Below are 576716 nucleotides of genomic sequence, written 5' to 3'. Positions count from 1 at the left end.
CAGTCCCTGAGCAGTCCCATGGCAGTGGCGGTGCCTCCCAGGTGGCACCCGCCCACTGGCACCCAGCCTGGGCAGTCCTGGGGGGTGCCAGAGCTGTGGACAAAAGCACCGGGCCCCTGCGCACCTCAGGCAAGCAGGCTCTGAGAGAGAGAGAAAAAAAGATCAGGCTCCTCATCTTTTTTTTTTTTCTTCAGTCGAGCCTGACTGCCTGCACTGGCTACTGCTGGGTTGCATAGTGGTGGGAGAAGGCAGTGGGGATGGTGCACGGGGCACTGCTAAGCCCTGAGCACATTGGCTTCCAGTGCCCCATGCACTGTTGCACTTTGTTAGGTAGCAAACAAATAAAACACCTCAGAGGTGTTTTATCTTACTATGATCCAAAGTCATTTAAAGCAGAATACACCACCGAGTGCACAAACAGCAACACCATTAAAGTGGAATATACCGCCAAGCATGCAAATAACAACACCATTAAAGCAGTGCAAAAGGGCATGTAAGCCACTTTAATGGCCAATTTTGTGGTGTGTACAAAGGCTCTTAATGCACATTAATGCAGTGTGTGTCAATGTATGTCTGCGTGTGGGCTAATGCGACTTAACTATTCATGCCTAAATTAAATGTGACTTAATGCGCATTGGTATGTTCACATGTAGACATGCACCTAAATTGCCTTAATGCACCTTAGGCAAAGACGCATTAAGTTTGGGCATGCCTAAATACATGTGTAGACGTGCCCAGTATGTAACTCCCCCAAAGATTCTGATCTAAAGTTGGGATGGAAATTTCTTCTATAATTAGGTATTTAATACAAGTTTCCCTTGCCAACCATGGTTTTGCCAACCACAGTCTTAAGTATCCATGCTTAATACTCTATATGCCATTTTGGCTACCACAGTATACAGTTTTGAGTAATCACGGTTTTCTGTGGCCGCACATCAGCCTGCCACCTGCCATTTTTCCCATAAGCCTTCTGTCTTGCTAACCACGGTTTTGTCAACCACAGGAACTTTCAGGAACCTAACTCCAGTGGTTGGCAAGGGAAACCTGTATAGTGAATAGGCCATTTTATAGTTCTCCTCTGGTTTGGTTGATTGACATGAATGCATTTTAATACCTCAGAAAAAATCCACAAAATAAATGTTTAAATATCAGTTCCATTCACGTGTTCAGAGTTTGGAACATATCTTCCATAACCAATGCAGGTTGTTTTCCTTGAGTGCAGTGGGTGCATTCTGCAGTCTGGTAATCCTTCGTCAGCATCTGGCAGTTGGTTTGTCTGATTGATGTGAAGTTTTATAAGGGACATTTGTGTGTTTGCAAGGGAGGAGACAGAGGAGGAGCGGAAGGCAAGAAAGAAAGCAGTCTGACTTATGATCTTATTAGTTTAGTCATTAAAATGTATTCAGTCATTCATTAAAGCTTACTCATAAAATTCATTATTCATTAAAAGCAGTTTGTTGCTGTTCAGCCTCTTTTCCAGTCATTATTTACACTAGCAATTTCATCACGGAATTAGGCCACCTGGGCCTGATTTTCCTAATGTTTTCAGTGGTCTTAAACTCCATTGACATCATGGAATTACTTTGGATATAGTCCAGGGTAAGTGCAATCAGAATCTAGTCCCTACTGTTTTGTTGTTTTTTAAGATGACCCTAAGGTAATCTCTTCACAATTATATTGCTTGTCAGCTTTTGATGCTTTATATTAGAATAAAAAATGAGAAACAAGATATGATAAATGAATCCTTCCAGAGGATGTTGTTGCACTGAATCATTGTTGTGGTGAGTCCCTCAGAGTCCAGAATGACAGTGTCACAGTGGGGGTGGTTGACTCAGGTGTGGTAGTTGTGCAGATGACTGTGCAGCCTTGTGCATAATAATAAGCATCTTTTGTCATATAATTCTCAGTATCACTCAGCATACGAGTTGGGTGGTGGCTGATGATGATGCATTCTTCGCTTTACACACTTTTCCTGCCCAGGGGCATAACTGTTCAAAAGGCCTCTCTCTCATGTTGGTGCTTCATTGCTGCCTGCTTATGACTAAGAGCTCAAAAGAGTTAGCCAATATGTTGCACTCCAACAAACGTGTAGTAATCATTGGGTTCAATAAGCACATGCATACATGAATGAGAAGAACTAAATAGCACAAGAGGCAAGGATTTCTCATGGTGATATCTTTTATGGGACCACCTTCATCATTGGGATAGGGTTAGATAAGCTTTTGAATGCAAGACATTCTTCTTCAGGTTGTGCGTAATTTCTGGACCATCATGGCTACATCATCATTCTAACAATACCAAAAACTAAAAACCAAGTTTTATTTATGGAGCAGTAAGTAAGCTTCTGCAGTCCAGTCTCTGTAACTAAATGACCTGAGAAACCATCTCCCAACAACCAACCTGAGTCATCTTCCAAGTAAGGAAGCATCTCCAAATTACAATTTCCATCACTACAAAGTGTACTTTCAGGACATCCTTGAAGTACACTCTTGGACAAACACACTTCCTCTTACTATGTTCCAATTCACTTTGGAGGCACTGTTTTGACATTTGGGTATATGAGAGTTTTCCATTGAAGGAGTCTGTAGGTTGACAGAAACAGTGCCCCCATCAACAATCAGTAATTCTGATTACTGAAAATAAGTAATTCTATTATAAAGCTATCCAGACAAATTTAAGAAAACATATTTTAAATTTGGGTCCTGACAAACAGGTTTGAAAAAATACACCAAAGGAGTTTGTTGTTGTTTTTGTTTTTTTAGTATCATGTCCAACATCTAGGATCATAGCAGACAGTAATGGAGAAGAACTTTTACAAGTCTGCAAAAATAGTTGCATTAAGCAGTGATTTTGTAAAGACTGATCATAAAAATTCTCCTTCCTAACTATGTTTTCAGATGAAACTCCCTCTAACACCAAGCTGTAAGATTGATTTAAACCTTATATTTTGGACTTAATTGGTACATAGAACCATCTGCAGAGTCTCCATGCAAGGGTGAATCTCCTCCTCGGAGTATTTTAGACAGAAATTTTAAGCTCACTTTCATCAGATCTTCTCATCCTGAAAATTCTCTCAGTAGTGTAGCTTTGTTCCTCATCTTGAGGCTGAGGCAGATGCTGTTCCTTTCTATATCATAATGGCAGATCGGGAGAACTAGGATAGATGAAGGAAAAGAAAATCCCATGTGGTAACCTGGAACTCTGCCTGTTCTGCAGAGCAATGACACAACCCGCAAAGAAATTCCATGGTAGACTTTCCACAAAGTCTGATTCTTTGATGGCATAAATCAAAGTAGTTCCACTGACTTAAATGGATTTATACCAGCTGACCATTTGGCCCATGGAATTTCCAGTTCCTAATATGGAAATAATGACAAGTAAATCAAACAGAATATTGGTATTAAAGTGGAGTGGGACTTCTTCACAAAGTTCAGCTCAAATAAGGAAAATCTCCAGTCTCTCCCAATATACCTTTCAATACCTTTTCCAGTTCACACTGCTTGACATTTGCTTTGAACTCAGTATGAGATTAACATTTTGAATACACCAGTTTTTCCCTGCTTTGAGTCCACAAACAGATTTCTCTGTTTTCTATTATCACTAACTTTTAAAAATATTTTGGTGACTTGCACTCAGGCTTTTCTTTACTTGAAAAAAAATGCTTAAGAAACACAATGTTGCCTTATTTACACGTCTGCTGGATGATTGTAACTGTGTGCACAAGGACATGTTGTTGTGTGTTGAGACGATCAAAATGTTCCAGAGGAGATAAGGATATACCTCCTTCACTAGTAGCAGAGGAATCTCCAAATAGAGATATATGTACAGAAGTTGCTTCCGTGGAAGAAGGCTATTATGGAATTCTCAGAGCCCTCGGGATATTTGAAAACGATAAAATCATATTTGTACACAGTCTCCAAAGTTCAAGGCTGCATGCAAGTTATTGTTGTGTGCATAGCGGCTGCTTTGTTTTCCTTAACAGTCACACTGCTACCAGTATTTAATTCATTATTTTGCCAAGTGCTCTGGAGATACGTTAAGACACTGCATAACTAGTGGAAATGACTCTTCGGTGGCCTTTAAAAAAGGTTGTTGGATCCAGTCCTGTATTCCCGCTCCACTTAAAATTCCCTTTGATGTTTATGGAAGTTTTGGGCTCAGGAGGTAAATAGGCCACTCAGATAACCAGGGCCCTAAGTATCAGTTTCGTATATAATGATTTTACAAAATGTAATTACTTTTAATAGGAGTTGGGTGCCCTCATCCTCTCAGAGCACTCCTTGGGGGAGATTTTCAGAACTCTATTCTGCAACAGTGGCTTAGCAGCTCCTCTTGTGGCCATCTGCTGCATCATGGAGGCATGGGGGGTGGGGGAGAGATAAGGGAAGGGGTGGGAGAGATATGGATGCATTTGTGTTAGTCTGATTTGTAAAGCTCAGACTTGTGCCAGATGCAAAGATAAGGCAGCAACACACAGACAGCTTGAATGCCAAATAGACAGTGGGACATCACTGAATGTGTTATGCTGCAAAGACTTCCTCAGCATTAAAATTAAATTAGAGACAAGCAAAGACATAGTAAAACTACACATTGGGAGCCTCTACGTGAGATGCTGTGTTGCTGTAGTGATGAGTTACAGTGATGTAGCTTTTCACTACGGTGATGTAGTGTTGGTGGGCACAAACCATGATGCTGACACTACTGCACAGTAGCAACAAGCTATTGTGCGGTAGTTTATTGCGCAGTAGGGGTGGCAACAACCCATGAGCAGGCATTTAGCACTTGCCAAAGCAAGTTCTACATGACTACACAGTAACAACTGTGGAGTCAGGTGCATGTGTGGAAGTGCCCACTATGATCATAATACCAGTGGACAACATAAATTACAAGCAAAACACCAAGAGAACACTATCTATATAGGTAGATCAAATAACACAGGAGCCCCTGCTTTTAGATAAAATAAATACATTTATTAGGGGTGCACCGATTAAGATTTTTGGGGGCTGATACCGGTTATTAATGAACCATATCGGCTGATACCAATCTGATTGCCAATATGCACCCTGACAGCTTGGAGAGCAGTGTCCGGCTGGTAAGTCTAGGGGAAGGTATGGGGGGGGGGAGGGCAGATCGAGGCCCCTATGGTGAGGAAGGGTTTGAGGCTGGGGCTAGGGCACAGGTAGGTGCTGTCCAGCCAGGGTGGGGCAGGGTGCAGGACAGAGCCATGAGCGGCTAGTCCAAGGAGTGTGGGGGAAGGGGGAAGCTCCTGCTACTGGCGCACCCTGGGGGAGGCATGGAGGGGCACATGCACCCCAGATCTGTGCGTGGGGTGAGGGCGGGCTGCTACTGCAAACTGGGACTGGGAGTGGTGCCAGGCTCTTCCCAGCAGGGGGCTGGGCCAGGGCTGTGCATGGGGCAGGAGGAGAAGACACTGGAAGGGGGGTTATGGGGTGGGATACAGTCACCTCAGAATTCACCATAGCTCTCCCTAAACCCAGATGAGCTGCTCATGGCTCTGTCCCACTCTGCCTTGGCTGGGCAGAGCCTGCCCCATCCCCAGCCCCACTCCCTCAATTACCACAGGGTCCTCTATCTGTCCCCCCATGCCCCTTCCCTCCCCCTGCCCCTTTTACCCCATAGACACACCAGCTAGATGCTGCTCTCCAAGCTACCAGGCTGTGTCCATGCATGCAGCATTTATCAGTGACATTACTGGCCACGACTGCCAAAAAAAGCCAACTGCTGATAATTCAATTTTGCTTTTATCAGTGCCAATATGATATAAGCTGATGTACTGGTGCGCCTCTAACATTTATGAACACAGTAACACTAAACCTAAACTGCAAATGTTTCATACTGTAGATGCAAGCAAAACAAACAAATAAGAAAATATACCTAGTGCAGACAATGCACTGTAGCTGTTAAAAGATTACCAAGATGTGTCTGGTGGAGTGGGATGTCTTCTAGGCATGTAAATTACTTAATCCATGGGTAACCGGTGCCTCCTGAGTCTGGAGGGGCACCAGCGGCCAATCACCAGCTGGGGAGAGGGTCCCCCAGAGGCTGATTGCTGACTGGAGTGGGGAAGTCTCCCAGCAGCAAAACCAGGAATGCTGCCAGAGCTTCTCTCAGCGCCCCCACTCCCCAGCCAGCGCCAATCTCAGGGGGGCACTGGCCAGCACTTCTCTTGGCACTTTCACTCCCTAGCCAGCAAAGGCCAATCTTGGGGCAGGGGGGCACATGCCCCCCTGTGCTCTCCTTACATTTTGCCTATGACTTAATCTATTCCCATCTGGAAACATAAAATAATTCAATCAGTGCAACATCTGACTGGGAGGATATTCATGGTATTAAAAGGAAGCAAATGGAAAAAATCAGATATCTTTGTTAAAGTCATGGAGTCCACAAGTTTGATAAGTAGCACAATAGGTATTGAAAACCTAGGCATGCTGCACACTTTCATAGACCCAAGCCATTTAATAAAGTACTGAAATGTTACCAAATGCCCACAATTGGGGAACTATTACCTTACTTGGCAAAAGCAAAAATATTCACAGTTCATAATGCCAAGGATAGATATTGGCAAGTGTTATTGGATAAGGAAAGCAGCTACCTCACCACATTCTGGACAACAGCAGATAGATGCAGATGGTTGAGGGTGCCATTTGGGATCAAACCTGCAGTGGAAGAATATCAATGCTGTCAGCAAGCCATGTTCTCAGGAATGAGCAATAGCTGACGACATTCTGGTATGTGGATTCTTTGGTAGGTCATGCCTACAACCTCATCTGTCTGCTAGAAAGAGCCAAGGATTCAAATCTAAAATTGAAATGGCAAGTGACTGCACCACCCTGCAGGAGACAAATGCTGACTTCCCCAGGGCTGAAACCTGGCTCCAGCAAGGTAAAAACAATAGCAGATGCCCATTCCTAAAGACACTCAGTAGCATAACTTGGGGTGAGCGAGCTGTGCACCAGTCCCAGATGCTGATATAAAGAGGAGCACTAGAATGAAGGCCTAAGGGGAGTCTGTGCTGTGGGGGCAGCAGCAGCAGCCAGTTGTAGGGACTCTCTTGTCCCCACATACTAAAGTTGCCACTTCCGTTGCTGCTGAATTTGCCATTGCTCATTGCTGCTGCAGATAGGAAATGGTAGCAGCAGGGGAAACCAGGGCAAGCAGAGGCACTCAGTAGTGGGGGCAAACAGTGGTGAATAGTGGCACTCAGTGGCAGAGGTGAAAGGTGGCACTCTCCAGATTCAAATTAACTCACAGTCCCCCAGCATCCCAGGATGCTTTGTGCCTCTCCCAGAAACCAACCCCCCACATCACAGGCCCAAGTTGTCTGCTCCAGCTGAAGAGGGAAGCATGCTCTAGCACCCCCCAGGTTCTGGCCTGGGCCACTGCAGGCACATGGCTGCATTTCTGGAATCAAAAGTGAATGTCTGTTCACTTGCTTATAGGTTCAATTTATGTAACTTAGATTAACCTGCAAATACTGAATCTATTCAGCCTCAGGTTGGTTGAGTATACTTAGCCTAGGAGGTGAAGGAAACACTGGCAGCAGCTGTAGTAGGAAAATGCTGGTCCAGGGTGCAAACCTTACTGGATATAGTGCTGAAGAAGATACCAAATTAGTTCAGAAACTCTTGGATTTATAAATCATCTGACAATTTCTTCCAAGCCTTGATGTGTACAAATGTGTGATACAACTGTTGCACAAAGATGTAGTGTAGACAGTTACCTGGGCATGATACAGCCATCATATATTATCAGGGACTTGGTAACCAATTATCCCATCTCGAAATATTACAATATGAATATAAAGGCAAACACAGAATGATTTTTTCCACTAAGGTGGGCACTAGGGTATCACTTCCATAAAAAAGAGAGGTGGTAACTTCCATATCCAGGTCAGTATCTCCAATGGAACAGAGATACACCCAAAGGAAAAAAAGGCATGTCTTGCAGTGGTTGCATGTGAAAAGTTCAGACAGAATGCTCAAGGGTAGGAATCAGAACTCGTGGCAAAGGTGATATCTTTTATTAGATCAAATAGATATTTGCAAAACAATTTATTTATTTGCAAGAAGCTTTCAGGCACACTCACCCTTCTTCAGGCATAGGAGAATGCAAAGATTATAAAATTTCTCCTAGGTGGAAATGAAAATTCATATTTCACAGGACAGCTGACGGTGTTGTAAGATCTCCTGGTTGGAATAGTTCATTTTGTGCAAATTAGGCTCAGATAAAAGTTAGAACAGTCTTTTTACCTCAAAGTTGTCTGCTGGTAAGCAGGATGTAGAATTATGTTTTCTCCTGGTTATGATGTTTCATATTTCTCAGGAGAGTAGGAAGATGGAATGCTCTCCTGAGTAAGGAATTTCTATTGTGTTGAGGTGCCTCTGAGCTCTGTGAAAATGCAAATGTAGCTTAAAGAAAAGGCAGAAATAAGGTGTCAGCTTTCAGGTTTCCAGGTGGTAGATTTTGCCTCTTTCTTGTAAAATTATGAAGTCTTCATTTAAAAAATGGCTAAATTTGATATCTTCCATGTTTCAGGGGTACAGGTTGTAGACATATTTGTCTACTGGAAAAAGGAATCAGAACTCATGGCAGAGGTGATATCTTTTATTAAACCAACTAGGTATTTGCAAAAAAAAAAAAAGTTTTTATTTGCAAGTTCTAATTAAAGCACCCTCCTCTTCCCCACTCTCAGACTATGTGTATAAACTTCCTTCACTCCTAAGGGACAGTAAAAGTTAGTGTTGTTAGCTATAAGATGAGCATTTAAGGGGGAGTAATAGGGTTTTAAATATATAAGCATATCATGGTGTTTGTATTTAATTTTGCTATTTGAAAAGGGATATAGCGATAGGTAACTTCTCAACAGGGATGCTATAGTATGATAATATGCTTATGGAGATGTTAATGGCAAGGACCACCGAGAACCCTGCTTCCAAAAAGTGCTTGAGAAATAAGGAGGGTCTACATGAAAAAAGGAATAAAAGGTGAGTAGTGCACTGATTTGAACTATGAACATCAGGCAGCCTTCAAACTGGGACTGGAAGGGTGACAGGTAGGTAGAGAAGACATCTGTTGCCAGTGAGGGCCAGATGTGGCAACAGAAAGAGGATACAGAAGGCAGCCTACAGGTAGGTTTTGTGAGAGCAAACTTCATGTTGCAGCAGGTGGATGGGGTGGACAGAGGCCAATGAGATAATGGATAAAAGGGCTGAAATCAGCCACCAGCATTTTTAGGCAAGTGCTTCATTGCCTCTGGAAGAGGGTGCACTGCATGAAGAATTCATGGCACTAGGCCTTTGGAGCAGTGAGGAACTGCTGGATTGCTTTCTGGAACTATGGAAGTAACTGGGCATGTCTACGTAAAACACTAATGCGCAGTGGTTACTGTGCATTTATTTAGTACTTGTATAATCAAGTACTAAATAAATGTGAAGTAACCAGAGTTACTGCGCAGTAGCACCAGCAAATCCCTTTATAGGGATACTGCTGTGCAGTAGCTTAATAATACTGTGCAGTAGTGTATCAGCACTGTTTATGCTGTGATGTGCTACTGTGCAGTTAGTGTCTTGTGTAAATGCGCCCATTGTGCCTTGGTTATTGCCAGTTTTATTTACTGTCAGCTCTAGTAAAATCTTTTGCTACTTATTTTATGTCAATGAATGTTTAGAGCAAAACCACAAAGCTCACAGCAACACACTACAGTGGGGCTGGTTGTTATAATATACTGTCCCACGTATTGGACAGGCTAGACACTTCTGATATGAATGTCCTCTCACTGGTTTAATTTTTAGTTATATGTGTTACATGCAAGGCTTTAAAAGTAGAGACTGTATTTAAGGGTAAACCTGATGAAACAAATTTTTAGCCTCCCTGAATAAATATCTTTTCAAATAAGAGTTGATGTATCCCTCAATTCTGGGCCTTCACTTAACTCCTGAAAACATATTTCATAAATCTCTGAAGCCAACAATTGGTATGGCAGAGAAGTGGAGCATTCCTTCTCTCATCTCTGTCACGTTTAGACAATTTAGCAAGGCAACAGGTTGGTTCATGCTTGGAGATGTCTGCTGATCTCATATTCTTATTCTTGACACAACTCCAAATATTTGCATAAGAAATCGCTATCTTTATATGTTCAAATTATCTATACTAGAAATAGCATGTTTGACTTCAGTAGATATAAACCCCATGCATTTTTATGTTAAGAATAGATGGTAAAGTTGATATTCTACTCAAGAGCTTTTGCACTACTTTGCCTAAGTTTTTGAGAGTCTTAAGAAAAGCTAAGAAATTTTGATTCCATTTATACTCATAAAATAGATAATGTACTAGTTATGTACCAGTAATAAGATACAGTAGCATATTTCTTAAGGGCTGTTATGAAAAATTGTAACAAACTTTGAACTTTATTTCTTCCCTTATCATGGTTTCTTTGTACCATCTGCTGGATTTTAGTTGTAATTGCAGTAGCTGTCTAAATTCTGAGACTTTTTCAATTACAGTACTTGTTTTGTTTTACTCTCATTTTCTCTTTTCTCAAGTATCTGTTGCTGCTCTGTGGTTGGAGCCAAAAGTGAAAGAAGTAGCAAATAAGTACAGTAGTCTTACAGTTAGTGCACAATACTGTGGCTAAGCAAAATTATATACTTCAGTTTCAATATCCTGATACTGCGGTCGTCCTTTTATGGGGAGGGAATTATTTAAACCATGATTATAGAATGTAATCAAGTGAATTGCTCCTTTTGTTTTTCATTATTGTCTGATTAGTTTATTGGCAATATTTAATTTTTTAAAAATAATGTTTACTTTTGTTAGCTCTCTGGATCCTCCGTAGCTGTAGGACAGTGAGCTAGATTCTATATTGCATATCATCAACAGAACTATTAACTAAGTTCCAAGTGAAGGAACTTTATTACCTGTAATGGTCCAAAAATGATAAAACACATCCTGGATTTTAGAAGCAAAGGTGGGTTGCAGCAGCAGAGTTAGGTTTAAACTAGGGGCAGGCAATTATTTCAGGTGGAGGGCTGCTTACCAGGTTTTGGCAAGCTGTTGAGGGTCATATTTCCCTCTCCAGTGCAGGGAAATAGGGACAGCCTCATGGCCCTAGGCCAGAAGCCTCTGCTAGGCAGGGGTTTCTGGTTGTGGGGGCAGGGCTGGGCAGACCTTGCTGCTGGGTCCTGCTACCAGCTTCCTCTGGGTCCTACTGCTCTTGACTCCTGTCATCTTTGACAGGCAGTTAGGAGCAAACAAATATTAATTTTCTAAATTTTTAAGGGGCCCCCCAGGTCGGATAGAATAGCCTGGCGGGCCGGATCCGGCCCCTGGGCTGTATTTTGCCCACCCCTGGTTTAAATAAACAAACAAAGCCCTTTTGTCTCAGATAAACCAAGTGAACTGAGTCAAAATTATTGCATTATTGAGAGGCAAGAAGTGTGGAATCTCACAAGCACCATTATAATTTTACAGACTTGTCCTTCAGAGTAAATCCACTCTTTAAAAACTGCCTGATCATGCAACTTGAATGAGACTCCATTTAAAATACTAACGTATTTTATTTATTTGTCAGTTAATATATAGCATATGTTGTGATTATTATTTAGGATTTTAGATTGGAAGAAGTAGTTTTCAACATGAAAAGGTCTAAATTGAAGGGGACTTTTGTACACACATTTTAGCTTTGTAATAATTACCACTCTGGAACAGATGCATATGGTAGCTCCTCTAAGAATTTCCTAACAGGGCTCACTGAAAGCTGGGATTTGGATTTGTCTGTGTTGCTTTTTGTTTTATAGTGTGCGTGCGTGTGTGTGTGTGTGGTGGGGGGTGGTGTTAGTGGTGGCTGAAGAGAGGATGGTGATACAAAGAGAAACTGGCACTGGGAACTGTTAATTCTATTTTTAAAACAACACAGATGGTGGAGAATTGTAAGATAGATGTAGAAAAACCCTAATTTGTAGACCTACAGTAATAATGCTATTGTGGTGTGTGCTGCAAAGCTGGTTTCAGATGCAAAAACAAATTCATTAGCTCACCAAAGAGGAATTGTTATTGTCTAGCAAAAGCCTAGAAATAGAGGTAGGTCAATGCTGAATGCTTTTACAAATCTCTTTAATAAAGAAAAAAAATCTGTATCGCAGGCCTATAAAAGTATGATTCTCCACATGCCCTTGTCCTAGATTTCTGTGAATTCACAGCACCACTATAATGTGTTATAACAGTTATGTCATGGCTTGTTATATATTAAGAGCTCACAGCACTTGGTGCTGTACAAGACAGATGACTTTGATCCCTGCCTTGTGTATCATATGACGTAAGGGTACTGTCATATTGAATGAAATAGTTTGAATGTTTGTAAAGGTTGCCCATTAGCCAGTTTCAGGAAGAAGATAAGATTTATCTCCTTATCTAGTTCATTGTTTTGGGACTACGTGCAAAAGATCCTGACTTCGCTTAAAGTCTTAATTTAAATTTCATCTTTTAGAAATCTTTTACAAAGAGAGCAAATATCCTGAATTCCAAGAGATCAAACCCTGAGGCCTTTTGACCAGGTTGGTAAGAAAAGGGCATTTGCAGTGATATGGAAGTTTCCCAAAGGTAATTTAAAATGCTCAAAAAAGGTAAAAGAATCTGTTGAGTAAGATCCGAGCCCAAATTTGGGAACAGTGACATATATTGAGTAGGAGGAGCCCTCTGACGGCAACTCGCTCAATAAAAATGGTAACTTGCTGTCCCAATTTGGAGGTGACTATACTTGTAGAACAACGAAGGAAAAATCGCAAGTATATCCCGGTTCAGACTGATCACCTGAAACCAACCTCTCCGTGAACACGAATCTCTTAGTTCACGCTGAAGCCGCGGAGCACCTGAAAAGGACTGAAGGAAGGGGACTTAGTCCTATCACTGCTGAGGCCAGCCTATTGAATTGTATTGCTGAGCCCATTTCATTGAACCGTACTACTGAGGCCAACCCATTGAATCGTACTACTGAGGAATGAAACCATATTTTGGTATTTGGCTTCTTGGAATTCTAGGATTGTAAGTATATAATGAAAAATAATAGTATTGATTCAAATTTAACTTTTAGTTGTAATTGTAGTTTTTGTAACACTAATTCTTATAGTATTGTTTGGGAAGGAAGTGCATTCGGAGCATTGTTTCTGATATATGTAATTATTGTGTTTTTAATGTTTGTGGTGTTTCTTAAAGCTAAGCAGTGTTATATACGTAGCAAAGAGTTTTAAAATAAAATTGTGTTGTATAAATTAAGTGTGTAATCATTGTGAAATCGTGCAATCAGTTAACTACTCCCCCAGCCAGTGCATCAAAATGAATCAGTAAATTGTGTGGGATTTTCTCTATTCCATAACCCACTAGAGACAGGTACTGGATCACATAGTATAAGGGTTGCAGGAAAGTCCTTGGCTTCTTTTCAACTGCATACACCCTGCTGGGCTCCAGCTAGGAGCATCCAGGCACTTAGCTAACTCCACATACCAAACCAAACCAAACCAAACAAAAAAAAGCATCACAACCTGCATCTTTGGATCTTGAGTGGCCCCTTTGCTGACAGAAAGAGGTTCTCAAAACTGGGTCTGGTACTAAGAGGTTAGCTCATATGCATATTATAGGCAGGTAAATAACAGTAGATTTTTGGGGGTTTCCTTGATTTTAATTGATATATAAGGGAACTTTCTTTTTAAACATTTGGAATGTCCAGGCAGTATCATATGGAAAACACACAGGCAAAAGTGAAAGAAAGATATAAAGAGAGAGCTCAGGCAGGAGGTGCTGATGAAGTAAAAGGAGTGAAGTACTGAATACTGATATAGAGCAAGTACGTGTGTGTGTGTGTGTGTGTGTGTGTGTGTGTGTGTGCGTGCATGTGCATGAGCGCACATGCGCGTGTGTCTGCGTGTGTATAGAATCATAGAAAATTAGGGTTAGAAGGGACCTCGGGAGGTCATCTAGTCCAACCTCCTGTTCAAAGTAGGACCACCTCCAATTAAATCATCCCAGCCAAAGCTTTGTCCAGCCAGGTCTTAAATACCACTAACGATGGAGCTTCCACAACCTCTCTGGTTAACCTGTTCCAGTGTTTTACTACCCTCCTAGTAAGAAAATTCTTCCTAATATCTAACCTACAATACCCTTGCTGCAACTTGGGACTGTTGCTGCTTGTTCTGTCATCTGCCACCACTGAAAACAGTCTAGTTCCATCTTCTTCGGAACCACTCTGCAGGATATTGAAGGCTGCTATTAAATCCCTCTTCAGTCTCCTCTTCTGTAGACTAAATAAGCCCAGTTCCCTCACCCTGTCCTCAGAAGTCATGTCCCCCAGCCCCCTCACCATTTTTGTTACCTTCCACTGGACTCTCTTTAATTTCTCCACATCCTTTCTGTAGTGAAGGGCCCAAAACTGAACATACTGCTCCAGATGTGGCCTTACCAGTGCTGAATAGAGGGGAATAATCACTTCTCTTGACCTACTGGCAACACACCTAGTGTAAAAATACATGTTGCATGTGATCAAACCATCAGGAGTTAACTACGTTGGGAGGCTCCTACTGGTCTGGAAAACAAGTAACTGAGGCTCCAACAAGGGAGGAGAGGTCTGAGTGGTTTGGTGTTGTTTTGGGGGCAGAGTATCCCACCTAAGTGATGACCCATAACATCTGCAAAGCCTGGGCATGGCTGTAGGGGAAGTCAGAGGCCACAAATAGCCCTTTAGGTAATAGGTGCCCTGGAGGCACAGACAAGACAGGAGGGCCCACTTCACCAGAGGGCAGGATGGTGATCAGCAGGTTTTGGGAAGAACCTACAGGCAGCAAATAGATTTGGGCTCACTCTGGGACCCTGGACATTCTCTCTTTCTCCCAATAAGAAAACACCAGCAAGGCATTGCAGGTGAGAAGGCAGAAGAGGGGGGAGGTACCCAGAGAGCTGGAGCAGGGCAAGAATCATGAGGCCACCAAGGGATGTCATGGCCACCCCTGGGACCCAGTCCTGCTACGGGAAGCGTAGTGTTGGTATTGTAAATCCTCACTGAAATTAGTCCTGTCAATAGGACAGGAAAAGGTCTTAAGATGCATTTTGGAAACCAAGGTTAAAAATAATGAAGCAAATGTCTTTGTTTTAATTAGATAGTATAAGTGAGATGAATTCTTCTAAAGAGAGTTGATCTGGAGACTCCGCTTTGATCATGAGACCATTAAAGTAAATTACACAGAAACAAAGAAATTCTAACTTCCAAGAAAGCCTCTTACAGCATCAAACAAAGGATCTCCTCTGATGCTGAAGATATTCTGCGCTCAATTAAAGGTCTAAAGTGATATTGGAATGAGTCAGGAGTTTTCAAAGTAATTGGCAAGCCTCAGCTCAGAAAGAACAGCTGAGAATATAAGCAGGCTGAGAGGATTAGCCATAGTCATTAGAGAAGAAGTATGGCATTAGGGTCTATTTTCTAAACACTAGTGCTTTTCTTGGCAAATGTTGTCAAGGATACTGTTCTCAACCAAACTGATGAGATGCTTTTTGTTTTTATTTTTAATAGGAGAATTTTCCAAGTAAAGTAAGAGAGGCTCTCTGAAGCTGACAGTTTGATGTCCAAGTCAAAAACTAAAAAGGAAATATTGTTATAGAGCATCTAGTTTTGCATTCACTTTGTATCTTGTGTCATTGCTTACTCCAGTGCAAGGTCTGTATAAAATATTACCAAATAATATATACCAATTTTAAGTCCTAATTGCATTTGCTTTGCACTTGTATTTGCTTTAAAGTATGGAGCAATACTGAATAGAGCCCACAGTAACCTAAAACTCAGACGACAGAAATAACCATACTGACAAACTTAGTGTCAATTAGTTGTCTCCATCATACTCACAAGTCAAAGGTAACCTCCCATCTATGGTCAATTATCTTTAACCCTCATCCATTCTCATGAAGCTGTAACCATTGTTGGTCTCATGGGGTAACTTGTTACCCCGCCCTCATGGACAAAATGCAACCAGTGACAACAGTATAAATATACCAAAAACTATTTATTAAACATACAGATTGTTGTGACAGAGGCAAACACCAGCCCAACTCCTGTCTATGGGCCAGCTGCCCACCTCGCTTGACTGCCGTGCCTTGATGTAATAATATGAGGATGTTAATCAGGTGGGAGTCTGCCCATTTTGAACCCTGATGTTTAGGGAGATATCTGCAACTCCATTCCACCCCTACACTGTAGCCCAAGCCTCGCAGATGGCATCCCAGGCAGCTAAACTCAGCCATTCCCTTTGCCTATTAGCTGTGGTCCCCCCCGCTGGGACCTTTGGCTCCCCCTTAGGCCCCGTCCCCATCTTAGGCCAGTCAGGACCCTGAGCTTCTTTGCTCTGTGGGCATCCCTTACGGTGGGCCCCTGGCCCTTTTGACTCCCCTCTGGGTCCTGGCCCCAGCATTGACTAGTCGAGTACCTTGGGTCGGATCTAAGCTGCTTGACTGCCCACAGAGTTCAGGGGTCCCCCATTCCTGGCTCGGGTGCTTTGCAAAGCATTCCTGGCCCCAAGGAATCACTCACTCCAGCAGGCTCAGGCACTTCCAGAAGCTTACCTGGCCTTCACTGTATTATATGACCCACCCAAAAGTTGGGGCTGAGGTTAAGGTGTTCCAATCTGCCTTACACCAGGGAGGTAATCACTCTTGCCATTTACACGGAGACTGCCGCACCACCAGCAGCCCCACCAGGCCTTCCTGCCATGGCAGGGTGCAGTTTTAGGTCATGCGCAAGACCAATGAGGCCTCCAAGCCATCCCCATAGCCTCACCCTTACCTTCAAGGTGTTTCTGGCAAAGCTCAGCAGAGAGGTGTTTCTTTTCTGCTGGCTGATCATGATCATGGACTGCCCTCAGCTCAGAGATCTGGGCCTTAAAATGGCCACTACCATCAGGCACCTGCCACTCCTTGGCCCAGTTGTTAAAGTGGCAGGCACTACCAGTGCCCTGCCACAATTTGAAAGAGTATTTATGATGATTTGAATCCAAAATATTATTTAACTAGAACTATGAACAAAATTTAAACTTTTTTTAGAGTTTGAAAACATGAATGAACAATTTGCTAAGTCTGTAGCTCACACTGTTTCAAACTAACAATTACTTCCAAAAACATTTCCTAACTGTTTTAACTAAATATTGCATTCCTCACAAAGCAGCAGTGATGTACTGTGGTGCACACAAGCAAATCACGTACAACCTTCGCATCATTTCTGGGTTTTGCAGTCATCTGTCCTTGGACAAAAAGTACAATGTCTACTCATGCTTGCAGAAGGTTCTCCTGAGGTGTGTTGTGGCAATTTGTAATTTAGGGCAGTCATACCACACTTGACAGACTTAGACAGTTTATGTGTATCCATCATTCTTTGTTTTATTTGTCTGTCAATCAACTGACCTCCAAGCTCCTGCAAAAAAAAGTGCCCTTTTCTTAAGTGTGATCTTTGCTTCCAGTTTGCATTGTGGCCTAGCCAAATGAGCCTGGCAATGGCAGCCACATCCAGCATATTGAAAAATAGCGTCATTAACCACCTGTTGATTTTTTGACTGCAGGTGTTCATACGGACTAAGTGGTCAAGGTTATCCACCCCACCCTTGTTTTTATTGTAGTCATGGATGATGTCCAGCTTTCTTTGCTCTCCACCCACTGACAGGTCATGGTGCATGCTTGACAGCAACAGCATAAATTTGGACTTCTTTGGAACATAGGAAACTAGGGTGAGTTCCCCATCAAAAGCAAAAGCAGAGTGGAGGATGGCCATCCATTAGTTAGCATGGATACCTGAAGTGGACATGAATGAGATGTGAATGAAGGCTGACCTTTCAGATGCATCCACCCAAAGTGGCCAAACAGGTCTAGGACTCTCATTTATATAGAAATTGCATTGGGGTAACAAGTTACCCAATGTGTTAACATGGGCTTGGGGAAAGTTGCTGCCCCATATGGAAAAACACATTCATGCCTAGGATAACATGTTACTCTGGGCAGTTTTTCATCCACAGAGAGCAAACCATTCATGTAAGCTGGCTGTTCTTTGGAGATATTATGCACTGCGGTGCAAGTGACAATGTCCTAAAAATAATTTTTTTTAGAATGAATTAACTTTAAGATATTGCACAAAATATGCATCTGGGGTTGGAAATTACCCCATGGGAACATATGAAGGTCATGCCCTTCAGCTTGTAAAGGAAGCCCCATGAATAATTGATAACTGCAAATCTGCTCCTGCTTCCCTGCACATGTAAACATTTGGCGGAGAACATAAACTACTCCTGGATCTTTTGCACATGTAGACATACCCACAGAGTGGGTTCAGCATACCTCTGTGCAGCATTCCCTGGTGATATGCTTTGGGGGTGTTAGACATGCTTGAACCAATTCCTACTGAAGTCTGTGGGAGTTGACCTGGCCCTTCAGTGAATCACTGAAGTTCTGATTTGCTGATTGTTTGCTAAAAAGAATAGATTTACTCAGGCTATTGCATCACCGGGTGCTTAAACTGAGTAAGGACTCTTGTTTTGGGACATATAAGCAGATTTAATAGTTTTTCATAGATTTAATAGACATTAGGGCTGGAAGGGACCTCGAAGATCATCAAGTCCAGCCCCCTGCCCCAGGGGCAGGAAGTCAGATAGGGTCAAAGGATCCCAGCAAGATAAGCATCCAAGCATTTCTTGAATTAGTCCAGAGTAGGTGCCTGCACCACTTCTGGAGGGAGTCTATTCCAGGTCTTGGGGGCTTGGACAGTAAGAAATTTTTTCTTACTGGTCTTGGAGGAGTTTATGACCGTTGGTCCCTGTTGTTCCTTGGGGCGCTCTGGTGAACAGATGTGGTCAAGCTGATTGGCCTGTAATTCCCGGGATCTACTTTCTGCCCTTTCTTGAAGATAGGCACCAGATTGATATTTACTGTAACTTAATTTCAGTCAGTACATTTTAGTATAAACTGTTTCTGTTTAGTTCATTAGCACCAAATCCTGTAGCAATGACATCCCTGATACAGCAAAACACATAAGTATTTACTTATTTCTTCGAACATATTTAAATAATTTGCTATATTGCAACGTATTAAAGAAGGTGGATCTTTTTGCAGAAAGAGAGAAAAAAGATACAGAGTAACTTTCTTTATCGCATTTCTGCTTAACTCTAATAAAGCTGGTCAGTGATAAAGGTGGAGACTCATGGATGATGAATATGTCAACAACATCACTTTCTTAGGAACCAGTGGCAAAATCTAGATAACTTTACCACAATAACCTGGCTTTGAGTGTGAGAGTGGAATGGTTTAAATGTGAATGCTGCAGCCCATCTGGTTATAAATGGGAAGTACTACAAAAAAGTGTTTAAGAGTCATCAAATGGAAAAGCAGACTGTTATGGGTGAACATTTCATTTCCATTACATGCTGTATGGAAAATTCTCTCCAGCTACACAAAGCAGATACAAAATGATTAGCATTTTCTGTGGTATCTAGTCAAGTACTTGAGTAAAATAAAGATAGATGGTGAAGGATTAGGTCTAATCCTTCACCCTACTACAGCCTTTGCAGACCACTCTACTACATTTATTCTAACTAAAGCTTTACCAGTTTAACTTCCCCATCCACAGTTCACAGTGACATATCAGCTGGTAGAGATTTGTAACTTATCATTCATTTGGAATGATTTGGACATCAGAAACAATGCTATTTTTTCTATCACATTCAGATTCTCAACTGCACAGTGACAGATTTCAACATTAGAACAGTAGAACTGCATTATTTTAAACACAAAATGTGCTCTCCATTGCATTTTTGTGAATGAGAACAGAGTATGCACTAGACTTTGGAAACAGAGGCCTAACAGACCAGATAAGGTCCCCACTGTTTAATTTTGGGCACTCAACAGCCAGTGGTCAGTTTTGAAATATGGGCCTTATTTTATATTAACATTCTGCTTCCCATAATTTCTATTCCTCTCTGCATTTGCATATTAGGGACGTAGGTCCTGGGTATGACCGTAAACTGCATCCAACTGGAGGGCTTGGTGACAATGTGGTGGGGCTAGTCATGGCAGGATGGCTCCTATAAAATACCACAATGTTGCAACTCCAGAGTAAGGCAAGTATAGGGAGCCTCAAAACCCTAGCTCCCACTGCCTTGTAGGTACTCTTTGGTTGGAGAAAGGCCAAGAGAGCTTACCCTGACAGAAACACACCCTTGCTGAGGCATTAGGCAGTCAGCAACAGGTCTAGTCTGTTGCTCTCTGGCAGAAGCTACAACCATTGAGGAGCTGAATGTCTGGACTCAGTCTGGCCTTTGGGATAGTAGGTTTAGGGCAGCCTCCACTCCTTCATACTCTTGCCTAGATGTACCCACTGAAGTTCTTGGAGTGATGGTTGCACAGACTTCTTGCACGTACAACATGATCTAGGATTGACAATTGCCGACTCCCCTCCATACAAACACACCTTGACACCTCTCTCTTTTTGAAATTCATTTTTTTCCCATACATCAGTGCTTTGTTCCTGTGTTTCTCATTTAATAGGTTAAGAACTGGAGACTTTAAACATCATGTTCATTTATTTTTCTACAAAATTGCTTTTGGCTGTATTTTCAAAACAGCTGAGAAAACAAAAAGTCCAAATATTATTGACAACAGCACCATCTACTGTCCTAAGAAGCATAAAGCCTAAACCATCAAGTTTTCCTAGACAGTCATCCAGACATGGGTCCAAACTATCTTCTGATCTGAGGTTCCTTAAACTTTGGAAAAGATTGGGTTTGGATAGGAACTTAGTCCCATTGGGCACCTATACACATGCATCGAGGCTGCTCCAACTCGATTAACAGAGTCTAAGTGAGCATGGTAATTACTGCCCTCCAGCAGACTCCAGCATCACGTGTATCAGTGTCCCCATGCTGAAAAATGGTAGTGGGGAGCTTTAACTAAAGCTCCTTTGACAAGCCACCATTTTTCAGTGTGGGGACACTGATACATGTGATACACTGGGTGCTTTAATTAGAGTGGCTCTTGGAGCTGCTTTAATTAAAGCACCCTCCCTCCCCCTACCTCCTGGAGCATATGTATAAATGCCCACTATTCTTACTTTACAAGAGTGGACGTATACAGGAAAGAGAATATGGACATGTGGGAGGGCCACAAATACCATATTTTTGCTTGCAATACTGCATACCTCCAAATACTACACCTTGCTTGATGGGAAGACAGAATGAAGAAAAAAGTTTTAACCAGTCATGGCTGAAGTCTACAGTGGGTGCATCTACATGAGACCCTTAACTGCTCAGTAGCCTGGTTTACTGTGCAGTAAGCACATGCGTCTTCATGTGCACATGCTTACTGCACAGTAAAAATTGCTAATTGCAAGTAAATTTGCTACCTGCATTTGCAAGTAAATTTGTTACCTGTAATTAGTTACTGCACAGTATTGCATGTGTAGACACAACATCAGAGCGAATTTGCTCTCAGGTCAGCCCTGTCACTTGGGGGCCAGCCTGAGGCTTGCCCTACGGCTCTGGGCTGGGAGCCTGTCCTGACCCAGGGCTGGGCTGCCTCTGTGGCAGGCCAAGCCCCAGGCCCTTAAAAGCCTGCAGGCATTTTGAGCCCTGAGGCATGCAAGCAGGGAATCTGAGGGCACTCCAAGCCCCTGTGTCCCCCTGGGCAGGCCGCATCCTATCTGCAGGCCCCCTGGCCAGGCCACAGCTGGCAGCCTGCCCGCACCCCAGCGCTGCTGCCTGGAATGGCAGTTCCACACGGCTGCAGGTGAGAGCAGAACCAAGAGAGGATGAAGTCATGGAAGCCAAGAAAAGACAAGATTTCAAGAAGAGCAGGATGATGATGATGATGTCAAAAATTTTAACAAGTCAACAAATATTTTGTTAAGAAGAGAAACTTTAGAAAGAGAAAAAACATCATGAAGTGCAAGGGGCAAAATATGGCCTGCAGGCTGTATCGAGCTTGCCAATTGATCCTATCCAGCCCACCAGCCACTGTTGAGAGCCTGAGGAGAGCTGTGTCCTGTGCCACTCTGCTCTGCCGCAACCAGGGTCAGGCCAGGGAATGCAGTGCATAGACTCCTCTGTCCCCACCTCCTGCATCCATCCCATCACCCCCACCCCAGCTTCCCAGTGGTGCTTTGGCTGAGCAGTTCTGGCACTGTGGCTCCCAGCAGCCAGGCCCGCATGGGACAGGGAACAATGTAGTGCATTGAGTAGCCGTCCTGCCTGCCACAATGAGCTACTGCCACTGCAGCACTGCTAAGAAGTGAGTCCATGCTGATTGTGGGTGGGGCTTGGCCCAGGGCAGCTGCCTCTAACACTCCTGGTGTGGTGCATCAGCAGCAGCAGCTCATCGTGGCAGGCAGTTGGGTGGGCAGGATAGCTAGTCGGTACACTGCACTGCACCCCATCCTGTGTGGGCCTGGTTGTTGGCAGCTGCGGTGCCAGGACTGCAGTGCCAAGATAGTGCAACCAGCAAGCTGGGCAGGGCAGATGGATGCAGGGGGTGGAGGAGTCTCTGCCTGGCCCTGGATGCGGCTGAGCAGAGTGGTGTGGGGCACAATGCTCCCTCTTTTGACTCCCAGCGGTGGCCAGTGGGATGGATAGAATCAATTGTCATCTCCCTGAACCCACTCTTCCTCTCCCCTGCCACTGGCCCTCAACAGCTCACCAAAATTCATCAAGTAGCACTCCAGCCCGAATAATTGCCCACCCCTTGTCTGGATGGAGCTGGAAAAGAAGTTCACAAGGCGCTTGTGACCAGCACTTCCACTGAGCTTAGAAAGGCAAAAGGGTGATGAGGTGCTAACTGGGGCATGGGTAAGATGTGAAAGAATACAGTATGTGTATGTTGTGAGAAGAGAGACAGCTGAATGAGAAGTTAAGAAGAAAAGAGGGTGTGACAGGGGGCATGAGGGAGATTCAGAGATGGAACAAGATGGAGCCAACAAGCAAAAATTGTATAAATAGTCTGACTTTCTCTACCACATCATCATTATCGTCTCATTGCCATGTTCCTTTTCAATTAATGCTGCTTTCCTCACTTAATTGAATCCCACACTTGCAAACTAGCTGCCGCTTTGCCCTACCTGCCTCACTCTCTGAAATACTCCTTTCTTTCTTCCCAGTCTCCCAGCCCAGTGCTCTGAGGACATAGGATGGGCTATTGTCTCTCTCAGACTCCTAATAGGCTATGGACAGCCTTGGGGGATATGTCTGGGTTGGGAGTAGCATAATAGGAACAGGAAGGAGTTGAGTGAAATCATGGGCAGTCAGGGATAGGTTATAATTTAGGCAGCCCTCCAGGATTGAAATTATATTGAAGTCTACTCAGACCCCTGGAGCAGAGAGGCTAGGTATAGACATTCAAAAAGCCTGAGGCAGAATCGATCAAACCTACACAGGTTTCTCTAAGCTACGTAGATTGGATCGAGAGTGAATGCAACACATGTTCGACCTTTGGTGTGGGGGGCATGCAGATACCTGCACTGGCTGAGGTCAAAAGGTGGTGGGCACTCCCACACATCTCCCAGTGCAGCCTCTCTCCCTAGCCTGCCCTCTTCCCAACTGACTGTCAGTGGCAGCTGGGGGGACACTCTCCACAGCTGTGCTTGCTTGTGTCTGGGGGTGATGGGGCCAGGCCTGTGTAGCAGGGGCTTCCTGGGATATTACACTGAGCCTGTGGGACGGGCAGAGAGGGCCTGTGGAGAAAACTTACCTGAGTCAGAGGAGAGGCAGCAGGATGTCGCGCCAGCAGCCGATCATGGCAAAAGTGAAACCACGGCAGCTGGAGCTGCTGCAGGTGAAGATCAAAGGGAAAACACACAGTGGAGCTAGGAGGAGCTGGGAACAACTCCCGCGTCTGCCTGGGCACGTTTTATAAAAGCTTGCCAGAGGCAATTGGCTGGGCGGACACCCTGCACCAAGATAAAAGGCCCGGCAGGAAGGAAAATGGGGGGACTGGAAGCAGTGTCCCCAACCAGCTCAGAGGAGCCAGAACACCCGGGCGATCCTGGTGAGGGGACACGGTGGCTCCTGTGGAAGGGGAGCATGACGGGGACACTGGGCCAACGAGGGCCCAAGGAGTCGCTCACAGGGCTGGTGTGGATGGAGGTCGGTGGCAGCAGCGACTGAGACACCGGCAGAAACAACGGGGATGGAACCCTGATGTGGACGATAGATGGCAGGTACTGGACCTGGGGAGGAAACGACGTGGCAAGGGGGGTTGAAGCCCGGGTGGAGTCAGACGCTGCATAAGCCTAGAGCAAAGAGGGGCCATGGGGGATGCTTAGTACAAATACCACCAGTAGCCAATGACTGCAGCCCCTAAGGGACCGAGCGCCAGGAAGGGCCAGAAAATCGGCCCTGACGGACAACATCAGGGTTGGTGTTAGGTGGGGTATAGGGGAGGTGGAGCCCCAAGAAGAAATATCGTGAGGACGACCGAGGGAAAGTACCAGGGGAGGCAGGATCAGATATCGTCTTCCCAATAGGAAACTACTTATCATCTAAGTCATGGTAGGTGAGACCCCTGGGGAACTGACCTGAAGCCACTTCCAATAGCTTGGCCGTGCAGCCCAAGAAGCCACGGCAAGGTTCGAGAAGAACCGAAACGCGCGACACTCGGCGGATAGGCATGGAAGCTTACAGGGCCAATTTCATGTTTATGCCTTGTGTGCCAGGATACAAATTTGGTAGGACTATATATTCCTCTCAGTTCACCTATGACTGTTAAGGGAAGGATCAAGGGTAGAACTTGCCTTTTATGCAGAGACAAAACCTTTAGTTACTTATTTAGTACCTGTCTGTTACAGTTAGCATCAGTCAGTGGAAAAATGCGCTCTTTAGGTCCTTTACTATTTCTGTTCTTTGTTCCTTTTTATTCTATGCCTTTCTTTCTGTTTCTTGTCTTTTACTTTGTTTTTGTGTCCCTTGTCATTATCTCCCCTCCAAAAGCTCCCAATCCCCTGCTCCCCCTGCACCTCGATTCTATCTGACAAAAGGATCAGAAGTAAAATAATTAACATTCAAATGCTGACATTTAATGTGCCATAATTGGGCTTTATTGCTGATACCCCAGTGTGACAAAAACATAGGCTAGACATATTCGGGCAGTAATAGAGAAGATAAGAGAAGAGGAAAGCATTTGGCATTTTTCTATCAGATTTGATTTTGTATTCCTTATTGTGCAGACTTTGCAGGATTTTTTTAGTTCAGTCCAAAGTAATATAGGAAGGGAAGAACGGAAGTACATCATCAAAAGGGAATTTTTCACCTGAGCTTTTTCATGATTGAGACCTACAACCTGTAAAGAAAATATCCAGGTATACTGCACACTGTATTTAAGAAGTGAAAGAACTGAGAAACCAAGACTAGATAACTGAGGTCACACATTAAAAGAAGAACAAACTAGATTTACTGAGGCATAAAAGCACTTCTAATTTCAAACACCCAACCCAGCACTGCTCAACTGGTAAATATTCTTGTTGTGTAACACAGCAATTCATAACCCTTTCCACTTTATGTCTCACCAACCATTGGTCCCCAAAACCCTGGTCCCACCATGATAAATAATGAGCCAGTGGGGGTGTCCCCCAGTGACCAGTTGACAAGCACATGGTAGCAGAAGTGCAGGCGGCAAACCCAGAATTGCCGGCAGCGAGTCCAACTCTTCTCCGCATCCCATCTAGATGGCCTTCATGTCCCACCAGTTGAGAAACACTGATGTAACGGAAAGAAATTAGTTTGTTCATTCTATAGCCATTAAATAGATGTATCAGTTTGAATAGATCTTGTCTCTTCCTTTAGGCTTCCTGTAGGTTGCAATGTGGCCGCCACATACAAATGAACATTTAAGATTGCCTACAGGAAGTATTTCAGATCATGTTAATTAACTAGGTTTTAAAAAATGCCTTCTTTTTTATTATCCAGACAGGACCAATGAATACCAATGCAAGTAATGGACTCCAAATTTATCATCTACTGGTATACTATGTATCCAGGATCCTGTCCCTAGCCTTTCCTTTTACAGAGTCAAGTTTCTCATTCTCTACTGCCTTCTCTCGTTTTAAATCAGCTACCTCAGTGCAGAGGTACAGATCTGATAGTTTACCCTTTCCTCCAATTTTGCTGCTTGATATTTGGTTTAGATTTGGCTGGATATGGTGGGCTAATGCCTGATACTAGCTCCTGCTCCCTGTTTTTAGCTGCTCTTCCTTCTCTCATAAAAGAGTCAGACATAGCTTTAAGAAGAATCCAGGACAAGGTGTTATTAAGGCCTTGTTACATGTTACACTTTGCACTTAAAATGTGAGTGTCTATGCATTCAAGCAGGAAAACACATGCTCCTAGCATAACAAAGTTATGCCTTTTCAGGTGAGGGGGGATCTCTGGATTGTGTTATGTAACACATCTTGCACTAAGAACAGCCTGCTCCATGGTGCCAATATGAACACTTTGCAGTCCTTCAACAGCCTAGGATACAGCACTTTCAGTTTCCACACTCCATAAACAATCTATCCCTCCTCCCAAACTCTACTACTCAGAGGGTGGTATCATCTTTGAGCTGACAACCCACCCTTACCCAAGGGATGTGATCCCAGCCTACACGCCACCATCCCAAGTACTCACTTTTGCTCAATCACTCTGGTGCAAACAGTGATCATCCAGCTTCATGATCTAAGCTGAGCCACAGAATGTCTGCTTGGATGTTATCAGTCAGACCTCAAACTGAACTCGTGGATAGATGCTAAATCTCACTGCAATCTGGGATGAGAAGAGAACTATTGCCACCATTGCCAAGGGCACAAAGGGCAACCAATTGAACTAGGCAATCTATGAGCATATCTCAACCCAGGTGGTGGCTCAGGGAACCAGCAGATCTACTTGCAAATCTGCACTATAATCAAGTGCCTAAAGTCACAATATGTTCAGGGCAAGGATGCCAACAGTCTTGGGCATAGTGAACCTCTTACCACAAGAAGCTATCAGGGGTCATCAAGGAGAACCACACCATTGCTCTCCACCACACTGTGCTCCTTACATTTGCAGGTGCAGCATCATGATGATGATGCCAATTACAGCAACAATAAAAATGATGGTGGAGTCACCCCTCTGGTGCCTGCTACTAAAATGGCCATAGAGGAGCATGAGGATGCCTGCTTCATGTACTTGTTCCCTAGCCAAGTCCTGATCCTGACCCAAATCCTAGCCCAAACCCAGACCCAGGAGGTCAGTCTACATGTGCAAATAATCTGGGAGCAGTTTACTTTTGAGGAAACTAGTGGAGAGTAAATTCTCCCAGGTATGAGTCTACATGTGCAGAGACATGGGAGCAGATTTGCTGCTCCTAGCAGCAGACAGCTTTTGCTCCCTGAGGCCCTGCATGATAAACGAGGGCCTAGAGAGATAAGGATCATGTCTTTGTGGTGGCCAGGAGAGTGCTGGGGCCCTTGCCGGGAATCCAGAACGTTAGGTGGGTACTTCGATGTGTGGAGTGGAAGTAGGCACGGATGCGTATTGGTTGCAACAAGGTTGTTTGCTTACGCTACTGATGTGTGCAGCGTAGGAAGAACTGGCTTAATTGCAGTTACAAACGAGTTACAAACGTAGCGAGAGAAACGTAGCAAGAGCCCTTGAAGCGAGACGAGACGTTCCATAAACGAATTACCGAGCATGCAGGGGAGGGGGTACGTCAGGGAGGTCGGTGACAGGGAGTCGTTGGTGGGTGATCAGTCCGCCAAGTTTACTCTGAGGTGTATCCGGAGTTCTCCAACGTGGGCGGAAACTGCACGGACTTTTATACGTTTAGAGTAGCCAATGACAGGCTGCTAAGTAGAGCGCGGAATGGCTTATGTCACAGCGCGCTTCCATGACCAAATTTGGGAGTGGAGGTCGGTCCATATGGTCTATTGTGACATGGGCACTTGCTCGACTTGGTTATGACAGTCTTCTGGGTCAAAATTCAAAAGGAATCATCTGGGTTAGGCAGGGACCACTTGGGTCTCGTCCCGGGACCTAGCACCATTCAAACTTTCTCTCCCCAGTTCCTGCAGTCCTGGATAGGGCCTCTTTCTCAAAAAGACCATGTTCCCTGGAGGAGCCCTTTTGGGTGTTAGACCAGATGGAGCCAGGAAAGTTTCTATGCCCCTCCCCCGAGCTACTGGGTTTGTTTGCTCCCTACCTTGAGAGGAGCCGGTAAGTAGGCCTTCACCTCTTGGGCCTTCTGCCTTCCCCTGGGTTATCTTCAGAAGCCAACATTGGGAACAGCTTGTTCACCATCTACTTCTGGTCATTGCCATTGCTTGTTCTGATGCCAGTGTGATGGCTTGGCTTTTGGCGGCTGTGGGAAAGGGTGTGAGCAGGGAATTCCCCTCCCAGCATCCCCTTATTCTTCTACAATGAGTTAAATTAAAGATCAGAGTGAAAACCCAATACACCTGCCCCATCCCCTGGCCAGGGCACCTAGGAACAGCTACTTGAAACCCCTCCTCTACCTGGGCTGCTCAGCTTGGCAGAGTTCCCCCCTGCATGGCAGAGGTCTAATGCTGGGACAGCTTTTCAGGGCATAAATGTACAAAACCACACAATCAAAGGCTTTTTTTTTTACATGTATCTGAGACCTCACATGCCCTCTAAGGCACTGTTGGTACAGCCAGTGGCAGTCCCATACACTCTTGTGTGCCAGGAAGCTCTCTCATCTTTTGGGGTATCATCTTTTGGGATGGCAGCCACCTCCCTCACAATGGGGGTGCAGGGCACAGCCAGGTCAGATGGTAGTCAAAGGTGTTGCCCTCACAGCTTGGGGTTGCTTGGGACATGGTATCATTCTTCAGGAGAGATTTTACAGGAAAGCAGGATGCCTGCTCCATTAGGAAGGACAGGGAAGGTGATCTTAGTGCAAGGTGTGATCAATCACTGTGTCAACTGCTAAGTAGTCTGCCAGAGCTATGAAGCTGTAATGCAGGCAAAAAAAAGATTTCTAGGGCCTTATGCATGTTCCACGGAAGTCCCAGCCTTAGTGGAGAGCCATCAGAAGAAGCAGTTCCCATCTGTGCCTCCAGGGTGCGCACTGGCACGAGAGTTCACAGAAGCAGGGAGGCATATCTTGTAGGGCTGTGCAAAGCTTCAGTCTGATTCGATTCAGCTTGATTCAGTGGCCAAATCTCCAAATCTGAATCAAATCAAAGGACCCTTTAATCTCTCCAAATTGAATTGGAACCCTCCAAATCAATTTGGAGAGATTCGGAAAGATTCGGCAATTCAGATATAGACACAGCTTTAAATGTTTTTTCTACCTACCTCTGGGTAGCAGGGGCTCATAAATGCTGTGATGGTGGGGCAGAGGAGTGCAGGAGGCTCCTCAGCCTGGTCCGCAGCAGACCCAGAAGTGGACCAGAAGCACTTCCAGTCCACTTCTGGGTTCGGTGGGGAGCATGCCAGGCCCCCCCCCCCCCCCCCGCAATCCCCCAGCTCAGCAACTGGTGCTTCCTGGGTTTGGGGGCACCTGGGGTCCCCCTGCAGCTGATCGCTGAGCCGGGGGAGGTGCAGGGGGGCTGCCCTGCGCGGTCCCTGGCGGACATGGAAGTGGACCAAAAGTACTTCTGGTCCACTTCTGGGTTCACTCCCAAACACATGGAGGGCTCCCCTGCACTCCTGTGGGACTCTCCATTTGCCCCAGCATTACAGCATTCACAAGCCGCACTGGTACCTCGAGATATGTAGAAAAAACATTTAAAGCTGTGTCTATGTCCGAATTGCTGATTCTCCAAATCAGCATTGAATCTTCAGATTCAGATTTGGCCAAATCAAATCAGGGACAGTGATCCAAATCAATGAATGGAATAGGGCCCACTTCACACACCCCTAATATCTTGTGGGGTCACCATCTGCATGGTCAAAGAAGTGGGCTCTGTACTGATGTGATCCACTTACCAGGGAGACACCAGGGAGAGAAGCAGTATCTTGAGACAGGGACAGAAGAGACAAGTTATTGGGTGGGGGAGTTTCCTAGCTCGTGATCCCCCCCTTGCCTGCAGGAAGGGAAGAGAAGGGAAGGCAGCTGAGAGTAGCTGAGAGGGCAGTTACCATGAAAATGAGCAGGCAGAGCAAGGCAGGTTTCTCCTCATACTATCTTAGAAGTTTGCAACTATTTCAAGGTCTGCTGCCAGTGCATGCCTGTCAGAGAAGGCATGCTTTCATGCCACAGCATTTCCAAAGACCCCATGCCCTCAGCACCAGGGAAACCAGTAGACAAGGACCTGGGTTTCACTCAAAACAACCCCACAGCACACTTTGTGCAAACTGTGCTAACTACAGTTGGGCTATCTCAGGTCTAGTTGAAGAAATAAAATTGGCACAGTTATGAAATGTGTTCCTTGTATGCTTCCTGTTGAGTCTTCTGTGCCCTAGTTTTCCCCCAAGCCAGCCCTCGCAGTCCCCCACTGTGGGACTCCTTGCCTCTGTTCCCCCCCCACACCCTCCACCAGCCCTCACAACCCTTCTGTGCCTCTGTTTCCCAGTCCTGGCCCCGCAACAAATCCCTTGCAACAGGGAATGTCAAACCCAGGGACAAATCCAGGGAGGAGGCAGTGGTGCACCTGCATCCACTTTTTGATCTCTGTTCCACTCAAACTTTAAAACCAACTGCTGGGGGGGGGGGACGGTGGGGTCAGCAGCACTTCTATTCAGGCAGTGGTGAGAGAGACAACAGACTTCAGGACTCGTTATCATCCCCCTGATTCCTACTATCATCCCCCTGATTCTCCACTCTACAGGTGTTAACAAATCTCTCTCCTTTTTAATGGTCTTAATATTCCACTGTTTAAACTAGCCTTTCTTTTCCAATTTAGCTGTCTGTTAGCCATTCCTGATAATTTCTCTCTTCTTTTTCACAGCCCTGCTAAAAACCTTAATTCAAGTACAGCAATATTAACTCAGGTGTAGAAATGACTGACACTGAAGTACTGAAGGCACTGTTAAGACACTCGAGAAGGCTAGATTTTGTTTTATGAATTTGAATGAGAGGCACACATTTAACTATAACGACTATGGGACTGGTAACAATATCTTTTGACTCTTTTGACTCTTTTTTGCCCAGTTTGTTGTGTTTTTTAAGCTCAGTATATAATCTATCACATCAGTGCACATTCCAATAAAGTTATATTTCTTTTTGCTTTGATCTTAAACTCAGTAATATACTGCTAGCCCCTTTGCATGTTAATAAACCTTTAAGTTTCTCCTTAACTGGAGAAAAATGTATTGTGTTCTATGTACGATGTGCCACACTGGGCATGTTTGTACATGCATTAATGCATTTTAGTTAATGTGCATTAAATCTAGTACCTCCATTGTGAGGTACTAGGAAAATGTGCATTAGTCTGTCTTAATGCACATTAACTAAAGAACGTGGTGTGCCTATGCACAAATGTGGAGCCTGCTCCGACACTTGAATTTCAGCATGTCAGAGCAGACCTGATTAATTAAGCAATGGGTGGTTGTGATTGGAGACTCCCCTCTGCGGGAGACGGAAGGAGCCATCTGCTGACCTGACCTGTTGTCTCGGGAAGTCTGCTGCTTGTCCAGAACCTGGATCCAAGATGTTACAGAGGGATTACTGAAACTCATCTGGCCCTCTGACTACTACCCTATGCTACTCATCTATGTGGGCACCGATGATACTGGCAGGAGACCCTGAGTAGATCAAAAGTAACTACAGGGCTCTGGGTTTAAGGGTGAAGCAGTCTGGGGCTCAGGAGTGTTCTTTTTGATCCTTCTGGTCAAGGGGAAGTGCCCAGGCAGGAATGGGTGAATCCTGCAGATCAACATACCTGTCTGCGCAGGTGGTGTTGCCAGCAGGGCTTTGACTTGTTCGACCATGGGATATTGTTCCAAGAAGAAGGATTGCTGGGAAGGGATGGGATCTACCTGACAGAGAGAAGGAAGAGGATCTTTGAAGACTGACTCACTAACCTAGTGAGGAGGTCTTTAAACTAGGTTTGCTGGGGAATGGAGACCAAAGCCTTGAGGTAAGTGAGGAAGTGGGAGACCTGGAGGAAGAACAAGTAGGAGGGGGCAACAGTGGAGGTGTTTGTTTTCATACTTCCTGAGAAATCAGGGCAATCAACTAGTTACCTCAAGTGCTGTACACGAATGCACAGAGCCTGGGAAACAAGCAGGAAGAATTGGAAGTCCTTGCACATTTACAGAACTATGACATGACTGCAATAACAGAGACTTGGTGGGATAACTCACATGACTGAAGCTTGGTCATGGATGGGTACAAACTGTTCAGGAAGGACAGGCAGGCGAGAAGAGGAGGAGGAGTTGCACTTCATGTAGAAGAGCCATATGATTGCTCAGAGCTCCAGTATGAAACTGGAGATAGGCCTGTTGAAAGTCTCTGGGGTTGGGAGTGTACTCAGAGGGAAGTGCACACAGAAGGGAGTGCATCCAGGGTGATGTTGTAGAGAAGGGGTAGGCAACCCCCTGCATGGGTGCCAGAGCATGGCATGTGAAGGCATTTTGCTTGGCATGTGCACTTTTGGGATGGATGATGGGGAAGAGGCTGGGGCTGAGCTGCCACAGGAAGTATCAGGCCCCTCACAGCTCCCCCGCTGTCCACCCCCAGCACGCCAATATCTTACGAGTCAAGGTTGTGGGTGGTTTTGGCATTCTGCCCAAAAATGTTGCTGAGCCCTCTTGTAGAGGGTGTCTGCTATAGACCACCAGACCAGGAGGAAGTGGTGGACGAGATTTTCTTCAAAGAGCAGAAGTTTTCTGATCACAAGCCCTGGTTCTTATGGGGGACTTCAAACACCCTGACCTCTGCTGGGAGGGCAATACAACAGTGCACAGGAAATCCAGGAAGTTTTTGGAAAGTGTTGGGTACAACTTCCTGGTGCAAGTGTTGAAGCAGCTAACTAGAGGCCATGCTTTTCTTGACCTGCTGCTCCCAAACAGGGATCGAATTCTATTCAGAAAGACCTGGATAGAAAAAATAAAAGAATCTGGAAGGGAATCCCAGGACTCCAAGATCTGGAGATTAAGGTATACAATCTCAGCTGCTGGCAATGGACTGGGGGTACAGTGTATGGGGGTTAGGGAAGCTCCAATGTCAATGGACTAGGACAGGGGTGGGCAAAATATGGCCCGCGGGGCGAATCCAGCCCACAAGGCTATTCTATCTGGCCCATGAAGCCCCTGAAAAATTTAGAAAATTAATATTTATCTGCCCTCAGTTCCCATCAAAAATGACAGGAGTCAAGGACAGTAGGACCCAGGGGAAGTCCCAGCAGGCTCCTGCAACAGCAAGACCTGCTTGGCCCTGCCCCCCAGCCAGAAGTCCCAACAGGGGCTTCTGGTCTGGGACCATGTGGCTGCTCTGGCGCCAGAAACAGAGGTAAGGAGGGGGGGAAGGGCAGGGGAGGACTCTGGGGAAAAGTGGCCCGGGGATAACCTGAGTACGGGGAAAAGCAGCCCTTTTCTCACCCCATGGCCAGCGCTCCCTGCTGCAGCCACTCGCAGCCCGCATGGGGCTGTCCTGAGCAGGCACAGGCAGCCCCATGCGGGCTGCGAGCAGCTGCAGAGTGGGGCGCCAGCCACAGGGCGGGCGAGGGGCCACTTTTCCCCGTGCTCAGCACCAGCTTGTAACCCGCCCCCGCAGCCAGCCTGGGCCCCGTGCTGGCTCTGGGCTCACCTATTGGCGCTGTGCATAGCAGCAGCAGCTGCAGCCCCCCCGCTTGCCGCGCCAGGCAGCGTTTGCCATCACTGTTTCTGGGCTGCCCAGCACGCAAGCTCCAGGTGGGCAGCAGCAGCAAACACTGCCTGGCACGGCAAGCAGGGGGGCCACTTTCCTCCATGTTAAGCAGCTGCTCCTGCCGTGGCGCAGCCCTGACGGGTGAGCCTGGAGCCAGTGTGGGGCCCAGGTTGGCTGTGGAGGTGGGTTACAAGCTGGTGCTGAGCACGGGGGGGGGGAAGCGGCCCCTCGCCCGCCCTGCGCTGCAGCTGTTTGCAGCCCGTGTGGGGCTGCCTGTGCCCGCTCAGAATAGTCCCGCGCAGGTTGCGAGCAACTGCAGCAGGGAGCACGGGCCATGGGGTGGGGGAGCCTCCCAGCCGCCAGCAGAGGGTTTGGGATTGAGAGTGTAGTCGGGGGTAGAAAGGTAAAAAAGGTTTATTGACTTAACAAACACACGACTACGCATAAATAACAAAACAAGGTCAGACAATAATAATTAGCGTTGGCAACTTATCGGCAGTCCCCTCTGATGCCTGATGTATGACAAGTTTCTATTCTGCAAAGCTCAGCAAAGTCAGGCATCCCCAATCAGCACTGTCCAAGGGGTACCGGGAAGGACCCTGGTATTCAGTCCTGGGTTCCTCGAGATCCATGGGCACACCGAATCCAGGCCAGCAGCTAATCTTAAATTAGTAGCTTCTTTTACAGAGCTGCATCTTCCTTCTAAATGATTTCTGGATGTGCTGGCCAATTTATAACTTCTGAGCTACGCTGATAACTTACAGCCATCCAGATTCTCCCTACTTTTAACTGCCCTTAGGACTGATCAATAGCAGTACAAGCCTTGCATTCTTTTGATAAGGTTAATTTTTACTACGCCCCAGGGCCTACTACTTCAAGGCTTTGCTAAATTTACTAGGCCTTACTTCATACAAGGCCTTACTATATCTTTGACTTTAATTAGGCTCTTAACAACAACATGCAGCTTAATATCTGAACAAATGACAGAAAAACACTTGGTCTAATCTTCATAGAGCCTTCGGCAAGCACCTTTATCACACAGACATAATTTTCAGCTGTCACAGGTGAGGGGCCGCTTTTCCCCGTGCTCAGCACCAGCTTGTTCCCGGCTGGTGAGCAGGGGCTGGGGCTGTACACTGCCTCCCACCTGCACCACGGGGCTGGGGGGCACGGAGTGAGTGGGCGGTGGCCAGTGAGAGCACAGGGCCCGCACTGGTGTCCCAGGGCCAGTGCTGGCACTGGCCCAGAGCAGGGTGGCAGGAGTACAGGGGACCTGGGCAGCAGGGGCTCTATGGACCCGGGCCAGCTCCACCCTCTCCCTGCTGGCATAGGCCAGCCTGGCTCCACAGACCGCTGCCAGCCTGTGCCCCACTTTGGGCCTCACAGGTGCTGGCCCTGGGACATTGGCCCCAAGATGACGACTAGGGGAGGGGCACCTGTCAAGGGGCGGGGCTACCCATGCAGCTCTCGACAGCTTGACAAAACTGGGTAAGTTGCCCTCAGCCCAAAATTATTGCCTGCCCCTGTACTAGGACTTGCCAGTGCCAGGCTCTGGGCAGCCCCTGAGCAGGGCTATCACCATGTCCCAGGAGGCCTTGGCTTCCCCTGCAGCTGGATTTACCGTGCCCCCCACACCCCCCGTGGGAAAGGACAGCAATAGGCAGCGTTGCCAAGTCTTAAATATGAAGTTATCGTATTGGAAGCTCAAAATGATCATATTTGCTGAAAAACTATTGTACACTGAAAAAAATGCAAATAAATTGCAAAAAAAATGCAAATTTTTCTTCTTATTTACTTTATATTGCTCACTATAAGCCACCAGTGAATGAGTGAGAACTGGGTCATCAAAGTAGAAGCATTTCTTTATTTTGAGGCAAGCCGTCATAAGAAACTGCTGACTTCAAACCCAAAAGTCAGTTAAGACTCCCTGGCAGGGGAAACACCATGATCACCACAGTGGTTTCCCTACTGTGCAGGGGATAATCACAGTTCTGGCATGGGTGGAGATAATGTATAGTTACCCTCCCACTTTCCCTTCCAGTAGGAAGATCTTGGCTTTATGCCCAACTTTATGGAACTGCAGCCATATGGCTGAGGGCAAGCAAAACCTGGGGTTATCTGAACTCCAAGCCTCTGGGCTTAGGCCTGGATGTAGGATGCCTGCCAAACGATTTGAAACATCTGAAGCCCCAGGTGGGGTGAAGGACGTTTGTCAGTAGTAGGGCCACTTGAATGACTAATGGTTCTTGAATGACTAATGGATTTGGATTTGATTTGGCTGACTTGGCTTGGAACATGAAAAATGTTCCTTAAATTAAAAAAAAATCAGTTAAGATTCCCTGGAAGTGACTTGGGTTTACATATGCTGTATCAGTGAACTGCCTCAAAAATTATGGTACGTTTTACACACAAGGTTCTTTGGGTAAATCTGATATCTTATAGATTCATAGAAGTTAGGGTTCAGAAGGGACATCAATAGATCATCGAGTCCGACCCCCTGCATAGGCAGGAAAGAGTGCTGGGTCTAGATGACCCCAGCTAGATGCTTATCTAACATCCTCTTGAAGACCCGCAGGGTAGGGGAGAACACCACCTCCCTTGGGAGCCCATTCCAGACCTTGGCCACTCGAACTGTGAAGAAGTTCTTCCTAATGTCCAGTCTAAATCTGCTCTCTGCTAGCTTGCGGCCATTATTTCTTGTAACCTCCGGGGGCGCCTTGGTGAATAAAAACTCACCAATTCCCTTCTGTGCCCCCGTGATGAACTTATAGGCAGCCACAAGGTCGCCTCTCAACCTTCTCTTGCGGAGGCTGAAAAGATCCAGTTTCTCTAGTCTCTCCTCGTAGGGCTTGGTCTGCAGGCCCTTAACCATATGAGTGGCCCTTCTCTGGACTCTCTCCAGGTTATCCTCATCCCTCTTGAATTGCAGCGCCCAGAATTGCACGCAGTACTCCAACTGCGGTCTGACCAGTGCCCGATAGAGGGTAAGTATCACCTCCTTAGACCTATTTGTCATGCATCTGCTGATGCACGATAAAGTGCCATTGGCTTTTTTGATGGCTTCGTCACACTGCCGACTTATGTTCATCTTGGAGTCCACTAGGACTCCAAGATCCCTTTCCACTTCTGTGCTACCCAGCAGGTCATTCCCTAGGCTGTAGGTGTGCTGGACATTCTTCCTCCCTAGGTGCAGCACTTTGCATTTCTCCTTGTTGAACTGCATTCTGTTGTTTTCTGCCCACTTGTCCAACTTGTCCAGGTCTGCTTGCAGCTGTTCCCTGCCCTCCGGCGTGTCCACATCTCCCCATAGCTTTGTGTCATCTGCAAACTTGGACAGAGTACATTTCACTCCCTCATCCAAGTCACTGATGAAGACATTAAAGAGTATCGGTCCAAGGACCAAGCCCTGCGGGACCCCACTGCCTACACCCTTCCAGGTCGAAACCGACCCATCCACCACGACTCTTTGGGTGCAACCCTCTAGCCAATTCGCCACCCACTGGACTGTGTAGTCATCCAAGTCACAGCCTCTTAACTTGTTTACCAGTATGGGGTGGGATACCGTATCGAAGGCCTTCCTGAAGTCTAAGTATACGACATCCACCCCTCCTCCTGTGTCCAGGTGTTTCGTAACCTGGTCATAAAAAGAAACTAGATTGGTCAGGCACGATCTGCCTGCCACAAACCCGTGCTGGTTTCCCCTCAGCATAATTTGTCCTGCCGGGCTCTCACAAATGTGAGCCTTGATAATTTTTTCAAAGACTTTGCCAAGGATGGAGGTGAGACTGACAGGTCTATAGTTGCCCGGGTCCTCCTTCCTCCCCTTTTTGAAAATGGGGACCACGTTGGCCCTTTTCCAGTCCTCCGGGACTTGGCCCGTGCGCCACGAGCTTTCAAATATTCCCGCCAGTGGCTCTGCAATGATGTTGGCCAGTGCCTTCAGCACCCTTGGATGGAGCTCATCCGGGCCTGCCGACTTAAAGGCATCCAGTTCTTCCAAATGACTCTGCACCATTTCAGGGTCTACGCATGGAAGTCTGGCGCCTTGCTGCTGCCTCTTTACAACCCCATCTTTTATTAGATCAACTCAAATAGTTGGAAACATTCTTCTTTGCAAGCTTTCAGGTACAAATACCCTTCATCAGGCTGAGGAAGCATCACTGACGAAGGGTGTTTGTACCCCCAAAGCTGGGTGGTGGGGTGCTGGTGGCACAGCTGGCCTGTGAAGTGCTGGCTGAGTCAGTGGCGGGGGCCCTGGTGGCGCTGCTGACTGAGGTTTTTCTGGAGAATTATCTAGGTAATTTCATTCAATTACATTACAACTGTATCTAATTACATTGTTATTATAATTATAATGTTATAATTAATATTACACTGTAATATAATTCATATTATATTGTAACATTATTATATTATAGAATATCATATTGTAATAGCATTAATATATTAGAGTATATTGTAATAATATATTGTAATAGAATGATTATATTATAGAATATTATACTGTAATATTAAAGTGTGATAGAATATTATATTGTAATATCATGAATATATTATGGAGTATATTGTAATATCATTAATATTACATTGGAACAAAATTATTATATTATAGAACATTATACTGTAATATCATTAACATATTAATCTTATTATATGTTCTACAATTACACGCCAATTTTACTTAATTATCTAGATACATTTCTAAATAATTACCGCGCACCCACACCAGTGGCCACAGGGACTTTTGGAGGCTTTGGGCGGGGAGGCGTCATTGAAAAGCTCGAGCTCCGCCCCCTCCCCAGGCTTCCACCGTGGCCCCGCCCCCTTGGCGGAACCCCGCGGGCCGCTGGCAGAGGCGCAGGCGGAGCGAAAGGAAGGGCGAGGCGTAGGACCGGCGCCGCGCCTGCGCATTCCTGCTCATCCTTCCTCTCCCCCGGAGTCCCGCCCCTGCCCGCGCATGCGCCTCCCCTTTCCTTCCCTCCCCCCCCGGACGTCGCGATGGAGCACGTGCTAGCGGACGCGCTGCTCGCGCGGTGCCGGGACCCGTGCGAGCTGCTGCGGGAGCTGGGGGCCGGCGCGGGCGGGAGCGCGGAGACTCTGGAGGCGCTGGGCTTCCTGCTGGGGCGCCTCCAACCGCCGTCGCGGGGGGAGGGGGACGGGGAGGCGCTGGCGCGGGCGGCGACCGAGGTGGCGCTGGGCCGCTGCCTGCCCCTGCTCCGCGCGTCGGGCGGGGACGCGGAGGAGGCGGCGCGGCGGCGGCGGGCGGCTGCCGGGGCGCTGCGGCAGTGCGTGCGGCTGGGCGGCGGGGCGCTGGCGGCGCGGCTGGCCCGCGAGGCGCTGGGCGAGCTGGCTGTGGGGGCCCCGGCGGCGGAGGCGTTGGCGGCGGCGGCGCCCGCGCTGGCGGCGGAGCCGGCGCTGCAGGAGCAGGCGGCGGCGGCGGCGCTGGCTCTGCTGCGGGGCAGCGAGGAGCAGGCGGCGGCGGCGGGCGGGCTGCTGCGGGCGCTGGGCGCGGGCGGCGCGGCGCTGCAGCGGCTGTGGGCCGGGCTGCTGCCGCCGGCGGGGGTGGGCCCGGCGGCCGGGCCGCGGACGCTGCTGGCGTTATGCGCGTTGGCCGACGCGCTCTTCCCCGCCGCAGGGCCCGGGCAGGCAGTGGAGCCGCGCCTCAGCGCGGGGTTCTGGCGGGCGCTGCAGGGTGGCCTGGCCGGCAGCGACGGGCTGGGTCGTAAGCGGGCCCGCTACCTCCTGCGCCGCGCCGTAGAAGCGTCCGAGCGGCGTCGCCAGCACTGCCCCGGGCCCCCCGCTGCGGCGGACGGTACGAGCCCTCCTGACCGGGCGGGGTGGGGGGACGCTGCTGCTGGGTGGGGGTGGCACAGGTGTGGCCACCACAGGACGGGTACATGCAGCCCTGTTGCATCTCCTTCAGGGCTAGTTGCCTCTCCCCACCTCCTTGCACTCTTCCTGTGAAATAAACTTCCCTCACAGTTGTGCCCATTTTGAGAACTTGGGTCTCCAAGTGCCCTGGAGGTGGGAGGTGGAGTGCAGCCCTGGGGGTCCTGCTTGGGGGGGCCCCCCAGCTGTCAGACCTGGTGCTTGTAGGTGTGGAGGGCAGGGGTTAGTGCTCAGCCTGGGCTGTGCACAGCAAACATCTCTTCAGGCCCGTGCGCATAGGTCTTCACTCCTCCTAGAGAGAGATGTTAGCCTGAAGTCAAGTAGGAGGCAGGGTAGATCTGCACCTTATAGAATAATCCAAGTAGATATGTAATATAGTGTGTGCGTGTGTCCTCATGCACGTGTGTGTGTGTGTGTGTGTGTGTATGCACACGTGCAGACATGCATGCACATATACACACACTATCTATTTTGGTTAGTATCTCTCTCTCCTCTCCTTTGGTTAGTCTATAAGGTGCAGAAGCTCACTCCATCAATTCACTCATTCACCCTGAAGCTCACTCCATCAACTATATATATGCACACATACTTTGCTTGGTGCTAACTCCATCAACTATTATTGCATAATAATCCACAAGGCTGATTTGGCATCAGAGTGTAAGCACAGGAAATAGTCTGCAAAATGAAGGCTCTTGAGAGGTCTGAAAATGGGTCTAATTTGACTACTTCCATGACTTCTTAAGTCACAGGGCCTCTGTCTTAAACCCTTCAACACTGCAGGTTTAAACACACGCACCCACCCACACTTGCTTAGTCTTTAAAGTGCAAAGCCACCCTACCAGTGTTACAGCCACTTTAGGAGCTGAACTGAAAGGCCTCTGTGCACTTACACAGTTCACATCCATCTCCCTCATGACTGCAGCCACCATATACCACTCTTGCTTCAGTGTGGTGAATAGCAATGGAAATTGTTAGAGCCTTATTAATGCAGTGTTGAGGGGTTTAAGACAGAGGCCCCATGGCTTAAGTTATGGAAGTAGTTGCTTAATGACACATTTCCAAATTAGACCCATCTTCAGACCTCTCAAGAGCCTTCATTTTGCAGAATATTTCCTGTGCTTACACTGATGCCAAATCAGCCTCTGAGGTTATTTCGTAATCCACGAGGGCTGTGGACCACTGGCAGAAGGGCTGTCTGAAATGCTCACTTTGGTCCTTGGCAACTGCTACCGGTATTTTGTTTTTCTCTTGCACACCCCCCCTTTAGATGCCTTATTATGTCTGGCTCTTGAAAGGCAATGAAGGTTAGGGAAACCTTCCCTGTATTTATTTCTCTTGCCTTGCCCTACACAAAGAGACATAATTTAGTCCTTGTGGCTTGAGAGAAATGACTGTCTAAAAAATTTCTGTTTCCCATTAAAATTTCATCAGCTTAGTTGAAACTTTAGAGGTTGTAGTGTTGGGTAAGCCATGCAACTTGCCCTTGCACATTTTGACAGGTGATTGATACGGCCACATTTTATTCCCTTTCCTTAGCGGATTTACCAGGAAACTATGTCCATGTGAATATGTTCTTTTGAAATGAGCCACAAGAGAATATAACAAAGTGTATGGCTTCATATTTGTTCTTAAAAGTTTGTTAGACTGTAGAGCTTAATTTTTTTCAGGGTTTGCTGAGGCAAAGCTACCGATGTCAGTAGGAGTTATGCATTCGGAAAGAGTATAGGCTGAAGAAATGTTAACTAGAGTTAATTCATCTGGAGAGTGCGTTTGTAAACTTGAAGAACAAATACAATCTCTAAATAATAATGTCATATTTTCAATTAGAACCAAGTCTTTTCTGGTGGTCTGCTGAAGAGAATGAAAAACTTGTGCAATTTTGGGAAAATTTTATTTTAATAATGGAAACCTTAGAAGGAAATCAGGTACGTGCACTTTAAAGGTCTATGCAAAACCAGAGCTTACTTACAATATTGCTGCAAATCTTAGGCATATTAAATACAGTGTTTTAGGTCCCCACTTACAAAATACTTGGCATACAATACATAAATAGTTCAAAGGCAAGGTGGTAATACTTGATCATTATTTTTGCGGCAGAAAGATGAGTCTTCCAACCCTCCTGGGTTCCTTAATTATTTTTTAATTGCTAGTGCCCACCTGTTTCATTCTTCTAACTCAGCATTATCCCTTGTGTTTTTGATTCCAAGTCTGTTTAGTGTCAACTCAGTTGCTCTGCATTTTTTTTACTGTTTAAAACTGAAGGTATTCATCTGGTCTTTGCTGAGAGAAATATTACATTGTTTTACTAAAGAAAACTTCACATTTGTCCTGTTTTGTAGGTTTTCAATGCAAATTTTAGTTTTTATTCACAAGCATTTATGTTACTAATGGGGAAGTACTGTAGTTGGTATTATACAGTAGGAATGCAAATGTAAATAGTTAACTGTAATTTAGATACACTTCTTATTTATGTACCAGATTCTAGTTACCCAGGTGCTGATCCAGAGTAAGCTAATTAATTTAAATAAAGTTAAGCCACCAGTGGTACTTGATGGACAGCAAGAACTAACCCTAAGTGTATCTGTTATACAAGATATTTTTTGAGAAGTGAAGTAAATTCATTACATAACTTCTGGTTTGAATTTCAGATCCATGTTATAAAGCCAGTCTTGCCAAAGTTAAACCGTTTATATGAATTGTCAGTATCGGGAAAAAAAGGTAAGCTATAGTTGTTTATTCCACTTATTTATGCATACTGGGTAAATGCATAATTTACTTGGTTGTATAACACCATGGCCCGTTGATTATATCATAACAGTTACAGGTTATTTGCATACCAGTGAAGTACATAATCTGCCCAAGTTCACACTGTTTTCAACCCTACTGTCTACTTCTTAATGCAGTTGCTCTGTTTAACTGTGTACTAATTGGCATCAAAATGGTGAAGTTGCCAAAGAGCTCCCTTTAGAACCCTTGAACATCAGTTTTGAGCTACATTAGAAACCTTGAAAATGAGAGGAGATAGGAGCTCTGAAACTAACTTCTATAATTTTTCAGACTTCTAACATCCATGAACCTGGTTAGTTTCTGTCATTTTCAGGGTGTCTAATAGCATTTGTAAAACTGACAAGTTATCATTTTCAAGACTTCTAACAGTAACTCCAAAATTAACTATAAAAAGTTTTGAAAATGACAAGAGTGAATTAGATTCAAATTCATGGCTGCTAATTCCAAAGCATTGACAGCAAGCACTGTGCTTAGATAAGTGCATATTTCATTTTGAGGCAGGATACTTAACGTAGACCACATCGTTGCTTATCACATTGCCATACTCTTTGTGTCCATCTCCCGTGCTTTAGATAAATACACCCATTTACACTGCTTTTCCTGAAGCTAGCAGTGAGCCAGAGGAGGCTGGAGAGAGTGGTTCTGATTCAAGACACGTGGTAACATTTCAGGAGGACAGACTGGACCTGAGGGGGAAAGATTGGTTATAGTCTATTTAGGAAGGAAAAAATGGAGTGAATTTAAGAATGGAAAGAAGGTTAAACTAAAATGAGAAACAAGTTATGCTTTTTAAAATGAAAGGTTTATTGACACTATATTACAAATAAGTCTGATAAATAATTTCATAGTTTCATAGTTGGTAGGGTTGGAAGGGACCTGAGGAGATCTTCAAGTCCGACCCCCTGCCGTGGGCAGGAAAGAATGCAGGGGTCAAACAGTCCCAGCTAGGTGATTATGTAGCCTTTTTTTGAAGACCCCCATGGTAGGAACAAGCACCACTTTGCTCCAGATCCTAGCCACCCTGACTGTAAAGTAGTGCCTCCTGATATCTAGCTCAGTCAACTTATGGCCGTTATTCCTTGTTACTCCTGGTAGTGCTCGGGGGAACAGGGACTCCCATAGCCTGCTGGTCCCCCTTGGCCAGTTTGTAGATGACCACCAGATCCCCTCTCAGCCTTCTCTTGTGAAGGCTGAACAGGTTCGGGGCCCGTTGCCTCTGCTCGTAGGGCCTGCCTTGCTGCCCCCTCTGGACCCTCTTGATGCTGTCCACATCACTCCTGAAGTGCGGTGCCCAGAACTGGACATAGTACTCCAACTGCAGCCTGACCAGTGTCGCATAGAGGGGGAGGATCACCTCCTTGGACCTGCTTGTGATGCATCTGTGGATGCAACACAAGGTGTGGTTAGCCTTCCTGCCCACATCCCCACATTGGCAGCCCATGTTCATTTTGGAATCAATAATGACACCAGGATCCTTTTCTGCCTCTACACTGACAAGAAGGGAGTTCCCCAGCTTTTAGGTCTGCTGCTGGTTCTTCCTCCCTAGGTGCAGCACCTTGCACTTGTCAGTATTGAATCCTATCGTATTCTCATCCGCCCACCCCTGTAAACTGTCTAGATCTAGTTGCAGCCTGTCCCTCTCCTCCAGCGTGCCCATTTCTCCTCACATCTTAGCGTCATCCGCAAATTTGAACAAGGTGCTTTTCACCCCGCCAAATGATTATGAATTTATGTTGGGGGAATGCAGTAGGGTTGGAGTTTTTGGATGTGATGGTTCAGAAAATATGCAAGAAGCAAGGGTGTTTTTGGTGCTATCTTTTATTGGACCAAACGTCTATTTGGGGGAAATGTTACACAAGTTTTCAGGCACAAAGTGCCCTTCCCTGCGTTTTTTATTTCATAGATTCATAGATGTTAGGGTTGGAAGGGACCTCAATAGATCATCGAGTCCGACCCCCTGCATAAGCAGGAAAGAGTGCTGGGTCTAGATGACCCCAGCTAGATGCTTATCTAACCTCCTCTTGAAGACCCCCAGGGTAGGGGAGAGCACCACCTCCCTTGGGAGCCCGTTCCAGACCTTGGCCACTCGAACTGTGAAGAAGTTCTTCCTAATGTCCAGTCTAAATCTGCTCTCTGCTAGCTTGTGGCCATTATTTCTTGTAACCTCCGGGGGCGCCTTGGTGAATAAAAACTCACCAATTCCCTTCTGTGCCCCCGTGATGAACTTAAAGGCAGCCACAAGGTCGCCTCTCAACCTTCTCTTGCAGAGGCTGAAAAGGTCCAGGTTCTCTAGTCTCCTCGTAGGGCTTGGTCTGCAGGCCCTTAACCATACGAGTGGCTGTTCTCTGGACCCTCTCCAGTCCACTAGGACTCCAAGATCCCTTTCTGCTTCCGTGCCACCCAGCAGGTCATTCCCTAGGCTGTAGGTGTGCTGGACATTTTTCCTCCCTAGGTGCAGCACTTTGCATTTCTCCTTGTTGAACTGCATTCTGTTGTTTTCTGCCCACTTGTCCAACCTATCCAGGTCTGCCTACAGCTGTTCCCTGCCCTCTGGCGTGTCCACTTCTCCCCATAGCTTTGTGTCATCTGCAAACTTGGACAGAGTACGTTTCACTCCCTCGTCCAAGTCGCTGATGAAGACATTAAAGAGTATCGGTCCAAGGACCGAGCCCTGCGGGACCCCACTGCCCACACCCTTCCAGGTCGAAACTGACCCATCCACCACGACTCTCTGGGTGCGACCCTCTAGCCAATTCGCCACCCACCGGACTGTGTAGTCATCCAAGTCACAGCCTCTTAACTTGTTCACATTTTTGCTAGTAGTTTTTGTCTCTGTGTTTTAGAGTTTTGGATAAGTTTTTTAAGCCATGTTAAACATTTATATTTTTGTAGTTGTGCTTAGAGAAGCATATTTTATAAACCAAATAAATAGCCATCTATCACCTTTCTAAAAAGCATTGTTAGTAGCATTTCATAATAAGTTTAGTAGTTTTGTATTAGTTTGGTATACTTCTAATGTGCTGAAATGTCATTATTATTTCATGTACCTGCTTAAAACAAATTTGTTTTTGTCACAGGCTGTTGGTTGTTTCACCCTTCATGGCATATGTGTATTTATAAAAGAATGTTTGAGAGTGAAAACAAAACAATAACAAAGGAAGGAGTCATTCACTTTTTGGATCTTCATGAGGCAAAGTGCATTCCAGATTCACCAGGGTTTTCAGAGGTAAGGTCATTTCTTTCCCTGCTGTTTACCAAAATAAATAATTGTAATCCAAAAAAAAATTCTAAGTGGATTACCTGAATACATGAGATGAATTTGACAGGTCCCATAAGAAAACAAATTTAGCCATACAATTATATTATTTAGAAGTGGCCTACAGTCTGAGATTATCTATGTAATGGCCAGATTTATTTAGTCCAAGAGAGGAGTCCTTGTTGTAGTATTCTGTTGTTCACTAACAGATTCATACTTTAAGGGCAGATCTGAGGGTGGGGAAGGAGAGGGTGTGCAGTGATGCAGTTGTACCTCCCTTTTTGCCATGGGAGCAACAGCTAGTAACTTTAAGTCCCCAAATCATGTAAGAATCCCTCCTTTCCTAGCAATCCCCCACACTGCTCAGTGGCACCTCCCTTCCCCTCCATACTCTTCCCCCCCCCCCCGCCACTGTACCTACTGTTCTCAGCTCTTCCAGGGGTGGGTGAGTGATCCCTGCCCCACTCCATTTGGGCTGCGCATTCGGATTTAACTGGGGACAGCAGTAATAGGTGGTTTCCTCTTTGCCCACTCCCCCTGTGTGTTCTCTGCCAGGCCCAGGAGCAGGGTAGGGAGGAGGAACCTGTATTCTGCTGCTGTCTCCAGCCAAGCCTGGCTACCTGTGCAGCCACTCCCTGCAGCCCTGGCTGGAGGGGGCAGGAGCAGACAGGACAGTGGCAGTGAGCATGTCTCCCTGTGCCCAGAAGCATAAGGAGAGAGGAAAAGGGCAGGGGTTGTGTTACTGGGTGTGATGGGGAAGGGAGGGGCTCGTGAGGGCAGGTTGGCGGCAGGGTTCTTATCTGACTTAGGGAGTTAAAAAAGGTCTCTGGCTGCTGTTCTGATGGGCATGATCTTTCCTCTCCACTTTGCGGGGTGGGGGGGGAGAGAGAAGAGGGGTATATGGAGGGGGCTGCAGACACCCCATGAGTGCTGGTTGTTGCTCCTGTACCCTTCTTTTAAAAATCCTGGATCTGCCTCTGGCCAGTATAGTCTTAATTAGTTGCACTTCAGTCAACTACAACTTTTACTTGACGGTTAAATCTAGTTGCAAACCTAGTTGTTTTCTCCCAAGGTATTGTTTGATGTTACAGTCCTATAGAGTTCCTAAGGTGCTTCTTAAATGGAACTGTTGAGCCCATTCAACAGAACAATCTGTCCATGTAGAAGCTTGCCCAGCAGGCTTTGAAGTGCATGTTCAGTGCGTCTCTACTCAGAAGATAGACTCTGAAGCCTTCTGGTTAGCTCCCTTAGGTACAGAAAGGTGCATATATCTCTGTAGGCCAGTGGTGCTCAGCCACTGACCCATGAGCCAAATTTGATCCATGGGGGGCTCCCTGTGGGTCCAGAAATTTGACAGTAGGAGAATGTTGGTAGCATTAATTGCTGGAGCTTCCAGAGCCGGATTATGCTGGCATGCAGCATGGCCATATCCAGGGGTCCAGCCATGGCTGGGTTCATAGTTGCACTCTGCCCCCTCTTTTAACTCTCAGGTGTTTCTAGTACTGATTTCTCTTTTGTCCCTTGAAAGAGTTTATAGCTCATCCTTTGTACCAGGTGTACACACCACACAGCTCAATAAGTGTGTTTTTTCCAACAGAAATGACTGTCCACAAAGCTCACCAGAGAACCCCCCGGCTGCTGCTGGGAGTTGCTATTATTTATTGAGTTAAGTGCTTCACGCCAGGTGAAATCCTTCCTGTACCTGATTCAGGACAAGTAAAATAAATCTAGTTAGTGCCTGTCATAATTTTATTTTTGGCTTTAATATAAATTTAATTTCTCTTTCTTTAGTTTATTATCGGGCCATTAATGGATGCACTTTCAGAAAGCTCTCTCTATAGCAGGTAAACTGTTGATTATTACATTAAGTAATTATTGAACTGTGCTCCTGCTATTGTTGAATGATACCAGTTGATATTACTTTGAATATATTAATAAAGCATTGGTTAAAGGAGAGCAGGCTGACATGATTTAGGCTTACAGATTACTTTTGTCAAGTTCTCCCACAAGATGGAACTCCCTGTTTCTCTAAGCCAGACGTACTTTATTTAAGCCTAACCTTTTTTAACTGTTTTTTATTTGCAGCTAGTTTTTGGCCCAAGTTTCTTCAAACTTGGACCAAAAACTATTTGCAAATAAAAAGCTGGCTAAAGGCAGGCAACCAAGTATAGAAATAAGTGGTCAATGTTCTTCTTAGCAGCAGGTTACTAATGGGGTTTCTCAAGGTAAGCGAAGTCTTAGGAAGAGAAGTATTAAGTCTGGTGCATAATATATTTATTAACCATGTGGAAAAAGGGAATAAGCAAATCAGGTGTCAAAACTTGCAAGAACATGTAAAGTATTTAGCTTATGCAGATTCAGAGAACATTTCGAGTAAATTCACAGTGAACAAATTATTTGTAGATGAATGGGCAACATGATGGCAAATGAAATTTAGGGTTTGTAAATGGAAAACAGTGCATATTGAACAGGAGTAGTGGATTTATGTGTATACCTTACAGGGTCCTAAATTAACTGTCTACTCTGCGGGGGGGGGGAAGCTGGCACTGTGAAAAACTCAATGAAGACATTTGACTAAGTGTGTAGCTTAATCCTAAAAAGTAAATGGCATTGGGATACATATGAGTGGTTTGAAAAATAATACAGTAAATATTACAGTGCCATTGTATAAGTCAGGCATGCCTCATCTTAAATTCTGTGCAGTACTGTTATTCCATCTCAAAAAGGATATTGCAGAATGAAGGGTTGAGGGAAGCATTATTAAAATGATTAAGTGTATTGAAAAGCTCTCATATGAGGAGGCAGTGAAAAGTGTGCATTTTAAAAATTTTAGACAGGAGACAAATCAGATGAGATGCTATAAAAGATAAAATAGTGAATTATATTGTGAGGTTAGCTCAGGAGATTTTGACTCCCTATCTCATTACACAGGAACAAGGGATACTCAAAAGGTGGAAAAGTAAAGTGATAAATTAAAACCTTTCTTTCACACAGCGTATGATTATTCTTTGGAAACCTTTACCACAAGATGTCATGTAGGCCAAGAACTTGCTGTTACCTTTCATCCTGTGTATTTGCCAGAATGGTTGGTAAGGAGACATGAGCTGTTGAGCATTGGGTATATAAATGCCATCCAGTTTGATATTTGTCTCACCTGGAACCCAGCCAGAATAGGGGAATGGACAACTCAATGCTCAGCTGAATTTGAGATTTGCATGAGGACTAGTTGACTATTAGGGCTGTGTGAAGCTTTGGTCCCTGATCTGATTTGGTGGAGATTCAGCCCAATTTGGTGGCCATATCTCTGAATCTGAATCGAATTGAAGGATCCCTTAATCTCTCCGAATTGAATTGGAACCCTCCGAATCAATTTGGAAAGATTCGGCAATTCGAACATAGACACAGCTTTATATGTTTTTTCTACATACCTCAAGGTAGCAGGCAGTTCATGAATGCTGCAGTGCTGGGGCGCATGGAGTGTCCCACAGGAGCGCAGGGCGGCTCACCAGCGTGCTCGGCAGCAGACCTCAAAGTGGACCAGAAACATTTCTGGTCCACTTCCGGGTCCACTGGGGGGCCCCCTGTGCACACAAACACCCCCCCCCCCCCCCCCCCCCCCCCCCCCCGCTCAGTGACTTTTACCTACTGGGCCCAGGGGGGCACCTGGGGTCCCCCCGTGGGCCAATCGTCCGGGGGGGGGGCAGTGTGCTGCACAGTGGACCCAGAAGTGGACCGGAAGTATTTCCAGTCCACTTCTGGGTTTGCTGCTGAGCACACAGGGGGGGCTCTCCGTACTCCTATGGGATGCTCCATTTGCCCCAGCATCGCAGCGTTCACAAGCTGTGCTTGGTACCTCGAGGTATGTAGAAAAAACAGTTAAAGCTGTGTTTATGTCCAAATCGCTGATTCTCCGAATTGGTATCGAATCAAATTGGGGACAGTGATCCAAATCAATTAATCAAATCATTGTCCCCGACTTGGGCTGAATCCGAATCGAATAGGGCCCATTTCGTACACCCCTACTGACTATTGGTCAATCCAGATAAAACTGAGAGAGCATTTATGGCTGGGGGGGAGTCTCTATGCTCCTCTATTTTAAATGTGTGTATTTTAAAATATGAAGAAATAGAAGTTAGACATTTATGTGGATACCAAGAATATCCAGAGTTACAATAGGTAGTGCTAATCACTTTTGGGAAGGATATAAAAGCTCATGTTTTGGATCTTAAACCCATAACTATTAGAAATTTATGTGAGAGCTTCATTAAGGTTAGATCATTCCACATCTGCATATTTCAAGATTTCTTTCATCTTTGTCTGATGCATTTGGTGCTGGATATTGTTAGAGACAAAATAATGGACTAACCTGGACACAGATCTGATCCATGAATGGAATTTTTATATTCCAGTTTTTATAGTACAGTTACAGTACCCTTCGAAAGTATTAAAAATACTTTTTAATAAAACTAAAAATTCTTCTGGTAGGTTGAAAAGCTTCTTTTAGTGGCTAGCTTTACTCTAATTAATGAATCACGTAATACTTATGGTTAGCTTTGTTTTTAAGAGGCTTTGAGATCCCTCCCTATAAAGCACTGTTAATATGTACACTGTGTATATTTTGTTTTTTACCATACAGATCACCAGGGCAATTGATAGGAGCCTGTCCTCCCATAGGAATAAAATTTCAGAAGTTTTTGGTTGTGTACCTCACACTCCTTCCAGAAGAAGAAAAAAGTATGTTTTATTTATTCATTCGTTCGTTCGTTAGTTTATTTTTAGAACATTGTAAAGGTCATGAATCTACTTTCTGTAGTTGATGTAAATATTAACAACTGGTTTCTCCACTCCTTAATAAAACTGAAAAGCAGTCATCCCCTTTGTACTGCACCTGTCAAGGTGTAGGAAGAGCTCTTACATGTCAGTGAAAAGCTTTGGCAGTACTGCTAAAACACTGTTTTGTAAAGAAGTTAGAGATAATTATAAAGAAAAAACACTGAAGATAAACAGTTTTTTAGTCTGTTTGTGCTTTTTAAAAACATTTTTCATAAAAATATTTCTTTTGATTATGAGAGCCCATCAGTGTGGCTCCTCTTATCAGTGTTCATGTGCTCCATCGTGTGTAACAGGAAAATTTGGAGTAACAGGGCCCATCTGGACCACGCATTTTAGTTTAGATAATTACATAGAACCCAATGTTGCAATTAAAATGGGATGCTTAGTGCATGGAAAGACTGAAATGACACTTACATTGATAATTAGCAGAAAGGCTTTATTAATTAAATAACAAGTTTTATAGGAAATAACAGAGAGGCTGTTGCAATCGACAAATAAAATAAGCTATAATCAAGTCCAGTATATTTTTAGCTGTAATAGTGGTTTTCTCACCAACACAGGCAAGGAAGCAGTCCTGATCTTTGCAGCTTCTCACCAGGCATGGATCTGTCGCTCAGGAATGTTAGCTGGGTGCAGGTTATGATGGGTCAACATGGTGCTTCTTTTCTGAGTGCACTTTTCTGGTAGCTTCACTCTCCTCATATTCATTCTTCAAAGCATATTTTCTTGATGGGCTGAAGATCAGGGTTCTTTGGTTGTCTTGTAAATGTTAGCCTTTTGGATCCATCTCTGGTTGTTGTCGGTGAAACTGACATGCACAAAAACCTTGACTGCTCCGGAGGTTTATCATTTGCTTAACTATAGTATGGCTTGATTGCTTGAGTCCAACACCCTAAACCAGAGGTTTACTACTTGATTCATTGCAGTAAGGCTTGATTACTTGAATTGAGCACCTTAGACCATGAATTGTAAGGCACTGTATAAGTCATTGTTATAACAGGGCAGATCCCAAAATATTTTCCAACTGGCACAGACACCTAGATTGCCAAGGAATGTGATAACAAGGTAGAGGCAATCACTTTGTAAGGGGAACTTATTTAAAATCATTTTAAAGTATTTGGGCATGGGGTGTACTTGATACGAAAGCTAGAGATGGGATTAACTGTATTGTTGTTTCAGGTGGTCCCAGTCATGAGTTTACATTTGTGCAAAAGGCACTGATATTATAATATAGTCATTTAAATTTTGCACATAGGTCTGGTCAAGCTGTGTCCAACACCCAAGAAGGATTATATGGACATGTCTGAGATCCTTGTGCCATGTGCTGGCACATATTACCTTTCCCAGAATTCTACCATGTTCTGTCACTGTCAAAATAGTTTGGGCCTTACCTTCTTACCTCTTTTTGGCCATTTCCAGCCCATCCGAAGGCAATCCTTTGTACTACAAAGTACTACACAATGGATTTCCACCCATCTCTGAAAATGCTGGAACACTCCACTAGAACAGAGGTCCAATTTATTGCTTCCCTCTGAAGTGCTTTAATCTGAAGTCTTCAAGTGGCAACACTGAGTTAACCCAGTGACTTTTATGGAAAGTTAAGCCCTTGAAATGGCAATCAGCATGGATAAAGGAGTTTAAAAAAAACAGTCTTTCAAGAGCTGTTTGACTGATTTAGCTGATACTTCTCGTTCATGCAGAGATCATTATTTGCAAGTCAACAAGAATAGGAACCACAATAATGCAGTTTTTTTAAAGAAAATAGCTTTCTCTTTGAGATGATGATACTTTGTATTCTGTGATTCATTTCTTCTGTTAGGAGGCCTCAGTTACTGCAGGGTTTGAGTTGTGCGGTTGCTGAGGGATTGTAGATGGCTGCTCAGCAGGAGCATGAGGCGGTGCAAGGCATGTGCCCCAGTTAATTATGCTGCCCTTCAGAAATGTTTGGACTTGCATGCCTGGGGCATATACACACCTATCCACACTGACTGCAGCATCTCAAAGAACCAGTTACTGTAAGACGAGTAATTAATTGTTCTATATAACTTACGTATTAGGCAAGGCAAACAAATCTCACTAAAATCAAAATTGTTTCCAAATCCTGAAGAGTCCTTCATATATCCCATAAGAGACAACTAAAAACTGTTTGCTAAGTAAGAGCTTGGCCTATATTTTTCTAAAGTTGGAAGACTTCTTGCAGTTAAGCCATTCAATCAGCAGTCCTGATTCTGCAATAAACTTTGTGCTCTTCTCCACCTGCTTTCCCCCTTCCTGAAGCTGCCTGGCATCTCCTTGATTGCCGTAGGTTCTCTCTGAACAGCATGTTCCTCCCAAGTGGACCTTGTAAGATCAAGGTGCAAGTCTGAAAATATCCAAGTTCAATAAGATTACCAAAGCCACAAGTACTACATTTAATAAGAACCTTTTATTTATTATTACAGAATTAGACAAATCAATATCTGAGTCATATTTCCATAGTGTACTTTTCATCAGGCCTTTTCCTGTTAAATCAAGATGTCACAAACAGTTTAAAACAGAGTAAGTAGGCATTTTTTTTTATCTTTGAAAAGATAATTTGCTAAACAGGTAACAGCAGCTGTGAAATCACAGAGAAATCAGTATGTCATTTTGAAGTGTTTTTCTTCTGTGACAGTGAACAGCTTTGGAAAAATCTAGTGCTTTTTTTATTGTTCTGTAATAAAATTGAATTGGTTTGGCAAACTCTAGTGTAAGGGATGCTTCATAGGGAAGTATAAATACAGCGGGCCTGATTTCAAAGGTATTCAGCACTCAGGAACTCCTGCTGAGTGTAACTGAGGAATATATCATCTTTTATCCCTGTTAATGATGGAATTCTGTGCATTCTGGTTCTGGGCGTCTGATCTGCACATATACCTATGATTATTTCTCAACTCTATAATCTATGACTGGTTTAAAGTAATTGAACAATCATAATGCAAGTATTTTTATAATTAATTGTGAAGTTATTTTTTTTCAGTAACAGTACTTCAGATAGAGAGAATTTTCTATGATAATTTCTCTACTTGGATTGTCTTATGGGCCCAGAACTTTCAAGCTGTTTTTTGGCCAGGCCGATAGTGCATCAGCATCTTGCTTCCTCTAATGGGGGTTACAAACTGCAGACATTTACAGAAAAAGGGAATTGAGAGAGGAGGAGGTCAGAAAAAGAGGGCCAACATTTATATTCTTAGAAAACAGGTGATCTCTTGGCAGTTAAAAGTCCAATTTTTTCCATAGAAAACTTCACTTAAATTCAACATTATAATTAATTCCCTATTGCAAACTATAAAAGATAAAAATGATGGTGGGTCCATGAGTTTTCCTGGGAAGGTTTATGTTATTAGTTGTAAATGGAGAAGCATTTATTTATTTAAAGTAAAATATTGTACACATGTATAATTCATTTTTTCCTTTATTCATTTATTTGCTGACCAGAAAAGCTTAACGCGTCCTTTTTGTGCAATTACTTTATGGCACTGTATGATCAAGAAAAATATGCTGCAAATTAAAACCATCCTTGAATAAAATAATTTAAAACTAAATAAAATATTAAATTCCTGTTTAAGTGCTTGATTTGAATGTGTTGCTTAAGTGATACAGAACAGGATCTTGAATGTGCATCATGAAAACCTGGACTTCTTTCAGACTACTTTCTTCCCTGCCATTTAGAAGATTTTAGAGAATAGGAAATGGAATCCGAGAATACAAATTAGAAATTTACATTGAAAAGAAGGTTTTTATCTGTTAGGGTATTATATTCAAAATACGACAGTGTTTTAGAATATTGTAGTATTTCAATTGCTCATCATTTTCTTTTGTTTGTCTTTAGGCAGTTTTCTGTTAAAATTTATTCAGAAGATGACAAGCAGACATTGGTGTGCTGTTCCCATTTTGTTCCTATCTATGGCACTGGCATGTATCCCAGCATGTAAAGCATTGGGAACGGAAGGACTTCATGCACTAAGGTAAAATACTTCATTGTATTATGTTTCTCTCTGGTGCATCCCTTCTAGGAGATTAAAAAAAACCCCCATCTTGGCAACAGAATTTGATTCTTGAAAAAAATGTTAGCTTAAAATGAAAAAAACGTTTCTTTATCCAGTCATCCAAAAAGTACGCGGCGTGCATTTTTCCCCATACAGTGATCCAATAGAGAGGCTTTCACTTTTGTCCAAATTTGAATGTTTGTCTGCTTTGGCTCAGTTCCAACAGACTTTCCTCAAACAGGCCTTTTTACACATGCCTACTCTCTAAAGGTAAGTATGGCAATGGGTTAAGCAGTGGGGCAAAAGTATTCTTAATAAAAAATACATTTAAGTGAACATTAGGAACAGTGAAACATGTAAAAAAGCAGTCTCCTGTGTTGACTGGTTTATTGGTTTCTTAGTTGGTCCTGGTAAAGCTAAGGGTTATAAGCCAGTAGTGGCAGAAACTGTGCTTAATACAGCAGATGATGGCAGCAGCATCACAAGTCTTCTATACTCCTTGTTACAACACTGTGTATGCAGCTGGCTGTAATCCTCATAGCATAGGAAGCTGACTTGTGAAGGGGTTATGATTGGGGCAAAAGAGAGATGCACTAATTCAGCACATTTATTCCTTGATTTCTTTGTCAACAAGGATCTTGTGGAGACCTGTCTGGAGTGATGCCCTCTAGTGAACAGTGAGGGGAGAGAAGCATTTCAAATATTAGCTGCTTCTGTTTAGGTGCGATTGCCTGCCCCCCTGCCCAAGCACCCCCCCCACTTACATGAAGTTGCCGTGTCTTTCTTAGAAGGGAGAAGTACTTAGCCATGTTAGTCTCAAGTGAGGCAGTAGGCGGGGTAGACATGCATCTCTGATTCAGCCAGAGATGCACCTCTACCTCAGGAGGAATCATTTTGCATTCCCAACCTCCATACAAAGTATTGCGAGTTCTGTAATCATCATTTTCTGCATTTTTCCCACTTGATTTTTCCATCTTTTGGATCCCTTTTTCAGGACACCTGAAATGCTGGTTTCTGTGCTTTGCTGTACATCCAAGATACTTTATAAATAGATAGGGCTATAAATGAAAGTTATCATTTGCTGCTTTTTATTCTTTCCATACATGGAAAGAAGCACACCAAAATGAACTCACTGGATTTAGTAGCGATCACATAACATGTCCACTGAGGTTAAGTATTTGGGGAGGGGAGTGCAAGTGCTATATATTTGAAAGAGGGCAAGCTAGAGAGAACAATTAGCTCAATTACCAAATACCCTGAAGCTTGAATACATGTTCTTTTTGCTGGGAAAGAGGATACGATTTATCTTTGAATATAAACCCTGGTTTATATTCCCATGCATCTCCATACTTCTGTTATTAACCAGGACCATGAACAAGCCCCATGTCCAGACTGTAGTACATCTTATAAATAAGATAAAGGATTTACACAAGATCACTACAGATAGAGGCCAAGATTCTGGCATGAAATCTAGTGTGGTAGACCTAGTTTTAGCTGTTCAGCCACACAGCCTTACATACAGGATGAACAAAGCACATCAGTCTCTGGCTAGTACCTACATGTTTTCCACAGTCAGGGATAGAACCCATGGTCTCCAGTGTGCTGCTTTTTCCTACAACCAACTGTGCAACCGCCTGAGAAAAGCTGTCAAATACTCCACTGTTGGTGGGTAGGAGAGGCTAGCATGCTTTTGCTTCCAAAAGCAGCACTTATCCCAATTTAATCAAATTCACACTTTTAACAGAAAAAAATCTTACCAATATCCTGAGCAGTGTTAAGACAGAGTAACTTCCAAAAATTATTCAATGTGTGGTAGATATGCTGATATAGTGATATAAGAGCATTTGAAGTTTTTTTGTGGAGTATTTGATGAACTTAAAGATCTGTGTCACATTTCAGTACCTGGTAGAAAAAGGAAATAAAAACTTTTGAGTCCTTGATTGTATTATTAATAGGGTTTTAAGTGATGCAAGCATTGGTGGAATTTTGAATGATCCAGTTAGCTGTTCAGCCAAAAAGCTTTTGTTAAATCTAAAGTTAGTTTAGATGGATGTTCCAAAATACTATATAACAAAATACTAACTGTACATTCAATTGTGGTGTTACAATACTTATTAATGACTTGCACCCACACAGTAATCATGGGTACAAGCATTTGATCAGAATACTTTCAGCTGGGCTAGTCAGAGAGATTCTAGCTGTCCCATGCTGGCTTGCTTCAGCAGATCAGCTCACACTAGCAAAGAATCCCTCTCTCACTCCATTTTATCCCCCTAGATTTCTCATTTCATCTGCCTTCTTCTGAACTGGTTAGAAATTACCTAAACTTCCAACAGATTTACCTTGTCATTCCCAGTACACAAAACCTTCCTCCTTTTCTTTGTCTGTTCTTGAGGGTCTTCCTAGACTTTGTAGAGCAAACCTCCTTGACACCTCCTTGGCCTAGTAGTCAGCTTCCTATTAGTTATCAACCATTTCTCCTACATTAGCACATCTATGGCTTATCATAATTTCATACTGCCAACATTAGCATTTTAAGTATCTGTGTTGTCTGTCTCTGCTTAAAATTCGGTTTCCTGAAAGATAGGCTTATACCTTGTGTAACAAAATATATCCAAACACCTATTGCATATTTACAATACATTTCTTAATTCTTACAAAATGGAGACATTTCTTCTAACTTTTCATTTCTATGCTTTTGGGTTTTGAAGTAGGTGGAAGTATGTCCATATGTTCTCTTAATTTTTGTATGTATATTAAGAAACATGGTTTTGGTTTTGATTTTTTTATTTAATTAAATAGCATTCTGTGTGATACAGGAAGAGCTTTATTTGTGTTTAGAGAGCATATAGCAGATTCTATAATCCATCATATTAATATCCATTATTAAAATATGTTTGATCAGTAAAGGTGTATTTGAAGAACTGTTTAATCCGCTCAAATGTATAAATCTATATTAAAGTGCAGATTTTTCCTATTTTTAGAGATGTCCTGCAGTGTACTATGATTACACATCAAATTCTCTTACGGGGAGCTGCTCAGTGCTATCTTCTTCAAACAGCTATGAATTTAGTAGATGTGGTAAGTGCCTCCTCCTCCTCCCATAGTAAGTTATTTCTTATAGATGATAACACAGCATAAAAAATGCTGCCAAATAGAACTTAGAGCAACTGATTTTGCTGAAATGGTAATTTTGGGAATGGTCAAATGCTATGGTCAAAAAGCATTAGTTTGAGTAATGGAAGCGTAACTTCACTTCATTGTAAGAAACAATTTGGTTCTTTTTGTCAAATACTCTACCATACTTTACTATCTACTTCTATTGCCATAAGACTTAGGACCTCATTGTACTAAGTACAAATGCTTCTTATAACAGTTTACATTATAAATATTTATTTCTTTATTATGTTCGTTTGCAGATCTCTATTTTTTTAATGTCAGGATGGTGATACAATAATTAAGGCTGAACTATCACTGTCTTTAGTCTTGAATATCTGTTGTCTAATTCACCATTTATTCTTTAGCTATCAGATTCTTAAGTTGAACCAGAAAGATTTTTTTTCTTCCATCACAATCTTTAAATAGCCTGATATCGCTTAAAAATTCAGAGATTATTTTGGTGTGTTAGATAGCTCAAAAAACTTTTTACCAAACCTTGAAACCTGCCATTACTGCTTAGTGATTTGTGCCTTTCTTTTTCTTGAGGTTATTCTGTAAAATTTCTAGGTAAAAATTATATTAAACTACAGTTTATGTATAATGCAAAAAACCATGGGGTTAGAAGGGACCTAAACAATAATCTGTTCCTAAACTATTCCAGAAAAATGATTATCCATCATATTTTTGAAAACCTGCAAAGAAAGGGTTTCCAGAGCATTCCTGGTTAACTTGTTCCATTGTTTTACACCTAGAATTTTTTTTCTGTGATTTAACCCAAATTTGTTTTGCTGTAGTTTATATTCCTTCATGTTAATCTCCTTTTTTCCAAGCTAAACATATTTAGTTCTCTCAACCTTTCCTCATATTCCAACTTTCTTTATTGTCTTTATTTTTTTCCTCTGGATCTTCTCCAGTTTTCCTTGTCCTTCTTAAAATGTGGGGCTCAGACCTACACATAATATTTTAGCTGAGGCCTAACCAGGGTGCTGAATAGCATGGTGTCATCACTTCCTGTGTCTTACATGCAATGCTTCTGTTAATGCAGCCCAAAACTCTTGCTTTTTTGTGACTACATCATATTGTTGACTTTGAGTCTAGAGCAGTGGTTTTCAACCTTTTCATAGTCAGGGCACGCCTCCAGTTGAGAACCAGTATTGGTTCTACCTGAGCTTACCTCGATGCTTCTGAACCAGGCGATACTGCCTCCTGATAAAACCGCCCACGCCTGCCGCACAGCCAGCTGTGGTATGTGTGCACACTCCTGCTGCATTAGGGCTTGGTTCAGAGAGGAACAGTTCCATGCACCCCTCTTTTCCATGGGGAACGTGGGATGTGTTGGCTTAGGAAGGGCCGCAGCGGAACCAGCTCCTGCCTGCTTTAGGTTGAACAGATCCCTAATGCAGCAGATGTACCTGGCTGCTGCTGTAGCAGGAGTGCCTTCATCACACTATCACTGTTAAGAACCACTAGTCTATAGTGTAATGAAATCCCCAGCTTCTCATCAGTGCTGCTGCCTAGGTAGTTATTTCCCATTCTGTTTTTGTGCAGCGTTTCATAGTTGGTAGGGTTGGAAGGGACCTGAGCAGATCATCAAGTCTGACTCCCTGCCATGGCAGGAAAAAGTACTGGGGTCAAACGACCCCCAACAAGGTGTTTGTTTAACCTCCTCTTAAAGACCCCCAGGGTAGGAGCCAGCACCACTTCGCTTGGAAGTTGGTTCCAGATCCTAGCCACCCTGACTGTGAAGTAGCGCCTCCTGATATCTAGTTTGAATCTACCCTCTGCCAGCTTGTGACCATTATATCTAGTCAGTCCTGGTAGCGCTCGGGGGAACAGGGACTCCTCCAATGCCTGCTGGTCCTCTCTGACTAGTCTGTAACAGGCCACTAGATCCCCCATCAGCCTTCTCTTGTGGAAGCTGAATAGGTTCAGGTCCCTTAGCCTCTCCTTATAGGGCCTGCCCTGCTGGCCCCTGATCATGCGAGTGGCCCTCCTATGGACCCGCTCCAAGTTGTCCACATCCCTCCTGAAGTGTGGCGCCCAGAACTGGACGCCGTACTCCAACTGCGGCCTGACCAGTGCCACATAGAGTGGGAGGATCACCTCCTTGGACCTGCTCGAGATGCATCTGTGGATGCATGACAAGGTATAGTTGGCCTTCCTGACCGTGTCCCCACACTGTTGGCCCATGTTCATTTTGGCATCAATAATGATTCTAAGATCCTTTTCTGCCTCTACACTGACAAGAAGGGAGTTCCCCAGCCTGTAGGTATGCTGTTGGTTCTTCCTCCCTAAGTGCAGTACCTTGCACTTGTCAGTATTGAATCCCATCCTGTTCTCATCCGCCCACCCCTGTAACCTATCTAGGTCCGATTGCAGCCTATTCCTCCCTTCTAGCTTGCCCACATCCCCCCACATCTTAATGTTGTCAGCAAGTTTGAATAGGGTGCTTTTTACCCCCTTGTCCAAGTCACTGATGAAGATGTTGAACAGTGCCGGTCCAAGGACCGAGCCTTGGGGGACCCCACTGCCCACATCCCTCCAGGTCAAAAATGACCCATCCACCACCACTTTCTGATGTTAAGCTATGGGTACTGTACAAGCTGCCTTTTGGCACCCTTTCTTCTTAAGTTAGTATAATGACACTTTTTTCTCTGTTCAGGGATCTCCAATCACTGCAGAACTCCCTGTGCATTTTGTAGGTCACTGTGGACCTACTTGAACAGAGATTCCTTGTCAATCAAAAGATTTAGTTGGAGCTTTGACAAAATCAATATAACAAAAGTTAATCTGATCCTCATTAAAAAAAATGAAATAAGTGACTACATCTTTTCTTGAACTGTCAGTGTACACCCACAACTAGGTATATTAATTATAGGAATTCTATATTCTATAGGAATTATACATTCTGATGAACTTATGCTGGCAGTTGAAAAAAGGCAGAAATGAATAACTTGAGAGTGCACCTTAGTGGGTGGTAAGGGAAAAAGTTAATATCTTCTTCTTGTCAGATGGAAACAAACTCTCCTGAATTACCACTGAAGTATCACAGAACATTTTTTTTTGAACTTTAAAAAAAAATTTCCTTATATGGGGGGATTCTGATTCTTGAATAATTCCTTTAGGAGAAAGTGTCACTTCCAGAAGTTTCAAGTTACCTTGCATCTCTTAGACCAGAGGAATCCTTAAGGAGGGGAACGATACTGTGGGTGGAGGTAAGAACTGAAACTGCTGCTGTTATTGTGGTAATCAGTATGTCCTTCAGTAAACCACATTAATTTTTTGGTATGAGTTATAGCTTATGTTTTTAATTCTCTATTTTGTGTGTGTGAACTACCTTAATGCTGATCTTGTTTTGTACCTAGGTGGTAAGATTTGTGCTTTTTACCTGGAAACTATGATTTCTAACGTTAAGAAGGTATTAATTTTGACTGTAAACAAGTCATTTGGCAGGTTCTGAATTAAAAAAAAATACATGCATCTTCACTGCCTATTGAAGGTTATTTAAAAAAAAAAAAGTTGTTCCTTTCCTCCTTCACTGACTGTGAATTCTTCAGAAAAAAGTCTCCTTCTTGAGGTAGCACTTCTGTTGTGTTTTTGCTGTGAATGAGGAGTGGCATTAAGGCTGCAGTTTTCAAACTTTTAGAGCTGAGCCTCCCTTTGAGTTAGTTTTGTTCGTGCCCCTGCCCAACCCAGATGGAGAGACGTGCAAAATATGCTTTCATAAACTTAACAGAGATTAAGTCAATTTAAATTACCCAGTTAAATTTAGAGATGACCCAAGCAGGGTGTGGGGCCTGGGGCAAATTGGCCTGTGCGGTGCCCTGCCCCTGGATGTGAGGAAGCTGGTGGTGGATTCAGCAGTGGCAGCGGGTGCTGAGCTGCTGGATGTGAAGCTGACCGTGGTGCAGTCGGCACAGCAGCTCCGCCCAGGTCCCTGGGGCTCCCCCAAAGTGTGGGACCTGGGGCGGTTGCCCCGATTCGCAACCCCCTAGGAACAGCCCTGCCTACACCTGTAAGTTTCAAATTCAGAGATTGAAACTGATATTCACAGATACTGTACTTACTGACTTCAGCTGTTTCAGCTTCTGCCTTTCGTTTTAAAACAGTATCTTTTGGCAATAAGTACTGATTCATTTTCACCTCGTAATAATGTGAAAAACATTGAACTCATCATCAGAATCAGCTGCACTGCACAAATGGTGGTTGTAATTTTTGTGTTGTAAGAGTAGATAGGATAGGCTTACTAAACCAGAAGGTGGGAAATGTAGTTGTTGCTATGGAAATGATCACTGGCTTAATTAAATACATTGTAACACCTGTGAAATCAGTTGCAAAAGGTTCACTCATACTATTTCATTGTGTGATGTTGTCAAGTTCTTGTTGTATATTGATAATTAAAAAAAAGTAATATATGCCTTGTGCATGGTGCCCCCTCAACATTCCTTCATGCATTTAATGGAGTTTAGATATTCGTATCAAATTAGCCGAAAAAGTACATGCGTCTGTTTGCAGAGGCATAACAGGTGAATTAATTAATAATGATGGATAGTATCTACTTGTGATGTATAAAAGCTTAAATAGGCATGGGCATTTTAAAGGAAATTACACATATACACAAAAAGATAAAGACACACAGAAATGAAAGCAAATGAACTTAATTTTCATACGCAGAAGTGGATCCAGGATTTTATGAAGGGAGATGAAGGAGCAGTGACTGGTGCTGCAGTGGTGGGTGCACCCCCTTCCCCAGCCTCCTCTCACTTCACCCAAGCCCCTCCTTGCACCACAATGTGCGGACCACACTATGGGACTAGCAGCTGGGGACTTCTAAGTCCTCAGAATAGATAAGAATTCCCCCCATCCCTTTCCCCTGCCTGCTGCTGTCGTCCGAACTGTCCTGGAGAGTTTGGGCACTCCAAAACTATTTCAGCTGACCTGTGAGCTGGGCTGGGCTCAGCCTGGGACATTAGTGGCAGGTGGGTTCCCCCTCCCTGTGTTTGTTTCAGGGCTGGATGGTGAGGAACTTCTCTTCCCTCCACCAGGGAAACCTAGCAGGAAGGAGGAAACAGTAGCTGCTGTCCCATGCTGAGGCCAGCCCCCATGCAGTCCACCTGGAGCAGCTCTGGAGCTCCCCTTGCTGCTGGGACAATTGCAGCAGCAGGCAGGAGGGAGGGCAAGGTACATGCTTCTGAGCACTGGGGTGAAAAGGAGGAGAATTCTTATCTTTGGGGACTTAAAATGGTCCCCAGTTGCTGCTCCTGCTACATGGTCAGAAAAGAGGGGTGCAGGTGCACCACTGCGCCCAGGGGCAGCACATAGGTGCAAGTGGCTGTGCACTCCCTGCAAAAAGGTGCCGCTGACAGTGTCGGCGGCGCCTGCAGGCAGTCGCTGCTCACCACCCCACCAATGGCAGTGCCATTGGTGTCTGCAGGCGATCCATGATCGCCCCTGGCTGCTGCCGATGGCGTCTGTGGGAACTCCCTGCTCACTGATGCCAGGCTCCTGCTGCCGCCCTCCCACCGGCGCAGCTGTGCCCCCCCAGCTGCTGGGGTCACGCACCGGTCATGACTGCACCCCTTCTGGATTTGCCCCTGTTTAGAATACTTTTTTTTTTTTTTAAGAAAACTAACATCCATTGTATAGTTGCAAGCAGTTTAATGTATTGTTATGTATGTAGTGGCAGGTCTACATTACACATTTTTGTATAACTATTAGTGAAAAGTGTCATCTGTGACTGATATAACTTTCAGCAGCCAGATTGTTTGCTCATGTGTAGATGCTTTTCTGTACTGATAAAAAGTTGCTGCTCTCCCAGGAGAACCCACAAGTATATAGATACTCAGGCTTTGTCTCCAAATTAAAAATGCCTGGTACAGGAGTAAAATGACCTGAGGATAACCAGAGTTAAATCACTCCCAGGAGAACTCGGGAGAACAAATGTCTGTATATGCAATGGCTTCTCTCAGAAGAGAAGAGTCCTCTAGCATCTGCCTTCTCTTCTTGAGAGAGAGTCTGTCACTTGCTGGACTCTTCCAGTAGAGAGAAGAACAGTCCCCACAGGTTGACCATGAGCAGTCTGGGGCAGTCAACCAGAACTTCCCCCTATGCCCTGCTGCCATCTGTTGCCAGGCAGACTAAGGAAGTTTGCAGAGCACACAGATATGTGGACACCGCCACCCCAGCAGCACACTGTCAGCATTACAGGCTTTCTACTCATCAGGGCCTCAGCATTCAAATGTGTGTACACGCCGTTCTGGGTAAGTTGCTCTACCAGGAGAACAAACCTCAGAGAATTCTCCTAGATAATTTGAATGTATGCATGCAGCCAAAGTGAAAACTTGTAGATATGTTTATAAATAGTAATGTATTTGTTTTATTTAGCTTTGCAGTTGGCTGTGCACTAATGACGGCCACTTCAGAAAGTCCATAAAATGTGATCTTGAGCATCAAGAGAGATCATCATTAAGTACATATGTACTTACTCTTGTTGAAGATTACCTCAAGACACCACCATCTGGAAGTAAGTTCAGATAATATTTATGAATTTATGTATCTTAAGTGCAGAGTCTAGTGTCAGAATATTAAGGTTATGAAATCACTTATTCAAAAATTGTGCAAGTAGGATGAAGGTTTTTGGTACTGAGTTAATCTGGTTAAACGCCGCATCCCAGCCAGGTTTTAGAATTCTTTTTTAATGCATATTAAATGCAATGTTTTTTAAGAACAAACTGGAATAAAAAATAACATTTGAAGAAAAAAATTGTAACTGCATTTATTCTTGTCCTTGCTTTGCATTTTAATGTTGCAGTATTGCTAGTTTTTTTGTGTATTTTTCCCCCCTCTCTTTCTCCAGCCCACTTTTCAGGGGAGATAGTTAAGTTGTTCATGTAAATAGTATTTGCAGTGGAATAGACTAGTAATAGACTGCCTAAGGAAGATGTAAAATCTTCTTTATTGGAAGTTTTTAAGAAGAGTTTGGATAAGCATTGGATATGGTTGCTATAGGAGTCACATTCCTGCATGCATACAAGGTGATCTCTGAGGTCCTTCCAACCCTGTGATTCTAGGGTGCACGGTTTAAAAAATCCACAGTCTTTACGAACAAAACTTGTATAATAAACACCCTGGAAGTTATTACCCACAGAACCTTGTCTACTCTGGCTACCCTTGAACTAACACACTTATGGAGATACAGATATGCTGTATTTTTAGTCGGAAGCTTTCTGCACATCTTTCTTGAAAGTTACTGTACTCTGTTCAAGAGCATAGCCTTTGGACTTAAAAAAGGCTGTGTGCTTACCTGACCTCAGTGTAAACAATGCTCATTAGCTAAAGGAATAGCCTGCTTTCCATTCTCGCTGCCTTATGTCTGTAACCACCTTGAAATTGATGGGACCTGGTTATTTCAAGGCTGTTTTAGAAGTCTTGAAATTGACAGCTCCTCGTCTATTAATTATGCAGTTAAGTTGAGTACAGTTATTTTACAAAGTAGATAGTGAGACCAAAGCATACCTGTGCACTCACCTGATATGCAGATAACTGGATATTATTATTTTATTAATGGGATCAGTGCTGTGTTGTGCAATTAAGCATATCACATACTAAACCTGCAAGTGTCAGAGGGAAGTTCACAATAATTTTTGGAGCCTAGTCTTCAGCTTATTAAACTTGAAATATTTGTAATCCAAAAGGCATGTAGAGTCTTCTCTCTTACATTGCCAAGTACTTCAGATATTCTGAATTTATTTTACAATCATTTTCTTTCAAATTTATCTCTTTGTGCATCTTTGACTATTGTGTGAGACCTATCATGTTGATAAAATGCATGCTCCTACATAAGGTTTATAAATGTGAAATGTCAGAAGCCAGACATGTTAAATTTATCCCTCTAGAGAATAAGTGTGTGTCAGTTTTTAGTACTGGTGAGTATATCAGAACAAGATCGTATCATTAGAAAATTAATTTTCTAAGATCTTTTATGATTGGAGATGCTCCAAAATATCTCATTTCACTCATGATAATTAGAGCAGACTGTTGAATTACTAAGTGTGTGGGGGATGCATGCTGCACAGGTCATACCAGTGCAGGATATTGCTGCCCCCTCTATCCCCCTTCCCCCGAACAGCAGTGTGCCTCCCCCACTATACTGCGATATGCAAGCCCCTCTGCTTCCCACTGCACTGCAACATGTGGGTGCCCTGGCCTCACCTCACCTTCCTGGCTGCACCATAGTGTGTGGGGACTCTGTGGGCTGCACTGTGTCACCCCATACTCTCAGGCAAGGGCAAGAAGTGGAAGCTGCAGGGAGGAGGAGCATGGAGACCTGCAACTGGAGTGAGGGGTAGGAGTGGTGGCTGGGTGGGAACCTGGAGCCCCAGATTAACTGCTTGTGAACTGCCAATTGGACAGCCCTGAATTAGAGAATCTAAAATTGTTACCAAATTCATTTGGAAATTTCCAAGGTATACTTTTTCCTAAGAACAAGTTTGGCAGAACCTCCCTATCTTCTGAAATGTGTATTTAACCATTGCTTTGGAGCTCTAGGTGAGATGAATAAGCAAACTTCTTATTATAAAAATTAAAAAGCTATCATTTTACTTCACCTATCCACATTTTATAAATAGCTTGTTGAGAAAATTATACTTGTAAGAATGACAGGGATGTAACTGCTTGTCTGCTGAAACTCCAGAGCAGGTCTTTATATCCCCAGAGTTGGACATCCAAAACTCATCTCAAATGATAGCTCTTAGACTCTTTTATAGCAAACAGTTTGTAAAAGATTTGCATTACTGTATTTCTGTTTAAGGGAGCCGAATTTTTCAACAGGATTTACATACCTCCCAAGCATGTGAAGCTGCTCCGAAAAATCTCAACATTTTTTTTTTTAAATGTACTTAAATAAAGCAAATTATTGAAAGATGAAGTATATAACCTGTTTTTTAAGATAAAGACCTGTAGATTCAGCACTTCTTTAACAGAAGAAGAAAATTCAGCTAGTTTAAATTTATATATAATAATTCAAAGCTTGTTACAAATCTTTAGCCTGACATTTAGTAATTGAATCCATTAATCATTTATATACCATTACCTTCTGCTAATAGGATTGTAAATAAACAACATTAAAAGTTAAAGAAAATTACCATACTGAGTATTTTTTTTAAATACCATGGAAACTCTAAATTATCTTTATTCAGGGGAAAGTTGCTTTATGCCTGACTGGTTTGAAGCTAAGCTTGTTGCTACAATGATTCTGCTGGCTGCAGATGTAGAGGAAATGAAGAATAAACACAGGTAAGTTTTATAAATTTAATTTTCCCATCAATTTTTTCTTTTGGGCTTGGTTCAGATCTCACTGAAATCAGTGGGATGGGTGTTCTTGACTTCAGTGGGCTTTGAAACAAAATGTTAGTCCTTGCCTTAGCACTTGTCACCTGGTAAAATTTTCAAAGGTGTCAAGATGACTTATCAGCTTGACTTGGGTGCTTTAAATATACATTCAGTAGATGATTCTCTTCTTAATTTTTGTTTTTGTGTAGTGAAAAAATCAACACAAAATGGATTGAATTGAAGGCTTTCTTGTACCCTCTTCTGGATGTTTTGCTGAAACTTGGCACTAATGTTTATATACCAACACTGAAAGCTGATAAAAGCCTACAATTGCTGTTGAAGTTATTACAGACCTGTTCGTTAAAATGTTCTAATCCACAAGATGGTTAGTAATATCTTAAGTATATTGTCCTATATTGTTTATTGTTAAACTAAAATTATGAGGTATTTGTTGTGTTCAAATTATATTGCCAAATATTATCAGTTTTTAATTAATGTAGCAGTTGCATTACAGGCTTCAGTGTTTACAGACTTTAGTGTTTCACAGTAAGCTTTCAGTAATTATTACCATTCTTGATAGCTAGTAGTACTAAGGGGGAGTTAGTTGCATTCGGTTTTGGCTTGTACATTATTAAAAGAATTCTTAAATAGTTTTTAAATTCAGAATCTTTATGACTAATGATTTGCGAACAGTGCTACACAGGAGTTATGGTGAACTGTAATAGAAATTAGTAAATTTAACAGTTAAATATGTAGTTTGATTTTCCAAACAAATTAGCGATATTAGACTTCTACAAATGCAGTCAAGTGAGCCAGTTTGAGTCATTTTAATAAACAGTGAACATTGCTGATAAACCCAGTATGATTTGGAACATCTTTGAATGTGTTCATTTTATTGCAAGATCCTGGCTGGTTTCTCGTTTAATTGAACCTTTTACCTGTTCAAAGTAAAGCAATGTTGACTGTTAAATCATCACAGAAAATATCAGGCTTTGATTGGCCTCCTGTGGCCTTTCCCACAGATGTAAAAGTCAATGTGGAAGACCTTGAAGAAATTCTCAGAGATATCTCTGAATAACTCTTCTAGAAGCTAAAGCTCTGCTTCATAGCTGCCAGTTCCATAGCCGATCCAAAAAGAAAGACTCCATTCTTGTGCTTTTATATCCTCTCCTTGTTCTATTGATTTCTCTATTTTAGAGCAGCAAGGGCATACAATGGCTTTTGGTTTCGTTTCAGTACTGATGCATTATCCCTGTTTCTTGTGCTGCCAGTTAGGGGTGCACTGATAAAGATTTTTTGGGCCAGTATCAATGGCTGATTATTAAGGAGCCATATTGGCCGGTACCAATCTGATTGCCAATATGCAGTCCAGCAGCTTGGAAAACAGCATCCGGCTGGTAAGTCTGTTGTGGGGGAAGGGGTGGAGAGGAGGGAAGGGGCGTGGGGATGGGGCAGATCGAGGCCCCTGCAGTGAGGGGGGTAGGTGCTGCCCAGCCGAGGCGGGGTGGGGCATGGAATGGAACTGGCAGCTTGTCTGGTGGGGTGTGGCGGGGGGAGAGCATGTCCTGCTGCTGTGCACACCCCAGGGGAGTCATGGGGGAAATGTGACCCCTGATCTGTGAATGAGGCAAGGGTGGGCCGCTGCTGTGGGCTGGGGCCAGGGACAGCGCCAGGCTCTTCCCCACAATTCATCGTAGACCACCCCATAGCCCCCCCGTGCCGCCTCCTGGCCCAAGCACAGCCACGGCCCAATCCCCCTACTGGAAGAGCCCGGTGCTGCCCCCACTCCAGCCTGCAGTGGCAGCCTGGCTTCACTCCACACAGATCTGGGGGTACATGCCCCCATGCCTCCCCTGGGGTGTGCGTAGTGGCGAGATCCATGTCCTCTGAATGAGCCTCTCACGTCTCTGTCCCACACCCCGCTCTGTCCCGGCTGGGCAGTGTCTGCCTTAGCCCCAGCCCCAACTCCAACTCCACTTCTTTCCTCACTGCATCGCCTCGATCTGCTCTCTCCCCACACCCCTTCCTTTCCTCCACAAGAGACTTACCAGCCAGACACTGCTGTCCAAGCTGCTGCGGCTGCATGCACACACACGGCATTTATCAGCCACATTATTGGCCACATCAGCCAAAAAAACCTGGTTGCTGATAATGTCAATTTTCCTTTTATCGGTGCCAATACAATATGGACCAATGTATCGGTGCACTTCTAGTGCCAGTAGGGCATGGCTCACCTGAAAAGTGCCTTGACTTATGTTAGTGACTGAATATAACGTTTTGCCACATTTATTCATTTCAGTCTCTACTCTTGTAACTTATGTATGTCTTCATCTGTAGACTGTCATGGGAATGTATTTTGTGTTCTTATGTTTCATAGTCAGACTCTATCCTAAACTTCCTTTAATGGTAAATATTGTTGTTTCAGTTATAATCCTTTGTTCTCATTAGCTCATAATTTCCTGAAAATAAGTTTTAGGGTGAAGTAGTTTTTGGTTGTGCTCTACTCAAAGATAAAATACTTGAGGAAGTATTAAGAAAGTAACATAACTATTTTCACTTCTGAATTCATATAAAAAAAACTATTCCCCATTAAAAAAAACCCCAACGCAACCTGCCACACAGTCCCCAAATTACTAAATGTAGGTGCCTCTTATGTTGTCCCCTGGAAGCATTGGGCAAGTGACATTTTTGCCTACAGTGATCTTTTCTAATGTGCGTGCTCATTCTTCAGTTTGTCTGAAGCCAAAGGATTATTTTTTCAAACACATATATGTATGATTGCAAATATGATCTTCTTGGTGAGGTATATAATCTTAGTTTTATATTAAACTAAGATTATATACCTCTATCTACGTTTTCACTGACTATCTGTCTTGTATGCAAATCAGACCAGCTTCTGGCTTCTTTATTTTTTCATTCCATCCAGGAAGAGCACACACCAACTGTTAAAACTTCCTTAGCCTGACGAAGGGTTTTTGAACCCGAAAGCTTGCTTAATAACTATTCTCCAACCATTTGGGTTGGTCTAATAAAAGATATCAGATTCACCCAAGGAACCTTGTCTGCCTTTTATATAAAAAGACAGACAAGGTTCCTTGGGTGAATTTGATATCTTTTATTAGACCAACCCAAATGGTTGGAGAATAGTTATTAAGCAAGCTTTCGAGTTCAAAAACCCTTTGTTAGGCTAAGGAAGTTTCAACAGTTGGTGAGTGCTCTTCCTGGATGGAATGAAAAGTAAAGAAGCCAGGGGCTGGGCTGGGGAGTTGGTTGCCAGGCAGATTATAATGTATCAAAAATCCAATGTCTATGTTTAGTCCATGACCTCTAGTATCCAGGAGGTTGATGAAATGGAGCTCATAGTCTTATCTCTGGGAAGTGTTGTGTTGTGTTTAATATAAAAAGGTACTTTTCCAGCTTCAAAGGCAGTTGAAGGAATTTTGCTCTAATTTTTTTCTTTTGAGAAACTAAATGTTTTTGTAGAGAGAGTAGAGAATAAAGAATGTTTCAGAGAAGTATGAAATTTGAGTGTGAATTGAACCTGTTCTACAGCCTTATCTTTACTGTACAAAGTCAAGACTGAGCAACTCTTGTAATAAAGATTAAATTAGTGCTCACACATAATTAGGGTTATTGGAATGCCATAATGCAATGTAATGAAGTTTGAGAACAGTTCTAACTACTATGGATTCCCAGTTAGTAAAACCCTAGAGTATATGCTTAGATAGAAAAACTATTCAAGTGCTTATAAATTAAGCATATGCTCAGGTGTTATACTGGATTCTTTCATTCCGTGGAGTCTCAGAACAGAAAAAATGCCATATGCCTGAAGAAGTGTGATAATACCTGAAAGCTTGCAAGAAATGTTTCCCCAACTACTCAGTTGCTCCATTAAAAGATATATCTACCCAAAGAACCTTGTCTACATATGTTCTTAGACCAGCTATAACCAAAAAAACCTAGAACGCTGCATTTGAGGTTTTTATGGACGTCTTTTTAGGTATTAACTTGCATTGGCATCTGATAAACGCAGAAAGTGACAAACTAGAGGTTTACTTGGCTATTAGTAGGACACCCTAATTTATCAGCTTTGATGTGGAACTCTGAATGCCCTTCAGATATACTAAATATTTTAAATACTAATTTAAGGGATTTTCAACATGTAGTTTAATGTATTTTTTAAGAAACAGAGCATTGTACATGTTCTTCAGCATAGGATGCCTAAAGCTAAGAAGAAGAAAAATGATAAATATTTCTTAAAAACTCTTATTTTTATGTCCTGTGCAGTGGTTTATAATCCTCTACCTAAACAGAGGCATATCCTCTCAAAAAGAGTCCATTGAAATACTGTACAGTAAAATAAGCAGCATCTGATTAAACTAAATACTTAAGGACTTGAATATTCCTGTAGAAGCTGGCTATTGTAATGGAATCCACTTTGTGTAATATGCATCTGTAACAAAGTATTTTTCCATCGTGTTAGTGATTTTTTTTTTGTTTGTTTTCTGTACAGATGGGGTATTAACTTTTCTCTGGAAGTGTGTTGAGACTTCTGTAGACAGTGTTTTGGATTTTGTTCTCCGAAGGCTTACTACAGGTGATTTAAACTCTGTAAGTATTTCCTGAAAGACTTGCTGTCTACTTGTTTTGGTGCATTTTTGCTTGTTAATCTGATTCAGCAGTACTTTTTTACAAGTTTCTAAACAAAATACTTCCAATCCTCAGAACATCATTTTACATAGAAATAGTCATGGTAAACTTGTTTTAACAGTAACCTGCTGAGGCATGTCGGGTTTTTTTTCAGTGAAGGGAATTCAGCAAAGATGACAATACAAATGAAAAATTAGTTGGTTTCTTTTAACCATTAAATTGACTTTGTAGTTGGCATTTGCAACAGAAAATGACAAGGAGCTTTTTATATTTGCCCATATGGTATGTCACTGCTCAGATCTAAAGTCCAGCAGAGGTACTGACTGAGTGGATTTAGGAGGTATGCATCTGTCAGTTTGAGGGTTTGGGGTGTTTTGGTACTTCCTGCAGTCACATTTCTATTGTCCTGCTCCCATTGTATTGTAGTGTATTATAGGCTTGTGAAAATTTTAAAATCTTCCCATTTTATTGTATTAGTGAAAGTCTTAAAATGATGCATTGATAGTCAGTAATGTTTAACTACCTAAAAAACTGCGAATCACCATTTGTATGCATCAGACTGACACAGAACTCTGCAAAGAGTTAAAAGTGTTAGGTCCCTTATTGAACGGAGAGGGTAAGTTAATAATATACTATGCAGGAAAGGCTGTTGTGTTTATTGCCTACTTTTTCAGTCTTATAGTTAATTATTAGATGAGAGGCACAGTCAGTCTTGGGGATGAGGTGTAGGTAATCAGCTAGTAAAAGGAAAGAACAAGTTAAAAATTACATAGATAAGACGGATGCTTTCAAATCAGCAGGACCTGGTGGGATTTATACTAGAGTAATCCAGGAATTGGCAAAGTAATTGCAGGTTCGTCTTCGAGAATTGTGGAGCTTGTGAGGTATTTCAGAAGATTGGAGATGGACAAACAGTGTCCAACTTTAAAAATGGAAAAAAGCAGGATCCAAGGAATTGCAGACCAATCAGTTTAATTCAGTACCTGTAAAAATAGTGGAGCATACCATCAGTCAATTTCTAACCACCTAGAATTAGAGGTGCACCAATACATGGGTCCCATATTGGATCGCAGCTGCAGCACAGTACATGGGTGTACAGGAGCGCAGCCTGGCATTTTGGAGAGCAGCCAGGTTTGGCTGGTAAGTCTGTCGTGAGGAAAGGGGTGGGGGGGGGCAGATTGAGGCCCCTGCAGTGAGAGAGGGGTGGGGCAGGGGCAGGGGCAGGCACTGCCCACCGAGATGGCACAAGGCATAGGAAGGATCTGCAGCTCATCTGGGGTGGAGGCGGGCTCCTGCTGCTGCATGCACCCTGGGGGGGCCTGGGGGCTGGGGGGCGTGTGTTCCCAGATGTGTGTGCAGGGCAAGGGTGGGCTGCTGGGCCGGGGCTGTGCTGGGCTCTTCCCGGTGGGGGCTGTGCCTGGCTGCACTTGGGTTGGGCGGTGGCGCTGGGAGGGGGCTGAGGGGCTAGTCACCCCAACATTTTCCGCAGCCCCCCCCTCCCAACACTGCTGCTGTCCGCCCCTAGCCCAGCCCAGCCACCTGCTGGGAAGAACCCAGCGCCAGCCCCAGCCAGCAGCAGCAGCCCGTCCTTGGTTCGCATGCAGATCTGGGGACACCCCATGCCCTCCTGGTTTGTGTGCAGCTGCGGGAGCTGCCCCCCAATAAACACAACCCTGGCTGGGCAGCCCCTGCCTCAGTCCCACTCCTTCCCTCACCGCAGGGGCCTCTATCTGCCTCCCCCATCCCTTCCCTCCAGCCATCTGTTGCCCCACAACGGACTTACCAGCTGGTTGCCGCTTTCCATGCTCTGGGGCTGCATATTGGAATCGGATTGGTATTGGTATCGGTGCACCCCTACCTAGAATGTATCAAGGTGATAACTAGGAGCTAATGTAGATTTGTAAAGAACAAATTATACTTAATCAACCCAGTTTTTTCTTCCATGATAAGGTGATGGCTCTTGTAAAAACAAAGCAAACAAACAAGACCCCCAAAAAACAAAAAATCAAAGTGAAAGCAGTGCGTGTAATGTATGTGTACTTTAGTAAGGCTCTTGACATTATTTCTCACAAAACAAGTGAGGTAAAGAAATATAGTCTAGAGAGGAAACTAAGAGGGTTTGTAAGTGGTTGGAATAGTGTGCTCACAGAGTGGTCATCCATGACTCCATGTTAGACTGGGAGGAAATATTTGAAGTTTCATAAGGGTTTGTCCTGCATCTGGTGCTGTTCAGTATTGTTATTAATGTTTTGAAGAATGCAATTGAGTGTACAGGTATGCTTAGCAAATTTGCCAATGGCATGTAGCTGCGTGGGGTAACAGACATTTTAGAGTAGCTATTTTCAAATTGAGGTACATGTACCCCTGGAGATATTCAATGCTAAATTTTAACAATGGTGATGGAGCTTCTGATTAGTCTGTATGCAGTGAGTAATAGCATTTCTGCATGTAGATATTGGTATTGACACTTCCCAAAGATGCACATGCAAGGTGTAGGGGTACAGTCAGCAGTATTTTGCAGATAAAGGGGTATACAGCCTAAACGTTTGAAAACTACGTCTCTAGAGAAAAATATCACCTTGATACATTGGAAAAGTGTGTTAAATAAATAGGATGAAATACACTGAAGGCAAGTGGAAAGTACTATATACCTGAAGTCCTCTGTTCAATTTGGGTATGCCATTTCAAGAAAGATGTGGACAAAATTTGTAAGCATCCAGGAGGGAGCAACAAAAATGATGAATGGTCTAGAAAACAATGAAATGAAGAAATGTTGGAGGAATTTGAATTATGTAGTTTAAAGAAGAAAAGACTGAGGGAGGGATTTGATCAATCTTCAAGAACCCATAGGATGGGTTAGAAAGAGAATGGCAGTCAGTTCTCTATTGATATGGGATATGACAAGAAATAATAACTTGAATTACAGCGTGGGAGAATTAGTTTAGATGTTAAAAAGAACATTCTAACGATGAGGGTGTTTTAAGTACTGGAACTTATTATCTCGAAGCTGTTTTTTCTCCATTGCTGGAAGCTTTTATGCAGTTTAAGCTTGTGTTTGACATGTTTTAGATCAGAGGTGCTTAACCGCTGGCCCATGTACCTGTCATTCATCCTGCGGAACTCATAGGTCTGGAAATTTGGTGGGGGAGCGTGAGTCCGCATGATTTGGTGGGGGATCATGCGGACTGGACAAACATGGCCCTGTGTGTTGGGTCATGATGGCACATGGGGCTGCTCTTCAGTCAGAAATGGGCCTGCAGCAGGATTAGCATGCAGGGTTGGGTCGGTGCACAGGGTTGGGTTTGCACATGGCAGAGCCAGTATGCAGGCCCAGGTCACTGCACTGGATCGCACCTGCAGACTGACCCCACACTTGAGAATGAGGAAAAAGATAAAATGGTGTGAGCATCAGGGACTGAAGGGACAGAAGCAACAGGCCAAAAGATGAATGTGGTAGTGAAGCAAAGTAAGAAGATAAATGAGAGTCTGTTTTTATCCTGGGACTCTTATCTGTGATGAGGAGACATCTTCAGGAGTAGGGAGGGCAGTGGTGAGTTTGGTAAAACTGATTGCCAAGGCCAATATGGGAAGAAGGGCAAAACTTCTAGGTGGAAAAGAAAATTGGAAACTTATTTCAATGTGTCGGGTTTTTTGCTGCTAATGGTTACTCAGAGATCCTTGAAATAGATGGGAACTGGGTAGAAAAGGAGAGGAACTGTCCCTAGTTACAGGAAAAGAAAACATTTTAGTGGTTGTGATTGCTCCTGACTTTTTTTTATAGAAGTTGTTAGTTGTGTCTGATTTTTAGTTGAAAATTTTCCCCTTTTAATGCTAATTTTTTTTCTTCTTTTGAGGTTTCAGATTTGGATCGTTGTAATTTATACTTGGCTTTAGTATCAGAGCTGGTAAATTTATCATCGAATATTGGTTGGAAAAAGGGACCATCCATCTGGAATTTCACCTCTTCTTTGACAAATGCCTCTATTCATAGTCTGCAGGAGGCAAGCAGTGAACAGGTAATTTTTAGATGCTTTCAAACAACAGGGTAAAGGAATGGCTGATTATATGATAACATTTGTTAATGAATATAATATTTTGCAGAATACTTAGGTAATTCATTGGTAGCTAAATATTTCAGGTAAATGGTCTGTAGCTTAGCTGCAAAAGGACATATTTAGTATTGCAGTACTATAATTCTCTGTTAACTTACAAAACTGCTGTGTAACAAAAGCAATTTATTGGTTGTAATAATGGATTGTGATGTCGAATGCTTTTTCTTCAGCTACAGTAAAAGGTTTGATATCTTTAAAATAGAATAAACTGTAAGCCTGTTCCTCAGGCCCTCATATGAATACACTGTTACATTTTCAAGTACACAATGATAAAGATTAATTTTATATCATAGTTTCTGTATTAAAATACTTTTTACATATAAAGCCCAAATATGTGTTTAGCAACAGAAAGAAGAAAATAAGTTATTAAATATGAGAAATATGTTTGAATTAATACTGCTAGAGAGCCTTACATTTTTGGAATTTACTGAAATGAGTTTTTGATCTGGGAGCATTTGCTTTATCAAAAATATTTTTATAGGGATTTAATTTCCTAAGTGTATTTTTGAAGGCAGCATGAAGGGAGAAAGAACAAGAAATCTTTTAAGTTCTTTTTTTAACACATAAGGCAAGCGAGTACCTTACAATTTGCTGCATCTTTCAGTGGAATTTTTAAGCTCCTATAACCAACAAGTGTTCACCTAAACTGTTCTTCATGAGACCGTCAGCTACTTCTTTTGAAATCATTGTTAGTTTTATGATTAACTACAGTTGGGTGTCTTTAAGTTGTGAATGTGTGTGCAATGCATCTTTTAATGCATGTGTTTTGCTTGAAGGATACTCTCTGCTCTAAGTGCGTACTATAAATTTTTTCAGTCATCTGTTGGGGAAAGGAATGAGGAACAATTTTGTGTTCCTGATACCTAAAGGCATTCAGCAAATATTCTATGATAATCCATTATAACTTGGTTTTGAAAATGGCCAAGCATATTGACAGTATGCATTGTCAATTATAAGTAATCTGCTTCTCTGCCCCATCGATCCTCACTTGAACTTGTATGATTTTTTACAGAAATCACTTTAATTAGTACTAAACTGAATCTTGTATGGTAGGAAGTCACATAGTTTCTCTTGCTTCCTACTCTTCTCGGATGGAATATATCTCCCTCTTAGGAATGACTATTTTTGTCTTCTAGACCACTTTAGTTGCTCTTGTTACAAGCTTGGATTGTGATTTCATGTGCCTGAATTCTACTTTTCGGTTCGGTTTTCCATAGCAGAATTTAAGTTTAGAATTTGCGAGAGAAGTTGATGTGTGGCTATTTGAATAAACTGTTTAAAATCAATTTGCTATAAATAGAAAATAGGAATTTAAGGCTGACTTTAGTTGCAGGTCAACCATAAATAACTGTAGGTGCATAAGCGCTAGAATATTCTGGAGTGAGTTTCTGTAATTTGCGGGATACAGTACTTACTTGTTTTTTCTCTATTTTTTTATTTTGTAGTCAGGTTTTCATATATATTGCTATATTTTACCTTACCAGAGGAAATTGCGCTACGTTTTACTCTTTATGCTTAATTTTAATTTACCAGGAACCAAAACTTGAAGAACAGATTCAGAAGGTAGTTAGTATGGCATCACTAACTGTGGTGTGTGAGATTATTGATCAGAAACCTGAACTGCAACTTGAATCTCTGCAACCTGTTGAGACCCTAAAAAGATTTATTTCTTCTGCTCAACTTAATCAAGTATTAAAGAAGCCATCTTCTATTGAAGAAAAAAGTAGGTATGTTTGTGCTATGAATCATGTATGAATCATTCTCCATGATAAATTTTTTAACACCAAGTAAAGCAAATCTAAAATGCCTGTCTTATTTAGTAATATTTGACAAGATACAATTTTTTTATGTTAATTTAAATAAAGAGTGCAACTTATCCAAATAGTCTTCCAGCTTCTTAGATACAGATCTTGGTGGAGATTAAATGGGTTGTCTCATCTCAGCCTATTCCATTGTAAATCTGGAATGTAGGGCTCAATCAAACTCACTGAAGTCAATAAAAAGGCTTTTAGTTGTCTAAATGGCAATTTCAAGTCCCATTAAATACTTTTGATTCTGTTCTTTTTTGTGTTAGGGTAGTACATGATCACATACAGTCTGTGCATAGGGAAACTGATGTATTGGTATGGACTTGAACATATGGTCTCTTTTTGCAGTTTATTTGAAGAATCAACTTCTTGTCAAGGATGGGGGAAAACAGTTGCCTGCTACATACATGATCAGTGGGTTTGCCTTCATTTTCTTTTAAAAAAGTATCAGAACCATATACCACAATCAGAAGATGAGACTTTGGAATTATCTTTGCCTGCAGTTCAGAGACCAAGAAGAACTTTCCAGTCTGCTTTGGAAGCTCTAACTGTTCTTCCTTCTGAGCAGGTTTTACCTGTGTTTCATTGCATGAAAGTACTTATTCCCAAGGTAAGAGACAGAAAGCAGTTTAAAGGCAGTAATAGCCAGAGATATTTTTTCTCCCCCCAAAATAAAACACTGCTTCCTGCTCTGTGTTTTCAGCTTCTGGTTTCATCTGAGACTCTCTGCATTGAGGCATTTGATCTGGGTTGGAAAATTATATCCTCTCTGAGCAACACACAGCTAATATTTTGGTCTAATTTAAAAGCCTTTGTTCAAGTTGTTTTTGATACTGAGGTTCTTGCTGTTGCAGCAAGTAGCAAAGGTCAAGCATATGCAAAAATAAGAGAGGTAAGTGCTTTTTTTTTTTTTTTGGTAAATGTTTGTAAAACTAGCTTATTGCATTAAGAAGGCAGGGCAGGGGTGGTAACTTGAAGGACGATTCTGTTCAGAATGACAAACTTTCATAGGTGACAACCTACTTTGTCAGATGCTATTACAGAGTAGGCTTTTTTTCTAATGAAAGTTAATGCCTTTCTGAATAAGTTAGCCTTTAAGGTGCTACCCTGCTCTACCTTCTGTCTGACTTCGGACTCAGACCGCTAACTATCTCTTTCTATTTTATTAGGCTGAGACAGCTTTCTTTTTTAAAACATGGTTGTAATTTTTTCCTCTTAAAATTAAGTGATTTTTTTCACTTGAAAAAGGTGCTGTTTTGAGAGTACTGGGGCCAAAGGATCTTCAAAATAGCTGTAAAGTGTAATTCCAACCCCATCTGGAAGAACTTTCTTCTAGGGATAAGAAAAGGTTGCTCCATTTTTACGTCTGTTCAATGCTTTGTCACCGGAACCTTGCAACTGGGGGATTAGTAAGTGATTGAAGGAAGACTGCTGTGGACTACATGGAAAAGATGACTTCACAGAGGATCACTAGAGAATCCTTAGGTGGCACTGATTTTAGTTATTACCAGTGTGAGCTGGGTTCAGTATAATAACCTAAAAGTAAGAGGATCTACATCTGATTATGGTTTGACACATCCAGTTTTCCTTTTCATGGTAGGAAGGGTTCTGTATTTTTCATCTTGCAGGTCTTTATTAGGGGTGTGTGAAACAGGCCGTATTCGATTTGGATTTGGCCCAAATCGAGGGACAGCAATTCGATTTGTTGATTTGGATCACTGTCCTGATTTGGTTCAGCCGAATCCAAATCTGAAGATTTGATGCAGATTCAGCCATAGTCACAGCCTTAAGTGTTTTTTCTACATACTTTGAGGTACCAAGCGTGACTTATGAATGCTGAGTTGGTAAGGTGGATCCCATAGGAGTCCAGAGGGGCCCCCCCCATGTGCTTGGCTGTGGACCCCCCCCCCCACCATGGTCCCCCTGACTTGGCGATTGGTCACAGGGGAACCCTGGGTGCCCCTCCCAGAGCCAGGAGGCACCAGTCGCTGAGGCGGGGGGATGGGGGAGAATCCCCTGTGTGCTCTGCAGCAGACCCAGAAGTGGACTGGAAGTGCTTTTGGTCCACTTCTGGGTCTGCCGCTGAGCACGCTGGGAACCACCCCCCTATGGTCCTGTGGGGATGTTCCATCTGTCCCACCATCTCAGCCCTCATGAGCCTCCTGGTACCTTGAGGTATGTAGAAAAAACATTTAAAGCTGTGTCTATGTCCAAATCATTGAATCTTTCCAAATTGATTTAGAGGTTTGGATTCGGAGATTTGGCTGCCGAATCAGGCCGAATCTCCACTGAATCGAATCAATGACCAAAGCTTTGCATAGCCCTAGTGGTTATCCTCTGTCTATCCAGTATCTTCTGGATTCATGAAAACAAATACAGTGTTCTTTTTGTTCTGATTAGTGCATTTTTTCAAGTATTCCATATCTTGCATACAGACCAGACAATCTTGCATATCAGTCCAGGATTTCCAAATTTTATAATGAACAGTTTGATTGTGGAAAAGTGTATCCATGCAGATCTCTCTTAAAAAGAACATGTACATATTATTGTACAAGAAATTATGGAACTTGATAAAAGCACATATAGCACCAGGTCCTGTTCCATCTATTAGTAATCTGTACGTTTTTAGGTATTTAAGTATGTTCCTAAGCCATCTGGCTCAAATCTCTGCACAACTGTTAATGCAAAAAGGTTCTGCTTTTTATTACTTGTCCTTATGGCTAAATAAGGTGTGCTACAAAAGATGTGTTAAAGGTTTTGCAGGGCTGGGAACCAGGGAGGGAAGAGGCTTGTTCTTAGACACGGAGAAGCCTAAGTGCCACTTAGATCACTAACAATTGGAGTTAGATCTGTCTGTTACTACTCACCATTAATAAAGCCATCATTTACTGCTGCTTTAGAGACTCCTATTTCTCTGGGGCTCTTGATTACAAATGTTCCCATAATCTTGTAGGCAAAGACTCTTTCATCTTAAAAATGAGTATAATGTTACAGCCAATTCTGCCATGTGCATTCCTGTTTTGGTTACTTTTCATTTTGAAAAGTAGGAAATTAATCTTTTCTGATTTTGATGAGGTAAGCATTTTCCTATCCTTCAGTTGTCTAGTAACCATTGATAATTTTCACTAGGCTAGCGGGACTTAAAGGTGATTTAGAATTAACTGAATGTTCCTATTTTCCTGTGTTTTAATATCAGATAATTTTTTATTGTTTGTATCGAATATGAAACTTAAGGGCATCACGCCCCTGATATCACTATGCAAGTTATTGGTGGTAAATTTACCATTTAATGACTATTAGTCCAATCTGGTGTAAATTATAGTGGTTCCTTTTACTTCCGTCCGTGCGTGTGTGTGTGTGTGTGTCAAAATTTGGGAAGATTTTCTTGACGTGTTAATTAAAAATTGAATTTAAAAGTCATTGTGTGCCAAAGATTGGCATGCAGTATGGAATCTGAGACTATTGGTGCTTTCTTATATTTAAGATTAGGAAGTTTTTGTCGTATTGCAGTACAACTGTGTGGTAGTTGGATAAATTTTGAGTTTTTCATTAAGCCTATGCTTACGTTTAGCTGACAGGGGACACGGTCAGTTTGTGATGCACAGAACAAATCTTTTACTTCACTGTCTTCCTACTGTTGGTAGAGAAGGAAAAGAGAGTCCTAGGTCTCATGTAGATTATCTTAGATGCTTTGGTAATAAGTGTAACAGAAGATGGTATGTTTTTGTGGCATACTGAAATATCCTTTTAAGAGGCAAGCAAATAGCAAAGAACAGAAGTTCATTGTAAAATGAGAAATTTAGATTCTTTAAAATTTTTTATCCTCTTATATAAATGCATAGATGTTGGACATAGTTTTCAAATACCTTATTTGCCCAAATCTAGGATGACCCTGAATTTAAGACTATCCCCCAATAATTAGATTCTGTACATGGAAATGAAGGATGCAGTACATAATTATTTTCCATGTATACAATCTAATTTTGGATGGTTGGCTGTAATTCATCTCCTACCCCTGCAGGTGGGCAGGTAGTGGGGGTGCAGGTGGTGTGGGGAGGTCAAGCAACTTGTTCCGTGGCTGTGCACCTCCCCCCCCCCCCCCGCGCAGTGTCAGGGCCTCTCTTTGCCATTCCTGCCCCTCCACCTGTCCTTATCTTTGCTGCATGCGGGCAGGCTTCATCCCTACTTTAGCCTGTGGCACGGAGCATGGCCCCAGTGCAGGCCCCATAGCAGCTGAGCTGGGGTTATGCTTAGTGCCGTAGGATGGAGCCTGTAAATGTGGGGTGAGGATAAGGGGTGCAGAGGCTGCATAAATGTGGGAAATGGTGGGGGGAAGAAGAGGCTGTAGCGGGGAGAGATGGTAGGGTTCAGATCGGGGGGGGGGGGGTGTATGGCTGTGGCTGCAGCTGCAGCCTTAACCCTAGTTAGGGGCTGGAGCCTGAGCCATAGCAGATGCCTGCCCTCATCCCCAATCGCTCTTATACCTGATTCTAAGGTGAAGGGTTTGCCCCCATGTTAAATGAGGAAAAATCCTAATATTAAAATTGAGTAAATAGAGTAGTGTATTCTTGATTTTTACGGCCATTTATTCTCCTTCCTGTCAGTTTATTCTCTTAAAAATGCACTTCAAATATATGTTAAAATTAAGTGTAGCAGCATATAAGCTTAGTAGTATTTAGATAAGGTTATCAGTTGCAAAATTTGTATAAGTCCTAGCTGAAAGAAGATGCATTATTGCCTCGGTCTATGAAAGTAAAATATCTCCACATACTAGCAACTGATATCTGATTTCTCTGCTTGGTCCCCTACTCTGCCGGCCTCCGCACTTGGCAGTCGCATACTCGGTGTTGTCTGAACCTATGAGCTGTAGTCATTCTGGGTGTCCCGTTTCCCCTCCCCCCCCCCCATTTGTTTAAATATTTGTAGTTATTGTCTTAGTGTTAAACACGTCCATGTCAAGGTATAAAATTGAGCTATTGTTGAGAGTCTTGAGTCTCTGTGACAACTATCCCATTGTCTCCAGCGGGACATACAATGACCACAGGCATCAAGGAGGTAATGAAGGTCACACAACTAAGGGCATATGGTCTGAGCTACTTTGTACTCCTTCATAAGAAAATGCAGATAAAAGACCTAAGTAGGTGTCAATTTACATACATATGTACCTAACTCCTGGGCAGTGCTCCTTGCCAGTGATCCCTGTATAGGTATACATATAGTTTTTAGCTTAGGAAATGCAGCTAAAATGTGCGTGTGCTACAGTGCATTCGTTTGTCATTTTAACACTAGCCAAAAGTGGGCATGGGTGTTTTGAGCTAAAAATGGGTTGTTTTTATAATAAAATATAGAAAGGCTTCCATAGAGGTGCTCAAAGTGCTGTGCTTATGTTTTGTTTCCTCTGTTTTTTCCTTTCTCCCCCTTGTGCCCATACTAATGTTATTTGTTCAAGATTTTAAACTTATATTTTTATGGGATGGGTTCCTACCCTATTATCTCAGGAAGGAATTAGAAATCCTTTTTAAAATACCGAGCCAAATGATTGCTTTTTGCAAATCGGAGGACAATAATTTAGTTCCCTCCAACAACCATCTTCTTTGCATTTCGTAAAAAAAGTTTAATCTGTGTTTGGATTTTTTGTAAGTATGTTAGGAAATATTTCTAGAATGGTTAAATTACATGAAAGATATTCCCCTTTAGAATATGATCCAAGAGTTAAATTAAAAAGCCTTCTTTTGAGATAGTTTAGTTCTTATTAGGAATTCACATTTTTTTTCTGTTTACAAAGACAAGTTCATATGTGAAAGAGGCTGTATAACAGGAACAAAGAACTATCTTTTTCTTAAAAAATGGCCTGATTTCATAAATTATCTGGCCATCTCTAAACTTTATTATGTTTTGCTAAGCCATTCTCAGAAGAAATCAGGGACTGCAAGCAGGAGATAGACTCCTACTGCCAGGCCCTTCTCCCCCGGGAGGCAGAGGGTAGATCACAGTCTCCCTCCAGGCCGGAGGAGGACTCTGGGACCTCCTGCTGTGTCCAGCCAGGGGCATGGACCAAGGTGGTCAAGGGCCCTAAGGCCCGCCGCACCAAGGCCCCTCCCCCGCCAGAACTGAGCAACAGGTATGCACCTCTTGCTGCCCCAGCAGAGCCTGCTGAGTTGCCGGCCCCCACAGGCAACATGGGCCTAACTGCAACTCCCGCCCCTGCTCTCCCCAAGACAAAACGTAAGGTGTTTGTTGTGGGAGACTCCCTCCTGAGGGGGACGGAGGGGCCAATCTGCCACCCTGACCCCTTAGCCCAGCAAGTCTGCTGCTTCCCAGGGGCCCACATCCGGGACATTGCGGAGAGGATCCCCAAGCTCCTCAAACCCACAGACCACTATCCCATGCTCCTTATTCATGTGGGCACCAATGACACGGCTCGGAGCACTCCCAGCCAGGTCATGAGGCGCTACAGGGATTTGGGAGCGGGGCTTAAGGGTCTAGGGGCACAGGTGGTGTTCTTGTCGATCCTCCCAGTCTCAGGCTATGGGCTGAGAAGGGACAGGAGGATCTATGTGGTCAACCAAAGACTGCGGCGCTGGTGTCGTCAGGAAGGCTTTGGCTTTCATGACCACAGCCCGCTCTTTGGCGAGAGAGGCAGCGAGCTGCTGGAAAGAGATGGTCTCCACCTCTCTCCCCTAGGGAGGAGGCTCTTCTCAGCCAGACTGGCTGACCTGCTCCACCGGGCTTTAAACTAAGCCCGCTGGGGGACGGGGGGACTACCGCCACTGCTGGCCCGCTGAACAATCCTTGCAAAGCCAGCGGATCACGGCACTCAAGGGAGCCCGCCCCAGCCCTGGTAAAATCTGTGGGCAAGGAAGGAGCCCCCCAGGGGGCACTTGCCTGCCTGTACACAAATGCCAGGAGCTTGGGGAATAAGCAGGAGGAGCTCATCCTCCTGCTCAGTGCAAACAATTACGATGTCATGGGGATCACGGAGACCTGGTGGGACTCCACCCATGACTGGACCACGGGGATAGATGGCTATACCCTGTACAGGAGGGATCGTGTAGAGAAAAGGGGCGGGGGTGTAGCTCTCTATGTTAAGGAAAGCTACGCGTCCCTGCAAGCCGATATTGGCGACCAGGGTGGACGGCTGGAGACCCTCTGGGTTAAAATCCGTGGGGAACACGGCACAGCGGACACAATGGTGGGAGTCTATTACAGACCTCCCACCCAAAGTCCTGAGCTAGACCAGGAGTTTGCCCAGGAACTGGCTGAGGCAGCTTGCTCCAGGACCATGGTTGTCATGGGTGACTTCAATTACCCAGACATCTCGTGGGAGGATCGCTCAGCAAAATCTGAGCGGTCGCAGAGCTTCCTCTCGTGCGTGGATGACCTCTACCTGACTCAAGAAGTCTACGGGCCAACAAGAGGCAAAGCGCTGCTCGACCTGGTGCTGGCTACTGGGGAGGACCTAGTCGGCGACCTAGTGATTGATGGGAAGCTGGGTGACAGCGACCACGAGCTGATCACCTTCACCATCCGCCAAAAAGCTGGCAAGTCAGTCAGCAACACGCAAGTCCTTGACTTCAGGAAAGCCGACTTTGACAAGCTCAGGAGGCTTGTCAGTGAGGCCCTAAGGGACTGTGACCGCAGGGAGAGGGGAGTTCAAGAAGAGTGGTTGCTCCTCAAGGGAGCGATCCTCAATGCACAAACTAAGTCTATTCCATCTCGGAGGAAAGGCAGCAAGAGGGCACAGCAGCCCCCCTGGCTCTCCAGGGACCTAGCAGACCTCCTGAGGCTAAAAAGAAAGGCCTACAAAGGATGGAGGATGGGAGTCACCTCCAAGGAGGATTATTCTGCACTGGTCCGGTCCTGTAGGGAGCAGACCAGGAAAGCCAAGGCTGCAACTGAACTCCAGCTAGCTTTGAGCATCAAGGACAATAAAAAGTCCTTTTTCAGATATGTGGGGAGCCGGAGGAAAAGCAGGGGCAATGTTGGACCCCTGCTGAACCAGATGGGGCAACTGACAACTGACGCCGAGGAAAAAGCCAACCTATTAAATAGGTACTTTGCGTCGGTCTTTCATCAGCCCCATGGGACGCCTGTGCCTGCTACAGGGCCGGGAAGTCCGGGTGAGGGTGATCCCCTGCCCTCCATTAATGCTGACTTTGTGAAGGAACATCTTGAGAAGCTGGATACCTTCAAGTCAGCCGGCCCTGACAATCTTCACCCCAGGGTACTCAAGGAGCTGGCGAGCATCATAGCCCAGCCTCTAGCACGGATCTTTGAAAATTCTTGGCGCTCTGGTGTAGTGCCCGAAGACTGGAAGAAGGCCAATGTGGTGCCTATCTTCAAGAAAGGGAGGAAAGTGGATCCGGCTAACTATAGGCCCATCAGCCTGACTTCTATCCTGGGGAAGATCTTAGAAAAGTTTATTAAGGAGGCCATCCTTAATGGACTGGCCGACGCCAACATCTTAAGGGATAGCCAGCACGGGTTTGTTGCGGGGTAGGTCTTGCTTGACCAATCTCATTTCCTTCTACGACCAGGTGACCTATCACCTGGACAAGGGAGATGAGATTGATGTCATATATCTTGACTTCAAAAAAGCCTTCGATTTGGTGTCCCATGATCGTCTCTTGGAGAAACTGGCCAATTGTCGCCTTGGGTCCCCCACGATCCGCTGGCTGGAAAATTGGCTCCGGGGTCGGACCCAGAGGGTAGTAATTGATGGAAGTCACTCATCGTGGTGTCCTGTGACCAGTGGGGTCCCCCAGGGCTCTGTCCTTGGACCCATACTGTTCAACATCTTCATTAATGATGTGGACACTGGAGTCAGAAGCGGACTGGCCAAGTTCGCCGATGACACCAAACTTTGGGGCAAAGCATCCACACCAGAAGACAGGCGGATGATCCAGGCTGACCTGGACAGGCTCAGCAAGTGGGCGGATGAGAATCTGATGGTGTTCAACGCCAATAAATGCAAGGTTCTCCACCTTGGGAAAAAAAACCCGCAGCATCCTTATAGGCTCGGCAGTGCTATGTTGGTTAGCACTATGGAAGAAAGAGACTTGGGGGTCATCATTGACCATAAGATGAACATGAGCCTGCAATGCGATGCTGCGGCTAGTAAAGCGACCAAAACGCTGGCTTGCATCCATAGATGCTTCTCAAGCAAATCCTGGGACGTCATTCTCCCCCTGTGCTCGGCCTTAGTGAGGCCGCAGCTGGAGTACTGCGTCCAGTTTTGGGCTCCACAACTCAAAAAGGATGTGGAGAAGCTTGAGAGAGTCCAGAGAAGAGCCATGCGCATGATCAGAGGTCAGGGAAGCAGACCCTACGATGACAGGCTGAGAGCCCTGGGGCTCTTTAGCCTGGAAAAGCGCAGGCTCAGGGGTGATCTGATGGCCACCTACAAGTTTATCAGGGGTGACCACCAGTATCTAGGGGAACGTTTGTTCACCAGAGCGCCCCAAGGGATGACGAGGACGAATGGTCACAAACTACTACAAGATCGTTTCAGGCTGGACATAAGGAAGAATTTCTTTACTGTCCGAGCCCCCAAGGTCTGGAACAGCCTGCCACCGGAGGTTGTTCAAGCGCCTTCATTGAACACCTTCAAGATGAAACTGGATGCTTATCTTGCTGGGATCCTATGACCCCAGCTGACGTCCTGCCCTTTGGGCGGGGGGCTGGACTCGATGATCTTCCGAGGTCCCTTCCAGCCCTAATGTCTATGAAATCTATGAAATCTATGAAATGAAATGATAATTATATCATTAGCCACAGCTGAGCTGCTTCCTTTTGAAATTCCTTTCATTTTTTTTTTAAAGACTTATGCTCCTTTGGGCCTGAAATTTCTTGCACTTAAACTGAATCCAGACAGTTACGAATGTTTGTATATTGTTTTTATGGAAAAGCTGAAAATGTATTCAGTTATTTAAAATGTCAAAGTGGAGGAAAAGTATTTTCACATGTTGTGGAAATGGTTTTTCACTTGGGTAATTCAAATGTTTTAACTTTAAGGTCTCCATGGATTTAATCCTTTACATAAATTGTGAAAGATGCCTTTAGACATGTACAAATAAATTTGTTTGGGAATAGAAGTAGGATCTCTCCATTAGTATAAGTGCCCAATGCCAAGCATATCCACCCATTGAAATAAACTCATTCATTTATTTCAATTATTTGAAGTTCAGATAAATGCATGAGTCTCCATGCATGTTAAAACTGGATTGTTATATTACATAAAAATGTATACATATGGATGGATTAGTCATTACTAGGGATCCTGGTTTTCTCTGATTAAAAAAATCCCCAATTTTCGGGTTAAAAAAATAGTAACCCAAAATCCGCACTTTTCCTCGATTTTAAAATTAAACACCACGCACCACTAATACGTAGATTATATATATATATGTATTAGTGGTGTTTCATTTTGATCATGGATAAATGTGTATTTTGGGTTACTTTTTTTAATCTGAAATTTGGGGATTTTTTTTTTTAATCGGAGAAAACCAGATTCCCTGATTATTACCCAGTTAAACTTGCAGAATCAGGGAAACGTAACTGGCCATATGACATCCCTGATACCCAACATGCTGAGCAGATCTTGGATGCAGGAGAGAATCAAACCCAGCATACTAGAGTAATACTGCAGTACACTCAAAGAAAGTACATATTTTATTAGGAATTTAAATTTTGATCTTTCTCTCTTTTGATCCCTTTCTCAGATGATAAGCAGACTAGTTGAAATGTCCACTACAAGGACGGGAGTCTTTAATACAGTACTTAGCTATTGCTGTCAGTCTTGGGTACTTTCTACTTCTGATGACACACACATTTCAGAGAATCCCTTCTTGAATGCTGGAGAATACAGTGAACTTCTTATGGAGGCTTGTATCTTTGGAACTGTATTCCGGCGAGATCAAAGGTATAAAAATACTAGCTTTGCATTACGGCTGTGATTTTGTGCTCTAGTATTTGTTACAAAATAGGTTGGGATGGACAGCCTTCAAGTACACAAAGCACAAGTGGCAGAGGCAACCTTTATGTGTGGCACTTGGTAGACTGGGGAGGGAACAGGCAGCATCGTAACAGACAAGGCAGGAAGCTGAAAGCAGTGCATCAGATCAGGCAGGGAGCAAAAAAGAGCAGTAGATTGAGCAGATAAAGGGGATTGCGGTGATACTTGAGAGTGCAAGGCTAATTAGTGACACCTGCCAAAAAGGTTGGTTCCATTGAAATAGATAAAGGATTTAGAATCTGTTTTTTTGTATCCTAATTTCATATTCTCATTCTCTTTTGCATACTTTTTCATATGAAAAGACTTATTCAGGATGTACATGCCTTTGTAGAAAATCTTGGAGATAAATGTGCAGCAAATGTTGTCACAGAAAGGTAAGCATTAAGAAAATAGGCTTTGTAATATGTAATATTATGTACTGCATCCTTCATTGATGTTGAGACTTGGCATTATATTGTTTTTCTTTGAAGCCAGATTCTTATGAACACATTAATAAACTTCACGTTTCATGCACATACGGCTGGCAGCACTTAATAGTTGGGGAAAACTCATTTAACTCACGCTGTAAGGATAATTCTTTTCTACAAATTACTAAAGTTTCAGAAATTTCGTAAGTCATAATTTTCATGCTAGTTATCTAGGAATTGTAGTTAACAAATGCAGTATGACTGCTTGCATTCACAGCCTTTCATTTGAAGACTTCATATTAAAAAATAATTGAAATTTTATAATATCCCTTTGAGGTTAATAATATACCCATTTTAAACAAGACACAGATGATGTGTTTTTTTTTCCATAAAGCTAAGCAGCAGAGGAAGTTGAAACGGACCTTTAATTCTGAATGTCAAGTTTCTAAGTCTTTTCTAGACCACGCTTTTGGCTTATCACAATTTAAGTATGAATAATTTTTAATGACTAACCCTCTTGAGCCTTTTTATTGTAAAAATTTACGTGCAAGCATATCTTTTATACACGTGAGCAGTTCCATTGATGTCAGTAAAACTACTCATGTTCATAAGCCTCTGCAGGTGTAGTCTTATATTGTGTGGTCAAAAAACTTATAGTAGAGATCAGAGAATGGTGATTTTTGACTTGGTTGAGGAATTCATGAATATGGAAAGCAGGGATAGAATAATGTCAGTCACAGAAGCCAAATTCAACAGGCAGCTATAATTTTTAAAACATAGTTCATGCTATAGAAAAATAGATGTTTTAAGTAAGTAAGCTGTCAGATGCACACAACTGAAAGAAATCGCATTGTATATGGTAACTCTTTTCAGTTTAATTGATTGACAAACCTTTGAACTCTGGGTCTGAGCATTTGTAGTTTACTGTATTTACTGGAATGTAAGACAAGGCGTCTGTGTCATGTGCCCCCCTGCTCCCTCACCCCACTTATTGCTCCAGGGTTGGGGATGGAGCAACCATGTGCCACAAACCAGAGTGGGGCTGGAGCTGCTGAGAGTAATTTGCAGAGGGGAACAGGCACAAGTGGGGTAGGCATTTAAGGGGTCAGGCACTGGGGGCAGGTAGAAAGGGGGGAAAGCAACAGGGAGGGGGACAGGTGGATAAGGTACACAGGCACATAGGGAAGATAGTTGACAGGGGGTAGGGGGTGAGGGGCAGGGATTGAGCCACCTGACTCCCCTGTTGCCTGTCCCCATTGCCTGTGTGCTCTGCTGCCACAGTTGGGGACAAATTTAAGACAACCCTTCAATATTTAAATTCTATACATGGAAACTTGACACCAAATTTATAAATTTTCCGTGTGTAGAATCTAAATACTGGGGGCTCATCTTAAATTTTAGTAAATATGGCAGTTTCACTACGTAAACCTTTAGGGCCATACAAGTACTTGATCTTCGGTGTCAGATGTATGTTCTTTTCTCTGTGGTACCCACCCACCATAGCTCGGGACCTACTTACACTTCCCTTGTTAATTCCAACTTGGGAGACTGTCAGGATGTGGTTTTTTCCAATTCTACAATTGTAGAAGTACTCCAGCCTTGTAATCCACTGTGTAGTTAATTTACAACCAGATAAAGAAATTTTTACAGCTTGGTTGCAGCACAAAGAGCTGATTTTCATGGGCATTTCCTGGTGGCGGCCCCTCCCCTTGCTGCTGATTGGCAGAGAGGCCCCAGGGGGTGGGGAAACGAGAAGGTGGCCACCATCTTGGCTTCATGCCACCCTGCCAGCCAGTGCCTTCTCCTCCCAGGTGGGCTACATTTGATTTTTATTAAATATTTTTTAAGTTAATTTTGCAAACAACTGCTGATTTTGCAGTTTCCCCAAAAGTGCATTTTACATAGGTCCCTAACAATAGTAGATGTTTCAGTTGTTGCATGGAAAACCTAGAAACCTGTGACTCTTCAAAATGTAAGTATTCACTTGCATATGTAAATAGCTATATCCTTTTAAAATAATACTGAGGTAGTACTTTAGGGAGGTATTGTGATGGCCCATGGGCCAGGTGGGACTGAGGGACCCACTGTGGGCCAGACAAAGCTCCTCTGCGGGCTGGATCTGGCCCACGGGCTATATCACTTAATCTTTACTTAACCTATACTTGGCTCAGGTGGTGTAGTCAGAGATGATCCAACAGGGGACTGGATTAGGTGACCTTAAAGTCCCTTTTAACCCTGCTTTTTCTACGATGCTAATATGTAAATAAATTTATTCTCCTTTTTTGTTATTAAACTGTTTTACAGTACAAACCGAGATGAGCATTATGTGCGAATTTGTGTCATCAAATTCCTGTGCTTGTTGGATGAATCAAATAACTTGCACAAGATGTTTGTAGAAGACATTGTCACCAAACTCCTTGATAAAGTAAACATTTTATTTTTATTTTAATGGCATTCTACTAATAATTAGTTGAAATATAAGGTACTGACAATTAAAGCAATACTGTGAAATGGTTAAAACCTCCTTTTATACCATACATAGCTTTTAATTCTTTGTGTCTCTCTTTTTGCCTCCAAAAAAACTTGTTCTTGTGGTTTGACTATTCTTTAGCTATATTTTTGCTGGAAGGTGAGATCAGCGTTTATTCAGCCAGAACTGAAGCAGTCCGAATAGCCAGGTTCTGGCTTGTTACTCTGGTTGTGGTGAGCTATTTTGAGTTTATTGCACTCCAATCAGAAGCATCACTGTCTTAAGAATCTGTATTTTGGTTGCTGGTACTCTGGGAAGAGCAAGGCAAAATCAGCACTTTTTAACATGTTATATAGTACATTTTATGTCTAGTAAGCTCTCTAGGTTATGGGTAGGCATTTCCTTGAAGATTGGCTTATCGATTATAATAAAACAATAATAATATTCTGTCAGGGTTGGGGTGGGTATAATCCTCATCTTCACCAGAACTGTTTTCTGCCTCAGCAAGGCATAAGGCTAGTCAGGAGCTGATGTATTTTCCACGAGAACATCGCCCATGTCTAGGAAGACCTCCTCTGGAAGTTCTTTTCTGGTAGCTACTCTGGGGCCTGAGCCTGTACCTTCCATGTACCACAGCACATGGAGAGAGATCCTGTTGGTATAATTTGGTGTTTAATCTTTAAGCCACTCCAATTTCTGTTCAGGAACTGGAGTAGTGGACAGCTGGATTAAAGGTGAAAGAATACAATGGTAGCTTAAAGCTACCTTGGGAACTTCACTCCTAAACTAGGCTGAGCCATCCTTGGGGATTGTTATTTTGAACTGTTATTTATTTTCTTTTACAGCTTTACAGACCTGTTGTGTAAACTTAAATTCCAGATAGATGCACTCACTCGTCTGTCCATTCCATCTCGGTAGGGTGAGGGGGAAAATCTAATTTTCATTTTTTTTTCTTCCAGCCCCAGCATTTTACAGCTAAAAAATTATCTGAATATTCATTAATATTTTGAATAGCTTTTTGTCCATGATCATCTCTGTTTTCTTCCCATTTTTCTGCATTTGCATTTTACTGGCATAAAGGTCAAAATTGGACATAAGTGTGTGTAGGAGTTGAGGGCTATGTCCCCAGCTTGTGGAATTGTATATAGAATGCCACAGCTGAAGATCTGAGTTCAGATTTTTAAATTGTTGCCGGAGCACTTGTTTGGCTATAAAATATGAATTTTGTTACTTTGTAGCAGAGGTCTGATGCTTCCACCATGACAAATTTAGCTGTAAAATCCAGCTCCCTTTAGCTCTTAAAAACTACAGATTGTAATAGCAGATTGTTTGTAGCAGAAAGCCCCCTTTTTCTCTTGCCTGCATTTGCTCTCCCCTCTTTGGATATGTTTCTCTTTTTCTACCTTTTCTTCCTTCTTCTCTCTTTCACTTTAAGATAAGGAATTGTGTTTTAAAATTTGTGTGTGCATTTTTTATCTCCCCTTGTAGTTTGGTATTTTTATCTATTTGTGTGCCATGGCATTTGTAGCTTATATTTTATGCTCCTCACCTTTCAACTTTCAACTGAATGTGTTTAGTTTCCTAAGTAAATTATACATTGTAACAATGTTAACAAGGGCAGGAATCAAACTGCCCTTCCTTGTATCAGGCTGGCCCCTGAAAGAGGGAGTGAATCAGTGATTGAATGTGTAACACGGTAGCAGCAGACAGCAGTTATCACCTGGAAGCTGCAGATCAACCAAGGGAAGAACTCAATAGAAGACAATGTAACAACTGGGAAATCTCTAAATGTCACTGATCAAGGGCTAGAAGCCCTGGCCTGAGTTAATCAACGCCAGAGACCAACTTTTGGCCTGAGTATCTCCAGATCGACCACTCCCAGAGCCCTATTCTAAATTCATCAATGGACTCCCAAACCTGCACGTACATGCGGACGACCCCTGGGGCTGACAGATGCCATCCAGTAGCCACTGGGGGGGGGGGGGGGGAGGGGAAGTCCCACGAGGGTCAGTGACCCCTGGATTGGGCAAACCTGAAAACTGGGGAGTCACCAAAGTCTGCCAAGGACAGATAAAAGGCAGTGAAAAGTGACCCTCAGTGGCGCCCTCTTGATCTCCATCTCGACCAGACCTGTCCAGCCAGAAGGACCAGCCGGCGACCCCCTTCTGGAAGATAACACCACGCTGAAAGAAGCCTCAACGACAGACTCCAGAGCTTGTAGGATAGGTATACCTGACTCTGTAGCCTGCTACTGTGTGTGTGTATGTGTGTGCATGTGTGGGGACCAGCCCCAAGGTTTATGATTACAGTATTTCAATCCGCCTAATAAACTAGAATTTTAAGGATCCCGAGTTGGACATTTGTAGCCAACATGTTCATTATTTCATTGCTGATAAGTTAAATGTCTCTTATTATTTTTATCTCAATTCCAAAGAGTACCCACAGGTATAGAAACCTCAGTTGTTCACTGATTTGCTAAAAACATCCATTTTGTCACTGGAAATCATCAGAAACACAAGTTGGATTCTCTTTGTTATAAAAAGGGCTTCATGCAGCACAGTCTTTGAAAGTCTCAGAACCCTGGAACTTGTTCCTTTTTCAGTGTGAAATGGCCCAGACTGGGTGATGATCTGGGCATGCTCCAAAATTGATTTATTTAAGAAGGCTTAGGGGAAGTAGCATTGAGAGGATGTGAGGGATGAGGTGGTTTATTTGATTTATTGACAGACTGGGTTAATGCTGCCGGGGATAGTGATCATAGTGTAATCAACAATTCTCCCTGTCTGTTTGAAAGAGATGGAGATTAACAAGGCTACTGCAACAATGAGAAGTAACAGAGCTGGGTCTTGAAGTTCAGGCAGTAGAAGCTCACGCTTTTAGGTCCAGACAGTTTCCAGGTTCAATCTAGTCTTGTCAGTGGCTTGCTCAAAGAAATGTGACACAGTTCTGTTTTAAGCATTCAGGTAGCCAGACCTTCCCTATTATTGTCTGAAGAAAATAAGATGAGCTAAATAAAAAGTTAAGTTTGTGTTTCATTATAGTAACTGAGCTACCAGAATACTATAAAAAATTAGTCAAGGAAATAGTCCTTGCAATAAAATATTTAATGATATAATGCAGAATATATATAGAAATACTTACCTGACCTAAAGCCACATAAACAAGTAGCATACAACTCTTTTTCTGTCATGTTTCTCCGATGTCATTTTTTGTTGATGAATCCCAATTAATATCTGTTTTAACTAGTTTGCAACTGATTCAAATTCAAGAGATGAGTAATTGCAAACATGTTAATGCTGAACTCAGTTTTCAAACTCCTAAACCTAAAGTAGAGCATGGATTCTTTTTCTTACCTGTTCATCCCTGTAGGTAGGGGTTTCTGTCTAGGATTCTCTGTTTACATTTTTTGTGTGCTATAGGTACTGCTCTTGGATAATCTTTGGAAACATCGTTTCAAAGTAAGAGATTACTTGTCATCTTGACGCACAAGATTTGTATGCTCTTACAAAGACAAAAATATGCTACGAGTTTGCTTAATATTTTTACCGGCTCCCTTTATGTTGTATGTTATTCAAACTACACTTCTGAAGAACTAAAAACTTAAGATAATACAATTTGCTTAATTCAAAATAATATTTTAGTAGACAATACTTATGTATATAACGTTCCATTTTTTAAATTTTACAGGTTTAAAACATTTCTTCTTATGTTGCATTTCTTCTCAGGATGAACTGGTATCCAAAACTAGGACACGTTATTATGCAAACTCTTTACAGCACAGAGTTAAAAACCGGTTGTGGCAGACACTGTTGGTTCTTTTACCAAAGCTAGATCAGGTATTACCCTTATTATTTCTGATTTTTTGGTGTTAGGATTTTTACTAGGTTTCTAACTATGTATTAAATGAAAGTAATGTTTAATAAATTAAATGCATTAAATGGAGTAATTATTCCATCTGTGTTTGATTATTTGCAAAAGTCTTATGTGATACAACCTTGACTCCTGCAACATGAAATTACATGTTAGCTGACTTTTATAGTAAGAAAATACTGTTAGACCACCTGTGCTTTGAATGGTTATCTCTTTAAATTAAGGCTGGCTGTTACAATTATCTGCATGCATGGTAGTAATGTTGGAACCTTGTACATGAGTTCCACTTCTGTGGAGGGCTGTGCTTAGGCACAAGGAGGTGACTAGGCTTGAAGCTAAACAGAAACTAAGGAGAGGGTGGGGGAAGAGGGTGGGAAGGACTGCTCTCATATAGACTGTGTAGCTGGCCAGTGACTGTGATACTTCCCCAAAGTCCTTTCCAGTCCGTGTTCTGAGGGAGGGACAGAAAAACAGCATTAAAAGCATTGTTTGAACTGAGCTTTCTCTGTGCCTTGGGTCAGCTTACTGAGCTGTGTCTTCCAGCAGCTCAACACCTATGTACCCATCTCCTTGAAACCCCTGCACCCATTTCCTTGAAACCTGGCAGACTTCAAGGGGCTACCATGCCTGCTGCTTTCACCCCGCTCTGCCTTAACACACATGTGACACAAGTTTTGCTCGTCAGCACCTTGAGGTGCAGTTTCCCAGAAACCCCTGTACCTATCTTCTTGAAACTTGGTAGGCTTCATGGCCTCAGTAGGGATTACCATCCCTGCTGTTTTCTTTCGAATTAGGAAATGACAAAAGTTGTAGGCATTTTTGTGATTTCCCATTATAGCCCATGGGTAAGACTTCAAAATGCGTCAAAACAGTGAAACAGCTTCGACAAAACAAAATGGAACATTGCTTTGAAACAGCAAAATGAAATACTGTCCCTTCGAAATGGCAAAACAGAAGTCGAAACGAAGCGGTGCTGTTTCGCACAGCCCTAGTGACTAGGTTGGATCTATTTGCAGCCCTTGAATTATGAATACTCAAGAATCTAAAAGTTGGAGTGACTGGTGTTCTTAAACCCTATATTTCCAATAACTGCTTTAACTGCTGGTTTTCATTTAATAAAAGTATTACATTTTTAAATGCTAAGATTGTTTAGGATTCACTTTTTAAAACTGCAGCACTTGTTTGAATTTGTTTCTTTTTAAGGGAATACCTGGCATAGCTTGAGTAAACTGTCATAATGATTAAAAATACTGTGGCCTGTTCTGTCTAAAATATAGCTCTAGAAGCCATCCAAAAGGTCAGTGAAAACTCTTAGCATTGTACAGGTGCTATGTTCAGTCCTTAGAAGAGGAAGAGTGATGACCCAAATGTACTGCAGTGCAATACAGTTTTAATAATAGAACACTCATGTATCACTACCCTATTACAGGTAATGCTCAATATTATATTAGCTATAAATAGTTATATAAAACAGTGATTTGTTTGCAAATAAGATGCATTTTGTTGATTCAGTTTTATCTTTTCTATATAAACAGTACTTCCTTTCCTTTCCTTAAAATCATATCATATGGTTTAAAAAAACAGACTTTCTACTGTGTTGAGGTTAACAGATTTGGCTGGTAAGACTGAAACAGCAGTTCTGCAACATACTTCTTTCTGCCCTCCCATTGCATAGTACATTTTCACATTTTGAACATACAATATATAGACATTGGATGAATCTAAGTCAGGGGTTGTCAGCCAGATGTACGTGTACCCCTGAGGGTACTTGGACCAGTCCTAGGGGCTATGCGCAGGGGGGTGGTGACAGAGCACCACTGCCTTCCAGGAGCAAGGTGAGGGCAGTGGCGCACCTCTGCGCAGTGGTGAAGCTCAGACACAGTGACCGCCACCACTACACACCAGCCCAGTGAGCTTCCCTGCCCTGCTTAGGTAGAAATATCAGTGTAAAATTTGGTCTTAAAGGTTAGCAACATTCTGAAACGTTCTGTCAGTTTAAAAAAGAATACATTACTTTATTGTCTAATTTTATTTTATTTAGAATTTTTTGACTGAGACTCTTGACAAGATTCTTCAAGCTGGATTTGAGAACAATCAAGCATCTGTAAAATACTTGATAGAATGGATTATCATCTTGATTCTACACAAATACCCTCAGTTCCTTTCAAAATTCTGGGATTGTTTTTGCTATGTAAGTAAGAACTTTGACATTCATTTATTAACTTAGTTTGAATGACTTAAATATAGGATGTTTTTCTACATATGGTATAATAGCTAATGCGTTTTTTCTCATGCATCCAAAATTTCCCTTTTAAGTCAGTGGATTTATTGAGCGCTTACAGAATACAAAATCAGTGAGTCTTAGGAACTGATTCTGCAACCCAATCCAGGACTTTTATGATATGAAAGGGGCTAAAACTAGGTGAATTTTTTTTCAGCTTGAGAGTCTCCATATGTAGCCTGGATCCCCATGCAGAGTAATTCTTGGTGTATTGATTTAGTGTTGCTCCTTCTTGGATTCAACAGCATAGGGACTTTCAGGATCTGAAAGGATGGCTCCATAGTATTACTGCAAGCCTTGGAGTTTCTCTGACTAATGCTTATGGGCTAAGCTGCAAAGGGGTTGCATATAGTGATCTTTGCTCCTACCCCCTTATCCAAACTTTCACCTTGGAATGCAAAATGGAATCTGGCTCCAGTGTACCTATATTGTGTAATGAATAGACCCACTGATAAATTGCATCTTTTAATGTGCCAGTCTTCTTCAGCTGTTTATGCAATTTGGAGACAAATATTGTATTCCTCTAAGAATTGCATAGGTCTGTCTTTGCAAATATTTTGCACTTTTTTCTTTGCTAAAAATACTTCTATAATTTACAATCTTTGCTGAAGGAAAATCCTCCATGAGGCTTTAATGCAGTGGTGCCCAACGTTTTTCCTCCCTGGGCCAGGTGGACAGTGCTCTGACCCTCCACTGGTCTGAACCTGGGGGGGGGGTCTGATTCAGTGCAGGGCAGGGGCTGTGGCCTGGTCTGGCCTAGCCCAGCCTGATCCACCTGTGTGTGGGAGGGGGTAGGGGGCAGGGAGCTTGGCTTGGCCCTGAGCCAGCCCTGTGGGAGTGGGGAGGAAGGGGGTGTGGTGCAACTGAGTATGCTGCGTGCGGGGAGGGGGCATGGCTTGGCCCCCATAAGGCTGCACTGGCCTGAGGAATTTGGTAGTAGGGGAGGCTGACTACTGATTACCACTGCTCCTCTGCCACCAATTTTCTTGACCTATGGGAAGCCCCATGGGCCAGATGCCATGGTTTCATGGGCCACAAGTTGAGTACCCCTGCTTTAATGCGATTAACAGACAAAATACATAAAAAAACCAAAAACATGGTGTAGACTGGTCGGGGCTTTTCTCCTATGGTGGGAACCCTTATGGGACTCCAGGAGGATTTCCTTTATGGGAGAATGGTCTCCCTGCCTGTCCTGCCAATCAGCTGATGGACAGTATGAGAAGACGGGCAGTATTCTCCCAGTGCTGGAAATATCCTAGGGCTCTAGGAAGTCTCCAGCCTGCATCTGCCTCCTGCTGCACACCTCTGGGTTAAACTAAAGGAGTGCATCACGCGGGAACTCTCTTTCCATGGCAGAAACTCTCCCAGGGGTCTAAGAGGGTTCCCCTCTAAGAAAAATGCCCCCTGTCCACCACTACCCATCAGGTGATGGGAAGGATAGGGGACAGGCTCCCTGACAACTCACACTTGGATGGGCTGTCAGGGAGCGAATGTTCTCCCTCCCTTCTTCCGTCCAAGATATTCAAGTTGGATCAGAAAGAGAGTAGCAAAGATCCTGGTTTTCTCTATTAAAAAATAATACAAAATTCTCTGATTAAAAGTCCAGAAATGTCTGATTAAACAACTCAAAGTCCATGTTTTTCCTAGATTAAAATGAAACACCACGTCAGTTGAGCACAATGTCTTATTGCTATATTTACAATTTTAAAGTAATTTGGAAGCCTACCAATGCATCAATTATTATAATAAAATCAATTCTGAATACGTATGTATTTTGGTGTTTGATTTTGGGTTTTTTTATCATGGTAAATCAGAGTTCCCCCTGCTCCCTTCGCTCACCAGGACGTAGGTCCAGCTGTGGCCTTCCCGGCTGTGTTGTGGCGCTAGGGAGCCCTGATATGCCAGTGCCCTGCCCCTGCCCATGTTGTTGCTCCTCATTCTCAACCCACAGCCCTGCTGATTCCCTTCACTCCCAACCTATATCCCCCTGGTCCTCCCAATGCCCCTCACCTGTCCATTCATTTCGGGCCCCTACCTCCCCCTTCCCCCTGCCCATTAGTGTGTAGGGAAGGATATGTGAGGCAGGGGGTGGGTGTGGGGGGAAGGCGGGGTGTGGGCATAGGTGATGCCCTCCCAACGCATCACCTATGGCATGGGGGGGGACACGTGCCCCCTCAGTATTCTGCGTCCATAGCAGAGCATGGGCCTACAGCCTGGCTGGACTAGCACCAGGTAGGAACCATCTTCACAGCCCAGCAGATGGGATCCGGTACAGGAAAGAGTGCCATGCCAACATGGCTGCCAAGGTGTAGCACTTCCTGCCTGTTTGGCAGCAGTGGGGAGGCACAACTGTGCACTGGCAGGAGCCTCATGGCCACCAAAGCAACACCAAGCTTCCCTGTTCCGCTCTGTCCTTCCACACTGGGTCCTGCCCACTGGGCTGTGGAGGCGGCTCCTGCCCAGGCCAGTACAGCCAGGCTGCAGCCCCTGATGCCCCCCTAGATTTCTACACCCACAGCAGGGCAGTGCCCTCCCATGCTTCCACATGTGTTGCCTATGTCCTCCTTCCTTCCCTGACTCCCCACGTATCATCTAATCCTTAGATTAAATCCTTAGATTAAATTTGCCTTAGCCTCCCCATACTCCAGCAACACCCTGGCCGCTGCCACCCCCACCCCCCATGCAGCTGAGCCTGCCCTGCTTCCACCCAGGTGGTTAGTGCTTTTCCATCTCTCCTTTTCTTCTATTTCTTCCCTCCTTTTTCCTCTCCTTTTCTTCTTTTTCTCCCTCCTTTTTTTCTTTTCCTCCCCCACTCTCCTTTATCTCTCCTCTTTTTCTCTTCTTTTCCTCCCTTTTCTCTCTCTCATCACAACATGATTAAAACACACAAAACAAAGGTAATATGTGAAATTTTATTTATCGCCAGGTTTAAAATTTTTAGAAAACCTGGTATTTACTGTGAAAAAAGCAGCAACATTTATGATTAACTATCTTAATATGTAGTGCATCCTGCCATGCACCCCCCGCCCCGGTTTTGTTTTTCTGGCATGCTGGCCCTCCAGCACCTTATAAGGTATACATCACAGTTTTTTTTAGCACAGTGACCAAAAATGTTGCCTACCCCTGTTCTAGTTCATGTTGGGGTTGACAACATACAGCCTGAAGAGTGACTGGATCCAGCTCACACCAGAAGAATCAGTAGTGGCAGCAACAGTCAGTTTAGCTCTCCTCAGAACTGAGCTAAGGTTAATATAGCCCAACACTTTAAAACCTTGCTGACTGCAGTTCTAGTTCTTTATCAGTTGAACTGAATATCAGGTTTTCCATTATTTTGTCTAGAACTGATGTCAGGATAACTCACCACGTCTTCCCACCTGCCACCTTTTCAATGTGGCATAGCATTAACCCTCTTCCAGTCTTCTGAAAAGTTTCCAGATGACTTAGTTTACAGTAACTTGAGTTTTTCAAGGTGCCTTTCCCCACGCAAATCCCACTACAGATACATGAGCACTTTTCATGCACAAGCCCAGTATCTTTAACCAGTTGGGGACACAAGTGGCCATTACACCTTTATGCATCTTACATGGACATAAAAGTGAACGTAAATGATCCACAGTTCCTTCACCAATATAGTTAAGGCCAGATGATTCAACGTGCTTGCTACCAATATGATGTGTCTGAGAGCAAGCAGGTTTCTTATCTCTGCAAGGGGAATCTACTAGCCAGGGTACTAGATGAAGCATCTTTGCAGCAGGAAGGGGCTGCTGCCAAGAGGTTTCTCCATGTCAAGGTAGATCCTTATAGATCTTTTCCTTAGGAACAATTTAGATGGGCTTCTTGAGCAATCTGTGTGAGCACAGAAACAAAACTATAGCTCACAAACTAAGAAGGGAGAAAAACCTGAGAAAACAGATTTCCCCTTGCAGGCTGGCAGAGTTTCAGCATACAAGGGGTAGCTTGTGACTGGGGAGAGTAGGAGGAGGGTGATCAGAGGCACGGACACACATGCACATGGCCAGCAATGCAGCCAGGCAGTGTGGTGGAGAGCAGTTCCCTGCAAGTAAGTGTACAGGGCGGAGGAGCCTGGTGCACAAGGTGGTGCTGGGGGGGGGGTGGCTATAGCCACCCCAGAATTTGTCTTAGCCGCTCCCCTTACCCCCCGTAACCACCTCCAGCACTGCCCGGGCTGCTGTCACATGCCCCACTCAGCTGAGCCTACCCTTCCCAGTGCCACTCGGGCTCCTGCTGCCTGCCCCACACAGCTGAGCCCACCCTACTCCCACTCACAGCACAGTACCCCGTCAGCCCTGCCATCCCACCATTCCAGCTGTGTGCTGGAAGCAGCCCGGGCTCTGTGGCTAGCAGCAGATGGCCAGAGCCCAGGCTGGTGGCGGTGTGCTGAGCAAAATGGCCTCTCATGATATAAAAAAAATGGTACTGTATAACATCCATGATGCACACAGTGGATTAAGAACTAGCAAACTGACAGACCTAAAAAATGCTCAATAGTGGGGAATAATCATTGAGTTATGGGTGTTTGTAGTAGATTTCTTTAGGCACTGCTACAGGACCCCAACACTTGAACATTTGCATCATAAACTTAGAAGTAAACATAAAATGATTACTGATACAATTTTTAGGTGAGACAAAGGTTGGCAGGCTGATTCATGATGATGATGACAGGGTAGTCATGCGGGGGGATATGGATTGCTTGTCAAAGGCCATTCACACCAGATGCATAATTTATACAGAATGGATGCTCTGGAAAGGAATTTCAGATGGACAAGCATCTGAACATGAACTGCAAGTGCAGTGCTGTGACTAAAATGACTAATACAGTCTTTGGATTCATAAACTGGGGAGTAAGAATAGGAAAATGACTTTTCTTCTCCATACAACACAGGTGAAAGTGATACCGGGATACCAAGTTTAATTTAGTTATTGCTTTAAATAAGGATATTGCAAGTTAGGAGAGGGCATAGAAAATAGCCACAAAAACATGAACGAGCAGCAGAAAAATTCTTAGCAAAAAGAAAATTGAGTGCTGATTTGAATACGGTATATAAATACTTTATTTACTCAGTTATATGATGAGGTTTTTCCCATCCCAATCAGCATGGGGGAGAAATGTCCTTCATTTTACATTCTTATTCAAGGAAACTACATTAAATACATTGCTTGTCTTTGAACTGCTGCTAAAAGCCGTAAGTGCTCAGTAATGGAAACCAAGTATGAAGTTGACTAAATGCAGCCAACACTGAGCATGACTAAAGTATATAGCACATATGGGGCAAACATGCTGATTTTTTAAATTTTGTTTCACAGGCCAAATCATTTCCAAATTCACTTGGGCAGATCTCAAAAGTCAAGTTCCAAAATTCAACAGAGCTGGGAGCTCAATTGTTTAAGTCTGGGGCTCTACCACTGGGCAAGTATCCTCCCTCCCAGTCCCATCCATTGGGGACTTCAGATACTCCCCAAAGCCATGACAAGCATCCTTCCTGCAAGCCACAGGCTTGGGGATCTTGGGGTTCAGATGCTCCCTAATCTTCCTTGCTTCTAGCTAAAGGCTGAGGAGCAAGCCAAGGAGAAAGCAAGGAAGCAGTCCCTATTACCAAAAATTGTGCAGTCAAGTTTCCCACATTTGGAGAAACTTGCAGGAGTTAGCTTGCCCCATGTGCAAGGGATAGGCCTCACCCTCGGAAAACCACCTAGATGGTGATCATGGTGTCTCCCCTGCCAGGCTGATCTCAGCCAAAAAGCTAACATGATGATGGGAACCTTTTCTTTGTGTGGCCTTTAAAAAAACAAAAACAAATGGGCACTTGTTCCTCCAGGAGGGAATGAGTACTGGCTTGAAGGTACTGCAATATCAGGCTGGCACTTGGAGAGGCCAGACCAAGCTCCAGCATTCCCCCCCCCCCCCCCCCCCCCGGTTGCCAAAAATGCTGGTGGGAATCTCCTACAAGGATAAGTTAGTGCAACCCATCTGAAGAAGGTATATGGTAGTACTCATTAAGTGCAGTCCCCCTCACTGCCAACTGTTTTTTTTGTTTTGTTTTTTTCATGGTAGACTACTACATTACATGCATTTTAATTTCTTTTTCATTCCCACAACTGAACTGCACCTTTCTTTACCATTTCCGGTTATTCCTTTTTCTTTACCAGCCTTAAATACCTGGCAAACATCATCAAATGGGGCCCCAGTTTACCCAGAATCCGTCTGTTGGTCCCTCTCTTAGACTGTTGCATATAATTAGAGTGGCCCCAGCCCACGTGAGGTGAAGCCAGACCAGGTTGCTGTGTGCCTCATCTGCATGTAAATTTTTGCAGGATCCCAGGACTCTTGACGAACACCCAGTTCCAGTCGTGCTTGGGAGGCTAATTAGCAGATGGATCCTTTGTGGGGGGTATTTGGAGTACACATGTATACTGAGCAGTGTTAAGCTGCGGGGTTGCCATGAATTAAAATGTGTTCATAGATTCATAGATGTTTGGGTCAGAAGGGCCCTCATCAAGATCATCGAGTCCAACCCCCTGCCTTGGGCAGGAAAGAGCACTGGGGTCAGACGACCCCACCCAGGTGCCTGTCTAGCCTCCTTTTAAAGACCCCCAATGTAGGGGAGAGCACCACCACCCTTGGAAGCCCGTTCCAGATTTTGACAACCCTTACTGTGAAGAAGTTCTTTCAACCTAAATCTGCTCTCCGTCAGTTGGTGGCTGTTGTTCCTAACGACTCCAAGGGGTGTCTTGGTCAACAGAGCATCCCCCATTCCTTGCTGCCCCCCCTTGATGAATTTGTAGGTGGCCACAGGATCCCCATAGTATTTACTACGTTGGAGCCCAGTCCAATGAGCTATGTGATAAAACATGAGCCTTCTGGCTTTGAACTGATATCATGCAGAGTTTTGTACTGGATTTTATACATCCATATAAATAGATGTCAAAGTGCAGCTTTTTCTTTGAGCCCAGTACATGAACCAGATCTGGAAACTGACAGCTGGGGCAGACTCCAAACAGTCTGCTTTGTGAAGCATTTCCTAGCAGGGTATCTGCTAGTATGCTGCGATGTACATGCTGCCAAACATGTGCCCATGGACCTTGAAACTGCCATGGTTCTACAGTGTGTTTGAACAGTTATGGAGCAGATATGAGTGACAGAAAGAAGACCTGACAAACCTGAAAAATCACCGTAAGATGCAGGGGGTGGCAAGGGACAGATTGTCTCCTGTGGACTTACTGGTGACATCTGCAAGGCTGTATGGGAGAAAGTCTTTAACAAGGACCTGTAGAAAGAACCCAGAGATTGGAATTGGCAGGTAACCTGTTGAGCACTCTGCATGTGGGTGTAGAGACACAGGGAGGGGAAGAGAGGCTCTCCGACCTGCTCTAGGCAAACCTGCTGGTGGAAGGAGGATTGACCACCTCCTTTTGAACTGCCTGTACACCAGAGAGGTGTGGAGGAGTGTAATCATACTCATGATGGTGGCAGGGATCAAGATCCTGAACAGGGAAGTGGTGCTGTTCAGACACCTAATGAAGTAGCCAGGGTCCTCAACAGCCTGCTTTGGCCAGTTCATCTCCTGCTTCAGGAACACCCTGTGGAAGACCAGAAACCTGCTCGTGAACAGGCACGCAAACCTCCCAGTTGAGGACTGCGTCAGAATGGGAGCGAGGGAGCTGTAGGTGTACTACGTGAAGATGAGAAAAGACAGCGGAGATGACAGTGGAGGAAGCATGGAATAGGAGAGACTGGCATGTCATGTTCAGGAACAAGACCCCCATAGAAGATGATGACAATGACAAGGACGACAATGATGGCAACAAAGCAGGGGTGAGTGAAGAGGAAAATGACAAAGATGAAGATGACAGATTAATGATTGGGCAAAGAAATGTGGTTATGAGGGGTGGGGAAGGAAGGGAGAGGAGGACAGAAAGTGGAGGTGGTTTTGTATGTTTGTGACGGTTAAAAAAGATAGCGGTGGGCATGCAGATGTGCAGATACACGCTTGCGGTTATTATAATGGGGATAAGTGATGGTTGACTGGATATGTGTTTTATGGACTGTCAAGTGAACCAGATCTATCACGAGACAGAACTGTAATGTTATAGGTGTGTGTGTATAGAAACATATATGTATTTTTTGCAAAAAAAAAAATAAAAATGTTTGTACTGTCTAAGTAGATGCTTTTAAGTGCTACTTAAAAGTGTGTTTAAAGGAGTACCTGTGCTAAAACTTGCAGCTTCAAAAAAAGTAAAATGCATCATTTCCGAGTGAACCAAGTCTATGGGTACTATACACAGATTCATGCAGCTAAGTTTATTTCAAGGTCAGCTTTTTCAAATGTGTTTCTCACTTCCACGTGCTCAGGGAGAACAGGGTCTGACGGTAAGAAGTGGGGAAGGGGCTGCAGGGGAACGAATTGGGTGGTGGTGGCAGGGAACGAATTGGGGTGGTGGTCTACTGGGCCCCACAAATTTATTTTTCCCTGCTGTAGCAGTGGGAGGTTGACAAATTCAAAACATACCTCCAATAATTAGATTGTATACTTGGAAAATGTTACTAAATGTTAGGAATTTTCCATATATAGAGTCTAATTATTGGGGGGTTGTCTTATAATCAGGGTAAGCAGTGAATTCTCCATCTTCTATCTTCAAATCAAGCCTAGATACCTTTTTTGTAAGATAGGCATTATCCAAGCATAATATATACTTTAGTCAAATTATTTGGCACAATACACAATTAGGTGGGAGAAATGTAATAGCATTATGTCTAGGGGATGAGACTTGATTATCCAGTGATCCTTTGTGACATGATACTCCACTCATTATCATTGATGCATTTCACTCAGATCTAGTGACAGCATGATCCAGCCTTTCTTCGAGAATCCTAATTTGAGAAATGAAATTATGGAAGCATTATTTTTTTCTGTCTTTTTTTCTGTGGGTTTATTTTTTTATAGTTGAATTTTGAGCGTAATATGAAAAGGTGCTGAATGGTCACATAACATGCAGATAGATTTCTCTTGTATATTTAGAGAACAGGTATAACAAAAACTCTCCCTGACATTCTGCTTCTTGGTTATGCATGGAAGCTGGAAACCTAAATAAGAAAAGAGTTTGGTCTCCTTGTTAGGTTATTTGCAAATAACTTTTCTTGCTGATCTTTTCAGAAAGAAAAAGTTGTGATTATTTTTTTATTTGGACCAAACTGAAAATATCAGATTATTTTATATAAACTATACTATAAATAAGACTGGTCAACAGCTATTTTGTTAGAAAAGAAAAATATCAATAAAAATGTAATCTTGTACAGTATAATTTGAATAAGTGTTCCTGTGGAAGTAACGTGTTTTTTCCCACCATCTTTAATAAATCTTTAATAATAGTCATTGTTGATAGAAAGGTATACTTGGAATCTGCAAGTATAATTGGAGCCTGCAGATTACTTATGAAATAATAATAATTTAAAAAAAAGGTTTGTATGCACATTTTTTTTTATTCACTGTGTTCTGTTCCCCCCCAGGATGAAGAAAAGCTTAAAACTAGCATCTGTACATTTTTATCAGTGTTGTCGCACTTCGATATTATTCTTCAAAATACCTTGGAGAAGGTAAATTCAAATGACTAAGAACTTAAATAAAAAAAATTAAAGGGACTTTTCAGTTGCATTTTATAGGAATCCTCTTTTTAAAAATGCACTTTCTGCAGCAGGATCTTGAAAATGTTTTTTCTTCCTCCTAGTAATTTATTCAGTTTCTGTATTGCTATGGCAAGCCATTCATTTTTTTTCCTTGTGGTTTTTGTCCCATAACTAACTTTCCTGAAATCATCTAAACCAGGGGTGGTCAAAATACAGCCTGTGGGCCAAATTTGGCTCACCAGCAGATTTTATCTGGCTTATGGTGGGTTCCTTGACCCTCCTGGCCCAGGTGCAGGAGCAGCCTGGGTTGTAGTGCGTGCAGCTGGTCCCGCCACTCCCTGGCATGCAGTAGGGCTGGGGTGGCAGGGTGGCTGGACGTGCTTCCTAGCAGCCCCCACAGCAGTGGCTCCTTCCAGTTGCCGTTGCCAGATTCCACTGCCTCTACCAGACCTGTCCCTGCTGCCTGGGCACCCTGGCCCATCCACCCTTCACCCACCACTGGGGGTGCTGGATGGAGTGGGTGGGTAGACTGTCCACAGAAGCCAGCTTGGGACCCATGCAGGCAGGGTGCCCACTTGGTTGCGCAGATGATATGAAGCCACAGGCAGGCAGGGAGCAGCATCTGGGAGCAGGATGAGCAGGGCAGGAGCTGGGATTGGGCTCATGGGGTGGTGATGGTGTGGGGCCAGGGTCTGGGGCAGACCCTGTTTCCCCCACCCTGCTGCTCTGGGTTTGCCTGGCCCATGTCTGCCTGCCTCCCTGCTCCCCTCCCTCCCTCCCTGCTGCCTCCCCTTCCCTGCCAGCTATTTTGGGAGACACCGCGACCCTGATTCCCCCCCACCCCTTTGCCCTCAGGCAGGGGGAAGCCCTGCTGCGCAGAGGGCCGGGGCATGTTCTCCATCGCCAAACTTCCCTGGCAGCGGCACAAACTCGGACCCGTGTAGCCCGGGTTGCCCAGCCAGTTGCCACCCGCTTTCTCGCTGGTGCATGCGCAGTAGGCCAGAAGTGTTATGGACAGATAGACATAGACAGACTAAGCCTTTTATTATATTAGAATTCTGGAGTAGCTGTTCTAGATTACTGTTCTGAATTAACTCCATATATGGATGCTTTTAGTTCAGAATAAGAGTGCTTTTTCTGTTGTTCAGTTTAATTGATTTTGAAAAGAGATTTAAGGTTAACCAGAAAAAAGTTACCATGATTCTGGCATAAGTGGTGTTCGTACATAGTATTAATTAGGAATAGTTATTCCACTTTAAATTTATAGCCAATTTTATTCTGGATTAACTTTCATGTGTAGATAAGCCCTAAAATGGAAGATAAAAGACCTAATACACATAGAGTGCAGTCCTCCAAGCTGCTACTCATATAAATTGTCTTCTGTTCAACGAATACTATTTGCATAAAGTAGCAGAACCAAGGTCATTCGGTGCAAGGTTAGCACAATAGTATATCTGAAGCAGTACTCTGAAAGAAATGCTGGAAAAAAAAATAGCTTTGGAATAGACAGCTGTATACTAATGTGTTTTTAATATCTGTTTTTGCTGCTTCCACCTCTATGTATTAATATTTTGGGCTCTTATGGTGGAATTCTTTTTCACTTAAATGATGGTTTTCTGGCCTGTGGCCTTCTGGCCTGTGGGAGAGCATATGTTTAGGAATTTGGAGACATGCAGGAGGCCTAGAGCCTAGGTCTCCCATTTCTTAGGCAAGTGCCCTAACTACTCAACTGTTTGGCTAAAACATGGATGGGCTGTCCTTCTCCTCCTCCTGTCTTTTTTCCCAGATTTATGCTCAGGCATGCACACACGTAGCCATGTACTTGTCTGATCAATGTGTGGCCTACAGAGCATTGTTAGAACATATATCTCCACATGACGCCCACACTGTAGATCAGGGGCGGGCAATTATTTTGGGCGGAGGGCTGCTTACTGTGTTTTGGGAAGCCATTGAGGGCCGCATGACAGGCAGCCAGGGGCAGATAAATATTATTTTTAAAGAATTTTTAGGGGCCCCACGGGCTGGATAGAATGGCCTGGTAGGCCACATTTTGCCCACCCCTGCTGTAGGGGGACTAGAATCACAAGTTGTGCATAAATGTCAGAAGCAACACTTAAGTAACTTGGTAAATTCCAGTTAGATACACAAAGTGAAATAGAAGTCTGTCCTATTAATGTTCATTTCCAGTTACGTTTGTGACTGGCTATTATTACTCTATGATTTTTGGGAGTCTAGCAGAGTGAAAATCCATAGCTTTGAATTCTGCCCTCATCTGCTGCTCTCTCTGTCTTTGAATTGTATGGTAAATATCCACAGGATTGTTCATCCCCCTGTGGGCGGCGGGGTGGGAATAAATAAATTCAATAAATTACCATTGTTAATTTTAAAAAAGTTTGAAAAATGCCTGAATTTTTTTTCTTTAAAGGCTGCTATAAGTTAAACCGATTAGAAGAAAAAGGATCTGTGCCCTGCTCCCACAATCCCAGCACCCATGAGAAGGGTTTATCAGGCCACCCTGCCCTAACCTCCCCATTCCTTTTTTCCACTCACCTATGTGTCCTCTCTTCCCCCTTCCTCCTATTCCAACATCTCTCCCCTCACCTGCCCTCATTCCTAGTAATTCTCCCCTGTTCCAGCCTCAATCTGATGAAGTATAGCAAGACAGTTTGAGTGTCATGCAAATTTTAGAGCACTTAAAAGAGTCATCTTTTAAACTAGGTCTGTCCAGCTGGCGTCTTACAGACTACATCCAGCCTGTGAGGGATTAAATGCAGCCTGTGGTCTCCCACCTGGACCTACTCCCACTTCATTGCTGCTGCAGAGGATGGGGTCTTGGACAGGGCAGTACAGTGGGAGGGAGCCTGGTGAATATTGGCTGCATGGTGGCAGGGAGATCATACTCCCTGCCCAGTGGTGACAGTCGGGGCTTGGGTTCATGTTACCTGTACAGTGATGACAGGGAGGGCTCTTGCTGCCTGTGTATTGGGGATCCTGGGAGCCCATGTGGCATGCGGTCCCCAAGGCATTTGGCTTATGTGGTGTGTAGCCCAGTGCCTAAAACTGATATGGCACGTGGCTTCTCGTTACTCAAAAGTAGGACAGTCCTACTTTAAAGCAATAGCAGTTCTTAATTTAAGATGAACTATCGCAGTTAGCGCATTTCTATCATTTTAAGCTTCTGGGAGGAGGGACCATCTTTTGTCATCTTTTTATGTACAGCATAGTATATTTGGGTCACAGCCTGTGAGTAGGCTTCCTAGGAACAAACACAATACAAATAATAGTAATGTATTTAGTGTGTTTAAATTTCACGTTGTCTTTATTTTAATAAATATTCTTAGGTAAGAGATTTGTGGGCTTTTAGGTTTATGTATTTTTTTAGATAAAGGCAATATGGCACTCTTACTGTGGATTAAGCATGTTCACTTAGAGTCGTTCAGGATTAGCAAAGATGTAAGAACTGTCCCATATGTTTGAATGGCTTCTCAAAGCTGAAAATAAATTATTGTAATTTAAATGCCACTGGTTAGTGCTGACCATTTTAGTAAAAGCATTCAGTAGCTCATCCTTCTGCTTTAGCTATGGTGAGTTAGTGTTCCTGGTGTTTCATGGCAATATGCCTGGTACTTGTGCGACAGGGGTGTTTGCATAGTTTTAAGGTTAGGTTAGACAAACACCATATAGGATAGTTTATATAGGAACTATCCTGCCTTGAGTAAACGATTGGACTAAATGACCTCCTAAGGTCCTTTCCAGTGCTACTTTTTTATGATACCACCCATGATTCTGTGATTCTTTCTTATTTCATCATTTCAAAATATTGTACATGCTTTCCAAGTGCCACATACTGTGACTAAGACTCGAAAGAAAATGTCATCTAAAGAATATTTTTTTCTCTTTAGAAACCAGTTCTGAAAAAGGCCCTTATTGTTGTTCTACAGTGGTGTTTCAACCACAATTTCAGTGTTCGGCTTTATGCATTAATAGCTCTTAAGAAGATCTGGGGCATGTGCAAAACACTGCATGTAGAAGAATTTGAGGTATTAACACCAGTAATTGAATCTAGTCTCCATCAAGTGGAAAACATGCATGGCACAGGGTTAGTAAAATTCTTTTGACTAACAATGTAACATATCCATTTGTATTTACTGGATTGCAGAGGTCTGTTAATTTGTGATGTATGTGGAGCTTCTTAAACTGTTTACAAGTAGCACTTGATAATTTTGTTTCATCTATTTAAGTAGACTATTTAGAACTGAAATGAAAAAACTTGTCATCTGACATGAAATGTAATGAAATTATAGAAGCCATCCTGTGTTCTCTCCAGTCCAGAAATCAAATGGTTTCATTTAATCTGAATGCCTAATGGAGAGTTCCATATTCATCCAATAACTGTCTGAGAATGTGAACAGACTGTTATTTAGAGTGTCAGCAGTGTAACAGAGATGAGTGTAATCACTTGGGAAAGAGGGGTTCATCACTCCTTGCAGACTTTGTTCTCCCAGACTGAAAAACAAGTATAGTATGTTAGCTAAGAAATCTACAGCAAATTTTAATTTATTCTTTTGTATTGCTAATTGGAGCTGGTTTGTCAGTATAATATGTTTACAAAGCACAGATGTCATAAATCTTTTATCTAACAGATTATTTTCCAGAAAATTTGCATTTCCTGGCTAAATAAAAAGAAATGTCAGTACTTGTCTGACTCCTGTTTGGAGTTCCTTTGATTAAAAGATCTTTCATGTAAGAGAGCCTTGCTCAAAATGTAATGAGCATAACAAGATCCTTGCTGCATATAATGTTGCACTATGAAAACAGTAAGTGTTGGCAAAATTGAATGCTGTTAGTAATCTGCTTACATCTTTACCCTGCATCCAGTCAAATCTATGCAGACCTGGTGTGACCTGAGAAATGGGGGTCCTCCTGCAAAATTGTATGGCAACAGTAAAATAGAAAGAGAAAAACATTGGCTGCAGCTGGTTATTTGTAATTGCATTTGCCAGTGAAGGTGAAAGAAAGGAGAAGTAATAGTGACATTGATTTGTCTGCTGTTTTTGAAGTGTACTTGTTTATAAATTGACTTGCATAAACATACCTCCAGTTAATGATTTTGGAGCTTAGCATTTTTTTAAATTAATTTAATTTTCAAATTACCTGCACTGCCACTATTCAGTAGTCTAGTTAAGAATTCTTTAAACAGCTTATCTTTCATTTCTCCAGGAGAAATATGATGTACATATGAAACCCTTCTCAGGGCAGGATCCTCCTGGCTAATGTAATTCAGAGAGCTAGTGTGCTTTACTAAAAACACAAAATGAATTCATTTCCTGTAGGGTATATTCAATATATTATAGATGGAATTTGGACTGACTTCTTGCCATCTGACAATAAAGAAGTTAATTGTTTAGGAGTTTTGTATGTCTCACGTATTTTTGCAATTTACAGGAATGCTAAAAGGAATTGGCAACGAATCCAAGAACATTTCTTTTTTGCAACATTTCATCCACTTAAGGATTATAGTCTAGAGGCAAGTACAAAATACTGTGCTTTGTTCGGCAATGACTTTTTACTGCTTTGCTGCTGTATTTGCAATATGGACATTTTATCTGTATGATCAATTGTAATTGGTATCAGATATTTAGATGCAGATGATTGTTTTACAGCAGTCCTGTCTAGGAAACTAAAGCATCAAAAAGAAAAGCTTTGGAGGTAGGAGTGTATTAGTTAACATGGAGGAAGCAGCTAGATTAACTCCTTATTGGTTATATTTTCTTTTGTTGCTTGATCAGGGATCCTGGTTTTCTTTGATAAAAAAAAAAAATCACAAATTCTCCGATAAAACCCCCAAATCTGTGATTAAAATGGAACACCACTATAAATATAGGTGTCAAATGAACACAATGTTTTATTGATATATTTACAATTTTAAAGCATATTGGAAGCCTACCAGTGCCTCAGTCACTATAATAAAATACATTCTAAATACCTATAAATTTTGGTATTTGATTTTGGGTTTTTTACTATGGAAAATCAGAGCCCCCCCTGCCCCCTTAGCTCACAGAACACAGGTCCAGGCCCCTCACTCCCCACCACAGCCCGCTGACACTGCTGGGTGTGGGGCACCTTGCCCCACACCCACAGCTTTTTGCCCTGCCGGAGGGGGCCCCCAGCTGCCAGGTCTACAGGGCCAAAGACACGAGTGCAGCCCCATGCCCCACACAGCAGTGCCTGAGCCCCAGGTGTCAACTGCAGGATGTGGCAGCCCCAGCAGGGAGCGGAGCATGGAGTCTGGCTCCCTCCTGCTCCCACACCCAATGTGGGCAGCATGGTCTGTTGCGGGGGCAGGTGCGGGCTCAGGCAGGGGGGTGGGACTGGCTCCCTATTGCTGTGTGCACTCCCAGGGGAAGGCAGGGGGACCCGTGCCCCCTAATGCGCAGGACAGGTGTGGGGGTGGACTGCCTGCTGCGGGCTCGGTCTCCCCACCCTGCTGCCCTCCCCTGGGGCCTCCATGGCCCAGCAGGCAGGACTGAGCATGGCAGGGCAGAACGGGGCCAGGCGGGGAAGCTTCTTGCCACTGCAAGCCCTGTGTTGCCCTGGCAAGGTGTCCCCTGCACACCTGGCAGCACTGGGGGCAGTGGCACGGGGTTGTACCCCTCACTACTGCCGGGCAGGCAGGGGAGCCCTGCCAGGGCAATACAGGGCTCACAGGGGGAAGGAGCTTCCCCTCCCGGCCCCACTCACTCTGCTGTGCTGAGTCCCATCCACTGAGCCACGGAGGTCCCAAGGGAGGGCAGCAGGGCGGGGAGCCCAAGCCTGCAGTGGGCAACCTGTCCTCCCCCTGTGCGCAGATCTGGGGGGGCACAGGTCTCCCCCTGCCCTCCAGGAGTGCATGCGGCAGCAGGGAGCCAGCCTTACCCTCCAGACGAGCTGCCGGCAGCCCTATCCCGCACCCCACTGGGGCCTGGCAGCCACACATTTCAACCCTGGGCCCCATGCACTCCCCAGCTGGGCAGTAGCCCCAGTCCCAGCCCTGCCCAACTCCCTCCCTCCCTCCCTATGGGGGCCTCAACCCCGCACCCCCCCCAACTTAGCTGCAGGAGCTGCTGTCCAGGCTGCCTGGGGCCATGTACATGGTGCCCCTGCCAGACTGATCTCCTCCCGTTTCCCTCAGCCCCTTGCAGGCTGGAACTTTGCCAGCCTGCAGAGAGCTCTTTGCAAAAGTGCAAAATCCGTGCATTTCTCCATTAAAATGAAAAATCCATTTTTCTTGGGTAAAAGGGGAAATCTGTGGTATTTTTCCATGCAAAATGGAAAACCCGGATCCCTGTTGATCAGTTATTTTTAGTCACTTAGCTCTAACCAGTTAGTCACCTATGGCTTGCTTGGATTTTTTGTGACCCATCTCCTGCTCTGTCCAAATGTGTTTTGAAGTGACTTGGCTAAACCCTGTCTTCCGTCAAAGTCAAAGGGGAACCTCTTCAGCCTAGGTATGATTCAATCCTCTATGCTCAAGTGGTCTGGATGTTTCACTGATCAAGCTATCCTTATGGCAGTTCTGCTGTCTGCTAGTTGCTCTCAGTCTTTCACCACATATTTCACAACCTTGGAGACTCTTTAGCTCTTTTCAGAATCATAGATCTACCCATGGGAGCCAGTATTTAGTAGCAGCTAGCATTTTAGCTTTAGTTAAGCAGGAAAGGGAAGGTGAGTCAGCTGAAGATTAGGCTCTGCCCCTGCTCTATGCAGCCCTAACTTTGGAAGCATCTTTTCTTCATTCTGCCTTTCAAAAAGAAAATTGAGGGGTGTTTTATGTGAGAAAATATAGTATTTTTTCAGGGGCTTGAACGGAGTGGAACAAGGTAATATTTAGGGACCCTAGTAGATAGAGAGCAGACACTAAAGCCAAAATTAATTTAGGCACGTTGCTTTCTTCTCTCCTTGAGGAGCTGCTTCTGTTTTTCACCATGTCTCAAAAGAACTGGAATCCAGGTGGTCAGCAAGGGGGGAGGAGAAAGAAAGGCAAATAAGGATGATGAAGAGAAATAGTAGTGGGAGAATGAAGGGAGAAGGAGGAATAATTGAGAAACAAGCATGCCTGGGAAAACCAGCAGCTCCTCTCAGAGGTATTGTTGCTTGTAGGAAACTTGCTGAAGGTATCTGGATATTTCAGAACAGGAAGAGTTTTCTGGAATCATTTGGCCAAGTTAGGAAAAATGTGACAATTCTGAACAACACAAAAAAGAATAGGAGGAGAATTAAATGCTTTCAGAATCAACATTTTCAGTAACCTACGAGGCACAGTCCCAAGGTCTGGAGCTGAAATTCTACAACAAATGTAGCTTTCTTGTTTGGTATCTTCCTTTCTCCATTTAATTATGGTTAGTTGTATTGGTAATGCCTTAATGGGAGTTTGCCACTGGCTTTCAACCCGTCCTATTTCCATAACTAAGTCAGTCAATACTTGCTGTAGTAGGGTTGGAGTGTTGCTGTAGCCAGAAAATGTGTGAGGGGCAATATTTGTTAGCAGCAGTTTACAACAGTTGTCTCTCAAAATGTTAGTGTCCAAGTTTGACAGGAGTTGTTGGGGTATATTGTCTAGCACTATACTGTATTCTCATTAAGAAGTTTCAGCACAGCCAATGGAAAATACCTCCCTTAAAAATCATTTTACTATATCAGTTCTACTGCAGTTTTATCAAATATGTTGAAGTTCAGATTCTGAGTTTTTATGGCTGCACAATTTAAAATGTACTTTCTTCTATTCTGCTCATTGAGCAAAAAACTTGTTTTCAGATCAGTCATTTAAGAATCCATAAATTTGGAGCCTATTCACAAATGTCTCATTTTATAAAAGCATATGTAATTCAAGCCATCCAGAGGATTGGTTATCTACCGTGCTTAATATTTTATGTTACAGCACAATAAATTGTTGAGTCACTTCCATTAGAATTGCAGCAGCTTCTAACTACGAGTTTACTTCTTTGCTTACTACAGTTTAATTTTCCTGCAGAGTAGATTTTCATGTTTTTCCCTAAAGGAGGCACCACATTTTGATTAAGACTGGCATAATTTTATTTGAGCTTTGCTGGCACCTTTTCTTAATTCCAAACCAACATGATATTCAGTGATTATACCAAAATATCAGGGGACATAATTCTGCTGAATAAGCAGAACTCCCTGTTGCTGTTGCAGAACAACCTGGTTTTCTTGCTGGGTTTTTTCCCCTCATTTTTCTTGTTTTACATCTTGGCTGGTTATGGCTTGTTTGTACGAGTTCAAATATTCCTATTAGTAGGGGAGAGGATTAAAATTGCCTTTGAAATATATAGATTAAAAAATTTATTCTACTCCAAAATTCCAAGCTCTAATATCCCTTGCATGGTGTTTTACCCTGCCCTTGCACAGCCCAGTGTCTCTGTGGCAGCCCTGATGCTCAGGTCTCTGCTGCGCACACGGTGTTGCCATGAAAGTGACAGCAGCAGCAGGAGCCAGTAATGAACGGTCCCTTTGATGCTGGGTGCAGCGCCTTGTGACCACTCCCCAGCACCCCCTCCCCTTCCTGCTGCTTGCCAGGACCAGTATTCTGCTGTGGGCTTAAGCTGGCAGGCAGGCACAGGGACCAGATTACACTTGCCAGGGTGCTCCGGGCACACGGCTGTAATTATTGGCTACAACAGCCAAAAAAAGCTGATAGCTGACCACGTAATTTCTCCTTTTATCAGTGCCGATCCAATAGCCAACCGATATATTGGTGTACCCCTAGTTAGTTTTTTAAAAATCTTTTTACAGCTATTTTTCCTGACGTTGCACTGAAACTGTTTTGTTGCATTGCAGACGATATTTTACACCCTTCCACGCCTTTCAGAACTTGTTGAAGATGAATGGATCTCACTTTGTAAATTTACCAGATTCACTAGCATTCCTTTGCCATCAACATATCAGTGGTATCATTCTCGAGCTGAACTTCTTGACCTAAAGCCAAGTGACTGGTCTCAGCAAGACAAGGGTAAACTATAAACATGTAATACTTTAAGTATAATGGATGTGTATTAGTGGTAGCAGTGTATTTGCTCTACAAAATTTAATTTTAAAATCTTGGGAGAGAAATTTATTTGTGTGATGCTATTAAGGGTATCTCATATCCAAATTAGTATAATGTGTACAGATTAATGAGGACATGTGACTCTGTGAGAGAGAGACACTGTTTGGGGCATGTTACTTTACTAAGACACTGAGCAGTTGCATTATAATACCAGTATTTTCTATGTCTATACAACTAATCCTAACACATCTTCTTAGGTTCAAATTCAGTTGAAATGGATAACCAAACAGAATGGACTGATGTTCAGAAAAAGATTATCCCTTGGAAAAATAGCATTCCTGATTTAGACCTGGAACTGGTATTTCAGGACCGTGCTGCTAAACTTGGTAAATCAAACAGTAGACTGATTGTAGTGGCTTCACTTATTGATAAACCCACAAATTTAGGAGGTAAGGTTGAATGCATGGTTTTTAATCCTTTGTTAGTGCATATTTCCAAATTGTGAAACTAATTTAAAATTACCAAGTCTACGTATTTTGTCTGTTCCATATGGAAAACGCTTTTTTGTGTTTTAGATAGAAATAGACATTTCCATTTTAATGAAGAGTTAGTTCACAAAATGAAATTATATCCATTCCTTCTCTCTTCCAAGAATATTTTATTGTCATGGCTTACAAAAACGACATGTCCTTTATGTTAAAAACTTAACTCTCTAATTATAAGCAGGGGAAATCCTGGAAATGCTTACTGCAGGGTTTAGAGCTTCTTGCTATGGACAGTTCCTGTGACTACAGCGAAACTATTCATGATAAATAAGCACTACTGATAACATTTGCAGGGTTGTGCTCTACTGGATACATACAGCAAGGTAGTATAGAAATTAGAGCAAATTAGACGCACATTTGTGTGCATTCATGTATGTATGTATGTATGTATGTAATCCTCTGTGCATACATACATGCTGACTCACTGTTTTGTAATAACACCGGAAAGAAATATTCCAAAATACCTTCTAGGACATAGTATTGCTTTTAAATTCCCTTAAATATAAAGTACTGTAATAGGATATAGAAAACATTTTTCTGGTGACATCAGAACTCTTGTTGAGAGGTATAATTTGGAAAAGATATAATAAGGTCCTGGAGAGATTTTTGTTGATTAGCAAAAGAATGATAGAGGTAGCAAAAAAAAAGAAGTATATTATCAATTATTTGTTCTCAGGTTCTTATCTTTTTCACAAGTTGCTATATCCTAGTTTTGTTTACACTAACCATTATACAGTAATCATATTTTAAATCTTATGCTTATTTATAGGCTTGTGTCGTACAAGTGAAATATTTGGGGCATCTGCTCTAGTTGTTGGCAGCCTTCGTTATATACATGATAAACAGTTTCAGCAGCTCAGTGTTTCTGCGGAACAGTGGCTTCCCCTTCTTGAGGTGAGATCTACCTAAATTTAATTTAACCGATGCATAAAAGTCAGGGTGCTTATTATTAACTCTTACTTACTTAGCAAAAGTACCTCCTACTGCATTTTCTGTCAGTATCAAGTATATTGTGTTGGTCTGCTGCTTTTGGAAGTCCTTGTAGCAGTTTTTTAAGTGGTTGCTTTGCTTTTATTTTCAAAGGTTATTGTTGTGTAAAAGAAACTGATTATACTGGTTGCCTTTTTTGTAGCATGCTCTGTGTGTAATTTTTTATAGCTGTTGAAATTTACCATTCATTTGGAAAACTTGAGATAAACAACATTTAAATGAATCACTTATCTTCTTTGGCCCATTGCCTTTGGTGACTTAATGAGAATCATTAATCACGCAGTTTGCCTAAAACTAATTTATAAGATAGCTTTTAGAGCGTGTTCTTTTACTTACCAAAATCAGGCCTCTTTCCTTCTGAATATAGATCTAGCACTCAGCAACATATGCAAGCTACTGGTAGATGGTTATTTTGATTTACCCATTTTCAAGGACAGCTTCATTTATTATTTGCAGTCTGCTTAAAACTAACCCCTGACAAATTAACCTTCTGATGTGGAGTGTTTTCTGCGTTTACACATTTTCGCCTGGCATTTAAAATACAGATGTGTTTTCAGCTTATATTGGTCATACGGCACTATAGCTGAATAAAATATGAATAGACTAACATTTAAACAACAGTTTCTATGTCCATGTATACACAGCACTGTGAGAGACATTTTATGTCTCTGTGATAGAATTAGAGCTTAATAGGTATGAGACACAAAAAACCCTGTAAAGGGAAGGAAAAGGAAAAATGAAGAAATAAATTAAGAGCTATTAAGGCATAACTCTATAAAAAAAGAAAGGCAGTTTAAGAGTGATTGATATTTTCTCAGTAAAATGATGGCATTTGTCTTCAAGTATTGTCCACAGATTTCATTGTTGATGCAGGTGCATCTCACACTATGAGACTGGTTTATTCAGAATTACAGATTGTTTTGTCTGTACCTGAGTTCCAGGGGCTCTTGTAAACCATACTGCAGCCTAAGGTTTGGGATTAACCTGTTTGTTATATATAAAGGGCGGAATGGGTTAACCTATTGGCTCCTGCTCTAGCCCCAGCTCCAGGGCCCAGTCCCAGTTGTTGCCGCCACTGCTACTGGGTCGGGCTGCAGCCAGAGAAACCACATTTTCTGTGCCCCAGGCTGGAGCAGGGCTGGAAACTGCTGGTGGAGCAAGGGTAAGCGGAGGTGAAAGGAGGAGAGTCAGGGGGCCTTGAGGCTGCAGGGCAAAGAAGTGGGGGCAGAGGCAGCGGGGGGGCAGGCTGCAGCTGCAGCTCCAACCCCAACCATGGGTCAGGGACAAAGCTAGAGCCATCCATAGCAACTGCCTGTCCTTTACCACCTGGTACTCAAATCCAAAACAAAGGTCCTTTCCCCTGTGTTAAGTGGGGGGGATAGTCTTGGATTTAAATAAATAAGGTAGTTAAGGCTCAGGTTGCCCTTTAACCCCTCTCAGATTAATTTTAGTAAGCCATCCTGTACTCCAGAGCTGAGCCACCTAAAAAAATCCCATTTAATGCCTTCAAGAAATAAGTTGTCTTTAAGGAGAGAACAGAACTGGGGTATCTAGAGATATGTTGCCCACATGGATTCCAAGCATAGTGCATGTGTCCCATGTTCACCAAATCAGATCCTTTGTTTCACAGTGTCCATTGGGACTGCATTAGGTAGTCCTATGTGCCATTGCTGCTCCAAATCTCACCCAAGGCAGAACATGCTTGACTGACAGAATCCTAGCTACATAGGACTTCACTACTTGTTTGCCTTCATTGCAAATGTGAAATTCATGTGGACAACGTATCTAACCACAGTTACTGGAGAGGACCTATATGGTGCCTTACACAGAGCTAAAGGGAAAAAGCCAGACTTCACAGCATCAGAAGACCTCAGAAAATTGGGCATCTAGCCTCAAGTTAAACATCCAGAATCAGCAGCTACTTCTGAAAATGAACCCATTTCCTCTTTCCTTTCCTTGCCTGTAAGTTATGTTCTCTCAGACATGTTGTGAGAGTAAATTCATTAATGTTTTAGCAGTGGTGATGGACAAGGGATTTTAAAGATGCAAAGGAAGAAGTGAGACTATAGTCAGGAAAAGTCTGGGAATCCAATAAAGGAATCAAATGATTCCAGAAAGGAATTGAAGATTGCTATCCTGAATGATAAGGATTTGTCAGAGATTGGGAACAGAAGATTAGGGATGTCAGAGATTGGGAACAGTGCGTTGGAAAAAAAGTAGGAGTCCAGATTATTGTGTGTTTAGCTCAAGTTTGTATTTTAAACTCCTACAGAAAGGCATTATTAGTCCATGGTGTTGTCCAGGATATCTGATAGATTGCAACTCTGAAAGTTACTGTGTTTGGTAGTGGCTTCTGCTAACAGCACTCATGGGTTGAAAGCTATGTCAACAGAGAGAAGGCTTTGTGAACCTATGGGCCATACATCAAAAGGCTGTAGTTATTTTCTGGATATCACAGTTCTATATGTAGGCAATACAAAATCTCTTAAGTATTTTTAAATGAAAATGTCTTCATACATCTAGAAACTAGGATATACTTTGGAGGTAAAATATACAATATATCAATAAAAAGTCTGAGTTTTTTGGGTGATAGTTTTGTAGGTTTACAAAGTATCTAAATGTTTTTACACTTTCCCCCTCTTTTTAATGTGCAGGTGAAACCATCTCAGCTTGTAGAGTATTTACAGCAGAAAAAGATGGAAGGCTACACTATCATAGGGGTGGAGCAGACAGCCAAAAGTTCTGACCTGACAGAATATTGCTTTCCAGAGAAATCCTTGTTATTGCTGGGGTAAGTTACAATCAGCCTATACATGAGAAAAGAAGCTATTAATTTATTTGGCATAATACCTAACCCTTCCTGGTGGGTAGAATAATTTGAAAATTAATCATGTTGGCAAATGTGAGGATTAGGAAAGATGCTCTGTTTTAGATTGTAGGCGCACCTTTTTGCTGGCACATGTTTACCTCAGTGTCATTTGACTTTATGGCAAAAGTAGAGTGGACACATGACTTGTACCTTGGGGTTAGTCACTTTGGTCCACCAAAAAATGCAGTAACTTTACACAGAATAAGTTATACTGGTGTAAGTGTCATGTTTACAGCAGTAGTCAGTTTTATCCCAGAGTAGCTATTTGCCTAATGCACACAGGCTACTACTTACTCCCCTTCTACTGAGTGGCAAGGTATTAAAAACTATGTAGTGCAATAGCTTTCTTGAGGAAACTGGTCATGTTTCTGTTTTGGACACTAGTTTAATTTTAATCTGGAATAAAACCAAGATAAATTACCCTGGTATATAAATATATTGTGTGCCTGGCCCAAGTGATTTTCTTACCTTGCCTAGTGGCTAGGGCACTAGGGGAAATGGACTTGATTTCTAGGTCTGTTGCTGGCCCTTTTGAACATCTTGTACAAGTCATTTTTCCCCATGCCTCAGTTTTCCCCGCTGTAAAATGGAGAAATGATAGTGAACTCCTTTGAGGTATACAGATGAAAAGTGCTGTAAGGGCTGCATATGCTTATTAGTATAAAGACTGGTAACATTAAACTATGGATCAGTGTTTGCCATTAAAAGAGTAAAAGGATTGCTGTTTCTTTTTACCCCAAAGCATTGTGGCATGACCATCTTCCTGGTCTGGAGATATGCTGAATGGGACTTTCAGAGTTGAATGATGTTAGTTCCCTTTGTACCACTACAGGGTTTGCTTCATATTGAAAAGAGTCCTACTCATCTCTCAGAAACTGAGTATACTGTTTACTTAGATCAGTGGTTTTCAACCTTTTTGTATTTGTGGACCCCTAAAAAATTTCAAGGGGAGATGCGGACCCCTTTGAATTGTAAATGTAGGTATTTACATACTTTTGGTTGATAGTAATCATCTTTTGCAGACCCTGTAGACATAGTCTGCGGACCCCCAGGGGGCCAAAGACCACAGATTGAAAATCACTAATTTAGAGCATCTCAGCTATTACTTGGCCAGGGAGCTAAAGATACATTCAGTGAGTCTTTTGGCATGCCAATGTAGTGTGATAAAATTCAGCAGTCCCTTGTTCCCTTTGTTACCCTTCCACCTTCACATCGTAGTTTTGTTACACACTTCAGATTACCTGTTTGTCTTCTGAGTACCTATATGTCATTTTCAATGAACTCATTCTGAAAGGTACAGCTTGCATAAGCACTGTTTAAGGATGTGCACTGGAAATGGCAGGACTTGGATGATTTGAATAAAATTGGTAATATAATTTAGGATATCCAGGGATAGTGGAGTGGTTGAACATCTTGTATCTGTCTTATTCCTAGTAATATAGGAAGTTTTGCTGTGAAGAATATTGACTTTTGTGGCAAAAATATATGTATTAAACCTTCTCCTTTGCTGCTCTTTTCATTTTTGTATTGAATTGAGATCATCAGTAATTACTATATGTGAAATGTGAAGTAAATATCAGTTGACCAGGTAAACTTCGCAAATATGGATGGAGCTGGCAGCCACTACAATGTTTTCTGAGTGGCATTTGCTACTGAAGTTATTTTTTTGTCTTTGATATTCTGGAGCATTCAGTTTCCTTAGAGTAGCAATCCCCTCAGGGTGTGCCAGGAAAACAGGCTGGATGGAACTCCAGCTGTGCTGGCCCTGTGCACGGTTGGATTGGGCCCTGGCTGGGCCAGAACTACACACAGGATTGGGCCTACAGACCAAATCTGACCCGTGGCCTGGAGAGTGAAATGTTCTACCAGTTTTAATCCAGAAAAAGTGTGCCCCGGGCATCAAAAATTTGGGAAACGTTGCCTTAGAGACCGTATCAAGTGATATTTCTTTTTCCGTTCCTCTTTCTCTGGATGTGTAATAGGTTTTTTTTTTATTATTATTTTCTCCTTGTTAGAAATGAACATGAAGGAATCCCAGTAAACCTGATTCAGCTTCTGGATGTGTGTGTGGAAATTCCTCAACGGGGTATCATTCGCTCACTCAATGTTCATGTAAGTGGAGCTCTGCTGATTTGGGAATATACAAGACAACAAATGATCAAGCAGAAACAACTGAAATAGCTGGAAGAGTCTTGTGCCTTACAGTGCAGCTGGATGGATGGCTCTTATGGTGCTATAAAATATTTTTAAATACATGGAATAATTAAGCTCAGGGTGAATGAGTGTGTTTTTAAATTACGCATGTCTTACTATTTTCCTGTATTGTGCGAACACTGTTTTTTAAATGCCTTAACATATGATCTGATTGTATACTCCTGTTTTATTGGTAATAAATATTCTTATTTGTATATGGGTGACTTTTTGCTATTTCAACGTCAGTATAGCCACATAAATAACAAGATTTACTGATCCCTTCTTCCTTTGAATTGCTTTCAGTTTGCTTCAAAATGTATGACGTTTGTGTTATAACCAGGGATCCTGGTTGTCTCTGTTTAAAAATCACAAATTCTCTGATTAAAACTCCCCCAAAATCAGAGCACCCCCTGCCCACTTCTGTCACCAGGATGTGGGTCCAGCTGTGGCTGCCCCCCCCACTGCTTTATGGTGCTGAGCAGCCCTGATATGCTGGTGCCCTGCCTAAGCCATTGCCCCTCACTCCTTACCCACAGCCCTGCCAGTGCCCCTCACTCCCTACCTACAGCCCCATGCCCCCTCCAGCCCTGCCAGAGACAGCCCCAAGCTGCCAGGGCTGCGGGACCAGGGACCTGGGTCTGCAGCTCCCTGCTGCCTGCAGCAGTGCCCAAGCCCACAGGAGGCAATAGCTGCTGTGGCATAGCAGAGCACAGAACCCGGTTCCCCCACCCTCATGGGCGGCACGGCCAGAGCAGAGCCTGTGGGGGGAGGGAGAGAGTGGATGTGGACTGCCTATTGATGGCTTGGGGCTCCCTGCCCTGCTACCCTCCCCTGGGGCCTCCGTGGCCCAGTGGGCAAGATGCAGCATAGCAGGGCAGAGTGGGACCAGGCAGGGAAGCTCATTGCTGCTGCTGGGAGCTCTGTGCTGCTGTGGTGAAGGGCCTGCTGCTTGCCCAGCAGCAGCAAGGAGCAAAACTCTGTGTCTCCACCCCTGCTGCTGCCAGACAGGCAGGGGGTGCCTTGCCATGGTGGTGTGGGCCATGCGGTGGTGGCATCAAGCTTCCCCACCTGGTCCCACTCTGCCTGTTGTGCTGGGTCCTGCCTGATGGGCTGCAGAGGGCCTGGGGGGACAGGGAGCCCTGAGCCAAGTGTGCAGCCCATCCCTGCCCCACACACAAGTCTGGGAGGCACGTACCTCTCATGCCCTCCCTCCCCAAAGTAGGCAGTGGTGGGGAGCCGGCCCCCCACCCTGCTTCCCCTTCCAGACAAGCCACCCACAGCTCTGATTCACTCCCTGCCCAAGCCCTGCAGCTGCATTCTGGTGGGCCCAAACTGGTCAGCATCCCCAGCCCCATAGGCAACTGGTAGGGTGGGTATGGGGGAGGCATGTGCCCTCCCAACAGGGCCATCCTCCACTGCTGACAGCTTCTGCAGGTGCCCCTCCGACTCAGGAAGCACCAGTCGCCCATGCCCAACTCCCTCCCACCCTCATGGGGAGACCTCACCCCCACTTCCCTCCAACTTACCTATGGGGAGCTGCTCTCCAGGCTGCCTTGACAGCCCTCCTCCCACTCTCCCCCAACCCCTCGCAGGCTGGAGCTCTGCCACCCTGCAAGTGGAAACCCACTATTTCCCATGTTTTTGTCCTTAAAATGAGAAAAGCTGGGTTTTACTGCATTTTTTTTTTGTGGCAAGCGGAAAACCTGGATCCCTGGCTGTAACAGTGACAGCTCTAATAGCAGGTGTATTTGAGGTCAGTGATTTCCATTTTAAATTCCCATCCACTTTTTTATTCTGAGGTAAAATACTTCTAGATTTCTATGGAATTTGGGTACAGCAGACTAGATATTTTAGGTCTATTAATTTTAATAACTAGTATCTTTGTTAAATTAAATGTAAAATATGCTATTCCTTGAGATGTTTTCATACTGAATTCAGAGAGTTTTTTTCTTTTTGTTACTATCTCAAGCTGTCCATGTAACAGAGAATTTAAATTAAAAACTGAAGTTAGAAGGGAAACTGGAAATTCTGGCAGCTTGACAAAGTAAACTGCAGGTAAGGTCCTGATGTGCAGAATTGGTTCTGAATTATAGGGTAAGTCATATCTGAAAACACATTCTAGCACATTTATAAATATTCCCTAACTCCAATGAACACCATATTTGAGGTCTGAAGCCTCTCAAAGCCTCTGACTCTTAATAGCTATTTTGACTAATATAGATGCAACAAATGCCAGCTGAAGGAGCGCTTTTTGTCAGCATACCTATATCCTTTCCCCAAATGATACAAGCTCAAAGTCATTCTTCTGTCAGCACAGCTGCATCCATGCTGGAGCTTTTGCTGGTAAAACTCATCTAGGGGTTGCAATATTTGTACCATAGTGGGAGCAGTTAAGTTCCCATTTTGCTAAATAAATATAAAACCCTTTCCTAAAACAGTCTTTGGCTGAAAATCTACAGTGCTACTATTTAAAAAGTTGTTTGGTCTAGTTGCATCTTTCAAAGAGTTGGCAAAGGGTGAGTATGCTTGCTGGAAGGAGATGCAAAGCTTCTGGAAGAATTTTTTCATACTTGAAACCTTTGAAGAGTCTTTATAGATTGTTAAACTCCATATGCTCATTTCTGTGAATACTACTTGTCATCATGTTTACACAGGAAGAACTTTTATTTTGTTTTACATTTGGAAACTACATACCAATTTTTTTTTACATGTACCCCCTCCCCTGTTTTGCATAAGTGAGATGCTGCATCTAGGAAAGCAACCTGAATTTTCAGGGACAGCTTAGATCACCACTCAAGCAGCTTCTGTCCCATTCCAGTGCTTCTCTCTTCCGTGAGGTTATTCTCTCATTGGTTATGTTTCTTAAGTGTGAGTAGCTATGTCTTTTCAGTTGTCTTTGGAGGCAGATATTGTCCTGCTTGAAGCTGTTCTTTGTATTTTAAAAAGTCTCTTCTCTTGTCAAAATGTTTAACCTGTTTTAAAACAAGAACACATTTATGGTCATCTAAGTAAACTACAAGAAAAAGATCCAATATGAAGAGTTTATTCAAACACAAGATAGGACTGGGTCAGACCACAGGTCCATCTAGCCCAGTAACCTGTCATGCAGTGACAGAGAGTGGATGCTGAAAGGGACAGTGAACTGGGTATGACCATGGCTTTTGCCACTGTTCCTCTTTCAGCCTCCAGCATTTAAGGTCTAGGAAGTTCTGATTCAGAGGCTGTCTCCCCAACTCCCCACTTTCCTCCAAGAATGTGTCCAGTCCCTTTCTGAATTTGGCTACACTGTCAGCTTCCACCACAGCTGGTAGCAAGGAGTTCCACCAATTAATTACACCCTATGTGAAAAAGAACTTTTGTTAGTTTTAAACTTACAAAATGTAATGTTACAACTGTTAGGTGCTGGTGTGAATGGAAGTTGTTGTTACAATAGCACAAGCAACTCAGTTTTCCTACTGCTCCATAGTGTACCAGGGCTTTTACCAGACCTCCAAAGAGCTACTGGTACCCATAAGGCACGGCTGTCAGAAATTAACACCGCCGATAAGGATATGTGGCAAATCTGCAGTAGCTCCGAACAAGCCAGCCTGGCTGGTGTGGACACACTACGCTGTTTCCTTGAACTTACTCCAATGTACAAGCTCAACTAGGGATCGTCCCCCAGCAGAGGCACTGCCTGGTGGACCATAATTCCCATGTTATCAGAGCCAGGCAATGCTCCTTACACCTGCTAACACAATGCGAGCAAGAACTGGAGGGGAGGCTCTCTTTAGGCTGATTATTTTTAATCTACAGCTGTCTTCAGTTATCCATTTAAAAAGGAGAGTTAAAATGAAAATTGAGAGTGACACTGGGCTGGGAAAAATCAAGTGGAAGGTAGGACACAGTAACGCTTATGCTGCGGTCCCCTTGTAGCAGGTCAGGGAGCGTTACGGCTTGTGGACAGTCGTTTCAGTGGGGGGCGAGATGGTGCTCTGGATGTGGCCCCAGGCAGGGGAGTGCACGAGATGCCTCTGGAGGTCCCTTCCAGCTGCTTCCGCTCCAGATGTGGGTGTCCAGCCCCTGCCCCGGTGCCTGCCCCTCACTGGGGACCATTCGGGCGCAAGTCGGGAAGGGCGCTCCCAGGCGGCCGGGCCCAGACACCACCTCCCCGCCGGCCGGGCCGCAGCCACTCACCCACTGCAGCGGGCAGCGGGCCTCGAAGTCCAGGCGGATCCGGCGACACTCGGCGGCGTCCTCCGCCTGCTCGTCCAGGCACTTCCAGTACTGGTCCCGGGCGCCCCAGCACGCCCGCCGCTCCTCCATGGACGGCGCCGACATGGCCCGGGGCGCTGGGCCCTCCTGACCTTGAGCCCCCGGCCCCGCCAGCCCGGCCAAGCGCCTCGGGCCGCCACCAGCACAAGCCTCCCCCGGAGCAGCACGTGGGTGGTCGCCGCGCTCCCCGATATTGTTCGTGCTGTGGCGCCTGCGCAGTCGGGAGTGAGGCGCTGGGGGACGGTCTTTTTTATTCCCCCACCAAGCGCAGGCGCAGTTGCCCCCTCCCCCTCTCCCGGCGAGAGTGCGCATGCGTGAGTGCGTATGGTGGGAGTACGACGCTGCCTGTGATTGGCCGTGACGTATTGAGGGTGAGAGGGGCGCGGCGGGGCTGTCGGCTCTCCGGGGAGCGGGGGGAGTTCGGTGGCGTTTGTGACGTAGCTGAGGCGGGGCGGCTGGGTTGGACCCTTGGCGAGCCGGCTGTCACGAGAGGCGCCGAGGTTGCAGCCCCTGGCTGGGCTGTCCCGGCTCCTCCCCTTGGAGTGGAACAGAAAGCCTGCGCCCCACAAAAGAACAACTTTTCCCAGCTGTTCAGCTGGTCTAATGAGAGGTACCACGTTTACCCTCCCCCCCAAAGGAAAAGCTAGCGGAAGTCGCCACTAGTCCGAGACGGTTGAGACCCTCTGCCCCGGGCTTCAGGTGTTGAACCTGCCCTGGTGCGGGTGCCACATTTCCCAAGCAGCTGCTTTACTTTATTGTTTTCTAGGTTTGTCAGATGAAGGCAGTTCTTTTTCACCCAGCGGGGCCACCTGGTGTGGAACTGGTTGGGGTCCATGGGAGCTGACCCCTTGGCCAGATTGAAAAAGGGATTGGACGCGTTGTGGGAGAAAAGGGGCATCAGTAGCTGTTGAGCAGGGGAGCTGGGGAGACAGCCCCTGAATCAGGACTTCCTAGACACTAAATGCTGGAGGCTACAGGTGAGGGAGGAACAATTGGAAAAAACTGTGGTCATACCCAGTGCATGCTCCCTTTCAACATCCATGCTCTGCCACTGTGACACAGGGCTTAAGGGACCATGTTTCTTGTTGCTTATGGGGCCATGGGCCAATACCCACTAAGAAATGCTATAGGCCTCCCATAGAGGGAGGCCACTGGGTGAGCAATGATTGATTCCTTGGGACAAATCAAAATATAACAGGGATGGGCATGAGGTCATAGGTTTAAAGTGAGGGAACACTGAGCAGAGCACACCAGACAGTGCCCACTGGCCCTCAAATGAGTCCAAGGAGCCAATCAATACTGTCCAGTGCAACTCTGCCTGGAAATGGGATTGGATTAGGGACAAGAAAGTGGCCGTGCAGCCTTCAGGGGTCCTCTGGGCCACAGCCTCATTTCTGGTGAGGTGGATAGCTAGATTGGCTAGCACCAGGAGGAGGTCCCAGGTCTTGGTAGGGTTGCGGATGGGGAGTGCATAAATAGGGGAGGGAAATAGTGCAGCTAGAACCTCAACAAGAGCATCTGGAGGAGGTGGTGAGGGGGCTGCAGCCTGGCACACTCCAGGTAGGCATGTGCCAGGGTCTCCCTTTGCTCATTGAAGGGACAGGTGTCAGGAGTGTCCATGAAGCACACCAGATACATGCCCATGGTGATGGCTTTGTGAAGAAGCTGCTAGCTCAGGTCCCCTAGTGGTTTATGGGGAAAACAATCTCCTGGGCAAGATTAATCTATTGTCTGTGTGTGGGACGGGAGCAATCCGGGGCCCTTTTTCCGCGCTGTGGGCTGTGGCCAGCAGCCCGGACACACTGGGTCGGAGAAAGCAGGCGACACGCTAGAATTAGGCACAGACGCTTAGTGGTTGATTCAAGATTGTTTACTTACACTGTAGATGGTCGCGGTGTAGGCTGGAAAGTTTCCCAGGTAAAGCTCCGCTTAAATTCCTGTTTGAGGACTCGGACAAAACTTTTACTCTCACGGAGTTGTTGAGGCTCCGTGGATCCTTGTTTGCGCGCAGGGAAGAGGGATACGTCGAGGATTGCGCTTGGCGACGGGGAGAGGCAAGAGGCTGATCAGACCCCTGTTGCCTTCTTGATATTCACGCTGGGTCCAATAGGCTCCACAGCGCTTAGAGATCTTCACGAGACATGAAGGCTCCTCCTCCTGATGTTCGTGGAGTCCTCCAACTTGGGCGGAAACCACTCAAGCCTCTTATACGGCCAGCAAGCCAATCGCTAGCTGCCACGTGGGAATAATTTAGAACTGACCAATAGTGGGGCATGAATTTAAATACAAATGGCGGGAACTCCTTGCAACGTGCATTTCTATGCTGCAAAGAAGAAATGCACCCTGCAAAGAAAGCTACAAACGGCGGGAAAATAATTCAGTGGTGCCAAAGCACACACAAAAACAAAAATCACACCTTTGGGTTGTGACATCCCCCCTTGCTGAAGGCACAGCTGAATTATGCTGCACACTCATTATTCGAGTGATTAAGGGTTTTATTACAAGTTGCCAAACAAAACAAACGAACGCAAAATTTACCAACGTAAGAAGTTCATTCTTCAGGGATCGAACCAAACAATAACCAACACAAATACACACACATAATCAGATTCATAACAAAAACTGCACGATCAGGGCTTTAGTGGGTGTTATGGCGAAGTTGCGCGTCAGGCCCTCACTTCTCGGTCATGTTATTCTTCTTGGGTCTTCTCTTCACCACGCACTCTGAATTCCGGATCTGTAAACAAAAAACTCTCAAAAAAAAATAAGTTAACGCATCTCAACATATTCATGGAACTTTACTGTTATTTCTATATGGTACAAGTGGTTGCTACTCTAAACTATTCTCTCTTATACACTCAACTAGATGAAATTGTCGAGGAGCCGTCGTCTAATTCTTCTAAGTAATGGAAACCTAACTCATAGGCCAGTTGCCATTGGCCTGCGTCCCCTAAAATTCGAAGTTGCCGTTTATTGAGTTCAGAACGCTGTAGAAGAAATCCAAACATGTATCGCTCTTCTGGTGTTCTCTGTGGCAATGATGGAAGATTGGATTCGCGGTGTCTTATGCCTTGAATCTTGGTTGGGTGTCGACGGTCCCGATCACTAGATAATCTTGGCTCCATCAGGATACGCGGTTGTGACAACTGATGAAGGAGATTGCTTACGGGTTGTTTCACCATTGGGTTGAGCAGAATCCGGAGGACGACGATGTTCTTTCGCCCATAAACCTCAAGACAACTATCCAGGCTGTGAACGGTTACTGGAACGGTTCCAGGATTTCGTAGATGACGATGAGGCCATGGTTTTTATTCGCTGGAGTCATGCTCTCGGGTTCCAGGCACAGTACGAGACTCCGATGATTGCTAGCATGAGATGTTCTGCGCCGGTATGTTCTGGCCATTCGTCATGCCATACGTGGGCTTTCTGACAGATCAGTTCTGGAACAAGCGCTGGCAGTGGAATAGGCCAGTGAACGTTGACCGCTATCATGTCGATGTCAGTGACATGTCCTCTACTCCACGAAGCTTGTCTGACCAAGAAGCTTGCTTCTTCCTGGTTCAGCGGGTCGGATCCAAGTTCCACGACCAGACATCCCAACCGTACAGCTAGAGTTTCTTCAGGTTGGATTCTTGATTCTCTGCACAAATCCTGTAGTTCAGTTCTGGTGCGAGCATAGTAGGCAGTAGCAACTCGGTTAGTCGTTGTAGACTGAACTGCTACTGCGGGAGTCACTGCTGCTGTTACTGCTTCAGGCAGGAGGGGCGGATGCGCTCCTCCGCTCGATTCTCCCTTTCGTCAGCAAGAAGGCGTGGTCGTCAAAGGTAGCGCTGCGTCGCTGGGCGGGGTTGCCGGAGACGACGCTGCGTTGATGGGTGGAGTCGCTGACTGAACTCTCGCGGGTTCCTCCAAAGCTCCACCCTTCTTTTCCGGTTCTTCCATGGGGTCTCCCTCTTGCTCGGTGCCATCTTGGGCTGGCGTTTCAGGATCCCTTCTCTCAGCTGCTGCTTTGACCGCTTGAATAGCCATATGCAGCTGGGCTTTTAAACTTAAATTCTTGTTCATTAAATCAGTTATCGTACGGAAAGTTGCACTTAACTCTCCCCCCTTGTCGTACTGTAGGGCCACCCTCTCATCTGCGGGGCGTCCCTCCGTCTCCAGATCTTCGCGGAGCTCGGATGGAAGCTCGTGACCCCTTAATCTAGATGCCACCATAAAAGGGGAGAATCGGCCGATTGGCACCGGCTCTTCACTCTCCCGAGCATATTGTAGGCAACGGGCACACTCCTGGGTGAGGGTCAGGTTCACTTTGCCCGCCAGGTTGACTCTGGCGAGGGACACAGTATCGAGGGGCCTGAACAGGACCCGCTTGTCTCTCATCATACACCCGAATGCTGCGGGGTGCAAATACACTTTCCTCTCTCTTGGGGCTCCGTCTTCGGAAGCTCCCTCTTCTCCCTTCAGCGAAAGGCGTCTGCTGATAAATCTCTCACCCGTTTCGCCCGCCTGGTGGTAAGCGATATGCGCCTCCAGTTCCATAAAACTTTTCACTTGGCGTTTTTCACCGCGCCAAGGGCAGTTCTTAACTAATTCTAGCTCTAGCGTGCTTTCTCCTGATCCCATCCTCGTTGCCATGTGCGGGCCAGGAGCAATCCGGGCCCTTTTTCCGCGCCGCGGGCTGTGGCCAGCAGCCCAGACACGCTGGGTCGGAGAAAGCAGGCGACATGCTAGAATTAGGCACAGACGCGTAATGGTTGATTCAAGATTGTTTACTTACACCGTAGATGGTCGCGGTGTAGGCTGGAAAGTTTCCCAGGTAAAGCTCCGCTTAAATTCCCGTTTGAGGACTCGGACAAAACTCTTACTCTCACGGAGTTGTTGAGGCTCTGTGGATCCTTGTTTGCGCGCAGGGAAGAGGGATACGTCGAGGACTGCGCTTGGTGACGGGGAGAGGCGAGAGGCTGATCAGACCCCTGTTACCTTCTTGATATTCACGCTGGGTCCAATAGGCTCCACAGCGCTTAGAGATCTTCACGAGACGTGAAGGCTCCTCCTCCTGATGTTCGTGGAGTCCTCCAACCTGGGCGGAAACCACTCAAGCCTCTTATACGGCCAGCAAGCCAATCGCTAGCTGCCACGTGGGAATAATTTAGAACTGACCAATAGTGGGGCACGAATTTAAATACAAATGGCGGGAACTCCTTGCAACGTGCATTTCTATGCTGCAAAGAAGAAATGCACCCTGCAAAGAAAGCTACAAACGGCAGGAAAATAATTCAGTGGTGCCAAAGCACACACAAAAACAAAAATCACACCTTTGGGTTGTGACAGTCTGACTCAGTAAATGGTACGTCTTATGTTCTTAAGGAAAATAACCAAGAAAGGGGAGAAACTGGAGCCTAGTGTATGCACCTCCCTCATTGCGTGGTTGGTTTAACTATACTCTCTTTCAGGAACAGCAGCCTCCTGTCAACACAAAGGTGCGCTGCCTGCTTAGCAACATCATGGCCATTATTGGTGTGAGGTACCATGCAGCCATGTGTCATGCAATACATGGAATTCCGACACGTGCTCTTTGCAGGTGACTGCACCCTTATGTGGTGCCAGAAAGCTGTACAGTGCCGCATGAAAAGTCTGCTTCTATTTCAGCTTAACAATTCAGTTAGTTCAATAGCCAAATTTTGGAGTTCTTGTCCTGCAATGCTCAGTTGTTTCTGGGTATCAATACAGCACTTAAATTTTGCCTATTTTTTCTCCATATGTGGAAAAAATAATTATGGAGTATAACTTACATACATCTTTTAATATTCTTCCTTCTAAGTGTAACCACCTGACAGGGGTTGACCACCAGGAGCACATAACTCCAGTTCCCCAGTGTCTGCATTAGCTTCTAGTAGCTTTCTGGGTGCAATTTAAGGTGCTAGTTTTTACTTAATTGGCCTGGCCCCTATATTTGTAAGGGACTGTCTTCTTCCTTATGGCCCATTGTGATCTCTAAGGTCAGCTGAGAGCAGCTTCCTGGAAGTACTATTGGTCCACCAAGTCTGGCAGAAACAAATGAGAGGTCATTCCCAGCAGTTACGCCTTAGCTCTGGAACACCCTTCTTTGTGAAGATCGCCAAAGTGTGTGCCTGGACATCTTTCAGAAGTGCTGCAAGATGTTTGGGCAAGCATTTATCAGCCAAAGCCAGGCTGAGGTGGTGTTTAGTGGGTCTCTGCTTTATTATGTTACTTTTTAAATTTATTCTAGTCCAGGATTAAGGACAACAAAAAGTCCTTTTTCAAGTACATTGGGAGCAAGAAGAGGGCACCAGGCAATGTAGGGCCCCTGCAAGACACAAACGGTAATCTGGTGGCCACACCAGACAAGAAAGCTGATATTTTTAACAGTTTCTTTGCCTCTGTTTTCCTGAACAGGGACCAAGATATACCACTTACCAGAGGTAGGGACAGTCTTGGGGATAGCTCAATCAAGCCTTCAGTCAGTGCAGATGTAGTTAGGGATCTTCTGGAAGGGCTAGACATTTTTAAATCTGCAGGTCCAGTTGCCCTCCACCCAAGGGTGTTGAGGGAGCTGGCAGGGTTCATCGCGGAGCCCTTGGCCCAGTTGTATGAGCATTCGTGGCCATCTGGCCAGGTGCCGGGGGATTGGAAACTGGCTAATGTGGTCCCTATTTTTAAGAAGGGGAGAAAGGAGGACCCAAGTAATTATAGGCCTGTAAGCCTCACCTCAGTACTCGGGAAGATCTTGGAGAGAATCATCAAGGAGCACATCTGTGGGGGGCCTGCAGGGGAGATCATGCTCAGGGACAATCAGCATGGTCCTGCCAGACCAACCTGATTGCCCTTTACGACCAAGTAACTAAATCCTTGGATGATGGTGTCGCCGTGGACATAGTCTTTCTAGACTTTACGAAGGCCTTTGACACTGTCTCTCACCCCATCCTCATCAATAAATTAAGTGACTGCGGCATTGGTGCCTGCACAGTTGGATGGGTAAAAAAGTGGCTGACGGGGTGCACCCAGAGAGTAGTGGTGGACGGGATGTACTCAACCTGGCGAGATGCGAGCAGTGGGGTCCCCCAGGGCTCAGTCCTTTGGCCCACACTGTTTAACATCTTCATCAGCGACTTGGACGAGGGTGTGTAAAGCACGCTGTCCTAGTTTGCTGATGACACTAAGATGTGGGGTGAGGTGGACACACTTGAAGGGAGAGAGAGGCTGCAACTAGATTTAGACAGACTACAAAAGTGGGCAGACAAGAATAGGATGGGGTTCAACATAGACAAATGCAGGGTGCTGCACCTTGGGAGAAGGAATCCACAGCATACATACAGGCTGGGGAGTTCCCTTCTTGAAAGCACAGAGGCGGAAAGGGATCTTGGAGTCATTATTGACTCCAGGATGAACATGAGCCGCCAATGCCAAACTGTAGCCAGCAAGGCCAGCCATACCTTGTCATGCATCCAAAGGTGCATCTCAAGCCGGTCCAGAGAGGTGATACTCCCCCTCTATGCAACTTTGGTCAGGCTGCATTTGGAGTATTGCGTCCAGTACTGGGCACCGCACTTGAAAAGGGATGTGGCCAGCCTGGAGAGGGTTCAGAGGAGGGCCACCCACTTGGTGAGAGGGCAGCAGGACAGGCCGTACGAGGAGGGACTGAAGGACCTGAACCTGTTCAGCCTCAGCAAGAGGAGGCTGAGGGGGGACCTGGTGGCTGCCTACAAGCTCATCGAGGGGCTCAACAGCAAATAGGCAGAGCCCTTTTCTCCCCAGCACCACCTGGGGTGACAAGGAACAATGGTAATAAGCTGATGGAGAATAGGTTTAGGTTAGAGATCAGGACGCAATATTTTACAGTTAGGGTGGCCAAAATCTGGAACCAACTTCCCAGGGAAGTGGTCCTCGCCCCTACCTTAGGCAAATTCAAGAGGGGTTGGATGATCACCTGTCTGGGGTCTTGTGGCCTCAGCATTCGTTCCTGCCTATGGCAGGGGGTCAGGCTAGATGATCTGTTCAGGTCCCTCCTGACCCTACCTACTATGAAACTATGAAACAACTATGAAACTATGCTCTTTAAATTGTTTACCTTACTTTAGCTGCCCTGAGCCTTGTTGGAAGGGTGGTATATACATTGCATAAATAAATAGATGCTATGTTTTCATTACAAGGTCTCTCTGTACTTTAAAATAGATATTTAGAATATGAAGAATATCAAAAGGGCATTGGGTTATCTTGCAAATAATTTGGGTCTTGCACCGGATATCATGTCACTTGTACACAGGATGTCATTTATATTTAAATATTTCCACTTTATGTTGGAGTTGGTTTTGTGCATTTGGCAGCACAAATGACCCTCTAGCCATCAGAGCTCAGATTAAAAGCAGGCCTAAAAATTTACCTTCTTCCTCTTCTGTGTTGCTTTTATTAATTCTGTAAAATGTATCATTAATAAGGAAGGGAAGGAGGTCTCTGTGTATGGGAGGTTTGAGTGAATGTAACACTTGCAAGAGATTTGCTTGACAGTCTGGGTGATTTCTGCCTATGTATATGATGGGTTTGGTATTCTCAGGAACAGGAAACTTTAAGTCCATACCACTGCAACTTAACCTTGAACCAGAAATGGCCATGACAAACTCAGTCCTTGCCCTCTTCCTCTAAATTGTCAACTAGGATGCCAATGTGTAACAACTGTGGTTGTGCTTGTGAGCTTGTGGTCCATGTGAATTTAACTTCATCGAGGCCACCTGCTCATTTCACATGGTCCATTCAGCAACCTGAAAAAAATTACTCGAAATATCTCTGTCACTATAGCATCCTGGGCCTGGTTTGAATCAGCAACTAGGGTGAAACAAGAACAAACAGGGGCTATTTTGTTTTATTATAATAAAGACTAACAATTAGCACCAGACTACGATGATATAGACAGCTTAAGGTTGGGTCATGTTGGTGGCCAATGAGCTCTGTTTGAAAATGGGATCACTGGAGAAATGCTGGTAGCAAATATGAAGTAGTAAATCCCATTTAATAATGGTTTTATTTCTGGCTTAGGAATCAGCAGAGTTCCATGATTATACTCAGAAGAATCATAGCTTTTATTTTCTACACCTGCACTCTCTACATCCATGTGCAGCTTGCTTGTGGCTGCCTATAAAGCTGAGGATCTAATTTCCATGGTAACCTACCGAGCTGCAATTTTGAACTGCCTGGAGTTTTGACAACCAGAGAGGTTTTTAATAAGGACCTCATCGTGAAAGGCACTGAGCATTTGCAGCTCCTAAATGATTTTTTGGGGGAGAGCTTACTGGCATTTAGCATGCCTCACTACCAGGCTTGCGAAAAGAGGCTGAGATAGACATGCATGACACTTCTCCAGTAGTGGCACTTAAGATCCAGAAGTGGCTTGGATGCATAAAGCAGAGCATAGGTGGCCTTCAGCTACCAAAGTCCAAAGTTGTGATCCAAAGAATTGTGTCCAGCTGCTGCTTAACCCTGGCAGCATCTAACCCTCTCCTCCTCTTTTTGATCTGAATTTTCCCTAATTGCAGCCCCCATGAGCCCTGCACTCCTTTCTGCACAGCAGCCCACCTTCAACAGGAAGGGTACTTGTCCCAGCCTCCCTTGCTGCCTAATAAGAAAGGCACTCTACTAGGAGTGGGGAAGATTTGAGTTAAATTCCCTCAGGCTGAGGAGGCCATTGGACCTGGGTCTCTTGCTCTGTTCGTGAGTGATTATATAAAGGTGAACACCCTCCGCAACCACTACCACTGCTTGTGTTTTAGAAGGAAAACAGTGAGCCCTACTCAGTTCTTTCAAAGGCTAGTTGTAGGTGCCTGCCTTCAGGAGAGGTTTCTAGGCTCTGGATCCTGGGGTGGAACAATGTGTTCTGGAGTGGAGGGATATGTCTGACTACAGTGCTGAGTCACATGTCTAAGTTATGGAGAGGAAGTACAGCTTCAGATGCATCCCTGTGCTCAGTGTTCCTCCCCCAGTACATGGGTTCTTTGGATCACCAGTCAGAGGCAACTAATAGGTCTGTGCGAAATTTTGCCAGTTGTTTCAATTCGACACTGTTTCGACTAATTTTGAGCTTGAAACAGATCGAATTGAAATGAAGGGCTTCAAAACAGCCTCGAAACAAAATGAGGCTAGTCAAAACGTTTCAAAACATTTTGAGTTTCGAAACCAGCAGCAAGAGATGGGAGAACCAGGGCTGCGTTCCCAGCACCAACCGGGAGTGTGGCCCTGGCTCTCCCCGTCTCCCGCTGCTGGAAGCCAATAACAGCGCAGGGGAAGGAAACTGAGCCTGGACTCAGTTCCTCTCCCCAGCGCTGTGATCTGGCAGGGGGCACTGCAATCCCGTGGGGGGGGCAGAGAATCAGCCCAGCTGGGCTCACTTCCCTACTGTGCTGTGATTGGGTGCGGGGGCAGAGAGTCAGCCCAGTTGGGCTGACGCCCCACACCCAGCGAAACATTGAAACAGCATCGAAGCAGCCTTTCACTTTCAACGGAACAAAATGGAACAGCTGTTTCGAATCAAAATGAGATTTGAAACGGAGCGCTGTTCCTTCGAACCCTCAAAACTGAAGGCGAAATGGAACAGTGCCATTTCACACAGCCCTAGCAACTAACGCTCCCCAGTATGCTGTTTACAGAGACTAAACATCTGCCTCTGGGGTTTATATTCCCTTCTTGGGGCCAAACACCTAAAAGTGAAGTGCTGTGGTGCCTAGTTTATGGGTACCACTATCTTTTATTGGAAGTAGACCTAAGTTGATATTATCACTCTACAAATTTTCACCAAATAAAAAGATTAAATTAACATTCAATAATATGGACAGAGTCCTTCACTGCCATCCTTGCAGAATGTAGAATTCTGTTTTACACCTGCCTCCTCTCCAGGTATTGGAAGAAATTAATATTTTTTCATTTACCGTAATATTGCCCAATATGTCTGATGAATCAAGATCATTTTCTATCCTAGCCTAATTGCCTAGTGGCCACTCCCTTCTCTTCCTTCAGGGTTTATTAAAGCAAACCAACCATGATTCTCTACTGCCTTTGGTATCTTGCCTAAACTGGCTGCAAATTGCTACCCAGTCGTAATTCTCCACTCACTCGCCCCACTGATTTTGTTTTGGAAATTACAGCTACCTCAGGATCAGCACCCAAGTCTCATAACAGGGCAAAGCGAGGCAGCATGTCCTAAAGCATTAGTATCTGGAATAGACATGTTGGAATGCTCAGTGCAGATCTGGAGAGGGCTTGAAGCTGAAGAGAGGATTTAATTATCATGGAGTCAGTGCTGGAGGATGAATGTTTATGAATATATGTATAAGTAGCACATTTCATTCCAAAGGATCCAAGGATTCCAAGGAATCCAAAAGATTCACTAACTGATGGCACAAGTTAAGAGCTATATCCTTCAGGCTTCAACTGGTTTTTATTTTGTTCTTATTGGTGCTTCTAGATGTTCCCATCACCGTAACAGAAGCAATAATAGTTGCTCAAATCTGGAGGCTAACCTTGCTCAAATCTGGAGGCTAACCTTGCTCAATTTTGCAAGTTGGAGTAACTTCCTTGTGCTTAATGGGGTTATTCCAAGATTACTAACATACCACTTAGATTGGACTCCAGACCTTGGTGCTGTTTATCCAGTTGGTGCTTGAAAGTCAATGAGAGTTTGTTTGAGAAAGGACTTGGGACAAAATTAGTAAGGACTTTCAAGTAGCTGGTAATGTGCACTAGCCTCTTGGGTTTAATTTTGTGAATATTTATGGTAGATATTACACAAAACAGCTGACAAAGCTTGTCTGCAGCAGTTGTAATGATAGATCAACTATAAAATGAATGTGGAATGCTCCTCGGAAATTAATCTCTCTCAGCTATGTACATGTTTGTACTGCTGAAAGGTTGGTCTGTATTACTCTGTCATCTTCAAGAACTGGTGCAAAGAAGAGAAGAAAACCAAAATAAATAAAAAAGCAACCAAGATATACTATTATTTGGAAGTATGTATCATATTTTACTAAAGCTATACATGGCACAAAGGACCAGCATTTAACAAGTTGTGTCAATATACTCCTGTGAGTTAATGATCTGGACTGTCCTCTGTAGTTTGATCAAAAGTGTATCTTCATGGTGTGGTTTTAATAATTAAAAAAATAATTATTTTGTGTTCATCAGAGAGTGTAAATAAACCACTAACAAGATCCCAGTGATCTGTAAACATCTCCTGAGATTGCCCATAACAAATCAGCAGTATTTGCCTGAAAACCACGCTAGGTTAATACATGATGATGATGGATAATGCTCATTATGTTTCCTTGACTTGCTGTTGCTGCTGGCTGCATCTAAGCCATCTTAAGAGAAAGGAAGTGGGAAGGTTTCTCTAGAGAAGACCAATCAAATTTGCTGAGCAGTCCTTGGAGAAGAACTCTGTCTCTGTGGAGAACCTGAATTGGATTTGGTTTGTTTCATTTTGAGTTTCCATTGCAACCAAAAATGAGATGCAGGGAGGGATAAGTTTTGATCCATTACTACTTGATGACTTTTGTTTAGAGCAAGGCAGAAGTAGCCTCTCTGTGCTTCCTAATACAGTTTGGCACAATCTATATTCTTGCAGTTTTATTTACCTATTTTATTTTTCTAAGCGGCAGCAATATGCTGTTATTAAATCCTTAATGTTTGAAAAGTGGTTTAAAAGAATGCTTTAAAAACAAAGATTTTATTATGACCATTATTGAAAATGATGATATAACTAAGCCATGAGATCAGGCTGAACAGCAGAAAATACCCTAAAATTATCATAAGCATTCTGAAAACAAATTTGCCTTAAATCTGATTTTTTCAGTGTGTTCCTTCTCAGAGCACTACTACTCCTGCTTGTAGATTAAATTCTGTTGATAAAAATGTAAGAAATAGAAGACAATACTTCTGAGCTTGTGAGAAAGCAAGTAGTTCTGACGTTACAAAATAATGCTGATGGACTCCCTAATAACTCCCCTCCCTTATTCTCTGAATGTGTGTAACCAACAAAGTGAGTGCAAGGTTTATTAGACAAGTGATCTGAGGTAATGTTGATGATAATGAGTGAGCCAGACTCAGACTTAGAACACTAAAGCAATGCTTGTTCAAATTAGTTCTCATTGCTGTACCGTTTCACTGTGTTGCCATATTCTTTGTACCAGAATATTGGCATTCACATAAAAGTGTTAATGAACTACTGGCTAATCAGCAGCTCTCTTTCAAAACCCTGATTTATGTGTGCGAGACAGAGCTTTGTCTCATTTTATAATGACCAGGAGTTTGCCTGGAAACTGGCTGATGCCGCATGCTCCAGGACCATGGTTGTCATGGGTGACTTCAATTACCCGGACATCTCGTGGGAGGATCGCTCAGCAAAATCTGAGTGGTCGCAGAGCTTCCTCTCGTGCGTGGATGACCTCTACCTGACTCAAGAAGTCTATGGGCCAACGAGAGGCAAAGCGCTGCTCGACCTGGTACTGGCTACTGGGGATGACCTAGTCGGCGACCTAGTGATCGATGGGAAGCTGGGTGACAGCGACCACGAGCTGATCACCTTCACCATCCGCCGAAAAGCTGGCAAGTCAGTCAGCAACACGGAAGTCCTTGACTTCAGGAAAGCCGACTTTGACAAGCTCAGGAGGCTTGTCAGTGAGGCCCTAAGGGACCGTGACCACAGGGAGAGGGGAGTTCAAGAAGAGTGGTTGCTCCTCAAGGGAGCGATCCTCAATGCACAAACTAAGTCTATTCCATCTCGGAGGAAAGGCAGCAAGAGGGCACAGCAGCCCCCCTGGCTCTCCAGGGACCTAGCAGACCTCCTGAGGCTAAAAAGAAAGGCCTACAAAGGATGGAGGATGGGAGTCACCTCCAAGGAGGATTATTCTGCACTGGTCCGGTCCTGTAGGGAGCAGACCAGGAAAGCCAAGGCTGCAACTGAACTCCAGCTAGCTTTGAGCATCAAGGACAATAAAAAGTCCTTTTTCAGATACGTGGGGAGCCGGAGGAAAAGCAGGGGCAACGTTGGACCCCTGCTGAACCAGATGGGGCAACTGACAACTGACGCCCAGGAAAAAGCCAACCTATTAAATAGGTACTTTGCATCAGTCTTTCATCAGCCCCATGGGACACCCATGCCCGCTACAGGGCCGGGAAGTCCGGGTGAGGGTGATCCCCTGCCCTCCATTAATGCTGACTTTGTGAAGGAACATCTTGAGAAGCTGGATACCTTCAAGTCAGCCGGCCCTGACAATCTTCACCCCAGGGTACTCAAGGAGCTGGCGAGCATCATAGCCCAGCCTCTAGCACGGATCTTTGAAAACTCTTGGCGCTCTGGTGTAGTGCCCGAAGACTGGAAGAAGGCCAATGTGGTGCCTATCTTCAAGAAAGGGAGGAAAGTGGATCCGGCTAACTATAGGCCCATCAGCCTGACTTCTATCCTGGGGAAGATCTTAGAAAAGTTTATTAAAGAGGCCATCCTTAATGGACTGGCCGACGTCAACATCTTAAAGGATAGCCAGCACAGGTTTGTTGCGGGTAGGTCTTGCTTGACCAATCTTATTTCCTTCTACGACCAGGTGACCTATCACCTCTTGGAGAAACTGGCTAGTTGTCGCCTTGGGTCCTCCACGAGCCACTGGCTGAAAAATTGGCTCCGGGGTCAGACCCAGAGGGTAGTAATTGATGGAAGTCACTCATCGTGGTGTCCTGTGACCAGTGGGGTCCCCCAAGGTTCTGTCCTTGGACCCATACTGTTCAACATCTTCATTAATGATGTGGACGCTGGAGTCAGAAGCGGACTGGTCAAGTTCGCCGATGACACCAAACTTTGGGGCAAAGCATCCACACCAGAAGACAGGCGGGTGATCCAGGCTGCCCTGGACAGGCTCAGCAAGTGGGCGGATGAGAATCTGATGGTGTTCAATGCTGATAAATGCAAGGTTCTCCACCTTGGGGGAAAAAAAACCCGCAGCATCCTGTCATATTGAATGAAATAGTTTGAATGTTTGTAAAGGTTGCCCATTAGCCAGTTTCAGGAAGAAGATAAGATTTATCTCCTTATCTAGTTCATTGTTTTGGGGACTATGTGCAAAAGGTCCTGACTTTGCTTAAAGTCTTAATTTAAATTTCATCTTTTAGAAATCTTTTACAAAGAGAGCAAATATCCTGAATTCCAAGAGATCAAACCCTGAGGCCTTTTGACCAGGTTGGTAAGAAAAGGGCATTTGCAGTGATATGGAAGTTTCCCAAAGGTAATTTAAAATGCTCAACAAAGGTAAAAGAATCTGTTGAGTAAGATCCGAGCCCAAATTTGGGAGCAGTGATATATTGAGTAGGAGGAGCCCACTGACGGCAGCTCGCTCAATAAAAACGGTAACTTACTGTCCCAATTTGGAGGTGACTATACTTGTAGAACAACGAAGGAAAAATCGCAAGTATAGCCCGGTTCAGACTGATCACCTGAAACTACCCTCTCCGTGAACACGAATCTCTTAGTTCACGCTGAAGCCGCGGAGCACCTGAAAAGGACTGAAGGAAGGGGACTTAGTCCTATCACTGCTGAGGCCAGCCTATTGAATTGTATTGCTGAGCCCATTTCATTGAACCATACTACTGAGGCCAACCCATTAAATCGTACTACTGAGGAATGAAACCATATTTTGGTATTTGTCTTCTTGGAATTCTAGGATTGTAAGTATAATATGAAAAATAATAGTATTGATTCAAATTTAACTTTTAGTTGTAGTTGTAGTTTTTGTAACACTAATTCTTATAGTATTGTTTGGGAAGGAAGTGCATTCGGAGCATTGTTTCTGATATATGTAATTATTGTGTTTTTAATGTTTGTGGTGTTTCTTAAAGCTAAGCAGTGTTATATACGTAGCAAAGAGTTTTAAAATAAAATTGTGTTGTATAAATTAAGTGTGTAATCATTGTGAAATCGTGCAATCAGTTAACTACTCCCCCAGCCAGTGCATCAAAACGAATCAGTAAATTGTGTGGGATTTTCTCTATTCCATAACCCACTAGAGACACATCCTTATAGGCTCGGCAGTGCTATGTTGGCTAGCACTATGGAAGAAAGAGACTTGGGGGTCATCATTGACCACAAGATGAACATGAGCCTGCAATGCGATGCGGCGGCTAGTAAAGCGACTAAAATGCTGGCTTGCATCCATAGATGCTTCTCAAGCAAATCCCAGGACGTCATTCTTCCCCTGTACTCGGCCTTAGTGAGGCCGCAGCTGGAGTACTGTGTCCAGTTTTGGGCTCCACAATTCAAAAAGGATGTGGAGAAGCTTGAGAGAGTCCAGAGAAGAGCCACGCGCATGAACAGAGGTCAGGGAAGCAGACCCTATGATGACAGGCTGAGAGCCCTGGGGCTCTTTAGCCTGGAAAAGCGCAGGCTCAGGGGTGATCTGATGGCCACCTACAAGTTTATCAGGGGTGACCACCAGTATCTGGTGGAACGTTTGTTCACCAGAGCGCCCCAAGGGATGACGAGGTCGAATGGTCACAGACTACTTCAAGATCGTTTCAGGCTGGACATAAGGAAGAATTTCTTTACTGTCCGAGCCCCCAAGGTCTGGAACAGCCTGCCACCGGAGGTGGTTCAAGCACCTTCATTGAACACCTTCAAGATGAAACTGGATGCTTATCTTGCTGGGATCCTATGACCCCAGCTGACTTCCTGCCCTTTGGGCAGGGGGCTGGACTCGATGATCTTCCGAGGTCCCTTCCAGCCCTAATGTCTATGAAACCTATGAACAATTTGGAAAAACATCTTTGGAGCTAAAATTGAACAAATAGTATTATAGCAATTATTGGAAACATAAACCTGCCACATCTTACCTGGCCAGTCACACTTGTGAAAGGGGCTTAAAACAGTGTTAGATAGGAAGTGGTTTACTTCTACTCTGCCCAAGTATAAATGACATCACAAGGTGAAAATTAGTAGGGAACTTAAGTATAAGTAGAGACCCACCCAAATCAAGGAGGCAGGCAGCCGGTTTTGCGGGCAGATCACAGGGCTGGCCACCATTTTCACGGGCTTATTGTAGTAGAGCCCCTCACACCTCTGATTGACTGAGGGGCCCCAGGAACTTTCTTTTAAGCTGTGCCACCTGTCCTAGCATGAAAAGCTAGGAGAGCACCAAGCTGGTGAAAGGCACCTTCTTGGGCACCAGGATTGTCCTGTATTCGCATGCAATGCTCCATGAACAGGGCCGGCCCATCCTGTGGCCGCAGTGGGCTCTGCAGCCAAGGGGCCGTGTCCCAGTCACCCCCCACCTCCTGCACCATGTTTAAAGGGCTCGATGCAGGCAGGGACCCCCTTCCCAGCTGAGCGGGGGAGGAGTTCCTGGCTTTGCCCCCATCCCTGGCCCCAGCTCTGGCCCCGGGGAGGGGGAGAACCCAGGCATACCCGGCACGTGCTGCCCCCACCCCGTGCCCCCTGCAGCGCAGCCCATGTGTGCACAGCCCAGCCCCAACTATTTTATTTCAGTGAGTTTATACCACAATTAACTGCAATATTGATTTTTCAATGGATCAGGGGGCCCCAAAACTATCTCTTGCAAGGGGCCCTAAAAAATTGTGGGCCAGCCCTGCCCTTAATAGTCTAATGCCAAAGTGATTCACTGGGAACAATAACTATAGTTAATCATTTCTAAATGCAAAGAAGGAGCCAAATCCTGCTGCCTCTGGGGGTAGGTCACAGCATACTCCAGTTTGAGGAGGGAGAGGAGAATTATAAGAATTGGCTTTGCCCACACCTTTGCCAACACTTCTTGCTTCGTCTAGAGCAGTGGTCTCCAACCTTTTTAAGGTGAAGATCACTTTTTGAAGTAAAGGGGCAACCCAGGATATACTGTGCCCGCCTGGTGCAGGGCTGCTTCTGGGTCCAATTGGCCTGTCCAGGGTCATCTATTAGTCATTTATTCTTAAATTCCCTTAGTGCTCAAAAGGGCTAATCACTCAAGGGGCCATAGTGCTGCAATCCTGTCTTCTCCTTGGCCCCTACGCATCATGGTAGCTGTCTTAATCACATGCCAAGCAATGCTGTGTGACTGAATAAGCCTTGCTTTGGCTTTGCCACGCTTGCCTGCTGTAAATGCAGCATGAGGCTTCAAAAACTGAACTGCAATGAGGCATGAACATCGGGATTTGTCAGGATTCATGGAACATGGGCTGCAGCTTTCATTGCCTTGCCTGGCTGACCGTCTGCTGGATATTATGGAGAGAGACCATATGAGTTTAGCTGCAAGGTCTCCTAGCAATATATCTAACAATCCTTCTGGCAAAAGAAATTTCTGAAACTGCCAATCCTTTGCCGGTTTCTGCCTATGAAATAAAAAAACTTTTTGATTTTTTTTTTTCTAGTGGATTTGGCCAATTACACATATAAGTACTTTTCTGACATCTAAACAAAGCCTCTTCTTTGCTTGATGTGATTCTGGATGTGGATATAAGCATAGTAGGATGCTTACCTGTCTGTTATAAAAATCCACGTTCATCTTTGGGCCAAATTTGTTTACTGTTTAAAAAAATGATAGCATTCTTGAAAGCATGCAAGTAATCCTCTCTGGTGGAAAATGTCTCAATACATTGGGATTTTTTGTGACCAGAAGGTAATGAGTGTGGCTTTTGAATTGTAAACCACAATAGCTGTATGCAAGGGTTCAGTTGATGTTCTAGTAAAAGATATCAAGGACTTCATTCAACTTCTAAAAAGACCTAGTAAGCTGACTAATTAGCTCTGCAGTAAACGCCTCGGTGTCTACACATGTGACCCTATTAAGCCACAGTAAACTAATAAACTCTGCTGCAGGTTAGTACTTGTAAATACAAGTACTGTCCTGCGGTGGAGTTTTTAGTGCATCACAACTCACGTGTAGACACTGATGTGGCTAGCAGGGGCATGAGGGTACTTCAGCGCAGAGTCTGTCTGCCAGCTAGCCCCACACTGGAGCAGCCTTGTGCCTCAACCAGCCTCTGCAGCATGTTGAGCTGGGTCAGAGTAGCCCTGGGCTGGCAGGCTGACCCCCCAGGTCCCCTGCCAGCTGGGGCTGCTTTGACTCCACTCAACATCCTGTGGTCCTGAGTGCACGTATATACATGATGCCTGGGAGCAATAACCTGGCAGAGTTTATTGCTTCACATTAATAGCATTTGTAGATGTGTCCAGTGAGAACCAGAAAGGGTCTGTAGAGTTGCATACTGCTCCATGACTAAAGTTTGTTGTTCTTCTTGGTCATTTATGTCTGTGTTGAATCAGTTGATCATCACTACAGGTAGAAGACATAAAACACTTTTTGAGGGGTTAAGCACTGTTTTTTCCTCCTGAATGAACCTGTACATCTTTTCCATATCATTTTTAGTCTAAGAAACTGACAGTAAACTGAAAATTAAAAATAAGAGACATGCCAGGAAGATCCTATTTTATGTTCTTGTTAGAAGTCTTGTAGGCACTCTGTGCTACAAGACTGTATTTAATCTGTACCTAGCACCAATCACTATATACTTCAGCTATCTGGGAGTAAGGATTATATAGCTCTTATTTTTTGAGGGGGAGGTGCTGGTTTGTTGCTGGTGGACACCCCTTCAGGCCTTTAGCACCAGACAGTAACTGATCATGTTTATCATGTTTCCCTTGTTACAGTTTCAGGCTAGGGGAAGACTGAGATGCATTAGGCTCATGTTGCTCTAAGAATATGCACAGGCCATTGTCTCCCATGTCTAGGGTGTGTTTGTCCCAGACGACCGTTTGTAGGCTGCAGACATGCATTTCTTTATGTGAGTTTTTGGCATTACACTTCTGGCTCATCCAGATTTTTGTTGTTGTTGTAATGGGCAGGTTGTTACAAAATTGCTGTGAGACTTTACCCTCCAAAGCATGAAATCTACTCTCTTTCCCTTTAGCTTGGTGGTTCTGAAGGAACTCATTCTCCCTTCAAAATTAATTGCTTGTGGCTGAGCAAGGAAGTTGAAGTCTGTAAGGTTGGCCTACCCAGGGCCTGGAAAATAACGTCAGCTGGTTAACCTTTGTCTTGTTTTGCCCCTTGGCTGAGCTGTAACAGAATTTGGGGGGTCTTGGAAGTCTGTTTTCTGCTTGGCCCAGGAGTTAGTGCCATGGTTTTCCTAGTGTAACTGGTTTATTGACAATGCATGCAAAAACCTGTTCCTTTTACCTGGGATGGTAACACGTGACACCTACATCTTGTCCCCTGAGTCAGCTGTCTCATGTCTCTCTTTAGTAGAGAGCACAGTGTGAAGTCCTTAAGTCTCCTCTTTCTTCTCTGCTTCTTGGGAAAACCCTTAGTCCCAGGTTTACATTCAGATCACAAGGTTTTGATAGGTGAACCTGAACATTAACCCTTGTTCTGTACAGGTATTCTGAGCAAGGTGACTTTGTCTTAAACCGTCACTAGTCAGGGTCCTTGGCCATGGAGAATCAAAACTATTGTTCAGCCAAGAATGGCTTTTGCTTCAGTAGTAATTGTGGGTTTTGAATGCTGTTGTCTTTCCCTGGGGTTCATACTGGCATTATTTCTAGTTGCAGTGCTGTTCAAGTAACTGCCCCACAATTCTTGGCACAACTTCCAGAAGAAGCGTGTTCTGAGATGACTCTAGGCTGCAGCAGATTTGCCTTTGTGACACCATAAAACCCCCATAGGTGTTCCTTTCCCCCTGCGCTTGCAGACCTGTGGCCCAGGAATCCCCTTGAAGGGGATTCTGGGTTACATGTCACGTTGCCATGTTCTGGGCCAGAGCACATATGTCTAGGAGATGCCTCGGGCGCACTTTCAAGGTGCTGCACCCTGGTTTTGGGGGCAGCATCTGGAGCTGTTGTCTCACGGGATAGGGCCCTTGAAGCCCCAGGAGTGGCAGGGGCTTTACTTTGTGGGGTAATGTTAATGTCTGTTGAAACAGTTGGGACTGAAACCTGCCTGATCCGCCTGATCAGCAAAAACAATGTTAGACTGCACTGGTGTTTGCACTGGTGAAAGCAAGTCTAACCCCAATGGTAGCAAGTACAAGTCATTTGAAGTCCTTTATAACCAGGAGGTGAAGGAGTCCTATGCTTTTTTTAACATGGGTCAGGTATCCAGGTTGTAGCCATATTGGTCTAGAGGTAAAAGGAATCAGAACTCATAGTAGAGGTGACATCTTTTATTAGATCAACTAGATTTTTGCCAAAAATATTCTTTAATTGCAAGCTTTTGTGCACAAACACCCTTCTTCAGGCATAGGAGAAAAAATTGTAAAAGTTCTCCTAGGTAGAAGTGAAATTCTTTTGTTGCAAGGAACTGGGAAGACCATACCAAGGCAGAATGTTTATAACACTATGAATTCCTATTTGAAATCTCTGGGTTTATCTTGTGAATCATGTTTGCACACCTAGGAGCCCATGGCACACTTGAAAGTATTTCAAAGTACCCTCGTTGAGAATCACTGCCCTAGGCACTCAGTTATTGGGACTAAAACAGGAGAGTCCTTCTTGTTTTTTCCCTAGTCTTACACTCAAGTGTACATGTGCCTAGCCATGCATATACCTGGCCAGTGCATCCCTTATTGCACATGCTCAGCACATGCATATTTGTGTGTCCATACTACAGGGCTAGTAGAATTGCAACTTTTGCTTGTGACTAAAACACCATATGTGTGGCTAAAAAGCTGCCATTTAGATGAATAAAGGGAACTTGATTTGCATCTCTAGTTCTCCTCTGCTTTCAGTGAATGCATCTACTAGGCCTGTGTGAAGCAGCTAGTATTTGCCTTGGATTTGGATTTGGCCGATTCGGGGCATTGGCGACACATACGGAGTGCATGCAGGTGCACGTGCACCCCCTGAGATTGGCTGTGCACTCTCTGGAAGCACCATCTGCAAAACCAGAAGTGCTACTGGAAGTGCACTTCCAGTTTCACCGGTTTGGCTGCTGGCTTGGCAATCGGGTGCTGGGGGACCACCCCGTACACTGTAGGTGATCTGGTGCCCTTCCAGACTCGGGAGGCACCAGGTGCCTGTGATTCAGGGGACAGTGATTCGATTTGGTGATTTGAATCACCATCCTGAATTGATTCGGCTGAATCTGATTCAGAGATTTGGCCACCACTGAATTGGCTGAATCTCTAAATCAAACAGGTCCTATCCCCTGCCCACTCTCCCAGCCCCATTGATAGCTGCCCCACCTGGCAGTGACCCAGCCCTTAAAAAAAAAAAAACAAAAACAAAAAAAGAGCCCTGTACTCACCATCTGCTGCCAGGCTGGGAGGGAGGGTGAGGGGGGTGGGGGCAGCGATCCCTGCTGCCCCCCATTGTCCTACGCTGTGCGGGAGGCTCTGCCATGAGCCCCCATCCCCCACCCACTCTCCCAGGCCCAGTGTCATAGCTCTTTAAAAAAAAAAAGGTCCCCTCCCCACTTCTCCAATCCTCCTCCCCCTCCCACTTACTGGCATGGAGTCCAGGTCCAGCTCCCTGCAGTGGCGAGTGGGAACTGCCCAAATCTCCGAAGCTTTCGAAATCTTTTCCAAATCTATTTAGAGATCTTTGGATTGATTCAGACCTTTTTATTGGTCTCCTGATTCGATTTGGATTTGGAGATTCAACTGCTGAATCAGGCCGAATCTCCTCTGAATCGAATCAGCATCCGAAGCTTCGCACAGCCCTAGAATCTACACAACACACAGACCCTGCCCCCAGCAGTGGTGAATCCTGGTTTGTCCTGCAGGCATCCACAGCTCTCTCCATTCATTTCCATGGGCAGCATTCAGACACCTCTGAAGATGGCCCCTCAGTTACACAGGAGGTGTGTAGGATCCCCATTTACTCCCCCAGTGAGGAATTTTAACTTGTGCTATGACAGCCAGCTGCTCACAATCCTACCTCCCTTGGACAAGCATGTCTTAGTAGGGTCTTTTTTTCCTGGCAGCTAGAGGTCTGCAAGCAGAATGAGGATCCTCCTGCACCATAAATTTCCCAGTGGTTAGAGCATGTACTTAGGAAATGGGAGATGTGGGGGTCTTGGACCCTGCTTTGGCATCAGGAGATTTGAATTCAACACCCCTTCCATCGCAGCTCTGTGCCTTAAATCCCAAATACAGGGCATATATGGTTCTGAGACGTCTCATGCAGCTGACCTGCTAGGTAGCCAAGAGGGAACAAGCTATGGGACCAGGAGGAGAGCAAGGGAGATGAAGCTTAGCACTGTAGTCTGAGTGGATGAGTGCTGTCCTGGCAGGGAGGGAAATGGACCCAAATATCCTCCTTTGCTGATAGTTTCCCAAGTCTGCTGTAGTGTCTCAGTATCTGGAACTCTTTGCAGAACAGGTACCTGTCTTCAAAGCAGGTGTTTATCCCAGGGATGTGTATTGCCTGCAAATGAAGCTGGGTTTTTTTTGTTTTCTGCAACCAATGCACCTATTTCTAACTTAGAATTACTCAAAGTTAGTAAGCCTAGTTTGCCCAGTCTCCAGACAGGGTGAATTTAATGTACTGTATATAGCCACAGGACTCTCTCTGTTTTTTTCAGCCAGTTCTTGGGAAGGTTCCCTCCCAACTCTTTTTCCCCAGTCTAGACCAGGGGTCAGCAACCAATGCCTGCAGGCTGAATCCAGCCTGCAAAGCAATTGGATTCAGCCTGCAGTGGTGAGGGGCTGGAGGGGTGGAAGAAGTGGGGATTGGTGGCACAAGAGCCACAGTCCCCAAGTTCTCCCTGCTGTGTGTCAGGCCCCTCTACTGCTGAATTTCTTGCTCGCCACAGGAATCAGCCAGTCAGTGGCGAGGGTGAACAGAGGCTGCAGGAGTGGGGTGAGGTGCTGCAGAGGGGACTGGAAGTCTGAGGTGGAGGATGAGTCACCAAATGGCAGTGCATCCTACGTGAAAGGTTGCCAACTTCTGGCCTAGAATGCTAATCATCATTAATATCATTATTCAAATTTCACAAAGCACGAAGTGTAACTGATGTTGACACACTGAGGTACCGTACAGCACATCCTCTTTTGCGTTTTTAAAAACCTGCTGACATTTAAGGAATGGGTATTTCTTATCTATCAGCAGAAACAATACGTTGATAGTTCAGCATTATTCAGATCCTCTGAGCTCTTTGATAGGGCTGTGCAAAGCTTTGGTCCCTGATTAAATTCAGCAGAGATTTGGCCTGATTCAGTGGCCGAATCTCCGAATCCAAACTGAATCAGAGGACCCTTTAATTTCTCCGAATCGATTTGGAAAGATTTGGCAATTTGGACATAGACACAGCTTTAAATGTTTTTTCTACATTCCTCTAAGTACCGGACAGCTTGTGAACGCTGCGATGGTGGGGCACACGGAGCATCCCACAGGAGTGTGGGGAGCTCCCCAGTGTGCTCAGCAGCAGACCCAGAAGTGGACCAGAAACAGTTCCAGTCCACATCCGGGTCCGCTGGGAAATGCACTGGGCCTCCCCGCTGGCTCAGCGACTGGTGCCCCCTGGGTATGGGGGAGCACCTGGAGTTCTCCCGCAGCCGATTGCTGGGCCGGGGGGACACAGTGGCCCCCCTGTGCACTCCCAGGCAGACCTGGAAGTACTTTGGTCCACTTCCGGGTTAGCCACTGAGCACACGGAGGGCCCCCCTGCACTACTGTACGACGCTCCATCCGCCCCAGCATCACAGTGTTCACAAGCTGTGCTGCTACCTCGAGGTATGTAGAAAGAACTTTTAAAGTTATGTCTATGTCTGAATCACTGATTCTCCAAATCAGCATCAAATCTTCAGCTGAATTGAATTCAGATTCAGCTGAATTGAATCAGGGACAGTGATCTGAATCAACTAATCGAATCCCTGTCCCTGATTCAGACAGAATCCAAATCGAATAGGGCCCGCTTTGCACACCCCTACTCCCCGACTCTATCAGACTTCTTCTTGGGACACTTAGAGATTGAAGAGGATGCCATTTAGTAGCGTCACGTAATAGGGACCTCCCCTGTGACACTGCCCCAGATAGGACTGTCAGGCTGTGGTGGAGTCTGAAGACAATGGAACATGATAATGACCTGTGTCGAGTCAAAAGATGAAAACGTGTCCCACTTAGAATCTTAAGAAGCAGGTTTGCAAGTGTCCCAGAGGAATAGTTATGGCCACAGGGCGTGCCTGTTGGAAAGCCGTGTGCTCCCTTCCTCCAGAAAACAGGTTAAGAAATAGTTTGTCTAATGCTGCACCCACAGCAGAATGCCTCCTTCCCAGAATATCCCTTTGGATTTGAGTGCCTTTTACAGGTCACAGGGACCTGCATGGATAATAGTGTAGTAATTCAGAAGGCAGAATCCACATGATAATCCTTGCAGACCCCCATGGTCTGTTGCAGAGGGTCAGGAGTTGGGCAGGAGGCATTTCGTCACAATTAGGTCCATGACTGTGCATTATGAGATGTGATCTAGTAGAAGGATCAGCAAGCAATGGTCCCCTACTCTCACCTGGCATCTCACTGCTTCCAGTGGGACTCCAAGTGGCAGCAGGAGACTGCATTTATGGATAGGGATCATATGTTTGCATCTGAAGTCACTGGGGCTCCAAATGCGGGGGTTAAAGCAGCCTTGTGTTGGTGGGTTTCTTTGTAGGATCCCTTGATCTTACATGTTTTTGTCTTTCATCTCTGTCTCCTCACTGTTTTGGCAAACTATTTCACCATTGTAAGACTATTTCCAACAGATGTATGGAATTCAGATCCGAGTGGGGTTAGGGCAGTAGAAGTCACCGACTTAAGTTGATTTTCAAATGTTTTATTAATTAGCTTTGCCAAACAGATAATGGACTCCGGCGCTGCTTTGCTGGAAAGTTCTGATGCGAGTGCCAGCCTTATCTGACAGAGAATGCCTCAGCCACAGCAGGCACCACCGGGTTATGGCAACAGTTCAAAATAACATTTTAATTTTGTATGCAACAATGTAAACTTCAAAAATAGTAAACTCTTAACGGTTTTTCTCATTTTGTACATAGAGCATGATCTATCACAGATAGAAATTTAATGGCGAACCAAAATCGCGTAAGTAAACATCCTGGTGCTTACAAGTGTCATAAAAAGCGTTACATTTGATGTAACAATCTGACATTTCTTTTTGTTTATACTCACAGTTATGGAGTAAAAGCAACTGGCAACTTGCCTTTTCAGCCTGCATTATTCTCATACTGTACATCACAAACCATGTTGCTCTAGCTTCATTTTTCATTTTAAGTAGGGTCTCTCCAGACCCAGTTTGGCTTTTTTCTTTCTCAAACTGGTGTAAATTAAGAATAACTCCACACTGGGGTAAAACCTGAGCCAATAAGAGAATCTGTTCTGCAGGGCACAGATTTGCAGTCCCTGAGCTCTCTAACTTCCCACTGAAATTGATGGCTCATAGGGACTCTCGTTGACTTCAGTGGGAGTTTTGGGAGTGCTAGGGCTCCAGGACTGGGCGCCATCATTGTAAGACTATACAGGTAACTTGTGGCATGACCTGGTACTACACAAATAAAGACTAGAGTTCTGTAAAAGGCACTATATTTCTCTTGTATGATCTTCAGTGTGGATTGTAGTCATGTGCAGTATAAGGAAATTTGGGCTCTAGGCTGTTTCTCCTCTAATCCTTTAGTGCAAGCCTTTTAGCACTCCTACCTTGTTTTTGTTCCAGCACAGCTCCACAGAATGACTTAAGAACATAAGTGCCATACTGGGTCAGACCAAGGGTCCATCTATCCCAGTATCCTGTCTCTGACAGCAGCAGGAGTGGATGCTTTACAGGGACAGCATATGAACAGGGTATATCTGAAGTGATGTATCCCCTGTCATACACTCCCTGATATGCACCATATAGCCCTCCCTCTGCACTCCCTTTCCCACCCCCCACCCCCCAGAAGATTTTCTTTTGGTTCTTTGAAAACTTTTAGAGTACAGCTCTGGTAATAAAAATAAATGTGGGATGTAGCATAGCATTTGTCATAAATCACAGTGTGCGATGCATCATTCAGTATCTAATGTTCAAAACATCTTCCCTGCTTCTCATGAAAATTGATCTTTAAAATAACATACGCAAAGATAATCTGCCTATACTTTACATTCATTTAAAAAGAGCTGAGAGGTTTTTGTTTTGCTTTGTTTTTTGTTTTTTTTTTTTAGTGGTACATTTAAGTGAAAGGTCTGATGTGAAAAAAGTGCAAGCAACTTGGACATGCCAAAACTTGATGTCTCTGTATCATATCAAAACTGTACAGGTATGTACACCATATTGGACATATGTGCTTCTTTGCAAGAAAATATCTTTGAAACATAGCATACAATGTTAATTACAGAGATTCAGTAAAAATAACATTAATGGGTGAAGGATGACATGGAGGGGCGGGTTCTCCTGCTTTTGTTCGGCAGTCCTGAAATGATGTCTCCATTCCCCTCGGGGATTTCTTCCTTCTTCCGCACTTTGAGGTGAGTGAGGATTTTCATTAGCCAGACATCCCATTCCTCTGGTAAAAGCAGCAGGAGGAAGCCCAAGCCGATGATGATGATGGCAATTACACGGACACTGTTGAAGACAATTTCACTCGTGTAGTGATCAACAACTGTATGGAACATTGAACTGATATTATTAAACAGGACAAAGTGTTAGGACAGTATCACACACATCCACACACACACGTGCTCACTGCACCACATAGTACATTGATCTTAGCAAAGGCTGGATGCTAAAGCAGAGGAGCCTTGCTCACTCCACAAGATTGGGTTATTCCACATGAAATGTTTGAGAACAACCCCTCTGGAGGCAGACTGGTGGGGTACAGTGCTCTCCTTGTTAGTATAACTTGGGCATTCAGGAACTGAGAGTACCCTAAGCCTGGAAAAGTCAAAATTCACTTTAGGCCCTGGAAAGGGATACCATCCATGCAATGTGAATGTGACATGGCTGCTGTTTGGCACATGTCCAGTGACGCTCTTAAATTCCCTGGCTCAGATATACATATTAGCATGAGCACAGGGCTGCTGTCATGCTAGTTAGGTTACATGTTTTGGACAGTGGTCCTCAGAGTGGACATGTCATAGACTAAGCATGTTCCAGAAGAAGTGTGGACAGACCACCAAAAAAAAAAAGCCCAAGGCAGACAAGCAATTCTGTGATATCTGAACAGGAGGGGATGGATTTTAATTTCTGGCTGTTCCTGCTCTTGTGGGTATTGAGGTTACGTTGTGATTTTGCATCAATTTTTGTGGGAAAAGGACAAGGACAAGTATATCTGAGAGAAGGCTGTGTTCATCCAATAAGCCCAGAGCCCATGTCACAAATATGTGAGCATGGGGGAGAGAATGGGTGCATACAGGTGTGGAGCTGGAGGACAGTCCTTGTTCCTACCCACCCTCTACACCAGGCCTGGTCAACCTGGGGTACAGATGCCACAAGTGTCATGGGCTGCCCTTGTGTGAGGCAGCATAGGGGCAGATAGGGCAGGGAACAGAAAACAGAGCAGCAAATCATGCAGGGAGAGTGGAGTGTGGAGCAGAAAGTAAAGCAGCAGATCAGGTAAAGGAAGAAAATGGGAGCAGCACTCAGGGAGGGTACAGGTCTCATTTGTGGTATGCCTGTCAAAAAGGTGGGTCCCCACTGCTCAACACTGTGAAGAGACAGGAGAGGTGAGGGCAATGGCAAGAGGCACATTGCATTTCCCTTTGATTCTGGAAAGCAGAAGGGATGGGAGGAAGAACCAGAAGAGTCCACCTCAGCCTATTTTCTTCTCTAACTTCTGGAGGAAGGGGAAGCCAGGAAGGAGGCAGTTGTAGAGAGAAGACACCCACAGCGGACAGTTCTCCCATTAGATGCTGGTATTGCTTTGGCTACTGCTAGGAAGGTTCAAAGGCTCATCAGCAGAGCTGGTCAGTTTTTCAATTGAAAAATGGTTTTTTTTTCAAAATAAAAAATTTCCATGGGGATTTTGTTTTATTCAAAATATTCCATGCTGTGAGGAAAGCACAACCATTTTTTAGTTTTGGAAACATGTTTTTTATTTTGGTATTTTACTGAAAATCCAGAAAAAAAAGTAATTTCTTGTGAAATTTTCCACAGAAGAACCATTTTCCAACTAGGTCTTCCAGTAAACTCCCCAGCTGGGTCCCAGCTCGTGCTGCTTTTCCTATTTGTCCCTCATAATATCATAGAATAGTAGGGTTGGAGGGACCCAAGGAAGTCCTCTAATACAACTGCCCTCAAGGTAGGATCAATCATGTTCATACCATCCCTGACAGCTGTTTATTCCTATCTGGAATAAAAATGGTCAGTCTCCATGAACAAGATCTACCTGGTGAATGCTCCCTACAAAGGTTGAGAACAACATTAATCATAAATGATATTTTACTTGTTGAGGCAAGTAAGGACTGGACTATTTATATTAAATATCTCCCAGGATGATTTCTTACAGTTTTATTGTAAGTAATTTAATTAATCCAAGCAGGTTTGACATTAGATGCACTCCTTTGATCTGGTGAAGAAAACATTCAAAATCATTAAGCAGCATATTTGAGTTAACCGTTTTCATCTGATGTCAAGGATGAGTGACTTCAAATCAAGTTGATTTTTCAGTAATCGAGCTTCTGTAGAGACCACTGCTGGAAATTCATATTTACTATATAATACTTGCTACAGAAAAATATACAAAGGATACATATTCAAATAAAAAAAGAAGTTCAATGCCTACCTGCATTTACAGGTACACTCAGTACGATTCCAAGAGATATCAATGTGGGATATGTAATAGCAATTCCAAAATTTAATATAATATTGAATGCTGGAATTAGAAAGAAAACCACCTTTAATTTTGAGATCCACAACTCTTGTGAAACAAACTTACTTTGCAGTAGAAGAAGATGTTTCCTTTGACATATTTAGTGGTATGTTTTCTCCCTCGTGCAGTTTCTGCAGACACTGCAGCTAACTCCCATTAGGATTGCTGCACATTACCTAGACACAAAGGTCCCATTCATGCAATATGGTCTGTCTGGGCAGATCCCTGTGCCCACTGTGGGGGCCCACTTATGTCAGTGGGCTTCTTAGTGATTTCAGTGGGACTATTTTCACAAGAATACTATTGTAGGATAAGGGCCAGAAAGATCAGGATGATATGAAGGGGCACAGCTAGATCCCCTTAGCAATCCCCCCCCCGCCCCCCCCAAGTCTATTCTGTGCTTCTATTTCAAAATTTAATTTCTCAGTAAAAGATATCCTGGGCAAAACAAACTTGTTTCCAGACATTTTTGCGTAACAACTACTTATGGATGATGGTTCCCCATACTGTAAATCTTAACTGTGATGGTGTTCAAACTGGCAGGCATTTGATAAACAACATTTCATTTTAATACTACACAGAATAAATACAATTTATGACAAATAAATGGGTCTTGCGGGACAAATTCATCCATGGTCTAACTTCTGTGATGTCAGTACATCTATGCCGGGGTTGAATCTGGCTAACTGTCTGTGTTCTAATTCTGTTCTGCTGATAATAACTATTTACATCGTCTCTTTCACCCCACAGCATGCCAAACACTTTGCAAACTGTGGGCCAAACTCTGCACTCTTTCCTCAGACACCACTCCTATTTACTACTTGTAACTAAAATGCAGCCACTTCTGGAGTGGAACATGACAGCTTATTAAAAAGCATGTAGTTCTACACTATTATCTAGGATGATAAAAGGGAAATATTTCTCCAGCTGAAACTGAAAGTGACATTCTAGGAGGCAAGGTGCAGTTAACCACATTAGCAGTTGGCCATGGCACCAAAATTAACTCTGATAATCTTGCAAAGAGTACATTTAATGATTGCAGATAGTCAAGGTCAGCTTTTTATATCCTGTTCTTTCAGTATGAAAGTACAGTATTTACTAAAGTGAAGAGTGCCACCTACTGAATCACCAGCAGTATTGCAATACATTGGTGTTTTTCTGGCATTTCCTGTTCAGTTAGGGAACAGACACCATTGATGTCAATGGAAAGAGTCAGCCTGACTTAACTGCTGCTCGGGTGATGCCCTGCCTGAACAGCCTAAGTCTGGTATGTTAGGCAGGCCTCGCAAGCCCGCTGTGCTATCCCCTTCCACCATAAGCATATTCCATTAGAGCACGGGCTTTTTTCACTTGAACTCATGCAGTGGAGTTTGTGAATGTGAATTACACTGAACTTTGTGGCTTCACTCCAGTAATACTTTCTCCTGATTGTGCTGCTTATTAATGTGATCTCTACGGCCACTACTGGGAATCTGTGTGACAGCACTAATCACAGGGGTAGGCTCTATGTTTGTGCACATGAAAGAGGCCCCTGGATGACTTCTTAAGCTAAGCTTTTGTATTGTACAGAAGTAACAGCATTTCAGAAAAATTGGACTTCCAGTGGCAGCCTAGCACTCTCCAATATCACTGAGGGGTATGAACTGATGACATTTACTTACTCAATAAGAGAATTGAAAATCCACAAAGGTTTCCCCAAGGAATGACATCAAAACTGCTCCAGTATTCCACTTTGGTAAAGTAAAGAATGACAGGAATACAAGTGACGAAAAGGACATTGAAGATACCCAATACAGACAAGAATAAGGCGGCTTCTCCAAATTTAGCGCTTCCCAGGAGAAGTTTGAACAGAACCTGCAAAAGAAAAATAAATGGATTTTGCTTTATCTCACTTCAAAACACACCTGGTGAGATGACCCTGTTTAGTTCCAGCTATGTACTAATGGAAGGAGAGTGCCTGTTGCTAATACAGTATAAACTATGTATTTGGCGGAGGCTTAACACTTTTTGGCTAGGGACAGAAGTGACACATAAACCGGTTTAAGTCATAAGAAACTGGTTTAAACCTGTAACAGAACAGGAGTTCAGTACACATAAACCAGTTTCAAAATGGCTGAAACTGGTTTAAGATAAACCTGATTCAATGTAGTATCAGATTTAACTGATTTGTGTCAAACCAGTTTATGGAACTTCTATCCAAGACCCCTTCTGGTTCAAGTTAAATCACAGTCCCCCAGCATCCCGGCATTTTGCATCCCTGGGCTGGGCTGTGCTGTCTGCTCCAGAGAGCAGGGCTGGCCTTACCCCTCCGTTCCCTAGCTGGAGCAGTGAGGACTAGCTCACTGGCCTCACTGGCTGGCTCACTGGCAAACCCCTGCTGGGGTCTGGGGCCAGGAAGGTGGGTTAAACTCACCTTCTCCCAAGTACAGAGCTGCCCTGCCCTGCTGGCTTACTTAGAGCTGGCTGTGACTGTGGACTACAAATCTCAGAGGCAGCTGGAAGCAGGAAGAGGAAGTGATGAGCAACCCTGCAGAGTCCTGCTGCTGTGAGTAGAGAGCCTGAGCAGGGTGCGGGGCCCGGGATGCAAGGAAGCCGGTGGCAGATTGGCGGCAGCGGGGGGGGTGTGCCAAGTGCCGGATGTGCTGGATTCGGCGGGGGGGGGGGAGTGGCTGGACATGAAGCTGGTGGCAGCGTGGAGTCACCATGACCACTCCACCCGGCTCTGCAGGGCCCCCCAAAGCATGGAGCCCGATTTGCCCCCCCGCCGACCCAGGGACAACACTGGCTGTGAGTCTGGACTGCAAATCCCAGAGACCTCAGGGGCAGCAGGAAGAGGAAGTGAACACACAGCCCATACTGGCTAGGTGCCAGACAGCTGTACTCTAGTGCCCCACGGCTTCTGGCTTGAGCCACTACAGACGTGGCTGCATTTCCTGAATCAAAAATGAATGCCTGTTCACTTGCTTAGTGGTTCATTCTTTGCAGCTTAGACTAACCTGCAAAAACTGAATCAATTCAGCCTCAGACATTTTGACTCTCTGTACTTAGCCTTTATCTTGTTAACAGGAAGAAAGAACTTTCTAGAAGGAATGGTGGCTTCTCCAATGCAGGCTCTTCATTCTATTTTTCTTAGTGCTCTTTATAAAATGTGGGTGTGAACACACACATTTGCATGCATATACATACTCATGTATACAAATTAAAATTAAAAGAATTGGGGTGGAAGGGAGGGGGAACAAATGTGTGTGACCTCCCCTGGGAAGTTCGTTCGTTGCTTCTCCAGGCTCTGAGCTTGCATCAGAGGTCTGGGTTTCTCATAAGGCTAACCAAAACTCTTCATTCCCTAGCTTTTCCCTAAAATGAACTCACAGTCTTAATTCTAATTTAGCAGCATTTGCTGTTTAGGAATTATGTATGTATAAAATGTCTTGTACCCCTTTGGGAGCTCTATAAATGTGATGAAACAAATAGAGCAGTAGTCTTGATCTGGAGAAAGAGGTGGTGATATTTTATACTTGGATTATTATTATATCCCAGGGGTGCTGTTATTTTTATACTTCCCTCTCCAACTAGCCTGCTAGTTCGCCTGCATAGTTGCATACTTCCACCCTGACTTAGCATCAGTATCATGAAGGATGGGAGGGAAGTTCAGCTGCAACACCCCTTCCACCCTAATCTTCTGTGCTTTCAGCTGCCTGCAGTGAAAATACTTATTACCCTGAATTATGAGGGTGGTTTTTGTGCTGTGAATTTTCTCCTCTGCTAGGAACTCAGTGGAGAAAGACCCCCACAGCATCGTAACCACCTTTCCTCATCTGAGTTGTATGCAAACTAGCATTAAATCCTATTGCCACTGAAAGGCTTGATATCCTAATGATCAGTCTCCTAAACTACCTAGTCCCCCTTTCCCTTAGAATTCCTACAGTATGTTTTAAAGGAGACCAAGAGAGTTAGGTATTTGTTTTTTGCTCTTCTGGCATGATTTTGGTTAGTGAGGAAAAAGATAGATGAGGCAAAAATTATTATTTTTTAAAACCCACTAATGCCGTTACAGCTGAACCAAAGCCTACTCTGTTTTACCTACATAAATCCAGAGTGACTGTGTCAACTTCAGTAGTCTCTCTGAATCTATATGTTGTATCAGAAACAACTTTGGTCCAGGATTCCCTGTCCTGAATGCTGGTAGCTAGAACTCAATAAAGGGATGCGTTTTTATAGCATGAGGCTCAGTGGGATGAGTGAAGCTTCAAAATCTTATTTTGAATTAACCTGGCACAAGCATGGGGTATTTGGAGCAGAAAGCAGCTTGTTATCTTTAAGATGATGAAAATGCTTTTCAGTGCATGCCAGTACTATTTTAGTGCACTTCCCTTAATGGAGAGCCAGGAAACTGTTCCTGTTGTCCCTAGAGAAATTAAGAGACTTGTCCTGAGGGATACTGGGGACCGTCATTCCTTTGTGCTTCACAGAAGGACTTTGCCCACCTTATTGCAGAAAGGAAGACACAGGAGAAACAGAAGAGGCCCAGAGGCAGGTGACAGCCTTGGACCAGCTGTGCACAAATGAGCAGGTGTCACTGGTGGAAACTACTCCACCCAAGGTAGCTGTTCTCTTGGCTTGGAACCAGGGGTGTTTCCCAGGGTAGAGCACATTCACCTCAGTCTGATAGATTGTGTTACTTAGTTACAACCTATTTTATCTCTTGGGCCTTTTCTGGGATATGCTGTTCATGTATTTATGGCTTGAATTCCAGGTGTTCTGCATATGATACCTTCAGGAAAACCTGCCTGGGGACATCACTGAGCACAGACAGAGAATGAGAACAATGGCAGACAGAAAAGGAAGGCGGTTTTGATCGTGTGTAGACAAAACAATCTGACTGCAGATCATTAAGGAAGGGGCTGCAGGAAAGGATGGGCCAGTGCCAGCTGCTTGTTTTCTCCTGCACGGCCATGTGAGTTGTATGACATTTACATCTTAATAGGCCCCTTTGGCCACCATCTAACAAAGGCCCAAGGCAGGAAAACAATTCTGTGATGTCTGAACTGACTAGGAGGGCACTGGTTTTAATTTCTGGCCGTTCCTGTTTTCAGTGACAGCAACTGCATTTAACTGCCTGTTCTGAACAAAAGCAGAACTGATTAACATCGTGGAAACAAAAGTAAATGCATCCCCAGCAATGTGGTATTATCTTAATTATGTGTCAGACATCATAAATACCCAGGTTCTAGTGCAGATTCACTAGCAGAAGAGAACTAAAAGGACTGAAGAGTGAAAGGTGCAAAAATGGGGAGGTGCCACTGGTCAGGTACCATGACATTTGGGGGCTGCTAAAGGAGGCTAATAGAAACAAACCAACCCAGTATGCTTGTGTCCTGTTACTCCTCCTTGCTGACAGATAAAGAGGGAATGATTCCAAGTTTGGGGGTTATGAAAATGTTTTTCCAGTCATTTACATTTGTGCTGTAGTAGCTGCGCTCCATTTCCCTGTTCCTACAGGAACATTTGTGAGAAGGGCTTTAAACTAGGTTTGCCGGGGGATTGAGACCAAAGCCCTGAGGTAAGTGGGAAGTTGGGGACCTGGAGGAAGAGCAAGCAGGAGGGGGCAACAGGGGAAGTGCTCTCATACTTCCTGAGAGATCAGGGCAATCAACTAGTTACCTCAGGTGCTGTACACAAATGCACGTAGCCTGGGAAACAAGTAGGAAGAATCAGAAGTCCTCGCAGTGACAGAACTATAACATGATTAGAATAACAGAGACTTGGTGGGAGCTTGCATGACTGGAGCATGGTCATGGATGAGTATAAACTGTTCAGGAAGGACAGGCAGGGGAGAAGAGGAGGAGGAGTTGCACTTCATGTAGACGAGCCATATGATTGTTCAGAGCTCCAGCATGAAACTGGAGTTAGGCCTGTTGAAAGTCTCTGGGTTAAGGTTAGAGGGGAGAGCAACAAAGGTGATGTTGTGGTGGGGGTCTGCTATAGACCACCAGACCAGGAGGAAGTGGTGGATAAGGCTTTCTTCAAACAGCGGACCTTTCCCAATCACAGGCCCTGGTTCCCATGGTGGAATTCAAACACCCTGACATCTGCTGGGAGGGCACTACAGCAGTGCACAGGCAATCCAGGAAGTTTTTGGAAAGTGTTGGTGACAAGTTCCTGGTGCAAGTGCTGGTGTGGCCAACTAGGTGCCATGCTCTTCTTGACCTGCTGCTTAGAAACAGGGATGAATTGGTGGGGAATACTAGGGGATGGCAACTTGGGTAGCAGTGATGACAAGATGATTGAGTTCAGGATCCTGAGGAAAGAAATGATGGAGAGCAGCAGAGTAAGGACCCTGGACTTCAGAAAAGGAGACTTCAATTCGCTCGGGGAACTCAAGAGAAGGATACTTGGGAAGCCAGTCTAAGGGGGAAAGGTGTTCAGGAGAGCTGGCTGTATTTTAAAGAAGCTTTACTGAGAGTGCAGGAACAAACCAGCCTGATGCGCAGGAAGACTAGCAAGTATGGCAGAAGACCAGCTTGGCTTAGCAGGGAGCTCTTCAGTAAACTAAATCACAAAAAGGAAGCATATAAGAAGTGGAAATTTGGACAAATGACTAGGGAAGAGTATACGAGCATTGCTTGGGCATGCAGGGATGAAGTCAGGAAGGTCAAAGCGCAATTGGAGTTGCGGCTAGCAAGGGGCATGAACGGTAACAAGAAGGGCTTCTATAAGTATGTCAGTAGCAAGAGGAGGATCAGGGAAAGTGTGGGTCACTTACTGAATGGGGAAGGCAGCCTTGTGACAGAGGATGCAGAAAAGGCAATGCTTTTTTTGCCTCTGTCTTCACAGGCAAGGTCAGCTCCCAGACTACTGCACCTGGCAGCACAGTTTAGGGAGGTGAGCAGCCAACAGTAGTGAAAGAACAGGTCACAATTTAGGGACAATTTAGAAAAGCTGGACATATACAAATACATGGGGCTAGAAGGGATGAACCTGAGGGTGCTGAGGGGGTTGGCTGATGTTATTGGAGAGCCATTGGCCATCACCTTTGAAAACTCATGGTGATCAGGAGAGGTCCCGGATGATTGGAAAAGAGAAAACATAGTGCCCATACTTAATAAAAGGATAAAGGAGGATCCAGGGAACTAAAGACCAGTCAGCCTCACCTCAGTCCCTGGAAAAAACATGGAGCAGATCCTCAAGGAATCCAATTGAAAGCACTTGGAGGAGAAGAAGGTGATTAGGAACAGTCAGCATGGATTCACCAGGGCCAAGTCATGCCTGACCAACCTGGTTACCTTCTATGATGAGGTGACTGGCTCTGTGGATGGGAGGAGACTGGTGGATGTGGCATACCTTGATTTTAGCAAGGCTTTTGATATGGTCTCCAGCAACATTCTTGCAGACAAGCTAAGGCAGTGTGGGCTGGATGAATGGACTGTAAGGTAGATAGAAAATTGGCTGGATCATCAGGCTGGGAAGGTAATAATCAATGGCTCAATGTCTAGTTGGCAGCCAGTATCAAGTGGAGTGCCTCAGGGGTTGGTCCTGGGGCCAGTTGTGTTCAATGTCTTCAACATTAACTAGAAGATGGTATAGAGTGCACCCTCAGCAAGTTTGCAGATGACACCAAGCTGGGGGGAGTAGTAGATACCTGTTCCTTATAAGCTGTGTGGCATGTGTGGCTGTGCAGGTGTGCCTTGTAGTAGTGCGGCATGAGCAGGCGTGTGTGGCCGTGCACGTCGCACAGTTTAGGGGGAACACTGGTATATACACTGAAGGGCAGGGCTAGGATTCAGAGTGACCTAGGCAAATTGGAGGACTGAGCCAAAAAAATCTTATGAGGTTCAACAAGGACAAGTGCAAAGTCCTGCACTTAGGACGGAACCATCCTATGCACCAGTACAGGCTGGGGGCTGACTGGCTGGGCAGCAGCTCTGCAGAAAAGGACCTGGGGGTTACAGTGGACAATAAGCTAAATATGAGCCAATAGTGTTCCCTTGTTGCAAAGAAGGCTAATGGCATACTGGACTGCATTGGTAGGTGTGTTGCCAGCAGGTCAAGGGAAGTGATTATTCCCCTCTATCCAGCACTGGTAAGGCCACAAATGAAGTACTGTGTTCAGTTTTGGGCCCTCCACTACAGAAAGGATGTGGACAAATTGAGTCCAGTGGAGGGCAACAAAAATGGTGAGGGGGGCACATGACTTATGAGGACAGGCTGAGGGAACTGGGCTTATTTAGTCTAGAGAAGAGAAGACTGTGAGGGTATTTAATAACAGCTTTCAACTACCTGAAGTGGGGCTTAAAAGAGGATGGAGCTAGACTGGTGGCAGATGACAGAACACCGAGTAACAGTCTCACGTTGCAGCAAGGGGAGTTTAGGTTAGACATTGGGAAGAATTTTCTCACTAGGACGGTAGTAAAGTACTGGAACAGGTTATCAAGAGAAGTTTTGGAATCTCTATTCTTGGAGGTTTTTAAGACCCAGCTAGACAAAGCTTTGGCTGGAATGATCTAATTCGGGATGGTCTTGCCTTGAGCAGGGGGTTGGTCTAGGTGACCTCCTGAGGTCCCTTCCAACCCTAATTTTCTATGATTCTAGGACTCTTTGGAAGTCTTGCTGGCAACCTCACAAAGAGTGAATCCTCAGGTTTTGATTCAGCCAGGTATATAAGCATGAGTCTTAATTTTAATTATGTAAGCTTTCTCCTCCTTCAGCACAATGTCTAAAGTTTGACAGGTGCTATGGACATTTCTGAATAGAAGTCCAAGAAGGAAGGGGACACAGGGCACATCTACACATTCATTAATGTGCCCATAGTTACCGCGCATTAAGTTTAGTACTTGTATAACAAAGTACTACATCAGTGCACAGTAACTGGTGCTACTGTCCAGTAGTGCCGGTGCATGGCTTTGTAGTGACACTAACTGCGCAGTAGCCTAATACTACTGAACATTAGCGTATTAGCATGGTTTTTGCCATGCACGCTAATGCACAGTGAAATTAGGCTGCTGCGCAGTTAGCATTTTGCATAGTTGCATCCACAGAGACTTAAAAAGAAGCTAAGATCCCAGGGGGAAAAAAAAGTCTTTGGACAACATTTACAGAGTTGAGTGTCTAAAATCTGGCACCTAAACAGAGGTGGCCTTATCTTAAGAGATGTGAGGCATCTGCAGCTCTGGCTGAAGTGCATCAAAGAAGGTGAGGTGAGCCTCCCCTATCCAGTAGGCATGTATTGCTTCTCAGTGGGGACTGATAATGTTTACATAAGTGAATGCTTAGCTCCAGTATTAAAGTGGTCTTTGTGCTTGTATCAGGTGTCCACAAAAAGGGTGTGCCATGTCTAATCTCCTTAAGACTTTAAAACAGCAAGAGCTACAGAACTTGATGCTAAGTTGGTAACAACTAAACTTAATAGTGTGGACGGGGCATCTCATAGCCCCAAAAGATGCGTGTCTATTTACCTTATAAAGAGCAGACATTGAGGCAGATCCCACAACAAGTGCTATTCCAATAACTGAATGACTGTGGAATCCATCCGCATAAGTCATCATGACGATCCCTGCGATAGCAAATATAGCAGCCACAATCTGGATGGAAACAAAAATAGTAAGCATTATTTAACAACCCTAGATAGTCAAAATATTAAAGAGCCATTTAAATGACATTTTAACATACTTCTATCATCTGCTTCATCCTTATCTACTATACCAGAGGTGGGCAGCCTGCAGCATGCATGCTGTAAATGGCATGAGCAGTCCCTGGCACTCAGTTAAGGAGGCACTGGAGTAGAGGCAGGGGGCTCAAGCCAAATTAAGCCAAATTAAATTCAGTGCACATAAACCAGGTTCAAAATGGTTGAAACTGGTTTAAGATAAACCTGGTTGAATGTAGTATCAGAGTTAACTGATTTGGGTCAAACTGGTTTATGCAATGTCTGTCCCAGACCCCTTCCTGGTTTAAGTTAAACCAGAGTCCCCCAGAATCCCAGGTGCAGCCCTGGACTGGGCTGGGCTCTCTGCTCCAGAGAACAGGGTTAGCCCCACCACTGTGCTCCCTAGCTGGAGCTCTGGAGGCACAGCAGTGTCTGCCTGGCTTCCCTTTGCCCCACCCCCATCACTGCTCGCTGCTCAAGCCCCTCCCTCCCTTCTTCCCTCCCATCTCCCACAGCACAGACCCCAGTCCCATGGACTCTAGACATGTGGTATGCTAGCTAATACTGAGAGGTGGCTATGTGTGTCTCCAGTTTCACTGGGACAGGCAGATAGAACAGTGTCTGCTTACAGCTTTTTGGAGCTAATCAACAGGTCAGCTGGTAATGTCCCTCCATTTCTTCCTTGGAAAAAACTGTTTAAGAAGAGCTTGAACTAATGCAAGAGGCTTTTGTTTTGTTGATGGGCTAATAAATGCTGTGTTATCAGCCCCCTGCTGTCTCCCTCACCTGTCAGGTTTGCAGACAGTTTGAAGAAGCAGGGAGAGGGAGATTGAAAAGCTCAGTATCATCAACAGATGCATGCACTGCACACCTCCCCTTTGCCTCAGAGTGCTAGCCAGGGGCTGGGGTCTAGCAATACTCTTGCCTCTTGAGCAGCAAGAGGGGAAAAACCCAGGACAGTGCAGGCAGGGTGGGGTTTTATACCACTCCCAAATCAGAGCGTCCTGCTGGGGCCTGGCCACACCCCTCCTTCAGCTCAGCACTTTAGAAGGGAAGGGAGGGCTGCTCTAGTGCCCCCCGGCTTCTAGCCTGAGCCACTGCAGGCATGTGCCTGCATTTCTTCAGTCCAGAGAGAATGTCTGTGCAGTTGCAAATGGATTTGATCTAGGCGGGTTAGACTAACCTGCAAAGATTGAATCAATTCAGGCTCAGGCTTTCTGAATGTCTGTCCCTAGCCTGAAGGGTTAACCTGGCTCTTAGAAGTGACACCTCCATTCTCCATCCACTCCTTTCTGTGTAGCCAGAGCCTTGAGCCCCCACCTCCATTCTGGCACCCTGGGGCACAAACTCTATCAGGTACACCTCTAGGGTGAGGATGAGAGCAGCACTTGGAATGGGGAGCTGCAAGCACAGTGACAAAGAGACTACATCTGATTTCAGTATAGCTGGCAAGGGGAAGAGCTGTTTTTCAGAGCATCAGCGTCTTAATAACCTGAAAAGGGAATTTCATCTCTGTCACAAAGTCTCTGAGTTAGACAGCCACTGCAGGATTCATTTGACAGTAATACTCAGGTAATACCTAGGAATTCCCTAATGCCTGCAGAAATGGATTTGAATTCAGAGGAGATAGCAGGGAAAATAAACTTGTTGGAAAAAATAGAAAAATAAGGTAGATTTAAGGATGTCGCAGGTCAGCCAGTCAAAGCCTTCAGCTGTAAATAGGGATCTAGAATTTATTACTCAAGCAAATGCTGGTATTTTGAGTAGGATTTTCAGATGGGCCCAAGGCCTTCAACTTCATTGAATCCAATGACTTCCCTCATTCATACCGTGAATTTCAGTGGGAGTCAGTTGCCTAAATGCAGCTGAAGAACTGAGCCTAAGTGACTTAGATGTGCAAATCCAGCCATCTCTCAGTACCACTTGTGCTCCTATGTCACTTAGAGAGGTTGAAAATTTCAACCTGTGAATGTCGGATATACTTCAGTCAGTTTGGGGGAGGGGCTGCTTAGCTGAAAAAACTGGCTGTGTGCACCATGGATGTGATGTTGTGGTGAGAGGTAGGCAGAGAAGAATGAGTTGGGCAGGATGGTTTCCTGCTTCTTAGAAGCCTCATAGTTATAATGCACCTTCCTCTTGGAAGGGATTGAGCATGGTGTTTTGGCCAGCCCAGAAGTTGGAAGTAAAAGGACAAAAAAAGAGTTAAAATCAACATTAGAGACTCCCGGAAACTCCTGGAGAGTTTGCTAGTTTCTCTTTACCAAGACTTTAGGCCTGTCTTCTAAACATATTGGTTCAACAAATAAGAGAGGACTGCGCATCATACATGCTTAATTCCATGCTTCAGGAAGAAAGGAAGTTTTAATAGACTGGACAGGTAAAGGGAATGCCTCATTATGAGACTGGAAGCTACTTGTGGTTATACAAGATGCTGGACCAGCTGCCTTGAGACTAAATTTCACTGTCTATACAACAGGCATAGCCTGGCCTATGGCAGTGCTGTTCTCCACATGCTGCTTTGCCAATATGCCTTGTGTTCAGGGAAATGTGCCTCATGGGGTAAGAGGGGTTAGGGTCCAGGCTCATTCCATCCTGTCTCTCTAATGATGCTCCCAGTAGTTAGTGCCACTAGTGGTTATGGGGAGACACACTTGTGTAAACCTTTATCCAAACTTTATATTCCTTGCTATCATACTCTACAAAGATAGCAATGAATGACCCATCCTATTTGGACCATAGCTAGATGATGTGTATCTTGTAATCAGGATACAAAACTTCCAAGTAGATGAATCATCAGGCTGTTCCAGAATCCAAAAAAGCAGTCCCCATAGAGAATAAAACAAAATTTAGACTAGAACAGGGACCTGAAAAGTGTAAATACTGAAGTCCAGATTTTATTTTACCTATTAGGCATCTAAGTAGACTTAGGTTCCATCACATTATTCTATTCCACTCTGTTTATAAATCCCAGAAAATCCATTAATGCATCAACTTTTTTAACACCCTACCATTTTAGCCTTAAGACTGGCTGTGTCTACACATGCATTTACACCGGCTTAAATTTACTGCACAGTAAGCAGGAATAGGCTGGTGTCTACACATGCAGGTGTTAAAGCTAGTCCCAAGTCAGTCCACACACACAGTGTTACTTAACAGTAAGGTGTCTACACATGCATTATCGCGCAGTGACTAATCAGGCCTAAATTTGATACCTACATGATGCAAGTATCAAATTTATGCTCAAGTCAGCGTAAGTTGCCATATTTACTATGCAGTATGGGCATGCACGTGTAGACATATGCCTGTACTGTGCAGTATATGTGTATGTGTAGATGCACCCACTGAGTCTCAGAAAAACAGTAAGGAGGAAGAGGTTTCACCTGTAGTTTGCATTAATTGTTTTTTAGGATTTGAGCAGGGTGGAATAGGATTGTAGTTCGGTGCCTAAGTCCATTTATGTGCCTAACAGGTGAATTAGAACCTGGCCCCCAATGATCTTATATATCACATGTGGTGTGCATCTTATAGGCTTGGGCCCAATTTTAAAATTCCAGTCCCAAGTTCAACCAGCAAAAATGTGCATTCAAAGTCAAGAGGCAGTCAAACAGGTTCTGCACATGGTTATCTCACTACATGTAGTTCTCTTAAGAGGAAAATGTACAATTTTTGCAAATGCAAAGCCGACTTCCAAAATGTATTTCTTTAGCATGCAGGTTTAGTAGGAACAACAAAAGACAGAATTAGGGGTGTTTTATCTACTCTCTAAAGCAGGGGTGTTAAAGATACAGCTCACAGGCTGGATCTGGCCCCCAGAGCCATTTCATATGGCCTTGAGGGCTCTTGTGGGGCTAGGAATTCAGGGGAGGGATAGAGTCTGTCACCAAATTCCAGGATACGGAGCCCCACTAGGGACTTGTTTCAGCAGCAGTGGGTGACTGATGGGTTCATAAACCTATGCAGTTCTCTGAACTGACAACAGTGCTGCCATTGCCACATGCTCTGCTGCTGGAGGTGGAACTGGAGCCAGCCTGGTGGGGAGGCAAACAAGTTTGAGCCCCATGGCTTAAAGAATGGAGCATGGAACTAAAGCTGTTTGCCTTCTGGCCGGACTAAAAAAAAAAAAAGGAAAACCTTATTTTGGTCAAATGCACCATTTATTGTAATTCCAGGATCATTGTGGCTAGTTCACTTCACTACCATTTGCTGTTTAAGCTTTTTTTCAAAAAACATTTTTTAGTAGCTAGGAATAAGAGTGAGGTAAATTTGAAAACAAAATATCAATTCAAATAAAAAACTTGAAAGCTTTCATTCAGATTACAGGGAAACAGTTTTATCTTCCTTAGCCTTTTTTTTCAGGGTTTTTTTTTTCTTTTCATCAAAATAATTTGTTAAATTGACAAAAATGTCCCAAATGATTTAATCAACCTGAAATGCCATTTACCAGAAGGAGAGAAAATACTCTGTGCAGCTCTGTTTCAGATGCTATTTTGATCGAAGTAAAAGCAAAATTCCCAAGCATTCAATATTAAAAAAACTCTGATGTTAAGGGATTTGATCCTACAAGCTGTTGACTACCTGTGCAAGCTTCCTCTAAGCACAAGAGGAATGAGGGAGCTCTGCACTCTGTGCTGCAGGATTGAGTCCAAGGTGCATACAGTTCTAAGGTCACAGGCATCTTTCAGCCTGAAGGCTACCAACAAGATTTACAAACTAGCTCAAGCTGCAAAGCTGGAGGCTGTATCCACACTTTGCCAGCCCTGGAGGATGCTCAGATATGGGATTTTTTTTTTTACTTGTTTTCCTCCTCTGCATAATACACTAGACTTATTTCACTCACAACTGAAAAGCACCTACATGTGAAAATACAGTAACAGTACAGAACAATGCCAGACAATTTTATGTTAGGCAGGGAGGAACACACATTCTGTTCAGCTGGCAATTTGGCAGTGATAGCAGATTAACTACTAATGCTTGCCAGGAAAAAAAATTAGCCGGTAGGTTTGTAATGAATCTGATGGTCAGCAACTGAGCTTTCAGAAAGAACATATGAAATAAGAAACTTGCAGCTGTACGGTGCCCTTTACTAGCATCAGGAAGAGGATCTCAGAAAGGAGAGTGACCTCCCAAGAACTGACATCTGTTGGTCTTCCACCCAAATGCTAACTCTGCCGGACCATCTGTGAGAGATCTAAAGGGATCAAGGCCTGAAGTCACTTAGTTATGTAATAGGTACTGGCATAAGAGGAATATTATCAAAAATCCCACAGTCAACATGATGCTAGCACAAGCAGCCATTCTGTTGGCCTGGGATTCTAAAAGTACAGTTCTGGATGAAGAGCAATGGAGGCTTGATGCAATAGGCCAGCTTTGCTCCTAACTCGGGGAAGGCTGAGCCTAGAATATACCCAGAAGGTGGAGGCACAGTCTGAAAATCAATATTAATATCAATATTTTTTAGCTTTCAGGGAATGTTGGCTTGGTGTGCTTATATACTGTGCCTGCAGAAAGTACCTGCAGCCACCACTACTCCTGCATGCTGAATGAGTTTGTTTACTGTGGTATGAAAGGAGACACTAGAGTAAAAGACTAAAGCAAATAAATTCAGACTCCAACTGATTTGCTTTTGCAGTGGCTCCATCCTCTATCAAGCATGTCACAAGTGCTAGATGTGGTCCTGGATAAAGCTTTCAGCCTGCCTGTCTGTCAACATGTCAAGAATATCATATGCATTTTCCCTGAAGGCCTCTCAGGCTGCTTATCAAGCATGTCATTAGCATCAGACACATTTTGCTTGAACTCCTGGTTTGTTGCTATTGGGCTGTGCTTATTTACACACCTCTTAACACACTAGTGCAGAGGTGTCAAACTCATGAGCCCCCACAGGCTGGATGAGTGGCGCCAGGCTGGACTGGGCCCACAGACACCCCCCACCCCCCCTATGCTGGCTCGAGGGCAGCAGCACCTGCTTCAGGACCTGCACTGCATGGCACTCCTCCCACCTGGTGTGGGACTGAGCCACATGTGACGTGCATCTGGCACAAGTCCCAGCCCAGCTGGAATGGGTGCCACATGCAGTATGGGTCCTGGAATGTGAGCTGCACATGGCACCCACTCCAGTCAGTCCAGGACCCATGCTACATCTGGAGCCTGTTACAGCCACTCCCAAGATCTGTGCTGCACGCGGTGCCCCCCACACCCCAGCTAGTCTGGGATGTGTGCCATGTGAGACCTGGTTTTTGGAGCAGGTGCTGTGTGTGGGATAAGTCCCAGGCCCTACACACAGAGCCAGTCCAGCAGTGTGTGGCTCGGTGCAGACCCAGGGGCAGCACCAGGGTCCAGATGATGGGGCTCCATGGGTCAAATCCATCCCATGAGCCATATCTTTGACACCCTACGGCAATTCCAGCAGGTGTGAAGGAAGTAAGATGTCTTGTCACTTACTTACGCAATCATGTGGCAAAATAAAGGTAAAGAGAGGGAAATTTAAAGATGAGGTATGCTTGTGTGTGTGTGTGAGAGAGACAGACTGACTGATAGAAAAGCAGACACAAAGTAAAAGAATGAATTATTCACATTGGTAACTAAAGAAATACCCAGAAATTAATAGGTTCAAAGCAAGATAAGTACAATAACCAAAGGTTAGTGTAGAATATGCATTACTTAATGAACTAAAAAAGCTTGCACGATTTACATCTCTTGCTGCTTGTGCTGTCTAGGAAAGCGCTTCTCTCTGATCCTAACCAGGACTTTGGCACAATCAAAAAAGACACAGCCCTCAAAGGATGAGTGTCTGCATCTTAAAAATAACACATTCTGGTTGATGAACATAAGATTGTCTTGTTTCTAGGGGAGGAGTGACCGAGCAATAGCTCTCTCTCAGGATCTGGTCCTGTGAAAGTGGCTGAGTGAATGGAGAAAGTCTGTGACTGTTTGACTTCCAGGGTCCCCGTGGGTGCAAAACACAGTGAACTGCTGTCATAGTCTGCAATCCTTGTCATGCTAACTTGAAGGTCACAACAAACAGCATCCATCCAACAAAAAGGACACTGATCTGATGGCAGCATCCAGGTTTGCCAACTCTCACTATTTTAATTACAATTGTTAGAAAGTTCAGGCTGGACATCAGGAGACATGACTTTACAGTTAGGGCTGCCAGGCTCTGGAAGGGACTCCCAAGGGAGGTGGTACTTTCTCCTACTTTGAGGGTCTTTAAGTGGAGGCTGGACAGATATTTGGCTGGGGTGTTATGACCCCGCACTCGTTCCTGCCCAGAATCTCATGATTTGGGGCTCCAGGAATGTCAGAATTGTGTGAACAGGGCAGGAGTCCTGGGCTGGGTGGGGAGGCAGTATACACATGGTCAAGGAAAGAAAGAGGAAAGAGACTCCATTTAAATCCCCATTCATAGTGAGGCAGTACCTGAGCACTCCTGCAACTCAACAAATGGTGGGAAGAAATAAACTACAAAACCCCACAGCAGCCTCCTTCCTGCATGAAGCAAACTCAGGCTTTCCTTTCAGGCAGCCCTTGCTAATCCTCACAAACGATGTGAAGGATCCAAGGAAGAGCCTGCTCACTCTGCCCCACTTGTATAAGGATCCAGAGAAAACAGTATAGATTTGTGTATTAGACCAATCAAATAAAGTTTGGTCAATTGACTGATCAAATATTGATAAAAAATTGTAAAAAAAAAAGCCAATCGGTCCAAATAATACACAGAAAAAGCACATTTTTTCCATTAAAAAATGTGTTAAAAAACAATAAAATATCATATTTCTGTGAAGAAGACTACCAAAAAATGTAGTTTTTTGTGAAATTGTTATAATCTTTGACCAGTCAAAAATATGCAGGCAATTGATGGGTCAATTGGCAACATTTGACTGGTCAATTGACTGGCTTGCCAACCCTAAAACAAAATGTATTCCATGTCTACAATGAATCCATCAGCACTCAGATGAAGGGGTTATACCCAAATGTCCCTTAACATTCTTCCTCCTCATCTTCCCTGAACATGAAAAAGTATGGCTCCTTATGACCAAAGCAGAAATAGGAGCAACAGGAGGAAGAGCATAACAATATCTCAAGACAATATCAACAACGAAATGATTTAGACTAAAACTCCTAGTTTTTATCTCTTTTAATTCACATTTTTTTCCCACTATTTTGAAATGGGGGAATGGTCAGGCCTGAATCCAAACTTCAGCCCCTGTCTCTGTAATGAGTCAAATTCAAAACCCCAGCTCTGCACATTTGGGCATGAATCCATCACTAATAGGAATAGATACTAAAAGTATCTTGTGTTTATAAAGCACCTTCCATACAAAAGGCTTATAAAACATGTTTCAAATGGTCCTTCTCGTGTGTGTGTATGTATATGCACGCACACACATAATGCACCTTAGAATTCAGCCACAATAAGATGGTAGACAAGTCAGCTGTATAGCAACAACACACGATAGTTGATGGGATAGGTATCTCCAATGGCACATGCAAGATGACTAAAAAACAGGCAGGAAATATATGTCCACTAGAATCTGACCAAAACAATGGGATAAAGGCAAAAAGTACCATACCTTAGTCAGAGACCACAGGTATTTTTAGCTCTTATCCAAAAGACAATACAGCCAGCCAGGGGATAGGACAAGGACTAACGATCTTATACTTCAGCAAAGGAAATTTTGGTTGGATATTAGGAAGAGGGTGACTAAACTTTGAAACAGATTACCTTGAGAGGTTATGGGATCTCCACTGTTGGAAGATTTTAAGAACAGGTTAGACAGACACTTGTTGGAAATGGGTCAGACTGGGATAATGATCCTACCTTGAGCCAAGAGGTGGACTACATGGTTTCCTGAGGGCCCTTCCAGCAATACTTTTCTGTGATTGAGTAATAGTGCCCCCTAAGATTACTTCAGATTTTGCCTTAGATTTTTTGGTTACTCAAAAAATCTATTAGTTACAGTGGGTTCATTGTTAAGATAATCAGAAAATGTGACGAACAAGTGCAGCCAAAAACTGAAAGGGTTAGGCACTTTACTGGTACATTTTGTAAAGATCTCTATTGGAGCCACCAGGCACTGCTGAAATAATAATAAGGGCGATAAAAGATTTTCAATCACTGAGAAATTAATTTTCTATTGAAGTTAACTCATAGACTGAGGTTAAAAGCTCCCCTGACAACTAAAAATATAGCTAAGTTTTAATAAGGAGATACCTCCTTAAGTGTCATGTAAGAGCTAGGAATATTATTATTTTTATTCTCTAAGTCTGCTGGTGTAACAGTGCAGGAGTGAATAACTGGTATCTTTCCACTGTAATTCCACTTGGCCCCAGTGAGGGAATCACACACCTGACACAATGTCACTTATGGGCTATGGATGCCAGATGCTCATTGGTGCTGGCTTCCCCATCAGAGGTTGCTAAGGGCTAAAGATTTGATCCAATAAAGAACTCAGACTCCTGAAGCAGGACTGAAGCAGAACCGAGGTGCTTAAGGCCAAAATTACAATCCAAAAAGCCTTCTGCTCAGTTGTCACCTAACCCTGGAGGTGCCTAAGCTTACTCAACCCCTCAGACTTGACTGGAAAGTTCCTTAGGAGCCTGCCATGCTCCCTTCTGGTCGTGCACAGAATTGCTCCAGCTTGAGTGGCTAGTACCAATTTTGCACCTAACCATAACTAGGATCCATAAAGTAAGCATTTCTTCACTTAAGTCCCTAAGAGGCCTGATCTGGTAGAACACACAATGCCAGGACTCGTCTCCTTACAAAACAGATTTGCAGATGTCGTTATCTTAAGATGTGGCTGCCGCTAACCTCAGTTTATATATAACCCAGTGGTTAAAGCACCCACTTAGGAAGTAAAAAAAACTAAGCTTATTTTTTCCCTGCCATGATGAGGTTCAAACTCACATCTCTGCACTCCAAGGAGCACTCTCTTAGCCATCAGGATACAACTTAGGCTGGGCAGAGGAACCCTCTACCCATCCAATTTGAACCGTGCATGATGGCAGCAAAGAATCCAGGACTCCTTCGCCAGGGAGGGAAACCTGATTGTGTAGCCCTGGGGTGAGGGTACTCATTTGGGAGTTCTAACACTTACTCCCAGAATGCTTTTCATCCAATGACTGTTTAATGCCAAATGTATAAACAGTCCTGGGAGCAAGGCCTGGAACCCAGGACCCCTCTGCTGTTGAGTATCCCAGCCACTCTGGCTCAGGCATCAAGCTCCCCCTTTCTGGCCTTCAGAATCCAGGAAAAATTCCTTGGCTGTGAATCCAAGTTTGACATGGGTGCTGCCCTGCAGCCAACAGTTAAGCACTTAAGTCCCAGAGAGGAATGGGATTTTAGAGACACCTCATCCTTCTGCATTTTGTACTCACTAGCTTATGTGATGCACCACTCAGTGCCTGTTGTGAATCCCATTTGCAGTTGCCCACCCTTTTCCCATGCACTGTCTAGGTTGCCTGAGCACCTAACTCAGGGTTCTGGATTCTACACCAAGGACAACGCACCTATGTCTTTTACTGGATCAAGCCTTAAATGCACAGGGGGACTTCGCACTTCTCTGTCACTTTAGGAGCCTACGCTGAACACTGAAGTCCCACCAAGAGCCTCGAAACCCCCTCAATTGCTGCTAGCCTCTGGGCCTGATTCAGCTGGCATTTTCAGAGCCTGGCTAACCTGAAGACAAGGCAACAGAATTGCTGGATCTTTCCTTAGACCCCCATAGCTTATGTCACTCACCTGGATGTTGAAGATCCAGCTTCCGATAATCCCCACTGATCCTGATTTGGAGCAGAGACTTGACCCAATATATTTCCTGACTCTCAAATGTGTGCTTTACCCACTGGGATTGCTAGGGTATTATGGTGAGGGGCCCTGTCAGTCTTACCTCTTGCAGTGGTTCCACTTGGTATAAAGAATGAAGTATCAACTAGGGCAGGGTTAGATAATTCACTGGCTGTGTCTATATGGGATTGGTCAGTGCTCAGGGTGAGGGAGTTGTGAAGCCCTGCTCTGCATCAGCTGGATCCTCTTAAGTCTTGTCTATTCCACAGTGACAGTAGGTGTTTATAGACATGCTCCAGGAGGCTAGAGGGGGGCACTTAAATTAGTGCAGATCTAAGCGCTGCACTAATTAAAAGCATCATGTGTATGAGTGTCTCCGCGCTGAAAAATGGCACCTTGAACTAAAGCTTGTTGAATAAGCTTTAGTTTAAAGTGCCCCACCACCATTTTTCAGCACGGGGATGCTGATACATGTGATGCTGGAGTCTGCTCTGACATGCTGGAATTACAGCATGTTGGAGAAGCCTCCCTGCACATGCCTAGGAGCCCAGTGTGTCCAAGTCAGGCCATGCCAGAGCATGCCCTCCCCAAAGACATGCTCCAAACCTGGATTTATGCAGGCAATGATATGCACTGTTGTCTCTTTGTAGCTGCTCTCAAGACCTTGGTGTCTGGCAGGCATGACAGCAGTTGCTAAGGAGGCCTCCTGGGGCAGCCTCACCAGTGTCCTCTTGTGGAGCATGTCTGTGCCAGCAGATGGGTGAATTCTGCTTGGGAAGGGTCTGGCTGGGACACAGTGTCCCATGGTGTGGATAAGCCTTCAGTCTTGGGCATGGTAAATGGATTGGCAGGGATGTGCCTGGAGCTGCTTCTACCACAGCTACAAGTGGTGCACAGGGAGTGGGAGTGAAGCTGGTGGTGCACAGGGAGTGGGAAATAGCTAGGGAGGCTTATTTCTTGGGGTGCCCATAAGCACAGCATTGCCTCTGACCCAATGAACATATAAAGTGAAACAGCTTCCACAGGAGAAATTGGCAGACACTCCCTCCAGCCAGGAGTGGGACAGGAAAACCACTTGACTAGCTAACTCAGGTGGCTTCCAGCTCATCTTGTTGGCTCATGTTCTTTGGGGTCTAATTCTTCCTACAAGTTATGGAGAATGGGGCTACTGCACTCAGACCCAAAGGGTCCTCTGCCTGGCAGGGTGCCTATTGAAAAGCCCAAATCCTTTTGTGCAGTCAGCTTCATAGGATAATGAAATCCTTCTCCAGGTTGTAGGACATAACATGTCCCTGAAAGGTATGGCAGGGCTGGAGAGTGAGCAGGCTGTGAGGAAGCCAGTGTTTTCCCATGGACATTGAGTAGTGAAGTTAACACAGTGCATTACAGCTGTGCTGACAACATCTGCTATGGAACACACAAGGGGCTCTCGGGCTCATGCACACTGTCTTATTCATGTGAGGATACAACCTAGGTCTCTGCCTCAGTGAATGGACACAGACTAGGACTTTGGAGCTCTCTCTAGGTTTCTACCTTTGAGAGTCACTTTCAGGTATTTCCATACAGATCTCTCTAACTCCTAGCCTCCCCTAAACAGTCATAGAATGGATTGCTGTATGCTCTGGGTTACTCTACAAGGCCATTATATTTGTTCCTTACCACTTGCATACTTAAACAAACTGCTCTGGAAACAGTCACTTGAGGAAAGAAACCTAAATTATCTGCCTCCATGTCTATCTCAGCTGAAGTGTACAACCAGTTATACAGAACTTAATAATACTCCAATGCAATAGGGGTTTTGTTATATTTAAATATTGGCTAATACAAATACATTCATATAATGTGAACAAATGGCACAAGGATAGGTAAAGAGCTTGCAGATAAGTGGAATTTAAAAAATGTTTTCTAAGTCTCACAGGCTAATTTCTTATCAAAAGAGAACAGGCACATGAAAACAAATGTTCACAACAACCTGGGGATACTCCTTCACACTCCAAACTAGCATAAGGTACCTTGCTTCTAAGGAACAATGAGCAAAGAAACTGAGTTCTAAGAGGAAGTGGCTGCAGGGGCCTAGAGATAGCCCCATGGTGATGATTCTCAGTGTGTGCTCTCTGGTAAAGACAGCAGGTGGCTTGTACAATTTGCAAGGATATGAGCTTAAATGTCCCACTGAGGATCTTGTTCCTTGGTGTCTTATTCCTCCCAGACATCATTCAGACCTGAGGGTTCCTCTAGTTGGCAGGGTGCCTAAAAATTTTGCTTTGCTTAAAATCCAGTTGACAGAGGATGGTTTAGTCAGGGATGCTACTGCCTTGAACAAAGGGTTGGACTAGATGATCTTCTGAGGTCCCTTTCAGCCCTACAATTCTACAACTCTATGCTGATTCAGGCTTCCCCTTTTAAGTGATACGGGAAACCTGTTACTTGATCCAAACAAGCCAATGGGGATATACCGGGAAAAGGATAACAAAGAGTTAGAGAGACAGAGAGGAGTCACTTACCCTCACTCCCATGAACCTGTCCCTGAGAACAATCCATGAAAGCAAGAACACAAAAGCTTTGTTGCAGCAGAACAGCACGGAGACATCCGTTGTGTTTATTTTCTTTATTGCATGTAAATATAGGTAGTTTGTGAGTGTCCAAAGAACACCAAAGGGTGCTGCCTTGGTAAAAAAAGCCTTCAGAGTCAAGCCGTTGTCTCCAAAAAATTGGCAGCACTCCCTAAAACAAGGAAAGAAAAGCAATGTTATAGCTAAGTGGCAAACAGGGCATTCATACTTTGTATTCATAAGAAAGCTCTTGTGGGGCGGGGCAGGTACCAGTAATTTCAGAGTCTACTGCCAAAGGCCATCATTTGTCCAAAATAATAATGAATCAAAAAAGGGATTATAAATATGAAAAGGCAGCTACATGAGAGTAAGGAGAAAAGTGGCTCAAAGTTCATAATAACAACAATGATAATAACGGGTTTGAACATAGTGCTTTTAATCTACATGCCAAAGCACTTTGTATCTTTGTTCTCAGTGAACACATATGAAAACTAGGACACAAATAGGTTCAGGAACTTATGCATAGCCATCCAGCACATTGGTGTCAGAACTGGGGCAGAATCCATGCCCCCTGACTACCAACCTTTTGGCCTTATCAATCATTGTACCATGCTGCCTTGCTGATCAGCAAAAAGAGAACAGGTGGATAGTTATGCAGGGTTGGCTGGAGGCTCACTAAAATTAAATTCAAGGCAAGGCCTTTCCATCAGACAGGTGTCACGTGGTGAAAGGTGCTCCTATTATTAAGGGCCCACCCTGGGAAGAGAGATTGGCCTGTGACTAGTTGAACGGCTGTTGTAGAGAAAAGGGGAAATGGTAAGGCCAGAAGGGATGAAACAAGTGGATCAGTGAAAAGTGACAATTGGCATGATGATATCTGAGGAAGACAGAGATTGGCAGTCTGTGGCACACTGAAGTTTGGTGAGGATGGCAAGCTAGAAGGAGTTGTAATAATGATTGCTGGAGGTAAGTAATCATTGCTGGAAGTAAGGAGTATATGGTTTGAGGGATGTGGATGCACTCAAACAACAATGCTAGAGATTAATATGAAGAATGCTGGAAATTCAGGAAGTCAGGGGTCTTTAGTACTGCTCAGATGATCGGAAAATAAATGCGGAGGGTTTGTTTATGGTGCGTTTGGCAAGGAATGATTGAGCAAAGGAGGGAGACTGAAGAGCACTTGGGCATTCACTTGAGAAAGATGGAAGAAATGCAGCAAGAGAGAGAGAGCACACAAATGTGGAGATACTGGCAAGGGATAAGTCACGGATGGTGGAAAGTGAGGCGTTATAAACATGTTAAATCAAATGCCATGCTGAGAATTGAGATAAGGGCTATAAGGGAAGGTAAAGATAGTGCACAGGACTGAAAACATAGGTTCAAGATATCTTCTGTGGTTCTATATTAAAAACTGGATTCAACCGTCTTCCTTGTTACAGCAGAACCAAAATGGCATGCTCCAGCCAAACTATTTGCATGGAAATTCAAGAATACAAAATAGAAATGCAAAGATATGTAATATTAAGAACACAGTTCGCAGTCTAATTCAAACTATTCACATGGAGTAAGTACAGACCTTCAAAAAGCCTGAGCCTGAATCAATTAAATCTTTGCAGGTTAGTCTAACCTGCATAGATTGAAGCAGGAAGCAAGCGGATTGACATTCACTTTTGATTCTGGAAATGCAGGCACATGCCTGCACTGGCTCAGGCTAGAAACCAGGGGGCACTAGAGCAAGCCCTCCCTTCCCATCAGATTTCCCAGATTTCCCAAAAGATGCCTATTTCTTCAGTTGTTTGCAGCCCTTCAGTTTATAGCCTGAACACAGAAAATTTGTGACCAATAAAATCACACTTTCAGACTATTATGCATGCAGGTCAGTTAGTTGTTATTCACTTCTCAACATCTAACCATGTGGCTGGATTCATAAGTACCTTTGCTCCACTTTGATCAATTTGTTCCTAGAGATAATTTAGTTCTAGCTGGCAGCTTGCTGGATCAAATTCATCTGCTCTTACGTCCTTGGAAGTCCTGTAACTGTAGGCCTGGCTAATGCTTATATGGAAGACCACAATGAAATCCCTGGTGTCATGGATGGAAGCCAAAGTATCATGACTGATTGCTAGGCCATATGAACTGAATGAGTGGCATGAGTTTATTTGGCTCCATTGTCACTGCTGAGCTGACAGATGGGAAAAGAAAGTAGGATTCAGTTATCATTTGACTCTATTCAAACAATTCAACATCTTAAGGCCAGGGGGCACATAGTGAGGAGGCTGCATGTTGTGGAGGTCACACCAGAGGGGGCCAAGGACCCCCCTCAACTGCCCAGCTGCAGACTGCCCCAGCAGCAGTGGGTGAGTGTCCTCCCCGCCCCGCCCCACCCCGCGCGCCCCCCCCGGCTCGCTTCGCAGCACCATGTGTGCAAGGAGGGCGGGAAGTGAAAGCTAGGGAAGGTGTGTTGTGGGGGTGGGGGCAGAGTCTGGAGATCTCCACTGCAGCAACCACTGGAGCCAGGAGAGGAGTGGTAGCCACAGATTAACCTCTTGTGGGCTGTATGCACCACAGCTTTGATATGACCAATACAATAACAGGTCAAATGTGCAAAATACAAAGTGAAAAGGAAAATTTCACCAGAAGTGAGCAATTCTGAATCCTGCTTTTGAGGAGAAAGTTTTCAGAAACTACATATTGGTGATCAGAAAGTTGTACACATGAAGCTCAAGCCTGGAAAGTGAAGATGGCTGTTTTCTACAAATGATTCACTTTTAATGAATACTCCTCTCATACCTTCTCATACTTCACTTAACCTCCCCTGTCTATTTGTTGATACCAGGGGCTTATCCCCAGTCACTTTCCCTTTCTGCTTGTGGCATCAATAAGCCAAACTATGTAGGATGATTCAGAACAGCTCAGAAAGTACTTCTCCTGCCTCCCCAACTATGTGACAACTGAGTCTGTATTGAATCTTCTGTAGGTATTTATCTCCTTGCAAAGTGATCATAAAAATGCATCCATGCTATTAGGCAGGGTTTCAGACAGTCATTTTTACAAGTTCAAAGCAGTAGGAATCAGGCCAATTATGGGATACTAATTAAAGAAAGAAACAAGCAGATTGAAGATTAATATTATTTAAAAATGTAAGGAGATATTGGTGGAAAGAAGGCTTAGGAGCAATTATTTTTCTCTGGAGCATGTTATTTAAAAGTTTTATGCAAGTGCAACACCTTCTTTTAATATGATTATCTTTTACTTAGCATGCAATTTAGGCAATAACCATTTTTGGTTTAGCTTATTTGGGGATGCACAGCTCCTCATGTTTGGAAATGTTTTTGATGAGCTGGTTTTGTTATTGACATGCATCATGGGGCTCAGTTAAACTGCCATTTGCTGTGGTAATGAATATATACATAAAAAAGATTATGAGGAAAACAAGTATGATTGCACTAAGGATTATTAAAGAAGTAAACAACTTAGGCAGGGTGCATGGCATAAGCAGTTATCTATCCACAGGTCTGTCTTAAGCTTTTCTGTAGCACTCCTCACCATAGCATGTAAGAGCAATTGCTGTGGGGGATGTAATGGTACCTACACTGCTAACCCCAAATGACACTATAATTTGCCCTGAAGAATTAGGACAGGAAGTAAGGAGGAACATTATTCCCTAGCCTTATTTTTTTAGAGCACTCACCTGGATTCTACTTGCTACTCAAAGGACCATTGATGTATTATCCAATGAATGTTTAATGTAAATAAATTACAAGTCTATGTTACAGAATGCTGTCAGCATAGCTAAATCCATTAGCGGGTATGAAAACGTCACACATCTCCACTGATAAGAGACTGAGAAAACTTCTGGTGCAGATGCACCTCTGCTGACAGTAGAGTACTGACTAAGAGGCTCTGCTGACCTGGTTTTAATGACAGAGGTGTTGTAGTGTATACAAGTTCAAAGGCTAGAGACAGACATTACACATAAACCGGTTTAAGTGATCAGAAACTGGTTTAAACCTGTAACAGAACAGACGTTCAGTGTACATAAATCAGTTTCAAAATGGCTGAAACCGGTTTGAGATAAACCTGGTTGAATGTAGACTTAACTGATTAAGTTAGACTTAACTGATTTAGGTCAAACCAGTTTATGCAATGTCTGTCCCAGACCCCTTCTTGGTTTAACTTAAACCAGAGTCCCCCAGCATCCCAGATGTTTTGCAGCCCTGGGCAGGGCTCTTTGCTCCACAGCAGACCTGGCCCTGCTCCTCTCCTCCCTGGCTGGAGCTTTGGCACAGATGGCAGGCGCAGTGGCATCTGCCTGGCTTCCTCCTGCCCCCTTCTTCCTCCCCCCACTCCCTGCTCAAGCAGGGATTCCCCCCTCCCCTCCCCTCCCACAGCACAGACTGTTGCCAGCATGTGGTGTGCTAGCTAATGCTGAGAGGTGTCTGTGAAGGCAGACAGGACAACGGTAGACAGGAGAGTGTCCGCTTATGGCTTTTTGGAGCTAAAAGAAGAGCTTGAACAAATGAGAGAGGTCTTTATTTTTTTGATGGGCTGATAAACACTGTGTACAATGTCGTGCTGCCCTGGCAGGAGGGAGCTCCCAGCTTCCACTCCATGATCACAGAGCAGGGTCAGGGAGCTCCCTGCACAAGGAGAGTTCCCCGCCCAGCCTGGAGCTGGCTGGGACCTGCCCCTGCTTGGGACAGTTCCTGGCCAGCCTGGGGCTGCACAGGGAATTCTGCACCTGCAGCCTGGAGGTGGCTGAGGACTGTCCCATTTTGGGCAGTCCCCAGCCAGCTTCAGGCTGTATGTGCAGACTTCCCTGCACAGTCTGGGACTGGCTGGAAACTGTCCTGGTCAGGGGCAGGTCCCAGCTCTGCAGATTTTTTCCAGTCCCGTGCTCCAATGGGGTCATTGAGGCACAGTGTTTGGAAAGAGCTGCAGAGGCGGGGCAGGTCCCAGCCCCCTGTCCCCTGCCCTGATCTGCCAGTGGGGCAGCTAAGAGCAAGCCCCCAGCTGAGCCCCCACTGAGTACCACGGGCTCACTGCTAGCTCCCCATCAGTGAATAGGGGCAGGGGGCTGGGACCTGCCCCTCTCCTGCAGCTCTATCCAAGCTCCCTGCTCCTGATTGGGGAGCCAGGGCCAGGAGCTCATTGCTGCTGGGGCAGAGGGACATTGTCCCCACCTGGGCTCTGCCACTGGTGTCTGCCTCAGCAGCAGGCAGCTCCCAGGGGCAGGGAGCAATCTCTCAGCCCCTGACAGGAGACAGCTGTCTCCTGGCCTCAAGCTTCTTGTCAGTATCTAGGCTAGCACCCCGGGGAAACTTGGAGTTTCCTCTGGCAGCTACAGGGGGCTGGTGCAGGTCCAGAGTGGGTGGGAGCAGACTGCTGCCAGGACCAGCAAATTTGCTCCCAAATGGGTGCACATGTAGATGTCTGCCCAGGGTGGGTTTACTTCAGAGTAAATTATTCTGGAGTAAACCCATCCAGCAGCATATGCACATATACACACCCAACAGTAAGCATCTATATATAGCATACAATATTCAGAAGATAAAAGGAGCAAATAATTGTTGTTTTCAGGAAACTAGAGCTTCTGGATCAAACAGTTTTTAAATTAGGATATGCCATGTCAGTCTTTTTGTACTGAGAAGTGTGCTGATGGCAGCTCAAAGAGAGACAACTATTGATATACTTAGAATTGATTTCTATTTGCCTGCATTAAATAGATACATGCCATAATAATAGTGACAATGTTGGTATCCCTAAGCACACTGAAATACATTAAAGGAAGAGAGAGCAAGGCTGTAGATATAAAACAACATGGATCTATTTGTGTTCTGAAGTATACAAAGGACAAAAAAAGACTTAGCTAGGCTTGACTCAGTGGTAAATACAGCAAGCAAGAGAACTGACAAACTGTATAAAAGGGGAAAAACAAAGGAAAAAATGCCTGAAAGAAAGCAGACCCAAATTAATGGACAGATGGCAAGAACAAGGAAGCAATGAAAGAAATGTGTGACATATATCAAAGACATGCCATCAGAATCTGGCCCTACTAGTCTTGTCTTTAAATTCTCCAGGTTACCCTAAAGATTTCGATGGGAGGTTCACCTCCAATATTTGCTGAATGCTTACTGTTTCGGGGTGGGGGGAGGGTTGCTGCTGGGTTCATTTGCTAGATAATTTGTGAACATAACAATAAGGGAACACAATATGGGTAAGAACAGAAACTGAATCTACTTAAAATATAAAAAATATTTCTATAGGATTTTTTTTTCAGCATTCACCTTAACCTAGTGCATTAGGTTCACAAAGTAAATACACAGAAAAGTGCTGTGTGTTTATGAAATACAATTGCATTTAAACTGCTGCTCTGCATTCTCCCTTGAATAGGCGCTGATAAAAATAATAATAGTAGTAGCAATAATAAAAATATAGTACTACTAGACAGTGCATCTTCAAGCAATTTACAAAGAAAAGTCAATATCATTATGCTCATTTTACAGATGGATCAACTGAGGCAAAGAGAACTGGTGTCAGAATGGCTGCTTGAAAGAATGCAATATTGAACATAGGACTTATTTTTCTAATATTTACTTATAATTCACTCTTTTTTAATGGATGCTGTCTGTTCAGGAGAATTTTTTGCTATGAGGGTCTTTCTCAGCACCTCCCTGCTGAGCCATTCCATCATTTTACCTACTGCCATCACATTCCACAAAAGTGCCTACGGCGAGTTTGGGATCACAGGTCATTAAAAATGAATCTGTTAATTGTATTGCGAGAGTACCAAGGGTTTGTTTAGTGGGTTCCAATTCCTTCCCTCACCTATGTGTCTTCAACTAAAGCCTTACTCCTCTTTCCTTACCCTGGCTGCCTTCCTGTATATCCTGTGAGTCTCAAAAACGGTTCTTTTCTGCCTGTGATTGGTCAAACAGCCCCTTATCTGTTATGACACAGTAGTGCATTACATTGCATTGCATTGCATTGCGCATCCTGAGAAAGAACCTCCCTGGCCGTGTGCTTGGTTGCTGCTGCTGGTCACATCTCTCTGTTGTTTCTTGGCTGAAAAGTGACCATCATATTAGTATAGTGGCACTTGTGAGTGCTACATCTTGTACATATTCAGTCCTGTCTGTGTTGGAGACAAAAATATTTGTTTTACTTCTGTTAGCCCTGCAGAGCCAGCACAGCTGACAGAGAGAGCTGAATTATACACTAGCAGGGTTGCTTTTTAAATTCCAGTCCCTGAATTCCAGTTACAAATGAAGTGCAAGCTACTAAAGCATAACAGTAGCTTTTTGTCTAAATGATTACCATACACTAGGCCAGAGGTGCCACTGCTCAACCCCTGGTCTGTGGAGCCATGTCATCCAGCCTACAGGGCTGACCCATGGTCTGGAAATTTGGCAGTGGAGGAGTAGCAGCAATCTTTCTCATAACCTGTATCTTCTGTGACTAAATTTCCCAGGGATTAGGTGTCCTCCCACGGTTTTATTTTTTCTCTATTTTAAATAATGTTTAACTCTACTGTGCTGCAAACTAACCTGTCCTGAATCACCACATTGTCATGTTGCTCACCTTCTTCCCTTCCTGTCTATCTTCCTACTGCTGTTGGCCACTCTCTTCACATCTTGCCTGATGAAAGGCTCTGACCCTGCAACTGACAGCACGTGGGCAGGCTGCTACACCACTGAATGACAACACAGAGATCAGTTGATTTGTAGGGACCTTGAGACAAGGATCATGTCTTTTTTCTGGAAGCTACCTGACACATCCTTGGTTGCTATTTAAAAAACTCCAAAAATATGGTGCTGTGATGAGGCATACCAAGCTCTTTTCTGATCAGTTCAACAGGACTGGGCATCTCCACTAAGACAGATCTGCATTTCAGAAGTGAGAAAAATGATTGATCATCAGTAGCAGATCTCTTGAAAACATATGATAAAACAGCATGGATTAGATACAGAACATTACAGAGCAGTCAGTATATCCATGCTTAGTTGTGAAAGTCTTCTTCAAATTGTATATTTGCAGGCAGCCTTCTGGAATTATTTTGTGTGTTTTAATTTAAGGAATAGGTGCTCTCTCTCTCTCTCTTTCTCTCTCTCTCACACACATACACACACTACAATAGATCATCTGTCATGGCTGTCACCCAGAGCCTGTGCCACTTCAGAGCCAGGATACCAGACATCCTACCTTGGCAGAAGCTGAGACAGCTAACTATTGACAGGGGGCCAGAACTGATGTTGCCTGCAAGAATCTACAGGCTGTTTTTGCTGAGGAGATTCTGCTGTGTTAGAGGGGAACTGTGTGGGTTGCCATTCTTCTCTGGTTCAGAGGAGCCCAGGTGTCACACACGCATTTTGATGCATCATTGCAGAGGCTGAAATCTGTCTGTGGCAAGATCAGAGATGAATATGTACATTTATTTAAGGGTGTACCATGCACTGAAAATCATGTGAGGGCCCTTGCTTTAAATCTACACTGAGCTTATGCATGTAAAAAAAATGGAAAACTCAGTTTTTGCCATTTAGTAAATATGAAAACCTGACTGTAAAGATACAGAACAGGAACCTTGGCAGTCCCACACTTACAACAGTACAATGTCACATCACTGTAACATTAAGCAATTCTCATTTAACGCATTCATTTAAGTTTAATTCAAACTCCAGCACTGGCTAAATATGTTATAGATAGGGCCATGTCTGAGGTGCTGCTCAGGGTGTGGCTGAACCAAGTTCCCTTCAACATTTTAGACCTGCAGGTCCAGCTCTTAGTCTAAACTGTATCCTTCATATGTTCTATTAAAGCTGGCCCACAGAGCAGTCTAGAGAAAAAGTTATGTAGGAACAGAAGTAGTGAAAGTGAGAGAAAGCCTGATCCTGTAGGCCCTGTGCTGGGATGGAGGGAGAGTGGCTCTCTGGCTGCTGCTCACAGTGCAACTTCTGCATTTTGCATTAGTCATTGGATAAAGTTATTATTTTGACCCTTTTTGTATTAGCTGGCCACTAGGCCAGAAAGGGTCAACATCACTCTTATCCCTGCCAAGTCCACAGCCTAGTGGTTAAGGCACTTTGCTGTTAAGTGGGAGATGTGGATTCAAACCCATAGGGCCCATAACTCAGGTGTCCTAATCCCTGGTCAAGTGCCCTAACCACTAAGCCTGAGGTTCTTAAACTTTTTCTTACTGTGTACCCCCTTCCAGATTTACCAGCTGCCCATGTACCCCATACATTTTATATTTTAACCCCTTAAATGCCAGTTATTATTAGAAGGAAAATAAAATCTGCCATTACTCAATTTCTTCCACATACCCCCCAGAGATGTCTTGCATACTCCCAGGGCTCTGCGTACCACAGTTTGGGAACTGCTGCACTAGCCTATTGGACTAAAAGTTGGGTAGACTGTCCTTCTCCTTGTGCAGGTTGCAATAAGGTCTAGAAGTGCCATTTACACATTGGAGAGAAAAAACAGGATGTGGGCCTCTGGGTCCAGTTGTCCTGTTTAGATTTAATCTGTCTTCCATTGGCCACTGAGGTCCCACAGAACTCTGCTGTGTCTCTCTGCCCTGGTGGTGGTATGGAACTGCAGTGTCTCATAAGGAGACCACTGAAAGACATCAGATCCCCAGCATGTTGGGGGAGACCAAGCTGCTATGACTCTTCATGGTAGTGCTACATGTTGCTCTCACCTGGTTGGGAGGGTAGAACATTAGCACCTTCAGTGGAGTAGTGAGGGGAAAGTTCCTGGGTTCCTGTGGTTACAGAGGGTGCATCCTCACGAGTGCACAAGTGCAGGGTGCGCATTTCCTATGGGCCAAACAGCAATGGCACATATTTGTGCTGCTGCTATTTGTCCTTGGGCATGACCCTGGATGCGTGCTCCGACGTGTGGCAAAGGAGCATGGGTTAGGTAGGGAAGGCTGGGGCCAGCACCTGTGCAGACCCCAGCAGCCTTACCTGGGGCTCTGGGGGCTTCTCAGGGCAGCAGCAGTACCGAGCTGGCTTCTTGGAGCCTGGCCGGCCAAAGCATGGCTCTGGCCTACCAGGCTCTGGTTTATGGCAATGCATACTGCTGCCATGTGCACCATGCTGCTTTTGTTAGTGGTGGGAATTTTTTGACAGTTGGATCTCCCATGCCAAAAAACCCCGCCGCTCTGCAAAATAACAGTGCAGCACACAGGTGCAAGTGCACTGCATGTGGTTTGCTGTGCCTGAGGCCTAGTCCAGGGGTCAGCAATGTTCTTGGGCAGAGTGCCAAAAACACCCACAACTTCAACTTGTAAGATGTTGGCATGCCAGGGGCAGATGGTGGGGGAGTCATGAAGGGCCTGATCCTTGTTGTGGCTGTGTAGTCCTGGCCCCTTCCCCACCATCCACCCAGAGGCATGCGTGCCAAGCAAAATGTTTTAGAGTGCCATACTCTGGCACGTGTGCCAGGCATTGCCTACCACTGGTCTAGTCTTTTCTAGTATCTCATCCTTCTGATTCTTCTCACTGACATAAGGGTCAAGCAGAATCACTCCTTAATCTCCAAAAATCTTCAATTAATTGAACAACAGAAACTAAGACTCCTCTACCTGTTACTGTTCCCTTTAGAATGGCTCCAGGACATTAGAGCCTAGGACCTCTGTTGGAGTTACTGGCAATAATAATAACACTGAGCCCTTCAGGATGATAGGCCCAACTCCTTGATTTCATACAGACCAAGAGTGAAACCATGAACCTGACCCATAAAAGACTGGATTCCCCTTTCAGAGGCTAAGCCTGACACTCCAATGGGACTAAATCTCAGTGAGACTCTAGCTAGAGCTAGAATGTTCAAACTTGCCTGGAGTTAGGTTTCTAAATTTCCACTGGTAGGCACCTACATAGATTTTCTCACTGTTTCTCTTATTATTAAACTTCTTAAAATGTGGGGTAGGAGGTAAAAATTAATCTGTTTTTAAAAAATTGGTGAAGTGAAACTAAGTAAGAAGTTTGGTTTCTCTTACATTTAAAGCTGATCTTTCTCTGGAACTGCAGAAGGAAAAACAACTGGTTTTACTCAGTATTGTGTATGTGTCAAAATATGACTTTTCACAATAACTGATCTCAGGAAATGCCTACTATGGATTTACGTGATAGACCAGAATGGCTCCAAAAGAAGCAAATAATACAAATCTTACAAACTGTCTGAATACACATTTCTAAAACAGATCTTACGATGAACTCACATGACTCAATAAGAAATTGTTTAAGTTAGCTTTTAACAATGAAAAAAGACAAGGGAATCTCACACAAAGTAAACAGCCTGAGGTGAGGACTAGGCTTAAATTGTCAGAGTCAAGGAGTTTCAGAAATGAGGCTGGACCTCCATTTTTAACATATTCTGTCATGGACAATATGGCATTATTCACCAAATGCCATTTTACATAAAATACCTTCCAGTGACAACTGCCACAATCCTCACAAAACAGTTGGTTTAGGATAGAGGGTAAGATCCAGACCCCACTAAAGTCGATGAGAATTTTGCCATTGACTCCAGTGGGGCCAGTATTTCACCCAGAGTGGATGCTGCCCTAGTGCAAAAAGAATGCAGCATGTAAAGTCCCAGTCAGTGTCTTTTAGGCCTTATACAAACGACTTTCCTGGGCTGAATTTTAGTCAAGGTAACAACTTCTCTGCTGGGGTTGGCATCAGATTGGCATCTGATGAGATGCCAATCTCTTTCCCTTCATAGTGACTTTAGCACAGCAACACCCTATCTTTCTCCTTCTGTCATATGAACCGTGTTCATTTTGTATAGATTTAGTGCATTAGAACAAATACCTGAATTTAATTTTCTAATATAGCAAATAGGCAGAATAGAATGGTTCTGCTGTATCTTTGCATTTGGTCCAATCGTCAGAGGGACAGACATTACACATCAACCGGTTTAAGTGATCAGAAACTGGTTTAAACCTGCAACAGAATAGATGTTCAGTGCACATAAACCAGTTTGAAATGGCTGAAACCAGTTTGAGATAAACCTGGTTGAATGTAGTATCAGACTTAACGGATTTGGCTCAAACCAGTTTATGCAATGTCTGTCCCAGACCCCTTGCTGGTTTAAGTTAAACCAGATTCCCTCAGCATCCCAGCATGTTCTCTGTGCTGGGCAGGGCTCTCTGCTCCACAGCAGAGCTCGCCCCTTCCCTCTGCTCCCTGGCTGGAGCTCAGCAGAGACTGCCAGGCATCTGCCTGGCTTCCCCCTGCTCTCCCCCCTCCCCTCACTACTCCCTGCTAAGCAAGGATTGCCCTGTCCCCTCTGCCTTACAGAGACGCCTCTGAGCACTAGCAGACCACATGCTGGCTGCAGTCTGTGCTGTGACAGACGGGACAAAGGCAGAACCAGCAGGTAGCTGGTAATGTTCCTCTGTTGTTTTCTTAATGAGGTGATAAACACTGGGTTAGGGGCAATAAACACTGTATTATCAATTCCCTGCTGGGCTGGTCAGAAGTGGGGGAACCCCTCCCTAATCAGAGTGTCCTCCTGGGGTCTGGCCACACCCTCCTCAGCTCAGCATTGTGGAAGGGAAGGGAGGGCTGCTCTAGTGCCCCCGGCTTCTAGCTTGAGCCACTGCAGGCATATGCCTGCATTTCTGGAATGTCTGTACAGTTACAAACTGATTCAGCCTAGCCAGGTTAAACTAACCTGCAAAGATTGAATCAATTCAGGCTCAGGCTTTTTGAATGTCTATTCCTAACCCTAATGAGAACATCTTGTCCCTACATAAAAGCACACAGAATGGATTTAACTTTCAGTCCTCTCTACTGGAGATATGGTTGCAGCTAGACTGTAATGGCTTGGAGTGTTCCATGACATCACCACAACCAATGCCTGCTCCTCACCTCACCAGCAAAACTATACATCTGGTGGCAGTGACTCAAGCCCACAGGGAGTGAATAAATATGAATCAGAACCGTAAGATGGCAACACGAAGCGTACAGCATCTATTCTCAGATCTTTCCCCATCTTCAAACTGCCCTGCCCCTGACAGCAGGGAGATGAGTTTGTTTACTCTATTCCTGGAGGGCACTGAGGCATTCATATACCCAGAGGGATGATAACATAGCCACTTTTTTGTTGATGTATCACCCCAACTTAATTCCTACCCCTCAAATACAATCTAGTAACGGGGAGCCTAGGATACAGGCCTACAATTTGATAGGTGCCACAGTCTCAGGCTTCAGTAGGGTTTCAGGGTAGAAGGCCTCATTCAGAGCTCACTGAAGTCAATAGAGAGAAACTTATGGTCTTGACCGGGCTTGAATGACTGTATGGAGCAAGACTGAAGAGTTAATGTTAATTGTGCTCACCTGTGGTCACTCAGCTGTCCACATAGCAAATACAAACCACTACTAATAGTTTTAACACAGCAGTGCCATACTTGTTTCATATTTTGATTCTAGGGAAATGTTGTGGTATCTCAGGGACCAATGTGTTGCATTATTTGGAAAGTGTTTCCTTTAGCTACTGCAGTATTTTATGGTATTTGTGAAGACAAAAAGTAATTAAAAGTAAGGTGGATTTCTCAACAAAACATTGTGATGAATCTCCAAGTTCAAATTTCTTTGACTGAAAAATAATTCTCATTCTGAGGTTGTATAATATTCATCTAAAAAAGAACAATGTTGAGCAATTCAGGGTAGGTAAATCAGTTTAGCTTCACTGAAGTCCATGGAAGGACACTGATTTTTACCAGCATATGATCCAGCATACTCTATACCACTTGGAGTATACAGCAAGATTCCTAAAAGTCATTAAATACATCTTGAAGGTGTCAAAATGTATTGCTTCCCAAGCTTGCATGATCTGACATTACATTAGGATGAATATTCCATTAATTAATTTGAGCTTCTCTTACAAAGGAAACTTCTTCTGAAAAATGTGTTTATTTATTGCTATTTCACAAGTGAGACTGTGGCTAATTTAGAGGAATGTGACAAAATAGTAATTATTATGGAGAAGGTAAAAATCAAAGACTTACATTCATGTGTTGGAAACACCTTAGAGCAGGGATGTTCAACCTTTTTGAATGTGGGGCCGGATCATGAACTTTTTATCACTCAGTGGGCCGGCGAGCCATATTCAAAGACCTCACAGGAAGCGGTATCACATCACCCCCCCCCGAAACCAAAGTACAGTGTTTACTCTTGTTTCCCGTCGCAGCACCTCAGGCCTCAGAAAACAGCTTGGAGGGCTGCATGGCGGCCTGTTGGACAAGCCTGCCTTAGAGGAATGGCACTGTGTGTATTAATAAAAGCAGGTATTACAAGGGATTTCCTGTGGAATCACATATACACACATTAATGCTAAATGAGTTTACCTTGATGAATGGCATTACCACAAGTTCTACAGGAGTTAATTATCAGGCCATTATCTAAATCAGAGGTGCTCAGCCTTCTGGCCCCATGGGTAGGAGAAGTGGCATGGAGAGTCCGCAGGCTGGATTTGGCACATAGGGCTGGTGTGTGGGTACAACCCTACACACTGGATCTGGCCATGGAGTCTAGCAGGCAGGGCCATGTTATCTGGCTGGTTGGGCTGACCATGGGTGCAGAAATTTGGCAGCAAGGGAGTGGCAATGAATGCTGTCAGTGCTCCCCTGTCACCAAATTTTGTGACCTGTTGACTGGATGCCGTGGCTCTGTGGGCTGATTCTGGCTCATGGGCCAAAGGTTGAGCACCACTGATCTGGTTTGGTGGCCCCTAGTTTATTGCATGGGTTAGTTTAACATTACTTGAATTCCTAGGAGATCAAAGGAAAAAATATTTTTAACATCTGTGAACCAATAGATGCTTTTAGTAGTGCCTGAAAAATTGTGCCATGTATTTAAGGTGTGATCCTATTTGGTCTCAAAGGAATCTAAATTTAGGTATCTCAAGATTTAAAGTCCAAGTGCCTGATCCTAGGAGAGAGGTCCACTTTGATCAGGTTTATGTGCTGAGGGGGCCTATGGGATGATTAAGATGCCTCCAAAAGGCAATACAATATGGCCAAACGTAGGCACCTAGGAGCATTATGTAGAGAATGGGGAGAGGTAGGTATGTGGTTATCCAGAAAGCCTGAAGGCAGCTACATGGGTGTATCTGAACTCTTGGCCTTTTCCAGTGCTCAGGTGCCTGACTCAGGCTAAGCATTAGGTGCTTCCATTTGCAATGAAGAATGCCTAGTCTTGCCTCTGAAGGTAGAGATGTTGCTGAGGTGAGAGTGTTGCTGGCCTTTTGACCAACACACTAGTGGTTTGAGCATTTGCCCAGAAAATGAGAGGCATGGGTTGTAAACTAGCATCATCCTGAGGAGATTTGAACCCTAACTCCCACTTCCTAGGACAGCCACGCTAGGCCTGGGTGAAAGCACTCTCCATCTGTCCTGTTGCCAGGCCACTAGACAGCCAACCATGCAAGAACAGTGAGTCTGGAAGGAGAGCAAGCAAGAGAAAACCTGTCTTTGTAACCTCTAAATGTATCTCCTGTGGTGTCGTTACTGCCCTGTCATTTAGTATTTCCTTTAGGCGCTGTAACAACAGTAGCGGCAGTAACACCATGCTACAGTAACTCAGCATACTACAGTAACACGGTAATGCCATGCCAGCAGCACATGGTTATTTTTAGTCACTACCTCATTGTAGTGATGCGCTATAGGGAGGGAGCATATTGCTACAGCAACGTAGCTGTGGCGTCACAGTTTTTGCCCACTGACACCAAGTTGCGGTAGTGCATTGCTACAACAATGTAGCATCTCATGTAGTCACACTCAATGGTTACAGCACTTCCTTGGGAGGAGCCTTCAGTTCTACTCCTTGCTTGAGGGTTTTTGAGATCCAGATCAATCCAAATGAATGAATAGTAACCTTTTTTGAAAAAAAGATCACATCCCAATGGGAAATGTTAGGCAGGCTTATAGGTATGAAGAGGCATTCTTTTAAAGTGTTAAGAAGTTCTAGGAAATTTGCAATGCTGTGGAAACAGGTTGAGATGAGCATAGAGCTGCTCAAGTGCCCAGTCATCCAGTGTCATAGAGCAGTGGTGCTGAGACTCCAGCCCATGGGCTGAATCCAGACTGTGAGGCCATGCCATCCAGTGTACGGAGCTTGCTATGGGTTTGGAAATGTGGCAGCAGGAGAATAGTGGCTGCCACTTCTCCCCCACTGCCAAGTTTCCAGATCCATAGGGAGTGCTGTGGGTTAAATGACAGAGTCCTGCATGTCGGATCACTTCATGGCTGAATCTGGCGCATGGGGTTGGGCTGGTGCACAGGATTGTTTTATGGCCAGATCTGGTATGTGGGGCTGGGCCAGCATGCTGAGTCACATCCACAGGCCAACTCCATGTGGCAGCCCCATGCTGGATCAGGCCCATGGACCGGACCGGCTGAGGATTCGCTCCATGCACTCATCCGGCCCACAGGGCTGGAAGGTTGAGCGGCACTACCATAGAGCATGGCGAGAGCATGCATTGCCAGTGCACTGCAGCCAGGGAGCTGATGTACAGCAATCCCAGAATGCTTTGTGGGAGGGAGGAGGCATCTGTAGAGGTTCCCAGGGCAGCCAAGCACAGGGGCAAGTGCTGATATACTGGCAACCCTGGGAGCCACAGCAGCCAGGAATGCCCCTCTACAGCCTATCACACTGGGTGTGCACGGCCACAGCATGCCTGTTCAGTTTCCACAGAGAAAAGCTTGTCAGTTCTCCTTCCTGCCTACCATGGATCCCTGCTGCCCATGCAGAAATCATTCTATTTTAGACTGGATTTTGGAAAGTTGTGAGGACACCATAGAAAACAGCATTAGTCATAAGCTGATTCAGTTTCAAATATAGACAAAGCAGGTGCATAATTAAGGTTTTCATCTATCTGCAAAGGACAACTTTTAATAAAATAAGGGAAGGAGTTACTGAAGTCACCTGGAGGGTGGAGTTCAGGGAAATGACTGCAGAGAAGACCTGGAATGTCTTAAAGTCCAGTATCGAGAGGTCCACTGCATCTGCATGCCACACTCTGGCTGGCACAGAGTAAAAGACTATTACCACTTCCTCAGAGAACTCATTCAGCTCCTCTTCTGGCTGTTCACAGCGGCATTTACAGCCATGTGGACACAATCCAGGCCCTGGCAAGCAGTCTTTGATTTGCCAACAATTCAGGATAGGTAAGTTTACAGTGCTGAAGTGTCAATGGCTATCCAGTGGGTGCTGGCACCACAATTCACCTGGCTCAGCAACCCATGGGAGGACAGTGGTAGGAGGAGGGCTCTGATGTTGCCTCTAAAGGAGTGGGGCTCCCTTGTCTCAGCCATGGCCTTATAAAGTACAGCAGCCAATCTCTATATCAAGCACATGTGGACCTGCCAGCCATGCTATCACTTTGCAGGGCTCCAACACTGCTTCTGCTTCAGAATTGGTACTGAGAAGTCTCCCCTTTGCCTTGGCCATGGCATTTGCTACTTGTAAAAGCCAACTTGGGCAGTACCCAGAAACAAGTTCAAACACCCATGAATTCCTGCTCAATGTCTTTCGTCCTGGCTTGTAGATCACAAAAGAGGTACTGGTGTGACAGGAATAGATGTTTTTGTGTGGCAGGAGGACTTAGGAAGTGGATTTCTGCCGTGTTCTTTGGGCAGAAAAGATTTTATCTTGTCCACAAGGGGACTCAGAGTTGAGCAGTGGGACCTTATGGCAACCTGTGAGCAGTAGCATTTGGGATGAGAGACAGACTACTCAGGAGCATGGCATCCTGAGATGCTGGAGGACCAAGCCATGCCCTGTGACACTGTGTAACTGGACAGGCATTGCATATGGCATGTTGTTGCACTGTTGAGAAGTTGCTGTTGGAAAGAGCTAGTGTTTCTTTGCAGAACTGCTTTTCCATGCAAACACCCTTGAATGGCTGTACAGTTGGTTTTTGTGGCACTACAAGGGTATAATTCTTGCTAAAAATGTAGCCTCTCCATACCCTAACTGCCTCTGCCTTTATGAGGGAAAGGAAGTGCCACAGTCCTGTTAACAAAAGGTCCCAAAACTCAAGAGTACACTTCAGATGTCACTAGTAACAACATTCCTTGTTACATGGCTGTGCTGTCCATTCATTTTTACATCAACATATGCCACATTTAAAGTAACATGGAAAACACAGTTACATTTTTTACCCCCACTGTATTTCTTTGAAGCATTTTGCTTTGACTCTACACCGTAAATGAGAAATTTCCCAAAGTGGGGTATAGGAGCAGCAACTCATAATGCAAGGGTGGCTGCACTCCCTGCTCCCCACCAGCTCCCTATAGGTAGGCAGAGAGTCTGAGTGTAGGGAGTACAGCCACCCTTGCAGTATGGGCTGCTGCTCCCACACCCCCCTTTGGAAAACCCTGGATCCAGCCCTGAGTCATTCCATTTCTCATACTCTTTCTCCCTTTTTGTCTTTCAGCTTCTTGTTTTCTGCATTCCCTGAACCTGTGTTTAGTCTCATTTTCTATTCTCGTGTACTCCAGAAGCACAGTAAAAACAGTACTACTCAGTACTGCTCAGTCTATAAAGTAACACTGAGGGAACAGCATTACAAGGAGAAGAATCCATTTTGAACCCCAAAGTACCCCTGGAGAGACTCAAGGCATCCTTTGGAAAACACCAGCTCTTCGTTTTCACTCATTTTTAACTAGAGAAAAATAATAGAACATTTCCCCTGAAAAAACACAGCAGATCAGAATGTTTTTAACCTTGTGGATTCCTATCTGAAATCTCTGGGTTTGACCTGTGAATCATGTTTGCACACCTAACAGTGCTAACAATGTGTGCCAGCTCGCAGCACCTTCAAAAAGCCCGTGAGCACCTTGGTTGAGAATCACTGATCTGGATAATAATAGGAAACAAACATTAAAATCACAAGAATTATGGACATTTTCTTATATTGTATCTTAACATAAGGGGTCCAGCTGGGGTCATAAGGGGTCAAAGAACTATAAAGCACTGACCTATAACCCTTCTGACACTTAAATTTTTTATGGCTTTATTTATTTTGACTCCTCTTCTAATGGGATTGTTTTTCAAAGAACATATTTGTGTGATATGTTCACGAGTGACTGGTGCCTCCTGAGTTGGGGGGCATTTTCACTCCCAGTGGGCAGTCAGCAACCAGCGTGGAGAGGATTGTGCTGACCGCCAGGTGTTCTGGGTCAGTGAGATCGGCTGTGGGGGAACATCCCCATCGGTGCGATAGGCCGTGGGGGGAGTGCAGGAATCACTTTTCTTAGCACCCCCACTCCCCAGCTGGTGCTCTTGTGAGGGGCAAGAGCACTCTTGCCTGCCCCCCCACCTATCGCCTAAGGGGGGAACACTGGATGTCAGAGAGTGCACCAGCGCTCTCAGGGGTGCACATGCACCCCCATGCACCCCCTACGCGTCGCCACTGGATATGTTTCTTCTACTGGATGCATTAATTTAATGAGGAGCCTCTGCAATAAAGGCCAATGTAGAATGATTTGCAGCATTAATTGAATGGCTCCTCTCTCCATTGCAGGTATATTCAGATTGCTAAATTGGAGGATGGAAGTGGTCATATTGGAAATAAATTACATGCTTCCTACCTGAAATAAGTCATTTTGGCTTTTAACAGAAGCCAGTGCACTTTCTTGGCTTGTGTAGAAGGCAGAAAAAGCTCTGCAAAGTTAGAAACAACACTGACATCCATTCTGCTTAAAAGAGCAATGGACAACACAAAAATGGAGTTCTGGCAGCTGAAATCTCAGTGAATAATGTCCATGGAAGGTTAGGGAGATTCGCTGTTGATAAAAATAAACATTTCTATCAGGTTACAGAAGGTTATGTGGTTTATGTGCCTACAGACATGACTTTGGCCCCGTGTCAATGAATCTGCAGGCCTTTCATTTCTAATCACTAGAGCTCATTGGGAATTTTCTGGTCAAATATTTGTTGGTCAAAAGCTGAAACTTTCTCGATGAAAGGCTCCATTTCAGCACACTTCCTACCATTTAAAAAAAGATATGGAAGTATCACATTTCAACATTTTTTAAATGGAAAATTTTGCTTTTTGTTCAAAATTACATTTTGTTTTGAAATTTAAGCTACTTGAAGTAAAAAAATAATTTAAAAGCTTCAACATAAATGAAAACATTACAAAATGATTGAAACAAAAGGTTTTGATTGATCCCAAACATTTTTTAACTTTCTGTGCACTGAAAATTTTGAGATTTCAACATTTCATTGTAATGAGGAATGGGATAAAATTTGAAATATTGAAAAAATTCCTGATATGCAAAAGTTTTCCCCACCCCAGTTTCTATTAATCAACCCTCTACCTTCATCCCATAACATATGTTCAATATGATTGATTTTAAAAAAAGTACCCCGACCAGAGGCATGCGAAAGAAAGGAAAGTCAATAGACAGACCTGTGTTTCAGCACTTCTTTACAACTTATTTAGTTTTCTGGAGTTTTTGTTACAAGTAATGAGGTAGAGGTAATTGTGAAATAGTGTCTTCTACTGTCCAGCCTGAAGACACTATTTCACAGTCAGGGCAGCTAGGATCTGGAACCAACTTCCAAGGGAAGTTATGCTGGCTCCTACCTTGGGGGTCTTTAAGAGGAGGCTTGACAATTACCTAGCTGGGGTCATTGAGTCCAGTATTCTCTCCTGCCCAGGGCAGGGGGTTGGACTTGATGATCTACTTAGGTCCCTTCCGACCCTACAGCTATGAATCTATGAAAAAGGCAATAGAATGGGTGAATCTATGATGTTCTGTAGTGGTTTCCAGATTTATGCTTTGTGACTAAAGGAAGTAAAGGACTACTCTACCTCATTACTTGTAATGTAACAAAAACTCTAGAAAACTAAATAAGTTGTAAAGAAGTGCTGAAATACAGTTCCGTATCTAATGACTTTTCTTTCTTTCTCATGCCTCTGGTTGGGGTACTTTTTTTTAAATCAATCATGTTGAACATATGTTATGGGATGAAGGTAGAGGGTTGATTAATAGAAACTGGGGTGGGGAAAATTTTTGCATACCAGGAATTTTTTTAATATTTCAAATTTTACAATTTTTGATCTGGAATTCTTTCTTCCCTGACCCTTCAATTTACAACAGACTCTGTAAAACTTCCAATGATATCAAGAATTAGGACACTATATAAAAACAAACCTTCTGCTAGGTGCCTGGCGCAAATCCAGAGACAGATAAAACATTTACACTCATCTTTCAAAAATATTACACCATGAGGAGTTTAAGTCCTGGTAGCTCTTCTCTCAGGTTCTATCAGCCCAGATAACTTAGCAGCTCACTCTTACCTGCTTTAGCAGTTGGATGTTTGAGATCTGCTCTGCACTCCATAATTCTGCAAGCCACTATCTTCCCTCCTTTACTTCCTCAAACATGAAAGAATAAAATTAGTGGCAATTCATACTTATTCTATCCTCCAGGTAGCACGTTCCTGAGTTCTAATTCTTCCTTAGTTTCTGCAATATCCCTTGTTGCTGCTTGCTTTCTCTCTGAACCTCTAACTCTTTAATTTTTCCTAAAATGTGAAAGCTTCTTTAGGCTTTCTTTAGTGCTGAATGCATGCAGACTTCTCCCTTTGTCAGTGCCTTAGTTTCCCACTCAATCCATGAGAAAGGGTCCCTGGTACTATTCATTTAAAAAAAAAAAATCAACCCTCTTTGGTCTACCTCCTCTCCTCTTATTCAAACTGGAAATCTTTGGTTTCTAAGGTTAACAGTAGGCCTCTCTGTTCCTCAGGGCTGCATGGTATGGAAAGGAAAAACAACACCCAGTCCTACTGATGCCCCACAGGAAGAAGGAAAGTTACTTTTGTGACATACCCCTCTAGTCAGCGTCATATTATTTACAACACTTTTGAGTTTGTACCTTATGTAGAATAGGCCTAGTGAGAGGGTGAAGTTTGGAAGCAGTCACCCTATAAAACATGCTTCACACATTGTGGGTGCTAATGCTACCTCTAGTTTTGCTGCCCCTGACAGAGAAGACAAAAAAAAAGTGTAGACCTGAGATGTGCGAGGCCTTGGGCATGGACAAACATAATTTTTAATTAATTTAAAATTGGAGAGGGATTTATTCCTTGGTATCATACATCAGCTGTTATGATGCAACAATCAAACTGCTCTTATAGGGATAAAAGTGAGCTGTAACCTTACTGCTGAGTGGAACAGGTTTAAATTACAATGATTTTGCTACACTGGCATCTCTATAGAAGCAGAAAGATTACATTTAACCACTTTTTGGATATTCATAGATTCATAGATTTATAGATGTTAGGGTTGGAAGGGACCTCAATAGATCATTGAGTCTGACCCCCTGCATAGGCAGGAAAGAGTGCTGGGTCTAGATGACCCCAGCTAGATGCCTATCTAAGCTTCTCTTGAAGACCCCCAGGCTAGGGGAGAGCACCACCTCCCTTGGGAGCCCATTCCAGATTTTGGCCACTCGAACTGTGAAGAAGTTCTTCCTAATGTCCAGTCTAAATCTGCTCTCTGCTAGCTTATGGCCATTATTTCTTGTAACCCCCGGGGGAAACTTGGTGAGTAAAACCTCACCAATTCCCTTCTGTGCCCTCATGATGAAGTTATAGGCAGCCACAAGGTCGCCTCTCAACCTTCTCTTGAGGAGACTGAAGAGGTCCAGGTGCCCTAGTCTCTCCTCATAGGGCTTGGCCTGCAAGCCCTTAACCATACGAGTGGCCCTTCTCTGGACCCTCTCCAGGTTATCCACATCCCTCTTGAAGTGCGGCGCCCAAAATTGCATGCAGTACTCCAACTGCGGTCTGACCAGTGCCCGATAGAGGGGAAGTATCACCTCCTTGGTTCTGTTCGTCATGCATCTGCTGATGCACGCTAAAGTGCCATTAGCTTTTCTGATGACTTCGTCACACTGCCAACTCATGTTCATCTTGGAGTCCACTAGGACTCCAAGATCCCTTTCCGCTTCCGTTCCACCAAGCAGGTCATTTCCTAGGCAGTAGGTATGTTGGACATTTTTCCTCCCTAGGTGCAGCACTTTGCATTTCTCCTTGTTGAATTGCGTTCTGTTGTTTTGTGCCCATATGTCCAACCTGTCCAGGTCTGCTTGTAGTTGTTCCCTGCCCTCCGGCGTGTCCACTTCTCCCCACAGTTTTGTGTCATCTGCAAACTTGGACAGAGTACGCTTCACTCCCTCGTCCAAGTCGCTGATGAAGACGTTGAAGAGTATCGGTCCAAGGACCGAGCCCTGCGGGACCCCACTGCCCAGACCCTTCCAGGTCGATACCGACCCATCCACTACGACTCTCTGGGTGCGACCCTCTGGCCAATTCGCCACCCACCGGTCTGTGTAGTCATCCAAGTCACAGCCTCTTAACTTGTTCACCAGTATGGTGTGGGATACCGTATCGAAGGCCTTCCTGAAGTCTAAGTAAATGACGTCAACCCCTACTCCTGTGTCCAGGTGTTTTGTAACCTGGTCATAAAAAGAGACTAGATTAGTCAGGCATGATCTACCTGCTACGAACCCGTGCTGGTTTCCCCTCAGCATAATTTGTCCTGCCGGGCTCTCACAAATGTGAGCCTTGATAATTTTTTCAAAGACTTTGCCAAGGATGGAGGTGAGACTGACTGGCCTATAGTTGCCTGGATCCTCCTTCCTCCCCTTCTTGAAAATGGGGACCACATTGGCCCTTTTCCAGTCCTCCGGGACCTGGCCTGTGCGCCATGAGTGTTCAAATATTCCCGCCAGTGGCTGTGCAATGACGTCAGCCATTGCCTTCAGTACCCTCGGATGGAGCTCATCCGGGCCTGCCAATTTAAACGCATCCAGTTCCTCCAAGTGCCTCTGCACCATCTCAGAGTCTACACTTGGTAGTCTGGTGCCTTGCTTCTGCCTCTCTACAATCCCAGTGAAAGACTTGTCTTGCTCCTCGCTTAGGAACACTGAGGCAAAGAACTCATTGAGGAATTCAGCCTTGTCTCCCCTGTCCATCACCAATTGCTTATGCCCATTTAGTAGAGGTCCTATTTCACCCTGGGCCTTCCTTTTACTCCCTATATATCTAAAATACACTTTTTTGGATATGTACAGCAGTTGCTTTTTTTTCTATTTAAAGCACTTTATTGCTGTAACTTAACAGAAATGCACAACTTTATAGCACTTTGGGTGCAGACAGAAATGACATTTGTCACCCACTCAGTCCCGTGAACTCATTCTAAAGCTATGCCCAAACAGAAGAGCATGGCTGCAGAGCCCTCTGATCAGGTGACAAATTAACCCTCATTCTATGAGGGTTCAGATGAAGGCACTCCTAAGTCGAGCAACTTAATTTCTGTCTGTTCTGGCTAGCTTCAGCTGCTGTCTCCGGGTGGGAGAGGGAGAAGGCAGGGTACTTTCTGGGGTTTTCTCAGGCTGGCTGGAGTGGACAGAGGGCAGTGGATTGGAGCCCCTCACCTTGGGGTGGCTACAATCCACCTGCCCCCTGTCCCCCATCCAGAGGGGCTGAGAAAACCCTTGAGCAACTTCCATACTCTGCCTTTTCCCCCTTCCATTCAGAGACAGTAATGGAGCTTGGTGGGTGGTGGGAGGGAGCCAGGGAAAGAGACAGCCTCTCTCCCTGGATTGACTCAAAATTGGAGCCGATCCTCCATCCTTTGAATCCAACAGCTAACATCTGTTGGATCAGAGGGATAGGTCTAACTCTTGGCAATTTCTATGAATTGCCATGAGTTAGACCCAGCAGCTGCACTTCTGTCTGCTCCCTTTAAAAATGGTGACAGTACTTTAATCTTAATAAATGAGGTATTAAATTTGAAGCACTGTATTTTACAGCGCTTCAGCAACCTACAGCACTTTAAATAACTTCTGTACACTGGTCAATTTATGACCAGTGGAAAAGCCCCAAAAGGCTGGGAGGTGCCTGCCCTCTGCCTCCTACCCTGGAAAGTGTAGGGAGGCTCAGAGGCCCGCCTCCTCCACCAAACACTGCATTTCTGTCATGTTTAAGAGCACTGTAACTTTAGAGTGTTTTACGTTACATCACTGTAAAATGTGCATGGAGCACTTCTGTGCATGATCTTGATAAAATTGCTACATTTCCTGAAAACAACTTGAATTCTTTTACCAATAAGTTAAGAATATTGTGCCAGGAACTTGTGGCCCACACATCTCTGGGATAGAATGTGAGCATACAGTCACATGGTCTAGTTCTGCTCTCTCTGATTTCAGTAGAAGCATGACCAAGCCCTAAGAGTCTTTACGGTTTTCTCCTTTAGAGTTCGGGTAATAAAAACTGGAAATAGGCTGTAAGCCACTTCTATATTTATGTTAGTGTAAGAGGCTCTGTGATATGATTTTAGAGAAAGATAGCAGATGAAAAAGGCATTGCAAATATTGTTTCGTTTCTTCACAATTTGAAACTACTGACCCTAAAGACTTTTTAAAAACAGAATGCTGGGAAATGAGCCAAAGAATATGGTAGGTGTCATTTAACTAAGGAGCAATTTCTGACCTTAAAGACCACAATAGTGTTACGTTAAAAATGCTATACTGGGTTTATGAGAAAGGGATTGACTCAGACATCTGCAAAAACCAGTGCCTCACTTAAAAGAGCAAAGTAGAAAGTCGTACAGAATATATATATGAAGGTGCCATAGAACTGGAGAGTCTGAAAAAAAATCTATTATTGAAAAACAGCTGATATTGTAGTAAAAGGTACTTTTGAGAAAGGTCTAATATATATTGATTTAAATCAAATCTAATATAAGAATGAACACCAAAAGTCAATCCAGTTCAGCAAAAAATGAATTCAAGGATTACTAAAATAGATATGTAAAAAATTAGCTAGAATATAAGAGTCAAAAAAGCAAATGTCCTGCCCTTTATTTCTTTTGGCATGAGGATTTCTAGCAGCAAAATGACCTGTCATACAAATGGGAAGCTGTATTTGGGGGAGTTTCCTGGGTAGCAGCATGGATGGGAGCAAGCTGCCTGGGCTCCACTGAAGACAAGATGGAAGGACCAGCAGGTATGGTCTCTGCCACATATTTCATGAATACATGAAATATGTGGCAGAGACCATACCTGCTTCTGATGTTCAACCACCACTGGTAGGGATCTGGTTAGACCAGGGGTCAGCAATGTTTTGGGATCCAAAAACACCCCAATCTTGACTTGTAAGATGTTGGCATGCCAGGGGCGGATGGCAGGGGAGCTGGGAGGGGCCTGATTCTTGTTGTGGCAGTGCAGCCCTGTCCCCTTCCCTGTCATCTGCCTGGAGGCATGTGTGCACCTGCTGCCAGCAACAAACCAGGTGAGGGCTCCACAGACCTTGGTGCAGTGTCTTGCAGCCTCCCTGTCATCTGCTGAGAGCAGTCTGGGCTCCATGGTGGGTGTCAGGGGCCTGCCCAGAGCTTGGGCCAGCTGTACCAGGCAGCCGGGAGGCTGCAAGCTGCTGTACTGGGGTCTGTAGAGCCCTGGCCTGTCTCATTGCTGGGAGCAGGTGCATGTACCTCCAGGCAGACGGTGGGAGACTGTAAGAGGCCCGATTCTTGTTGTGGCAGCGCAGCTCTTGCTACTTCCTTGCTGTCCACCCTGAGGCACATGTGCCAAGCAAAATGCCTTCACATGCCACACCCTGGAATGTGTGCCAGGGGTTGCTGACCCCTGGGCTAGACCAACAGGTGCAGGCAGAAGAGAAGACTATAGAGCAGGGGTTCTCAACCTTTTAGCCTCCAGGCCCCCGTCCAAAACTTTTCTGAATTTCCTGGCACCTCAGTTGAAAAGTATTGAGATAGACATACATTCAAGAAAGATCTGGAGGGGACCTTGACGCTAAAGAAGTTGAGAATCATGGATCTAGGAGGTGGTGCCACTTAATGGGGGTAGGAGCCAGACTTTACCTGCCATGCCTTGCTCGTTCCACTGCCTTCCCTTCTGGCCCTAGGCTGTACCTCAGAGAACAAGAGCAGTCCCTGCTGCTGTGGCTGCTCTTGCGGAGTCTCTCATGGTGGCGTCTGCCCTTGTGGCCCTGCCCGCTGACCCTGGGAGCATGGGAGCAGTGGAGAGGATGAGCCTCCTATCCCCATCCATGCGTCTGCCTACTCATAGCAAAGTGCACTGCAGGGAGTGTAGTGGGGAGGCTGGCACAGGGGCTGCCTGGGGGCATGGAAGGACAGGGGAAGGCAGCAGCAACAGCAGCAGCAGCAGTCTGCACAGAAGCATCTGCAGGCAGTGCCGCAGTCGCCAGAGCACGTGTAGCATGCCAGATTGGGGAGGAGAGCATCTACCTCCTCGCACCAGGGTCCTGGTGGCATGGCACCCATAGCAGGTCTCATAGCAACCCAAGGTGCTACAGTACCCCAGCTGAGAATCACTGTTGTAGAGGTTAAAAGGACATTTTCAGCATATGGTCCTGATCAGATGCATGTGGCCATACCTTGTTATTATCCTCCTCCATTGCAGCAGGTTCTGCATTTACAGTTTAAGCTGATGTCAGAAGCTGGAAATGGTGGAAAAGGCAACCACCCAACAGTATATGGCAATCCTACCACAGTGCATGATACCCTTTGCTCCAAGATGTGCTGCTTACCTGTAAGCATCCAGATAGATTTGGTTCTGGCTAATGCAGTTCTACATGGCCTTGAACCACCTAACTTAAAACAGTGTCTTGTTTCCATGACACGCTGTGATACAATAGAAAGTGGATGGCTGGCAGAGCACTTTCTGATGGGAGTGCCCTTTTATCCTATAGTTCAAAATAACCTATTCTTTTATTTTCAGACACTTGTCCATTCTGTTTCATGTGACATTTGAAGATAGGCAGGTAGACTGAGGTGTAGGTCAACATATCAATGTTAGAAAGTAAAAATATAAATAAATTACCGAATGGACAGTTTAGCCTTTCATTACTTCTCCTACTTACACAGTAGGAGAACAAAGAAGTTAAAATGAATGGAGAGGGTTACATAAAGAGAGAGGATGATTTTATAGACCTCTATCATATTCATATTCCCCTTCAGCCTTCTCCCTTCCAAATTGAAGAGTCTTAGCCTTTTTAATCTCTCCTGGCATAGCAACTGCTCCATGCTTTTGATCATTTTGGTTGCCCTTCACTATACATTTTCTAATCCTGCTATATCCTTTTTGAGATGTGGGGATCATTGCACACTGAGCTGTTTTTTTCAGAGAACTGTCTACAATGATTCCAAGGTCTCTTTCATGAGTAATAACAGCTAGTTCAGAACCCAGCATTGTATACATATAGTTGAGGTTATTTTTCTCCAGATACATTACCTTGCACTTACTAACAGTGAAGTTCATTTGCCAGCTTTTTTGCCCACTCACTCAGCTTGGTGAGATCTTTTCTGCAGCTCCTCTCCATATGCTTAGTATTTGACTACCCGGAATTATGTACATGAAGAATTTAGGGAGAATGCATATGTCACAGAGTGCTGAAGTGATATTGTAGCCATGATGATCCACAAAATATGTGAGAAGCAAGAATTTCTGTGGGTGATAACTTTCATTAGATTAACTGCATGGTTGGGATAGATTTAGACAAGCGTTCGAGTATCATAGTACCCTTTCTCAGGATACTGTGACACTAGTGTAGGTAGAGATGGCAGAGATGTCATCAAAATGAGCTACACATGACAAGCTGCTGGTCAGCTGCAGGTACCACAGAATTACACAACTGTAAAGCATTTGGGCCTAATCTGAAGACTACTGAAATCAATGGAAAAGCTCTCACTATGAGTTTTGGATCCAGCTCTGATAGTACATGCTGTTTCACTTTTTGAGAGGCATCCTCTCATTTGTATAATGCCATTCTCCTTGTCTTCTTGATTAAGCAACTTACCCTTGTTTTTATTTTATGTGATAACTCTGAAGAACAGGAACACTTCTAGCCAAAGAAGCATGTGGAAAGCCCTATCACAGTGAGGAGGCAGCTGGTACCTCACTGGTATTTATTGTGCCATTCTAACCTTGGCTGTCAATCTATACTTAGAATTTTGATTCAGCCACCCCCTACAGTATAAACTTATTTCTTGTAAGACTGGATAGCACTGAAAAGTCCTTGGCTGCATGCAGTAATAACATGGAAACTTCTCTGAATAAGATGCAGGTTGTGGAGCTCTTGGTTAATGACCTGGAAAACAGTGGAGCAAACGCTTCTGTCATCATGATGCAGCACTAATAGATTTGCACTAATGATAATTCTGAAACAAGCAAAACAAATTCTACACTACCAAGGAATTTGCTCCCTGGTGTTTATGAAGAAATGAAATTGACTGACATATTATTCAGTGTCTTCTAAGCTAAGTACAGAGGTTCAAAAAGCTCAAGGCAGAATTGATTCAATTTTCACAGGTTTTTCTAAGCTGTGTAGACTGGACTGAGAACAAACTGAACTGACATTCAATGTTGCAGCGGCCAAATCAGGTAGAAGCCTGCATGGGCCCAGGCCAGGAGCCTAGGCACTCATGTGTGCCTCCCATCATGCCAGCCAATGGCTGCCAAACCTAGCCAAATGGCAGTCCATGCTTGATTGGCTGCTGAACACCTGTGCCCAATCCATGCTGTCAGATGCAGGGAGAGCAATAGCCAGCAGACAATCTCTCCTCAGCCCCACTCCCTTGACAGTCACCTGCCTCTTTCAGAGGAGGGGGCAGGGGAGGAACACACCTCTGGCCCAGCACTGCCCCCCCAGCAGGGGTCTGCACAGTGTGGGGGGAGGCAGAGACCCCTGCAGGGGGGGTTTCCCTCAGCCCACAGCCCAGTGAGCCAGGCTGGAAAAGCCCAAGCCCTGCCCCCTTGCCAGCTGCTGGCCCTTCTGAGAGGCTGGGAGTGGGGAACACCCCCCCCGCCTCAGCGTGGCACCGGCCCCCTCACCTGGTGCTGGGCCAGGGGGGTGTTTTCTCTTCTTAGAGAGGCCAGCAGCTGGCAAGGGGGCAGTGCTGAGGCTTTCACAGCTGGATTGGGTGGCTTTACTGCCTCAGCTCTGTGATAGTTGGGGGTGAGGCTGGATCTGCTCCACAGGAGCAGATAGCACAGCCCAGGGCTGCAAAGCATCCTGGGATGCTGGGGCACTGCAAGGTTACTTGAGTTGGGAGGGAATCTGGGACACAAGTTCAAGAGACTGATTTAGCCTAAACCAGTTAAGTCTGATACTACATTCATCCAGGTGTATCTTAAACCAGGTTTGGCCATTTTGAAAGGAGTTTATGTGTACCGAACTTCTGTTCTGTTACAGGTTTGAATTGGTTTCCAATTACTTATACTGGTTTATGTATAACTTCTGTCCCTAGCCCTATATGGGAAAATGAGAGTTAACCCTTCTTGGCTCTGTTTCCTGGTCTTTCACTCAGCTGGAGTACAGAAGCAAGTAGTGAGAATTAAATATGTGCAGGGTATTTTGTACTCCTTCAATAGAAGTGCAAAGCATGTATTTGGCTTTTCTATGCCTGAAGTCATCATGTGAACTTTTGGTATGGACTGACTCCTTGAAACTGATGCTACTTAGCTCAGTCCAGAGGCTTCCCGAAGAATAAGGAAACAAATATATGCCTTCTTTATGACAGAATGTTTTCTCAAATTTGGATCTCTTTCTGTGAGATAAACAGCCATGACTGGAATATTAATATTTCACCGTGTTCATATTGCAATTGGGCATGGCATCACTTTAAATTAAACAATAAAACTTTTTTTTAGAATCACCAGCAGGTAAGATTGAGAACTATCCATCACGAGATTCTTCTGTCCAGACAGAGCATGAGGAAAAACTAGAAGGACAGTCATTTATTTTTAGATTTGCAGAAATACAGGAGTGTGGTTCCTGCATGTGTCAAAGAAATGTGAAACTGAGGGATGGATCTTTTAAAGTTGACATAATAAATCTTAACTTGGATTTCTTGTAAGCAACATAGACTGTGTATGTCATAAGACAAGTGTTCAGGCCATTCACTACCTTTTATGCTTTCATTGAATTCTGATGCATCTCTGGTAACAACTTTTAATAAAGCATCTGGAATATTCTGTTAACCAAGATGCATGTTCAGATACTGAATGATGAAATGTAGTATGGATATGTAGATGTGTTTTGATGACAAGATGGAATTTATAAATGTCAGGGCATCTCTTCATGTTGTATAAACTGGGGCAGCTCCAATGAAGTTAATAAAGAAGTGTAATACCAGATAAAGATCCAGTCCATCCATTTTAATGATACTTGTTTTCAGTCATTGTAACTAAAGCAAAATCATTCAAGGGCGTAAGTCTGGGATTTATAGAGCTCTGGTTAGTGTCTGGAAGATGGAGGATATTTTGGGGATTTGCAAACCTGAGCCAGCATGTAAAGGCTACACAGTGGGAGCATCTCCTTCTGAATGATCCTGAAAGAAGAACTGTTCTAAAGCCAAATGAGTATTTGTCACAAACAGAAATAGTAGTTCTCCCTCCCGATTTCTTCTTTTAATCCACATAGTGTGCCTGTTACAGCTGTAGACTTGAAATGCTGTATTGTGATGCTAACTCCCATAAGAAACCCCTATTCATGGACTTCAGTAGCAGTTCTGACAGATTATGTAAGTGGATCAGGTCCTTACCATTTGGGAGAGAAGAAATCACATTCAGAAATGTTTCAGGGTGTCACCAAGAGAAATGGCCTTTAAATACCAATTATTAATGCCTGGATTGTTGGCATGCTCACTCTGTCTCTTTTGCCAATAGATTTATAAGGCCCCTTATAGTCTAAATATAAAATTGCTTTTTTGGCCCCTTCCCAAAACTGTGGTCCTAGAGGCCAGCATCAGAAATGCATCTCATTGTTTTGATTGGATAAGCTTTGGCTATAGATATATTCAAAAACTGCTGCAGCTATTTGGGAGAGACTTACTGGAAAATGTAAATGCCTGGCTTCATAATGGGCAGTTTTAAAATACAAATGCCTGGTGGGGTTTATTTTAGAGGTTTAAAAAAAGAGTAACAGGCATATTTAGGCATCAATCAGGGATCTTGGTTTTCTCTGATAAAAAAAAATCATAAATTATTTGATTAAAACCCCCGCAAATCTGCATTTTCCTGTGATTAAAATGAAACACCACTATAAAAATATAGGTATCAGTTGAACATGTTTTATCAATGTTGCCATTGATATATTTATAATTTTAAAGCAATTTGGAAGCCTAGCAGTGCCTCAGTCACTATAATCAAATCAATTCTAAATACCTATAGATTCATAGATGCTAGGGTCGGAAGGGACCTCAATAGATCATCGAGTTCGACCCCCTGCATAGGCAGGAAAGAGTGCTGGGTTTAGATGACCCCAGCTAGATGCCTATTTAGCCTCCTCTTGAAGACCCCCAGGGTAGGGGAGAGCACCACCTCCCTTGGGAGTCCGTTCCAGACTTTGGCCACTCTAACTGTGAAGAAGTTCTTCCTAATGTCCAATCTAAATCTGCTCTGCTAGCTTGTGGCCATTATTTCTTGTAACCCCCGGGGGGCGCCTTGGTGAATAAAACCTCACCAATTCCCTTCTGTGCCCCCGTGATGAACGTATAGGCAGCCACAAGGTCGCCTCTCATCCTTCTTTTGCGGAGGCTGAAGAGGTCCAGATGCCCCAGTCTCTCCTCATAGGGCTTGGCCTGCAAGCCCTTGACCATACAAGTGGCCCTTCTCTGGACCCTCTCCAGGTTATCCACATCCCTCTTGAAGTGCGGTGCCCAAAATTGCACGCAGTACTCCAACTGCGGTCTGACCAGCGCCCGATAGAGGGGAAATATCACCTCCTTGGACCTGTTCGTCATGCATCTGCTGATGCACGCTAAAGTGCCATTAGCTTTTCTGATGACTTTGTCACACTGCCAACTCATGTTCATCTTGGAGTCCACTAGGACTCCAAGATCCCTTTCTGCTTCCGTTCCACCAAGCAGGTCATTTTCTAGGCAGTAGGTATGCTGGACATGTTTCCTCCCTAGGTGCAGCACTTTGCATTTCTCCTTGTTGAATTGCATTCTGTTGTTTTCTGCCCATTTGTCCAACCTGTCCAGGTCTGCTTGTAGTTGTTCCCTGCCCTCCGGCGTGTCCACTTCTCCCCACAGTTTTGTGTCATCCGCAAACCTGGACAGAGTACATTTGACTCCCTCGTCCAAGTCGCTGATGAAGGCATTGAAGAGTATCGGTCCAAGGACCGAGCCCTGCGGGACCCCACTGCCCAGACCCTTCCAGGTCGATACCGACCCATCCACTATGACTCTCTGGGTGCGACCCTCTAGCCAATTCGCCACCCGCCGGACTGTGTGGTCATTCAAGTCACAGCCTATTAACTTGTTCACCAGTATGGGGTGGGATACCGTATCAAAGGCCTTCCTGAAGTCTAAGTATATGACATTAACCCCTACTCCCACGTCCAGTCGCTTTGTAACCTGGTCATAAAAAGAGATTAGATTAGTCAGGCATGATCTACCTGCTACGAACCCGTGCTGGTTTCTCCTCAGCATAATTTGTCCTGCCGGGCTCTCGCAAATGTGAGCCTTGATAATTTTTTCAAAGACTTTGCCAAGGATGGAGGTGAGACTGACTGGCCCATAGTTGCCCAGGTCCTCCTTCCTCCCCTTCTTGAAAATGGGGACCACATTGGCCCTTTTCCAGTCCTCCGGGACCTGGCCTGTGCGCCACGAGTGTTCAAATATTCCCACCAGTGGCTGTGCAATGACGTCAGCCAGTGCCTTCAGTACTCTCAGATGGAGCTCATCCGGGCCTGCCGACTTAAAGGCATCCAGTTCCATCTCAGGGTCTACGCATGGGAGTCTGGCACCTTGCTGCTGCCTCTCTACAATCTCTCTATAGCTTTTGGCATTTGATTTTGGGTTTATCATCATGGAAAAATCACAGCTCCCACTGCCCCCTTCACTCACCATGACACAGGTCTAGCTGCAGCTGCCCCCTGCCCCGCCCTGCTTGATGGTGCTGAGCAGCCCTGATATGCCACTGCGCTGCCCATGCCATTGCTCTTCATTCCCCAGCCACAGCTCCCCACCCCTGCTGGTGCCCCTCACTCCCTATCCACAGGCCCCCCACCCTGCTGGTGCCCCTCATTCCTCACCCAAGCCTCCCACCTCTCCAGCCCTGCCAGAAGGGGCCCTCAGCTGCCAGGACTAGAGGCCAGGGACCCAGGTCCACAGCAGGGGTAGATGAACACACTACAGAACACCTGCTGGCCTGCCCATGTAGATGCTAGGGAAAGTAATGCCCTGGCTGCTACATGTGGGAGGTGGTAGCTGCTGCAGCGGAGCAGAGCATGGTGCCTGACTCCCCCTGCCCAGAGCAGAGCCTGGCCAGGGGGGGTGGGGGGAAAGATGAGGCCTGAACACTGCAGGCCCCCTGCTTTGCTGCCCTTCCCCCAGGACTTCCATGGCCCAGTGGACAAGACCCGGCACAGCAGGACAGAACGAGGTGCCCTCTGCCCGCCCAGCAGCAGTGAGGGGCACAATTCTACATTGCCACCACTGCTGCTACTGGGCAGGCAGGAGTGCCTTGTCATGGTGATGTGGGGCTTGCAGCAGTGGCACCGAACTTCCCCACCCTGCTCTGCCCTGCTGTGCCAGGTCTCTCTTGTTGGGCCCCAGAGGTCCCGGAGGGAGGGAAGCAGGGTGGGGAGCCCCAAGACCACAGCAGGCAGCCTGCACACACCTCTGCCCTGTGCACAAATCTGAGGGCATGTGTCCCCCATTCCCCCCAACCAGGGAGTGCACACAGTGGCAGGGAGCCAGGCCACCTTTCCACCCTCCAGATGAGCCACCTGTGGCTCTGTCCCACTCCTGACCTGGGCCCTGGCGCTGCACATGGCCCTGGTCCCCAAGCCCCAGGCACTGCCGGGGCTGGGCAGCAGCCCCAGCCACGTGTACATGCACATGACATCCCCTGTGTGATCACCCTCCTCGCACTCCCCCTAGCCCCTTGCAGGCTGCAACTCTGCTAGGGGAAACCCACCATTTCCGCCCCCCCCCCTTCTAAAGGAGAAAATCCATTTTTTTCACCTTAAAATAAGAAAGTTTTTTTTTTCCTCCTTAAGAAGAGAAAATCCAAGTTTTACCATGTTTTTCCATGGTGAACAGACAGCCCAGTTCCCTGGTCATCATGGATGAGTTTAGTTGGCTGTTTCTGTGTAATTTGCACTGTTATGGGAGTTCTGTAAACATTTCTGAACAATCCAAAGGAATTAAAACTGGAAAAGTATCTTTTTAAGAGTCACTCAGAATTGCAATACCTAATTTTCTGACATTATCTGGAGCAAAGGCATGCTGTCATTCTACACTACAACCATGTATTGGGTATTCTATGCAGGGATTAAAAAAAAAAAATTCCTAATGAACTTAGTAAGTACCTTTGTTTAAGAGCTTTGTGAATGAATATGGGTCTACTAGTCTAACTTTCCCTCTTGCAAGCAATCTGAATGAAATTTATGGTACTGTCTCTCCTCTCACTTACGGCTTCTTGATCCGATTCTCACTGACTTCAATAGGAGCTGGTTCGAATTTTATCAAAATGGAAGGTGAGCTAAGTGGAATTATGCTGGTATAAAACTGATATAGTTGGGAGAAGAATCACGCTGACTATTTCTTTTCCTGTTTGTAGTCATTTTCCCTGTATTATCATTACTTTCAGAGATCTTCACAACTCTCTCCCTCACTGCTTAAGCTTATCACTTTCTATAGTGTTACTCACTTGGTTCTTCCACTGATGTCAAACTCGATCAGGTGCTATGTGTTTTTCCCCAAAAAGTCTGTGCATTCTTCCATGCCGTGAAGGACCTAAGTGCCACAATGGGTCAGATTCCAAGCTCCACAGGCCACATTTGGCCTGTGGACCAGAGGCTGAGCACCCCTGCTTTAGAGGGAGAGCACTGAACTGGGTCGTCTTCTTCTAATGTCCTGTCATCATGCTCAAATTTGAGTCCAGAAATAGACACATACTACTGCTCAATCTGTAGCCTTAGTGAGGCCCTCACTGGTGCATGGTTCCCATATGTGTGGGCAGGCCAGTAGTTTGTCTATCTCCTCCTGTTCATTACCCTCCCTAGCATCTACATGGGCAGGCCAGCAGATGTTCTGTAGTGTGTTCATCTACCCCTGTTCATTCCTATCCTGGCATCCACCATCCCTGGTAAAGAAGCCAGAGGATATATCCCTCACTGCTCTGCATAATAGCTATTAATGGAGCTGTCATCCATTAACCTGCCTAATCCCTTTTTGAACCTGGCTGTATATCTACCTCTACAACCTTCAGAGTTCCCTAAGTTAACCATGTGCTGTGTAAAAAAGTACTTTTTGTTAGTTTTAAATGTCTCTCCTATTAATTTCAGCAGGTGCCCCTTAGTTCTAGGACTTGGTTAATGACATATCCCTATTTAGTTTGTTCACACCCTTCATGATTTTATACACCTTTAAGATATATCCCCACTCATCCTTCTCCTTTCCAAATTATAGCATTCTAGCCATTTTAGTATCTCCTGGAATGGCAACTGCTCCTGATCATTTTGGTTGACTTTTTCTGTACCTATTCTAATTCTACTACATCCTTTTTGATATTCAGAGACCAGAACTACACACAGTATTCAAAATGTGGGTGCACCATGGATTTATATAGTGGCATGATGACGTTCTCTGTTTTGTTTCCTATGCTCTTCTCAGTGATGCCCATTTTATTGGTTTTTTTGGTCACCATTGCACATCAGGCCTATCTTTTTATAGAAGTATATACAATGACTTCAAGGTATCTTTGCTGAGTCATCACAGTTAGGTCAGAACCCAGCATCAAGTACGTATAGTAGAGGCTATTTTCCCTATGTATATAACCCCGCACTTGTTGACACTGAAACTCATCTGCCATTTTTTGTTCACTCACTCAGCTTGGTGAGATCTTTTCTGCAGCTCTTTTCCATCAGCCTGGGATTTGACTACCCAGAATAATTCATCTACAAACTTGGGGTTTTCACTGTGCACCCCATTTCCAGGTCATTCATGAAAATATTGAACAAAGCCAAGCCCAACACAGATTCCGGTGGGACCTCACTTTTGACCTCCCTCCATTCTGAAAAGTAACCATTTCGTCCTACTTTTTTCTTCCTATCTTTTAACCAGCTCTCAAGCCATGAAAGAACTTCCCCTCCCATTTCATGGCAATGCAGTTGTTTTCAAAGTCTTTGGTGGGGGACCTTTTTGAAAGCTTTTTAAAAATCCAAATAATATGTCAACTGGATTCCCCCTTGTCCATGTTCTTGTTGTTACGCTCAAAGAACTCCAGCAGATTGACAAGTAGGATTTCCCTTTACAAAAACACAGCAGATCATAACTTGCCAGGGATGAAGGTGAGATTTACTGGTTTGTAGCTCCCAAGATCACCACTCAAGCTCTTTTTGAAGATGGGAGTTGTGCTGGCAACCTGCCAGTCCACTCATTATGCGTAGAATTCTTTATGATTTGACTGCCTTTCTCAGCACCCTTCACCCGCTCCCCAGCAGGTGGGGAAATCAATCAATTATTAATTGGCATTATAAATAAAATTAAATGTAGCAAATTTTAGCATACTTTACATATTTTATATCCATGCACACACACACACACACACGTATATATATATATATATATATATGGCTTATATTCCTAGACTGCAAATTTTTTGCTGTACGGACCCTGTTTATTTCTATGTTGGTGGAGCATATTAGGACATCAGAACTGATCAGAGTCCTTTAGATCTTGCTTTCATATAAATATTTAGCTATAATAATACAAACATGAGTTGTGCTTACAGGATTATGACATTAATACAAAGGAGATACTAATGCTAATGATAGGATGTAATTTAATATGAATGGTAGGAGTGACTTTCCTCACCCTCTTCCCTTTTCTGTCTTTTGTATTCAGACCAATCTATTGGAGAGCCTGCTCTGTGCATGTCCTTTCATAACAGCTGATGAAGTGAGCTCTTGCTCACAAAAACTCATGCACCTCTGACAGTTATTGCCTATGGTGCTGCTCTACCCAGACTTCTTCTCATTTCCTACACAACATACTAATGACTTTGAGATAAGCTAATGCCTGAAAAGACTCTTACAGTTGAACTCAGGAGAGAGAATGAGGAAGGGCTGAAGGGTAATGATAAAAAAAATATATCAGTTACTATTAATGTCATCAAATGGCATTTGAGAACTTTGTAAAGTGACAGTCGCCATAGCTAATTCACTGCATCTGAAATAGTTCCTATCTCTCATCTAGGTTTAACTTCAATCCAAGCTTTTCTTAAGCGTATGAAAGAGGCTGAACAGATGACTCTAAGATTATTTTGTGTGGTGATATATGTTCTCTGACTTTGATTAGAGGTTTTCAGACCAAAAAGCTAGCATATCACCAAAAAGAATAAAAAATCCTAATCCTGACCCTAAAATACTGACCTGATTGCCTAATAATTCCTGCTTTCTCCAGTTGCAATTTATGATCTATTTTTATTTTATTTATGTACTCCTTGAATACAGGTTTATTTTTTTTTTAATTTGTTCCCTTGTGATTAGTGGAATGCATACTAACATATACTTACATAATGCAGTCTAGGTACATAGTTAGTGTGTATAATGAATGGGCGTTCTCAGTTAATTACTGAGAGCATTTTGTGGCACAATTACAAGTCAACTGATTTTACTAAACTCTATTTATTTGGATTGTCTGTGTATTTACTAGCCTAGTGGGATAATTGTATTGTACATGATGATTTTCAGTAATGGTTGAACAAATAGGCTAGTTACAGACATTTAAAAAGCCCAAGACAGAATCGATCTCAGTTACATGGTTTCCTATAAGCAGCGTAGTTTAGCTTGGTAGCGAACAGAACAGACATTTGCGCTCTGGTTGTGGTGGGAAGAGGAGAACAAATCTTAGACTGGGCTTTAAATCAGTCTGTGTGCCGAACTTGGTTCTGTTACAGGTATACATGAATGCTGTGTCCCCCGGAGGCTGTGGGGGCACGGCGACCGCCTACAGGCTGCAGTGGTGGTGGCAGTGGCAATGGCATGGCGGTGGCAAGCAGGGAGCTCCTGCAGGTGGCCACAGCAGTGTTGATGTGGCGTGGGGTGGGGGTGGTGAGCACCAACTAGCAGTTGGCGACCATCCACAGGGAGTGCACTGCCAAGCTCAGGGGGGTGCATGTGCACCCGTGTGCACCCCCTACGCGTCACCAATGCAGGTATAGACCGGTTTCCGATCACTTATACCAGTAAAAGTGTAATGTCTGTACCTGGCCATAGGGACTACTGACTTCAGTTGATGAGATTCAGATTCATTTACTTCAGCTGATGCCTACTTCCCTATACATCTTGCTAGAGAGAAAGATCAGTAGCTGAGTTCCTTGCTCTCACTGTAATTGGAATTAGGAGACCCAATGTTGGATCTCACTGCTATGGCTCCACTTGCCTTTCCAGCACTCTTGATTCTTCTTGGTATTGCAGTCTTTGCATACACAGCCCTGCTGAAACTCCAGATCCAAACCTTGCTCCTTCAGAAATGCATACATCCTGGGGCATTTATGCAGAGGCAACATCAGTTTCCAAGGAAGCAGATTTAAGGCAACCAGGTACCACAAGTGATTAGAGCCCAGAAATATTGCCACTGAGTCCTGCACTGTGGAAAGGTAAGTACTTGGTGGAGAAGCATATATCTCAACCTCAAATGATATTTCTGGAGCACTATATCAGTATGTCTTTGGATGAACCAACTACAAGATTTGAAATAAAAAGCAACTGTAGGGATAGAAAGTAGACACTTGGTGGTTAAGTTGCCTTGCTGGTTTGAGCAAAGCCAATCTCAGATAATTGTAAAATGAACAGGGGCTGATCCCAGAGTCTTTTTTTGTCCAAGTAGCCCCAGTGAGCCAAAACCTAAGTACAGCCACACTATAATTTTTGGGTAACTGTGTAAATCAATGGAGCCACAGGCACCAACTCCATGGGTGTTCTGGGACTCAAGCACCCACCAAAAAAATTAGTGGGTGCTCAGAACCCATGAGCCACGGCCGTTTTGGTTTTACATGCTAGATCTCCGAGTGGTTGCTTGCAGACGTTAAAAAAAACAAACCATGCTTTACCAGAAGAAGCAGCGCATTACTTCACCCTGGCTCTGCAGTGTCTGTAAAGATCAGGCACTTCAGTGGGATTTTTAGGTGCATTTAGCTAAAGTTGATTCAATCAGCTATAAGATAAAAGTGCCATAAAAGCCCCACTAAAGCGCCCAATCTTTACAGACGACGGGCAAACTGAGTTCAAGTAATGTGCTGCTCCTTCTGGGTATGTGCAAGGCTCAGTGCAGGAATATGCCAAGTTTAAAGTAAAGCCCCTGGTTATTTTTCTTTTTAAGAAAGATATCCCCTGCCCAGCTCTCCTGCAAAAAAAAGCACCCACTGTCAAAACCCAAAGTCGGTGCCCATGAATAGAGCTCTTCCAGATTTACACTACAGTAACAGAGAGCGGAAACTAGCTTTTTTTTTTTTTTTTTTTTTTTTTTTTTACACATGAAAACTTTACAATCTGCAGGATACTCTGGTATGTGGCAAAAAATATTTCAAAAGACTCCAAGGACTTCACCATACATGTAAAATAGATGATACATTATAGACCCAGAAGAGAGAAGTTGTGTCACTCACTCCAAGGGTGGGAGACTAGATGTGCTATCCCTGTGCTTTCTAGACTGAGCAGTGTGCCCACCTCTCATAACAATAACTAATAATAATAATAACTAATAACAATAACTCCTGCTGGGGTAGTGCTCCTGTATGGCAGGGAATAATTGAGCCTACGGGACTATCTTAAATACTAAGAAACAGTAAGGCATGTGCTGTTTTACAATGGTGCAGTTTGATGTTATCTAAAGTATGAAGTGACAGAAAGGGCCTTCAGACACTGGAGAAATGCCGTTGTAGGAAGATTGCCCACTTACTGCTCTGAAAATGAAGTCATGCTGTCCTAAAAAGAATGTACTGACAAAAGCACTTTTGAAAAGATTTCAGAGCTCCACTGAAGGATGAAGACTTGGTGCAGGGTAACATACTGGTCTTGATCATGATGACTCACCACAAGGCAGTCAGGCTCCTTGCTTTCCTAATTCCATTTCGGTACAGAATTTTTCAGCTGTCTTTTCAGTTGCTGCATCACTGTTGCCTTCTGTATTTTCCAGGATGGAAATACATCCTTACAGAGATCACTTCTGCCCACAGGATCACAGATTATCACCTGGAGGTCAAGGCTCAAATGATTTATTTAATTATATGTAAATGAGTATATAAATGATTGTTTAAAAATAGTGCTTCAGGGGAAAATATCTGGGTAAAGTAGCATCTTTGCCAAGATCATAATGGAAGAATGGGCTAGATTCACTTATGTGTCTTTGCTGCTGAACAGGCCCAGTTTAGCTTCAAGGAAGGCACAGTCACACTGGCTTAGGGTTTGGGTATACAGTGGCTAAAAGCCCCTGGAGCTTTGGGAATGGTTGTTTAGTTGCCCTTTCCTTGTTGGGAACCCAAGACAAAGCAACAAAAATAAAACTACCTGCTCTTCCTTGGGTGAATGTTCCCCATGGCAGTCCAGCTCAGATGAGAGCAGGAAAGTTAATTTAATATAGTTGGCACTCACTGCCCAGCACTGATGCAAAAGGTACCGGTTTGGTTTCCCTCTCTTCCCTTCCCTTTTCTCCAGAAGGGGAGATAAAAAGGATCACAGGAAAGTAAGGCAGGAAGGGATCTCACAAGGTCATCTAGTTTAATCCCCTACTGAAGGCCTGATCACCCCTGACTAAACCATCTCAGCCAAGTGTCTGTCTACCCTGCTCTTGAAAACTTCTAGAGATGGAGATTCCAGTTTCTCTAGGTAGCTGGTTCCATGACTGACTACCCTCATAGGCATAGGCAGAAAGTTCTTCCTAATCTCCATCCCAAATTTCCCTTGCTGCAGCTTGAGGTCAGTGTTCCTAGTCCTGTCTCCTATGGCCACAGAGAAAAGCCCATCCCCTCTGTAACTGCCCTTCAAGTACTTGAAGACTATTCTCAAATTCCCCTTCAGTCTTCTCTTCTCCAGACTAAATAATCCAAGGGAAAAGGGTGAACATTTTTTAAATGTAAATTCAAGAAAATCCTATGCTAATTGATGATATCACAAATCTCTTGTTGCTAAGCTCCTTCAGGTGACCATTTATGGGGTAAATTAAATGGGGTAGGGATGAAGAGAGTGAGAAATGCTGATTTTTCTTCTGTGAACAAACAAGCCTTGTAGAGGAGTAAGACTTACATCTCCAAAAATTTAAGATGCAAGTCTTACATCTTAAAAAGTCTGTATTAAAATGTACTCTCCTCTGTTTACACAAAGACTGTGGAATAAGTGTATTAAGCTTAGTAACTAGAAGGGAGAATAGAGAGAACAGAACAGTGCTGCAGACTGGTTTGGTTTACAGCAACAATACTCATATCCAAGCATTAGAACCACATGGTATTCTTCGTGGCCACATTACACATGGAGCATTCATTTGATAGATTTGAGCTTATTATGGTCTAAGGCAGAATGAATGGAGTACCAGCTATAGGAATGCTCCCCACGTAATAGCAAAACAGTGCAGGGGGCATTTAGCAAAAGAACTGGAGATACTATCATCTCTTTACTGCATTTTGTGCTGCCAGAAAAGAGAAAGACTGCAGATGGAGTAGAGAGAGAAAAATGAAGAAGGAGAAGGAGAAAAAAAAGGAAGCCTGTTCAGTGAGCTGAGTGGAGCACAGGGAGCAACAAAATATCAATGGCATAATGGCCAAGCACTGCCTTATGGTGTCTCTTTTGTTGTGATGTAATATTCGGTCAGTGACTTGGGCACATCTACACATTACACTTAAGGTGTGATTAACCAGTTAAATCACACCTTAAGTTGTGACCCAGCCACACATTCAATCAATTCATGGTGTGATAAAACAAGCACTAAGTCACAGAGTTATTCCACAAAAAATGTGCAGTAACTTTGTAGCTTGTTCTTATCTTGCCATTAATTGAACGTTTGGCCAGGTGCTCCCCTGTGGCTGGGAGCCCCATCAACTGACGCCACTACAAGCCCCACAGCTAACAAGGCTTGTCGTGGGGGCAGTGTTCCCCATCCTTCCTGCACTGTGAGCTCTGCAGGTGATAAGGCTCGCAGGGGGATAGTGTACCCCACACTGTCCCCCTCCGAGCCTTGTCAGCTGTGGGGCTCACAACAGTGGGAGCCATTGCAGGGCGGGGGGACTGGTATTGTGATCCTGGACACCTCCTGCAACAGCAATATGGTGTGATTGGATCTGATGCTGGATCCCACAATCATGCCTCCAACCATCTTGGATGGATATTGCATCAAATCCTATCATGCTTTTATCTAAACATCTAGAGAGGCCTTCACAATCATATAGCTTTGTGGAGCAAAAGCACTCTGTTCCCATTAAAGCAGGAGCAAAAACAGACCAATACTGAGTGCTTCTGAAAATCCTGCCCAAACAGTTATGATAGCACAACACTATTATTGTATCTGTGACGTTGCTATTCAGCAAAAAAGTTCTTCACAAGTTCCTCAAGGTTGAGTCTCACAACAATCTATGTGACCTAACGGGTTCTGCTGTAGATCTGCACTATGTGAACTGTATTAAGTTGGATGTTATCAGTAGCTCATCTATTTGGTCAGCACATGGATTTCCAGATGCTAGATTCAGCTTCTTTTCAAAACTAAAAGCCCTGTGGTAAGAGAAGGAGGCAATATTACTTAATAATCTTGAGCCCCCATGACAAAGAAAATCATGAAAAGAGTAGTCTAAAACATTTCTGATTTTAGTGTACTGTTCAAATTTGTTTTGAAAGTATTATACAAGATAACAATGTCAACAGCATCAGTGAAATTTCAGTCTAGCAAGTGAGTTTAGTTATTTGGTGAGCACTGCTTGGCTAAGGTGTTATTTCACTATTGTAATTGTTAACTGGTTTTTATTCATGGGTCTATCACTTGAGCAAGATACAGGTCCAAATCCTCTTTCAGCACTAAAATTCCTCCAGCTTCACTTACTGCTTGTCTCAGACTCAGGAGAGCTAATCTTATTCCACCTCTCCCAGGCACCTAAGATCACCTATTCTCCTAATGGGCTGCCTCATGCACCCCAGGGGCTGATCTTATTCCTTCCTGAAGGGGCACACAACTCTTCCATTCTGAAAAAAGAGCCTGTGCATCATTCAGAGAACATATCCAACTCTGCAAAGCATGCTTTCCTCTCTCATTCTATCAATAGGCAGACTGACAGGCAGCCTAACATGCATATGTTGTAGGTTGTAATTTAGCCTGTTCATACTCCTGAAGCAGGAAGGCACCTTATTGGGATTTATCACTCTTGGAGAAGACAGCTAACACTATGCCTATACCCCTGTCCTGTAGAACAGGCAAACATGGAAGGAAGAGGAAGGCCTACCCTTTTTGGCCAACACTTACACCATTTTCCCAGGAAGGAGGAGAGTCAGGTTTGGACACCCTTCCCCAGAGGGGATTTGAATCCACATGTTCTACTTCTCAGAACAATTCCCTAACCCTCACATGATGGACTAGATAGGGCTCAGCTGATCAGTTCTACTACACACAACTGAGCTTCAAAGCTGGGCTGGTGTGACCAGACTCTGAAACAGACACCCAGCAGTGGTGATGCAGGCACCTACCTTGGAGATCTTCAAAAGGAGACTGGATGCACACTTTGCTGGGCAGAGGGGCTGGACCTGATGATTTCACAAGGTCCCTTCCAGCCCTAAACTTCTGTGAATCTGTCACTGGACAAAAAGGATCAGGAGAGGCAAGGGGACAGAAGGAGAACAAACGAATGGGAGTGCAATTGTTGTGGCCCAGTGAAGTGGAGGCCACCAGTGGAAGGAGGGAACCAAAGGCTCTAGACAATGCTCTCAATGGTGTTTAGCCATTTTATTTGGTGCTTGTTATGTGTAAACTGCATAAACAGTGCAGGCAGCAAGCAGCAAGTAGCCTGAATCTGCAGCCTAGTAGCTAGGGCACACAGTCTGGAGCAGGGAGTTCTGGGTTCCAGTCCCTGTTGATGCATTTTGCACTGGATAGAATGTATAACTCACGTAGGAACAAGGACCCAAACCCCCTGCATGATCTCTTCCTGCTCAAATATTTGGGAATGTGCATGGAATTTTTGCATGTTCCCAGATTAAGTACAGCAGAAAAGAGTATGAGCAGTGTTAGGAAACTCAGTGGACATTTGGGTTGCTGCTGAGCACATGCAATAAGCCAAATACAAGCATGTAGGAGACTGGAGACTGCTCTTTGGGCCAAGGTAGAGGTATCTAAGCAGGACATAAGGAATTTAAGTGCCTTCATGAAACTCACGGGTCAACTAGGATCATGTTTCATGACTTAGGGCATCTTTACACATGCTCTGGGGGTGGGAACGCTTTAATTAGAGCAGCTCCAAGAGTCACTCTAATTAAAGTGCCCATAGCGTCTCATGTATTCAGCATCCCATGCTTCAAAAGGGCAGTGGGGGCACTTTAACCAAAGCTTGTTCAACAAGCTTTAGTTAAAGCACCTCTGCCACCATTTGGAAGTGTGGGGACACTAAATGCACATGATGTGGAGGCTGCTGGAGGTGTCTTGGAAGCAAAACAGGATTTGGGCCACAGCACTAGCTCCCCACAAGTAGGAAACAAAGCCCTCTGCTTATTCCCAGATTAATATATTATTTGTATGGGTAGCGGCATGGAAAACTTTTCCATGTTGCTCTACCAAAGTCCCCCAATCATGTTACAGAGTGATCAATGTGAAAGTAAGGTAACATTCAGTCTGGGTGTTCAATCCCTGAGAATACTACAGCAACTCTAGACAAAGACATGAATTAGGAATAGAGTACAAACTCATGTATTCTATAGGACTTGAGGACTTTATAAATTTGGGTGTCCAAAAGGTGTCAGGGATAGGGGGAAGTTTAAATGAGGAGGAAAGCCACTGTGGTTCCTGATTGCAGAGAGCCCATCAATCCATTAATACAGGAGGCTCAGCAGGAATCCAGTGCCTAGATGTAAAAAGCAGAATTCTTACTCCAGTGCATAAAGATGTATGTGCTTTAAAACCTTCTGAGCAAGCCAGCCTTAAAGAAACCAGCCGGTTTTCTATTATAAGAAGAGACTGCAAAAGAAACACCAGTTCCTTTTTTCAAGCAGGAGAATCAGAAACAAAGCAGGAGATCTATCATATTGTTCTATACCCTGGTCTCAATACAGTATCCACCAGTCTATGAAGTATATGTGTTTACTCACAGGTTATGCTAAATTTAAAATACGAACTGTGCTAAGAAGCCCATGAGACAGATGTGCTTATTAGAAATTGGCAGGGAATCCTGAGTCCACTTAAGTCCATTTTTGGATCTCATTGTAAAGTCTTATGTGCATCTGGCCCATGATCAAGAGCTTCTTGTAAAGGAAAAAAATCTAGCATTCCTAAATACTACTTTTAAATTAATTATTAATAAAACAATACCATATAGTTTACTTATTTCACTCATTTAATTTAATTAGTAAAATGCTATTCCAGAACTGTGAAAAAATTCCTGGTGAGACTAGCGTGTATTCTGATCTCGCACTGGTACAAATTGGGAGTCAACAGAGTTATATAAGTTTAACTAGAGTGTAAATAAGTTGAGAATATGACCCACAGGATATGGACTTGGTAACATGATGGCAGTTGGACCTTTTAAACATTTATTATTCAAAAATCTCTTCAGGAAAGGTGATTAAACCTAGGAAATAACCTCACTTTAGACACAGATGTGATTATTATGCACATGCAGTATAAAAGAGCTGAGGTTTTTAATACCATTCTTTTTTAAAAGCTCTGAATTATACAGAATAACTAAATAAATGACCTGTCATTGTTTTTTCTTGTAACCTACACAACATCCAGTAAGGTAGCTTCAGTGCAATTCTCAATGATAGCCAATCACCACTGACTGGCAATTAAAGATCAGAGAATGCTCCTACTGTTCAGGAGACATGCTATCAGCTTAAGACATACTTATCTACAATGGCTCAGTGGATGAGTTAATTGAGGAAGGAAGAATTGCAATTACATATTCATATCATGACATCATATTGATTCATAGTCATTAGTTGTCTTCTCATTCTCAGATTTCCCTGATGAGATACTCCTTCATGAGTTTAAAATTGTGTCTAATTACAGTCTATCTGCAGTAGACAAGGTTTTTGGGGTACCAATAGAATAATGAAGTAAAGTGTTGAAAGGCTGTTTTTACACAAAGAACAGTTTTTTTATTTATTTTTAGTACAATTTTCTATTGTGGATCAGCACTTGCTTGTCTCTGCAAGTGGGAACCTCCATCTGCAAAACTGTCAGCATATACCAGCATCAAACTTGAAATGAAACTGGTGCATAAATTCTTGGAATGAATGACTGATCTACTTTGGTCAAGGCTCTTACATCCAGTGGTACATAAACCACATAATTATATCTGTACCCCTCATATAGCAACACAAAACTAAGTTCTCTTTTGTACAGAAGTCCTATAGAATATAGTAAGGGTGAAAATAAGTTCTATAGAAATTACTGTATAGTATTTAATAGAAAATTAAATCCTATCGACTGCCTTTGATCTAAAGTTCTATTGCTTGCTATAAAATTCTATTCAATATAAGTCTATATAAGTTCTATAAGTCTCTGCTAAGTTCTACAGGACTTCCCCATAAAGGCTGACTTAAACTGATAACGTTTGCATGCTCAAATGCAGTCTTGCAGGTGTATCAGTAGAAAACAGCTGATTTTGTTTGGCCTGAGAGTCATCCTCAATTTGTTGTTAGGTTGCCCAACAACAATACCATTTGTTAATGTTAAAGATATATTTTAGTCCTATTAAAAAAGAGAAAATAAGTGAAATAGAAAAGGACAAATTTCTGTATAATGCTAAGTTACCCAAATACCCTGCAGTAACCTACTGCATTACAAAAAGGAAACCTCCACTGACTGCACGTGCCAGGTTGTCACCTACCATTCCACACACAAACTGATGATCATCAAACAATTACAGTTTATACTCAAAAGGGATCAGAACTTGAGAAAAATATTCCCAAACTCCTACCCCTCCACTCATGGCTTTTCAAATACCCTCCAAGTCTCCCTTAAACTCATCCTCAAAGTGGAACTTGACCCTACATAACAGCAAACATAAAACCTGTCCCCTAATATCTACTATCACAACAATCAAGGCATTCTACAATGTAAGTCAGTATCCATGGATCCTAAATAAGTCTATTATAGAATGTGGTATATTTCATTCAGTACACCAAACACTGTCATGGAAACTGTGTAAAATTACACAAAAACTATGCAACAGAATGAATGATCAGAGGAAAAAAAAAGACAAGAGACAGACTAACATGGATAGGACAACCACTCACTTCTCACAGAACAACCACTTCCTTTATGATTTCACAATCCTCATGCTCCAGGGCAATTTACAAAACACCTTCAGAAGATGGAGCTGGAAACAAAACTTCATAAATTTACTGGACACTAAAAAACAGGGTTTAAACACAGATATTTAATTTATGGCTCATTATAATCTACCTGTGATTCCTGCTAATCTACATGCAGTCCACAAGTGTTAATGATTCTCTTCTCTCCTGAGCACTCTTTCCTGCCCAGGCAGGGGGTCGGACTCGATAATCTATTGAGGTCCCTTCTGACACTAACAACTATGAAATTATGGAAGGTCTTGCTCTTCCGCTAATCAGGTCACCCCTTCTTCTGCATTTCTCTTGTGTGTTAACTACTCTTGATAATGTCTCTCTTCTCCTATTTTACAGCCCTGCCCCATTCCTCTAAGCCACTGGTTCTCACAGTTTTTAGATTTAAGGCATACCTCCATAACTTTCTGAATTCCCACTCTTAGTTTTCACTCATTTTTTGGCTACAGAAAAATTGTAGAGTAATTCTCTTGTTGCAAAGAATTTAGAGAGACCACAACAGGGCAGAATGAATTACTGCTCCAAACAGACCACCTTTGTGTACACATGGTGTTTTACAAATGTCATTGTTCTATCTATTACTTAGCTCAAGCTGTGTCTGCTTCTTTCTCAGACCTGAAGAAGGGTTCTTTGCAGGGTCGGATTACCTTTGCAGGGTCGACCCTTTAGTGAGCCCTAGGCAAACAAACTCATGCCCCCCTACTTTTTTCACTCAATAATTATAATATGTAAAATAAGCACAACTGTGCACCTTCTTCACTTAGCAACCTAGGCATGTGCCTAGTTTGCTTATGCATCAATCAAAAACTTGTCTAAATCTCCCCAATTTTGCAGTTGGTTCAAAAAAAAATATCAACCACAAAAATCTTGCCCCTAAATAATATTAAGCTCAGTGTTGTCATTCACTAGGCCAGAATCTCAATTGGTTTAAATAAGCAAAGCCAATGCAGCTGTGCTGATTTGTCCCAAATAAGAATAATCTGGCCTATGATACTTAATATAGAGCACACTGGAAGTATTTGGGCTAATTAACTAGTTGGTTAAGTCAGCTTAAAGTTTAAGGGCAACCACTGTAACCTGCACTCAGACAAGCTATTTTTAACTTCCTTGTGAGTTCCAGTAGACCATCATACTTGAGACTTAGAGTACATGGACTTTTGATGTGCTTTATATATATATATATATATATATATATATATATATATATATACACACACACACACACAGTATTCTAAAGGGAATTATAATTAATAATGTTTGGATATGGATTGTTCATTGCCCCAAAACCACTAGCCTCTAATAAAATAAAATAAAACATCTGATGCAATTATTATTCAATGATATCATGTACTGGTAACTCAGCAGAAGCTATTTAGATTTTTTTCATGAGGTACCCGAGTGTTCTTCAAATGACATGATAGAGGGATTCTTTCATCTATCAGCCAATGGAATGGGATGGGAGTGATGTGAGTGTTGCCAACTCTTGAGATTTTATGTCTAATTCTAGGACATCTGTCTGTGGCTGAACTCATGTGATTACGTCAAATGCTTAGATTTTATTTAGACAGTAGAGTTTAAATCTTAATATTGGTGGAGAAAATCTCAAAAGCATGAAGCCTACAACCCCAAAAAGATCAGAAAAAAAAGCAATCTCAAATTTATTATGTTTTAAAAATATGATTTTAGGTTGTGCTGAAGAAAGACAAGAGATGAATATAGAGTGGTAAGAAAACTAGGAATAAACATGAAGACATGGGTTTAAGAGCTGTATCACCACTTGAATTGACCTAAAAAGCTAAAACTAGAAAGGGCTGTTTCAAGCAGCCAAAAGCCTCACTTGGTGTTTGTTTTTGCTCAGAGTAAGCCTGGCCCATTTTAAAGTGTCCTAATATTTAGTAGGATCATTTTGGGTAACAGCAGATGCTTTACAGTGATCCCTAGCAGGGAGCTTGAGTTTACTGTACTTGAATGCCTAAGAAACTGATTTAGTAAAAGAAACTGCAGTCCCAGCTCATACAATGCAAGATAAAATCCTCATTTAAAATTAAACCAAGATGCTGGCTTGTACTACAGATAGGTAGAGAAGAAAATCAAAGAAAATATTTATGCTAAGTCAGGCATTTGTTAGAAGTCATGTCTGGACAGATCCTTAGCTGGCATAAAGAGGCACAATTCCACTGTAGCCAATGGAGCTACACTGATTTACACTAGCTGAGAATCTGGCCTGTAAATGTAGTATGTGCCCTATGTTAGCAGCATACAATAGAAAGGCTATTACTGTTGTGTTATGGAAGGAGCAGCCAGGATGACATGAGGCCTCTAGGGTTTAACATGCATGATTTGACTAAAGAAACTTGTCTTCTTCTTGCAAAAGAGGAGACTGCATACTGATGCGATGGAAGATTTTGGAAGCTGAGGGAAATGCTGCTAAATAGGCAACCCAGCAAACAAGCAGCAGGCAAGTATCTGATCCCCAGTTTGGAGGAAATATGATTAAGAAATTCAGAAGCCAGGAGAAATGAAGAACAACTTCAGCATTTAACAGAAATATATAAAAATGAAAAAGTTTATAGCCAAATATTTAAAGAAGACAACATGGTGAGATATTAATTAGGAAGTGCAGATGATAGTGAACTGATGAGAAACTAAAGTAGAAATGGATAAAATAAGCTTGTAGAGCATGAGTGGAGTGGTTTAATTCATGTGGAAGATAGGGTAGAGATGCATCTCAGACTAACTGAATCAAAGATGCATAAGCTTTCATGAGCAAGAGCTCACATCAACAGATACTGTGAAAGGATATGCACGAGCAGGCTATCAGTCAGAGTGATTTGAAAACAAAAGACAGGGAAGGGAGGGAGGCAGAGAGGGAAGAGAGAGAGGGGGCAATGTGGGGAGAGGCAAACAAGTAATAAACCCACAGGGCGTGTCCCCACTGATATGCTGTGGGTTCAGCAACAACACTCTGGACACTCCTGTGTTGAACTAACAGTCATTTATTATTATAACTCTCTGGAATCATATCCAGGGTGGATCTTAACAGTTGCATCAGTAGATGTATGCTGATCTTATACGTACTCTGCCTCTGACTTGACCCTGTTCAGTCCTGTGGAGGGAGAGGAACCAAGAATGCCTCTGGCTCCACGTGGCAGAGAACGTGGAGTCCCCAGTGCTGCAGAACTGCCACAAAGTAAAGTGAACCCTGCAGTGCTGAGCATGAGGGCTTTGCCCTTGAAGGGACAGTGCAAGGAAAACACAATAAGACACAACACCCACCAGCATGCGTGTGTGGTTTCTGGTGTTGCAAACTACATGTGCGACACATTCACACGTTCACTGCATTGCTAATTTGCAGCGTAGAGGGTTTTCTTTGACATGGGGCAATCCCAGTGCCACAAAAAATACGCACAAAAAAAGTGGGGCAGCACATGTGGCTGCAGCATGTGTTGCCTGAAACAAAAGTCTGGCCAGCCAGAGCCACAATTTTTACTGCTGGTCAAGTCAATGCACCCAGATTGCCACTGCTGCAGCCCTGGAAGGCCCCCAGAACAGGCTGCGAGGGTCATCCCACATGCTGGCCCCAGCCTCTCCTACCCCACCTGGGGCAATTTCCTGTGTGCCAGAGCACGTGTGTAGGGGCATGCCCAAGGACAACAAGTAGTGGCACAAATGCATTCTGCTGTTATTTGTCTCTAGGGAAATGCACGTTCCTGCTCGTGGAGATGCACTCATAAAGTCACAGGAATCAAAAAAGCTAATTCTGGTAAAGGGATAAGAATTCGTTGTCCCTGTTTAGTTACCACACTTAACAAAATCCAGATTTTGTACTATTTTGTGTTCAAATCACTATCTGATAGCCTGCTCCATGCATGTCCTTTCACAGCATCTGATTTAGCATCTCTGATTCTATTAATCTATAAGGTGCATCTCTATCCTGCCTTCTGCCTGACTTCAGATCAATGGCTAATTACCTCTCTCAAATCATGTGGTGAGATGAATACAGCCTAACAGCATGATCCAGAGCCCACAAAAGTGCACAGTGATCTTTTCTTTGACTTCTAATCTCTGTATGGACAGACAGGATCCTCTCCTGGAAGTATTTTTCTTTGGGAGAAGTAGGAATAAAGAGAAGCAATCTGCATCAATTCTTATTCAAAGTAAAGAAATGTAATAAGAAACCATTTTTGTTTTCTTCTGTTTCTTTGATTTTTGTTTTCTTTTGGCGGCTAACTATTATGGCAAAAGGCAAACATCCTTAGATCCAGGAAAACATGGCACTGGCCCTCTGTTGTTATGACTAGACAGGGAAACTAGTCTGCTGTCTGGTTCATATGTGTTTCATATACAGAACTGGCACAGAAGCTAGTGGGAGTTCTGAGTGGGGAATACCTCCTGCCCATGAGCCTTGGTTTTCAAGTAAAAGATATTTTGCCATTTTTAAATGGAAAAATATCAACACCACAATAGTTCTGAGATCTGCAGCCTGAACTTTAAGAGAAAAACACAGTTAGATTTTCTGTGAAGCATCTGAGAGCAGAGCCCTGATATATTCTGACAAAAAAAGGATGCTAATCTTTTTGGCTTTATGTATATTAGCATCCTTGGTAATTGTAATTATTTACTTGTGGAGTAATATGGAAGAAACATGCTTCAAACATTTTTTTCACTGTTATCACCTCAGAGCTCTGATTTACAGGTGCAAAGTTTGCCAACATACAAGACCTTCTTGTTTTTTAAACTAGTAGCCTTCAAAATACGGATTTGAAAAAGCAAAAGAAGAAGAACCTCCCAAAGTATACACCAGGGAATTTTGTGTTTCAAAATAAAGAAAAGGAACTTTTCTTAATACACTGCGTTTCAATATTTTTTGATATGACAAGTAAAAGCAAAGCACCGCACTACAAAAAGGGCAGCCAAGGACCATTGTTGTTCATGTCCTGTGATGTTTAAAAATTAAGTTTATCTCCTGCTAACTTCAGATTTTCTGATTCCTTTCCAGTACAGATAAACATAACGAGAAATTATTTTTCCCTCTAGCAACCATAAAAATAAGTTACTTCTAATGTCTATTTCAGCCACTCAGAAGCAAGGTCAATACAGCTAGTTATTTATGCATCTGTTCATGAAAGATATTGGAAACGCAATAGAATATGGAAAGCGAAACAGTCTTTGTTAACTGGAGGAAAAGCCCATTAGTGTAATGCTGTTGGACTAATGAAAATTCAAGCTGTGACTGAGGCCATTTAGATAATGCTCAGCATGTCCTAGAAAAACTGCACAACATATGTTGTTTTTTCAGAATACTATAAACATAATATCTTTTGCTCCTAGTTCCTGTATCTAGCACCAATAGACAAGTATATGCTATAGTCACTTTAAAGTATCTCTTAAAACATGTCGAGAAGCATTAGAATTTGTTGTTAATTCTACAAAGACGGTATTAATGGTGCATTGTTTATCAACAACCCTCAGGCCAACCACACAAAGTAGGGACAAATATACCACTTCTAGTCTTTGACAAAGCATATCTTAATAGTTCCCAGAATAGGCAGACCCCACTTTATGACAAGGCTTTTCAGCACTCTCAATTGAGTGTAAAGCTTTCCATTGGGCCAGGAGAGTACATTTCTTTTCAGCCCATTGCATACTGAAATACAAAAGGGATCTAAGACTGTACCACGAACAAACAGAAAACTAAACTATAGAGGACTGCAGGAACAAAAGAAAATCTTCTCAGCCATTAACAATTGATTATTCGAAGAGGGTCTTAGCTACTTAACCGAGGCAGAAATAGCAAACCAGGTAGCTACTAATTCAAAGGGTCTCTCTGAAAGGTCCTACTAAGCCTCTTTTCTAGGAGATGCAGGGAATTGGGACTAGTGCCACAAAGAGATTTAGGTACAAAAATACTCTTTAGGGACCCAAGACCAATTTTTATGGAAGTTCACAGCCGATAACCAGGCAGTCAAGCTCCCCAGTCAAGAGCTAAGTGCTTAAGTTTGAGATTCTCCAACCAAGCAATGTGATCATGGAACAGCCCACTTGAATCAGTAGGACATGCCAGTAAGAGGAGCAGGACACCTATACTAGCTTCAAAGGCATTTACGCAACTAACTCTAGGGCAGTGGATGGTGCCCATCTCTGACTGACTGGGAGTTTCTGTTGTGAACACTCTTGTAGTGCCTAGGTCACTCAGCCCTTACTCATGAAAAAGCAGAGCAGGAGAGAAGGGGAAGAAAAAGAGACCTACTATATCCAGTAGGTCAGCAGTTAGGATGCTTATTTGAGAAGTGGAGAGTCAGATGCAAGCCCTTAGGCCCAAGAATACTTAATTGTTTATACAAAGTAAACAGGAGAAACTGAGACAGACTCTTCAGTATTTTCTATTCGCTAGGTTAGATGACTGCTAGAAAAGGTGACTTGCTTCTGTGAATCATTACCTGAGGTGCCTAATGCTTCCCATGCACTGTGTTGGGAATCTGCGATGCTCAGCAGAGGCTGAAAGGTAAGGATTAGGCTCTACAATGTCCAAGTGCATTTATGATGCCCTGGTGCTCTCCTCAGCAGGTAGAAAAGTTCTACCTTAATGGGACAGTATGCCAGAAATACTTTGGGGACCAAAAGCTACATGTTTTTTTTAATAGTTGGGAGGTTGTAGAGCATAGTTGATTAGGCTGGAAGGGTAAATTTTGTATCAAGAGCCACTCTAAGGTTATTAGCAAGAACTTTTATTGACATTAGAAGTGTTAGGTAGTGATCCATCAATAATCTTTTAAAACAAGAAGTTTTAAGAAAAGAAAGGAAAGAAAAAAGGCCAAAGTGATAGATTTAAATAAAAACCTGATACTATTTCTGCATGACTATAGTAACATCTTGAACATAGCAAGAACATCAAGCTGGAAGCCTGGAACATCCACCAATTCCCCCAGGTCCTTCTGGATTAGTGGGATCCATAGTGACTTCAGGAGAATTGAGAAAGTGGCTATCACACTTCCCATCAGAGGACAGCTCGTCATTAACTTTGTGTGAGAAACTGAGGTTAATCACAGAATCTTTCTGAGTTGAGGGCAAGATGTCAGATTCCTGTCAGCAAGAATACCAGTATGTCTTAGATAAAGTAGCTGTAGGCATTATAGTATAGTAGGGATTTTAGTATAGTTCCTTCTCTTCTATACTGAAGTGGAAGGGAAAGCACAGGTGGGCCATGTTTTACTCTTGCCTCTGTGAACATTTTGTCTTCTAATGAGGACAGAATAGGTAGAAAATGGATTAATCTTAAATGAAAAAGATGTGGGCTATACAAAAGGGATTCCTGCTGCTTTTCTGCATTCAAGAACAACCATCATCAAACCTCCTCCAAGTGGAATGTTAAGGTCTGAGACCAACTCTTCTGAGGTTCAGAGTCCTTTGGGCAGGGGAGACAAATAGATTCAGCAACCATGAGCTGAAGTACCTCTGCACAAGATGTACATTTCTTGTCCCTCTTTTCTGGTTTACCTGCCTTCTGGCCCATGTTAACTAAATATAACCTTCTCTCTTTTGGGAACATTATTTTGACTGGCTCAGAATGAACCAGAAAGAAGCTGAAGAGCTAGTGAGAGACAGGGAAAGAACAGGAACAAAATGGTGTTTAATATTTATTGAAGTAAGGCCTGGTGCCTCCTCCAGTGCCTTACAAGATGGCAGAGAACAGCAACCATTCCAGGCTTGTGTATCTGAGGCCAAAACAATCACCTGTTTAACACAAAAAGGTTTTAAAAAAGTTTTTCCTTTTCCACAAAGCATTTGCTATCTGATTAGGAACATAATAATCCCAAAGTGAAACCAAAAACTGAAGTGACTGCTGCTTTACATCCTTACCCTGAATTTACGGCTAAGTACAGACAGTCAAAAAACCTAAGGCTGAATCTATTCAATCTTGGCTGTTTATTCCAAACTGCATAGATTGAACAGATAAGCAAGTGAACAGACATTCACTTTTGATTCCAGAAATGCAGCCACATGCCTACAGTGGCTCAGGTCAGAAGCCGGGGGGGGCATTACAGCATGCCTCCTTGCTCATTTGGAGTAAACAGCTTGGGTCAAGACTAGCTCACCCACCCTGCAGGACGAGGAGGAGAGGTGGAGGGGGGAGGTTTGCAGAGAGGTGCAAAGCATCCTTGGATGCTGGGAGACTGTGAGTTAACTTTAGTTATGGAGGGGATCTGGGGCAGAAGTTCAATAAACCAATTTAACCTAAATCAGTTAAGTCTGATACTACTTCTATCCAGGTTTATCTTAAACCAGTTCTGGCCATTTTGAAAGCAGTTTATGTGTACTGACCTTCTGTTGTGTTACAGATTTTGAACCAGTTTCCTATCACTTATACCTGTTTATGTGTAACTTCTGTCCCTAGCCCATAGGACCAGGTATACTGATATGTCATTTTTATCAAAAAGAAGATAGAGGCTCCAATCCTGCTCTCATGTCTATTTATCCATGAGGTTCAGCTTTGATGTGAGCTAAGCCTAAACCAAACATTCATATATGGAGCTTGACTCAGCACATGAGGCTAGTGGTATGTCAGGCCAAAAGTTTTTTTTTTTTTTTTTTTTTTTTTTTTTTTTTTTTTTTATAGTAAATGTCATGGCAGCATCTCCCCAGGAAAAGAACCTATTCTTGCTGCAATGGTAAGCCCTTGTTACTTGTAAGTAATATTTAAACTGCCTTATGTGCTTTGGGTCATATCTATTAGGAGTAAATTATAATATAAATGAAAGCAATTTGAATAGTCTGGAGACTGGTATGACCCTGTCTCTCCTTTCCTCTTCCTATGGGAATTTGTAGTCTTTTTTAAAGTCAGGTGTTGTGTAGCTGTGGTGTGGAAGAGGGACTTGGAGTGGATGCTGCTACGGATCCTCTTGGACATATGGCTACCTGCAAACACAACGAGCTGGGCATGATGCTTTTGTCCCCAGATTCTAATCTGTCCCATTTCTTATAGATGTTCCTATGGGTAATGCAACAGTAGTCCAAGATGACCAGAGACAGGTGAAAATAACTGATCCAGTGGGACAACTTCAAAGCAGAATTAGTTGACTTTGGTTATGATAACCCACTTGCATGAAACCACAAGCCATGTACAACAGAGGCCTAATTAGCTCTGGAAGACAGTGGTATTCAGATCTCATCTCAATTAATTGATTTGATCCATTAGGCCCGATCCTTATACACATTAGATTGACAAGAATCTGAAGGCAAGCATCTGACCTAAGTTTGGAGTTACTCCAGATTTGCACAAGTCTAAACTAGATCAGAATCTGGCCCACTACGTATTTTCAAAGTGATGTTTTTCAGTATGCTTATATGGACTTAAATAGCAAAGTAATTATAGTGTGAAGAGAGTGTAACAAATGTATATTCATTTAAAACTAATGTACAGAACAAGAAGTACCAAAGTTTATACACTGAAGGTTTTTTAAAAGCAAAAATATGTTATGCTTCACTGGCTGACATTTCCTAAATATGCTGTGCCTTGATGTTGTTGTGCCTTATTTATGACTTTGTTAATGCTGTGTTCTCTGGTGGTAAGGGCTCATAGATAAGCAGTAATATAAATCAGTAGTATGCCAACAGCCAACCGCATGGCAACATTTTAATGCTATTTGGATGAGAGTGATTCATGAATACAAAATATAGAAAATCAATAACAAACTGCTTCCTAGTCATCTCATCCCAGGCTATGATCTCATCAGATCTCATAATCTCTTCATGGTCAGGCAGTTATCAGCATCTGGATGGGATATTTCTACACAAAACCCAGAAATAGGAAGTGGTATTGATGATTCAATAAGTGGCACTCTTTCTTTTGTGTTGGTATTCAGCTAATGGACTCTGGTAAATTATTGGGGAGTTACTGCTGGCCTATGTCTGATCTCAGTTGTATTAGGGTAACTCTACCGTGAATCTCTCTTCCAATTTGGAGCACTGTTTTTGGATTAAATGTAAAACTGGCACATTGATCACTTCTGGTCACTAAAGATCCTAGACCCCATTCTGATTCAACACAAGTATAAACTAACACTGGCCCTAATAAGGCCAAAGCATTTACTGTCAGAGTAAATGAGGTTGGAAACAGGTTCCCACATTGTCAGCACCAGTACTCAGGTCCTGCTCCAAATGATCCTACACTTAAGGGTTCTTCTTAGGATTTTTTTTTTGCTTTTCAAAGACAAATCTTCAAACTTTGAAGAAGTTGGTACATATGTGGCTGCAATCAACATAGGGGAAAAATTCTCATTAAAAGAAGAAAACTGTGTTTGTATGTAAACTTAGAGGAATCCCACACACATTCCTCTCACCTTCCTTTGCTACAGGTGCATACAGCGTTAGAATATTTCAGCTGTACTTTATGGGATTTGGCCCAAGCATCTTATGAACCGACAGTTTTTCCAATTTGAAAAGAAAAGCAAAGTTCCAACTTCCAACTTATAGATAAATAGACACAATATTCTGGGAAGCTCTGCTTTTTACTAGTCAGTAGCCTTTATATAAAACTGCCTGACTTCAGAATAAGACAGCTAACTACCTCTCAAGTAAAATTATGTCAGCAAAAACAAAACCCCAGGAGTTCTCATGCTAATGAAGGATAAAATATTAACAGAGTCCTCACCCCAGTCAGGGTTTGACACCAGCAAGAGGTACTTTGTCAGAGGTACTTTGCCTTCTGCCTTGAGAAATGCAAAGCTAACTAATATTTTGCAGAGGCTCTTATTTTACCTTTCATGCAGCAAGGGAACTCTGGGGCTTTTAATTTATGTTGCCTTATAAATTAACCGTATACATAAGATTGAAGGTTCCTTATCAGATCAAAAGTATAATCTTTTAAAGCAGTTTAGAAAGCAAAATGTATGAAACAAAGATGATGTATGCATAAACAATCATTAGATTGCAAATCATCACATTTGCTATTTCTGGACTGGACAATAGTTGACTTACTGCAAATCTAATTGTCTAATTGAAGTATGATCTTATTTAAAGGTAAAGAACACTCAAACAGGAGATAGGCATGCACAGTTAAGTTTGGAATTCTGCAATGGCTTATCAGAATGGTGTTTCATTTTTACCCTGAATACAGTTTCATTCAAAGCATATATGGCACTACCATTACTACTTCCCCAGTTTACAGCATATACTTCACTGTTGAGGTCAGTGAGGTTGTGTGGTGCAGTCTGGGGAAGACTTAAACCTAAAATATTTCTCAGGACAAAGAAAATGCTTCTGCCTGTTCCAACTCATCATCAAAAGCACAGCTGAAAAAAATCATTCTATTTACTGTGATGCTCCTTCAACCTGGATACACTTTGAAAGGAATAAATACTATTGAAATGAAAGTATGAGTGACACTCTTGTTATGTTCCAAAATAGGACTGCTATCTCTAGAGCAGTGGTTTTCAACTGTTTTTCATTTGCACACCCCGAAAAAATCATGAATGGAGGTGCAGACCCCTTTGACTTGTAAGTGTGGTTATTCACACACTTTTGATTGATCATAGTCCTCTTTTGGGGACCCTTAAGACCAGTGGTTCTCAACCTACTTGCCACAGTGGGCCACACTTGCAGCTCTCAATGTGTTATGTGGGCCACACCACACAGCTGAGGGGGCCCCCAGCTACCAGGCCTATGGGACCAGGGCCAGGGCCTCCAGCACCCTGGCCCCCCAGCAGCACCCAAGCCCTGGCTGCTACCCATGGGAGGTGGCAGTTGTTGCGGCTGGAGTGGAGCACAGAGCCTGGCTCCTTCCCCCTCCCCTGCAGGTGGCACAGCCGGAGTGGAGCCCGTGTGGGGGAGGGCTGACGTGGGCTGCTCACTGCAGGTCTGGGGTTTCTCACCCTGCTGCCTTCCCCCCAGGACCTTTGCAGATAGGATGTGGCACCGGTGGGTGGGAAGGGTTGGTGCCACTGCTGGGAGCCCCACGTTGACTGTATTTGCATGGCAAGCCACTCCCTGACTACTCAGCAGCAGTGGCAGTGCAGAGTTGTGCCCCTCCTGCTGCTGCCAGGCAGGCATGGGGCACCTCACCATGGTGGCATGGCTGGCGTGGGGCTCCCGGCAGCAGCACCAAGCCTCCCTGGCCCTCTCTGCTGTGGAGGTCCCTGGGGGGAGGGCAGCAGGGTGGGAAGCCCCAAGTCTGCAGTGGGCAGTCTGTATCCACCCACTCCCTGAACACAAATCTGGGGGACACATGCCCCGCCATGCCTCTGTCCTGGGAGGTGTGCACAGTAGCAGTGAGCTGCCCCCCGCCCCCACTGTTCCCAGACAAGCTTCCAATGGCTACATCCTACTCACTATCTGTACCCTGTGGCCACACATTCCTGCCCCAGCCTCGGGCCCTATGCATCACCCTGCCTGGGTAGAGCACCCAGCCCCAGCCCCAGCCCTGCCCTGCCCTGCCCTACTCTACTCCTTCCCTCCCTCACCATGGGAGCCTCAATCTGCCCCCCCCCCCCCACACACACACAATAGATTTACCTGGAGGGAGTTGCAGGAGCTGCTCTCCATGCTGCTTGGCTGCCATATGCATGTGTGCGCATGCACGTGGCACCCCCTGCCTCTGATTACCCTTCACCTGCTTCCCCCTGACCCAAACAGCTCCTTGCAGCTGGAACTCTGCCAACCTGCCATTTCCTGTATTTTTCTCCCTGGCTTAAACCACAGGTGGCAATCTTTACTTGTTTTTTTTTAACAGGATATCACATAGATTCATAAATGCTAGGGTTGGAAGGGGCTTCAACAGATCATCAAGTCTGACCCCCTGCCTAGGCAGGAAAGAATGCTGGGGTCAGATGACCTCAGCCAGATGCCTATCCAGCCTTCTCTTATAGACCCCCAAGGTCTAGCCTAAATCTGCTTTGTCAGTTTATGACCATTGTTCCTTGTTACCCCAAGAGATGCCCTGGTGAACAGAGCATCTCCGATCCCTTGCTGCATCCCTCTAATGAATTTGTAGGTGGCCACAAGATCACCTCTCAGCCTTCCCTTGCGGAGGCTGAAGAGGTCCAGGTCCCTCCGTCTCTCCTCATAGGGCTTGTCCTCTAAGCCCCTAACCATACAAGTGGCCCTCCTCTGGACCCTCTAGAGCCTATCAACATCCCTCTTGAAGTACAGCGCCCAAAACTGGATGTGGTACTCCAACTTCAGTCTGACCAATAGAGGGGAAGTATCACCTCCTTGGATCTATTTGTCAAGCATCTACCGACGCATGATAAAGTGTGGTTAGCTTTGGTGATGATTTCGTCACACTGATGACTCATGTTCATCTTGGAGTCCACTATGATTCTGAGATCCCTTTCCACTTCTGTGCTGCTGAGAAGGTCATTTCCCAGCCAGTAGGTGTGCTGGATATTTTTGCGCCCTAGGTGCAGCACTCTGTACTTGTCCTTGTTGTACTGCATCCTATTGTGTACTGCCCACTTTTCTAACCTGTCCAGGTCTGCCTGCAATCATTCCCTACCTTCCAGAGTGTGCACTTCACCCCACAATTTAGTATTGTCTGCAAACTTGGACAGAGTACACTTCACACCCATATTCAAGTCACTGATGAAGATATTGAAGAGTACAGGTCCAAGGACTGAACCCTGTGGGACCCCGCTACCCACATCCTTCCAGGTTGATACTGACCCATCTACTACCACTCTGTGGGTGTGAGCGCTAAGCCAATTTCCCCCCCCCCCCGACCATGTAAACATCTATGTCACAGCCTCTTAATTTATTTATGAGGACGGGATGAGATATTGTACCAAAGGCCTTGCTAAAATTCAAGAAAACGACATCCACCTCTACTCTTGCATCTAAGCGTTTTGTGACCCTGTCATAAAATGAAACCAGATTGGTCAGACATGACCTATCTGCTACGGATCCACACTGATTGCCCTGCTTCATTATTTTTCCTGCTGGACTTCCACAAATATTATCCTTCATAATCTTTTCAAAGACCTTTCCAAGGATGGAGGTGAGACTGACTGGCCTATAATTACTCGGACCCTCCTTCCTCTTCTTCTTGAAAATAGGGACCACATTGGCCCTTTTCCAGTCCTCCAGGACCTGACTGAGTGCTACAAGTGCTCAAACAGCCATGCCAGTGGTTCTGCTTTGACACCAGCCAGTTCCTTCAGTACCCTCAGATGCAGCTCATCCAGGCCTGCTGACTTAAATACATCCGGTCCATCCAAGTGACTCTGCACCAAGTCATCGTTGACAGTTGGTAGGCTGGTGTCCCTCTGATGCCCGTCTAAGAACCCATTAGGAGACTTATCTTGACCCCTGTTCAGGAACACTGAGGCAAAAACTCGTTGAATAGATCAGCCTTGTCCCCTCTTTCTGTCACTAATTGCGCCTTCTTGTTTAGTAGGGGTCCTATGTTACCCTGCTCCTTCCTTTCAGTCCCTACATACCTAAAAAAGACATTTTGTTGTCTTTAATTTGTGTTGCCAACCTCAGCTCTGTAGTTGCTTTGGCTTTTCTAACTGCCTCCCTGCAAGTGCGGGCCAAGTAGGTATACTCCTCCTTGGTAGCTTCCCCCTGCTTCCACCGCCTGTATGCCTTCTTTAGTCATGGGCTGTAGCAGTGTGCTGACTGGGCTGTATGCATCCCACGGGCCACAGGTTAAGAACCATGGCTTTGGACATAGTCTGTGGACTCCCAGGGATCCCCAGAGCACAGGTCGAAAACCGTTGCTCTAGAGAGTATTAAAGCATGGTAAGACTATGGGACACATTAGCGATTCTTAACTATTTGATGATAAGTGGCTCTATGGATATGTACTTTAGCTGTTTATTAATTTAAAATTGTTAATACACATTACAGAAAATCATTGAAATGGTTAAAAATAAATCATATACACTTGTAGTTAAATGTAAAAGAGTGCAGTAATACTGTACTCTCAAACCTCCAAATTTTGCCCCTAAATTTTGGCACCTTATCATCAGGCTCTGCTGACCTGAAATGATTCAGATCTATCAGAAGCTCTCTAACCAATTATTTTGTTCTCTCATGCCTCAAATTGTCCCCTTTATTATCCAAATAACCCTTATGAGGTGTCTGGCTGCACCTTAATTTTTTTGTGAAGACTGAGGCACAGTAGTCATTGAGTAGCTCCGCCTCCTTTACATCTTCTGTTAAGAGTTCCCCTTAGTTAGTTAACAGTGGACCCACAGCTTCCTTGGTCTTTCTTTTCTGGCCAACATACTTACAGAACCTATTCTTGTTTGTAAACTATCTCACCAGGTACAGCTCATTCTTTATCTTTGCCTTCCCGGTTTTCTCCCTGAAAGTTTTTGCGCTTTCCTGGTATGTTTTTTGGTGACCTGTCCATTTTTCCATTGCTTGTATACTTTCCTTCTGCATTTGAGGCACTCTAGAAGTTCCTTGTGCAGCCATACTAGTTTCTTGCCATTCTTCTTGTGCTTCCATCATGTTGGGATGATTTCTTGTTGGTCTTCCAATACTGTCCCCTTTAGTAGCTCCTAGACTTTCTGAATGACTTTAGCCTTCAGTGTGTCTGTCTTCCCATGGTACCATGCCTATTAACTCTGAGTTGGTTGAAATCCACCTGTCTGAAATCTAGTGTCCTAATTTTGCTGAGCTCATGCTTTCCCTGTCTCAGAATTTGGAATTCCATCATATGGTGATTTCTTTCTCCCAAGTTGCCCATCACTTTCACATCCTCCACCAGATCATTCTTATTGGTCAGGACAAGATCCAAGACAGATGATCCCTTAGTTGTGTCCTTAACTTTCTGGAACAGAAAGTTGTTCTCCAGACAAGATAGGAACTGGCTCAACATTTTATATTTTGCTGCACTGTTCTTCCAGCTGATGTCTGGGAAATTGAAGTTTTCCATCGGTACCATTCCATTGCTTTTGGACAGATTTGTCACCTCCTTCAAGAGTGCCTCATCCACTCTTTCTTCCTGATTTGGTGCCCAGTAATACATCCCCACATTATATTGATGCTGCATCTTTCAGCTTTCATCTTCACACAAATGCATGTCTTCTTGCTCCTGAATCAGGGAACAGGTGTATGTGTTTTTGACATACAAGGCAATGCCACCACCTTTTCTCTCAAACTTGTCCTTTCAAAACAGAGTATAATCCTCACTGTTGATATTCCAGTCATAAAAGCTGTCCCATCAGGTCTACGTGATACCAGTCAGGTCATGGTTCTTTTCACAAGATGCAGTTTCTAGTTCATTTTGTTTATTCTCTACACTACTTGCATTTGTATATATATGTTGAATGTATTTTGCATTTTGACTTATTAGCTTCTCTTTTGCACCACTTTTTGCTGTCCTGTGGCTCTGTAGCCCTTTCCCAGAGTTGATCTGCTCCTTTTGGTTCTTTCCCCTCTGAGGAAAGACTGTTTGCTCTGTTTCTGGAGGATTTTGATCACCATCCCCCATGGAACTTAGTTTAAAGCTCTCCTTACTAGGTTGACCAGACAGTGCCCAAAGATATTCTTTCTAGTCCTCATCAGATGGATCCCATCCCTTCATATCAGTCTTCATCCCCAGAACATCTGCCCCTTGTCAAAGAATCTGAAACTTTCACGTTGACACCACCATCTCAGCCATGCATTTACTCCCAGGATATGATGGTCCCTGCCTGGGCCCTCATCTTCCACAGGGCGGATTGATCAGATCACCACTTGTGCTTCAGGCTCCTTAAACCTCATGTCAAGAGCGTCGTAGTTGCCTCTGATCTGCTCAGTATCATTCCTGACAATACTGTTGGTGCCTACTTGGACAAACAGGAAAAGGTAGTGGTTTGAAGGATGGATGAACTTTGGCAGTATTTCTGTGACCTCCTAAATTCAGGATCTAGGCATACAGAACACCTCTTGGGATCCCAAGTCTGGATGACTTGAACAACATTGTTGAAGTCATTGGGGTCCCACTGGCACAGCTCAGATACAAAATTGCTTAAGTTATTTTTCTTTGCCCTCATGTTTGCTTTAAAATTTCCAAATGTAACTGTCCTTATAGATATGGTTGGTCATGTGACCTAGCTTAAATTTAAAATTTAGTTTAAAAATTTGCATACCCTCACTGAGTATGCAGGTTCAAAAGGTTAAGAGCCCGTTTGTGCCTACCTACTGATTTGTGCCTTAAGCATGTAAATGAAAGGGGCCAAACAGAGCCTCATTTTTGTGTCACTGGTTAGAGCTTTGGCCAGATCACCTTTCCTCCTCAATTTTTTTAGAAGGCACACAGAGGCTGCAGGAGACAGTTGTATGGTGGTTATCAAGAAGTTGGTGCTCACTGTGACCAGGCCCAAGGCCAGCCCTGGGGTGGCCAGCCACTGGTTTTCTTTTCTTAAAGGGGGTGAGCCTGGTAGAGCCCAGGGAAACTTGTTCGCTGAAGAAATCTTACTTGTCAGACCATCAATTTTGAGTGTCTATCGAGACCTCAGCAGCACTCCCCAAAATAGCAGTGGACAGCTGTAAGCTGTCTTCAGTGCTCTCCAAAGCATCAGTGGGCACCTCTGAGAGGCAGCAATCCCATGTGGTGAGAGGCAATGATCCCAAGAGGCTGTAAATGAAACTAAGAGACCCAAGGAGTTTGTCGGTTAGTATGTTGTTTGGCATTTAGGTTGTTGTTTGGTATTCTGGGATATTAGATAACTGGGGTACTTAACAGTTGAGGTTGGAGGTTGACAAGGTTTAGTTATTTTCATTTATCTTTAATAAACTACTATATTCTTCTTGTTACAAAATTGCTTGTGAGAGTGGGAGGGTTGTTCTTTTAGGACCCCCAAGATTTTTCTCAGGTTTCTGGATGGGGGTTCCAATCAACACCCCCCAAAATAGCCCAGCCCTTATACTGGACCCGGCCAGGCAGAAAGGTTACACAAGTATAAGGTAGGTCTCTGACCTTGGCATCTCATGTCTGCAGGGACCAGTTAGATTCCTAATTCTTATGAAAAATATCAAAGTAATGTTAAGACTAATATGTGTACCTTTCTAACACAAACTTACAGGAGGTTATTTATATAAAGTAATACTGAACTCCAGCATAGCAACAAACTACACAAAGCACCACTGGGATAGTGGAGAGAATACTTATGCAACATGGGGCATTTTACTCTTAGAATTTAGACAGTTTACCAGGCAAGTTTTTGCTAATGTTGGAAGAAAAGTGAAAGATTCAGTCCTGAGGCTGGAGGAGCAATCCAGATGAGGTCAAGTTTTACAGACTGCTACAATATCCTTAAACCCAAGATGAAGCTAATGGGAGCTAGGCAATAAAAACTCAGATGATATGCCGCACACTGAGGGGTTTGGCCATGAAGAAGGTCCATTATTGCTCAAATTCTGTTCTCCTTTATACTTGTGCTATCTCATTGAAATAAATGGGATCAAGCAAATATAGTTGGGATAAGAATTTAGTCCTAGATGTCTAGGGATGTGCCAAGTCAATATAATATAACTGGTTAGTTTTGGAAGAAGTTGCTCTGCCATCTCACTGTGGCCAAGAGATTACAATAAAATTAGCTGCAAAGATTATTGGGTAGTTTCACTGAACTAAGTTAACTCAATAAGTGTTGTAACAACAAGTTAAGATGGGAAATGCCTATAAGGTTACAAATTAAGGTGCAGACTTCAATGACATGCCTTGTAATATCAGCATTGGAAATAATCCTGCAATTCTGATTGTCAGTACAAACTCAAATAAAGAATAATAATACTAAAAAAGAACGAAAACCTCACTTGCATGCCTTAAGTAATGAATTCTTAACAGTGTTGAAGAGGAAAATAGGCAAGACTGATTTAAGAAGCTGACCTGAATAAAATGTCTGCGTAGTGGATGTTCAAGTGTCACAAAAGCACGATCAAAAATGTCAAGTTTACTTACCTGTACCTTTGCTTTGGAGATTGCTTCTCAGCTGACTTAAAAACATGTCCAATATAATACAAAGGAAAGAATAAAAAGTTCCAGTTTGTTGCAAACCATGTCAGAGTAAAGGGTGCGTCAAATTTCTGAAAGGTCAGTTTTGCCAGCTGCGTTGAACCTGACCAGGAAGAGCAGACCCCCAGGACCATTGCCACTCCCCAGAAAAATTTCTTCAGTTGGGTCACAGAGCATTTCCAACAGCAGCGATTCACTCTTCCACTGCCTTCCACCCCAGTTTGCACTTGTGCTTCTGCTGGGGCTGGAGATTCCCGGGAGCGCTCATCCCCTGAAAAGAAAATGCAAGGATTATTAAAGAATTGTATGCAGCGTTTCACATTCCTAGAGCCACATCCTGATCCCTTTTTAAGTCCAGGGGCAAGTTCTGTCATCAACATCAATGAAATACAGATCTTGCCACAAAAGACAGCTCATCTTAAATCAGGCTAAAGCAACTGGTGCATTTATGTCATTTACATAAAAATTACCACCTTTATGATTAGGAGCAACAGGGGAAAATGGAAAGTGAAATGGCAGGTTTGGCTGTCATTACATGACAAGATATATGAATGTACTGCTGCTAATACTGCTACTATATGTAAATTAATGAATGCTGTGCTGTTTAGTTTAATAACAATGGAAATAATAGGAACATACAATCATACTGTCTTGAAAGATTTAGAGTGGCATATATTTTTCAGCATGGTGTTTCTTTTGAAAGAATTGGGGCAGTTTGTTTAATTGTACAGCTGTACGGGTGATACTGTGGAATAAGTGTATTGTACTTGTGTGGTGATTGCAGCTGAAGTATCACTGCAATCCCGTAATCCTTGGTTAACAAATACTTTTTAGAGGTTGTTATCAAGCTGGTGAAACTTAGAGCAACTCAGAGGGTTCTAGGCCTAGGCACTTTCACCTGGCCATGAAAATTTGAATCCTGAACCAAACAGGGCTCAGCCATGCCTGAGGATCAAGCACAATATTTTCAACCTGATACCGGTGCAACTGAGATGAGAATTTCACTTGGAGAAACCAGTTTTCAAACACCAATGCCTTAAGAATAGCATGCAAACTCACTGGCCATATCAGCAGGCAGGTTTTTAAACTGTGTAGATGGTCATGCAAATATGCTTATTTAAATAATCAAACATGGGTATGCAGTATGCAATTTAAGTGGCTAAATTTGCAGAATTGATTTCTATTTTTATTTTTTGGCTTGAATTAAGCTGCATGACAGCCAGCCTATTTTCCTCCAGTTTCAGTTTCTACTAAACCAAGAAATGGTCTCATATGATACCACATGCTTTCAACTCCCAAGTGCTTAAGGTCTTCAAGTCATTTCAGGAAGAGCTCAGCCTCTTGAAAAAATGAGACCATTGTCTGCAATGTATCTTAAGTAAATCTTACTTTGGCTCTGTTTAAGATATGAGAAACTGTTTTGAAAGCTTTGGGCATCAGTTTCATTCACATACAGACATAAAAAAATGTGATAGCTGAGGGTAAAGAGCAAGGATATTTCAGTCTCTAGATAGTTCAATGAATGAGACAACCACTGTATTTACTGAAATCTAAGTCAACCCTGGACTTACGATGACCCCCCAATAATTAGATTCTATATATGAAAAAATTATAAATTTATTATCATTTTCCAGGTGTAAAATCTAATTATTGGAGGGCTGTTGTAAATTCACCCCCTGCACTGCTACATCAAAGAAAATAGTGGCTGGAGGGGTCAGGTGGCCCCCTTGCCCTCTGTTCTTCCCACTTTTCCCTCCTACAGCCTTCCTGCCCCCCTCCCCCCACAACCCCTGCACCCCATAGCCTCTGTCCCTTCTTCACCACTCCCCACAACCTCTGCCACCTTACTGTCAGATGTTGCTTGGGCTCTGCTCCCTCCAAGAGCATAGCCTGTGGAAACTCAACCCTTGCTGGGCCATGCACCAGTGCCAGTACAGTTGACTGGCTGGGCAGGGGACAAAACTTCCTTGTGCTCCATGCCTGAACTCAGCTACACCTGACACTAAAGGGGAAGGTGGGGGCCAGAAGCCATAGAGGGCAAGTGGAATGATGGGAGAAGGGATCAGGTGGCTGCTGTGTGTCTGAGTCTGGCCCCAACCTGGGCTCAGGGCCAGTCAGAGCCACAGAAGCCACCTGCTCCCCCCTCTCCTTTGTATGTGAATATAAGATGAGGTTTTTGCCCCTCATGCTGATTTGGGGGGGAGACCTCATTTTAGATTTGAGTAAATACAGTATCCATCTTTTTACTTCATCACTGAATGTGTAGTTTCTGTGCCTTATTTTCTGTTCAGCATGCAAATCTGGAGTACTAATGTCCTTTAGAGCTTTCCTATGGTCCTCATCATTGCAGCACCAAATGCTTTGTGAAACCGTAGTGAATTTTATGCCTTCATTCATATTCCTCTAAATACTTAGGTGAAATAAGCATTTCAGACACTATCTGCATGGTTCTATAGGCTTTGTCCTGCACACCAGACCAGTTTTGTCCTTGCCTAGCTAGCAATACTTTCATATTATGTTGGCTTCACTGTCTCTGGGAAGTGGTTTCCCAATACTTTGAACTGCAGTAAAATTATTTTGCCAGGTAGATGTGTATGAGGTAAGGTTCTTGCTTTGTTTTTCCTGTAATTCTGTGTACACGCTTAGGAGCACATCAAAGATATCTAGACATCCAACTCCCATTGAAATCAACAGGGTTCAGGTACTTTAATTTCTTTGATAATTTAAGCTTCATGACTAGACCTACAAAAGTGATTCAGATGCTGGAACAACAACTCCTAACTTTCTCATGCTGTAGATGGCTAGTGGAAATCACAGTATCTAACTTGGTGCCCAGACTCCCAGCAGCTAATATGTTTCTGCCTCTTTCCCAAGTTGGTGCCTGGGTCAACTGCTCTGGCTACCCTACCCTAGTTATGCTTTTGCCAAAAAGTCTCCTGGAATTAAGCATTTCAGCTTTTTTTTTTAGAAGATGGATAGGAGATGGTGGTGTCCTCTTCCACCCTTTTACCCAATACTTAGTAGTTAGACTATTCACCTATAGTGGTGGTGCTCGATCTTTTTTGCCCAATGGGGGGACAGACAGTGCCCAGTCCACCCACAGCCAAGATCCAGCTAGTGGTCCCAATCCAGCACACATGGCAGGGCCCCATCTGGTTGTGTAGAAAGGGGCAGGGGGTAGCCTGGTCCTGATCCAGCTGCATGGTGGAAGGGGACCTTGATCTGGCCCTGCAGGTGGAAAGGAGTGTGCCCTGGCTCTGATCCAGTGACTCAGGGGATCAGGGAGGTAGGCCAGCCCTGTGGAGAAAAGGAGGAATGGCCCAGCCCTGATCTGGCCATGCTGGGGGAGGGGGCATGGCTCAGTTCTGATCTGCCATGTGAGGCTTTGGAATTTGGTGGTGTGGCAGGCCAGTAGGGGGCACTCCTATGCTGAAGCACTCACCTCACTGCACCCAGCCAAAAATCAAGCCTGGAATGCCTCCCCTGGGGCACCTATGTCAAGCTGGCCCCCTTCCTGGAGCATATTGTAAGCCTGGGGTAACCGCTGCCACCACCCGGGGTCCGGTCTTTGTTTGGACCCTGTGCCCTCCATGGTACACAGGCCTTGTAGACCTTGAGGGTGCTTGACCCACTGTGAAATCTTGGGGTGCTTCCTTTAACCTAAAGCACAGAAAGTAGCCTCCCTTAGTCATCCCAGCAAAGGGAGCATAAAGGCATATCCAAACCCATTCAAGCATGTACCACAAAGCTTGCTATAATGGATAGTTTTATTGGGTAGAGAGGGTAGGCTTGGGAGGGGTACAAGTCAGAGAAATATCAAAAGAATAACCCTGAGCAAACAGAACTGGCCTGATAGCCAATTAATACACTTGTAAATTACTGTAAGCTACCTTTTTAGTTAAGTTTCTGGTAATTTACTTACTTTAGCATCCTGGAAGAGATAGGGAGAGTTGCAGAGATTCAAGTTGCTGTGTAAAAAACCCAACATGTCTCCCTGCTCTTCCTGGAGAGCCTCTATCTTAAATAGCCCTCTTGACCTCAACTTCTAGACCCAATCAAGGGCAGGTGTTGTGTGATGCTGACCAACCAATTTGAAAAGCATCACATCTTGACTTAGACTGAGGTTCCTGCCCCCATGTCATGAGGTCAGAGCTTAAAACAATAGAGGCTAGGTCTACACCCTCTTACCTGACCCAGGTCATGTACACCGTAACCTGGGGCAACCAGATTAACAGACAGGTGAGGAGACCAAGACAAAGAAAAGGGAAAAAGCAACAACCTCCCCGCCCCCCCCCCCCCCCAAAAAAAAAAAAAAAGCAGGAGTCTGGAACAGGATTCTTCCACAGGTGGTGGGGAAGGGATGGCAGTATTAATTGCCAGTGCTCCCCTGCTGTCAAATTTACTGACCTATAGGGAGTCCCATAGGGTGGAAGCCATGGCTCGAGCACTCCTGACCTAAAGCACAGAAGAGCAGAGCTTAATTCCCCCCTCTGCCTGAGGAATTTAAACTCCACTCCCTTCAAATGAAGCACCTTTTCCACCAGATTACCATATATTCTGAGGTAGGGAGATTCTCTCAATGCCTCCTGCTGAAGCTGTGCCATTTTGCATAAATAATAAGTATTTACTTGCAAGAATACATGATTCCCTAGCCTAGTGGTGAGGGCACTCCCTAATTTTGGGAATCCTGTGTTCCAGCAGTCCCTGCTTCACTGAATACTAAATGTAAAATAAAGCAGCAGCTGCTGTGACCAGGATAGCCATCAGAGGCTGAACTGTGGGCTGTGGGTTGACTTCTCAGCCTGTTAATTTATGCATGTATTCTTGAGCTAACAGTCCATATAGATACCTCATATGGAAATATAACTGTCTTTTAGATGCATCCTTCTGGAAATTACAGTCTGCAAAAAAGGGCAAATTTTAGATAGATTCCATATAATTTTTAGGCAAAATGATCTGTCAACACACACCTAGCCCTATGTGTTAAATACCCCACAAATTCAGTGAAAGACAATACTGTATGTATCACTTTACATGGAAAATAATTGCACAGATCAGGGACTGAATTTCTAATGATGCTCATTATTTGGATCATCTCATTTGCATGCTAGGTAGAGTAAAATGTATTCCAGTCAAGATGAGATATATGCTGCTGGACCAAAAGAGCCCTGCGCCTCTTACCACACCTTACTGCAGGAGAGTGCTAAATTGTGATTTATTTTAATTATCTGTAAGCAAAACTGTACCACTCACATTTAGATCACATTTACTCACTGAAAACGAGAATATGCCACACTGGCACAGGCATCTTTAGTGGGAACTGAACTTCCCTTGATAGACAGATATCTTTCTGGAGCTGCTGTGGCATAGGCATAGGGGACCATATAGACCAACACTCTCTTTTAAAGTGTACAGAAATCTATTGTTGGTCTTCCAGAAGACTAGCTGGCATGAATCTCTGAGCTGGCACTAGGAGAGAAGAATCTCCCAGCACCGGCTCTGCAACTGTGGAGCTGGTGCTGGGAAAGAAAGATCTCCCAGCATTGGCCCCATGACCATGGAGCTGGCATTAGGAGATAAGGATCTCCTATCCCCAGCTCCACAATCACGGAGTAGAGGCTGGGAGATAAGGATCTGCCAGCCCGGGCCTCACAATCATGAAGCAGGGGCTGTGAGCTCCCTGCTGCTGGGGCAAGGGAACATTGTCCCCACCTGGGCTCCAGTGGTGGAGTCCACCCTGGCAGCAGGCAGGTCCCGGGGGCAAAGAGAATTGTTTCAGTCCTCTCCAGGATACAGCTCTCTCCTGGCCCCATGCTTCTTGCCAGCCCCTGGGCTAGCACTGAGGGGGAACCTAGAGCTCTCCCTGGCTGCTGCAGGACTCCAGTGCAGGATTGCAGGGAACAGGAGCAATCTGCTGGTAGTAGCAGCAAATCTGCTCCCTCAACCCTGCATGTGTAGATGCATGCCCAGTGTTCAGCCCCTGATGGCTATCCTGGTCACAGCAGCTGCTGGATTATTTTATATTTAGTATTCAGTGAAGCAGGGACTGGAACACAGGATTCCCAAAATTAGGGAGTGCTCTCACCATGTCCCAAAAATGGACAGGAACATACTTCCACAAGTACAGGAGACATATATAGTTTGTGCTTACTAAATATACTAAACATTTAGTATAATATAAATATAATATACTAAATATCATAACTATACATTATATTTCCAGGATTTTTTGTAGGAGGGGACTAAAGGCTAGATCTGCAAAAGGGCTTAAATATCTAATTGTCCAAATTTATATCCTCAGGACCAAATTTAGATCCTCAGAAATTTAGATCCAACTCAGCTGCTGCCTAGCTTTAGAAGTTTGTAAAATCCATAAAGTCCTAAATTTTCAACAGTGAAGCTCCCTAGATGCTAAAAGGGCTGCTTCCAGGCATACCCAGAAATGTCTCAGTCCAGGTAGTCTATTTCAAGTTCCTATTTTATGCCTCATCCCCATTGGGATCTAAAAATAGCTGTTCCTTCTTCTCCTACATTTCAGTAGTGTATTATACAGGCATCCCGCATCTTATGCGGGGGTTATGTTCTAAAGGCAGCACATAAAGGCGATAATTGCATATAGTGAAATCGCATATTACCATGCCAGCAGTGACTGCCTCTGCCTCCAAAACCTCCCGCCGCCGCTGCGGAGCTGTGCTTAGAGCTGTGTGGCCAGCGGCAGCGGCGCATGGTGGTGGTGGGGATGGCTGCGTGCCGCCCGGCCACCACCACGCCCGGCGGCCGGCCACACAGCTCCGGTCACGGCTCCATGGCGGCGGCAGGAGGTTTTGGAGGCAGAGGCAGTCACCGCTGGCAGCGTGGTGGTGACCGGGCCTCCAGGTAGGTGGCAGCGCTGCGTGCAGACTCAATCCCTGCCCCCCTCCCCACCCGCGTGTAGTTGAATTCGTGCAAGTTAAATGTGCGTAAGATGCGGGATGCCTGTATTTATATTAAGTATTCACTAGGACAAGGAGTAGGACCAAAGCTTTCCTTCATTCAAGTGAATGACCTAGTCAGTGGCTATAGAGTTAGCCTGTCTTGCACAATGAATATTTAATTGTCCCGTTTCAACAGGAGAGATGAAGAGTGCTCCACCCCTCCCAAGATCCTAACACCAAAGAGCTCAGTTGTTAAGGCACTCTTTTAAGAAGTTGAAGATGTAGGTTCAGATTTCCTCAAGCCAAAGACGTGTGAGTCCCCTACGTCCCTCTATCTTGGCAGAGTGATCCAATCACTACATTTCTGGTGTCAGCCTGCCCCCCTCTCCCCCTACCTCCATCCCCATATTTTGAGAGGACTGACTTCTTGGATTTTGAGAGCAGGGACTTGGGTACCTATGTCCAAGTAAAGATTCTGGACAGTGAATCCGAAATGGAGGGAGGCACATCCTTGCAGCCCAAAGTAAGACATTCCAATCTCAGGAAGGGTTAAAACACACCTGTCTGCTCAGTGCTCAGAATTGGGTACCTAAGGCAGATTTGCTTGCTGGTTTTTTGGAGATCCTATACTGAAGTGCCTAATTCTCCCTGCACACTATCAAGGGAACCTAGACACTTAACTTGGATATGGTAAATTCTAGTAGACAGACAGCTAGGCACCTAATAGGTGCTGCAAAGATCATCAGTGTAACATCTAAATGTCTTGTGAATGTAGCCCAATGTTTCTTACCAATATTTCTGTGTCACAGAAAACACTGAAGAGATAACAGAAGTAACAGAAATAACACATTTCATTAGGGAAATACTAATTGACCTATTCTAATGAAAAAATAGCAAAATATTGTTTACTATTTCACTATTGACACTGATTTCTAAAGGGAAAATATAAGGTGCAAACAAATTTAAATGAGAAAAACTTGCTAAATTTGCATTGTTTCCCATTCTGTCTTTATATATTCCTTCTTTATCTATCACATATTGGAAGACATTTATCCTGGAAATACATATTCTCATTTGTGAGAGTGGGGAGTATTGATAACTTACTAGATTCCAGCTAAAACATTTGGGCAATCATGTTAAAAAGGGACTGTTTAATTTATTCCCAGGCATTCCCAGATGCATGCTTTAAAATTATTTTAAAACCACTGCTCTGAAGTAGGCATAATTAAAGGCACTATCTTTTGGCTGTAAATTTGGGGATCTTCTTTTTTCTGATACTGTCCTTTTTTCTTTTAATCATAAAGTAAGATAAAAGTCCTGAATTAATAAAAAGGTATTGGTTTCTTGCTCATCATAATATGATCACTTCTATTTTGAAAGGTGATGTAGTTATGAATAAATGGTTTGAGGAATAACTCTAATTTTGAGATGGAAGTTATGAAGCTTATAGCTCAGGTAGGATACACATCTGAGACCGTTTGCCCTGACAGTTCAATTTTAATTTTTTTTCCATTCTTGGATTAAAATTGTAACTGAACTAAAGGACTTTGCACTCTTTAGTGTATTTAAAAAGGAACTTGGAAAGCAATCATTGATCAAGTCAATGTAAGCTTTACTATCAATGTAAAGGGGCTGCATTTCACTCTTCCTGAAATGCAGAAGCAGAATTTTCATTAGGACATAATTCCATTCTCAGTGCTGTACTTTGGTGCAAACATCTTGCTTGAGTCTGCCAGGATTTCAGGCGGCAGCAAGTTCTAGAGAGTAGAGATGACTGTTTCTGGCAGTATAAAAATGACTGGATTCCTTGCATGAAACTGTTACATTGATTAGCCAACAATTTGATCACTGCATGAGCAAGAAAACATCTCTCTCAAGAAATGGCTTCATCTTTGATGAAGGCTATCCATTCACCCAGGCATTTACATCGTGCTCATTATAGAGGCATACAAGTTCATGATGGGAGAGGAGAATCTATTGATTGCACAATTAATCAAGGGCAAAACAATCTTAAAAAATAAAGAGAGCAAACAGTAGCTACATTGTTTCTGTGTCTTACCCATTTCTAGAGCAGCTGTTTGTTTGGTATCTAACCACTTTAAACTTCACATATTTTTCTGATTTTTTTTGAGGACTAACAGCTCTTAATTCTATAGTCTACTAGTTTCTCACATGTTGACTTTTGGCTCCTTTTCACTATGCATATTAGTGAAGCTAGATGGCTGAACTGCCAATGAAACAATCCACAACACTTTGCTAACCTATATTTCAGGACAAGATTCTTAAAACAGCTAATTGTTAGATATTTAAAGTAGACTTGACAAATTGGCAGGGCTCATCTTGGCTGGATTGGTTGCATGTGCACATGTACCATATGTCTTATATCCACTGAGCACTCAAAACCCCCCTCCTTCTGATCTGTATGCTGCAGCCACACCAGAATATCATCTTCTGAAAACTCATCAGGATTTAAATTTATTAGGAAAAAGCTAGATTCACTTAGACTTGCCTTAGCAGGAAGTCACCCTTAGTGACATAGAGCAAATGGATACTAATCTGCAAAGATTCTGGTTTCTATCTACAATTACTCTCTTGCTCTCCTTTCAGAGCTCTTTTGGTAGCCCAAAATTTCCCATTTGTTTCAGTCAGTTAGGGACATTAAACTCTTATAAGTTTTCAGGAAGAGCATGTTTCCTTCTTTGTTGAAAACTGAAACATGGAAACTGAGGTGACCATAGAAATGACAGATTCTGAGGTTCTAAAATTATGTTGGGGTTGGGCTACCTAACTTTTATGTTGAATTATATAGCTTTCTGGCATTAACTTTTCTGGCATATTCTTACTACAATCTCATATGTGAGAGCTCACTGGCTATTATTCACGTAGTACATTATCTGGCTAACGTAATATTAGTAGTCCAGAAACAGTGAATCTGGTCCAGATTTAGTCCTATTGCTCTAAGAAGGTTCAAAGTGTATCTTGTGATATGAACACATAATGCTGTTGATTCCAGTACTAAAATTCAAGTTTTTCAGCATCACTCGTCTTAGAATTTCTGCCAGTACCTGGTATGTTTAAGTTTTGTTGTGGTTTTCATAGGAACCTGGTAACAGAAAGTGCACTGACTGAACACATGCCCTTAATATTAGGAAGGAGGTTATGAGCATCCCGAATTACTAAAATGCCACTTCCTTCCTGCCACTGCATAATGGCAGTGTCTATGCCAACAGTATCCAATGGGGAGTCTGGAGCAAACCTACTCCATTATCTGTTAGATTTCTGCTTCCTGTGGAATATTGATCAAGGCCTGAGTTTAAGGAGAGAGAGACAGAGTGGTTCCTTTCTCAGTACTTCAGCTGAGTTAAGGCAGCAGCTTGATATATTGCCATTTATACTTCATTGGTGCCAGCACACAACAAAGAAACATATCTGCAATATTGTTTATACACTTGAACAGTAGAAAATGGAAGAGTTTTTTGTACTGCTCCTGTGTTGGGCCATTACAGCGTTTTATGACCCTTCCTTTATCACTGACTGACATCTTGGTAGAAAAGTTTGAAGACTCTTATTGTCTATAAAGATACTTGCCAAAAATGATTATTTTTGGAGATTCCCTGAGCTTAAAGGTGAGGAGTCAGCAGTTTTTGCCAATACAAAACTAATATAGGATATATTTTTTGGACCGAATTTTTGCTTTTCACAAATCTGGGTCTCACTTTTTGTGGGAGAAATGTTTGAGTGAAATACATGAGCTCATAATTACCTTCTAATTGGTTTAATATTTTAGATGAATTCTTGAATTAATTAAGTACTCTCCAACTGGTGGCCCACAAATCACATGAGGTCCACAAGGGGTTAAGCTTCATAGATTCGTAGATGCTAGGATTAGAAGAGACCTCAACAGATCATCGAGTCTGACCCCCTGCCTAGGCAGAAAGGAGTGCTGGGGTCAGATGCCTATCCAGCCTTCTCCTAAAGACCCCCAAGGTAGGGGAGAGCACCACCTCCCTTGGAAGCCCATGCCAAATTTTGGCCACCCTTACCATGAAGAAGTGTTTTCCTGATATCTAGCCTAAATCTGCTCTCTGTCAGTTTGTGGCCATTGTTCCTTGTTACCCCAAGAGGTGCCCTGGTGAATAGAGCATCTCTGATGCCTTGCTGTGTCCCCCTAATGAATTTGTAGGTGGCCACAAGATCACCTCTCAGCCTTCTCTTGCAGAGGCTGAAGAGGTCCAGGTCCCTCCATCTCTCCTCATAGGGCTTGTCCTCTAAGCCCCTAACTATACGAGTGACCCTCCTCTGGACCCTCTAGAGTCTATCAACATCCTTCTTGAAGTACGGTGCCCAAAACTGGATGCAGTACTCCAACTGTGGTCTGACCAATGCTGCATAGAGGGGAAGTATCACCTCCTTGGATCTATTCATCATTCATCTGCTGATGCATGATAAAGTGTGGTTATGCTTTGGTGATGATTTTGTCACACTGACGACGCATGTTCATCTTGGAGTCCACTATGACTCCGAAATCCCTTTCCGCTTCTGTGTGTCTGAGAGGGTCACTTCCCAGCCAGTAGGTGTGCTGGATATTTTTGCGCTCTAGGTGCAGCATTCTGCACTTGTCTTTGTTGTACTTCAGACTCCTGTCCAATCCCCACATCACTCTGGCTGCAAAGCAGCTGGAGTCTCTGGGCTCCCCTTCTCCTCTGGTTAGAGCTCATGAGCCTGTGTGGTGCAATGGGGTGGGGGGGGGAAGAGAGAGCGGTGCCTGGTGCAGCAGTGGAAGGGGGATGTCCACATGGGCACATGGGACAGTTGGGGTGGGGGTGCAAAAGGGGAGCATTCACATGATGCAGTGGCCTGTGGCTCAGCTGGTGTGGTCCAGCCTGTGTGCAGCCCCCAGGGCATGTAAGCCCCTGGGACTTAGAAGTTGGACAGCCTTGAATTAATTAATCTAAAGGTAACTGGATGATATGCAATGGACTATGACATAAACAGGCTAGAGAAGATGATCTAATAGTCCTTTTTAAGATTGAAATGGTATGACTAAATTAGACTTGTCTTGTGTTTGTACTGTATATATGCATTCACACATGGACTACCTTGAAAAATAACAAATTATGGATATATTTTAAAAAATGATTATCCTCTTGTTTTCAAATGCCGTAAAGTTTCTACTTTAGTATTACCCAGCAGTAAAGTAATGTATCTGTGTGTATCTGCATGAACTCAGCATAATAGTAGTTTTATTTATTTATTCTATTTACAGTCCATTTGGAGCTGATGTATCACGAATAATGGATCTTTACTAGGCCCACATCAACGACAGGTGAGGTAGCATACAGTTAGATTAACTATGATCAAAGACATGATTTAAGTCTAGATGACTGGAATCCCAAGTGAGTGAATCATTCTAGAGCAACTGAGAAAGGTTTGCTGTGAACCTGTTTAAGCACCATGAAAATGTTGTGTTGCTTGGGAAAGGCAGCAGGTGTTGTGTAGAACAGAAATCCTTCACTCCGTTGCAGCAGACTCTCAGACACCTGCTCAAATACATTTCAGTATTAACTAGGACTGTTGTGGGAAATTGGAAAGCTTAGGCTTTCCACCCATTCAGTTTGCCCCTGCATCAGGGATTTGAGTTCAGTCCCAGTCCGTAGTGACTAAAAAGTCATACCACCTGTCAGTGGCATGCGTGTAATTGTGTCATAAAACGAGAGAAAAATAGAGCAGAAAGGGAACTTTAAACTTCATTTGTTTCAAACTCCCTACCACCTACTCAAGGCAGCATCATCTATACCGTTAAAGGCGAGTATTTGACTAACCAATACTTAACAGACATACAAAAATGAGAGGTTTTGACCACTAGCTGGTGTTTGGCTACTATCTTTTCTAAGTACAGAAGCAAAACAAGAGCATTTAAACTGACCACCATGCAATTCTACTTTTTTCACAACTGTGACATAAAGAGGCAGATGCAGAAATCTTTGAAAGTTTGTAAAAACATTATTTTCTTGGTTGAGTTCTCATGAAACCTGGTCCAAAGCTCAGTGAAGTCAGTGTAAAGATTCTCCATGACTTCAATGAGCATTGGACCAAGCCTGGAGACAGTATGTGTCTACAGGAATATTTGTGCAGCAGTTAAGTTCCCTGAAAAGGGAAGTTTGCTATGAAAATGGAGACAGTCACTAACTTAAATTTTGTTCAAAGTCCACTGACAGCACCGGAAATAGCCTTATTGAATCCTCAGAACATCCTTCTGATATAAAATACACAATTATGGTCAAGACACGGGACTAGGAATTGTGAGATTTAAGTTCTATTCTTGTCCATGTGACAGATGTGCTGTTGTGATCGTACACAAGCTGTGTCACCATACAGTGCTTCAGTTGATCCTTCTGTAAAATGGGGATAATATTATATTGCCTACTGCAAAGAAGTGTTGAGAGGAATGAGTCATTTTAAACTGTTTGAGATTTTCTGACAACAGATTTTAGGGAAGTACACAGTATTATTGTTGCAGCAATTACCACGGGAATGTGCCTGTGAAAAATTAACCTGAAATTATTTGATACATTAATGATTTTACAAATCCCTAGCAACTCCACTGGCGCCAATGGAGTTACCCCAAATCAGTACATGGCAGAATCTGGCTCTAAGCAAAGACAAGCATATACAATAACTTGTGGAGGAGAGATAAAACTTGTATTATGAGCAGCTTCTGAAAATCACCAGTTTTGTTTCCATTCCTTTTGCTAAACCACAGCAAAAACAAACAATGTTTCATTATTAATTGAATAATGTAAAAACATAAGTGGTTGTAATAAATGTAATGAGAAGAAACTGCAATGAGAAAACGTGGTACAATTATTACAAGTGTGTGTGTGTATGTGTGTGTGCGCGCAAACGCACACATGCATGTGTATGTCTATAAAGGAGCTTATTTTCACGCATCAAGGATGCCAGAATTCTTTTTTGGCTCTGTGGCTAGGAACAGACGTTGCATTTGTCTTTGGACAAGTTGTGCTGGTGTTCGTCCCAGAACAGAAATATCAGTATCTTGGGATTGGCATATACGCACATCATCCTTCTAATCAGGGTTTAGTGAGAAGGTGAAAGCAGTGCTGCTTTTTGCCATTGATTCAGTGATGCAGTCCCAGGATGTCCTTTGCAATGTCCCAGGATAAAAAAAATTGCATTTTATCCTTGGATAATATGGTTTATTCTGAGATAAATGCAACATCTCTTTTGTAGCCTGCAATTTGTGAATTATGCTGCTATCTTTAAAATGAGATAAGTAAAGGTGCAAATATGAGAAGCTCTGTATATTTAGATTCTTCAGAACAATGCTTTTCAGGTAGCCCTTCTCCCTCTGCCTTTTTCTGTGTTCCCATACACCTCCCAAAGTCCTGGATGGTTCGAGATTATATTACACACCACAGATGTAGTGATAAACAGCTCTGCATTTTCATATGCAGAACAAATTATAACTTTTCTTATCGCAATCTTGAAATATTTCCAAACAAAAGTTAGAGTTACTAAAAACATCCTGTTTCTTTATCTCCTTTGCATTAACTTCACTGGTATCCTATTTTTCATTGTTCCAAGATCAATACAATGCCCAGATTCTGATATAACCTAACGGTTATCAGAGACAAAACAAATGAAGATGACAACAGGCCCACAGACCTTCCTGAAGGCAAGCTAACTTTTGCAAATATATCTACAAGTGCACAGCTCCAGAACTAGAAAATCCTCTTGAAGGAGAGGCTGCAGCAAGTAGGAAGCAGTGACAGCTTCTCTGCTGCTGGGACCCTGGAATTGGATGATGCTGACTAGGAAGGGAGATCAGTTGGGTCAATTAGATAATGTCCTCAGTGCATCTCTCTGTCTAGGGGATGTTTTGGAGCTTCTGGTGACAAATAACATAGCCCTTCTCTGGAAGACCTTCAAATGGAGAACAGGATTGGAAATATAATTTACCCTTCCCTGGAAGTGAACAGTCATCAAAGTAAATAGGACCACGCTGTACCAATGGGGTAAAGCTGGCCCTCTGGCTGGGATGGGTGACAGTGCATAGTTTTAAAGATGGCCACAATACAGAGACTGCCCATAAAAACAGCAGCGGAAAGATGAACAAGCATAAAAAATGGATCGTGAGCCTACTCATCACAGGACCTGCACAAAAAATGAACAGAGTGTGATAGGTGTGATATCAGACACAAGAGAAAGGGATATGGTTACTACCTGTCCAACTGATACGCACAAGATATGGTTGTCTTTGAAATGCTGGTACAGCAGGCTCAGTGCATGGTGATGATTCAGTCTCTGGAATAATTTGAAATGGCAGTCACGCTTCTGAAAGAGCACAAAGTCCTTATCTCCCTTTTAAAGCAAAATAGCTACAGTACAGAAAGAGAGGATGGAAGGCTGAAAAGCATTACAGTAATGCATATCAATGAAAAGCTCTTCTTGGCTGAGGCACCTTCCCACAGGCTTCACCAGTTCCTCCAAGTACCTTTGGTGTTGATCTGGGAAGGGGTATTTATTCTCAGTAGCAAAAGCAAGGACAAACACTTGCCATTGCCTTGCTCTTGCCCAATCAATCTGCCGTACAATTGTCAAAATTCTCAGCTATCCACCTGTGCTAAGGGGAGGCCAGCACAAAGAACAAGGGTGGGACAGGCCTTTGCTATATGGTCCATCTTCAGGGCTGAGTGAAGAAGCTTGCCCCCAATATGCTTGGGTTTATTTATTTCCAGAACTATGTCCTTCCTGACTTTTTAATAAATGTAAGGCCCCAATTTTTAAGGAAAGAGGCTCGGGGCCATTAACAACCTTAAAGGAAATAAATCGTTAATTAATCTGGAGAGAGAAGCTTTCACATAGGCTAGGGACAGAAATTACAGATAAACTGGTTTGTCATCAGAAACTGGTTTAAACCTCTAACAGAATAGAAGTTCAGTGCACATAAACCAGTTTCAAAATGGCTGAAACTGGTTTAAGATAAACCTAGTTGAATGTAGTATCAGACTTAACTGATTTGGGTCAAACCAAACCGGATTATGAAACTTCTGTCCCAGACCTCTTCCTGGTTCAAGTTCAATCACAGTTCTCCAGCATCCCAGCATGCTTTCCAGCCCAGGACTGGGCTATTCTATCTCTGCTGCAGCAGAGAAGGGTTGGTGAGGGCGGGTGGAGGCAGGCACCATTCCTCCCCAGCAAACCCTAACTGGGTTCTGGGGCTGGAGAAGTGGCTAAAATTCCCTTCCCCTGAGTACAGAGATGCCCTGACCTGATGAATTTACTGCTGGCTGTGACTGTGGACTATAAATCCCAGAGGCACCTGGAAGCATGAAGAGAAAGTGATGAGCAACCCTGCAGAGTCCCATTGCTGTAATTCTGGACTGAAAATCCCAGAGAGCTTGGGGGCAGCAGGAAGAGGAAGCAAACATACAGCCCATGCTGGCTATGTGCCAGAGAGTTGTGCTCCAGCACCCCTCAGCTTCTGGCCTGAGCCACTGCAGGCATGTGGCTGCATTTCCTGAATCAAAAGTGAATGTCTATCCAGTTGTTTCTCAGTTTCATCTCTGCAGCTTAGACTAACCTGCAGAGACTTAAATGATTTAGCTTCGGGCTTTTTGACTGTCTGTACTTAGCCATAGAGTTGGTCTGGCTTTGGAGGTTCCTTCCAGCCCTACTTGTCTATGACTTTATTTTTAAAAAAGGCACAAATGGCAAAAGTAGCTGTTTCCATATACCCTTTCAGACCTTTCCTGCTTAATGAAATAAATGTTGCCATTGATTACAATGAAAACCGAATCACGCCCAGATGAACTGAATATGGAAAAAAACCCAACTAAGTCAACAAAGACCTTGGTACCTGCTGACAGAGAATCTGGAAGCTGATACACAGAGCTGGCATGAAAAGGCTTGAAGGGATTCATTTTATAGCCCCAGGGACAATCGGAATACTTCACATTCTAAACAGGTTTAAAAAACTGCACTCGAGCTGAAGAGAAAAACAGATGATATATCCCCATTTCAGGGCCATAAGGTCAGGTTTGTTATGCATTATTATTATTTGTACAGCACAACTGTAGTGCAAGACTAAAAGGGAAGTGTACACACTCCCCTGACCAGAGAAGCTTACAGTGCAAATAGAGGGACAGCTATAGGGAGACTAAGAGAATAGGATAACCCAGCATACTTTTATTTGTGTATTTTAATAGATGAAGTAGTAAAAAGGATTGCTTTTATTAAGGTGATCTGTTAAAAAAAGCTCTTCCATCAAGAGCTAGTTGGGAGATTCCTGTGCATTCCCCTCATGCACCATCACCAGGAGAATGTTTTGATTAGGAAATAGGGCTGTATTCTAAATAAACTGAACTGCTAATCTTGTGTTCCCAAATAGCCTTTTTATCTTCCTTTTTTACCCCGCAACCTATTCCCTTTCTCCTCTTTCTGTCCATCTGTTTCTACCATTTCCACTATTTCTTCTATTTGTTTTCCTTTGTCTTCCAATGTTTCTTTTCCTGTTTGGCTTTCCTCCCTACTTCCCTGCAGTCCCACATTTGTAGTTCTTCTCCCACTCATCCTTTCCCACTTATTCTTTGAGTCCCCCTAGAGAACAATCTCTCTCTCCCCACCCTTCTCTCTTTCTTTTTTTTTTAAATCACTCTTCTCCCACAGTTTCTATCTTTTTCTCTTTTCTCCTAATGTTACACGGTGGCCGCATCTGCACTTTACTGCAGAGTAGACTAATTAGCTGCAGAGTAAAGCGACACATCTACACATGTGATGCTATTAGGCTGCAGTAAACTAATTAACACCACTGTAAATTAGTACTATGGCGGGAAGAGTGAAAGGGATTGAGTTGGGGACAGTACTATTTTATGGAGGAGTAATTAACTGAGATTAAACGAATGTGTAGACGTTGGCCATGGGTGTAAACTGCACCCAGTCAGCCCTGACAGCAGGAAGCCAGACTCCTTCCTCCTTCCTAGCCACATGGCTCTCCACTTTCAGCACCCTTGTGAGCCAGCCAGCTCCTCTGTCACCCATTTCCTCCACCAGGAGCCTGTGGCAGAGCAGGGCAGGAGTGGCCCTGGGGTAAACTGCTGCGCCCCAATTCAAATTGCTGCTATCCCAGGAGCATACATAGATGCTGTGCCCAGGGGTAGTTTATTCCATCTCAAACTGCTCCAGAGTTTATTGCTTCAAATTAATTACACATGTAGATGCACCCTGTCACTGTTTGTGTTCAAGATCTTTTTCCCTTCCCAGTTCTTCCAATTCCAGTCCCCTCTGGCTCCTCTTCCTTCTCCCTTCCCTTCAGCAATTGATTTACTTCTTCCCCCCACCCACAGATTGACTGGCTCCTTCTTTTCCTATCTTTTCCCCATATCCCTCTCACTCTTCCTGCCAGACTTCCTGGCAGGCTACTATCACTCTGCTTCCTTTCTTCCTGTGTTCCAGGATTCAGTCCGGGTCTCCCCCTTCCTCTGATGCCTGCTACACTCCTTAGAAATGCCCCTCATCCCAGCCTTCCCTATGCTGTGCTCCAAGGTCCCCTGCCATGGCATGCTCCAGGACCAAGTCACCAAGAGTGCAACCTCTTCAGGGGTCCCTGGCTGCCTCTCTCTGCAAATGCTGATGCCTCTTTCTCAGCTATTATTGCTGTTATTATTACTGCTAAGCCACAACTTGATCCACATCTAGTGCTGCTGTCCCATCTACTTGCCAACACTGACAGAGGCCAATCAACCATCCACTAAGCAGTGGTTATGATGTAAGCCTGGGACTTGAAAGACCTTTGTGCTAATCCTGATTCTGCCACTGACTTCCTGCATAGCTTTAGGCAAGTTACCTTGTCTCTCTGCCCTGCTTTTCAGCACTACTGAGGTGCTTCATTCTTAGTTACCTTTAAGGATCTGGACTGTTGCACTTGTTTCCCAGTCAGGAAATGGAGGCAGTAATAGTTCCCTTCCAGGTAAGGGCATTTTGGAGTCTGAGCCCTCTGTAGTCACTTATTTTTGACTACAGAAAAACACTACAGTAATTCTTCTGTTTCAAAGAATGCAGAAAGATCAAAGACCACAACAGGTCAGATTGGTTTTAACACTGGGGATTCCTATTCAAAATCTCTGGGTTTATCTGTTTCTGTGGCAGAGGTGCTGGCATGAAGTGCAGCATGTCCCTGTTGCCTTCAGGGAGCCACAGACAAGGGGCTGAAGGCAGAATCTGCTAGGTGGTCTCCAAGGCAGGGCAGAGTGATGGAAGGCTACAGGGCAGTGTTAGTGACCTAGGACGGTCGTTCCTGATCTTTTTAGACTCGAGGGACCCCTGGATACACTTGAGGAACCCTTGGGCAGCCTCGAGGAACTCCTAGATATATTTGAGGGACCCCTGGGGAGACTTGAGGGACCCTTGGAAATCTTCAGCTCTTCCTTTTCACTTCTGTCGGACTATAGAAAAACAGCAGAGCAGGTCTGTGGTATTGAAGCCCGCAGAAAGCAAGCCCACAGCTGGGCAGAGCGCCTTTAACACTGCGGATTCCTGCTTGAAACCTTGGGGGTTTCCCCGTGAATCTTATTTGCACTCCTAGGGTCGCTATACCAGCACCCTCGAGGGGCTCTCGAGGCACCCCAGGGTGCTGCAACCCCCCCTGAATCAGAGACTCGGGACTGCGGGAGGAAACCCAGCCAGTGCCCTCCTCCCCGCAAGCCCCCCGCCGCCGGGCCCCTCCGCGCAGCCCTCGCCCCCTCCCGAAACTTCCCGCGCAAGTTGGGGGGCGGGAAGGTCACTTTGAGGCGCGGCCGGGCTGCCCGGGGCGCTGCGCCAGCGCGCGGGGGAGACACTGACCTTCCACCTTGGTGAGGGTGAGCACGGGGCTGTTGCAGGCGCTGAGCGGGGCCACCCTGGCCGAGTGCTTCTTCATGGCGAGCCCTGGAGCCGCCGCGGGTGCCTACATGCTGCGGCCGGCTGCAGCGCCGGGCCCCCCGCGCCCTGCCCGGCGCTGCCCCCGCCTCTGCTCGGGCGCCCCTGCCCCTGCCCCCGCTCCAGGCAGCGGCTGCTCCCCGGCTCCCAGCCTGCTGCAAACCCCACGTCACATGCGGAGCCGCTCCCGCCCTGCCTCCTCCCTCCCTCCTCCCTCCCGCGCTGGGCGAGGAGCGCCGAGCCGCAGTCCGCCGCGAGCGCGGGGAGCTGCGGGCAGCCTGCCCGGCACGCACCGCCGGCCGACGGGGCCCCGGGCCCGGGCTGCGGCTCGGGGCGCCTGGACACGCGCTGCCCGCCGCCGGGCCGAGCGGGGGCACCTGCCGGGCAAGGGCCTGCGGGTACTTCCAGCACGTGTGTGTGTGTAGATGTGAGTGTGTGCGTATATGTATGTGGATGTCTGTGTGCGCGACTGAGGGTATCTGGCGCCTTGCCGGCGCCCAGCACTGGCCCCGGCCCCCACGAGCTGCGGCTGCCGCCGCCAGCTGGGATTAGTTCCAGCACACACACGTGTGTGTGTGTGTGTGTGTGTGTGTGTGTGTGTGGGCGCGTGCTGGTGTATGCGGGTGTACATCTGTGTGTGTGTCTGTGTGTGCAGGAGTATGTGTGGATGTGTGTGTGTATGTGTGTGCAGTGTGTGTTTATGTGCGTGGATCTTTGCATGTATATGTGGATGTGCATAGGGGTGTGTGTGTGTGTGTGTGTGTATGGATGTGCAGGAATTTATGTGCGTGGATCTTTGTGTGCATATGTAATGTGTACAGGTGTGTGTGTTATGTGTGCGTGCGTGGATCTGTGTGTGTATATATGTGTGGATGTACGTGTGTGTATGTGCATATGTGGATGTGTGTGGATGCATGTCTGTACATGTGTGCTGTGTATGGAACTGTGTATATATGTGTGTGTGTAGACATGTGCATGTCTCCTACTAAACTGGGAGTAATGGCATGCGCAATGCCCCATGTAGGTGCAGGCACAGCTCTGCCCCACTGGACCCGCTGGGGAGCCCCTGACTGCTCTGTGGCTAGAGGACGTGGGTCCCCCAGGTTGACAGAGGAGCCCTGGCAGCGAGGGCTGGTGCCTGCAGCGCCCTGTATGGACTCTAGGGGCCAGCGCAAAGCCAGCCCAGCTGGGCACCACCCAGCTCCTGGGACAGTTCAGCCCTGGGTTTCACAAGGAGGGAAAACAGATGCATCTGGTTTGCTTTCCCTGAGCCACAGTTCCTCTATTTGCCTACATCAGTCCTTCTTCCTCTCCTCTCCAAATTAACCAGGCCCAGGGCACGTCTACACATGTGCTTTAGTGTTTATACAGGTGCTCTGGGAGATGGGGAGTGCTTTAGTTAGAGCAGCTCGGAGAGAGCCTGGAGCATCAGCTGCATCAGAGTCCCCCCGCTGAAAAATGGTGGCCAGGGTGCTTTAACTTCCAGGAGCTGATACAGGGGGATGCTGATACATGTGACACTGGAGTCTGCTGGAGCATGGTCACTACAGTGTGCTCCCATGTGTTGTAATTACAGTGTGTTGGAACAGCCTCATTGCATGTGTATAGGTATCTTAGCCTATTTTAATGCACATTAAAGTATTATATAAAAACATGTTTTACTTAATGTAAAATAGGCTAATGTGCATTAAGTATCACTTAAAAAGCATGCTCTTTAATTAATGCGCATTAAGCCAGGCTAATATGCATTTTTCCTAGTACCTCACAATAGGTACTTATACATGAGCAGGGAGGAGACTGCTGCATGCTGTAATAATTAGAGTGGGTCGGAGTGTGGCAATTACTCTGCTCCGGCAGCCTCCAGTGTTTTATATGTAGTAGCATCCTGGGCTTCAAAATGGTGGTGGGGACCTTGAACTAAAGCTCATTTGAGGCACTTTAGATAAAGTGCCATTTTGAAGCACCAGTGCTGATACACAAGATGCTTGGGGCACCTTAATTAGAGAGCAGAGCCAGTCTAATTAAAACACTTCTCTCCTGGAGCACATGTACAGTCGCCCCTAGGGCACCCATGCACATAACCTCTGCTCCCACGTATGCTAACTGGCATGCATGGGAGCAGACTCGCTGTGAGCCCCTTGAGTGTCTGTAAAGATCCCCCTAGGTACTAGATTCAAGGTATTAACTAAAGCGAGTTAATGCAGGTGTAGAAAGCCCAGTCTTTTTCATCCCTCCCCCCATGGAACTTCTCCCTATGTTCTAAGTGCCTTTACTGGCTTGTCTCTGCTCCTTGCTTTTCCTGCTAGATCCTTGCTGAAAAGGGCAGGACCAGATCTGGACACAGTAATGAAGATGAGGACGCGGCACTCATTTATACAATGGCATTAAATACCGACAGCGGTAGTCTCCATCCCTTTCTTAGCCCAGCCTGACAACTCCTGGTTTTTAACCCAGCCCTGCACGAGTACTACCGTGACCCCACACTGACACACACGAGAGCCCAGGTTTACTCACGGCATGTTGCTGACAGGTAGAAACTTTCCCCCATTATTTTTCAAGCACGTTTTATTGCCCATCCGTGTTCGCGGCAGATTTCCCTTGCTTTGTGTGCATGGGGCCAAGTCCCAGCGGCAGGACCGGGACTCTGTAAGCTGCAAGGGAGAACAAGAGGAAACCCCGCACTGCTGCACCTGGCACCAAAGCACGGACCCAAGGGGCTCAGCTCTGCAAAGGTGCCAGTCGAGTGCCCTGGCTTTCCATTGACTTGGCTAGAGAGGGCAAGCGCTCAGCACCCTGGAGAGCGAAGTCCGGAGGGTTTAAAGAGGAGGTGCCTGCAACACTAGCTGCACGTGCTCGCAAGATTTGGGCAAAATCAAGTCGCTGCCCCTTGCAGAGGAAACCAGGGAGCTCTCGCCAGTGCACAGCCCTTCTCAACCACGTTTGGGAGATGTGTCAATATAAGCCGTGGGAAGGCATTTGCGATGGATTATTTAACCAAAAGTTGCCCCCAGCTCACCTATTCGGGAAGGCAAGGCGGATCCAGCCTGTCTAGCTGTCTCAGACCGGATGGGCTATTGATCAGTGAGCTACAGAGGCCGATTCACCCTCTCACGGCTCTGCTACAAAGGGCTTAGGGATGAGCGTCATCAAAGAAACGTGTTAGGCTCATTTCAAAGCCCTTCTTCACAGGAGATCATTCAGCAGCCTAGCATGCTCCAAGCGAGAAAGCTCGTATTATATATCCTGACTGCTGGCACACTCTGATCCAGGCTGCTCAGTCAGGCTCAGTCTCGTCCACTTCGTAGGTAGAGAGAGATGTTTTAACGCTAAGACTGCTGAGAACTGTGTGTCCATTCTCTCCCACTGGACGGGCTGAGCCTGGACTAAGACTGCCTTTTCCTCGCTGTCCCAAAGGGGAAATCTAACCCTGACTGGTTCTTTCAATAGTGATCTTTATCTTCAGATAAGAGTCTTTTACCTGAAGCTCTCCAAGGACTTCCTTTTCACAGCACCCCTGCAGCAAGGGTAAATATGAATCTCTCCACTGTACAGATGACTAGACCGTGGCATGGGAGAAGTTAGATGGCTCAGAGGCAGAGAGCAGCTTGCAGCAGTCAAAAGGAGAAGCTACACCTCAGGGCTCTCATTCCCCCCTGAGTCTTCTGTCCCCTCCAGCCCTTCAGAACTGCGCAGTGGGAGCTTAAACTACCAAGTCAGAATGGCAAGATTTGCAATCCACCCCATGCTTATTTTCCCCAGAGGCAAATGACTGTATAGGGCAGGGGGAATCCAGGGGGTAGAAACAAGTGGGTCAAGCCACCCATTGAAGTTAAGGTTACTGTGATCAGGTTTTGAAGTCCTTGATATAACAAATCAAGACAGGAACCTAAACCTTTTCTGTGGGCAGGGTGACCCCACCTCTCCCAGAAGCTGAGCAGACAGGAGCACTCTTGGCTGGCATTGCTGAGTCTACCACAAAAGGGGTTTTGCAGGCACAGCCTTATGGCTTTTGCAGGCTTCTCAGTAGTCAGAGGAGGAGGTGTTCCAAGGTGCTAGGAGTTTACTAGTAGGTCTGAGCTCTCTCATCACTTAGGACTGAGAAACAGAAGTCCTACAGACCCTATGTTAGTCACTGGTGCATCAATTAAACACCCTCTCTCCAACTTTCTGAGATTTGTTTAGGTTTCTGTCTTGATTTGTTATATCAAGAACTTCAAAGTCTGATCACAGTAGCCTAGCCTTATCTTCAATGGGTGGCCTGACCCACCTTTTTCATTTAGGGTTACAGAGGTTTTGCTCACTTCTATTGCTACAGGAGCATACAGATGTAACAATTACATGGTAACAGCTGGTGCCTCTCTAAAGGGACAGCCCATCCTCCCTTGCTGAACTGTGGAAAGCTAATGCCTTAGTCAATACTGCTACATTTATGCAGGTAGCATGTAGCCACTTTAAGTCAGACTTTCAAATGTATTTAGGAAGCTGGAACTCTAACTGCTCCCTGTGGCATCTTGTGCTATTTCTCATATACCTGCAACCAAGTAAGGCCATTGTATGTGTTTAAAATATTTAACCATCCTTGCAATTAGAAAACTCTGCATCATTTAAAATGGCATGCTGGATCTTGTGACTGCATTTAAAGCATGTTTCCTACTTACCCTGCACAACAGGGCAGCCCCCTTCTCCAAATCTTTAATTCACCCTTTTGCTAGGTTTTGTCTAATTTAGGTCAGAAGCAGGGACTTTGTTGAGTACGTATGAGTATGTATGACATAACTAGGAAACTGTAACAGGAATAATAAGCTGAAACACTTAGGCTAAAATGTCAAGTCAGTGTTGGGAAGTCACGCGTTCCAATAGCAAGGACACAGAAGGGACATCAGCAAGGGGCTGGGCTGGGACAAAGCTCATGAGTTTGGAAAAAAGTCTATGGAGGCCTGAGAAAGCATCAATTAACAGCCAAGCTAGGGAACAAGGTTGCTGCTGTGGAAAGAGACATGGTAAAGTGAAGCCAGAATAAAAGCTAGAAGCAGTGGCTATTCCACACCTATGAGAGGAATTAGGGATAAATCTGTAGAGTTGGATCCTAATTCCTTTCCATGACTCCGTTGTTAAGTGGGTATGTCTTCACTGAAGTCAAATGACACATCAGTATGAAAAAAGTGTAACACACAAGAAAATCAAGTCCCAGATTTTTGTCTGCTCTAACTTTTTTTATTTTATACAATAAGGCAGTTTGATTAAATCAAACATACCCAGTTGATTTTCTAAAGTGCTTGCTCCACCCCTGAAAGCAGTATTGTTGTGCTTAGCATTTTTAAAAGAAACAGAACATTGACTTTTACGTGTGTAACCAATTTCATAGCAGGCTACATCTCATGCCAAAATGAAATAAATCTTCAAATAGCCAAGCATATGCCTGAATATCAGAACAGAGAACCTCTTTCTTTTCTGTTCACAGTCTGTGCAAGACTAGATCATAATTTCTTTTAGTTTACATTAAGTTATGTGCTGTATAGGCTTCTCAAATAATCATTACCCTTGTATCATGCATATGAGCAGATGCATTTGAAATCTGACTAGTTTCAGTGAGGTCTCATGGGTTTGGTGGTTACCTGGTTTCAGTGCTCTGACTGGATAAGAATACCTGTTAAGAAAAGGCTCCCAGTATAAATCCTAGAAATTAGAATGACATTTATTTTCCTGAAAATATTCTGAAATATGTATTTTAAAAAACTGTTTTGGCAGATCTCACCACTCACTCAAAAAATACAGATTTTTCACATTCACACATGTAGTATAATAGCTTACATATGTTTATCAAATAATATGGTTTGTCTCATACAGTGTACTAAATGCTCACATGGAAACTATGTAGGTGAAGTTAAACCACCATGACACACCAGAATGAACGCACACAGAAGAATGATAAAAGATTAAACCACCTAATCCCCTGTAGGGGAACATTTTTCACAGAATGATCACTCCATTTTTGATCTCATGGTTCTTATACTTGAGGGGAAATCAACAAAATACCTTCAGAATGTGAGCCTGGGAGCAAAAATTCATAACTTTACTGGACAGGAAATAAACATCATGGACTAAACCAGGAGTGGCCAATCTGCGGAATGAGTGGCACACAGCAGATCAGGGAGGGGATGGACAGCATAGCTACAGATATGTCAGGAAGCAGAAAGCAAAGCAGCAGATGGGGTAGCAGAAAGGGATCAGAGTGGTACTCAATGAAGGTGAAGGGATGCCAAAAAGGTTGTCCACCCTGGACTAAACAGAGATGATAGTTTCATGACTAATTATAGTTAGGGGTCTACTTAATATGTGGTTTTGCAGAAATTGTAAAAAACTGGCATTGTTTGCGATCACCAGGAAATGTTGCATTGTCTGTGTTTTTCCATGAAATCAAGCTGAAAAAAAAGTCCCCACTGTCTTATTCATATAATACACTGTTTTAGAATGTATTGCTGTAGGCATTGGGACAAAGACAATATGACAATCACTGCAGCCACAGATCACGTGATTAAGAGTTAATGTCTGCTAGTCATGTATATGCCTCTTTGCCAATCAGCGACAAGGGGTGGGGCCAGGAAATGCCCACAAAATTGCCTCTTTGTGCTGCAACTAGATTTGGACATGTGCAACTAAAAGGGTAATTTTATCAGAGGTCATGAATTAATTCACGTCTAAAACAGTTTTTTGCTCTATTGAGAAAATAAATTTACTAGCATTTCTTTGAATCATAGAAAATAAGAGTTGGAAAGGACCTCAGGATATCATATAGTCCGACCCCCTGCTCAAACCAGGACCATCCCCAACTAGATCATCCCAGCCAAGGCTTTGTCTAGCCGGGTTTTGAAAAACTTCAAAGATGGAGATTCTACAACCTCTCTGGGTAACCTGTTCCAGTGCTTTACTACCCTCCTCATGAGAGTTTTTCCTAATATTTAACCTAAACTTCCCTTGTTGCAACTTGAGACCACTGCTACTTGTTCTGTCATCTGCCAAAACTACAGTGTTGTGTTTATAGGAATCCTTATAATAAATGTCACAGATGAGACTCAAGAATTAAGAAAGCTCTTTCAGTTATAAGTACTTCACACAAACAATCCTCTCTTCCTCCAGTTTCCTAAATCTTTTCAGACATCTTGAATAAAACGATGCTGTTACAGAAATGGTCTACTGAATAACTGTTGATTTTAGGAGATGGGCAAAAAAAAAAAAAAATCATAGCTAAGGAACATCCTCTGGGGTGGGGAAGGGTAGTGGCTACAGAGAAAGATGTCTGCTGTCTCTTAAATCACTCTTGTGCTTTAGCAACTGACTGTGGCATGACTTGCAGCCTCTTCAAATATACAAGTTTGGTACAGTGTGTAGGCAGCACACTGGTTCAGACTGAAGCAACACTAAATTAAACAATGCTACTTGGTTCATCTACATACTCTTAGTCAGTTTTTTGGGAAAAAAGAGAATCTTCTTGAATGCTGCTACTGCATACTTCAAACATGCAGATACCAGCTCAAATACACACATGGGGGGACTTGTAGACATGCAGGGAAGCTGCTCTGATGTGCTGAAATTACATTGCATTGGTGCAATTAATCAAGTCTGCTGGAGCATGCCAATTACCATGCTCCAGCAGCCTCCATGTCTTGTGTTATTCAGCATCCCTGTACTTCAAAATGGTGGTGAGGGTGCTTTAACGAGAGCTCGTTGAACGAGCTTTAGTTAAAGCGCCTCTCATACCCTTTTGAAGTGTGGGGATGCTGAGTACATGAGATGCTACAGGCACTTTAATTAAAGTGCTCCCCAGCCTCAGAGCACACATAATGATGCCCCCAGTGACCGGGTTACAAGAACCTAGGGCTCAAAGCACATAGCTGTAGGCCCCATTAACTTAAGCAGAATTTTAACTGGCAGAAGCAATATTACAAGGCAGCTTTTCCTCCTCAGTCAGCAAAAGCTAAGATTTATCTCTACGTTTACTAGAAATGTATCTGTGTTTGGGAATCTTGTATTTTTTTTCTTTTTTTGCAGAATCACAGAGAAGAGATTAGTGAGATGTCATCTAGGCCACCCCTGTGCCCCAAGCCAGAGCCCACTATACCTAAATCATTCCTGACAGATGTTTGTCTACTCTTTAAAACCTCCAATGATGCAGATTCCACAGCCTCTCTAGGTAAATCTATTCTGGTGTCTAGAGAAAATTCCATTTATATCTTTTCACACTAGAAAGCATGTACTGAGTATATAACTCCTTCAGCAATCAAATATTTTATTCATCTCATGAAGTGATGGGCCCCTCAAACTAATATGAAATACCTATTGCTGACAATTTATGAATAACATTTATGTAAGTCTATTTTTAAATAATAGGAACACAACTTTTTATACATGCACATCAGATAAATCAACCACTCCATGAATCACCTCTAGGCAAAAATGTTTGGCACATGTTTTATAATAGCCTACTATGCTTACTTTATAGCAGCAAATAAGATTGACAGCATTAGCACAAGCTGTAAAACATGAGTCCAAGATCACCACAGTACATTTTAAACCATTTTATATGTACCAATAATGAGATGGCTCCTTATAAAGACTTTTTGTTGTGTATCAGTAACGCCTTGACATCAGCACTTGAGTTTGTTGGTTTAGTTCTCAGAGAACTAACCATCTACAATCCTCTGACTACTACACACAACTCTAAATGTACTTCACAGCTATGCAGGAGAACTTCAGAGAAAATTAGAAATCATCTTCTTCATCTAATCTACTCCAAAAGGGATTAGCTCAGGAAGGAAATCACCACATGCTACAGCAATTTAAAAGAGAAAAATCCAGACATCTTTCCTCATGGGTGATTGGTGAGTCCTGAGTCGGGGGGGGGGGGGGGGGGCACTTGCAGAAGCCACCAGCGGTGTCGGCGGTGGGGCTGGAGCTGGTGAGCATCCATAGACACTGGTGAGCTGGTGAGCTTCTGCAGATGCAGCCCTGTTGGGGGGGCACATCAAGCTCTTGCAGATGCCGCCGTGCCCTCCCTGTGCATCGCCTATATCTTTCCTAATATTATACCATGTACAGAAAGAGACTACTAAAGATTTTCTACAATATCCAACCAACCTAAAAAGAAGAAATGGAACAAATTACACCCAATCACAAAACAACCATCAGAGAAACAACACTAACACCTTACGGCATTGCAATCTCAGACATGATGAAACTGAAAGCAGCAACCAACCCTCAAATATCATCACCCTCTCCACGCACACGCTTACCAAAGCTGAAAAAACTGTACTCTCTAAAGGCCTGAATTTCTGTCCATAAAAATACCTTAATAAAATACTTCAATGTAGAGAACTAGAAGAATTCTTCCAACGCCTTCACCTGAAGGAATATCTCCAACAACAATTCATCCTCTGACAACATTGAGGAAAAGATCTACCTCCCCCAAAACATCAGACTGGACACCTCGCAGTGGATGAAACGCTAACCTTGACTGCTATATTGACTGCTTCAGGGAAAGAATGAACACTAAAATAATCAACAACACACACCACCATAATGACCTCTCCATAGATCTCTAATATCTAACCACCAAATGGTAATAAAACTAGCAGATAAAGGAGGAGCATAGTCATCTTTAACCATGAAGACTACATATAAGATGCCAACAGACAACTCTCTGACACCACCTACTACAAAAAAAACTACAGAAAGATCCTACTCCCCTTTTCACTTTGAAACTCAAAACTACCATCAAGTCATTTCCATCAGAACTACAAGAAAAGTTACAGACCTTAATCCCGTCCCCTCTCCCCCTGCTACCTAACCCAGGGACTTTTTACATGCTCCTTAAAATCCACAAACAAGGGAACCCTGGCAGACCTATCATATCCAATCATGCAACCCTAACTGAAGAAACATCAGGTTTCATCGAGTCAATCCTAAAACTGCTTGTCACTCAAAGAGCAAGTTTTGTCCAAGACACAGACTTCCTACGATAATTTAAAAACATAGACCACCTTCCCAGCAACCAAGGTTCCCTCTAAGGTATGCGCATGCATGGCCACACACAAGTAAAAATCTTGCTGCGCACAAACTTTTTCAGGTTGCGCACCCACACAGAGGAACTGGGCGCAGAGTGTGGTGGAGGCACTGGGGCCAGCATGGGACACTTACCGAAGATAAGCGCCTCACTCCAGGGCAGGCAGCAGCTCCTCCCCAAGGCGGGACGGGGGGCTGGGGCTGGGGCTGGCGTGGGCTCCGCCAGCTCTGGGGGACTGCTTTACACCCCCGCATCACCTTGGGAAGTGAGGAGGCACATGGCATCAGGGCTGGGGAGCAAAGCAATTTCCTGGAGCCAGCGGAGCCCGTGGAGCAGTTCCCAGCCCCTGTCCCTGCCTCACCATGCCTCTGGGAGCGAGGAGGCACATGGCATCAGAGCTGGGAAGTGGAGCAGTTCCCTGGAGCCGGCATAGCCCATGCCAGCCCCCAGGCCCCATCTGTACCCAAGTGTGCGTGTGTGTGCACACTGTGGTTGTCTAAACTTCAACACAGAGGTAGAGCTCAAAGGGGAAGTACTGACAAGATACCAATACTTCCTCCCAGAAGTATATACCGTTTGAGAATACAGAGGTGAACAGGATGAAAAACTCAGTTATAAGCGATCAGCTGATTTTTTTCTCCCCAGTCTGATATCCACACCTAATGGCATTAATCTGGACATTCAAAGTGAAGGGAAACCCGTGATACCCAAATGGAATCAGCAAATACTTTAAGTGATGAGATACTTTTAATGAGAGCAGAGCTATTGATGATCCAGTTCCAGACAACATTTCAGGTGCCTGTCTTATACTCTTGTCTTACCCTAATTCAATGACGCTCAACCTCCAGGACACAGAGCCGGGTCATCTGGCCTGTAGGCTCCCTAAAGGTCTGGAAGTTTGATGTCAGGGGAACAGCAGCACTGTTAATACAATTATACTCTCCTTAGGGACATTTACTGGCAGACTGCACTGAAAGGGGTAGGTGGGACCGAAGCCACGCTCACGGACCACTACTCCTTTGAGGGAACATTGCCAGCAACACCCTCCTAGCCACAATGGATGTTATCAGCTTATATACCAACATCCCACGGCAGGGTAGCATCCAAGCCTGCCTTACATACCTACAAGAGCAAAATGACAACTCAGAGTACAGACCTAAAGATATTACTGACCTTATACACTTCATCTTCACACACAACAACTTCACTTTCAATAACCAACACTTCCTCCAGACCATGGGCATGGCTATGGGCACTAAAATGGCCCCACAGTATACAAACCTTTTTGAGTCACCTGGAAGAAGAAGTCCTCAAGGACTGGACTATCAAACCCTTGCTATACTTAAGATATATCAATGACATCTTCTTCATTTTGACTGAAAACTTGCATCTCTGATTGAATTCCATCAGAAATTCAACAATCATCACCCCTCCATCAGACAATCTCTTGAATACTCCAGCATCAACATCTCCTTTTTAGACATGATGATCAATATCCAGAATGGTAAAATATAGACCACAATATACAAGAAACCCATGGACCAACATACGTATCTGCACAGAACCAGCAATCACCCTGAACACACCAAGAAAGCTGTAATATACAGCCAAGCCCTCAGATACCACTAAATTTGCACTGAGAACACCTGTGATTGCTCCCTCACAAATTTCAAAACGGCTTTCACTCAACAAGGACACTTCTCCAAAGAGATAGACTGCACTTTTGAAAGAGCCAGCCAGATACCACATGAAGAATTGCTGCACTACAGAAGAAAAACCCCATGAATTGCACACCACTGGTTATGACATATCACCCCCCTCCTAGAACCTATAAGGAAAACCCCCAAACAATTGCAACCCATACTAGAATAAGACCTTCCCAAAGGTCTTGAAGAGTACAGTCTCTTCTTAAAGATATCTTCCCAGAATGACCCATCCTAGCCTTTAAACAAGCACCAAACCTCACTAACTGCATCACCAGAAGCAAACTTCCTATGGCCCAAAATATACCAAATGGATCCAGACCATGCCAAGACAAGAAATGTAAAACCTGACAACACATTTCCACCACCCCCACAATTACTACACCCCACAATAGAACCATCAGCATTCCTGGATCTTACAGCTGCACCTCTACAAATGTAATATATCTCATCCAATGCACCAAATGCCCTGATGGAAAATATGTAGGAGAGACGAAACAACTGCGCACCACAATGAATGCATATCAGAAATCTATCAAGACAAGAATACCCAATTACCTGTGGGGGCATATTTCTCACAAGAAAACCACCCTCTCTCCAATCGTAGTTCTAATCCTCAAAGTGAATTTACAAGACACCTTTCACAGACAAGCCTACCAACTTCACTTCCTCAACCTACTGGATACAAAAATCATGGACTAAATATAGACATTGGATTTATGACGCATTATAACCTGCCTAACATTTGACTCCCCAGGTACCTCTCCACTATTTACCAGCTACATTCATTCCCTTCCCCCCCACCCCAACCTGTCTCTCACCCACTGACTCCTTAATTTACATCTTCACTGACTGGCTTTCTTGCATGCATACCAGCTGCTGGCTTCTTTACTATTCATTCCATCTAGGAAGAGCACACACTAACTGCAGATGCTTCCTCAGTCTGACACAGGGTATTTGTACCCCAAGGCTTGCAAAGAAGAATCTTTCCAACTATATGAGTTGATCTAATAAAAGTTATCAGATTTACCCAAAGAACCTTGTCTGCCTATGTTCTTAGACCAGCATGGCTACCACCTATACCCCTGGTTTAGTTAATGCTTTTGGAGAATGCGTCTAGATCATTAATTAGTAGTAAAGTGTGGAAGCCTATAACACAGTGCTTCCCAAACCTTTTTTCAGCATGACCCCATGTATGACCCCATTTCCTCAGCATGGCTCCTCACTCCCAACTCGCAGCCCCCCACACCACAGGTGCCCCTCACTCCCAACCCACAGCCCCCTGGTCCTGCCAATGCCCCTTACTCCCAATCCACAGCCCCCCACTCTCCCCAGGTGGCCCAGGACCTGCAGACTTATTTTATTTGGTATAGGGATTTTCAGTACAATATGGCTGCTTGTCTTTTGAATGTATTATTTGGGTTTAAGAACACTCTTTGTTTGGAAATGTTCCTCTATTGTCTAAGCCAGTGGTACTCAGACTTTCAGCTTCATGAGCCGGATGAGTGGCATGGGGATCAGTTTGCAGGCCTGATCCAGTATGGGCCCTGTACACTGGATCCAGCTGGGATGTGACCCTGCATGCTGGATCTGGCTTTGGAAGTCATGGCAATTAATGCTACTACCACTCCTCCACTGCCAAATTTTCAGACTTGTGGGGAGCCCCATGGGCTAGATACTGTTGCTGTAAGCCAAGTCAAGCCCTTCAGGAGCTTATAAAAAACAATTTTAAATAGACTTTATACAGTATAAAATATAGTTTATACTTGGTTGGTTGCCCTTGGGTCAGATCACTGGTGTATCCCACATGTTTCTTGCCACTCTGGTGGCAAAAACAGCACAACACACACCTAGTAGATATGGTCATATGAGGAGTCCTTGGAGGTTATATAGGAAGCATAGTGGCTCATATACCACTCACACACATGCTGCAGCCTTCTGTGTATGAACAGGGAAAAGAAGCCTTCTATGTATGGGCATCAGGGGCTCCCACATATACTGGTGAAACCAAATTCTTTGGGTGCCATTTACAACCAATATAATTGAGAACAGGTGAACAATCCTTTAATTTCCTGCTATGGACAGGACTGGTGCTTAAATGACCCTTGGAACAAAGGGGAGAACAAAGGTGGTATATGGCCACCTTTGAATTCCCACCTATCCTTCCTCCAGCTGTGCTGCTGCTAGCAGGAGGTCCGTTTGCAAATCCGGAACTATGGGTCATTCCCGCCAGATATGGATATGTCTTTATCTTTCTCTCTCTCCTTTCCACAAGCTTCAGCTCTGTAATTTAAGTTAAATTTTCCATAGCACAGAAAAAGGGGGCAGGCAGATAGTATATCCTTTGGTATCCCCCTGAACTGTGCATAAAACATGACTACAGCTCTGATTCAGGGTCCTGGTGACATTAACAAAGCACTTCAGTTTTGTTCTCAGTTAATAACAAGTACAAATACTATCTGGAACTTGCAGCCCAAGCAAGGTGAAAAAATATGGTAGAGAGTGCTAAAGACCTATTTGGAGGAATGAGCACCTTAAACAGGAAACAGAGAATAAGTAGAGCATTTACAACAGATGGGGGAAAAAAAAAGAGAGATTGAGCAGTAAGAAAAAAAAACAAAACCTTTCAGAAGTAAGGAAGTTAAATAATGAAGTGAGACTGGCAAAAAGTTTTTTGTGGAGCTGGACCTTGCAAAGGCTATAAAAAATGAACAACAATACTTCAGTTATGTAAATAAAAAGAGAACTAAACACTGAAGTTGGGGTGGAGATTATGGATAAACTAGGTAAGACCCAAGTACCAAATTAATACTTTGCCTCAGTCTCCACTAAGAATTAAGATGTAAATGAGGACAATGGGAAGTTATCTAATAGAAATAAGGATATGATAACAGAAAACAACACTTAGATTGCTTTCTGTGAAGAACTTGGGGGGGGGGGGTCCAGATGATCTCATTTGCAGAATATTGAAAGAAATTATACATAAAACAGCAATTCCTGTAATCATGGGTCTACAATCAATCTGTCAATGTGGGGATAATACCCTACACTGGGGAGAAGAACTAAAGACGTCCCCAGAACTTCTACTATAAGGTGGTTATTCTTAGTTTACAGGCAATGGAAGAAAAGAGGCAGGTCAGTATATTGCTTGATCATAAGAAGACCATGAACTGCCAGCATGGCATGCCTGGAAAAAGGGTTAGTGCAAATCTAGGGTATATTAGGCAGGGTATTTTTAGTATAAATTGGAAAGTATTATATGATTGTAGAAGGTATTGGACTCTATTTAGAATACTGTATACAGTTTTATTTATATATATTCAAAACAAGATTAACATAAGCAGGAAGAGGTGCAGGGAATGGTCACTAGGAAGGTTAGAAGAATGAAGGAACTATGTTATAAGCCAGGGGTGGGAAAAATACAGCCGGTGGACTGGATCTGGCCCATGGAAGGGCTTTGTCCACCCATGGCGGGTCTCTCAGTCCTGCCTGGCCCAGGTATTGTTCCATGGTGGCATGTCCTGCTGCCCTCTGGGCAGGCAGCAGGGCTGAGGCAGCTCTGCAGCTGGACTGACCTGCTCACTGCAACCCTACCACACACACGCACCCCCAGCCACCCTCCCCCTCTACACACCCCACAAACCCTATACCCACTCACACATCCCCACAAACACATCCCCCACAAACCCCCTGTACCCACCCACATCCACACATACCCCCACACCCCACAGCCCCCATAAACCCCATATCTCCCCACACTCCTCCACAATATACAAGAGTAAGACTTCATTTTGAGCTATTATGCAATCACTTCTATATACATGATGCAAACGCACACAAATCAGGACAAAAAATAAATAAATAAAATTAAAGTATGTTAGACTTTTACTATAGAATTTGTTTTTTTTTTCCTGGTTCCAAGATGGCAAACCTCTTTCCCAAAAGGAGTACTTCTGGGGCAGGGACTTTCATTGCCAAAAGTCAGAGGTTAGGGGCTGGGACTTCTGGACCCAGGTGGTGACCAGGGGGCGGGGCACTTTTCAAGGGGTGGGGCTACCTTTGTGGCCTTCGACAGCTCACCAAAACTCATGAAGCGGCCCTCCAGCTGAAATAATTGCCCACCCCTGTTAAAAGCAATTAAAAGAGTTTAGCTTATTTAGCTGATGAAAATGAAGGTTGAGAAGGGATACCATTATGTTAGGGAGTGAATATTAGAGAAAAAGAGGTAGTTACATTAATGGACAATAACAGCATAAGAATAATGGGTACAATCTGGTCATATATACATTTGGACAGGAAATTGAAGGAATCAACTATTTGAGGAATTAAGTTCTGAAATGGTCTTTCATACAAAGCAGCTGGGTCAAAGAACCTGAATCAGCTCCTTCAAGATGGAGCTTGATTAGTTTATGGAAAAGAAAGTATGATAAATATGACAGGACTGTCATGGGAATAGCAAAGAGAATAGCAGTATGTAGTTTTCATTGTCTAGGTATCCCATGGAGACTATCCCCAACTCATTTCTCTGTAGCATGGACCCAAGTGCATTTCCTAGGATCATCTGGGCATATTTTACCTAACAAATTCTATTGTATTGGCCAATGCACTGGTGGTGCCTTTTATTTTCTTACTTTCTTGTGGCATGTTGTGGGTTTTCTTTACTGACCTTGTGGGTGTGATGTGCAGGCTAGAACTAGAGAGGATGAACTTTGACCCTTTAGGACAAATGGTTGCCTGTGAATGAAGGAGACCAAACCCAATGGTCTGGGAGGTGTGCTTCAGTGCTCTTATAATACAGTCTGAAATTTTTGCAGATAAACATCAAGTCCTATTTTCTCCCCAGAGCTTTGAACCCCCTCAAAGCACTATACAGTAATAAACCATTTTATAAATCTCTATATGCCGATTAACAGAATATATATATACAAATATACAATCACTTGAATTTCATTTCACTCCACTAACTTTAATTAATAATTAGTTATAATAAATAGTAATAGTTATGGTTACTGAATACTGATAATTAATGAATAAAGATCTCCTCAGCTTACTGAAGGGCTGTCCAACTACAGCCCCTGAGAGGTTAACTTGAGGCCCTTGTGCTCCCAGTTTGGGGGTTGCTTCCCCTATTGCTTCAGCTGTTGCTGCCACAGGAGTCTCATGGCTCTGTCTGCTTCCACTGCCTGCCTCTGCCCCTGGGGTTAGGGCGACAGTCTGCAGGGCTAATGGTGGGCAGCTGGCAGGGGCCTGGGAACCACATGTGGCATTCCAGCATGGTGCATTGAGGGATGGCATGTCCACTGTGTGTCACAGTGGTGGGGAGAGAAGGTCACATGGCATGGTGTGCAGGGGTAGAGGGGTGCCCACCCTGCAGCATGGCGCAGCATCCAGTTTCCATGGCAAGAAGCCCATGAGTTATGTGACTCGCACAGTGTGTGACTGGGGGGCCTGTGGCTCCTGGCCACTCAGAATTTAGAGAGCCCGGGCTTACTGCGGACATTGAAACTTGGCTCAGATATTAGCACTTCTAATCTGAGACATAAAAGCATGGTGATTTCCCAGTTCACACTCCCCGCTGATAAGACAAATGGTTGTTCTGGAGACTACCCTGAACAAGCATGAAACCCATCTCCATTCAGGTCTAATACAAGTCCTACTGGCTTGCCAAGGCCTTTACCCAATAATGGCACTGTAACAGGGGTCCTTCTTGGGGCCCATCTATCAATGGCCCCCTCACCTGTTTCTGGGCCAACTGCCCTCCTCCTTGCCTGTGATGCCTTGATGATATATAATTAATGACCTTAATTAGGTGGGAGGCTGCCCATTTCTTGCCTTGATGCCAGGGGGAGCTATATGCAGCTCTGTTCCTCCCCTACACTGCAGCCCAAGCCTCACAGATGGCATCCACAGTTGTTAACATCACTGGCCCCACTCTGGGCCCCAGAATCCTCCAGTCCCCACCCCTATAAGTTCCCTCCATACAGGTGGCCTACACCGCCCTCATTCTGGGCTGCCTAGCTCCCTGAACTGTACCCCCTTTTGGGTATGGTGCCCCCGGGACCTTTGGCCACATAGGCCCTGGCCTCACCTCCAAGGCCAGTTGGAAACCCCAGGCCCTCAGCTCTGGGTGTCCCTTGCGATGGGCCCCTGGCCCTTTTGACCCTCCCAGTCTTGGCCCCAGCACTGACCAGTCAAGGGTTTTCAAGTCAGGTCTATGAGGCTCTAGGCCGCTCTCTAAATTGGGTCCACCTTCCTGACCCTTCTATGGGGTAACCCAACTGGTTGTGGGAGCTGGGGTTATTAAGGCACCCTGACCCGCCTTTCACCGAGGTGGTAACTGGCCTGGTATTTCCTGGGGGTTCCTGCGCCACTGGGAGTCCCACCAGACCACCCACTCCCAGCAGGGTGCAGTTTTAGGTCATGCCCAGGGAGCCTCCAAACCATCCCCTACAGCTCCTGCCCTTACCTCCAAGATGTTGCATGCAGTCTTACAGCCAGGTGATGTTACTGCCTGGCCTGTCAGCAGGGAACTTCCCTGTTTATATAGGCAGCCAGAGATGTAAAATGGCCACCGCAATCAAGCACCTGCTGGTTGCTTGGCTCAGTCCTTAAAGTGGCAGGCACCAGCAGTGCCCTGCCACAGGCACCTTTCCAGGTCTAACCCTCACATTAGAATATTACAGGGAGGAAGAAGAAAGACAAAAACCAACATGCATATTAATATCTAGCCACAAGGCAGGCTGAACAAATAGTGCCACCTAGGCCACAGGTGATGTTGCCTTTAATTGCTGTACAGCAATCAGATACTGCACACTGAAAGGAGCTTTAAAAACAACTTAGAAAAATACACACTCTCCAGGGTTCAAGATTATAAATTGATATTGACAAGGCTCTTCATGCTTTAATGAAGCCTCCAAGGGGATTTCAGTGGCAGTTCCAGGCTCAAAGATCTTCTAAGATCAGGCCCTAGTGGACCAGAGACTCAACATAGGTATTTTAGCTTAGGAGGCACCTTTAGTGGCTAGGCTTGTGACAAGATCTCTCTTACCAAAGATAGGTAAAGACAACTGCTTTTCCTGGTAGGAAGACATACTTAATATAGTTTCTGCCATTCCAGTATTCAACTGCAGTACTCGTTCATGTAAAAAGAACTGCCAGAAGGGAGTGAGTGCCAGAGGATCAGTAGGCAGACATGTTTTTTTGGGTAAATCCAATATCTTTTATTAGACCAATTCAAATAGTTGGAAAAATTCTTCTTAGCAAGCTTTCAGGCACAAACACCCTTCGTTAGGCTGATGAAGCATCTCTAAGATGGTCTGTGCTCTTCCTGGATGGAGTGGTAAAGCAGCCAGAGGCCAGTAATTAATATTACACAAATATTAAACAATATTACTGTGTCTTGTTGTCATGTATGTTGAAACCAACATGATATGGACGCATGACAATACTCCAGAGGCTGCAAGCAGATAGAAACAATATTCCCTAATACACACTGGAAAAAAGTAAGGGCATAAGATACAAAACAGATGACATTTGCTGCTACAGACTGGCTTTGCTTGGACAGATAGGATACAGTTCAATCTAGGACAGTGTCCAGGGAAGGATTCATGCATTTCAACTGGTCCAAAGTTGTTTCATTCATTTAAAGTTGTAAAAAAACTGTTGTGACAAAGCCTGCAGTTTACATGCCCTGAACTATCAAGTGCATTAAGTACATTTATTGCACACCATTGTATATAAGTTTAAGGATAAGTTGGTATATCTATCTGGGCATTTTTACTGGCCTCCTTACCGAAGGATCTAAGTACCTTTTATGTTGTTTGTTATGTGTTCCCCGTAGGAAAATCATATGCTGTAGGAACATTTCTATCAAGGTACTTAAGCGACACTCATCCAGGAAACACCACTACATTTTGTGATTCATAGCTACTGATATACTACCTGGATCCATGTTTGTATATATCCGAACAGAAAAATAACATATAATAAATACCTGAAGTAGCCTCCAAGATATGATGGTAACTAGCTTTAAGAACGGTGCAGCTTTCCTTCCAGAACCTCTCTAAATCCTTTCAATATTCAGATTTTGGGCTCAATGAAAACAAAAGCCAAAGTATTCAGCCTTTTACCAATCTGAAAGACAGATGGTTCATCTAGCTTCACAATCAGCTCGCTAGCCATCTGAATTTGGACTCTCAGAACTGTAATGCCATCCACCCAATATAACCTGTGTAGAGTGGATCCAAGTGTAGAAAAACTCTGGTAGGTGAAGTAGAATTCGACCCCAGAACGATCTGCACACATTGCTGTATTATTTATTGTTTATGTTAATGTTGTGCCCAGAAGTCCAACGACACGTGTTGGGGACTGTACAAAGAGAAAAGAGCAGACCTGAGGTCTTTGGGATAGATACTAATTTAAAACAAGATAGAACAAAAGGAAAAGAAACAATGATGGTAGCAGTGATAAGAAACCGTGTTTATGCAGATTAGCTTTGTTCATGAATAGCTTGGTCTGAAATTCGGGGTTTTTTGTTTTATTTTAAGAAACAAAGATGAGATTCTCAAAAGCATGCAAGTAGGTTAGAGCCAATAGGTCAAATGCACTTGTGACCATAAATCACTTAAAGAATTCTGGAAAAAAAAATCTCATCATCAGTAAGTAATATTAGATCAGAAATCCTGTCTGGCCTATCCATATAGTTATTCTGATTATCGTGAAACTGTAAGCAGAGTGAAGCCATTCTGTTAAAAATAAGATGACTCACTAACGAGGTCCCATTTCCTTTGCTTACATTATGTATTTTGCTTTTGCTTGTTTGGAAACCTTTCATCAAATTAAGGGCCAAATCCTGCCAATATTTATTACCAAGCACTCAGAGTGGCCAAGTGCTGCCCTCCAACTGGTCACTACAATTAAGAATGGTTCTTTTTATCAAGTGGCATTTTAAATGGATGGAAGCTGGGAATGGTGGTGTGGAAACAAACCTGGAAGAAATGTGATTTGTGTTCTGTTCATGGTTCTCTCATAGGAATATAAGAAACCTTGGAGCAGCCTTTTAACCTTTTCATTTCCCTGTATGTAAAATGTGAATAATGATATGCACTTGCTTCACCTGGACATTGTCAAGCTTAGAGAGCTCAGGTGCTCTTGAATGAATATGCTATAACAGTGTAGGGCATTATTATATATATGAAAATAAGTCTCTCCTGCTTTACTGAATCTATTTTATCTATCATAAGCTTTACCCCATTTAACTGACACTTAATGTTTTATTACTAAATGTCTAAATACCTGAGAAGCAGGAGGATTATAGTCAAAATCCCATTCTTTAAAAAAATGGCCCTTTGTAGACAGCAGGATAATACAGCTGCTCAAAGGTATAGTATTTGCCAATGTTTTGATGCAAATGATGCTGTCCAAATAATGACATTCTAAACGATCAGTTTAGAAGACATCTTGAGTGAAAATATTTATTGTAATTTCTACATGTTCTTAACTGCCTTCATTCCTCCTCCAGTATAGTTTTGCCATAGCTTGTCTTTAATTGGACAGAATCCATTTTATTCTTCATCCCTAACAAGAGAGTTACAAATGAAGCCCGTTTGTCACCTAAAATTCCATTTCTGATATTTAGGAAATCAAACAAGACCACTAGAATTAGCATTCAGTGACTAATGTTCATTTCAGATGTCCCTAATTATGTCATTGATACTTCATTTCCTCTTCATCAGCACATAAATCTTTCTTCTCATGCCATTCTATCGATAGTGGAAAAAGGTCATAAATTACACACAAATTAAAACAGGATTCTCATGCTCCTAACAATGTACTGTGCTTGTATTTTGAATAGGGATGCTATATATATAGGTGCAGATGATCCTTTTCTATTCAAAGAGTGTTTTATTCAGTTTTTTGTTCTTTCATCATTTCCATTTCCACATGTGCAGTTAGATTAATTATTAAAGTACACTGCTATCCTGCCCAATCAATTTATGCATTTCAAACCATTTCTTACCAGTGAAAAACAGTTGTTCAATGCCACTGAAGATCCTACAATAGTGTTATAAAAAATAGGATGAAAGTCCCTAAATTCTGGCAAAATTCCTATGCAGATCATTACATTTGGCCTATTGTACTTATTTATAGTTATTTATACCTACTTGTCCCTTGGGTATTTCCTCTGACAAAGCTATTCTTTCCTTCCCAAAACTGCTGTCATATTGTATAACTGTTACATTTCCAGTTCAAAGATGACTGTAAAAAGCTGAGGAATTAGTATATGTAGTCAGCAAATTCTTTGGGATCCTTTGGTATGAAAGACTTTAATTAACAGGGTATTACTCAGGGAAAGTGCTCTCAGGGAGGCCCGAAGAAATGCTTCAAGGACTCCCTCAAGTCATCCCTGAAACCTTTCAACATCAACCCAGAGTCCTGGGAAGATCTCGCTCGTGATTGTTCCACTGGAGAAGCCTCATCCATACTGGAGCTACCATATATGAGCAGAACTGCTGAGATGCAAACAGCATAAATCTTGCTACAGCAGCATGTTCACTGTTGATCAAGCAACCCAAAGTGGCATCTCTTGCTCCATGTGCCATAGTTCAAAGCACAAATTGTCCTGATCAGCCGTTCATATGTTCACAAACTAAACCAAACAGTGATGTCATAGTCATTTTTGAATTCGAAGGACAAACAAAAACGTTAGACCAGGGGTGCACAACTCATTTAGCTTTGCAGTTACACAACAGATTTAGCAGGCCAGATCCAGACCACAGGGCTTCTTATAGGCATGGCAACACCGTCCAGTGGTTTAGGTGGCAGCCTGATGCTGCGGCTGCAGAACCCAGGGGGTGAACACTGCTGCTGCTTGCCCCCCCCCCCCGCCTTTTTTAGTCACCAACAGTAACTAAAGGCTCTAGATTGAGTAGGGGGCAATGGAGTGGCGGGGGTAAGCCCTGTGTGGTGGAATTTAACCACCCAGGCTGCAGGCCACTAGTTGAACAACTCTGATTACACTTAAGACAGTGGGACTTAAGTGATGTACAGCCCTTCTACTGGCCCCTGGCCTTAGGAATCAATCCTCCCCTATAACAATCTGTTTCTGTACAAGCCCACATGAAATTCTGCCTGTAATGCTAGAAGGGTTGTCACTACATAGGAAATTACTGTCATATTGTCTGGGACTGCTCCAAATGTGAAGGAAGGTTAGGAAGTACAGCCTGAAGGAAGAGACCAGCCTGATGTTACTAGGGATGAATATAAGAGTACTGAATTATCATTCAGGTTAGAAATGAGGAAGGCCAAGGCAGATACTGAGATGCAATGAGCAAGGAATGTAAAAGGCAACAAGTATGTATGTAAGTAAGAGAAAGACCAAGGAAAGTGTAGGTGCCTTACTGAATACAAGAGGCAATTTAGTAACTAATGATGTGGAGAAGCCTGAAATATTTAATCCCTTTTTACTTTAGCCTACATGAATAAGATTGGCTAGTCAGATGACAAGCATATTTGTCAGAATGGACAGGGGAGGAGATAATCACACTAGTGTAAGGAAAGAACAGATTCGAGATTACTTAGAGAAGCTGGATGTTTTCAAGTCAGCAGGGCCAGACAAGTTGCATTTTCAGTTAACTCAAGGAGTTGGCTGAGGTAATTAGAGCCACTGGCTATTACCTTTGAGAAGAGAGAGATAGTTAGCTATGTTTGTCTGAAGTCAGGCAGAAGGCAGGATAGATTTGCACTTTATATACTAACTAAATCAGAGATGCATTAACTTCAGCAAGAAGCAGCTTACTTTATCAGATGCTAAGAAGGTCCAGTAAAGTAAGTGGTTGCTTGCAAAAGCTATGCATGTCTGATTTACTTAGGTCTTTAAGGCACAAAGCTATCCTGCCTATTATCTTTGATAACTCATGGAGATCAGATGAGGTTCTGAACAACAGAAAAGAAGTTAATGTAGTGCCCATCACCAAGAAAGGGCAGGAGGATGATCCAGGGAATTACAGACCAGTCAGTCTGACCAACATACCTGAAAAGTAGGTCAACAAGAAATCTATTTTTAAACACCTACAAGTTAACAAAATGATCAGTAATGGCCAATCTGGATTTGTTAAGATAAAGTCACACCTGACCAAATCGAATTCCTTCCATGACAAGGTGGCAGGCTCTGTGGATGGTGGGGAGACTAGTGGATATGATATCTCAAGTTTAGTAAAGTTCTTGACACTGTCTTCCAGAATATTTTAATTAGTGAACTAAGGAAATGCATTCTAGATGAAAGTACTGTAAGGAGGACACAAGTGGTTGGATCATCGTGCTTAGTGAGCAGTCATCAGTTGGGGTGCTGGGAGGAGGTATCAGATGGAGTTGTTCTTGGTCTGATATTAATATCTTCCATAATGCTTTGGAGGATGGAGTGCACACTTAACAAATTTGCAGATGACACCCAGCTGGGTGGAGTTGCGGACACTTTTGGAGGACAGGATTAGGAGAAATAGGCCAAAATTAATCAAATGAAAATTCAATAGGGCAGTTGTTATGTCCTGCATTTAGGACAGAAGAACTACAGGCAAAAATGAAGACTGGGGAATGAGTGACTAGGTTGAACTTCTGTAGAAAAGGACTTGGGGATTACAGTAGTCTGTAAACTGAATATGAGTCAACAGTGTGCTCTTCTTCCAAAAAAGGCCAATGCCATACTGTGCTATTACCTGGAGTGTATAAAGAAGGCAGAGATAGACCATTCTCTATGGCCACAGGGTACAAGACAAGGTTTTTAAACTGCAAGAATGGAAATTCAGGTTGGATGTTAGGAATATCCAAGGGTAAATTTAGACAACCGATGCCAGATTTTTTCAGGAATATGTTAATCAATTTCTTAACACTTTGCATTAAGATAACTTCTTGATTTGCTAAAGTTAGACATGTAATAACAGCTTGTTTAGAATTTTTATTTCACCACTCTGGCTCCAAAAAGGCCATCCACAGACATGTTGCTGACCAGAATAAGAGAAATGGAGCAATTTGCTGCTTCTGTTAGGAAAACAGCTGAGTCTTTTGATGAAAGATGAACCAAGCAGTGTGATATAAATTTTTTCTATAAGCACTACATTATTCTCTGTTGCCACATATTCTCTGCAGTCCTCCAAACCAGTGCAAAGTAAGGGTCACACACTATCAAATCAGATAGGTCTTGTTTCTCAATACACTTTGGAGAGATTGTGCAAGGTACAAAACAGTGATTAATATGTATGCCAACACTGGCTTACAATCTGTACTTGTTTGGTTCTGCCAAGTTCCCTTATCTTTTGTATGTATTACTCTCCCTTAGCGTTTATGTAAAACAATACAGTAGTATATACTGTTAACAATTTTGTTTACCTTTAATAAACAGCAACTAAACACGATTGTGTTCTAGAGTTACCACTGCTACGCGTAGATGGAGTAGGAATACTTGAGGTTCTAAAAGCTCCTAAAAATGTGACAATAAAAACAGACCAGAAAGCAATAAAGGCTCATGCCATGGCAAGACATTTAACTGTAGGCATTCTCCATAAGACGAACAAGGGAACCAGAGCACTCAGAACAGCAAAATGCATTTAAGCAAATACCTATGTGATTCCTGCCCAAAAATGCCACTCTGGCTTCTGGCAAAGGACAATAAAAATGTTTCTTTCCTTTCCCTTCCAACATCCCTATAATTCATTTAGCGCCTGAAAGAAAAAAATTAATTTGAGGCCCAGCAATTGCCTATGCATATGCCGGCTGCCTGCTAACTTTGACCTCACCCCATTGCAGTGGCAACGCGTAGGGGGTGCATGTGTACCCTCTGAGAGTGCTGGTGCACCACCTGTCAGGCTGCACTCCCTGCTTAGGTGACAGGCTGGTGCTCCCCTGCGAGCGCTGGCTGGGGAGTGAGAGCGCCAGATGAAGCAGCCTGGATGAAGCAGTGATCCTGAAAATGAAGTGGAAGAAGAGGAAACGGTACTCCAGTAGCCACTCCTATGAAGATGAAGCAGAAGTAGTGGTCCCATCCACTTTCAGGTGAGTGTGATCAGCTGCAGGGGGACACCCACCCCGGTTGCTGACTGGTTGCTGGGGGGGCATGTACCCTCCCTGACTAAGGTGGCACCAGCCACCTATGCCCCACTGCATTTCACTGACATTGTACTTACAGAGGTTAGCAGCAAAATTCCAACCTACCTGGGTGGAAGGGCAGACTTTCACTCTGATGATACGCACAAGACAGTCCATGAGAATCATCTATGGTAATTTTCTGTGGGGCAGGGACGGGGAGAGGTTTGTTTTATCTTTTCAGTGCAATAATTCAAAGGCTTCTGAAACCTGCCCACACACACACACATACATACACACTGCTTTCATAAAGTAATGATTTGTTTTTAAATCCAATAAAACACTCTTTACCAGCAGGGCTGCAATTCATAGCAATTATACTAAGGAAACAGGGGAAAATAAGACTGATTTTCTCTTGCTAAAACACTTGAGTTTGATTTGTGTTCTGTAAAATGTTAGGGCAGGAACTGGTAATATCATTTACTTTCCCCAGCTTAATTTGTAAACCCAATGAAATAATTGCTTTTTCTCCTTTACTGTCTTCCTCCCAAGAATGCTTGTGAAATAAATGTTTATAAATCAAAACATTTGAAATCACCAAAGAACCCATGGAAGCACTTTTTATTATATTCCCAAAACATTTTCTGGTCCTTTTTTTCTCCTTAAAACCTAGCTCTTGCAACTCAGGCTAAACATGAGTCACTACTTGCATGGGAGACCTTGGTGCAGGAATTTGCATTGGTGATTTAGGGTGGAAACAAACATAGTTTTTCATCACCATAAAGATTTTATGGCGGCACAATGGCCAAGCAAATGGATGTTCATGCCCCTTGCTCCAAAATGTCCAAAATGTATGTCCACGATAAAAGTGGTAACAATTTGTGCCACTGTTTAGTTGGAGACATCTGTTTGCTTTATGACAAGCAAATAAGAGTATGGGTAGCCCAGAAATGCCTAGGCTCTCCAGCCACCTTGGGTTCAATGGTGTATACATTCATCACTGTTATTGTACAGCCTGTGCAAAGTGAGTACGAAACAAACCCTTTTTGATTTGATAAAGTGTGACCCCCAGCTTTTCACTTGTTTGGACTGCATAAAATGTGTGGCAATGGAGAATCATGTTGTGTTCATGTAAGTCACCCCATTTGGCTCATCTTTTGTCAAAACTCTCAGCTGGTTTTCTAGCAGATGCAGCAAGTTGCTCCATTTCTCTTATTCTGGTTAACTACATGTCTGTAGTTGGCCTTTCTGGAGCCAGAGTGATGAAATATATTTACTAGTTATAAAAGTTGTAAACAAGCTGTTATCATACATCTGACTTTTGATGAGGGGCCTGATCCTGTGCACTCCAAGAATTCCCATGTAGTATTGGGCCCCTCAAGCCCCAAGAACACCTGCCCCAAGCTTTCCCTGTTACAAAGACACATCCAGGGAATCTCAGAGTTCATCCTCATTAGCTGGGAATGCTGAGGTTTTCCCACTAACAGAGATAAGCCCCTGGGAAATCCCAGGGATGCGTTTCTAAGTGGGGAAACTGACTCTCCACGCTTAACAAGACATGCCATGGAGATTCCCTGGGGCACACCTCTGTAAGAGAGGATGGCTGGGGAGGACCTCCCAGGATTTGAGGGACCTCCCAGGATTTGAGGGACCTAATCCTGTGTGGGAAGTCCTGAAAAGCCTGGAATGCCATCACCAGTGCTACCTCCGGAAGATCCTTGGCATAAAGTGGGAGGACATTGGCATAATGTCACCAGTATGGAAGCATTGATTTGATTATTTAACATCAGTTGCGGTGGATAGGGCACTATGGGTGGATGCCTGATGTATATTTATCAAAACACCTGCTATACTCCCAACTCAGCCAAGAACAAAGGATACACAAGGGCCAGAAGAAATGCTTCAAGGACATCCTCAAGGCAAACATTAAGTGTGGCATTGACACCACACATTAGGAAAAACTAGCCAGGACAGGGCTACATGGCAGCACCTTGTAAGAGAAGGTATGTCTTACTTTGAGGAAAACCATCCAGCTCTGGAGGCAGAAAAATTACAGAAATGGAAGGAAAGGAAATAAGACTGAGAAATCCGTGGTCCAACCCCCACTCTAACCACCACCTGTAGAGTCTGCAGCTCCAGGATTGGCTTTCTTAGCTAACAAAGGACTCATCTACAGCTCTTTACTTGATCCATGGGAGTGATCATGCTTGATCATGAGGGATTGCTGACGACTCTCATTCACCTCCTATCTAAATGAAAAAAAAGTATTTTATCTCTTTGTACAGAAGCTTCTCCATGTCTAAGTAGTTCTGTTTCCTCTCTCTGCACCTCTTCTGTTCCTGTTATAAAGGCCAACCAGAACTACTGATAATGATGTTATGATGAGCTGTACTGCTCCAATGGGCAACTCAGTGAGAGACAGTTCTAGTGACAAACTACTATGCAGCTTTCACCAACAGGTCAACTGTTTTGCCTAAGATGGGTGCCAGGGTTGGAAAGAGAACCACTTATCCTGACTCATGCCCACTCATTCTGATTCATGCCACTGACTGTCTGAAGACAGTGTTTTCTGAAAACGGTGTTACCAAAAATCCAGAGCACCACAGGAGAATCCTACAAAAGGAACAAATACCAACTTCAATTTCAGATTCCATCCACATAAGACTGTGCGTCAGCCATTAAGTATTTTTATTGTTATAAGTATTGTTATTCTGAAGATGAACTGATCAGCTATCAAAACATTTTGATCTGATATCCAAATATATGTATCTATCTTTTGCACAATTTGCCATGGTGCTTGATAAACACCAAAATCTGATTACTTACAAATGAAAACCCAGTTGCACGCTTCAGTGACACTAGAAAGCAATATGAATAAAATGAAAACCTGAGGTGATTAGCTTGTCTGTTTGTATGAGTCAGTAGGAGAACCAAGCAAAAGCATTAACAGCTGTTGTAGCTCTACTTGAATGGTTGCTCAGTCTTCACATGATGTCAATTTAATGTACCCTCTTTTCTTCACATTGTCAGCCATATCTGTGACATTGTCTGCATAGCAATCAAGACTGTAAACCTTTATTCTCAATAAAACATAGCTACTTGCACAAATAATCCAAGAGTTTTACCAGGAGCATATGAATAGCTGCTCACCTACAGGACACTGAGGTTCTCAATTTTTCCTTAAGGGTCAAGGGACAGATGCAAAGCCTGTTCAAGCCAATGAAAAAACTCACTGTTTTCACTGGGCTTTGAGTCAGCTGCCATGTTTTCAGCTGGTGTACCTCTAGTGGTGTCCATGGCTTGCATTAGCAAAGAATCTAATCCATCCTAAGCATGAAGTATTAGATAAAAGTCATGCTTTTACCTTTGTGAAGCAGAATGGGCAAAGGTGCTAAAATATCCACGCTACACTTAGGCAGGGATGAGTGAACAAAAGTAGATGTTTAAAGGGCAAAGTCTTTCTTGTTTCATAAACAGCCAGGTGGTATCTGATCTTTACAAATGTGTGAGGACTGATCAAATAATAAAACAAGGACATGGGAACAATGTGCAAAATGAGCAGAACTACAGAATGTCGCATTTATGGTATTGCTAATACATGGCAGTGGGCATATCTACACGTGCATTTAGGTTGCATTAAATTTACTGTGCAGTAAGTTATTTTTGAAGAAAGTGGAAATAAGCTGGCATCTACACATGCAGGCATTAAAGCACATTAACACTGTGTGTGATCCACACACGGTGTTACTGTGCAGTAAGGTGTCTACATGTGCATTACTGTGCAGTAACTAATTGGGGATAAATTTGATACCTGCATCATGAAGTTATCAAATTTACAGCAAGTTGGTGAAAATCACCATAGTTACCGAGTAGTATGTGCACATGTAGATGCATGCCTGTACTGCACAATAATTTTAGGTTACTGCATATTAATTTAATAGTTTCATAGTTTGTAGGGTCAGAAGGGACCTTGACAGATCATCAAGTCCGACCCCCTGCCATGGCAGGAAAGAGCACTGGGGTCAAACGACCCCAGCAAGGTGTTCATCTAGCCTCCTCTTAAAGACCCCCAGGGTAGGAGCCAGCACCACTTCTCTTGGAAGTTGGTTCCAGATCCTAGCCGCCCTGACTGTGAAGTAGCGCCTCCTGATGTCTAGTCTGAATCCACCCTCTGCCAGCTTGTGACCGTTATTTCTAGTCATTCCTGGTAGTGCTTGGGGGAACAGAGACTCCCCCAATGCCTGCTGGTCCTCTCTGACTAATTTGTAACAGGCCACTAGATCCCCCCTCAGCCTTCTCTGGTGGAGGCTGAACAGATTCAGATCCCGTAGCCTCTCCTCATAGGGCCTGCCCTGCTGACCCCTGATCATGCGGGTGGCCCTCCTCTGGACCCTCTCAGTGCTGTCCACATCCCTCCTGAAGTGTGGCGCCCAGAACTGGATGCAGTGCTCCAACTGCAGCCTGACCAGTGCTGCATAGAGGGGGAGGATCACCTCCTTGGACCTGCTCGAGATGCATCTGTGGATGCATGACAAGGTGTGTTTGGCCTTCCTGACCACGTCCCTAGACTGTCAGCCCATGTTCAGTTTGGCATCAATAAGGATTCCAAGATCCTTTTCTGCCTCTGCGCTGACAAGAAGGGAGTTCCCCAGTCTGTAGGTATGCTGCTGGTTCTTCCTCTCTAGGTGTATCACCTTGCACTTGTCAGTGTTGAAACCCATCCTGTTCTCATCTGCCCACCCCTGTAACCTGTCTAGGTCCAATTGCAGCCTATTCCTCTCTTCTAGTGTGCCCACATCCCCCACATCTTAGTGTCATTGGCAAATTTGAATAGGGTGCTTTTTACTCCCTTGTCCAAGTCACTGATGAAGATGTTGAACAGTGCGGGCCCAAGGACCGAGCCCTGGGGAACCCCATTGCCCACATCCCTCCAGGCCGAAAATGACCGGTGCACCACCACTCTCTGGGTGCGGCCCTCCAGCCAGTTAGCGACCCCTTTGACTGTGTAGGTGTGACGCCACAGTCCCTTAGTTTTTTAATGAGAATGGGATGAGAGACAGTGTCAAAGGCCTTCCTGAAGTCCAGAAAGACTATGTCCACTGCTAACCCTGCGTGTAAGGATTTTGTGACTTGGTTTAATTTAAACTGCCTTCAAACAGACACAGGGTTTTCTTATAAGAAATGCAACCTTGGCTGATGTCAATGAAAAAGTGTAAGAGAACTAAGTGTAAGTTATTTTCATACAAGTTTAATTGCATGTCATTTAATTTTATGTGCTTATTATTAATACCCTTGCATTCAAGCATAAATGATGCAGCAAACCTGGGAATATAGAACTAGAAGGTACCACGTACCATACCTTGACTTGGGACATGGGATTCCAGTCAACTTCTTTAATTGGATTGAGATGTTTACTGCCTCTCAGGATTAGCACATCTGTATCAGTTACGTTTTATTTAGTGCTTAATTCTACTCCATTAAAGGCAATGAAGACTGATGCACTGATTTATACAAGAGCAGGATTAAACCACTATCTCATGTGTAGGCAACCCTTGGCATGGGTGCCAGTGTGTGGCACACAAAGGCATTTTGCTTGGCATGAGTGCCTAGGGGAGGACAGTGGGGAAGGGGCCAGGGCTGCACTACCACAACAAGGATCAGGCCCCTCACAGCTCCCCCACTTGGCATGCCAACATCTTACAAGTTGAGGTTGTGGGTGTTTTTGGCACTCTGCTCAAAAACGTTGCCAACCCCTGCACTGTTTCATTAATGTCTGGGAGCTCTAGCTGAAGATAAACTTGCATAAATCAGTGTGCAGCTCCAGTGACTTCTAGAGTGCTTTATTAATTTACATCAGCTGAGACTCTATCCTTAGTCTTTTGCTCAAGAGATTGTACATTGCTGCTGAATACCATGTCTTCAGTCATCTTGCAAGAAGTTAAAGAAAACATACAAAAAACACAGGTTCTTATATAACTGAACTGTTCAATCTATACTTCAGCCAGTCAAGTTCTTACATAAAACTAGGGATGCACTGATAGAGATTTTGGGGGCTGATACCTTTAGCCAATTCTTAAGGAGGCATATTGGGTAATACCAATTTGATTTCTGATACAGCTGCATGCAGCTGATAAGTCTGTTGTGGTGAAAGGGGAGGGGGGAGGGAAGGGGCATGGGGGTGCAGATCAATGCCCCTTGCAGCAAATGAGGGTGTGGGGCTGGGGTAGGTGCTGGCCAGCCAGGGCGGGGTGGGGCGGGCACAGAACAACACCATGGGTCGTCTGGAGGGTGTGCATGGGGGTGCGTGGCTCCCACTGCTGCTCCCACTGCTCGCCTGAGAGGGCGTGGGGAGGCATGTGTCCCAGGATCTGCGCTGGGTGGGCTGGGCAGGCTGCAGCATTGTGCTTGGGGCAGGTAGTGGTGGCACAGGGAGGGCAGCTACGGGGGGGTCCTGGAGCCACCCCAAATTTCACTGTAGCCCCCCCTATAGCCCCTTCCCAGTGCTGCTACCGCCTGCCCCAAGTGCAGCACGGCCCCCAGCCCCAGCCTGCAGCTGCAGCCTGCCCTACACAGGTCCAGAGCTCCCCCCTCCCCTCCCCGTGCCCTCCCAGATGATTGGCAGGAGCAACAGCACAAACCACCGGACGAGCAGCGCGCAGGGGTGGTAACCGCTCCCTCACCTTTCCTCGCCCCCCTGGACAAGCTGCAGCTCCATCCTGTGGCCATCCTGCCCCGGCTGGCCAGTGCCTACCTCAGCCCCAGCCCCACTCCCTCCCTCACTGTGGGGGCATTGATCTGCACTCCATGCCCCTTCCTTTCCCCCTTCCCTTCCACCACAACAGACCTACCAACTGCATACTGCTGCCTCTGTGCTGTGCTGCGGCTGCGCGCATGCACAGGCATTTATCAGCCAAATTATTGGCCACATCAGGCCAATTTCTGACATAGTCAATTTTCTTTATATTGGTGCTGATCTGATATTGGACCAATGTATCAGTGCACCACTATATTGACCACTTTCAACTAATTTCTTTATTCATCTGTTACATGTATAACCTTCTGGCTATTCATTCATTTGACAAAGTAACTACTTTGGTTGATGAATGGAATGCTGTGGATATAGGATATCTCAACTTCAGCAGGGCTTTGATAAGGTTCTACATGAACTTTTTGTAAACAAATTGAAGAAAGGTGGGCTAGACAAAACTACTATAAGGTCAATAGACAACTGGCTCATTACACCCTGGGCCAAATAATCAAAAACATAAATACAAAGTGGGTGACACCTAGCTGGAAGGCAGTACTATGAAGAAGTATCTAGGAATCTTTGTGGATCACAAAATCAACAGGAGTCTGTGGTGTGACGCACCTGCACAAAAAGGAACTGTGGTTTTGGGATGCATCAGTAGAAGCATTAGATGAAAGGCATGGGAGGTGATCATACCTCTTTACTTGGCACTGTTTAAGCCGTATCTAGAATATTTTGTGTAGTTTTGGGCTCCATATTTTAAAAAAGACATGGAGAAATTAGAAAGGCAAGTCGAGTTTTGCAAAAACGGCAATTAAGATGGGATATGATAGCAGTCTTCAAATATCTAAAGGGCTGCCATAAAGATGAGGGCGAACACTCTTTTTTCTTTTGGTGCAGAAAGCGGGATAAGAAGTTGTGGCAGAGTAGGGTTAGATTAGATATTAGGAAAAAACTTCTTCACTGTTAGAACACTGAGACAGTGGAATAGACTGCCCAGGGAGGTTGCAAAATCTCCATCATCACAGGTTTTCCAGAAGTGATAGGATAAGCTGGTTGGGTATGGCCTAGGAGTAGCTATCCCTGGAGTGTTCTGTAAAGAGCAATAATTAGAAGACCAGGAGCCCCCACCCCCTCCATGTATTGCTGAAGAGCTCTGTTGCCTAAAACAGATGGATCTTGAAAATGACCATAATCAGCATCAGGAGAATGAAGCAGAGCTCCACAACTGGCTTAGTTACAAAAGCAGATTAAAGCATCTAGAATACTATTATGAAGGGGATATGAGAAAGGGAACTCTGGTTGCCCAGTAAAAGGGTGTGGTGCATGGAGTTATGTTTGCTGTTCCCAGGCTGCAGAGTAGAATGGATATGTTCATTATTTCCCAAGCATATGAAAAAGCTTTGCATGATTTGAAGAAGTGAACATTTACACACTCTCAAAACTCTTCTGTAAATGTTCTTAAAATATTTAATTGGATGTCTGTCCAGCACATGAAGACATTTCTTCAAAGAACAAACACCTTGAATTGTCAAAGACCAGATTTAGCAAGAGCAGCATTTGACAAATGGTTATTTGTTGCTAAGAGAAAACAAACATATGTTAAGCCAGATTCTTTTTATAAGTGTTTAACAGAGGAAGAGACCGGAAACAAGTCATTTGTTTCCTATACATTGTTCATAAAACTTGCAGGTGTTGCTACCAAGCTTATCTATTGTCACTTTAGCTTTTATTCTAAATTATATGATCTTTTACTTCTGGTCTTCAATCCAGGTACCATTCAGTGTATGGAACACTGTATCAAGCTTATCCTGTATTACTGTAGACACATCCTACTGTCAGTCTGATTGTTTTTTTTTAAAGGAAAGTATTTTAGTAACTATTTAGCTGCCATGGAACCAAAATAGTCAGCAGTTTGAAGTTTTTTTCAATGCATCTGGGTGTAGAGATATTTTAGTTTATGATACGATTTGGTTTGGGTCCATAACTTACTACCCATGTCTGATTGTGAACACTGATTATGTCTGCTTCCCATAATTTCTTGTGGAAACTGATTAAGCAAAATCACAGAATTGAAAATCCATGACGCTTTGTTGTATTAAATAATTAGCACAATGCTGTACTGCAGTAAAGCCACATGGCAGATTGGAAGGCTTAGTACTATCAAGAAAAAAACCCATTGAAAATGCTTTAAAAAAACCTCTCTCCATAGCAAATTTCAGTGATGACCCGTTTCTATTATTGTGGTGTCCTAAGACTTTGTGTCTGTTTCGCAGAAGATCAGTGCATGCCCACAGAGTCACAGAGACAAAAATACAATGGTGCTTCTGAATTTCATCCCCGGGAAGATTTTCCTGCCTGGGTTTAGAGGTCAGCCCTTTCCAAGCTCTCCCCTATCTACAAAGCAATAGGTTCCGGAGACCAGTATCATCTGCAATGTCAAAAGCCGTGAGACAAGATTGTTATGCCATTGTTGTAATCAATGTTAGCTTTTATTTTCAAGTTTGTCTCCTAATTCCTGAACTCAGGGAATATTCCTCTCCTTTCTGCAAGCACATTTCACACTGACACTGAAAATGTACAAAAAACGCACACACAAATGGAGGGCCAGCTGCTCTTTTTTGACTGATGAGTGGGAAACTTAAGTCAGCATCAGTTAGTAATCTGGGGTGTGTTTCTCCTATTCTACCACATAGAGCCCTGTCTTTTTCTTTTCTCTGAGTCTGATGAACACTTTCCTCTGTCTCTTAACCAGCTCGCTCCCCTAGGTAATGTCTGTCCTGAGCCAGCCCTTTTCCATATTCACTAATGAAGGAAGAGTATGCGTCTTTGCTAGCGGTAGCCAGTAAAACTATCCAAACACACCATGGGATGCGAGTTCTCTAATCAAAATGAACTTGCAGTAACCAGACTCAGAATAGTAAATCAGATTTATTAGGTCAAATTCTGCCAGATACTTATTTACCATATTTTCTCACAGGCGACACAGCTTCAGAAAAGACATGCAACTTGTTTTGGAAAGGCAGAATGAAGGAAAAAAAGAAAAGAAAAGAAAAAAGGTATTTCTAGATTTCTGGCTGACTGCGTGGAGCAGGGGCAGAGTCTGATCATTTACCCACCTTTCCAGCTTAGGCAAAGACTAGGGTTTTATCCCTCTAACAGCCACTGCTGAACTGGCAGCAGCTTTTGGCTGCTCAGCGGAAAGCTCCTACCAGTTCAGTAGTGCTGTGAGAGAGTTAACAGCTCTGACACTGAAGCCTGGATCAATCCTTCTGCTTGATGGCCGGACAGGAAGTGTTAGCAATTACAGCATCCACACACTTCCATTCTAGTATAGAAAAAAGCTTCACCACTTAAGACACTCACCTAAATTTTGGAGGGCTAGTTTTTTGGGGAAAAGGTGATGTGGTATGTGAGTAAATATGGTCTTACTTGCTAGAAGTAGCTCTCACAATGTGCTACTAACTTCCCATAAGGAAAAAAGGCATCTTGACTCCATTAGAGGCAAGATGGAAATGGAAGCATGTAGACCAGTATGCAGAAGCTGGCAGGAAAGCTAAACATGGCAAGAAACTCTTAGTGTTTACCTCTTATTTTACTGGCATCCAGTCAGGCGCACTTTCAGTATTGTCATTCCCTATATGTAAATGTTCATTAACAGTCTTTATTATGAGTAAAATTTATTTCTCTGACAAGAAATCTCTCCAATTGGAAGTACTTAGCAAATGCCACTAATGCATTAGGTGTGACTAGAATAACATTTACAATGCAGCTTGAGAAAAGACTTCATCATGAAATCTGATTAACAACTTAAAGATGAAGCAAAACACTTCAACTATAATTTAAGTGCTGGGTACATACTCAACAAGCAATGCTGTGGAAACAGATGTGAAGTATCTAGTTATTAGCCCTGCAGTGAAAAGCTACAATACTGACACTTTACAGATAAATAAGAGGCTATAAAATTAAAATTAGCAAAAAACAGGTAGAGCAAGGTCTCAAATCATTACTAAGATACATATGTACTGAAGGTTTAAATGTTACAAATAAATGCATTGCAAACACAAAATAAGAAGTTTTTCTCTTCAAACTGCCATTCAATCTCAAGATTCTGCATTTCGCTTAGAAGATGAGATGATGTTACTAATGCCTATGGGCCTCCAACAACTCCCACCAGCTTTGGGAGGAAGCTAGAGGCATTCAACAACTGTTATGCTTGGGTTTCAATGGAGCCAAGAACTGGCATACTTACCTTACTCACCTGCATTCAATGCCAGTGAGGCCTAGCTACACTAAGCAGTTTTAAGGGCATTGCCATGTCAGCTAGGAGTGTGAACCCCATTCCCTCCACCTGGGATCTGCATAACTATGCCAACAAAAATTCAAGTGTAAATATAGGTATCAACAGTCAAAAAATCATTTTGCTGGTCTAGAGAAAATGCATAAACTGTACTGATGAAGATTTTTCTGTTGGCATAAGATACATTTAGGTTTAGAGGGGATGCTGGTAGAACTCTGACTGCAAACCCCTTTGAAGACAGGCATTGTTTGTGGGAGAAATGCAGAACCTGGAACTTCATTCCAGATAGATAAAAAGACTCACTGTTCAAAAGCTGTTACTGAAGCAGAATGAGACACCCTTCTCAAAGCACTAAAATACACAAGTATTGAAGGTTTAAAAACTACAAATAAGTATACTGAAAACATGAAATAAGTTTTTCTTTTCCAAACTGGCACTCGATTCCAGGATTCTACATTTCTCCTAGAAGATGAGATGACAGAACTAATGTTGTCCAGCATGTGATAGACATAGTATTGATCTGACAGTGGCATCTAGGGACTCTGCCTAAGATTTACGCACTCAACATTAACCTCAGCTGAGTAACTCCTGGTTTGTATGTTACAGTAAAATATCATGCTGATCAGGTGAGTGCTCTTTTAGGGAAAACAATGCCCTTCAAAAGTTTGTTTAAAACTATCCCAGCAATGCAGTTGGTCCAGTAAAAGATATTACCCACAAAAACCCTTGCTTCTTGAATATTTCCTGGACCATTGTGGCTGCAACGTCACTCCAACACTACCTTTTACTTTTTAATTACTCTGGGTCATTTATGCATCCATGACCACAGAACCAGTTTGGAAGTGTCAAATGTTATTTAAAACTAAAAGGACAAGCAAAGACTCTACAACAGCCTATAGCATCAGGACTTCCTCTCTGCTGTTGTTTAAATTTAGCAAAACCAGGAATGGTAAAATCCCATTACCCAGGATTGGCTGCCAGGTGTTCTGCATTCTTGTACAGTTTCTTCCATTATTAATTTTCTGCCCAACAGCAAGTGCTGGCAATGTGCTGCCATTATTTTTGCCTCCCACTACTGCTCTGTGATGGAAACCCTGCAGTGAAAATCAAGTAAACTCCTTCTGTTTGCCTGCCTCCAGCTGCTCTTCTGTCTGTCAGACATGCAGCAGGAAAGAAAAATCAGAGTAGGGTAGCCTTAAAGAAATTCTGCAGTGATCCTTCTAATCTTAATATTGACAAAACTTTGTAAGCTATTGTCTTGAAAAGAAAAAAAACCTTTTAATCTTCAGCTTTCAATGACTAATTCCACAGGAAAAGCCATTAATGCATGGGGCAGCCTCACTGGGGGAGCAAAAAATTATTCTGAAAGGTACAGCTTGCAGTAGTTTGCATCATTTTAAAATGACATTCCTGGCTTTGAGTTTTCTAAGCAATTTTTTTTTACGTCCACCATGCAATGTAGGCTGGTAGCTGGCCATGAGGGAAACCAAAGGATCAGCCACTCCTGTGAGAAATACCATTAACCAGTTGTGCTGGCTCTAGAAACTGGACAGTGAGGGAGTGATGTCAGTGTTAATTGCTGCTCTCCTGCTGCCACATTACTGGACCTGTGGGGAATCCTGCAAGTCAGATGATGTATCCCAGTGTGCTAGATCACTGGTCCACAATGGGACCAGTGCACTGGGTCACTCTGCAGCTGGATCCAATGCATGGGGTCAGGCTAACATTGCACCCATGTACTGATACTGTATGCTGGATGTAGCCTGCGAACTGGCCTTGTGCTACTTACCTGGCCTGCAGGGCCAGAAGGTTCAGTACCACTGCTATTAACAGACTGAACTGTAACTAATGGTACCATAACCTGAAGATGGTTGAGCAGGGTACCATTTCTGTGGGAGCCAGAATGGCAGCCCCCAGGTAGCCTGTGCTGCCACAAACGTAGCAGCCCCTGAGCAAGAAGGTAAAAAATTCTCACTTTGCAACCCCTCCCTCCCCCCACTTGACATGCTGCCAACACATCACCCAAAACTGTAAGTAATGCCTCTTGTAACAAGAGTTCAGAACTGGCAGGGAATAGAACCTTGTAATATGATGATAAAAGGAAATCTTTAGTCACATCTCCTTTGGGTGGCTTAGGAAGATGGTACCTTATTTAGCCATAGGTAGTCAATTGTATGATACATGGCAGGCAGTGAGTCTTTCTGCAGTGCCTTTACACCTGAAACCTATTCAGCAAGAGGCAATGCATGGACTGCCAAGTGTTGACATTTTGGTTCAGGTAAGCACCTAAAAATGCCAGCTATAGTGAAAATCAGTGAGATCATGCTAATATAAGGATTGAGATTTCAGGGACTGTGACAACACTCACTGGATTCCTCACAGAAAAGGGAACAACTTCTGTGACTAGTACAGCTTTAATTCAGGTGGTTGTGTTTTTGGATGTGAAGGCCCTGGGTATTGGTCCTGACTTCGAATAGCATGTATACATATAACTAACCAACATTATAATCAACAACAGCACGAATTGTGGCTTTGTTATATTAGGTTGGCAATTTTGTGAAAGACGATTGACAAAAAGACATTTGCTTTTGATCAAAACCAATCAGGGTCTGTGCAAGGGGTCAGTCTGTGGGTGTTATCTGGCATGGTGGTCTAACCCCATGTGCCTGGCTGTGGACTAACCCTGAGTACCAGTCCAACCATGTGTCCCAAATCTGGCTGTGGATTAAACCTACCTGCCAGCGTGTTCTGGTGCTTGGGGCCACATCATCCCACCCAAAGGGTTCCTCATGGGACTAGAAATTTGGCAGCAGAGGAGTGGTGACAGTGGCAATGGGGGCCCTGGCTTTAGGAGCCAAGACAGCTGATGATGCCACTGCTTCCCTACTACCACACATGGGATCCTGCCACCACTCCCCATCGCAATATATCCAAACTCATGGGGAATCCCAAAGACCAAATGACATGGTTCTGCAGACCCATGGGTCACAGGTTGAGCATCACTGGCCTAGAAAGTAGGAACCAGGAAATCAGGAGCCTGCAGCCAGGGACTGGGAACTGGAAACCAGGAGCTAAGGGACTCAGAGCCAGGAAGGCAGGAAGAGCCAGGCAAGGAACTAGGAACAAGATTAGGTACAAGATAGCAGGAACCGGGGAGACTAGGAGCCAGAAGCCTGGGTCTGGTCAGATGGAAGACTTGTCTTGTTGGGGAGCCTGCTGAACAGCTGGTATGCCAGGAGCCACATCCATGCATTTTACTGGGGCCAGGAGGGGGCAATCAAGCAGCCCACAGTCAATGAGGGCCAGCTGGGGGCTGATCAGACTGCCTGCTATCCTAGCACCTGATGGGAAGCAGCCCCTTGGACTAACCCTAGAGCATCTTCACTTATTTATTTCTGCATTTGGAGTGTTCCTGCATGCACAGATAGGCACCTTGTGCTCAGCAGAGTTCCTGCTGGAACACACAGCTGCCTTTGTGGTGTAGATGTGACCTCAGTCTGCATCCTACATGGTTGGGGATCTGCTGTTGTTTGTGAGGGAAAAGCATGAAGGCTGGCTGGGGAGAGGAGCTAGGAAACTGCCAATCCCCAAGGTACATTTTGCGGACATGTTACGTGTGGATTGCTGCAGCCTAATGTTACTCAAACCAGAGCATTTGTGAATCACCCCATGGAGAGCAAGGGGTGGAAGCAGAGGTGAATGTTTGGGGAGGGGATGAGGCAGGGACAGGAAGTCCCCTCTCTTTATTTCATGGAAGATCAATGATGCTTGGAGAGGACAAAGCTGGACGGAGAGTTGAGGTGGTGTTCAAATGCATCCGTATTGATGATTTCCTTAGCAACAGTGGTACATTTTTTTTTTTCATGGACTACTGGGATCTCCACACTTTGAAGGTGAGATCAGAGGGTAACCCCTGAGTATTTTGCAAGCCTTGTGGGGATGGAGGCAGAAGAACAGTATATCTGCACCAGTCAAGGTGAGCACATTATAGCAAACCCCCTCCCCCCACCCCTCCATTTCCCCAATATGGATAATGCTAGCATAGGACACTATCAGAAGAGAACATCTCCCTGCTTGGCATTCTGAACTTACCATTTCCCATACCAGCTGAAACCCAGAAGTGAGGAAGCAGACAGTAATGGAATCGGCACTCTTGCCACACTACGCATTGCGCTTTGTAGCACCTTTTCATCTTTACCATCTTGGATGACTATGTTAGGCCCCAGCTCAAGTCTGGGTTCGTGCCCGGTATGCAAAGGCCAATAAAGATACCAGGGGTGAAAGTATAAAAAAGATTTATTGCTAGCAATAAAAGGTGCAAGCGGAATAATTTCACAAGACAAGCACAAGCACATTCAATACTGAGCCCCTTATATACCAGAGGTTGAATCTTCATAAGCATCCTTGTTTGCTAATTGGTTATAAAGGAGTGATGCAAGGAGTTCTTTACTGAGCATGTCTCTATACCTGTGTTTTAGCTATGTATCTCATTAACGTACATATATGTTCCATTAGCATATATCTTCCCCGCCTCGGGGTGTGATTTTTAGTATTATAATGGGCTCTTTGTTCCAGTACCTCCGATTCTGTTTTTTGTTTTCAAGCTTCCTCTATCTAAGACTGTCTGCTCCTTATCATTGCAGATGGGCATTCGACACATAACATTCACTTTTGCTTAGGCTTTGAATAGTAGTTTCTAGGTCAAACCTTACAACTAGAGTCTCAGACATGCCTACATGCTATCTTTCCTGAGAAATTTCTTACAATAAAGCTTGGTTACTGTCTTGTGCTACTCTGTTTTCCTGTAACTGTGACAAGAAAGGAAAATGGGATTCACTTTAGAAACTTGTATCAAGTTGTCCAGTACAAGATAACAGTTTTCTTATAGTTAGAGCATTGTTACTTCTTGTTTTGTATGTTACTAGATTTGAACAGAAGAAAAACAATACAGTAAGCGAAGCTATTACAGTAGTTAATCCAGAGCAATGCTAAAACTCCCCTACCTATCATTCCATCTTACCTTCCTTCATCAATGATAAATGTAAGCAACAACTAGGAAGCCTTTTATTCTCTCAGTATCTCCTACTGAGATATAGGGGATAAAGAGGTGGGGAGTCTCAGAAAGACAGAGCTATGGTGTACTGAAGGTGACTACATTGCAAAATGTAAATGTTTTTTATTCTAATTCTTGATGATGCAAGATACTGGCTTGGCTACAGCTCAGAAGACTAGAACAAGAATAGAACATTTCTTTGTATGGGATTCCTTCCAGCAACCTCCACCACCTTACACTGTACTTGTTTGCATCCTAATTAGTTTGGTGAAATAGAAAGGTAGCTTTTTTGCTATTATTATTATTCGGGGAAGTAAGCAAGCAGAGTTTCTTAACAGATCCTGTTACAGGAGCCTTGACTAGTTGCACAGAAGTCATTGGGGAGCATGGAAGGTTATGCAGGGCCAGGTTATGACATGCTTGAGCCCTAAACTAGGGGTTCCCAACCTTTTTATGCCACGACCTGGCAAACTGAGAACCAGAAGCAGCTGTGGCCTGGCAAACTGTGGACTACCACGCGGAGCCCCGTGGCCAGAATTTCCAGCCAGAACACAAGTAAAGATACTTCTACCCCACCCCCCGGGGGGGGGGGGGCAGGCCTAAACCTCAACTGCAGCTGCCGTGGGCCCTGCAGGAGGAGTTGTGGCCTCTCTGCCCGGCTCTGTGGGGCCATGGTTTGCCGGTCCGCGGTCACTTCTGGTCTGGCTTCCGACTCTTTGTGGCCCAGGGGTTGGTTTAGAGGCCCCTCATAAAGTGAGGCCCTATGATGAAGCTTACTTAGTTTATGCCTAAATCTGGCCTATCCTGATATTTAGGGCTGACCTTGAGAGATGCCCATAGCTAGCCCAAGCCACATGATCCACACCTCCCTGTTGACATGACTTTACCACAGCTGCACAGGCATAAAACAAGATAAGCAGTGGGCACAACGGTTTGTAAAAGAGCTCTGCTCTGTACTTGCCTCTGATTCCAGGTAGCAGGAGCAAGAAGCAGGGTACAGAGGGGCCAGAAGCCAGGCACTGGCAGATTTCCTGTGCTTGAAATCTTTAGTCTGGGTGAGTTGTGAACACTATGCTGGGAGAAACAGACTTTACCTTGTGCCCTGATGATCATGAAGTTCAAGAAATGGACTGGATAGCCACAAAGGGATGAGCTAATGGTTTTATCATGGATGGATCAGCAGATTTTGGCTGAAGGCCTGGCCTGGGAGTCATCTTAGACTGCAGTATCAATTTACCCATTTTCAATTAGGGAACAATGGGCATGTCTACATATGCAATTAGTGTTCTATGGGTTTACTCTGCAGTAATTTACTGCGCCCTGGGCAGGTGTCTACATGTGTGGGCATTTGGAAGCAGCTTTGTTGCTCTTGGCAATAGTCTGCTCCCAGCCTTCTCTAGTCCTGCTCTATCCCCTTACAGCAACCAAGGGGGAGCTAGATGCTCTGGTCAAGGCTGCCTGTAGCCACAGTCTATCTTTAAAAGCCAGCCCTGCACATTCCTCCCTGAACACCTGACTTTCTGGCCTGGAGCAGGTTGCAGCATGCTGGCACAGTCTTCTGTGGTTCTGTTGGTGGAGCCTGTGCCCACCATGTGATGGCTGCTCCACCCCCGGGGCCTGGGAGCAACGACCCATACCCCAGCCTTCTGCTCACCACCCTGCTCACTGTACTTTGCCACTTCAGTGACCACAGTCTGGCCCAGATCAGTTTCGGCCTGTCTCCAATGCTGTCCATAAGTCACGTCCCCACCAGTGCCATCCATGATCTTGTGGGCTTCCAGCCCAGCCATATGTGGGCCCACCCAGCCAGCCAGGGCTGGTGGCTGCACATCATCTAGCACACCTGGGCTGATGAGCAGTGGCTAGAATCCTTTCACAGGACCCGGGCCACCTTCCAGGAGCTCCCTGCCTAGCTCTGCCCACACCTGGAATGGCAGGACACCACCATGCAGCAGCCCCTCCCCATGGACACCCAGCTGGCCATCACCCTGGTCAAGCTGGCCATGTTTGCCAACCTGTGCTAATTGGTCACCTTTTCAGTGTGGGCAAGGCGAGCACCAAAGAGGCTGTCCTGGAGGTGTGCGGAGCTCTCCAGGATGTGCTGGGACACACCATGCTCTGGATGCACAACCCCCTGGAGATGGTGGTGGGGTTCTGCACCCTGGGCTTCCCACAGTGCCTTGGGGCCCTGGACAAGACCTGCCTTCCTGTCACCTGCTGCCCTGCAATGACTGCCCCTACTGCCGCTGGCAGGGCTTTCACTCTGTCATGCTCCAGGCCATCATTGACCACTTTGGTGCCTTCAACAATGTGAGCACTGGCTGGGTGGGCAGCACCCACGATGCCCGTGTCTTCAGCAACTCCACTCTGCCAGCCCTGGTGGAGAGTGGGAGCTTTGTGCTAGGGGTGCTGGACCTCCAGCTGGGGGTCCCGCCCCTCCTTATTGGTGACTCCACCTACCTGCTCCTCCTCTGGCTCATGTGTCCCTGGCTATACTGGCTAGCTGAACCCACGTCAGGCACACTTCAACAGGTGTCTGGGCCAGACCCATGCACTGGTGGAGCATGTCTTCAGATGCTTGAAAGGACACTGATGCATCCTCATGGCTTGCTTCGAGCTTGCGAAGGCCAACATCCCCATGGTCATCATCAAAGCCTTTGTGCTGAATAACATCTGCAAGGCCCAGGGGGAGCTCTTCCATGAGGTCTGTGGGACAATGATACAGTGGGTGGACGCCTGGTACCAGGAATGCCAGCTGTGGCCCAGAGACCATGGTAAGTCGGCTGGGCAGGGCCTGACACTGGTGGCTGCCAGCTGAGCACCCCCTCCCCACTCACTCTGCAGGGGCAGGTGGGCCACTGGGTGCTTCGTGCAGGCAGCCTGCCTTTCCTGCCTGCTTCCCAGGCTGGGGCAAGCCTGGCTCCTGGCAGCACTTGCTGCTGCAGCTCCAGACCTCCTCCTCCTGCCCCATTCTCCTCCTGCAGATTAGGCTGTTTCCTCTGCTGCTGCCAGGCCCATGGCACCTGGGCAAGGGCGGCATGGGGCTCCTAGTTGACTGGGATACAGAGCTGGTGGCACCTCTGCCCTCCCTCCAGGGGCCCTCTCCAGAGAGGTGCCCTTGGGCTGTCTCCCCCCATTTCTACCCCGCACCCTGAGTGTGACCCTGCTGAGCATGTCCCATGCGCACCATGAGGAGCTGTTTGCACAGATCAAGGGGTGCCTGACCCACTAGATTCTGCTGGTGCTGCTCATTAGGGTGCCCCAAGCATACCTGAGAACCTGGCATGGGATCCTGAGCATCAATGGTGCAGCAGGCAAGCCTGTGCTGCCCTGCAATGTTTGCCACTGTGTGGAGGGGTACCTGTCCCCAAGTTATACATCCCTGCCCCCTGCAACTGAAGACAACATTGACACATTTCTCTGTGTGCAAGAGGTCTGTGCTTGCCTAGCTGAGGGGGCCACAGGCTGTTCAAAGTTTTGCACTCCCTCCCACCTCCCTGAGTGCTGTTGGGGGAATTCCAGGAGCCAGTGGGAGCTCAGCTGGGTTGGGCAGGGGGGCAGAGGTTGGGCAGGGCCCCCAGTGCGAGGCTTACCGGGTGGGTGTGGCAGGCATGGCCAATGGCCCAAGTCTGTCCCCACTGGCGGAGATGACGTGTAGCTCCAAGTAGTGTCCTAGGGTGCAGGGGCACAGCGCCTGGCTGTGTAGGCCAGGGCTCCCCTTGGGGAGGAGCTAGAGCTGCTGAGGGCTAGCAATGCCATGGCTGGACTGGCCTCCTAGGCAGGGCTGTGCACCTGGAGCTGGCAGCGCAGGCATAATTTGCAGATAGCAAATTAACCACAGAGTAGGCTAACTGACTGCTCAGTAAACATCTGGACATGAAGATGATGACGCTTTACTGTGCAGTCAATTAGTCTACTGTGCAGGAAAGCATCTCATGTGGGTGTGCCCAATACACTCATCCCTGCTTGAAGGAGAGGGAACATCTTCTGTTTCTACCACTGTGTTCTTGTGTGAGAAAGGCCAACAATGGAAGGACCTGGCATGGCAAACAATCAAATGAAAAAAGATAAACGAAATTGAATTGGGACAAGTCCCAAGGATGAAAAGTCTAAATCTTCACAGGGAGATTTGGATTCCATACTGATCTGAGATGCAGTTATGGGAGTATGCCAGCAGAGGGAATTTATTGCATTAAAGTCAGTTCTATATTAGGAAGGTACAAATACATTTTACTTTTTCCATTATGAGATTGCTATAGTAAGTACAGGGAGAAGGGAGAGAGGTAGCCAAAAAGAATCATTCTGCATGTTCTGCATTTCATACTACCTCTGTGTAAGCTACAGGCATTTATGAAGAAGCCTTTTACATGCAGTTTGCAGGCACATCTTACAAGGCCTCTCTCAATTCACGTACCATCCATGTTGTCTTACTTTCTCCTAGCTTCTGAACCCTGATCATTTCTACAAGTACAATGCACTCACAAGGATAGAGGGTTCTATTAAACAGTGATACTGAAGATGTTTGAATTCTACAAATATCATAGGAAAGCCACTACTGACTGCATGGGCAATATGCTGATCAAAACATAAGTGACTATTGTAAACAACTGCAGAGGAAAAAAATAACGTTACCACTAGCTTCTTAGTGTTTCACTTTCCCATTATTAAGAACTGTAGGGACAGTTCATTACACCATGTCACTGATCTTGTGACAAGATTCCTGAATGTATGTTTGACTAATTGGTTCATTATAAAGGCTAATTAACAAATTAGAAAGCAGATTAATAAATTGCACTCAAGAGGCAGGGAGAAAGAGAGGGAACTTGCTGACTGGTACCAGCTGTAGAGAGCGTGATCTATATCTAAGAAAGAAGTGGTTAGTCATGTTAGTCTGAAGTCAGGCAGAAGGCAGGGTAGTTATGCACTTTACAGACTAACTAAATATACTCCAAGGACTAGATTTTAAAGTGGAGTTAAGGAATCTAGGGGATTTCGCTAAATTACCTGAGGGCACCAAATTCGTACTGAAATCAAAGAGAGTTAGACATAGTTTTACACTTGAAAATCCCTTTAGGCACTACTAGGTGCCTAACTACTAGGGCTGTGCAAAGCTTCGGTCCCTGATTCAATTCGGTGGAGACTCAGCCTGATATGGTGGCCAAATCTCTGAATCCAAACAACACTAAATAACACTATTTACAACATCACAATACAACATTTCAATTACAAAATATAAGGTGCAAACATGAACAATCTTAACAACATCTATTCCTTAATATAGTCCCTGACCCATGGCAAGAAATAGTCCTCCTTCCAATGGGGTCCCTTGGGGGGGGGGGGGGGGGTGTCCAGGATGCACCAGGGGCCCTTCCCCCTAGGGCCTTGACTAGGCAGGAGGGCTGCTTATCCAGCTCCAAATGTCTTTCCCTTGTGGGACCCAAGGGCCCAATGACTCACGCTTCTTCAGGTGGTGGTGATGGTCAGGGTCCAGCTCTATGGGGTCTCCTCTACTGGAGCACCTCTTCAGGCCTCTCCCACCCCCACCCTGTGTCCTGCTCTGGGCACCGAGGGCTCAGCTCCTCTCAGCTGCTGCACCACTGCTGCTGGCTTCTGGGTGCTGGGCCTCATGCTGTAGCACTACTATTTCCCCGTGCCCTGGCTTCAGCACCAAGGGCTGTTTTAGCACAGGCCAGGTCCTTCAAGCTCTAGCCATCTGTCCTCATGCTGGGTGGCTAACCCAAGCAGCCTCTGCTGCACCCTGGCTCCCAAAGCTCGGGCCCGTGCACCACCCTGCACACTGTGGGACCTGGCTGTTTGCCAGGAGATGGGATCCGACCAGCCTCACTGCAGCCCCAAGGCCTTTGCCCTGTGCGGCCCGCTGGCCCTGCCAGGGTTGCAGGCTTGAGCCGCTGCTTGCAGCTCCCAGAGCCTGGACTCCACGCACCAAACCATGCACCGTGATGGGCCTGAGCAGTCTCACACCACTTCCAGGGCCAGGTCTCCCCGCACCATCCCCGTGTGCTGTCAACAGCCTGAGCGGTCTTGCACCTCTCCCAAGGCTACTCCTCTAGTGGCGGCTTCAGGAGCCTTGGGCCTGTTGCTCACTGGGGGAAACCTCCCCAGCTTTTCTTAGCTCTGCTCTTTTTGAGTCCCTCACAGGTATCTACCCAGCATGCTGGACTTTTATTTACAGCAGAGGCCTCACCCCTGAAGTCTGCCAGACCTGAAAAGTGCAGTCTTCAATCAAGTCCAGGGGCTCCTTGCATTCCCCACTCTCTGAGCAGGGGCAGAGCAAGCCCCTCCCAGCTGTTACCTGATTGGTGGAAATTTTCCACCAATCCAGAGTGTCCTACTCCAAGCTGGGCTTGCTAGGCAAAAGCTGCAAGCCCGCCACACATAATAACTAAAAAATAAGGTCTCTCTCTCTTATATTGTGTGTGGGGCGGGTGTATGGTGGGATGTGGAGGGGTGTACGATGAGGTGTGGGGGTGCGTGGGGGGTTGTGAGGGGGTGTGGCTGTGGGGGGGCATAGGGTATGTTGGGTTTGTGTTTATGTGGGGGGTGTGGGGGCAGGGTGTGAGGGAGGGTGGGAAATGTGGGGACCTCCCACACACTCCTCCATATGGCACACAGCCCCCGCTGCCAGGAGCAACAGCAGGTGGGGGGAGCTCAGGGAGCTCATGCCTGGTGCAGGTGCTGGAACCTGGTGAGGCACAGCTCTGGCCAGTGCTGTGCACAGGGGAGGAGCACAGCCTGCCTGGCTACCTCTATCACAGGGGCCCATGCCACGTGCCTGCAGCTCCCTCACTTGCACCAGGAAAGCTCTGCTCTGGATGCCACAGGGAAGCAGGGGGTGGGGCTCCCTCCACTCCTGGTAGAATCTGCGTACCTGCCCAGCAGGGAGCGGGGAAGGCAGCTGGCTCCAGCGCGGGGCTTCCCCAGTGTGAGTGTGGCAGCTACAGGCGCGCAGCCCCTGTGATAGAGGTGGCAGCAGGAGCCAGCTGTGAACCACGGGGGCTGGGCTGGCTCCTGCTGCATTATTGCAGTCCAGCATTGCAGCCATGAACCAGCCAGCCCAGCTGGGCATCTCCCAGCAGTGCATGGTTCCCAGCTGTAACTCTGGTACCACAGAATGCAGCAGGAGCCAGCCTGGCCTCTGAAGCTCACAGCTGGCTTCTGCTACTTCCGGCCCTGACCCTTGGGCCCCACGTTCCCACCCACTGCCAGTTTGCCCCCTGTACGTGCCATCTGTGCCTTTCCCCTGCTGCCCACTGCTATCACTCCCTGCCTACCTGCTGCTCCTCCCCCACCCACACACCAGCTGATCCAGCAGGACGGGATGGCCAGGACTGCATAGCACAGCAGGAACCAGATGGGAACCACATGGTGCCAGTTGGGCTGAGCTGGCTCCTGCTGCACTGGCAATTCTTCCCCCTCCCGCCTTAACTGAGTCTCCACTCTTGGATGGAGGGAGGTGGGGAACAGCCTCAAGGGTGCCAGGCCAGAAGCCCCTGCTAGGCAGAAGCTTCCAGTTCAGGGCTGGGGGTGAGGTGGGGCGGGGCCAGTCAGGCCTTGCTGCTACTGCCACTCAGTCTTGCTGCCAGTTCCTTTTGGGTCCTCCTGCCCCTGGCACCATGTCATCTTTGACAGGCAGCCATGGGAAGATAATAATTACTTTTCTAATTTTTTTAGGGGCCCCACAGGTCGGATAGAATGGCCAGGTGGGCTGGAAGCACATTGAGTGCTGTATTTTGCCAACCCCTGAGCTACAGATAGATTTAAAATCAAGCTCTAGGAGAAAAGGATAAGGGAGAGTTGTAGAGTTTGGATTGTCCCTTGCTAGGTGTGAAGGAAGACCACAGTTTTTGGTGTGGTTTGGTTTGGTTCGGTTTGGTTGCTCACATGCTTATTTTTGTTGTTTGCTGTGGGGACAAGTTGGCCCCATGTGGAATAAATCTGGACTGGAAATCTGAAGTCAGAGCTGACTGGGCTTTATAAGGAAGTTGGGTGAGTGATCTGCTTATAGAGACTTAAATTCTCTGTGTTACTTGATGCATTTGTTGTCTACAGTCCTTTAAAAAAAGACTTTAAAGTATTTCCATGGATTTCATCTGTCTGAAGCATCCTGTGAATTTTTCTGGTTTGCAGTTGTATGTCTCTGTTTTTAATAAACTTAGTCTTTTAATTTGCCCTTCTCTGCTGTATCAAAGATATTTGTAATTGGGGAAGCTGACTCACAGTACAGTGGATACAGTGAAATTGACTACATAGGGCGCTTGTACACATGATGGCTGTCACGGTATACACATGATGAAAATTGTCACTTGTGTGGCTTTATGGCGTCATACATTATATGTGAGCCAGTTTTGGGGGTTTTAGATGAGTTTGCATCATTGCAAAATAAACTACATCCAGATGTAGTTTAACTTGCAATGTTACAAATTGCAATGATACAGCTGTCAGCTCACACCTGGGCCACAGGAGAGGCAGGCAGACTCTGCAGGGAAAAAAAGAAGGATCGGGCCCCTCACCACTTCTGCCTTCAGCAGGCACCTGCTAAAGGGAGAAGCAGAGAGGGGCCAGATCCTTCTATTTTCTTTTTTTCAGCAGAGACTGCCTGCCTCTCCAGCGGCCAGTGGGCCAAGTGGTCCCTGAGCTGTGGGGAGCCCTGGTCCTTCCCTCTGCAGCAGCAGCACCCCCCCAAGAGGGCTGCTAGCATGCTAGGTGCTGCCCCAGCTCAGGCCCGAGGAAGAGTTTAATTGGGCTGGGTGCTGCCTCAGAGCTTGGCCAGCACCTGGCCTGCTAGCAGCCTGCCTGGCCAGCCCCAGGGGGTGCCGCTACCACAGAGGGAAGGGCTGGGGCTCCCACAGCTCAGGGGCTGCTTGGCCCTCCATCAGCTTGCCCCCCAGCTGCAGGCAGACTCTGGCTCCAAAAAAAAAAAAAAATGTATCAGGCCCCTCACTGTAACATGATGGAAAAATTGAAATGGTGGGTTTCAATTAAAAACCCACCATTTCAATTTAGGGGGCATAGAATAAAATCTTGAGGACTAAACCCCTGTCAGTGTGTACAAGCAGCCATACAGACTGCTGTTTAACTTTGCTTACTTTAAATACATAGAAGAAAAGATATTTCTCTGGTCTTCAGGGTGGCTTACTTTTCAACAACAGTAAATGAAAATGTTCAGACAAGTCTGATCTTTAAGTTAACTCTCTCTCTCAAATCAAAAGATAACATTTCTGAAATGTATTATACAGTGGGGCTTAATTACCATAGCATTCTGTCCTAGAGTTCTTTCTCATAAAAATTTGTTGTTGACTTTTGTAGATTATATTATTTGTGCTAAGAATATATAGAATGGGGATAGGGCCAGATTTTAAAGTTAGTAGGGGTGTATGAACCAAGCCTTATTCAATTTGGATTTGGATTCAAGAACAGTGAATTTGGTATCAAGAACAGTGATTTGATTTGTTGATTTGGATCACTGTCCCTGATTTCGATTTGGCCAAATCTGAATCTGAAGATTCGATACTGATTCAGAGAATCAGCGATTTGGACATAAACACAGCTTTAAATGTTTTTTCTACATACCTTGAGGTATCAGTGTAGTTTGTGAATGCTGCGATACTGGGGTGCATGGAGCATCCCACAGGAGTGTGGGAGGCCTCTTCATGTACTCGGTGGCAAACTCGGAAGTACTTTCAGTCCACTTCTGGGTCCTTCGGGAAGTGTGCTGGGAGGGCCCCCTGCGCCTTCCTGGCTTGGCAACTTGCTGTGGGATGACCCCGGGTACCTCCCTCCTCAGACCCAGGAGGCACCAGTCACTGAGTTGGGGAGGCGTGGGGGGGCCCCAGCAGACCCAGAAATGGACCGGAAGTGCTTCTCATCCACTTCTGGGTCTCCTGCTGAGCACTCTGCGGAGCCCCCTGCACTCCTGTGGGACACTCCATGCACCCCAGCATCACAGCATTCACAAGCCCCTGCTACCTAGAGGTATGGAGAAAAAACATTTAAAGCTGTTTCTATATCTGAATCACCAAATCTTTACAAATCTTTCCAAATTGATTCGGAGGGTTCTGATTCAATTCAGAGAGAATACAGGGTCCTCTGATTCATAACATCGGGTATACCCGGGTTACATATGCAATCCCTTCTATATACAGTACACAAACACAAATCGTGACAAATATTTTTTGTAACAAAATTAAAATATGTTTTAGTAGGTGGCTGCCTTCTAGTGTATGATTTAGGTTTTTTTCTGGTTCTAAGATGGCAAATCCCCTCCCAAAAGGAGTATTTCTTGGGGGCAAGGGAGGGACTTCTGGTGGTAAAGGTCAGGGGTTATGGGGTGGGACTTCTGGTTCCAAGATGGCAACTGGGGTTGGGCAACTGTCAAGTGGGGGTGTGTTATCCATGCATCTTGACAACTCACCAAAACTCATCAAGCAGCCCCCCCAGCTGAAATAATTGCCTGCCCCTGCCATAGCTCCATCCTCATTTATTGGTTATTGCAGCTATCTTCCCATCCTTCCAGCCAGGCAGACTCTTAACTGCTGACTATCTGTAGCTGGGTCTCAGCCCTCTGTTGGCTGAGCACTGTCTTACAGATATATTTTAAAAAGTAATTTAAGGGCAAGATTTTGAAAGGTGTTTAGGGGCTTGAAGATGCAGAAGATGTGTCTAATGGGTTTTTAGGTTTGTTAGTCCTCATAGAAAAATATAATCAGCATATGATTTTAACTATGTATACCAGAGGGACTGTGACAGAATTAAATATTCTGATTATGTGTTAAAAATGTTTTCCACTGATTTAATATTTATGAAGCATTTATGAAATGTCATTCCAGGACTAGGTTTAGGAAGCATTAGTAGCAGTCTAATTACTGACTATTAAAAACTCTCTGAGATAGTAGGTACTCCCTTCAGTTGGAGTGGTTCCCACCACAGAACATGACATTCCCATTATATTCTCACTAATAAAGGTTTACTAGATCCTGGAACATGATATAAATAAAAAATGGATAAGTGTTCAAAGGGAAAATCCAAGTTATGAACTTTACAACCTTTAATTGTGGCAAATTTCTCTAATTTACATACACGAGCAAACCATGTTAACTTCTCTCCTTATCAACAGTATCATCTTTATATATCACATGACTCAATGCACATCTTTTAAATCTGTTACTGTTGTACTTTCACATAGAATACAAATCTTTACTGTAAATACAATGCAACCTTTTCACAATGCCTTCTACAGAACTGTAGTATGGCTCAGATTCACAATGAAGTTTAGATGCCTAACTACTATATTGACGTCTAAAGTGAACTCAGTGGGAAGTTAGGCACTAAAAAGCTTTGTGAATTTGGTCTCATGTCCTTTCATCTCTTGGTCTTATGACTGAGGTTGAGACTCTTGCAGACAATTGAGTGTGATGTTCTACACAGTGGGTGCACCTAATTAATGTGAGGCAATAAACTCTGGAGCACTTTGAGTTGCAGTACAGTGCTTCTGGGTGCAGTGTCTACTAGGCCTGCGTGAAGCAGCTAGTATTCCCTTTGGATTTGGCTGATTTGGGGGGACAGTGATTCGATTTGGTGATTCAAATCACTGTCCTGATTCAATTTGGCCGAATCAGCCAGGCCAGGCCCATTCCCCACCCTTCTGCCAGCCCAGCAACGGCCGCCCCAGCTCCCAGCACTTGGGGAAAAAAAAGCCCTGGCTCAGCAGGTGCTGCTGGGCAGGGGGGCGATCCCTGCTGCCCCACACTGCATTGGGGGCTCTGCATGAGCCCCTGAACCCTCCCCTCTGTTCCCCCAGCCCCCTCACGGGTGCCCCATGTGGGCCAACTCCAGCCCTTAAAGAAAAAAAAAAACCCTGAAGAAACCCCAGGACTCACCCCTGCCACGTGGGGGGAGCTCTGCAGGAGGCCCCAAAGCCCTGAGGCTGCACCAGGAGTGGTGAGTCACGGGGCTTTTCTCGGCTTTTTTTTTCTTAAAGGGCCAGAGCCCCGGCAGGCTGGGCAGCCGTGGGGGGCCCAGGGAAGTGGGGGGGAGGCTCGAGGGGGCTCGTGCAGAGCCCCCTATGCAGCATGGGATAGTGGGGGGCAGTGGGGACCATCCCCTGCCCGGCAGCACCTGGTGAGCACTGGGGCTTTTTTTTAAAGTACTGATTTGGGGCGGGGCGGTGCAGCCATGGGGGGGCTGGGGGAGCAGGTGGGGGTCCCCCCATGGTCCCTTCCCCATTCCTGCAGCCCCCCCTCCCCTGTCTCTAGTACTTACTAGCTCAGAGTGGGTGCAGCTCCCTGCTGCAGCCACTGGGGACTGCCCAAATCATCAAAGCTCTCTGAATCTTTACCGAAGATTCAGAGATTCAGCCACCGAATTGGGCTGAATGTCCTCTGAATCGAATCAACACCCGAAGCTTAGCACAGCCCTAGTGTCTACATGTGTGTCCCGGACAGCATCACTTTGAGGCAGGGTGGAGTAGGCCTAGGTTGGTACCAGGCTCGGGGGGAGGGGGCGTGCCCTGGGCTCCAAGTGGTGGTGTTGGAGGGGCTGGCTGGGGCATGAGACTGCTAAACATGAGGAGCTGTGTGGTTAGGCAGCAGGCAGGAGTCTGGTTACCATCTACATGTTCATTTCAGTGCAGTAAATGACTCCACCATAAAATAGTATTGTCTATGACAGTACTATCTTAGGGCAGAGTTAGTTAGTTTACTGTGGCCTAATGCCAGCACACATGTAGATGGTGATGCTTTACTGTGGAGCTAATTAGTCTACTCTACAATAAAGCACATGTGCAGATGCATCCAATAATATCTAAACTTCTGAACAGTGGTCATTGTGCAGGCCAGGGGCGAGCTGGGCCCGTCTTTGCACGCGTGGGCTGTGGCCAGCAGCCCAGGCACGCGGGGCTGGAGGAAACTGCACGGCGGCAAGGCACGCACGGGCTAGAATTAGTCACAGAGGTGTAATGGTTGATTGAAAGATTATTTACTTACACCCAAGATGGTCGTGGTGTAGGCTGGACAGTTTCCAGGTGCAGCTCCGCTTAAATCCTCGTTGGAGGACTACAACAAATTCGGTTCTTTGGCCCCGGAGTTGTCTAGGCTCCGTGGGTTTAGCAATTCTTTCCCACGGAGTTGTCGAAGCTCCGTGGGCTCTGTTCGGTTCTCAGGCCCCGGAGTTGTTAAGGCTCCGTGGGTTCGAAAATTGAGCATATAGGAAAGGGATACGTCTAGGATTGCGCTCGGTGACGGGGAGAGGCCAGAGGCTGTTTAAACCTCTGTTGCCTGCTTAAGAAATGCGTTGGGTCCATGAGGATCCACAGCGCTTAGAGATCTTCACGCTCTTTAAGTGATTTCTCTCCAAGTGATTTCTCTCCAACTTGGGCGGAAGCCACCCAAGCCCTTTATATGGCTAGCAAGCCAATCGCTAGCCGTTACGTATGCATATATTAGAGTTGCCCAATAATGTGGCACGAACTCTTATACAAATGGCGGGAACTCCTTTGCACCATGCATCTCCAAGATGCAAAAGAAATGCACCATGCAAAGAAGCTACAAATTTGGAGGGAAATTCCCCGTTGCACTGGAGTTCTCTCCTGCAGCAGAGAACTCCACCGTGCAAGGAAGCTGCAATTTTAGCGGGAACATAATTTAGCGTTGCCGAAGCACACACAAACAAAAACTCACAACTTTGGGTTGTGACAGTCATAACTTCCTGCACCTAACTAGTCTCTAGTGGGCCTAAATCAGCAATCTAAAGGCCATATTCCCCATTACCATCCAATCTGCTTTTTGAGCAAACAAGATGTCACAGAAGAAATCCTATTTCTCATCAAAATACAAAGAAAACCTTATAGGGAGCTAATGTCCTTATCAGCTTTTGCTCCTTCTGCTTCTTGCCATATGTTCATGTGCTTTAGCCCTATGGCAAATTCTGCTGCAATGAAAAACCAGAGCTGAGAACTTGCACAAAAAAAACTCTGCTAAGTGTGGAAGCAAAGGATGGCTAAGGCCTCAAGGGGGGAGAGAGAAATTCCTTAGATAAGAGGAAGATGACCATTAAACTGTCTTGAAGGACACAAGACAGATAGCCTCAAGGCGGGAAAAGTTAGTTTAGGCAACCCTTTGTCTTGAATCTATAAAAGGTTGATTGCCCTGGATGTAAAGTAGAGAGGCCACAGCAGAAATCTTCCTGTAAGGGTCTCTCTCCAATAGCTATCGAAATAAAGTTTCTACCTGACCTGATTCCAAATTCTACAGCATGTTTTTTCCACGACATAAGTAATAAACAGATTTGCCAAAATCTCTTGTTTTCTTTAAAATCTGTTTTATTGTTGTTATTGTTGTTTTCGTGTTGTTTTCCATTACCAGTTTTATCTTATGAGCCATGTTTTCACGTACTTAGGTTTTTCAGACTTATGGAGATTTAACTGTTTAGCTCAAGTCAAATTGAAATAAATTCAATATAATTGGATTAGGAAGACAGCTCCTCCATCCGCTTCAGAAAAAAAGAGATTGCTCCATGGCCAGAAGATACTGAATTCTATTACTCTGTTTATTAATACTCTAAAAGCACAACTATACATTTCTTAAAGTATTACCGGAAGAGATTTTTCCAAATAATTAATTAAAATGTACAGCTAAAAATATGAATATTGCGTTGGCAAGGTTAAAATATTAGTATCTGACCTGAATGCTTTTTTGACAATCAGAATAGCCTTAATTATCATACAAATCAGGGATATTTGATTTCCCAAAGCATTCCCTTTGGATTAATGCAGAAAAAGAATCCCTCTACTGTATAGTCATATGCATTAAGTCTACTGCAAATAACAAGCGACAACTGACTTTAAAAGAGAGGCAAATGTTTTAAATGTGTCTTTTACATAGGCAAGATTTTTTTCTTTCTCTCTACTGGTTCAAGGAAGTTTTGACACTTAGCTTTTCTTTGAACTCTCTGTTTCATTAAGACCATCAGGTTGTGGTGCTTTTGGTTCTGGATAGAAGTATGGGCATCACACATCTCCTTTATCTCCTCCACGTGCTCCTGCTCTTTTGTTGTCAGCTTTGACCAAGCTGCAGGATTGTGGCTAAAGCAAAGGTCACAGAACTGCTCTTGAATGACATCAAGGAAATCATTTCAGGTGTACAACTGCACACTCAGCAGAAAGTGCAAAGTAATCAGCATGCCCAGATAAACAAGGCATGGAACCTGCTATCTAGATTAAAAGACAGATTTAGCAGGAAACAGCCTGCAAGAGGACCTTGAAATAAATCAATTAAACACAGCATACAGTAAGTAGCTTTAGCAGGAGAATGTTGGCAAAAGTAGTGATTGATGTATCCAGTTGTACTAGATTGGCACACATTATAGAGGTATGCCTTTGTTAAGTTTCTTACATAAGTTACAAAAACAAAAAGTAGCCTTGCTAAAGAAGACCATAAAGTAAGAAAACAGATGGTGATAGGAAAGGAAAGTGATAAAGACTTCCCACCCTTCCGAAAGTCATAATTTTTACAAGGACACGAAGCCCAGCTAATTGGTGCGTTCAGAGACCATGGAAGAGATGGCCCTTTATGGTTCTCAGGGTCTGAAGAAAACAAAGAAATGTAGTCAGCTGTGGTAGTCTGAAGTCAGGCAGAAGGCTGGGCATGGTGGCACCTTACAGACTAACTAGTAAGATGAGAAGAATTTGAACCAGCCAAATCAGAAGATGTATATACACACTGAAAACAAACAAACATGAGCTGATCAAAGGGATAGTGTGCAAGAAACAAAGCCAGAAAGGACCAGCTGATTGCCTGATTCTGATACTTTTTCCCCATATACAGATAAAATTTGTTGTCATACTGTCACAGACAGCCAGAGAACTACTAGGATGCCTGTTGGCTGTGAACAATAAATGAGTGGGCTCTAGACTTGTCTCCTGCCTTTTTTTTATCTAAAGCTAACCTACCAGCAAACCTCTAATTCAGGAAACAATAAACAGATCTTTATTTGCCCATTTCATCCTTGCAGCATGGGCTGTCTGTCCCTCATGTTCACTAGCAATAAAAACGTTACCTTCTCCACTGAACTGCTGAGTTAAACTTTGGGGTTAAATACAGACTGTCAAAAAACCAAGGCTGAATTGATTCAATTTTCACAGGTTAATCTAAGCTGTGCAGATTGAACTGATAAGCAAGTTAACAGACATTCACTTGATTCTGGAAATGCAGCCACATGCCTGCAGGCAGTGGCTCAGACCAGAAGCCGGGGGGCACTAGAGCATGCCTCACTGCTTAGCTGGAGAAGACAGCTTTGGCCAAATCTAGTCCACCTACCTTGCAAGGGAGGATTGCTGGGGAGGTGCAATGCATCCCAGGATGCTGGGGGATTGTGCGTTACTTGAATCTGGAGAGGATCTGGGACAGAAGTTTAATAAACTGAATTAAGTTAAATCTGATACTACATCTATCTAGTTTTATCTTAAACTGATTTGGGCCATTTTGAAAGTGGTTTATGTGCACTGAAATTCTGGGGCACGTACTGACGAATGCGCATGTGCAGGGGCATGCATTTCCCAAGAGACAAATAGCAGCAGCATATATTTGTGCCACTGCTATTTGTCCCTGGGCACGTCCTGCATGTGTTCTCTGGCACGCAGCAAAGTGGCCTGAGTGAGGTAGGGGAGGCTGAGGCCAGAACCTGTGCTGGCCCTACCAACCTTATCTGGAGTACTGGGGGCCTTTTGAGGCAGCAGCAGGACTGAGTTGGCGGCTCAGAGCCTGGTTGGCATCCAAAGCATAGATCTGACAGGCCAAGCTTCCTTTCTGGTAGCACACACTGCTGCTGCGTGTGCTGTACAACTTTTTTCAGTGGCAGTTTATTTTTTAATACCAGAATCTCCCAGTGTCAAAAAAAATCCACTGGACTGCTAATTAGAAGTGTGGTGAGTGGGTACACATATGCCACATGCAGTTTGTGGCACCTGAAATTGCTTTGAGGCACTGCAAACAACATGCTCATTGGGACGCACCCCATTGTGTTATAGAGCAGTAACTTATACTGGTTTATGTGTAATTTCTGTCCCTAGCTTGGAAGAGTGACATTTGTACAAGTCTTATGCTTAGGACCCTGCTTCCAAAAGAATTTTTAATAGAAAACTGAGGGGTTGGGGGAGGGGGAGGAATGGGACTTCATGACAACTGGTCATACTGATTCATTGACCTGTGACATTTTATTTGAGGTTATGGGCAAGAAAGGCACCCATGGGATGGGGTATCTTTGCAAGGAGACAAAAGGGAAGGCTACTTGGCACAGTTCTTTCATGCTTTAACTTCAAATGACATTACTCCAGCAACTGATCAAACTAACTCCTAGCCCCACCAAGGCACCAGACCTTGCTCCAGACCCAGATGCCAGCTCTGCCCTCTCATCCACACAGACCATATCATCACTGGACCAAGCAACACAGATTATAACAGGTTTCATTCACTTATTCATTCACTTATTCCTCTGCCAGTGCCATATATGTTATCACCTGCTTACACTTCTCCTCTGTCTACACTGCTGTCTACATTGGAGAGATGGGGCAATCCCTTTGTAAAAAAACATAATGGACACAGATTTGACATGCATTACAGACAGATACAAAAGCCTGTGGCAGAATACTGTAACTTCCCTGGACATTCCATCACTCACAGACCGGACTGTATTATATATGATCTCAACAAAGACTCTGGAGTCTAATCCCACTACCAAGATTTTCTCTCTCTTATGTCCCACAATAACTTATATTAGGGCTGTGCCAAGCTTTGGTCGCTGATTCGATTTAGCGGAGATTTGCCCCAATTCAGTGGCCGAATCTCTGAATCTGAATCAAATCAGGAGACCCTTTAATCTCTCTGAATTGAATTGGAACCCTCCAAACTGATTTGGAGAGATTCAGAAAGATTCAATGATTTGGGCATAGAAACAGCTTTAAATATTTTTCTACGTACCTGAAGGCACCAGGCAGCTCGTGAATGCTGAGATGCTGGGGAGGATGGAGCATCCCACAGGAGCATGGGGTGGTCCCTAGCGTGCTTGGCAGTAGACCCAGAAGTGGACCAGAAGCACTTCTGGTCCATTTCTGGGTCCACTGGGGAGCATGCTGGGGCCCCCCTGCCCCTTCCCCCCTGGCTCAGCAACTGGTGCCCCCTGGGCCTGGGGAGGTACCTGGGGTACCCCCATGGCTGATCACCGAGCTGGGAGGGGGCATGGGGGGGGCCCACCTTCTGGTCCACTTTTGGGTTCACCGCTGAGCATATGGAGGGACCCCCCACGCTCCTATGGGACGTTCCATCCGTTCCACCATCGCAGTGTTTACGAGCTGCTCCTGGCACCTTGAGGTATGTAGAAAAAACACTTAAAGCTGTGTCTATGGCCAAATTGCTGGTTCTCTGAATCAGCATCGAATCTTCAGATTCAGATTTGGCTGAACTGAATTGGGACAGTGACCTGAATCAATTAATAGAATCACTGTCCCCGATTTGGGCCGAATCCAAATCTGAATCAAATACGGCCCGTTTTGCACACCCATAGCTTATATCTTTCTGAATGAATTAGTTGATAACGTACCTCCCCACCCTGCCTTATGCTTAGGCTTAGGCCTGGCAGGATTTGATTTTTATTGGTAAATGTTGATAAATGTCAACTTTACCTCATACAGACTGATGAAAAATATTTCCATTGTTAATAATCAAAATTTATAAAAAGGGGATGTAAAAAAAATGATGGCTGATGAAGTATGTAATGCTGGTGGGGGAGGAGAGGGAGAAGAGGGGCAGTCCTACAGAACCATGCTGACTGTAGCTTAGACTACAACTCCCAGAAACCCCAGGGGACTGGGAACAAAGGAAGAGGAAATGACAAATTGGATGAGGAAGCTGTCATTAATAAATTGTATTCTGTCATTAATAAACTGTCTGCCTCCTAATTTTGCACAATCCTGAAAATGTAAATCAATAAAAATTGAAATAAATGCTTAATAATAAACATAGATGTTATCCATCAAAATTATTAAAAAGTTAAAATTGAATTCTGCCAGGCCTACTAATGCTTTAACTAGAAAGCCACATGGAGTCTACAACTCATTTCATATAGTAAAATAGTTTCAGATGCTATTCTTTCTCCCATGGGATCCTTTATCTCCAGCTAAGGTCATTAAATTCCCTCCACCTTTTAGTTTTTCCAGAATCAACTGTTTTATGGACTGTTGTTATCTAAAGAATTAGGAGAAGCCTAAGATTGAACAATGTTTGGTCCTGGGAGAGAATTAATTCGGACCTAGAATTAGAATGGCACAGTTCATGAAACAGGACAACAGCAGAGGAAGATCATAGAGTAAAAAAAGGAACCAAGAATTAATACTGGATAAATGAAGGAGCAAGGGGCTTAGAGCTTAAAGACATGGAGTACAGCAAACACATCAACATTTTTTAGAGGATTTGGAGACTAAATTGACTGAGGATATAGATTAAATAGTCTGTTATGAAAGGACAAAGTATTCTTACTATTAACATAAAAGCTGATACAAAAGCTGAAACAAAACACCTCAACCTACTGAAGTGAGGTTGGTGGATAAGTTTCAAAAGAGACAGAGGGAGACAGGAATCAATATTCTCATACTATGTTTCAATTTCACTGTATCAGTAATTTTTAACAGAAAACTGGTCCTGGTTGGGATTTTTTTTACCTAGCTCTAGTTAAAATGTTACCACTTTACTAGTGTTTATAATGCCTGCAGAACATTTATCTCCAGCTGTTTCTGGGTTCTGAACATCTCCTTGATGACTGTTGCCATCAGCAAAAGTTAGAACAGAACTGTGGTTGCTTTAGTTTACCATGGGGATCACAGATTAACTCAGCATGCTGGATTCCCAGACATTCCCATCCCTCTTGAGTTTTTAACTGAATGCAATTTAGGTGAGCCTCAGGCCTGAAGCATTTATATTTTCTAAAAAGATCATGAAATGTGAGGTTGCAATTTTCAATTTGCTTTACGAATAGATTAAGAAAAGTCCCTACCATTTTATATTAATCAAAAGCAATAAAATGCAGAAGATACCCATCCTATTCAAGAGAAACAACAATTTGAATGTGAGATTAGCAATATTTGAATGCAGTCCCTAAGGTGTACATGTTACTTAGCAAAGCATTTTTACTACACACATGATGCTACGTCACCGTAGCAATGTGCTACAGTGATGTAATGTCTGCAGGAATGTACACATGACCAGAAGCTATGTCGCTGTAGTCACATACTCCCCTGTTATAGCGTGCTGCTACGGTGAAATAGCTGCTAAAAATAACTGTGTCGTGCATACAGCACAGTACAGGCTGTTACTTCCTTCCAAAAGAAAGTACTAAATCATGGCACAGTAACAACGTTGCCATAGCAACACATGTAGACATGCCAACTGGGTGTGTCTACATGTGATGCTTAATACCCATTGGACTAATTACTGCACATTAGCAGCTGGCAAAAAGTGTGCTAATGCACTAATGCACAGTACATTAGTCCAATGGGTATTAAGTGTTACCTAAAAAGCATTCATCTGCACTAATGTGCAGTAGCACCAACTGATGCACATTAAGTTAGTATGTTATTACAGGTACTAACTTACTGTGCAATAATTACAGTACATTAATAAACTTGTAGAAATGCCCAAAACAGTTTTAAGACTAACATACTCTACTCTACCCAGGACTTTGGAAATGAATTTACTTGTGGCACATATATTCCCTGTATTGTGGGAGATTTAGAAATCCTGCTATTTTTACTCCTGGCATGAAGTATTATTCAATAGAAACTAATTAGCATTTCAGTAAGTAAATGAATTCCCAAACTCCTGTCTGAGGCACACATTACTAGCCCCATTAATTTTATATTAGGCTTTTTCAAAGTACAGTGTTCAAAGAGATAACTAGCAAAGAATAATTTATCTCCCATAAAAATAGCTAAATCATATCAAAGAAACACTGTAATTGAAATAATCTGCTTCTCTCAAAGGACTCTCAAATAAACAACTCAAACAATAATTAGTTTTGCTGAAAAGCTAGTTGTAATCTAGGTTCACTTATGGTATTCAGCATTACAGTATCATTGCATTTGTTTTTATATTAGCCATCTTTGCTTTTTTCTCAGCTTTACATTAAGTTGTTTAGATGAGCAACACAGATCTAGGAGCAATGGCAGGTTCTTGGGTCTCTGTGATGCCAAACTGAGAAGAATTTGGAAACAGCACCACTTTGCCCAGGCCAGATCAAGATGGACAGAGTTTCAAAATTATATAAGCAAACGATTGGAAGGATCTGCCAAAGGTCATCCAATCCACCCCTCTGCATCCCTTTGCAACTTTCTTAGGCAGCAATTTCTATTTCCCTATGGAAGTGATTCTCAGCTGGGGTGCTGGAACAGCCTGCAATGCACCAAGATCCTTTCAAGAATGCCATTGTTCCCAGCCCCTGTGCGAAGTAGGTAAGCACCTGCTACTTCAATTGCTGAGTGCCAACCTCCCATACCTGCCCCAGCAGACAAGTATGGGAGGTTGGCACCCAGCAAGTGAACATGGCTGTTCCTATGGGGGCTTCTGTTCCTGCCCCACATCCCCTAGCAGTCTCTGTGCTGACTACCCTGTGATCTGAGGGGTGGACTCTACTGCAGGCAGGTGGATGCTGGGCCATATTTTTTCATCTCAGCTCATTCTCTCACTCCCTTTTAATTTAATACATTACTTGGCAAAAGGGTGAATTTGGCAAGGTGTTTTTGGTTAGTTGACCAGTGATCAATTGATTCCTGTGTCCCTTCCACACTTTCCTCCCCACTCTTCCCTACCAGCTATTCTCAGATAGCACTGTTTTTATAGATTCAAGGATTTTATGGCCAGAGGGACTAACAGACTTGGGAAGCATCCATACACTTCATAATTGATATAGGCCAAATGTGAGTTCCTACTGTGCTATGTCCCATCCCCACTGTTTCAGGTACTCCATGCAATCCCCTGATCCAGTCTTTCATCCCTGGAATTTTCCATAATTCTAGTTCCTCCTTCCCCAGAAGCCAGGGTTTGCCAGTTTACTCCAGCCTTCCTCATACCCCAACATTATTATATGCCTTCTTTCACTCTGGCAAATAAATCATTCAGGCTATCAGTATGTTACCATCTATTAGGAGAAATGGCTGGGAATGTGGTATTGCTCTTCTTGAATCTGCTATCAACTAGTTCTTTGTTCTACAGATATTTGCAGGACTATTTCACATGGATCTAATAAACATAAAGAGAAGAATGTGTGCCCTCCCCCCGTTTTGATTTTTCAGCTTTTCCTCAAATTAGAAGCATTCTGCCTGTGGATGCTTAGAACATACCCAGAAAAGAATTTTTTTTTTAGTTGGTCTAATAAAAGTTATCATCTTTACCATGAGTCCCGATTCCTTTAGAACATACCCAGACATTTTGGAATTGATTAGATGTGGCATTCAAAGTTATTATACTATACATACTAACAAAGGAATGCATCATGTTGAGCATCTGCTCTCATAGACTTGGCTCTTTGTCTGATATCATCCTGTATATGACACAGGCCATGGAATTCCAGCAAATGATTCTTGTATCAAGACCAAAACATGAAATGAAGCCTCATTTTAGGAAGAAAACCAGCCTTGTTTAATGACTTCCACTATATCCCTGGATAAATTCTTCCACTATTAAGCATTTATGCCTTACTGGGAGCATCTACATGAGAATGTTACTGTGGAGCTGACTAATTAGCTCCACAGAAAATGTCTGTGTTTATATGGATGCCCTTATTGGAGTGCTGGAGACTAATTAACGCTGCAGGAGGGTAGTATTTATAAATACTACTCTGCAGCAGTGGACATATAGACTCTGACCCAGATGGCTGGGGCAGGAGGGTGCTTTAGTGCAGGGGCTACCTGCCAGCCAGCCCCACACTGGAGTACCTTTGTGCCCTAGCCAGCCCCTCCATAGCACATTGAGCCTGGGCAGAGCAGCCCTGGGCTGGCAGGCTGAACCCCAGGGCCCCCTGCCAGCCAGGGCTGCTATGCCTGGGCTCCACGTGCTGCACCTGAATAAACTGCAGAACTGAATAAACTGTAGAGCACACATTCAAATGTCATGCCTGGGGGCAATTAACTTTGGAGCAATAAGCTCCGCAGTTTATTCAAGAGCTGTAATTGGATATTCAGACATGCCCATTCCCATCTAATTTGTAGGCAACATGGTATGGAAAAATTTTGGGAAGAGGTTTGAAGGAGAACAACATGGGCAACTAGTGCCGCCTTAGTCAGGGGGCCCATGTGCCCCCCCTGTGACCAGTCCTGCCAACTGGGGGGGAGGGGTTCCCCATGAGCAATCCCGCCGACTGTGGGGGAGTCCCTCCATGAGTGGTCCCATGACGGCCAACCACTGCAGCTGATCTCTGTGATCACTGTAGCTGCTTCCAGGAGTGATCACAGTGATCGGCCGGCCCCTACAGGGGGAGCACCGGTGCTCCCACCTACCCCCCCTGCCCATCGCCTAAGTGGTGAGTACGGCTGGTCGGGGGTACACTGGTGCTCTCAGGGGTTGCACACGCACCCCCATGCACCCCCTATGCATTGCCAATGGAGAACAAGATGGTAACTTTATGTATTTCAGCAAGGAGATTTTTCACAGTGATACAGAAGTTTCAAGGTCTGCTTTCACCTTCACCACCAAGAAAATGAAAAGTACTATTGTTATTTCTGTAAACAGAAGTTTATATTTACATTCCACACATGTAAGTGGCTCCCTACAGCCTTGCCTTATAATCAAAGCTTTATAACCAGGTCCACAATTCTTAAGGTGAAACAATTCTTAAGGTCCACAATTCTTACGGGCCAAAGCTACCATGGAGCTGAGGATGGCATCCCAAGTAAAGGCTAACAAAAAATTGTTTTTTAGATATATAGGGAGTAAAAGGAAGGCCCAGGGTGGAATAGGACCCCTGCTAAATGGGCAGAAGCAATTGGTGACGGACAGGGGGGACAAGGCCGAACTCCTCAACGAGTTCTTTGCCTCAGTGTTCCTAAGTGAGGGGCAGGACAAGGCTCTCACTGGGATTGTAGAGAGGCAGCAGCAAGGCGCCAGACTGCCATGCATAGACTCTGAGATGGCACTTGGAGGAATTGGATGCCTTTAAATCGGCAGGCCCAGATGAGCTCCATCTGAGGGTACTGAAGGCACTGGCTGACGTCACTGCACAGCCACTGGCGGGAATATTTGAACACTCGTGGCACAGGGGCCAGGTCCCGGAGGACTGGAAAAGGGCCAATGTGGTCCCCATTTTCAAGAAGGGGAGGAAGGAGGACCCAGGCAACTATAGGCCAGTCAGTCTCACCTCCATCCTAGGCAAAGTCTTTGAAAAAATTATCAAGGCTCACATTTGCGAGAGCCCGGCAGGACAAATTATGCTGAGGGGAAGCCAGCACGGGTTCGTAGCAGGTAGATCATGCCTGACTAATCTAGTCTCTTTTTATGACCAGGTTACAAAACGCCTGGACACAGGAGTAGGGGTTGATGTTGTGTACTTAGACTTCAGGAAGGCCTTTGATACGGTATCCCATCCCATACTGGTGAACAAGTTAAGAGGCTGTGACTTGGATGACTACACAGTCTGGTGGGTGGCGAATTGGCTAGAGGGTCGCACCCAGAGATTCATAGTGGATGGGTCGGTATCAACCTGGAAGGATGTGGGCAGTGGGGTCCCGCAGGGCTCGGTCCTTGGACCGATATTCTTCAATATCTTCATCAGAGACTTGGACGAGGGAGTGCAGTGTACTCTGTCCAAGTTTGCGGATGACACAAAACTGTGGGGAGAAGTGGACTCACTGGAGGGCAGGGAACAACTACAAGCAGAGCTGGACAGGTTGGACATATGGGCACAAAACAACAGAATGCAATTCAACAAGGAGAAATGCAAAGTGCTGCACCTAGGGAGGAAAAATGTCCAGCACACCTATAGCCTAGGGAATGACCTGCTTGGTGGAACGGAAGCGGAAAGGGATCTTGGAGTCCTAGTGGACTCCAAGATGAACATGAGTCGGCAGTGTGACGAAAGCCATCAGAAAAGCTAATGACACTTTAGCGTGCATCAGCAGATGCATGACGAACAGCTCCAAGGAGGTGATACTTCCCCTCTATTGGGCACTGGTCAGACCGCAGTTGGAATACTGCATGCAGTTTTGGGCACCGCACTTCAAGAGGGATGTGGATAACCTGGAGAGGGTCCAGAGAAGGGCCACTCGTATGGTCAAGGGCTTGCAGGCCAAGCCCTATGAGGAGATACTGGGGCACCTGGACCTCTTCAGCCTCCGCAAGAGAAGGTTGAGAGGCGATCTTGTGGCTGCCTATACGTTCATCACGGGGGCACAGAAGGGAATTGGTGAGGATTTATTCACCAAGGCGCCCCCGGGGGCTACAAGAAACAATGGCCACAAGCTAGCAGAGAGCAGATTTAGACTGGACATTAGGAAGAACTTCTTCACAGTTAGAGTGGCCAAGGTCTGGAATGGGCTCCCAAGGGAGGTGGTGCTCTCCCATAGCCTGGGGGTCTTCAAGAGGAGGTTAGATGAGCATCTAGCTGGGGTCATCTGAACCCAGCACTCTTTCCTGCCTATGCAGGGGGTTGGACTTGATGATCTATTGAGGTCCCTTCCGACCCTAGCATCTATGAGTCTATAACTAGACCCTCTCTATCTTTTCCAACCTCACGTCTATCTAACTGGCTTATGACCAAAATTAACTATAATCTTGTAACAGCTTTTTGGATGCAAACAATTTCTAGGCCATTAAACTTTATGGAGAATTTAAATTTGCCCCAAAGGCTAACACAGCTCCCCCAGCCACAAGAGTTCCAATTATTTTAAATGATTCTAATGTCTCTCAGAATTGATTTTGGGATGGAGGAGTGACAGCTTCAGTGGATATCTTAGAGAAAACATAGCTAATGATTATTGATCTGGAAGCTAATTTTGAGCATTCCTTATTTTGTTAGGCTGAAGGAACTGCACAGTTTTGAGCTATGTAATGAGCTTTCCTCCAACCACTTATGTTTCTGGGCTCTCTCAAAAGTTACAAATAATGTATACTTGAGTTGAGAACTTGAGCCCCTCATTGGACCCCTGCCCTCCTTGGGCAGTTATACACGTGCTCTGGGAGTCGTGTTGGGGGGCAATTTAATTACAGCATTTCGGAGAGCTGCTCTAATTAAAGCACCCAGAGTGTTTCATGTATCAGCGCCTCTGGGCTTTAAAATGGCTGTGGGGCCATTTTAACGAAAGCTCATTAAATATAATTACAGCGCGTTGGAGCAGCCTCACTGCTCATGTATAGGCACCCCCTTTTTCCAGAAATGGGTGTGGGAAGGGTGATAGAAAGTTGCTTCCCACTTCATAAGGTGTAATAGGGAATCCAGACCCTATTACCTGCATGCAAGAGGGAGAGGAGAGGGGAGGAGCAATAATCATTAGCTGTCTTCTGGGAGCTGAACATTTGGGACTTGGAGGGGAAAGGGGATGCAGCAGGCAGCTCAAAAGGGACTCAAGCTTGGATGCCAAAAGTGGCTAAGGAGCCAGGAAAGGCTGCAAAGCAGGGGAAGCCAGGCAGCCCATTCAGGTAAGTAGCTAGCTGAATCTGAAAAGAGCCTGAACAGGGGTGGTGGCCTGAGAAGCCCAGTGTAGATTTTCTGGAGGGAGAGAGAGAGTGTCCCTACAAAGGGGCAGATGAATCAGCAAGGTGTGGGTGTATCTATGGGGGCAGCAAGGAGCACAATAATAGTTCTAAGGCACCAAGAGAGGACTACCCTGGTCTCAAGGGCAGCCTCCCTTTGACTACATACTGATTGTCATAAAGCTGTGGCTGTTGAGAAACAGGAGGTGGAGTAGGTTTGGGTATATGGACAGGAAGAGGCAGGGACTGAAGCCCAGACCTGTCACACAAGGAAACAGTAGTTGATGGAGCTGAACAGTTTAAAGCACCAAAGTACAAATGGTTGACAATATATATAAGGACCTTATGGCAAGAATCACAAATAGAGAAGCAGAATATTAGATACTGAAATCTATGATTAGGTATCTAAATAAGATGTTTCAACTTGTTTAACTACTCTTGCAGGAGCTGAGGGAATAATTCTCCTTCAGCATGACAGGAAACCGAGGGCCTCAATAGGAGAACTCAGGTGCCTGTACACTAATGCCAGGAGCATAGGGAACAAGCAGGAGGAGCTATCCCTCCTACTCTCCAGTGGGCATTATGGCTTAGTAGGGATTACGGAGACTCCTCACATGACTGGAGAGTAGCCATAGAGGGCTACACCCTGCATAGAAGGGATCGGGTAGGGAAGAAAGGTGGAGGTGTAGCTCTCTATGTGAAGGAACAATACACCTCCTTGGAGGCTGACATTGTCTCCAAAGAAAAACAGCTTGAAACCCTTTGGGTCAAGCTGCAGGGGTGGGGGCATGGTGAGAGAGACCTAACTGTAGGTACATTCCTTCCTGACCTGCACCCAAGAGATCTTCCTGGCTTAGGAGTTACATAGGCCAACCAGAGGTAATGCTCTCCTAGGCTTGGTCCTGGCCAAAGGAGTTGACCTGGTGACTGACCTAAATATAGAGGATAGCCTGGGCAACAACGATCATGAAACCATCATGTTCACTGTCCATTGCAAGGCAGACAACTCAGATAGCAGGACTGAAGCTTTGGACTTCAAAAATGCAAATTTCAACAAGCTCAGGTCACTAGTAGGGGTAGTGCTGTGGGACCAGGGGCCAAAGGCCAAAGGAGTGCATGAAGAGTGGTTGTTTCTTAAGGACATGATCCTTGAAGCACAAAGTAATTCCATTCCCATGTAGAGGAAAGGTACCAGAAGGGCTAGGAAGCCCTCTTGGCTAAACAGGGAACTCAGGGTCCTCCTAAGAAAGAGGTGTACAAACAATGGAAGCTTGGGACAGGCCCCAAGGAGGACTATACAACAACAGGCCACACTTGTAGGGAACAAATTAGAAAGGCTAAGGCTGTGACTGAACTTAAATTAGCAACAGGAATCAAGGACAACAAGAAGTCTTTCGTTAGGTATGTAGGGAACAGGAGGAAAACAAATGGGAGTGTGTAGCCATTGCTCAGCAACTCAGGACAGCTGGTTACTGGCACTCAGGAGAAAACTGAACTCCTGAATGATTACTTTCCCTCGGTATTTCACTGGGCCAAGGGGAAAATCATGTCAGATAGGGTACACAATGAACAAGGCGGGAATGACTGCCTTCCTACTATTGCAGTAGAACTGGTGTGTGATCAATTAAAGAAATTAGATATATAAGTCAGCAGGACCAGATGAACTCTATCTGAGGGTGCTGAAGGAGCCAGCTAAAGTCATCGCAGAACCCCTGGCGAAACTCTTCCAAAACTCATGGCACTCTGGAGAGGTCCCTGAGGACTGGAAGATGGCCAATGTTGTGCCCATCTTCAAGAAGGGGAAGAGGGAAGACCCAGGTAACTACAGGCCAGTTAGCCTAATTTCTATCCTGGGGAAAATCCTGGAAAAAATTCATCAAGGAGTCTATATGCGATAGGCTTGTAGAAGGTAGGATTCGTAATGAAGCATGGCTTTGTCGTGGGCAGGTCTTGCCTCACCAACCTCATCTCCTTTTACAATCAGGTAACTCACCACCTAGATAACAGAGAAGAGGTTGACATTGTATACCTTGACTTCCATAAAGCCTTTGATCTGGTATCCCAAGATGTTCTCACGGCAAAATTGGGGGATTGTGGGCTTAACTGTGAGACAGTTAGGTGGGTATGACGCTGGGGGTGGGGTAAGACACAGAGAGTCCTAATGAACGGATCTGTGTTGTCCTGGTGAGAAGTGGCCAGTGGTGTCCCACAGGGGTCTATGTTTCGTCCAGTACTTTTCAACATCTTTATCAGTGATTTGGATGTAGGGATGAAGAGCTCACTGGCCAAGTTCGCAGACAACAGCAAGTTATGGGGAAGCATGGTCACGCTTGATGATAGGATACAGGCTATACTCTGCGGCTAAAAAGAAAGACCTACAAAGGATGGAGGACTGGATCCAACTCCAAGGAGGAATATTCTGCACTGGTCCGGACCTGTAGGGAGCGAACCAGAAAAGCCAAAGCTGCGACTGAACTCCAACTAGCTACAAGCATCAAGGACTATAAAAAGTCCTTTTTTAGATTGGACCCTTGCTAAACCAGATGGGACAGCTGACAACCGATGCCCAGGAAAAAGCCAACTTGCTAAATGGGTACTTTGTGTCAGTTTTTCACCAGTCCCAAGGGACGCCCCTGCCCATTACAGGTTGGGAACACCTGGGTGAGGGTGATTCCTTACCCTCCATCAATGCTGACCTTGTGAAGGAACACCTTGAGAGGCTAGACAACTTCAAGTCAGCCGGCCCTGACTGTTTGCACCCTAGGGTACTCAAGATGCTGGCAAGCTTCATAGCTCAGCCCCGGCACGGATCTATGAGAACTCCTGGTGCTCTGGTGAAGTGCCTGAAGATTGGAAGAAGGCCAATGTGGTGCCTATCTTCAAGAAAGGGAGGAAAGTGGATCCGGCAAACTACAAGCCCATCAGCCTGACCTCTATCCCAGGGAAGGTCTTAGAAAAGATTATCAAAGAGACCATTCTTAACAGACTGGCCAATGGCAGCATCCTGAGGGATAGCCAGCACAGGTTTCATAGATTCATAGATGTTAGGGTCGGAAGGGACCTCAATAGATCATCAAGTCCGACCCCCTGCCTAAGCAGGAAAGAGTGCTGGGTCTAAATGACCCCAGCTAGATACTCGTCTAACCTCCTCTTGAAGACCCCCAGGGTAGGGGAGAGCACCACCTCCCTTGGGAGCCCATTCCAGACCTTGGCCACTCGAACTGTGAAGAAGTTCTTCCTAATGTCCAGTCTAAATCTGCTCTCTGCTAGCTTGTGGCCATTGTTTCTTGTAACCCCCGGGGGCGCCTTGGTGAATAAATCCTCACCAATTCCCTTCTGTGCCCCCGTGATGAACTTATAGGCAGCCACAAGGTCGCCTCTCAACCTTCTCTTGCGGAGGCTGAAAAGGTCCAGTTTCTCTAGTCTCTCCTCGTAGGGCTTGGTCTGCAGGCCCTTGACCATACGAGTTGCCCTTCGCTGTACCCTCTCCAGGTTATCCGCATCCTTCTTGAAGTGTGGCGCCCAGAATTGCACGCAGTACTCCAACTGCGGTCTGACCAACGCCCTATAGAGGGGAAGTATCACCTCCCTGGACCTATTTGTCATGCATCTGCTGATGCACGATAAAGTGCCATTGGCTTTTCTGATGGCTTCGTCACACTGCCGGCTCATGTTCAACTTGGAGTCCACTAGGACTCCAAGATCCCTTTCCACCTCTGTGCCACCCAGCAGGTCATTCCCTAGGCTGTAGGTGTGCTGGACATTTTTCCTCCCTAGGTGCAGCACTTTGCATTTCTCCTTGTTGAACTGCATCCTGTTGTTTTCTGCCCACTTGTCCAGCCTATCCAGGTCTGCCTGCAGCTGTTCCCTGCCCTCCGGCATGTCCACTTCTCCCCATAGCTTTGTGTCATCTGCAAACTTGGACAGAGTACATTTCACTCCCACGTCCAAGTTGCTGATGAAGACATTAAAGAATATCGGTCCAAGGACCGAACCCTGCGGGACCCCACTGCCCACACCCTTCCAGGTCGAGACCGACCCATCTACCACGACTCTTTGGGTGCGACCCTCTAGCCAATTCGCCACCCATCGGACTGTGCAGTCATCCACATCACAGCCTCTTAATTTGTTCACCAGTATGGGGTGGGATACCGTATCGAAGGCCTTCCTGAAGTCCAGGTATACGACATCCACCCCTCCTCCTGTGTCCAGGCGTTTCGTAACCTGGTCATAGAAAGAGACTAGGTTGGTCAGGCACGATCTGCCCGCCACACACCCATGCTGGTTTCCCCTCAGCATAATTTGTCCTGCCGGGCTCTCACAAATGTGAGCCTTGATAATTTTTTCAAAGACTTTACCAAGGATGGAGGTGAGACTGACAGGTCTATAGTTGCCCGGGTCCTCCTTCCTCCCCTTTTTGAAAATGGGGACCACGTTAGCCCTTTTCCAGTCCCCCGGGACTTGGCCCGTGCGCCACGAGCATTCGAATATTCCCGCCAGTGGCTCTGCAATGACGTCGGCCAGTGCCTTCAGCACCCTCGGATGGAGCCCATCCGGGCCTGCCGACTTAAAGGCATCCAGTTCTTCCAAGTGACTCTGCACCACCTCAGGATCTACGCATGGAAGTCTGGCGCCTTGCTGCTGCCTCTCTACAACCCCAGTGAGAGACTTGTCGTGCCCCTTGCTTAGGAACACTGAGGCAAAGAACTCGTTGAGGAGTTCAGCCTTGTCCCCTCTATCTGTCACCAATTGCTTCTGCCCATTTAGCAGGGGTCCTATTCCTCCCTGGGCCTTCCTTTTACTCCCTATGTATCTAAAAAACAATTTCTTGTTGTCCTTTACTTGGGTTGCCATCCTCAGCTCCATGGTAGCTTTGGCCCGCCTAACTGCCTCCCTACAAGCACGAGCAGAGGAGGTATATTCATCTTTAGTGATCTCACCCTGTTTCTACTTTTTATGTGCTCCCCTTTTGGCCCTTAGGCTGCCCTGGATTTCTCTGGTCAGCCATGGAAGCCTCCTGGCCCCTTTCCCTCTTTTGCCTCGCTCGGGGATCGTCTTGCTTTGTGCCCAAAGGATCATTTCCTTTAGGCACAGCCACTCTTCTTGGGCTCCCATCACCTCAAAACTCCTACTCTGCAGAGCTTCCTTGACTAATCGCCTGAGTGCAATGAGATCAGCTTTCCTAAAGTCTAGCACTTTCACCCTACTAGTTACCTTACCCACTCGCCGTCTTATGTTGAATTCTATCATAAGGTGATCACTGTCTCCCAGATAGCTACCGATCTGGAGGTCCCCTATCATGTCATCTCCCGTTGCCAATACCAGATCCAGTATGGCATTCCCCCTAGTGGGACCATACACCTCCTGTGTCAGGTGGATTCCCCCTAGTGGGACCATACACCTCCTGTGTCAGGTGGGTTTGTTGTGGGTTGGTCTTTCTTGACCAATCTTATTTCCTTTTACAACCAGGTTACCTATCACCTGGACAAGGGAGAAGAGATTGATGTTGTATATCTTGATTTAAAAAAAGCCTTTGATCTGGTATCCCATGATCACCTCTTAGCAAAACTGTCCAACTGCAGCCTCAGCTTCACCACGATCTGCTGGCTGAGGAATTGGCTCCACGGTCAGACCCAGAGGGTGGTGGTTGACGGAAGTCAATCGTTGTGCTGCGCTGTAACCAGTGGGGTCCCTCAAGGCTCTGTCCTTGGACCAACATGCTTCAACATCTTCATTGATGATATGGACATCGGTATTAGAAGTGGACTGGCCAAGTTAACCGACAACACCAAACTTTGGGGTAAAGCCTCCACACCTGAGGACAGGAGGGTGATCCAGGCTGACCTTGACAGGCTCAGGAAATGTGCAGATTGGAACCTGATGGTGTTTAACACTGAAAAATGCAAGGTTCTCCACCTTGGAAACAAAAACCTGCAGTATGCTTATAGACTCGGCAGTGCTACGATGCATAATGCTATGGATGAAAGGGACTTGGGCGTCATGACTGACCACAAGATGACATGAGCCTTCAATGTGATGCTGTGGCTGGTAAAGCAAGCAAAATGCTGGCTTGTATCCATAGATGCTTCTCAAGCAAATCCCAGGACGTCATTATCCTGTTGTACTTGGCCTTGGTGAGGCCACAGCAGGAGTACTGCATCCAGTTTTAGGCTGCACAATTCAAAAAGGATGTGGAGAAGCATGAGAGAGTCCAGAGGAGAGCCACATGCATGATCAGAGGTCAGGGAAACAGACCTTATGATGAAAGGCTGAGAGCTATAGGACTCTTCAGCCTGGAAAAGTGCAGGCTCAGGGGTGATTTGGTGGCTGCCTATAAGTTTATCAGGGGTGCTCACCAGGATCTGGGGGAACATCTGTTAACCAGAGTGCCCCAAGGGATCACAAGATTAAATGGTTACAAACTTCTCCATGACCGTTTCAGGCTGGACATAAAAAAGGACTTCTTTAAAGTCCGAGCCCCCAAGGTTTGGAATAGACTGACGCCGGAGGTGGTTCAAGCACCTACTTTGAACACCTTCAAGAGAAATGTGGATGTTTATCTTGCTGGGATCCTATGACCCTAGCTGATTTCCTGCCCCTGGGGCAGGGGGCTGGACTGGATGATCTTCCAAGGTCCCTTCCAGCCTTAATACCTATGAAGTCTATGAACAGGTTACCCAGAGAGGTGGTGGAATCTCTATTCTTGGAGGTTTTTAAGACTCAGCTAGACAAAGCCTTGGATGGGATGATCTAGTTGGGGCTGGTCCTGCTTTAAGCAAGGGGTTGGACTAGATGACCTCCTGAGGTCCTTTCCAACCCTAATTTTCTATGATTCCATTGCTAGGAACTTAGAAGGTGCACATCAAGTCAAAATATTTTTGACACTATGGATTTCTATTTAAAATCTCTAGGTTTCTCTTGTGAACCATGTGTAGATGTTCATACACCTAGCAGTGCTAATACTGTGTTGCACCCTGCAGCATCCTTAAAAGGATGTTACAGCACTCAAGGTACCACAGCACCTGGGTTGAGGGTTGGTGCTCTAAAATCTCATTAGTAACACAAGTAATATTTTTAAGAATGTGACTTCTATCCTTTCAATATCCATTCAAGTCAAATTGCCTCCAGAATCTTTCTGCAGTGGCTTCTTTAGCATGCTGGAAGATATCTTCCTGTTTTACTTTTTGCAAGAATCTTAACCACTTGTGTCACTGTTTTTTACCTTTAAAATTGTAAATGCTAAGGGACTTTGCTAACAAAAATGTATAATAAAAAAGACTAATACATATTAATAAGTTCTGAGCCTTGTTTTCATACAGATGAAACCAATTATTCTGATGTAGACAGGAACAGCCAATCCCTTTTTTACTAAGTGAAAAATATTATCTCTCTCCCCCAAATGTTTGAGCAGTTAAACAGCATCATTATGTACTAATATTCACTGGCAGTTTTTAATTAAAGCTAATGAGTATGATGTTGCTCCTGGTAGTTGATGGATGTCTACAGTAAATAAAATTAATCTCCCATCCAAATTCCCAATAATTTATATTTTTAATGGTAAATATTTAAATATTTTCTTTATTAATTTTGCTCCAAAGATCACCAAAAATATGGTGAGAGCTTGTCTGTAGAACTATAATTTGAATATACAAATATAAGAAACAGTGAAATTCAAAATACTGTAAAAAAAATAGAGAAACAATAACCTGGATTGTTCCATTTGCTGCTGAGTGGAGAGGACTCTTGAGCAAATAACATAGGACAAAGACATTCCCGTTCTAGAGCGATATGCACTCTTCTCTTGCACCCCAGAGATAGAATTCTACCTGTTTGTAGGTCACAGCACTATTCCTTGCACACTCACTGTTCTTCCAACCAAAAATCTAACCGATGTTAATGCAAGCAGATTTGCACTTAGATTTCCCAAAGACTACAGCCTGCAGTTGATGAGGGTGCTTAGGCACAGAATTGCATCCAAAACACTCTTCACTGTGAAGAGATATGATTAATTAACAGCTGAGGAGTGCCGTCACAAAGAAAGGCTTTGGAAAAAAGGCACTGGCTGTGCTCTGTATGTTGCCTCTGCTAAACAGTTTGATCTGCTGGTGAGCATGGCCCATTTCATTTCATTCCCAGAGCAGGACACGAATAGGGGCAGTTAGGAAATTATGTATGAACATCAAACTTGCTGATGCCAGAGAGCTTTGCCCAGTCAAGCAAAAAAAAGGAAAATACATAACATGAGATGGAACTACAAGAAAAATTACAGAGAAAAAGGAACAGTGTGCAGTAAAACAGTATAATGGAGCAGGGTAACAAGAGAAAAAGAGGAAGAAGGATGCAGATGCACAGGTACACATGCACACTGCGTTATGAAGTAATTGATGTGCTCTCCAGGGTAATGTGCTCCCCCTCCACTGAACAGGTAAAAAAAATAGCCGTGCCGCTGCGTTAAATACAAAAGGCCCTTTCCTTGGGAAGTGCAGAGCATAGGCAGCTATGAATTTCTGAGAAAATGATTATTTTTCATTCTATTGCCAAGGCAAAAGTTCCTGTTTTAAAAAGGCTAAATTCTGACTTACAGCAGAGCCAATTACACTGGTGAACATGTATCCATCACTGAGAAATGGGAAGGTTGCATCTTTGCAGCCAAGGTTTGTGCCTGATTTGACTCACCTTGCTTCTGTCCCATTGCTTCTCTTCTGCTTTGCCACTAGCTTTTCTATGCAATGAGCTCAGGTGCTAAGGAAATAGACACTGTTAGCAGCAAACCCTGCCCAGTCTCTGGTACAGAGAATTACTGTAGGGACTCATGAGTATCAAGCACATCTGTCTGACAGTAGACAGTCTGGGCCAGAAGAAAGAGAACAGAAGACTATTTCAAGACCACAGGAAGGGAACTGCTACACTTTAAGCCATAATGGGTATATGCTGAAAGGTGTTGTGCATTGGTTCCAACTGAGCACTTAAGCATATGCTTAGTTTTGCATGGAGGACCCATGCAGAGTGAGAAAAATGGTTCTCACTTCAACCCCTGTGGATGAGAGGGATTTGTAGAAGGTAAGAGCATTGTAGTGAAGACCCTAGAAATGCTTGCATCTCTCCTTTCTTCCACTGTAGTGTGGATGTATTACAAAGCAGTGCCTATGCTCCTAACAGCTCAGGAGTGCATCCTATCTCTGATGCTGATCAGTGAAATATGTTTCAAAGGAAAGTGCAGCAAGGTTCATAATGGACAAAGCAGAGAAACCTGACTTCAGAGGGAGTTCCTTCCTAACCCCTATCAGTTAGTGGCTAGCTTAAAGGAATTTATTTTTGAGGGGTTATATCTCAAATAACATACCACAATCCAATATAGCACATAGCCAAGTTTAAATGAGTATTTCTGGAATAGGAATCTAAATATTGAACTCAGCTAAAATGAAGCTATGAAAAATTTAGATTCTTAATTTTCCTAGCAAAAATGGTCAGTCACTCTGTTAGGAGATTTTTTCATCTATGTTTTAGCATTTTCTTTTCAGAATATTAAAATAACTTGGTTTGTAAATATTGTGAGGCATGGACTATATTTTTTGCATTTGATCTTTGAAGTATCTACCAATTTTAGCAGGTATATAAATAATAATAGCAGTAAAGTAGCACTAAAGGAAGATTGATATAATATTCCTTGGATCTCTTAAATATCTTTTAACAATCTTCTCAGCAGCAGATGCTGGCTGCTGTAGTCCTCCTGCTTTATCTGTGGCAGGTCAGGGTGTTGTGTCTTGTGATTGCATCAGGGTTGACTGAATTTTTGCTAATAAGTTTTCAATGGATTTGTGTAGGATGGTTTGGATAGGAATGCTCCTACATAAGGCAGGTAGTTGGACTTGACCTCTAGAGGTCCCTTCCAACTGTCCCTTTCTTTGATTTCCATGTACTCTATGAAAAGGAAATATCAAGCAATAGCAAAAAGTATGTAAAACATAAGTTTACAGAAAGGCACAAAAAGATTCACACAATGCAGCCTTTAAAGAGATAGACCACCACAGTCACAATATCAGTTGGTATAAACTGACAGAGATCTATTTAAATCAAGAGTTATACCAGTTCTCACAAACTGGAGATTTGGCTAAAAAAATCTGGCTTACAATACCACAACATCAGATAAAGCTTCTCTTATTCTCTCATCCATATATAATCATGGATTTTGTAAGAGTTTCAAATACACATGAAGATACTGGGAAATAACAAAGATGGTGTCAACATTTTAGCACTCGCTGCAGCATATTGCACATACTGCATATAGGATGCTCCAAAACAATGATAACAATAACAAGAAAATAAGGGCCTGATTCATGGATCCTTTTCCAAATGAAAAGATTGTCACTGACTTTGTTTGGGTTTGGCACACTCCACCCCTGGATGCAGAGGACTGTCACGTACACATAGCGTTCTTTTTATTCTGACCCTCCTTCCTATAAAAGATTTCCATTTAGCCACTTCCTGACCTATATTTAATCCAGTACTAAATGAATGTTAAATATTTTTAAAAATGTCCTGGCCAAATGTCAATGTTGGTAATTACATTCTGCCTAACAAAATTCCCCTGGCAGTTTCAAGTAAATACAGTATTCTTCACTTTCTGCTGTGAATAATACCTAGGTTGCTGTTTGCCATTAAACACAGTGGCTACAGTCCACATCAGTAGTGGCTGCCTTTCAAGTCAGATAAATAAGGCTTTATAAATATTACTTAAAAAAATGTTAAGGATACACATTCAAGCACTCAAGGCATTGGAAATCTCAGAATTAAGGTTGCAACTACAACCTTATTATGGCTCATTTGTGCATGTGCATTATATCAGTTACACAAGACCTATGCATGCAAGTATTTCTTTAAATATGTAATTAATATTTAAGCTATGCAGAATCTTTTCCTATAGTCAGTCAGGTAGCATGTGCTTAATCACCAAACCATGCAATAGTGTTCTCAGTGGCCATGTGCAGTGCCTGTAGCCTGCCACTGAATATAGTGGACAGCCATCAACAATATGTGACATGGCGTGTGTTTTGCCACAGCTACTGTCTGAATTGTTGTGAAGACCCCAATGGTGGAGGATGGCTGCACACAGACCTTGCCATATTCAGTAAGGCCCACTGATGGCATGGCAGATTGAAGCCAGGTGGGCAGATTGTAGAATCTGTGATAAGGAACTTGTTTGCTGGTAATGACAACCTCCATTCCTCACACTAGGAGTGTCTCCATCATACGGTACTGGTGTGGCAGTTTGGACCACAGTGGGTGTCATGATGGTAGATATGCAGCAGGTGGAGTCTTTTCCTATAAAAGGTCAATATTATGCTAAGCATTATAAAATAATAGCTATCAGATGTCTGGTGTAGTAACTGATACCAAAATTTAAAAAGTATTAAAGGACCAAAGAAGCAGATCAATTTACAAATAAAGGTCTCTTTAAGTTGTAGTTTGGGATGGTAATCTTTAGACCATTATTAGGGAAGAAGATCCAGACATGTCAGGGTACAGAATATTAGCCATCTTGACTACAGGATGAGCTGTTCATGTATTACTGATAATGTACCCTGCCTTCTTCATATACTATTGGTCAAGGTCATACATTAAATGGAACTGGATAACTTAGGCATGTGTTAGGGAGGCAGTATTATGTACTCAGTGGACTAAGGGCTTGGGGTCAGGCAATTAGTTCCTATTCACAACTCTGCAACTAATTCAAGAAGATAGTTTGGGTACCTTAATAAATCCTCATTGTACCAACCTCTTCTTAATTCTTCCTCCATCTCATGAGGAGTTGTTCACCTGAAAAGCTCTTTATCCAGGATAGAAATAGCTTCTTATTTATCCAAGATGGGCAGCTGCCAGAAAGCAGTGTCCAGCATTGCCAGTGAATATTGTGTCTATCCCTGAAGACTGGATATTACTTGTCTGAGTGTGAATGCATCAAGCTCTGCTCCTTAAACAGCTAGAGGAGACTGACTAACAATTTCAATTATTTCTTTAAAAAAAGATTTTTTGCTCTTGTGAAATTATTTTCAGTCTTCATTGTATTGTTCTTTCCCTCTGTTAAAAGAGGCCATGAGTAACTACATTTATCACTAGCAAGCTGCATATATTTTTGATTTTGTCTGTTTCTTCTTTCAGTTTCCTGTAGAGCTTTTCAGGAGAGTCACCTAAGGCCAGAGGACCAGTACTTCAGTACAACTGAAGTAGCCGTCATTTCATGTGCTGGCCCAGATCTCAGGGGTGAACGTCCTAATTCCATATTTCCAACCATTTTTATTGTTGTTGTTATTGTCCCCACTAGCACCATTTATTTTCATAATGAGCTCACAGCAGGCATTTTATCTGTGATAGTTTGAAACAAGAAAATTACAAATGTTACTTAGTATTATTCAATAGTTCTGTATTGTCTTATGGTGGCGTGACGAGGGCAAGGCAACTGGGGCAGCAGCCCTGGGTGCTGACTTGTGAAGAGGCATGGAGAGGAAAAAAAGCCACAAAATTGTGTATGCAGCATGATAGCAACTGGAAGTTGCTTTGCCTCTGTGTGTGGCAGCTGCTCTAGGCATGTCGTTGCATTATACCTCGGTCTTCTTATGGCTGCTGACTCATGGACTCTATCTGGAATGCTTAATCATGTCTACTTTATGTCGTATGGGGGTTGTACTGAGCATAACATCTTTGAAATCACTGCAAACTACGGGACCTGTTCAATTACCTTAATGATTACTATTGCTCCTAGGAAAATTAGACCTTCAGCAACAATGTAGGATCAGTGAATTATGAAAATATACTTCTGATTTGTATAGTATACAAGTAAGACAATAGAAATACATATCTTTATTGAATTCTGAATAAGATGTTGTTGAAGGAACTGTCACCTTGGGATGTTAGCCATATGATTCATCTCACTGTGGATTTCCCAGGTAAAATTTTAATAAATATATATCAATTCCTCTAGACTTAATTTGCACATATGGTAAAAAGGTCCAATTCAACAGTATCAGGGATGCAGGTCAGTTCTTTACCCCAAAAAGTAGCTGCTGGAAACTGAAGTGTGCATATAGATGAGAAATATGGGAAGAACAGTTTCTGCCACTTCCCCGTTAAAACAGGAAGTAAAATTTTCATTGTTCCACAAAGAACAGAACAATGAGTAGGCCCAGCTCCCTCAGAGCTGCTGCTCAATTACTTACTATAAGAAAATATATTTTTTCCTTATATCTGCCTTTCAAAAACTAAGGTGCATATTATATTCTGGGATGAGCTGTATGCAAGAAAATAGGTTATTTTTAGTTCTGTTCTTCCTGCACTTAAAAATTAGTTTGGAAAAATATAAAAACCTTCAACTATAAATCATGCCAAAGTTCATATCTTGCTTAGAAAGTAAAGATCTTTTCAGTTCTTTGAAGCAAGTGACATTGGGCAGATACATATGAAAAGCATGAATAAGAATTCCTAGTCACTTAGGTGCCTCTTTAAGTGCCTAAGGATACTTTTACACATGCTCCGGGAGAGGGAGGGGGGGAGGCACTTTAGCTGAAGCAGCTCCAAGAGGTCCGTTTGATGAGCTTTTGTTCAAGTGCTCCCACCACCATTTTTAATCATGGGGACACTGATACATGAAACATAGAAGGCTGTGGAGCATGGTAATTGCTACACTCCAGCAGACTTGATTAATCAAGTCTGCTCTGACACGCTAGAATTGCAGCATGTCAGAGCAGCCCCTGCACTCGTGTATAGGTGTCCCATATCATTTAGGCACCAATGACATGTTCAAAACTGTTGTTTAACCCTGTTAAGACCTCAACTTTTTGACAACAGGAATACAGCAGCTGCTTCTGTGCTGACACTCCCTCACAACTAGCAAGTTGCTCACGAATAATACTCAAGATGAAAACCTCCAAAGTGGGATTCTTAAAATGGCATCCTTCAACAGTTTTGGTACTGGGACCTGATTCTGTGGATGTGCTCAGCGTACACTTATGACAAAAGAGGTGGAGGAACAGAGATGGAGGGTACTGATGGGTATTTCTGCATGGTGAACCTGGTTACATGGGGTGTGGGAGACTGAGGTTAAAGTCCCTGCTCCAAAGCAGAGATTTTAAACCAGGTCTCCAACCTCTCTGGTGAGTGCCCTGATCACTCAATGATTTTAGGATGGAACTCTTTTGACTTCATCTGTTGTAGCTGCTCTACTTTGCATAAATAAATAAACACTTATTAGTGGAGGGACTTGACCCTACATCTCAGGTGAATGGTTTAAACCCACTGAAACTCCATCCTTCTCTGATCCATGCATATTTCATTTATACTGGGCAAGTCTACATGTGCCATTAATGTGCAGCAATAAGTTCTGGAGCTCACTGCTCATGGGAAGCTCCTGAGAAGCTCCTGGGCATGCCACTTAAGTGTAAGCCTGGGCCACAGCACACTGAGCTGGGTTGGAGCAGCCCCAGTTGGCAGAGGGTCTGGGGGGTTCAGCCTGCCAGCCCAGAGTTCAGTGTGCTGTGGAGGGGCTGGCTGGGGCATGAGGGTACTTCAGTGTGGGGCTAGCTGGCAGGCAGCCCCTGCACTGCGTCTACATGTGCACTGCTGTGCACAAAAAAACTCTGAAGCAGGGTAGTACTTGCATTTACAAGCACTACCTTACTGTGGAGTTGGTTTTGTGTACCCTAAAAGAGGTGTATGTGTAGACGCTAAGACATTTACTGTGGAGCCAATGAGCCAGCTCTGCTGTAAGTGTCTCTTGTAAATGCATCCACTGAGTAGAACAACTTGAACAGGAATGATTTGGGGGGGAACCACAAAAAACCCAATAGGTCTTTGCAGATAGCAGTTCAAGCCCCAGCTCCAAATGAGGTAAAACAAGGAGGTCTTGAATTCCTTCTTACCAGCTGTGTGTTGTAATCACTCTGGTAGAAACACGTGCATGGAGCTCTCCTTTGTGTGCCCAGCTGCTTGTCTGCAGGTGTGCTCTGATCACACTTCTGACATCAAAGCCTTCTGGCAAAATAGGCAGGGCAATGCCTGGTTTAAGACTCCTGCTTCATGACTTCTGGGACTTCAGCTTGAGCTTGGGTCTTGGGTGCCTTTTTAGCTCTGGGGCAGCATCAGCATTTAGACTCTTTACACATACCCATACATGGAAATTTGGGATTAACCTACAGGATTAAGCAAAGGCTGAGTGATGGTTTTGAGGGTGCCAGCGGTGCCTACATGATGGAGTTAGGAGTGGCAGAAAAGCTTCTCAGTACCTTTCAAAATCTAAGCTGTAGGAGCTGCTGAATGCCTCCTGCAAGAAAGCTCTCATCTTCCACTGAAACCTCACTGAAGATTATGGTAACTGACAGTACTTGGCAACTTGTCTGCATCACAGTCAGCACCTGTGCTGTTGCCCGTAGTAGAAACTGATAGGACTAATAGTATATGAAAAAAAATCAATCTACCCTATAATACCCTAGGGGTCATCAGGCCAGGCCAGAGATTTGGCAGAGTGGAAAAACTTACAATGCTGCTTGCTGCTAGTGCTTTGCTCATTCAATGTACAAAGATATTAATCACTGTTACTACCTCCCAGTGCTTTATAACAAGCCTCACAGTGTTTGCTTTTCTCTCAGACCAGGGACACAAATTACATATAAATTGGTATAGGTGATCAGAAACCAGTTCAAATCTGTAACATAACAGAAATTCAGTGCGCATAAACTGCTTTCAACGTGGCTGAAACCGGTTTAAGATAAACCTGGATGGATGTAGTATCAGACTTAACTGATTTAGGTTAAATTGGTTTATTGAACTTCTGTCCCAGATCTCCTCAAGATTCAAGTTCACTTATAGTCCCCCAGCATCCCAAGATACTTTGCACCTCCCTCGCAACTCCCTCCCCACCTCTCAGGGTAGGTGGACCAGCCTTAGCCTAAACTGTCTGCTCCAGCTGAGCAGGGGGGTGTGCTCTAGTGTCCTCCAGCTTTTGGCATGAGCCACTGCAGCATGTGGCTACATTTCCAGAATCAAAAGTGAATGTCCGCTCACTTGCTTGTTGGTTCAGTCTATGCAGATTGAAGATTAAACTGATTCAGCCTCAGGCTTTTTGACTGTCTGTACTTAGCCTCAAAGTCCAAAGCTACTGGAGTCAAATGACTGCATGAGAAACCAAACAGTAATTACAGAAAAAAGCTTTATACCTTGAAAGATGCTGCTGTCACTGTCTTTTAAACCTTAACTATAGAGGTTTCAAAACCAGTGGCAAAACAGAAAGAGTCGTGTGTGTGTGTGTGTGTGTGTGTGTGTGTTTTAAGTCAGTTTCAGGGTTTTGAGAGGCCCGACTCATGACTGTTAATAGGTCAGCCCTGGTGTTACGGTTTCCCACGCTTTCAATTGGCCAGCTTTAACAAACACTAGTGACACTTCCAAGAAGCCACGTTTAGGTGTGGGGGAGAAGGCATCTACCTACTTGAATATGACAATTTATATATCTGCCACAAGAGAAAAAAATTGCTCAGAGTTTGTTTTTACAAGGTATCATGACATGGCAATGAAAGTATTACGCTCTTCACAGAGGGTAAAAAAAGGGACAATGGCATGAAGTTTGAATTAAGCTTTTTACCAGTCTTCTGTTTACACAAATAATAGCTAGAGATTTGGTGATCAGTGGGCATGTCTGCATGTTCATGAATGTGCTTTAGGCAATGTGTATTAAACCTAGTACCTCCGGGCATTTATACACATACTTTTCTGCCCTGCAATGCACTGGAGATCTGCCACCTCCAAGCAGACTTGATTAATTGAGCCTGCTTCACATGCGAGCTGAGGCGAACTGCACTGTGTTACATGCAGTTGTATAAGTGGTGAAATGTGCATCAGTGCACAGAAAATGGCGGCGGTGTGCTTTTGAACTGAAGTACCTCTGATGTGTTTTAGTTCAAAACTGCGCCACTGCCATTTTCTCAGTTTCGCCATTTATACAACTGCTAGTGTTGCAGTTCCAGGCACTTTTCATGTGTACAAATGTCTTCCATTGTGAGGTACTAGAAAAATGCATATTGGCTAATGCGCATTAAAATAAGCTAAAGAGCATGAGTTTTTTTATGACACTTTAACACGTATTAAAAAAGGCTAATGTGCATTAAAGCACATATGTAGATGCACCCAATAAGTTATTTTCTTGTTATTGTCTCCTGTTTATTTTGCCATACGTAGGTTAATTCTAATTTTTGAAAACAACTATGTTAAGGAAAAAATGCTGTCTTCTACCTTATTACAAACATTCCAAATTTAAACAGTTGAATCTTTTCTATACTTGTCCTCTCCAAAAATCTGACGTAAGCTTTTAACAATACATTGGAAAATGCTGCAAAAATAATATATGTCTGCAGTGCCACCTTGTGTCCAGCAACTTGTAAAATTCCAGTAAATTAAAACATTCTCTACCTAGCAACAAAGTCCTCCAATGTCTGACAGAAACAGATATACGTTGAAGACTATGTGGTAGTTAAGTATCGTCTTAGGCAGCAGATACCTGGTTTCAGGAAATTTGAAGTAGTAACTTTAAATTATACCATTTTATAAAATCGAGGGAACACAGTTTATAGCCTACATTCTTCTGCACATGCACAAATCTCTCTATGTGCACCCTAGCATAATGATCTGACAGTATAATAAATTTATCATCAGCTGTGAGAAATAGGTGCGTTAGCTTCAGAATGGGGGCAGTTGTTTAAATGTGGACAATTTCCTTAATTAGAAAAGGAATTGTAAAAGCAATTATATGTATTACAGTGCTCTGTCCCACATTGTTATGGGATACAAAGATCTTTAACAATTCTTTCATCATCAGCTGGGCAGACATACAGCAACTCTATTTGTAAATCAGTTTAAAAATCTTTAGGGCAGGGGTTCCCAAAGTTTTTATGCTATGGCTTGGCATAACCACGGCCCAGCAGTCACAGCCAACAGTGGCAGGAATTTCTAGCTGGAAGACAGGTAAAAATACCCCTACCCCCTGGATCAGGGGGTGGACCAAACCCTGTGCTGCCATGGGCCCTGCAGAAGGAGCCACAGTGTCTCTGCATGGCTATGGGAGCCATGGTTTGCCAGTCTGCAGTCACTTCCAGTCCAGCAGCCAACTGTGCCGAAGACTGGCAGCTGACCCACCATGGCCTGGCACCAGGCCACAGCCCAGGGATTGAGAACCACTGCTCTAGGGTTAAATTGAAGACCTAAAGGACAAAATTGCCATTTATAAGTTTAGTAGCATAAGAGAGAAAAAAAATGAAAGGCAGTACTTTAGAGTATCATTGAAGGAGACTTCTAAACAGAAACTGTTTAAAACAGAATCTTCTCATTATCATGGAGTAGATTCTAATAGGAATTATACTATTTTTATACTATTTTATACCCCAAGTATTGCAAACAAAATTTATGCAACAGGCTCCCAATTTCTGCTAGTAAAAAAATTATAATCAGGTAGGTCACTACAGGTGTCTGGATTTGTGAAGAATCCCAGAAAACATCTGATTCATAAAGATAGCAACATATGTACCACCTTGGAGAGTTTAATAAAAACCCATTTTTTTGGAAACACCTTCCCACTAAATCTACAAAACAATAGATAGAGGTATGTTTTGAGAATTATTAACAGCAGAATCGCTTCACTGTGGTATGATTCCCAAAGGATTGAGGTGTTGGTGTGATAGAAAGAGGGAAGATCCTGGATCTATATTAGTATTTGGAAGTTTTCCATGGGGCAGAGGGGGTGTTGACATGCTTCTCTCACTTCTCAGCCATTCCTCTTCTGCCTCTACCTATTCACACTCCACTCTCTATCCTTGTACAGATTCTGGACCAGGCAAAGGACCTCTCAAAATGTCTGAGTGAGAAGTGCTACCAAGCTTCAGAGACAACAGAGCTCTGTTTCCATATCAAGGAATGAAGAGGGTTCATGGCCCACTTGTTAAGGTGTTAGCATGGGACTTCAGAGGCTTAGGGCATGGACAAACATTCATGTGAGGCACTTCAAAAGGGGAAGAAAAGCTGATGTTTGGGAGCACATACCAACAGTTATACTCTAACTGCTGTGTGTGCATAAGTCTACAAGAATACAGGTGAAATAAATCACTCCTACTTTCACCTTGGATGAAAGTTGGCGTTGTTTCATTACATTTGTCTTGCTACAGGCTCCTGCACAAGTAACTTTCACAGCATAACAGCAATTCAGTTCCTTGCTTTGCTACAGTCTTCCCGTATGTGCTTCAGAGAGTCACTTATTTCTCTGTGCCTTTTGTAAAGCAGGGATAATAGTATTCTCTAACTCATGAGAGAGAGAAAAAGTACAAGATGCACTTGATGATTAATACACTAAAAGTGTGAGGTGCCCCAAATTATGGCAACAGAGGGATACATACCCAGAATAGACAGATCCATATTCGGAGGAGTCCCGCACCTCTGGTTTGGCCTAGGCCTCTAAAAATGTGGAAGTTATTTTTCCTCTGGCCTTTTCCATTCTGAACGGAATCCAAGACATACTTACAACAATTACAAGGGAATCTCCGGGTGAAAGATTGTAAAAATCCCTGCTACTGGTAGGTGAAACTCCGAACACATAGAAGACTATGTGGAGTACAAAAGAAGACTATACAGGAGTACAAAAGAAAACTGCTATTGTTTTAAGAGGATGGCATATATTCATAACTTGGGATCTATGAATGTCTCATGTGGTATGGGAGAAAAATGAATAACTTTTTCCTGATTTGCTCTACAAAATTTAGGTAATTATCATGCTGAAGATCTGCTTTAATTGAAGGTCCATATCTTTTCATTAAGAGCTGGAATCAATTTTGTTAGATTACACTTTAGAAGGATGTATGTGTCCACTGGTATTCTTAAGGGCCTGTGCAGAGTGAGAGAAAGTTAGCATTACCAATTTCCAGAAAAGCAAATTACAATCTATTAGTGGCTTATAGGAAAAAGGCCTGTAGGGACTAAAAACCTTCTTGTAGGCCACAAATATTCAGAACTCCATTATCATGTACCTGGCATACTGCAGATCTACCACTGCAATTGCTGTTATACTCTGGGAAATTGTCTACCTAGACACACTGAAACACAACGAAAGCAACATCCATTCCTGAGTATTTTTTGGCACACTGTTCCAAATGCCAGTAACTGTGAGAAAGATCTCGCTCCTCAGCCTCTGTTTATATTCACAGATAGCTTTTCCCTGAAGCATGAAAAGCTTTTCTCAAGATCAGATGTCATTTTGCTACCTATACTTCAATATACCACTCCATCGTACCCAAACTTCTTGGTAGTATCAACCTTGTAACAGTAGTGCTTTGACAGTTAACTGCTAGTATGTGGCCAGCAGAGGGAGCACAAACTACTCTGCCTATGTACTCCAAGATCCATTACAACAGTGGAGAATTCTTTACTTGCTTTTATTACTTACTGTGACATGTTCAAATCTAAATAATTTATAAAGACTCTTGGAAGCTTAGCACAATCTTCCCCAAACAATACCCAGAATCAGAGATGCTGCAATAATGATGGGACATAAGAAATAGGAGATTAGCCAGGATTTATGTTCATTTCTTAAAAAAAGAAAGAAAGACAACTCAACCAGAACTATGAGTTTCATACATGTACAGATTAAATCCTGAAATACTGTTTGGCTCATATAGAGGTTTTCGTCCATAGAACCCAGTCCTACACTTCACAATGGGGGTAAGTATTGCTACCTACATTTTACAGATGGGGAAATTAAGGCATGGGATGATGAAATGAATTGTTCATAGTCACACCACAGTCAATAACAGAGCTGGCTGAATAATCTAAATGTCTTGATTCTCAGCTGTAGTGTCCACTCTTTTCATCCATGGTTTCTCAGTGACTACAAAGCATTAAACTCTTCCATGTGATTAGAAATATAAGATTGTGAGCAAAAGTTTAGCAAATCAGGGAAGGCTAAATATGACGCAGGAAAGACAGCATAAATAAAACATTTATTTCTGATGAGCCTTGGAGGAACACTCTAGAAAATACACATATTGTAAGATAGGGTTGGAAAAATCTAGCTAGTGATAAGGGAGAAAGTCAGCTGTCAAACAGATGCCTGCAGAATCTAAGCTATTATAAAAAAAGTTCCAGCACTTACAGCTGCAAAACTTCCAAATGCAAATGGGATGGAACCAAATGCTGTTTCTCTTGTCACTATGACTCATGTCATTTTCATTATGTTGTACTCACCTGGGAAATCCACAATGCTGCTAACTTTCAAAAGGATTGTGAGTCATGCAATATCTGGTATTGTAACCCCAGATTTTCATGCATTTGACTATGTGAGAATCTCATTTTATTTCTTTAAGAACATTTCCAGCTTTCATTGTTCTAGAGAAAAGATGGCAAATATTACTTAACTGCATCCTGGAAAATCAGAAAGCAACTCTTCACCTTCAATATATTCACTTTTAAAATCTTGGATTGTCAAGACTCTCTCAATATTTGAATCCATGACTGATAATTTTATAATGAACCGGCTATGTTAAAAACACTGGCAAAGAGCCAGTGAAAAAGCTGTCTCCTAGAAGGGCAGAGGGAGGGGGAAGGAAGCTAAGAGGAAAAAAAAGGCAGGTTGCTGGTCTTCTGAAGCAAGGGGGGAGAAGTGGGGAAAGTTTCTGTCTCTAGAAAGGGAGTGGGGGGATCAGGAGAAAGCCACCAAAACTGTTTACTCAGTAATTATTGCCCTCCCCCTCTTGAAGAGGGTGATAGTTACCAAATTAACAAGCCAGACAGGTTCAGCTAAGGCTTTCAATCAATGCCTGGGAGGGGTAGGACTTGCAGCACCCCTCAGCCAATCAGAGGTGTGGGGGAGGCCCTTTTTGCTTCGCTTTCAAAATGGTGGCCCTGGCCATGATATGGCTGTGAAATTGGGGGCCTGGGCCATGTTACAGCCATATAATTAGCTGCTGGGGACCGTGTATTTGCTAGGTCCCTATAAATTACATACAGTCTTATACCAATATATCACAGCAACCTAGGGTAAATTTACCCCTCCCATAGGGTGCATTACCATGTGCAGTTTGTGGCACCGCAAACCCATTGACAGCACTGCAAACCACACACACCGCACATGCATGATGAAGATCTTGGTGTCAAAAAAAGTTTCACCAAAAAAAGTGGTGTGGTGCATGAGGATGCAGTGTGCACCACTTAAACTGGAGCCTGGCTGACCAGAGCACACTCCAGCTGCCAGTCAGGCTCTGCACACCTGGATCGCCAATGCTGCAGCCCCAGGAGGCCCCCAAGACCTCCCCTACCCTACCCTACCCTACCCTACCCTACCCTACTCAGGGCAATTTCCCATGTACTATGGGCATGCCTGGGGACAACTAGCATCCATACAAATACATGCCACTGCTATTTGTCTCCAGGGAAATGCACACTGCTGCTCATGGGGGACACGCCTATAGTCAACTTTATCCTGGGGTAACAGTTTACTCAATGCAAATTGCTCCCCTGCCATCAATAAGACAGATGTTGTAATAATGCCTTCTGAGATAGCTATTCACTCCACACTTTATTACAAAGTTGATCATGAAATAAAATATCCCTTAATAATGTGTCCACACCTCAGTTACATTTGCTGAAGATACCAAATCTTAGGTCTATTTGTCTTGCAAGAAAAGACTTCCAGCAAAGACTAGTGAAAAGGTCTGTCAAGAATTTCTATATACACTATTGCATTTTCCTTTAGGGTATAGAGCTGGGGTGAGCAATTATTTTGGTTGGAGGGCCGTTTAATGAGTTTTGGTGAGCTGTTGAGGGCTGTGAGGGTAGTCCCACCCCTTGACAGGTGCTCTGGCCCCTGGTCAACACCTTGGGACCAGAAGTCCTGCCCCTAACCCCTGACCTTTGCCACCGGAAGTCCCTTCTCTTGTCCCCAAAAGTGCTCCTTTTGGGAAGGGAGAGTTGCCATCTGAACCAGAAAAAAAAAAAAAAATCATATACTAGAAGCCAAACATCTACTATAATGTATCTTAATTTTATTACAAAAAATATTTTTGTCATGATTTGTGTTTGTGTAGTGTATATAGAGGTAACTGCATAATAGGTCAAAAATAAAGTGCTACTCTTGTAATTTGTGTGGGGGTAGAGTGTGTGGGGTGTGCTTGGCTGTGGGTGTGTGTATGGTGGGATGTGGGGGTGTGACTGTAGGTGGTGTGGGGTTTGTGATAAGTGTGGTTTTGTGTGTGAGGGATGTAGGGTATGTTATGGGATATGTGTATGTGGGAGGGTTGTGGGGGCAGGGTGGGGGCCTATGGGGATCCATACACATTTTCCCCCATGGCACATACCCTCCCTCACACCCACACCCTGCCCACCTGAGCTTTGCACTCCCGTCGCCCCCCTGGGCATAGGCTCCTGCCATCCCCAGACCCATGCTCCTGGCCCCCACCCAGTTGCAGCCCCCCACAGCTCCACCATTTCCCTAGCTGCTGCTCAGAGCAAGTGCTGCACCAGGGAGACAAGGAGGAGCTTCTGGAGGCCAGGGAAGCCAAACAGGTCTCCCAGTGGCTGGACCAGTGATGGCAGTACTCCCCCCTGCCCCTCTGCCCCCCCCACCAGAAGCTACATGTTGGCTGGCCTGAGTCAGGTCCTTCCGTGCACCAGGATAGGAACAAGGCACACAGGATGAGCGGGGTACAATTAACTGGTGGGCACCCACAGACCAGATGGAACTGCCTGGCAGGCCCTATTTTGAATTAGAGACCTTATTTTCATTTATATTAGGACATTTCCAACATCTCTCTTTCAGTGTAATTAGGCCTTACAGCAGGGCCCCCTGGAAATACTCCTGGAAATATTCCTTTTGGGAGGGGAGGGTTGCCATCTTGGAACCAGAAGAAAATCAAATCTTACACTAAAAGTCAAACACCTTCTATAACATATTTTAATTTTATTACAAAAAATATTTGTCATGATTTGTGTTTGTGTACTGTATATAGAGAGGATTGCACAATAACTCAAAAATAAAGTCTTACTCTTGTATATTGTGTGTGAGATGTGGTTGTGTTTGTGTGTGTGGTGGGGTTTGGGGCACTCGTGCTCTGTGCAGGTGCTGGCACCCAGCAATGCATAGCTCTGGCCAGTGCTGCACATGGGGGCAAGGAGTGCAGCCTGCCCAGCCTGCCTCTATTGCAGGGGCTCTGTGTGGCATGCATGCAGCTCCTGCACTTGCATGGCACTGGAGGAAGATCAACACTGGAGACGGTTGCCTTCCCCGCCCCCTCCCACGCAGGTCCTGAGACTCCAACAGAAGCAGAGGGGAGCCCCGGCTCCTACTTCCCCATGGAATCCCAGGACCTGCATGGGAAGGGGTGGCGAAGGCAGCTAGCTCCAGCACAGGGCTTCCTTTGGTGCTACATGAGTGCAGGAGCTGCACATCTACTGTGCAGAGCCCCCGCGATAGAGGCCGGTTGGGCAAGTTGTGCTCCTCACCCCTATGTGCAGCACTGGCCAGAGCTGCACACTGCTGGGCACCAGCACCTGCACAGAGCACAAGTATCCCTGCCTGCTGCTGCAGCTGGCAGTGGGGGCTGCATGCCATGTGGGGGAGTGGGTGGGGGGTCCCCACACCCTCAACCCTCCCTCAGACCCACACCCTGCCTAGCCGAGCTCCATGTTCCTACTACCCCTTGGGGTGCAGGCTTTGCACTGTTGCCAGCCCCAGCCCCATGCTCCCTCCCCCACCCAGCTGCAGCTCCTCCCTGCCCCTGCCCCTGCCCCTGCCCCTGCCCCAGCCCCTTCCCTACCTGCTGCCCAGAGTGAGCAGCACTCTGGACAAACTAAGCAGGCCCCTCTGGGGGAAAACTGTGTGCTGGCGGGGCCGGGCCCTTCTGCCCACAAGGGTGGGAGCGAGGCACAATAGGGTACGCTGGGGGGGTGGGGTGCTGTGTACATGGATGCTTTCCTTGTTCCCATTCTCGTGGACAGGACTGGGCAGGGTACAATTTATTGGTGGGTGCCCACAGGCTGGATGAAAGTGCCTGGTGTATTTTGCCCTCCCCTGCCTTACAGGGTGTAAGTTACATTTATGCTTATTTTATAGTGTTTTTACATCACAAGAGTTACATAAAGGGTATTTATTAGGCCTGTGTGAAGCAGCTAGTATTTGCTTCGGATTCAGCCAATTCGGGGGACAGTGATTTGATTTGGTGATTTGAATCACTGTCCCAAATAGATTTGACTGAATCTGATTCAGAGATTTGGCCGCCACTGAATCTCCAAATCAAACAGGCCCCATCCCCCGCCCACTCTCCCAGCTCTGTCAATGAGCCCCCAGAAGCCCTGACAGCTGCTGCAGCATCTGGTGAGTGCAGGACTTTTTTTTTTTTTTCTTCCAGAACTGGGAGCTGGGGCCAGGCAGGGCAGCCATGGGGGGGCTGGGAGAGTGGGTGGGGGATGGGGGTTCATGGCAGAGTCCCCAACACAGCGTGGGGCAGCGGGGATTGCCCCCCCTGCCTGGCAGCAGCCAATGAGTGCAGGACATTTTTCATTTAAAGAACTGGGAGCTGGGGCCAGGTGGGGCAGCAATTGATGGGGCTGGGAGAGTGGGTGAGGGTCAGGGTGTGCTCAGGGGTGCTGGGGAAATAGGTAGGGGATAGGACCTGGTGCAGTCCCCCCATGATCCTTCTCCCCTCTTCCAGCCCACACACCCTGCCCCCTGCCCCCTACTTACTGGCATGGAGTAAGTCCAGCTCTGTGGCAGCAAGTGGGGACTCTGAATCTCTGAAGCTCTCTGAATCTTTTCTGAATTGATTCAGACCTTTTTATTGGTCTCCCGAGTCGATTTAGATTAGGAGATTTGGCTGCCAAATCAGGCTGAATCTCCTCCAAATCAAATCAGCACCTGAAGCTTTGCACAGCCCCAGTATGTATGTTAATGGGAATCATATCTTGATTTTCTAGAATACCTTATGTATGTCTTTCAGTGGAATGTCATACAATTTGGTTTCAATTTTTCATCTGTAATGTCACATAATATATCACCACTACCAGCATTTGAACATAGTTTATTATACTGAGAAATTATGTGATAAAAAAATTCTTTATCACAGAGATATGCAATGAGATGCAGAGACTTTACTTGAGACTTAAAAAGAAAATACCTTACCTGGATGGTTGTCATTTCTTTCCCAGAAACTAACCTGTGGGAAGGACCAAGTGAGGATTTGATCTGCATTTTTGTAGAAACAATTTGAACTATGCCCACATGGTGGGCTATGTAGGATACAATGCAGATACCTGTGCATCCATCCCCTGCCATGGGTTGCAGAGGCTACCTTTAGAGGTTCACGTGCAGACTACAAGCCAGAATGCATACCACCTGGAACTTTAATTTCTACACTGTCTACTGTTCAAAGGAAAAAGCATGAAAATTACACCTCTTTTTATTGGTTTCTGGATCTTCAGACAAGGCACAAGCATCTGTGTTGATTTCAGAAATCTAAAAATGGCAAAGGGAAAATGAGGACAATTAAAAACTGTTTTCTAGAATAGTTCCCAATGACACAGATTGCTATGAAGGTAACAGCCAAAGCAATTTAAAATTGGGAAAACAGCATAGTCTGAACATCCTGATATCTGAAACAAATGCCATTTAGAAAGGTTTTGGGAAAGCAAGTAGTGTTTTTCACCTGTGAAACAGTTCTGGAGCAATAAATTAATCTACAAGTTTCTGTTATTAATTTAGGTACTGAATATTTGTTTCTCAGTATCCCAAAGGAAACACAGAATTTTCATTTCCAGCTACCTGGGAATCCTTATGAGATGGCATATGGAATTATTCCACTCCAGCTAATCAGATATAATATTTCCAGAGACCCGTCTCCCTCAGTGGTACAAATACTTCACAGTTCTAGCCCCTACTAGTGTGTACTGAAATTAAAGGCTCCTATTCCATGCTGGAGTTGGTAGGGAAGAAAAATGAAACATCTAACATTCGTGCTCCTCTAATGGAGAGGGGGGTGGTTTAAACACTTTATTTCTCATGTATTTATAATTATTATATCCATCCTCTGCCTAGGCTGGAAAGTAAAAGAAAAAAATATACAATGCCATTGAAAAGAAAGAAATTAGAACAAGACATGGAGATGCATGTCTTGTTGGACAAGATGACCTCACGAGATTCCTTCCAGCCCTAATTTTCTATGATTCTACAATTCATATGGTATTTTACTGAGATAGACAACTTCTAATTCAAAAGTGTACTGTGGCTTAAGATATAGCTTTGGCCTTCATGTTCCAGCCAAAGTGGATAAAAAAGGGGGTACTGCAGCTTCCTAAGAAGTACTAAATCTTATTTTTTTACGTTAAAACTTGTTTTGGACATCAGAAAATATATGCCATGACCACACTGATAAAATGAGAGATTAAAAAATGAAAGTAGAACATAATGGCCAGGTAAAAGCAATGCCATCTTCAATCTAAAAGAGAAAGAGAGATGAGATAAAAGTTCTAATTGCTCCATTTTACAGAATGTCCAGCTGGAAACTCTATTCTGCAGCCTAAAATAAAAACCATCGTCATCCTGAATGACATTGTCAAGCCATACTTGCATGTAAAATTGGTTTTAAAAAATTCCTTTTCATTTGTGTGACGGGCTAGCTGGCTTTGACTTAGCCCAGGGGTTTTGAAAGGGCAAAAGATGATTGGAGGACTTGGGATTCCCTTTTCTCACCAATCTGGCAATAATTTGGCCCAGGGGCTTTGAAGGGGTAAAAGATGATTGGAGGACTTGGGATTCCCTTTCCTCACCAATCAGGCCCCAGAGACTCACCCTCCATGTCCCCTGATTGGCCCTGAGGGTCACCAACAACCTTGATGCAGTCAGAAAATTCAAGATGTACACAGATAAGAACAGCTGCTTATTATGCCAGAAGTATTCCTGTTCTTCTCTTCCGTTAGTCTTTATAGGTCAGAATAATCCTTTTGTTTATTCCTGCAAAAACGTAGTCCTCATGCTTTTAACCGTTAACATTACCAATGCAGAAGTTCCTGTAAAACCTCATGCCACAGTTGATTAAAGTTAAATCAATTACCCAGCCAACCAGAAATCTGACTTCATTTGATCCTCAAACCACAGAGAATCTGCTTCCTGGTTCCAGGAAATGCACTGTAGTTAGTCAGAACACACAGATGCAGACACTGCTCAAAGAACAAGGCTAGTACATTTTAAACTGATGTGTGCTTTCCTTTTTAGAAGCTGCTGGTTTTGTCTGCAAGAAACTGCCAATGCAGAATCCAGCTCTCCACCCTTCAGTCTGTGGATGGAACAAAAAGACCAAAAAACCTGTATGTTCTTTGCCAAATGATTTTCCCAAAACAACAAAACAACTGTCAAGCCCAAGAGCTGTGTAGCTGCCAAACTCTCTATTTTAGAGGATTATTATTTTATCAGATTGTTGAGCCAACAAAGCCAACGACTACCTTATCTTAAGGTAGTCACTCTCATTGTGTGTGGGGGAAGAATTGTCAAGCCTGAATTTAAAAAAGCCTGATATATACTGATATTAGGGAAGTTGATGGAACAACTCAGAGATGCCTGCAGATTATAAATGCAACAAAAGGATTATTCTATGCCTAAAGTCTGTGCAAGAATAATTAACTGCGAGCATAATTTAAGAAAGAACCCAAAGCCTGAACATTTCACTAGCTCATCTCCGAGCATACACTTCTGCTCCAGATTTCAGTTTATACACCGCGTACGAAGAAAGCAAAGATACTGTATTAAGCCCAAAAAACTGCCACTTGGAGGACCACATAATTCAGCACCCAAGGAACGTTCTTAGCACAAGCCCTTCATGGCAGTAAGTATCCAAGTAGGCTCTTTCTAAAGGGTTCCAGGAAATACCCAGGCTTTCTTGCCCTAAGTCTTTCATGAAAAGGAAATAAAACCCACCAACTCTCTCTTCAGCCTCTCTTAATTAAATGGAATTGTCCATTTATGCCCTGTTTTATACCCAAGTTATACCTTGCCTCCTTAGTTCACTGCCATCACTTCAGTGAAGATGGGTTCACTCCCTGTCTCAGGCACCTTTCCTATCTCAGAGTAGGATCAGGGTATGTAGAGTTCACCGTACTATTTTTTTTTTTAACAGCTGCCCAAGAAAGCCTCTCAAGGACACTCCACTAGCTAACTCTTTCAAGCCTTTAGCTGTAAATAGGCAGCAATGGAGTGCCAAGGAAGGGAAGATAAAGGCGTTTTTTATAAGAAATGTCATGAAAGGTGCAGGATGTGTCAGCAGCAGCAGACCAGTTCCCATATTAAGCAGTACTGCAAATAGCATGACAAAACATGTTCATCACATGTAGTATCATTCCAGGCTGCAGGTAGCCAGGTAAGGGGAGTCACTCAGGGTCAGAAGAAGCAAACAAGATCTGAGGGAGCATGCAGAGTGCAGGTGTAAGGGAGCCAGAAGCCAGAAGATCCATTTAGGGACCTGATTTAGATCTAGAGGGTTGGACAGAGGACAGGGTCAGGAGGCCAGTTGGGTTAGATATCTAGGAGACCAAACCAGAGTTGAGTTAGGGAGCCAAAGGGTCAGGTCAGATTCAGAGTCCATAGACAAGCCAGGTTGGGTAGCCAGAGAATCCATCAGAAAGTCAGTAAAGGCACAAGCTGAGGGTGAAACAACCCAGATACGAAGTTGAGCCTTGTTACCTAGGCACTTCCTCTTCTGGATCAGGGGGTTTTATAGGAAAGGGTACAGGGTCATCTGAGCCTGGCTGGCCACTCCAGTTCCAAGGAGTGGATGAGTGGCTAGGCCCAGATATCAAGTTCTGACTATCTGTATTCCCCCCCTCCCCTGTCACCAATGCTATGATGAGGAGGTGGCAGACAGAAATGAGGACTCAGCTGCCTCCTTTATGGTACTGTTGTCCTTGATTACGAGGACTTATGACAAAGATGCACCTTGGAGTCCTAGTCAAGGATCAAGATACCATTGTGTTATGTGCCTTACAAACAGGGAAGGAAAACACATCCCTGCCCCAGAGAGCTTATAATCTAAGTATGAGAGACAAGATAATACAGCTTTAGAGGAGAGCACAAAGAATTAATAAGACAACTTTCATCAGTGTGATAAGCAGAAGATGTAGCACACCAACCATTTAGTTGTTTTCAATCTTTTTGTAACCATCATGGCAAGAAAGAGTCCTAAGGAGTGACATGAAATATATGTTTTGCAACTGTTTATGGAGTGCTCCTCTCATCTGTGAAAAGAGAAAGCACAAAGGTGGGTCATTTAGAAATCTCAGAAGTGAATGATGAAAGCTGGTATGATGGGTTGAGCAGATGCAGGAATCAATCCTTCAATACTGAATGAAAGATGGTAGGGAGGATAAGGATAGGCAGTGAAGGAATTTGAAAGTGAAGATGGGATCAAGATGGTGGAGCAAACAGAGGATTACAAAGGTCAAAGTAACAATTAAAGGAAAACTATTGCAGCAGCAGCTTTCTGGATGGATGTGATCAGGGGAAGATTGCATGCGTTACAGCCAGATAATAGGACATAGCAGTAAGAGATGAGAGATTCATAGATTCATAGACGTTAGGGTTGGAAGGGACCTCAATAGATCATCGAGTCCGACCCCCTGCATAGGCAGGAAAGAGTGTTGGGTCTAGATGACCCCAGCTAGATGCATATCCAACCTCCTCTTGAAGACCCCCAGGGTAGGGGAGAGCACCACCTCCCTTGGGAGCCCATTCCAGACCTTGGCCACTCTAACTGTGAAAAAGTTCTTCCTAATGTCCAGTCTAAATCTGCTCTCTGCTAGCTTGTGGCCATTATTTCTTGTAACCCCCGGGGGCGCCTTGGTGAATAAAACCTCACCAATTCCCTTCTGTGCCCCCGTGATGAACTTATAGGCAGCCACAAGGTCGCCTCTCAACCTTCTCTTGCGGAGGCTGAAAAGGTCCAGGTTTTCTAGTCTCTCCTTGTAGGACTTGGTCTGCAAGCCCTTAACCATACAAGTGGTCCTTCTCTGGACCCTCTCCAGGTTATCTGCATCCCTCTTGAAGTGCGGTGCCCAGAATTGTACGCAGTACTCCAACTGTGGTCTGACCAGCGCCCGATAGAGGGGAAGTATCACCTCCTTGGACCTGTTCGTCATGCTGATGCACGCTAAAGTGCCATTAGCTTTTCTGATGGCTTCGTCACACTGCCGACTCATGTTCATCTTGGAGTCCACTAGGACTCCAAGATCCCTTTCCACTTCCGTGCCACCCAGCAGGTCATTTCCTAGGCAGTAGGTGTGCTGGACATTTTTCCTCCCTAGGTGCAGCACTTAGCATTTCTCCTTGTTGAACTGCATTCTGTTGTTTTCTGCCCACTTGTCCAACCTATCCAGGTCTGCTTGCAGCTGTTCCCTGCCCTCCGGCGTGTCCACTTCTCCCCATAGCTTTGCGTCATCTGCAAACTTGGACAGAGTACACTTCACTCCCTCGTCCAAGTCGCTGATGAAGACATTAAAGAGTATCGGTCCAAGGACCGAGCCCTGCGGGACCCCACTGCCCACACCCTTCCAGGTTGAAACCGACCCATCCACCACGACTCTCTGGGTGCGACCCTCTAGCCAATTCGCCACCCACCGGACTGTGCAGTCATCCACATCACAGCCTCTTAACTTGTTCACCAGTATGGGGTGGGATACCGTATCGAAGTCCTTCCTGAATTTTAAGTATACGACATCCACCCCTCCTCCTGTGTCCAGGCATTTCGTAACCTGGTCATAAAAAGAGACTAGATTAATCAGGCATGATCTGCCTGCTACGAACCCGTGCTGGTTTCCCCTCAGCATAATTTGTCCTGCTGGGCTCTCGCAAATGTGAGCCTTGATAATTTTTTCAAAGACTTTGCCAAGGATGGAGGTGAGACTGACTGGCCTATAGTTGCCCGGGTCCTCCTTCCTCCCCTTCTTGAAAATGGGGACCACATTGGCCCTTTTCCATTCCTCCGGGACTTGGCCCGTGCGCCACGAGCGTTCAAATATTCCTGCCAGTGGCTGTGCAATGATGTTGGCCAGTGCCTTCAGTACCCTCGGATGGAGCTCATCCGGGCCTGCCGACTTAAAGGCATCCAGTTCTTCCAAGTGACTCTGCACCATCTCAGGGTCTACGCATGGTAGTCTGGTGCCCTGCTGCTGCCTCTCTACAATCCCAGTGAGAGACTTGTTGTGCCCCTCTCTTAGGAACACTGAGGCAAAGAACTCATTGAGGAGTTCAGCCTTGTCCCCCCTGTCCGTCACCAATTATTTCTGCCCATTTAGCAGGGGTCCTATTCCTCCCTGGGCCTTCCTTTTACTCCCTATATATCTAAAAAACAATTTCTTGTTATCCTTTACTTGGGATGCCATCCTCAGCTCCATGGTAGCTTTGGCCCGTCTAACTGCCTCCCTACAAGCGTCAGCAGAGGAGGTATACTCCTCTTTGGTGATCTCTCCCTGTTTCCACTTTTTATGTGCTCCCTTTTTGGCCTGTAAGCTGCCCTGGATTTCTCTGGTCAGCCAAGGAAGCCTCCTGGCCCCTTTCCCTCTTTTTCCTCGCATCGAGATTTTCTCCCTTTGTGCCTGAAGGATCAATTCCTTAAGGCACAGCCACGCTTCTTGGGCTCCCATCACTTCAAAACTCCTACTCTGCTGTGCGTCCTTGACTAATCGCCTGAGTTCATTGAAATCAGCTTTCCTAAAGTCTAGCACTTTCACCCTACTAGTTACCTTACCCACTCAACATCTTGATAATGAGAGCCTGGATGAGAGTTATAGCTTAGTAGATGGACAGAGAAGGTCCTAATACCTTGGATACATTATGCAGAAAGAATCTTCAAAATTTAGACATAGCTTGTGTTTGAGGACTTGGAGAGAAATGTACATCTGGGAACCTATTCCTTCCTTCCCCCTCCCCCAAATTAACTAATAATATTTAAAAGAGCCTTGACTACCCTGCTACTGCTTTTCTGTGTGTTAACTGAGGCTATCTGCATTTATATTTTTACTTGCAATAATTATTAATGGCATCCATTTTGTTATTTCATTATAAGACTTAATGTGTGCTCATAAGTAGTTCACATTGCTGCTCAGGAACCAAATAAATATCTTGCAAGCCTGAGGCTGATATTGGGCAGCTCTGGTGTGTATGGAATTATGGGAGACCTGAGCAGATGCATTAGCTAAGCGCAACTATTTTAGATGCCAGTTTTCATTCCTGTAAGACAAACTGTTATGTGGATAAGTTGTATGTCAAGGAAGAAGGCCTTTGGGCAATTATCTTCTCATTATAGGATGCGGACTGTGGGCTTGGGGCTCCTTGCCCTGCTGCCCTCCCCCTGGGAGCCCCACACTGGCCGCACTGCCATGGCTAGGTGCCCCCTGCCCACTTGGCAGCAGCGGGGGGCACAACTCTGTGCCACCACTGTCCCTGCTGCTGCTGGGTGGGCAGAGAGTGCTGTGCTGTGGTGCTCCTGGGCTTCCTGATGTCAGAGACAGCAGCACAGAGCCTCTGGACAGGGGTGGAAGGAGGCAGACCAAGATCAGAACATGTGAAGAGGCACAAGGACTCAGCAAGGATGACTTTGACCACCCAGAAACCCCTTTGTATCAACTAGTCTGTGATGGGCCCTCAAAAGCCTCTTCTGCCTTGTCCCTCTTTCCATTTCTCATGAAGGAAGCTCTCTGCAAAAAGATCATCACAAAGATTTCCTCGTGAGAGGAGGAGATTATCTGAGCTGTGGTTAGCAGAGAAAACATCCATAATTAAGCATAATTATGGGGAGTTTTGCTGAAGTCCTGCTAGGAACAAATTTGGTTCAAGACTCTTGGGAGATCCCAATTTTACACCCATGGTATACTGAATTTGGTTGCAGTTAGAGTGTTGTTGTAGCCACAACGGGCCAGGAAATATGCAGGAAGCCAAGGGTGTTTTAAAACCAATTTGGTCCAGTAAAATATATCACCAAAGATCTCTTTAATCTCTGGTGACTGAGAAAAGCATCCATATCCTTAAGAAGAGCAAATGCTTTAGCCATAAATCAAGAGTTTACTTCAAATACAGCCATTATGTCTGGCATATCTGTTACCCAAGTACAATTTATGTGTATGAAGAGTACTGATCAGTAAAATAAAAATTCTAGGGACAAAAGCCTTCTATTTATTGGCTTGAAGCACTGAACAGATTTAAAAATGTTCTGTACCTAAGCAAAGCTCCTCTGTTCTCTGAAAGCATTTCAGAACTAATTTGAAAGGACAGATTCTAGCAAGCAAGACCAGTCTAATTTTAAGTTTACAACAGCTCATTTTCTCTGTGGAATTCCTCTTACATCAAGCTAGATACGGTTGTTCTTCTTTCTTGATCTTTAATCGTACTGTATAAAAGGGCATGTAAGGCAAGTAGAATGAAGTACAGCTTTGAAATTCATACCCTTGGAAAAAAAAATTACAGTTTTATTGTATTGTTCTACTAGTTTGTGTTTGTGCCAAGTTTTGCTACCATATTAAAGTGTCTCATGTAAAGTTCAATTATGTGACTAATCTTTTAAAATTCTTCCTGCCTATACTTAAAACATGAGTATAAGGTGAACATACAATGTTTAAATTTAGTAGTAGTTTGGTACACTTATTAGGCAATGGTGTGATATTAATAAGACCAATCTAGCCCTTTTCTGCCCTTTAAAACATTTCTCTACATTGCTTTCTGAATGGCAATGAAGAGCTTCGTGGTTCATAACTTAGTTCTAGGAAGTTTTCAGTTATCTCAAATATTTGTGAATCCTCAGTGGCTTTAATGGATCTGATGAGTGCAAGTGAGATTTTCAAAATTAATTAGATAAGTCCTTTCAATGACACTCAGACCAGTGAGTCTAAATGATAGATTATGCTAAACTGGGGTGTAAAACTGCTGTTGAAGAAAAGCTGACTAAATTTACCATGTGCCATAACATTAGGCTTAGAACTTCACCATCTTGAAACAATAAATGAGATACAATAGTCACCAAATGCAATGATTAGACATTCGGTATTAAGCTGTCGCTTTTGATATTCTTCACTCACTTCAGAAATTCAGAGTGCCAAAAACGTAAAGATCTGAGGGAAGTTCTGACATTAGTCACACTGGAGGCACAAGACGCTGGAGTGTAACTGTGTGGACAGTTTCAGTTCTATGTCATTTGTCCATGGCCTCAAAGAGAGTGTTGGACTGCATCTACACAGCCTATCAAACTGCAGCCTCAAACCTGGGGAGCACGGCCACTCATCTCAGCCTGTCACTCTGTCTGGTCAAAGCTGGTATGAAGCCTTCAGTAGGACCTAACCTTCTACCTACTCCCTGTGACTGGAATAGCCATCTGGGATCAGCTGATCTTCTACTTCCTGCATATAAATCCCTGACCCAAAACAGGAAGCCTTTGGGTAGCATGACTCAATGTGATCCGAGACTGGTTTGTTGTGTCCTCTGGCTTCCTCCTGGACTTTGCTGTCTGTGGGCATGTCTACAGGAGATGTTTACTGTGGAGTAGGCTAATTAGCTCGTCAGGAAATGCTCCACATCTACATATGCAGGGCTATCAGGCTGGAGTAAACTAATAAACTATACAGCAGGATAGTACTTGTAAATACAGGTACAAGTACTATCCTGTTGCGGAGATTTTTTACTCTGCAGCAGCACACATGTAAACAGCTATGTGGCTGGCTGGGGCATGAAGGTGCTTCAGTGTGGTGGCTACCTGCCAGCCAGCCCCACAGTGGACACCCTCATGCCCCAGCCAGCCCCTCTGAAGCACACTGAGCTGGGTCAGAGCAGCCCTGCCCTGGCAGGCTGACCCTCTGAACCTTCTGCCAGCCAGGGCTGCTCCTACCCAGCTCAACATGCTGTAGTCCCAGGTGCACATTCAAACACCCTGGGATGAATAAACTCCAGCACAATAAGCCCTGGAGTTTATTGTTATGCATTAATTGCATGTGTAGATGTGACCTCTTTCATCTCCTAGCTTCTTGACTCAGCTCATCCCTGGACTTTGTTCCAGAGTGGATTTGATTTAAATCAAATCGGTTTAAATCACTGGTCAGGGAGCCTCTGTTTAATCACTGTTTTCTAAAAAGTGCATTCTTGTTGTTTGATATCCTTTATTCATTTAACTTCTTGAAACTTTGCACTTTTAGAGACAGGTAAGGGCTTGACTATGTGTATACAAACTTGCAGAGAGACAAGAGGGCTGAAGGCTGGGTAATCAGCCTATTATCTCTAATCTCCATATACTGCTGTTAACAAGGATGTTATCTCTGGAGACAACAAACTTTGTCTGTGCCTGAAGAAGGGTGTTTGTGTCTGAAAGCTTGCAAAGAAAAAAATTTCCAACTATTTAGTTGGTTTAATAAAAGGTATCACATCTACCCAAAGAACCTTGTCTGCATATGATCTCTGGAGACACAAATCCACAGTCTGAGAACTGAAACTAAGCATCACAGAAATGCTTAATGGTATCTTCTAGACTGAGCACTAAATCCCATTGGGTAGAATGGTTTTCTTTAATCTTTACTAATCTATGGAGGAGTCTCTGGGAACCCTATAAGATTGGGCCCCTAATATAGTCCATGGTCTGCTGTGACCCATTTATAAAACTTCAAAAAAGGTTACATGAATGTATTGTCTCAAATAGTATATAATTAGAAGTTATAATCCCTATTCCATGTCATTTCCACCTGAGCCTTATGCGTATTATATGCAAATGCTGCATGCACTATAAACCACTGCTGGCCTTGGGTATGTGACCATTGCCCCTCGAGCTGTCCAGGATGCTGCTACTTTCTCACAACTAATTAAATGCTCCCTTAGCACTGGTGTCACAAGTCTGTCTGTTTGGTACGTCAGGAGAGATTTATTCCTACTGATGATCTGATCTGTCTCTTTTTGTGCACATAATTCTTTATGCATTAGGAAACTATTTCTTCCCCAAATTCCAGGAAGTCACTGATTAAAAATAATGAAAGAAAGAAATCCATTAAAAATGTGTTTCATTTGTAGAAACTCAAAGTGCCATTATGATTCTTTGCTAACAATTTGTCATTTATTTTTGTATAGATCGATTTGCATTTCTATTTAAACCTTATTCCCATTCTTATTCCCTCCTGATTCAAATTTACATGAATAATCCTTTCTTTATATGATTATTATTTAGACTAACCTCCCTAACAATTGGTCAATTTGCCTTCTCCCTGGAGTAAAAACTGCTTAACTACTCCTTTCTTACTACTTCCCTTTTCTTTCTTTCCTTCTGAATGTCCTCTATCATAGAGCTGCTTTTTTCCTCTTACAATTGCTGTTCTGTATAAAACACCACCTTACAGGCTTTTCTGTGAAGGCATTAAGCTGCTATTCTTCAGATACCACAGGAAGCAGCATCAAATAATGTAGAAAAATTATGAGAACGATGAAATGTCTAGTTGTGACATCATGAGAATGAACAATGGTTGATGAGTTAAAGCAAATCAATTCTATGAATTAGTGGAACTATGGAAAAGATCTCTGAAATGTTGGCAAGTAATGCCAATAATAACCCAGTTAAGAAGAAACAAACACCCAACATTATAGTTAGGGTCCTAGGAGTCTCTGAAGATACAGACATGTCAGGTATAGTTATGTGACTGCACAGTGATCACACTTTTTATTCTGTTTTCAGAGATATTTCTGACTCAAGCAGTACTTCCCATACAGGGAATCGCTCTTAAACTGCCTCAAGATTGATTCATCATTTTAAGTGCAATTATATCTCAAAAATCTAACACCTATTTTATGAAATTTCATCATATTTTATAGATATACAGGATCTGTTTCACCATGGTTCTTCACCTTGTGTAGTTCCTTAGGTTTTGCAAAGTTGGTATGAATTCCATTGGTGTGAATAAGTAGAGGATATCAATTTGATAAAATTTTACATCTCCTTTATGCAGGCATACCCCCCCCCTCATATTTAGATTACCACACTTTCCATTACCCTATTAATGGAAGATTGCTGTGATATTTTTGAGGAGCTTTAACATCTAATGGTCTTTGAAATTTGGCAGGAGAAAAGTCCTTGGGCTGGGGAAATGCCTTTTTTTAGTGACATGAAATTCCACTCAGATTTAGATGAATTATCCTCTGATAAGATAGAGTGCCTGTTTCTCTGCTCACCCAAGTAGCCCTTTTTAGCACCTGTTTAAGTTGCCTTTCTAGAAATGGGTGACCAGAATACTATATGAGGTCTTACCTGTGGTATGTTTGATGGTATTAATTATTGTTTCCCTTTATGGGAAATACCTTACCTGATACAATCCTTACATGTATTTGCCATTTTCATGACCGGATCATATTGATGGCTCAGAGTTATTATTTGACCAACTATAATAAACCAAGGTCTTTTTCTCCCCTCATTTCCAACTGATGAGCTAGCTGCTTATCATAAATATTCTTAATATTGGCTGGTAATATTGGCTCTCATCTTGCCAGCATCCATTGTCTCAAAAAACAGTTCAACTTTTTTTTGCTTATGTTTAAAAGAAAAAAAATGCCATACTCAGGCAGAGGGCTTATCCCAAACAATGAAAGTTTCAGGGAGCTGATATAAATTCTTATAGTTGCATACATGTTAGGCAGCCTAAACTATAGGGGTCAGTAATGCTCCATCTATATAATATAGAAATCCCAATCAACCCCTCCTCATTCCATACTTACAGACTGATAAAAAGAAAACAAGGCTGGAAAAATATTTTGTGTAAATAAAGTGGTCTCAGTAAAGCAATGCTTGTGAACATCATTGCTACATACTTCTATTGGAATATTAACCAACAAATGACAAAAGTTGGAACAATAGGACCCAGGTCCAACATCTGAAATGGACGATTACCCCCTTTTGCTAAGGTCAAGTGCCAAAGCAGTGTTTTGGCAACTGTAGCTGCCTGAACATCTTACAGCTGATAACAATTCGCAAAGCTTCTATATTAAGAATTACCTCAGGTTAAGTTGCAGCCAGCTAGCTAGCTAGCTTTTACCCAACTTCTGGTCTTGTTCCAGTACTGAAAAAGCCACTTGCCTGCACCAGTTGATACGGTCAGATAAGATGGAGTTTTTCTATTCAATAAAAATGCCTTCTTAATTTCCTAACTAAGAAGATAAGGCTGGGGCATTACATATGGGAAGCACTACTGTTTTTGCAACATCGTGGAAAATGCCCTTAAAATTGAAAAGATGGATGCATTCTTGTTTATTTTTATAAATAATAGATACATAAAAAGTGCAAAATGGGTCTATACTTAAACAGATAGCACACTGTAGAATTACATTTGACAAGATAGAGCTTCAGTTATAAGAAATGACTGATAGTCCCTCTGTCACAAGTGAAGGATGGGTGAAGAACAGAATTGTTAGAAACAAATTACAAAATTCTAGTATCTAGTTTATTTAAAAAATGCTGGATAATTTATTAAAATTGTTTTAAAAGAAAATATGTTGATAGTCTTACTCACATCAAAATCAATAGCTATGTTTTTTCTGGGAAGAAATATGTACACAACTTAATTGATAGCATATATAGTAACACAAAATACCAACACAAGCACACTTAAGACTAGAACAGTGATTCTCAACCAGGGTTTGTTGCACCCTGTGGCACTACCAGATCCTTTGAAGGATGCTTTGAGGTCTGAGGTAAGAGGAGATAAGCAGATAAGCTGAGCACATAAGCACAGGCTCAGCCTTGCCTCCCTGGAGGATCCCCCAACCCTTCTGTAAGGAGGTAAGCATTGTAATATCTAAATTAGTTTTTGAATCTGCTTAATTTACATGAGTTATGAAGGGGTGCCTCAAGTCCAGTGAGGGGTGTCTTGGGTCCAAAAGGGTTGAGAACTACTAAACTAGAATCATAGTGTTGGCAGGGACTTCAAGCATCATGCTTTCCACATTCATCCTTGTGCAAAAGGCTAGTGTGGACTGTAGAATTTTTTAAAATAGTGCTTAAGTGACCTTTAAGTGATACTCATTATCATAATATGAGCTAGAAAAATGTCAGCCAGCCAGTGAGGAGAATCTGCATCAGCAAAGCTGACATCACTAGATTAATTTTTATCTGGTTTGGTAAAAGAATTATAAATATCTGGAAAAATGTGAAAATAAGCAGCAATTGTTTTGGCTATGGTACCTCTGAGTACAGCAGCTGTTCTGATCAGCATTTTAAACTGTGCTAGAATAGAGGGTCCAGGAGGTCTTTCTTGAATAGGGATGTAAGAGATGACAAAATCTAAAACTTTCATTAAAGAAATAAAGGTTTGAATGGTTCAGTAAGCCCAAAAATGATTTGGAGCGTTTGTCTCATTTTACTGGAATAGTGACAGACTGAATAGTGAGGCATGATGCTTTTCTAAACCCAGCCATCAGCTGCTACCTGAGCTGAACAATATTTTACATTCACCTTTAAAACATGGCATAAATCACCAGCTCACTTCTACAGAGCTGAGAGAGCAGCTGTAGAGGAAGGGTGGCTTGGGCACTAGCCCATTCCCTGCTCTGTCACTGACTTCCTCAGTGACTGAGGCCATTATTTAATGCAGGCGTTTTCAACCTTTTTTGAAAGGTTGAGTGGGGTGGGGGGGAGGGGGGAGGGAGCGTGGCAGCAGTCAGACGCAGAGCAGGAGGGGGGCTTGCACGTGGCGGCAGAGGGTGGTGGATGGAGGTTGTGGCCGCCACATGTGAGCTCCCCGGTCCCACTCCAGCCCTGCTCTTGGGAGGTGGCGGCATGGGGTGATGGGTGGTGGTGCTCCATCCCTGCCCACCCGCACATACCCCCTAGCTCCATGCCAAGTACCTCCGGGGGTATGCGTATCCTTGGCTGACAACCCCTGATTTAATGCCTTCATACCTCAACCCTTGATTTAATGCCTTCATACCTCAGTCCCATCTGTTTTCCACCTCACTGTGGTGCTGAAAAGTTCTATAGAATAAGATTGTACAGCAGACGGGTACTACATAATAAAGGCCGTAGATGTGTCTATGATAAAGCACTATTCAGAGCATGTTTTTAAAAAACAAAAAACCAAACAACCCCCTTCCAAAACAAAACTGAACAGTTCACTCTCTTTCCTTTACTGAAAAGATTATATACCCAACATAGCCTTTTATTCTAGATGTCCACAATGCTGAAAAACACAAGGCGTATCTGTTGTTTTGGATCTGCCCACTCTTTAGGCACTTCCTACCAGCCTATGAACTGCAGCAAGTTACCATGTTATTTTTATTTTGGAGTCTCCTACTGACTTGAAAGCTGCTTCTTCTCTAAGTGTACCTAACTTACATTTGGTACATGCAGCTTTCAACTGTTGGCATTGCATAAGCATATCAAGAGACTTTTTTCAAAAGTCCCCCCACCGCTAAGCATATCGAGTTCCCCCACCGCTATTTTGAACCATGGGGACGCTGAATACACAAGATGATGACTTGATTAATCAAGTCTGCTCTGAAGCGTTGTAATTACAGTACATCAGAGCAGCATTTCCTGCATGTCTACAGGGACCCTAAATGGGAGTGCTGCTTAGATCCCTGCAGTGAACCATATATCAGGGCTTTCTGACCCACTAGGGCCTCTGTAGCTCCTTCTCACCCTAGCAAGTGCTGCTGTTGAGTCTCCTGGTCATAACTAAGCCAGGAAGGATAGGGCTGGAGCTGTGGGGCTGGGAGGAAAGGGGAGAGTCAGTAAAAAAGTTTTGTCATCAGTAAAAAGTTTGCAGATTATCAGTAATAAAGTAAATTAAGTTATTGGGTTGGAAATCCTTCCAGGGCACCAGCCCTGGGGAAGAAGGTGCAAAAATAGCAGCAGCCGTGCTCCTGGCCTGGCCACTGCTGCACTACTAGCAGCTCAGCCACTGATGCTGTGAGGCTTGACCTAGAAACTACTATGCAAAGCCCAAGCAAAAGTGAATGTTATGTGACGAATGCCCATCTGCAATGATAAGGAGGAGACAGTCTTAGATAAAGGAGGCTTGAAAACAAAAGCAGAATCAGAGTACTGGGTCAAAGAGCTCATTAAAATACTAAAAATCACGCCCCTAGGTGGGGAAGAGGTATGCTAATGAAACATACATGTATGTTAATGAGATACATAGCTAAAACACAGGTATAGAGACATGCTCAGTAAAGAACTCCTTGCGTCACTCCTTTATAGCCAATTAGCAAACAAGGATGCTTATGAAGGTCTAAAATCCCTGTATAAAAGGGGATTAGAATTAGAAATCTGGTGTGCTTGTTCTGTGAAATTATTCTGCTTGCACCTTTTATTGCTAGCAATAAATCTTCTTTATACTTTCACCCCTGGTATCTTTATTGGCCTTTGCATACCGGGTACGAACCCAGACTTGAGCTGGGGCTCAACAGTTTTTGGCGACCCAGATAGGACTGCCTTAGATAAGCTTTGCCCGGACTAACTGACGACCAGCTGATTTGCTCTTCCTTATCAAATGTCAGGCGCGCCCCAGGATCTCTTTTCCCGGTGAGACTTTTGTTTCAGGAGGAGCTGGATCACTGAGGCGGCAGTAGCCTAACGGTGCAACGCCACAGAGTGAAAGTATCAGTAACAGGCACCTGGGTGAGAGGGTAGAAAGGGCATAAGGCCTACCGTCAGTACGTCTGCCTGGGATTATTTCTGTAAGTATTCTGTCTGGCCCGAGTCCAAGACCAGTGATTTTTTCCCCTATGAGGACAAGGACTAAGAACAGATCCCTGGATCCCAGGTAAGTCGGACGGTCAGAACCGGGAAGGCAGCCCTGAGATGGGTACTATTAACAGTAAGGTTAGGAAATGTACCCCACTCTCTTGTGTATTGGGACATTGGGCAGAGTTTGGTGGGGATCCTATGACTAAGAAGAAAGCTAAATTCTTCTGTGAAACTGCGTGGCCACGCTATCAGCTAGATGATCAAGAACATTGGCCTTGGGAGGGAAGTGTTAATTATAATACCATCTTACAATTGATTTTGTTCTGCCGGCAGAATGGTAAATGGGAGGAATTGATGTATGCGCAAGCGTTTATGTCTCTTTGTAGAGATAGAAAGATTTTGGAGGAATGTGGATTGGGGGAGGGGGTTGGGATCTGTGAGATGGCTGTGGCTTGACCAACTGCAAATCCTGTCCTGGACTGTCCGGAGCCGGAGGCTCCCCCACCCCGCTGCCTTTACTTTATTCTCTTCTTCTTCCCCCTCCTCCTCCTGATTCATCTGATTCCTCGTTGGCATCTGTTCTTCCTGCTTCTTCCCCCCCCCCCCCGAGGCGGAGGTTGAGAATACTCCCTGACCCAGGGATCTGGAATAGCACCAACCATGGCCGTCAGGTGCTTGGCAATCTCCAGAATCCCCGACTTCTCCTGATATAACCCCGGGAGGTGGGTGGAGAGTACAGTTAGGAGCAGACTCTGGGGTTAAGGGAAAACATCACAGGGAATCTGATCCTGGCCGTGGGAAGGGAAATGGGGTATTTTCCCTAAGAGAACAAGTGGTACCCAGGCCTCTCGAAGATGACGGTGAGCCAACCTACCGTTGAACCTTTGTGCACGTTCCTTTCACTACATCAGATTTGTATAATTGGAGGAACAATAACCCCAGTTTGAGAGAGAATCCTGAAAAGGTACGAAACCTGTTTAAAACGATTTTCAAGACCCATAACCCAACCTGGGCAGATGTTCAGTCTCTTTTAGATATCCTGTTGACACCAGAGGAAAGGAGAATGGTAGTGAACAAAGCTCATGAGTACGTGGAAAAGGAAATTACTGCAGGGAACCTGCAAGGAAATAGAGACGATCATGTCCCCATCCAGGAGCCAGATTGGAAACCAGACCAAGATATGACCTCCATCCGTACCTATCGAGAATATATCCTCCGAGGACTGAGAGATGCTGTGAAAAAACCTCAGAATCTCAATAAGGTGTATGAGGTTCGACAGGAGACTAATGAGACCCCGAGTGCTTTTTTGGAAAGAATTTACACTACTTTCAGGCAATACACTCATGAGGACCCGGAGGATGCATCCAACGCTCGCATGGTAAATATGATCTTTATAGGTCAGAGTGCACCAGACATTAGAAAGAAATTGCAGAAATCAGACGGAGCAACAGGTATGCCTATTTCCCAACTAGTAGACATTGCTTACCAAGTATTTACTAACTGAGAAAGCGTTCAGGAAAAGCAACAGGACAAGAAAGAGGAGAGAAAGATGAAAATGCAGGCAGCCCTAGTGGCAGCTGCAATCACGGGAAAACCTAGAGATGAGGAATCCTGGAGACAGCCTCAGAGACGGGGTCCATTAGAGAAAGATCAGTGTGCCTATTGCAAACAAAAAGGACATTGGAAGCGGGAATGCCCCTATCGGAAAGTTGGGGAAGGTGAAAAGAAAAATGAGGAGAGCAGTGGATTGTTCGCTTTTGGAAGGGATTCAGATTGAAGGGGACCGGAGGCCCAGGAGGGAAAGATAACCCAGATCCCAGTGTCCCCTGACGAGCCTCTGGTTAAAATGCAACTAGGGGACAGAGATGAATTGGTAGATTTTCTCATCGATACAGGTGCTGCCCATTCTGTCTTAACTCAAAAACTGAAACCTTTAAGTAAAAAGACTGTGCCGGTGGTAGGGGTTACAGGGAAGGCAGTAACACGACCCTTCCTACAGCCAATGACCTGTAATCTTGGGCAGGCCGAAGTTACACATCAATTCTTGTACATGCCAGACTGCCCTGTTCCCCTTTTAGGGAGAGACCTCCTCTGTAAACTGCAAGCTACGTTGTCGTTCCAGGATGGGCAAATGTTTTTAACAGTGCCTCCTGAAAAGGGGTGGCATTTGCAGGCTTGCCTTCTCGGCCTTCTCCAAGAGGAAAGTACACCGGATATTCCTCAAACCCTGCTCGATGCTGTTGTTCCATGGGTATGGGCACGTCACTGAGCCGGGAAGGCTAAAAATGCTGACCCTGTGAAGATTCAACTTTTGCCAGGGGCTCAGCCTCCATGTGTGAAACAATATCCAATGTGGATGGAAGCCAGGAAAGGACTGAAGCCGTTAGTTGAACGGTTCCTGGAGTATGGCCTTCTCTGTGAATGTACATCAGCTTTTAACACACCCATCTTGACTGTGAAGAAGCCTAAGAGTAATGAATATTGTTTCGTCCAAGACTTGAGAGCTGTAAATAAAGTGGTTGTGAGTATATACCCGGTAGTGCCTAATCCGTACACCTTGCTATCTGCTTTGAACCCAGATCATAACTGGTTTACAGTTATTGATTTAAAAGATGCTTTCTTCTGTATACCGGTGGAGAAGGGATCTCAGGAAATATTTGCATTTGAATGGGAAGATCCAGATACTAGCATTAAGACTCAGTTTTGCTGGACTGTCTTACCCCAAGGGTTTAAAAACAGCCCAACCCTGTTTGGCACTGCATTAAGCAAGGATTTACGTAGGGTAAAACTGCCTCTGTCCTGTGCTCTTTTGCAATATGTGGATGACTTGCTTTTAACAGCCACCACTGAAGCAAGCTGCCTGGAAGGAACAATTTACCTCCTTAATTTTCTAGGACAGGAAGGATACCGGGTATCCAGAAGTAAAATGCAGCCCATGTCCCAGAAGGTAACATACTTGGGATTTGAATTACAGCCTGGTCAGAGAGCCCTGTTGCCTGAAAGAAAAGAAGCTATATGCCGGCTAGCGCCCCCAATAACAAAGAAACAACTACGGGGATTCTTAGGTACAGTAGGTTTTCCAGGATTTGGATTCCAAATTTTGGGGTTATTGCAAAACCTCTGTATGGAGCTACACAAGGTGACGAAAAGGTGCTCGAATGGACTGAAGAGTGTGAGCAAGCATTCTGCCAGTTAAAGCAGGCTCTCATTGAAGCACCCGCCTTAGGACTACCGGACATGAGTAAGCCTTTTTCCCTTTTTGTGCATGACCGGGGGCGGGTAGCCGTGGGAGTCTTAACACAGAAATTGGGTAGCTGGCAACGACCAGTGGCATATCTTTCTAAAAAATTAGACTTTGTGTCATGAGGATGGCCTGCTTGTCTCCGGGCTGTTGCTGCCACTTGTCTGCTAATACGAGAAGCTGAAAAGTTAACCGTAGGCCATGAAATGACTGTACATGTGCCTCACTCAGTGCTTACAGTCCTGGAGCAGAAAGGAGGGAACTGGTTAACCCCGGGACGAATGGCTCGATATCAGGCCATCCTCCTAGATAAGCTTGAAATAAAATTGGCCATTTCTCGCACTGTAAATCCAGCAACACTGTTGCCCTCTATGGGTGACACACCAGATCTTGTGCATGATTGCCTGCAAACATTGGAAGCTGTTTATTCTTCAAGACCAAATTTGAGAGACAGACCTCTTGAAGAAGCTGACCTGGAGTTCTACACTGATGGCAGCTCGAGTATGGAGAATGGAATTCGAAAATCCGGATACGCTATCGTGACTACACAGAATGTGATAGAAGCAGGACCTTTAAACCCATCTGTTTCAGCTCAAAAGGCTGAACTCATTGCTATGACTCGGGCTTTGCAATTGTCGGCCAACAAAACTGTCAATATTTATACTGACTCTAAATATGTTTTCCTTGTTTTACATGCTCACGGAGCGCTATGGAAAGAGCGGGGTCTACTTGATTCTAAAGGAGCAGGCATTAAGCATAGCAAGCAAATAAAAGCTCTCCTCAAGGCAGTCTGGGAACCAAAGGAGGTAGCGGTAATGCATTGTAAAGCACATCAAAAAGAAAACAACCCCTCCACAAAAGGTAATCGATTTGCTGACACTACAGCAAAGAAAGCAGCTAAAAGACCTCAGACAGACTTGCTGCCCGAAGTAAGTAATCTGTTATCTCTCCTCCCAGACTTATACCAGCCTGTGACACCACAGTATGGGGAAAGAGACAAACAATTGATAAAAGAGTTTCAAGCAAAGAAGGGGGAGCACGGGTGGCTACTAGCAAAGGATGGCAGCATTATCATCCCAGCTGCCTGGGTTCATGTGATAGTGAAAAGCGCTCATCATGGCACCCACTACGGACCCAGGGCCCTGGTAAGGTGGATCAGTCACTATATAACTGGAGTGGGATTAAGAGAGGCTGCCAAGAAGGTATCAGAGACATGTGAGGTCTGCCAGAGAAATAACCCAAAAGGAGGGAGAAAAGAAACTTCAGGACATCAGAGAATAGGCAATGGGCCAGGAGAAGAATGGCAGGTGGATTTTACTGAGTTGCCCCGGCAACAAGGGATGAGATATCTCCTTGTCTTTGTGGACACTTTCTCTAATTGGGTTGAGTGCTTCCCATGTCGGACTGCCCAAGCCCGAGAGGTGGTCAAGGCACTCCTACGAGAAATCATACCTCGCTTCGGACTTCCAAAAGGAATAGGGTCAGACAATGGCCCAAATTTCATTGCACAAATTACTCAGAAGGTTTCTGAGTTCCTGGAAATCAGCTGGCATTTACACACCCCTTGGAGACCCCAGTCCAGTGGAAAGGTGGAACGTATGAATCAGACCTTAAAAAGACACCTTGCAAAGATTTGCCAAGAAGCTCGACTCAAATGGCCAGAGGCCCTACCCCTGGCCCTGTTACGAGTAAGGGTCGCACCACATTCTAAATTGGGATTAAGCCCATTTGAGATAATGTATGGTAAGCCTTACCCTCTGAGTCTGCCCATGGGTACCGAACAACAGTTACATGTTTTAGGGGAGGGAATGATTAGAGAATATGTATGGTCCTTGGTTTCTGTTTTGTCTTCCATCCATCAGCAGGTACGGGACGTGCTGCAGACACAGGACCAGTCTCCTGCCCCGGAAAATTGATTATTACCTGGGAGTTACGCCCTTGTGAAAGATTGGAACGAGGAACCACTTCGAGCCAGATGGAAGGGCCCATATAGGGTACTTTTAACGACCTCGACGGCAGCAAAGCTCGAAGGAATCAAGACTTGGATACATTCCAGTCGCCTAAAGCCGGTGGCTGGACCGGAACAAGAAGGAACCCCTGCAGACTCCGGGACCGGAGGCAGAGAACAGTGGAAGGTGGAGCCAATAAGAGACTTAAAATTTCTATTCAAAAGAAAGGAACTTTAAATAATTTGTGAATTTTTGATCAAGTTTTACAAGCCTTATTATGAAATTGTTCAAGGTTTTATTGTGGGGCGCCCTGATCTGTCCACTCCTACTCATAGGAGGGGAAAATATTTTACAACAAAAATTTGACCCTCAGGAAAATGTCTGGATTTATCTGGCCCGGGAAATATTAAATAGAACGGACTTCTGCTTAGCGGGAGGGATCAATGCTCACCTGGTTTTTACCTCATGCTTAATCGCAGTACCAACCCCTTTGAAAATTTTACAAAATTATACTATGCTGAAAGATGTAGAGAAGGAAAGTACATATCAGGATATATATAAGCGGGGGACTGTTGTAAAAGAGAAAAGCAGAAATATGTTTTCCGTACGAGTTCAGGCAACAGCTAATGCTTCCGAATGTTTCCTAATGGTTAATTGTACTACTAATTGCTTTAAATTGAACCAAATTAAAAAAATCCTCTGTAGTAAGACCAGTCAAATATCCTATGCACACACACATACCGTCCTTCCCCAAGGATGGTTTCTAGCCTGCGGGAGAATGATATATTCATACCTCCCAGTGAATGCTACTGGGGGACCATGCACCATTGCTCGGGTAACTGCAGCTCTTCCAAGGAAATCTGACCTAATGCACGCTGAACAAACCCCTCTTGGTGGGAGGTTTAAACGAGCATACACTACTCTCACTGCTGATTGTGACGAGAATGATTCCCCTGGACTATTATCTAAGGCAGAATACATAGCATTAGCTGCATCTATGGTGGGGGTTCCGGGTCTTGCTGTAAGTAATAGCAGAAATCTTAATGCAGTGGCCTGTGTTTTAGCAAAAGGACTAAACGCTACATCCCAAGCGCTCTCAGCCTTGAATGCTGAACAAAAACAATTAAGGGACGCTGTCTTAGAGAATAGAGCCGCTATTGATTATCTCTTGTTACGACACAATCTTGGGTGTGAAACTTTAAAAGGAATGGGCTGTTTCAACCTCACTGATAATTCTGTGCTAACTGAAGACAAAATTGGTGCCTTACAACAATTGGCACAGACGTTGAAAGAATCATCTGGCTTAGACTTTTCCTGGTTAACTTCCTGGCTTCCCAATTTTGGATGGTTGAAACAGTTATTTAGTATGGTTGTTTTGTTTTATAGGGATTATGGTTTGTTTCTGTATCCAATGTATACCTGTTTTCATCACATCTATCTTCAGGCCTAAGGTGAATCAAATGATTCTGCAAACAAAGAAAGCTGAGGATACTAGATTTGTGTTAAATCAAATTGAATGGAGCAATTATAATAAAAATAATTAAAAATGCTCCAGAGAGGGGAATGTGAGGTTTGACCTAGAAACTACTATGCAAAGCCCAAGCAAAAGTAAATGTTATGTGACGAATGCCCATCTGCAATGATAAGGAGGAGACAGTCTTAGACAAAGGAGGCTTGAAAACAAAAGCAGAATCAGAGTACTGGGTCAAAGAGCTCATTAAAATACTAAAAATCACGCCCCTAGGTGGGGAAGAGGTATGCTAATGAAACATACATGTATGTTAATGAGATACATAGCTAAAACACAGGTATAGAGACATGCTCAGTAAAGAACTCCTTGCGTCACTCCTTTATAGCCAATTAGCAAACAAGGATGCTTATGAAGGTCTAAAATCCCTGTATAAAAGGGGCTTAGAATTAGAAATCTGGTGTGCTTGTTCTGTGAAATTATTCCGCTTGCACCTTTTATTGCTAGCAATAAATCTTCTTTATACTTTCACCCCTGGTATCTTTATTGGCCTTTGCATACCGGGCACGAACCCAGACTTGAGCTGGGGCTCAACAATGCTACCCCATGTGCTGCTGCTTCCCAGAGTGTGCAAGCATCTAGTTATACCTCTGCTTGAAGTAGACCAATGAAGATTTCACAATTCTCTGGGCAGCTTGTTCTACTGTCCTACTGTTCTTACAGTTAGGAAGTCTTTCCTTAAAATTTCATCTAAATCTGCATTACTGCAGTTAAATCCTTTGCTTAATTTCCTGCCCTCTGTGAGAGAAGTAAACAAGGTTTCTCCATCTTCTTTGTAGGGAACTATGTAATATGAAAACTGCTAACATGCCGCACTCCCCAATCTTTTCTTTCTAAGCTAAATATACTTAGTTCCTTCAGCCTTTCCTCACCTTGCTTTTGAAACTTTTTATCATCTTCACCACTTGTCTCTGGACCCTCTTCAGTTTCCCTACATTCTTCTTACAATGTGATGTCGAAAACTGGACATAGTTTATATACTTTTCTGCCTCATATCTGGGTTGCAACAAATGTTAGGCATCTAGCTGTTCAGAACAGGTACTCCTGAACCTCATGGAAGACTGTTTAAGCTCCCCAGGGCCTCTCCAGTGTAAAATGTAATTACTAAATGGATTTAGTTGCCTAACAACTTTTGTTCCACTGGAGCAGGGGATTGCTTTTGTAGAGTTAGGATTCAAAATTCTATCCACAGCCTGTTTAGATGCATGGTGTATCATGCATCTGGATCTGGTCCTACATCTCAAAACATCAAAAATAAGATTCGTACTAGATGGCTATTCATCAGTATTTGGAAAGGGACAAAGCTGACATTTTCCACCAAAAGGTCATTTGTGTTTACAAAGAGAAATCAAGAGATACAATACAAATCTGTCGTTCTGGTTGGTGAAGGTTTTTCTTGAATAATTTATCACTTTTCCAAACTGTGTGTTTTCAAATGGCTCTACCATTTTACACCAGCAAAAATACCATTATTTCATTTAACTTTCTATTCAACTCTTACTGTATCTCTGTTAAATGTCTGGGATGTGCAAATTCAAAAAATGTTACATCTAGGTGGCGAATATATAGGACATACCAAACTGAATCATAAGAGAATACTTATCCATGGTTATACCATTCTTACAAGATAACTAGTTTTAAAAAGCAGACTCCATTGCAGAAAAAGTATGCATATTTTAAAAGGAAATTATGTCCAACTCTTTTGACTATTCAGGAGTAACAAAACTGAACTGGAGTGCAGCATAATCATAGGAAGAAACCTTGGGGGAATAACACTTCCTGTTGATTCACAGCCATCCCTACTTGCTGATCCAGAACTGGTTTTGCTAAGCTCAGGAGGGCACTGAAATTAATTCTTTTTGGACATCGATGGATGGATCAGGTCATCTGAGGGTTTGCTTAAATTATGAAGAAAACCTGACGTTTTGGCTAGGCTGAGGTTAGCTAGATATAGGTAGAGTTTGCAGTTTAACATTGGTTAGTTATTGCTAATCTACCTACAACTTCTTTTCAAGTAGGGTATGTGTAGATTAATGGGGGAATCAAAGAGATCCTCCTCTAGGGAAAAAGAAATTATAAACTTGAGAATCCTACAGTCAACATTTTAAATTAATTTACCCCACAGATTGTGTGTGTGTCTACAGAACATGCACAGCTTGCAGAAATCTATGCCATCTGTGACTGCTGTATGTATTGCAGCACTGTCAGAGAGAAGACTTGATACATAATGAGGAATAAGAAGGTAATATGCATCTCAGCAGGTCAACAAATAATTACAGAATTTTCAGACAGACAATGTAGTTAATACATGGTAGATAAAAATGAGTATGGTGTTATGTGTGCAATTTTAGGCAGAGCACCCTGTAACAGATGAGGCCAAAAGACAGCAATTCACTGTAATTTTCTGGTAAATGGTATCAGTTGGGATAGAGGGAAATATTTGAATACAATATGAGAAAGCCCATAATATGGAGATTAAATATTACCAGTACTTGCCTACATATATACTGGAAAGGAGAAAAAGTACAAAATGACCAAGGTGGCTAGAAGTGAATAATAATTATTAGAAAATTATAAGCAAGACCAAGGTTTGGTCAATTTTATGGACTGGGCATTGTTTGAATCATATTTGTTTTTGTTTCACTAGGGTATTTGGCTTGGACTGGGAAGAAGTAAAATTTAGCAGCTGAACAAATTTCAGCAAGAGCTTTAAAAATTTCAGGAGAGACAAAGTAGGGGCTCAGCACATGCTGAGTGGTGAAGCAGGGTCATACTAGTGATCGTTTAGCAGATGCTTAAGTTTTCTCATGGGTCATGTAGCTCCCCAAATTAAAATTCTTTGAGATAAAAATTTATTTTCATACATTGGTTGTACAAGCCACATTGTAATAATATACCTACAATGAAAATAGTTAGGGGGCTTGGGACCCATGACTTATGAGGAGAGGCTGAGGCAGTTGGGCTTATTGAGAGTACAGAAGAGATGACTGAGGGGGGATTTAATAGCAGCTTTCAACTACCTGAAGGGGACTTCCAAAGAGGAAGGCGCTAGACTGCTCTTGGTGGTGGCACATGACAGAATAAGGAGTAACCGTCTCAATTCACAGCAACAGAAGTTGAGGTTAAATATTAGGAAAAGCTTTCTCACTAGGAAAGTAGTAAAACACTGGAACAGGTTACCCAGAGAGGTTGTGGAATCTCCATCCTTGGAGGTTTTTAAGACATGGCTAGACAAAGCCTTGGCTGGGATGATCTAGTTGGGGATAGTCCTGCTTTCAGCGGAGGGTTGGACTAGATGATTTCCTGACGGCCCTTTCAACCCAAATTTTCTATGATTCTATAAACTATAAATTACAGAACCCAAAAGTGCCTAATGCTTTTTCTCTTCTTGCAGATGCCTTCCTTGACAGAAGGTAGTACATGGATGGAATTCCTTCAAAAACCATCCCCAGCATCCTTGCCACTGACCACTCTGGCCATTATAACTGCAACTCGCTATTATGAAGAAGATCCTCTAGGCTAAGTACAGACAATCAAAAAGTCTGAAGCTGAATTGATTCAAACTTTGCAAGTTAGTTTAAACTGTATAGACCGAACTGAGAAGCAAGTGAACAGACCATGAGTGACTGGTGCCTCCTGAATCTGGAGGGGGCACCCGCAGAAGCCGCTGATGGTGGCGACCCTGTTGGGGGGGCACCAGCCCTACTGACAGCATCAGTGTCAGGGGCATGAACACCCCCGTGCACCTCCTACCAGTTGCCTATGGAACAGACATTCACTTTTGATCCCAGAAATGCAGCCACATGCCTGTGGTGGCTCAGGCCAGAAGCTGGGGGGTGCTAGAGCACACCTTCCCTTCCCTTCCCTTCTCTTTGGGAGTGGCAAGAAGGCTGGAGGGAAGCTGGGAGAAAAGCCCTCCAAGGCTTTTCCTCCTCCCTGCTTGAGCTGAGGGTTGGAAGTGTGGCCAGGCCCCAGCCAGACTGCTGAGTATGATGGGGGGGTTTAAACCCCCCCCCAGCCTGCATGAACCCCAGATGGGGTGTGCCTGGAGAGGGAGAGGTGGGGAAGCAGCCTCTGCCAGGTTTTTCCCCTGCTTCCCGCTCCAGTGGAGGGAGGAGGGGGGCATGGTGGAGGCATAGGGAGAGGGATTTAAAACCCACCTCCCCTAGCCACATGGTATCCCATCAGGTTCTGACAGGCTTTCCCCCACTCACCACGCCAGTGGAAGGGAGAGGAGGGGGGCATGGCCAGATGCGGGGCTGAGCTGGCATATTGAGGCAGAGGGGAGGGGAGGGGGCGTTAAACTCCCACACCATCCTGCATTCGACCACAGCCTTGGTCTGCCCAGCAGACCCAGCTGAGGTCCTGTGTGGGTGGGGGACATCTGGCCATGCCCTGCCACCCTCCCCATCCTCCGCTGGAGTGGCAAGTGGGGGAAAAACCTGTCAGGGGCTGCTCCACCATGCCAGGTGGACCCCTGCTGGGGTCCTGTGTGGAGAGGGGGTTTAAACTCTCCTCCCCTCTGCTTTGTTCTGCAGATCCAGCCTGGGGGCTGGCCATGCCTACCCCTCTGCTTGAGTGGGGAAATGCCTGTCAGGGGCTGATCCACTCCTGCCATGCAGAGCCCAGCGGGGGTCCACAGTCAGTTTTCCCCCCACCCCCTTCTCAGCCAGCAAGGCAAGTGAGAGTGCTCTGGCTAGGGATCAGAGAGTCAGGACCAACCCTGTTCCGCTGCAGCAGACAGCCCAGCCCAGCACAGAACTGAAAAGCATCCTGTGATGCTGGGGGCCTGTGAGTTAACTTGAACTAGGAAGGTGTCTGGGACACAAGTACCATAAACTGGTTTGACCTAAATCAGTTCAGTCTGATTTTACATCCAACTAGGTTTATCTTAAACCAGTTTTGGCCATTTTGAGAGTGGCTTAAGTGCACTGAACTTCTGTTGTGTTACAGATTTGAACTGGTTTCTGATCACTTAAACCAGTTTATGTGTAATTTCTGTCCCTAGCCCTAGTGCTGTGGCATTCTTCACTTGGCTCTCAGCTGCTTCTGACCTCAAAATTGTCAGCCTGAACAGGAGTATCCAGTACAAGTCTCATATGGCAGAGGCCAGGCTAAAAACAGAGCCACTTATCTAGTCCAATTATAGATAGTTTTACCCTTAAGCTTTCAATTTTTTTTAAATGTCCCCTGACAAATCTCCATCTTTCAGCTCTGCAAAATGAGGCAGTGGAATGGGAGAAATTTTATCTTTCTCCAGAGCATTTTGTCTGGAGGGACCAATGGCAAGGGCTCTCTGCCAGCCCCTCATGTGTACAGTTAGCATTAGTTTTACTGGTAATAAATGCAACCAAGCAATACTTTCTAGGGCAACATCATACTGTGTTTCCTTCCTTTCATATCACAATCACCATGTTACTTTTCCTTAATACTGTCATGTAAAAACCACAGTCCACACTATCTAAAAACATAATGACAAACTAAATGCATCCAACATAGCTGGCCCACTGAAGGTAAAAGCAATTCAGTTCTGGTCCTTCTATTCATCTATTTATAACCGACTGAAAACTTTACATTCAGGCACTGGTCAGAACATCCTCTCACATGGGCACTTTGCCCCAAATGTCATTACAGATATAATATATCTATAACTATATATTTATATATATAGCTATATCTCCTATATATAGAAGTCTCTGGAATAACAGAGACTTGGTAGGATATCTCACATGACTGCAGCACTGTCATGGATGGGTATAAACTGTTCAACAAGGACAGGCAGGAAGAAGAGGAGGAGGAGTTGCACTTTATGTAGAAGAGCCATATGATTGCTTAGAGCTCCTGTTTGAAGTTGGTGATAGACCTGTTGAAAGTCTCTGGGTTAGGGTCAGAGAGGAAAGCAACAAGGGTGATGTCGTGGTGGGAGTCTGCTATAAACCACCAGACCAGGAGGAAGTGGTGGCTGAGACCTTCTTTAAACAGCTAGCAGAAGATTTCCAATCACAGGCCCTGGTTCTCATGGGGTACTTCAATCACCCTGACATCTGCTGGGGGGAAATACAGGGGCAATACAGCAGAGCACAGCCAATCCAGAAAGTTTTTGGAGAGTATAGCGGACAACTGCTTGGTGCAAATGCTGAAGTAGCCAACTAGGGGCCATGCTCTTCTTGACCTGCTGCTCACAAACAGGGAAGAAATGATGGGGAATGTAGTAGTGGATGGCAACTTGGGCAGCAGTGGCCATGAGATGTTTGAATTCAGGATCCTGATGAAAGTAAGGATGGAGAGCAGGAGAGTAAGGACTATGGACTTCAGAAAAGCAGAATGACTCACTCAGGGAACACATGGGCAGGATCTCCTGGGAAGCCAGTCTGAGGAGGAGAAGAGTCCAAGAGAGCTGGCTCTACTTTAAGGAAGCCTTACTGATAGTGCAGGAACAAACCATCCTGATGTGCCAGAAGACTAGCAAGTATGGCAGAGGACCAGCTTGCCTTAGCAGGGAACTCTTCAGTAAACTAAATCACAAGAAGGAAGCTTGTAAGAAGTGAAAACAAATAACTAGGAAAGAATATAAGAGCATTGCTTGGGCATGCAGGGATAAAGTCAAGAAGGTCAAAGTGCAACTGGAGTTCCAGCTAGCAAGGGATGTGAAGGGTAATAAGAAGGGTTTCTATAAGTATGTCAGAAGTATGACAGAGGATGCAGGAAAGGCTGAAGCGCTCAATGCCTTTTTTGCCTCTCTTTTCACATGCAAGGTCCACTCCCAGACTACTGCACTGAGTGGCACAGCTTGGAAAGGAAGTGAGCAGCCCTCAGTGGTGAAAGAACAGGTTAGTGACTACTTAGGAAAGCTGGACCTGTGGAAGTCCATGGGGCCGGATGAGATGCACCCCCAAGGGTGCTGAGAGAGTTGGCTGATGTGATTACAGAGCCATTGGACATCATTTTTTAAATAATCAGGAAAGATCCCAGATGATTGGAAAAGGGCAAACATAGTAAGAAAGGGAAGAAGGAGGGTCCAGGGAACTACAGACCAGTTAACCTCACCTCAGTCCCTGGAAAAATCATAGAGCAGCCCTTAAGGAATCCATTTCTAAGCATTTGGAGAAGAAAAAGGTGATTAGGAACAGTCAGTGTGGATTCACCAGGGACAAGTCATGCCTGACCAACCTGATTTCCTTCTGAGAGGGACTGAGGGGGCAATTTGCTGCCCTGAACCCTTAGCCTGGGAAGTTTGCTGCTTCCCAAGAGCCCATATCTAAGACATCGTGGAGAAGATTCCTAAGCTCCTCCAGCCCACTGACCGCTACCCTATGCTCCTTATCCATGTGGGCACCAATGACATTGTTCGGAGCACTGCCAGCCAGGTCATTAAGTGCTACAGGGATTTGGGAGCAGGGCTAAAGGGTCTGGGGGCACAGGTGGTGTTTTCTTCAATCCTCACAGTCTCGGGCTATGGGCTGAGGAGGAAGAGGAGGATCCAGGTAGTGAACCAAAGACTGCGGTGCTGGTGTTATTGGGAAGGCTTTGGCTTCCATGATCACAGTCCACTCTTTGGTGAGAGACGCAGTGAGCTGCTGGGAAGGGATGGCCTCCACCTCTCTCCGCTGGGGAAGAGGCTATTCTTAGCTAGACTGGCTTACCTGCTCCACCGGGCTTTAAACTAATACCACTGGGGGATGGGGGGACTACCGCCACTGCTGGCCCTCTAAGCAACCCTTGCAAAGCCAGCAGGCCAAGTCACTTAAGGGAGCCCACCCCTGCCCCAGCCCTGGAACAAACTGTAGGCAAGGCAAGGCCCCCCAAAGGGACACTTGCGTGCCTGTACACAAATGCCAGGAGCTTGGGGAATAAATAGGAGGAACTTGTCTTCCTGCTTAACACAAATAACTATGATGTCATAGGGATAACGGAGACCTGGTGGGACTCCATCCATGACTGGGCCACAAGTATAGACGGCTAAACCCTGTACAGGAGGGATTGAGTGGACAAAAGGAGTGGGAGTGTAGCTCTTTATGTCAACAAGAGCTATGCGTCCCTGCAAGCCAATATTGGCGACCAGGGTGGACTGCAGACCCTCTGGTTAAAATCCGTGGGGAACATGGCACAGGGAACACAATGATGGGAGTCTACTTCAGACCTCCCACCCAAAATCAAGAGCTTGACCAGGAGTTCTCCAGGTAATTGGCTGAGGCCTCATGCTCCAGGTCCATGGTTGTCAAGGGAGACTTCAACTACCCAGACATCACATGGGAAGAGTACTCGGCCAAATCCAAGCTGTCGCAAAGCTTTTTCTCATGCATGGATGAGCTCTATAAGAAGTCTACGGGCCAACGAGAGGTAAAGCGCTGCTGGTACTGGCAACTGGGGATGACCTAATCAGTGACCTAATGATCGAAGGGAAGCTGGATGACAGCGACCACGAGCTAATCACTTTCACGATCTGCTGAAAAGCTGGCAAGTCAGTCAGCAATACAGAAGTCCTTGACTTCAGGAAAGCTGACTTTGACAATCTCAGGAGGCTTGTCAGTGAGGCCCTAAAGGACCTCAACCCCAAGGATAGGGGAGCACAGGAAGAGTGGTTGCTGCTTAAGGGAGTGATCCTAGATGCACAAGCTAAGGCTATTCCATCTCAGAGGAAAGGCAGCAAAAGGGCACAGCAGCCCCTTTGGCTTAGCAAGGAACTAATGGACCTCCTGTGTTTTAAAAGAAAGACCTACAAAGGATGGAGGATGGGATCCATCTCCAAGGAGGAATATTCAGCACTGGTCCAGACCTGCAGGGAGTGAACCAGGAAAGCCAAGACTGCGATGGAACTCCAACAAGCTACAAGTATCAAGGATAATAAAAAGTCCTTGTTTAGATATGTAGGGAGCTGGAGGAAAAGCAAGCACAACATTGGATCCCTGCTAAACCAGATGGGACAACTGACGACCAACACCCAGGAAAAAGCCAACCTACTAAATGGGTACTTTGCATCGGTCTTTCATCAGTCCCATGGGATGCCCCTGCCCATTACGGAACAGGGAGGCCCGGGTGAGGGAGATTCCTTGCCCTCCATCAATGCTGACCTTGTGAAGGAACACCTTGAGAGGCTGGACACCTTCAAGTCAGCTGGCCCTGACAGTTTACATCCCAGGGTACTCAAGGAGGTGGCTAGCATCACAGATCAGCCAATGGCACAGATCTTTGAGAATTCCTGGCACTCTGGTGAAGTGCCCAAAGATTGGAAAAAGGCCAATGTGGTGCCTATCTTCAAGAAGGGGAGGAAAGTGGATCTGGCAAACTACAGGCCCATCAGCCTGACGTCTATCCCAGGGAAGGTCTTAGAAAAGATTATCAAAGAGACCATTCTCAACAGACTGGCTGATGGCAACAACCTGAGGGATAGCCAGCACGGGTCTGTTATGGGTAGGTCTTGCTTGACCAGTCTCATTTTCTTTTATTACCAGGTGACCTATCACCTGGAAAAAGGGGAAGAGGTTGATGTCGTATATCTTGACTTTAAAAAAGCCTTCGATCTGGTATCCCATGATCACCTCTTGGCAAAACTGGCTAACGGGGGCCTCGGGTCCACCATGATCTGCTGGCTGGGAAACTGACTCTGTGGTCAGACCCAGAGGGTGGTGGTTGATGGAAGTCAATCGTCGTGGTGCCCTGTGACCAGTGGGGTCCCTCAAGGCTCTGTCCTTGGACCTGTTTTGTTCAACATCTTCATTAATGATGTAGACATTGGTATCAGAAGCGGACTGGCCAAGTTTGCTGATGATACCAAACTCTGGGGTAAAGCATCCACACCTGAGGACAGGAGGGTGATCCACACTGACCTTGATAAGTTCAGGAAATGGGCAGTTGAGAACTTGATGGTGTTTAACACCAAAAAATGTAAGGTTCTCCAGCATGGGAGGAAAAACCTGCAGCATGCTTATAGGCTTGGCAGTGCTATGCTGGCTAGCACTAAAGATAAAAGGGACTTAGGGGTCATGATTGACCACAAGATGAATATGAGCTTTCAATGTGATGCTCCTGCTAGTAAAGCGAGCAAAACACTGGGTTGCATACATAGATGCTTCTCGAGCAAATCCCAGGATGTCATTCTCCCATTGTACTCGGCCTTGGTGAGGCCGCAGCTGGAGTACTATATCTATTTTTGGGCTTCACAATTTAAAAAAGGATGTGGAGAAGCTTGAGAGAGTCCAGAAAAGAGCCATGTGCATGATCAGAGGTCAGGAAAACAGACCTTATGATGAGAGGCTGAGAGATACGGGACTCTTCAGCCTGGAAAAGCGCAGGCTCAGGGGCGATCTAGTGGCCACCTATAAGTTTATAAGGGGTGTTCACCAGGATCTGGGGGAATGTTTGTTCACTAGAGCGCCCCAAGAGATGACAAGATTGAATGGTTATAAACTCCTCCAAGACCGTTCCAGGCTGCACATAAGGAAGCACTTCTTTACTGTCTAAGCCGCCAAGGTCTGGAATAGCCTGCCATCAGAGGTGGTTCAAGCACCTACTTTAAATGCCTTCAATAGAAATTTGGATGTTTATCTTACTGGGATCCTATGACCCCAGCTGACTTTCTGCCCCTGGGGCAGGGGGCTGGACTCAATGATCTTCTGAGGTCCCTTCCAGCCCTAATGTCTATGAAATCTATGAAATATGAAATATGATGAGGTGACTGGCTCTGTGGATGCAGGGAGACTGGTGGATGTGGTCTACCTTGATTTTAGCAAGGCTTTTGATATGGTCTCTCACAGTATTCTCACAGGCAAGCTAAGGAAGTATGTGCTGGATGAATGGACTGTAAGGTGGATAGAAAACTGGCCGGAGCATTGGGCTCAGAGAGTAGTAATCAATGGCTTGCTATCTAGTTGGTAGCTGATATCAAGTGGAGTGTCCCAGGGGTTGGTCCTGGGGCCAGTTTTGTTCTTTAACAAAGAAGACTTGCTTTGTCTTCATCAATGACCTGGAAGATGGCATGGAGTGCATCCTTAGCAAGTTTGGAGATGACACCAAGCTGTGGGGAGTAGTAGATACACTGAAGGGTAGGGCGAGGATTCAGAGTGACCTAGACAAACTAGGAGGATTGGGCCAAAATGAATCTCATGAGGTTCAACAAGGACAAGTGCAAAGTCCTGTACTTAGGGCAGAACAATCCCATTCACCAGCACAGGCTGGGGGCTGACTGCTGGGCTGCAGCTTTGCAGAAAAGGACCTGGGTGTTACAGGTAGGTGTGTTGCCAGTAGGTCAAGTGAAGTGACTATATTCCCCTCTATTCATCATTCATGGGGCCCCATCTGGAGTACTGTGTTAAGTTTTGCCCCCCCCCCCAACTACAGAAGGATGTGAACAAATTGGAGAGAGTCCAGCAGAGGGCAACAAAATGGTGAAGGGGCTGGGGACATGACTAATGAGGAAAAACTGAAGGAACTGGGCTTGTTTAATATACAGAAGACAAGACTGAATGTTTGTACAGATCAGCACTTGGATTGACATAACCCTAGTTAGGGTTAGAGCCTGTAGGACTTGGTCAGTGCTAATTTTGCACTTGGATAAGGTTGAGGGGGAAGAAGACTTGCTTAAGTAAATACTTCAGTTACTCCTAGACTTTGCCCTGTGAAATTCTACCTGTGGGTAGGTGAGCACAACCAAATAACATCTGGTTCATGTTCCTCCTGCAAAATTAGCACTGACCAAAACCTGCAGGATCTAACCCTAACTAGTGTTATGTCAATCCAAGTGCTGATCTGTACAGACATTCAAGGAGGTTGATTCAGGCAAAAAATGGCCACTCCGATCTAACTTAGCAAGTGAAATAAGTTAGATTGGGAATGGGTTAGTGCAATATAGTAAATGTCCGCACACATTCACAGAGCAGCCCCAGAGCTGGGAAAACCCAACCTCTTGCCCCAGCCCTGGGAATATGCTCTTCCTACCCTACTTTCAGTCCCCTGTTCCCCCCACCATTGGAAGGACAAGTCCCGCTGTGACCCAACAACCTCCCTCCATCTCCCATGCAGACCCACAAGCCCATCTGCCTCCAATCCTGCCAAATCCTCCCCAGACTCACCAACCCCCTCCCCATGGACCGACTACCACCCCACCCCGGCCCAATGCCATCTGCTGCTCCCCCCCATCCTGAATTAGATTGCATTGCTGGTGCAGCAAACATGTGCATAGGCTAGACCCAATCTATGAACATTCAGCTTAAAGCAACCTTTGTGATCATAGATTGGGTACAGCGAATACTTGCATGTGCCCTCTGTCTGACAGACTAACGAGGATTTTTCTTTCATGTAATTTTAAAGTTGAAATTCAGCCAAAAAATATTAAAGTAAACTTTCCTAAACATAAGAACAAACTCCAGGATTTGTGATGCCTTTGTCTTTTTATATGTGTACTCTTCAAGGACTGCAGACTCTCACATCTTTCACAGGACATAGATCTGTTAGTGCCATTTGAGGGGAGAAAATGGGTGTTCATTTACACTAAAATCACCATACACCATTCTGATAGTAAGAATAGACCTTAAATTACATTAAGGCTATACTGCACTGCCTGAATGGTGCAAGGTGGATTGAGGATAAATGAGAATCATGGTCTAAGTTAGTCAAGGAATCAGGCAACCATTTCTTTAATTTAGGAGTGTCAAACTCATTTGGCTCTATGGGTTGAATATGGATTATCACCCCAGCTGCCAGCAATGGAGGAGTTAATGCCACAGATGCCAAAGCTGCTGTGTCAGTGCCAGCAGTCAAGGAATTAACACCACTCAACATCCCTTACAGCAGCTGCAGAAGCTGCTGGGTCAGAGAAATACAGGACTGGGACAGGGGTTGACTGGTGGCAGTGTTAATTCTTTCATTGGTACCTCTGGACCAGCAGTTCTAGCAGCTGCACTAAGAAGCCCTCAAGGCCAGATCGGAAGGTGGGTCCGCGGTCTAGCGTTAATTCCTTCACTGCTGGCAATCTAAGCAAGAAGCCCCATGGGTTGGATGATCCATCTCCACAGGTTGGATCTGGCCCACAGGCTGTATGTTTGACTCCTGCTTTAACAGGGTAAAACTTAACCTACGAATCAAGGCAATATCAAATGTGCAGTCCTTAAGACAGGCATACAGCCACCAGTGGAAATTTTATGGCTAAGTACAGACAGTCAAAAAGCCCAAGCCTGAAACGATTCAAGCTTTGCAGGTTAGTCTAAGCTACGTAGATTGAATCGATAAGCTAGTGAAGAGACATTCACTTTTGATTCTAGAAATGCAGCCACATGCCTGCAGTAGCCCAGGCTAGAAGCTGGGGGTGCTAGAGTACACCTGCATGATCAGCTGAAGCAGACAGCTTAAGCTAATGCTAGCCCACCCACCCTGTGAGTTGGGGTTTGTGGGGGAAGTTGTGAAGCATCCTGGGATGCTGGGGGACTGAGAGTTAACTTGAATCTGGAAGGGATTGGGGACAGAAGTTCAGTAAACCCATTTAACCTAAATCAGTTAAGTTTGATACTACATCCATCCAGATTTATCTTAAACTGATTTTGGCCAAGTTTATATGCACTGAACCTCTGGTGTGTTACAGATTTGAACTAGCTTCCAATCCTTTATGCTGGTTTATGTAATTTCTGTCCCACTACTCTAACACTAGAGATTTTGTTTGGAATACAAAATGTGGTTGAGTGTAGGTCAGTATTAGCTATTATGTTTTAATTAGCAATGGTCTAACCTCAAGCTTTTCCGAGGTTGACCTTGAGCTAGTGGGTAAAAAATGAGAGCAAGGAGCAACAAAGGATAATTTATTAATTCCATTGCATCAGGGGTCTCAAACTCATTGGGCCCCAGGGGCTGGATGAGTAGTGTAGGACAGGCCCATCGGCCAGATCAGGTTCAGAGGCCCCCATGTACTGGATTCAGTACATGTGGTGCCCACTTTAACCCATTTGGCTGGGGACACAGAGGGGAGAAGTCCAGCATTATGGGTGTTTGGCTACCACCACAGGAACAAGTCATGGTGCTGAACTTCTTCCTGCAGTGCTGCTAGGGCTCCAGCACCACTGCTTTTGCTTAGGTGCTTGGCAGCCAAGTATGTGCTAGAGTCCCAGCAGCACCATGGCTTGTTCCCATGGTGACAGTCAAGTGCCCAGGTGAGCTCCACAGTGCTGGAACGCCAAGAATACTGTGGAAAGAAGCTGTATATCAGTCACTTGGCTGCTGCCATGAAACAAGCTGTGGTGCCAGGCTTGTTCTCACAGTGGTCCTAGGGCTCCAGCACTGTGGCTGTCACTTGGACACTTGGCTGCCACTGCAAAAAGTTCCTTCTATCCCAGGGCAGGGCAAAGTCTGTGGGAAAGATGATCCAGTTCTATGGGTCAGATTTGGTCCACAAGCTATATGTTTGACACCCTTGCATTGCATTGTGTTTACACATCTTGTTCCTAGGATTTTTCCATAGCAAATTTACATTACAGTTCAATTTACCATATTTACTCAAAAAAGATGAGGTCCCCCCACCCCGCAATTGATATGGGGAAAGAAGCTCCTTATTTTATAGTTGCATACAAGGAAATCTCACTAAATAGATTTCCTATCATTAAACTGTTGCCAAAAGTAGTATGTGCTGAGTAAGGGAAACAAACTATAAAGTTGATTAAATACAGCCAGCCCTCAGCATGGGCATGGGGCAGACATGCTGGTGGGAACCTCCTCTCCCCCTCCCCCCCCACACATATTTAGCATCTTTGTTTTACCAAAATTTCATATTAAACACAACTACATATCTAAAAACACCCAAATGCATATATGCAGGGATGTAGGTTGTAGCCGTGTTGGTCTAAGGACATAGGCAGACAAGATTCCTTGGGTGAATCTGGTATCTTTTATTAGACCAACCCAAATGGTTGGAGAATAGTTATTAAGCAAGCTTTCGGGTTCAAAAACCCTTTGTCAGGCTAAGGAAGTTTCAGCAGTTGGTGTGTGCTCTTCCTGGATGGGATGAAAAGTAAAGAAGCCAGCGGCTGGGCTGGTATGCATACAAGACAGGTAGTCAGTGAAAATGTAGATTGAGGAGTCAATGGGTGAGAGACAGGCAGGGGGAGGAAGGGGGGGAAAGTGGAGAGATACTTGGGGAGTCAGATGTCAGGCAGGATATAATGTGTCATAAATCCAATGTCTATATTTAGTCCATGATTTTTAGTATCCAGGATGTTGATGAAGTGGAGTTCATGGGCTCGTCTCTGGGAAGTGTTGTATAAGTTTCCTTTGAGGATCAGGACTGAGAGATTGGAGAGAGGGCGGTGTTCTTGTGAGAAATGTGCCCCCACAGGTAATTGGGTATTTCTGTCTTTGATGGATTTCCGGTCTGCGTTCATTCTGGTGCGCAGTTGTTGTTTGGTCTCTCCTACGTATTTTCCATAAGGGCATTTGGTGCATTGGATGAGATATATTACATTTCTGGAGGTACAGCTGTAAGATCCAGGAATGCCGATGGCTCTGTTGTGGGGTGTAGCAATAGTGGGGGTGGTGGAGATGTGTTGGCAGGCTTTGCATTTCTTGTCATGGCACAGTCTGGATCCTTTTGGTGTGTTCTGGGCTTGAGGAAGTTTGCTTCTGGTGATGAGGTTAGTGAGGTTCGGTGCTTGTTTGAAGGCTAGGATGGGTGGCTCTGGGAAGATCTTTTTAAGAATAGGGTCTCTTTCTAGTATGGGTTGCAATTGTTTGAGGATTTTCCGTACAGGTTCAAGGGAGGGGTGATATGTCATAACCAGCAGTGTGCGATTTGTGGGGGGTTTTCTTCTGTACTGCAGCAGTTCTTCACGTAGTATCCGGGTGGCTCTTTCAAACGTGATCTCTCTCTCTGGATGAGTGTCCTTGTTGGGTGAAAGCCTTTTTAAGATTGGTGAGGTGGCAATCCTAGGTGTTCTCTTCGGTACAAATGCGGTGGTATCTGAGGGCTTGGCTGTACATCACAGCTTTTTTGGTGTGTTTAGGGTGGTTGCTGGTTCTGTACAGATATGTATGTTGGTCTGTGGGTTTCTTGTATAACGTGGTCTGTATGTTATCATTCTGGATACTGATCATCATGTCTAAAAAGGAGATGTTGGTGCTGGGGTATTCTAGAGAAAGTCGGATGGAGGGATGGTGATTTATGAATTTCTGGTGGAAATCAATCAGAGATTGTAGGTTTTCAGTCCAAATGATGAAGACGTCATCAATATATCTTAAGTATAGCAAGGGTTTGGTGGTGCTGTTCTTGAGGAAGTCGTCTTCCAGGTGGCTCATAAAAAGGTTGGCATACTGTGGGGCCATTTTAGTGCCCATAGCTGTTCCCATCATCTGGAGAAAGTGTTGATTATTAAAAGTGAAATTGTTGAGTGTGAGGATGAAGTGTACAAGGTCAGTAATATCTTTGGGTCTGTATTCTGAGTTGTAATCTTGTTCCTGTAGATATGTAAGGCAGGCTTGGATGCCATCCTGGTATGGGATGTTGGTATATAGGCTGGTAACGTCCATGGTGGCTAAGAGTGTGTTGCTGGGAAGGTGGTCTATGTTTTTAAGTTTCCGTACAAAGTCTGTAGTGTCTTGTACAAAACTTGCTCTGTGGGTGACAAGCGGTTTTAGGATTGATTCAACAAAACCTGATATTTCTTCAGTTAGGGTCCCATGGTTGGATATCATAGGTCTGCCAGGGTTCCCTTGTTTGTGGATTTTAGGGAACATGTAAAAAGTCCCTGGGTTAGGTAGTGGGGGGATCAAGGTCTGTATTTTTTCTTGTAGTCTTGATGGAAATGATTTGATGGTATTGTTGAGTATTTTGGTGAAAAGGGGAGTAGGATCTTCTTGTAGTTCTTTGTAGTAGGTGGTGCCAGAGAGCTGTCTCTTGGCTTCCTTTATGTAGTCTTCATGGTTTAGGATGACTATGGCTCCTCCTTTATCTGCTGGTTTTATTACTATTTGGTGGTTACATCTTAGAGATTCTATGGCCTTTTTCTCTGGTAGAGAGAGGTTGTTATGGTGGCGTGTGTTGCTGATTATTTCATTGTTCATTCTTTCCCTGAAGCAGTCAATGTAGCGGTCAAGATTAGAGTTTCATCCACTGTGAGGTGTCCAATCTGATGTTTTTGGGGGCTTTTTGGCGTTGATCTTTTCCTGAATGTTGTCAGAGGATGAGTTGTTTTTGGGAGTGGGCTCAGTTTGGTCGTGGAAATATTCCTTGAGGCGCAGGCGTTGGAAGAATTCTTCTAGTTCTCCACATTGAAGTATTTTATTAGGGTATCTTTCTGGACAGAAATTTAGGCCTTTGGAAAGGACAGATTTTTCAGTTTTGGTAAGTGTGTGTGTGGAGAAATTGATAATATTTGTGGGTTGGTTGCTGCTTTCAGTTTTATCAAGTCTGAGGTTGGAATGTTGTAAGGTGTTGGTGTCATTCCTCTGATGGTTGTTTTGTGGCTGGAGAGCTTGTTCTTGGAGTAGTTTGTTCCATTTCTTCTTTTTATGTAGGATGAATGTTGTAGAAAGTTTTTCATAGTCTCTTTGTATCCATTGTATATTGTTAGGGAAGATGATTGGATTTCTGTCTTTTAAGTTGTTGTAGTATATGGTGATTTCCTTCCTGAGTTGGTCTCTTTTGGAGTAGAGTAGGTGAAGTAGATGATTTCTAATTTTCTCCTAAGTTCTTTTGCATAGCTGTGAAGCATATTTGGAGTTGTGTGTAGTACTCAGAGGATTGTGGATGTTTAGTCCTCGGGGAACAAAGTTATGTTTCTTGCAAAGGCTTAGAAAATATATGTTGCTGTTGAGTTTGGCTTCTTTCTTTTTCATGTTGTACAGTTTCCAATTCAGACGGCTGAATTCTATATCTTCCACGTTGCAGGGGTGTAGGTTGTAGCTGTGTTGGTCTAAGGACATAGGCAGACAAGGTTCCTTGGGTGAATCTGGTATCTTTTATTAGACCAACCCAAATGGTTGGAGAATAGTTATTAAGCAAGCTTTTGGGTTCAAAAACCCTTTGTCAGACTAAGGAAGTTTCAGCAGTTGGTGTGTGCTCTTTCTGGATGGGATGAAAAGTAAAGAAGCCAGCAGCTGGGTTGGTATGCATACAAGACAGGTAGTCAGTGAAAATGTAGATTGAGGAGTCAATGGGTGAGAGACAGGCAGGGGGGGGCGGGGGGGAGAGAGAAGGGGGATGAAAGTGGAGAGATACCTGGGGAGTCGGATGTCAGGCAGGTTATAATGTGTCATAAATCCAATGTCTATATTTAGTCCATGATTTTTAGAATCCAGGATGTTGATGAAGTGGAGTTCATAGGCTTGTCTCTGGGAAGTGTTTTGTAAGTTTCCTTTGAGGATCAGGACTGAGAGATTGGAGAGAGAGTGCTTTTCTTGTGAGAAATGTGCCCCCACAGGTCACAAATGTGTCACCCAACAAGGACACTCATCCAGAGAGATAGATCTCACGTTTGAAAGAGCCACCCGGATACCACGTGAAGAACTGCTGCAGTACAGAAGAAAACCCCCCACAAATTGCACACCGCTGGTTATGACATATCACCCCTCCCTTGAACCTGTACGGAAAATCCTCAAACAACTGCAACTCATAATAGAAAGAGACCCTATTCTTAAAAAGATCTTCCCAGAGCCACCCATCCTAGCCTTCAAACAAGCACCGAACCTCGCCAACCTCATCACCAGAAGCAAACTTCCTCAAGCCCAGAACACACCAAAAGGATCCAGACTGTGCCATGACAAGAAATGCAAAGCCTGCCAACACATCTCCACCACTTCCACAATTACTACACCCCACAACAGAGCCATCGGCATTCCTGGATCTTACAGCTGTACCTCCAGAAATGTAATATATCTCATCCAATGCACCAAATGCCCTGATGGAAAATACGTAGGAGAGACCAAACAACAACTGCGCACCAGAATGAACGCAGACCGGAAATCCATCAAAGACAGAAATACCCAATTACCTGTGGGGGCATATTTCTCACAAGAACACCGCCCTCTCTCCAATCTCTCAGTCCTGATCTTCAAAGGAAACTTATACAACACTTCCCAGAGATGAGCCTATGAACTCCACTTCATCAACATCCTGGATACTAAAAATCATGGACTAAATATAGACATTGGATTTATGACACATTATAACCTGCCTGACATCTGACTCCCCAGGTATCTCTCCACTTTCATCCCCCTTCTCTCTTCCCCCCCCACCCCACCTCACCTCTCTTACCCATTGACTACTCAATTTATATTTTAACTGACTACCTGTCTTGTATGCATACCAGCCCAGCTGCTGGCTTCTTTACTTTTCATCCCATCCAGGAAGAGCACACACCAACTGCTGAAACTTCCTTAGCCTGACGAAGGGTTTTTGAACCCAAAAGCTTGCTTAATAACTATTCTCCAACCATTTGGGTTGGTCTAATAAAAGATATCAGATTCACCCAAGGAACCTTGTCTGCCAACTGCATGTATTAAACTCTTAAACGATATACACCAACTTCCCACAAAAAAGAAACTCCTTACAGAACTCTTTCTTCATATAGAACTTCTGAAAAACTATTAACTCAGTAAAGACCTACAACTGTCTTCCCCACCCACCAGACCTCTCTGTTGGTCCAGTGAAACAAGTGTGTTTCGTCTTTTTTCCCCCACTTTTTCTCCACCTCTTCTTCTCCAGTCTCTTCCTTATCCTGATAGATGTAGTCTTTTGGTTCGTGCAGCCCCAGCTTCTGGCATTTTCTTTTAGTGAAAGCCAGCCCCTTAACACAGAAGTTTCTCATTTTCCATAAATTAGTTTTAACACATGCTAATAAAGTCCTTAATAATATTTCCTCTGGTCCCTTTAGTATGAGTCCATATAGTAACATCTCCTGCGCTAACAACAGGTTTATTTTGGAAAACAGCGGAACTTTTCCCACACTCCCTTGGCATATGGAACCAAAACACATCCCACTATTTCTTCTTCATGTTGCTCACTTCTCCCCTGGGTGCTCTGATGAGCTTGTCAAGCTCCATCTGGGTTGCACCACTTTCATTGGCAAAATATTTCTTACAACCATTGAGGCTAGGTCAGCATGTTTGACTTTTAGTTGTTTACTTGCCACCACTCCCTACACCTCATAGATGACTGGTAGGGGGGGCATGGGGTGGGGTTGGCTGGGGGGGAGGGCACGTGCCCCCTAGACAGGACTGTCCCCAATGGTGGTGTCTGCAGGTGCTCACCAGCTCCACCCCCACTGCTGAAGCCATCTGTGGATACCCTCCTAGACTCAGGAGGCACCTGTCACCCATGCTACACCTGCTTCACTTGTCCTTCTATTAAGTTTCCCACCAATGCCATCCTGTCTCTCTCCCTGCCTGCTTTCATCAATTTCTTATAATAATTGTTCAAAGAGCAATACATGTCCTCAACTGACAGGATGGGGTCAGAGGAGGGGCAGACTGAAGTGCTTTGGAGCAGAATACAAGCGGGTCATGGGGAAAGGGACTTAACGGTGGGGGTTGACTATAGACCACCCAACCAAGTGGAAGAGCTGGACTGGGAATTCTCGGGTCAGCCTGCAGAGGCAGTTAAGTCAAGGGATGTGGTTGTCATGGGTGATCTAAACTACCGGGACATTTGCTGGGAGGAGCAGTCAGCCAGGTCTGACCACTCACATAGGTTCCTTGCTGAGATCCAATACCTCCAGCTAACCCAGGAGGTGCACAGTCCCACCAGGCGAAATGCCCTGCTGGACCTGGTCCTGGCCACAGGTGATGACCTGGTGAGGGGACTCCAGGTTCTCGACCACCTGGGAAATAGTGATCATCACCTACTGAAATTCACCATCCAGCGCAGGGTGTCAAGGGCCCGCAGCAAGGCAGTAGCCCTTGACTTCAGGAGGGCTGACTTCAACGAGTTGAGGAGATTGGTAGGAGAGGCATTGCAGTCCCGGAGAGTAGGGGAACTAGGTGTCCAAGACGAGTGGTTGTTCCTTAAGGAGACGATCCTCTGAGCCCAAGGGGTGACAGTCCCAACGCGAGTCAAAGTGGGCAAGAGTGCTCAAAAGCCCCCTTGGCTCACCAAAGGCATTCAGGAACACCTGAAAGCCAAAAAGAAGGCATACATCCAGTGGAAGGGAGGGGCTATCACCTAACAGGATTATACCTCCATCACTTGAGTCTGTAGGGAGGCTGTTAAGAAGGCTAAAACAGAGACAGAACTAGGGCTAGCAACAAGGATCAAGGACAACAAAAAGTCCTTTTTTAAATACGTAGGGATTAAAAATAAGGCACCAGGCAATGTGGGGCGCCTGCAGGATACGCTTGGCAATCTGGTAGTTGCACCAGATGAAAAAGCAGACCTTTTTAACAAATTTTTTGCCTCCATTTTTCTGAGCAGGGACTGGGACATCTCCCCCACCAGGATTCAGGACAGACTCAGGAGAAACTCCGCCAGGCCTATGGTCAGGGAGGACTGAGTTAGGGAACTTCTGGAGGGGCTGGGCATGTTCAAATCAGCAGGTCCAGAAGCTCTCCACCCCAGGGTGCTGAGGGAATTGGCAGGGTTCATTGCAGGGCCTCTGGCACAGCTTTACGAGCGCTTGTGGTGTTTTGGCCAGGTGCCAGAAGACTGAAAAAGAAGGCCAATGTGATTCCCGTTTTCAAAAAAACGGAGGAGGGAGGACCCAGGCAACTATAGGCCCGTTAGTCTTACTTCAGTCCTGGGGAAGCTGTTTTGGCATTCCAGAAGAACATACATTTCCCCTGTACTTTTACTATCTGCCATCACATCAATGGGAATACAATTCCCATATGTAGAATAATCAGCAATAGCACAGCCCTAACTGCCACCACTTTTCTAGCACAGGACAATGTCCTTCTGAACGATAACCAAAATATTTGCTATCCTTGCCATCCCCTTTTCCCATGCTATATTACCTTTCCCCTCAGCATCTATCAGGATCCCTAGCACTCTCATTTCTCTCTCTCTTTTTGAAGTCCCAACCTCTCCAAGTCCCTCCAGTTCCCCACTCCCATTATGGTGCTTTTCAATCTGCTTAGCCCCCATTGCTTTTCTGTACTCTGATGTATGCTTTAGCATCCTTTCCATCAAAAGTCTATCTCTACCTAAATACATTTATACCATCCATGTAAAATACACGTTTTCTCTATCCCCCCATTCCAGTATCTTTACTTTGCTTATGACCTTGTCTTTTCTTATTCTTTGTGGTAACACTTTCATGCCACACCCTGGCCACATTTGTCTCACCCCTGTATGGATTTCAAAAGCCCCACTTAGATGCCCATTAATTTGGACCTGACTTGCCACTCCTCTATAAAATAACCATATCCAATGCATAAATTTCTCTGCCAATGCCAATACTATAATAATTTATATCTGTGGTGCTACAGTTAAGCTGTTATTCAACTTGGTAACTCTGATGTTTCAAGACTTTAAAATGTAACTAATAAGTTTTAGTTACCATAACATTAATAATAAAAATATATTGCCATATTTACTCAAAACTAAGATAAGGTTTTTTTTCCACCATTCAGCATGTGATATGTGGTATGGGACAGGCTGCTTGCCTCCCAACCACTGCTTTTCCTGTAGCAGTGGTAGGGAAGATGGATTTAAGAGGCCTCTCCAATAACTAGATTCTAGACATGAAAATCAAAATAAATTTATAATCTTCCATGCCTAAAATCTAATAATTAGGGGGTGGGGAAGGTCATATTAAACTTAAATCATGTTAGATTCAGGTAAATATGATATTCCATGTTTAATTTATTGCTGAGGGAAGAAAGCAGCTCAGTTAACTTTGATATGCACTTATTTGCAGATAAATTTTTCTCTGACCAAATAGCTCCCTAAAAACATATTAATGCAAATTCAAAATTATTCCTTGTAGTTTTGGCCTAGTTTAATGTCGTTTAGGAGATAACTGACACTTTAGTGAAGTAATTATACTTCACTAGCCGTCTCAAATTGACTGCTTTGTCAATACAAAACAATCAATGTTAAGTCTGGACAATCACGTTTTCTCATTAATGCAATGGATTATCACATGCATATAAAGCTGATAGATGAGAAGTCAGGTATAATTTTACAGAAAAAAAACAAACAAAAGAATTGATGCTAAATCATCCCTATCTGCTTCACAAGCTGATTTACATTTAAAATGTGAGAATGTGGGAGGGAAGCAGGGAGGAAAGACATCTCTTTTTAAGACATCTCTTCTAGAAACTAGATCTCCACAGACTCCTGTTAACATACTGCTTCTGAGCAGTTAGCATTGCTTGGCTTTTTGTTTGATTGGGCCTTTTTTGGTTTAGTTTAGTTTTTTTTTTAAATCTACACCTCAGCGATACCGTCATTCTACTCCCTAGGAAATGCCTATGGCACTTCCTGGGGTGGGGAGAAATATAGCATATAGGTAAGGAGTAAGCCTAAAGTATTTGGTAACATAGTTTCAAGAGCTAGAGTTCTCTTCAGCCTGGTTATTAAAATTATCCTTAAAATAGACCAGCACCCAAGGTTTAAGCCAAAATACTATTAAATATATTTTTTTCATTTACCATAGATTCATATGAAGAGGAAGTTTTTCCAAGTCTTCTCTTTCTCTATAGGTCTCTCTCAGAGCTCTATTCTTAGGTGTCTCCTTTTCTCTCTTGGCACATTTATCCCTGGGTCTTCTCATGTTTTTGACTGTCATCTTTACTGAAGATAATTCCAAAACTTCCTCTACTCTAGACCGCTCTGCTCCCATCCAGATTAAATTCCCAACCTGTTTTACTGACATTTCTACAGTGTTTTTCAGCCAACTGACTGTGGCCACATAAGTAGTCATGAGTGTATCTCCACAACCCTCGGTCTTTAAGGAACCTTCAGGCTAGGCAACATAATATTTTAACTTCTGGGCTTCCCATCCCCTAAATGGAACCCAGAACCTATGCTTATGGAATTATCTTCTTCTTTGACAACACCTCTTAGTCAAGGATGATTATCTTCCAAGATTGTCTTATCTGTGTGTCCAAAAATGGCTAAGACCTATCTGAGATTGACAGACTCTACTGAAACTCAGACATGTTTCCATGTGGGGTGGGTGGCACAGGGTTCTTGATTTGTTGGTCCACAACACTTGGTTTCTGCCACTCCCACTCTTTCATCTCCTGTTGTTATGAGGTTTCAAAGTGCAACAATCCTTCCAGCAGACTCCTTCTCCATTTGGGGCAGTCCTGAGTGTTAGGTTCCCATGGTTGACATCAATGTTGCATTTTTTTTAGATGTCCCTAAAGCACTTTCTCTGCCCTACTCTTGAGCATATGCCTTGGCTGAGCTGGGAGAATGAAACTTGCTTTAGGATTCTGCAGTTGGACATCTGAATGGCATGGCCAGCTCAACAAAGTTGATTTTGGATGATCATTTCCTCAGTAGTCATGGTGTTTGCTTGCAGAAGGACACTAGTGCTGTGTGAGGCTTCGGATCCGGAGAAGCTTTGGATGCTTTGGGGTCTGAAGCAGCAGATCCAGGGCAAAGCACTGGCCTTGTTTGGCTTCCTGAAGTGGTTTAGAGCTTCCAAAGCACTTCAGAGCCACCTCGGAGATCCGGCCATAGGGTATAATGGAGAAACAATAAAATATCTATAACTTTGTTGTTTTTTGTCCAATTTGGATGAAATTAAATTTTCAGAAATGGTAAACTCTGCAGAGAGGATGAAGCCTGCCAAGTTTCAAGAAGATCGGTGCAGGGGTTTGGGGGAAACTGTACCCCAAATTCTTGAAAGCAAAACTCATGTCATATCTAGGCGTTACAACATACCAGGGTGAAAACTGCAGGAGTGATAGTTCCTACTGAGGCCACAAAGCCTGCCAAGTTTCAATAAGATTGGTGCAGGGGTTTGGGGGGAAACTGCCCTTCAAGCTGCAGACAAGCAAAACTCGTGACATGGGTACTTGTGGGACTGACTGTCTCTGGCTTGGGGTGTGGGAGACACTGCTGCAGGCCTGGCTGCTAAGCTACTATGTTACCAGTTACCAATCAATCATGATTCACTCAGGACCAGGGACTCGGGGACCAGCTCAATACACAGGACCTAGCTACTACATAACGGCTTAACGAGCATCTATTAGCACCTACAAAACCAGGCTAAGGAGAGGAAAGACTCAATACAGACAATCAACCGCCCCAAGACAGACAGTCTTGGCATCAGTTTTGTCTGTCAGCAGCTAGGGGTGCAGGGCCCCAGAACCCCCCCTGCACCGATCTCCTCGACAGCTGGCAGGCATCAAAGCAGGGGCCACCATCCCTGCAGCTGTCACCCTGCTGCGCCTCAGCATGCAGTGTCATCTATGGCACGAGTTTTGCTTGTCCACAGCTTGAGGGGCAGTTCCCCCCAAACCCCTGCATCTATCTCCTTGAAACTTGGCAGGCTTTGTGGTCTTAGTAAGAGCTACCACCCCTGTAGGTTTCACCCCGCTGTGATATAACATACAGCCGTGACATGAGTTTGGCTTTCAAGAATTTGGGGTATAGTTCCTCCCAAACCCCTGCACCGATCTTCTTAAAACTTGGCAGGTTTCATATTCTCAGGAGATGCTACCAACTCTGCAAGTTTAATCTAAATTGGACAAGAAACAACAAAGTTGTAGATATTTCATTGATTCCCTATTATACCCTATGGCCGGATCTCCGAGGTGGCTCCAAAGCTTCAGAATCGCTTCAGCCGGATCGAGGCAGAAACCCAGTCTGGAGCTCCAGATTGGATCACAGCCACTGAAGCAGCTGGATCCGAAGCCGGATCGGATCACTGCCGACTCGCACAGGCCTAGAAGACACTAATGTTGGTGCATTCGTCTTCCCGCTGGATTCAGAAGATCTGCAGGCAGCATTGACAGTACTTCTACAACACCTTTAGATGTCTCCTGTATGTTGTCCATGTCTCAGCTCCATACAGCAAGGTTGGGAATTATGACTGCTTGATAAACTATGAGCTTGGTTTTGGATCTGAAGTTGTGATCTTCAAACACCTGTTTCTTCAGACATCCAAAAGCTGTATTTGCAGGGATGTTGGATTTCTTTGTTGATGTCAGCTTTCTGTGAGAGATAGCTTCCAAGGTACAGGAAACACTCAATGTTCTCCAGAGTCTTACCCTGCAACTGGATTACCAGAGCTGGGGACTGTTCATCAGGAGCTTGTTGGTGGGGGACTTTAGTCTTCTGAATGTTAAGCGTCAGCCCCATTTTCTTGTATACCTCGATAAAGATGTTGATGATTGCCTGAAGGTCTGCTTCCAAATGAGCACCCGCTACAGCATCATCAGCAAAGTGGAGCTCAGTGATGGAGGTCAGGGTGGTCTTGGCTTTGGCTCAGTCGGCTGAAGTTAAACAGCTTCTCACCCATTCAGTAGTTTAGTTACACTCTGGCTGGAAGCTTGTTGGTGGTCAGATGTAGCATTGTGGTAAGAATATTGAGAAGAGCATTGGAGCAATGATGCAGCCTTGCTTAACTCCCATTTTAATCTCAAAGGGATCTGTGAGAGATCCATTTCTGAGAACCACCACTTGCATATCATCATGGAGCAGAGGAGAATGGTGACAAATTTTGGTGGGCATCCATATTTCTGAAGGATCCTCTACAACAATTCTCAGCTTACAGAGTTGAAAGCTTTTGTGAGGTCAAATAAGGCCATGTAGAGAGGCTTATGTTGTTTCTGGAATTTCTTCTGCAGCTGGCAAGCTGTGGAGATCATGTCAGTTGTGCCTCTTAACGTCCTAAACCCACACTGAGATTCTGGGAGGAGTTCTTCAGCAAGTGGATGGAGACCATTCAGGAGGGTTCTCACAATGATCTTTCCTGTAGTGGACAGCAAGGTAATCTCCCTGTAGTTTCAACAGTCAGACTTGTCTTTCCTTTCTTGAAAATTGTCACAATCATGGTGTTCCTGAGGTCATCTGGGATTTCCTCATTATTCTAGAACCTTAAGATGAGGGCATGAAGCTGTCATTTGAGCTCCTCTCCTCCCTGTTTGGAGATTTCCACTGGGATTTTGCACGTGGTAGCAGTGGCGACAGTGTAGGGTGGTGGATGGCAGCAGTAGCTGCTGCATGCGAGCTCCCCCCCGCCACGTCCAGGGCAGTGCTTGTGCGGCCTGCAGAGGGGAGCTGCTGCCCTCGCACCTCCCCCCGGCCCTGCTCCTGGGAGGTGGCAGCACAGGGTGGTGTGTGGCGGTGCTCCAACCCTGCCTGCCCACGTGTACCCCATAGCCCATTTCTGCATAACCTTGGTTGACAACCCATGTTCTAACCTATTATTTTGCCACAACCTCAGCTCCTGCCTTAGTTCCCCCAGTGATGACAGCCTCAATTGGTGTCCTCAGGAAGGGTAATGGCAAGAAAGAAAGGTGAATGATGTGGGGGGGGGGTGAGAAGTGTGTGGAGAAAGGTGGTCTTTTTTCCCTTTCCTACTCTCCTCTCCTTTAAGAATGAATAAATAAAGAACTTCACAATCAACAGAAGGGTGACAGCAGAAGAATAATATTTATCCCTCCTGACCCCTTTACTATTTTTTCAGGCTCAGCCTCTTCTATGTCCCCTCACACTTATACAGTCCTCATCCTCCTAACTTCCTCTACTGTTCACCTACAACCACACCCATTCACTCACACCTTCACCCATTCTTACACTCACTCCCCATCAACACATTCCCTTACTCACCCACATGCATGCCTACAGTTAGCATGCAGGTGCACAATAACAACACAGGCAAGTAGTTTACAAAATTGCATGAATACATTTTGCATGTGCAAAATATGACTTGAAATATCAGACACAAAAGACCTAGCAGTTTAATAGATTGATCAGAAGAAGCAGCCAAGTAGCTTTGGAAAAAAAAGCTCTGGAGGCAAAAGCATATAAGGTAAGAGAAATATTATGTTAAATCTTGAAGATGCTTAAAATCACTTACACTCCAGTTTCGCCCAAAACCTCCCCTTTAGAGACAATTCCAGAGAAATATTATTTCTTTAGAAGGCAATGGCAATGGTTTGGCCTTCAAAACAATTATTTGTATCCATATTCTCCTTTCTTTATGGATGCTGATGTTTCCTGCCCTTGGTATTGTGATTTCTGATCAAGATGATAGCTAAAACTTTAAATGATATACCATTTACTTGAAGAGTTACCATATTTTCTCAGGTACAAGATGCACCTTTCCCCTCAAATCAGCTCCCTACCTTGCCAAAAAAAAATAAAAAAAAAAAAATTAGGATGTCTGTATTAAGCAGGGAAGTTGATTCTCTGCCTCCTTTGATTCCTGTTCCACACTGCAGCAGCTATGGCATTATTATTCAAGCAGCTGAGGAAGTCAGGTGACTTAATGACTCATTGTTCTTCATACTACAGGTATTAATGGTCATCTCTTCTTTTTAATGATCCTGATGATCCACTAATCAAGCTAGCCTTTCTTAGGGCAATTTGGCTATCCTCTAGCTGATTCTGGTCTTTCTCCTCCTATTGCACAGATTTGGAGACTCTTTACCTCTTTTTAAAATCATAGATCCACCCATGGAGGCCAGTCTTCAGCAGCAGCTAGGGCTTCAGCTTTAGTGAGCAGGAAAGGGAGGCAAAGTCATCTGAATATTAGGCTCTGTCCCTGCTTTATGCAGCCATAACTCTGAAATAAATCTTATTTTTCTTCATTTTGCCATTCAAAAACAAGGTGCATATTATATTCTGGAGCATGTTGTATACAAAAAGATATGGTGTTATCAGGTAGCATTTGTCTTTGTCACAAACATGGTTCATGGAAGTCACTGATGGCCTATTCCTGACAGAAGTCATAAGTTTCTCAGGAAATTTGCTTCAGAGCCTGTATCTCATCAAACTGTGGAAACCAAGTAGAAAGAAAAGCACTAAACCACAGGATATCCTCTCGCTGCAACACCATTAACACTGCAGTGAAAGGGCTACAATACAAGGCTAAGCATAAGGCTGATGGGAAGTTGTTCATTAATTTAATATGTTTGCATAATGTATTCATCCCCTCACTCTCAGGGCATTATATTTTGACAGAAAACAATTAAAACCATAGTAATTTTTATTTTGACATTTATCGAAGTAGTCAAAACATGAGATGAATTCCCAGACACCAAGCAAATATCTCAGTTAGAGGTGACTGTGCTAGGCTGGCTATCTAGTTCAATCCCATGCAGCTTTCTATACTGTGCCTTCTTTGGAGCCTTATTTTGCAGCATTTCTAGTCACTGACATCTCAGAAATACTCTTAAAAATGCTGGAAAGAGAATCTGTAGATAGAGAATGAAATCCATTCCGATTTTTCTAGTGAAATCTCTCCATCTGGCCCAAAATCTCAACCTTCATACCTGCATCACCAGAAATAAAAACAGGGTTAGGTTAAGGGCTAGCTATATAGGCCAATGCTTCCTGCCTCATCTTTTGGAAACATGGGAAGAGATTAAAATTTTTATCTGCCACTTAAAAAAAAAAAGTGCATCTAGCGCCACTGGAAGCACAGAAAGGCTTGACCCAAATAGCTGACTCATGACTGGGTTTGTATACTCCATGAAATAAGAGATTAATTTAGTTAGTTAGTGATGTTATTATATGCTGTCCTTCCTAAGGAAGGCTTAGGATGGCTTATAGCAAAAGAAACAGAACAAATTAAAGGGGTAACTAGAATAAATAACAACATACAAATAAAATAAAATAAAGCGAAGATCTGCTAAACAGCATCTCAGCCTCATTTGGATTGCTACATGTCTGCCCAAACAGAAGAATGTCCAGGTTCAGGCTTGGGCAGGCTTCAACAGGAAGGGTGTTCTAGAGCTGAGGAGCAGTGGCCAAAAATTATCTCCTATGCATTTTTACCTGGCACACAAGGCATGGATATTGTGGCCAGATCAGTCTGAAAGAGAGCCACGCTGTCTGAATCACTATTTATTTTAACTCTGAAAACTCTGTCTCTCTAAAAAGAGAAATGGAGCTAGGGGAGTCCTACCTGGGGTGCCAGATTGACCAAATAAAAGGTTCTGTAGTCATCATCCTACTCACTGTAAAATCAGTACCGCCTTTGTCTTTATATTGCACTTGCACACATGAAAGTGACTGGCCAATAAGGAACAGAATGTACAGAAGGGTCACCTCAAGGGACACCTATTACAGCCTTCTTACTTGTATAACCTATTTGTACTCCTTTACCCAATTCATTTGGTCTTAGCTGTGTTGGCTCTGTGGGTCACACAGGAGAAAAAAGCAGTAAGAAACGGATTTCATTTCTCAAGCAAGTAGATACAACTGTGCTGATTTTTTGAGAAAGTGCTAGACTCATATATTCCTCTTACAAAGTCATTTTTCAGCATTGGACAACAGTTTGAGTCCTTGGGTGTGTGTACACAAAACGGGGCTCTAAATTGAAGTGGTGGGTTTTTAAAAACACTGCTTCAATTAAGGGCGAAGTAAACCCCTGTGTCGTGCACACCTGTGTCTTACCTGCCTCTCTGGTGGCAGGGAGGGAAGGGCAAGCTGCCTGCGGGTGGAGTGGTCCCTGGATTGCGGGGGGGAGGGCTGATGCTTACCTCCGTGGCAGTGCCAGCAGCCCCCCTCCCCCCCCCCCGCAGGTTGCACCCACCCACAGGCACCTGGCTAGGGGTGTCCTGGGGAGCAACAGCTTATGCAGGCAGGCAGGTTCGGAGGGGCGGGGGGAAGGGAGATCAGACTCGCCCCTTTTTTTTTTTCCTTCAGTGGAGTCTGCCTTCCTGAGCTGCTGCCAGGCTGTGTGCACAGGCTGCCTGCACAGCCCCTGAGCTGCATGTAGCCTGGTGCTTCACTTCATGGCTGTAGGTCAGCAAACTAAAACTCCTTGGAGGTGTTTTAGTTTGCTGCACCTCAAAGTCAAAAGTTTATGGCACATTACACTGCCAAATGTGCCAGAGCTGCTGGAATTAATGTGCAATATGCCACCAACACCATTAAAGTGGTGCAAAAGCATTTAACCCACTTTAAAATGTCGTGCACACATGCCCCTCGTTTCATCTACACATGGCCCTTGTTTTTTTCAATGTGTGGATTGTGCCAGTAATCCATGTCCCTGTGATAAAAGTGGTACATGTTTTCAAGGAGTCAGTAGAAAACGATCAGTTCCAAATATATATATATGTGGTCTTTACTCTGCCTTTTACAAGTTGCATCTAAGAGAGAGTTGGGAAGCAGCTCATAGTTCCACTGAAGTCAATTTGGATTTTGCTGTTAACTTTAATCAGAATCTACGTGGGAAACAGAAGTTAGAGCTTGTTGTCCTTTCCTTTCTCTGCAAAGAGAATTGTTGCCCGAAGTTAAGATCAAATAAGAAATAGTGGTTTCACTGGAGGGTGAAGTGAAATGCAGAATGTGTGTTCCTTATTTTTTTACTTAAATATTTACTTTAAAGATCTGGTGAGTTATGTTTCTGAAGGCAAGTACAAAGCTAGCGTGAGCAGGTGCTGTGTAAATGGAGCTTTCACATTACCAGCATATTTCACACATAAGGTAACAAAGGAACTGCAGATTGTTTGTTTCAATCAAATACTGGGACTCAATCCTATTTTTTTTTGGGGAGCTCTGGAGAGGATAGTTACAAACAACACACAAGTACAAAGAATATGGTGACTCTATAATGTGCATAAAACATCCAATCATGGATTTTATACTTTGAAGGAGAAACACCTTTTTCAGTCTGCAAGGGACTGTGTAGGGCTGGAGAGAATAGGACACAGAGGGCAGGGGGCACCAAGTGCATGTGTGCATGGACATATATATGTGGCAGCCACACAGTGATGAGGCAGGAGGGCGGGGAGGGCATAGGTGATATGAGGGGAGCACATGCCCCCCAAGATTTCTGTGCCCACAGCAGGGTATGGGGCTTCAGCTGAACCAGACAAGCTTCCACGGCCTAGTGGGTAGGACCCAGTGTGGGAGGGAGTGCCGCACTGCTGGCCACCAAGGTGAGGCACCCCCTCCGCTTGTCTAGCAGCAGTGGGGGCCCAACTTCATGCTGCTGCTGCTGCACCTCACCTTGGAGGCCATGGTGGGCAAGCACTCCTTCCCATGCCAGGTCCCACCTGCTGGCTGTGGAGGCAGTTCCTGCTTTCAAATTGCTTTCAAATTGTAAATATATCAATAAAACATTGTGTTCAGCTGATACCTACATATATAGCAGTGATCCATTTTAATCACAGGAAAAACACAGATTTTAGGGCTTTTAATTAGAAAATATGTGATTTTTTTTCATCAGAGAATTTGTGATTTTTAAACAGAAAAAACCAGGATCTCTAGTTATGACACTCTGCAGTCCTCTTTTTGCAGTGTCTCACCCAAAAGTCTCAGTTGTTCCATATTTGCCTCTGCCACATTCACCAGTTCCTCCTTGGCAGCACATCTGTCCCCCCACAGAAAGGTAGTAAAGTAGCGGACTGGTCCCACCCTATTCCTGCAAATCCCTGCAAGGCTCAATTCAGTTGGGCATAATTGCTCACTAGACCTTTCCCCAAACCCAGTCTCAATGCTCTAAGACTCTTCTCATCTCAGTCCTTCTTCGGGTTTCATCTTCCTCCATTACTATTACTACTCTGTCATCTCCAAGCTTCTCAAACAATCCCTATTTGATCCGCAGTCCATTTTGGCATTACTGCTATCTAGCTTTTTCCATCCCACTGATTACCAGTTTGTTTATTTATTCCTTTTTATATTACTATGCATTTTTCTAAGAGAATTCTCATTGAATGTTTCTGTATTTCTACCTGTTCCATGTATTTTGCTAGTAATTCATAGTTTTAGTAACATGTGCAAATTTCACTGATGCTCTAATTACTCTTTTAGATCAACGATAAATATAGTAAATTGTTTTACATATTATAATATATTCCTTCAATTTTTTAATTATTTTTTTCATCTCCCTTGCAGCTACCCTACACTGGTCTGATTCTTAAATAAGACAACTGCCTACAAGCATTAAAAGGTTTCAGATTTGTGTCTGATCCTGAACAGGCAAATTACAATGACGTAAACATCAAGCCTTCTCTTAAAGACCCTCAAGGTAGGAGCTATCACCACTTCCCTTGGAAGTTGGTTCCAGATCCTAGCTGCCCTGACTGTGAAATAGTGCCTTCGGATGTCTAGTCTAAACCTACCCTCTAAAAATTTATGGCCATTATTCCTTGTTACTCTGGGAGGTGCTCCGGCGAACAAGGTCTCTCCCAATCCTTGCTGGTCCCCCCCTAGAAAGTTTATAGACGGCCACCAGGTTCCCCCTCAGCCTTCTCTTGTGAAGGCTGAACAGGTTAAGGTCCCGTAGCCTCTCCTCACAGGGTCTTCCCTGCTGTCCCTGGATCATGTGAGTGGCGCTCCTTTAGACCCTCTCAATGCTGTCCACATCCCTCCTGAAGTGCAGCGCCCAGAACTGGATGCAGTACTCCAACCGCAACCTGACCAGTGTTGCATAGAGGGGGAGGATCACCTCCTTGGCCCTGCTTGGCTCAATTCAGGCCAGTGAAGGGGCTAGGGTGGTTACACCTAGAGTTGCTATACCATAGTATAACACAAGCTGTGTAACATGGATCAGAGATAAACCTAGGCTGGAGTGGTATAAATTTAACCCACTTAAAGTGTGCTTAAAGCTAGTTTCAGGTGTTAATGTGTGAACAATCCAGGGGTTAAGAGCTCCAAGAACCACCTAAAATAGAGAAATTACAGGACCCTAGATTACAAAGTGAGAATCAGAGATTACAGGGTTCACTTTGGATAAAGGAATTAGATTCTGCAAACCATTGCCTTTTTCTGCCTTGGCATTTTTGCTCCATGTTTTCATGCAAGCTTTAAGCTAAAGCTGATCTATAAGCTCTGTAAAGTTTTAACGCATTTTTGACCATAAAATCCCTACCAGCTTCATTTTTAAGCTTTCCTGAGCTAGATGTTCTTGTATACATATCTAATACAAACTCTACATTTTTGTTCTATTACCACTTTTAAGCACATAGGGGCACTGTACAATAGCCTTTGTATTCAAATACATGAACTGACACCTATTAAAATGTTTGCATTTTATCTGATAAGCAGTGCCTTTACCTTCAACATAGTCTGACTAATTATATGCAGTCCAAAACCTCTAATCACCAAAGCTACTTCTGTAATGTGGATATTATTTATATAATTTGTATAGATAGTTTCAATGTTAATTCCATCATTAAAATTAAATCCAGAGCTAAAGACACCATGGGAGGTGTGAATCTGAATAAATATTCTATTCAGTTTGCTAATTATTTGTTTTGTCCACTATAGCACTTAAAATTTAGGACCTATTATTCCGTCGCAACAGTTAAAATCAGCGGAGTATTTAAGAGATTCAGGACACTACTTAAAATTCATCTCACAATTACTTCCGACTCAAGTGCTTCATGAGGAGGGAGCTGAGGAGTGGCTCATGAAGGAGACAGCAGTTACAGAGCAAAATCTCCAGAGCAAGTAAACACCAATGGTGTGCCATGCCCTTGTGCTGCTGTCTGGGCTTCTCTCCGCATGGCCACATAGCTCCTCCAAAAGTACTGTCAATGCGAACCATTCCTTCTCCTTAGGAACAGAAGGGTTCTTCCGCCAGGTTCAAGGGGAGCATGTTCCCTAGCCTTGATTGCTGCTCTGTATCACTTGCCCACTTTGGGTGCTGACAGACATGGAAAAATAATCCCCAAAACAGTGCTTTAGTGGAAACACTACAATCAGCTGTTAGATAAAAGCACCAAAAAGCCCTGCTGAAGTGCATGAGCTATACAGACGCTGGGGAGCCAGGTCAAACTGATGCGATTCCTCTTCTGGGCACGTACTGCACTTGGTGCAGAGGCACACCACGCAGCAAGTAATGTGCTGTTTTATTTTTCCCACGTCTGGAGCAACTGACTCCACCAAATTGCCTGCATTAGCCTTCTGTGGCTCTTCTGAGGGGGGATGGTCTGGAAACACACCTTCTCCCAGAGTTGGTTCAGCCACTGTTCTCACCTTTAGTTCCAAGTCATTTCTGAGGAACTCATTAAAAATGTTTAAAGAAAATTACCTGACTTCCGTAACAAACTAATAAAAAAATGTCCCAGGTACATCCACGCTGAAATGAAATAAATTAACTGATTATATTTTCTATTAAAACATTTCCACTGTATGTGACTACTGGTTTGGATAAATTAAATTAATTGCACCTGCTACTCAAAATGAAGGCTAAACTATTAAAAGCCACCTGTTTATATCTCATCAATGCAATCTAATGGTTTGCTTATCCTTATATCATTTTACTGACAGCAAATGTCAGGAGCTCCTTTATGAAAAAGTTTATGATCAATGGGATCCAAGTCTTGGGCAATATTCTGCTCCCCAGCCATAAGAGATAATATGCAGCAGCTGTTAGGCAACACATTTTCTTAAAATATTTGCTGTGCCTGATGCCAAAGGACTGTGGCACTTAGGAAAGGATCTGTGTTTGTGACTCCCTTTCAAATCAGAAGCTACATCAGAAAGGCTCAATCTTTGAGGTTCAAGCCACATGAACTAGCTAGAGAGAGGCAATTAAGTCTACATCAGCTGAGGACAGAATAGTAAATCCTAGATAAGAAGAGGCAGGAATGGATACAGCAAGTGAGAATGAGATAGGATGAGGAAAAGATGAGACAACAGAGAGGCTGAAAAAAGTTTCCAGAATAGAATTAAAACAAAAAAAAAAAAATCAAGGAGCAGTGATTTAAATAAAATCAATTTTAATCGCTGATTGAAATCATTTGATTTTTTTTAAATTATTACTTTAAATTTGTATAGAACTAAACTGAAAAACTGTGCTTTTGCAAATTTAGATTATTTCTTTTATAAATTAAGTTAAAAATGCTGTATTTTGTTAATTTCACTCTTGCTAGGATAAGATATTTCAGGTTTACTGTAGTAATCAAAACAAAAGAAATCCTGATAATTAAACAGGTACCTACTTTTATTTAGATGATCAGTCCTACTCTTGTGTTTAAATGTGCAAAAGTAGTACAGATAATTCAGATTCACAGTGAGACTCTGGGGAATGATGAATATTTCCCATACCTCAGAAGCCATCTTTCGCAGAAGGCTGACACTGACAAAGAAATCCAACATTGCCTCGAATGTGCAAGTGCAGGCTTTGGACGCCTGAGGAAACAGGAGTTTGTAGATCACAACATCAAATCCAAAACCAAGCTCACGGTTTATCAAGCAGTTGTGATCCCCACCTTACTGTACGGAGCTGAGATGTGGACAGTGTACAGGAGACACCTCAAGTCATTGGAGAAATACCATCAACACTGTCTGAAGAAGATCCTTTGTATCCAATGGGAAGAAAGATGCACCAACATTTGTGTCCTGTCGCAAGTAAACACCACGAGCATTGAGGCAACGATCGTCCTCAACTTTCCTAAGTTGGCCACGTCATCTGGATGCCTGACTCCAGACTCCCAAAGCAACTTTTATTCTTCCAGCTCAGCCAAGATATATGGTCAAGAGGAAGGCAGAGAAAGTACTTCAAGGATGTCCTCAAAGCCAACATGAAAAAATGCAACATTGACATCGATTCATGGGAGACTATTGCCCAGGATCACCCCAAATGGAGGAAGAGTTTGCTCTGAAGATCTCAGTACCTTGAAACCTTACAATGACAAGAGGAGATGGAAAAAGTGGGAGCAGCAGAAACAGCATGTTGCGGACTGAATTAAGAATCCAAAGCCCCCACCCTGCAGAGAAACATGTGCCCAAGTTTCAGCAGAGTCTGTTGACCCAGGATAGACCTTGTCAGCTATCTTTGAACCCAGAGATAATCATGGAAGACGATCATTCTTATCTGAGAGGGATTGCCAGAGAGTAAGAGCAAATGTATTGCAGCATCCAGAGCTAAGGCTGTATTTTATTAAGGATTCTTTTTTGTAGATTCTTTTTGTAGTTGCATATAATCTATTATAGCAGAACTACTTCAAAATTAATGATAAATTATATTTTCAAGTACTGACAAATTACTGTGAACTTTGTAATGCCCACAGACTACATTTATTTACAACAGGAGCCTAAGGTTAGACCAGTAGTGTAACAAGGGTGAGTGACCACGGCACAAGCCTCCGGTGCCCTTTTTAAGGGGACACAAGAGCAGCAGCCGCTTCTTCCAGCCCAGCTGTTGCTAGCCTGGGCCCTGCCAAGGCCCCTGCCACCCAGAACACAGACTGTGGTAGTTACACCTCTAAGTTAGACTACTGAATCCATACTGAGGTACCTAGAGTGTAGGATTTTCAAAAGTCAGGGAGGGACTTAAAAGAGCAAGTCCCATAAAGCTGCTCAAAATACTTCAGCTTTCTTGATTTGTGAAGATAAAATATACTGGTCAGTGATCTTGCTTGTGAATGTAGCACAATATTCTTAGATTTTGTGTTGTTCTCATAGGAAAATTGTTACTGAGATCCTGGACTTGCAGATTTTCAGCCTGGGTGAGGTATGACTTCCAAGTAGAAAAAAATCTTTCTAAAATCTGAAATTCTACATATAACTAGGAAACCAAGACACACGTACAAAATGTCCACTTTACCAGTTCAGACAGTAAAATGTGAAGAAAGCAAAGAACCAGAAACAAAGATAAAAAATGTCTGAGCTAAATATATGTTTTAAAATTTTAAATCATGATTTTTCCCCCCTCAGGAAAAACAAAGATATAGGCAATAATTGAAAAAAAGATAAAATAAGGATGTGAGAAATTCAGGCCAAAGATAAAATAGGGATGCGAGAAAAAGTAAATGGAGAAATCATATAAGCATAGTTATCTGAACAATTGGTTCCTAATCTAAATTTCCAGCCAGACAAATACTAGAGTAACAGCAGATGTGTAAATTTCATCCTCCCTTAACTGTTAAAAGGCAACATATGCTTCCCTCCCTTCACATCACTTTGAAAAAAATAAGAAATAAAAGTCAGCTTCAAACACTTAAAAGGAACTCAGTAAAAGATGATGGCAGCAGCAAACAGAGAAGATAACATATAGATCAAAACATTATGAGATACATCAAAAATCAAACAACAATCAAAGGGCTCAAACCCTTGACACAGTTGGATTAAGATCCATTTAACACAAGTTTGAAAGTGTGCTTGAAAAATCAGATTTCCTTTCATTAAATCAAACACCTCGTAAATTAAATAGTTTTAAAACTTCTAAAATTACTTTTCATTATTTGTAATTAGTGCTACCACCCAAGACCAAGTTTGAGGGGGGCCCTGGCACTACTTTTGTGAATAATTCAGTGTTGCACAGCTTTAAACTTGCTCCCTCACATGTGCATGTCAATGGTCCTGTGTAACAAGGTCACATGCTATTATTTCTTCTTCATTCATTATGTACCATACAACTTTTGTAGTGGACAAAGTCAGGATGTTAGAAGCAGCAGACTTACTCATGACCTCCTATCCACCATCTGATGCAAATAGGGATAGCAAGCTCTAGACAATTCACTACACTAATAAAAAGGAATATATTAATAGAACAGATAAAATCAGCCCTTGGCTACTGAAATCTGCTGAGGCTCTACAGAGAGTCACATACAGTACTACGGTTCAAGAAAAAATTATATCTGTGGCAGCCTGTAAGAAAATTGTACAAAGTGTCAAGAAGATCTGGAACAGGACAATTATATAAAAATGCTAAAGACTGAATTAATGTAATAATAGATGATAGATAATGATATCTGGATTTTAAGACAAGGGACCATAAGATTATATGATGTGACCTCCTGTACATCTCAAGCCATTAAATTTCACCCATGCCTTGTAGAGACATTCAAAAGACCTGAGAAGGAAGCTAGCTAAAAGCTACACCATTTTCTATAAGCAGCCTAGTTTATATTGGTAACAAACAGTATACAGGTTTGCCCTTTTGGTGGGGAGAGAAGGAGAGAGGGCACACAGGCTGCCTGCACTGACGCCTGCAGGTTTGGGGCACTCCTGCATGCCTCTCAGCATGCCTTGCAGGCTCCCTGGGCTCCTGAAGACTGGTAAGTGCAGCCAAGTGTGCATGCCACCTCTGACTGGCTGCTGGGCACATCCCCAACCCCCTGCCACATCACAGCAGACCCTCCCCTGCGCCCAGCCCTAGGTTTCCAGAAAACCCAGAGCAAATGTTCTGAGTTGTGTATGTGCCTCTGTGTCCCAGCCCACTACCTGCACCCAAGCACAGAGACCCAGGAGCTGTGGCATGTCTTGCTTGTCACCCTGCACAACTCTTGCTAGAGGCTGCAGGATATCATGTGCACCCACCTGGACATTATGGGGCACCTTGTCACCATAGGATGCAGCTTTGTACCCCTGAGCCAGAAGCTGGACATCAGTGGGGCCACCTACTGCACCCTGTGCCTGCCAAATATCCTGGGCTGGACCACTGACTTACATGTGGCTGACAAGGACAAGGCCACACAGGTTGGCATGGACGCCAGGATGCTCTGGCACTACCTCCAGACCACTGAGTACTGGTTCTGGGCCCACACCACAAGCAATGACTGGTGGGAGTGGATCATATCGCCCTAGACACCTGGGACAATGAACAATGGGTCCAGACCTTTTGCATGTACCTGGACCACCTTCATACACATTGTTGTCCAGCTGACCCCTGATAATGTGTGCCAGGATGTCAGCCTACAGCCACCCTTCACTCCAGAGAAGCAGGTGGCCATTGCTGTCATGAAGCTGGCCAGCCCCAGCAGTTTCTACTACACTGGTAACCAGTTTGGCAGCAACTAATCCACAGCCAATCATCTCCCCCTAGTCCCAGTTATGTGACCAGGGCTGGGTACTGGATTAGGACAGGATGGGTTCATCTATGGTCTGCAGTGGTGCCTATGGGGTTTTGGATCCATGGATGGGTGAGGTCTGGCTGCAAGGTAGTAGATGGAAGGAAGGCTGGAAGGGGAAGGGTGGATTGATGGAAGGAGCAGTGGATGGTGTAGGTAAAGGTCCCAGTGTGTGACTCTCCCTCTCACTGCAGCTTGGTGTGGCCTTGCTCCAGAGTGACTGGAGCTCCATTGGTCAGGCCACCCCACAACCTTAAACTTTCCAGGGGCTTCCAGCAGATACCCTGTGATTCTGGCAAGACTTACACCCCAACCTGGAAGCTTCTAGTGTCATCTACCTGCAACATGGAGGCAGCTGGCCATGCCTCTACTGATCCTGAAGTTTTCAGGGACATCCTCCTGTTTGCCCCAGCTTGGCACTCAGACTCCTCCATCCCCCCACTCGGTTTCCTGTTGGTGCTGCACAGTCCTAGCACTGCAGCTTCCACCAGCCAGCCTGGGCCTACACAGGATGGGGCACAATGAAGTGTACCAAGTAGCCATCCCACCCTCCCGCCAACTGTGATGAGCCACTGCCACCGCCATGCCACACCAGGAAAGTTGGGGGCAACTACACTGGGCTGAGACCCCCGAGCAACTGGCACAGACTACTGGTGCTGTGATAGCAGCAACTCATTGCAGTGAGTGAACAGGAAAGCTGCTTGATGCACTGCAGAGTGCGTCATCCTGTGCAGGCCCAGCTGCCAGTAGCCATGGTGCCAGGCCTGTGGAGCCACAGCACCAACAGGTAGCTGGGGGGGGAAGAGGGTGCAGGAATGTATGTGTTTGGGGGTGGGGTGGGGTGGAGGAGTCTGTGCATTGCACAGCCTGGCCTGACCCTGCCTGTGGCAGAGCGAAGCAGTATAGGGTGCAGCCCTCCCTCCTCAGGCACCCAGTGGTGACCAGTAAACTAGATGGGGTCAATAAGATACTGCCTGTGGGCCCTATTTTGCCCACTCCTAGTTTAGACTGATTTCTGATCAGTTAGCCTGGTCTAAGTATGTTGTCTACATGCAGCCCCAGTGACCACTGCATTGAGCCCAATAACTTCTGTTTGTTGAAATACAAATTATCTTGAGGATATCAAGAGAATCCACTACGTTCATCGTTCCTGAAGTTAATCATGTTCACTATTAAAAATGTGCACCTTATTTATAAATTCATAGATTTCATAGACATTAGGGCTGGAAGGGACCTCGGAAGATCAGAGTCCAGCCCGCTGCCTGAGGGGCAGGAAGTCAGCTGGGGTCATAGGATCCCAGCAAGATAAGCCTTCAAATTTCTCTTGAGGGTGTTCAATGTAGGTGCTTGAACCACCTCCGATGGCAGGCTATTCCAGACCTTGGGGGCTTGGATAGTAAAGAAATTCTTCCTTATGTTCAGCCTGAAACAGTCTTGCAGTAGTTTATAATCGTTCAACCTTGTCATCCTTCGGGGTGCTCTGGTGAACAAACGTTCCCCCAGATACTGGTGGTCACCTCTGATAAACTTATAGGTAGCCATCAGATCACCCCTGAGCCTGCGCTTTTCCAGGCTAAAGAGCCCCGTAGAGCTCAGCCTGTCATCGTAAGGTCTGTTTTCCTGACCTCTGATCATGCGCGTGGCTCTTCTCTGGACTCTCTCAAGCTTCTCCACATCCTTTTTGAATTGTGAAGCCCAAAACAGGATGCAGTACTCCAGCTGCGGCCTCACCAAGGCCGAGTACAAGGGGAGAATGACATCCTGGGATTTGCTTGAAAAGCATCTATGGATGCAAGCCAGCGTTTTGCTCGCTTTACTAGCTGCAGCATTGCATTGACGGCTCATGTTCATCTTGTGGTCAATGATGACCCCCAAATCTCTTTCTTCCATAGTGCTAGCCAGCATAGCACTGCCAAGCCTATAAGGATGCTACAGTTTTTTCCTCCCAAGGTGAAGAACCTTGCATTTTTCAACGTTTTAAATAGTACTCCAATATTAGTCTCAACAATACCATATGTTAAAGTAAACAAGTTCGTATGTTAATGTAAAATCACTTCCTCACCAGATAACAAGGGGAGCTTCTGCCCTGCCCCTTCCACTCAGCAGAGAATCTAAAATCATTCCTTTCCTGGATTTGCCTGGATTGGCAATTCAAAAAATACTATGAAATATAAACTTCATCTTTAGAATCTTCTCCAGTCCAGGCTATTTCTCTTGGTTTCCTGCATACTAGTTTCTCTTGCCAGAGAGCAATATTCAAAACCCACAATATTTGTCTGAAGTTGAAGATCCGCTTGTTTTAATGACTCAGACAAAATACATCTAACATTCTATTCCGGGTCTTAGGCTCTGCTAGCCTCTTATCAACTCTCAGTGAAGAACAACACAGACATGTCATTCAAGACCCTGATAAGCTAGTACGGAACAGACTATAAAAACTTTTGATCTGCAGCATGCTCAACTGCTTGTGGGTAGGTACTAACAGCACTCAAAAATAATGAGCGCTGTGGAAAGAAATTTCCTTCCATGCATTCTTAAAAATACTGGTTCCACACTTATCCTTCCCTCCTGTGGATTCAAGGTCTTTGATCTTTGGGGTCTGTTACACTCAAGAAAAAAATAACACACACTTTCATCCGGACAGAGACCTCTGTTAATAAAAATAGTCTAACATTTTCAGGCACCACTTCTACAACTGAACACCTTCTCTCCCTGTAATTGGGGAAAAGCAGAATTTTAGTTGCATTTCCCTCTAGTTGCCAGGCAACTAAAATATCTTTTAAACCTATAAACGGGGAAAATAGTTTAGTTTGAGACATTTTAATATTCTGCGCGATGAACAACTGATTCATCTCACTTTTTTATTGAGATAGGTATAATTATGGGCCATGAAGTATTATAAGTCTCTGAAGTTGGCAACAGCTGCAAATTATAGTAGATAACAGGTAACAGGAGTAAAACAGGTTGGTAAATGACATTTTTGGAAGGCAAATGACATATTGTTTCAGATTTCACCATCATGCAGCACAGACCTATGTCACTATGCCATTGCACAAAACAGAAGAACAGGAATCATTGTGTATATATGTTATCATCCACTTATCAGAAGACATTACCTTACTTGCATTAAGACAATGTTAGGGTAGGCATGTTAAAATGAAATGGATAAAGGACATATAACTGATTTGGCGGTTACATATGTTATTTGCCAAGTCCCAAGGTCACCACTTCAGTTCTCATGAGAACACCTAGTGCTAAAACTATCAAGTAAGCACTTTAGATATTATTCTATCAATATATGTACATTTATATATCAGCACCCCACTATATGATGACAGCTATGTGATAAACTTTATTATTATGCATCAAGGACCCCTTCACCTGCTCTCTGGCAACTAATCTATCTTCACCATTGTTCTAACATTCCAAACCTTGAAGCAGCTCCAAATACTCACCATTTCCTAGTGTGTGTGGTGCAGAGTGGCAAAGGAAGAGGAAAGATTGAAATAAATAAAGACTCTGCCCCAAATATAACCCATTACTATTGCCTTCAAAGGTGTAGGTCTTTAACTGATTACTTAATTACATTGCTTTTGAAAATCCCACCCTCAATGTTTAAGGCACTCATTGGGTGTGTCTACACATGCCTTTATGCCTACTTAAATTTACAGTGCATTAAATTACTGCTCAGTAACTAGGAGTAGGCTGGCATCTATATGTGCAGACATTAAAGCGCCGTAACACTGTGTGTGGACTGACTTAGGACTAACTTTAGTCCCAAGTCAGTCCACAAACACAGCCTTTTTGCGCAGTAACTAATTGGGCATATATTTGACACCCGCATGACAAGTCAGCACAAGTCGCCATATTTACTGTGCAGTAAGGGTGTGCATGTGTAGACACGTGCCTGTACCGCACAGTAATTTGGTTACTGCACAGTAAATGTGCACATGTAGACATGCCCAGTGAGGCTGAACTTTTTGCCCAAGGAGGTCAATGGATGTTTTAGCAGAGTTAGGGCAATGCCTAAAACTTGCTGAGCATCTATCCTATGAAATGTCTCAAGACTTATTTTCCTCCCTAGTACCTTTATTAACATTCCTGTTAACTTCCCATGTTCTACTTTATACATGAACAGTTTTATTCTTGCCATGTTTAAAAAACAAGAGGGGGAAAAAACTGTTTCACAACATTTCATGTCAGGGAAAAAAGCTGATTATTTAAATTGTCCTCAGGACATGTACTCATTAACTTATGAGATGCCTTATCAATAAAAATGTTGCTAAACAAAGCAAAAATAAGCTGAACAAAGAACTATGCAGTAGACCCCAAACTGGACACATCAAAAAGGGTGTCTAACAAATGGAGAAAAACAACAATAATGATTCCCCAAATAGTTTTTAAATAAAACAAACAATATAAAACAGTAACACCAGATTAAATCCTTGTTTCACTGAAATTAGAGTATGTTTTAGCACTTTTTGAGGCAGAAATTCACATTTTAACAAAAGCTCTTGAGAAAATCTCCTTCAGGATATTCCTATATTTTGATATTTGATTTCCTTCAGAAATATAACAAAAATTAAAAACATGGAAATTTTCCTGGAATAAAGAATTATAAAAGATTCTTATCTGAAAAAGTCAAAATGAAAATTACTAATCTTTGATAATGTTTTGAAATGTTATTAAAAACCTGAAATTTTCCTTTTGAAATCTTAATTTGAAACTAGGGGTGCACTGATAAAGATTCCCTTGCCCAATACCAATGAGCAGCCATATTGGCTGATAGTGACCTGACAGCCGATTTACAGGAATGCAGCCGGGCAGCTTGGAGAGCAGTGTCCTGCCCATAAGTCTTTTGGGGTAGGGGCATGGGGGGACAGATTGAGGCCCCCACAGGAAGGGAGGGAGTGGAGCAGGGGCAGGTGCTGCCCAGCCAGGGTGGTGAATGCAACCCTGCTGGGTACAGGATAGAGCCACGGACAACTCATCCGGGGGGGTGCAGGGTGGTGGGGAGGGAGCAGTGGCTCCCTACAACTGCACGCACCCCTAGGAAAAGCATGGGGGGCATGTGCTCCCTGGATCTGTGCGTGGGGTGAGGGCAAGCTGCTCGCTGCAAGCTCAGCGCCAGGGGCTATGTTGGCCTCTTACTCATGGGGGGCTGGGCCAGGGCAGGTGGAGGTGGCTCTGGGAGGAGTAGCTATGATGAATTTTGGGGTAGCTATAGCCCACCCCATAGCTGCTCTTCCCAGTATTGTCCCTTCACATCCCGAGTGCAGCCCCGGCCCAGCCCCCTCACCAGGAAGAAGCCAGCACAACCCCTGGCCCTGAACTTGCAGTAGGCAGTCCACCTTGTGCACAAATCCAGGAGGCACATACTCCCCCCCCTCCCCCATGCCTCCTCCAAGGGTGTGTGCGGCATTGGGGAGTCACCCGCATCCTCCTCCCACACCCTGCCAGAGGAGCCACCTGTAGCTCCATCCCATGTCCAGCAGGGGTGCATTTACCACACTGGCTGGGCAGCACCTGCCCCTGCCCTGCTCCTTCCCTCCCTGTGGGGTCCTTGATCTGCCCCCCACCAGACCCCTTCCCCCCTACAGACTTACTGGCTGGACGCTGCTCTCCAAGCTGCCCAGCTGCATTTCTGGATGTGTGCATGCTGTGGCTGCACGTATGTACGTGGCATTTATCAGTGACATTGTTGACCATGAAAAGCTAATTGCCGATAATGGTAATATACCGATCTGATAAGCGACCAATATATCGGTGCACCTCTCTTTGAAATGAAATAAATTTATTTCAATGCTCTAGTCAAAACCAGAAACGGTCAGCTGAAATATGCATTTCTCAAAAAAAAAGAGAGTTTTGAAAAAAATAACCCATATGTCAGCAACAAAGATTTTCATCCAAAAGTTTTGTCTGGCTCTGGTTTTAAGCGAAGTGAAGCTGATTAACTTAGCAAACCAGCTCTCCAGCATCTAACTCCACTTATGGAATTCCTTATCCATATTGTGGGGAAAAATGTCTCTTTATTCTAACCTTTCCCAGAATAACACCAAAAGAAATAAAACATAGTCAAACCAGGCACACTTTTTTGGCATGGCATGAGGTAAGGGAAAAGCTCAGACTCTAGCAGGTTCTTTTGGTTGGTACAATTTTATGCATGTGATTGATATATAGGTGGTATCAAGCAGATGGAAATACAGGCAGCATCCAGCAAAAAAAGAAAAGCCAATTGGCATCCCTATATTTATGATTAATTTGGGGCACATTACTTATCATACACAATTACGTCCCCAAATTGGGTTTACTAATGTCAGGTTTAACTCTATAAATAGCTAATGTTACAAGATGTTATTTTTTTTAAATCATTTTTATGTTTATATGAACAATGGTATTTGGAATAAATATGCTTTTTTATTTTTCTAATCTGACTTAATCAAAAATGTTTGGGAGCCTCCCGATTCATTTGCATAGCAGAGAAGTTTTAGCGCAAATATCTATCAGCCAGGAAAGTGGCAGAACTTTGGGGCCAGGTACAGGCATTATACTTTTACTGGTGTAAGTGATCGGGAACTGGTCTATACTCCAAACAGAAAATAACTTTGGCACATATAGACTGATTAAAAAATGGCGGAACCCAGTCTAAAATTTGCACCCCCCCTCCCCCGCCAGCCACTCAAGAGGGAATGTATGTTCTGGTTGCTACCATTCTAAACTACACCACTTGCAGAAAACCACATAATGTAGATCGATTCCACCTGGAGCTTTAAGAATGTCTGTACCTAGTCTGAGTGTTTACTTAGATAAGAAGTTGTAGCAAACAATGGCAGGCTGCATATCAAAAGGGAATGCTTCAGTGTGTTTAGACAATGGCTAAAGTGCATTGCAAAAAAGTCTAATATTGAGAGACTGTCTTACTCTCTCTTGAATAAAGATTAATTTAAGGAAATCTGGCCAGGGATCCATAACAATATTGTTGTTCTCTTTGAATAGAATTATGAATAGGAAAGATGCCTAAAATTATCAGGCTGGGTACCTGTTTAGAGGAAAGAAGCCATCTGCCTAATGCAGATACTTCCTGAGAATTGAATAAATGAATAAAGATATCGAGATAAGGATCAGGTATTTAAGAAAAAGCTTTTTGAGGAAGAATGCTTGTCTAGGAACTCTTAGCCTTTAGGGCAAAATTTTAGTCCCAGCTGAGGGAAGCTGGTACGATCTGATAAGAGCTGGCAGGACTGCTTGCTCCTGTAAAATGCTGAAGGAGTTCACTCAGAAGCTGCTTCTAGTTTGAAAAGCAGGGTGAAATTTTTCTGTTTTATTTTTCTTGCGCATCTTCTCTCCAGATCCAACAGCTTCTTTTTCTTGTATCATATATCTATCTTATGTAATAAATCTTACTTCTGTTTTGTATATCTTACTGATTGTCTTTGGGTAAGAGTGTTTTCATGGCAGCTGACAACTACAGGCACCTTGTTTCCATAATCTTGTGGGAAGCACCGGAAAGTTAGTGGGGCTCCCCTCCAATTAAGCTGTGACGTCTCATCTGGGTAATGGGATTTTGTCCAGTAGAGAAGTTTGCTGGGGACCAAATTCTTGTCAGTACTTGAGGAGCAGGAGTGTTAGGCAGAGGACCTGGGGCTTTGTGGGTCACCCCACAAGACTGTGGCATGATTTGTTGGGAATCTTTGACTTTTGGTCACTTATTACCATCCCTGGTAGAGAACTTTGGAAGAACAGGGGAAAAGAATGCACACAGAATAAAATCAAGTTTCATGTTTGTCATAAACATTAGATTGTCTAAAATTCTGTTATCTGTGATAAAAAAGTGGCTGTTTCGCAATTCTAAAGCCTAGAAATTAATCTAGGTATATTAGGCCACATTCTCTCCCCTGGAAAATTGAAAATAAACTGCTAAGAGTCTGACATTCAGCATTTCGATTCTGCTTCTCACGTGCACTAGGAGGGCAGAATATCCTTTAACCCTAATTCCAGTGACATTAGGACAGATATCCTGATACGGGGGCTACCATAACTGGTGTCAACTGGCAGGCATCTCTAAGGGGCAGTCCACCATCATCGAGCTTAGCCAGTACTCCTGCCACTCCTCCATTCTAGCCCCCATGAGAGGGTGACCAAACTGCGTGCCTACAGGCACTCTCCTACATAGAGTAAACCTACTGCTTGGGATGGAGCTCCATTTTCTGACTCCTTTGTGCAGTAGAGTACTTGGCAATTTACACTGCATTCGTTTGCCAGTCTGAGTTACTGCAGAAGTCACTTGACTATATTCACTGTTAGTCAGAAATCAAATTCAGGCAACATTGGATAACCTCTGCAAGGTTGAAGGAATAGTAATGGATCTGCAAGTCCCAGTTGCAGGACATAGAGGTAAGCCATCAGTCATGATTAAGGGTAAAAATGTCATTATTCATTAAATTAAATGGCCTGGAAAACAAAGCTAAGCCTATGTATTTGCAGCTAATGTCCAGGGAGCCTGAATCTCTCTTTATCTAATGGCTCAGTTGCTTGGGTCTTCAATGCCCTTGGTTAGCTCATTTTATGCTGGCTCTCATGCCACCTTGATATAAATTTCCTTTCACTTTTCTCTCTTAAGCTCTGTTTTAATAATGGGTAAGACCCTGAAGAAAAGGCATGATATATTTATATGTCTGCAAGCAGTGCTGGATCTATATTTTAAAGAGACAGTACTAGAGCACATACCAGCTCTTCTAAAGGGAATAGCTTCTTAAAATCAAGGGGCCTGCTACATCACAAACCATGTAATGGTACTGGACTGCAGAGAGGTGCACAACTCCAGCAAGAATGCATAGAATGCTTCCATAAATGGAGGAGGGGCACAGGCAATGTATCCTTGAGAGACTCAGGAGGGAGTCCCTCTCATGTGAGGACAGTTGTGATTGTTTGTGTGGCAGAGGGCAAAATCCTGTCCTGTTTCCAACTCTAAGGAGGCCACTGCTAATATAGGGGGCACAAGAAAAACTTGTACTTCAAGCTAAAATGTACACTTGATTCTTTCAATCCTTACTTACAAGCCAGTCCCTTCCAACCACCTAACTTATTTAGTTCTCTTCTATGAGCCCATTCCAATTCATTAATAACAGGTTGCCTAGAACCAAACCTCATATTCCCAGTTCAGTTTTACCAGAGACATGGAATGTTTTTATCACTATGATCTGACTCTGCACTGAAAATTTTGCAACTGCAGCCAAAATTGCAGCCATATCACACACTAAATGCACATCTAATTTCTTTTGTCCATCATCAGCCCGATATCTCCTTCAGCACTGCTACATCCCAAGTTTCTCCTTCAAATGAATCTCCGATTTGCAGATGATGTCTCTGGGTATATCAGCCAAAACTTCTTGTATTTTTCCAAGCTAACTCTCATTTCAGTTTCTGCCCATATTCCTAAGTACTCTAGGTCCCTTTGTATTATTTCACTGTCCTCACTGATGTTCTGTAGAATTAGCGTTAAATATATAACTGAACCAGCAGTATATTACTTGCTTCAGTGATTCTTCTCCCAAATTATTCAGAAATGCTATGTTAAGTTTGGTTTGATGAAAGGCTACCATTCATCTTAAGTCAGCATTTTGTACCTTTTGATACCATATAGACAAAAGAACATATAATACTCTTTTGAAGAAACATACTACTTTAAAAGACTTTAAGTTATTTTACAACTTACAAGCTTTTATTACTTAACATTTCCAATGTCAGTGGACAGTGTAACAACATAAAAATAAAAAAATCAGCTACCAGGAAACTAAACAGACAATGAAACAATTTGGTAGCATCAATGTCCATTCCTTCAAAAGAGTTGAAAAAAAGGGGGTTACATATTGTTAAACAGTAAACAGAACAAATTAATGCTTTTCATATTGTGTGTAGGAAGATAATGCTACCAGATTGAGATGATGATTATAAAAGGCTCCCCACAGTATTTTGATTTAGCAAATGATAATAAATGAAAATCAGAGCTTGAGAGTAAGTGATGAGGAATGATGACTCTGAGAAAGCATTATAGTATCAAGTCTTTAGCAGCAAAACATTTAAAGTCCAATACCCAATATTAAGGGTATTCATTATGACTGCATGAATGATAAAGATGTAATGTGACTGAAAAGCAGCATCAAGGGAGCTGCAGAGTTCTGAGAAAACTGAAGGCAGAGAAAAATAGAAGCAGCAATACCTGCAAAAGGGCACTTGCAGTAGTCAAGTTAAAAGTCTGATACAGAAAAGAACTGGGAAAACACTGATGGAGGAGCTTAAGTTTAAGCATGTACTAGAAATCCACCTCAGTCAATGGGACTTACACATTCACATAAATTTTTTCCTAAATATGGAAAGTCTTTGGCACATAGTTGAGCACTTTCTTGATCAGGAACACAAGTATGTATCGGCATTTTGGCTGCGGAGGAATAACTAGTTGAAAAGGTTGTAGCGGGATATGATCTTGAAGAAATGGCAGAGTATGAGAAAAGATGCACTGAAGTGCTTTTAAAGGAAATGGAAGAAAGGAAACAGGATCCTTTCACCCAAGAGCCTAAATTAAGTCTGTATTTTCTAAGTGATTTCTTAGACTTCCTCAAAATTCAGATGAAGAAAGCTCAAAAAACAAAGATTATATAAAAATCTTATGCATTTAGAAGACACTTCAGGGCCTAAATTACAGATATAATGTACTCCACACTTCTATGTGTAGTGGATAAGTGTATAATTTGCTTAACTACACAACACAACGCTGGTCCCAATTTCTTGTCTGTTGCTTACACTGTCACAAACTCTGGTTAAGTTCATAAACTACTTAAGTGCATAGACCTCTTCATCTCCATTGCTTACACTGTAATGTAACTGCACTCTTTCTGAAAGCATAATACATGAAACTGAGGATACGAACACACATCATGATCGAATCATTCCCAAATGTCACTGACTGGGAACTGTTTCCCAACTGTGTGAAGTGCTGTGGCTCTGGCAGCAGGTGGTGGGAACAAGCACCCATCTCAATACGCATCACAGTGAGCGAGTGGCAGGGGAGAGTGCTTGCAACCATACTTTGGAGGTTCTAGGAGTGGGTGACCTGTAGCTGGTCGCTTTGCCACTTTTGTGTTTTCCATTCATTCCTAAACATGAGTTCAGTAAACTTCAATAGACCGCAAATGACCAAAGTCTGCACTGTGCCTCGAGTAGGAAGCTTCAATTTTAAGGCTTCTAAGCAGCCTTGAACTGGTTACCTCCTATTAAGGCAAAAGGTATTCTGAGAAACATGGTAATGAATGGGACTTGAGGAGGTGCAAAAAGCTTAGCGCAAGCTGTTACTCAGCATTCTTACAGTGAATTTACCTAAGTGCATACTCCCACTATGGGCATAGCACTCCTTCTGCCCAAAGGCTCTCCACTTACACAGAGAACATTGTATTGCACATAAAAAAGACAATATGATGTAAAAAAATAAGCAGAACAGGGGTACAAAAATAAAAAAAAATCAGCAATAGAGGAAAAGCATCAAAAGAAAAGCTCACTGAACAAATAGCATCAGATGAACAAATACTTGTACACAGCACAGAGTGGTAACCAAGGAAATCACAGACAAATACAGGCAATCCGCTCTTACTGCTCTTAATTGGTTCCCGAAAAGCCAAGCGTTAAATGGAAACAGTGTTAAGCAAAACTGAAAGTTTCTGATGAACTAAGATGGCGACCATGGAAAGGTAGCTCACTGAGCGCTAAGTGGAATCAGGTATCAATGTAAAACGAGCATGATAGTGATATAGTGCTAAGCAAAACAACATTAAGCAGAGGTTCCGTGTAATGAAAAAGATTAGGTGGCAGGTAACTGGATACCTAGTATATTTCTCTTCTCTTACTAGAAAAATTTAAATAATTCCTGGACTATCATGGCCACAACATCACTCTACTAGAAAAATTACAGGCATAGAATAGGCCAGTACAGAAATGCTATAATAAAGCCAACATATAAAAGAACCCCTATGAGTTCTCACTATTTTTTATTTAAGACATAAATCTTATTTTTACTATGGACCAAATTGTCCTTACAGTTTGTGATGACCTGATGGAAAATATCCACAATGTGGTCAACTTTGATTGTTCTGCCTTAACCTTCATATGTCTCCATGGGGTAATTTCCTACCCCAGATGCATATTTTGTGCAGTATCTTAAAGTTAACTAATTTAAAAAAAATTATTTTTAGGACATTGTCACTGGCACTGCAGTGCACAATATCAGCCAGCTTACACAAATGGTTTGCTCTCTGTGGATAAAAAACTGCCCAAGGTACCCTAGGCATGAATGTATTTTTCCATGAGGTAACAACTTAATCCAAGCCCATGTTAATGCATTGTGATTTCTGCATAAATGACAAGCGTAGACCTATTTGGCCACTTTGGGTAGATGCATCTGAAAGGTCAGCATTCATTTGCACCTCATTCATGTCCACTTCAGGTATCCATGGTAACTAATGGATGGCCATCCTCCACTCTGCTTTTGCAGAAGATGTGCTAATCCCTTTTGCTAACCACTTTGTTTGCAGGCTGCAAGGTCATCAAAACACCCTGCCCTTTACCAACCCTCAGCAAAAAAAGCAAACTTTTGTCACACCCAAATGCACCTCTGCTCTCTTTTCTCATGGCAAAACTCCACCTCACCTGCCCCTTTCATAACATAAAATCTAGTTTGCCCTGCCTTTGTTGAAAGTGAGGACAAGGAGCAAAGGGACAGTAGAGAAGAAACAGAACGACATCATAATGCAATAGAGTGTACAAAAGTAAATGCTTTTGGCAGATTTTGAAGACCTTGGTGAAGAGGACTGTGGTGGTATAGGTAGCTCACATGAACCCTGTCCCCCTACCCCCATTCTGACCTGGTCTGGAGGGGATCAGGGTCACAGGAAATAACTCCATACTTACCAAGGAGGGAGCCTGAGTTGGAGCAGCATGCAGCACAGCCATGCTGCTTTTTAAGCTTCCTTAAAAACTGGAAGATGTTAGCTTCATCTTCCTACCCTGGAGTCACTAGTTGAAGGAGAAGTTGAGTCAGGCTGTCCAGAATGCTTAGTTTATTGTTTATGTTCAAACGTGCTTAACAAACTCCTGACAACAGATGGACTAATATCTCACACTGGGCAAGTTTACATGTGCATTTACTGTGCAGGTTTTTAGGCTGGCGTCTACACATGCAGCTGTTAAAATGCACTAACGCTGTGTGTGGTCTGATTTGGGACTAATTTTAGTCCCAAGTCAGTCCACACACACACAGTGTTACTGCGCAGTAAGATATCTATGTGTCCTTACACAACTCGGTGTAAATCGCCATAGTTACTGCACAGTATGGGCACACACATGTAGACGTGCGACTGTACTGTGCAGTAATTTTTGGTTGCTGTGCAGTAACCTAAATTACTGCACAGTAAATGTGCACATGTACACGCATCCACTGTGAACTAATTTTCTAGTCTTTTAGATGGTCGTTCAGCAAAAAAGTCAAAATACTATCTGGGAATAAGAGTTCAATTTCAGTTCAAAGTTTAGATGATAGGGGACATTAGGAGATGCCAAAGCCTCATTACTTTTCAAGGAGAAATGAGTGCCTCTCTCCCTCCTCTTGTTCCTTGGAAAATCCATTTGTTTGTTTAAAAACTGCCCAGGGTTTCAGCAACAGTGAACAAAATATGTTCGTTCCTTCACTTTGGTACAATACTAGGTATTTACATTATGCTGCTGCCTTTGTATTTGTAAACATTACACCGACAGGCCATGTAACAATTTATATTGAATTAACTGCTTTCTTCTCTCTCTCAAAAATGTTGTAGGTGAACATAACACATAAAAAGCATTGATCTATTCCAATATTGCCAAAAATATGTCTTTTATAGTTTTGAAAGATACATACTTTAGCTGTGCAAAATGCAGTTCTAAAGTATATTTAATTGAGGATGATGAGCAAATTACTTTGGATACAATTTAGCTCGACTTAAACCATCATTCTTCCTGAAGTAGATGCTTTTGGCAGATTTTGAAGACCTTGGTGAAGAGGACTGTGGTGGTATAGGTAGCTCACACGAACCCTGTTCCCCTACCCCCATTCTGACCTGGTCTGGAGGGGATCAGGGTCACAGGAAATAACTCCATACTTACCGGGGAGGGAGCCTGAGTTGGAGCAGCACGCAGCACAGCCATGCTGCTTTTTAAGCTTCCTCTTCATCCATGTAGGCAATGCATGGCTGATGAGGTCAGTCCAGTGCATTGCTGTGGGAAATTTTAAAGGCACCAAGTGTGCCAGAGAAGAGGAGGTGAGGGAAACCTGCTCTGGGTGGCTAGAGCCCAGTTGCAGGGGCAGGGTGCTGGCAGGGGAACTGCCAGGGAAAGGAGGATCCTGACACGGGTCAAACTAGAGTAGAGTGGGGAGAGCTCTAGAGCTCTGCCACTTGAGTTGGGGCCAAAGTGTGGCTGAGTCAGGCAATAGATTCAGAAAGAATCATTGTAAATAAAGTTTTTTGTTTGGTTTTTGTTTTATGTATTCCATTTTTTAAAAAAAAGAAAGAAGAAAAAATAGCCAAGAAAAGGAAGGGGAAAAGACATAGTAGAGAAAAGGGCCTAGAGAGCCTCTTAGCTCTGCCCTGAGGACAGGAGATAATCCGGGAGATGAAGATATGTTACAAGAGCACCGCGGGACCTGGATAAAGGCCGGAAGCTCGCAGCAGTGGTCAAGTGTCATAGGTGCAGCAGTTGCAGCACCTGTAGCAGTCACTGCTACAGCAGTTGGTGAATAGACAGGGTGTAGGGAATGCAGAGCCCCACATCAGCCTCCGTGGTACCATGAGTAAATCCGGATGGGAGCCTAAACAAGATCATACTGAACCCCGCCTTTAATCTAACATTAAGGCATGGCAGATGAGTTGGGGAAGGGGCCTCACCTGGGAGGTTTCATAACAACCTACAGAGTTAGCTGAAGGCATGACAAGGAACTTTAGGCTAAACTAAATATTTCAGAGATTCACCCATTGCTAATAATTAAAGCCTATGTTCTTGAAAAAAGCTGTGCATGAGTTTGCTCATAGCCACACCTTAGGCCTAGCTTACTGCATACCATTCCATAAAACAACACACATTATCTACATGTTGTCACCATCCACTAGAATTGGGCTAGTGGCAGCTCATAGGCCACATGGGGCCTGTGAATGCGTAGCATGTGGTCTGCAGGCCTGGGGCAGCTGCTTCTTTCACTGTCACAAGGCAGAAAACGGCACAGGGGTCCATGTGCTGTCAGACAAGTGCATGCTACCAGTACAACCTGAACAGCAAGAGAAAAATCCCAAGGGGGGCTATGTGCCACCTGTGTAGTCCACACTGTGGGGTGCAGGGAAGGCTGCTTGTCATCAGCACAACCTGTGCAGAAAAGGACACGGGGTGGGGGTGCAAGGGAGAGAGGGGTTCCCCCCACAGCATACAGGCCATGCACTAGTGCTCTATAGCCATGTTGAAGTGGGACAGCCCTGCATTAGAAGAATGTACAGGGTAACAAATCACCAGGAAAATTACAGTAAAAGACATATAATTATTTAAGGAGCAATTGTATGGAGGAGGGGAAGTTTTGGAACCTTTGGTCAATCTCAACTGTGTGTTCAAGTTCTTCCTGAAAGATATCTCCTGGTATCTTCAATAGTAATTGAACATTATAAATAAAAGTTTTCCTTTGATATTTTAAAAATTATACTAGCATGACAAACATTATTTTTCTGGCAAAGTCAGCAGAATCCATAACATTTTATCTGATGCTTTGAATTGGTGCTAAATAAATATTTAACCACGTAAAACATCCCTCTCATCCCATATTCCAATGCTATAAAAATATGGCTTGGACCCAGAAAAGCAATAAATAAATAAATAAATAAAAATTCAGAGGACTGCTGAATTAGCTCTTTGGTATTGCTACTCTATTTTTGCAGTGCTGCGGCACACAATTACCTGCTCACATACAACTTGGTGAGCTAAAGACAAAAGAGTTGTGACAGCTCATCAGGTGAGCAGCGTTGCCTGATCTAGGCAGGCCTGGATACTTTCAACAGGCACAGAGTTGCAAGAAGGCACAGCTACTAAAACAAGAAAAAGCATTATAATTTGTCTTCTGCATTTGAATGGTTTTGGTAGGTGACAGTGAGAATCGGTAGGATGACAAGTTATGAGATAAACTGATAGACCTTTGCATCTGGTTCCATAACTGGAAAGCGCTGTGATCAATAAAATTTGCTCTCCAAGGAATAATATTATAGGCTATCAAGAGCTCATTTCATTATTATATTGTCCTTTCCTAGGGGAAGTTTCCCTTGAGAATATATTCCTGCCAAGTTACGGACTCTGTTTAGGGAATTTTTATATGTGAAAAGACGATTGAGCTGAACATTACACATGCATTCTGTTTTATTAAATAAATACATATTTAAAATAATTTAAAAAACACTTGTAAAGTATCCAAAATGACTTTTTATACATATTTCTAAACAGATATTTGGCCTAATTAAAATAATTATTTCAAAAAAGCCTCAGCAATTATACAGTTCTTCAGAAATGTATTAGTTATATGGGGTCATTGAAAAATAATACTTAAGTTTTGATTATTATTTAATATAAAGCCTAGAAGCCAGCTACACTGGGGCTCCAGTGAGAGATGGTAGATATGGTAATTATAATTCCTGTTTCAAAGAGGTAAACAACATAACAGGTTGAAAAGACAAAAAAGCAGCTGGGATGGGAGCATCAATAAACAGGGTACCCCTGGATGTGCCAAACATCTCAGCCAGGGCACCAATTCACACTTGTTATCAGGCTGTAGTGACCTCTGTGCATTACAGAAGAGGTGAATTTTGAGGAAAGACTTGAAAGAGAATATGGTAGTGACTTCATGGACTTTCATTGGAAGCCTTCCAATTATTAAAAGAGGTGGCACAGGATATAATTACAACATGTAAAAGGCTACTTGTTGTATTGCATGGCTGCCAAAACAATGTAGACTACAAACTTTCATTTAAAAAACAAAAAGATTAACAGTGCAACAAATACACATAAAAGCAATATATTTTATCTAAATTCAAATTAACTTAAAATGCAGCCCATATTTTCCCCCTAAATAAACTACATATTCAAAAGCACTTGACCTCAGGTCATGCCAAGGTACAGCCTGAATAGAATTTTTAGATCATTTACAAAACTCCTGAAAATGGAAGAGCTACAGAGCCCCTAGGGTGCTGCAGACGTTAAGCCCTTTTATGTCCTTTCAGTCATGCAGCTTTTCAGCTGCCTTCATACCAGGAAATTTGTTGAAGTAAAAGCTTTTATATATAGCCCATTTAATCTACTTAAAAAAATTACAATGCATTCTAATATATATCTTTTCTCATAATATTCTTTCCAGTTTAAGGCTAATTTACCTCAGTCTTTAATGACACTAAATCTAATATATTAAAATCAGCAAGTTTTTTTTCTATGTAATTTTCATTTTTTCCACATTTTATTTGAGAGCTAGTTTAGATTTTTTTAACCCTTTACTTTTAATAGTACAAATAAGCACAAAATTAACAATTGCCTACAACCAAACAAGCTCAATCTTTGAAGAGTCAATACATTTGGCACTGATATAATCAATTTTTTTCTCTTTCAATCCTTTCATACATAAGGTCTCACTTTGTCCATCCACATATCTTTCAGTATCTACTCCCCTTAAGAAAAGATGGGATGAAATTTTGAGTCTATTAAAGTTAAAGTAAAATTCCCACTGGTTTTATCTGAAGTGTTTTCCACCTCATTTATCCTTGGCAGTCAGGGAAGGTCTGTACAGATTTAGGTGCCCTGGCCATTGGTTTTCTTTTTTTTAATGCTACTGTAACATACCTACATCTCTAAATATTTATCATGTTTTAAGCTTTCCCAATCCATGCCTGAGTTTTTCCAAGACTAGGCAATCCAATGCAAGTGTATCATAGTCAACTATTAAGGGATGGTCAGTACCCAAACCACCCTTGTTGGTACAGTTTAATCACAGGACTTTGCTACACATTACACTTTAAGCTTCTCAAATGTTGATTGGTGTTAGTGTTGACTCAAGTTTAGAGCAGTCACATGTTCAAGTCAAAAACCTTTTCTGACCATTCCTGACCTGCACAGCTACAACTTATCAATAGAAGACTGGTGAGCAGGGGCCTGACTAGGAGCTACAGCTGTGAGTTGCCACTAGCAGGCTAGTGAGTTAGGACAGGCTTCTATCCCTAGACTGGGGGGAGTGAGTGGTTGGAGAGATGCATTGGTGGGGGCTGGACATGAAAGGGGGAGTTTAATGATGGGGACTGGGTAGTGAAATGGGAGGGGAGAGGCAATGGATGGTCATGGTACCTGGGGGCTGGGTGGTAAAATGAAGGAAATCAGCCACTGAAACAGAAGGATAACATAAAAAGAAGAAAAACAAAACAAAATAAAAAGAAATAAAGGGGAAATAAATTAAAGAAAGTCTCATGTTTTAATAAACTGGGATTGCGATTGGAACGGGGATTGGGTAGCCCCAGACTATAGGCACACTGCCGCCACCCCAGGAGGGAAGCCTAAATTGTTGAGCTGAAGTTAATTTGCTTTTATATATTCTTGCCATTTTAGCAATAGATTATTTAGCTGTTGAGTTAAGTTAACTTGGCATTTGAATAAAATAATTTATAATCATTTATTACCTTGTCATTTAAACCTTATTAAATAACTAACATTTATTTTAGTTTTCTTAAACAATTATATAGTTTAGCTATAGTTAACATTTTATTTTAACTTTTATACTAGAAAAGCCTTAATGTAACAGTTGGTTAAATATAGTATAAGAGAAGTGGCATGTCTGCAAGAGCTGTAGTATGTCTGGGATGTTTGGAAAGAGGTAATGAAAGAATAAACAGTGTGTGTGGAAATGCATACGTTGAGACAGTCTGTCTTGGACCACAGACTAGAAGGATGGAAATAGCCTTCTGTGATTTAACAGCCAAAGTTTACAATGTTCAAGATCAGCAGTTAAGAATTACAAAATAGAATATCATGGTTTGTTCCAATGGCCAAAGAGTTGCAGACAACAGATGGAAAAATTACAAACTACAAAGCCAGAAGAATCTGCCAATCATAACGTGATAACAAAAGAGGAGGATCATCATTTCATCATCAGTGGGACATGATGCAGCAAGACCCATTGACTTATATAGGGAATACTCACTATAAAGATGGACAAAAACAAGAAGGCTTTGGGTCTCTCTTGCAAGAAGAGAAGGAGCATCTCCAGCTCCACCATCATAGTTGGCTTGGCTGGCCACCAAGATAACTTGAGCAACTTAAGGACTGGCAACATCTTAATACTTGCAGGACTGTCCGTGTGTGCTTGTCTCTCTATATATGAAACAATTGGTTGGATATGTATGCAGGTGAGTGTGTGTGTGTGTGTGTGTGTGTGTGTGTAAATGGCACACCGCTTGTTAATTTCGTCTTTGTCTATAATAAACAGGGCTGTGCCTTATACCCTGATAAGAATCCTGTTTGTTTTATTTGATATTGTATGCTCTGTACATACAACACAACTCACAGGGGCCCTGATTTGACCCCTTCCTTGTTCTTCTGGACTAGTCTATGCCCCTGTGAGTTGCCTGGCCAGGTCACATTGCTGGGGGACGAAGGGGGAGTTGTATTGGTGCCAGTACCACCCCCTAGATCGTATAGTTGAGGGTGTAGAAAATTTGATCACACAGAACAGGTCATCTACTGATCTAGTCCAATCCTCTGCCTGAGGCAGGATCGTCTTTATTCAAATCATCTCTGTCAGGCTACTACTGCATCCTGGGATGTTAGAGGACTGAAACTTGGGCAGCTTATCTCTGGGGAGTGGACACACATTCATGGAACACAAGCTGGGTAACTTGCCATGGAGTGATCAGAAATAAACTTGCCCTGGAGTGGCATAACTTTAAGACTCTTAATATATGCTTAAAACTAGTTTGCGTGTCTTAATGTGTGGACAGTCCAGGGGTTAAGAGCCCTGAGCCACTTAAAGTTAGTGTGTGACAAGGTCCATAGAATAAAAGAGAAATAGGGCTAGCAGGAACCTCCAGAGGTCATACAGTCTAACCCCCTGGCTGAGGCAGGATCATCATTATCCACAGCATCCCTATCAGGCTACTATTGCCTGTGTAAAATAGTAGGCCTGTGCAAAATGGTAAGTATTCACTTCGGATTCAGATGATTTGGAGGGACAGTGATTTGATTCAAAGATTCAAATCACTTTCCCAATTCAATTCAGCTGAATCTGATCCAAAGATTCAGCACCACTTTGGAGATTCGGCCATAGACTAAACAGGCAGCAGTCCTCACCATGCTGGATACAGCTGGCTGCCTCTAGCTGGTAAGTCTGTTGCAGAGGGTGGAGTAGGGAGGGAAGGAGTGTGGGAAGGTGACAATCAATGCCCCACAGCGAGGGAGGGATTGGGGCTGGAGCAAGCTGCCAAGCTGGAGAGGGGGGCATGAGACTCGGAGGGGGCAGGGGGGACACAGGATGCAGGTGCAGCAGTGGTGGGAGTGGGAACTATGTCCTGCTGCCACTTGCCCCCTTCCATCGGGAGCTAGCCGCACCTGCATCGCCCGCTCTGCCCCACCCCAGCTGCACAAATGGCAGCAAGGCAGAGCCCCCACTCCCAGCACTGCTGCACCTGCATCCCACACCCCCACCCCCCTCTTTGAGTCCCGCAGCCCCATGCCCCAGCTGGGCAGCTTGTCCCAGCCCCAGCCCCAGCCCCAGCCCCAATCCCTCCCTTGTTGTGGGGGCATTGATCTGCCCACCCCCACGGCCCTTCCCTCCCCCCTCCACCCACCACAACAGACTTACCAGCTGGAGGCAGCTGTGTTCAGAGTCGTTGAGGACTGCTGCCTGTTTAGTCTATAGCCAAATCTCCAAATCTTTTCCAAATTGATTTGGAGTCTTCCGATTTGATTCAGACCTTTTAACTAGTCTCCCAATTTGATTCAAATTTGAAAATTCGGCAGCCGAATGTGGCCGAATCTCTTTTGAATCAAATTGGCTACCAAAGCTTCACACAGCCCTACAAAATAGTTCTCATGAGGAGACATAATAATACCATAGTCTGGGTCATCTTGAATGTTGTTTCAAAATAAGCCATATTAATAAGGTTATTTGGATCAGTAGCTACAGATAGAATGGTATATCCATTAAACAAGGAAAAAAGTTTTTTTTCCATATACTTTCCCTTAAGTGATCTAATCCTGCTTTGAGAATGTGCTTAATTTTAATGGAACAAAATACTATGATAAAGAATATTGAAGTAGCAGTAGTCTTATACCCATTACAAAGAGAAATAGCCTCCCATTCTGTGTTTCCGTTCTTTCCTATTAATACCTTTAAGACATTTGTGCATATTATCATGCCCAGCTGAACTAATAATGTACATGTTAGATCAGGGGCAGGCAATTATTTGAGGCGGAGGGCTGCTTACTGAGTTTTGGCAAGCCATTGAGGGCTGCATGACAGGCAGCCAGGGGCAGATAAATATTAATTTTCTTAATTTTGGGGGCGCCCCGTGGGCTGGATAGAATGGCCTGGTGGGCTGCATCTGGCCCCCGGGCCACATTTTGCCCACCCCTGTGTTAGATGCTGAACCTTATTTTATTGTTTTGTTGCTACTGTCTTGAACTGTGTCAGATATCTATTAATCTTATTATTTCTGCCTATGTGTTTTACCTAGTGGCCTTACTTGCAAGTATTTGCCTTGCTTTGCAAATATTGATAAAACTTGAGAGACCATTTTATATATATATATAGAGAGAGAGAGAGAGAGAGAGAGAGAGTGAGTGAGTGAGTGAGTGTGTGTGTGTGTGTGTGTGTGTGTGTATGTGTATACTTTTTTCCTCATCATAAAACATGAAAGCTTCACTGCTAAGTAGCTGGCTCATTCACCTAATGTCAACCACAGTTCAGTCTTTACAATGTTCAGAATATTGTCTCTTGTTTTCTGGGTTAAAGTAAGGGCTATACTTGATGATAATTATGACAGAAGCTTGTTCAAAAATCCATTACAGACATCTAGAGTCAAAGATTTATAAGGATCGTAATAAATGGACTGAAGTAAATGTATTTTCACTTTTATCTGAATTTAGACATCTACAAACACTTCTTAATGAAAGATGAATTAAATAACATTTAACCTTTTTGCTAGTACAATTTCTGACTTTACCATCTGATCTGTGCTATATGGAGTTGAGTATACAGTGGGAGCACCGACATGTGCTATCAATGTGCTTTAGGCTTACTGCACAGTAAAATACTGCACACTAAGCCTTCCCCAGGAGCACATCTACATGTGCACCCTGTTGGAAGCAAATCTGCTCCCAGCAGGAGCAGCCTAGTACAGAGCTGCTCTCACCATGCTCTGCTCCCCTGCAGCAGCTAGGGGAGCTCCACACTCCTCCAGGTGCTAGCCTGGGGGCTAGCAAGAAGCACAGAGCCAATCCCAATGAGCACAGGGCCAGGAGAGCTCTGCTGGCTGCACTCTTGGCCCCGTGCACATCAGGACACACAGCTGCCAAGTGGGCCTTTCCTTGCTTGGCAGGGGTTCTGCCAGGAGCTCTCCTCGCTGTGGGGCAGCTGCAAGCAAGCCTTCTGCCAGGCAGGCACCCCCACACAGCAGGGAGCTGGCCAGGAACTGTCCCACAAGTGGGGCAGCTGCCGGCGAGCCCTGAGCCCCTCACTCAGCAGAGGGCTCACCAGCAACTGCTCTGTTTGTGGAACAGTTTCCAGCCAGCCCTCTGCCAAGCAGTAGGGCACGGGGCTGTCTGACACCTGCTCTGCTTGGGTTCCCAGCCCCTGCCCACTCTCCGGAGCAGCTCTGCATAGTGCAGAGCTGGGAACTTTAGAGGATGAGCAGCCAGGTCCCACTTACCTTCCAGAGTTCCCAGCTCCACACCATACAGAGTTGCTCAGCAGGTGAGTGGGGACTGAGTTCCCAGCCCCCATGCACTCTCTGGAGCTCCCAGCTATGTGCTGAGAGCCAAAAGACTGGATAGGGGTCAGAGAGCTGGGGGAAACTGGGAGCTGAGCAGCACTAAGACTGAGGACAGAGACCTCCCTGTTCCCTATGGTCCCTTGCTGCAAATTTGCTCCCAATCAGTGTTTATACATGGGCTACTGCACAATAGCCTACAGTATTTACAGGTACTAGCTAACTGTGCAGTAGCCTAATTTACTGTGCAGTAAATGCCCCACATGTGTAGACTGCTGCACTTTACTGCACAGTTAATTCATCTACTGTGCAGTAAAGCATGTCCTGTGGATGTGCCCACTTAAAATCTCACTTATGCCTCTAGTTAGCGGAAAAAGTAGGTTAACTATAATTAGTCATAAAGCCATTGTCTATGCTTAGTCCAGGGTTTTTAATAAAGTCATGAATTGTTGTTCCTAGATCTGTCTTGTTAGGTATTTAGTAGGTCTCCTTTGAGTACAGGGACTGCAAAGTAAGAAATGGAGTGGTTGTTTTGCAAAAAGTATTCTCCCACTGGTGTCTGTGTGTTCTTGTCCATTGTCATTTTTGAGAGTTCATTTTAGACCATGGTGGTTGTTTGGTTTCACTTGCATAGTTTCCGTGAAGGTGTTTAGTGCATTGGATGAGAAATACCACATTTTATGATAGACTTGTTTAGGATCCATGGATTTGGATGGTTACATGGTTGAGTATGTTGATTGTGGTAGTTAGCTGATGAGTTTTATGTTTGCTATTTAGACACATGGTTTTCTAACCATGGTCTTCTGGTTTGGGTTTGCTGATCAGCAGGAAGTTTGCTTCTGATGATGAAACTTTGGAAGATGTTTGAAAAAGAAAGGAAGAAAGATGAGAATATGCCTCTCAAGATATGGTTATCTTATTATTGTTACTGTTTGATGATCCTTCTTATTGGCTCCAGTGTAGGATGGTAAGTAACATCAAAGGATGTGCAGTTGGTGGGACTTTTCTTCATCCACTGCAGTGGTTTTCAGCCTTTTTTCATACTTTTGAATGATCATAGTCATCTTTCATGGACCCCTTAAATATAGTCTGCAGACCCCCAAAGATCCACAGACCACAGATTGAAAACCACCCTTTGTATTAGACTTGTGCAGAGCATTTGGGTGGCTCAAAGAGCAGGATTATTAAATTCCTGCAGATTTTTTTTTTCCATTTATGCCATTATACCCTTTACACATTAATTGAAAGAAGTTTCTGCAATTTATTCCTTGTTATTTACTGTTTCATGCTAAACTAATCAAACTTCAGATACACTGAACAATGAGAACAATCCCAGGTTGTATGCAACCAGTCTTATACAACATACCATCACCTAATATCGGGCAATAGGTTGCTACCAGGAAAACCTTGGTAAACATACAGAAAAATCTGAAGTTTCTTTTGTTCAGTGACATACGGAATGCCTCTGCTGCCATTTGATGAAAAGAACACCCATTCAGAGTATGTTATCCACCATGATTCAGGTAGACTTATAAATACTAGGGAGAGAAGCTCCACACAGTGAAGAACTCATTCCTCAGCTCAACAGCTGATGTCAGATGACCTGATTTCTAGTTCTTATGCCCATTATGGAGCTGAACCATTTTAGAAGTAATATAGGGAGATATACAAAAAATGACGAGTCCTGGATACTTAGAATATGGGACTATGGACAAACTGAGGATGAAAGATGCCTAGCAGGAGGAAACTGCTGTCATGAGAGCATCCAGTGAAGACTTAACCAAGACTACATGCTGGTGATCCAAATATACTAAATGGCTAAAGAGACAGCAATGAACATTTCAACTTTATTTTCAATTTCATAATTATTGCAAAACCAGAATTTTCCCTATTTTATTAACCTTCCTAATATATAAGCTGGCATACTTTTCTATTGTTTTGCATTTAATAAAAAAGGAAAGAAAAACTTTTGTAATTTGTCTTTATATTTGTTAAAGTAATAAGCAAATGTATTTCATCATTAGCTGGCTGCCAGTACCTCCATATACTAGTTATGAGAGAAGACCTATTAATCACAGCCCTGTTGATAACACTCAATATTATTTTTACAGCCCAGTAAAACAATCACATGGAAATGTTTCTGAATTGCACATTATTTTTTATTTTGCTACATTTCAGTTTATATGTTGAAGCTTCTGAATTGTTTTATGGTCATGTTTGAATGGATAAGACACCAACCACCAGAATATTACTGTTTTCTTTTTACTCTACTTCTCCAATTTAATTTTGTCTTCATGGCTCACTGTTAGAACACAGAAGGAAAACTGCCTGCAGTGGTTCATCACAGTTGTCTATTGCAGGTCCTCTTAAACCTCTCTCTGAATACACTGGTAATGATCACTGCTGGTACCAAATACTGGACCAGATGGACCACTAGTTTTATCTTTCTTTGAGGTTTTAGTACCATCACTGTGGGCATGTCTACCCGTGCCAATTTAAGGAGCGTTAGCCTGATTTAAGGTGCATTAAGGGCACACGCTGACATGTGTGTGCCCTTAACGTGCCTTAAAAATGGCAATTTTAGTCTATTCACACCTAAATTTGATACCTGCTTTTGCAGGTATCAAATTTAGGCCTGAATAGCTAAAGCTCATTAACGCACATAGGCACATTAATGCTGTGTATGGACTGACTTGGGACTAACTGTAGTCCCATGTCATTCTGTACACATGGCATTAATGTGCTTTGATGCATGCACATGTAGACGCAAGCCTAAATAATCTTAATGCGTATTAAACTAATGCACATTAAATTTAAATGCAGGTGTAGACACGCCCTGTAACAACCATAAATTGGGAAGTTTCCTCTGTCAGCTTTGGGAAGCCTAGCTCTGCAAGTGGGGTGATCTTAGGTACCGTAGGCATCTTTATCTTTAATTTACATTTAAATTATTTTGGAATAAATGTTTTTGTTAGTTTTAATCCTGTCTTTGGGGGAGGGGTCTTGAAATAAACAAATATATAGTAATGTATAAACCTAAATATTTATGGCTTCTCTCACAGTTAGTATACACAGAACCCACTCAGTCTCCTTGGAGTGAGAGACTGGCAGTGAAGGCAAAGGCAGGTTCCCAGCACAGGAGAAACCTGGAAGTGCACTACAGTGTTTCCTATTTAACTGGCACATTATACCAAATTACACCTGTTTATAACCATAAGTGGCTGAACATTATTAAATCATGTCAGCTATGCAGGATAACAGATTTTTGTGGCCTTTTAGCATCTAAAGCATATTTTGGTGCCTGCATTAGAAATCTGAGAACAAATATTACCACAAATAAAAGTGATCTTTTCAAGCTTTTAAATATATTATGGAGGCTTACATACTTAGTGCAGCAACTATTGAAGACTCTTCCTTCCCATATGAATCATTCATGGAAAATAACATGACTTTCTTTTTTTTCTTTCTACTCCAGAGAGGCTTACTGGGGTGAGAGAAGGGGGAGGAAGGTTAAAAAAAGTGCATATCCTTTTCCATCATACCTCCTTATTAGTTTTCCTTCTACTCTAAAAACTATAGTTACAGATCAAGGCTGTATGCATTTTGAAATAACTGACAGTCAAACTCTGGTTTTCAGTGTTGGGACTGCAGAAAAGGCTAATTTAAGACTCCTGTAAAATGCTTCATAAGAAGATGCCAAATCTAGGATAAGCAAGGTAGATGGAATGCATGGTCAGTAGACCTTACACATGGGAGAGAGTTAAGAAATGAGAAAGGAGGTAAAAAAGAAGCTTTAAGTATAGTCATTTACTCTAAAGAATCCATCCAAATGTGCCAGTGTAGATCATTACACAACATTCCCTCAAGGTACTTGATGTAAGAAAAGTTAACTATTTCTATTCAATGACCGAGTTCTACTTAAGGTAATATTAAATTCTGATAATGTTGGTTGAAATCAATTCTCTATGATTTGAATAGTTCCTAGTCAGGGAACTTCTGGTGGGATTGGACATGTTCAAATCAACAGGGCCTGACGATCTCCACAACAGAGTGCTAAGGGGATTAGCAGAGGTCATTGCAGGACCCTTGGCACAGCTTTACGAGCACTTGTGGTGCTCTGGCAAGGTGCCAGAGGACTGGATAAGGGCCAATGTGGTCACGCAATTTATAAAAGGGAGGAAGCAGGACCCAGGAAATTATAGGCCTGTTAGTTTTACCTCGGTCCTGGGGAAGCTCCTTGAGAAAATTATCCAGGGGCACATCTGTGAGGGGCAAGCAGGGGAGTATATGCTTAGGGGCAACCAACATGGGTTCATTAGAGGCAGGTCCTGTCAGATCAACCTGGTGGCCTTCTATGACCTGGTCACAAAATCCTTGGATGCAGTTATCACGGTGGACATAGTCTTTCTGGACTTTAGGAAGGCCTTCGACACTGTCTCTTACCCCATTTTCATTAAAAAATTAGGAGATTGTGGTGTCGATGCCTACACAATCACATGGTTTGCCAATTGGCTGGAGGGCCACACACAGAGAGTGGTGGTGAATGGGTCATTTTCGACCTGGAGGGATGTGGGCAGTGGGGTCCCCCAGGACTTGGTCCTTGGGCCCACACTGTTCCACATCTTCATCAGCCAAGGACTCCCCAGACCAGGGGAATCTTCAGGTGTTGCCTTAAGACAATTTCAGGCCTCTTTTCTGCTAGTTCAGGACAAGGGGTCTTAGGATGGCCCAGAGATTTGACCCTTTATTTGTATTTATTCTGTACATTTCCAATGCATTACAAAGATGGAGAAGTGTTTAAGAAGAGGTTGGACAGCCACTGATCCAGGATGATATAGGCATAGATGTTCTACTTTGGGTATTTCCCATGCTTTGGGGCTTTTCTGATTGCTGCATGGAGCTGGGAGGGAATTCTACCCCCTTCCCTACTGCTACATGTCAGGGGGTGTTCTTAAGCCTTCCTCAGAGGTACTGGATGTTGGCTGCAGCCAAGACTGGAGATTGTGACTGGGGTGGGCCAATGCTCCTGCTGGGACTTAAACCTGGAAGTTCCTGCCTAAAAGGCCTTTCCCCTCTGCTCAGGGTGAGATCGATCACTATATTTGGGGTCAGAAATGAGTTTTACCTCATGGTCAGATTGGTATGGACTGCGGGGGGTTTTATCTTCTTCTGTGGTGGGGGCTTTGGCCATCTAGCTGGGATCCATTGAGCATATATTAACAACATTTACAGAAGCAGGACAGTTGCCACTGCAGTCCACCTGCATTACCTGTGGCATGTACAGGTTTTGTATCTTGTGTTGTGTCTGGCTGACTGTGTAGTGTTGCTAAGAGGTTACACAATGGATTTGTACAAGCTAGTTTCAATAAGGATGATCCTGCTCAGGCAGGGGGTTGGATTAGACCTCTGGAGGTTCCTTCCCACCATTCTTTCCTTCCTTCCTTCTCTATGATTCAGTTTTAGGTACATGTCATTTCTCTTCAGCATGCTTGAGACTTTAGTTAATTTCTGTCCGTAACTAAGTTTACCTGGGGCTTTTGTTTTGGGTTTTTCAGATAAGGTCTAACTATGTAATGCTGCTTTATTTCCCACCCTCTCCCACCCTAGTTCAACAAAAAAACCATCATTTTACTTGATGCTTCTTCATTGGCTTTTATAAAGAAAAGCATGCACTAGTTCCCACATAGCTCAAACAGTATTCACAGCTTGACAAAACTCAGTTTATGTTCAAACCCTAATTCTGTGGCCTTTCTTCACATTTTCTTGTAGGTATTATGGAAAGAACAATAGTATCACATTTCATAGGTAAGGGGTGCTGTCACTAATATTATACAGAATTGCCACTACACCACTTTTCTTCTACCAAAAGCTTCTAGAATTACTGCACATATTGCTTGATATTGCTGTCTATTTGCATAAGACCAGCTGGGAGATAACACTAGCATAAATCAAGTCCCCTCCAAACTCATTTCCAATGCAAGAGAAACCTTTTTTTTTTTTTAAAGATGTAGCTCTTTAGACCTTTGATCATCCTTGATATGCTTTTCTATACCTCCAGCCCTCTTTAATATCTTTCTTACATATTGGGAGTGTCTACATGTGATGCTACGTCACCATAGCAACATGCTACAGCAATGTAGGGTCGGCAGGCACAAACCATGATGCTGACACTACGTCATTGTAGTGATGAGCTACTTCGCTATAGCATGTCACTATGGTGATGTTGCTGCTAAAAATAACCATCACCAGGATGGCACAGTAGTGACTGTTACTGCACCGTCATTTAGTACTTCCTAAAGTACTAAATGGCAGCGCAGTAACAACTGCACTATGGGGGGCATGTGTAGATGCGCCCATTAAGACCAATTTTTTTCTTGTGTAACAATTTGTTCTCATCGAATTTACATCATACTAAAAATGAGCTCATTTGTGCCCAAATTGCCATCTGTATCTTCACTAACATTTTCTTTGATTACCATAAACATCTCTTCTTTTTTGCAGTGTATTTCTTTATGGATGTTTCTGATGTTTACTGTTAATGCTTAGCTAACTTGACTACCTAAATAATTGTGTGGGTTTGATTATAGAACTCCATGTCAAGATATCACTCAAAGTATCAGTGTATTAAAATGCTGGGGCTGATTACAGAATATTTGGTCTGAGGAATCTGTCCTCAACTTTCTTCATCTGCTGATCTGAAAGAGCCTTCTGAGCACACTGTAAAGTGTAGCTGTTTTGTTAGGCTTCTGGGGGAGGTGTGGGTAGAGAGAGATAGGGTGGTTGGATTTAGTTTATTTATTTCTGTTTCAGACTTAAATATAGAGAGAGATTGGGCAGTGCCAGCATGTGGGGTTCAGCTTCCTAGACCATGATCCATACTTCCAGGATAGGGCCTTGCTGGGATGTGATGGTCTACTTCCCTCTCCAAAAGGTAAGAGTCTGTTCTCTTACAGCAGGAGCAGGACATTATTTTGGGTGAAGGGCCGCTTACTGAGTTTTGAAAAGCCATCAAGGGCCGCATGACAGGCAGCCGGGGCAGATAAATATTAATTTTTCTAAATTTTTTAGGGGTCCCACGGGCCAGATAGAATGGCCTGGTGGGCCGCATCTGGCCCATGGGCTGCATTTAGCCCACCCCTGTCTTATAGGTTCACATACCTCCTATGTAGAGCTTTAAACTAGGTTCGTTGGGGGACAGGGATGTTGACAACAGAGTGAAACCAGGAAAGGCAAGCCATGAACCGCACGCTGGAATAGACCAGGTAAATAATAAAGGGCCCACTTAGCCTCAGGATAGGGGAATAGTAAGGGCACCTATTGGGAGGCTTAGGTATCTCTATACTAATGCTAGGAGTATGGGGAATAAGCAGGAGGAACTTGCACTCCTGCTTGCAGACAAAGATTTCAACCTGGTTGGGTTAACAGAAACCTGGTGGGAGGAAAGTGGGTCCAGCAAACTATAGGCCCATCAGCCTGACCTCTATCCTGGGGAAAGTCTTAGAAAAGATTATCAAAGAGCCCATCCTTAATGGACTGGCCAACACCAACATCCTGAGGGATAGCCAGCATGGGTTTGTTGTGGGTAGGTCTTGCTTGACCAATCTCATTTCCTTTTATGGCCAGATGACCTATCACCTGGACAAGGGAGAAGAGATTGATGTCATATATCTTGACTTTAAAAAAGCCTACAATCTGGTATCCCATCATCACCTATTGATGAAACTGGCCAACTGTGGCCTAGGGTCCACCACGCTCCTCTGGCTGGAAAATTGGCTCTGTGGTTGAAACCAGAGGGTGGTGGTTGATGGAAGTCAATTGTCATGGTGGCCTGTGACCAGTGGGTTCCCCCAAGGTTCTGTCCTTGGACCCGTATTTTTTCAACATCTTCATTAATGATGTGGACACTGGAGTCAGAAGCAGATTGGCTAAGTTCACCAATGACACCAAATTCTGGGGCAAAGCATCCACACCCCAAGACAGGAGGGTGATCCAGGCTGACCTGGACAGGCTCAGCAAATGGGTGGACGAGAACCTGATGGTGTTTAACACTGAAAAATGCAAGGTTCTCCACCTTGGGAGGAAAAACCTGCAGCATCCTTATAGGCTCGGCAGTGCTATGCTGGCTAGCACTATGGAAGAAAGAGATTTGGGGGTCATTATTGACCACAAGATAAACATGAGCCGTCAATGCGATGCTGCAGCTAGTAAAGCGAGCAAAACGCTAGCTTGCATCCATAGATGCTTTTCAAGCAAATCCCAGGATGTCATTCTCCCCTTGTACTCGGCCTTGGTGAGGCCGCAGCTGTAGTACTGCATCCAGTTTGGGCCCCACAATTCAAAAACGATTTGGAGAAGCTTAAGAGAGTCCAGCGAAGAGCCACACGCATGATCAGAGGTCAGGAAAACAGACCTTACAATGACAGACTGAGAGCTTTGGGGCTCTTTAGCCTGGAAAAGCACAGGCTCGGGGGTGAACTGATGGCTACCTATAAGTTTATCTGGGGTGACCACCAGTATCTGGGGGAACGTTTGGCCACCAGAGCGCCCCAAGGGATGACGAGGTCGAACGGTTATAAACTACTGCAAGACCTTTTCAGGCTGGATATAAGGAAGAATTTCTTTACTGTCTAAGCCCCCAAGGTCTGGAATAGCCTGCCATTGGAGGTGGTTCAAGCACCTACACTGAACACCTTCAAGAGAAATTTGGATGCTTATTTTGCTGGGATCCTACGACCCCAGCTGACTTCCTGCTCCTTGGGCAGGGGGCTGGACTCAATGATCTTCTGAGGTCCCTTCCAGCTCTAATGTCTATGAAATCTATGAAAAGCAGTATGCTCAAAGGACCTGGTTGTCATGGGTGACCTAAATTACGCAGACATCTGCTTGGAGGAGCAGTCAGCCAGGTCTACCAATTCACGTAGGTTCCTAACCTGCATACAGGACCTGCACCTAGCACAGGAGGTATACAGTCCCACTAGGGGAAATGCCTTACTTGACTTGGTGGGGGATCTGCAGGTACAAGGTAACCTAGGAGATACTGACCACCTGTTGATAGGATTCACTATCCGATGAAAGATGGGAAAGATAACTAGTAGGGCAGAAGTGCTAAACTTCCAGAAGGCCAACTTCAATGAGCTCAGGAGATTAGTTAGAGTGGGACTGAGGAGTAATAATATCAGTGAGCATCCTGGAACGGTGGGAGTTCCTCAAGGGACCGATCCTGCAGGCACAGAGGGGTATCATCCCAGTGCACATAAAGGGAGGCAAATGACCCAAGAAACCCTCTTGGCTGAGCAGGGAAATCCAGGAGAGCCTAGAGGGGAAAAGAGAGGTCTATAGGCTGTGGAAGCAGGGGGCAGCCACCAAGGAGGAGTATACCTGCCTGGCTTGCACTTGCAGGGAAGCAGTGAGGAAGGCCAAAGCAGAAACGGAACCCACGCTGGCAACAAAGATTAAAGGTAACAAAAAGTCCTTCTGTAAGTACATAGGGAGCAATAAGAAGGCTCAGGGTAACATAGGGCTGCTACAGGATGGACTAGGACAACTTGTACCAGACCGGATGGACCAAGCTGAGCTCTTAAACAACTTCTTTGCATCTGTGTTCCTGGACATGGATACAAACATGCCTCCCAATGAGACTTTCCACCCAGTGGTGCTTTCCACTTCCTTGGAGGTGTTTAAAAGGAGATTAGACAAGCACCTGGCTGGGGTTATTTAATCCCAGCACTCTTTCCTGCCCAGAGCAGTGGGGTGGACTCAATGATCTAATAGGTCCCTTCCAACCCTAGAAATCTATGAAATCGAGGGACATGCTCAGTTGGGATGAGCTTCACCTGTCCCCCAAAGGTAAGCGTGTGCTTTCTTCTAGGTTGGTGGATCTCCTCCGGCGGGCTTTAAACTAGGCTCGCCGGGGGGAGGGGAAGATGAGGGTGGGGGAAGCTGTGGACCACCAAACCATGTGGCACCCACAAGGACAGCCCAGCCTGAAGAAAGAGAGCATTGGGAACCTGAAAGCCATGGGGAGGCCAGCACTACGGCACAGGTAAGAAATGAGAAGGTAAGAATCAAAGGGCCCCTTGGGACTCGGAGTGGGGGGGGCAGCAAAGGCACCAGTTGCAGGGCTCAAGTGCCTATATACTAATGCTAGGAGCATGGGAAACAAGCAGGATGAACTAGCGCTCCTGCTTGTACTAAACACCTATGACTTAGTGGGGCTAACGGAAACCTGGTGGGATTCATCCCATGACTGGGTGGTACATATTGAGGGTTATAGACTGTACAGAAAGGACAGGATGGGGAAGAAAGGGGGAGGGGTTGCACTCTATGTCAGTGAGCATTATACATCAACCCTCATCAAGATGGAATCCAAGGATGAGGAAGTAGAAGGATTGTGGGTTAGGCTACATGGGGGGCAAGGAGAAAGGGATTTGGTGGTAGGGGTCTGCTACAGACCCCCACATCAAGGGGAAGAAAGAGATTCGGGGCTCCTGAGGCAAATCTTGGAGACCATAAAAGCTAAAGAGGCGGTAGTCATGGGGGACCTAAACTACCCGGACATCTGCTGGGAGTCACAGACAGCAAAGTCCCACCGCTCACGCAGGTTTCTAACCTGTGTACAGGACCTCCACCTGACTCAGGAGGTACACGGTCCCACTAGGGGGAATGCCATACTGGATCTGGTATTGGCAACGGGAGATGACATAGTAGCGGACCTCCAGATCCGTAGCCATCTGTGGGACAGTGATCACCTAGTAATAGAATTCACCATAAGACGTCGAGTGGGTAAGGTAACTAGTAGGGTGAAAGTGCTAGACTTTAGGAAAGCTGATCTCAATGAACTCAGGTGATTAGTCAAGGACGCACTGCAGAGTAGGAGATTTGAAGAGATGGAAGCCCAAGAAGGGTGGCTGTGCCTTAAGGAAACGATCCTTCGGGCACAAAGCAAGACGATCCCAGAGCGAGGCAAAAGAGGGAAAGGGGCCAGGAGGCTTCCCTGGCTGACCAGAGAAATCCAGAGCAGCCTAAGGGCCAAAAGGGGAGCACATAAAAAGTGGAAACAGGGAGAGATCACCAAAGATGAATATACCTCCTCTGCTCGTGCTTGTAGGGAGGCAGTTAGACGGGCCAAAGCTACCATGGAGCTGAGGATGGCAACCCAAGTAAAAGACAACAAGAAATTGTTTTTTAGATATATAGGGAGTAAAAGGAAGGCCCAGGGAGGAATAGGACCCCTGCTAAATGGGCAGAAACAATTGGTGACGGACAGGAGGGACAAGGCTGAACTCCTCAATGAGTTCTTTGCCTCAGTGTTCCTAAGTGAGGGACACGACAAGTCTCTCACTGGGGTTGTAGAGAGGCAGCAGCAAGGCGCCAGACTTCCATGCGTAGACCCTGAAATGGTGCAGAGTCATTTGGAAGAACTGGATGCCTTTAAGTCGGCAGGCCCGGATGAGCTCCATCCAAGGGTGCTGAAGGCACTGGCCGACATCATTGCAGAGCCACTGGCGGGAATATTTGAAAGCTCATGGCGCATGGGCCAAGTCCCAGAGGGCTGGAAAAGGGCTAACGTGGTCCCCATTTTCAAAAAGGGGAGGAAGGAGGACCCGGGCAACTATAGACCTGTCAGTCTCACCTCCATCCTTGGCAAAGTCTTTGAAAAAATTATCAAGGCTCACATTTGTGAGAGCCCGGCAGGACAAATTATGCTGAGGGGAAATCAGCACAGGTTCGTGGCAGGCAGATCGTGCCTGACCAATCTAGTTTCTTTTTATGGCCAGGTTACAAAACGCCTAGACACAGGAGGAGGGGTGGATGTCGTATACTTAGACTTCAGGAAGGCCTTCGATACGGTATCCCACCCCATACTGGTGAACAAGTTAAGAGGCTGTGACTTGGATGACTACACAGTCTGGTGGGTGGCGAATTGGCTGGAGGGTCGCACCCAGAGAGTCGTGGTGGATGGGTCGGTTTCGACCTGGAAGGGTGTGGGCAGTGGGGTCCCGCAGGGCTTGGTCCTTGGACCGATACTCTTTAATGTCTTCATCAGTGACTTGGACGAGGGAGTGAAATGTACTCTGTTCAAGTTTGCAGATGACACAAAGCTATGGGGAGATGTGGACACGCCGGAGGGCAGGGAACAGCTGCAAGCAGACCTGGACAAGTTGGACAAGAGGGCAGAAAACAACAGAATGCAATTCAACAAGGAGAAATGCAAAGTGCTGCACCTAGGAAGGAAAAATGTCCAGTACACCTACAGCCTAGGGAATGACCTGATGGGTAGCACAGAAGTGGAAAGCCTAGTGGACCCCAAGATGAACATAAGTTGGCAGTGTGACGAAGCCATCAAAAAAGCCAATGGCACTTTATCGTGCATCAGCAGATGCATGATGAATAGGTCCAAGGAGGTGATACTTCCCCTCTATCGGGCGCTGGTCAGACCGCAGTTGGAGTACTGCGTGCAATTCTGGGTGCCACACTTCAAGAAGGATGCAGATAACCTGGAGAGAGTCCAGAGAAGGGCCACTCGTATGGTTAAGGGCCTGCAGACCAAGCCCTACGAGGAGAGACTAGAGAAACTGGATCTTTTCAGCCTCCGCAAGAGAAGGTTGAGAGGCGACCTTGTGGCTGCCTATAAGTTCATCACGGGGGCACAGAAGGGAATTGGTGAGTATTTATTCACCAAGGCGCCCCCGGGGGTTACAAGAAATAATGGCCACAAGCTAGCAGAGAGCAGATTTAGACTGGACATTAGGAAGAACTTCTTCACAGTTCAAGTGGCCAAGGTCTGGAACAGGCTCCCAAGGGAGGTGGTGCTCTCCCCTACCCTGGGGGTTTTCAAGAGGAGGTTAGATGAGCATCTAGCTGGGGTCATCTAGACCCAGCACTCTTTCCTGCTTATGCAGGGGGTCGGACTCGATGATCTGTTGAGGTCCCTTCCGACCCTAACATCTATGAATCTATTAAATGCATTCTTTTGTGCCATGAGTATACTTTTGTTTATAGGTTTAATAATTGTATTAGTCCCTAAAACTTGCACAGATTATCTTTTAGTAACAAACAAAATTTAAAATTAGTAGCTGAATTAATATCAATTCTACTTGTGGCTTTTTAGCATGCAGAGACAATCTCTTTATCATTTTCAAACCTATTCCCATTAAATATAAAGCCATGTGTTATTATCCCATTTTCTTCCAGGTACCTTGAGAGTTTTTGTATTTTCTTAAAAGAGTGCTAAAACTTCCTTTACATTCAACATATATAGTGAGACAGATCCTTCCAAAACTTCTTTTTCTCATTGGTCTGATGTCTACTTATTTCCTATCACTTTGCAAACTGGAAGTGGACAAATTATTTTTATATTCTATGGAATGTTTCTATTACTTACAATATTTGCAAAGCTAATGCAATGGCTACTACTTGGGCCGAGGCTAGCAATTCAACCAGCAGTCTTCAGAGCTAAAAGTAGGACTTCTACAGCCCAAACTGAAGGGCATGATTCCATAGATTGGTCCATAACAGACTCATATCCTCTATAAATTGCACACAGAGGGGAACACACTGCTCGTGCTGGTTCATACTTCAGTACTGAGAGCTAAAAATGATTTTTTTCCAGATGAGTTGAAGAGCCCGAGTTAAAGAACAGGGTCTGTGCTTGCAGGCTGTGATAGACTTTCATCCTTGCTGGAGCACTTAATGCACACTGACCTTTGAACTATATACACAGTAAGTTGCTCTTTCATGTTGTACATAGACTTACATATGTACGGCTTGGTACAGAAGACAATTTTGCAATGGAATGAACTACGCTATTTGTAAAAGCTTTCCTACCGTGATAATTTCTTGTTTTCCTCTGATCCCCTTTTAAATAAGATTTATCTGGAGAATAAAGAGTTGTTTCTCTGGTTTTTACTGTGCTTTGCAACAGAGTTTAACATCAAGTTTTTTTTCTATCTTTAGCCTTCATGGTTTTAAGTTAGGATTTTCAGGCTTGGAAAGGCGACAACATAACGTCCACCTCAACTCTCACTGGGTGCTGCTGGCTGTTGAATTCAATTCCTTTTCTATCAGCTGCATTCATGGTTATATGTTCTTTACCTTTTCCTTAGACTAATATATCCATTTCCCCTTCCTACATATTGGTGTTACAACTGTGCATTGTGACTGGCTACCAAGGAAAAGAAAGGCTATCATGTTAATAGGTATGAATGCTGAAGATAAAGGGAGGGTAGAGGAAAGTGGTTTGCACAGATATGGAAAAGGGGAGACAGAATAAGATGATAGGTGAGGGGACAAATGAGGTGGACAAGAGAGGGAAAGAGAAGCAAAAATCAAGGTAAATGAATGAAGAAAACATAAGACTACACCAAGAAGCTGAGATGGTATCTAGGATTTAAGAATGAAGAGCTGGCAGTCACAAGATTCCTAACACCACAGCTTGCTGACAAATGCTGTCAACATGAAAATGGATACAGTAGCACCCTGATCCTTCATATCCAGATGGTTCACAACCCACGACCCTTGTGTTTAATTGACAGCAGGTTGCTAAATTACCATAAGAACAAATTGCTCAGATGTCTGCTGCAGTTTTTACTTCAGAAGGACACTGCTCCTCCAGTCAGCAGGAGCTCATCAGTGATCCCGTGTAGCTGACTGGGAAAATGATGATCTTTTTGAAATACCGTATTTACTCGAATAAAACACATCAAGTAGGAAAGTCATTTTCTTCACTGGGGAAGAAACGCAGCTGGGGACACTGTGCATGGCAGGCAGCTGCCAAGATATCTGGTGCTTGTCTGGCTCAGTAAGCTGAAGGAGTAATCAGTCCTATGTTAACTCTCTCACAGCCATGGCTGAACACTATAGCTTGTGCCTGAAGCAGCAAGTGAGCTGCTGGTAGCATCCTGATGAGACTTGTGATATAGAAACTACATTTGACTTGCATGAACTTACAGTAGTGTAATTAGGGTGTGGTGAGCAGGGCACTAGGTCTGCATGTCAACTATGAAGAGGTACCAGAATCTGTGCCCCTCTGGCATCTTTACTACAGCAAAAGGAGCCCCATACTTAGCAGTGTACCTGGGGAAAGCAGGGGGGTCAGTGGAATGGTGCTTCTCCCTGCCTCCCTGGGCTCTTCTCACAGCAGGCACAGCCCTGTGTCCTGTATCATATATGGGGAGGGGAGCGAGCAAATGAGGCCCTATGGGTGGCTCACATCACTGAGCTGCTGTGCTGGATTCTCTCTCTCTCTGCCATTGCTACCCAGGCTTTTTGCACAGGGAAGGCAGTGCTGGCTATAGCAGCAGCAGCAGCAGCAGCAGCAACTGCATTCCTTGTACAGAAAGCCCAGACAGGTAAGACTTCCCTTCCCCTCACCCCTCTCTACAGTGGTGGGCATACCTCCCACCCCTGCCACAGGCACTGAATTAGCTCACTATGTCTCTGGGAACATATATAAAAAACTAGTTATAATAAAGAACTAATGGTCTTGCTGCTGCCCTTGCAAGGATCTAGACCTGACTTTGTGTAACACAAAAATGAGTTCTCCTACAAACAAGGATAGTCCAGAAGGTGTGACATCCCAGGAGACAACCTGGATGAGGCAGTAGGAACTTCCTTACTTTGTTTGCTGCCTCATCCACAGTGTCTCCTGAGATGTCACACTTCCAGAACACTGTGTTTCCAGGAAGACTTACTCTATGGCATACAATTGGCCATGACTTTGGAAAAATCTTTTTCTACATTCTGCCTTTCAAAAAAAAGTGTGTATCTTATTTTGAGCACACAGTATACAAGAAAATACGGTAAAAGCTGCATCAAACATCTGGAGCACCTCAGTGATCCCACATATCTATTTGCTGCAAGTCTGTATACTTCTGGATACAAACTCACATCTCTGCAGGGAAGTTAGGGACTTAATCCTGTGAAATAGCTGGATTCCAACTGTACCAATTCTTATGTAATAAAGGGCTTAGTCCATCTGTCTGTCTGTCCAAAATGGTCTTGGAGCCCTTTGATTGGTTACTGAAACAACCAATCCCAGTGTGGAGTGCCACCGTGACGGTGGGGACAGAGTGTGTGTGTGTGGGGGGGGTGAGGCCAGCAGTGCCACTGGGAGGCGGTGACAGTGTGCGGTGGTGGGTGGCAGCACTCTGTCCCTGCCTGCTGCCCCCACCACATCATTCTTGACAGGCAATTTGCTAGCAGATTAAGAAAAATCTTAGACCTAGACCTGAAAAATATTTGGGCACTAAGCTGCCACTGAAATAAGTGGGTGCTGGGCTCCCTTAGTCCTTTGACAATCTGGATCCTGTCTCCAATCCCCAAGAACAACAATAAGTTTAGGCTGAGAAAGTGCAGCTTAATTATATCCACCTTGCCAGACTGTTGCCAATTAGCATGTATCGGATATACTATGTATTGTGTTCAACTAAAATACAATATCAAAATGGAATCTGGCATCCTGCCTCCCCATCCTTGTCTTTGCAAAACTCCTATTTTGGCCAAATTCCACACTGCACTTTGGGAAGCCTGCACAGAGTTAATTCTGCAGCATTTACTGAACAACTCAGGAGGTCAGTTTTCATTTTTTGTCTTATGTTGGTTGTACCAGTCAGTCAATGTCCCCAGGAGTTTTGGGTGCAAGTCATAACAGGTAAGTGTCTTGTCCTTAGGGATGGATTCTCTCTCTCTCCCTCCCTCTCTCACACACAGGCCAAGGTCAGCTCCAAGACCTGCTGCTCAATTCAACTCTTCTCCACCTTATCTTGGTTTTTTCCTCCACCATAGACCTGTCTCTTGCTCTTAAATTCTTCCAAGCACTTGAACAGTCTAAGACCTGAGCAATGGGAGTATGAGGTAAGGAACAGAAAGCAATGGATACAGACACACATAACACTTATAGTGGCTTAAATGTGGTTTAAACTGGAAATGGGCAAACATGAAAACCTGTTAAATCCACATTTTAAACTGGTTTAGATCCATGTGAAACAGTTCAAAAAGCATACCTGGAAAATCAAGTAGTATTTTGAACTGCTCACTGTGTTCTATTACATAAGTCTGGTTGGTCCTCTGGGCATCCCACACTTCATTGTTCCTCACCCCCTCTCACACACACACTGCTGGCTGCTTTGACACATACCCAGACCTCTAGTGCTCCCTTTCTTCCCCTTTTGTTGGCACTTTTTAAATCAATGTGCAACCCTGCACTCCTTGTTCATAAAAGCTTTCATCCCTTTCTAACAACCAGCTTTATTCTCAGTTCTTACTCAACCACAGCCGGTCATCATGCCCCCCTGGGAACCAAAAAGAATAGGTCCAAGCATAACAACTCAGGCAAGCACTCTGTAGGTTTTGGTTATTTGCAGGCTAATGAAGTTAACTGAACTCGTGTTTAGGAGAGAATGGAAAACAGAAAAGTGAAAACACCTCTGAGCCACAGGCCACCCCCCCCCCCCCCAGACACCCAAACCTTGGGTACAATCACTCCCCACTCCACTCACCCACTGTGGCACATGCTGGGAAGGGTGCTCACTCCTATCTCCCAGCATCGGAGCCATAGCACTTCACACAATTATGAACCAGTTCCCAGAAAATGACATTTGGGTATGTTTCAATTGCTAAGTGTGTCCATACCATATCCCGCAACAGGTATGAACTGGTCCCCAATCAGTGACAGTTCTGGAATGGTTCAATTATTATGTGAGTCCGTGCCCAATATCTTAACTTTGTAGCAGACTACCTCAATCATAGACTCATTTACTAGTAGTGGGGAATGTTTTCCTTTTAATCAATGTCATGTTTGCGTGTAGAATCATTTGAAGGAAAGGAGTAAATGACATTACTTCCATAACTGATGATGACACAGAACATGATTGAAATGCTCTAGCCCTAGAAAATCCCCATATTTATTTTGGTTATACAATAAAGAAAACCATATCTCCTTGTCAGAAAATTTCATTTGAGAACCAGTTTCTCTCTTTGGTATAATTTCCTAACCTACTTCAATCCGGTGCTAGAAAGTTCAATGCCCCTCTATATCCCTCCAAGTCTAAGATTCTGTCCAGGAGTTGTTTTATTTCATCTTAGACTCTTCATCATGCTACCACCTTGGTTCAGGTTGAGTGAACTTTCCTCCATTGAAATTAATAAAATCATAATTTAAATAAAATAAGCAATTCAGTTGATTCAAGATGTGCTTTATCCTCCAGGAAAGGCTACTTCTTACAAGAGCAGGATATCTTCCTTCTGATGTTGAATTGTTAACACTAAAACTAGCAACATAAACAGATATTTGGTTTATCTGAGACAAATATAAACACCATTTTCACTTTTAAAAGTATTAATTTTCATAAAACCAACACAAAAAACACACAAAACATCAGATTGTGCCTTCTTTATGCAACTAACTTGTTTTGTGTCAGTTATTCTGCCCAATGAAATGCACTGTTTTGAATTATGTTATGGTTTTAGAGGAATAATAAGACAGCATTGATGGAAGAAGCTAATAGCAAATATAAAAGAACAAAAAGATTCAACAAGTGTGATGGGAAACTATAGGATAAAATGAACTAACCACAGAATGGTAACATTCATGTTAGCAAAGAAAATCTTTCCTTAACATATAAATGAACTGTCAGTAGACATCATAATAGGATTTGTGAAAACCCCTGGCAATAATCTTCTAGATCAGAGGTGTCAAATATATGGCCTGCAGGGCTCCCAGAGCTGTGTCATCTGACTTGCGCAGCTCTTAAAGGAGCCAGGAATTTGTGGGCAGGGTGATCAGGGGTGAGGTCAACTCTGGGGTACAGAGCCCTGTTGGGGGGGTGTGTGGACTACAGAGGTGAGTAGATGTGTTAACCTCTGCAGACTCTGCTGCCACCACTGCTTGCCTCCCTATTGTGTCTGAATATGGGCTGCAAGGTAGCGCTGTGCGAAGCTTCAGTCCCTGATTCGATTTGGTGGTGATTCGGCCTGATTCAGTGGCCAAATCTCTGAATCTGAATTGAATCAGAGGACCCTTTAACCTCTCCGAATCGATTCAGAACTCTCTGAATTGATTCGGAGAGATTCAGATGTAGATACAGCTTTAACTGTTTTTTCTACATACCTCTAGGTAGCAGGGGCTCTGAACGCTGTGGTGCTGGGGCAGATGCAGTGTCCCACAGAAGCACAGGGGGCTCCCCCGTGTGCTTGGCAGCAGACCTGGAAGTGGACCAGAAACACTTCCAGTCCACTTCCTGGTCCAGAGAGTGCACAGGACCCCCCCGCCCCCCCATGCCCACCCAACTCGGTGACTGGTGCCTCCTGGGTCTGGGGGGAGGACCTGGGTTCTCCCCGTGGCTAATCACCCAGCCTGGGGGGGCAAGGAGGCCCTCCCCCCAGTGCGCTTCCTGGCAGAGGACCGGAAGTACTTCTGGCCCACTTCTAGTTTTTCTGCTGAGTGCACTGGAGCATCTCCTGTGGGATGCTCCATGCACCCCAGCACTGCAGCAATCAGGAGCCGTGCCTGCTACCTCAAGGTATGTAGAAAAAACTTTTAAAGCTGTGCCTGTGTCTGAATTGTCCAAATCAGCATCGAATCTTCAGATTCAGCTGAATCAAACCAGGGACAGTGATCCGAATCAATGGATTGAATCACTGTCCCTGATTTGGGCTGAATCCGAATCAAATAGGGCCCGTTTCACACAGCCCTACTGCAAGGAGCCTGGGTAAGACTAGATCTGGCATATAAGGAGAGGTGAATTTGATACCTCTATTCTAGATTGTTGTAACTACTGCGCAAAACATGATATTTTGAGTTAATGAAGAGTATTACTTAAGTAGAAACACAAGTGAATAACATTAGTCAGTGCTTAAGTTATTCAAATACTTCTTGCAAGACTGGGGCACTCTAACAGGGTGGTCTGGCTCTTTAAGAAGGAACAATCAGCCATGTTAAGAAAGCCCTACTGTGGAGTATTTGGGTAAACAGTATCCCACTGGAAGCTTTAAAAGCTCTCAAAAGAGTATGCAAACTATGAAAGGAGTAGTTTGCTACAAAGAGGGGCAGACTGCTGTGCTGGGGCACAGCAAAAAGGGCTCCCCTCTCTGTATTTATTTAAAAGAGTGAACTTTGTTTTAGGGGGCTGGCTGAGATGCTCCTCAGGGAACAAATTCCCCTGCAAAGCCAGCATGTTAAGTAACCTGTTTAAAGGCACACATGCTGAAAGTACTTTAAATAAAAGCATTTCCTTTGAATTCCATAGTCAAAATGTATTACGGTTACAAATCCAGTTAACAAAATGAAGATCTATCTGGATTAGTTACCTGCCCTTAAAACATAAGCAGACATTTCATGCACTTCAGTACACCACCTTGTATTCAAAGCCATGGGAATTATAAATATTATTTTTATCACTAGATAGTGTCCCTATTGTTTCATGAAAATGCAGAAGGTAAGTAGCATAAAGTTTAAATGGTAATCACTACATTAAAAAAACTCTTAACTAACGCTATAAAGAATTGCTTTAAATCAATAACAATTAAGAAGAAATGTTTTAATTTAGCTTCTAAATTTCTTCCACAAATGATTTATCTATTAAAAACATTCTCATGAGATGGCAGAATGATTAGGTCTGTAAGAAAAACAATATGCAGAAGAGAGCCTAAAATGTCAATGCTATTACTGCTGAAGAAACACTCCAAATTAATTTCCTACTAAACTCAATCCTGTTCAGTGCATTTTCTTTTCTTTTAAGCTGGCTGCCAAAGGAGTGTTACAGTGAAAGTTGTTATGGACAGGTGACTGGCAGAAAAGCTGATTTAGCCTTGCATCATTTAGGAGAAACAGCAGAACTGAAAGGATCCAACATGAAAATCAATGTAATTTCACACTTTCTTGTTACTATATGGTGTATAATGATTCTGTTGAGAGAGGTATGGTATTTACTGCTATTTAAGGGTTCTGTGACACATTCTTTGAGCTAAACTCTCTCTTTTTCCTATCCTTCCTATCCCTTTTTGATGTATAACAAACTGCATATTCATATAACTCCTACAAAAGTTAATATGCTTTAACCCAAAGTCAAAATTCAGATTATCAGAAATTTAAGAGAATTTAGTCATTTATCATCCTCTTTCCCAAAAAGTCCATGCCTCAGATCTTCTTCTTCAAAAAAGGAGGGATAAAGGCAGCCAGGGAATATAACAATTAATAAGCCTTGCATAAAGACTTTCCTAAAAACATTAAGAAAAGTAGGCCTTACTAAAGAAACATGTACACGTAAACCACCTAAAAAAGAAAGTCTGACACCCTGGTAATAAAACTGCCCTCACCCCTGCATAAAATACAGCAGCCATTAGGCTGCTGTAATTTATGCCTAAGGCTAGGGACAGACATTACACATAAACTGGTTTAAGTTATCAGAGACTGGTTTAAGCCTGCAACAGAACAGATATTCAGTGCACATAAACCAGTTTGAAAATGGCTGAAACCGGTTTGAGATAAACCTGGTTGAATGTAGTATCAGACTTAATTGATTTGGCTTAAACTGGCTTATGCGATGTCTGTCCCAGACCCCTTGCTGGTTTAAGTTAAACCAGACACCCCCAGCATCCCAGCACACTTTCTGGGATGGGTGGGAATCTGCTCCACAGCAGGGCTGGCCCCTCCCCTCTGCTCCCTGGCCAGAGCTCCAGCAGAGACTGCAGGCATCTGCCTACTCTCCCCACTCCCTCCCTGCCCCTCTGCCTTACAGATTACAGCATTAGCTAGCAGACCACATGCTGGGAGTGCTGTGGCAGGACAAAGGGAGAATCAACAGTAGCTTCTAATGTCCCTTTGTTTTCTTAATGGGGTGATAAATACTGTTATCAATTCCTTGCTGGGCTGCTGGGGAAAGGCGGGGGGACCCCTTCCTAATCAAAGCATCCTGTTGGGGTCTGGCCATGCCCCACTGAAAGGGAAGGGAAGGCTGTTCTAGTGCCCCCGGTCTTCTAGCCTGAGCCACTGCAGGCATGTGCCTGCATTTCCTCAGTCCAGAGAGAATGTCTGTTCCTTTGGAAACCGGTTCAACCTAGGCAGGTTAGATTAACCAGCAAAGACTGAATTAATTCAGACTCAGGCTTTTTGAATGTCTGTCCCTAGCCAAAGAGCATATATGCCAGTTAAGAAATGGAACACCACCAGCATACACTGTCCATTCCCCTCCACCAAGGTGTAGGAGGAAGACAGGTAGCAAAGGAATTGGCCACACAAGCTCACATTACCCAACAACAATCAGCATGGTCAGGTGGGGCCAGATTCCAGCCATTTTGCATTGCCTGAGAGGCACAAAGCCACTGGAACAGAGGGAAAGAATCTGACCGTATACTATTGTCCTTCTAGGCTAGGTACAGACCTTACACCCGTCTCGTTTTAAGTAGGCAGAAAGGCCTTGGGTAATACAGGTGCTAGGGTGCATGAGTGGCAACCCAGAGGTCATAAATTCGAGGCCACAGCAGAAGTGCTCACAGTGTAGCCATGTCCCATTCCAACAAAGCTGCAATTTCTGCAAAATACCTTGTCACAAGGACACAAGAAGGAAGAAGACAGAAAGTGCTCTAAAGCTATAACCAAACAGACATCTATGGCTCTTAGAATGTTTTAAAAATGGTGGATTGTACTCTAAATTAACCCTTGATGGATGAGATATTAGATTAATCATTCTTTTAGAGCGCTTTATTGAATGTCTGTGACAGATTTTATCAAGGGTTAACTTAGAGCATGATCATTGCCATCCCAGGCAGCATTCTGTAAGGCTGCACTCTAGCCTTGGGCAGAGCTCCTGTGCTCTGCCTGGGCACTGGGCCAGCCCTTCCTTCTTCCCCACCCTCACCTGGGCTGTTCAGTGACAGCATCTGATGTTTCTGTCCCCATAGCTACCCTGACCCTGGATGTTCAGGGGTGGCCAGCCACTTGGCTGCTCCTGCAGGCTGTTGACTGCAGCCTGTGCAGGTAGGCTTCAAGCCCCCTCTCCCCCTACATCAAACAGCACAAGTATGTTCAGTTCTGTCCTGACCTAATCTAGAGCACTTTGAGTAAAGTGCTATACTTAGAGCACTTCTGCCTCAGGATTCTTAAACATCTGTACTTAATCATAAAAACAATGAAAAGCTCTAGGTCAGCAGTGGGCAAAATGCGGTTCATGGGCCGGATGCAGCCCACCAGGCCATTCTATCTGGCCCACACAACCCCTAAAAAAATTTAGAAAATTAATATTTATCTGCCCCTGGCTACCTGTCATGCGGCCCTTGATGGCTTGCCAAAACTCAGTAAGCAGCCCTCTGCCTGAAATAATTGCCTGCCCCTGCTCTAGGTGAAATCAAATGTTGTGCCAACATACACTATACAATATTGTCCACAGAGTCCCACCAACAGGGCTGGATTAATGCATAAGCACATGCCTAGGGCCCTGAGCTGCAAGGGGCTGTCCTTCCCTCCACAGTGGCAGTGTGAATGGCCCCGTCCGCCTCCCTTCCCTTCCTGCTAATGCACTCATCTTTGCTGTTCTGTACTTGGATATCTGTGAATGCTTCTCCTGGCAAACTGTACAGAGGTCAGTGATACCTTAAGCACTATAATTAGAACAGAAGACTCATTTTCATTTGGAACTTCAGTATTTTGGAGGATCAATACTGAATCAACAGCAGCTGAATTCAAAGAGAATTTGGCCTGTATGAGACTGCAGAATTCATGTTTTAAAAACAAACAACTGAAGTAAATGTATGCATTAATCCAATTAGTCAACTATATTTCATTTGACAGATTTTAAACCTTATCTGGGAATCTCTCTAGAATACATCTTTCATACTGTATATTTTTTGTGGTAGGTAGTTTAAAAAAATTAAAAAAAAATCAAGAAAAAAGAATCAAGTCACAGATAACGATATTTACCATTTTGTTGCCTGTTGTGACATTTTGAATTGCTTCAAGAAGATTCCTCCTCTCCCCCCTCGCCCCCCCCATCATCATTCATGTTTCTGTCAGCAGAGTAGTGAATCTTTTATAACATCCTGCTTCCTAGATTGTTGTCAGGTCAATTCTCATTAACATTTCCTTTTTTAATATTTAATGTTTTGGTTAATGAATACATTAACATAGCTTGTTTCCTCTTTTTAAAGAACAGTACAATACAGTGAAGAGGTGCTATGCTTTGATCAATGTATTTTGTATGCTTGATTTTCATCTTGAATGTGCCAGTTAGTAGATTTCATTTTTGGTCTTAGATTAGACAAGTAGTGAACGAGAGCATCTGTATACATTCTTCTCCACTATATCTCTCAGGTCACATTGTACTTAGCTTTCTGGGGAGTGGGAAGGAGAAATATTCTTTTTTTCCTTTGTTGTAGATGCTCCCTACCTAACACAGGGCAAAATATAAAGTAGTAATTAAAATAGTAAATACAGGATGAAAGAAAATTTAAATTGCCCATTGATTAAAAGAAAATTATTCTCTATTTTAAAGAGAGGGCTTCAATAAGGTTCATGATCTTTGAAACAAGAACCCCCCCCCCCCCCCCCCCAAAATATATGGTTAGGTGTAATTGGATGCAGTTGCCTTAGGAACAGATGTTCAGTGTATAGTACAGGCAAGGAATCTGCTTGGTAGGCAAAGACTTAAACCTGGAGGGTAAAACTGGCTACAATAAAGTTAATGGCAAAGCTCCCATTGACTTTATTGAGCCAGGATTTCATCCACCTCTTCTTTTCTCCCTTCAGAAGGCCTATTCCACTCCTACACTCATTTGCAATGTTAACCTTTGCCAGAGGGCATAGAAGTAAGGAATATCTCAACTTTTGAGGCATTACTAGAAGGGTTAAGAGAAAAAGGATAAAGATGGAAGGGGTTCCTATTTCCCCCATGCAACAAAATTCAACAAGAAATGGGCCTAGCAAATAACAGCAGTCTCAGTTTACACCATTTAAAGATTTTATTACCACCAGTACTTCCCAAGTATTCTTATTATATACAATTGCATTTCCTTGTACCCCATTATACAGACACACAAAATAATCCAATAATTCTGGTATGGAATTGTAGTTTTAAAGCAATATCAGTAACAGAGCTTCCTATAGAAAATACCATGCAAAATCCTTTTAATATCCAGAGATATCTAGGAATAGGAACAACATTTTTGTATTATTTGCTATAATTATTTTCAAGGAAGTTAATTTCTGGTGCGTACACCACAAGAGTATTCAGAAATGCTGCTTCCAATACAAAATGCAGGACTGCATTCTATTAAATACAATTCTCTCTCATGTTACTACTATGATTTATTCCACATTTTTATTTGATATATAGAAATGTGGATGTCTATGAAAGTAGCATATATATTAATGTGCTTCCTGCAGTGTGAAAAATGAGCTGGTACAAATGGAGAACACTGTAGCTGAACTGTTAATATGGAGTTAAGGTAATTACATCTCTTAAAATATATATTCCCAAACACAGGGGTGTAGGTAGTAGCTGTGTTGGTCTAAGGACATAGGCAGACAAGGTTCCTTGGGTGAATCTGATATCTTTTATTAGACCAACTCAAATAGTTGGAAAACAATTAATTATTAATTAATAATGAATTAATAAAAATTAATTGTCTAATAAAAGATATCAGATTCACCCAAGGAACCTTGTCTAGCTATTCCCAAACACATAATATATCAAATAAAAGAGACAAAACATTTATTTTCTTTATTCTGCTATCCCACCCACATCAATATCACAAAAAAGTGGACTACATTCATGCAGCTGTCTCATGGCCTACAAAGTGGAAGATCTCTGTGAAAAAGTTAGATTATATGTTAAAGGTAAACTCTATGGGTCTAGCTTCATAAAAACATCAGAAAATTAACAGCAGCTGAAAATAATAATAATAATTACTTAATTTTTTATTAACAACCAATAAGAAAAGGATCCCTTTCTCTTTCCATGTAAACACATTTATAAAAAGTGCTATTAGGGCAGGCCAGTGATCAAGGGAAAGACGCCTCCCTTTGGTTGATATAACTGGCCTTGAATGCATGAAGTAGGGGCAGAGAAATATACATGATTACTCTATCAAAATACAGTGGCATCTGCCTTTCAAAATGTGGAAAGTTCCGTCAGCATTGTGAGACACAAAGAGAAAGGTCACCATTATGGGACCTCCTGCATGATTCCAGGAGACATATATGGGCCTATTGTGAAATGGCTTTTCTAACTGACTGTTCTGCTAAACAGCAGAAATTAAGATCCATATCTTCCTTCCCCAGCAATTCATAGCTGGAAAAATTGCCACTCTAATTTAGACTCCTGTGACATTGCCATTCAGGCCTTCCAAGCACTGAAAACAGCTTTCAAAAAAATGCTGGGAAAAGATTCAGTGCTGTACCTCTAAGAGACTACTCACTGAACTTGCAAGCCAGAAGATCAGAGGGGTTAAGTGGGCTTCAAGCCATCATTGTGTCTTTCTGCTCTGCAGCCCCTAACATAACTTAGGCAGGCTTGAGGACCTGTCCAAGTTACAACAATCTTCCCAGTCTCCTGTCCAGAATTTTTGTGATTACGTATAATATAGCCTTACTCACATGCTCCCCCAGCCCTCATTTTGACTCCAGTACTCCATATAAAACAGGTGTTGCCAGGGGATCCTTTGGAGGCAGATTTATCTTGTTCTACAGAGCATGTGTTAAGGGAATCCTAACCTGGGTAATATTATATTAATGCTTTCAGAGCATTAGTATTTTCACCAGCCCAGTGTTTTTGAAGTTGTATAATGCCCAGTGGTGGATTAAGATTTATTGGGGCTCTGGGCAAACAGAAAATTGGGAGTCCCCTACCAGACGAGGGCAGGTTCCCTCTGCACCCACCAGGGGGCTGCAACTAGGCCCACCCGGCCTCCTCTGGATGTCCAGGGCAAGCCAGGGGGTGCAAGCACTGCTGAGGTGAAGGCAGCCCCAGCCCCGGCCCCGACCCCAACTCAACCCAGCTCCTCCGCCTAGCGGGTGTCATGCAGCAGGGGCTGTGGTTCCCCAGGACTGCAGGACAGGCCATGGCAATTGGGGGGGCGGGGGGGATGGCCACAGGCTCCACACTGCTCCTGGCTGCCAGCCCACCCCTTTGCCATCCTCACTGGGCAGGGCTGTCCACCCTATCCTGTCCCAGAGATGGTGGTGGTGGTGGCTACCCACAGATGGGGGAGAGCAGAAGTGGGGGCAGAGCCACCCATGGGCCTCCTGGCAACAGATGGCCCCAGGAAGCTGCCACCATCTGCACAGAGCCCCGTACTTCCCCTTAGCCTCTGGCCCTGGCCTGGCCAAAGGGGAGGAGGAGCACACTGCTTGCTCTGGATGCCTACCTGAACTGTGCTGCCCCTGGTACCCCTGATTGGCAGGGCCCCTGGGCCCAGACCCCATGGGCCCATGCATTAATCCACCCCTGATAATACCAGAGCAGAGGTGAGAATCACATCAGTGACATTTCAATTGTAAAAATCTAGCAGAGGAACTGACACACCTCCATTCTCTGTGGCTGTAGGGGACAGAACTAGGAGCCATGGCCTCAAACTGCAGTGGAGGAAATTTAGGGTGGAGATTAAGAAGAAGTCTTTCACCATAAGGGTAGTTAAACACTGGAATAGGCTACTTAGGGAGGTTGTGGAATCCCCATCCCTGGAAATCTTCAAGAGCAGTTTAGACAGACATTTGGCTGTGATATTTTAGACAGGGATGATCCTGCCTTGAGCAGGGGTCTAGACTAAATGAACTCAGGAGGTCTCTTGCAGCCCCACTTTCCTATGATCATAATATTTTCTTTTTCCTCCAGGGAGAGGGGAGAAGGGGAAATGCGGCATTTAAAAAAAACCAACGCATTTTACCTGATCAGTTTATTATCTGTATTCTCATAAAACCACAGGCCCTAAGCCAACTGTTCAAAAAAAGTATCAAATAACTGATCTTTGCTAAGAAGAATTTACAATCTAAAGCTTTGGTCCTGCACATTTTTTAATCTCAATAGTATCTGCATTGTACTTGTGATATAGGTGAAACATATGCATAAGTGTGTGAAAAATCAATGGCTATGTGAAAAATATGCAAGCATTTCACTTATACCCCTTGTGTCTGTATAGGCCTTAGAGGCTATAAATTTAGTTACTATAATTTACTGGCTAGTGAGTTTTAATCTACTTCTTTGCATATATTTTATACTAATGGCTTAATATATATATTACTTAGTTATTATTTGGCACCTACATACTTGTAGGAATGGAGAACATAGAATTTTTAGAAATAAGTTAATGTTTAAGTTGACCAGACAAATCAATGAAAGCAAACTACTACGAGCCAGTGGAGGAGAAATGCAACAGCAATTTGCTTAATTCAGCTAAATTAAAAAGGAAAATAAGGTGGCATAAAGTAGATTGAACTGGTAGAAAATCATGTGTGTGTAAAACTGGTAATAAATGGATCTACTAAATGCATTGTCTTTTAGCAGGGTGCTCACCTGGGGTTTTGAGAGTTTTCCAAAATACCTAGAGAAAAAAAATAAACAAATACTGTATTGTAAAAGCCCAAACTGTCATTTGTCAGATATCTTAATATGGCAGGAGCTGCATGTTGGTGATGCAACACTGCAGAATTTTTGTTCTTTATTATGGTTCCAGGACACATAGCCATTAAGTAAATAAAAAGAAGGCCCATCGCTGCAGCTTCCAGATGAAAACACAGGATGCAAGGTTAGCCTTTCAACTGCAGCAGGACAGGAGCATGAGCATCACAGACAGGGGTAAATGTGGCACATATCATGTTTCCTCTGATGCAAATTAGAGCAGCCTCAAGTTAGCTTTGACTTGTTCCACATACAAAAGCCCGCAACAGGCCATTACACTAATGAGAGATTACTATAAAGCAGCATCTCCCCCAGATCACAGCCCTAGTATGAGCAGAAATCTAGTTAAGACACCTTTAAACCTGATTTGCACCACTGGAAAAGAATGGTGCAGAATAGCCTTTGGAAGGGAAAAGATTTTTGCCCCTTTTGGTATAAATAGATGACTCATTGGAAGCAGTTCTGATTGATCCAAGTCAAACTCTGGAACACAAAAGAAGTCACATAGCCTTTTACACATTTTTTACATCCTTTTAACACAACATGCTCATTGACCAGCTATGAAAATACAGATTACATGCAGGTACTGTAAGGTTGATACATAAGTTATTGGATCATAGTACTCAACAAGCAGTCATCAATGGCTAAATATCCAGTTGGGAGGAGGTATCATGTGGGGTTTTCTAGGGGTCTGTCCAGGGGCAGGTGCTGTTTAGTATCTTCATTACTTATTTGCATGATGGGACTGAGTACGTCTTTAGCAAACTTGTGGACAATACCAAATCGAGTGGAGTCACAGATAGTTGATACAGTAGGGCTAGAATCCAGAATGACCTGGATAGACTGGAAAAATTAATCTGATGAGATTAAACAAGAACTAATGTGAAGTCCTCCACCTGGGTTGGCATAATTGCATGCATAAATACAGCCCGGGAATGACTGGCTAGTACTGCAGAGAAGGACCTGGGGGCAGACCATAAATTAAATATAAGCCAACAACTTGATCTTGTTGCCAAAAAGCCAACAGCATCCTGGGATGTATCAGCAGGAATTTCACTTGCAAATCAAGGGAAGCAATTCTTCCATTCTACTCAGCACCTGTAAGAGTACTGTGTCCAGCTGTGGGCCTCACACTTCAAGAAGGGTGTAGCTATTTTGGAAAGAGTCCAGCACAGAGCAACAAAAAGTATTAGAGGTCTCTGAAACATAGCTTAGGAAGAAAGGCTGAAAGAAACAGGGTTATGTAGTAGCACTGTGCGAAGCTTCCGGTGCCGATTCGATTCAGAGGAGATTCAGCCCAATTCAGTGGCTGAATCTCTGAATCCAAATCGAATCGGGAGACCAATAAAAAGGTCTGAATCAATTTGAAGCCTCTGAATCAATTCAGAAAATATTCGGAGATTCGGACAGTCCCCACTCGCCACTGCAGGAAGCTCAACCCGGGCCCTGTGCCGGTAAGTAGGGGGAAGCGGGGGCTGGAGGAGGGGGGAAAGGACCATGGCGGTACCCTTGCAAGGCTTCATCGCCTGCCTTCCTTCCCCAGCCCCCCTGAAAACCCCCTGCCCACTCTCCCAGCCCCATCAATGGCTGCCCTGCCCAGACCCAGCATCCCAGCCCTTTAAAAAAAAAAAAGCCCTGCACCGCTGCAGCAGTGGCAGTGGCAGCAGCCATTGGGGCTTCTGGGGGCTCGTTGCAGAGCCTCCCCAATGCAGCTTGGGGCAGTCGGAGGCAGCAGGCATCACCCCACACCACTAGGCCCCTGGCAGGAGCCAGTGAGTGCAGGGCCTTTTTTTTTTTTTTTTAAGCCGGGTTACTGGGGCCAGGCAGGGCAGCCATTGATGAAACTGGGAGCATGGGCAGGGGATGGGGCCTGTTTGATTTGGATATTCAGCAGCAGCCAAATCACCGAATCAGATTTGGCCGAATTGATTTGGGACAGTGATTCGAATTGCTGAATTTAATCACTGTCCCCTGAATCAGTCGAATCCGAAGCAAATATCAGCCACTTCACACAGGCCTATTATGTAGTCTGGATAAGAGAAGACGGGGGGGTGGGGGGGATTTGACAACAACCTTCAAATACCCAAAGGGCAATTGGAAAGTATGGTGATCGTTTTTTTCCTCTATGGTTATAGGGGACAGGAGTAGGAGCAGTGGCCTCAAGCTTCAGCAAGGGACATTTATGTTGGAGATTAGGAGGAACTTTCTGACTATGAAGGAAGTCAAGCATTGGAATATACTACCTAGAGAAATTGTGGAATCTCCATGCTTGGAAGTTTTCAAGAGCAGGTTACAAGGACACTTGCTTGGAACTGTCTAGTCAGGGATGAACCCGCCTTGAGCAAGGAGCTGGACTAGATGACTTCCAAGGTCCCTTCCAGCCCTATTTTCCTGTGATCTTATGTCATCTCTCTGGCAATTAACCTGACTACACAGCATTGTTCAGGGGGAGGGGAGGAAGAGGAAGGAGAAAGTGTTAGCATATTTTTTCTTGCATACTTTGTAGGTACTTAAAGTGGGACAATGGGTTTAGTACATCTGTAGGATCCCAGGAAAACAGGCTTTCCCTGGGAAGAAATGCAAGTCTGTTTTTACCCTTTGTGCCTATGTATTTAAATAAACTCTTCTTTTACATGGCTGAACATTTTCTCTAATTATAAATGAATTCACATTTTTGCCTATGTCTCAAGCCATTACCTTGCACATCTATGCTGCCTTATTAAAAGTCAATTTAACAAGTTGCAAATGAAGACAATACTTTTCAAAATGATCACAGAAATCATCATAATTAAGTGGGAATCCTTTGCTAAAGACAGACAAAAGACAACATAATAAATTTTGCATAAATTTGATCTGAAAAATAAGCATTTTCTCATAATTTTAATTATCCTCCCAACCACTACTTCATTCAGAAAATGAATTTCCTTTCCAACTATTACTCCATTTAAAATAGACCATTTTGGGTTTCTAGTAATCGCATTATGGATTTAACAAATTACTTATTGAGAGGTTTTTAAACTCTCCGGGCACATCCAGATGAGCACTCACATGCCTTTTGCAGCATCTTAAAGCCCTTTGAAATGCTGCCAGGGGCACATACAGGAACAGTATGGGAGCAAAATTAGATCCCTGGATATCCAGGGGTCAAAAAATACCCCAGGCAAAAAAAGTGGGGCAGGGCACGGTCCACTACCATGCCCTGTGGCAACCAGAGGTTCAGGTCCTCCACAGAGAAGCTCTGGTAGCCAGCCAGAGTGTCTCTATGGCTGGTCCTTGCCCCAGTGCTGAAGCACACTGCCTGCTTGTGCAGGGTAAGTGGCATGCCAGCTGCAGAGACCTGGATGCAGGCTCTGTGCTGTTAAGTAAGGTGTGTGAGGGGGGCTGGAGGAGGGGGCAGGGGACCATGGGGGGAACCTTTCTGGACCCATCCCTCACCCACTTGAAGCCCCTCTGATCGCTGCTTCACCCAGCCCCCGCCTGCCCCTGAGCCCCCCCACTGCTGCTCTACCTGGCCTCATCCCCCACCTCCCCCCAAGACACCCGATCACTTCCCGGCCCAGCTCCATCCCCCGCCTGCCCCCCTGAGCGCCCCCATTGCTGCCCCACCCAGCCTCAGCATCCTAGCAATTAAAAAAAAAAACAACAACAAAAAAAGCCCCGCGCTCACTAGCAGTAGCAGCTGCTATCAGGGTCACTGGAGAGGAGCCAGGCAGCGTTATTTTGCCCCAAGAGACACAACGTGCATCACACCAAAGTGCATGTCCAAGCATGTGCACTGAGGTAAAAAGCCCAAGTTCAAATTTGCACCGCTTCCATTTCAGTTGCTGCAAGTGCACATGCCTGCATGTGTGGATGCATCCTCCAAATTTAAAAAGGAGGAAGAGAGTTTCAGCTCCAAGTAATACCATATTTTCAGTGCTAACTTAGGCTCCAATCCTGCAAACATGTACATATCTGTTTAATCTTACTGGTGGGAGAAATTGTATTGATTTCACTATTGTAACATAACCAGTACATAGTTTTCCGTGACAGCAAATCCAATGATGCCAAGAAAGGTTTTGCTTCAAAAACAGATTGCTGAAATAAACAGGAAATAAATGTTGTTCTGTTGATGGCTATACAAAAAAGAAAAACTACAGAAGGCATCAAATTTAATTACAGCTTCACAAAAAAATGTAAAGCACTTAATTAAATTTGTTTAAAAACAAAAACAGACAAACAGAAACCCCCCCCAATGACCCTTTGGCAGATCAGAATTTAATCCTTTTTCAGGATACAAAATAATTCAGATGTTGAATTAAATATATATCTATAGATCTATATACATATGTATATATATAGAGAGAGAATTATATATATATATATAAGGGCTGTATGAAGCTTCGGTTGCTGATTCGATTTGTAGATTTGGCTTGATTTGGCAGCCGAATCTCTGACTCCCAATCAAGTCTTCGAATCAATTCAGAAAAGATTTGGAGATTTGGGGACCCCCCCCCTTCCGAACCATGGGGGGACCCCCACCAGGCCCCATCCCCTGCCTGCTCCCTCAGCCCCCCTGAGCGCTCCCCATCCCCTGCCCACTCTCCAAACCCCATCACTGGCTGCCCTGCCCGGCCCCAGCATCCCAGCACTTTAAAAAGAAAAACAAAATTAAGCCCCGCACTCACTGGTTGCTGCAGCAGCCATCGGGGCCTCTTGGGGCTTGTGGCAGAGCCCGCCCCCTCACGCAGCTTGTGGCAGTGGGGATGCACCCCCCTCACCTGGCAGGAGCCAGTGAGTGCAGGACTCTTTTTAAGTGCTGGGACGTGGGGCAGCCATTGACAGGCCTAGGAGAGCAGGCAGGGGATGGGACCTGTTTGATTCAGATATTCATCCAATTCGGCAGTAGCCAAATCTGCGAATCACATTTGGCTGAATTGATTTGGGACAGTAATTCGAATAATCAAATTGAATCACTGCCCCCTGAATCAGCCAAATCTGAATCAAACACTAGCAGCTTTGCACAGGCCTAATATATATATATTAAACTAGACATCTGAATTATTATATATATAGTGGTCAGCCCCAACTAATCACAATGAAAATGTTGCTGTCCTGGCAGACAATTTAAAGCATTCATCAGATTTTGATTAATGGGGTCAGTGGCCTAGCAGAACAACAGAGTTCTTGTATTCAGAGCAAGAAAGAAAAAGAAAAACTGTGTTTCTGATGGTTCCAGGCAAAACCAAATCCTTGTTTTTTTCTATTGTAATTCCTTTTTAAAAATCAAAATGTTTATATCCAGTACTATTTCCTTCTTTTAGACTTTTTTCTTTAACATTTACATTATATATTAGCAACTGATTGCCATATGCCTCATACTCTAAATGGCCTGTGGAATTATCCTGTGTATTAAAGTCTCTTGTGTTCATCTTCTATTCCCCACATAAGGTGGGATGAACAAGACTATCACAGATGAGGATGATTACTGTGCATCCTGGAACATCCACTTCAGATTTATGACTAAAACTTTGGAATATAAGGAGTTTGTCCCCAGAGAATCCATTTATAATGAGGACAGTGCCCTTGAAGAAACAGCTTTGGAAGTTGGTTGACTGGTGTGTGAATAATCATACAGTGCAGATATGATTGATAAAGCTCATAGTTTATTTAGGTTGCTATCAAGTCTGAGTATGGAGTGGAGGAAGGGCAGACTGGTACTAAGAACTGATACCAAGATGCAATTTTTACCTGCAGGACTAAGCATTCTGTCCCTGCCCTAGGGAACAACCATCACTATATTCATATTGCCAATTCTAGATGTTCAGAACATCATGGGTTGGACCCCAGTCACCATAAAACCAGCTTTAAAATCATGAAATTAAAAAGTCATATATTCTCAGCTCTCTCTAAAGTGGACCTGGGTTAGATGTCTGTTTTTTCCCAGCTATCTCCACAGCAAGAAACTTACTCCTTTCTTCAAAAAAAAGTTGATGTTTTCAGTCACTTCACGGCAACTTTAAGAAGCTGTAAATTTAAAGAGAACATGAAATATTGCTGTGATTGGTTATAAAGTCATGGTCTTTCGCACTTGTTTATAGCACATACAGGTATCATTTGCAAATGAAATAGCAACAGCTGACCTAAAAAAAAGTCTCCCTGGCATTGAAAAAGAAAACTGCTCAAGAACATCCTAGATATCACAGGATCTTACATATCAAGTCCTCTTTCCTGTCCCTACTTTTAAAGTGCAAGGACCCAGTAGAATAGGAGTGGGAAATTATTTCAGCTGGAGGGTCGCTTAATGAGTTTTGGTGAGCTGTTGATGGCTGCAAGGGTAGCTCCCCCCCTTTACAGGTGCCCACCCCAGTTGCCATCTTGGGACCAGATGTCCTGCCTCCTAACCCCTGACCTTTGCCACCAGAAGTATTCCTTTTGGGAAGGGGGTCTGCCATCTTGGAACCAGAAAAAACCCCAAATTATATAGTAAAAATCAGACATCTACAATAACATATTTTAATTTTATTTCAAAAAATATTTTATCTTAATTTGTGTGTTTGCATTGTATATATAGAGGTGATTTCATAATTGCTAAAATTAACACTTACTCTTGTATATTGTAGGGGGGGAGTATGGGTGGGTGGATGGGTATGGGATTTGTGGATATGTGTGTGGGAGTGTGTAGATGTCAGGGGTGGGGGTACATGTGGATGTGAGGGTATGGGGGTTTGCGGGGGAGTGTTTACGGGGATGTGTGAGTCTGGGTGGGTATGGGATTTATGGGGGCCTGTGGGTGTGAGGCGGGATTGTGGGGTGTGTAGAGGGGAAGGTTGACTGGGGGGTGTGTTGGGATTTTGGGTGTGGGGTGTGCGTGAGGGGGGGTGAGTGGGGCTCCCCCCATTACACACAGACCGTGCTACCATCAGCAGCAGCAGGTGGAACCCCCCAGTGGCGTGTGGTCCCGGTGAGCCCCAGGACTGCACATGGCCAGGCTGCTGGTTCTCTCTTGCAGGGCTCACATACCTGAGCCCTGCACCACCAGGCAGAGTCCTGTCCAATGAAGCCAGTGGTACAGGTCATGGAGCTCAGCCAAGGCAGCAGGAAGAGGCGTAGAGTTGGTTTGGTTCCATAACCTGGAACTCCCTGCTGTTCTCCATGACTTGTGCATAGCAGTGAGCAGGGCCAGGCTGCCAGTTCCATCACATGGGGTTCCCCCCAGATGCATGAGGCTCAGGTGGAAAACCCACGAACCTCATGCAAGCCCTGCAAAATGGAGCCAGGAGGACCCAGCACCCCTGCCAGCCTGGGCTCTGCACTCCTCCTGCCCCATCCTGGGTCTCCACTAACTCCAACCCCAGCCCCGGGGCACCAGTACAGGCCCCATGCTCCCACACAGCTGCCACTTTGCTCTCACCTGCCACTGTCACCACTCCCCCCTGACCCCCGCATGCCACCATCATCACTCCCCAGCCCCTGTCCACCACCACCACTCCCTTGCTCCTGTCCACCACCACTACCGCCCTTCCTCTGCCACTTCCCTACCTTTCTGTCTGCACAGCCAGGTTGTCCTGCAGGCAAGGGCTTGGTCCCATCTGAATCTGAAGATTTGCAATGTCACAGAGACCATCCCTAAAATCATCAAGCCCTCTGCCCTACTACCCGCTGGTTGTGGCCCATGTGGGTACAAATGATGCATCCAAGGGCAAGCTGGATAAAATCATGGAGGACTATAAGGCCTTGGGACACCAACTGAAGAGGATAGGAGCTCAGGTGGTATTTTTCCTCCATTCTCCTGGTAAGTGGATGGGGTAGGCATCATGAGGCCTGCACTGATGTGGTTAACCGGCGGCTTCGGAGCTGGTGCCATGAGGCAGGCTTTGGGTTTTTTGACAATGACCCATGTTTTTGTAAGGAGGGCATGCTGGGGTGGGATGGGCTTCACCTCTCCCCTAATGGCAGACGTATCTTTTCCTCTAGGTTGGCTGATCTCGTACGGCGGGCTTTAAACTAGCTTCACCAGGGGAAGGGGCCACTTCGAGTGGAGAGGATGCTTCACCAGCACACAGGGTGACAAGAGGAAGGGAATTACAGGTAAGTATCAACGTCCGAGGAGCAGGGGGCCACAACTGTCCTGGGAGTGGGAGGAAGGCACATGCACCCTCAGGAGGCCTCAGGTGCCTCTACACTAATGTTCGTAGTATGGGGTGTAAGCAGGAGGAACTATGCCTCCTGATTGCAAGTAAGAACCCAGACTTAGTAGGGCTCACAGAAACCTGGTGGGACCCTAGCTATGACTGGGCGGTGGGCATTCGGGGGTACACCCTATATAGAAGAGACAGGACAGAGAGGAAAGGTGGGGGGGGTTGCACTCTATGTCAAAGAGCACCTCACATCATCAAGGATTAGCTTTGGGTTAGAGGAGGGTCAGGCAGAGACACTATGGGTCAAACTACAAGGGGGGGCATGGCGAAAGGGATCTTACGGTGGGTGTCTATTACAGACTACACAACCAGGGGGAAGAGCTAGACCAGTACTTCTCCAGTCAGCTTATGGAGGTGGTTAGGTCAAGGGATGTTATTGTCATGGGTGACCTAAACTACCCAGACATTTGCTGGGAGGAGCAGACAGCCAGGTCTGACTGTTCGCATAGGTTCCTGGCTGTATTACAGGACCTTCACCTTATCCAGGAAATGCACAGCCCCACTAGGGGTAACACCTTGCTGGACCTAGTCCTGGCCACGGGGGATGACCTGGTGAGGGGACTGCAGGTCCTTGACCACCTGGGCAAAAGTGATCATTACCTGCTGGATTTCACTATCCAACACAGGATGTCTAAGGCTCACACCAAGGCTAAAGTCCTTGACTTCAGAAGGGCCAACTTCAATGATCTTAGGAGACTAGTGGGGGAGGCACTAAGGGCCCAGAAGGTAGAGGAGATGGGAGCTCACGAGGGATGGTCGTACCTTAAGGGGGCGATCCTCCCGGCCCAAAGGATAACAGTCCCTGAGAGAAGCAAGGGGGGTAAGAGTGCTCAGAAACCCCCTTGTCTCAACAAGGGCATTCAGCAATGCCTGAGGACTAAAAGGGAGGTGTACTACCAGTGGAAGGGAGGAACTATCACCAAGGAGGAGTACTCCTCCTCGGCCCAGGAGTGTAGGAGGGCTATTAGGAACGCCAAGGCAGAGATGGAACTCAGGCTAGCGTCCAGGATTAAGGACAACAAAAAGTCCTTTTTCAAGTACACTGGGAGCAAGAAGAGGGCACCAGGCAATATAGGGCCCCTGCAAGACACAAACGGTAATCTGGTGGCCATGCCAGACAAGAAAGCTGATATTTTTAACAGTTTCTTTGCCTCTGTTTTCCTGAACAGGGACCAGGATATCCTACCTACCAGAGGTAGGGACAATCTTGGGGATAGCTCTATCAAGGCTTCAGTCAGTGCAGATGTAGTTAGGGATCTTCTGGAAGGGCTAGACATTTTAAAATCTGCAGGTCCAGATACCCTCCACCCAAGGGTATTGAGGGAGCTGGTAGGGGTCATCGCGGAGCCTTTGGCCCGGCTGTATGAACATTTGTGGTCATCTGGCCAGGTGCCAGGGGATTGGAAACTAGCTAATGTGGCCCCTATTTTTAAGAAGGGGAGGAAGCAGGACCCAAGTAACTATAGGCCTGTAAGCCTCACCTCGGTGGTCGGGAAGCTCTTGGAGAGGATCATCAAGGAGCATATCTGTGGGGGGCCTGCAGGGGAGATCATGCTCAGGGGCAATCAGCATGGCTTCACCAAAGGCAGGTCCTGCCAGACCAACCTGATTGCCTTTTACGACCAAGTAACTCAATCCTTGGATGATGGTATCACTGTGGACATAGTCTTTCTAGACTTTAAGAAAGCCTTTGATACTGTCTCTCACCTCATCCTCATCAATAAATTAAGTGACTGTGGCATTGATGCCTGCACAGTTGGATGGGTAAAAAATTGGCTGATGGGGCACACTCAGAGAGTAGTGGTGGATGGGTTGTACTGAACCTGGCAAGATGTGAGCAGTGGGGTACCCCAGGGATCGGTCCTTGGGGCCGCACTGTTTAACGTCTTCATCAGTGACTTGGACAAGGGGGTGGAAAGCACGCTGTCTAAGTTTGCTGATGACACTAAGATGTGGGGCGAGGTGGACACACTTGAAGGAAGAGAGAGGCTACAACTAGATTTAGACAAACTACAAAAGTGGGCAGATGGGGTTCAACATAGACAAATGCAGGGTGCTGCACCTTGGGAAAAGGAATCCACAGCATACATATAGGCTGGGGAGTTCCCTTCTTGAAAGCACAGAGGCGGAAAGGGATCTCAGAGTCATTATTGATTCCAAGATGAACATGAGCCACCAATGCCAGACTGCAGCCAGCAAGGCCAGCCATACCTTGTCATGCATCCAAAGGTGCATCTCAACCCGGTCCAGAGAGGTGATACTCCCCCTCTATGCGACTCTGGTCAGGCCGCAGTTGGAGTACTGTGTCCAGTACTGGGCACCGCACTTCAACAGGAATGTGGCCAGCCTGGAGAGGGTTCAGAGGAGGGCCACCCGCTTGGTGAGAGGACAGCAGGACAGGCCCTATGAGGAGAGACTGAAGGACCTGAACCTGTTCAGCCTCAGCAAGAGGAGGCTGAGGGGGGACCTGGTGGCTGCCTACAAGCTCATCAGGGGGGATCAACAGCAAATAGGCTCTTTTCTCCCCAGCACCACCTGGGGTGATGAGGAAGAATGGTAATAAGCTGATGGAGAATAGGTTTAGGTTAGAGATCAGAAGGTAACATTTTACAGTTAGGGTGGCCAAAATCTGGAACCAACTTCCCAGGGAGGTGGTCCTCGCCCCTACCTTGGGCATATTCAAGAGAAGGTTGGATGATCACCTGTCTGCGGTCTTGTGAACCCAGCATTCATTCCTGCCTGTGGCAGGGGGTCAGGCTAGATGATTTGTTCAGGTCCCTCCTGACCCTAGCTACTGTGAAACTATGAAACTATGAGCACAGCAGGGGCAGCTGAGGGGCAGGCCAGATACAGTGAATTGGGCCAGATGAAATCTGGCAAGCTGGATAAGGCCTGTGAGCTGTTTTTTGTCTGCCCCGGAGTAGAAGCTGGCTCAGATACTATTGCTACAAAGTTTACATTTACAGACAGGCAAATATTTGCAAAAATATTTCCACAAGTATTGAATATTAAATGTTTTGACTGTTTTCATCTCCCTTGTGTGTTTGCTTTCTGTGAATTATTGAAGAGAATATGATCAGTGACAGGAGGATTCCTAGCAAGGAGTTAGGATGAATGCTGGGGAACAGTACCAGAATGTCAATGCTGAAAATTACATGGACCTTATTCCTTATGCTGCAAACAATACTACAGCCCTCTCACTCCAGTTCAATGGGATGCTGGATCCATTCCCAGCCTCATGAGCAGTTCCAAGATCAGGATGAGAGGGTATAGCAGAACCTCCACTTCAGCTGTGTAGTGTATGTGCAGTGAGCTATCTGAATTCACTGGTATGTCAGCACAGCTTCTGCTGGAACTCTGATTGCACTGTGAGCTCTGAGCTCACCAGCTGATCCATACAGTTCTGGCTAGAGCCCCTGCTTTCACATGGCACTGTAACCCAAGGGGTGAGCAGTGCTGCTGTCATCTTCCTCCCCTTCCTCCCTACCCCCTCTCCTGAACTTAGTAGCAGGAGAAAAAAGGGGATGAGCGGCAGCACTCATTATTTGAGCTCCATCTGTGTGAAAGCAGGAGCTTTGGCCAGAGCCCCCATGGATCACCTGATTAGCTCAGAGACTCATGGCACCTGAGGAATTCAGGTGTGAGCTTCATCAACATGCCAGTGAGCTCAGAGAACTCACTGTGCATGTGCCACAAAGCCAAAAGGGAGTGTGACCACGCCACCAGACCCACCCCCCTGGTTCTGCCCCTGGCCGCTCCTCTCATATTAAGTGACCTTCCATTTTCAATCATTTAGCCAGTACAGATGTCCTTTCCTAAGCAGTATGTAGACAGCTGACCTCAACCACCATCAGCTTCTAGTGGTTATAGAAACGGAGCTCCTTCCATCTGCATCAGTGATTAATTGCATCTGAATGGAAAGAGGCAAAATGTGTTGTCTAATTTATTTGTTGCAAATTATTTGCACTGCCTGGAAAGAACAAAAACAAATTTACAAGAGAATATTTTGCAATTTTAGAGAGACCATTTTAATGAAATCATCTTTATTTGCCATTAATAACATGTAGATAGTGCACACATCTGTACAACAAAACAGGCTGAATATTAAAATAAGGATAGAGACAAGGGCTGTGCGAAACAGCAGCATTTTGTTTTGACTTCTGTTTTGATGGGACAGTGTTCCATTTCAAGTTTTGTTTTGTTTCAAAACCACTGTTCTATTTTGTTTCGTCAAAACTGTTTTGCCATTTCGATGTTATGCCCACAGGCTATAATGGGGAGGCACAAATATAACTTTGTCATTTCTTGCCTGATTCACATGAAATGTACAGGGATAGTAGCCACTTCTGAGGCCAGGAAGCCTGCCAAGTTTCAAGGAGATAGGTGCAGGGGTTTCTGGGAAATTGCACCTCAGGCTGCTGACAAGCAAAACTTGTGACATGGGTGACACTGTGTGTGTTTTCCATCCCTCCCCCAGAGCACTGGTATTGGATGGGACTGCAGGGAAAGATCACAGTCACTGGCCAGCTACACAGTCAATATGAGAGCAGTCCTTCTCCTCTCTTCCCCCTCCCTCTCCTTGTTTTCTGTTTCCCTACAGGCAAGCCCAGCCTTGGCTTTGAAGTGTTTCGACTGCCCTCGTTTCGTTTCAAGGCTGTTTCGAAACCCTTTGTTTTGTTTCAATTTTGCTGTTTCAAGCTCAAAACGAGTCAAAACAGCATCAAAATGAAACAGCTGGCAAAATTTAGCACAGCCCTAATAGAGACAGAACAGTACCAAATGACAGAACAGTACCAAAATGAAAAACACACTAAACCTATTTTGGGCTTAGGGAAGAAATATATTCCAACAGAAGATGACACAGCTGTCAGTCAGGAAGTAGCATAGCTTTAATCTCATAATGTTGCTTAATTAGATTATGCTATCACCCCTCCTCCTCCCCCCAAACAAACCAAACAAACCCCTGAAACACTGCAAGCATACTGAAGTTAAGTTATGCATTTTCAGACTACAAAAATCTGTGCTTATTTTTTAGTAATTTTTTTCTTTTCTTAAATTAAAATAGAACACATCTGTGGCAATGCTTAATGTTCACAGCCAGGTCAAGGCTCAGCTGTACTAGACTATGAACAAATATATGATTAATGATAGTTCTTCTTGGAAAGAACTAACATAGGATCCTGTTTTTGTAAACTGTTGAGAAGGAACATGTGAAGATTAAGATAATTTTTTAAAAGTCAGAGTAAAGCAGACCTGTGATATTTTCTTGACAGCATAATCCTACAGGCTCTCTCTCACGTGAGCAAATAATAGTCAATGGACTGACTTATGAATATTTTCATTAATTGTTTTGAGCCTCTGGCTCTTACACCAATTTTAGAATTATGGTCCATGGAACATTTGCTGATGCACCAGAAGGATCTGATAGGTCATCTTCTTACCACCTAGTAAACTGTATCAAAAGTCACTTAAAAATATACAGAGATGTAGAGAGATGAGAAAAAAGGAAGCTTACATTGACAGAGGTGTTGGGGAGCTGTCATGGACTGGAGTGGGAAGGGAGCACAGGACTTCTGTGGACACTGATTTGGGTTGTGGTAGCAGTGTTGGAGGGTGATTGGTTTATGTCTATGTGTATATTATGGGGAATGGTTGTGTTTTTTTTAATGTAGGATCTGTTATTATTTGTTAATGAATCCAACTTATTTAAAGTTTTTTTAAAAAGTAAATAAATATTCTCCCAAAATTATGTTTCTGTGTGGGATGTGATCCAAGTGGAATGAAGCGTTATCCACATGAATATGAATGGAGGAGAAAGTGATTTGCACAACCATGACTAGTTTGAGAGAAAAAAAGCTATAGTGAGGCATAGGCAATGCCCTTGAAGTCTGGCATCAAAGACTGTCATTCTCGTATTGAGGGACTGTCAATGATGGTGTTTCAGCACTTTCAGTGTTTTCCTTTAATATGCACTGCTTACATTTACGACATTGAATTTTGTTTGCTTCATTTCACCATTTCACTTGTCTTCATTATGTCTCTCTGCAGTACTTCAGACTCCTCCTGACTAATCTACACCATTTTGCGTCTACTTCAAGTGTTCATTTCCCACTACTTGTGCCCCCTTTCCAGATCATTTATAAACACTGGAACCAATACATGATACCAAGGCATTCTGCTCTTATCTTTGTGCTATGAGGAAAACTGACCATTTAATCCAACAGTGTTTTCAAACACAGTTAATTTTCACCATGGTAAAAGTCAGCCTTCTTGTTAGTTTTTGACCCAGGACAACATTTTGTCCCTAGACCATTTGTAGCCTCTTATGAGGCAATTTGTCAAAGACATTTTGCAAGTCACAGTAGATAATCTATTCTTTACAAAAACCTAACTAAATCATATGAGGAATTTCTCAACCTTACAAACAATAGTTTCACTGTCTGGCCCTGTCAGTACAGCAACAAGAATGTAGAGTTAGGAGAGGTGTTGGACAAGCTTTTGGATACAAAGCATTTGCCTTGCATGGCTTCTTGAAAAGGTTGCTCTGGGATATCTTTTATTGGATCAACTGTATAGCTGTGCCCAAAAGCTTGCCCAACGTTTATCATAGCTATACAGGTGGTCCAATAAAAGATACCACTAAAAAAAATAAAAGATACAATATTTTCCTCCTGTGCATTTCCTGGAGCATTACAGCTACAACGATACTCCAGTTCTGTTAGGAATATTTGTGGGTACTAGAGGAAATTGGATTTCTACATTCACAGTTTAACAGCTAAATCACCAATTGGTTTCCAGGGGACTAGTCCAGCATTAATGAACTCCATTAATTATTCTCATTTTTATTTACTGGGTGTACTGCCAATCATGTATAGAGTTCTTCCAGATGTGCAAATTAGAAAGAATCAAAACACACACACACACACACACACACACAGAGGGCAAGTGCAGCTTTGGATTGCATTCATATAAATATTGCATGAAAGACTCAGGAGGTGATAGTGCCATTGTACTCAGAGCTGGTTAAGCTTCAACTGGAAGACTCTGTTTAGTTTTGGGCACTGCATTTTCAGAAGTATGATAAGAAACTGGAGAGTATCCAGAGAGGAGTCCCTTGTGGTTCAGTGGTAGAATCCTTGTCTACCACACAGGAGACCTGGGTTCGTATTCCCAGACACTTATACAACTTCAGCCATGGGGGCACCAAACATCTGGACACAGTCTGGTCTCTGGACTCTGTCTCAGTGGCCTAAAGAAAGGATGGAAGGTCTGGGCACCCTCCAGTCCTTCAAAAATTCCTGCCCAGGCATATGCATCAAAGGTCTGGGTGGCCCTCATGCATACACCATAATCCAGGAGGATCGACAGTTACCACTGGTATCCAGAGGCAAATGAAGACAACAAAATGATGGGAAAGCAAGCTACATGAAAAGGCTAAAGGAACTACGTTTGTCTAGCTTGGTGAAAAAAGGACGTCAAGAAAGTACACGATAGTCATGTTGAAATAACTGAAAACTGCCTCTGAGAGGGCTGCCCTCTCAGCCAATCAGTGGTGAAGGATGAGGCCACATAACAAACAGTCCTTTCGGCCAATCAGCAAAAAGATTATTACAATATTGTTTAATATCGTGTTTGACCACAAGCTCAAGAGTTTGTCTTGATGGTAAAATAAACAGAGCCAGATCTGTCAACAATGGTTTACCACAGAGCTCTGTTCTGTTACCCATCCTCTTCCATTGGCACACACATGATATTCCTCATACAAAATTTATTTATGCTGATGATATCACCATCCTAGCACAGGACTCTGACTCTAGCATTATTGAAACCATACTCAGTAATGACTTGGCAAAATTAGAAGACTATTTTAATGAATGGTATTTGAAGTCCAGCCCTAACAAAAGTTTATTCCATTTTTCATCTCACTAATGCCCAGGTGAACAACCGATTAAGAATCAACTTTTGTCAACTATGAACCCACCCCCAAATATTTAAGAGTCTATCTCAACTGTAGTCTCACCTCTAGGCATCATCTACACAAGGGATTCTCAACCTTCTTTAATAAGTGTACCCCTGGCGGCCGGGGTGGGGTGGGGAGGGGGCACAGTCGGGCTCGGGGGGAGGGGGGGGGGGATGGAAGAGGGTGGCGCATGGCTGGATGTGGAGCTGGAGTACACTTACTAAAAAAGAAGGAGTGGAGCAGCAGCAGCGCAGGGTGGTGGGAAGCGGCAGCGCAGAGTGCTGGGAAGCTTCCCCACTCTGCATCCAGCCAGCCAGGCAGCACCTGCGCAGCCCGCAGAGGGGTACCACTGCCCTCACTCACCCCTGGCCCTGCTCCTGGGAGGCAGTGGCGCTCTATCCCCACCCACCCACATGTACCCCCTAAGGACCTCCCAACTACCCCCAGGGGTATGCATACCTCCGGTTGACAACCCCTGATCTACACATAACTAAGAACAAACTTGCCACATGTAAAAACATCATCTCAAAACTGGCTCATACAGGTTGGGGAAGTGATGCTGAAACTCTTAGAACACCAGAACAGGGCCTCATTTATTCTGTGGCTGAGTATTGTGCCTTAGTTTGGAGCACAAAAGTCCATACCAGCCTGATTGACTCTCAACTGAATGAAACAATGAGACTCATAACAGGTACTTGCAGATCCATTCCTCCTCCCGGTCTTTGATGTAAACAAGCTACTTTGAGTCTACAAAAAAATTGCTTACATTCAATTCACTATCAATTTCTGAGGAACATAGGATGTCTTTACATGTGTTCCAGGGTGGAGGGGGAGCTTTAATTAGAGTGGCTCTCAGGAGCCGCTCTAATTAAAAATGCCCACGCCATCTCATGTATTCAGCATCCTGTGCTTCAAAATGGTGGCGGGGGAGCTGTAACTAAAGCTCATTCGATACACTTTTAGTTAAAAAGTGCCTCCAACACCATTCTGAAGCACAGGATGCTGAATACATGAGATGGTGCGGGCATTTTTAATGGTTTATGGCCTGTTGCTTACTTACATGGAAATGATAAATACATGTGATGCAGAGGCTGCTAGAGCATGCTAATCAGTATGCTCCAGCAAACTCAATTAATTGAGTGTGCTCCAATACGTTCTAATCAGAATATGTCAGAGCAGGCATTGGGCACATGTATAGGTGCCCTTAATGACCCCCTATGCCAATGCTTAAGTCAAGAAGGCCATTTTGGAGTGTAGAAAAAGAGCTGAATGATGAAAACTTTGACATCAAGGAAAAATGGATCCAGCAATGGAACACAATTGACATCATTAGAAAATTTCTTATCATGGACCCACATCTAAACCCTCTAGCTTTGCCTTCCCAAGGTAGAGTTGGACAACACTGAACAAGGTTCATACAGGACAAGGTTTGAGAGGAAAAAAGCTATAGTTAGGTGTAGGCAATGCTCTAGAAGTCTGGCACTTGAAGACTGTCATCCTCATATTGAGGGACTGTCGATAATGGTGTTTCAGCACTTTCAGTGTTTTCCTTTAATATACACTGCTTACATTTACGACGTTGAATTTTGTTTGCTTCATTTCACCATTTCACTTATCTTCATTATGTCTCTCTGAAGTACTTCAGATGCCTCTGCGGTCCTGACTAATCTACACCATTTTGTGTCTACTTCAAATGTTCAATGTACTTACCACATAAATGGGATTTTATTAAAGACCTCACATACGAGTGTGGCAAAATCCAAGCTATAGCACATATAATGGAAGAATGTCATACTTTTTCTGAAGACCTGCACCAGGCTACTAACGATGTTTTGCAATGGGTATCAAATCTAAAACTGTCACTCTAGCCTGCTCTTTTAATGCTGTTTTTTATAGTTTGTTTATAGCTTGTTCTGGCATTCATTTGCTGTATTCCATATGGTTAAATAAATAAATATGTAGCAAGGGGTAGGGCTGTATGAGACAGCCCCCAGCCAATCAGCAATGAGGGTCAGGACTGCAAACAGACAGCCCTTTGGCTAATCAGCAGTGAGGGGTGGGACCATTGGGGCCTTTTGGCCAATCAGTGGTGAGGGGTAGGTTTGCTGCAAGAAGGCCATGAAATTGGCTCTGCACACCACACACAGCCTTCAAAAATCCCTTTTACTTGCCGTGACTTAAGTAGATCTCTACATATTACCCACAGCTGGGGAAGTGACCCATTTCTTCTCTCTTTCTATCAGTCCAATTTATAAAATGGAGTGTTCTATCTTACAAAATGTAGTCACATTACAGGTTAAATTACAGTATACACCATTTAAGTCATAGCTTGGTACTGAAAAAGGTTATGTATTTACCCAAGCATGCCCTTATGCCCTTAGCTAAACTCAATGTAAACAATGCTCATTAAATACAGGAACAGCTAGTGCTAAACTTTTCATACCTCATTAAGGTTCTTTACCTTGTTTCTCAGAGGGCCTTTTGCCTTATTAGCAGCTTTGAAATTGTTAGGACGTAGACTTCTTAGAAATCTTGAAATTCCAAGTTACTTTCACTGGTTTAAAAATACAATTAAGTTGTAAAGTAGACAGTGGGGTCAAAGAGTTCCTATATACTTAAGTGGTTTATGCTCTTGACTGGTACACAGATAACTGGTGTTCGTTACAGAGTAAGCAACAGGCCATAAACCAAAAATAAAAAACAAAAAACGAACTTTAGACAAGAAAGAAGTAAAATCTGGAACTGGCATTGTTTTATATAGTTAATCAAATTATGCACTTATAAAATACACATCCAATATAGGTGAACATGTTGTATTAAACACTTTTTCTCTGTCCTTCTCTTTCGCAAAAACATCTTATATTGATGCCCTACCATTAAACTCTAATATGTCATTTTGTTATTTTAGAATAACTGGTGTACAAACGCACAACCCAAATGCCAAGCTTCAGTTTGCAATTAGCTTTTACTGTTGCAAATGCAATTATACATCTCAAAAAAATAGGTTATAACTGAATAGCAGGCATGACCTTTACTATTTCAGAAAAATCATCCACGGTAGCTCAATACGAATTCATTTGGACTGTTAGTCATTGTGTCAAATCAGAGTGGTGATAAGCAACTCAGAAGCTGGAATCCATTCATGGCCTGATCCTGGGAATACACCTGAATAACCTTCCTTACATTAATCATTCCCATGAACTCAATTGATTTACTCTTGAAAAGAGGTATTTGCTTGCTCCTTGGGAGCAAGGGCGGCATAATCAGACACTAAGTAATAATCATATCAGAGAAAAATAGAGTGAAATTTTTTTACACAAAAAGTAGCATGATGAACATTTTACCACCAATGCAATAATTTTTAATGAACTGGTAATGGCTCATGGAAAACTGAAAAAGATTGTATTGCATGTCTTCTGTACCCAACCCCTTAACTGCTAAGTGCATTGGCAATCTAATAAATCTGAGAGCAAACATCTTAACAACGTGCACATTGCATAATTATTAAGAATGCAAAAAACCCTCTTCGTTACATCCAGGTTTTCCCCCCATCAAAATATCCTATCCTCTATGGTAACATGATCTCTTTTAACAACAGAAAATGGTAATGTTATGAAGAGCAGTATAACAACACAAAGATTATGATTTCATATGAGAGTGAATTAACTCTTAAAAACTGTCACATGCAATTGTCATTGCTAAGGATGAAAATGGGTGAGATGTACAGAGCACAGGCTAAAAATATTTCCCAGAGATTTAGTAAACGCATTCAAGGTATCACCTCCTTTGTAAACAGTCCATGAAAAGAAAGTTTCGCACCCAAGTTTGTGAATGTGCAAATAAGCAGTAGTGTTGGGTATAAAATAAAGCTATATTGTTATTTCAGGTACAAGTTTAGCTACTGTGAAAACAAAATGTACCTTTAAAAGAGGAGGAGGAGTAGAATAAAATAAATGATGTGTTATTTTCAAAATCAAATATATGTTCAAAAGCCCTGGAGCACCCAAAGCAACTGTCACAAATAGACTGATCAGTACACTTCACTCAAGGTTTCAGTAAGCAGAAGGCAACTATTTTTAGCACCAAACTGGACATAATATGATTAACACCAGAACGCTTAATTTTGCCCAGAGGTGACTAGAATGTGTGCAAAATCCATTTAGCAGAGCATTAAAACATTTCTTTAAACCTTCCAATTAGTAAAGGGTTGCAGAAATAAAATGCTTGAATATCATTTCCTGTATCAGAGAAGCAAATTTCAGCCTACAGTGAATGAATGTAATGATTACTTACAAGACATTATACCACTGCTACCACTAGTGAAATTCTCATTTTCCTCTAGTCCCAGAACCAAAGCAAAACCCTTCCCCACCCCCACATCCCTCCATTGCAAAAGCTGATGTTTCTCCAAGGAAGGAGAAAGAGTAATATCACACAAACTTGTCCTGAATGGATCCAGCTGTCACCACTTACTGTCACATTAAAACATGGGTGTGAAATATACACAAGATTAGCACCCTGCTCCCAATTTTACAACCTCAGCTGAGATTTATCCAGTCTGGTGACAGACAAAGAACTTGCAAGGGAAGTTTAGGTTAGAGATTAGGAAAAACTCTGTCATGAGGAGGGCAGTAAAACACTGGAACAGGCTACTCCGGAGGTTAAATAGTCTCTTGGACTTAAAGTTTTTTAAGCCCCAGCTAGACAAATCCTTGGCTAGGATGATCTAGTTGGTGATGGTCCTGCTTTGAGCAGGGGGTTGGACTCAATGACCTCCTGAGGTCCCTTCCAACCCTAATTTTCTACGATTATATAAAAGAGTTCCAGCTTTCCACTCAAAGGGAGCAAGGGGAATACCTGAGAGTTAACTGTGTCATTGGCACGGACCTTGTTGGGGTGGTGCAGGGGGAAAAAAGGGGGAGGAGGGGGGAGAAATTGTATTTAGTTCCACACAGGTGCCAAGCTGGAAACAGTTAAACCTGTTAAAATCCCACAAATTTCTCATGAATAGATCTGACTGTCATCACCTACTGCCACACTAAAACCCAGGTATGAAATACAGACAAGTTGTGCCCTGTTCAGCATCACTTCCCGCTCGCAGTTCTTACAAGACCCCAAAACTTCATCTGAGGTCAAGCCTGGTGAGGGCCCTAGGTCCCCATACCTGAGCCATAACTAAGAGGTTGGCATGGATGTAGCTGGGGTGAGAGAAGGGCAGGGGATTGTATTCAGCTCCTGTGCATCCCTCCAGGCAGCTGGGTGTTTAAGTTGCCTACTGAAGGGGTTGAGCTGGAAACAGGGCTTAAACCTGTTCCTCTCACACAAATTTGGTTGGAAGAGCTCCCGCTGTCACCACCTACTGCCACAGGCTAAGCCCGTGCCCTCCAGGCAGCTTGGCCAGAGGCTGCAGGGGAGCAAGCTGGGGGCCAGGGGGGACGAAGAAGGGACTCACGGTTGTAGCTGGCAGCCCAGGGCTGGTAGCCGTAGTAGCCGGTGATGCGGAGAATCCTCTCCTCGATGGACGTGAGCCCCACGGAGGCGCTGGTGAGATCCTCCACGGAGCGGGACCACTTCAAGTCCTCCTTGATAGCCTCGTCCACCACCAGGTACTTGAGCTGCCGGAGCTGCGGGCTGATGTCCGACAGCCGCCGCGGGCTGACGTCCGGGGACCGCCTCATGCCGCTGCCGAGGGACAGGGGGAGCAGCCGTGGGCGGAGGGCACCCGCCCCACCCGGCCCAGAGGGCTCGGGGCGGAGCTGCGCCAGGGCTGCCGGGCCGGGGCCGGGCGGCTCCCAACCCCGCACTCCCCGCGCCGCCCCGGGGGCAGCCTGTGCCCCACATGCCCCCGGCGCGCACACTCCACCCCCCTCAACACGCACCCCCTGCACCCGGCACACGCACGCACCCTGCACCCCACATCCTGCGCGCACACACGCACCCTGCATCCTACAAACACCCCCCGCCTCAGTACATCCGCCCCTGCACCCTACACACGCGCACCCTGAATCCTCCACGCACCCACCTCAACACACACTCCCCGCATCCTCCACGCACCCTGCGCCCTACATCCTGCACTCACTCTCACGCACACACTACTTACACCGTGATGGTCTTGACCCTGCCCGCGCCACCGGGAAACTCGCGGATCCCCATGGGGCAGAGCAGCGCCGGGCAAGGGGCTCCCAGCCTTGGGGAGGGCGCAGCCGGGAGCGGCCGCCGGCCGGAGCGAGCGGGGAGGGCGGGCGGGCTGCGGGGCCGGCGCTCGCGGCAGCGGCCAGCCGAGGGGCCCGAGACACCGACGGAGGAGGCTGAGACCGCTGCTTCTGCCGCCGCTGCATGGGAGTCCCCGCCGCGCGCCGAGGCGAGGGTAGCTGCAGGCCGTCGCTGCTGCCGCCAGGCTCGTGGGAGCCGAGCCGCTCCTCGCCCGCCGCCGCTCCTGTCGGCGAAGGCGCCTTCCCGCCTCGCAGCCGGCAGAGGGAGCTGCCCGCGCCGCTGCCCGCCCTGCTCTGCCCCCGGCCGCCCCCGCTGCCAACAGGGCGCGGGCAGTAGCCCGTGCCACCAGCAGGGGCCATGGGGCTGCTGGGAAGTCATAAAAGTTGCAGAAAAGTGGGGCTGGAAGGGCATCTAGTCCCATCCCCTGCCTGAGGCAGGATCGGCCCTATGCAAGCCACCCCGGACAACCACAACCCAAGGAGTTGATGTCGATGCACCCGCTTCTCCCCGCAGCAGCCCTGCTTCAGCGGGGCTTGGTGGGCTCCGGTACCCAAAGTGAAGCTGCAAGGGCTGACTCCACTCTCCGCAGACCTCTCAGGTCCAGTACGGGAGATTTGATTATTGACAGCAGCCTTGCTGGGCTTTATCCAAGAGTACCATGAAAGCGGAGCTAGGTTGGAAAAACGCTTGCCACTTCCACCACCTAGATGAGCTGACCCTGGGACACCCCAGAGAACTGCTCTCTCTTCTATGATTCTCTTTGTGCCAACGTGGGCACGGCAGCACTCGGAGATTAACAGAATTGACCTGCTGCTGAAAATTTGAGATTAGAGTCCAGTCCCCTGTTTTAAGAACAAGGACATCTGGTTCTGGAGAAAAGGGACCATCTTTTAGTTGCATTGGAAATGGACCTGAGGCACAGGCAGGATTTTGAAAAGCAGGGTGCAGATGCTGAACTACATCATATATAAAACAACACATTTTTTCCAGCTAAGAAAGGAGAAGCTTTACTAATAAGTTTGGGGCCTGGGCTTGCATCATTCAGTTTAAAATGGATGCAAAAGTGAATGTAGCTTCATTAGAATGAGTTACAATCTGCAGAGCTGTGAAACAGGAGCTTCAGAAGCAGCAGTACTGCAGAACAAAGGAGAGCTTGACTGGTGGAACTTAAAGATCATTGCAACTAGGAGGGGTTCCTTAACGCCTGTGGAATTAAGAGCTTAGAAGGGATGGGGTACATCATCCAGAGCCATGAAGTCAATTGACTCCCTCAGCACTACCTGACCAGAAATGCTGCTGCCACTACAGGGCAGTCAATTTTAAACTGTGGGTGGACCAGGGATCAAAGGGAGATGCAAGTACACCAGAACTGTGTATATTTTGTTAAATGAATGTACTGAAAAAATGTTTATTGCTTGCATAACTGCAACTAGCAGTCCACTAAAGCAAGAGAAATGGTAGTTGAGGTGAAAATCCTCAGGCTGAGCTGTTCAGAGAAAGGAAACAGCTGTGCAGGAAATCTCAGTACTGCCTGTGTGCAGCACAGTTGAGCTCTTTGCAAGGTACACATAAACCACAGTGGGAGAGAAGTTAGGAAAGACAGTAATGAGAGTCAAAGTTTTTCTGCGATATCTTATATTCAACCACACATACAGTTGTGCCTAAAATCTGGTCCAACATCTCTCTCAACTGTACGGGTGGTCAAATAAAATGTATGGCAAAATACCCTTACTTCTCATACATTTCCTGGACCATTGTGGCTACAGTAACACTCCAATGCTACTAGAGAGTGATACCAGCTTGCCCACTGAATCTGTGGTTACACTGATTATTGGCTCTATGTAAAATTCTGCAAGGTTGTCATCATCAAGTCCATCCCAGAGGATGTAGTAACATCTACAGGTGGGGTTATGGGTTAGATTTAGTCTTTCCCAAGCCCAGGGCTGTTCCTTGCACAGATCCTACACCCTGACTTTTGAGTCAGGAGTGAGGATGGGATTTCATCTTAAAGGAATTTTTTTGTTTCCATTAACTGTCAAGCTGCTGTGCCTTGAAATTGTGTATGGTTGTCAACATGTTTAAAAGTATAGTAACACAGGTCCCTGTGTCTGAACATACTGCCTGCCTCAGCACAAGACCTCAACTCACCCCGGACAGGAGAAGTAAGCAGCATAAAGGTGTCTTTCTATGTTAGTGGAATCTTTTAGGGCAACTTTCCAACCTCTGTTCCACCAGAGTGATGCAAAGGAGATGGAGGTAGGGGCTTCATTGCCTACTTGTCATTTTAGATATAAGACAGAACTGTCCCTAATGTCTTATATACTTGTCCATAGGGATTTTTTTTCTCCTCCTCTTTTTTTCTCCTCTCCTATAGGGATTAAAAAAAAATCTGAAACTCTACAAATAAATGTGACATTACAGTCTGTCACACAGACAAGCATGACACTGGAACACTTGAGCAATAGCCCTAACAAATTGGTACAATAGTTGTTCATAACATGATGTATGCTTCACCAAAAGGAAAAGTAAAGTTAATAGGAGGGCAATTTAAGGGGTCCCGGAAGTTTATCACTAAAAATGAAATTTCAGAAATGAGTAAAAGTCAATATCAGCCTTGCAAACACTTACAATTTTATCGAGTTGTGCAATAATTGAGGTTTTCTTCAAGCAGCAGCTGTTGGAGTGAAGTGAACACACTAGAATTTTAACATTCATCTTCATCTAGAATTTTAGCATTGTAGCTTTCAAGGTTACATGGTAAAGCACAAAAATGTGACTGTCAGTGTATCCTATAAGGCTCAGCAACCAGACAGCAAATTAAAAGAATATTTTTTAATCTTATTAATTTGGGGGTAGGGGTGGGCCTGACTCAAGATTTTGGCATTTAGGGTGTGTTACAATATTTTCCACACTACCCAAACCGAACAAGTACAAGTACAGAAGTTAGGCAGAAAGCAGCACAGGGTAATGCCACTCTACCCTGTCTTTTGCTTGACTTTAGAATGTGCTTCAGAAGATATACAGGATTTTACCTGTTATCTCCCTGATATGAGTAGCTTGAGTAGGTTTTGGCTCAGCATTTAGGCTGGCATGTTAACAGGACCACATAGTGGAGTTGTTGTGGTACCAGGCTTAGGGTATAGTAATAAATAATGAGTGCTCTGCTTTTGTGCTGAATCTCTGCAAAAAATCTCTGTGCTGAATCTCTGACTACAGGTTATTACTTTACTAAAAACACCTGCATATACACCAGGCATTGCGTCAAGTTGGATTTTATCATATTATGAAAGGTAGGAGAGTTCACAAAAGGTCTTCTAACAAGGGAATTGCTAAAGTGTGTATTTCAGAGTACATTAATCTATTCTGGTCAGTTATTAGACACATCATCAATAGATTCCAGGGCCTAATCTTATAAATGAAGAACCCTTAAAAGGGCTTTATTGATTTCTATGGTTGTTGCTCCAATGCCTCGTTGGGTATTTGGTCACTGTTGCAATGACATTAGTTGTGGGTTTTCTTGTTTTGGATTTCCTAGTAGCAGGGTGGGCCATGAGTAGGCTGTTGTCCCAGCCGCCAGCAGGAGGGTTTGGGATTGAGACAGTGGCCAGGGGTAAAAAGGTAAGAAAGGTTTAGTGAGTTAACAAACACTCAACTACACATAATAGAACAAGACAACAATGACAGACAATAACAGTTCGCATCAGCAACTTATTGGCAGTCCCCTTTGATGCATGACAAGTTCCTCTTCTATAAAGCTCAGTGAAGTCAGGCGTCCCCAATCTGTGCTGTCTGAGGGGTACTGGGAAGGACCCTGGTATTCAGTCCTTGGGCCCCTTGAGATCCACAGGCCCACCAATCCAGGTCAGCAGTTAATTTTTAAATTAGTAGCTTCTCTTACGATGCTGCATCTCCCTTCTGATAATTTCTGGATGTGGTAGCCAATTTATAACTTCTGAGCTACGTTGTGGACTCATAGCCACTCACTATGAACTTTCCTTATAACTGACTAATAGCAGTAGAAGCCTTTGCATTTTTCTGATAAGGTTAATTTTAACTGCGCCACCACTTTCAAGGCCTCACTAATCTTTATTTTTAATTAAACTCTTGGCAGCAACATGCAGCTCCATACATAAACAAACAACAAGAAAACACCTGGTCCAATCCTCACAGAACGTTCAGCAAGCACCTTAGACACAATTTTCAGCTGTCACAGGCTGTCATCTTCTACTCCTGTGGAAGTAAAGCAATGGTTATTGCTCTGCTGCAAGTGGAGAAACCAGCCAGTGATTCTGGGAGCTACAGACTAATATCTTTGCTTTGTATAACTTATGAATTACTGGAGCGGCTTATCCTCCAAAGGATTAGCCCAATTGCCAAGGTATCCGTCCTCTGAGAACAAGCTGGTTTTATGCTGCACTGAAGCTGCTGTGACCAAGTGCTTGCCCTCACCATGAACACTGAGGCTGACTTCCAGCACAACGTTATGACCAGCACTGCATTCATTGACTTTTCTGCAGCCGATGACCTGGCACTAACCACACAGGTAAGGACCTTCAGAGAGACTGAAGACACACTGGCGTTAGACCTGTCAATAACAGCAGAATATTTCTGCAAGAAGAGGCTGTGACCAAATCTAACTAAGTCTGTCATCTCAGTGTTTCACCTCAACAACCACAATGCACATTGTAACCTCCCGTGCCTTTCTCCTGGATGTCATATATTGGGGTTCCTTTCTGACCTCGCTGTTGCTTTTGGGAAGGAACAGTTCTGTTAATAGGGTGACTTCGGGGGGGTTCCCCAGAGGGTCTTTCCTGCCACATCTTTGATGGTAAATAATTATAATTGGGAGGAAGATGTATGATCCCGTCTCCTCTGGTAACTCCCTTTTGTTGTCCCCACTGTTCCTTCTGTTTGGCGCTCCGCCTCCCCTACACCCCGCCTAATGCCAACCAAGATGTTGACACCTGTATCATTAGAGTTGGTATCCCGTATACTTGTGGTGCTCTGGCTCTCAAAATATTATGGCTGTAGGGTCAGGATGGTGTTCTTATCCCGAGTGTATCCTACTGATCCCTCTTCCTTCATCTGTACGTCACCCGGCTTTGGTACCACTCTGTTCCCTGGTGTGTCGCCTTTTCCCTGGGCTCAGTACTTGCTGTCAGTCAGCTGTGTCTGAATCCCTGCCCCGCTTGGTCCTGCCAGGCTCCAGTCTTCGGTGCAGACCTCTGACATCCACAGTGACTCTGTAAGTAAATCACCCCCCCCCCTTGCCCCCCAACGCTGGTCTTCTGCTGGGTCTTTTATCCCGGCTTCCAGGGTCTGGTCAACCAACCAGTTCCAAGACACTGATACAAAGCATGCCCACACCAACGAGAGCCGGTCCCGCTTCCTTTGGGTTCGGCTGTTTTTTTTTTTCTCTTTTCTGCTTCATTTTCACTGCATTCGGCTGCCAGTGCAGCGTCCCACTGCCTCTGCTCGTCGTCCAACAAAGGTAAGTCTTTTCCACACACATGTTCTTTCCACATCACTTTTTATGGAGAAAAATTACAACACGATCCAACTCAGTCCTACTTAGGTGTGACACTCAACCACAGCTTAACCTTTCATAATCATCTTCGAAAAATAGTCCAAAGATTAAGAGTTGGGTAGACATAGTGAGAAAACTCACCGGAATGAGCTGAGGTGCTACCACAGGAGTACTTCATACCTCTGCTATGTCACCGGTTTTCTCAATGGCCAAGTACTATGCACCTGTCTGGGCTGCTACCACTCATACCAAATGCATGCGTGTCCAGTTAAATTTTGCATGCTATCACTGGAACCCTGAAATCTATACCAATTCAATAATTACCAGTGCTAGCCAATATTGCTCCTCCAAACATCCACCGCAACCAAGCTATATACAGAGAGGTTGTCCACATGAATGACAACCCAGACCTCCCCATCCACATAGATTTAAAGAACCTCTCAGCTCACTGCTTGGTCTCTCAGAAACCTTTGTGGACATGTATATAAATCCTTGTGGGGCACAACTGCAGCAGCTTGAAGAAAAGTGTGGAATAAAACCACCATTTGGAATAAACATCTAATTTCTGACCCAACAATAAAGCCTCCTGGTTTTGACCTTCCACAAAAAACATGGAAGGTTCTAGATTGGATCCTAACCAGGCATGGGTGCTGCAGTCACTTGATGCACAAATGGTGTATTAGGAGTACTGTAAAATGTGACCGTGGCAATCCTGATTAAACTATGGACCACATAACGACATTCTGCCATCTATACAAATGTGACAGTGACATTGCAGAGATACATTCCCTTTCCTCAAGAGCACTAAACTGGTTAACTACCCTTAAACTGAATTTATAATTGTTGCTCCAAGTCAGCCATATGAAAGAAGAAAAAGATCAATAGATCTTTCTAGTCAACAAGAAATACCCTTGACTGAGACGCCCTTAAGCAGTCACCTTTAAGAGGCACAATACTAAATGTATCCTCATGGTTATGTTACTTACAACAGGGTACTTTGCCACAGACAAAAATCTTTTAGACTGAACTTATTTTCACTCTTTCCAGTACTAGTTTGCCAAAAGTTTCCTTAGGACTGGAGTTAGACCCAGAAAAACAAAAATCACTCACTTTGGTAAGAGAGGAAGTGGAATTTTATAAAATGAGTGTTATACATCCTGTGCCTATCACTACAGTAGAATAGGACAGTATTGTCACAAATCAACAGAACTATCACAACCCTAAAAATATTATAACCTCAAGGCTTGGTCCCTCTTTTCCAGTTCATACAACCTAGGGGCTCTGAAGTATGGAGTAGAAAAAACTATTTACTACCAAACAAGTCAATACTACTGCTCTTATGATTTTTCTTTTAACCAAGCCTCATACAGATAAATAAACCATTAAGTGAAGAGGTTTCTACCTCCAGGAATCTTGCTGTGCCATTCAGACAAATACAAGAAGTAGAGTATCAGTCCAGTCAGGATGCATAGAGCTGCTTATACAGCATGACTTGTTCTGATGAGGTGGGGCAGATCTTCAATCTATATTCATGTTGAATGGTACCTTACCCTGAAGTGGTTCTACTGAATTCTATGGAAATAAAGTACTATTCAGAGCATTGGGTTTATGGCACATTCTAACCTGTCTGCCATCTGATAACCACAGGTAACCTCTCTACGTTTTACCAGATAAATTCTATCACCAGGTCAACATTCCTCTCTTCCTCCCCTCTACCTACCTGTCTCACACCTATTATCTCCCATCCACTCTGATCTTCCCTGCCACAAATTTGCATTTTCACAGACCTTCATTTTGCATATTGGCTTACACTTCTATTCTAGCCCAGAAAGCACATAAACACCAGCAGACTCTCCCTATGCCTGAAGAAGGGTGTTTGTGCCCAAAAGCTTGCAAAAAACATTTTTGTCCAACTATTTAGTTGGTCTAATAAATAAAAGATATCACATATACCCAAAAAACCTTGTCTGCCTAGGATCAGTTGATACCCTCATTTGCTCTGAATGACAAGGTTCTTTGGGCAAATGTGATCTCTTATTAAGCCAACTAAATAGCTGGAAAAATATCTGATCCTAGGCTTTTTATTTGTGAAATATTTGGGATCAACAAGATAGTGTATTACATAACTAGAGTTCTTTTAGTCTATAGTAGCAAATCACTTCCACTCATGTTATTATTAAAAAGTTATACTTCCATGAGATGGTTGAAATAAATTAGCCCAAGCAAGTCTTATCTCCAAAAGCAAGGGCATGTAAAGTTCATGCTGACATTCCGAGCTGATACTTATGGGTAAATGCACAGCTGGCATAATCAGAAACAGCTCTGTTGTTATCTTCAGAAGATCCATACAGGTTCAAGGTCTTGAATCCATCCCATTGTGCTTTGGCTAGTGGAAGCGTGTGCATTAAGTAACCTCACCCACTGTTCTAAGATCTCTGCAATACACAGGGAATAGCAAATGGGATGAGGTCCCTAAGGATGACTGTGTTACCCCTAGGGTCCCTCGACTGTGCCAATTCAGCCCGATGGGCACCCTCTATTCTTACCTGCCACATCTTGATGGATTTATAATATAAGGAGGCTGCCTTTAAGCCTACTTGGTCACGGTCCTGATGGACTTCCCTGAACCCCGTGGTCCCAGACCCCTTGTGGGTCCCATTCCAAAATAGATGTCCTGGGACACCCCAGCCTTATGGACAATATGCGTGGCTCCAATGGTCCCTTTACCACACCCTGCAGATGACACAGATGTTGTCCCGTCTGGGCCTTGCTATGAATTGGCCCCCTTGTCCTCTCTGTGCTCTCTGCAGCCCCGTCTCTGTGTGTCTCTGGTGCCGGGGTCTGTGTACCTCAAATGCCACGCCCTCTCTGATGCTGGGGTCCCCACACTGCAGTGGGCCCCCAATGAGGCCTCCTCCTTCCCCAAATAGCCTCACCCAAACCACTGGTCTTATAAAAGTGCAACCAAACATAAGCTCCTGGGCTATAACATAACACCAACTGCATAAGGTGTGCTCTGCCCCTTTACATTACTAGGAACAGAACTTAGGCCTCTTTCCTTTACTTACTCTACAATGACTCCTCCCCCCTTGGCTACCAGCAGAGAACTGCTCTCCCTAGCTCCAGCCTGGGTTTTATATGGTCAGCTGACCATGTGCAGGTGCAGGCTAATTTGCTCTCTGGCTTGTTCCCCTTGTAACCTGCACCTGGGCTCCTATCTCTCTCTTTGGGCCCTATCCCAAGCAGTTTCTGCTCTTCTAGGAGCAGGGCACATTAGTGCTCTGTGGCAATCATCAACTCAGAATCTCAAAATTAACTCCCTGATGAAAGGGATTAAATGGCATGCATGGCCACCTGGGATACCAGGAGTAGATTGGACTTGAGAACCCAACAGGTCCCTTTCAGTTCCTATGAGTTTTGTGAAGTCATATGAACAGTTGATTTTAATGTTGTACTTAAAGCTCCAGTTCAATAAGAGTAATATTGTTCCTTCTTTGGAAGATATGAATAGAAAATTAAATAGTCTTTTGACTCAGTTATCAAATTAGAGCACTTAGAAGGTTTTATCATATTTCCTACTTCACATATGTTGCTAATTAGGAAAAAAGCAGAGAAAAAAAACCCATTAACATATAATATCAGTTTTGGTACCTGTGTTCTCCTCTTTTTCTAATTCAAAGGAAATAAAATAAAATATATTTTTAAAGGCAATGAAACTACATGTAAAGAGGGCTAGAATCAACAAAGGGTTTAGTCAGGCACCTAAAGTAAGAGTTAGGTGGAATTCAGGAACATTAATCCACTTAATTCTGGAGACCCCTGGGGTATAACCTGTGTTTCCAAAAGCAGGGAAGTTAAAAAGTTGTTTATTTCAGTCTGGAGTCAGGCAGATGGCAGAGTAGAGGTGCACCTTATAGACTAACTGAAACAGAGATGCATTAGATTTCATGAGCAGCAGCTCACTCATGAAATGCTATAAAAGGACAGACAGAGAGCCAGCTATCCAATAAGAGTGGTTTATATACAAAAGACAGGGAAGGGGGAGAATGAAGGAGAGAGGGCAATGCTGAGGGAGGCAGAAGGGGTTGGAGAGAACAACACCACAATAAACCCATAAGGAAACAGAAGCTAATCCAGGTAACGGGGTAAGAATAAGTAGTTCCTGTTTAGACCATACCTAACACAATCCAGTCTGAGGATGATTTCTTGTTCCTCAATTTCACATTCAAGTTTTTTTTTAAGATCCATTGTTTAGGAACATGTCTTCTGAGGCCAGTGAAGGAATGTCCAGGGAGACTGAAGTTTTCTGTGTATTTCTGAACTTGTTATCAGATGAGTATCCATTAATTCAGTCACACAGGGATTGCCCAACTTGTCCACACCAACAAAGAAGCTTTTAGGGGATGCTTTGTTGAAAACTCTGGTCATTTATGGAACAGTGCTGCCATTTTTTGTTTGCCCGACAGCACAGTTTATACAGTTATGTTTTACACAATTTCAGGTATATGCTTTCCAAATGAACTAGCAACACAGGTCTTACTTCTCCCTTGCCTCTTCTGTAGCCATTTTCTGCTGGTAAAGTAGGTGTGTAATATGAGTAATCTCACATGGCTATACAATGTGCAAGGTGGTGGAAAACCATTCCCATTGAATCTATCTCTTATGATAAACAGAGTGAAAATTTGACCTCCTGTGTGATCTTGCTTTGTATCAGATAGTAAATGTGAGAGGATGATTGTTTCATTGTCAGTATTTGTATTTAATTTTTCCATAAGTCAAATCAGCTCACAGCAGAATGAAGCTTGATGCTTTGAATAACTGCAATAATAAACCGTGTTGCTTCTGTCTTTGTAGTTCTGTAGAGTAAGCATATCTAGCATAAATGGAAAAAAACCCTCTTTTGGACAGTTCAGGACTAAAACTCTCACAAGGTCATCTTCTCCTGACTCAACCTGTAAGAGTATGATTTAAAAGCTTTCTAAACTTCCTCAACGCATGCCCTTTGGCAGGACTAAGCTGTGCTGCTGCCAATCCCAGTTCAGTATCAAGCATGTTAATGAACTATCTGAGCCTTTTTATTAATTCTACAAGCAGGCTGATCCATTCAGCAGTAACTCTGTGAGAAAGGTGTGGGAAAGTTTATCAATTGTCTCATTGCTCCAAAGTTATCACCACAACATATAAAGAATCAACTGAAGAAATACAGAATGGAAGGATTAGCATCACACTAACTGGTTTTCTACTAAAAAGCAAAGCTGCCCTGAGACTCACACAATGATCCTAACCTTTGCTCTTTTGCAGACATATAGTTCATTAGGATGTTTACTATGACTGAACACTGTGAAAACACTTGCCTAGCACCTGTGTCTTGAGCCGAAATATTGCTAGAGGATTCAGTCCTTACTGTGGCTATTGCTAAAACCTGACCCATTTCATAGAATCATACAATAGTAAAGTTGGACAGTAACTTAAGGCCATGTCCTTAAGTGCAGATGTGCGGTATGTGGCACCACAGACCCTTTTGTGGCACAACACAGTGCACATGCAGGCATTTCCCGCAGTGTTACTTTACAGCATGTCGGGAGGTGAGGGGTTGATCCCGGGAGATCCTGGGGTCAAAAAGATCCATGCCGAAAAAAGTTGGGTGGTATATGTGGCAGCAGCACATGCCACCCAAAACCAGAGCCTGGCTGGCTGGAGCCACACTGGCTGCTGCTAGCTAGGCTCTCAGTTTCATGAGTGCCATGGCTGCAGCTCCCTGAGGCCCCCAGGATCCCAGGTAAGGCTACTGGGGACAGCACAGTTGCTGGCCCTGGCCTTCCCTACCCCACCTGGGGTAACCTGCCATGTGCCAGAGCGCATGTGGCATGGGCATTCCCTGGGGACAAGCAGCAGTGGCACAAGGACACAGCTTAAGCGGTCATCTAGTCCAGGATTCAGTCCAAGCAGCTGAGAGGCAAGGGGAGGGGGTTCAGTGATATTCAGCAGTGGTGAATATGCCCAAGTGGTGGAGGGCTTTTCCCACATCACGGCCAAGTAGCAGGGAGCTTTTTCCAAGCTCCCCATTTTGGGGCAATGGGGAGAAGTGGTAGCAACAGCTGGGTTTTAGCATTGTCCTACCTGGGACAGAACTTGGTCATTCTAGCCCACCACTGGGCAGGATCATCCCTGCCTACACCATTTCAACCCAGGCAAGTGTCTATCTAACCTGCTCTTAACTTCCAAAGATGGAGATTCCTCATAAACATAAAAGATATTAAGTCTTCTACACACTTCACAATCAGTGAAAGGAAGGAATACAGAAGCAAAAGAAAGGAAAGAGGAAATAAATATATATTAAGATTTAGGGTTAAACACAGGTATTTATCATAATGAGCCAAATCTGAAAGCCTCAGACATTTGAAAAGCCAGATTAAGATTTCAAACCCTATAAGATCCAAATATTCAGCTTGCAATTTTGGTTTTGCCCATGATTGTGCTAAAATGTTTAATGCAAGATCTGGATCCAGATACATTTTTGTTCAAAGCAATCTGCAATTAAAAGGAACTGGTACTATTCCGCCACCTCCTCCTATTTACAGCTGGTAACTCCATTCATATTGTCAGTCTTTTGACCTTTTTTGCTATCAACATTCATGTCTGCTACTTCTGAATTATTATTGATTTTATTTCCTAGTACTATTTGGTAGGTATTTTGACAAGTCTAAATCAGTTCCTCCAAGACATTTTGTCTTGAGAAGGTTTCTGTATCAAGTTAACACCACACATGGGCATACATTACTAACTAAGGACTATACTGTACATATAAATAATTCATCCTTTTTCTGGAGCTTTCCTAAAAGTGAATTAGATTCCTTGGGGCACTGGTGTGTTTCTATGGTTCTTCGCTAATTTCACTAGAATAAGGTAAATTTTAGAAAGAATACAAAGAGTAGAAAAAAAGATGACTGAAATACTATCAATCATACAGTTATTAGAGAACTGAATGAAGCAATGTTTATATCATAGTGAATCTCAAGTTTCCTCTATTATGTTTGCTTCAATTTTTGTGCCCACATGGGTTATTCACAACATTAACATTACTTTAAACTGACTTGTGTTTAAATATTGGACAAAATGGTTTTATTGGACTTTATTCAGGCTCAAATATTCACAATAGAATATTTGACTCAAAGGATATATCAGAATGCTAGCTTTGATAGTCTTTGGGTACACTGGGTGAAAAGGAAGGTCAAAGAAAGTATTGCAAGGTATTCTCATATGAAGATATTTTAATATGTATGTCAGATGCAGCTGTCAACTTTCGTCATATGAAATACTCGAAGAAAAAAACCCCAAAAATCAGGGAACAATTTCTTTCATTCAATATTTCTTCCACATACACAATATATGGGTATTTTAGTTACAATGTCCCACACCACAAATGTAAAAAATATGTGCAATCCCAGTGGCTTTCATGTGTAGTTAAGAGAATCTGTGTCCTTTGGTATTGTGCAAGGGATTTTTATCTTCTGTACAAGTCCTTTTTTTTTGTAACCAGTGAAAAGAAATTAAAATAGTTCTCCTGTAAAATGGAATTAATGGAATTGTTTGAACACTGAGATGCTGATCTTCCAGCACATCTGTACATATATATAGATGAAATCCGAGCTCTCAGCCTTGGATAAAATTAACATTTTTCACCTCAAACACAGGTTCCCTGTTAAAACCCCCACTGTAAAATCTTGATCTGAATATACCAAAATCAAGTAAATGCTCTGTGATACCACAACTATGGACAAGCCCTGTTTTGACTTCTCCTCTAAGTGTCATATATAGTTCAGCACTGTGGTCTTGTATTTGTAACAATATACACAGTGCAGGTGCTCATGCAGCCATGTAATTTCCACACTGTATGAAGCCCCTGCTTTGAAGTGCAGTAGTAAAAATGGTTTCTTTATACTGTGCAATGTATGCTTCCTTTGGTTTCCTTTCTCTTCAGCTTTTTATGAAGCTGGAAGCACCGGAGAATTTGTTGGAGGAAGCCCATGGAAATCTTCTACTTTACCAAGTAGATACCTTGAGGTAGAATTTAGGTAGGTATTTCACAGCACCTAGACTTTATTTCTAACTTCAGCCAAGTTTTACATTGAAATGAAATACAAAAACCTTAAAACAAAAATGTGAAATTAAAGAAAGTACCATAAACATGCAAATTATTGATAACATTATTCACAAAAATGATGTTATTATATACCACTGATTATTAGACCAAATTCTAGGTACTACATACAATGCCCATTGCAGCTATGTGACTCATTTTCTAAAATCATTATTATTTATAGTATATATTTATCAGGCATGTCTACATGAGATGTTTTACTTGAGACTAGAGCAAATTACTGTGCCATAAGCATCACCATCTACACATGCAGATGATTATGGCACAGTAATTTGCTCTGATCATGAGTAAATTTGCTACCTATAAATACAAGTAGCAAATTTACATGGGAGTAATTACCGTGTAGTACAGCATATGTAGATGGCTGACCAGGGAGTAAATGTGTTTCTGGTCAGCCAGACAGCAGGGGGTAGGAGACTGCACCCTGCCCCCAGGAGCTGCCTGCTGCTGGGGTGGGCTCTGGCACTGGAGCCCAGGCAGGGACAATGTTCTCCTGCCCTAGCAGCAGGGAGCTCCCAGTCCCCCCTTCCTGATCGTGGAGCTGGGCTGGGAGATTAAAATCTCCCAGCCCCTGTTCCGTGATCACAGTCATGGAGTGGGGGCTGGGAGCTCCCTGCTGCCAGGGCAGGGGACAATTGTCCCCACCCAGGCTCCAGTGGTTGAGCCTGCTGCAGCAGCAAACAGCTCCTGGGGGCAGGGAGCAAAGTATTAGCCCCCGCCAGGACACAACTGTTTCCTGACCCCTGCCAGAGTGCCCCCTGCCAGCCCCTGGGCTAGCACCCAGGGGGAGCCTAGAGCTGCTGCTGGGGGCTGGTGCAGGGCCAGTGGGGGTGGGAGCAAACTGCTGCCAGGAGCAGCAAATCTGCTCCTGCTTCCCCGCATGTGTAGACGCCTGCCCGGGGTGGGTTTAATAGAGCACACTACATTCTACAGTTTACTCTAGAGTATGTTCTTAGGATGCAAATGCTCCAGGGTGGGTTTACTTTAGAGTAATGTACTCTAGAATAAACCCACCCCGGGTGCATTTGAATGTGTAGATGCGCCTGTGTTGTTTTAGTGCCCATAGATGCCAGTGTTAGGTAGAAGTATGCTCAACTAGCATATACACAAAATTAACATGGATGCACAATTCCTCTTTAAGTTCAGTAGGAGTTCTGGGTGAAGACAATAAATAAGGCTTGACATCACTAAACAATTCTGTTACTGAGTAAATGAGAGCATTGGTATTATCATGTCCTTTAACATTAGTGAAAATAAAGATACACACTATTAAATAGAGCAGTCATGAACATAAAAATGTGCACTGGAAATACAAACTGCTACAACAAAACTAGAACTACCTCTTGGCAGTTAACTGCCTCAGCTTCTGCCTCTCGCTGGAAAACTGGACTGATATTAAATGGTATTTGAAGGGTTAGGAACATTTTGCTATTCCTCTTATTCAGTCCACTCTTCTACTCTAGAGCCTTGTCTACAATTGTCTCTGCCAGCAGGAGTTCCAGCAGCAGACAGCAGCCACCAGAGCACAGGCACATCCGTGCACTTCTGGCAGCTCCATGGCAGCAGCTGTGCTTGCAGAGCATGATGATCACCCTGGGAACACACTCATAGCAAAAGGGAATACGAACACTGGCAGGAGGTGGCAGAAGCCCTCTTTCTCTTCAGATGTGGATTAACTCTGCTGGCAGAAAGCAGAGGTCCTGCTCCCACAGAACTGCTTTGAATGCAGATGCATCAAATTCTGCTCACAGTACACCAAGGTGAAGATTACGTCTCAGGCAGTGAATGAAACACTTTCCTCAATTATCACTTCAAATATTTGGCAAATGAAATTTATCCCTGACTTACCTTAGCATGCAAGAGAAGACAATCAACTCAACTGTATTTGACCTAAGCCCGGAGCAGAGAACACTGCTTATTAGAGCTGTGTGAAATTTTGCCGGATGTTTCATTTCGACGCCATTTCAATTCATTTTGAAATCAAAATGAAATGAAGGGCTTTGAAACAGCCTTGAAACAAAACAAGGGCAGTCAAGATCTTTCAAAAGTTTTGAAATGTTTTGAAACTCAAGCAGGGCTTGCCTGCAGGGAAACAGAAAGTAAGGATTGTGAGGGGAGAAAGAGGGGAAGGACTGCTCCCATATTGACTGTGTAGCTGGCCAGTGATTGTGGTCCTTCCCTGAGGTTCCTTCCAATCCCAGTGCTCTGGGGGAGGAACAGAAAAACAGTATAAAAGGCAGCGTTGTTTGAACTAGCCAGCTTTCTGTCACGAGTTCTGCTTGTCAGCAGGCTGAAGTGAAGTTTCCCAGAAACCCTGGCACCTATCTCCTTGAAACCTGGCAGGCTTCATGGCCTCAGAAGGAGCTACCATCCCTGCAAGTTCCATCCAAATCAGGAAAGAACTGAAAAAGTTATAGGCAGTTTCATGATTCCCCATTATAGCCTATGGGCGAAACATCGAAACAGGGTCGAAACAGTTAAACAGTTTCGACGAAATCAAATAGAACAGTGGTTTCAAAATGAAACAAAACTTGAAATGAAATGCTGTCCCATCGAAACATTGAAAAGGAAGTTGAAATGAAACAATACTGTTTTGCACAGCCATTCTGCTTATGCTGTATGCCAGTGGTGCTCAACCTTTTCTCCAGTGGGCCAGATGGGCAGTGTCTGATCTGTCCATGGGACAGATCTGGCTGGTAGTCCCAATTTGACACCTGGGGTTGATGTAGTGGGCAACATCCAGCTGCATGGGGGGGGGCTTGGCCCCCCACAAGCAGAAAGGGAGTATAGCCTAGCTCCAACCCAGCCCTACAGGCGAAGGAGGCATGGCTTGGCCCCACAGGGGGGAGGAGAGGGGGAAAGGGACATGGCCTGGCCTCAATTTGGTTGCGGGGGGGAAGAAGGCATAACTTGGCCGCAGCTCAGCCCTGTGGTGGGAAAGGGAGCTTAGCACAGCCCTGATCTAGATGTGGGGAAGAAAGGACATGGCCCAGCCCCATAGGGGGAAAGGTGTACAGCTCAGCTCCAACTAGCCACACAGGGCTTGGGGTTTGAGAATTTAGCTGAGGGAGAGGGTGGCTATAGTAATAGCCATTGCTTCCCCACTGACAAATTTCCTGAGCCATGGGGAGCCCCACAGGTCAGAAATAATGCCTCCACAGGCTGCATTTGATCCGCAGGCTGGAGGTTGAGTACCCCTGTTCTATACCTACAAAAAGATGGTTTGTAGCTATTAATTTTTGAAGGGATTTGCTACTGACATTTCTCAAAGGTGCAACATGTGAAGCAAGATGATCTTGTGAGGTTCCTAAAGGATAAGAAAGCGATACTTCCACTCTACTCAGTGCTAGTGAGACCCCAGCTGCAGTACTGTGTTCAGTTCTGGGTGCTACACTTCAGAGAAGATGTGAATAATCTTAAAAGAGTCCAGAGAAGGGCCACAAGAATGATTAAAGGCCTGGAGGACAAACCTTATTGTCACAACCCAAAGTTGTGATTTTTTGTTTGTGTGTGCTTCAGCACTGCTAAATTATTTTCCCGCTAAATTGCAGCTTCTTTGCACGGTAGAGTTTTCTGCTGCAGAAGAGAACCCCGGTGCAACGGAGGATTTCCCGCCAATTTGAAGCTTTCTTTGCATGGTGCATTTCTTTTGCATCTAAGAAATGCTCGGTGCAAAGAGTTCCCGCCATTTGTATGAGAATTTGTGCCACATTATTGGCCAGTTCTAAAATATGCACACATGGCGGCTAGCGATTGGCTTGCTAGCCGTATAAAGAGCTTGGGTGGTTTCTGCCCAAGTTGGAGAGAAATCAGTTGGAGAGAAATTGGAGCACTCCGAGGAGAACCCCCGCAAGGGAGGACTCCACGAACAACAGGAGGAGGAGACTTCACGCTGTGTGAAGATCTCTAAGCGCTGCGGATCCTCACGGACCCAACGCATTTCTTAAAAGGCAACAGGGGCCTGACCAACCTCTGGCTTCTCCCCGTCGCCGATAGATTCCTAGACGTATCCCTTCCTGTACGAGAAACTGCTGAACCCACGGAGCTTCAACAACTCCATGGGAAAGAACAAACTTGTCGTAGTCCTCTAACGAGGATTTAAGCGGAGCTGTGCCTGGAAACTGTCCAGCCTACACCACGACCACCTTTGGTGTAAGTAAACAATCTTTAAATCAACCATTATGCCTCCGTAACTAATTCTAGCTCGCCCCGGTCTTCTCCGACCCCGCGTGCCCAGGCTGCTGGCCACAGCCCGTGTGCGAAAAGACGGGCCCAGATCGCTCCCGGCCCGCACACTTATGAGGAAAGACTAAGGGATCTGGGACTGTTCAGCCTGGGGAAAAGAAAACTGAGGGGGGACTTGGTGGCCATCTATAAGTATGTCAGGAATGAATATTGGGAGCTGGGAACAAAAAAAAAAAAAAAAAAAAAAACTCACTAGGGCGTCCCACGGGAGGACAAGGAACAATGGCCATAAACAGTTAGAGGATGGTTTCAGATTGGATGAAGGGAGAACTTCTTATGGTAAGGGTAACCAGAATCTGGAATAGACTTCCCAAGGAGGTGGTGCAGTCCCCAACCTTGGAAGTCTTCAAGAGGAGACTGGACAGACACCTTGATGGGATCATTTGATCTCAGCAGTATTCCTGCTCAGAGCAGGAGCGTTGGACTTAATGATTTTTCAAGATCCCTTCCAGTCTTTAATTTCTATTATTCTATGATCCTGTGACAACTGGAAGGGGTACTGCTTGCTCATCATGCAAATTTTGGGGAGCTGTTGATGAAGATTCATTAACATCAAGAAGGAATATGCTGATACAATGCACAATGTCAACCTGCTCAGGTTTGGTGGTTAGCTATTTAGACAGGTTAGAACATTATCCACATCCACTGGGAAGGAGTATTAACAGGGCATATGTGCCTTAATAGAACAAGCCTGACTTCTACTGTCTTAGCTCTCAAAGCCATACCTTTATTTCAGAACACCTGGGAGAAGAGTTTTAATTACACACTGATAGCAGAGGAGTATGCATTTAACCAACTGAAGGTAAGCTAATGCTGTCTACAAGCCTGTTTGGTGACTGGTATATATAGCACTACTCAGGACAGTAGCTGATGCTTTGCACCACCCTATATATAAAAATAAAGGGGAGAACTTTCATTAGGAGCCAAGAGTTTTGGTTTATAGGAGCCAAGAGTTTTGGTTTATTGGCCCAATGCAGAGAACAAGTGGGCCTGGACCCACAAGCAAAGGAGATGCCTCAGTTGCCTACAATCCTGCTTTGCAGGGGAAAATGCTCTAATGTGGATTTATACAATTAATCTGTATTATGAATACCAGTTATATTTACTTATCTATCTATTGTTGACTAGAATTTATTAAAAGCTTTGGCTTTATCTGACATCTTTATTGTTTTCTAAGCAATTATTTGGCAACTGGTTATGTAAGTACTTTATTTAAAGAACTACATGTGTGACAGCTACCTTAGTGGAATGTAAAGAGAACCCATGATAAAACCAAACAGTGCAATGCCCTGGAAAATAGAACTGCATACCGTCAGCATACTTGTTCTCCTTTCCCTGAGGAGGCATGGCCATAAAGTAAATAGAGTACACCTTTCTCTGCACGCTTCCATTTCCAAGAGCTCATTCCCTCCATGTTCTCCAGAGGCTTCATGATTTGCTCGCACAGAGGAGCATTCATTTTTTATTACTGTACTAAGGTGAAGGTGAAGTATTTTTGCCGTTTTCTTCTGTGGGAAAGTGAGCAGGTCCTAAGTTAGGGCAAAGCCAAGTTTCAGAAGGTGTGCAAAGAGGCTTTGCAGATTAGCTTTTTTCTAAGATCAAACTCAAGTGTTAAATTTTTAATAGTATAGTTTCATAATCATTCTTTTCTTTGATCGACACAGTGCTTTTTAAACAACCCACAGGTTCCCTTCCCTTTGAAGTTGTTCACAGCAGGATTGCTAGTGCTGATAACCATGCAGATGTACTGCTCGCTGTTACTTCTGCTAGTTTGACTGTCCTCTTAGCAACATTTATTAGCAATCCTAAGGCCACAAGCGCTTGAAAGTACATCAACAAGCATTGTAGGGATTCAGGCAGCTGAAGCTGTTTTTTGTTTTGAAGGTATTGTTTCTGGTAGGAATTTAAGCTCTCAAAAAGGTCTTGTCCCTTTTGAAAAAGTACCTGAGAGCTTGAACGCTTAACTGAACCATTAGAAATGCTTCGACTGTTAATTTGTAAAAAAACAGGTTAGGTCATGCAGCAGTGGCATAATCAGAGCAGAGCAACAGGGGCAGCTGTAGATGCTGACTTGGTGGAGGGGGCAGGAGGTCCAAAATAAGTAAAATGACAGCTGTTGCAGCCTCATGATGGTGCTGGTAGTGTGGTGGTTGCTGGTAGTCACTGTGTGCCTGTGTGGGCAGCTGCCCCAGGCATCCAGCTGTGTCATTAAGCCTCTGTCATGCAGGCTTTAGTAATTCATAATTCAACTCTTTCTAGATATAGTCAGTTTTCAGACCTACTATGCAATTTGTCATGTTTTGTGGAAGCTTCAGTACAAGATTGCTAAGATGGGTGAAAATTCAGGTGATGATCTTTTATCAATGTTATTTAATTCACATATTTGCAAATGATTTCAGATATATGTATATTTGCAAACAATTTGTATATTTGCAGATCACTTGGTTATAGTCCATTTTGGCTTGATTTTCCCCCTAAGCTAAGGATTGGTGAAATGTGCAAAGGAAGCTGATACTTGGCCCCTACCAACACGTTGAGCTGGGTCTAATAGAGGGTTACTTCCAGTAGTGATAGTCAAGTTTAGTTCAGCCTCTATGGCCTAGGCAAGTCTTGTCCCTTTGCTGAATCTGCCAATTAGTGGACAGTATGGCAGTGAAGTGGTCTCAGAACTGGAGCAATGACCCAAATAACTCACTTAGGTAGGTCCAACTAACCATTCAATAGAAAGTAACAATTTTTAATTCCATCTGATCCAGACTAAATTCAGAGGTTGAGTTATAGTTGAAGGTCTCTGCAGCTTGTTAAGCATACAGCCCCACTGTAAGTGCTAGTGCAAGAATGGACTTGCTTCCTAGAAAAATTAGTGCTTGCAAGAATGGGACTTGCTTCCTAGAAAAATTAATTGTTAAACCAAAGATAACTTAAGCAATGTAAGCAAAATTTGTATAGGAAACTCTTGATCCAGATTCAAGGATACACATACAGGGGTTCCAGCCCAGCAAAAACAGTTTTTAAACCAATTTGGTTAAAGCTAGGATGTGTGTAGAGAAGGGGTAACTTTTTCCAAGCCACCTATAGTAAATCACTCAGAAGCCTAAATCCTATGTTAAAAAATGACTAATTACCTTGGTGCCTATCTGCATCTTTAAGCACCTCCATAACATCAACAATATGGCTTTCAGTCACTTTTGAAAATAGGAGTTAGGTATTTTCAAGGAAAGCTTTCAAAGCCTCACTGTACTCTGTACTTCCTCTCCTTGAACATAGGGCATGCGTGCACACCTTTGCCTATTATGCAGGCAAGCTTGAAGTGGCTGGCAAATATTCAGCACTCAAGAGATCTGCTAGTTCTACATCAGTCTGTTTTTAAGATCTGTCAAGCCCTTGCAGCTCCTGTTGACTTCTAACAAACTACACTCTGAAGACCTCTGGAAAAAAAAAATCCGCCCTTACATGCACAGAGAGCAGATTTTTTTTTAGTCTTTTTCACAAAGTCTTGGCATTGCAGCCTTTCTTGACTGAACAGTAAAGCTGGACTATACCACAGCTAGAGATGCCAATCTTAAAGCAGAATATATGATTGTTAATGTTTCTTGTGCTCACCCACGTGCAAGAGAATGTGGCTTATCCTGCAGACTGGCCAATCAAGGATTCATGCTGTCTCATTTTATGACAATATTAATCCTAAGGCTGTAGGGCAGCCATTCTACACATGCAGCTATGTGACAAGACAGGCAGACTAACACCTATGCTTCCCATTTTCCTTCTGTATGCTCTACATACTGAAAATTCAACATGCACGGTGTGAACATGTACAGGGGTAGCTGGAACAAGAGCCATGCGGTGAAAGAAAAAGGAAAAATAAAAATTATACATGAGAAAAAAACTCCTAACCAGCTTGTCTTGTCTTCTTGCCAATATAGGGACTGGTCCTGCCATACAGTCTCTTTTTGTTCATCCTGTATGGTGATAACTAGGGCCATTTTGGCAATAACTAGGGCCAGGCTGAGCTATATAGGAGTCCTTTCATAAACACATAAGCACTGACTTGAGCCCCCAAACAAAAACCCAGAAAACTAGATTATGTTGTCTGGGTGCTCTTGATAAGCAATATTTCCCACTTAAGCAGTGAGTCTAAGCATTTAAGAGCAACACAACTTTATGGGGGTGAGGGAAGGGAAATACAGTATAAACTTTGGAGACTCCCCTACTTCCTCACACATACCTTAATGGTCATCATGAATCCAGTCAGTCCTCCTCTCACAGCTGTGAGTAGCTGATGAGACAGTTAGCTTCTTCCCCTTGTTACACTCCACTGTCCAGGTTCTGAGGAGCCAGTCCATCCCTTGTCCCTAAGGGTCCTGCCACATGTTCAAATTAAAACTGGATAGAAACCAGCTATAGAGTTGTTACACATTTTCCAACTTTGTATCCAACTTAATAGCTGGATAGTCCTTTTTATGGTGGGATAAATTACTTTGCATGCATGGCTAGTCTAAATTTAGTACACAGTTCACCAGTTAATGGAGTAATAGATGTAAGGTGTAGCAGGGGCCCAAGGGATGTGATACTTTGAAAGATCTACCACCTATCCCAGCTGAAGAGATCACAGCTCTGGTACCAACAGGGGAGGCTCTAACTATTATCCCTCCAGAGGCAGCAATACAGGTAAGGTCACACCAGCACTGAATAGAGTGGAAGACATATTCCTGTGCCTTAAATGCAGCTCTTCTGTTAATATAGTCCAAAATGTTATTACAGTTTAGTTTTTTGTTTTTGCTTTGTAATAACAGTACAGTACAGTGTTGGCTCGTATTCCACACTGCGGTCCACTATTGCCCCCAGGTCCTTTTCTACACTACCACAGCTCATTTTGTTCACAAATTTCCATTTGTGCATTTTATTTTTATGTCCTAAGTACAGAACTTTGTATTAATCTTTACTGAATTTCATCTGATTTACTTTTGGACCAATTTTTTGCTCCAATTTATTAAGGTCATTTTGAATCCTAATCCTGTCCTACAAAGTGTTCACTACCCCACACAGTTAGGTGTTACCTGCAAATTTACTAAGGCCCCATCTACACGTTACACTTAAGGCATGATAAACCAGTTAATCACATGTTCACCCAGCCACATGTTCAATCAATTAATGGTGTGATTGAAAGAGGAATAAGCTACAAAGTTATTCTACAAAATATGTGGAATAACTTTGTAGCTGCTTCCTATCACATCATTAATTAAACATGTGGCCAGCCTGCAGCTGGGGGCTTATGTCAGCTGATGGTGTTTTCAGCCACAGGTGTGTATGCAGATGGGAGCCCCATCAGCTGAACCAGGCTCCCAGCCAAGGGAGCTTGCTTTTTGCCAGTGCAGGAGGAGCCTGGGGTTGGGCTCCCCCTGCACCAGCAATAAGGCATGATGGTTTCTAATGCATGATCCACACAACTGCACCTTTTGCCAGGCACAGGTGGGATGGTGGGAGGCACGACTGTGTGGATCCCAAACTAGATCCCACTGTGCCTTTACCTGCACATGTAGAGGGGCCCTAAGCATGCACTCAGTCCCATCCTCCAAGTCATTACTGAAGATATGATATCCAGAATCTCAACAGTATTCTTTGCCAAAAGGAGAGGCTCTTAGATGGAGCTCCTGTCCATCTCTTCATCTTTCCCAGGGTTTTTACCCACAGCAGCAGACTACAGTTCTCCTTTGAATGATCCCTTACTGAAGACATACTGGAGGAAGATCTTTTGCCCATTTGTAATCCAAAATAGATTATAGTATTTTATTCACCTATGGTGAATAAATAGGCTATTCAAAACTACACAACTTAAGGACCATTTTACTTAAAATATTATTTTAACTATCACAAAAATGGAAAACCAACTAGGCTTGGCTTATTCAAACATTTCCTTTTACTCACCAGCCTTTGTTAGACTTTCTTCCTCAGGGGGCCTCTGCCCATCTGCTCACTAACTGGTGTCAACAGCAGGCTCCCTACTATTTAAGACTTCAAGACACAGGTTGTACATCAGCTTTCAGCAAGAGATTTTTCCGAATGTCTTTCATTTGTAAAGATCCATTCACACAGTAGGTGCAGAATAGTCTAATCTAGTTTACTTTTTATTTTCACTATCCTTTCCAAGTTCTTGAGAAATAAAACCTAAATTAAAATAAATGTTTCACTCCATTATTTACAAGATATACCTTTGTATTCTGCAATGGTCCTCTTCTTTTACCTGTCTCATTTACATAAAAAATAATAAATAGGTTGTATCTGATTATTTTATAGTGGGGGAACTCAAAGGAAACATCTTCAGTCTAATCTCCCTCTCAGCTAGCCTACTTAGTCCCCCAAGTTTTAAAACAATTAAACAGACTTTTCCTTGGTTCTGCAGTATTTTTTCCTGAGTTACTGAATCGTCACACGCCTTAACACGGGGCATTTCTGGAGGTCCCCATCCTAACTCCTAAGCATAGTGTAACCCGGGTATACCCAAGGGTGTTCCCTATTCTCAATTGGATGGGACAGGTAGGCAGGAGGGGGTCCTGTGGGAGGGATGCAGGAATTTCAGGTGGATCCCTCTTTCCTCTATAGAGTTAGCCCAGGTCCAAAGTTCTTAACTCTATACAATTTATTGAGTTACCAACATGTATATATAAAACTCTTTAAGATAGATACAATTAAAGGTATAGATACAAATATACATATAAAGCTCAGTTAGCAAGAGGAAGTCTGCCCTAGGAAGGGCATTCAGGTAAGTACCTGTGCCTCAGGCCCAGAAGAGGGGTGGATCCCAGGACAGTCAATCCAGCAAGTTTATACCATAAGTGGGTTAGCTAATAAAGACTTCCTTACAGAGCCCATTATACAGAATTAATGCACCCAACTATTTATAACACCAACAATAACAATAAATACTAAATAGGAAACATAACTATACCAGATATTAGACGCACCCTATCTGGGTTCCAACCACTTGGTCCCTCAAATGGGATAGGGTCTTCTCCCCCTATGCCCCTTGGGTGTTCCACAGAACCCACCCCAGTGTATTTTTGGGGTCTCCTCCCCTCTGACCCTGGAGAGTGGAGGGTGTGTGGGGCCTTCCCCCCTGCCCACTCCTCCCAAGATCCCTTGCCCAGGGTGCCTTCCCTGCAGGACCTGGGTTCCCGGTAACTCACAGTCCTTCCTCTGAGGGCTGTTGATCTGGCCTCTGGGTCCCCACACTGTCTCAGGCCTCCTGGAGCCATCGGCCTTGAGTTGAGGGTCCTTCCCTCTGAGCCTTGTGCCCTGTGTTGGGCACCCAGGGAGCTCCTATGGGAGCCGAGCCCCCACTGGCTCCGGTTCCCCAGCCTCATGCTGGGGATCTTTCCCCTTCCCGGGCCCTGCTCTGGGCACCGGGGCTCTTTTAGTTTAATGCTGAGCCACACTGCTGGGCTCCGGTTACCCGGCCTAGAGCCGGGGCTAACTTGAGCAGCCTCAAGCTGCTCCCAGGGCCGGCTCTCTGTGCACCAATCCACACACCACCCACCAAGCTGCTTGCCAGGTTTGCAGGCTCAAGCCACCTCGAGCACTTCCCAGAGCCTGAGCGCCGTGTGCCAGTCCATGCACCGTTGAGGCTCAGGTGGGGTCCCAATGAAGGTCTTCTCCAGAGCTCCTCTCTCCTTGCCATCCCTTGCCACGTCTGCCCAGCGTGCTGAGCTTTTATTTACACCAGAGGCCCTGCCCCTGAAGTCTGCCAGACCTGCAAAGTGCAGTCTTCAATCAGGTCCAGGGGCTCTTCGCTCCCCCTTTCTGTCAGAGCAGGGGTGGGGCAAGCCCCTCCCAGCTGTTACCTGATTGGTGGAAATGCTCCACCAAGCTAAAGTGTCCTTCTCTAAGCTGGGGTTGCCAGGCAAAAAGTAGCAAGCACACCACACTAGGTTGGATTTTAGGCAGATAAACAGTTCCATTAATTCCAGTAGGACCATTCATATACTTAAAGGAGGCACAAGCCTAAATTCCATACTTTTATTCACAGAAGAAGCATCTGAAATGTTTCCACCTGCCTGATGGGAATGTGTTCCTTCTGTCTGTCCTTTGCAGTTGGAAATAAGTCAGATCACCAATAACATAATTTCTACCTAATACAGCAGTTCTAAACCATTTTAAATTCAAGGGATCCTTTATTAGACACGGTGCACCCCTCAGAAAATGCTGGCTCTTGGTTTTCACTCAGTTTTTGACAACAGAAAAACAATAGAACAATTCTTCTGTCATGAAGAAATCAGAAAAACCACAAGTCAGAATGTTTTTGACATGGTGGATTCTTATGTGAAATCTCTGGATAAAAATAGATTTCTCCTAGGATGCAGCTTTTTAATCTGGGATCCTACACAGGAGAAGCCTATGAAGTGTCCTGTGAAGTGTCCAAAGATAACACTTTTCCCTGGGACAACTGCAGCTAATTCAAGTTAATTGCCATTCATAACAGGGACAAGCTGCATGTGTAAAGGGTGCCACTCTTCCTTTGTTCCAGGTGTTGACTTGGATCAATCAGAATCAACTGGGTTTCTCTCATGAATCATGGGTAGGTATTTGCATACCTAACAGTGTTAATATCTCTGTAAGGGTATTACAAGGACCTTACAGTTTCCTGGTTGAGAATCACTCTTCTCATCAGGCAGACAAGGTTCTTTTGGTAAATCTGATATCTTTAGAATTTTTCCAATTATTTTAGTTGGTCTAATAAAATATATCAGATTTACCCTTAAGAAGCTTGACTGCCTATGTCCTTAGACCAACATGGCTACAACCAACACCCCTGTAACCTAACATTAGAGACACATAAATTAGACGGTGATTAGATATTCAAAAGACAGAACAGAAGTTTGTTAGGATAGAAAGCATAGGAGAGACAGAAACGCTCTATTTGGCTCTAACTTAGCATCAGGAGCATTGCTATACTGAGCTGCAATATCCCATCGTTTCTAGTGACTGGGTGTGACACAGACTGCCTGGAAGAATCTCAGCAGAATCCCATAGGGCATCAGACAGCAGCTTAGTGGGCTGCGGGAGTAGAATACTTGAAGCTTCTATAAGTGTTTGGGACAGATAAGAGGGTTTGCTTCATGCAGGCTCATGACTCCCAAATCTTGCTTTCAAGCTCAAGAGTAAACTCTGCCAATTCGGTGAGCAGGGTTCAACTGAAAGCCAGGCATAGATACTGTATTATAAAGAAGAATTTCACATTTTATTCAGTTCTCTCCCTTTTCTTCTTTGCTTCTTTTCTTCTTTACCTGATCTCCCCTATTCTTCTTTAGCACTATATTTGGCATGGCCTTCTTGCCCACATGAACTTCCTAAGACTTAATAAAAACACTTGTAGAAGACAAGGGAATTAATTTTGTCCTGTACGATATTAATTTGTGCATTAATGTCATACACGTCAAAAGGCACATCCAGACGAGTGTGCACGTGCCTCTTGCTGCATCTCAAACCCCTTTGAGACACATCAGGAGGCATGTGCGGGAATGAAAAAATGTTCCCTGCAAAATTAGACCCCTGGATATCCAAGGTTTAAAAAAACTGCTCCAGAGAATGGCAGGGCAAGGCACAGTCCCAGACCATGCCTGGAGGAAACACAGGAGTCAGTCCTCCAGAAGAGACACTCTGGTTTTGGCCAGAGCATCTCTTTGGTACTCCTGCTGCCCCCAGCATTGTCCAAGGTAAGTTAGGGAATGGAGTGGGGGGTGGGGCATGAGTGTGTGAGGAGTGGCAGAGGGATGTCAGGAGGGTGTTGGGAATGGAGGGGGACGTTGGGAGGCTATGAGACGTGGTGGAGGATGTTGGGGGGCTGTCAGGAGTGGACGGGGATGTCAGGAGTGGCCAGCAGGACCTGACTGGGCTCAGCGCCTGGCCCCTGTGTACTGCACCGGGTCCTGTGCACCATGGGACTGGCCCAGCCGAGCAGCACACATGGCCCCAGGGCCGGCAGGACCTGGCTGAGCTTGGCATCCAGTCCCTGTGCACTGCACTGGGTCCTGCCGCCATGGGATCGGTCCAGCCTGGCAGTGTGAGAGGCCCCAGTGCTGGCAGGACCTGGCTTGGCTTGGCGCATGGTCCCTGCCACCCCATGGTCCCTGCTGCAGAAGGTAAGTTATGGGCCCTCCACAAGGGGTGTGTGGCCCTGCACAGGGTGCCTAGGACTCTGCATGGGGGGGGGGGGGCGGGCTGTGGCCCTGCAGGGGGGAAGTCCCTGTGCTGTGTGGGGGGGCTGCACCCTGTGGGGGCCAGGGGACCCATTCCTTCTGAGCAGCCCCCCCACCCCCACCCAGGGTTCCCCTACACCCACAGTTCCCACCCAATTGCCCCACACCCTCTCACACACCAAACTACATCCTTCCACACCCACCCACACACCCATCTGCCTTCCCCCACACCCCTTCCCTGCCCCTTCCTGCAAACCCCACACCCCCCATCATGCACCCACCATGTGTGGAGAAAACAAAAGCACATATTCACACACATAGATATTTAGAATTCATTTATTATGATGATAGAGATACTGGTAGGCTTCCAGATTGCTTTAACATTGTAAATATACCAATAAAGCATTGCCCAACTGATTGATCTCTCTCTGTCTCTCTGTGTGTGTGTGTGTGTGTGTGTGTGTGTGTGTGTGTGTGTGTTCTAATTGTAGAAGAACATGGATTTTGGGGTATTTTAAAAAATGGATCTGGGATGCTGCTGCAGCAGTCCAGCTGGCACAAGGGGTAGTGTCCCCAGATACCAACTGGCCAGGCCCCAGAAGCTCCTGAGTGAGAATAGCCCTGAGCTGCTTGCTAGGGCAGCTCCTGGCTGAAGATCTGGGAGGAGCCAGGCAGGGGTATTTTGCCCCAAGTGGCACAAGTTGCTCCACAACAAAGTGCACATCCAAGCACGTGCACTGAGGCAAAAAGCCCCAGCTCAACTTTACACTGCTTCTATTTGAGCTGCTGCAAGTGCATGTGCTTGCATGTGTGGACATGCCTAAAATGGACAGTTTTCTGAAGAATCAGGAATTCTTCCTCCTTTCCTTTTTAAATAATTATCGAGGTAATTCTTTACCTTATTTTCTAATACATTCCTCTATCTATAGTTTTCCACTGTTTTGCAAATTATGATGAATGTTATTTTTCAAGTATACTAAACAACTTACATATGAGATTTGCAACATCATTTTGTTCTCAAACATTTTACCTGGGATTTCCAGGACCTATTGGGGTACTGAACCTAGATCCTTTTGTCTTTTGAAAATTTGGGCCTTTACCTTGATTTAATTAACAAAAAAGAAACGAAGCTACCAGATCAAATACTAAGAATAAATTTAAAAAAATAATACATTAAAAAAAAAGTCAATCCTGGTATATGGTATGAATAACTCTGACTTCTGGATCTATAAATGGTTATGTTAGAACTGGATCTGAACCCACTAATTATTTTTCAGTTATTCCTTCTTTATTCTTGGAAATTTTCATAATAGTGATTTGTCATTTGCTTTTAGTTTTTCAACTCGGGGGGGGCACTTGGCAGGGGTCCATTTTTGACACTGGCCCTATGCTTACTCACTGCCAGGGTTCAGAGAACCTATTACACACATGTAAATATAATTCATCCTCTCTTCCTGCTACAATCCCTCTCTGTACCACATCACAGTGCATCAGGCCCCAAAGCAGCTAGGAATATGAATCATATAGATTCATAGAAGTTAGGGGCTGGAAGGGACCTCAGAGATGGTCAGGTCCAGGCCTCAGCAGGGTGTGCATCCAGTTGTCTTCCAAAGATTCCCCAGGGAAGGTGATAGCACCACCTTTGCAGGGGGAGGGGAGGAAGTCTATTCTTGCTGAATTGCAGGCAGATGAAAAGTCCCCTTCATTTCAGAAGGATCACTTTAAGGGAGGCATATGCATTAATGCCTTGTGGAACTGGGGATTTAAATTAGCTATTTAGGTCAGGAATTATTTCTCTATTATCTGTAAAGTGCCACATACAGTTATGAAGCAATATATAATATTAATTTGGTACCTGTATTGCATATAATTAATACAGCAATGTGGAAGGAGGAAGTCAAAGATTCCTCAGAGAGCTACATAAGAGCATGTTGTTGTACAGTGACCCTACTATTCTTAGATAGTCACACCAAGTAGATAAGACTCAGTACTAAGGTCCCCTCTGAAATTCAGTCTGGCAACTTCACTAAAATTGCTTCTATCCTGAGGATCTATCCCAAGGATGGATTGATCTGAATGAAGTCTGCCCAGATTCCAGCATGTTGCTCCAGCCATACTAAATATTTTATATTACTAAGCCAAGCACCACTACTATTGGTTTTAATGTCTTTCACACCAAAATTGTGTGTAGCATACGTGTCTCTTCTCCAATCCCTCCCATTTCTTCTGTATTTATATATAATGAGACCCTCCCCCCACCTCGATCTGCATGCTGTATTTAGGACAGGATGCAGGAAAGGACATTCATCATCTTTTGAGCAGTGATTGATTAAATTTAGTGATGAATTCTGTGCACTGGAGAGGGGGCTGCCCTCTGTATGTTGCATCCAGGTAAAGGTTGTTCCATAAGAAGGTTCTAATGGTATTCTTTCATATTCACATTTTTACATATATGATTTTTCAGATAAGTGATTTAGATAGTTTTATGCCTTCTTTTTTCTCCACGAAAATATAGGCATCAAGGGAAAAAAAACCTGGATGTGCATACGCTAAAGGAATACTAAATGTTCCAAATGCCTCTGGTGGAGCATACTACAAGGGAAGGCCCAACCATTTCCTGCTCCCCTGCAGAGTTATAGAAAGCAGATCCTGAAAGCCATATGTGAAAGGAACCAAAGAGATACCGGTCTATGGTTGCATTCTGCATGTTGATATGCATGTGTACCCAAGACAAACACTGGTTTGAGTATACAGTCTCCTCTGTACAACACTGCTAAAGGATGGAGCTTCTTATATAGAAGCAGATAAAAAGTTTCTGTTCTAACAAGCAGTATATGCATGCACAGTAATTCTGCTTTGGTAGGTGTTTGGTATATGACAAATATGGAAGAAGCAGATTCCTTTCCAATAGCTTGCCATGGCTTGACCTTAGACTAATCCCTTTTAAATAAAAGATCAAATATTTTAAGTAGCTAGTTATTTTTTTAAATAGAAGGCTTGGTGCATGTATTTAACAAGGCTGTTGAAAGAGAGCTAGCAGGGTCACCAAGATAAGAATAGCAGTGGATTAAGCAGACCTCTGGTTGTTTTGTAAAAAAGAAGAAAGGAAAGTGAAAAGAATCAATCAAGATGAAATTAGACCCAAAATGTTTCTCTACTACACAAGACTAAAAAGAGAGGACATATTGAGTTGTTCGAGTAACTGAGTAGCAATATTTCAGCCTACAATGTACCTGTTCACCACAGCATATAGTCTTTTGTCAGAATAAGCCTGAGATCTGACAAGGTTAGTTATACACAGTAGTTTAAATATTGCATTGACCCATCTGTAGGTGCAACTACTTTTCACCAGTTTGACAACATATGGATACTGCATGCTTTTAGTCAGAGACACTCAGGCAACACACAGACATTTGGGAAGGTTAAGAGGAGGTTAGATTGCATTAGAAATGGCCACCCAATCTAACTTAATCCACCCAGGTGGATCTGAGTGTGAGCAGTACAGAAGTTCAGGACAGTTAGATCAGTCTAAAAATGGCCGACCCAATCTAAGTTAGTCCTATCTCTGAGGTACACTCAACTTAGATTGGATTGGTCATTTCTAGACTGATCTAACTGTGCTGAACTGCTGTACAGTTCCCAGCACTGTCCCAGGGCTGGGAAAGTCCAGCCACCAGCCCCAGCAGCTGTATTTTTCCTACCCCCTCCCTGGAACCGGGCCATTTTTAGCACCCCCTGCCTCTCCCACCTACCCTCAGATGGACAAACACCCCCCTCCCCTAGCATGCAAGCTGCTTCCACTGACTTACCTTATATCAGGGAGCCAGTTTTAGCTCTCTCTAATTTCCTTGTCACCTCACTGAATATCTGTATGCAGGCACAGGGTATCTATTACTGCCCACTAATAGAAAAAGCACATATTGTTCTTTGATTTGAACCCTCTGATCATCACAGTAAACACCACAGCAAAAAAGAAAGAGGGAATAGATTGGGGTGGCCAAGCTGTGCTGCAAGTGGCACAGCCAGGCACTGTGTGGCATGCAGCAGATGGGAGAGTGGGGGAGGCAGCACAGTAGCAGATAGGGCAGGGAGCAGAAAACAGAGCATCAGATCAGGCAGAGAACACAGGGCAGGAAGCAGAACGCAGAGAAGCAGATTGGGCAGGGGAAAGGGACTGGAGTGACGCTCCTGGAGGCAGAGGGGCTAATTTGTGGCGAAACTGCTAAAATGGTTAGTCCACACTGGCATAGACCATTCAAGTAGTACAATAGCAATGAAAATATGACTTTCTTCATTAGTGGAATGAGAGGACCCAGACCTGTTTAGAGTAATCTTAGCAATTAATACGCTATAGAGAGAAAAAAAGAGAGAAAAAAAATTAAGAAATAACCCCCCCCCCCCCCAAAAAAAAAAAATACAAATGGCCAATATAGTTGGATAGATCATAATAAATGATCAGTACTCTCACTATTTCATGGAAAGTGAAGCAACTTGCTATCTCTATTTTGAGCACTTATAGTAGCTTTTCTTCTTTGTGTTAAAGGTGCTTACTGCTTAAATGAGGACATGTAGAAAAAGCATAAAAATGGCAGTTAAAATAGAAAGACCCATTAATCACAACAAAAGAGTTTTCAACTCACAGGTAAGGAACCTAGCAAAGAGAAAAAGAGAAACTAGCTATAGGAAAGAAAAGAAAAGAAAATAGGACATAGAGCACAAAGAGGAGGGGAAAAAAATCACTCTGAACATGAAAGATGCTATCAGTCAGCAAACAAATACAAAGGCACCCATGCAAGGAGGAGGTGCTGTGTTTTAATCACCTCTGTTTCTAGAACTGAGTTAAAATCAGTATAATTTTCTCATGTGGGCTTAGGTCTTCCTCTCTGTCAACAGGAGTCTTAAAATGGATCTTTGATCATAGAGAAGGGCCAATTTCAATCCTGGTATGGGAGGTGGTGGTTTTACTGCAGTCAGTAAAGTTGCATGCTTTTACACCAGGAAATAATTTACCTCAAGAAAATATTTTCCTTCAGTTGAAGTACACAGAAACCAAAATGATCCAAAGCAGGTAACTTTCAGAGGGAAGGAGGCATCCCCTAAGTACAGACACTTTTAGTCATGTAAACTATTTTCCATCAGACTCCATTGTATTCCTGTTATTGATTACTTGCTGCTCTGTCCTAGTGGGGCAAATTTACTAATGTATCAGTGTTATAGTCCTCCTCAGCTGGGATCTAGTCTTTAAGAACATGTGCTGACATTCTGTCTCAACTCTCCAACATTATATCACAACACTAAAGAAAAAGTTTAAAGCTACCAGGCATCTAAAGTACAGAACCAAAATAAAACTGAACCCTTTGGCTGCAATAAGCTTGTCCCAAAAGATTTATTTTTTTTTACATAAAAGGGAACAATACAGACAGAGAAAATTTAGACACTGGAGTCCCCGCCCTACAAAGATTTAATGCTTAGTGCAATACATGCAGGTTGGGGGTGGGGAGGGTGGAGGGACAGGCATTCACATGTGTTAAGTGAAGCACATGCAGCATTGGGCCCTATTTCACTGCGAAACTAAACTTGCAAACAACACTTCTGCGGAGCAGGGCTTAAGCCTGGGTAATTAGAATCACAGAACAGAAAATGGAATTATAGCAAATGAAACAAGTTTCCAAGGAGTCTTGCCCTTGTTCCTAGTCAAGCCTTAGTGGTATAGGTGGGACCCAAGTACAGTGCAGTCAAGCATGAACACACTATACTGAGATAAGTTTCACCCCAAAAGAGACAAATAAAAGATGTATACCCCCACCCAAATAGCAATTTGTTCCATGCAGGTGGACTCCTGCCATCACAAGCAGCCCCATTAACATCAAAGACTTTTGAGGACAGACATGTCTGACCCTTCATAGTAAATAGGAGGAGAATGCCTCTGTGGATTCCACCCCAAATGTAACTATGTCAGGTCAACTACCAAATGTTTTACCTTTACCTTACCTTTGCACTGAGCAAAGCTGAAGAGGCTGGACACACGTCTTTGGTTTTCAAATGTTTTAGCATACACCAGTACTGCCGTTGAGATTAGATTTATCATGCTCATGCTGAGGTGAAATGTGCACAGTTTCTTGGGAAGTTTGAAGAAAAATGGCTTATTTTTTATCAGAAATATGAATGTAAAAATCAATGTTTTAAAAACATTAGTATTCAGATAACTCAAAGAGGGAGTTGTGCTTGATAAAACTTGATAGTAACTCAGGAATAACATTCGGCTTTACCATTATAGTGTTTAATTCCGCTTAGACTGATCTAGAAGTGGCCATGTGAAACTTTTGCACCAAATATTTTAAGTGTTCAGGTGACAATGAATAATTAGACATTAGTCACAAATGTCTAATCTGTATTTGCATAAAGGAAAGTAATCAAAAGATTTGATATGATATGAACAATCACTCCTATTCTTTTGCATCTAACAAGTCTTAAAATTGGCAATAATAATTAAAAGATAAAATACTATGTTCGGCAGTAGACAACTGTTGATCCTCTGGATCATGGTGTATACTTAAGAGGTCTAGTCAGATGCCTGGTTAATCCATTTGTGGCTGACAAGCCCAATGTAGGAACAATGCAGCTTGTTACGAGTTTCACAGATCCATATGTTGTCTAAGCTGGAGCCCAAATTTACAGCAGCTGCTTTCCTCTTTTCCACTTTGCTTTCATCCTCTGAATCAAACCTGCTTCATGTTGAGCTGCACCCAGTGTCAGATGTTCCTTTCAGACTGGATGGGATTCTACACACTCCTGCCAGCTTTCTACGTTGATATTGAATGACTTCACATCATCTTTGCACACATTGTGGTGCCATCATAGAGGGTGAGACCACTTTCTACAGCCATGTCAAATCTCACTATACAAAATATTCTTGGGGATACTCCCATTCTCCTGACATGGCCAAGCCATCACAACCTTTTTTCTTGATAGCGGTTTCTAAGTGTGTCAGAGTCCTGCGCGCTCCAGCACCTCTGTATTTGGTGTTCTGTCTCCCACTTTATTTTCAGGATCTTACAAAGACATCTCATGTGGAAGCTATTCAGTCTCTTGACATGCCTAACATATGAGTTGTCCATGTTTCTGAACCATAAAGCAGGGATAACAACACACAAGTCTTGTAGATTCATATCTTCACCTTAGCTGATAGTCTCCATGCACATTTCTGTAATAGTGTGAAATTCTTAGCTGCTTTTCCAATTCTGTTTGTCCGTTCAGTCTGAAGGTCAAGATTCGTGCTGATCATAGAAATGCAGGAAAAACTGTCAATTAAACCAAGAGATTTATCTTCCAGAGCAGTGTCAGGTATTGGTTCTTTCACCTCTTGGTACATGATCACAGTCTTCTTGAGACTAATTGCCATCCTAAAGCTCTTGCATTGTTCAAAACATCTGCCCAAGAGATTTTACAAAGGAAATTCATTGTGGGAAACCAAGGTCATGTTATCCACAAGCAGAAAATCTCTCAGAAGTATTTCTTGCACCTTAGTTTTTGCTCTAAACCTTGTGATGTTAAACAAGCCTCCATCTATTCTGATTCAAAGATAAATGCCATCATTGCTGTCCTTGAATGCACGAAGAAGTGGGAATGAAAAGTAGATGCTAAAAACCACTGGGGCTAAGACACAACCCTGTTTCACCTTATTGTTGCTGTCGAAGGCATTTGATTCTTATTGAGCTGCATCCAGTTTTCATACACTACAGTTGCCTTCATTCTTTGATATAATGAGTGAATGTTATTCAACAGTTTGGGAGGGACAATCCAGTTTATCCATCATCATACTTTAAACGTTGATGTATGTAAAGAAGTAACAATGCTAGAGTTCCATGTTTGTGTAGCCTCTGACATTTTATGCTGAATTGAAGTTTGAAACCTAGCTAGTTGTTCCTGTAAAATCTTTGAAAAGAGAATCTAGATCTGGGTTTCCATTGATTTAGCAGGTTCAACAGTTCTCTCAGAAGACCCTCTCTCTAATACTTAATGGAGAAATAAGTAGAAGGCAGTTTCAGAAGCAGTGAGAAGAAATGGGAGTTCTGAACTCTGCTGCTGCTGAAGAAAAGGTGGGAACCTAGAAGACTGAAGTCCACAGGAGCCTGAAAGCTTAAAAAGTTTGAGGTCTTTTTAGTTATTCTGTTTTCCAAATAGGTTTTGAAAACTTCCATAGCTCTAGAATAGACAGGGTTCTTTTCATAGCACAGCTTTCTCCTATATGATGGTGCTCATTAGTGGAAGTAGCCAATTTGATTTTACAGCTCATAAAACACAACAAAAGTCATCTGGGCCCTCACAGCTTACTCAAGCTTACTTTAAATCAGATCCAGCTTACTCAAACAGACAATTTAAAATAAACTGAGTTATACCTCAAAGCATTCACTCACTAGTGATCAAACAAACCAGTACATCTGTAGTCAGCTGAGACAAAATAGATCCTGGGCCTCCTTCAATCACCTAACAGGAAAAATAATTGACATGGCCCTACCTGGGTGACAGGTAGGAATACCTAGCTGTTTGCTAATAACTTCATTCTTTTCCCTAAGAAGTCTTGCATTCAAGGTTGAATTAAAAAGAGATTCTAGATGAGCATCAAGGACTTACCATGAAGTGTGAACCCATCCAAACAGGAACAACACAGATTTTCATTTTGCAATCTAATTTTGACTCTCTCAGAGAGACTGCCTGGAGTAATTTGGAGAAAATATATTGTCTCCGTGTAAATGCACGTAGGTCCTACAAAAAAATGCCAAAGTAGGTAGATGTAAACATATGGGGAAGAAGCTAAAGACTAGGAAGAAATATATTGGAAAAGTCTTTTAAGCAGTCTTTCAGTATCATATATAAATCTAGTATTTTGCCTACCTGGTAAGGGACAGGGGCAGCTCCTTCCTGGCCCTGTGCATATTAGGTCCCTTCTCAATGTGCACTAGGGCTAGGAGACAGCTGCTGCTGCAGCCTACAGAGCTTTTCTGGCCCTGTAACCACTGAGACCATCCCTGTACCCCTTGCCAACCCCCAGGTTAGCACCCAGAGGAACCTGAAGCTCCCCCTCACTGATGCAAGGGAGCAGAGCAGGGTAGGAGAAGCCCTATAACGGGCTGCTCCCAAGAGGGAGCATGTGTAGACATGTTCCTAGGAACGTTTACGGAGCAATAAGCCTACTGTGACTTAACAGCATGTACAGTAGGGCTGTGCAAAACAGCATCATTCCGCTTCAAGTCCTGTTTTTACAGAACAGTGATTCGTTTCGAGTTTTGTTTGGTTTTGAAATCATTGTTCTATTTCGTTTCGTCAAAACTGTTTTGCTGTTTCGATGCTGTTTCACCCACAGGGTATAATGGGGAATTATAAAATGCAGCAGGCAGGCAGACTGGGGGCTTGTCTGCACCTCCAGGACAGATGTGGGGGCTGTGCTGGAGTCCTCCTGGGGGTGCATGCCTCCGATCTGCACACAGGATGACAGGAGCCACATGACGCTGCCTGGGGCCAGCAGCAGCAGCAGCGATATTCCCAGTGCTGGGTGCGAAACGTGCCCAGTGCCAATCTGTCATCTGGCAGGCAGATTGGGGGCCTGCAGCCCTGGGAGGGCTCCAGCACAGCCCCCAAAGCCCTCCTGGGGGTGCGGGTGAGCCCACAATCTGCCTGCTGGATGAGAGGAGCTGGATGCTGCTGGCTGGGACTGGCACTGAAGCCAGTAAGCCTGGCTTTGAAACTTGAAATGTTTTGAAACTTTTAAAATATTTTGAGTTCCCTTGTTTCATTCTGAACGTTTTTGTTTCGTTTGGATTTCACTGTTGTTTCAAGCTTGAAACAGCTTCAAAATGAAACGCCGGGTGAAATTTCGCACAGCCCTAATGTATAGATGTGCCCGCTGACTGTTAATGTTGCTGCTGAGTCAGTCAGTCAGGACTGATTGTCACTGCACTATAGGGACTGTGCTACCCTGATCCATCTCTTTTCATTTGTGAAATGAAATGAAATGAAAAGAGATGGATTCTTTAGTAGAAGTCAGAGTAGACCCTGGTTGTGAATCAGAAGGATGACTGTTCTGACTTTTTAAAGCAAATACGTTTATTACACCTGCATAAAATATGGCATGTAGAAATCCAATTATATCTATGTTGAGCAGGAACTTTCTAACTGTCAATAATTATTTCCTGTACAACAGAAAGACTTATGTGACTATTCAGTTAATACAAACTTTTGGAGAGTGAACCTTGAATCCAAGAGAAACAAGGTACTCTGAGAAAAAGTTTACATTTCTACTAATTCTTTTTTTAAGTATTAATTATACACTTTACTTTTTATATAGCACAGGCTCCATCCTGTGCCCTGCCCCACCCCACCCTGCCATGGCTGGGCAGTGCCTGCCCCTGCCCTAGCCCTACTCCCTCCCTCACCATGGGGGCCTCAGTCTGCCCCCACTACGCCCCGTCCCTCCCCTATGCCCCTTCCCCCCACCACAGATTTACTGGATGGATTCCAAGCTGCATATCAGGAATCGGACCGATATCAGCTGATATGGCTGGTTAATAATCAGCCATTAGTATCGGCCAAAAAAATTGTTATCAGTGCACCCCTAATTTTTGTTACTGATTTAGTAGCGGAACAAAAGTATTAAATATTTCAACAAGCATTGCTCATTTTCAACTTACTCAAAAATAATTATACAAGCCTAAATGATATTCCCAATTTGTGATGTTATATGCAATTGTGTTAACATTGATCCATTGAATGAATAAGTATGGCAGGTCTTTGGCAAGAAAAGGGTTATCCAAGAGTATATTTCTGGGGGATATCTACATTGCAGAGATAGAAGTAGGCTTGAAACAGTTTTAGCTACTGAGTAGTTAATGGAAGGGTAGCAACATTTAACAGTTGTTGGATCCATTCTGTCCAGTTGAAGAGCAAAACAAGTTGTCGGTATGATACTGGATTTCAGAATAGTTGCCTTCAACCAAAATGATATTTTTTATTATTTGTGTTTTGTCCATACTAGTTGAAGGTTTGCACTTCTGCTGTGAATATTTTTATCTTATATACCTTAAAATATTCCTAGTTTCAATTCTGCTTATACTAGCAGTGATGCTGAAATTGACCTCAAGCAGAGATTGGTAAAGAACAGACAGCTAGCAGCCACCAATGCTACTGGGCATCCATTTCATAGAGACTGCAAGGTCATCATCACCAGCACCTATTTCTCTTATTACCTCTCATTGCATTAAAACCAGTGTGATCTCAGTTTAAACAATGTGACCCTCAATTCTCTATTGCATTAGAGTAGTGGCTTTCACCCTTTTTTCATTTGCAGACCCCTAAAAATTTTTGAATGGAGATGTGGGCCTCTTTAAATTGTAAGTGTGGGTATTCACATACTTTTGATTGATCATAGTAATTTTTTGTGAACCCCTTAGGCATAGCCTGTGGATCCCCAAGGGTGCTTGGATCACAGATTGAAAACCACTTCTTTAGAGAATAGTTATTTTCCCTTGTGCAAAGTCAATGATTTTTTTCTAATGTGGCAGCATTTCATAAGTGCTTTGCACAGGCATAAATGTCTAAACATGGTGCAGGACAGTGGAGGATGAAGTCCCACATGTTTTTCCTCTTAAAAGGAGTATATGCTTTAATATCCTTTTCTTTGCAGTGATTCGTATCTATATGGATTAAAGTATGTACTTTTCATCTTTTTAGTCATGGAGTAGAGGTTTCCTAATGTTTTAGAGTAAAGTGCGCTGCTAGAGTTACCAAGGCAGTCTTTAAAGTGCTTTTAGACTGGCTGTTATAGATTTTGTTCATCTTCTTAAGGGTGATCTGTAGTGCTGGCATTTATCTTTGCTTTCTCATTTTATTTAATCTAAACACTGCTAGAAGTGTGTTTGACCTAGAAGTCTGGCCCTCATGACAAACAGGCTTGCAAAGTGGTAGTTCTCAAAATCATCCTTTTAAAGTCTGCTAAGCAATATGGTTTGGTTCAACTGCATTTCTAGAGCTAGACAGAGTTATATAAAGCAAGCACAGGTCCCTCTTCTGACTGAAGTTCTGAATGATTTAATTAAAAAAATAGCCACACTCCCAACACCTTAAGAGGTACATAAAATACCAGATCTATACATGAATGTTTAAAATGTGTGAGCCCCAAGTATCTAAATCAGAACAGAACCTATAGCTATGCAAGAGAGAGGTCTTCAGTAAAGTGGGATGAATTATTTTTGGAAGACAGTTTATTTGTCAAACACGCAATTTCAATTTGTTCTGAAACTATTCAAGTGTGCAACCTGAAATCATCAAATCATGTCAGAGCTAGGTTCAGAAAACCAGCAAGGAAGAGCAGAACGCAATGTTCATTCCTCACGCTTTTACTCAATAACCTATTGGTATTGAGGTCCAAGATATAGATCACATTCTACTACCTCCTTTGTTTGAGAAGATTGGAGCCCATAACCTCTGTTTCCTTGCAGAATGCCCTAGCAACCATGCTTATAAGGTATTCCAGGGTGGGCCACTCTCCCTCCCTCCCATCAACACTGTTCCACTTTGTAAATAATCTGAAATATCCACTGGAGCAAGGACTAGAACCTAATTGTATCCTCTGTTGTTTGAGTGTTCTAAACACCAAGCCAAAGCCATTCTCCTGTGTACATCATTCACTATCAAACAACATCAGCAGGGGAGTAATGGTTGGATTCCAACTCCTCCCACCACTCCAATAGCCTGTAATTGTGGTTAGAGCCTTTTCCTGGGAGAGTTGAGAGTGAATACCCCTGCAGGAAATAACTGAATGCACATCTCTTACATCATCTGTGAGTACTCTAATAATTGGCCTGTTGGTGAAAAAGGACAGTAGCACTACCACTATAATTTTGTAGATGGTATTTAATGCTTTTCCTTGATTTCTATTGTTTAGCTTTTGTTAAAATGTTTAGTTACATTCACCCAGAAAAAGTGGGGGGAAAACTGCACAACCATAGAGGTTACTGCAGTTTGGAAAGTAACCGTGGTCATGGTGGGGTATCTGCTATGCTGTGGCCTTCAGGGTGGGGAGAAGACTCATCTTGAAGGATATTGGAGAGTGATTTTTAAAAGAAGTTAGATCAAAGAGGTGTTTGCTTTTTTAATAGTTAATCTAAAATAAGAAATTTACATTTTCATTATCTACTGTAATAATTTCTGCTGCACCAGAATCTCTACTCATAGCTATAAAATGAGTAATTTAACCACAGATGTCTTAGGCTCCTGTAAAAATTGAGAGATATTATTGTAAGGCTACTTTTTTGCTTGAGATATAAGTTAAATAATAAATGTTTACATGGCAAATGAAGGGCACAATCTATGGAAGTGTGAAACTATCTATAACTCTATGAAACTTCATGAAGAAAGGTTAAGTGTGATGCATAAGTGTCTTGATTGTTTTGGCATCCTTATCAAATACTGACTAACTAGGTATATCTCATCTCTGTTTATGTATTGCTTCTTCCCCTTCTTAAATAGTCTCTGTGAAAAAGGGTCATAGCACAATAGTATCATCATGTCCTCCCGATATCGGTGGTGGATTATATGAATCACATAAAACATAATGATTAAGAAGAATGGAAATTAAGTTCAGTTGCACAACCAGAAAACTCAAGTGTTTCACAAAAAGAATACTCTGGGTAATAACATTTGGAAGACTTGAGCTATGAAGAAATGTTTCATCCAGAACTTGTGAACTTTGTGTTCCAGCAGGGTTACATAACAAGTTAAAGTGTAGTTGTTTTTTTTTTAACCAGAGATTTATTTTAATGAGCAATGCAAAGAAACTTTCCTAACTTTCTGTAGCTAAAGGCAATGGCTCCCAGACTGCAGTCACTGAAACTGTGGTTCCTTGAGTGTAATGGTGTTCTGTAATCTCTGGTGGGTGAAGGAAACTGGTGTCTGAGGACAAGGAGAAGAAACAAGAGAACACTTCCTTAAAAAAGAAGACTATTTGGATAAATAGTCCAAATAGCGTAATAGTTCTTTTATACATGTTGACTTACAGTTTGAATGGGATGACTGATTTCAATGCAGTTGTTTATAGAATAAGAATGCTTGTACATGTGATGCCATTACCATGTACACATAACAAAAAAATATCACTGTGTGTGGCTTAATGGTGTCACACTGTACATGTGCAGGAGTTTTTGGGGGGTGGGGGGGTGGTTAATGAGTTTGTGTCCTTGCAAACTAAACTACATCCTGGTATAGTTTAGTTTGCAATGATGCATTGCAGCTATTAGTCAGCTTGCCCCCTGGCCATGGGAGAGGTGGACAGGCTCCATAGAGAAAAAGGATCAGGCCCCTCACCGTTTCTGCCTTCAGCAGGTGCCTGCTGAAGGCAGAAGCAGTGAGGGAACTGATCCTTTTTTTTTTTTTTTTTTTGGCAGAGCCTGCCTGCTGCTCCCATGTTGAGCTGCCAGTGGCCTGAGTGGCCCCTGAGCTGGAGGGGGCAGTCCTTCCCTCCATGATAGCAGTGCCCCACAGAGTCCCCCAGGAGGGCTGCTAGTGGGCTGGGTGCTGCCCCAGCTCAGGGGCAGTGAAGAGTTAGTTTGAGGAGACCCCTCTGAGCTGGGGCAGCACCTGGCTCACTAGCAGCCCACCTGGGCAGCCCCAGGGGGTACTGCCATTGCATAGGGAAGGACCAAGGCCTCCCACAGGTCAGGGGCCATTCAGCCTGATGGCACCTCACCCCCCAGCCATGGGCAGGCTCCACCAAAAAAAAAGGATTGGGCCCCGTGCCGTAACAGTGACAGAAACCCCTAAATTTAAATGGTGGGTTTCAATTAAAAATATCATGGCCATGTTGACAAGTGGTTGGTATACACTGGCTAGTCTGAGTGAAAGAGCAGTGCAATCATACTCTATGTTAAGGGTAAGAATCCTGGGATCAGAGGAGGATGCTCGGACAGACCTGAAAGGGGACACAGGTGCAGCTAACACTGTTACCACGTATTGGGGTACTATTGTATAGGGTTGTAGACCATAGCTTTCCATGCCTATCCGCCCAAGTGTGACGCCTCTGGGTCTTCTTTGAGCCTTGCCGTCGCCTTCGGGGCTGCACAGCTGGGCTACTGGGAGCGGCCTTGGGTCAGTTCCCCCAAGGGTCTCATCTGCCACGTCTTTGCTGGTAATTAGTCTTCTAGCAGGAGGAAGGTGTTTGGCCCTGTCTCCCCTGGAACCTCCCCTTGGTCATCCTCGCAGCCTTTGCTTCTCAGGGCTCCACCACCCCTACACCCCACCTAACACCAACTGTGATGTTAACCTTTGGGGCTGGTGTTCTGGCCCTCACTGATGCCCAGTTTCTCAAGGGCTGCAGCTGTGGGCTACAGATGGCACTGGCACTGAGCATTGACCACAGCCCTTCAGTGCTCCCTGGCTCATGTGGGGTCTGGCTCTGCCTGGGCTTCGGGTCCCCTTGGCAGGTTCCTCCCTCCCTGAGTTCAGTACCTGTTGCCCATCGTCTGTGCTCAGGTTCTGGCTTTGTCTCCATAGTTGTCCCAGTCACTGCTGCTGCTAGCCGCCATCCATGTCGGTCTCGTAGGTGACTCCTTGGGCCCTCGCTGGCCTGACTTGTCTTCCGTGGCTCCCCCTCTGGGGTGCCACCACATCTCCTCTGCTGCAGGACCTTTGGTCCTCCCTGACCCCTCTGGGCTGGTTGGGGATGTCACTTCCTCTTCCTCCTCCCCTGGCTTCCTGCCTGCCAGGCTTTTTATCCCGGTGCTAGGTGGCCACCTGGCCAATCGCCCTCGGCACACTCTAACAAAGCGCACCCAAACAGACGGAGGAGCTGTTCCTGGCTCCTCCTGGCTCCACTGCAGGTTTTCCCTTTGATCTTGAACTGCGGCAGCTTCTGCCACTGTGGTTTCACTTTTGTAGTTGCCAGCCACCAGCGCAGCATCCTGCCGCCTTTTTCCTGCCACAGATAAGTTTTTTCCACATAGACCCTGACGAATGGATATCCTGTGAGTTGATGTCATGAGGAAGAGCTCTTCTACCCTATATAAATAATCAGTCATGGTAACCTGGTTCTTGCCTGCTACAACTTGATGGAACTTATGATCTTCAGGAGGTATTTGTCTGTGCAAGGTTAATTATACTGATCTCCGACTTCTTCCTTCTGGGGCTCCAATCTCCCTTTGCACCCCGGCCATAAGTTAATATATGATGGACAACTGTTGTATCTTTGGGAATATTCCTGTTTAGTTTCTGTTCTCCAATTCTATCTTCTCTTCTAGGTTTTACTAGGGAGTAAACAACCGCTGCCCTCCCAGTGGGAGTCTACACACCCTGAAGCTGTAGAGCACAATGACGACTTCAAAGCAGCTTGCCTCAGGTAAGTATTTACTTGCACTAGACTTGGAACACAGTGTTCCTTCTGTGCTTTTGCCTTCCTTTCTTCCTTCCATTCAAATTCCCCTGAGTCAGGGCTTGACATCCTCCCTTTTATGGGAAGCACAACATAAATTAATCAACAAAAGAGAAAAAGTCTAATTGCAGCTGGGTGCTTCCCTGCCTTCGCTACCATCTAATCAGATTGGTCAGCACTGAGACCTTTCTTTTCCCTTACTTGGCTTCAACACTTCACCAGTGCCATTTCATCAAAACATAATTTTAATACCAAAGAAAGAAAGAAAGAAAAGTACCTTCCTGTCAGTCTTGAGGCTAGCAGCCTCCTCAGCTCGGTCTCAGCTCTGTCTCCTCAGCTGGCAGATGTCTCTGAGTACATCTCTCATTGCTTTGAGCTCCCCTTAGCTCCGAGACTGTAATCTGGTCTCCTTCCCCATTCCTGGAGATGTCTTAATGGCGTTCAGGGAGAAGCAGGTGGATATGACAACTCTCTCTCTCTCTCCTCCCCCTTTCCACCCAGCTCCAGACCGGAAATAAGGCTTACTATTTGGGGAACGCCAATCCGGAAGGACTGGTGGCTAATGAAGTGGCATTCTGGCTGCTGCCACGTACCTTGCAGCTGCTCCACCTCCCGTGTCTCAGGTAAGTCTTTTCCCAGTTCTCTCTTCTTTTCTGAAGAGGCAAGGGAAGTCTCTTCACAGTAATGGTATAATAAATACCATGGGTAATAGTAGGTATTCAGCCATTTAGAAATTGACTAGTTTCCTACTAGGCACCAATGAATAAATTAGATTCTTGGTAAAACTGCATGACAAACTGCAGAGAGAAAAATTGGATTGAGTTCATGTTTGCTGACAGAGGAGCTAAACAAGAAAGGACAAATCCTGATTTACTTAAACTCATTTTTATACGGTTGTATAATTAGAGAATTTCATTTCCTTCCCACAATAGCAAAACTTATGGTGATACATTTTCCAAGTATAATCACATTCTTCTAATTTCATCCTTGCTGTATTCTTTTTACTTAATATTTCATGTGAGTTGTATTAGGATGCAAACTTGTGAAGACAAATGCTGTTTCAATTGTACCCAAGCCAGCTTTCTGTCACCCTTTTGGATAGAAGTGTAAGTACCATCCAACTTACTTATGGTGGGAGCTGAACTTTTGGCTATTACCTTGTCCTATCAACAACCCCTTTATACAAATTTTCCATTATCCAGGGAAATATTGGAATCTCCTACACTGGAGATTTTCAAGAGGAAGCTAGAGAGGCATTAGGTAGGGATGATTTAGGAGTAGCATCCCTCCAGGCAGGTAGATCAGATGACCAGAGCTTATTGTGGCTAACCAAACTCAAATCTTTTAACATCTTAACAATTTTCGCTTGTTCCTGCTCAACAGCCATGGATGAGACTATGATCCTCTGGTTCTTTCCCTGCAGTGACTGCATCCCATATCAGTCAAATTGGTCTTGTAAATATACTCCTCCTCATTCACTTTGATGCCTACATCTCTTGTCCATACCTTAATCTCCTACTGAAGTCATTTCCTCTCCCTATTCCCTATTATTCATAAAGCTTCTGTTGAAGTCATTTTTCAGTTGTCACTTAGATCATAGTAGACCCCTGAAGCAATTTTTCTGTTGGCCCCAGACTACATTGCACATCAAACTTTAAAGGGCCTTGCTATTGCTGTAGAAATACAAATCATAGCAAAACTATTTTGGCATTCTCTCTCAAGACACAGGCACATTTTGATTCAACAAAACATGTAAAGATCTTAAGATGCATGTGCTTCTTTCTAAGGTTACATTTGCAAAGGCCCACATCACTCATTCCCCTACTATTGCCACCAGTGATTGTCTCATATCTTTGTTTACTGTCTTTCCTTTACTAATTGTGCCATCCTCAGACAGTCTCAGATTCCCTTACTGGGAAGGCTGTACAATTTCTTCCATGCTGTCCCATACATGGCATACCATTGCTCAAACTTATTCATCGTGTCAAAGTCTCATCATTCAAATCTCTCCAAAAATTCATTTCTTTATTGTTTTCTACTTCATAAGGGAGCAAGTTCTTTAAAGAGGAAGACCTAAGGTGTGCATGTTCATTACCCAAGTAAACAATTAATTTATGTTACTTTTGTCTTTCTTCATGTTCAGATGTTTATACATCTTTCTAAGATTATACTTTCAAGAGTACACATCACTTGGCCCCCAACTACTTCCACCAATGAGCGTCACATCTTTGCCTTCCTCTGAAATGACTGATAAATAAGCAAGATCTGCAAATAGTCTGATTATTTGTTATTTTTGAGCATCTCTTATTTACTCAGTGGCAGTTTAAAATCAGTTTACACAATATTTAAGAGCAGCAGTGAACAACAGGTAACCACCTCAAGCTCTCAATATGGTTTGTTTCTTCCATGTGAAAAAGTGATAATTTATTTGTTCCTGGGCCTGATGAAGTTCTTTGTAGCTAAGACTCATATTTTACCTTTTTGTTACCAAATCCATAAGACAAATTCCATACTATGTCACTTACAAAGGTAGCATGAGAAATTGTTTCATATTTGATTATTTTAAAGTTAGTAGCAATGGTGACTTAGAGACTATAATCAAATCCTTGCAGATGCTGCAACAGAATTCTACAGTATCAAACGACAGTTATTGGAGATAATCCCTCCTCCCTCTCTTAGCACTGTGTGGTCCCCGACATTTCAAGAGCCAACTAGGAAATATAATTTATCATTTCTGCAGTTTATTTAAAGCAGAGAACCATAGCGTCTTGAAAACATATGGATCAGTGTGCTGAGAAAGCCCAGGAGGGGTACTAGTGGAAAACTGCTACAGACCACTGAACCAAACCAAAGAAAAAAGATAAACAAATCCTTAAGCACTTGTTGAACATAAAACAAAAAATTATGATGTTATGAGAGACATATGCGTGAAGTCCTATGCAGCCAGGAGTGGATGTTTAAAGTTTCTAAAACATACAGACAACTCTTGCATGAACCATTGCAGTCAGCATGATATAACCTTGTTCTGGACTTCATAAATGGGTAAAAAGACATTAAGCACTAGATTAGGAGTTGGTTGCTTAGGTACTAGTGACTGCGACCCAATTCCACTTACACTGGGAGAGTCCCAATCATACCCTCCCCCCTAATGTTAAAAGAACATTAAAATTCAAGCATTCAGAATTTAGAAAGTAATAGAAATTAACTTTGCAGCCTTAACTCATCATCATAAAATAAATTCAGGTTGGTTTGGCAAGTTTAGTTGATAAAAGGTGACTTTATGGATAATAAACTTATTTTGTAAGGTGTGTGACTTAACAGCATAAAACCATAAGATTAAAATAGTGCTGTACAATATCACATGGATGAAACTCCAAATAATTGACAGATATCAACAAGTAGTCTTCAGTAGGAAATCATTATCAAACAGGGAGTTTTTGGTGGAATTCCAAAAGACTACACTCAATGCTACTGAATATTTTTAATCTATTATCAGAGACTTATCATAAGAATAACTGCTGTCAGAATTTGCAGATGATACAAAGTTTGTTGGAGTGATAAGTAATGATGGGGACAAGACAGTCATACAGAATGATCCTAAGCACTTGATGGAATGCACCCATTCAAGTAAAGTTAATTTTAATAGAGCCAAAGGAGGAGTTCTATAACCAAGAATAAATACTGCAGGAAGAGTAGAGAAAGGACTGTATTGTGGAAAGCTCTGACTCCAGAAAGGGTTTAAGGGTTATAGTAGCTCATGCTGTTAGTTCACTACTTGATGTTGCAGCAAAAAGAGTTAATGAGATCCTTGAGTATATGAACAGAAGAATAGGAAGGTAAGTTTTCCTTTATGCATGGTATTAGAGGGGCTGATACCAGAATATCATGTTAAGTGCTGGCGTTCACATTTTCACGAAATCATAGAAACATAGAAAAGTAGGGCTAGAAGGAACCTCAGGAGGTCATTTAATCCAACCCCCACTCAAGACAGGATCATGCCTACCTGAAATATCCCATACAAGTGCCTATCTAACCTATTCCTAGAAATACACAATCAACCCAGTCACACAACTACAATGGCCTGAAAAACATCAATAGAACCCTAATTTACCAAAGGTAAAGCAGGGGGACAAGGGCTGTCAGTATGCAGCTACTGCAAGGGTTGTTAAAATGCAATTGAGAGATCCAAGGAAGAGGGCCATGCCCCTGCTACAAAGGAGGGCAAAACCCCAGCAGTCTGTACCAATCTGACCAAGGGGTAAAATTTCTTCTTGATCCTAAATGTGGCAAGTGGTCTGGCCCTGAGCAGAGAGGCAAGACTCTCTAGCAAAGCGACTTCCAGGTTTTAGTCCCAGCAGGAGCATTGGCACACCCCAGTCAAAATCCCCAGTCCTAGCTGCAGCCAACACTTAATGCTTCTAAGGAAGGCAAATTATCCCTGACACATGTAGCAACAGGCAGAGAAAACTCCCACAGGAAAAAGAATGCTGAAAAATCGGACACGGTGATGCAGGTGTTTTATAAGCTGTTGTCAGATATTATTTTTGTAGCACTACAAAGTGTGTGTGTGGGGGGGGGGGGGGGGGGCACCTTGTAGTGCTACAAAATTAGAGCACCATGGGGCATTCGTGCACCTGGCTGAAACATGAAGAAGTCATCAAAAAGTTGCACTCTCCAGCCAGGGGGCCATAAGGCAGCATGTGCCAAAGTAGCAGCTGCCAGAGACAGTCCCCACCACCTGCACAGGCAAAGAGAACTGCTCTTCTCATGCCCACCACCCCCGGCAGTGCAGCTGCCATGGCACTGCTGCTGCTTTGAGAGCCCTAGCATGAGTCAGAGTCTTTAGGAGGTGGTGTGGTGGTAGCAGGGCTCTGCAGGGCTGCCTGACAGCTCACAGCTGGGCAGGCTATCAAGGAGCCAGCCACTCTACCTCCCCTTGAAGGGAGAAAGGGAGAGTGGAGCACTGGGGGTCTGAGAGATTTGTACGCATTACATTTGGTGCTGAAAAGTTTTGCTTTACAAAGTTGCTGTTTTTTTGTGGAGGATCTGCCGCTTTTTATACTGGAAACAATATGAACACTTACATTTTAGCCTGCTAAAACAGAGTATCTAGTGCATCATATGTAACCTCTGTCAACAGCCACAGTCTGACATCTCTCATAGTCCTGTTCCTATATAGGAAACAGTCATAATGATTTGATAACTGAAGGGAATATCTAGTTGTCATCCATATGATACAGAACTTTTTCAACAGTCTTTCTACAAGATCTGACATGGGTTTGAAAATAACAATGCATACCCACGCTTCACCACTGCACCTTCAGTTGCCATGAGCTTGATTCCATGTGTGGTTTCACATTGGCTGTCACTGTGATATTTGAGGTGTCATTTTAACAGAATAAGACTTTTGTTATATTCGCTTTTTCTTACACACCCCTAAGTGTTATAGGTTTTATTTTGTTATTTCCCCCCCACCAGGAGCTCCCTGCTCTTCCATAAGTGCTAAGTGATGTCATGTATTTTTATGCAGGAAAGCAAATTTAAACTAATGATTTTTATATATAAAATTAAATAGGATTATTTCTGGCTGTTCTTAGTTCCTGTGGAAATTTCAAAATCATGGGCCCTTGTCACAGGGTGTCACTGGCACATGGCCTTGGGTTCCATCCCTGGCGGTCCATACTTCCTACCCCCTCTTGCTCACGTGCCATGCCCTGATGTTGAATAATGTGGGGACATTGTCTCCTTTGAAACTGCTGTTACCACCTCATCTTCATCTACATCACTGCTGCTATTTGGGTCCAGATCCCTTGCAGGGGCCTCTGTCCTTCTGCCTGCAACATTCTTCCTGCTCCAGGCCACAAGTACCACTGGTGACCCTGCTGCATCTTAAAATCTGAACTGTTGGCTCTGCAAACAAGTGAGTCTACTTCTGGGCCAGGCCTGTAGGGTCTCATCCCATGCTGCTCCGGCAATTCCTAAGCTTTGAAACCAGCACTTCCAACCCACTGAGGGTCAATTACAGCAGAGGTCCTCTCTGCTACATGGCCTCCACATTACCCCTTATAGCTGCACCCATACCACCAGTCGTTAAAAACAGAGATGTTTTCTTTTGGGCTGTCCTGCCCTTTGGGCCTCCACACAAAGTCCCCAAACATAATCTTTGCCCCACTGAGCACAAAAAAAAATGAAAACTTATTTTACTCACCACTGCAGTGATCCCATTGTCTTCAGGGTCACTCCCTGTGCACCCAGAATCCGGCTGGCTAGTTTCCAGGGTGGTTTTGCTCTCTCTTCAGGTGCCAACCGTCCTGGTTTCAAAGAGGCTGTCAGGCCTCTTTACCCTGCTGGCACCTGGGCATCTGTTTTTATGGCCCTGGGCCCTCTCCCCTTTCTATCCACCTGACCGTCCTCCATTTGAGCTTGCCCAGGAGGTCCTAGTTATCACATGCAGTCCTCAGAAGGGGCAGGTCTGCAGCTTTCCCTCAGCTGCAGCTCTTTACCCCTTTGGACTCTAAAAGTTCTTTCCTTAAAACAATCTAGCCCTGCAGTCGTGTCTCATGTCCACCCCGCAATAACAGGGGTGTAATCCCCTATTACCTTCCTCCCCCTTCCCATCAGATAAGCTCTTTTACTAGAGTGGAAAAATATCATCCTTCAGCTACATAGTGCCATTGTCCATTGATAAGATCCTAAAGAGTAATGCTATCTTCTAGATTTCTGGGGACTAATCCAGACCCTGGCTTGGAGGCTGCAGTAGAGAAGCAGACGCCCAAGATCTCTGTGCTTCCAACCCATCTTCAACATTGACATGGTGCCTCCCTATGCTCTGTTTGCCAAATAGTCTGGATCTTACTTTGTTAAGTTCCCAATAAGATTTATAAAATTGTAATGGGCTATCTGGTAATGATTTGGCCCAGGGATTTTGAAAGGGTAAAAGATGATTGGAGGGCTTGGGATTCCCTTTCCTCACCAGTCAGGCCCAGAGACTCACCCTCCATGTCCCCTGATTGGCCCCTCGTGTCACCTGGAGGGGGATGAAAGGAGCAGCGTGGCTGACTCAGGGGAGACCAGTGAGGAACCACAAGGAAGGAGTTTCAAAGAGCTGGCAAAGAGCTGGGCCAGCAGGGCGGGAGCGGTTGCCTCAGAAGAACCTGAAGGATTGGGACCTGTAGGCTGCAGTTGGACCTTCAGCAGCACGGTGTGCGGCTGGCAGGAGAGGCTCCCACTGGGCTCCAGGATCCCCCTATGAGAGGCTGCTGCCAGCAGAAGAGGATCCCCAGCTCCAGCAAAAAACTGAGCAGTGACCTGAGAGGTTCCCAGCTCTGCTTCCAGCTCCTCCAGCAAGAGACTAAGAAGCTCAACATGAGGCCAGGGCTCTGGGAAGGTCAAAACCCCTAGCAGCTTAGCGCAGCACCAGCACTGGTGGCTGTGTGGTAGAGTTTCTGCCTAGCCCCTGAGTTCAAGTCCCAGCTGGGATGAATTGGGGTGAGTGAAGTGACAGGGAGAAATTCTTGTTGCAGTGGAAGGGGGTCATTGTGTTTTCCTTCTTTTCCCCTCCAGGTACCAAGGCCCTATATTTCTTTTTATTTGACATTTTGCATTTTGTGCATTTTATATTTCACCAACCAGTATTGCTTGTTGTGCTGTTTCTGTTTTATATTTGGTTAACCTTGTCTTTTGTTAACTGGATGAATATGTCTGTGATTGTAAGTGCCTAACCTTTATTGAATCCTGCCCCCTTGGGGTGTTGTAGTGTCCCCTATGCCCCCTGGTTTATACTGGTTATGTTCCCACTACTGTTTTTCTCATTAAAAGGTATATGATTAAGTCCCCATTGGTGGTCTGGCTCTGCTCTATAGGGGGAGGAGAGTCCCTACACCTTCCACAGCGCTTGTGCACCTGCTCTGATCCCTTCTATTGGAGAAGGGGTACATCTTGGAGTACTGCCTGGGTTACAAAATAATCCAGTGTTACTTTTATCTGCCTCCAAGGCATTTGGTGCCTGTGACTTGTATCTAACACAACCTGTTTCCTAACAAAGTGAACGCAGATGTTAGCTGGAGTCAGCTTTATAAAAAGTGACTAAGGATGCAAGAAGGTTGTTGGTTATATAAGGATGCAGGAAGTACCTTTCGTCTCTGAAGCAGGTGATTTAGTTACATTGTTCTTTTGACTTGTGGGCAATCAAAGTTGCTAATGGCTGTATAATTATCTTGCACCAGAAATTTGAGAGGAATAGTTATAGCAGAGAAAGGCAAAAGAATAGGAGTATGACAGGACTTGAACAAAAACACAGCTCATGGCAGTCTCATCATCACTAAAGAGTTCAGCCAAGCTACTACATTGTAGATCTCATTTGTTGGAAAGTGGGACAGGAACATTTTGTGTTTAGTAAGTAAAACACCAGTCAGTATCTCATCCTGATTACCATTCTTTTGAAGATTAAAGGGTGCACTCATTCGTAGGTGGCTATTGTAGGTAGGAAGATAAATGTGTATGTCACTCCCCAGTTCCTTTTTTGTGGCTAGCACTGAAGTGCTCTAATCCTGAAAACACTTAAGTGTTAGTAAGGCAATTAAAAAGCCAGCTTCTTTTCCTACTCCCTCCTGCACAAAGAAATTCTGGACAGATTTGTTCCTATAGTAACACAGTGTAATCATTAGTTGTTTTGGTTTTTCTCCTGGTTTATATCAAATCTTAAAATATTTGTAATTTGCAAGATTTTTCTATTTCCCTTGTTCCTTAATGGCTTCTAATTCTGCAGAAAGCATCTATTGTACATTGTTGTTTTTCATATTAAATGTCAGACAGAAATAATACACACACTCAACTCCATTCAAGATTACTACAAAGGATATTTCTATAATTCAGTTAGAAGGACCCTGGCATGCTTGATTATTTCAGAATGGCTCTGGAATATTTCAATAAAGAAATACTTATCGTGTCAGGGATATAGTAATATCACATTTCCCAAAATAATGGAAAGGTATTTTCTCTAAAAGCAGGATATCACTCTGGTTTCTAAATAAACCTGAATGTTCCAAAATATCAGTGTGACCGTCATATCTGCAAATTGTCTAAATCCACCTTCAGTCTGAGAAGGGGTTTGACAGTCACTCCTTCCCTGTTTGCAGATGCATTCATACTGATGTTTAAGAGTATGTATTGTTATGTCAACATGATACATGGACTCCTTGAATTGCCAGGAATATTCTGACATGCTTTTAAAATTGCCCTGACAAAAGAGATCTATCCAATGCTGTTTTCTAAATTGGTTTTGTATTCCCCTCACCCTGATGCACACATGCTAAAGATAAGCACATTTCAGAGTAAACCCCTATATGACGCCTTGAATTGTTTTATGGACCTTTAGGTTAATTGCTTTAAATACTCCCATTGTGCTTCTATTGTAAAGAGAAAGCTGATACCTCCAAAGATGAGATCTGTCAATTGTGGATTACCTGCAGGGTAGGGGGCTCCATGCTCTATCCTCTATATGGGCCCAATACTGTAAGTGCTGAGGGTATGGGCCCACGTACATTTGGAGTGATTTCAAACAGGGAACATTTCTAAAAGATATAGCTATTATGCTTTAATTGTAACTTGTGCAAAGACCAGGAAAAATACAAACATAGCAAAACTGCTTCCACTCTACTACTGGATGAAGATACACAAGGTATCTTTTTTCAGGGTATCTTTAACTATAACTTCTTTCAGTGAAACCAAAAACATGAAGTATTTCATAGGATCTCACCTTGTGGGAATACAAAACCCATTCTCCTCTATATTTTAGAAACTCTACAACCCCAAAGCAACAGGGTTTTCCATTAGATTTCAACTTTCCATGGAAGGAGGCATAATTTAACTCAAGATTTTGTCTATTTTTTTCTCCCAAACAAAACACAAGATTCCACCCACCCCCTTAACACAATCTCTTTAAACATCACTGTGAGCTCTGTGCACCAGGGACTTTCCTAACTTAATGTGTGTCCAGTGCCTAGCAGAATTGGTCTCCAGCTGTACCTGAATACTTAGAATCTCCAATTGTGATTAGTACTCAGCAGCCACAAAACAAAGGACATATCAAGCCTCTTATCTAGTCCCTTTCTATTTGTAGGACAATGTACATTTATGCACAAAGGCTACATGCACGCACACAAAGAACTTTAAAGCCATGGCCATGCCTGGCTTACCAAAATGCCTTGCCCAGACATTTATTGTTTTGTGCCACCACTGCTGAAAAAGAAATTAAAAAGATGTATTTTTCTTTAACATATCCCACTTTTCTTGGAGTTTATAACATACCTTCTTGTAAGCAGTTGGAACTGAAAAGGATAATTTCCATTTTTAAGTACAGAGTTACCATTTTCCAATAGTTTGGGGAATACTAATGAAATTCAAAGTTCATCTTTGAATTTCTAATAGAAGATCAACTAATATCCTAAACCATCATTCATAAGACAAACCTAACTCAAACAATAGTCCTTCCCACAAGGAAAGTGTTCATAAGGAGAGATTTTAGTTATAATTTAAAGGACAAAAGAATATAGGTTATAACTGTGGTGGTCTGAAAAGCAGATGCAGACAAAACTCTTAGGGTAGAAATGATATCTTTCATTAGACCAACTAAATAATAGCAAAAAATTTCTTGCTTTGCAAGCTTTTGGGCCCAAATACTCTTCATCAGGCAGAGGAGGATTCAAAGATTGTAAAAGTTCTCTGAGGTAGAAAAGAAACTTTATCTTGCACAGGGGAGGTAAAGGATAGTAAGGTTCCCCTGGGTTTCGAAGTCCATTTATGAAAAAAATTGCTCTGTGACTATGCAGAATAGGCAGAGACAAGGCTCCATCAAACTTCTTCCTTGAAGGTGTCAAATGTCAGCCACAAAGTTGAATTTTGCTTCTTTCCTGGTTAGCAATAAAGTTTACATTTCCAAAGGGCTAATTATGATATCTTCCATGTTTCAGGGATATAGGTTGTAGCCTTGTTGGTCTAAAAAGCAGAGGCAGACAAAGTTCTTGGGGTAGAAGTGATAGCTTTTATTAGACCAACGAAACAGTAGCAAAAAATGTGTTTCTTTGCAAGCTGCCAGGCCTGATATCTGACACCTTCAGGGAAGAAGTCTGATGGAGACTTGCCTCTGCCTAATCTGCATAGTCACAGAGCAACTTTTTCACAAATGGCATTTGAAACCCAGGGGAACCCTACCATCCTTTACCTCCCCTGTTTAAGATGAAGTTTCTGTTCTAATTGGGAGAACTTTTACAATCTTTGAATTCTCCTCTGCCTGATGAAGGGTGTTTGGGCTCGAAAGCTTGCAAAGAAAGATTTTTTTTTTTGCTACTGTTTAGTCAATCTAATAAAAGGTAATCACTTCTATCTCAAGGACAAGAGGAAGAATTTTCAAAAGCAGCTATAGGGTTTTGGAGCTTGTGTGATTAAGACACTTTTAGAAGTGTTACTCCAAATGTCCAAACTATTGCAGGAGGAGGAGGGAAGGACTCATTTACTCTCTGAGAGCCCATTTCAGTACTACATTTAGTTTGGTTCTAGCCCTTCCTCATTGTACTAAAACTAAATGGCCACAGGCAAAAGAATTGCACCTAACATCCTTTAACCTCTTGTCATTACACCAAGTGATGTATCTAGCCCCAGCTTCTCAACACTACACTATGTTAGTGCCTGCTATACCTGATCAGGCACTGAAGACTAAGATATGTTAAAAAGCTTTAAAAAGAACTGTCTTCCTCAAAAGATTTAATGCAAGCCCTCATAAGGTCACTAGTTTATTGACCTCAGACTCCACAAAGGTTTCTTACACTACAGGCTGAAGTGTGTCTGTATAGTACTAGACCTACTCATGTGCCTTCATCTAGGGGTTTGTTTGTTTTAAGGAGAACCTTTTGGAGCCTCCCATATTTTTTCTTCAGATGAATATTTCACTCAACTGTGGATATCCTAAAACCTTTCCCTATGAACACTAATGTGTCGTGGTGTCCTATCACGTAGTACAAATAAGACGTAACTACATCTTAGCTGGGTATCAAGAACAGCCAAAAACAATAATACTGCTACTGTCCAAGGTTTCAGCACGGTTCATGACCCAAAACATATTAGTTCCATTTACCCAATGCATTAGAAGTCTTAGGAGGCTAAAATTTAGGTAAAGACCTTTTATATACTCATAATTATTTCATAGATAGGGTCCTAGAGTGCTGCCGAGATGCCTATCAAGCTTTCAAAGTAATTTGGAGAGAATTTAGCATTGAAGAAGTTGCCAGAGCCCACTTTAACTTGTTTTAAAACTTTTTATTAATCTGGGGTTGTTTATGCATTACCTTGTCCCTTTGTGCAGTGCAATAACATGTCTCTTATGCCTGTTTAAAGCAACAATACCAGAACCAAGCTTGTTTTATAAGGTTACCCCATGTGAAGAGTCTTCACAAGCCATAAGGGACAGAATCTTATCAGCTAGTGGAAAGAAAGCAGAGAGATTTTTTTTCTAGATAATGTCAATCTGTTTAGCTAACAAAATGTACATTCTTCAAATGACATGGCTGATATTACACTTTTACAGACGATCTTTCACAATCACCTGGGAAAGCATAATATTCCATTCCCAAACTGCAATGCTGGAAAATGTTGTATCATAACTTCTGTAAGACACAAATGGGCATTATTTTCCCATTGCAGGACTGCATTGCAGATTGATAGCCCTTGTAGTATTGTGCCATCTTATGGATTCTGCAGATATCCAAAGGAAAGGCTAGAGAGACAAGGAGTAGTGAGTTAATACCAGGTTTCTTACGGTATGTACAAGCATTTTTAAGGAAGTTGAGACTCCCTCCTTCAACAACAGTACAGAATTCTTGTAGGTCTCAAGTTCTTTGGTACCTCAGGTTTTTGGTCATTCAAATATGAATGACCAAAACATGAATGTTTGGCAAAACTTGAGAAACACGTGTGATAATATTGCACCGAGTTCAAGAATTTATGTCTGAATAATGTAATTGGATACTAAATTTCACATAAAATCCCTTAATGCAAGAGTATTATTTTACAGTGACACACAGAGTAAAATGTAAGCAAACCTAATTGAAGGTAACATTCACACCTACTGGAAGAACATCTCTAAACTCAATCCTATTGCTAATAAGTAATTTAACTATACTGCACAGTGCTGTCTTGTGAAATACTGTCACTTCTGAATGGAGAATGCTATCAGTACATGTAGAGTGTAAGAAGTTTAAAATACAGCATTAGCATGAGTGAAGGGAAAAAATATTACATTCGAGAGAAAAATAAGAAAACTGTCATGTGACTTGTGACCTAAGGGAAGGCACTTGATGTCCAAAAGCTTGTCCAACAGCTCTCCCAACTATATAATTGGTCCAATAAAAATATCACGAAAAAAAACTTTGCCTCTTGGACATTTCCTGGACCATCAAGGCTAGACCATGTGTGACAGATGAAATGCGACTGGTACTAGTATCATTGTTCATGTATGTGAAGCCAAATAAAATTCTCTGCACAACTGGGAGAATCACCTTGTATAATGTGACATGATAGAAAGATACTTGCTTCTAAAATGCATATAAAAAACTGCAATGCACAGCTGGAAATGTAGCACTGAAAGGTTAGAATTAATTATTTTGAACTCTGATCTTGCAAACAGGTGAGTACAGGAGGAACTTGAATGCTAGACGAGAGAACTGAATGGGATTCTATACATACCTTTTGAAGTCTTGATGGTCTTCAGAGATTTTTTTTTAGTTTGCTAAAAACCAAGCTTTTAGTGTGTTTGCATCACTATTTCTTAAATTATCAACTATGCACCAGTTGTTTCAAGCAGGGAGATGCAGGACCTAGCAGACTTGTTGTTTCCTTTTATGCCAGTATCATCACATTTGATTATAGAATAGACCTTCTAAAACAGATTATAGTCTGCATAACTGCCTCTGTAGGCTTTGAAGGTCATGTCCCAAAGCTTTGGGTTGCCCACCTTCAACGTTTTGTGAAGAATGTAATTCTTCAGACTGGGTTCTATAAATGTTGACACATGCATTTATACAAAATTAAATGCTGTAAAATTTTGCAATGTCTTGGAAATGCATAGACCATTTCTGATTCTCAAGTCTGAGTTTTATTGTCCCATACACAAATATGTTGTGGCACATTTTTCCTTTAGATTGTAAAATTAAATTGGAGGAGTGGAGTTGTAAATTCATAATAATGTGCTGGTATAGATAGATTGATAGAGAAGTAGACAGATGCTGTAAATTGCTGATGAAACCCAGCAACTATGAAGAGACTGGTTTTCTCCTTTAGAAAACAGCCAATTGTTAGAGTGGGATTTTCCATCAGTAGTATTTATAATGTTTATAGTGATACTTGAACATTTACACCTCAAAATACACAGGTTCTTTATCAAGCGTCAAATTGTATTTAGTGGTATGGAACAAAGGTAATACTCCCCAAAGAAGTGGGTTGGTTCCTCCCATACCATCATGATGCAAGAACCTAACACCAATATTTGTTTACAAACAGCCACAGTCTCAGATTGAAGCATGTGTGCTTCTGTATACCTGTTTGATGGATCAGTAAGAACTGGGATGGGTGGCTGGAGAAAAATCTCTGATCCACACTACCAGTTACACTAAAAACAGATATGGGACATCAGTTCCTCATGTAGATTAATTTAAGACTATCCCACTTTGTATCTCTTTTCTGCAGGATATAGGTTAGAGTGAACTTTCACTGGATTTTAAACTTTCCTGAGACAACCCTAGTCAAATCAATTCTTTGGAAAGGACTGTCAAATACTTTTCAAGCTATGAATGACTGAACCTCAAGTCCACTGAAGTCAGTGGAATTCTAAATTAATCCTGACAAAACCCTCAGTTGGAGGGAATTAATAAATATTGCCTCTACATGATAGAACTGGAAAGTAAAGGACAAAGAATTCAGTCATGTAGAAAGTCAGTTCCAAAGTATTAAGTTGGATCAAGAGTCCCTTGCAGCCAGTAACAGATGCAACCCCCCGCCACACTGACACACAAAATAGCCTACTTCTGGGCTAAGTATAGATAGTCAAAAAGTCTGATTCAATCTTCGCAAGGTTAATCTAAGCTACATAGATTGAACCTATAAACAAGTGAACAGACATTCATTTTTAATTATGGAAATGCAGCTACATGCCTGTAGTGGCTCAGGCCAGAAGCCAAGGGACAGGGGGATGAGGGGGAGGGGGAACACACACTAGAGCATGCCTCCCTGCTCAGCTGGAGCAGACGGCTTGGGACAAAGCTGTCCTGCCCACCCTACAAGGCGGGGTTTGCATGGGAGGTGCAAAACATCCTGGGAAACTGTAAGCTAACTTGAATCTGGAGGGGAATCTGGGACAGAAGTTTAATAAATCCATTTAACCTAAATCAGTTAAGTCTGATACAACTTCCATCCAGGTTTATCTTAAACTGGTTTTGTTCATTTTGAAAGTGGTTTATGTGCACTGAACTTCCGTTGGATTACAGATTTGAACCAGTTTCCAATCACTGTACCAGTTTGTGTGTAATTCCTGTGCCTAGCCCTAAAGATGTTTATCTTGTTTGCAGAACATGAAAACAACCATTTATTCAGACAACATAAAGCTAAAGAACTGTGGCAGTCTCACATCACAAAGAAGGACAGTACAGATGTCTGATTGAAACTGTCAAGACTCACTTGGCATGCGATTCACTTGGTTAATCTCATGTTTGCATAAGTACCACACCTGTACTGAATGATTTTACCAGGCTTTTCCATAGGTTTTCACATACCCCTTATTCCTCAGATTAAAAGGTAAATAATCCTTTAATAAGTAAATGGTTATTTATCAGTGTAATCATAATCATCTGGCAGACCTTATCTTAAAGCGCTATTATTACACCTGACCACAAGCTCTTAGTGCATAAGAGAATATGATGAAACAACAGGAAGAGTTGAGAGGCACAGTAAAACCTTCAGGCAAGAGGCAATGTGTGTGAAGTGGCTGCCTTGCATGTCCCAGATAGTGTAGATTCTGTTCTCAGGCTTTTTGTGTGGCAGTGACAATTCAGTACTGGAACTGGTAAAGTGTACTTAAAATAATGACCCAAACCTAACATTCTTAACAAATTCTTTGTTTAATGCAAAGTTTTCAAAATTAGCAAGTGCTGGAATTCTCCTGAACCCTTATTCTGACCCCCTGCTGTATGTACACACATCAGAACACAGCCTCTAATTACATGAACACAAACTATTTTCCCTGCAGGATCTACCTAGCACAATGCGTAGGATGGATATGCTCTGGAAATGAATCAGGGCTGTCAAGTGACAGTTTGATATTAGGACTCCTGCTTTCTTAGTGAAAAGGTTTGTAATGCATGAGTCAGGGGCCTGCTGGAAGAGAAATGATGGCTTCCACTGGGCATGACTACATGTTCATGAATGTGCTTTTCCTAATGCACATTAAATGTAATATCTCCAATGTGAGGTACTAGATACATGTGTATTAGGCTGCCCTAATGTGCAGTAGCAATAGCGCATGTTTTTTTTTTTTAGTGATGCTTAATGCACAGTATTAATGCACAGCTTAATGCACAGCTTATTTTTTACTATGCATTAGTGTATTAGCACAGCTTTTTATGTGACACTTTAATGCATGGTAAAATAAGCTACTGCACATTAAAGCACACATGTAGATGTACCCACTGAATGCTGCCTTGGAGAATCAGATGCTATCCCTGCCTCAACCTCATACAGGCATGCTATGGCAAAGCAAGTTACTTTGATCTAACTCTTTGCATGTTACCGTCAGCTGGGTTCTTATTTCCTGGTTGCCAGACTTTCAAGAAATGCAGCTGTTAAGAAATACTTCTTTCAAAATAGCTGAGAAGGAATGATTGATTCTACCCCACAATACCACAGACTGCATGTTCAACAGATTAAATGAAGATTGCCCTGGCAGTTGTTAGAAAGTCATATAGAGAAGTGACGGAAGAGCCATTTGGCTGAAGTTCCATATAGATTATTAGACTGAAATTCTATTGACTGGGATAAATGACTTTAAGTAAGAAAGTAAAGTGTACTAAAAGTCTTTAGACACAATTGGGCCCCTCATGACTTACTCAGCAGTATATCTGCAGCAAGACTGACAGTACTTATCACAATCCAGCTTCAAATTAATTAATCAATGTAAGCAATTTCTGAGAGGTACATGCAATTTTAAGCTTGTATTCTAAAGTCAATCCTCCTACCTCTTCATTTGATTCTGATTCACTAGGAACTCAAAATTTACATCTTCCCAGAGAGGAAACATTACACATTTGTTTTTTTATAATTTTTAAATAGACTTGATTCTTACAAAGTATCAATTACAAAAGACTTGGAGTTTTTATTTACACTTTAAAGAATCCAATAACATTACCTTAGTATCTAGAAAGTTAGAAACCTACTAATACAAGTCAGGAAAGTATATAGCTGCCAATGTTCAGGAGTTTTTTAAATTCTAAGTACATGTTTAAAGACACATACTTAGGTGTCCCTGAACTGAGATGCTTTCACAAATCAGAGGCTGTATGTTTATGAGTCAATATCACCAAGTTTGTGTATGTGAAGTTTTTATCCCAGTTAATATCCTATTTTTATAGCTCGCTGTGAACAATACCTTTGGAGCAGTGTGAGGTAGTATGTCTAATTGTAGTTTTATAAGGGTATAGCTTTCCAGTCACTTTCAAGATTAGTTTACAATTAAAAATAAGATTCTTATTACAGGTTTATTTTAGTGGCGATCCCAATTCTTCCTGCCACGTCTTGATGGAAAAATATGTTTCAGGAGCAATGGATTTTTAACACCATTACATGTAACCTGAAGATGTTAATTTATCTTTCAGCACTGAACTCTTGAAATCCTCTTCTAAAGTTAGGTAAATTCTACCATTCTCATTTTAAAAACTCACAGCGATACAGTTTTTTCTGTTAGTTGTCTTCTATTATTTTTTCATTACCTAACACAAATAATTATGGGGTTTTTTGTTTTTGTTTTTTTAGTAGTTTGTAATTTTCTCTTCTATTTCTTTTCAGACAACCTCTTCCGGCTCAGACAAATACAATGTCCCATATATATAAAAATTAGGGTCAACAACAAAACAATAATCGTTCCTGGCTATCTGCCTCTAGAACTCAAATCTTTTTTAATCTGTTAAGTTTAATAAATTTTACTTCACTTTTGTTCAAGTTGTTTTCTTATTGAAAAAAAACTTAAAAGAAAAGCTTTACTTGTTTCTGTGGGGTTCTTGCTTTCATGAATGTTTCCGGTTTTTTTTTTCTAACTCTTGCTTCTTCCACTGGATTCAATCTCTGTCCCTTGAAATTCTTCTTAATCGCTCCTCTTGCCACCTGTCCGCTTTCCCTCACTCCAGCCGTCGCGCTCCTCTTTTGCCTCTCTGCTCCATGCCACATCAGTCTTTTTTCCTTCATTTGGCTCTCTCTCTGCCTCTGCCCCTCTCTGTGGCTGCTCCAGCTTCATGGAGCAATGACTCTGGAAGCCCGGTTCTTGGCAGGATCTCCCCTTTTCCATTGGCTCCTGCCCTCTCCCGGACAGCACTGGGATCATCCTCTTTTCTTCTTCACAAGAAGTTTGTAGAACAACCAAATATTTTACTTTCTCACTACCAATCTCCCATAGTCCAATGACATTTAAAAAGTCTCTCTAATTTGACTAGAAATGCCCTGAGAAGTCATCATTTGTATTTATAAGTGTTCTTTAATGCTGGCAAGCTCTATGGTCTCTTGTACATGTGACGGGGGTTTAGCCCTTCAGGGTTGCATTCTATGCCCCTTAAATTGAAAAGGTGGGTTTTATTTTTTTTGGCACTGTGTAAACATGACCGCTTTTAAATCTCATGAAAATGCTTTGTCTACTATTCACAGTGCTATTACTGCAGAAGGCATGACATAACAATCCACCCCGCTGATCTCTTACAGGAGGGGGCACCTATAGTTCACAGCACACTGATATGTACAGATGGCTGAAAGTGGTGCAGTTCCATTAATTTAGGTAATTTACTTAAGTGTCATTTTATTATTTTAATTAATGTCATTAATTTTTTTTTACACATTTTTATGTATATTTTTTATTTTTTTCATCTTTTTACAAAATTATGCTTATTTTATTTTTATTTTATTCTTTTCATTCCTACTTTCATTTCTATGCTCACCTTATTTTTTATTTTCCTATTTCTGTGTCATCAAGTAGACTATTTTGTGTGTAAATTTGGGGGTTTTTTTCATTTCATTTGAACAACTACCCCTACAAACTGGGCACTGACATTCTGCCATTGCTTATAATACATGCACAAATCTGCACCCTGTGAATTTCTTATATATATCTTCCCATGCATATTGGAGTGTTGTGGTGCACTCCCTGCATTATCTCACAGGGGGTCCCAGTCCCTGGGCAAGGGATGGGAGGTCTGAGCTGAGACAGCCCCTGTGTGCAGTGGCTACACAGCAGCGCTAGGCTGTGCTCAGGATGGCTGGTAGAAGGGAGGGGGAGGGAGCGTAGTAGCCCACGCTGCAGGGAGGTGGTGGCTGGGTGCGGGGTGTAGAGGAAACAGATGCCCAGTCCCTTAACACAGGGCGGGGGGGGGAGTCCTCCAGTGGGAGGGGAGCCATCACAGAAATGAGCAGCCTAACTTGCAACAGTAGCAGAGCCTAGGTCTTGCATACACAGCAAAAATCCCCAGACTTTTCCCACCAACAACTGTGAGCAACCCCTTTGGCCTAACCCCATCCAATAGCATCTGGTTCACTTCAAAGATTCCATCAGGAGTCAGTGAAGCCATCTTGTTATGCAAAAAACAACTGTTTTACTTGAAACACCACTTGCTTACTCAAAGGGGGTTGACTAGGTAGGGTTTTTGAATAGGGTCATTAACATTACAACAGACATGATCTTTAAATTTCAGTTCCTACACAGATCAGGTTCCTGTAACTGCCACTCCTGTAAAAATTTGGGGTGTCCAATGGCCCCAGAAACCCGTGGTCTACCCAGGGCTGCAGATAATAATGCATTAGGAGAACAATGACTAGATTGGCCATGAAGTCTCACCCCAGCAAGCACCTCCAATTTGGCAGAAGCCAGGAAAGAAAGGTAGGTGTGAGGTCCCCGTGGTCCTTTTTTTGAATAGGTCTTATTAACACACCAAGAGCTATGCCAGACATCAAGGCACCAGAAGCAACAAGTAAAATCACAGTCACAAATGTCCAAAATCTCCCAACACCCGATTTTCAATGACACACATGGAAAAAAAATAGAAAAAAAAGCTGGGCCCAGTTGGGGCCATGGCTTTGAGATATATTTGGCTGCTGCTTCAAACCCAGCAGACATTGCTTGTTCTTTTGTGCCTCCATCGAGTATGTTTTCAGTACCAAAAGGAGTCACAGAGAAGGACACTGTGATATGACCAGAGTCGCCAGATGCTTTCTTCCCATGGTTGAGAGCAATTATATAGACATGTATATGGAACTTTTTTGTGGAGTTCTGACTTGCCACATATGCATACCTATACAGGTGTGAACTGTCTCTCAGTACTGGCACTCACGCAAATCTGCTCATGTGCACTTTCCTAATAGAACACCTTTGAAAGCCAGCCCCGATTTGTCCCCCAGATGCCCCATTGTTCACAACGATAGTTTTTAAATGGCTCGCTGGTACAAGCATCTAAAATTCAGTCCCTGGCAGCTTGCAACGCAGCGGAATTGAAAGGAATTTCTGCTGCCCCTTCAAGCACATCCCCCCCACCCCCCAAATGCCCCTCCAGCCACAATGTCTGACCTAACAATTGCTCAACTGTGCTCCTGGGAATCTATGTGGTCGATGGTGGTGGAAATTGGGGTTTGTTTATTCAGTCTTCTGCTCAGCGCCTGCTTTTTTACCACTGAGCACTTCAAAAATTTTGGGGGTAATCCCCCCAAATACTAAAATCCTAAGATTTTACAAGTGGGGTGGTGCTAATAGGACCTATTCATAAGGAGTAAGGGAACATCCCACCCACCATTCTTTCCCAGCTTATACAGGGTTGGAGGATGCTTGCTGGTGTGAAAACTTCATGACTGGTCTAGTCACTGTTCTGCTAGCATTATTATCTGCACCCCCGGGCAGGTCACAGGTTTCTGGGGTCATCAGACCCCCAATTTTTGACAGGAGAGGTGGTTAGGTTACAGGAACCTGGGATGTGTAGGAACTGAAATGTAAAGAGCAGGGCTGTTTATGCTGTTAAGGCTAATATCCTGCTATTCACCAACCCTTAATTCAGGGTTCAGCCATTTCAGTGTTCATTTCAATGCCTGCTCCCCCCCCCCCCCCCCAAAGTGATTGAATCTTTTGGCATTTGTTGCAGCACTTACCAAATGCAGGGCATTCCATGGGTTTGTGGTAACCCCCACAGCACTTGCAGCTGACCTTTGTTTCTTCAAGCAATTCTCTTTGGCCTCCAAAAAGCTTGTTCTGCTTTTTCCCTCCAGCTTCTACAGCTTGGCATTTGTTATCTCAGCCGCTTGGCACATTCTAACTGGTTTTTCCAAATTAAGCTCAGGATCCTCTAGCAGTCTTTTCCCGAGGCTTTCATCCCTTATACCCAATACTATTTGGTGTCTGATCGTGGACTCTTTTAGGTCTCCAAAATTGCATGTCTAGCTCAACAGTTCGAGGTCTTTGACAAATTCCTCTATTGTTTCACGTTCTTTCTGCTATCTCATGAGGAAATTACACTGTTCAAAGGTTTCATTTTGTTTGGGCATATAAATATTCTGCAAACTTTTTTTTATTATGGTGCCATAGCTTTTCTGTTCTGCTTCTGACAGCTGTAGGCTATTATAAAGAAACAGAGCTTCTGGGCCTGCCATATTTTTAAAAAGCTACCTCGAGAGAATCTTTCTTTTCTGTAGCTCCACTGGCTGTTATATGTGGTGAAGTTCTACTTAAATTTATTCCAGCTTTCTGCTGCATTGCTGGACAGTTTTAATTCCTCCGGAATTCTGAGCTGCTCCATTTTTTTTTGTTTTTCTTTGTACTCCACTCTTGATACCATACATTATTCTCAAAAGTCCAAGGCAAGGAGTTAAACTTACAAAATGATAATGCTTGTTTATTTAGAGACCTGTACCTTTCCTGCAGTTATGCTGTTCTTTCCTGTAATCCCCAGACAAATGTAACCACTTATACATAACACTCTTAAAGGTACACAGTGGGTACCAGGCCCAGGCCCAGTCTTAAGAGGGGGCACCAGCTATGGGCCACTCCCCCAGGAGACTTTCCATGACACACATAGCTTTGAGCAGCCCAGCCATAAGGAGCCAGACAAGTGCAACCGAGCAGGGGCAGTGCAATGTATTTGGTAGGGAAAGGGTCATGGAATGATACACCTTCCGTTGGAAGGCGTTACCATGAGATGGTCACCCTGGGGGTGAGGAGGGGCAAATGGAGCTCCAAGAGAGGCCACTGGTCCTGCTGCCTGTCCCTTAGCAGCAGCTGCAGCTCCTCAAGTGAACAGAAGTCAGCAGGAAAGACTCCTCTTCCTTTCTCCCCCACCCTGGTCCCAGGTACTGAGAAAGTGTGCAACACCTTTGACTGGAAGTATTGAAATTCTAGTTCTAAATCAAACCTCGCCAGCAATTTCTCCTGTAGCACTAGGAATTAACCATTTTGGGTAGGTTTATGCTGCTAATTGGGGTCAGTCTGAAGGCTGCCCTCAAGCTGGGTTAGCTAAGTGACCATCAAGGCTGACACACAGAGTCAGTGTAGGTACACTTTTATGTCTGTGCCTCAGTTTTCCCATCAGCAAGGCAGGGTAGTGCTATTTACACACCTGCCTTTTGAGGGTGCTATGAAGGTTCATTAACTGATTGTGTGAGGTGCTTTACAAAAGTGCTGTGTAAATGCCAGTTAAGTCAAGGGGAAATCACCAAGTAATGAAGCTCCCTGCACCTGTAGGTGTTCTTTTTCAGGCTTTCAGCCAAATACTGATCTAATAAGGCCCCACTTAGCTCAACAGATTTGACAGGATCCTAAGATATGGTGGTATGATGTTTTTGCATTAAGGTCAGCACAATGGAAGAGAGGTGTTCAGAATGGGAAAAATATAGCTCTGCTCTTAAGTATATAGTGTTGTGACAATGTATAATTAACACTGTAGATGTGCACATTGGGTTCTGTTGTATTTTAATTCAGTTGCAGCCCTTGTATTTTCTGATTCTTCATCTTTTTCAGTGCATGTCTTGTGGCAATGTGTTGTCAAGGAAATTACTATAATATAATTTGTGTGTGTGTGAGTAAGTGAGCACCAGTGAAAGGGCATAGAGAAACACTGGACCCAAATGCAAAAGATCCCTTTAAGCAGGCATTTTAAGCATCTGCCAAGAACAGAAATTGATTAATTCACTTTTCTTTTTTCCTTAGTAAAAGAGTGAAAAAGTTCGTAATGAACAAGACATTAAAATTAATGCAGTCACTACCAGCATTGGGACGAGTCTGCTTTATGCATTTAGGCAGATTTTTCTAAACCTTCCTTTGACACCCAGTTCCCACAAATAGTGATGAAAGTAACACATTCAAATCCCTAAGGCCTTGTGTTCATTAGGAATAGGATCATGTTCAACTCCTATTAACGTCCTAGTTAAGATGAATCAGTTGTCAGGAAAAAGGTAGAGAATGGGGATGCTTGGACACAGCTTTGAGAATTCCTAGCCTAATTGGTTCTACGTATCATAACAACACTGCATACTGGATCGCGTTTCCCCTCCTGGCCTTGACCCTCACACCAGTGCTCAAATAGCAATATTACTGGAGCCCATTCTTTTTCCTATGGATATACAGTCCAGACACTGGGCAGTGTTCTGTCCCACCTCTCCCAACCAGGTGTCTTTCCATTTCTTTCCTGACCCCACCAAAACAAAAATCTCCCTCTACAAAAATGGCAACTTACATGCCTAACAGATTGCATAAAATCTGCTCCTGAAAGTCTTGTTATATATTGAACCAGTGCAGCATGCAGGAAGAGAAGAGCCAATTCCTTTTTCTTTATAGCGTTGTGCACCAATATGCATTTGGTAGCCTGCCTCTGGTGTGCCCACCTTAGCCCCTCTGTGCTCCCAAGCACACTGCCCTCTTCCATTTGTTAGCCTTTTCCTATACCATCAAGTGAGTATTTCAGCCACTTCTTCACACCATGGGTCTTCTCTCCAAGCTCACCAAGACTGGAAAGAGCCAATGGAACTAAAATTTTAAAAAGAAGTTGATGATAAAGACAACATTTTATATTTCTGTTTTCAAGGAGACCACAATTAGGATACAGGTTGTTCTCTTCCTCCCTTTCACAAAGTAACACTAGTGTGAAGAAAGTGTGCATGTTTGTGTGTGTGGTGGGGGGCAGAAGAGAGGAAAGGATGGAAGAGATAAACATGCAAGCAAAAGGCTATTACTTCACAGACAAGCTGCTGGAGAAAAGAGAGGAAAATTACTTTCCTGGAGCACATGGAAAGAGACTTTCTAACTTTTCATTGTGTTCTCAATGTTCAGTACATTTTAGTACTCACCACAGTCAAATTGGTGCATTCATAGTAATAAAAGACTGAAAAGCATTAATGATCCCAGGTATACAGTATCCCCACCCTAACACACATGGCCTCTAAATATGCACTCTGTATGATAAACTATAAGCATACAAAGCACTAAGGACATTGTATAATGACTTGTCTACATCAAGTATGATTAAATCCTTCTGTCAGTACATGTATAGTAATCCTGACTATAATGTCCTACACAAAAGTATATATAGTTTTCAGTAGTAGCTCCCTTAGGCTTGAAATAAGAGCACAATATATCACTCAGTCCATGCCCTGTAGACCACTCATGAAGAACTTTCTCCTTTAGTTGTTCAAAATATTCACCAAGACTGCTCAACTCTTGCTGCCATCCAAGTGCAATGTTCTCCCTTATTCTTATACACTGGGACAAAATGCAGTGGAACTTTCTATGGTTCTCTACCAGGCCTCACTTCACCATGGGAAACCCCCAGCAAAAGTTACCAGCATCGATAACTACTAGTTTTGTGACTACTCTTTGGGACTCTAGTAGTAGCTCCCACTTCTGTTACTCAGCCCTGATAGCCAACTTGCTAACACACTGTCCACGCTGAGACAGTTTTCAAGCAGGTGGTCTGCCACCACAATTCCAGGGCAAGGTCAGCAGAGAATTCCAAAGAGCATTAGATGTCCTGAAGTTTTGTGATGACAGTGGTCTGTGTTGCTATCTTGTTGTCCAAGACCAAAAACCAGAGGTCCACCAAGTGAATCTACTTCTAGGAGGGAGTGGTTGTAGAGTAAATGTTCACTTTTAACCTCCTCCAGTTCCTTTAATTCCCTGGATCTGTCATTGCTCAATTTTAGATGATAGCAGCAACCAAGTTATATTGTTCACAGTGAGGACTGAACATTGATGTACCAACTTTCCTCCATCCCAGCCCAACAGAACTAAAATCACAGGAATTATTGCATTGGATTCCAAGCTTCAGAATTCCACCACTTCCCAGTAGGAATCCCAAATGGCACAAGAAAAAATAATCCTAGAAGGGAGCAAAGCATCACAAATGTCTGATCACGATATAGCAACTTTACTGTAGTGACATGACCCAGAATTGCCTTTTTGGAAGTTTAACCAACTATATATCAACACTGCATTATGCAACAGTTATTCCATAAGCCTGTTAAATGATCTGCAGAGTCCACAACAGTGTCAAGTATACACCTGCCCTTACTGCTAACCTGAGGCTGGTGGAAAACCCTTGAGGTAACCTAGGTGACAGGAAAATTACACAGATGTTCTGAGAGGTTTGGGATCAATCATCTTTGTAAGATCTTATTTGAGCTCCTTATACAGAAAGCACATTGAACTGAAGAGTAATATTGTAAGAATCATACTGTGGCCACATGTAGAAGCAAAGCCCACTCTTTTCTGTTACTTGATATATCCCTGCTTATATATCCTAGGACTTCAGTAGCCTTCTATCATACCCAGCTGGGACCTTATATGAATTTGTTTCATCTATTCTTCTTTTAAACAAAAATATTTAAAAAGATTTAGTGTCCCTTATGTTTTTTAATCTTGAGGTCTTTATGCTACTTCCTGTGAAGAGCCCAAGCTCAGTCCAACTGTTTCAGTTTTTTTATGAGATATTTTACAATATCATGTGATTTTATTATGCATTTGATGCATAATAGATTCAAAAATGTCTGGAACACCTATGATTTATACTATTTAAAATCATCACCAGGCATGATCTACACCATATATTTCACAAGTGCTTTTCAAGGTTTTTACGACTGCTGAAGCTTTAAAGGACAACTGGCATAAATGCAGCGTAAATGGGCTGAAATATAATTTAGCCCATTATCAATGGGCTAAAAGCAGATACCACCAATTATCTTACACAAAGGTACTGCTTATTTGAACTGCCTATTCATGACATTGTATGTACTGGTAGAGTAGGCGTGAATGCAGATCTACCAGATAAAAACAGTACATTTTTGAAGCTCTGTCCGCCCCAGCACATACAAATTTTTGGGCAACCATTATCCTCTCAAGCTGTACCAATACTTAAAGCTCAATAGCATCTAGTGAATGACCAGGAAATTAAAAGATTAAAAACAAAGATTGCAAACCCCTCTTAGATTATAGAAAATATGAATAGCCACATTCTGGAATCAATTGCAGCTTTTATGAGTTGGAGGCAATTTTAGTACAATGTCAATTCTGCTGATAAGCATTGGACAAGTTAATAGAAGTTACTTGTTAGAAACAGAAGCAGATAAGCCAATTCCTGACAACTGCATATGATTTTAAATGAAAGATACCAAGAAACACCAGGGAGTCATATTGCACAAAAGCATGGAGACAGCAGGGGTTTAATTAACACCAAGATCACACATGTATCAAGAAAAAAAAAAAAAGAAGAAAAATAATGAATAGCTAACAATTTTACCTCAGAGTCAAGGCATATAATACTCTGTATTTTTTTTAATAACATTTGTGTATCTGGAATCATTTCAGTGTAAGTAATTATGCTGACTGCAGTAGGCCTAATAAAGGGATACACTTGGGCCTGAAAGTTTAAATTTTCCTTAATTAAGTTTTAATTTGTAACCTTTTGCAGTAAACAAATGCATTGTAAGCCACTCAAGTCCAATAGGTAGATATACCCTGTAACACATGTTATGGACTGGCTGCAGGGGAATATGATTAGCCAGGGACCCATAGGCTACGAGTGCCTACTGTGGGGTTAATTGCCTAACAATAGTACGAGAGGGCAGACCCCTATTCAGGCAGTAAGAATACTGTTAAGGCAGCAAGTGTGGCAGCCATAAGCTGCCCTGGGGCTAGTTGTCAGGCCTAAAGTAGAAGCCCCTGCGAGTGGCTGAAGAGCACCTGACCAGAAGGGACAGGGCTTAGAAAGCATACAGCATCAGTGCCCGAGAAGAGGTGGTCAGTCCAGCCCTGCAGGGAGAAGAGCTCCCAAGTAAGGTGGCTGCAGAAGAGGGACTGAGTAGCATTGGAGCTATCCCAAGAGCTGTGAGCTTCCCGTTTGCAGGGAAGTACAGACCAAGGGTGGTGATATTTTAGTTACAGCTAGTGGGCTTATAGTTTTGGTTTAAACTTTAAATTGGTGTACTAGATGTGACTATAAGGGGTGAATGAGATGGCCACATTGAGGTACCTGGTGGGCACAACAAGGTATAGATCCTTACCAGGGCAGGACTTAAGCCAGGGATGGCCTGAGGCTGAGAGGGCTAAGGCCATAGCCTGAGACAGCCAGGGGCCCAGCACCCAAGAGGGATGAGAGAGGAGCTGGAGCCTAGAAGCTGAGGTCTGGTGCAGTGGACATGGGCTTCAGCCTTCCCAACCCTGGCCCCTTTCCTCTGACTGGGCCCCTCTCAGCCTCATGAGGGTGTAGATGCTGTAGGAAGCTTAGCAGTGTATTGAGGGGCAATGTGTTCTATGAAAGCGATAACTAGTAACACTCACAGGGCATGGGCTTGGCTGTAGGAGGTCATGAATAGCCCTTAAGGCAACAGGTGCCCTTGGGGCATGAACAGGCAAGGAGCCCCCACTTAGTACTTAAGGGGCAGGATTGTGACCACCATGTTCAGAGAGGGACCTGCTGATGGAAAGATGGGGGAGGTCTTGCTCTGGGACCTGTGGGCAGCTTCCCTTTATATAAATCAGCTAATTACATCAAGGCATGACAGGCAAGAGAAAAGAGGGGTACTCAGGGAGCCAGAGTGGGGCAGGGCTCACATGGCCACCAGGGGGCATTGTGGCTGCCCCAGGGATGCAATCCTGTTACATACCCCTTTAAATAAAAAGGAATTAACTAAATTGCTTAGATTTATTTTCTTGCATTTGACAAGGATAAAGTGTGTGTTATATTTAAGGTACCCATAGGCAACTGGTGGGGGGGAGCAGGGAGGCACATACCCCCCCCTCCCCAACAGGGCTGTCCCCCACCGCTGCCAGCTTCTGTGGGTGCTCGCAAGCCCCATTCCCACCGCCACCACTGGCTTCTTCAGGTGTCCCCCCAGACTCAGGAGGCATCAGTCGCCTGTGAAGGTACCTATGCAATTAACTTTCTATGGCACTTCTGCAGAGTTTTAGCAATTGCTGTAGCTTTCTAAATTGTTTGAATTTGTATCTAGATAGATCATTTAAAAAAAAAAAAAAAAGAGTGAGATGTTTAAATTGGCACTGACAACACACAAAGAATCATTGGGGGAAATTCAAGCCCCATTTTCAAAGCCACTGGCTATTAAAACTAGTATCAATCTTTCATCCAAACATGGAATAGCTCACCACCCTAGAGTACTCCTACTGGTGACTGTGCCATCAGCTTCTCATGGTCAGGACCCATCCCTCCCGTCATATACATTTAGCGTCTGTTCCATCGTTCCAGGTCAATGATGGGCTTCAAGTTCCCAAACACACACAAATCTTACTACCTTCAGCTTTCTGCAAAGCACCACTTCTGCTTTGCAAGTCTTTCCTGTTACCAGCAGTTTTCCAGCTGTTTCTGGGGCATCTCGGCATCATTATTCTCCTTTCAGAACCAATTCCTACCAGCAAGTTGTAAATGAAGGTCTCAAATCAATAGAAGTGTGTATTCCAAGTCTTTAGTCCTTTCTGACTCCTGTCCAGGTTCTCATTCCTCTTTCACAAAGTAGCTTTCCAAGTTATATTCCTCGGCTATGTCCCTTCTCTGAGACTCAGTAGAGGGCTGGTGTCATTTCTGTGGCTTCTCCCTGACTCCTTCCTTTTTGCTTTCTTCACTACTGTGGATTTCTTGTTGTAGGACTTCTCAGTTGGGACTAAGAATGGATGGAGTCTACCATATCCTACAAGTATAGCCAGAGGATCTCAAAGGGGTCTACAGGCTGCCATTAATCCTTTGCTTCTCTGACTGATTATCTACCAGACCAGATTTCAACTCCAACCTGCTCCTTTTTAGTTGTAGTAAGTACATATTTTAGAAGTGGCTATATGATTTATAATCATTGACTATTGAGAAACTAGAGGTAGTAGAAATGTTAAGGACCAAAATTGGTGTTTTTGGCCATTTTAACAGTTTATGTGGAGAAGCCTCCTGTGTATTCTCTACAGATAAGTCATTGCCAAGATTTCCCATATTCTGTCTCCCCAAGAGTGTCTTTATCATCTTGCAGAGATTGCTAGCCGTGTATGGATGTGGATCTTTGCATCTCATTGACATTCTTTGGCCTTCCTCTTCCCCTAGGCCGGTGCTAGTCAGCTCAATTGTGTCGGTCTTCCTAACTATTATCTCGCCTGCCATGACTTTGATGATTTAATTAATGGGAGGAGGGGTGATGACTCCCTGACCCAGTGTTGACCGTCACTTGCCTGGTGCCCGACCAGGTATATACAACAAAACAAAACTTCTTTTCAAAGGAAATAAAACTACGGGCAACTTGCCATCTGTCCGGCGGTGCTTCTCTCAGCTGCATCTGAGTCCCCTGCAGCCTCTCACTTCCCCAGGTCCTTAATCCATGAGTGCTTGATTGCAGCTTCAGCAATCAAGCACTCCCTTATTTCTTCCTTCAGCAATTGATGCCACGCTGGCTTATTTAACTGCGCACGGCAGCCAATTAACGTGGAAGCGTCTGTTTCCCTTGGGTACGTGAGCTCCTCTGAGCTCTAAAGTCCATGCAGGTCTCTCTGGGGGACATTAGTTCTGGGCAGCAGATGGGCATTCACCCTATCTGCATGCCCCGTCTCTCCCTTCTACCGTCTGTCTTCATCCTGTCTCCCAGGACCAGAAATAGCTTTGGGCTGCTTAATGAGCTCAATCCGCTTCACCCGACGAGGTGATAAAGTGGTGCTGGAGAAAATCGGGAGCTCCCATTGGAGCGGGGCCATGCCACCACAGCTGGGCAAACTCCCCTGGCCAGAAGTCTGCTCCAGGTATGGAATCTTGACCTTTTCACACTAGCAAAGAATTTTCTTTCTGGATTGTGCTTGAAGAACACACATTACTCCTACTGATATATAATATGGTAGAAAACAATTCAGATAGAAGACCTGACCCATCTTTGTCAGATTTTTCTTTTTATTACACTATAGACACTGAACTAGGTAAAGCAGCATTCTTTTGAACAACAGAATGATGGGGAAAAGGATTGCATATTGGCTTTTTATTTAGTATTCCCTTACTGAAAGCTAAATTACAGAAGCCTTCTGAACTTAAATTGGTCAGGGAATAAATGAAGCATCACAGTTTATATCACTGTGAAAGCTGCAATTTTTCAAGGATTTCTGCAGCACTCTATAACCATCCCTCATGTAGATAAATGATCAAATCACCACTTACCTTTTGTTTGGATAAACTGAATAGATTTGAGTTCTGGAAAAATATACCCAGTTCAATCATCCTTGTAAAGTTTTATTTGAGCTCCCTTTACAGAAAACACATTGAAATAAACAGTGATTTAATGACGAGAAGTTGTCATTTGTCTAACATAATGGTGTCACTGTGTACATGTGCATGATTTTTTTGTGTGTTAAAATTTATTTGAGTGCGGTGACTGGGACCATCTTGGATGTATTTTAGTTTGATTGGGGTAAATTGTCCTGTTGTGGATTAAAAAAAAAAATTAAAAAGTTGTGCGCACACATGTCTGATGCCTGGAGAAGGCAGCAGGGATGGTGCATGGGGCACTGGAAGCCTGGGGGTCTTGTGGAAACTCAGGCTTTGCCTTCTCCAGCTTCCAGCACACCCAGCTGCCCTCATGCTAGCTTCCCACACTGCCCCAGGAGTGAGCCAGCCTGTTCCCAGGCAGTTCTAGGCAGCGGAAAGGCAGCAGGGACAGTGTACAGGATGCTGGAAGCCCACCAAGCCTGAGCTTCTCTGGGCTTCCAGCACCCCATGCACCATTGGATTGGGCTGGGTGTTGCCCGAGAGCTAGGGCAGCACCTATCCAGCTAGTATCAACCCTGAGTGGCCCTGGGGGGTGCCCTACCATGGAGGGAAGCACTGCCACACCCCACCCCCCGGGGTCATGCACACACCCTGCGGACTTACCTGCCTTTCCGGCAGGGAGGGGAGGGAGAGCTGCTGGTGGGTGGAGTGGTCCCTGGGCTGCAGGGATGGGGAGTTGGTGGTTCCCTTTGCAGTAGCAGCCGTCCCTCCCACCAGGTGGCACC

At 43.9% G+C, this 576716-nt stretch overlaps 3 protein-coding genes, 2 long non-coding RNA genes and 1 other non-coding gene across 9 annotated transcripts; 3 read left to right on the top strand and 3 right to left on the bottom strand.

Moving 5' to 3' along the window:
* Positions 1-38784: 38784 nt before the first annotated feature.
* TARBP1 (TAR (HIV-1) RNA binding protein 1) lies at positions 38785-124174 on the top strand. The gene is made up of 30 exons (XM_059715535.1): positions 38785-39616; positions 41521-41618; positions 42342-42411; positions 45558-45706; positions 47528-47580; positions 50373-50470; positions 54420-54555; positions 57561-57657; positions 60861-60950; positions 64120-64258; positions 66933-67029; positions 67275-67450; positions 71579-71676; positions 75570-75731; positions 77361-77554; positions 77984-78245; positions 78339-78527; positions 88357-88556; positions 88952-89023; positions 91361-91481; positions 95252-95362; positions 97438-97587; positions 107204-107290; positions 111223-111419; positions 112766-112847; positions 117155-117326; positions 117620-117811; positions 118677-118801; positions 121552-121688; positions 123782-124174. Exons 1-30 carry the CDS (start codon positions 38803-38805, stop codon positions 123945-123947), a joined length of 4734 nt encoding a protein of 1577 aa, XP_059571518.1. The 5' UTR covers positions 38785-38802; the 3' UTR covers positions 123948-124174.
* Positions 103262-103428, bottom strand: LOC132248070 (U1 spliceosomal RNA). The gene has a single exon (XR_009459424.1). It is a non-coding gene; the product is annotated as a U1 spliceosomal RNA (small nuclear RNA).
* A 2425-nt stretch (positions 124175-126599) lies between the features above and the next one.
* LOC102558907 (cytochrome c oxidase assembly factor 6 homolog) lies at positions 126600-128473 on the bottom strand. Its single transcript, XM_006257914.4, has 2 exons — positions 128136-128473; positions 126600-126931 (listed from the first exon to the last, which is right to left on the bottom strand). The coding sequence occupies exons 1-2, from the start codon at positions 128277-128279 to the stop codon at positions 126836-126838; spliced, it is 240 nt and encodes a 79-aa protein (XP_006257976.1). The 5' UTR covers positions 128280-128473; the 3' UTR covers positions 126600-126835.
* A 182-nt stretch (positions 128474-128655) lies between these two features.
* Positions 128656-262354, top strand: LOC109281233 (uncharacterized). 2 transcript variants are annotated; one of them, XR_002087817.2, is made up of 4 exons: positions 128656-128823; positions 155371-155465; positions 162769-162969; positions 199447-199912. It is a non-coding gene; the product is annotated as an uncharacterized LOC109281233 (long non-coding RNA). The 2 variants fall into 2 exon arrangements; XR_002087818.2 differs by lacking the exons at positions 128656-128823; positions 199447-199912 and adding an exon at positions 260704-262354 and having other exon boundaries at positions 155377-155465.
* SLC35F3 (solute carrier family 35 member F3) lies at positions 153979-500618 on the bottom strand. 3 transcript variants are annotated; one of them, XM_006257916.3, is made up of 8 exons: positions 500275-500616; positions 499627-499856; positions 248470-248794; positions 180952-181171; positions 167468-167593; positions 159677-159869; positions 157929-158018; positions 153979-155807 (listed from the first exon to the last, which is right to left on the bottom strand). In XM_006257916.3, exons 1-8 carry the CDS (start codon positions 500325-500327, stop codon positions 155563-155565), a joined length of 1482 nt encoding a protein of 493 aa, XP_006257978.1. In that variant the 5' UTR covers positions 500328-500616; the 3' UTR covers positions 153979-155562. The 3 variants fall into 3 exon arrangements, with proteins under 3 accessions (XP_006257978.1, XP_019335391.1, XP_019335392.1); XM_019479847.2 differs by having other exon boundaries at positions 155704-155770; positions 500275-500618; XM_019479846.2 differs by lacking the exons at positions 499627-499856; positions 500275-500616 and adding an exon at positions 268299-268458.
* On the top strand, positions 276409-281250 carry LOC109281234 (uncharacterized). The gene is made up of 3 exons (XR_002087819.2): positions 276409-276564; positions 277109-277252; positions 277470-281250. It is a non-coding gene; the product is annotated as an uncharacterized LOC109281234 (long non-coding RNA).
* Positions 500619-576716: the final 76098 nt, after the last annotated feature.

This window comes from Alligator mississippiensis, chromosome 1, assembly GCF_030867095.1.
Source record: "Alligator mississippiensis isolate rAllMis1 chromosome 1, rAllMis1, whole genome shotgun sequence".
Lineage (NCBI taxonomy): Eukaryota > Metazoa > Chordata > Crocodylia > Alligatoridae > Alligator > Alligator mississippiensis.
This window is presented reverse-complemented; position numbering and strand designations above follow the sequence as displayed.

What these genes read in the sequence shown, in the direction of transcription:
- TARBP1 (XM_059715535.1), top strand. Translation starts at nt 38,803, where the DNA reads ATGGAGCACGTGCTAGCGGACGCGCTGCTCGCGCGGTGCCGGGACCCG. An exon ending in AGTGGCTTCCCCTTCTTGAG is followed by an intron (nt 118,802 to 121,551) that starts GTGAGATCTACC and finishes TTTAATGTGCAG; the next exon opens with GTGAAACCATCTCAGCTTGT. An exon ending in AAATCCTTGTTATTGCTGGG is followed by an intron (nt 121,689 to 123,781) that starts GTAAGTTACAAT and finishes TCTCCTTGTTAG; the next exon opens with AAATGAACATGAAGGAATCC.
- LOC102558907 (XM_006257914.4), bottom strand. Translation starts at nt 128,279, where the DNA reads ATGTCGGCGCCGTCCATGGAGGAGCGGCGGGCGTGCTGGGGCGCCCGG. An exon ending in CCCGCTGCCCGCTGCAGTGG is followed by an intron (nt 126,932 to 128,135) that starts GTGAGTGGCTGC and finishes GTTTTAAAACAG; the next exon opens with GTTAAACATTTTGACAAGAG.
- SLC35F3 (XM_006257916.3), bottom strand. Translation starts at nt 500,327, where the DNA reads ATGGGGATCCGCGAGTTTCCCGGTGGCGCGGGCAGGGTCAAGACCATC. An exon ending in TCTCCAAAGCAAAGGTACAG is followed by an intron (nt 181,172 to 248,469) that starts GTAAGTAAACTT and finishes TCCTTGTTTTAG; the next exon opens with GGAGTGCTGCCAATTTTTTG. An exon ending in ACAGGTTCATGGGAGTGAGG is followed by an intron (nt 167,594 to 180,951) that starts GTAAGTGACTCC and finishes GTTTCCATCCAG; the next exon opens with ATTGTGGCTGCTATATTTGC.